Genomic DNA, 495,249 nt, shown 5'->3' with positions numbered 1-495,249 from the left:
ATTCCCTGCCATACTCACAGAGGAGGGAAATTAACCACACACCTGCGTGGACCCCCCCCAATCCCAGGAGGTGGATTAAACACCTTCCCACAGATTGTATCCCTCTATCACACACATGGGATTAACTCCCCAACCTCTGTCTTCTCTGGGAGGGCTCTTCCCCAAGGACAAATTAATTTCTCCTTTACTTCCTCCCTTCATCAGAGTTGTTAGACTTCTTTCTTTCCCATAACGAGATTAAACCCTGCCACCCAGCATCAGGGAACCTTATGCCATGGAAGGAATTCCCCTTCCCATCCCCCATAGGGGAAGGGCTTGCCCCCATTTCACCTCAGCAGGGGGTGCACCTCTAGGCTTCCTCCCTCAGCATCTGAGGGGAACCTCAAACCCCCTCCTGCTTTCTCCAGTGGTTTAGGCAAGAGCATATCTTTGAATCAACTCTTTCCCCCACCCAGCATACAAGCATTTGTGTCAAGTTTTATAACTTTTCACCCCACAGCCCTTTAACCTCTGCCTAGTGGCATCTCTACATTCTGCACCCCTACCCCCACCCCACTGTCACAAGCAGCCACAGGTGCTACCCTTTCCACCTACTTGGGATGGAAGGGGTAGCACCTACACAGAAATGTAGATGACTGAGAATATTTTGAATAAATATACCAGTCACCTGCACATCACTGGCTTTAATGCAGCCCTAATATGGACACCAGGTAATTCAACAGAGGGTGGCTAGCCTGGAAACAGCCAATTGCTTGTGATTCAACTGGTGTAAAACAAGTGACTGAAGTAAATTGACTGAGTGTGCCTGAAAACCCTTATTCTTCTGGAAAGTGCTAGGGATGTTTAGTAACCAGCACTATAAAACCCCATCTAAAACAAAATCATACTTAAAAGATTATTGCAAGAATGGTTTCTAGGATCAACAAAAATAATCTGTCAAACTTTCCTTTTTAAAGTGACTGATAGTTCAGGTGTGATCAATAAACACCATAAACCCAGGAATTTGTGTAATGTTTTGCTTGTTTTATAGAGGGAGACCTACAGTGCCTATTACATTATCATAATCTTCAATTCAGCCTGGAGTTTAAGTGCACCAGTTCTCACACCACCTAAAAGAGGTTAGAGGCAAACTTTCCCACCTACTGAGGCCAAAACTGGGATAAAGATCCAAAAGTCTGATAGACTTCAGACAATTAGACATTTAAAATTAATGGAGACGGGATAGGAAATTAAGAGTTTAGTATTAAGGAAAAATCTATTCTTCTTTTGCTTGACTTGGAAGCAAGCTGCATTTGGCCATTTCATGTGCGTAAAACTGCATTAAACCCCAGTCTTCCCATACTGATCATTTATGAATTTATCAATTATGTCAAAATCTCAGTAAACAGTTATTCCACAGAGACAACATAATCTGCACCATTTTATCCTTGATAAGATATTTCCACTCCACTTTTTTCCTCAAATGAAACAGATTACCTTTCTTTAACATTCAGTAATTTATGATCAATGACAGCATATACACAATCTGAATATGAGATTGACACTCTGAAAACCAAGCCATTCATTTCAGAGTTATTTGAGGCAGAAGAGCCTTCTAGTGGGCCAGCTGCTCTAATCTCTCTACAACTGTATTCTTGTACCTAAGTGTTATACTCCACAAGCGCCTTTCACATATGATATTTGTACAGGCATTTTACAAACACCATCAATTGTTTCCAGCTGTTTTGAGTTCCAGCTGAATTTTCCTCTTCTTCCAGTAACAGTCTAAACATTTCAGTTTGTTTATGCAAATTCTTCTCCTCTCACTGATGTTTCTCTATTCAATCACCATATGAAGAAGCACGAACAATTTAGTAATCTGACTCCTTAAGTTTTCTGCTCCAGGATCTCAAAGCACTTTCTAAATTTTCATGCATTAAGTCACACAGCAGCCCTCAAAGAGCGAGGGAGGCATTATTCGCATCTTATAGTTTAGAAAATGAGGCAGACATTTGAGTAATTTACTTAACATGACAAACTAGAAGGGAAAAGAACTCATGTATCACAATTCCCATACTGTGCTTTAACTGCCCTAGTAGTGCAAACTGGGAGAAATTCTAACCCTTTGATATATGTTACTAGGGCTTTTTTGTTTGTTTTTTAATTTTTAAACTTGTTTTAGAATGGGTTTCAGTTGTCAGTATTTTGTCTTTTTTTTGTTTGTTTTTTTAAAGCACACCTAACCTTGACTTAGTTGTAGGAGCCGATTTCTTATAGCCACAGCTATGGCACTGGATAGATAATTTTCAAAAACAAGATCTGGTTGTATGATCCACGAATGTAGACATATTTTTAATTTGCTTTTTTAAAAATATTTCTGACCTGAATGAACAGGGTTCCTGGCTCTGATGGAATTGAGAGGACAAATCCAAAAATGACAAAAGATATCTGTAATTACATTTTAAAAACTCAAATACAAAGTTTCTGATAACACAATAAGAGTCCATATTTTTGATTTAAAAAGCCAGGTTATAGAGACAGAAAAAGGTTCTCTTCTCACTGTCATCTGACAAGTAAACAGCTTGATTCCAAGCAGGGGTAATTTTAATGTAAATTCCTAAATATGTAATTAGGGACACACAGCTGACTCATCAAAACATGTAGGGACACAGGCTCAGACATATAAAGATAAATTAAAAGTTGATGGTTTCTACATATGAAAACTGAATAGGTAAACAGAGAAAGTTGCCATGTTCCTCTCTCCACTTTGATTCTCAGATCTTTATTCTGAATCTGGACCCTATTCACTTTACATGCAGTGGTTTCACTATACCAAGCAGTGATTACTGTTTAAGTATCAACAGTTAGGAATCAAAATCCATAATTTGGATTGAGAAAAAATGTCACCTTAAACCAGGACCAATGTACCAGAATAATTCTTATTGTGTAATGGCTTTTAGTATTCCTCGAACAACCTTATAACTCATTAACTGCTGGTTTTCTTTAGGAGGAAAACAGGGTCCACGTTCTGTCACATAAGCGTAAGGGAATCGCAGCACCCACAGTCCGTCAGGTGGGAGGGTTATTTCCTGTTTCTCAGGATAAAATGTAGGGCAAGGTGGAGGTCCTGGTTGAACCTGAAAAACAACAGAGTTGGAAATATGTTAAGTGCTTTAAAAGATAAAATCATCAAACTATTGGAATAAAACCCTCTCAAATAACTAAATCCACACTGGTCTAATAAGCCTCTACTAAAATGAGGTTTGAAGCCTCTTTAGTGCATTTCTAGAAGACGGCGTTTAAATGCTGTTCTTTCCAGAAAGGAAAAGTCTCAAACCCCAGTGTGATCAAGATGCTGAATTTAAGATAGCAGATTTGGCATCAGATCACTAAGGCCCTGTCTCACACTACAAAAAAAAATTTAAAGAAAATCTACATTTAGGTATCCAGTTGCATCTGTGTAGTGCAGACAAGATTAAACTGTTTCAACTGTGACTCAAATTGTTCTTCCACCTTGGATTTTTCAGGACTGTAGCATGATTCAAGAGCACTTACAATATTGTTTGGTATCAACTGCACTAGAAGACTGAGCGGTGTCTTAACCAGGACAAGAACTGATGTGGTGTAATTGTTTCCTTCAGCATATTAGATTTTCACATGGTGGACAAGGGCCTTAGAAATCATATCACTTATGGGTATCAGTATCACTAGCTGATTTAGCTTTTTCCTTGCCATTTCATCCACATTTGCCCCTAAAGGGGAATTTTGAAATACCACCATTAGGGCCTGATTGTGCAGTTCATACACAGGCAAAACACATGGAAGTTAAATGCGAGTCTGAAAGGGTAGGCTGCAAAACTGTATCTTAACCACTGAAGTGAAGTTACTGCATTTTGTGTATATAATTGGTGCCTTTTCACCGCTGTGTGTAGCTTTAATCATTGCTCCTGCTGCTTGAACTTGCAAATCAAAAAACAATTTAGTATGTGGGTCTTTAAGGTCTCCTCTAAAACAGGTTACGTTTGCTTTGTAGGAATACAGCACTGGAAGGGACCTCTGGAGACACTGAGTCCAGTCCCTTGCTATCACAGGCAAATCAGTCATACAATCCCATTCTTAAACTTATCAAGTTCCATCTTAAAATTAGATAGGTTGTTTGCCCCCATTACTCCTATTGGAAGGCTGTTCTAGGACCTCACTCCTCTGATCAGACACCCTGTAAATTTCCAAACTACAGCTCTCAAATAGCTCTTCTCCATCCCTGATGCCCACGCCCAATGCATTTTCGAGAGAAATCATATTTCCTCTCAGCCTTAATTTTGCTAGGCTGAACAAGACACCTTTTCGTCTCCTCATATAAGATAGACTTCCCATTCCCAAGAGCATTCTGGTAGCATTTTTCTGTTCCCGTTTGATTTCATCTCTTTTCAACATGGGTATATGAATGATCCCAGAGCACTTTAGGGAAGTAGATTGTTTCTCCCCACAACTGATATAAACATACTGTGTGCTGGCTGCATTTCAGTGATGCTGTATTATTTACTTGAGGTACCAACAAATGAAATTTTTTTGCCGTATTTTACAAAGTGCTATATAAATGGTAAGATTATTCCAGGACAGCGTACTACTGGAAAACACATCTTGTTCATATTTCATTACTTTAAAAAAAAGTGGCACACATATCAATTTCAAATATCAATCTCCTTTTCTCAGCATCTAGAAATACATGAAAATTACATCTTTTTCATTCTACAGATTCTCTGTCCCGAGTTCAGAGAAGAATTGAAGATAAAAATCCATCTTAGCCATGAATTACCATTTTTCTGTGAAGACATTTTAATTTTTAATTCTTATGTTCCCAATGCTCAGCAGTTCTTTTTAAAAAAAGATTATTCTGGTGCATTTTCTGTGGCATATTATTTAAAATGTCTTTTCAACCTATTGGAACCCTACTATGTCATCTGTGATAAAATGTGTATTAAGAAGAAAGTTAGGCTGACAAATGCTAAAGTCACAACAGCCTTGGAGACTCAAGAAATATTTGTTTACAGAACACGTACAGCATTTGCAACTACACAGCAAACTTCCCCACACCACCACTGTACTCAAACCTGATCTGTGAGGACTCTCCCTAAAGAATGAGAAGAGACATGGCATGCCCCATTCAGTCCTTGGCTGAACATATCAAGGAGCATTCCCAATGAGGTGGTGGTTTATATGTCGTCTGTCTGTTGAGAATTTCTGAACTAAAACTGGCCTATGTGAAATGGGTTTGGTGGCAACAATCCAATAATTTTTGGCCAGTACCAATTTGGATTGACCTAAAGAACATTAATTAAATCCTGGTTCAGGTTGAAAGGAAATTCTTGGATTATCTACTCTTACCCTCTGCAACAATGAAGGATCCTACATTCCTTTGTGTGTCTTTTTGTCCCACAATAAGTGTTCTTAATACACTTTTTAGAGTTACATTTTGCAGTTCCTACAGTCACTTACAAATAGCTAGATTCTATTTTTAATTTCTTACCTGAGGTGTCAGTATTATCTGCAGTGGAGCATCTGGCACCACAACAAAGAGTCTTATAAACTGAGCATAATATGGTTTAAGTCCTCGTCCTTGAGTTGATGAGAGGATGTATAAGGGCATATCAGAATTAAGGGCTTTTATAGCCGATTCTTTTGGCCCACTTCCCATCACCTTCATGACTTTCTCCGGCCCTGAACACATGAACCTCCGACCACGGGCGTCTTCATATTCAAATCCAACGAAGGCTCGAGCTATGTCGTCTCTCCGCCTTCCTCTTCCCATTACAACTGCACTTCGTTTGCCAGGAACAGCTTTATTAGGAGCAGGCCAGGAATTAGTGTCCAGATCTCCCTCATCTTCAGCTCTTGTCCTGATGACAATGTCCCAAGGCATTAAGTAGTTTGTTCCTGGTATGAAGCCCTGTTGGTCTAAGCCTGTGTGAAAGTTATAAGCCTTAGCAGGACCAAGTTTGACCAGTGACCAGCTAGAGAATTTGGGAAGAAGCCCCTTAGGGCAATTAGAATGGAGCATGCCAGGAAGATACTCAACCGTGGATGCCTGCCGATCTACCAAGCTTGGCCTCTTCTCGCTTTTAGACTCTGATGCTTGCCCATGAGTCTCTGCATTGTCTCCTCCACCTTGAGGATCAGCTGGGTAGGTGCCCAGGCTATCCGTCGACTGACCCAAACTAAGGGCTAAGCTCAGGCTGGTGCTTTCTCCCTGGGTTTGAGGCTCTTTTTCTTTAAGTTTCTCAGCTTCTCCTTCTGGAGGGGCAGGTGAGGTCTCATTCTTGGCTGGTGCTGGATCAGGTGTACTCGGCTGAAATATTGGGAAGTTGATGTGATCCAGTTTCCCACAACATTTCTCTTCCAGCAGCTGTGAAAGATGGAACACAGTTAACTTGTCATCTGTAGTCTCAATGTTCACATAGCTCTGAATCACAAAACTAACTGAATGCAGTTTAATATAATAAGCTATAGTATTAACAAATCAATGCAACTTGGCCTCAAGCAAATATTTCGAAGCTCTCTTTTGGTGAAGTGGGAACCAGTGCACTTCTGCATGAACTACAGACACTATGCACACGTCCACACACTGTTTTTGTACTACTATAACTATTTTGGTTAGGGGTAAGATTTTCTACATAACCAGTTAAAAATCAGTGCACTCCCTAGTGAGGATAAAGTTATATTGGTATAAAGGTGCCTTACACCTTCCCTTATAAGCTACACCAATATAAGCACCTTGATACTGTAAGAACATAACAATGGCCCTACTGGGTCAGACCAAAGGTCCATCTAGCCCAGTATCTGGTCTTCCGACAGTGGCCAGTGCCAGGTGCCCAAGAGGGAATGAACAGAACAGGTAATCATTAAGTGATCCAACCCCTGTCACTCATTCCCAGCTTCTGGCAAAAAAACCAAAACCAATACTATTATTGCTGAACCCCTAACTAGAAGGTAGGGAATTGTACTGCTTTAACTATCCTAGTATAGTCAAAGTGGTATAAATCTGTAATTGTAGAAAAGCCCATACTTTACTGCTTTCATGGAAAATGAATAGGTTGTTCACCAAGCTATTCAGATGGCTTGGGTCTGATCCTGCAAGGTACTGAGTACTCAACTACTGTTAAGGCAATAGGAGTAAGCTGTTTGGGTCTTACAGGAGCAGGATAAGAAAAAGGTAATATTTACATAGAAGGGAGTTTTAGGCTCTCTCCCATGCCCCCTTTTCACTTAGGTCTCTCTCTCCTTGGGGTCAGAGGACTCACTTTTCTTCCATCAAATCCCTCCTTAAAACAAACTAACGCAAAGACCATTTTAAAAAAGGCAGTGCAGTACTCCCATGCCAGCTCCAACTCTTATTGGAACACTAAGTACTAGTTGTGTCTGCACTGTTTTGTCTGTCTCAGACCTAGGCTCCGATTTTGAAAGGACCCGTTATGATCATCTAGCATCACCTCCCGCATAACACAGGCCACAGAATCTTACCCAGTAACTCCTGCATCAAGCCCATAACTTCTGTTAAAACGATAAAACATGTATTTAGAAAGATATCCGGTCTTGATTTACAAACGTCAAGTGACAGAGGATCCACCACATCTCCAAGCAAATTACTCCAATGGTTAATTACCTTTGCTATTAAAAATGTGCACCTTATTTCTAGTCTGAATTTGGCTAGCTTCCGCATTCAATCACTTTTTCTCTTCCCCCCCCCATAGACACTTATAGACCACAATCAAGTCACCTCTTAACTTTTTCTTTGGACTCTTTAGGATAAAAGCTGTGCCTTGTTTGTACAGCACAAGCATAGCTATGGCTTAATAAATAATATTTCCTTTTGAAGCAAAAATGGAAAGCTAATGATTACCTGATAGAAGTCATAATTGGCAGCTTTGATATCAAAGGGATCATCCCGGGGTGCTTGTTTCCTCCCACAGTTACAGGCACCAGTGGAGCGAGCCCGGCTGTTGTGATACAACACTGGAGGGTTTCTATCTGGCTCTGGTTTTTCCCCTGAAAAAGTAACAAGATTAATTGGAGTTTGCTTCACCCCATCTGGAGAGCTACCTGTATAATTTAGCCATCTTCAACCCTCTTCTGCAATGATCCCTCACGCTCCCTCCCCACCCCGATTACTTTCCAAAATTGCCAATTTACCATGCAACTTCCCCTTCCCTGTGTTTGTTATACAACTAGTTACAAAGGCCCTTTGTACACACTGAGCTGCCTTTCTTGCCAATTGATTATTGTGCAGGATGTGGAGCTGCTATGTAATAATTTATGTCCCACCCATTTGATTGATATTGGGTTTGCTATATGACTGCAAGGGGTTAATTCAAGCAGAGGATAGATAGTCCCCCATTTATCATTACTTAAAAGACAATGCAACTATCATTTAGTTTAAATTTTACCTCTGACCAAGCTGATTTCAACAATCTGGCTTGGGAGTCCCCATAGGGGGATCCAAGCAGAGGAAACTCGAACAATGAAGTTTGGATGGATAAGAAGATGGTCTCTGAAGGACAGGAAAAAATGAGGCAAAGACTGCTGGGGAGTAGACTGAACCCCAATCCCTAGAGGCAAAGGGCTCAGGAATAAACTAGGACTTCCTAAGTCTTTAGGTAAGGCAAATATGCATATAGACCTTTTATTTTGTTGAAATCCTTTTTTCTCAATATGCCTTGTTCTACTGTTAAGATAAAACAATACATTGTTTTGAATGGCTGTTTTGAGTCACTGTGTTTACCAGTCAGGCTTGCAGAGTAATCCTGGGTGGCACACAGGATGCTGTAGCCCAATGACCAGATCTCAGAGTGTGAAAATTATGTTGTCCTTTCACCAGGTGAAGACAAGAGAATTAACACGAGGCGATGCACTCAGACAGGTTCAAAGGTGCAGCTAGGCCTTAACTATGATACTTACCAGATCTTGCTTGAAAGGACAAATGGTTCTTCTGGCTATTTATATATATTCCTTGAAAGTTCTATTCCTTGCACAGTATGGCTCTACTTTAAAATAGTGTTTGCACCTCCCTAGGAAACCATCTTTCCTACATCCTTCCTAGCAGGAAACATATGTCCAACTGGCATGGAGAGAACCCAAGTAATTAATGAGTCCAATCCTGCAACCCTTATTCACACCAAGTAGCAATTAGTTTGGGGGGAGGTTCTAAATCAAAGTTATATTTGGGGGGAAAGTGATGACTGAGAATAGGGTATGGAGCCTTTAACCTGTAGATTACTGGTTCTAATACACTTGTTTCCACCATCTGATTACTGTTTTTTGTCCTCTATGAAATGAGTTTGGTGGTCCCAGCCCACGAATACATATTGCATAAACCACCACCACAACTGGCAGTCTCTGCACAGACAGCAAGGACTGAACAGACCATGGAAACTCAACTATTTTCAATTCCTGGGAGTGTTAACTCCCAATCAGGATTAGGCAACACGGCCTTTGCTATAACTATTCCTTCAATAAACAGAGAAATAGAATCTAAACCCCTCATTCCTTCACTTTTCATAACATTAACATTAGTCACAAGACTTATTTTTAGAGTCTATGATTTACTGTACTTAATAGTATTTATTTTAAAATAAAGCCAGTTTTAAAATTCAGTGGCCAGTCAGATAAAATGTTTTCCTATGGCTTAAAACTTGTACACTACAAAAGGATCCTAACACAACTGAGCTTAGTTACCTGATTTGGGGAGTAAGTGAAATTTATGCACACAGTGCTGATCAGTTAAACTTCGCTCCTCACACAGCTGATGCCCGTTGCTCCAGAACTTGTAACAGTCTTCATGAAGTTGCATGGCATACTTGTGAAAGGCTGGTCCCCGGGCATGCTGGCTGTACACACGCAAGGCTTGGGCTAGCTGATTCTTATGAACTGTCATAGTGTAGTTGTGGGGCAGGTTGGACTGGTAGGCACTGTGGGCCATGGGGAGAGCCTTTTGGCAACGGTTTTCAGAAAACTTGGTGTCTATATCTAGGTACGCCTCCAAGACTTTGATGCTTCCCATGATTTTGGAGGTCAGTTCCCCAGTGGGGGAAGCTGGGTCATCATCTTTCCCCTCAATGGCAACTTCATACAATTTCTGAGCTGCAGCAACCCACTTCTGATATGTGGGAAGCTCAAAGTGAGAGGGCTGAGGGTTTCTCCCCACACTATCATCGAAGCCTTTCTTACTTAGCACCAGCTCCACATGCTGCCACAGGAACTCCTTGAGGGTGCAGTCCACCAACTGCCCAGAGGAGCTGGAGCTGCTACTGCTACTCTCAACATGGAAGGACAGCTGCTGCCTGCCATGTCTCATCATCTGATATCTCCTGGGCCCCGCCAAGGTGGGTGCCAGCAAGGAATCAGTCTCCTTCATTGTGCAGTTGCCCCTAAGCTGCTCCAGCAGCATGGCCACTGGGTCCTCTCCATCCTGGGCCCCACCAGCTACAATGTAGACAAAGGCCTGGTTAGCAGGCACAGTGAAAAGGCAGTTGATGCTCTGGTTGGTCAGCACCCGACTCTTACGGAAGATGCGGTAGATCTGGTCCTCTAGGGCATGCTGCAACCGCCTCTTGGGTGAATGCTTCTTGGGTGGGGGCTTCTCCAGCTGGCCACAGAGATCTTGCCCCCTGCCCGGTGGGGGGTCCACCTTCAGGGCCCCATTAAGCTGGAAGAGGAAGAGGAGGCGGGGTGGGCACGGTCTGCAGTTGAGCTTCCACTCCTTGCCAACCGGGCAGTCCTTGATGGCAGCCTTGAGGGAGGGCAGCACCTTCTGCCTCAGCCCATCCAGGGCCCTGAAGACCCGGTCATAGGTGATGTCGAAGGAGCAGGTGGGGTGCACCATCAGCAGGATGTGGCAGACGGAGAAGAGGTAGAGGAGGCTCAGGCAGTGCAGTTTCTCCTGGTGCTTCCAGAACTCATGGGCCTCGGCGTGGGGCAGCGGGGCGCCAGGCGGGTGGCCGAGCCCCGGCACCCTGGCGTCCCCGGCGCTGAGGTCCCTGCAGGCCTGCAGCAGCTGGGGGGTGTCGCAGATGGAGGTGAGCACCAGGTACAGCACCTTGCTCTCCTGGCTGTAATAGGCCTGCAGCAGGTTGTAGTCCTGGGCGGCGGCGGCCTCCTCCTCGCCGGCCCCGGGCTCCCCGCCGGCCCCGGGCTCGGCCCCGCCCGGCCCCGCGCCCTCCCGCTGGAAGAGGGGGAAGACCTGCCGGTCGCACACGGTGCTCACCAGCGCCGCCTTCTCGGAGCTCAGCTGCAGGGCCGTCTTGCCGAAGATGCCCACCACGCACACCGCCGCCTCCTCCTCCTCCGCGGGGGCGGGGACCGGGGCGCTCGCGCCGCCGCCGCCCCCAGCCAGCAGCAGCTCCCGCAGGCTCACCGGCACGGTCATCGCCGCGGCAGCGCGCCGCCCCAATAGGCCACACTGCCTTCGGAGCTACTGGGCATGCGCCACAGCGGGGCATGCGCGGTAAGTCGAGACGCCGATGGTGCTCCTGCGCATGCTCACAACTCTGGGCGCTGCTGAGCAGGCGGAGCGCGGCTGCCCTCCCCTTGCCCTCAGACTCTGCTTCCCGAGCCACGTGGGTTGCTAGGTTGGGTGGGTGCCCAGGGAAGGGAAAAAGATGGGGGAAAGTAGGGAAGACGTCGTTCAGGGAGCCGATTGGTTATCCCCAATCAAACAGCAACACCACGAGGAGAGAGACTATGCCAGGAGATTTGCACCCAGCAACTCTCCTTCAAATCACCCACAACCCAGAGGAAATATGTACCCGCAGGAGCCCAACTTCTAAAACCATCCTGCAAACAATTGATTAGTACTGAAGCCCTTCCAAGGAAAAGTGGGGTGACCTTTCTAGGCTATGGAACTGAGCAAGGGGTCTGATGGATCTTTCTACTGCAACTTGCAGAAGCCACATCAAGTGGAATTCTAGGGGCATTTCCACTTGTTCCAGCTCCTTCCCCCTTGAAACTTTGCGTACAAGCGTGCTGGAACAATTTTTATAGTGAGAGTGCTGAGAGCCATTAAACCAAACTGTAAACCCTGCATATAATGGAAACCATTTCAAGCCAGGGGGTGCTGCAGCACTCCTAGTTCTAGCACCTATGTTTGCATATTCAATTAACAGGAAATAAACTCCAGCCTGTCAACATTCATGTTTATTTTTACATATAAAAAGAATGATCAGGGCTATTTTAGTGGTGTAGTTTCAAGTTAGTACAATAGGAAATGTGTAATCACTGGTGGAAAATATGCAGTGTAAACATGTAATAATTATAATAAACAAGACTGGATACTGGCAGTTTAAGGTGACTTATAGTAACTATGTATTTGTTTAGGAACCAAGCCTGCTCATTCCATTCCTATAACACCAGTTAGGACCTCTGAGCTTTCCATTTTGAAGCATTTCATTAATATTATTAGTTAATTATCACAACTTTCCTGTGAGGTCAGTATCATAAGCCAAATTTTGCAGATGGGGAAATTGAAACACATTTAGTGACCATGCCCAAGGTCACACAGCAAGTCAGTGGGAGAGTTAGGAACTTAGGAGTTCCTCACTTCCAGTCCCCTGGCACTAAACAGTGTTGTCTCAAATTGGGTATGTTAATGTAAAGACAAGCCAAAATGGTACATGCTGGAAAACAGTAATAATACTTTCTTATTGAGCCACATAACTATTGCAAACCTATTTGTTACTGGAAACATTGGAGTCTTAAATTACTTCCCTCTTTTGAATTTTTTCCCTCTAACATTACAAATATTGCCAAAATCATCTTTAAAAAAAATGTAAGACAAACAACATTAAATTTAAATTACTTCCAAGTACATATGCATCTCTATTACAAAAAGACAACACTTTTTGGAAATTTCAGAAGTCAATGTTCAAAAGGACCAAAAAGACCTCATTTTCTTCTCATCCTTTGAAGAGGTACCCCAGTGTGAAGACCGAGGCACATTAGGACATTCTGGGGAAGGCTATTCCTTCTGTGGATAGAAGACTTCCCTCTTGAGGACCATCAAAATGGCACTTTTTATGTGTGCTAAATTTACTTAAAGTAACAAACTCTTTACTCCCCAGTGATATAAAATTGGGATTAGACAAGTAGCAACATGACCCTCAACTGACATAAAAATATAGCAGCACAGGTCTAGTTCTGTTCTTCAAAGCTGCTTGCAGTATGTAACCGAGCTGGAGAGGGAGTCTTTGGGTGAGCCATCTGTTAAAATAAGAACCAAGTTAGAATTTAGATTTCAGTAACAAATTACATAGTGGGTAATTCTTATTCATTGCATCCTAAGTGTAAGTGAACATCTAGCCTAAGAGGATTCCTAACATGTATAACATTTTTAATCAGGTTTTTTTCCAGTGTCAGCAGCAGTCATATTTTTAGCTTATTGGTTTTTGGTGCCCAAAAAGCTGCTTACCACCATGATAGTCATAGTCTTGGAGAACCTCTGCATATTCCCACTTGTGGGGTGTACTCCTGCAACCACTGAGCCTCAGAGACATCTGGAAAGCAGCACTTTAAATGAGCTCCACTTCACGTGAGCCCCAAATGTTTGGAATCAAAGTTATAGAAGTGCCATCCAACCCTTATCACCTCAGTTCCTCCTCCTAAATTTTAAAATCCTAATAGAAAAGAACTCTAAGGGAGAAGGGAACACAGGGGGAGACTCTGCAAGAGTTTTCCCCACATGTAGGAGGATGCTGGGGCCATATTTATGAAGAATTCTGTAATGCTGCTGCTGTGCATCTAATTGAGCACTAGGTTTTGCTTTGAATTAAACTCCAAGATTCAAGTTTGTTTTCTATGCTACAAATAATATTTAGCACTTCTAGCATTCTTTACATTCTCAAAGTACTGAACATATATTAACTAAGTGGTAGGTAGCACAAGGCAGTAGACTGGGTATCAGTCTTCTGTGGTCTGGGTATCAGCTGGCTTCAACTCCCAGCTCTGCCCATGACCTGCTGGTTGATTTTGGTCAAGTCACATCACCTTTCTATGGCTGTTTTCTCATCTGTAAAATGGGAATAATGACCCTCCTTTATAAACCACTAAGATCTATGGGGGAAAGTTTTATTAGAGATAAGTGTCACTATTATAAGTAGTAGTAATTATGGGCTCAGCTGCATGAGGCACACCAAGAGCTTTCACCTCCCACTGCCAAGCTCTAGAGCTAGATAAAAAATATTTTGGAGCAATATCTTATACTGGGCTTTTAAAACTCCAACCAAACTTTATGCAACAAGAAACCGACTTAAACTCAAAGTCTTACCTGAAATTTGCGCCTCAGTGCCTGTGTCATTATTGGAGTCAATCCTGTGCCAGTTTCCATGTTCTCTTTGTTAGTTAATGGAGTTCCACCAGGACTCCTGAAGAGATCATAAAAATTGAAAGGGGCATTATTCTTAGATTTCTGATTAGTTAAAAAACAAAAGAAAACAGAAACCAAGTTACCTCTGAATATTGACTTTCTTAAGATGTTTTCGAAGGTCTATTTGATTTTTGCTGGGAGTGCTGATAAAAAACAACAAAACGTTAAAACCAACATATTTTTCAAGTACTATCAATGAAGATTATTCTGAACATATACCATCTTTTCCCTGTTTGACATCAAAGAATGTAGAAAGTTCCTTACATTAGGAGGTTTGTACTGGGAGCTTGTAGGAGCTTGGATTTAGGTCTCAGATTAATGCTTTGTAAATCTGAGACTGTAATTAATGCCCTGTGCTTCTTCATTGGTGATCCTGCCTAAAATTAAAAAATAAAAATATTATCAAAAATACATTTTAAAACACCCCACAGAACATACGATCTATTTAATATTTATACCCTGCATGTTTTTAGTGCACTGTGGCTCATCAACTGTTTTGAGTCATTAAGATTTAACGTACCATGGGCAAAAATAGCCATTTTATAGAAGACTCCTATGTACACACTGTACAAGCAAAAATATCCATACATGGTTAAAATTCATAAAGCTACAGGAATGCTGGATGCTATTACCCTAAACTAAAAAGGAACACACCATGCATTGACCATGGCTCTCTCTGTGGCCATGTGGCAAATCACTTAACCACTCTGCCTCAAATTCCCCTCTGCAAAGTTAGGATAACAATATTTACTCACATATCTTACTGCGGATTTGGAGATTGGGCTCATCAACTGATTAATCCTAATTCAACTTTGGTGTGAGCCCACTGAAGTTTCTGAATGAACTCTACATAAGGGATGGATTTCCTCCAATGTTTGCAGACAGCACTGAAGGTTTATATAGATTGGATAACTATGATTATTAGCTGAAATCTAAAATCTCTCGTAATATAGTCATTGAACTACTTTATGAATTGGATTTATCATCATTACCCCAAAATGTGTTGTCTAGAACTAAACGATATAAGCAAAGAAAGAATATGAATGCATAAATGATTTAAAACAAACATCACAGACATGAGCTGGAAAAGATCAAAGGGCATCGCATATATTCAGCACTTCAATGGAATATTCCTTGAGGCAGGAATAATAGGTGGTGCTTAAGTTTATTTTTAGGAGAATGTTTGAGAGTTTAACTGTCAAATGCAATTTTTCAGCTAACCAGAGTACAGGCACTAGCCTTGGTTAAAACTGTGGCCTGAAAAATTCGATGCATGGCTCTAAATGAGAATAAGAGAAGTTTTGCAGAAGTCAAGAAAGATCAGGAATATGATTCTGGTCTCTACAACCCAGATTCTCAAAGGTATTTAGGCACCTAACCGCCACTGATTTCATTAGATCTACAGCTGTACACCACCTGAGGCTGAACAACAATATAGATTTCTTGACTTAGCAAATGTTTCTTTAGTAAGCCATTAGTAGGGCCATGCCAAATTCACAATCCATTTTGGTCAATTTCATGGTCATAGGATTTTAAAAATCATAAATTTCATGATTTCAGCTATTTAAATCTGAAATTTCACACAGTGTTGTAATTGTAGGGGTCCTGATCCAAAAAGGAATGTGTGGGAGGCTGTAAGGTTATTGTAGGGGGGGTTGCCATACTGCTACCTTTACTTCTACGTTGCTGCTGGCAGCAGCGCTGCCTTCAGAGCTGGGCAGCTGGAGAGCGGTGGCTGCTGGCTGGGAACCCAGCTCTGAAGGCAGCACGGCCACCAGCAGCAGCGCAGAAGTAAGAGTGACATGGTATGGTATTGCCACCCTTACCTCTGCGCTGCTGGCGGGGCGCTGCCTTCAGAGCTGGGCACCCAGGCAACAGCCACCGCTCTCTGGCTGCCTAGCTCTGAAGGCAGTGCAGAAGTAAGGGTGGCAATACCACAACCCCCCAAAAATAATCTTGTGACCCCCCTGCAACACCCTTTTGGGTCAGGACTTCAAATTTGAGCAACACTGGTCTCCCCCATGAAATCTATATAGTACAGGTTAAAAGCACACAAAAGACCAGATTTCACGGTCCGTGATGTGTTTTTCATGGCCGAGAATTTGTAGGGCCCTAGCCATTAGTGGCAAGCATTTTTGATATGGTCCTGGGGAACCAGGAATTATTTTGTTAGAACAGGTTTCAGAGTAGCAGCCGTGTTAGTCTGTATTGGCAAAAAGAAAAGGAGGACTTGTGGCACCTTAGAGACTAACCAATTTATTAGAGCATAAGCTTAAGTGAGCTGTAGCTCACGAAAGCTTATGCTCTAATAAATTGGTTAGTCTCTAAGGTGCCACAAGTCCTCCTTTTCTTTTTGTTAGAACAGAACTTCAAGACACAAATCCTGGGTATAGTGCACAGTCCAACCAATTGGAGTATGCACCGAGAGCAATCTTTCTCCACACCAAAGCAAAGGAGTTGCTGAATCTGCTCAGCAGAACCATTAATCCTGCACTCAGATCCCCAGTGTGCACAGACCCCCTATGGTGCTGGGCTACCCAGCATAGAGGGTTTCTACAACTGCTGCATGAGGCTCCCGCCAATACACATTGGAAGACATTGGTTTGATAGCTGGCAGGATTTGCCCCAGAACACCACTATCCAGTTATACATGTCCTTTGGTTTACCTGGTTTGTTTTTGTGTAATTCTGTGTGTTCTTCAGTTTCACATTCAGGAGATCCTTGAGAGTTATTTGTATGGGCCCATCTTTTACTGATGTAGCCTGAAAACAAGGGGAAGTTGGAACGAAGGGTAAAATCAGCAAATTGCATGGTTCTCATAAGACACATTTCCCTCACTATATACCAAAATCCATCAAAGACCAACTGAAGAAATACAATAATCCTTTTACTCCCTACCTGAAGTGCTTTTGTGCTGTTGCCCCTTTTGAGTACTATAGGTGCAGGTGGTGGTGGAGGAAGTGGAGGAAGTGGAGGTGGAGGAGGGGGGGCAGATGCAGGTTGCAGCACTCCTGCAGAAGGCAGGGATACCGGGTCTGCCAAGCTGATCTGTGCACAGACAGGAACAGCTAGTAACGGTTTATTACACCTTTGACAAGGAGAGTTTTCTGAGGAACTAACAACAGTCCCACTCATCTGAGAAGAAGAAGAAGAAAAAAAAAGACAAAATATAGAATATTAAATTAACTGTTTAAAGAATAGGAATGTTTAGAGAATGGAATTCATAACTTTTGGTGATCCAGGATGCCAGGCCCACGATGTGCCTGCTATTGGAGTGATCATCCAGCCGGCTAAGTCCTGCCTTCCAGCCTCAGGGTGGCAGCATTTCAGTGATGCTGTATGCGTAGGGAACGTGAAGTGATTTGCAATGAAAGGAGCTAAAGCAGTGGTTCTCAAACCAGCGTGCTTTTCTTTTTTTGAAGAGCTCTGGTGTCAGCCCCAGGTGGCAGGTGCTCGTGCAGAGGGGCTGTGTACACCCAGGAGGCAGGGATAAAGGCGACAGCCAGAGCACTGCCACCCGGGGTCTCTTTCCCTCCCGGCTCAATATCTCACCGGGAGGCAGCCTGTGCTCAACACCCCACCCCCCCCAGTTCCTCACCTAGTGGTGGTGGGGAGCCCCAGGGTAGCAGCAGCAGCGCAGAACTAAGGGTGGCAATGGGGTACTAAGTCTGCTGCTATTGTGCTTCAGAGCTGGGCACCCAGCCACTGCTCTCTGCTCTGCCTGCAGAGCTGGGTGGTGGTATATATACGTTGGGGGGAAGGGGAGGGGAAATGACTACAGATACAAAAAAAGGGGGGCCTGATCAAATAAGTTTGAGATCCACTGAGCTAAAGAAATAAAAGATGGGCCCTATAATTTTCAAACCTGAATTTATACATTTCTCTAGCAATTCTATTCTATATTAGGGGTGAGATTTTCAAAAGCATCTCTGTGACTGGTGGGCACAAGCTTCATTGTCTAAATTAATTTGATCATCAAAACTTAGAGAGCATTCCCTACTTTTGTTTATATGTAGTGTCTGACCCCATTATATTCTACTAAACATCATCGGAGGACATATTTAGGCCATAATAATAATAGTTCCTCTGTCGTTAAGGAATGTTATGGGCTGGAGAATTTTTTAAAAGGCAGAAAAGTTTGACCAGTGATTCAGACCACACTCCTGCAACTTCTTCCATTTCAGCAATTCCCTGAAGCCCCCTAAATTTGGGGGAGAGGGTCTCTATATAGACACAGTGGTTTCTGAATGGAGCAAGTTGCAAGGCTGCAGCTTTCATTTCAACAGCATCTTTTACTATGGAAAATTACTAACAACCATTATAGCCAAAACAGTGAAGATCTTTAACAAAAAAATTTATTTCTAAAAATATTTTACCTACCATTGTCGCAAACACCATCTTCAGTCATTGGAAGATGGAGAGATGGAGCAAAACATTACTCTATTTTTTCCAGTTTGGGCACTTTGTGTAGTTAACAATGCTTTGCTCTGTGTATAATCATTTGGCACACAGAGTCCCATTGCCAGATCAGGGCCTTATTCAACCTGTTTGAGCGGGTCTTTTAGTCTCCATCACTGACCACAGATCTTTAAATGCTTAAGCCAGTGTTATTCAACCTTTTTGTGGAGCCCTAAGAAGTTTTGAATGGAGACTTGAACCCCTTTGGAAATCTTAGAAATAGTCTGTGGACCCCCAGATTGAAAACCAGCAGCTTAGCAAATATGAGAAAAATCACACTGCTAATGGGACTAACACGTGACTGACCTGGATCACTCCTTGAAGTCTGGAAAATTCAATTTCCAGCTTTTCCACCTGTTGCTTCAGCATGTTCAGTTGCCGCAGGTAGAGTCGTGAAGGAAATATGGTGTCTTTGATTACTTCAAAACTCTAAGCATCACAAAGAAACCAGGACTATTTTCTGAGTTAAACACAATGGGTGAAATATCAAAAGCACCTAAGGGACTTGGGAGCACAACTCACACCGAAAGTCAGTGGAAACTCTTCTGATTGTATTCAGTGGCATGAAACAACATGGATAGGCCATTTCAAATCTGGTCTAATTTTTTCCCTTTCCCATCCTTTGGTCAGAGTACACCAGAAAAGCAGACCTTCTACATTCAGATCTCATCTTATTATTTGCTAATTTTGAATGTTGCAGGGGGCTGCAAACGGGTAGACCAAGAGAAACTGAAGGATGGGCCACATTTCTTTGGAAAGGTGTGGTCCTGCAGATTCTCAATAAAGTTTCCCATTTTAACTTTGAATTCTACAGTATGTTTTTGGTCCGACCCATCAGGATCATGCACTCACATCTTCTAGGCTATTAAGAGTTGCAAGCTGGGTCCTAGGTCATTGCAAATCCTCCAGATATTGCAATAAAGTCTCCAACTTCACATACAATCTCAATGTCACCTTAATTTTGGGCATTTTTACCATACCTATTCCCCCAGCAGATACCTCCCATTTGAACCTTAATAATTCCTTCCAAATCTTTCACTAGACATAGATTCTCCAATAGCTACAATTGAATTTTCACCTTAATTTTGGAGTTAGGTGCAGTACACATGCACAGAGTGCTATGGTAATCTCAGACAGGCAGAAATAGAGATTTAGAAAACATACCTGTGCAACACTGTTCTGGCACCACCAGTACAAAGACGATGCTGTCATTGCCAAGGGCCTTACTGCATCCTTTACACTTGGGAGGGCTAATGGCCAGAAAGTGCTACTTTGGCTGTGGGGGGGATTTGGAGGAAGACCATCCAATAACCTGTGGAAGAAAATTTCAAATTTATCTTTACAAGTAAGTAAATCATTTTAGCCATACAAAAATGTAACTGTGGTCAGTCTGTTGGTCATTTAGAAGTGTCAATGTAACAGATGAGTTTGGAGTAAACATCAGTGCAAGGGAAGGGGATGGTAGGAAAATTTGTGTTACACTGTAGGGAACATTCCTGTCCTGACAAAAGAATAAGATCTTCTCAACAGGTTTTTTCAGGCTCCAACTACTGAGATTTTGTGATAACTCTTTTCCAAGCCCAATTTTCTGAGGCATTTAAAATTAGATTGGATAGGAAGGACACTGGAAGATGTACAAGAGGGAACAATTCTGCAGCAGCCAGGCCATGAAGTAGATGGGACTCAACGAGTCTCCTCCATCTCCAATTTCTGTGCTTCAGTATACTTTTTGGAACTAGCAATGGACCTATGAGAATTGGGTTAATGAGAACACTAAATGTAATGTGAGCTCACCTTTGAGGGAGAGGATTCAAGCACTGCAGTTTACTGACATCTCCCTTCTTGTTCATTAGAAGTTTTGCACGGGCCCGCAGCTTCCGCCGGCGTTGCTTATACTTTGCCATTATTTCTAGGGAGCCAAGTTCAAGAGCAGTTAAATCACTCTACAAGAGTGTATAATCCTGCTTTTATTAAAGAGCAGAGCTGCCACAAAAAGGTGAAAAAAAGAAGGGATGCATGTGAATAATCCCACTTCAAGATATTTGGAATTGTCTTGTTTGAATAGAAGTAATGCTTAGACGCATGAAAAAATTAATACCTCCTTTAAAGTATTCCTGTGATCACCTGGACAGAGTTTGTACATGTTAAGACAGCTGATAGAATGACGTTGAAACTGACATTTTAATCTCTCCCATTTTAAACCACCCCATGTGAGTGAATATGGTGGAATTTTTTATAAGGGATATTGGGAAGAGAGGACAAAATCATAGATTTGGTAGAGGAAATCATCATATAATTCTGCACAAGATATGGAAAAATAATATATCCAGGACCTATGTAAAATGTACCACTTGCTCCAAGGCTCCCCTTTGTCTGTTTTGATCTTTGCCAGGACCCTGGTGATGAGTGGAATCGGAGGGAACACGTACATCAGGCTCCCTGACTATGACAGTAGGAAGGCATTGGGCCTGGGTTGGCATGCCCCGAACCCCGGCTTGGTCCTGTCCAGGACTAACGAAGAGTTCGAGAACTGCTACTTAAAGGTAACTAAGAAAACTACTAACTATATACACCTATATTACAGGTTTTCAAAGTTTGCAAGAACAGAGAACGAAACAATGCTCGCCGAAGCAGCAGAAGTTCCAGCACCGTGACTGGCAGCAAGGAGGAACTGAGGGTGGGGGGAGCTGGCGGCACCCCTTATACCGCACCATGTGGACACCACTCCAGGGGGCGCCAGAGCTGGCCCCCTACGGATACTGCTGAGGGAAAAACTTCCAGAACCGATGCATGTGTTGAGCACACACACCTAATATGGAATGGACATGAGCAAGCACTCAAAGAAAAACCTTAGTAATTTGCATATCCAATAATCCCTATGCAAACAGCCATCTCTCCACACTGATCAGTTTAAGAGTAGAGAGCTGTAGTCAGGCCTCATAACAAATAATCTATTCCCTTTACAAAATGCACTGTAATTATTTTTAGGTTTCAAAGTAACAGCCGTGTTAGTCTGTATTCGCAAAAAGGAGTACTTGTGGCACCTTAGACACTAACAAATTTATTTGAGCATAAGCTTACGTGAGCTACAGCTCACTTCATCGGATGCATTTTTAGGTTGTATCAGAGTTAAAATTAAATCACAATCTCAAATGAACAGTAGGTATTCAGTGAAGCATTGTCTCTCATTTAAAAAAATGTTTGCTCACTCATTTGCTACTCACTAATGTGCATTCTCATCATTAGAGTGAAATGGACATGGGTCTAGTGTATGCATGGGGATCCGCAAAGCAATTTGGGACCCTTTGCAGTAAGAAGTCCCACAGTACCATGGCTATTATTACAGCTAGTTTGACTCTATTCACGTGGCTGCCATTCTCCTCTCAACTTCGTTAGAGAAGAATTTTATTGGGGTTAGGATGCCAGACTGGTGCTTGCACTGGGTTCAATTTTTCCAGCTGTAAAATCGGAACAAAATCCTTCTGTTCTCCCACCCTTTGTCCCTCTTGCCTAGTTAGGCGCAAGCTCCGTGTCTTACTATGTGCAGTAGAACCTCAGGGCGATGAACACCTCGGGAATGGAGCTTGTTCGTAACCCTGAACAAAACGTTATGGTGGTTCTTTCAAATGTTTAAAGCTGACTGTTGACTTAATGCAGCTTTCAAACTTTACAATGCAGAAGAAAAATGCTGCTTTCCCTTTACTTTTTAGTAGTTTACGATTAGCACAGTACAGTACTGTATTTGCTGCTGCTGGTTTTTGGTTTTGTTTTTTTTCTTTTTTTTTGGAGGGGGCGGGGTCTCCGCCTGGTTGTGTACGTCTGGTTCCCAATGAGGTGTGTGTGGTTGACTGGCCAGCTCGTAACTCTGCCGTTCTCCTGTGTCCGTACCCAGCACCCCGGGCAGGGCCCTGAGACCGGGACCCTAGACTGCACTGCCTCCCCGGGGCAGGATGCCCCCCCAGCCTAGCAGGGCATGCATCACTCTGGGAGCCCCCGCAAAGCCCTCACGCTTTCCCCACAGGCCCCCTCCCCAGAACCCCTGACCCCCTTCGCGACTCACCCTTGCACCCTCACCCAGAGGAGAGATGCCCCCCCTCTCTCTCTCTGCACCCCCCCCCTCGGGTGGGGTGGCCTGGCCTGGCCTCAGCCGCCCCGCCCCTCTGTGCTCCCCGGGTGGGGAGTCACCAGTCACCCCAGCCACTCGGCTCGCCCCCTCTTTCCCTTACTTACCGGCTCATCGGCCCGAGCAACCTCCCTGCGATTCAAAATCGCTACACCAGGCACCCAAAGCCAATCGCAGCCCCGCTCTCTTCTGCCGCCCACGGAGCCCGACACCCGCCGGAGCTATCCAAGCTCTGATTGGTTACAGCGAATTCAGGGCCAGCCAGTCGACGCCAAGAGTGTACGTGATCAGGAGGGGGAGGGGAGAAAAACCAATCCCAGCATAGCTCTCATCTGCCATCAGCACATCCTTCGCCACACGAAGGAAAGCTGTCTCACGATTGGTTGGAAGGGTGTCAGCTCAACCAATCAGTTTGCCAGCTTGTTTGTTTTACAAAAGACCAATCAGATTAAAAAGTGGGAGGGGAGAAGCCAATAAGAGAGAAGTGGACAAGATAAACGAAAAAGAGGCATAGTTTCCTCGCCCCCCCTTCAATAGACCAATCAGAAAACAGTGGTAACCCTTCTATCCAATTATCCATCACTATTAGTATAGCGCCAATCTCAGCCAATCACAATTGCAGTCCACTCTCAGCCAGTCATAATTCGCGGCTCTCCTTTCCTAACCAATCACATGGTGCAGTTTTTCTTCCAACCAACGGCCGCATCCGTGTCATAAGCAGGGTTTACGTCCTTCCCCGCCCAATGGGAGCGGGTCTGTGTCAGCAGCGGGCCAATCACAATTAAGCAGTGAGTGACAGCTGCCCAATGACGACTCCCGGCTTTCCCATCCTGAGAAAGAGGGGGGTGGCTATATCTCCGCCGCTGCCTGAGGAATGTCAACTATTCAACATGGAGACGGCGGTTACCAGGCTTGAGACCATGGTGAGTTCACGGGGCGGGGGCCAGGCCGAGAGCGGGGCCGGCGCGTGAGAGGTTGTGGGGGCGAGGCTGGAGGTAAGCGGGCGCTGGAGCAAGCTGTGGGCTAGGGGGGTCAAGGGGACCGTCCCTATCCAGACTCGTGGGGGCAGCTGGGGATTGGAGCGGGAGGCACAGGACTGTTCCTCCCTCCTGTCGGGCCGGTCCATTCTTCTTTCGAGGGGCAGCGGGGAGGACAGATTCGTCTGGGTCTGTTCATTTTGCCCTCGCCCTGGGGAGGGGAATAGGTAGATCTTGGCGGGCCGCTCCATTCACCTCTCCCCGTCCGGCGGTGGGGGGGGTGTAGAGGGCGGTCGCCTGGGTCGGTCCATTTTCCTCTCAGGCTGGGGAGCGGAGCAGAGCTGGTCTGGAGTGGTCCATTTTCCTCTTTGGCTGGGGAGCGTAGAGGTTGCCTGGACTGGCCCATTCTCTAGGGAGGGAGAGGGCATGGAAATTCTAGCCCAGTACATGTGGAGCCTAGCCTGGCTACTCTGGGCTGTTCCATCATGCGGGGGTGGGTGTGGAGCAGCAGAAAGTTCATTTGGGCCCGTCCATTTTTCTCCTTCCTTGGAGGCAATGGGGGGGGGGGGCATAGAAGTTTTCTGGGTGGTCCCATTTGCCTCTCATCCCAGTGGGGTGGTGATGGAGCAGAGCTCACCAGAACTGATCCATTCTTCTCTTTATCTGGCGGTGGGATGGGGAGGAAACTGGAGCAGAGCTCATCAAGGCCACTTCTTCCCTCATACAGGGCCCCTCTTGTATGGGGGAAGGAGGGCAGAGCTGTGCTGAAGCTGATCCATACTCTTGTCTGGTTGAGGGTGGGAAGAGCTCACTTGGGCTGGTCTGCTTCCACTTACTTTGAAGTATGAGTGGTCAAAACTTGTGTGGGACATTCTGTTTCCCCAAAAGCTTGTGGAGGCAGAGCTCCTGTTGGCTCGCCTATTCCCCACTGACCATGCTGATGGAGATCTTTCATGAGCCGTTTCAATGTGGCAAAAAGACTGCTTAGACTGGTATTGTGTGCCCCGCTTAGTGGGGGAAGGAAGATGCTCACTTCAGCCCTTCCAGGCCATACGTCTCTTAACTTAATTTTAGCACTGTTTGATCGAGTCCCCCTCAGGCAGGACCAAGTCATGCTGTGTAAGTAGTTTCCTTTTTTCCTACCTCCAGTCATGTTAAATAGCTGTGCTTTAACACACATCATTTTTATAGTGCAATTAGGCCCGAGAAAGGATTCCCCCTTCATATGCACCAGAGTCCTTCTGTGGTATCCTTCAGGAGGTAGTTCGTGTTAACCTACTTTTTTTGTTTCTGGAGTTCTTATGTTAATTTATTTCAGTACTTACTGGGATTATTATAGGCACATATTTGTCTGTTTATAATTTTGTTTAACATGCTTGGAGATGTTTGGGAATGGTCTGTGCATTCTAATTTATTATGAATATTAATTCTTACATTGTGCCATAAACATAGATTTTATAGGCTTTTATATGAGAATTACACACACTAAAATGTGATTCTGCAAAATATCTCTATATTGTTTCCTTGTGGTATTTGTCAGCAAACTTCCAATTACCCATTTATCTCAATAATGCTACTAGTTTCGGTAACCCATCTAATAGACCATCAATAGCCTCACAGAGAACACACTAGGTTATTGAATACAGGGAGTTAGCTATTGCAGTAGATTAGTACTCTGGTTTTTAATATATGGAAACATGGGACTAAAACTTTAATTAGGTGGAAGGTGAAAATGAGTTTGGTGTTCTCCTGATCCTTATTTATACATTTTAAAATCGCTATAACAAGCTTCTCAAGAGAAACTCAGAACTAGGAGGTAAAATGGCAGAGCTTTGTGGGAAAGTGTTGATGTTTTATGTCCACGCTATCGCTGAATCTAGTCTGTGCTTTTAAGACCTTCACTTTCATAACCACCAAATTAAAGCACTTCCTAGCCCCTTCTATTTCATTTAATAACTTTTTTCAGTTACCTAACTGTCCCTCCCATTCATGTTTTTGAACTTCCACTTCCAATGTAATTATTTCTTTAATACAGTAACAGCAATGAGCAAATGAAGCATTTGTTGTCTGAAAATAAACAACTTGTACTTTTGGCTGAATGCCTTCTAAGCTTGTTCTTCTAATGTGCCTCTGTCATCTCACTGAGTGACCTGCATTACCTTCCTTATTCCAGTCCAATGGCTCTTCTGAGTAGCACTGTAACATATGTAGTGGTTTTATGAGAACACTAGATTACAATTTGGAAAAAAATAACATTATTTGTATCACATTATTAGAAAATATCTGAATCTAATGCTCCAGAGTTAAAAGGTCATGGCATTAAAAATGTACACTATGTAAATCTGAATTTCACAGTATATTTGAAAGATGCATGCTTTGTGTTAAGCTGTTTTGTGTGGGTTTTTGTTTGTTTTGTTTTTTAAATCCCAAGCCATACTTTGGAATCTGGGAAATTATACCTTTATAGCGTCCCATATCCAGTATCTACTAAAGTGGTGTCATCCTATTCAAATAATGTTTGGAATGGTAATACTATACTGTGTTTGACTTGAATGATGTTTAAATTCTTCTCAAATCTCAGAAGATCAATTTTGATTTTAAATGTAGAACTTGTAGTAATGTCCATACAGGTCAATTTGTTTTGAAATCTACCTGTCTCTTCTGTTGCTTTTTTCTTTTTAACCTTGTCCTATTTTTAAATTTACTTCTTTAAGACTATTTTCCTTATGGAAAAACTGCCTAGAAATTATCAATATCCTGAATGTCAAATTTTGTGTCAATATTTCAAATACTCACATTTTAGCCACACTTTGTAGAATCAGATGGATCATGATTTTTGCTTCAGGACACAAAAATAATTGCAACAAAAATAATCAAGTAAATTACTGTTCAGGAATAGTGAGTGATATCAAAGCCCCTTTAAAGTCAGTTAGAATCTTGCCATTGACTTAATTGGAGCCAGGATATCAACCAATGTTTTTATGACCTACTTTCCAGGTAGACGTCTTGATTTTTGCATTAGGATTGGTTTGGACCAAATCATTTATTTATATTTATATATAAAAATTTGCACTCTGTCACTACTACCGTATGCTACCAGTGTTTGACTATAGTTTATTCATTTTCTCCTATATTGGCAAGGGCCATCTTGCATTCTTTTGTTTGATTTTAGGGGTACTGTTGACTTGTTCCAAGGGGAGGCATGTCCAGCTGCCTTCTGCAATTAGAAAGGACCATGAGTGACACAATGCAGAGCCATCTTGAATATTTAGTTGTATATTCTCTCTCTCTGTCTTTTTTTTACACGAGATGTTACACAAAGTTGTACCGTTTTACTTTGTTTTAATTTCTTGCACGCAAGCTTAGCCAGCTTTTCAAAACAGTGTGTGTGTGTGTCTTATCTCTCTCTGAAAGCATTAAATTATTAAAATTAATGGGAATTTGTGTCTTGCTAACTGTCCCTGGTATTGCAGTTTTGTGCATCTTGTTTATCCTTTTGGCTTGTTTGTTCTTCCTGTATTTTCTATGAAGTCGTCAGCTCTTTCCATAGACGTGTGATTAAAATAGTACTTCTAACTTCCCCAGTTTCAGTATGTACTTCATGAAAAGCTTTTAGTCTCTAGAGGAACCAAGGATAGACTATAGTTGTTTTGTAGGAAAACTTAAAAAGAACTAATTTTATTAATAGGAATGTGAATGATAATATTGAATAGCCATGTGGCTTAAAAGCGAGTCTGCATACATTTGAAAGACAAATGACCAAATTACAATAAGAAAAGAGTGAATCAGAGGATCCATAATGTGGTAAAATTCATTATATAAAAAGAGCATAAACCTAAGTTAGTTTTTTTTTGTTTTGTTTTTTTTAAGACTTGTTGCATTTCAGAAGGAGATATGCACCCAAGCTGAGGCTCTGATCCAATGCCCATTGATATCAATGGGAGTCTTTCTATGAACTTCAGTGGGCATTGGATCAGGCTCTAATGAGAGTACTGAACAATATATGGTGGTTGATTATGATTAAAGAAATGGTTGTTCTATAGTAAGTATTATTTACTTTTAAGTCAGACCTTCAAACATTGAGGTAGCATAAAGGTCTGAGGAAAATACATTCAAGTATGCAACATTTCAGTGTTCCTTACTGTAAAAACACAATTGCTAAATTAAATTTAAAATGCTTGTTTGAGAGCAGTCTTGTTCCATTTCTTTCATTGTATTTTTAGTATGTTGGACCTACTACCTTTTACTTCCTGGTGAGTGGTGTCTGTCCAGTGCCCTTTTTATGTTGTACTACTAGTGATCATGCACAAAAAGCAGTGCAATGTTAAAAGGGCATTGGCCAGTGATACTGTCCACGTTAGTAATTTTTTTTTTTTTTTTTTTATGGAATCACAATTTAAGGGTCAGAGTACTTGTGTTTAGTCAGACTGGAAGACTATGCTACAATAATCATAAAGTAGGATTGCCACTTACACATTTTTCACACATGCTGTCTTTATCAAAACTAGGATCATGGCCCAAGAAATATGTTCCACATGCAAGGAAGGGAACATGGTACTGGTTTCCCTAGGAAAACAATGTAGATGATGTCATAGGTGTGGAGTTGGCTCAGGTTGCAGCCATGGTGATTCAATACACCTTCATTCAGTTCCTCCATTTGTCTGAGTCTTGCTGTTAACAATCTTAGAATGTACAGGTGGAGATGGCCATTGGAATTATCTAGCCCTAGAGGTTCTGAAGGTTTTCTCATATTGCAGACCAGATTTTAATAAAGAAAATGTCTTTTAGACACCTCTCCCCTAATTCACAATCATGTTGCCCCGCTCCTATTTGTGACCATGTATCATTGCTGTGGTAACCACAGCATTTGCTAGAAAAATATTAGAAAACTAATTGTTAAAATAAACTTAAGGTAATTTAGCAGCTGGAAATAAGAACAACAAATTTCATGTGGCCAGAAAGTGTTCCCTGGATTATCAGTAGTCCATGGACCACAGCTGGAGAACCTATGGCATCTCATTATTCTGTTCAGCTGTATAACGCACATGAAAGAGAGATATATTTGGAAATGTGATTGTCAGGCAAGAGCAGCAGCAGCAAAATGTTCTTAACTGAATTCACAACAGATTTTTGGTGTTTTTTTATCATTTTCTCTTGGTCAAGAGAATCCAGACATTCCAAAATGTGTTAACAATTTCCACGTCCCTGCATGTGTCTAGTAGGCCTGATGGGCATTAACCTTAGCCTGATTTCCATAACCCACAAGACGCCAGCATCTGATATCGGCTTATTTTTACTTAAAGCATATATATAGATGGTGTTGACTAGATGTTCAGGATTCTGGTTTCCCTTGTTTCAAAAAGTGTCAACCTACGAAATAGAAACATTACTTCTGTTCAAAATATAGCTGACGTAGGTTATTCTTACCTTTCCTACGTCTTGCTGCTAACGAATGCTCTGACTTTATTGCACTACTGTACTTTACAGCTAGCAGTGCAATAGTATTGTCAAAGCATCTGAAAGCAGACTACCCAGCAATACCTTGATTCTTGCTCTACAGCTTCTAACAGTTTCTTCAAAGCCTGTGAGTAAATCTGCATTTAATAAATTTACATTTTTTCATTGTTGTAAAATATTCATTGTGCAAAGGTTCCAAATCTATAACAATATGGTGAGATTTTTAGCACTGAAATTAAATTGTATTTTACTATTCTTAGATTTAGAAAATGGTGTATCTGTAGATTTAAAAAAAAAAACTTGAATGGGGATTAAAGATCAAATCACTGTAAACGTTTAAAAGAGATGCATTTGTTGAAACAGACACTTATTACATTTTCACAAAATACGAAACAAGTGCCAGAAGGGGGGGGTGTATCTCAGATGCATCTAAGCTGTTCTGGGAAATTTTTTATAATGGGCATAATTTCTTAAATGTGTGTAGGTATATTTCTACAAAACATGCTGTGATATTTAATTATATTATTTTCATTAACAGCAAGTCTTAAAATATTAGTTACATGATAGACAAGCAGTAGTCACATTAAAATTGTCCTCAATTATAGAAGTAACCTGCAGTTCATGGTTCACTATCAGTCTATAAATCTCAGATTCTGCCTTGCTTAACATGCTTTATATTCTTATGAGCTGTGCTTCGTACTTTATAAAGGCACGGATAATTGTAATCTATTCCTTACTTCAAACATATTTAAACTGTATTATCTTGGAAACTAAGTCTTCCTAGATGCTTTTTAACATCAGTCACAGTAATCCGTATTCCTGATGTCTTCATTCTGAGATTATGTAGCTGCAGATAAAGAAGTTATAAACAAACAACAAAGTTATAAACAAAAAACACACTATTTTGATGGGCTGTCATTAGAAACAAAGAATATAAACTTTCTCCCACAGAGGATGACACAATTACCAGGACAGATTTTTTTTTTAAATCCTTACGAAGGTTTTTAAACAATAAAGAGTGTAATTAAGAAGTAGTTTACTGTATATCTTTATGATTAATGGAACTTTTAGGATTGGACCTCAGGAGCAGTTTTGTCAAAGTCAAATGGTAAATTATTGGATTAGTAGGTTAAAGAAGCGTTTTCTTCTTCTTCCTAAAATTGGAGGACTTCTCAGTTAAACTCTTCCACATCTGTCCTGTGTTTTAACTACTGTGCTAAAGTTTGCCAAAAGAAGTATCAGTTGTGGGGTTACCAGATAGCAACTGTGAAAAAACGGGACAGGGAGTGAAGGGTAATAGGTGCCTATATAAGAAAAAGCCCCCCAAAACAGGACTGTCCCTTTTTAAAATGGGACATTTGGTCACCGTAATCAGTTGAAGAGAGTAAAAGTTTTCGCAAAAAGAAAAGGAGTACTTGTGGCACTTTAGAGACTAACCAATTTATTTGAGCATAAGCTTTCATGAGCTACAGCTCACTTCATCGGATGCATTCAGTGGAAAATACAGTGAGGAGATTTATATACACACACAACATGAAAAAATTGGTGTTATCATACACACTAAGGAGAGTGATCACTTAAGATAAGCTATTACCAGAAGGAGAGCGGGGGGCTAGAGGGTCCCGCTCCAAAGCCCGTTAATGTTGATAGGAATCTTTTGAAAGAACAAACCAAAAATACTTCAGCATCTACTGATAGTAAAGCCATTCACTGTGTGTGTTTGTATTTTTCCTGTCATCTTCATTTGTTCAATTTAAGAAACCCGAAGTTCTGACTGTAAATGACAAATGAGTCTATATTCTTCATGATTTTAATGTTTCTATAATCTGTGTTTTCTGGGTTACATGCACATAAATTCCTGATTACACAATCTCTTTGTTGCTAATTTGTAATTAAAGGATATCACTGTAAAGATATCATTGCCCTTAATGGAATTTTTAAAGCTGTAAAGAAATAATGTGAGTTATGTTAACTTTGAGTTCTGTTAGAAACACAGGACAACATCAATAAGGAAATACCTTTTGAAATTTGAACTATAATTTAATATTGCAAAAATAGTGACAAGGAATGCAATTGCAAATAATCTAGGTTCTAATATTATTATAATGTAACTGTATTGGCTTGTTGAAGCAACTGGGAAAACTAATATCAAAGTTCAGTCGGTTCTGTGTGTTACAAAATAGGTATTATCTTTGAACATTTGTTTCATGTTTTTCTTTAAACTGTAATGCATTTTAATTTTAAGTTACTTAAATAATCAGCTGGTGTATTTTACTATCAATATGAATTTTAATATTTGTTATGGAAACGAGAGCTAAGTATTATGATTCTTGTGAGTTTTGTCCTAGACCTACCATTTGTGTATATTTGACTTTTTAAAAATTGACTCTGCTCAGGAGAATAAATTGTGGGTTTTTAAAATTTAATCTTGTTTTTTTTTCCCCATTAATATTTTGAAATATTTAGCAGGTGTTTTATTGTTAGACTGGAATATTTTTTTAAAGTTTCTTATTAGTACGGACCAGCACCTTCTCATTATATCAATTTAGGATGTGGTTGTCAGATAGGTTCAGCACTTGTATGCTACATAGCAATTTATTTGTGTACTTTGAAATTGAAAACTGTATTTTGAGGAGGTTGGTGTGAAGTTATGGGGTTCATAGAATTGTTTCAGTGTTTTATTTTTGTGTCTTCTCAGAATCTCACTTATGGAGCAAAAGGAACCTTTCAAGAAACTTCAAGAAAGTTAATTTGAATACATAACTTCTAGTGTTTCTTGAGCCTCTAATATTTTTGTTTATTGGCTGTTCTATTTTCTTTTAAAATAAGTTTAATAGTAAATCTAATAATGAGGATTTTTTTCTATTGGTGATTGAGTTTTAAATATCAGACTTTTTGATTCTCTTATTAAAGTAATCCCAAAACAGTTTAATAACTTAAGTGATCTCTGATCACGCACCATGGTCTTCCCCCACTTACTGTTGCTGGGAAACATTTGAGCCTGATGGGTACAAATCATGACATTCCATGTGATGTGTACAATACTATAGTCCTTTCTGGAATAATAATAGCTAATTAAAGATAAATGTTAAATAGCAGCAAATGTTTGGATAAATGAGTGTGGGGGAAAGGAGGTGCCTCAAAAGGAGAGAGTGGTTCTTATGTATTATTACACATGGTGGCTAATTCTGCATTCCAAGTCTGCATCATTCACCAAAAGGGTCTGATGGATGTAAATCAGAAGAGAGAAGTTAAAATGGCTTTTTTATAGTGACATAAATCTGAGATAGATGGAGAAGCTTTGTCATGCATTATGATTTGTTTAGTTTTAAACTATTTAAGAAGAGTATTATTAAAAGATTTCTAATTTTCAAGACATTGTGTGTGTGTAGATAGACATAAGTCTTAATGGGCAAAGATCTTGTGATTTCCATTATTTTGTGTGAAGCAATCTTCTAACAAGAAAAGACAATTGGATATACTTAACTTCCTAAATATGGGCCTGATCCAAAACCCATTGAAGTCAATGGAAGTTAAGTTGTAGTAGTGCATCACAATTCTTTTTGGTCATTTCAAACAGTTTAACTTAAACTGTAATTATTACTATAGAGAGTGAGAAGTCAGTTGAAACAGTGAAAACCACATTGAGTTAAATTAATTCTGTAAATATTTAGTTTATGTTCAAAACAGTCCCTCTCTCAACTATAATTCCAAATGATTACATGAAGAAATTCAGTGTTAGTTTTGTGAACGGGGCACACTGCCTTTCTATAAACCAGAAATCCCTAATAGACATTAAAATGGCAGATGAAAGTTAATTAAGCAATAATCTTATCCCCTATTTCACAGGACAATTATCCAATTCCCTAGTGACTCATTTATCCCAAGAAAAGAATTGAGTGAAACGTGTTGGTGATGTCATCAGTTTGATTGTCCACTTACCTGCCTGATTTATCAGGGAGCAATTAAATTTGTTGTGAGTATTTTGATCAAACAAGAGGACACATTCTTAAATAAAATATCTGTTGATATAACCAGATCCTGAACTGTCATTGATAGTCTCTACTCACAGCTGTGTTTACACATTATTGCTAATAGAGTTTTTTTTTTTTATATTGAGAAAGGACAGTGATCAGGCTGAGAGAGCTGTAGAAATCGATGGAGAAGATTTAACACCTTTAACTAGAAAAGTTGGGGGGGGTGAGAGTATTTTTGTTTCATTAGCAAAGTCTTACATTTGAATGTCAGATACCAAATATTTAGTCTATAAGCAAATGATAAAAACTAGCAATGTTGTATGAAATACTTCTTGTATTAGCTTACTCAAGTAACAATCCTTCCAAAAAAAAAGTGTAATAGAAGAGCTGGATTCAGCCCTTAATGTCCTAGTAACAAACTCATGTAAGAGCAGATTTAAAATTGCAGCAGCAGTGACTGTCTCTTAAATACAGTTGCATTATCAAGTCCTGGTCTACACTACAAATTTTTGTTGGTATAAACCACGTCGCCCGGGGGTGTGGAAAATCTTACTCCTGAGTGACATAGTTTTACCGACCTAACCCCTGGTGTAGACCATGCTACATCAACGGGAGGGCTACTCCTGTCAACATTGCTACCCCCTCTCGAGGAGGTGGAGAAACTCTTCCCCCTTTGGCGTAGATAGTGTCTTCACTAAGTGCAACTGTGACACAACTGTGCTGCTGCAGCACTGTAAGTGTAGACAAGCCCTAGGTATGGATGTGCTAGTTCTCTTGTGGCATTTCTGTCCCATATACATTTAATATTAAAATATCACTTCTTTAAAAATGTCAAATTTACAAGTACAAATAGCAGGCTGTATCATGCATAGAAGACAGTGTCTCTCACAAAGGGTTTTCCATTTACATAACACAATAAAACTCAGGTGCCTAATACATGAATGGATCAGGCAAGGTCCAGTTTTTGAAAGATGTTTTCTTTGCTTTTTTGAAATAATTTCACACTTTAGATTATAATTTAAAAGCTCCACAGAAGAACTTCACCTTGAGATGTGAATTAAGAAAAGGTAGGGGTGTTTGTGTGTGGTGTAGTAAGAAATTGATGCTTCCACACAGTGGGCAATACAGGCAGTGGTGAAAGACTGTACAAAGACAAGAGCGGGAGGAAGGAAAGAGTAGGTGTGTGGAGTGGGTTAGACAAAGGGAGTAAGGGAGAATAAGGAGAAGTGGGGATTCTACTTGAATAGAATGTTTCTAACTCCTTAGGGTATCTGATGGTAGCCTAGAAAATTTTTCTAGTGTGGTTACTCACTGTGGCAACACAATTATCCAAGCAGCAGGTGTTGGATGTGTTACCTGCCTATTTCTACTAATACAATATTTTGATTGTCATTTTCTTTTTCTACAATATTTGGACTCATTTTAAATTGTAGACAATATATGGTAACGTTTCAAGCTAGATGTGGGGACTTAGCTGCTGTCAAGTTTCACTAATATCTGTGGGAACTGTGCATATGTCTATGAAATAAGTCATCACTATGAAAACCTATCCTTTACACACTTAAAATATTTATTAAATTTGTCATACCATTCAGTCATTCAAAGAAAGCTCTGCATAATAAGATGCCAGTCAAAGGTGGATCACTTTGTACATTATATTTCCTTTAAAGAACGGAAAGGTTGCAGAAAAGCTCTTGTGATTGCTGTCTACATATAATGAATGCTAACACCACAAAGGCTGTTGAACTGACAATAACATACAAAATGTGTTTAAAGAATCAAAAGAAATTTACAATGCATTTTGTCAGTACAAAATGCAAACAGTTGAAGTATTAACTTCAGCTGAAATTTCTAACAGTTTCCTTGAATTAATGGGAGAATTGCAATGGGTTTTTAGTTATAAGAAATTCTTGGAGCTTTGAAAGGTTCAGTGGAAGCAATAGGGAATAACAGCCTTACTTTCATATTTCATTATTAAATATCAATTTTTAGAAGAGTATAGAAAGCCCTTGTTCTGTCATAACATCTAAACCTCTAACTTCACCAAAATAATCTAAGAAACTAGGAAAGTGTGCTTTTACAAACAATACTATTGTGGGAGAAGTTACCAACCCATGAACATCCATTGTATTTTAAATTTAAATTCCTGGAATAAACACCAACATCTCAATGACTTCAGTCAGAATTGAAAACTATTTTCTCTGACATTGTTTGGAAGATACTTTATCTGATATCATAACTACTGTCAGAGGAAAGAAGTTAAGTTCTCTCAGAGAAAAATCCTCCTTAGATCCTTCAAAACCTATTGTATCAGAAAAACAAAGTCAACAATAAACTACGGTAGGCCTAGTGTATGAGTGAATACCTGCGTGTGTGTGTATATATACCATTTGTTTCAGTATCCAGAACTCTGGTCACTGCTTCTGGGTATTCAGCCCACATCCACTGATCTCAGAAGTGTGTTATGAGAATTATTCAGTAAGAAGTCTTTCAGAAAATTCAGGCTCCGCTGTTATGAAAGTCCAAGTGTGTTATCCTGGCCCCACTGAAGTTAATGGCAAAACTCCCTTTGAGTTCAGTAGTGTCAGGATTTCACCCCAAATGGTCTGCATAAAGTACAGTGCACCCAGTTCCTTCTATTTTCTTTTGAATCCTTATATCTCTTGTATCCACTTTGCATTTTCTCAGGAGTCCCCTTTCAGAAATCTAAGGTCATATAGTGGAGCCTAAATGGGGTATTTCGGACAAAGGAACGTTTTAAACCTGTTGTGGAAAAACTGCCATATTTTCTTAATCTCAAATCTTTCCCACTGGCCATTGCGTCTGCCAAGAGGGTTATATTAATATGGTAGCCCTCTTTATCAAAGGGTTTTACGTGCAGTTTCTTCCAGACAAGGTGATTGTCAAACCACCTTCTGGTTTGTTTGTTTATTTATTGATTAATATATTCCAGAGTCCTCAAACAGGTTGGAATAACGTCCTATACCAGCTGTAATCAGGACTCTCAAAATCTACTTTGAACAAAACTAAATACAAATCTAACCATTCCTGATTTCATATTTTCCTAATCAGGAGCAACTGAAAGGAAATTCTGTTCTCTGGCTTTGTAAACAGAAAGATATAAGTAGGATGATCTCTGTATTCTTGTTGATCAAATACTATGAGATGTTCTTTCCCTGCTTTCAGTTCTTTTAATGCAAAGCCTTTCAGTTAGCTCTAAATTCCATGCATTACAATAAAACCGAAGACGTATTATTGATAGATATAGATGAATAACGAAATGTTCCTGCCTGTTTGGGTTCACCTGTTTTGAGCTTGTTTATAGTTCTAAATCAATGTGTTCTAAATCAGTGATTCTCAGACTTTTTTGTACTGGTGACCCCTTTCACATAGCAAGCCTCTGAGTGTGATTTCCCCACCCCCCACCCCCCCTATAAATTAAAAACACTTTTTTTAAAAAATATATTTAACACCATTATACATGCTGGCGGCAAAGCAGGGTTTGGGCTGGAGGCTGACCCCCCATGTAATTACCTCATGACCCCCAGTTTGAGAACCCCGGTTCTGAATGGTACAGCATGCTATATGGTGTATTATACATGTAGTAGAGTGCACCCAAAGAGATATTGCCACAGATGAATGCGTGTCCTTATGACAGGTCCGAGAATGTTATAAATGTTTTTTAATTTACCCTCCCAATTCTGGATCACTATTTTCCTTTGTCGAAACTGCATACTGGCAACAGGGACTTGCATATTATACAGTGACACTTGCGCTGTGAAGAGCAGTGAGCTCAACTGTCAGATAATGCAAGAAAATGCTGCTGTCTGCTCCTGTAAGTTTTTCTTCAAGGACCTTCTTGGCCACTACTTCTCATTGCCTGCCAAGTTCTTATCTAGCTAATTGCTTTAAGGCTACTTATCTTTAATTACGTTGACTATCAAGAGTTTGCAAGTTTACTCTTCAGTATATAAGGTTGGAATAACCTACAAACATTAGTAACTGGGGGAACAGCTCCTTGCTTATAGTACATCAGTCTTTCAAACTGAAACATCTTTATTTCTGGGGTTGGGGTTTTTTTTTGTTTTTGTTTTGTTAGTGCAGGAAAGAGTGATTAAATGATATGCTTTTTGTCTGAATTTTTGTTGTTTAATACGTTGTGATTGATCTTCAATGTTTTAGTTCCAGAAGGCAGAATCTGATCTGGATTACATTCAACACAAATTGGAGTTTGAAATAATGAAAAACCTTCCTGATAATCCATCAGCAGAGGTACTATTTTCAGATTAAATTTGTAAATTTTGTTGTAACTTGCACAAATTCACTGTAAATGGGTAATTCTCTAATCATAAAACACATTTGATTGGATATATATCAAAAACTCCTGGTCATTTTGTATGTTTTTGTTTTTATGCTCTATTTTTGCAACATACCAAGACAGTTGATGTAGATTTATTTCAAAATAGCCACATCTTAGTATAATGGAATGCTCCATACTTGTGTTTTGAGAAATCAGCTGGAGTGTTAGCAGGCACTGTCAACTTCAACACCCTCCTCAAGACACACCTCTGCTATGACACTTGCAATAGATCAGCCAACAAATGATGACTAGACTCGGGGCTTGTGGGAGAAAGAAAAAGAGTAAGGGGGGGTATAATACATTATTTATAGTATTTTTTGTAAATCTTCCCTCATCCACCCCACATGTTCAGATGCAGTGAAAAAGAATATTGATTTTTTTTATTTTATTTATTTTTTTTACAAGAGGTGGCTTACACGTTCTAACTCAGGAAAATTTAAGAAAGCACAAAAACACAGTATCTTCATTCTATTGTATCTTCTGTGGAACCAGAGAGTTAGTGGCTTATTACTATTTGTTTGCCTATGAAAAGTTATCATGTGGCATGGGTAGATGGAGCAAGAGGTTTCCAAAACATGAAAGATGTCATTTTATGGGTAATGTGCTACTGATTGTAGTTAAGCGCTTCCACTATAAAGTGTCTCTTTCAATTCTCTTTTTAACAGCTCTAGTTGCCATATACCTTGGGAACATCTAATCTGTTTAGTCTTGTATAGCCAAACTGATCATCTTTCTAATGTCTTGATAGTTTAAACGTACTTTTCACCTTGATGTAGGAAAATCCAGTGACTCTCTTAGAGGAACTCTCAGTGGTGAAGTCACGTTATAAAATGTTATGTACGCAGCTGGAAGAAATTTCTATAGAGCAAAGAGAGTCTATGAGCTGTATTCACGCTACTCTAGAAAACACTATGAAGATGGTGCAGGCAGTACAGCGACATGCTGATCTTGAGGTAATGGTTTCGGTTTACTGATACGGGCCCCAGTCCTGTGAACGCACACACGTAACCTTATGGATGGGAGTAGTTCCTTTGAAATCAAAGACTAAACATGTATGTACAAAAATGTTACTGGAACAGGGGTTAGATTTTCTTTTTTGGGTGGAAAATCTTCTTACATCTTCTGTTGAGAGATCACATTACTGAAGTAACAGCTCAATATATTGTACTCAATCTTAAAAACGCTTTTGCATTTGAGCAGCCCTATTGAAGTGGGGCTACTCACGTTAAAAGTGGGGCTACTCATGTTAATTAAGGTTTCTGGGACTGGGCCCATTGTTGAACTCAGGTCTGATTCACCATTGTGGTAATCCAAGACAATTCTGGTGGAATTCCATTGATTTCAAGATGAAGTAAAACAATGGTGAATCATACCCCATGTCTCTGAATAGTTTGATGGAAATTGATGTTTCAGACACTGAATTAAATCCCAATTTTTAAACTGATCTTTGAAGTGTTCTCTATTATCTTGAAAGCTGCCAGGTAGAAAGTGAAACTGACTGTAAAGAAAACAAAATGACCAATGTATTTTCACTGTGAGTGGAGGTAAATATAAAATTGTGAACATTCTAAAATTATTTTAATTTTGAATAATCTCAGATGATAGAAAATTTAAAGCTTTATGTAAGCATTATCATATTTTTAAAAAGTTTCCTTGTGTTTCTAAGTGTTGTGCAAACATTGACTACTTAATCCTTCAAAAACCTCTTATAGTTACTTTTGTAGACAGGGAAGGTTAGACCTAGAGAAGTTAAGTGATCAGCCCAACATCAAACAGAATGTTAAACTAAAATATTCCTGGGTCCCAGCCCTGTGTTCAGTACACTGACTGGATGGCACTGCCTCTGTCAAAATATTATACTTAATCTGACCGTGTCCCTAACCAAACATTGTGACTCCTACTTTTATATTCTATATAATATAATATAAATAAAGTTATGCTTTCTCATTATTTAAAAAAATGGCAGTTTCCTTCACCGCTCAGAAGAGAAAATACAATGACCTTTCCTCTCCATTTGTGCCAATGTTATGCTGCCAAGTAGCATGTTGAGAATAATTGTATAGGTTTCTTTCCTGGGGTGAAGTGGTAAAGTCCTGAGCCACTTACTTGTGCCAAGTAGGATTAGGCAACAAATTTTCAGCTAGTAGTTTGTATATTTGTTTGTAGCCGTCTCTATACTTACTATAGCGGAGACTGATGAAACAATTTTAAAAAGCAGGATTAGAATTTTTTTTAAATGGAACATTTATTTTTCAGATGTTAATCTATAGTTCTAACATTAGAATACTATGAGTAGATTTTTATTTGGAGTTTGAACATGAGCTTAATGGTGGGATTTTCAGAAACACTCAGCCTTAACTCTTCTCCCATTGAAGTTAATGGGAGTTTACCATAGTTTTAAATGGGAAAAGGTTTAAGCAAACTGAGTGCTTCTGAAAATCCCACCGTAAGTGGTGAAAATAGCAGTTTCTTTTTCCCCCTAGCTTTCACCTCTGTCTGAAGAAGAACAGACTGCAGCACAACGCTTAGCATGTAAAACGGTTAAAGGAACAGATCCACCAGTGGAAGAGGTAATTGTGGCTTTATATGGCTTGATTCTGCAATCCCCTTACTCCCAAGTAATCTCTGTGAAGTCAGTGGAACTATTTGTGTGAATTAGGACTGCTCCCTTGACTAGCAGTTTTCAGGAGCGTGCCCTGAAATAGTTTCACTTTTTACTTTTCCAGTTTATTGCACAAATGTTTTGTTTTGTTGTGCCCCCCTCCCTCTTCTCCCCCAGGGAATGGTTTTAAGAAAATTTTGTTTTGGAAAAGCAACTTTAATCTCTTACCATTTACTAAGAAAACAGTGACTCTTTGTATTTATATGGTAGCATATATTTTAAATCATGCCGCTTTAGATCACATATAGCATGCAAAACAAACATGAACAGTACCTTGAATTCAGAAGAGCATTCTGTTCTGGTTGATCAGTTTCTTGTCACAAGTGCTCTGTCAGATCATTCAGCTATTAGTAGAATAGCTACTAAATCTTTGGGGTGGGGGTGAAGAGCATAATTACTTCAGTCAAACGCCTAGACTGATTTTCAATATTTATAATTTCCTGTTAAATATTAAATTGAAAACTGGCTAAGAATAACTTAACCACATTACAATGCTGCTGCAATATAATATGAAACGAAAGAAGTCTAACACTTTTAGGCAGAAACTCAGGATTTCTGCCATAAAACCAATCATAACAAAGACTTTTCATGGTATTAAACAACAAATATCAGCAAAGATTTGTCAGGATCTTTGTTACATAAAACCTGGACTTAAATCATATTTGTTTTAATGTATCTTCTTGACCTTGTCTGTCTCTCTCCTTTTTCCACTGCTTATCTATCAATGCCACCTCACTTTCTGTCCTTTCATCACCACTGTTTGACAGTCTTCCAGTATCTTTCTGCTTCAACTCTATTTTTGCTAATTTCATCATTAACATAATTATAATCCTAATTAAATCACAATGATAATAATATCATTTGTATTACTTTAGTGCCTTGGAGCCCAAGTCATGGAATAGGACCCATTGTGCTAGGCAATGTACAAAAGCAACAAAGACCATCCCTAACGCAATGAGTTTACAGTTTAAGTAAAACTCATCATCTTTTCCCTTCCCCTGTTTATCTTGAGTGGTCAAGATACAATTTGTATTCAAATACCCCAGACAAAATTAGGCCTACCCCTGCTCCAATTGAGGTCAGGGGAATCAAGATTGGGCCCTAAATAGGTATTGCATGTTTTTGTTGTTTTTCAAAGAGGAAGAGAAATCACCCCATCTTAAAGGCTCTGTGTTTTGTTAACCCTCTCTTCTGGCTGAGGAAAGCTGGATGCAGCTTCCTCTAGAGCCCATCAGAACTGTTGGCCTGCAAGAACAGCTTTATAAAGCTCTTAAGCATCTCTTTCCCTTCCTTGTGCTGTGTGTGCAGTGCTTTCAGCCACTACCAGATAGGAGAACTGGCTGGCCTGCCTTGACAGCTGATTTCCCCCCCACTCCCTTCCCAAACCTATGTTATCTGTTCGGCACTAGGATTTCTGCATGCTGACTAGTAGCTAGTGTGGGAACTCACCAGGAAGCATTCACTTAATGCTTAGGAATTCTACCATATCAATTCCTTGGCAATTAATTGCCAACAATCAGCCATATTTCTATATTGGTAACTATGTTAAAAACTACAGCTACTACTTCAAAACTGTAGTACAGTATATATGAAACTTGACATTCTGTTTATTTTTAGCCACTTTGTTCAGTGTCTACAGTTCCTATTCCAGATGGGGGTAAGTGCTGACAACCCCCTTCTACTGCTTTGCAGAAATCAGCTTCCTTTTCTGAGCATTAACATTTTTTTTTTTTCTGGTTGCTAAAAGTGTGTATATAGGCCCCTCTGTAGAGGGGTGTGTGTGTAGATAACCACATAACTTTAATTGTAAGATATTCAAACACACCAAGTTCAATATTTAGGATATTAGTATGTATCTTAAAAGTATATTGACATTGTTAGTGTATTTCGCTGTGGACCTATATATTGTGAAATTCAAGGTTAGCATAAAAAAATCAACTTTTTTAATAGATATATAATATGCCCACAATGAAGTGTGTGTATGTATATTTTATTTTGTGTGTGTGTGTGGATATTTAAAAAGTTGGAGTTTTTAGGATGCTAGCCTTAAATTTCATAATATAGGCCCACAATGAATACACTAACAATGTCAATATACTCTTAAGATACATATTGATATCCTAAATATTTACCTTGATATTTCAAATATATCTTACAATTACAATTAAGGTTAAGATTTTGTCAGTTATTTTTAGTAAAAGTCATGGACAGGTTGCAACCAATAAACAAAAACTCATGGAAACCTGTGACCTGACTTTTTTTACTAAAAATAATGGGTGTGGAGGAGGGGGACTGATGGGGGATGACTGAAGCCCAAGCCCCACTGCGGGGATGAGAGCCCGAGCTCCGCTGCGAAGGGGGCTCCAGTACTCACCACTTTGGCAGCTGACAGCTCTGGGGTCCCCACCACCTGTGGCAGCTTGAAGCTCCAGGGCCTCTGACAGCTCTGGCCTCACCATCCCAGGGCTGAAACTGCAGCAGAAAATGTCAGAGGTCTCTGAAAGTCATGGAATCTCTGACTTCCATGACCTCCATGACAAACTCCTATCCTTAATTATAATAATCATTACCAAGGAATGGTTGGATAAATCTCCTTCAGTTTCTGAAAGTAAGGCCTTGCAAATAATTTTAGCTGAGAAATGAAGGCTCCTACTACCACTGATGGCAAAACTTCCATTCACTTGTGGGGGAAACAGGATCAGGCCATGAAGTTTTTGGTCTGAGATGTCTGTAGAACTTAGTGCTTTAAGTAAACAGTTAATTTACTGTAGTTATAAAATAAATGAACACAGATGTTAGAAATTAGTTTTTAACATTCATTGTAGAGTATATACTTAAATGTGAGAAACTGAGGGCCAACTTCAACCTCAGGTACAACTCCTGTTTATTTCATTGGGAGTTATGCCAGGACTGAAACTGGTCCTAAATCTGAAATTGTCTTTATAGTTTAAAAAGACAGTGTTAGTCTTAATATGGGAATAATCATTGCTTTGTCCGGACATGAATCTTTATAACAGGGTTTTTCCCAGTGATCTATTGGTAGAGTCTTGTTATACCAAATTGACAGACCCATATTAGGTTTCCATACATACCTACTTTCTCCCCAGGCCAGTAAAAGCCTTAGCAGTCTGGAGGTGTTACACAAGCCGAGGGGAGGGAAGACCATTGAAAAGTGTCCTTTAAGGGTTCTGAGAGAAACACTTTTTCTTGGCTGGGAGAAGGCTGTTTGGTGCCTGGCCACCAGAAGTATCTAAAGTGGGAAAAACTATAATCTTCAGGACTCCTTTGAAGTTCCTAGAGGAACTTGCCAGGCTAGAAAGATATGTTCACTGATTTATTTATTTATTTATTTTATCTGTATTTTGTATTTTTAAAATTGTATTCTCTCACTTCCATGATTTATTAAAGAAATTACCTGTTTTGCTCAGCACATCACTCTGAATGCTACAGCTGTAATAGTGAGAACTGCACATTACTGCGTAGAAATTGTGATGTACTGGAGGGGTGGGTGGTTAACAAGAATTGATACTTTTGAAGCTACTGCTGGCAAGCATTGTGTTGCTGAGATTAAAACCAAATGGAAAGTGATGCCGCCTGTTATATTCTATATGTTTGATATTGCATATGCATAATGATGAACATGCCAGTAAATAAATATCACTTTTCAGCTGGGATGACTGCTTCCAACAATATGTTCAGAACAGTATTCATGTAACTGTTATAGTTGGTACATGGGCAGATATGCCTTTCACCAGTCTTACAGTTTTCCAGTGTCAGTGCTGAGCAAAACTTATATAAATTAGGTATTGCAGCAGTTTGATATGCTATGTAAGCAGTATTACATGAGCACTTCTAAATATTAAAGTAACCCTAACTTCACCTGTGTATATTTTTGAGTAATTTTTTATTTTAAAATTGCTAGAACCACAGTTCAAACCAGTGACTAAGGAGATGTTGATGGCTGTACCAAAGATTATCAGAAGCACTGTTAAATTAGTGGATCTGAACAGCTTTTACAGGGAACTATTTAACTACTTTGTTCTAAATGGGAACAGGTAAGCATTGAAAGAGTATATGATTATTAGTTTTTTCAAGCCTTTCATTTTTAATAGTTCATTGGTGTGACTAATAAATCATAACTTAATGTAGGCTTTTTTGAAACCAAACAGCAACTAAATCTGGAGTCCTCATATTGCAGCAAGCAGTTAACTGGTTTCAAAAATTGATCTAGGCTCCTGTTGTCGATTTCTGTTAGGGTAAATGTCCCAAGATGACACGGCATCACACCCCTTTTCCCCCCCCCCGCCCCATACTCCTTTTTTGAGTAGGGTTGGTTTAAATGAAAGTATCAATTATCTTTACTCATATTTTAGCAACATTAAACAGCAAGTTCAACAGAAATAAATTGTTTAACTTAGGCCAGGTCTACAACATTAAACTTAAATGTCTATGCTAGAAGAGATTTGCAGGTATAGCTATACCAATAAAAACTCTTAATGTGGTTGCAGCTTATATTGGTTAAAAATGCTTTTGCCAGTATGCCTTATTCCAGTTTGACAAGCTAAATAAGCTATACCTATAAAAATACTTTTACACTGGGATAACTATCTACATTAAGGCTTTTGCCCGTACAAAATTATTACAAACCTTCTACCCCCACTCCATACATACATACATACTTCTAACTGACATTGCTATATCAAGGAAAGTTTCTAGTGTAGACCTGGCTTAAGATGTTGAGCAACATTTTTGAGAAATTATTTATGAGAAGAACTTGGGCTCTGTCTTTTCAGATTTCAGTAAATACTTTGTTGAATAGTTTGCTCTTGTCTTGCAGAGCAGCATTGAATGTTGCACAGATGAACAAGATGAATATGAAAGCCACCAATTCCCGGCTACAAATCCTGAAAGAACTTTCCATTGTAGAAATTGACAAACAAGGAAATGCTAAGTTAATTGTGTAAATTTAAGCCTAAATGAACTAATCATATTTTGATAGAAGGAATTTGGGTGCAGCTCCTGGTGTATTGGTAGGCAAATAGTTCTCTGTTTATAAAAATGATACACATTGTGAAAATGTGTTGTTAATGTGACTGTATTAAGATTCTCTTTGTAATACCCAATTGTGAATTAAAAAGCATATATCAAGTTTTGTAAACTACTTTGCTTTTAAGATTTGTAGGACATAGTGGACAGAATCACATTTTTAACTCCATCATATTTCAGTACTTGTTTTCCTGAATGGTGATTAATGGCTTCTAACCAAACATTTTTACTTGTACTTGGATTCCTGAGTAAGTGATATGAAAGCCAAGTAGGCTATAAAAGTTTTACTACTTTATAGGTCACAGTTCAGGGCAGCTGGCCGTGTAGTCCATCAGTGGCCCAGCAAGGACATGCACTTTCAGGCTTCTGGTTCCTCAGCTGTTACCTGTCCTGGGCGGAGACACACATCTCACTTCCTCCTGACCAGGATATTTCCAGGCTGCACAGTTCCCTGCCTACACTATGAATTACTCCAGAAGATTGACTGCCTAAGCAGGTTTGCTTTGCCGTCTTTTCAGAGACTGTAATCAGTGTGATTGTCCATAGTTAAGTTACCACACAGCTCTTTCTAAGCAAGCACATTTTTTCTTAAGGTAAGAGCATCAGAGAGAACTTATTAAAACAATAAAAGAACCTACACACATACTAATAAGCTTACCAGAGCATACTCCTACTCGAGCAATGGCTCTGTTGGATGATTAGTCCTTCAAACCCCACCCCATGGGGTTTTCCTCTAGTTACAAGTTCATAACTGTGGTAGTTCAGAACAAGCACACATATGAGTCTGAGAGTCTCTTCTTTATATTGCTTGGCTCTTCGATCTTAGACAGTGGATAGGTAATCGGTAAGACAATGGGTTTCTCCTCAAGGTGTAATTTCAAAAGGCTGGGTCTAAAGGTGGGGAATTTGCATTCTCTTTCCAACTCCCCCACAAGTTTCTCAAGGAAACCTACTTAACTTTTTATAAATTCACTTTGTTTCAAATCACCCTTTTGAAGCTGATAGCATTTCCCAGGGTTTACATTAATCAGGTCTCCTCCCTAGAAGCATTACATACAATTTCACAATAATATATAAACATTTGTAATACAATGAACTCCTAAATCACTAAAACTTAATTCAATAAAGTTTGTACAGGTATTGCAGGAAATTTCCCATCTATCACAGCTTACCTTCTGAATCTCCCAATAACTGATTTCCGTAACCATTTTATAAGTCAATGGCCTGACTTAGTCACCATTCCAGAATGTCTTTTTGAAATGTTTAGCATTCATACGAATAAGATGATAAAACTAGATAAAGCCTGCCATGGTACTGCTAGGCATGTTGCAGCCCACCTCGTGCAGCTCTCCATAATATCAAGTCAATCATGCAAACTACATCTCTTGTACATCAACCACTGATTCCAGCTCTTCTAGCTGCTCTTTTGCAGGTGATATCTAGGCTTATTGGCTCCATAACTATTGACAAGGAAATGCAGCATGACTTTCTCAAGATTCTGTAATTTTTTTGTTTTTCCTTAAGGTTTTATTTTTAAACAGAGGACTGAGGACAGTTTTAGTAAATCCAGAGCCCATTAAATTCTCTAGGGACCACTTCCTGCTGCAGTAAAAGCAACTGTCCAGAGTTCCACAACTTCAGAATCTGTTGCAAAAATACACTGCCCAAGGAATTGTTTTACCCTTTTCAGATACCTGATATGATATAAGAGCTGAAATGCCAAATCCACAACTCGTTTGGAATATTGCATATTTTTTTGCACTGAACAAATAGATGGTGGGTTGTGTGGGTTTGTTTGGTGTTTGTGCATGTGAAAATATCTAAAATTTGTTCCCATCAGCGCCACTCAAAATAAGGCTGCTACTTCAACACCAAGCAAAGAATAGTCTACTCAGCACACTTATCTGGCTAGTGTTTTATGTAGTAATAAGAAATGAGATTGAACGCTGACCAAATTATAATACCACATCCATATTCTATGATGTTATAGAAAACAAATTACAACAATACTATTGGAAGATGATAGATGTGCTGCTTTGTGTGGTATTTTTGCCTATATATATCTGGACTGTTCTGTCTGGCCAAGGCAACCTTGGAACTGCAGTCCTTGGTACATATCTTTATTGTAATTAATTTCCATCAAACCTTTTACCCTCATATTTGTACTTTTTCATGTTTGTATTGGTCGTTTTGTAAACTATTTTAATGCTTCTGTTTGCTTTTTTCTCCACATCCTTGCTCTGGACCCAGTCCCACAAATCCTTCCTGTACAGACCTCCCATTGATTTCAGTGAGTTCTGCATGTGGAGGGCTTGCAAGATTGGGCCCTTTTGTTTCCTCTTTGACATAGGACTATAAGTAACTCCCAGTTAAGTGAATGGGAATCTTTCAGTTGACATTAATGGAAGTTGCATTGGCCCCATAGTCACTATTAAAAGATGATTAATTCTTGGCATGTTTTGTTTGGTATATCAAAGTCACAGGACCAAGGCATAATTTCTAGAAGCATTTAGAGCATTTACATCTCTAAGTCCTTGTGGCAAGTTTTACTGTCTTAACTTCAGACTTATTTTAATGTTTTTAAATAGATGTAGTGGATTACTTGAACACCAAGTGTTCATAATTTATAGATTTTGTTTTTTAAAAAAAAGCTTCCTGAGGAATGCTAGTCTGTTTTGTCAGAACGTTGTTCACCAATGTATTTTTAGCCATCTTGCAAAAATGCAGTGCAGTTTAAAACTACAGTAGAACCTCAGAGTAACGAACCCCCATGAATAAAGGTTGTTCGTAACTCTGAAATATTCATAACTGAACAAAATGTTGTGGTTCTTTCAAAAGTTTACAACTGAACATTGACTTAATACAGCTTTGAAACTTTACTGTGCAAAAGAAAAATTCTACTTTTCCTTTATTGTTTAGCAGTTTACATTTAACACAGTACTGTATTGCATTTGCTTTTTGCTTTTTTTCTTTGGTCTCTGCTGCTCTCTGATTTTGTACTTCTGGCTCAAAACGAGGTGTGTGGTTGACTGGTCAGTTCATAACTCTCTGGTTTTCATAACTCTGAGGTTCTACTGTAATAACAATTTATGTACAGTAGGTGGCCAGTATCTTAGTTAGGTCTGCTGGGGGAAAGCTCTCCAAAGGCAACTGTGGAATTCACCTTTGTTTTGAGTATTCTATAGATCAAGACACTGAATAACTTATCAGTGAGTGTAATAAGAACTGTCAAGGTTCCTCCCCCCCTCTGAACTCTAGGGTACAGATGTGGGGACCTGCATGAAAAACCTCCTAAGCTTATCTTTACCAGCTTAGGTCAAAACTTCCCCAAGGTACAAAATATTCTACCCTTTGTCCTTGGATTGGCCGCTACCACCACCAAACTAATACTGGTTACAGGGGAAGAGCTGTTTGGAAACGTCTTTCCCCCCAAAATACTTCCAAAACCTTGCACCCCACTTCCTGGACAAGGTTTGGTAAAAAGCCTCACCAATTTGCCTAGGTGACTACAGACCCAGACCCTTGGATCTTAAGAACAATGAACAATCCTCCCAACACTTGCACCCCCCCTTTCCTGGGAAATGTTGGATAAAAAGCCTCACCAATTTGCATAGGTGACCACAGACCCAAACCCCTGGATCTGAGAACAATGAAAAAGCATTCAGTTTTCTTACAAGAAGACTTTTAATAAAAATAGAAGTAAATAGAAATAAAGAAATCCCCCCTGTAAAATCAGGATGGTAGATACCTTACAGGGTAATTAGATTCAAAACATAGAGAACCCCTCTAGGCAAAACCTTAAGTTACAAAAAAGATAGACAGAAATAGTTATTCTATTCAGCACAATTCTTTTCTCAGCCATTTAAAGAAATCATAATCTAACACATACCTAGCTAGATTACTTACTAAAAGATCTAAGACTCCATTCCTGGTCTATCCCCGGCAAAGACAGAATATAGAATATAAATATAAATAAATAAAATATAAATAAAGACAGAATATAGAACAAATTGGTTAGTCTCTAAGGTGCCACAAGTACTCCTTTTCTTTTTGCGAATACAGACTAACATGGCTGTTACTCTGAAACCAGAATATAGACAGATTTCAGAGTAACAGCCGTGTTAGTCTGTATTCGCAAAAAGAAAAGGAGGACTTGTGGTACCTTAGAGATTAACCAATTTATTTGAGCATCAGCTTTCATGAGCTACAGCTCACTTCATCGGATGCATAGTGTGGAAACTGCAGAAGACATTATATACACAGAGACCATGAAACAATACCTCCTCCCACCCTACTCTCCTGCTGGTAATGGCTTATCTAAAGTGATCATCAAGTTGGGCCATTTCCAGCACAAATCCAGGTTTTCTCACCCTCCCCCCCCCCCCCCCCCCAACTCACGCTCCTGCTGGTAATAGCCCATCCAAAGTGACCACTCTCTTTAAAATGTGTATGATAATCAAGGTGGGCCATTTCCAGCACAAATCCAGGTTTTCTCACCCCCCCACCCCACCCCAGCAGGAGAGTGAGTTTGTGTGTGGGGGTGGGGGGGGGTGAGAAAACCTGGATTTGTGCTGGAAATGGCCTAACTTGATGATCACTTTAGATAAGCTATTACCAGCAGGAGAGTAGGGTGGGAGGAGGTATTGTTTCATGGTCTCTGTGTATATAATGTCTTCTGCAGTTTCCACACTATGCATCCGATGAAGTGAGCTGTAGCTCACGAAAGCTCATGCTCAAATAAATTGGTTAGTCTCTAAGGTACCACAAGTCCTCCTTTTCTTTTTGAGAATATAGACAGACACAGACCCTTTGTTCTCTCCCTCCTCCCAGCTTTTGAAAGTATCTTCTCTCCTCATTGGTCATTTTGGTCAGGTGCCAGCGAGGTTACCTTTAGCTTCTTAACCCTTTACAGGTGAGAGGAGCTTTCCCCTGGCCAGGAGGGATTTCAAGGGGGTTTACCCTTCCCTTTATATTTATGACAAGAACTACTGAATTAAGTATTTGGAAAATGCTAGAGTATGTGCTTCCTTTGAGCTTGTGAACTGATATTGCAGAAAGTGGAATGATTTTGACTTTCATTTTCTTAACATTTCCTTGTGAATTTTTTGTAAGGAATGTGGATTGACATAATTTAAGTACAAATTAAATATAAATGAATAGTTTCCAGTAAAGTTACTGTACATTACCGTCTGTGAAATGTTTGTCTTCATACTGAACTGGCAGAGGGGAGCTGTTTTATCTTAGTTTGCACTGTGAATAAATAGCGAGCTGTAACAACATTTTTTTAGTGTTCGTGTAGTTCACAAACCTGACGTATTGAGAGACGCATAAAACTCTGAGTAAAGTTTTGTTGCTGGCAGCCACATGTATCTCTGGACAACCAGATTACAAACAGACTAAGACAAAAGCATCAGCTGAGATGGAGTGGCTACTGCCACATGACTCTTCTGTAATAAGGTAAAACACATCCTGGAATAGTATGTACAAAAACTTTCAATAGGATTTGATTTTTTAAGATAATAGTTTCTTTAGATATGTTCACACACTCTCTCCATTGCAATATGTTCTGTTTTCATATATGGTCCCTTTTTATTTTTTTTATTTTTTTTTTAAGGGAAATGCATGAACATACTAGGAGTTCCAATAGTGATAAATGAAAAAAGTATTTTAAAATTATGGGAAATTTTGCTGTTTCACAAGCTTGCAATCATTTTAGTAATTTCAATGGCCAGTTTCACTGGGTGGTAGTGATCAGTTATTTTATTTCAGTATATGCACTGAAAAAATACAAAATAAAAAAACCTCTCCTGTACTCTAGGTGTCTTGGAAAGCAATTAAAAAGACTGTCTGTGGACTTGCTCCTTAAACTCTATCCAGAAAACTAAGTGGTACATAGTACAGGTACTGCAGATTTTACATAGTATTATATAAAATATTAGTTATTGTATACTACAGTTAGTCCATAAATATTTATTGCACTCTGAAATAATTAACATAAGAAACAATGTGTAGATATCGGAGCAACTCTTGTGAATTTCAAAGTAAATGTCCTTATTCTAATTATTTCAAATTTATCGTTGTCCCCATAACATAATGTACAATTGAATGTGCTTTTTCATAAAACATAAAAAGAAAAAAATAATCTTGTACCAAATTCTAGTCTGCTTCAAGTTGACTTTTTAATTATGTCGCCTGGACAACCATAACAACAAACCTCCTGAGGGACAACTATAAACATCAGAAGGGGAAGCTACTGATGCATTAAATGACTTTTTTAGAGAATACCAGAACATGAACTGTTTGCTCAGCGGGGAAGCTTTTCTCTTCACAACTCCTAAATTTCCCTTTAACCTATGCAGTTTTTTTGTATTACAGTCAAACCACATGGTTAAACTGTTCAATAAAACAATCACTTGGTTTCTGATTCAAGCTATCGTGGCATAGTGGTCTGGTGGTTGCTATGCTATCTTTTTATAAACCTTCCTAGTTTAGATTACAGGCAGAAATCAAACAGAATACTCCACACTTTTTTTTTTTTTAATTTGAGTTGAACTCACTTCACAAACTGATAAAAGATTATGCTTGGTTAGATCAAAACTGTCAGTCACTTTTCTGTTCTAGAGTCAGGCTGCTTTGTTCTTCCCTTTTTTCTGGAATAGTAAAGATTAAATTGCTTCTGCCACTTGGATGAAGTGACATGAGTGATTTGGGGGTGGGCAACACTGTATCTGAAAAGGTGCTGAGTGTGATTTAAAGGCAAATGTAGCCAAAGATAAACCATCGGCAGGGCCACTTTAGAAATTGGTTAAATTCTGAAAGTCTGTCTCTGTCCTTGCAGCTAAACTGTGTTTAGTAGGGATTTGGTTTCAACTGTGGCTGAAATCCAAAGTTTAAGACAACAGAGTTTAGGATTCATAGCACTAGAAGGACTAAGGCCTAACAATAACAAAAAGTCAGTAGGATTGCTGGCACATAGTACAGGTAGTAAAGGTCTAAAACTAAGCTCAAATCCCTAGTTTGAAGAAACAGATGTTCAGAAATGTGTGTGGATTTGCAACAGCTACAGGGAACTGTATTTAAACTTGTTTAGGAGTTAGTGATGTCATCAACTGTAGCAGGGCAACAGAACACTGAGCTGTCTATCTGGCAGGTAGGTGAGAGGGGTGATAATGGCAACGAGAGGCATTTAAAAAAAATCATTTTCAGAGCCGCCAAAAACATGAAATTGGCATACCTATCATGATTTCAATAAATAATACTGAGTTCTTTTTATTTACCTTCTGTGGGTTATTAGCTTTTAAAGCTTTTCTTTGCAATCCTGAGCCTTAGAAACTAGGTAACAATCACGTGTTTTTGTTTTTTTAATCACATGATTGCAAGATTTGAGGATTTTACAAAAACCACCACTATTGTAAGAGTTGACAATATTGACACTTTAAGCTAGTTGGAGCAGAGATGATGTCATGGGCTGGATTTTTCAGAGGATCTGAGCACCCTTAACTCTATTAGAAATCAATGGGAGTAGCTTGTGCTCAATACCTCTGAAAATTGTGCCCTTTAATCTGTGTGCATACTGTTGGGCGCGAGGGAATTCCAGTTAGGGCATTTGAGGGCTACAGTAATATAAATGTTTAATACATTTACAGGGCCTGATGTGTTTTTAAAATGTTTTACTTTTATCATAGACCTAGAATAGTGAGAAATTTGTAGCATGTTATTTCTACCCTACTGATTATTATGGTAGCCCTTTAAACAAACAAAAAAAAAATCAGCTTACATTAAATAACAGTACAATGTTCAAAGGAACCACCTGGTTTTCACAAACTACACTTCAAACTTATTTTACTGACAAATTTTAAATGTGGCAAAGGAGCCTCTGCTCTCACCCCTGATGCTTTCAAAGAATGTAAGAAGATGCCCAGTCTGTAACACCATCAACTCTCACACTGTAGGTTTGAAACTCAGTATCCCTATCTAGTCACTTCTGGCTAACGTGGAAGACACTCTTACAGGAGTGTGAGATTGTGCTGGCTGTAAAATAGTGTACTTAAGGAAACCCTTGCCGTTGCCATTTTGAAAATCAGGAATGGATAGAGCATTTGCAAATACTGTAGGGAACAAACAATCTTGCAGTGGTCAATAGAGGGAAGGAGGTTTGAAAAAAGAAGCCAAGTCTTTCCTACTGGTAGCACAGTGCTTTGAAGATGAAACCTGCTGTATAAGTACAAGCATGCTGTTTTCCATTTCAGTTTCTATTTTTCTATAGCAGAATGCAGGGGCCAGTAGACATGATGGAGGCCATGTCATCCTGCCTAGTGATGCTGACCTATTAATCTCCAGTAAAGACTCGCAGGGAGATCTCTCTAATTTTACTTTGGTTTTTATATATTTTTTTCCTGATGGGTGCTGTAGTGAGGCCCTCTAGCCTTTCTGAGAAACATTTTTAAAATCCCTTTTTGCATGGACTAAATGTGAGGCGGCCACCCCAGTGCTCGTGCTACCGCTTGCGAACTAGGACCGTGTCCTCTTCCTGGCTCCAGTGAGATTGGAGGCTGGGGCTGAAGATGGTGCATGTTGCCGACGCCGCTGCCTGCGGAATAAGGGGGGAAGAGTTAAAGCTTATTTACCAGCCTGCAAAAGTGGGACACGGTTACAGCCTCCTACCTCATGCTGCAGCAGTGTGGGGAGAGGGGGGTTGCACTCCCTGCGGATGCTGCAACCTGCAGCCGTGGGAGAACGGCAGGGGCCTGCAGCCCGTCCTTAATTTGTAATGAACGAGGTGCCGGGGTCAAGCAACTTTTACAATAATAAGCCATGCGGCAAGCCCAGAGGTGCTGGGGCTATGAACTACCGCGCCCTGGCAAACATTAAGCACGGGCTAGACCCTTTGCTGAGGCTGCAACCTGCAGCAGCGGGAGAAGAACGGGCGGGGAGAGGGAGGGAAACCCCTATCCTCTACTGACGCTGCATCCTCAGCAGGTGGTGGGAGGCTGCACGCTCTGCAGATGCTGCTGCTGCAGCAGTTGGGGGGGGGGTCTGTGCGCTCTGCGGATGCTGCGGGGGGAGGGGGGGCGGGGACTGCACCCTTTGCGGATGCTCCGCCCGAAGGCAGCGGGCAGGCCCCTGCAGCAGCGGCAGGCGGGGACACGGCGGCGCCTGCGCACTGGGGCTGGGAGGGTCACGTGAGGGAGGGGTCGGCCCGGCTCCCTCAGCCGCAGGGCGGGCCGGCGGGAGGCCGCGCTGAGGGAGGAGCCGCCGGCGCCCCTGACCCCCCGGGGCGAACATGGCCGGTAGCTAGCGGGGCCGGGGCGCTGCGGAGGGAGCCGGGCCGGTGAGGAGCAGCCTCTCCCCCGGCGGCTCCTTACGCTCTTTCCTCCCCTTTCTCTCCCGCAGGGGCTGCGGCCGGGACCTGCTCCCCGGGGCGCTGGGGAGCCTCCCCGCTGCGGGCGGGCGCCGGGAGAGCCGAGGCCATGGACGAGCAGAGCGTGGAGGTGAGGGGGTGGGCAGCCTCCACCTGCTGGGGCGGGGCGGGCCCGGCTCCCCTCCCTGCCGGGCACTGGCGGGAGGCCGCCTGCGCTCGAGCTGGGGGTGCCAGGACGCCTGGGTTCCAGCCCTGGGTTCGCCCCGGCTCCTTGTGGCCGTCGGGGCCCCGGTTGCGGCAGGTCGAGGTGAGCGTCGCTCTGCTGCCAGGCTCGCTGGTTGAAACGGTGCTGGCCGCCTCGGGGCCGGCTGCCCAGGGAAGTTGGGCCTGGCCCACCCGCTCGGTTGGCCTGTGCCCCTGTCTTGGGAAAGGGAGGACAGGTGGGTGGTGTTTGGGCTTTCAGAAAGCCTCCGGCAGAGCCGCTCGCGAGGGAATAAGGAAACTAGGACTTGGTCTCTACCAAAAACCCCAGTTGACCTAGCTGTGGGGCTCGGGGTGGGGGGTTGTCCTCTCTTTTCGCACCCCTTCCAGGCGAAGTGAGGCTGATCTAAGCTGTGGTGTCAACACCGCTAGCTCGACGGAAGAATTCTTTCATTGACCTAGCTACAGTCTCTTGAGCAGATGTATTTGCTACAGCAACAGAAAAAACCCTCTTCTGTTGCTGTAGCACGTGTCCACACTACGGCGTAACTGCAGCTGTGTCACCATCGTGCTTGTAATGTAGATGTATCATGAGTAGTTGTGGGGCGAGAGGTCAAACAGTGCTGTAAATTAGATATTGCCCAAGAGGCAGAAAACAAAGTATAGGTATAAAGTGGGTGTTTTTCAACATGTCACAAGTTAATGGCTGGGTGCCCCAAGGTTCTGCACTTGGGGCACCCAGCCCCAAGACTGTTGTTTAACATATGCATTAATGATCCGGAAAAGGGAGTGAGCAGTGAAAGAGACAAAAAATGCAGGGGACACAAAATTATTTAGGTTAGTCTAGGTTAGAGATGTTTCTGAAGAACTTCAGAGACACATAACAAAGCCAGGAATGGAGAGCATGACATGAGCATGAGGAATGGAGAGCATGAGAGGCTGATTAATTTTAGTTTTGATATGTGAAAGGTAAAATGCGCATTGGAAGGAGTAATTGGAACCCATCATACACTCCGCTGCTATATTAGTTGTAACCACACAAGAAAAAGATCCAAACACCATTGTGGATGGTTTTTGTGAAAAAACATCAGCTCCATGTGCAGTGATAGGAAACAAACAATATTGTGGTACAGTATAGAAAATACAGAAAATGTTGTTATGCCACTTGTTTAAATAAATAAAAGTTTCCCTCATCTGAAATACTGTATTCAGTTATGGTCACCTTTTCTCAAAAATTATAGCAACAGTAGGATTTCAGAGATAGGAGACAAGTTTTTTGAGGTATGGAAAGGTTTATGAAAGGAGAGAATGAGAAGATTGAGACTGTTTAGTTTAGATAGAAGATATAAGGGAAATTGACCATCGTAGCTCTAGCAAATTAACTATTCAGCTATAGTTACTCTGGAATAAGCGATTTTTGAGCAGTCCTTTGGATTCTTTCCAATTCGTCCACCTCTTTTTCTAAATTGTGGTGCCCAGAATTGGACACAGTACTCCAGCTGGGGCCTCAGCAGTGCTGAGTAGAGCGGGACAGTTACCTCTCATGTCTTACATACAACACTCCTGTTAATACACCCCAGAATCATATTTGCCTTTTTTGCAGTCACATCACATTTTGGCAATTCATATTCAGTTGAATTTTGATATATTGGAGATGGTTCAGTGTGTATGATTAAAGGATTGGAAAACATGTCTTACAGTGATAAACTTAAGGAGCTTGAGCTTTCTAACTTAATAAAGAGAGGGTTAAAGGGTGAGATCAGTCTATAAGTGCCCACATGGGGAACAAATATTTGATGATGTGCTCTTTGGTCCAGCAGGCTATTATAACAAGATCCAATGACAGTAAGTAGTTAGGCAACTTCAGACTGGAAATAAGGTGTACATTTTTAACAGTGAGGGTAATTAATTAGGGTAATTGGATGTTTCTCTAAAAATATGCTCTAGTTGAAATAGGAATTATTGTGGAAAAGTTCTATGGCCTTTGTTAACAGGAGGTCAGACTAAATGATCACATCGGCCCTCCTGGCTTAAGAATCTGATTCTGTATGTGTAGAGTGCTTGTTCATTCAGTGTCATACACATACAAGTGGGAATAGTGTCTTTTGGCTACAGACATATACAGATGGAAACAAATAGTGATAAAACAAAGTGAACTAACAGCATGTTCATGGAAAAAGAGAAAATGGGGAAAGTGTGATCCATGGTTGTTTGTCTTGGGACCACCATCGTGATTCAAGTTCAACATGTCATCCGTAGCCTTGCAGAGTAGGACTCATTGTTATTAAATCTGATGGTTTGACTGCTGAACATCTGACCAGCTTCAAGTATATATCTTAACACTGGTGTGAATCTAAACTTTTTTCAGAGCATTGCTGAGGTGTTCCGATGTTTTATTTGTATGGAAAAGTTGCGTGATGCACGTCTGTGTCCACATTGCTCCAAGCTATGTTGTTTCAGTTGCATTCGGGTAAGTTCACATTTTATTTTCTAATTTCTGTGTATGTATAGATTATTAACTAAAGAGCTACAGGGCAAACTTACCTTGTGTCCTTGTTGGAGCACTGAGAGTTTCCTTTCCTTACTCTGTTCTCCTTGTTTCTCCCTATAAAAGTTAGACTTGTACCATGACCAACCCTTTTTGGATCACTCAACGCTGCTTAATTGGCTGGAAGAGTCACTTTTGAGCATTAAGCATACAACAGTCCCTTCCTCTAACATCTCATAAGGGGCCTTTTCAGTGGTGCCTGTTTGGGAAATGAGACCTAGATCTGCAGTACAGATTTCTGCTAGGCCATGATACTTTTGTCATTTGTGAGGCCCTGTCCATACTAAAGCAGGCTTCTCCTCATCTGAAAACTGCTTAACTTATTCAAACCACTACTATGTCTAAAGTCTCGGATTAAAAACTCCTCTCTGCCAGAGCAAGGTTTCTCAGCCCGTGGGCTACGACCCAAAACTGGGTCACCAGAAAGTGTCAAAGGGTCATGGGGCTGGCTGAACTCAGCTCTGTGCTCTGGATGTTGTGATGTGTTGAACAGTGTAGCAGATTTGGCCCACCTTGGCCCTTTGACATGACAACAGAGGGATGGATGGACCAAATTTGAATGAGGGGCACTGTGACCCCATGCGCCACGTAACAATTCCCAGAATGGGGACCTGAGCCCAGCTGGGCCCCCAGGACAGGAGCTGGGAGGGTGCAGTTGGTGTCACAGTCTCCCGTAGATACTTCCCCCCTCCAATATAATTCACCACCCCACTACCACATGACACCCCATTTGCCATACCCCATCCTGCTCTCCATCTCTTCCAGAATGAGTAGCAGAATATGTGGTTCTTTGAAAAGTAGTGTGTAGAGGCAGAGCGAAATACCTGCAATATCTTGGCTTTTTACTAGAATATACCCCTTAGTGTATGACTGTCTGATAGATTCTGTGGCTTCTGGTGATATGCCAGACATCTCAAAACTCCCTTTACTGTAACAGTAGAACTGTTGTTAAACCAACACTCCCCACCCAAAAAAAAAAACCCCTTCTGTTTCTTGTGGGGGTTAAAATAGTTACATGTTAAACTGAGATTGCTTGTACTGGCTAAATCCCATGAATTTAAATCATGAGTGTAAATAAGGGAAAAATACAGGAGGATTGGCACAGAAAAAATGACTTCCAGTATAATTGAGACAAAAGTGAAACCAGTGTGTGTGAATGTTCCATATCTTTAACTCTCTTGTGTGTCTCAAACTGTGCCCATTCTCTTTTTCTATAGCGTTGGCTGACTGAACAAAGAGCTCAGTGCCCTCACTGTCGGTAAGATATTTTTAATAAGTTAGAAATACATTGTAACTCTGTAGTCAGCTTTCTTATGGTTATTAGGTGTGTGGGGTTTTGTTGGGTTTTTTTGTCTCTGTAAGTATACCATGTGTATCACAAGTTTCTCTTTTGAAGGTTGTACTTAATGTGATATGAAGCCTTATTTAAACTGGCAAAGTAATTATTTTTAATCTTTTTTTAGTGTGGCCAGGACTGACCTATGTAAAATCTTGATGATCCCCACCATGTTATTGCACCCATTTAAGGGATATAACCACACCTAGCCAGAAGAAGTGGACAGGACTCCTCTCAGAACTATTCAGTGTCACTCCTTGAATGGCCAGCATAGGGACCAAACAACGCTTCTAGCTTTTAGACTGACTGAAATTTACCCTCTTTCTATAGATCTGAGAGACAGACATTTCCAGGAATAAACATGATGCAGCATGCCCAAAGAGGCAAGCAGCATGCACATTCTTAACATTTGTGTCCCATAAGTACAGAGCTTGAAAAAATCCACTTTCTAATGGCAAGTAAGACACTTTTTCTTGTGAGGTGGGTGAGCAACCAATTTCTTCAGAATGTAAGCTCTTTATATTAAAAGCAAACAAACCAAAAACCTTAAAGTTCTAAGCCTGATGGGTTTTGAAAATAACCTTTTAAATGTGAACTTATGCATTGTAGACAAACAGCTTTATTGTATCTGCTACTACTCATATGTTTCCTAGCGAAAGAGTGGAATTGACAAACCCAATCCGTTTCATTAGTGTTCTTTAGAACCTTGAAATCCTGAAACGGAGTTCTTGAATCTGGGGCTTTTTTGCCTTCCTCTGCAACAAGGGGCATGGGTCACTTGCAGGTTTAAACTATATAAATGGTGAATTCTCTGTAACTTGAAGTCTTTAAACCATGATTTGAGGACTTCAGTAACTCAGCCAGAGGTTAGGAGTCTGTTTCTGGAGTGAGTGAGGTTCTGTGGCCTGCAATGTGCAGGAGTCACACTAGATGATCACGATAGTCCCCTCCAACCTTACAGTCTATGAATCTAACTTCAGCTTTTGCTTTTTCTTTTTCTTTTCTTTCAGCGCCCCACTCCAGCTACGGGAACTTGTAAACTGTCGTTGGGCAGAAGAAGTTACGCAACAGCTTGACACACTTCAACTATGCAATCTCACTAAGCATGAAGAAAATGAAAAAGACAAGTATGTAGAATAGACTCTTCTAAAATTTGAGGATTTTGTAGTTTGTCTCAAAAACAGCAAATCTTTAATTGCACCCTCTTAAAATTAGGGAATGGATTGTAGTTCCTAAGTACTGAAAACTGAAATTTGCTACCATGTTGTAGAAGCAGTCAGTAAGTATGCTTCCTTTTACGCTGTCCAGCTGAAAGGTGGTAAGAGGTTGGCAGTTGGTTTTTTATTTATTTATTTATTTCTAGAAATGGTACCAGTTTCTGAAAGTAGCACTAAAAGCTAAGACTTTACAGGTCTTTCTGTTTTTATTACCTTGAAAGTTACAGTTGGATTAACCTGGCCTAATGTACTTTGAGTGAAGGGCATGGGAAGACTGAGGAGGGCTGCCTCTTTCATATTGCACGTAGCCATTCACAGTGACCATATGGACACTAGATGATGAAAGCAAAGAGGACATTGTACAGATTCCTCTGATAATGCATTCAGAAACCTAAAGGGACTCCTGGATGTGCTAGTACATAAGCCTAGACAAGTCTTTATGTGTTTGTTTCCCCTGTGACATTTGGTCTAAGGCATGCACTGTCTAAAATCCCTCCATGTAGGATTTGCAGTGATGTGGATAACTAAGACTTATTGGTCATGTATTGTGCAACTGTTGCTTGTAAATGCCATTTCTCCTTGGATTTCCTACAGTGGAGAAAGAACTATGTGAACCAACTTCTTAAATCTTCTGATACTGGCATCCTCTGATACTTGGATAGCATGAAAAATACAGTGCTAATATCACAGCAAAAAGGCATCCCCCTTTGGAGAACTGCAAATTGCAATATTTCTTAATATTGCTGATTTGTGTAGTTTGTTTTATTGCTAATCATTATAGCTCATGGAATAGAGAAAGGTGCTGGAGTAAATCTCATTGAGCGAGTATTGAGAGTTGCTGCAAAGAATGGTCGGAATACAGCAGGAAATAAGGGAGGATGTACAAAGATGAAAAAGGGGATAGGGAAAAAAGGAAGGGTAAGAATAGTAGTTTGGTTTTTTCCCCCCCAAAGTAAGAATATTTTCCCACTGAGCAGTGGTGAATAAGGCAATTAAATAATTCATAATTATAACAAAGTATAGTAGTTCTTCAAGTTTTTGTCCATGTGGATCCCATTCAAGATACATGTGTGCCTCGTGTGTACTTTGAGGGCAGTCCACACTGAGAAACTGTCTTTAAGAACCACAGTTACTGTAAGGTAAGTGACTGTTCTGAACTGCATAAAGACATTATTCCATCCTTGATCTTTGTGCAGACTTCTCATTGACATCATTCAGAGATCTGCTGTGATGGTGCTTTATAAGCCTGCTCACAGACTATGAAGAATCTGGGACACTGTAGTGAAAAAACAATATTTAGAACCACAGCCAATGGTTCAGAAATCTGCCATTTTCATGCAGAAAGGTACAGAAAAAGAAAAAAATTGAGCTGGTGAAAAAGATAGCATTAGTTGAAGCCCACAATTAAAGTTTAGTATAAAGCAACCCTTCAGATGTCACATTTCCCAGTTTAACTATCTGATGTCAAATGTATGCAAACTAAGACATTGAAATACTGAATTTGTGTGTATTTAATTTGTTGCATTCTGTGTAAGTAGTCCTTTTTCTTTAATTATTAGTTCTAGTTTCTCTATACTCTTCCAGTAAAGTTAGGTTGATAAAAAGTCATCAAAGAATTCATCTGAATGTGTATATCTTGCACAGAGTCCTGGAGACAGTATTATAACTGACTAGTTTCACCTTTACTGCAGAAGAAGGCTGGGACTTCTTATGATACATGAATCTGCTTTCTATATTCAGTGGCCACATATAGACAGGAAGTATCATACTGTTATATGGGAGTCCCTGAACAGTGTGTTTTGTCATCTGGGTCTGGCACTGATAAAAATTTTACAGTAAAGCCAGGCCTCCATGGCCCTCTTATAACTTGAAAGGAACATAAAGGGAAATCAAGTTGCTCAAGTATCTTGGATCCAGAGTGCTAAGTGGAGCTGAGAAATCTGTGTTTAAAGAAACTCGTCATTTGCCATTTACTTTGAGAGAGTAGTCTTGTTACATATGAACAAGTTAAAATATTCTTCTAGTTCTTCTAGTTAAAATATTGATTCATCACTTTGGCACCTAGGTGCCACATTGATCCACACCTCAGAATACTTTAGGTTTACTCAATCTTTCTGAGTTACTAGATTGTTGGCGTTTCAATCATTTGAAATTTTTAGCTTCTAGAATCAGTGAATTTAAAGCCTGTATACCAAAGCAAAGTATACCATGCAGATAAGATGGTGCTTAAAACAAGCTTCCAGAGTACGCTTTCTTACCTCCAGGAGAAACTTCATGGGAAGATGATATATGGGAGACGAAGTAAAACGATGGCATGCTTTGCAGTGCAAGAAGAATACAACTAATTAATTTTGCTGTTGGGACACCATTTGTAACTCCTAGATTTTGTGCTTTGCTCTCAAAACCATGTCAACAAAACAAATCAAGCTGCTGAACCTTTTGCAGTCTCCACGCACCACTATGTAATTTCCTATCACTGTTGTGTTTTTTTTTTTAAGGTGTGAAAACCATCATGAAAAACTCAGTGTATTCTGCTGGACATGTAAGAAATGTATCTGCCACCAGTGTGCTCTCTGGGGAGGAATGGTGAGTAGGCTTATAGCATGTCATGTCCACGTGGAGAGTAGGAAATTATCTCAGATCTCCAACTATCTAATACTGTACCAGTTAAATATTCCCAAGTGAGACACACCTCATATTTGGGAATGTAAGTGGTTGAGTGTCACTAATTCAGTTTTTTGCTGGAGTGTTAGCTCAAAATACATATAGCCCTTTGAATATAAAACCATTCCCTCCCCCCCGCCCAACTTAATTAGCCCAAGTATTGCACAGTAAATGCTGGGGCTCATTTTGGATGAGTGCTCCATCTCCAAATAGCTCTCTACAGGAAGCATTTCTGGTGCAGAAGCCAGATCCAAGACTTGTTACTAAGGGAAGTGAAAGACACAGACTTCCTACAGACAATCTGCTCTGGATCTTTCCCAAATTGAATGGTACCACAGAAGGGGAAAAACTCCTAATTTAACAGGGATGGAGTACAGCTAAAATATGATGTTTTGTCGATCCTTTCTTTTAATAGCATGGAGGACATACTTTTAAGCCATTAGCTGAAATTTATGAGCAACATGTCACAAAAGTGAATGAGGAGGTAGCAAAACTTCGGAGGAGACTCATGGAGCTAATCAGTCTAGTGCAAGAAGTGGTAAGAAAATGTTTCAACAAAATGTATACCTTATATATACCCTCTTACACCTGTATAATGTGTTGATTATATTCAGGTTATCTATAGCATAAGAGAAGTAGGTGGTGATATAGTTAAAGCAGTACAATTCCCATAGCATGAGTGCAATCATATGAGTATAAGGGTGCCTTGGAATACTGGTATATGGCGCCTTTTATACCAGTATAACCCTGCCCATGCTAAAGATTGTGTCAGTAAAAAAGCGCCCCCACACACCTATAACTGGTATAGTGTTACATGTACAAAAAGTACCAGGCCTTAGTGGGGTAAGCTGAAGGTCTGAAATTCTGTTGGGGTGTTTCAGCCCCTCAGTTCTGGGGGAGACTTTGCTGATCTCTGTGCAGTTTAGTGTGCAAACCTTTTGAATAAGATAGAAACCAAAGTAAAATAGAATCCCATTTGCTCTGCATGGACATATACTATCCCTTTTTGCACTACTGTAAGAGAAGGAGTTTGCCTATTGCTCTTGGTCATAATTTTCTCTCTTTGTTGTGCTGTGGTGTGCTGTGTACATACTGGTTAGTTAGCCACTCTTCATCCCAGAGATGTCTGACGTTTTTTGGTGCTGTGGTATGTGTATATGGTCGAGATGATTCCAGGATGAAAGGCACTAATGTAAAGTAAACTGTGTGTGCAATCATTTTTCCTTTTCTGCTTACGGATGCTACTTGTTCTATGTAGTAGCCCTGTGCAGAAGAAGAAACGAGTAGTTCCAAGAGAGTGTTTAATTTGTCATAGCAAGTATTTTATGTGTTTGTCTATGATGAGAAAAATATATTCCTTTTAGTTTAACCTTCTGTCAACCACCAGAGGGCAACTGCATTCTCTGCTGTTTTACTACCAGTTATGCTGTTCATCTGTAGCTTTTACAGTGTTTCAAAAATGGCTTACTATATACCTTAAGAACTCAGTTTTGGATGTGTTCAATAGTCTTCATTTTGATAGTCTGTTAACTTTTCTAGGTTATCCAAAGAAAGAAAACACTTTTGGCATGTCTCTACTTTAATTAGTACTTCTAAATGTATATCGCTAATTGCATAGTAGCAAACCTAAGGGGGAAGAGAATTATAGGCAACAGTGAAATCTTCTTCTGACCTTTAAGTTGCTCATAAGTTTACATAGAGGCCTATTTTCCCAAACAGTTAAAACATAAACTATTTTTGTTCTACATAAAATATATTTCCCCCCTTCCTCTGTATTTCCTAATCCTTGTCAAGGGAAAAGCATTCAGTTGAAATGGACAGGGTATGATGAGAGGCAGAGATATGGACAAAAACAGAAGATTATTCCTTTTTTGTACGTTACCTCTGAACTGTCCTTTAGGAGAGGAATGTAGAGGCAGTGCGCAGCGCAAAGGATGAGCGAGTTCGGGAAATTAGGAATGCAGTGGAGATGATGATTGCCCGATTAGATACTCAACTGAAGAACAAGCTTATAACACTAATGGGTAGGTATTCACCTTATCTGATGTAAGTGGAAGAAACAGACTGAAGTTGAAAATCTTCTGGCAAATTTTTTTTTTCTAGAAACAAAACTGCACCTCCAGCAGTTTCCTGGCTTCAAGTTGAAGACAGAAGACTTCTAAATATATCAGTGTCATTAGTTAATGTGTGGTTACTGTGATATAATGCATTTTGTTAGATGTAACTATGCTCTGATTCCATGAAAAGCTACTGTATATTAACTCAGATTACGTGTACCACTTTGCTAGGATAAATGATCATACAGCCCTTTGAAGATGTAAAGTGCCAAGTATTATTTCCCGATTGCTGTAATTTGTCACCTCTGATATCTACTATCCAAACCTAACTTTAAAAAATATTATTTCTGTATGGAATATTTCTGCTGAGTAGCATTTCAGATTGGTAATTAAATAAATATTGTCCAGTAGTGAGAGCAGGGTATCGGGGAGGAATCAGAATTTCTAGGTTTTGTTCCTGACTCTGTCGCTGACTTTGGTCCAGCTATTTAACCTCTCCCTCTATTTAGCCTTTTTACAAATGGGAAGTAGGTAGAGTATACCCAGGGGAACTTATGCTTGTATAACACTTATTAAAAAAAAAACACAAAACCATGAGATACTTACGTGTAAAGCAATTTGTAGTGCAGTCTTTGGGTTTCCCTCTGTAAATAATTTATTTTTTAAATAAAACTTGTATTTTAAATATATTTTGTCCCAGATTAGAAACATCTCTACAATTGACTCTTAGGTTCATTCTTGGAGACAACATGGTTCAACGGCTAGAACATTGGACTGGAAATCAGGAGACCTGGATTATATTCCCAACTCTGCCATTGACTTTGTGTGACTTTTTTGCAAATCACTTTGCCTTAGCTTCTCCAATCATACTTGCATTCCATTGTTAACGGCTGTGTAAGAGCTAATATTATAATTATCCTAAATTGGAATATCGGCCTCTTTGAAAATAGGGGAGATGAGAACACTTTTTTTAGGGATTTAGTCATGCAATATACAAAACTAAATCTGTAGACTGGAAACTCATGGAGATACGGACTGTCTCTGAGCCCAACTATAATACGAACCATAAATAATAATAAACTATGCTGAAAACTTACTCTTGACATTTGAAATTTTGTTCAGAAGAAAATATAAAATCAGAACTTTACATACCGGAAAAGGATACAGACCGTATTAAATACATCTTTTCAAAGCTACCATATTTTTATATTGTATAGAGACTAAATCATGATAACAAGTGTAATACCCTATCTAGATTTTTAACATAATTACTTAATTTTTAGCAAAAAAATCCTCTTAAATTCTTCTAATTAAACTATTTCTAAGTTAAATCTGCAATGAGTGCACTTTACCATATCATACTGAATACTTATGGTCAAATAAATTTGTTAGTCTCTAAGGTGCCACAAGTACTCCTTTTATTTTTGCGAATACAGACTAACATGGTTGCTACTCTTAATACTGAATACTGTAATCAATCGCAAAATTTGTTTAGTGGTTCAGTGATTGAAGGTCAGTCATTAAACTGTTTACGAATTCCTTCTTTATATGACAGGTTTCAGAGTAGCAGCTGTGTTAGTCTGTATTTGCAAAAAGAAAAGGAGTACTTGTGGCACCTTAGAGACTAACCAATTTATTTGAGCATAAGCTTTCGTGAGCTACAGCTCACTTCATTGGATGCATTCAGTGGAAAATACAGTGGGGAGATTTATATACATAGAGAACATGAAACAATGGGTGTTACCATACATGTTGTAACGAGAGTGATCACTTAAGGTGAGCTATTTCCAGCAGGAGAGTGGGGGGGGGAAGCCTTTTGTAGTGATAATTAAGGTAAAGATAATCCTCTTTATATGGTTAACACAGAATAATACTTTGCACTTATATAGCACCTTTTCTTCAAGGATCTCAGATTCCTTTACAACAATTAATGTGTGATTTGAGAAAAAGCAAATCTAGTTATAGACTCAAAATAAGAGTTGATTTTTCTTTCTTCTTTGTCTTGTCACAGCCTTAATGGTAGTTGATGTTTAAATATAGTGTTTCTATATTACAATGTTTAATTATATTTTCCTTAAAAGGTTTAAGGCCTAGAAAAGTGATTTTTGAATTAGATTTCAGATGTTATAAAAGGAGGTTTGGTCAGATCAGAGTGAGTTCAATGAAATCCAGATCTGCTCTTCTCTCAAAAGCCTCTGTCATTTCTGGGACACCAAGAATGCTTCATTAATGTCTTAAACCTCAAGTGAATCATTCACTGCAGCTCTAATTAAAAAGACAGGCTTCCTTTAAAATGTGTTCTCTATCAACCTTGATATATTTAGAAATCCTTTACCTTAAATTTAGAGCAATCTCCAAAAGGGAGGTTCATTTCTTTAAAAACAAAACAAAAATCAACAACAAAAAAACACCATCACCACAAGACGCATGATCTCATTTCTTTTAAACAGGTCAAAAGACATCACTCACCCAAGAAACTGAACTTCTGGAGTCCCTGCTGCAGGAAGTAGAACATCAGGTGATTTAAAACAAAAACAAAAAAACCCCACCACCACCCCACAGTTAAAATGTTGGAAGCTACATGAAGACACTTGATGAACTTGCCACTTTTGTTACTCTAAATTATGCATTAATCAGTAAGGTTGAACTGGGTTTAGATAAGTCACCCAAAATTCCTTTTAAAAAAAACTGTGGCTTCCATCTCTAAATCAGGAACAACCTTTGATTTAATCTCTTCTGTCTTTTGAATAGCTAGTACAGAAGTAATTAGCAGTTATGAAAAGACAACATTTATTATTTATTCATTTATTTAGCATAGCTTAGTGCTTGAAGCACAAGACTGATTTTTGCCCACAGGTTATGAATAGCAGTAATTAAAACAAAAAAGCAGAACTGGCCAGTTTTCACTCTGCAGTTCTGGAAAGTTATGAGATGCATGCAGCAAACAGCAGCTGTGGGAAGATGGCACAGCATTGTTTTTTTTCCACTGAGTTCACTTTTGGAAGGTTGTTGGGGGGGTTTTTCCCCTCACAGTCAGAGGGTTAGGAATTTTTTGTAAGTGAAAGCTTAAATTCTGCAGAAATTGATGTTAATCCTGGAAGAGTTTCTGCTTGCCCTGCGTTAGTATGTTCCCAAATGGATTTTTCAAGCCTTGTGTGTAATAATTCTCTCATGACACTGCTTGGTGCTTTAAATTTCCAAAAAAAAATCTTCAGAACTCCTGAAGAAGAAATCTTTTCTGTGCATGCACTTAACCTTCTGTTCTGTGTTCCAGTGAATGGTATTAGCTCAAATTCACTACCTGTTCTGGAAATGCCCTTCGCCCCTTGCACTTGAGGCAGCTTTTTTCAGAACCATATTTTCATGTCTGATGCACCAGCTAGTGTTCTTCAGCAAATCCTGCTATATGTTGTGTGTGAGCCTGTTTTTTTTTCTTTCTGTTTCCACTAGATTCCAAAACCCTTTTTTGCTATAGAGTGACCTCTGTAGATGAGGACTTTTTTTTTTTAACTTTTTTCACCCTTTTAATGTGGTAAGGATTTCAATCCATGTGCATCTTTGCAGAGCAGTTTTGTATTGTATAGAACTCATTAAAATACAGTGAACTGGAACTATAAGACCATACCCCAAAAAAAGGTAGGTAACTTAAGTCATATTTCAAATATTTACTGTAGCCATGATTCTTAAACAGTAGACAGATGTCTCTGTATCTCCCAAATTTCTGAGATTTACTAGAACTCTTTAAAAAGTTACATTATACGTCCACCAGTTATCAAGAGGCTTTAAATTTTATATTCTTTTTATTGATTTAATATCAAAAATGCATATAATTCTTGTCAAAAATGCATATAATGCGTGGTAGAAAGTTTTACATTTACAGCTCAGGCACACTGTTCCTACCTTTCAATTATACAGAAGAAGTAGAGTATATTTAGTTATTTTTGCAACTACTTAACTATTTAAAATGTCTGTTTCCAGCTGTTCAAAGGAAACAAGATTAGATTATTTCCCCTCTTTCTTTGTTCAGAAGTGGTTGTTATTACTTGAAGCATCTAGTGTTGAAAAGGTACACTTTATTACACGCTTAAAACGTTTTGGCTTTGTGTGCTGAATTGAAGGAAGGGAGGTTACATTTATATTCCAGATTGTTCTTTTGTGAGATAATGTACTTTTTGATTAGTTGATTTGAGTATTGGCTTAAAGCTCATTTGAATTAAAAATGAATATAAAACTGTTTAACAGTGAGAGTGCCACAGAACACTAAGGAGGGAAAGTGTAAAACACCCTCCTTAATGTACTGGGTTATATAATAGATTAAACTTAATCATGTCAAAGCCTAGTCAAGTTTCACCTATACATTGCATAATAACAGAGGTCACAGCTGGTATAGTACTTTGCCTGGGGCAGTGACAAGATAAAACAAACACACCTGTACCTAGTACAAACACTTATGACCTTCAGACTGAAAAGTCACCTTAGTACACAGTAGCTGCTAATGAAATTTTTAAAACACTTTAAAATTGTTTAAATACTACAGCACTATAATTCTCACATTAGGGTTCAAGAGCCCTCAAAATCATGTAAGTAGAGAGAACACTGGCTTAATTTTATTTAATTTCTTGTAAAAACAATTATGGGAACAATATGGAAATTTGTTGCCACCACCACTTTTTTTACAACCTTGAAAACAGACAAATTCAAAGGAAGCTCTAACAAACATAACTCTGTCAATATGGAAAGCACTATTGTTGTCTTTCTCTCTGAACCTGCAGTAGATGTTACCTCCTGTATTGACATGTCTTCATTTAAAAAATTAAGCCAAAATCTGTGGGTTTTCTTTAACGATATTGTAATTTATCTGCTTTCTTCTCTGCAGCTAAGATCATGCAGTAAGAGTGAGTTGATATCTAAAAGCTCGGAGATTCTGATGATGTTTCAGCAGGTTCACCGGAAGCCTATGGCATCCTTTGTCACTACTCCTGTCCCTCCAGACTTCACAAGGTACAGCCTGGCATTTCCTTTATTTTGCAAGTTTTTGTTTGACCTTGAAAGCTAAAGCATTAAAGCAGTTTGGTTTAGTCTTACAAAACAAACAAAAAAAACCCACAACAAAAAATTAACTTCACGAACATCTGAATGGTTTTGAGCATTGTGGAATGGTTAGTGTGGAGAGAAATTCTCCTAATGTATAAAATATTCAAAAACTGCAGTGTAAGAGCAAATTCTGCTGCGGCTTTGGAGGGATGGGAAATAGGGAGTAACTGGAGGATTTGCTGCTGGAGAGCTCCCCAAATCCATCCTAAAAGCTACTTTAACCATTAGGGCTACTGCAGTGGTAGCCAGTGGGGGAAGATTTCTCTCCAGTATTTGGCTTGGCTTCTCAGGCTGAATGCTGGGTCTGTATTTATTTCCATGTGCTAAAAATAATCGATCACTTACCCAATTCTGTTCACCTCCTTTAGAGTCTTGTTTTTATCCTCCATGAGGACTCCACTTGTAATTGATGTTACATCCTAGCATTAGAAGTGGGATCCAGTTGGTGTGAAGAAATAGGTTTTGAATCATTTGTATACTGATGACCCTTCTTACCCTTGCTATTGGGGGCAGTCAGCCTATAATTGTAGGGCTCTCTTACTGGCAAATGCTCAAGTGGCACAATAAACGTGGAAGTGGTCTCATGAGATGCCTGTACAAGTCACCTTTAGTATAAAATAAAGCCCAAATGATCTGCTGGCACAACTCATTTTCAGAAAGGAGCCATTGGTGCTGGTTTATGCAGAAATCTGTGCACTTGTTAGGATGGGTGGCTGCAGCATTTTACATTTAAAACGAACATGCAGGGTTTCTATAAAATTTGGAGATAATTTTGCATTTGAGTAATTTTAAAATTACTCAAATCTTTCTAACCATATCAATCAAACATCAGTTTGGCAGGCTTTTAAAATATAGCCTGAAGTGTGTTCTTTTAAAAGTAAATGTTTATTTTAAAGGAGATGGTAGCAACCGATGGTCTCTTTTACTACAGGTCTGCGCTGAAACATGATATATTTCGGTTGTTTTGTTTCTCCAGCCACAAAGCAGTTCCTTCTCCTTAAATATTAAAAATCTGTAGTTTTAGATTTGCCTTAGTCATCCCTTGCTGTCACAAGGCAAATCATGTTAGGTTTTCTAAAGTTAATAATTGATAATTTTTGGACATTCTTGTCCACCTCCCCCCCGACCACAGTTGAGTTGTTCCTGTTTCATTTTGCTCAGGGGACGGGAGGGATATGTATGCTTGCAGTGCCACTGGGTGAGTGGGGATCTGACACTGGAAGCCCACAGATGTCCTGTGTGCTCTAAAAATACCCTTCAAAAGCAATCTTTTTTTTTTTTGAATTCTTGTTTATATATAAACTTGTGCAAAGCCTTTGTGGTTCGCATAATGTAGCTGATTTCCTTCGTGTTTTCTAAAAGCTTATTACCACTGTGTAAACTGTATTTCTTTCTTGCCAGGTGAGAGGTCATATAATTCAGCAGGACCCTAGAGTAAACTGGAATGTACAAATGTTTCCATTTCCAAGCTGAAGGAAATGCAAACCACATACAATTTAACAAGAGAAAAATAAATTGAGTCTTAAAATTTGTCAGTGTTAATAATCCCAGATGTTACTAATGGCACATGCATATAATACATTAATGTATTCTGATACTCATTTTAAATAAAAACATTTTCACACCCTTCAAAATCAGTTGCTGCTGCTAAAGATATACTTAAAATTGTAATATCTACCCAGGACGTATGTAATATAGTAGAATGTTAACATGCATTGGTATAGCTACTACTGTCTTCAGAAGTTGCAATTAAAAAAAATAATTATTACAGTGGTACTTATGTTCTGTTTTCATGACTTATGTTCTGTTTTCATGTTTTCATGAGACATGACCACTGTTGTGGTGGTATGACTATTAGCCTAATAACCTTTATGTCCTTTTAAAGATCTTGAGTGGGATTTTCAAAAGTGCTTTAGTGATTAGGAGTCCAAGTCCTATTGACGCCCTGATGGGACTTGTGCTTGCTTCTAAGTTACTTAAACACTTGTGAAAATCCCACTCTCTGATTTAATGCTACTTTCTCCAACTCTACTACTGTGTTTTCTCCCCAGTGAATTAGTACCAGCCTATGACTCAACCACCTTTGTCTTGGAAAACTTCAGGTAGGAATGTGTCCTAAGAAATTACCATGAATGTCAAGGAGTGTGTTTCTCGTTTGTTCTATATTAGGTTTTAAACCTCTGAATAGACCTATTGAAAACCACAAGATACCTGTGTGCAAGTGTGAGGAACTGAATCAAATCTCTTGACTTTTGTCTCCAGTAATGATCAGAAAAAGTAGCCACCAGTTCAGTAAACTGACTGCTAAAAAAAAATTCCATGCTGAAGGAAATTACTTCTCTCTAATCACCCCACAAATTTAAAAAAATCTGCAAGAAACATTTACATGATCTCTACATAGGCACTTAAAATTCTGCTCAGCTTGCAAGTTTTGCATCTTTCTAGATCATCTGTTGATTTTTTTTTTTTTTGGTAATGCAGCCGTTAAAGAATTAATTTTAGTTTATGTTCTGTTTTTGATTAAATTAGAAGTAATATTTGAGGCTAGAACTTTATAGTGCAATTTCCTGTGAATTATGACTTATTTTAGTGAGTAGTGAAAATTGAAAGTAGATTGAAAAGTTGCAAACACCCTTATACTACTTAACTTCTCACTCTTCTCTGGCTTTTTCCCCCCTCACAATAAAAGCATGCTTTAATCTCTCCTGTTGTAAAATCCCATCCCTTACTCCACTTGCCTCTCCCTTTTGTCTCCATGATCACTGTATGCTCTGTTTACAATTGCTGTCTGCAGTTCCTCTTCTCCAGTTCCATCCTAGACTCTTTCTCATACCAGTTTATCCCTACCTACTGTCATCTCTCATTCACTATCAAGGTTGGCTCCTGCCTCTGTATTGGCCCACAAAGCCAGCTTCCATCGCTCAACTTGTTTATATTTTCAAACAAGCCTGTTTGTGCTGTCTCCCATCCTGCTCCTCATGCTTGGGAGAAGCTGTCCATAAGCATCTGTAAAACTAATGCATTATCCTCCTTCAAAACTCATTTTCCGTGATGCCTACAAGAAATTTGACAATGGCTAGATTATTGGTGTGCTGAGATCAATGCCGATCATGCTGACAAGTGTTGTCTCATTGTTTCCTTCTTCTCCCCTGTCTGTCTGTATCCACCTGTTCATCTCTTGTCTTATACTTAGATTATAAGCTCTTTGTGGCAGGGACCATTTTTTGTTTTGTGTTGCTACAGTGCCTAGCACAGTGGGGTCTTAATCTTTGACTAGGGTTCCTAGGTGCTATGGTAACACAAATAATTAACCATTGAGGACAAAGAAATAATACAAAGGTACCTAGACTGGTTGGAAACATGGCTAGTAGAAGATTTAAGGACAGTTGCTGCTAATACATTTGTGGGGAAGTAGGGTGGGAGGGCAAACTTAAAACAAACGTTCATTGGGGAAAATATAGGGGAAAAAGATGGGAAGCAATAATGGCTGAAAGATATAAGGGTGATAGTGGATCTGTACCATAGGAAGGAAAAATAATCATGCATTTTTGTCCTGCAGATGCAGAGGCATCACATCATGGAGCAGAGAGATAAATTCCTCTCTGTATGGCTCCTGTGTGACTGCGCTAGGGTTCTGGTTATGAGCACTGTATCACCAGAACAGCATTGCCAAATGAGTTCAGATAAAAGCACCAAAATAAAGGGGTGGAAGCGAATGGGTGGAGGAGATGATTTAAGAGGAAAGATGAAGAGTTAACTATATGTAGCCTGGTTAGTAGATATCTGAGTAGTGGGGAAAGAACAAAAGTCTACATCTCTGCTGCTTATGCTCTTTATATATTTGGAGTGGAATTATTAGTGTGGTATGATATGACAACACTAAGTAGTGGGATGGTATGTAGAGAAAATTGGGAAAAGTATCAGAAGAACTTTGCCAATAATGAGATATATTAGGCAGTGGAATAGCCCCAAGGGATGTTGTGGTAGTCTGGCTGCTTGGAAATTATAAAACTTTTTTTTTTTTTAAAGTATAATAGGGAACAAGGTCGCATGGAATAGATTAGATGAAGTAATGGGTCGTTTCCATCTCTAACTGCTGTGATAGCTTCCAAACATGCTACTGCATTTTATGTGGTGCAACAATGGATAGTTCTAACATGTAAATGGAATGATATTTATTCTGTCGCCTCCCCAGATAGGGTTTTGCTCCATCTCACTGTTGAATATTCATCCCTTCTTTCAACAGCACTTTGCGCCAGCGGGCAGATCCTGTGTACAGTCCACCTCTTCAAGTGTCAGGGCTTTGCTGGCGACTAAAGGTTTATCCAGTGAGTTTGTATACTCTTTTTTAAAAATATTTTTCCTAACAAAAATTTATCCACGGGTATAAATACACTAGATAGCGAGCTAGCTTAGACCCCAATCGTGCAAACTCTTAAGCACATACGTATCGCTGCTCATGTAGACAGGTAACCTTACTTCAGGCATTTCCTAGTTTTTTAGTATTTGCAAGTTTAATATTCTTTTAAGGTAGTTTTGTGTGTGCATGTGTTATTTCCTAGTTTAAAAAACAAAACAAATTTCATCAAGTGATATCATATAGACACCATATGACTTATCAGTAGACCGCGGTCACTAATGGAGTGAGTGATAATAATAGTAAGTTGCCATTCCCTATGGAAGGCAGTGTGGCCTAGAGCACTGGGACTTAGGAAATCTGGATTCTACTACCAGCTCTGCCACTGGCCTGCTGGGTGACTTTGAGAAGTGACTTCCCTTCTCTGTGTCTCAGTCTCCCCATCTGTAAAATGGGGATTATGATATTGACCTCCTTTTGTAAAACAAATTGAGATCTACTCATGAAAAATACTGTATAAGAACTAGATACTGTTATGTGGATTACACTAGAGGGGGATGACACACGCTTGCTGACCGAAGAGGAATGGGGAGACTCAGGAATCTTGGGTTCTATTCCAGGCTCCAAAGGGGAGTGTACTGTAGTGAGCAAAGACTTCTGCCAGTCTCCCCCAAGCTTGTCCCCTCTAACCTTTCCCTGTACCAGTCCTGGCTCTGTCTCATTCCTTTTGCGTACCCAATCCACTCTCTGTTACTCAGGCTTCTCATCTAAGTGCCAGTCTTCTTGCCTAACCAGTTCCAGTTGCCCCCTCTCACTTGTTCATCCAGTCTGTCTCTTCCCAGTGTCTTCATTCTCCATACTTGGACTCCTCTTCCAATCTGTCTCCCATCCACAGCTCCTTCCCGTTCTCTCTTTGCCCAGTGCATCCCAGGTCTCCTGTACCCCGACTTCATGTCAGAGTGTCTCTCCAGCTCTTTTCGCAGTTTCCTTGCCCTGCTTATTTCAGTCTCACCCCACCCCCCCAACTGTTAGTTTCTCTCTTCCCTCCTCATCCTTCCAGTCTCACCAGGCTCCTTGTCCCAGTCTACTGTTTTCCCTGCCCCTCAGTTCATCTCTTGTCTTCTCTGTATTCAAGTCAGGTGCCTTCTGCCTCTGCTCTACCTTGGTCCAGCAGAGGGGTCATTTTAGAGGAGAGGAGACTGGCTCCCTGCTCTCACTTAGAGCCTAGCTCCTCCCTGGCTCAAAGTACCCAGGATCAGCAATTGTAGGGAAAGTGCTTCTGAGTCTCTGTAGCCCTGAGGTGGAGCATGCTCAGTTGCTCTGTGAGGATGGCACATGTGCAGTCTGAGCACTAGGAGCTCTGAGAGGCTCAAGCATGCTTAGTAAAGAAGTCTCTACTGAATGTGTGCAAACCACTTTTTCAAAGGGGCAGATTTTCACAGGAATGGGAAAAGGTGTATCCCTGACACAAGCCATGCCTGCCAAATTTCAAGTCTCTGGTCACGGCATGGATCACTAGAGCTGTTCAAAGAAAATGTCTCCACAATTTAATGTGGGCAAAATGTGTTTTTTCCTTAGCCTCATTCTCAGAAATGACTGAAATTTTCTAGTAAAATTCAGCCTGAGGCAAGTGGAAAACTTCAGCCAAATTGTTAAAGTTATAATAAGCAACAGAAAACAGGGTTTTATAGTGACAAGTATTGTGCAGCCTTAATAGGTGTTGCTACCTGTTGCACCTATAATATATATGTGCTTACTTGTTTGCAGGATTGGGGCCTAAACTAGTTTACTACTTGTTGTACTTATACCCATACATAGTTGGGTCTGTGTGTGCCTGAAACCGTTTTGGGAAGTTGGGAGGAGGGGAGTGTGTTTTGTTTTCTGAGAGGAATTTCTCTTGTACATTGTCTGATATCCATCGCTGAAATAGAAGAAATATCCAGTGTGAATGATGTTTCTTACGAAATCTCATTGAAGTGCAGCATTCAGACCACTGTGGCATTGGCTCTGCATGAATGTTGGAACATGAAGCTCTGAGTCTTGCCTTTCCCCAATCCTCCCGTTTGGTCAATTCTTTAAGGCAGCTCTGGGTGCTGTTTAAATTGTGCATGGAGTAAAAATGTTCTTATAGTTTACTGATTTGAATACAGCAACAGCTATATCTTAGTCAGGATCAACCCTGTATGTGCCATTGTCAAAAGGTGTAAAAATGCTATTTTTAAACAATGGTATGTTATGACACATTGTCAAAACCCAGGAAATTCAAGATAAGACTAACAATCTTTGGCTTACACTGTTGTGAGGGAGAAGGCTTTGCTGATTTTTGTTGTAATCTGAGTGCTGCTTAACATAACTCTTTAATGAATCTTGGTTAGTTAGTTTTCAATATACAGATTAGAAAACACAACTTCATTTTGCTTCAGCCCCCAAAATAAAAGGGTTTTGGAATTCTGCTCTCTAGTATTTCAGATAACTAGATATTTAATATTAAAAGTCCTCATTAAATTTTGATGTGAGAGGAAAAAGGGTTGTAATACTCTCAAGCTTAAAAATCTACCAGTCACTTTTATTGCCCTCCGTATACAACATTTTATATGAAAAATCAATTCTACAGTATGTAGAAGCACTTGCCAAACTATTTCTGTTTACACTTGTTTGAACTACTGAAATGCAAGAAGAAGAATAGGAATTTTAACTTCCAAGTATTCTATCGTGAGATACAGCCTACCACCCAGTCATATGCACATTTTCTAGATGTGTGTTGATTTCTACCTCCATTCAGGCTATGGTAGCTGTTTTTAGTCAGGACACGGTTTAAGTCCATTTCATGTGTTACTGTTCTGACTGAGGCTGTAGGAAATTGTGTGTTGAGATTCTGAATTTATTTTCTACAATAACAGATGATTTTAATAATTGTACCTCCTAACTTCTTTTTAAGGATGGAAATGGAGTTGTGCGTGGTTACTACTTGTCTGTGTTTCTAGAGCTCTCAGCTGGATTGCCAGAAACATCCAAGTAAGAAAATGTCTATTTACACTTCTTTTATGTCTCTCACCCAAGGAGTTTAAAGAGCTTTATAAAAGTGTATTCAGCCTCATGTCTCTGCTAGGACCTGATCCAAAGCTTACTGAAGCAGATGAAGATTCCTGTTGACTTCACCAGGCTTTGGATCAGGCCCCTTGTCCCATTTTACAAGTAGATAAGATGAGGCGCAAAGGTTAAGTAGGCCTGCAGAAGGACAAACAAGTCAGCAACAGACCTGTCAACAGAACCCAGATCTCAACTTCCAGTCCTTTGCTTGGTCAGCTAGACCACTCTGACTCTAAGGAAAAGAGTTCAGCTGAGAGAGATGCTATAAAATGACCATTGTACAGTCCTTTAGCGCTCTGATAAATCAAAATCATGTTATAACTGCCAATATTCTAATCTTGCCCTTTAAAGTCCACAGTTGCTCCAAAAAATAACATTTTTTACGTGCCTGGCTCCAAAATATGTCTAAATGTCTCAAGACTCTTTAGTTTAATAGGACACTTTCTGCAGCTTTTAATTTCTTCTCAGAACATTTTCTGGTTCTGTTTAAAACTTAGAATGCAACTGCTGACTGGAGGTGTAGAGGCTGTTTTAGCTGCTGGAGGAGCAGGAACTTGTGGGACTGAATCTCTGCTTAAAATTCCTTTTCCTATGAATGACTGACTTGCCAGGCTTAGAAAGCACAATTTGATAGCTGAGTGACATGCTCTGATTGAGGAGAGGAAAGAACTGAAGCTAAGAAATGTGCTGAGCCTGCTATGGAGGGGATATGTTAATAGTGATGTTGAAGGGACCGACAACTGCGTGGGGAGCCTTTCAGGTGAGGAAGAGGCGTTCAGGCATAATTTTGGATTTGAGGTCCGCAAGAGTTCTAAGGAGAGGATTCTAGGCCTATTTGGAGAGAGGCTTTTCATAAAATGGCCGAGCATTCATGCTAGCACCAGGAGACTGAAACAAGAGATACTGGCCGATGTTAGCGGACTTTAATAAGCAAAACATAATTCAAGCTTTTAAAAACCTTGTCTTCCACACATCCAGAACAATAAGATGCATTGTGGGGTGGGGCTTGCCTCTTCACATTAAGACCACTTGATAACACTTAGTACTAGAGACACTCCACCATCTGCAGTGCTCTTGCCATTTCACAATTAGCGTTGCATGGGATGGCGGAGAACCTGCATGTCTTTTTGTATGTATGTATTTCATTGGCACCATATCATTTGAATGTGCCTTCCCCTTTCAACACTGTTGCAGAGGCAGTCTGAGGTTATGGCTACACTACAAGCATTACAATGACACCGCTGCTCTGTAGTCACTTACTACAGTGACAGAAAGGGTTTTTCCATCACTGCAGTTAATCTACCCCCTCAAGAGGCACTAGCTATGTTCACTGAAGTATTCTTCTGTCACCTAACGGTGTCTGTACTAGGACTTAGGTTGGTTTAACTGAATTTGTACAACCCTGAGTGACATAACTAGGTCGACCCAAGGTTGAGGGGCAGATCAGGCCTAAGTGGTGTGTTTTACTATTGTGTTGTCATGGCACCTGTGCAGCTAGGCTGAGAAGGCTGCGTCTTACTTTCTATGGGTGCCCTTAATACAATATCCACCTTACTAAAGAGCGTTTTCTAAGAATTGTGAAAGTAATGATGGTAATTTTCTAATGCTCAGGTGCAACTGCTTTCTGCCATTTTCACATACTTGCAAAGGATAGGAAGAACTGGATAGAAATGTATTTTGTGCACATATAGTCCCAAAATCGCTTTCAACCATTATAAAGTGTATTCAACAGACCCCAAAATAATCTTAAATGAAAGTTTAAAGGACACAGTGAATTTGAAAATCATATTTCAAACTTGAAGCTACATATAATTGAAAGAAGTTAAGGAGAGAAAATATATATTTTCCTCTTTTCAGTTTGATTATGCATTTGACAGTATTTTCTGTAGTCGGTTTGACTGTTTCCTCTGTGCACATGCGGATAGGAGAATTCTCTTTTGTTCCTGTCTGAAAGACAGGAAAATGATTGTAAAACCTTAAAAATCGACACAGGGATTTAAGAGCTGGCAGGGAATCCTGGAGCTACTTTTTTTTTTTAATTGATTAGATTTCAAATTGTCCCTTTTTAATTCACTTGTTCAATTCTATTTGAGAAGTCCGTCTTCATCTTACAGCCCAGCTACTGTCAATCATATTGCACTTATTTCTCATGTAGAATAGACTGGCAAATGCACAGAGCTTTGACTTCAGATTTTATCAGCCCTGACACAGTTAGCCCTTGGCACCAGCAGCCTAGAGTGATAGCTGTGAAGCTGTAATGCAGAATCATTAGGGCCTAGCATTGAGAGAAATCCTGATCTGTGTCATTAAACTGTTTTAGTTTATAAATACACAGTAGTCCTTCAGCCTGTCCTAAAATGTAGTATTTTTTGCCTGTAAGCTCAGCCTTATACCTTTACCTCTTAAAATTTATATATTACCCAAAAACCATCAACATGCTGTTCACTTTCCACTCTAGATTCTTTTCTTTTCTTGCTGAATCACCTTCTTAATTGAAAATCCTATTTCTTTTTAAAATGTGATGCTCGTAGTAACTTAACTTGACCTGAAACAAACATACCATATGCATTTTTCTTACACTGAAATCTGGTGATGTTTGTTACTGTTCCAACTAATTTCATTTTGTCCATGTTTAGATATGAGTACCGTGTGGAGATGGTTCACCAGTCCACCAATGATCCTGCTAAAAATATAATTAGAGAGTTTGCCTCTGACTTTGAAGTTGGAGAATGCTGGGGTTATAACAGATTCTTTCGATTGGACTTGCTTGCCAATGAAGGGTATTTGAACAGACAAAATGACACTGTAATTCTTAGGTAAGAGAGATGATTGGTTGCATATACAAACCTGTTTTCTGTGGCATTTTTAATAAAAGTACTACAGTTATTACCAAAGTAGGAAATAATTAAAATAATTAGATTAATTTAAAAAATATTATGGAATGCTTTGTCATAAAAGGAAAGGATTTTTAGTTCTCATGAGCTTTAAAGGAGAGTGTGTGTTTAGGAGAGGAAGTGGGAAAGATTTAAGTGCATAAATTCCTTTGAGATGAAGCAGTCATCTGCAAAAACTACACTTGATGCTAATATGCCTGTACTGGGCATGCATAGATAGAGAATTAAAAATTATTTCAGGAAAATTCTGCATGTGTTTTCAAAGGGGATTAATAATGCATTCCATCCCCCTTTGGGTATTGTCATTGAGATTAGTGGAACTTTGAGAGAGGAGGGTGTGGAAGGGTGTTTATAATGGAATTGAAGCTAACTTTGTTAGTGGAAATTGCAGCATTATGGCTAAATATAGATATCCTACACTTCTACTTCAAGTTGGGTTTTTAAAATATCACTTGTGGTTTGTCCATTCTGGTATTTCAGAATTCTGTATTAAAGTATATCTGGAAAAGTGTACAGGAATTAATTTCCCATCAGGCTTAAGCTTAATTTTATCACCTGGTTTTAAGCATTGCATTATTTTAGGTGGGATGTCTCAAGCATTTACAAAATTTCATTTTTGTGGCATTCTCAAGGTTCCAGGTGCGTTCACCTACCTTCTTCCAAAAGTGTCGGGACCAACACTGGTACATTACTCAGTTGGAAGCTGCTCAGACAAGCTACATCCAACAAATAAACAACCTTAAAGAGGTAAGTGTGAGGTTGGATGTGTATTTTAATGCCAAATTCAAACGTGGATTTAAATCTTTGATTATAGTGGCCACTGACCAGTAAGTTTGTTTCACTGTCAGGTTTATTTGGATATAGGTTGCTATTTTTAGAGCACTGATGGCGCTGGATTTTGTTTCCAGTTAGTTTCAATGTCTTTCATGTTAATCTGTTTAAATGTGTGAAATGCTGTTGCTTCTTGTAATTTGTTTTTAACAAATTTTCTTTGGCATATACTTATGTGTCTATTTTTTAAAATGTATTTAAGAGACTTGCAATTGAGCTTTCCCGTACCCAAAAATCACGAGGCATGTCACCTCCAGACACTCATCTTAGCCCCCAGAATGATGATGGTCCAGAAACAAGACCAAAGAAATCTGGACCGAGTCCTGAGGCACTACTTGAGAGTGTCACCACTCCAGCATTAGCAAGAGATGCCAAGGATGATGAAGAGGAGAAAATCCAGCATGAAGATTTCAATGTAGGAATTCTCTTCTGTTCCGTTTTCAGTTTTTATTTCTATCCATTGTACTGTTACAGGAAAATTATAGAAGCATGTGTGTTGTGTTAGATGAACTAGTCTCCACAAGTTCAGAACTAGTGGATAATGAGGTGTAAGGATAGAGACTTTTAGGGACCAGCAAAAAATTGTTTAAGGAGAGAGAGATTTCAAAGGCATGACCATCTGGTAAGCAAATCAGAGAATCTAGCTACCTAAAATGGTACTGTCAGGCAGGCATTTTATTTACTTGTATTGCACTTTCAGACCCTCCCCAGCTCCTGGGTGATATTACTGACCTCTGGTTTTGCTTTCTCAGTTTAGAATGTACTGTAGATAATAATATAAAAAACCCAAATGCTTTAGATAAAATTTTTGCAGCACAGAAGTTCTCATGTTTTGTTGCTCCAGTATGAGCTCTCGGATGGTGATCTGGATGTAGACTTTGCCGGAGAAGATGAGGTAAACCACCTAGATGGCAGCAGCTCCTCTGCTAGTTCAACAGCTACTAGTAACACTGAAGAGAATGATATTGATGAAGAGACTATGTGAGTGACTGCAAAAACTTACCCAAAATTGTTGTCCTCTTGGCCTAATGTCAGTTCCCATCAGAATAGAATTAACTTACTTTGAATATCACAGTGTCTTTGATTGATGTGTGACAGATTAGAGGCCAAAAGCTGGCCCGGAAATTACACATGTAGTAATGTGGTAGAAATGCAAGATGCCAGGTCTGCAAGCAATTTTTTACTGATTTATTTCCAGTATGTTGGCTTATTCAGTTTAACATGTTGTCCTTGACCAGCAATGCCATGTAAGGCTCTTTTCAAGAGATTAGTTAGCTCTGATCCTACAATAATTTACCACTGTGATACCCTACACAAATACAAGTGCTGTTTAGAAGTGGAACACTTGGACTTTAGACTATTTAAATACTGAAGAGTTGAAGGACACTGTTAGATCTGCATATTTAACATACTATTAAAGATACATATTCTTCTAATGAATATGGAAGACTTGCAGAATCAGGTTCTAAAATTCCACCTCTTAGAAGTCTTCAAATCTGACATGTTTCCGGTTTCAGAGTCAAGTGATGATGCATTTTGACTTGTTAATTCATGCAGTTTGGAAGCTACAAAATTGTAGTGGGATGTTTCGTTTTTCTATTGAGTTGGCAAACATTGCAATGCCTAACTGGAGCTGATGGTCTGATTTTTCTTCGCACCAAGGTCTGGAGAAAATGATGTGGAATATAATAGTAATATGGAGCTAGAAGAAGGAGATCTTCAGGATGATGCTGCTGGTGGAGCATCAGGTACAGAAAGAAACATTCACAATCTAACTAACAGTAATTTGTCAGGTTTCCTCCCCTGTTCTTTTCAGTGCCACATCAGAGGCAATATTGAGCCGCATATTCTAGAGGCTTTTCTATTTTTGAAAATGCTGCGTCATATGCTGTACACTAATTATTGCAGTAGAGTGCCAGCTTCCAACTGGTTAGAGAAAAAGTGGAGGGGCCTTCTACTGAACATCCTTAAGGAAAAATGTCAGTTTGAAGTTTCTCTGGGAGCCTGGATTTTAAGATGTTTCCATTCAAGTCAAAAGTAGACCAGCAAATGTCTTTGCTTCTACTCTACTGCTGTCACCATGGTTTCTGACCGCTTGACACATTCCTTTAGATTTTGCTACACTGTTGTTAGCTACGTTTTAATTAAGTGAGGGGCGTGAAATGTATGAATCTTTAAATGTGGAGCCGGAATTAAATTAAAATAATTAAATGGTACTCCGTAAGATCACTTGCAGCATAAAGGTGACTGCAATTCAAAATCTAACATGTTTTTTCCAGGATTTCTAAAATGACTGAATCTACATTTAAATGCACTCACGATGCCAGTGCCCACAGATCACACCGCAATACGGCAGCATAGGTCTGTTGGCAGTCTTTAAGGAATGCTGATCTTCATATCCTTGCTCTCTCTTTTTTCCCTTTCAGTATAAACCTGTTGTGCCTTAGATCCAGTCTCTGTCATAACACAGGCAAATTATGCCTCTCTTCAAAACATTTCTTGTCAGGCATTTGAGGAGCCTGACTAATTTATTTAAGTATGGCATTAATCGGTTAAGAACAGGAGTGGAAATGGGGGTGTAATGTCTTTAGAATACAGTGTTATCTAAGGTTCTCTTCACCTGTCATTTTAGTGGTATTTGTAAATCTTGATGCAAAGAATGTGTGTAACCCATTCACTTTAAAAGGAGCCTCTCACTTTCAATTGCTTATAGTGCTTTTTCACTCTGAGCACCGATAATGCTGTTTTTGGTCACCTGCTTTGGAAGGAAGCCTATTGGGCTGTCTAGTCTAATCTCCCAGATTGGACTCCAGACACAGTGACTGGGTCTCAGATCTCTTATGGGATTGCTAAACACTATGTAATAAGAACATTTCATAGTTCAAAGTAAGGCTCAATTGAAGATCTCCCTAGATCAGATAAAGAAACTCCTCATTTTTATGTTAGTGGGGTTTTGTTTTGTTTTTAAATCTGTAGGAACAGTTAATGTTCTTTGTATTTGATGAAGTCAAATTCTGTTGATTTTTCCATTTTTCAGGCTGTTAGTTTATCAGTGTACTTTGTTTTTCTTCAGTGCTTTTAGAATCCGTACTTTTTTGTAACAAGATTGCTTTTCCTGAGATTTTTTGGAGTGCTTTTTCCATCCTTGAACTGTATCAAGGATTTTCAGCTGCTCTGTTGTGAAATACAGAACCCTAGTACATGCAGACATAATGGTGTATATTTACTTTTCCCATGATGTTCTCTCTTTCAGGTAGTAGCCATGGCTATGCCAATACAAGTGGCAGATCTTCAAGGCGGGGAGGAAGTACTTTAGGCTCAGCAGCCAGCAGCAGTTTACTAGACATAGATCCCTTAATTTTAATCCATTTATTGGACCTAAAAGACAGGAATGGGATGGAAAATCTGTGGGGTCTACAGCCACGCCCTCCTGCCTCACTTCTGCAGAACAGAGGTAAATGGTGCATTTAAATACAATTCTTCCATATGTTCCCTTGACAAGAAGTTAGGTGCACATCAAATCTAAGTAATTTGTTAGAGATTTATGTAAGAACATAAGAACGACCATCCTGGCTCAGAAAAATGGTCCATCTAGCCCAGTATCGTGTCTTCTGACATTGGCCAGTGCCAGCTGCTTCAGAGGGAATGAACAGGTAATCATCCCCTGTTGCCCATTCCCAACTTCTAGCAAACTGAGGCTTGAGACACTTCAGACTATCATTTTGCATCCCTGCCCATCCTGGCTAATAGCCATTGATGGACCTATCCTCCATGAATTTATCTAGTTCTTTTTTGAACAATGTTATAATCTTGGCCTTCACAACATCCTGTGGCAAAGAGTTCCACACACTGACTATGTGTTGTGTGAAGAAATACTTCTTTTTGTTTGTTTTAAATCTGCTGCCTATTAATTTCATTTGGTGACCCTTAGCTCTTGTGTTATGAGAAGGAGTAAATAGCACTTCCTTATTTACGTTCTCCACATTGGTCATGATTTTATAGACCTCTATCATATTCCCCCTTAGTAGTTTCTTTTCCAAGCTAAAAAGTCCCAGTCTTATTAATCTGTACCTTTTCCAATTCCAATATATCTTCTTTGAGATGGGGCAACCAGATCTGCATGCAGTATTCAAGATGTGAGCGTACCATGGATTTATACAGAGGCAACATGATATTTTCTGTCTTCTTATCTATCCCTTTCCTAATGATTCTCAACATTGTTAGCTTTTTTGACAGCCACTGCTCATTGTGTGGATGTTTTCACAGAACTATCCACAATGACTCAGAGAGTTTCCATTAGCTTTGTCTGCATTGCCCATCATGAAGAGGGAATGGGGAAAGGCCACTGGATTCTGTCATTAGCTCTTGATGTATTTTCATAATTTCATAGTAGTCACTATGTGCACCAAACCACAAAGTACTCTTTGGTTTAATAGCTGCTTTCAGACTTAGAACTGCAGATGAGTATTGAGTCAAAAAAATTTATGTGTGGGGGCAGGGACAGTGTCTGTTTAAAGATAACTCTGGGGGGGGGCGGTGCCTGAAGAGTAGTTCCAACTCCATGCACATCTTGTGTAGCTATCTTGGTATCTATGAAGAGAGTAATACCTTACCCTTATTTAGTACTCTGCTGTAGTAAAGTGCCAGATAAATAATGGATTTCCATCTGGAAAGGATTATGGTGCTATAGACATAAACAGAACAAAATACGATATACACAGAGTACGGAATGGCTATTTCATCTTCTAAACTTTTAGCTGTTGGCTGAAAGTGGAGCGATTGGAAGGATTACATAAGTTAGTGGGGAAGCTATTTCAGACATTTGAGGAGGCATGGAAGAAAGCACTCGAGAAAGCAGGCACAGGACACAAGTGGCAAGATCAGGTGGATTGTAAAGCAAGGAAGGAAGTGTAAGAGAAGTTGACGGCAGTGATCATGATGGAAGGCTTGAAAAGTGAGAAGGCACTTGAAAAATAGTAGAGGCTGATGCAGAAACTCATGGAGGAAGAAACATGTACAGAATGTCAGAAAGGAAGAAAATAGTGGACAGTTTTTGTGCTGATACTTATTTAATAACTTGGTTAGTATTTTGCATAAAATGTATTTGAGTTATAGTGTTAGGCTGATGTGCCCTAACCTTAATTTTGTGTGAACCAAAGGAAAGATAGATAGCAAGCTGTAAATGTAATTCTGTCACAGCTAATTATTGTTGAAGGTCAGATGTTCCTCTCCTTTTTTAGTGAAGAATCAGTAAATGAATCAAACCTCATAAATAGATTTAGCAGAGTTAACATTTGTTTGGGGCTAATTGGCCCACAGCTAGAATATCTTATTTCAGGTCACTTTGAAATGACCATTTGTTGGCTTAATAGAGCAGAAGAGAAATATATAGTCCATCTGGTACAGATATATGCTCTTTCTCTTAACATGATGATGGCATTTGCACTGTTCAATCTAAAGATAGGAAGTGAATGGTCTGAGTTTTGATAACTTTCAAATTTAGTCTTGTAGTAAAATTCATGCAGTGGCAAGCAGGGTTGTTCAGTCAGTTGTTCTTGTGGCAGAAAGTCTCTCTTCTTAGATTAACAAGATTTTCATAATGATGCAGAGCTTGATCTAGCTTCCAGACTGCAAAGGATATAAAGACAGTGTAGGGGTAAATAAGTCCTATGCAGTGTAGTCAGCTTTTAAAAAAACAAAACAAAACCCACTACCCTGAAGATTGGACCAAAGAAGCAGTTTGAAGCGGAGCATGAGCTACAGGTAATGCAAGGTTGCGTACTGTCAAGACTCTGCAGGTGCTGTCTAGACTCTGCCTTGACTGAACTAGAGAGACCAGGTGAAGTTACTGAAGAGATGGGATGAACTTTCACTGTTGGCAGTATGACCCAGACTGAGGCCTCCACGATAGTGTTGTGGTGGGTAGGGTCTCTGCTTCCTTCAGCCACTTACTGCATTTGGTGTGGTCTTTCTGTTTTGCTGAGATCCTTAAATACCTGACTGTGTTCCTGTAGCTTGTTCAATCACCATGTTGGAACAAGGCTTCTTTTATTTCCAGGGCTTCCTTAGTTTTGCCTCTGAGGGACTCAGAAGCCATTGGAGTTATAACTCTGAGCCAGTTGAATTTGCAGTGAGATACTTAGAATTCTGAAAGTGTAACATATAGAAGATTTCCAAGTTGATCTAATTCTGGCTAATTAACATAGACTCACGTAGATAGTATCTCTTAGAGCTGACCTGGGGCAGCAAGGGACCTAAGGGACTTCCTTTACTTCAGATTTCTCCTCTGAATTGTCAGTTAATGTGAAATGATTATAAAATTTATTCTTATATCCAAGAAATGCACTTGCCAACAAACTGATGAGCAGGTGAACTCAAACTTGTCCAGAGATATGGAAAGGCTCTCCGTCGCCATGACTGGCGCACTAAGGGAAAGCAAAGCACCCAGCACGAAAGAACCTCTGCCCACTGTTCCCATTGAGAGAGCTGCTGAGAGCAGATGACCTATGTCACTAGAGCCCAGAGGAAGGGGATGGAGTTTGATTATGTTAGATGAAATAGGATCATTCTGTGTTGGGCACCCATTTCTTTTTCACACATTAGAGTAACTACAGAGGGCACTGTGTACACAACTGGTCTGAAACTTCTTTGAGCGTGTCTGCACTATACAAATTGGTGCTAGCAGTCTTTTATGGAGTGGGTGAGGGACCTGATTCATGTTGTTGCATGTTGTCTTTTTTTGCTGGTGTGAACAGGAAAAAAGGTGCTATTCCCATTTTTTTAGGCAGTCTTGATTAACACTAAAATTGTTCCCTAACACTGTCCTGTTTTCCATCTGCACTGGCAATAAAAAGTAACATGGATTTCTCCCTGCCCTCAAGGGAAACAGTACTATCACTGATTCTTTGCTCTTATCACATAGGCAGCCTTGTGTCTCTTGCTATGTTAAAGGGATTGTCAGGTCAAATTTGGGACAAATCTAATAAAAATGAAGCATTTAAAAATCTGAAACCAATAGAAATGTTCCAAGATTTTTAAAAGATATTTATGGAAACCGTTTAACAAACATCTTCTTGTAGTATTTGCAACCCAGTCCTTGCAGCAGTTTGCTAGTGCATGGGAGCTTGGATGTGAAACTGACATATCCTCTACAAATCCTTCCAGTCTTAATAATGAAAGAGTTTAAAGAAAAAGAAACTACTGATGGAGGTTACAAACATTTTTAACCTTCGTATTCGTTTAACCTTTCTCTTGTAAAGCATCATCCTACTCTATAAAAGACCGAGACCAGCGGAGGCACCAGGCAATGTGGCGTGTGCCACCTGACTTAAAGATGCTGAAGCGACTCAAAACTCAAATGGCTGAAGTTCGAAGCAAAATGTCTGATGTAAAAAACCAGCTGTCAGAAGTAAGAAGCAGCAATGCTGGCTCTTGTGAGGGGCAACCCAGCTTCCTCCCTGGTGATCAAGGGCCTTTGGCTGCCTGTGGCACAGAAAGCTGCAGCAAGTTACAAGAAATAGGAATGGAGTTGCTGACAAAATCATCAATTACAAGCTGTTACATAAAGAGTTGTAAGTGTGGGATGCGGGAGGGGAAGGGTTAAAGCTGTCACTGTATCTAGGTGTCTGGGAATAGATATATTCAGCCTTTTTATAGTTTAAACTTTATAGCTGAATTTGTTTATAGTAAATATCTTTTGAGAGGCAGAAACATGAAACTCATAGGGATCTGGGGCAAAAATTGGGGATTGGTCCTGCTTTGAGCAGGGGGTTGGACTAGATGATCTCCTGAGGTCCCTTCCAACCCTGATATTCTATGTTTGATAGAAATTAAATGGCTTCTCTAGAAACTGGTTCTAACGTTTTCAGCAAGGGCATTGTAGTTATTAATAATATTCCAGAATGTGATGAGAATCTTTGAAGCCCACTGCAGATGTTATTTACCTAATTTCATGTTGACCTTATGGACAGGAAGCATGAAGTTTAATCTTCTGTAAAGACAATTTTTGGTGGCAAAGGTTACCTGCAGACTATATGCGGATCACCCCTACACTTTGTCAATTTTGTTACTAAAATGTGACTGACCTTGCAAAAATCCAAGAAATCTCACAGAGCTCCAGAGAGTGAGTAATTTGTTCTCATTGCATGAGAATCTTTTTCTTCGCGTGTCGGTGTGAATCCCACAGTAGGTGCTTGTGTGTGAGATCAGAGTCTTTTGAATAGCAGCGTCACACACGTGTCCCCTGTGCCTCTTTATGCTCCCATACGAAAGTCCTAAAGGCCAGGGCAGCCACATCTCTCCCTCAGTCCCCTCTTATTGCTCATGGCAGCAAGATGGAACCTAACAAGTGTCTGACCTGGTAGTTCTTAGCTCCGGCTAAATTTCTCAAAATTCTTCACAAATCTTCAGAACTCTTCTGATCTACTATTATACAACCTCTGTGAACACCTTTGACCCATCTAGATTGAATACTGATTGCCAGACACTTCTGTATGCTCCCTTAGTGTACAGGGATTCTCAACATGGTGGATTTGAAACTTGTGGGCTTCAAGCTTGCACATTCTGTGATGGACTAATTACTTCGAAAGATGGACATAGCAGGTGCCTCTTCTGTTTAGGAGAGTCATATATACTAAGTAGATGTTTGGTGTGCATATCTTTGATCACAAGAATGTGTAAGTCACATGGCCTGGGGTTGAAGCTTCATCTCCTGGAGCAATCTATGAAGGCCTTTTCAGATCCTGAGGAGATGGCACCAGAGTCCTGACAGTGGACAAAACAGACTTCATCAAGCAGCTGTCTAGCAGACAAACAACTCCAAAGACCAGTGCGGAGAAGATGGCAGTGCAAGAAAAGACCTGGCATCAGCACCAGTGCCCCCAGCTCTGAAGCAGACTCCAGCTATGTTGCAGATGTTGGCACTAAAGCACACACTGTGATACTGAAGTCTGGTACTGAAGTCCAGCACCAAGAGGAGCCATTTTAAACCGGAGCAGAGACTCCACACACTGCTCAGAGCCTTCCTACAAGAATAGACCATGTAAAGTTTCTGGAGACAAATCCACAAAGCCTTGCATGGGTCTGAGGGCTGATGTTGAGGAGCAGCCTGTGGCACAAAGGAAAACTCCTCCAGCACCAACTCAAGATTAGGTGTTGCACTGCTCAGCAATTATGCCCATAGCAAATGAGCCTCTGGATGAGCTAGGTCTGTAACCTGTATTGAGGCACCTGCTGGTACTGATACAGACCCTGGTACTGAGAACGCCATCCATATTTCTCTGTACTACCCATAGAGGTGGTCTGTTCCTCCTCTCCATCACCGGTGCATACGTTCCCAACATCCTTAAGCAGAGAACCCTCTCCTCTACAATCTGTGATCAATATCCCAAAGAGGCCTACCTGCGCTCCCTGCAGGACCTAACCACTATCACAAAAGGAACGGCATTGGACTAGCCAATATCAAGCTAGCCAGTGATATCCCCATGACATGCCACCCTGTTGGGCTCACTGGGGTTTGCCATGTCAGTGTGCTAGGAGCACGCTGGAGAGCAGAAGTGTTCGCTTCCCCATCACCTCTCTGCCAGACCACAGGGAGGGCCATCAAGAACAAGCAGATCTGCAGGCTGAGGAACACCAATGTCCTGCTTTACCACCAAAAGACTTCTCAGCCTTGTTGCCTGCTGAAGTTGTGTCTTCAGCATAACTTCAAGTTTTCCAAAAGCTCCTTCTGAGAATTTCAGACACTCTAGGGAGGGCTGCATTGGAGAAATGTCGTAAATTTGATATTTTTGACAACTGAGTGTCCATTCAGAATTGCTCTTCCCATAAATGAGGGACAGCTTGACCTGGCTAAAGCCTTATGGCAGACACTTGCCCATGTACTAGGTAGAGAAGCAGTATTAGGTTCCTTAAGCAGGTTTTGAGTTCTTTATGCCCACCCCAATCCAGGTTCCTTGGTTGAAGATCTAATTTATATTGGGATTTTATCTTCGAGCCATGGTCAGATTGTTCAATACATCATTTTACACTTAAGCTGGTTTTCTTGGTAGCTATCATCTCAATATGGAGGGTCAGTGCACTCCAAGCCCTTACTCCTTATGCATCCTTTTATAGAGAGAATGTGATTCTAAATTTGTAATGTGGTTGGGGAGTTTCATCTAAATCAATCAATTAACCCGCCAGTTTTCTTCCTGAAATCATTCAGCACCAGGTGAGAGAAAGACAGGTACTTTGGGATTTTTCCAGAGCATTACTTTATTACATTGATAAGACTAAAGCTTTCCAGATGCTCTCTCCCCCTTTTCATGAGTAGCTGGCTTGTCAAAAGGCTCTCTGAGTGGATCCCACTCTGCAACTCCACCCATTATCAACTACTAGTCCACCTCTCCCTTCAGTTGTCAAGTTGCGCTCCACCAGGACACAGGCAGTGTCATCAGCCTGCTTCAGAAATGTGCCTGAATCTGAGTTTGTAAAGTAGTGATGTGGAGCCGACCCACTGACTTTCAATGAAGATTACACCCTTTACATGGCAGCTAGGTCTGGTACTAAGTTTGGGAGAGCAGTACATCAATCCTTTTAACTAATGCAGCTGATGTTTCTTGCCCCCACCATCGAAGGGGAGTACAGCTTCCCAGTCACCTACAGTGGGATCAGCACTGGCACATACTTGTAGAGAACAATTTCTCACTCTGTAGTAACTGTGGTTCTTTGAGATGCTGTAGTTAGGGTGAATCCCATGACCTACCCTCCATCTCTGCTTTTGGATTCCTCAGCTAGCATCTGCTTTAAATTGTGAGAGACTTGAGGGAGGGTTGGGGACTACTCTGCCTTTTACACTCACACCAGGAACACAAGGAGACTAGGGCTGCATGTGTGGCCTCAACAGACACTGCTGTTGAAAAGACTCCGATCTTGTGCGCACATACAGTGGGTTCATACTAACAATCCCATCTCAAAAAATTAAGGTAACCATTCCTGATCTGGTCTCAGGATTATTATTGATTAAGTGAGTGGCTTCTTCTCCACATACCTTCACAACAGGAATAATATGTAATGAAAATCTTGAATGAGTTTGAGAGAGGGGGACAATGTGGTGGCTCCAAGAATAAAGGGGAAGAGAATGTCTAGCGCCTTTGCATCAGTTAATTCCACTTCAGGCCAAAATAAAGATGGGATGATGCAGAGAATTGACTGGATGCCTAGGCAGTACATTCACACGCCTTTCGATTAAATATCTTTGCAGTCACAAGTAAGAAAAGTAATTCACCCAAAGCTACTCGTTCTGGAGCAGCAGGAAGCCTGTCTCTTCGAAGAGCAATGGACTGTGGGGACAATAATCTTCGCTCAAAGGGAGACTGCCAGACTTCCTCTGAAGGTAAATCTGAAATGTGGGAGTGCTTTAAATATGCTTTGGAATGCATCAGGGAAGAAGCTTTTTAACAGCATATCCTTGCTCATAAAGTTCCCGTCTTTGATTAAACTTTGTACATAAACCAGATACTATTTCCCCTAAACATGATTAACATTATTGCACCAATAACATTACACCATCTTACTAAGCCTTTGTGTCTAGCGTTCATGCTCGGTGTTCCTGGGACTTCCATTTTCTAACAGTAACCTGCCTATCTTAAATAGTTTTAATACCCTAAATTGGTGTTTGTAATATCTTGTACTTAATTACTACATTTACAAGCAAGTTACTGCTGAAACTTACCAGCCAGGGCTTAAATTCTTTGTTCTGTTTCCTCTAAAGGAAATACAAGAAAATTCTGCTTAAGTCCTTGTGAGACTTACTCCTGCACCATGTGGTAATAGAATTGGACATTATGGCCACCAGGAAAACTCTTACACTTTTTAGTGCAGCTCTACCAGTGGTAGCAACAGTGAAAACTGTAATGCAGCAGTTCATAGAATCATAGAATATCAGGGTTGGAAGGGACCTCAGGAGGTCATCTAGTCCAACCCCCTGCTCAAAAGCAGGACCCATCCCCAATTAAATCATCCCAGCCAGGGCTTTGTCAAGCCTGACCTTAAAAACTTCTAAGGAAGGAGATTCCACCACCTCCCTAGGCAACGCATTCCAGTGTTTCACCACCCTCCTATTGAAAAAGTTTTTCCTAATATCCAACCTAAACCTCCCCCACTGCAACTTGAGACCATTACTCCTTGTCCTGTCCTCTTCTACCACTGAGAATAGTCTAGAACCATCCTCTCTGGAACCACCTCTCAGGTAGTTGAAAGCAGCTATCAAATCCCCCCTCATTCTTCTCTTCTGCAGACTAAACAATCCCAGTTCCCTCAGCCTCTCCTCATAAATCATGTGTTCCAGACCCCTAATCATTTTTGTTGCCCTTCGCTGGACTCTTTCCAATTTATCCACATCCTTCTTGTAGTGTGGGGCCCAAAACTGGACACAGTACTCCAGATGAGGCCTCACCAATGTCGAATAGAGGGGGACGATCACGTCCCTCGATCTGCTCGCTATGCCCCTACTTATACATCCCAAAATGCCATTGGCCTTCTTGGCAACAAGGGCACACTGCTGACTCATATCCAGTTTCTCGTCCACTGTCACCCCTAGGTCCTCTTCCGCAGAACTGCTGCCTAGCCATTCGGTCCCTAGTTTGTAGCTGTGCATTGGGTTCTTCCGTCCTAAGTGCAGGACCCTGCACTTATCCTTATTGAACCTCATCAGATTTCTTTTGGCCCAATCCTCCAATTTGTCTAGGTCCCTCTGTATCCTATCCCTGCCCTCCAGCGTATCTACCACTCCTCCCAGTTTAGTATCATCCGCAAATTTGCTGAGAGTGCAATCCACACCATTCTCCAGATCATTTATGAAGATATTGAACAAAACCGGCCCCTGGGGCACTCCACTTGACACCGGCTGCCAACTAGACATGGAGCCATTGATCACTACCCGTTGAGCCCGACAATCTAGCCAACTTTCTACCCACCTTATAGTGCATTCATCCAGCCCATACTTCTTTAACTTGCTGACAAGAATACTGTGGGAGACCGTGTCAAAAGCTTTGCTAAAGTCAAGACACAATACATCCACTGCTTTCCCTTCATCCACAGAACCAGTAATCTCATCATAGAAGGCGATTCGATTAGTCAGGCATGACCTTCCCTTGGTGAATCCATGCTGACTGTTCCTGATCACTTTCCTCTCATGTAAGTGCTTCAGGATTGATTCTTTGAGGACCTGCTCCATGATTTTTCCGGGGACTGAACTGAGGCTGACTGGCCTGTAGTTCCCAGGATCCTCCTTCTTCCCTTTTTTAAAGATTGGCACTACATTAGCCTTTTTCCAGTCATCCGGGACTTCCCCCGTTCGCCACGAGTTTTCAAAGATAACGGCCAATGGCTCTGCAATCACAGCCGCCAGTTCCTTTAGCACTCTCGGGTGCAACTCGTCCGGCCCCATGGACTTGTGCACATCCAGCTTTTCTAAATAGTCCCTAACCACCTCTTTCTCCACAGAGGGCTGGCCATCTATTCCCCATGTTGTGATGCCCAGCGCAGCAGTCTGGGAGCTGACCTTGTTCATGAAGACAGAGGCAAAAAAAGCATTGAGTACATTAGCTTTTTCCACATCCTCTGTCACTAGGTTGCCTCCCTCATTCATTAAGGGGCCCACACTTTCCTTGGCTTTCTTCTTGTTGCCAACATACCTGAAGAAACCCTTCTTGTTACTCTTAACATCTCTCGCTAGCTGCAGCTCCAGGTGCGATTTGGCCCTTCTAATTTCTTTCCTACATGCCCGAGCAATATTTTTATGCTCTTCCCTGGTCATATGTCCAACCTTCCACTTCTTGTAAGCTTCTTTTTTATGCTTAAGATCCGCTAGGATTTCACCGTTAAGCCAAGCTGGTCGCCTGCCATATTTACTATTCTTTCAACACATCGGGATGGTTTGTCCCTGTAACCTCAACAGGGATTCCTTGAAATACAGCCAGCTCTCCTGGACTCCTTTCCCCTTCATGTTAGTCCCCCAGGGGATCCTACCCATCCGTTCCCTGAGGGAGTTTAAGTCTGCTTTCCTGAAGTCCAGGGTCCATATCCTGCTGCTTACCTTTCTTCCCTGTGTCAGGATCCTGAACTCAACCAACTCATGGTCACTGCCTCCCAGATTCCCATCCACTTTTGCTTCCCCTACTAATTCTTCCCGGTTTGTGAGCAGCAGGTCAAAAAAAGCTCCCCCCCTAGTTGGCTCCTCTAGCACTTGCACCAGGAAGTTGTCCCCTATGCTTTCCAAAAACTTCCTGGATTGTCTAAAATTGTTCTCAAATTGAGAATTGCAAATGGGTGTGTATGTGTGGGGTGTTACAGTTCATGCTAATGGGATCCCAGGGAGAGGTCCCAGAATGGAAAGAGATTGAGAACTGCTGCTCTTGTGTATGCACATGGGAGCTAAATCATCTGTACCCTGTGGCTTTCACCATTGCTATCCCCAGAGGTGCTGCACCAGTGCAGAGAAACACCTCTATATTTTCCCTGTTTAGACCAGCCACATAGATCAAAAAACAGATAATTTTCTGTATTGGTGAACCTGTGGAATTGCTGACATATGGGAAACTAATTTTCATAGTTCACACAAATCCAAAAGGTTCATCTATACTGGGAAATCTTGTAAGTGCTTTTTTGAACCTATGCTACCAGAAGTGGAAGCTGTAGGTGGCTTTTCTGAACCTGTGCTACCAGAAGTGGAAGCTGTAGGTGAGATGATATGTTTTTGGAAAGCACGCATTAAGTGATCCTAATGGCAAATGCTGCTCAGATGGTGACTTGAAAAATTTTGAAATGTTTCTTAAGTGCCAATTATCTTCACCTTTTCTCTTTAGGTTCAGTAGGAAGCTCAAAGTCTGGCAGTAGGCATAGCTCTCCCAGGTCCTTGACTAATGGTAATGCTCCTGATGCACTGCCTAAGCCAGAGGAAAAAGAGTGCGAAGGCTCAGATTCTGATGTGGGCGTTTCGGCTTTAAACGGCTTAACAACTGTGGAGAAGACAAGAAAAGCTGTCGCTTTGGTGTAAGTGCTTTTCTCACTGAATTATAAATGGAATATTCAAAATCAAGCCTTATATATCAAGGAATGTAAATTACTTTGAAGACATTCACATTTTTCTGCTGCTCCCTTTGGACATTCAGCTTTGGCCCATAAGGGAGTTGTATGTCCTCATTTTTCTATTTAAAGAACTTTTGAGGGTCGTAGCAGCTCATTTTAACTAAAGCTGAAGCATCAGTAGCTGTAGACTGCCCATTTAGATTTGCCCATTTAGACTTGCAAGTCAGACTTTTGTCCGTTTTTCTAATATTTCCTACATTAATGTTCTATCCAACAGGATTTTACATCTAGTTTCCTTATATAGGAGAGGCGATTTCACTGAGAATCCACCATTCCTTTCTTTTCCTCACTTCTGATTTTTCTGTGCTTCTCCAAATACAGTTGATAGTTACACAACATGTGTAGTAGTAGTTTTGGTTTTTCTAAATAGCAGGCCAGTGAATGGTGGGGTGGGCTGTGTCTTGGGTTTTTTTGTGCAAACAGACAGTTATGTTGCATTCTGTGCTTGCTTTCTGTCATTGATGTGAGGCAATAGTATGAAAGGGTAGGTTTAAGAAAACTTAAATGGGCATGCTGTACAGAGGTATAAACTCCAGATGCTGAATGTGACATAGCATTGTGGGTCAGGGGAGGATACATTCTTTGGAGAGCATCAATTATGTACTTTCCGATCTCAAAATGGAACCCTGTAAATATTCCAAATAACTTGAAAGTTGGAAGTTCCCAGAAGCATAGGAGAGGCTCCCCTGATGCTAAACTGTGTGTAACACTAGGAGGAGAAGCTGCCACCATGGTTGGACTTAATGCTTTAGGTGCTGATGCTGTTTTTCCCCCAACCCCATTTTAAGGTCAAATTCTAAAGGATGTCATACAGAAGGAACACAACCAACTGATCTAGAGAACAACTCGGAAACTGGGGAGCTACAGGCCATTCTCTCTGAAGGCACCTCAGTAGAGCCAGAGGAAGGTAAAGGCAAGATCAAAGAAAATAAATGCTCAAATACTGTAGTGACACTTTTTAAAACAGGGATAGTTGATTATTTTTTGTCAAGGTCCAAATTTCTTGGTCAAGGTATAGTCAAGGTCCAGACTCCAGAGAAAATAATGATAAATAAAACGGTTTCAGGGTCAATTCAAAAGCATCTACTGGTCTGGATTTGGCCCAGGGTCTGCCTATTGACTACCCCTTTAAAACAAGAGTGTTTCTGTAAACTATGTGAAAATCTGTTTACTTGGAGGGCTGCAACATTTGGTAGATTTTTAATGAATAAAAGGATGACTTCTCACGTGTATGACAGAGAGGTATGATGGCATTCAGAGAGCACAGAGAAACTTTCAAGGACTTTTTTCTTAGTTTACATTTCTGGTTTATTTTTCTACCTCTGGAGGCTGTTTTCATCTTAAAACTTAACTTTAGAGATGAGGTTTGGAAAATTAGTAACTTAAAAGATGGATTGCACTTGTGTTCCTATTAAAATACAGTAAGAGACCTTATTGGGTATAAGGCTTCTGTTTGCAGGGGTAAGTCTGGTGGTGACTGTGACCATGTCTGCACTGGACACCTCTTAAGTCTAGTTTAAATAGGGTTTTGCGGTATGCAAGGTCCACTACTTCCTCTGAAAATCAGAAGAAATCACACAGTTGTTGAAAACACATTCCTGTCTCTTTCACCTTGTCTTTCCATGTTGGAGAAAATATTGTTGACTTTCTTATTGATATTCCATGCAGAAGTGTTTTTCATATCTTGCTAAAACTCTGCTGCCTTCCACCCCTGCACTAATTTGAATTTCAATGACTGATGAATTGTAGCTCAAAGCCTATATTAAGGTGCCAGCATCCATCTCTATCTGCAGTGTGCAATATTGTGTAGGTGTTGGCATTTACAGAAGGTCTCTCAGTGACATAAAACTGAATTTCTTCTCTTAGTCACTGCAGCGTGATCATGATGTGTTCCTGCAGTCCTCCTGTTACAGGAGGAAGCATTAAGAGGAAAATGTTTTTTTTGTTTTTTTTTTAAATAAAATATTTCATTGTTAAAACCTCAGGAAACAAATATTACGATTTATTTCCTTTCAGAGAGAAAAAATTGCAGAAGCATAACCATTTGTTTTCAGGTAGCTATGATTAGCTGTGAATTTTGAGAACTAGATCTTTCTTTGGGAGCATGTTTCATACCTAAGAGCAAACCCAGTTTCTCCATCTGACTTCAATCTCAGGTCAACATGTTGTGCTTGTGCGTTTATACTGATGTAATTCCAGAACATCTTCAGAGGAAAGGGTGGTTGAAGGGTTCATGTTTACATTTTTCTTAGTTAGCTCTGCTCAAAGATGACAGTGCCTAGAATTTGACAATGTGGGAATGAAGCTTTATTATGCTATTTTAAGAGCCCAGTCAACTTGTGGGTAAGGCAGCTGGAAGAGCACCTGGAATTGCTGTTTTCTCAGAACCATTTGTATTAAGTCTTGTGATAAGATCTTTTGAAATGAAGGGGTTTGGGCAGGGGGTGAAGTTATATAAAGAGTTGTGGAAATCTTAATACTCACTTAGTTGACCTGGGGTGTATGGCAAGGAGTGGAACATCTTTGTCTGGGGGACTGCGCTGCAAAACCGTTGGCATCTTGTTAGTCAGCAGTGCCACTCAGTCCATTAGCTGTCCTGAGCAGCTTTCTACCACTAATCATTAAGACTACGTTTTAGTCACAGGTATTTTTAGTAAAAGTCAGGGGAAGTAAACAAAAATGATGTGGGTGGTGTTGGCATGTGGCCCGGGATCCCCACGAGGGGAGCGGGGCTGGGCAGCTTGGGACCAGGGCTGAGGAGGGAGGCTGGGCGGTTGCATGTGGCTCAGGACCCCCGCTGGTGCTGGGGCGGAAGGGTTGGTGGGGCTAGCAGGCTCCCTACTAGGCTCCGCACAGCTCCCTGAAAGCAGCTGGCATGTCCCTGCAGCTCCTAGGTGGAGAGAAGGCCAGTGCAGCCCTGTGCACTGCCCCCATGATGAGCTCCTGCTCCGCAGCTCCCATTGTCCGGGAACCACAGCCAATGGGAGCTGCGGGGGCGGTGCCTCCAGGCAAGGGCAGGGTGCAGAGCCCCCTGGTCCCTCCGCCAAGAAGCTGCAGGGACATGCTGCCACTTCTGGGGAGCCCCCTTCTTCCTCCCCCCGAGGTAAGCGCCGCCCTGCACCCACAGCCCTGAGCCCTGTCCCACACCCAAACTGCCCCAGCAGCAGCTGATGCAACTGGCCTAGTGGCTGCCTGATCTGCTCTGCAGCGGCTGGCTCCGGGGCTGCCCGAAGTCTGAGGTCACGGAGCCTTACTAATCATTAGTTTCAAGTAGTGGCAAGACAAGTGGCTGTCTTCATTTGAGAAAAATGGGATGGGATATATTTGTAGGAAAATCATGTTGTGTGTTTGTGGCCTCTGAATAGGAAAGTTAACCCGATTTCAATGTGCTGCTGCTTGGAGGAGTTGGCCTGTAAGTCTGCTTAAAAGGCCATGACATGTCTTAAAACTACTAAAAAACATTCGGCCTTCGGTTCATGTACACGGTGGTCTATTGAAGCATTGGTAAGAATGAGGAAAGCAGCTAAAACAGAAAGGAAATGCAGTTATACAAGTTCACACTTACACCGTTTAGTTGGATTTTTATAGGGTTGCTCCTTTGAATTAAGTCTCCATTTAATAAGATAACCAGACTGAGAACATCTTTAAAACTGTTCCCCGAACATGTTCTGCTATTGATCTCTTAGTGCTTTTGTAAAGAAGTTTACACACTGCTCACTTTATCTTGTTCTCCTGCCAAGCCCGAGAATTTCACGTTGGTGCGTCTTGGGAAGGAAAGGAAGCTGAGAACTTTATGGCTACAGGAATCTCATTGCAGCAGGTTCTCCTTTGCTCTTTGCAGCTGGGCTATGTCAGAAGCACGTCCTTCACCTCCTGCCAGGCATGAGCAGCGATAGTGACATTGAATGTGACACAGAAAATGAAGAGCAGGAGGATGCCTCATCCACCTCAGATGCGTTTAATCATGCCTTTGATGTCCAGCCCTCAAGTGAAGGTAGAACAATTATATTGTGCAATCAGGGGCAGCTTTCCAAATGCTACTCCTGACATGGTTCTTGTGGGTAAAGGATACTGTTCGGGGCTAAGTTATTCCCAAAACTGTACAAGTCTTAGTGCCAAATGAAGGCTTCCAAATATCAGGTGTTGCTTGAGATCTCATTTTAAAATGGAGGTAAAGAAAGTGGGAGTGAATTTTTCCTAGCATTGAGATCCAAGATAGGACCAGTCTCCCAGCAGAAGTCCCCTTGCTTGAGTTATTTCAAAGTGGACTTGATTAAGCACCAGAGAGTAGACTACATGACCTAACAGGTTTCTTCCATCTGTTACTTGCCCCTGCCCAAGGCTGAAAGCCACAGAACAGGTGTAATGTTATGGCATTGTGGGCAGGATGCAGAGAGCATCTGCTGAGTACAGCAGGTCCTATGGTCACTGCAAAGCTGTGGTATCAGAGTGGTGAGCTGGGGAAGAGGCATGGGAACCTGTGGCTTCAGATTCACCATCCCAGTTGTGAGTAAAGGATACAGCTGCTTTGGGGGCTACAGTAGCAGCCAGCATGTAGGTTGTAGGATTGACTCTGTCCTCTGCATAAAATCTGACTGGCTTTGGGGCAGAAGAGTGGATTTGGCCCCAGTTATGAAAATTCTCAATTTTCATTGCAGAAAATAACAGTAAATGAGTGGTGGTAGCCGAAATGTCCCCTAGTAATGAGTTTGCATCTGAACTGACAGTAAACTGCTTTTGAATACTTTAGCTCAGTTTTAAAAGGACTGAAAGTGTCTACCATTTTGTGCTGTGAAAATGTTCAAAAACCTCTTAAAGGGTACTTGTAAAACCTTTACATGATTGCTAATTCTAAATAAATTTTGGTTAATGGTTGGAATAAATGCCAACAACAATATTAATAATCAGTAGAAGATCAGTGTCTTATTCTGAATTAGTAGTTTACTACAGAACTCCACAGCATAACATTGAATGTTACATTGCTGACTCACAAGAAAATTGAAACCACCACCAATTTGTACTCCACCATCATAGTTTTAAAATTGTAGAGCAGACTAATTCAGAATAAAGGTTCCAACTTTGTATCTGTCTTTCATCTGTTAAGAATCAAATCTTAATCTCTCAAAGAATTGCTGATTATAGATCTCATTAAATTACAGATTTTTAAATTTAACTGGTTTGGCAGCTCAGTCTTTAAGGATGCCATATAATTGTTTTTCAGTATTAGAGCTGTGTTCAGTTTTTTCTGAAGGTGATCAAATAGGCCCTGAAGACCTCAGCTTTGGTACTGGAGAGGACAATGCAAGGTAATTGCTAAAATAAGAACATTGACTTAATGGCAGTTAACTTATTGCAGTTTGGTTTGATAGTATGTAAAAAGGTCAAATCCAGATAAAGTTTTGCTGTGTCAAGAAACTGACACCTCCATCTGAAATACTCTGTGTGATGCCAATGCTCATTTACATGAAGGATATAAAGATGGAAGGGCATTATGTAATAACTAATATCCTACAACTTGTAAATACATCCCACTTTCCCATTGCTGCTGAAAGTAGATGAGATCCTGCTCCAGTTCCTTGATTTACTTAAAACGTCAAGACCTGTTAACTAATCTGCTTTGTCCGTAATGCAATTGCTAGAGGTAACATAGCACCAAGGCAGTGCTGATCCGGGGGGGGTCATTAATTTAGTATTTATGTACTTATCTTGGGAATTTTTAGATTTAAGTACCCTAAATCCTTTCTAATCCATAAAAAATTTATAATAGCGCTGCTACTATGGGTTCTTTTTAATGACTGAGATTGCATATGAACTGTCTCTTTTGGGCTAGGTAGAGGATTGGCTTGTTGACTGCAGAAGACTTTGAAGAGTTGGATTAACACTAGCCTGCTTGTGTCCCTGAGAAGAGGCACACTTCATAATGCTTATTTATTCCATCTGTATTTTTCTCATAGGGTGTGCACGCACTCCATTGTGCTGAATATAAAAGATTATGTAGTTCTTCCATGGCTGTTTTAAACCTGTTAATAGGGCAAGTTGCCCTATGAAAAAACTTAGCAAGACTGTATTCTTCATGGCTTTGGCAGGTTCAAATGCAGATTCTGAACAAATGTTCAAAAGGTGCTAGAGCCTTGTTCACATGTCTCTTTATCATATGATTGAAGCAGAGAATGTTGGGGAATAGCCTTCCCTTTTTATTATTAATGGTATGAAAACATTGTAGTTGTATTCATAGGGATTTAAGCTATTTAAAGGTAGGGTGAAAGTGGCCTGCACCAGAGTTAGTTTGTGTTTTTCTTCAGTCTCTAATTTGGACCAACTGAGAACATTGTTGCCAAACTTTTTACCACTGTGCGTTGCATTTGAGCAGCTAAAATGTTTTGTGAAGCTATAATGAAAGCTGAATAACTGGCTAGTGAAAAAGCATGAATAAATGTTAGTTGTGTTCTTGTCTCATCTGACTGTACTTGCTGAAACATTTGTTTTGTATGTAATGTTCAAGTGTTTAAGTGTGTACAAATCATATAGTTTAGTTTAAAACTGTTTGCACTTTTTGTTAATAAAATGAACACTGAAATACTGTGTGAAATTATTTTGTAGGGACAAGTATGATTGCAGATGCTGATGGGAAAGAAATATGCTGCTACCTAGTTAGAGTTCAGTCTGGGTTTTTTTAAACCTATATTGTAGTGGTGCTGAACCAGTATGTTCAGGCCACAATCTGCTCCAAATGAAACACTGTGTGACTTCCACAACCAGTAGTCCTTAGGCACTCCCTCATGAACCAAATCTCTACTATAATGTGGATTTCTTTAGTCATTGTCTTGAGCTTGACTGCAGTGTTGTTCACTGTATCATCAGTTTGTGTATCAGTGTTCTAGGCTCTCTCAAATACAGTACTCATCAGATAGGCTGTGTGAAGATGATGTAAGTAGAAGCATTCATTTTGAGTAGTTTGAGCTCTCCCATTCTGTTGAATTTTAGCCTTGGCTTAAGTGCTTTTGAATTCATGTTAAGGTGTATTTGATTTAACCCTCTTTCAGTGGTTTTGCTAACTGGACATTGCCTCCCATCCTGATTCAGGAGCAGTCCAAGTTGATTCTAAGCATGAGAGACTTGGGGGAGATAAGTTGACTCCATGTCTCATGTAGGTCTTTGGTTATTCCAGTGTTACAGGGCCCCAGAACCCCATACACTTTGTTCCCTATGTGTCTTGCTAATAACAGCTTTCTCCAAATTCACTAGCAATTATGCTGCCACTTTTATGGATCCAAATCACTGGTCTGTATTCTCATGCATTGAAGTATCAAAGAGCTGAGTCCTTTGTGAACATTTGCCGAGTCCAGAACCATGTCTCCTGCTTGATAATTTAGAAATGAGGACCAACAGCCACCACTAGGGCTATGGGAGAAGCTGATTATTTAAAAGGTTGACCTAGGTGCTACACTTTCAACTAGAAGCTCTTTACTAGGAAAGGTCCTGGGGAGAGAGCCTGTTCTTGGATTAAAAATGAAAGCTAGGTATCTACACTTATTTCCTAGAAAAATCTTAATTTTAAACAGCAAAAAAAACTAACCCATTTGAGCAACTATATAACTCCCTCTCCACTTGTGATTTTTAGTTTCCTAGGAGTGGATAGTATTCTTTACTCCAGTTTCATAGTGAAACTGTCATCTAGAAGCTTTTGCTTACATACTGTTCAATACAATTGAGTGTGAGGGACTGGTGCATTTTAGTTGAAGTGTTAAGACAGCTTGTGAAAAATGCTCAGGCAGCTAGTTTACCAATCATACAGCGACTAATGCCAGGTCTGCAGGTCATTACAGAGCCCAGAATCACCTGGAGTTCTAAGATATAGTCCTTAAAGCACTGTGGAAAATTTAATGCTAACAGCAATGTTTAAAAAATACAGGGCACCTAAAAATGTAGGCTTGAAGTATGCAACTGTTGCACTTCCAGTAATGGGCTATTGCTGAAAATGGCACAAAGTCATCTGTTACAACTAAATGTCATTCAAATTCTGCACCTCCCTTTCTTTGTTATAAAATAGATAAGTCAATATGTGGCTCCCCTAGAGAGAGGTAATAAGATACCAATTCAGGTACAGTTTAGGGAGCTACAACCTTAAAGCATTTATACAGCCTACTCTGAATTCTAGATTTGCTTAAATTGAAGCACAGTGGTCAGATGCCCCTGCTTCCTACTCTGCGTGTCACACTCAGATGCATTTTTAGTAGTAGGTAAAAGCAGCTTAACCCTAGACTGAGAGCATCAATTTGAATTCTAAACAGTAAAATCCCATTAGACTACTGTACAGAAGCAGCTTAGCACAAGGAATGTGAGTTTGATATTTGCCTTTAAATAAGCAGACCACTGAAAAATGTTTTAAATTGTTTTATTAAGATATTGTTAAAATTTCAACATAGTGCTTATCCGTAAACATTAAATAAAATATGGGTGACTATTACATGGATTACAACTGACCTCATGAGCTGTAGAATAAGGTTTGCAAATGGAAAGCTCCCAACGCTGTAGCATAAAAATGATTGATTTACTCACTTCATAAAGAGCATTAGAACTTCCATGAACAAGAGAACACAAAGTATCTCTCAACAGAAGCACCTCGTGTAGGAGCTGGCACCACACCTGGAGCTCTCCAAACAAGTTACTACTTTGAGAAGAAGACAGGCTCAATCTCTGCCAACCCGGCCTAGTCCGTTTCCCCTAATTTGAAAGTAAAGAAATGCAGCAAAGAAAGATGTAAGTAAAAGAAAACAAATGCAGTCAATGTGTAAATACTTAAACTAAATCTTTGTAGGATTTTTTCTCTCTGATGCTTTAATGCTGGCAGCTAGTCTTTTAAGCCTGCTTAACAATGACTGGAAAAGGACATGAATATTTACGTTAGAGGTTGCATTTATGTTTCACTATTATTTATTGCATGCTATAAGGGTAGAAAGTTTTATTTGCTGTTGCAGAGTTATGATCTAAAGAAAGATTGCCCTAAATTGTAGGCATGAACAAAGCTGTAGTATCCCCTTTAATGGCTTTGTCTATGTGACTAGTGTTGAATGAGTGAATATACTGTGCTAAAACAGCCACTAATTTAGATCAATCTTTCTCCGTGCTACAACAGGATTTACTCTGTAGCAGATAGGATAGCATTGTGGACTTGAACTACAGCAGTCTCATCTGTAAACACTGAATTTCTTGTACCTCATGTTTATCTGTCCATAACACAATGCATTTTTCACTGACTGTGTTCCAAAAATGGAGCAGAGTTTGACAATGTACCACTATCAATGTGGTATAAATTAAAATCTGCTTTGACATTGTCCTTAAATGTTACACTGCAGACTAAACTAAATAAATAGTGAATTATTTTAACTTGCAAGGACAATTGATGGCACTTTTAGGTAAAGAAAAGTTATTTACATGTTTCCACTCACCTTTAGTGCAAATCGAAATGGGTTAACAGCTCCCTGGTCTGATGCTATACTGCTCTCTGCAACAGCAGACATTCCTCAAGAGTTGCACATTTAAAAAGTGTACACTGGAAACTATTGGAGGGGGGATTAAATTAATCCCTTTAAAACTCACAGTGAATAGCATACCAGTGAGTTCTGAACAGCTTCAGACAAAAAGCCTGAAGTCCATTTCTCAAAACCAACACAATTTTCACTACCTACCTTTTTATTCCTGCAAAACATGTTTAATAGGTAAACTGAAACTGATGCACATTGTGTTAACTTGAAAAAGGGATACTTCAGCTCTTTATTGAAAAGGTTATACAAATTTTATCACTACTGAGATGCACAATAAAATTACAAAACACAAGTCACAGACTGAATCTTAGAATTAACAGTTAATAAATACATTTATATAGATACTTTTATATTTGTCTATTTATCACCAGATAGACAATCAAAATACAAGATACAGAACATTTAAATACCATTAGTTAGAGGGGAACTTATTGCTTACGTTAGCAAGCAGCAAATAAGGGCACCAGATTTTGAACTGAAGAGAACTACTTCCTATCACCAGTGGCATTAAGAGAAAACATTGCGTTTCACAAAGCACTGCTTTTTTGTCTAGTGTGTAGAATCAAGAGCAGCATATATCAGACCAATAACCACTACTTTTATATGTATTATAGAATTTTAAAAGACTTACCTTACAAATGAATCTATCTACTCTAAATGAATACAGTGAAGAAATGAATACTTGCTATTTATACAATATTTTGCACTGGACTACACAGGAACTATGATGGCAATTTCCCTCCTAAATGGTCTGAGAAGCAGAATGATCATTTGTGAATCCACACCTAAAGAACTACACCCTTGACAAGAGAGCGTACACTCACTCCAGTACTTTTCAACCAGTCTTTCACGTTGGGAAGTTCTATCATCCATAACTTTATCTTGACATACTTACTTAAACAAGGAATTGCACTTACATCACCTTCCAATAAAAGTACAACTATCAAACAGAAGAGACTTTCAATGCATCTTCTACACTAGTGTGAGAAGTTTAAACAATGAAAAGGCAACAGCAAGATGCCCAAAATTGCATACTTTTAGTATTGTGTGGCTTCTCAAATTTCCTTAGTAAATCTGATTAGAAACATACAATACATCTGAAGAGAATGTTAACATCTAAGGCTTTTTAAGATGACAAATGTACAAGTCAATGACTCAATTATATTTATGGTTTTAAAAAACTGCAAAATAATTACAGGAATCTAAAACCACACTTCAACTCCTGTTTGCTTATAGCTTTTCACTATTTCATCAAATGTCTTTTAAAAGACAGACTTAAAGAGCAAGCTGAGATCAGTAAAGTTCGAGTCTCATGGTTTCAAATAATTTAGACTCTTAACTACTTAGCTAGAATTTGTTAAAATATTTAAATGTTAACAGTAAGGCTGATTTTTAAAGTGTTACTGCTAAGATTGAGTGGCATATTAAATCATTGCTAAAATTAAATGCTGTGGGAGAATTACATTTTATATTCATACCAGTGCCAAATGAGTATTCTCATAGTTAGTTATTGTGGCAAATAATAGTGGCAGGATGCCTAATATGTTGTCTGATGCATTCAACTGGAACAGTTTTAAATTACTTTTGTGTTCTAATTAACTATTCCTTTAAGTGTGTAAGACATCACCTCAAGGATAGGTTAGTGGGTGGTTGTTGTTTTTTAAATAATGCTGTTGTTCACTGGGATAAACAAATGGGCACCCCACATTTTTCATCTCTGCAAATCTAAATTTGTTGGAGCAGAGCTCTGGATTGTCAGTGCATTTTACGATCTCAGCTAAACAAAGCAACCACCCTCATTCATCTACATCCCCAGCATTTCCATTCACTTTGGGTTACTATAGCAGTCTCACATCCATTTTCTGACTCTATCGGGAACAACAAGAATTCAGTAGTAGTGATGTCACACTCACTCCAGCATTTTATCAGCCCTAAAAACTTCCAGTTTATTTTAAATTATGCCCTTGCAGCCTGGAAACTAACCTAAAACAAAATCCTGATCAAATTGTTTATTATTCTTAACAAGCAGTTCTACAGCATGATCAGTTTAGTGACAGCATATTGTACCCGGACATCATCTCAGACTGAGTTTCTTTCAACACCTGAGATGAAGGTGTGATGAGGATCTCATACCAATTAACCACAGTCCTGTTAGATTAAAGCCAGTTGACAACAGCCTCCTAAACTGACTGACTAATAAAAATGCCACTAAAAGCACCAAAAAGTTATGAAATCCCCCCATACTGTGTATCTATGTAGCCATAGGGAACAATTTTTTAAAAAAATACAAACACTTTTTTTCATATTCCACATTATATGTTACAGGAAATAATAGCTAAATCAATTGTATGTACCTTAGTCTAAGAACAGAGTAGAGTTTACAGCATGAATCTCTCCGTTCTTAAATTACCTGTTAATACCCTGTATGGCTTTTAGTCTTTTACCTGCAAAGTGGATGGTTTTCTATAGATTTCTCTCAATATTAGTCTAAATAAACAAAGGAAAAAAAATCACCTGGACTTCTGTGGAAACTCTAACCTGACCCTTTACAACATTTGGCATTCTAAAACAGGGTAGTGTTAAAAAAATAGTGCTCCATAGACATATCTCAGGCAGGTTCAACTTTATTTTCAGCTGCATTTTTTTTCAACAGTTTCTAACTGTGTCTATTCACCTGAGCCAACTAACCAGCTTGTCTAGTGAATGAGAATATAGATACTTACGTGCATGTGTTTGTGGGGGTGTACTTAGATAGAGTGGCATCACCAGCAGTTTTATTGTGACAAACTATTTTTTTAATTCCTTTGTCTATTTACATCTGAGCTGAGTTTTACAGGGAACCTTAACACAGATCTAAAATGCTCACCTTTTATTCTGGGATTGACTAAACTAGTTGTCTGAAGGGGGGATACAAGGAGGATGGTTATATTTTTCAGCTCTGATAAAGGTATGGATCTGGTGTATAATTACTCTGTCTTAGACTCAAGAGCATATTCTCACCATAAACTTTGTGACTATTCATCCTCCACCACAGAGAACTTCTTACCAACATCTTAATTTTACTGCCACTTTGGACAGGTAAGGACGGACCTAATCCTTCCATATGGGAAGGTTTGTGAGCAAAGAGATATGTGTGAAACTTTGGTTTGAGCCTGGCTCCACGTCCCTTCTTTGCATTGTAGAAGTGAGAAAAAGCAGAGACTCTTTTCCCCAAGGATCTGAATTGTTCCTTTTCCAATCCAGAAAAGCGTGGAGATAAACCCCCCATTCTGTAAATATGCTGCCCTATGGACCTCAAACTAAGAGAAGCAGAATATCCCCTTGGATCTGTCGGTTCAGCCACTGAAGATCCTGTGCTTTTTGGAGATTCATTCTTCGCTGTTGAGCCATTGACCAAATTGACTCCCTTTGGTAGGCTAGGACTAAACACTTGAACTGGTAACAAATGTTTGGCATTCTGAGGTTGGCTTGTTTCTGTTTTCATCAGGTCTAAATAGCGCTGGTCTTCAAACAGGTTAATTTTGGACCCTATGCTCAAGCTAGTTCTATCAGTGAAGGAATCCACTCGCCCATCATACCCTAGATCTGCAGGCGCTGAGCACTGGTGTTGAGGCCATGGCCGTTTGCAATCTCCATGGTTTTCTTTATCTTCCCCACTATCTTCTTGTCCTCCTTGAAAAGAGTTCTCTGTCCAGTCTGAGTCCTCACTAACATTTACTGCTGTGTTCATGTCCCTGAGAAATACTACAATGACAGTGATGTTGTCACTGGAGCCAGCATCTCGTGCTGATGCCACTAATTTGTGTGCCACCATGCTGCTATCTCCATTGTTCTCCTTCAGGTGGTCAGCCACCACCTTCACTGCCTCATCAGGATTTACTGTGTCATAGAAGCCATCGCAGGCTAAAATGAGGTAGTCTTCAGACCCATCCAGTACAGTGGAGGCGGAGTCTGCATCTCCACAGATATATGGCTTGTGCTCAGCATCCCCTGTGGAAAATGGAAAGCAAAGATATTTCAAATCTCAGGTTTTTGATTGGCATGTTGAGCGATAGGTGGCATCCTGGAACCCTTTTATTTATTCTCAGACAAGGAACCAATTATTCTTTTCCCTAAATTTAGAGGAGTCTCTTGGAATAACAGGCTAGACCAGCATCTGTTTTCCAGAAGAATGGAGAGAGTTGTTCCTGGTTCTATTTATCTGTTGTATTACACAGTGTGATCAATAGAAATCAAAAGATAATTAAAACAGGGAAGAGAAGTGGATGCAAGAATTAAAGTACATTTCCTACCAATAGCTCTGGAGACGGACAAACTCCCATTCACTCTCCAGGCCCCAAACCAGACTACACAGCCACCAAGGGCCTCAATGCGCTTCTTCTCGTCCTAAACCGCAAGGCAACATAAGAGTTGATCAGGTCTCTGTTGCCGTCATCAGACTCTGGGTGCCTTCAGCAATGTATTGGTGTTTTCACATGCACAGCAGTCCTGAGCCCATACTGCAAAGATTAGCACTTCAATTTCTGCAGGGGTTTTATCCTGCCCCCCTATCAGATCAGAACAAAAGGTTTTGACAACTCAGTAATCTTATCCAAAGCAATAGGAGTAACTGGACAGGTGCTTGCTCAGCTGTTCCAAAGGAGATAGACAAGGCGATCAATAATACAAAAGCTCTTTTATATGCGGACAGCAGTCATAAATCTTTGTTTGAAGTCAGAAAATAAATATGAAAAGTGAGAAGCTATCCATCTTCAGTTAAAACAGGCCATTCTTACCTCTCTATCCGGTTTATGAGGCTTCATTAGTTCCACAGCTTGGCCCTGTCTCACAAGCATCACCTGGGAGTCACCAAGCCAAGCTACATGCAGCATATTTCCTCGGATGAATGTTACCACACCAGTGGTGCCACACCGCAGGCTCTGGAAAAAATACGATCTACTAGTTTTAAATGGGCCAATGAAGATGAACTGGAATTGAAATGCCTTGAAACAACTTTCACTGCTTCCCTCAAAGCAGAACATGCTGACGTTCAAATAAGGCTGTTCTAATGGCAGAGAAATGGGGCTGCATTTGTTCTACATTTGCTACCATTCCATTCTCTCCCCCAAAGCCAACATGGCTGAATGCGAGTAACTGAAGTCACAATTTTGTCCTGTATGTCTGGTGAAAGTCTAATGTTCAAATCCTGCACTCTGCCACTGATTCACTTTGTAACCCTCTCGGGCACCCAGTTTCCCATCTGTGAAATGAATTGGTTTAACTTAACTACCTCAGAGAGTGAGTCACTTATAAAGTATCTTGAGATCCACCTTATGTGAAAAGTGCTAAGGAATGTGATCTCTTTGTGACGCTATGAAAGAATTTTAAAAAAAGTAATCAAAGAGCAAACACAATAAGTGTAACAACAAAAGAATAGAACTCCTCCTCCCCCTTCATAAATGTATTTTAGTGGTTGTGAAAGGTGCTGAATTGACAGTCCTGGAGAATTAAAAGCTCTGCTTATTCAAAGTGGACAACTATGCTGTGAACGGCAGCTGACCTGACTTGGAGTGATCGTTAAACCTCTCTGACCCATTCACTCATTGGCCTCTGTAGTGAGAATGCCAACAAGGGGGCAATTAGTGCTAACTGTAATGGTGGTTTCTGTGCTGTAGACAAACCCACTAGGCAATAGACTCTCACCTTTCCCCAACTTAACACAGTCATTGAGTATCTGGCCAGTGCCAGCCTGAGCTGGATTTGAACCAGTGCCCCATAAGTGGAAGAATGTTATCCCATTCCCATACTGATGTCCTATTTAAAAATATGTGTATACTCAAGGCTGTGTGTGAGCTGAGCTGAGCTAGTGCAAAGCCTTCCCCCTGGAGCCAGAACTGAAGTACTGGGGACAGGTAGTAAGGGAAAGTATTTTCAAGAGAAGGAGAAGGGTGTCTTTGACAGCATAGATTCAACCCAGTACCTACTGGCCATGTTTGTAAAGATTTCAGGTTCATTAATAATCAGTTGGCAAATACACTGTACCATGGACTCTCAGAGGCCTTGTGAAATTTAACATGGAATTGAGGATTTTGACCATACTTACCTCAAGCTTAAAAATTCCAAAGGGACCTGGGCCTGCCCCTGCAGTCTGTACATGCACGTGACTCCCAAAGTCAGTGAGTATTGTTTGCGTGCATCAAGACTGCAGCATCAGGCCCTACGTACATACCTAAGGGCTAAAAGAACAAATCCATTGCTGCTCCTTGTCCCTGGTTAAAACTTTTGCTACAACTACTTATACTTAATTTCTCACAATGACTCATTCTACCAAAACTTCTGTTGGATGTTAAACTCTAGTGCTTCCAATTTGTTCAGAATCAGCTGGCTTTAGTCAGTGACTCTGTGAATTTACACAGTGCCATTGGTGCGCTGGCTGCAGTTCTAGATGCAAGAGAACCAAAAGGTGACTAAAATAAGTAAGGTTCAATCCAATGTCCATTTTTATAAGCCTTAGTAGTTTCCTTTCACATGATGCGAAGTCAGTAACATCCATGAATAAAGCAACACGAAGAAAAAGATTCCTGGGAGACAGCGCTGGGTGTAGGAGAATGTGTATTTCTTGCACAACCTCGGGCCTTTTGCTCCCTACTTTAACTCCACCTCAGAGAGGCTAGACAACCGCCCATTCCAAATCCATCAATGTCATTTCCTAATCCTTCAGTGAGGGCTCACTGAAATGATTCATGGCAATCCCTGGCCATCTGGTGATTTATCACCCTAAAGACTTGGGTTCAAGGATAGTGGTGGGTTTCCTGCTTTCCAGGTTCATTACAGAGGTGTCATGCGTGAGCTCTAGTGAATAAGAGCCAATGAGGCTATCTGTCAAGCATTCGCTGCAAAAAAAGCTGCCTACCAGATCTGAGGAAGCAAGGGATGTGGTTGTACAGCAATGAAAGGGAAAAGCGATTGTCAAGTCCCATCCGGAACAGGCATGCAGTGGTTGTTGAGAGAGAAGCTGAACTCAGATGTGTAGGATGTTTGCTCTTCATCTCTCCCCATCTTGAAATTCGCATAATTTACTTTCATTTTTAAATAGAAGTTATTAAAAAAATAATCTTCAGAGTCAAAAAAAATTCCCTCCCCCCAATGATACTAACTCACCTCTCTGGCTGCCTTCTGAACAAAGCGTTCATCTGTCACCCGGAATGCTCTACACAGTGCCTCCGCTGGGTCATGTTGAAACATCTCCTGGTGTACCAAATTCACATGGAGATGGATGGAGGCATAGATGGCAGCATCCACCCCTCCATGACCATCAAATACTGCAAAATACGCTTGCTCCTCTTGGTCCTGCCAAGAGACAACCTTGAATCAAAAACTGATGAAGATAAGCAGTGCAGCTGGTTAACTGGACTATCATTAAAACCATTTAACTTGAGATTACTGGTGTCCCCACTGTGCTTTCACATTAGTGGTATAATGCAGTTAGAGAGGCAGAATCTCCACTTGAGAACTCAGCTAAACTCTTTGTTTATCATAATGTGGGAATATGCATACACAGTCAGATTATATAATTGACCAATTGCACTTGCTTAGCATGGGCAGGCATTATGCATGCATCATCTGCGTAGCTCTGCTAATGCACCTCACATCTGTTTTGTTATACCTTCAGTTATTCATGCCTAAACTTTTCTTGAATAAAAATGGTCATTCACACCAAAGTGTGGCAAGACTTTGTGAGCTGAACAGCCAGCCAGCTGGATGAGACCACCATGTGCTGAAAGCAAAATGCATAAATCCAGATTTGACCTCAGTTTCTTAGAGGTGAAATGCTAGGGCATTAAACTATGAAGCCACATAGCCCTAAGGTTTTTATTCAATCCACATCAGTTCAGGTATCTGTAATTAATACATTAATATGTACTGTCTCATCAGGTAGTTAAGTGTGATCACATTCTCAGCTCAAGAGAGGCAGAATACTTCATCTTCAACTCAGGCTTCTTGTCTTGCCCAAACTGCTCACAGAGGAAACAATGCTCCAGGAGCAAGAGACATCAGCGTCTGCATCCAATTTCTACACACAACTCACCAACCCACTGTCAGTGCCCACTCAACCTTGACAGCCATCTAAAGAACTAAAATATTTATACATTGTAATTTTTAAGTGATGGGCTCCAACACAAATTTGAGTGAAGAAAGGTGATAATTGACAGGCAAAGGAAACAAACCTACCTCAGTTTGCATTAACATAATACATCTTAAAGGCAAGAACTATGGGTGCAAGAAAATGCTTATTAAACTGACAAAGCATAATACAAATCAATTTTTCCATCATACTGATCCAGGTTATGTAATTCTTGCTACTTCACATACTTGCCATTTCACAATGTCTGAGATTTTACATCTGAAGAAAAGCTTGCATTAGGGTTTTGCTGATAAGTGATATGAAGAGATGGATGAAAGTAACCCTGGGCCAGGATCTACCAAAAAGTTGGTCCTGGTTGCTTTTTTGTGAACCTGTTCTCCCAGGAGGACTGGTTTTTACCTCCTTTCCTTCTCCTGCTTTTGACTTCTTGATGTTTCTCCCAAAAAACATGGTAGTTCAGCAGCACAGGCCTGGCTCAGCAGGCAACTAAACAGCTCTGAGTTGCACCATTACCTCTTTCTCAGTTTGTGATTCTCTGCTATCTGGGCAATCCTCAGTCAAATAGAGGATCCTGCCTCAGCTTACTCCTTAGTAACACAATGCACTGGCTGCCACAAGGGGAACTCTATGTTACTGTTGAGTCTCAGGCCACTAAATCCGAGGAGCATTGCAGAACCCATACTGCTCTCAATCTCCATGAAGGTGAATGCACCCTATATTGTTCTCTCTGCTCTTCTGTTGCCAGCAGAATGCAAGTTTCTAGATTATAAGAAGGCCACCAGCCTTGTAAATGACAACATCTAAACAACAGGACAAAACTAGTCCAAATGAAGGGTGAAAATCTTACAATAAAATGCAGATTCCAGTTGGACGGGGGTGAAGCCACCCAGTAACTGGACAAGTGGCTACAGTAGGATGGGATAGGCACTAGGTATCTATGAAAGCTTCTGCTTCATCCTATATAGGCCATGGGCGTTCTGTGAGACCCATAAATATTTACACTACACTCCCTGAATTAATTTAGACAAGGCATGTGTCTCTTGGATCCCAACTATCTAAGGCTGGTCATATATACATCTTTCATTTTCACAGTAAAATGCTTACTAATTTCCCAAAACCCATATTCAGTATGTTAACTCACCCACATCAGCCCCCTTACCTCAAGGTTGAAGAGCATGTTGAAGTCAGGAATGCAGACATGCTTGTCTTCCATCTTCCTGCGCATGTTTTTGATGGCATGGATGGATGTCTCATAATAGCGGTAGGGCCTCCTTTGAAGTGGAAAGTCTTTCACCCAGCTGCTGCAGATCTCATGGAGTTTGCTGAAAACTGAGCGGGCTAACTTCACTGTCTCAATCTCTGAGGAGGCAAAAAGAAATAAAAGGCTTTCTAAAAATGCTATGAGAATTTGTCATTCAAGTGCATTATAAAGATGAAATAAAATCATGCTGGCCAGGCAACTGAGATACACCTCCAATTTGGAAACCCTGGATTCCGGTTCTAAAAGGAAAAGAGAGAGCCACCTACAGTATAATTAGCATTCGCCACGTAACAGCTGATTGATTGTATCCTACCTACTCCTGTGCCTTTACTGGACTCGGCAGCAAGCAATGAATGAGATTATATGCTTCCCCTGATAAGACCCATTTGCAGTTCCAGACAAGATGATGCAACCATGGCTCCTACAATGTCTGGGTTTAAACACTTCAAGGTGCAAATGAGCGACAACATTAAAAAGCAACTCAAGGCGCACGATTCTCCACATTTTTGCTCCAGTTTTGATCAGTGGAGTTACACCCCTATAGAACTGGAGCAGTGCAGCGATTAATAAGGCGTAGTAGGGTTTATAACATTTCTTTTAAGCACATGTTCATGGGTTTTCATTCAAATGGTATATTAACTGAGACATGTTCACAATTTAATGTTATTTTGTTTTCAGGTCCCAAAGTAGGTTGAGCCCAAAAGAAATCTTTGTGAGCAGGTGAAAAGTCCAGAGCAGCCTTCAGTTAAGGGGTGGGTGAGCTGTCACTTCGTAAAATCATTCTTAATATGTGCAGAGTCAGGCACTCGCAAACCATTCTGCAGTTATGAAAGTCTAGTTAGCTTCTTTTACTGGAAGAAAAAGCAGTAAGTAAACATGGGAGAACTGAACACATCTAAGGCTCTTTTCATATTACAGTTTCACCAGTCTGAGTCTCCAGGGTCCAATTTCAGCAGAAGTCTGTGTCTAGTTCCAATCGCCCTGCAGAAGTACCATATCCAAAGGGGGAAAAGGAAGGATGGGAACCATTCCACATCTGATTTCACAGAAACAGTGTCAGTATCAATAAGCAGCACCTTCTAATGATGGCCTAATTAACAGTCACTGGTAGAGTTAGGAAAAATGTAGCAAGCAAGACTCCTGGGATCTATTTCTAGCTCTGCTTATTTTTCACTGTGCCACCATGGGTAAGTAATTTATTCTAATTTCATATATGGAAAACTGAGCCTCAGTTTCCCCAGGTTTAATTACTTAGAGATCTTTCAGATTTTTGTTATTCTGTGTAAGTATTGTTATATGTTCAAGCAGAAACAGAAGACAGAGCATCAGGGAAGACCCTGGATACCTCCAAGGCTTCAGCCACTAGACCATGAGAGTTGGTTCTCCCATGTCCAGCTAAATAATATATAGCAAGGCTGAGAAAGGAATATCCTCCTCAGTGCTGTCAGCAATGTCACTGCTGGGCAACATGTGAAACAAGAACACAAATACTGCCTGAACCATCCAAATCATATCTTCTTCAGTCAGGGAACTTCATCCACAGATTTCATCATCCACTCTTTCCCATGGGCATGTTTGAGAGAAAACCTGTTGATTTTAATGTCACCTGTTCATTACAATTCAAAAATGCTTCTGAAGGATGAATGGAGAGAAATGATTTGCTGTGCTGAGAGATTAAATACTCTCCCCCTATGAGGTGTGTGCACAGTGGCAGCAGCGTCAATAATTGCTGTTTGAGATTAAAAAAAGGAGAGAGGCCCACAGTGGCTGATCCACCCCCTCACAGCTGTAAATTACTCAATCGTTAATGTTGTGGTGCTGAGCTGGAGCTGCGTCAGCTGTCATCGTGGCTGAATCATGTGGAATTTCATCTCCCTCCTGCTGCTACCTCAATGCTTCTCCAAGAATCTTCAGTGTTGGAAGTACAGTTTAATTGCACCACTGCTCGGAGGAAACCCAGGTCAGACATTTTTGTCCCTAATCTTGGTTGATTGGTTATCTTTGCAAAGGAGACTGGGGGGTTGGAAAGGCAAATTTGTGTCAATTTCTAAACTCTCCAGTCTCTCACTCACTGTCGATATCAGGCCTGACTCACTGCAGCAGATGGAGGAGAGATTCCCATTTATTTCATACAAATCATTTCTAGTGACAGCCAAATAATCAATGGCAGTGCTTCATCAATGTGTATGGAAAGAAAAGTACAATTTCTGAAGTGATATTTACATTTCCACAGCACTTTTCATCCACAGGTCTCAAAGGTCCTTCTATTAATAAATGCTTTAAGCTAGGTCTCTATCTTTGTTCAGCAGTTTTAGTAATACCCATCACTTATATTAGACAGACAAGTTAATATCTTTTATTGCACCTACATCTGTTGGGTGAGAAATTAACTTTACACAGAGCTCTTCTAAACTGAAGGAGAGCTCTGTGTAAAATCAAAAGCTTGTCTCTTTCACCAACAGAAGTTGGTCCAATAAAAAATCACCTCACCTCACCCACCTCGTCTCTCTAATATCCAGTGACCAACATGGCTACAACAACACTGCAAACGGTACTTATATAATATTGAACATTTTTTAAGTGCTGAACCACTATTATCTAATCCCCAAAACACTGATGTGATCTGAAGAAGAGAGGTTTTTACCCACAAAAGCTTATGCTCAAATATATCCGTTAGTCTTTAAGGTGCCACCAGACTCCTTGTTGTTTTTGTGGATACAGACTAACATGGCTACCCCCTGATACTTGACTTTGAATATGCTAATTCCACACTCTTACTTTCATACATCAGTGGGTTCAATTATACCTTTTTTCTTTTAAGGTAAGGATCCTCCCTGCATCAAACCTCTGATCAAAAGGTTGCCTTCCACATGCACCCCTCTGACTCCTTTTACAAAACTTGAATAGCAGAGGACTCCACAGATTCCATCATCCACTGTCACCCAGCAGAACCAAATGTGCCTCCTGAGGAGAAACTGAGGTGAGGAGACAAATTTGGGCAAATATCAAGTCCTTCTACTTTTTGCATTATATAGAGCAGCAAGTTTGGTGGACCTCTAAAACAAAAGCCTTCCCAGTATAGACTGATGCAGAGGTAGACATCAGAAGCACAAGGTTACAATCCATCTTGTTCTTTAGTCCTGAACTAATCTGAGCAGCTTTAAAGTCAGCAGTATGATATAAACTCAGGTCAAAATTTCAGGTTACAACAGGAATCCATTCTCAAACAACTGTGTCATAGATCGTTCAGGGCTTCCTCTGTTTCTCTCAAAGTGTAATGGCCTCCCCACATGAACACTAGTTAGGATCAGGCACAGGAAAGCAGTCAGTCACTAAATTCTTCTAAGTAACTATCCCAGGTTTCCTAAGTATAAGAATATTAGTCACAAATTAGTATCTGATCTTTTGCAATGAAAGCTCTTTCAGTTCTATGAATTGCTCCAACTAATATTTTTATTCAACACACCAACCCCTCATTCCTTGACTTAGTCATGTGTTTGCAAAACCATGATTTTTAGTGTATTATGTGAGGTGGAATTGCTTAATCTTACATTCACCGTAAATCAACTCATCACTTTGCTTTGGGTCCAGGACACCAGCTTATATTTCTCTTTCTTCACATTTCTTATTCTTTAATTTGCATTATTTAAGATGTATTTAAACCTCACTTATCTACATACGACCACATCATTCAGATATGGTCCTGCGTGGAGTCCCTGGTTTCATCTGGCTAACTGCTACACCAAGGTACATATCACAATGTATGATTGCTTCTTTGTATTACAGGTTTAAATACATTTTAACACACACCTACAGATGTTTTCATTTAAAACATCAGCTTCCTTAGATATTGTGTGTGGAGGCTTAGTTTGAAAAATGTCAAAATTTCCTTGGAGACTGTCAAATATTTATGAGAGTCTAAGAGATTTCAATTTGGAAATAATGAGGGCTGCTCAGCCAGAACAATGACAAATCTATGCCAGTCACCTGCTCAGGGTGAGACGCAGCAACACCTACAAACAGCAAAGCCCAGAGCCCATTGCCCAGGTTCCTCAGGTTTGTGGAGGCCTCTAAGAATCAGACCAGAAACTTCCCCTTTAGAGGCTGGAATGCTAAAGCTTTTATTTTCCCACAGTGCTATTTATAGCTTTTTATCAAAAGTAGGAGGGAGAGAGGAATAATAAGGGTTGCTGAATATATGGTTTCCACACCAAATGAAGGACTCCGGTCAACTCATTCTGTGGAATGTTATCCATCTTAATTAGCATCCTAGAGAGCTCTCCAAGGAAATGTAGTCAGCAGAATCCTGAGTGAGTTAGAACTTGTGGCCTTGACCAGACTGATGGGAAAGTCTTGCTATACAATAAGTACAAACAGAGAAAAGGAAAATTCCTTTTGTTTTTAACATTAAGTATTTTTTACATGACAGTCACTGAAACCCAAGACATTGCAAAGCTTTTGTAAAAATAATTACCAGCTGAAATCATTCAGAGTGAAATTCATTCCTTCCCACACAAAGCTGGCTTAAGGCAGATGGATTTCACCCTGCTAATATGTGCTCAGACAAGAAATTCAGGGAACTGAATCCAACCCTAGGCTACTAGAGGCTGGAATGAAGACCCTTTCTGAAGCACACAGGAGGGTATAGACACCCCTCACTTGCATGGCCACTCAATCTAATTCCTTCTTCTGACAAGAGCCTCTCACTGCAGAACTTAAGTAGTGACACAGATGCTGTGTGAGAGATCTGCATCCAAACTAATTTCACCTCAAGCAAATACAGTGGTAGCCACTCCAATGTCTGAGCAGCCTGTGAAATTTTCTGGGGTAACACAATATAGATAATACAGTGTCTGTTATGTGTCTAAGTATGTGTAGGGTCTATTGCATATGTGAAGACTTAACAGTTCATATTATAAAACAACGTATTTGAAAAGCAGCCAAACACCTGATTTCAGCTTTTTCCCCCCCATCTAGAAGCATACAGAGAGGAGCTGTTTCTGATGGCAGTAGATTTTTCAGATAGGTTGTTTAAAAATTTATTTGTAATTGTAAAGTCTGTAATTAGATCCTGATACTCATTTGCAATCTTAAAGTGTTTAATTTAAAGCTTTGCAATTCACTTTTTAATACCCTTTGCTCACATTTTGCTTTTAGAATTGTGATTGTGGTAACATGAAAACAGAAAAAGGAACATTCTGATGCTAAATATGTACCTCTTCCCCTCTACTGCCCTCCATATGTCTGTCTGTATAGAATTGGTCTCCTTTGTCCCTTCCCATCATCTCACCTCTGGTGGTGCGAGAGCCTTCTCTTCTACAACTCCTTGTGTCAGGGACAACTTTCCTCTGTCTCAGGGACTCCATCTCTTAAAATCTCATGTAAAAACATTTCTTTCCTCCTTTTATGCCCCTAAATGTTTTCTCCCTCTGCTATGGGAATATTGAATACGAGTAGAGAGGTTATATTACCTCTGCGTTTGGCACTGGTATGACTGCTCCTGCAATACTGTAGCTAGTTGTGGTATCCACACTTCAAGAAGGATGTTGAAAAATCGGAGAGGATTCGGAGAAGAGCCACAAGACTCATTAAAGGACTGGAAAACATGCCTTATAGCAAGGGACTCAAGGAGCTCAATTTATTTCCTTATCAAAGAGAAGATTAAGGAGTAGCTTGATCACAGTCTATATATACTGTACCTACTTGGAGAACAGACGTTTTATAACAGAGAGTTCCTCAATCTAGCAGACAAAGGTCTAAGATGATCTAGTGGCTGGAAGCAAGACAAATTCAGACTGGAAATAAGGTTCAAATTTTTAACAGTGAGGGTAATTAACCATTGGAACAACTTAGAAAGGGACTGTGGTGGATTCTCCATTACTGGAAATTTTTACATCAAGACTGGTTGTTTCTCTGGTGAGATGAGAGATGCTCTAGTGAACACAGCTATTGAACTTGACGTAGGAATTAATTCAGGAAAGTCCTATGGCCTATAATATGCAGGGGATCACAATGGTCCCTTCTGACTGAGGACATATGCCCCCTCCCCCCAGAATTGCTGCTTGGCTTGTATTGAGCATGCTCAGTAACATCTGCTGAAGCCACTGCTCTCACTCTGCCCCGCAATTAGTGGCTGGTATGGGTAGTCTCTGCCTTCTGGCCTTAAAAAAATCTACAAATTCTCTCTGAAATTGTACTGTTTTGCTCTGCAAAGTTTGCTGGGACACAGTTTGCATAAAAGATTGTATCAAAATAAAGTATGCTATAACACATATATGCACTTACGTATGATGCCTTCTGTACTATCCACATGCTTTGGTAAGTAGTGCACTGAAAGATCACCCTGAAGGACTTCATCTGATGTTGCTCTGGCTAAAGCAGCAGCCAAAAATGAAGGGCAATTACTGAAAAAGAAAATCACGAGAGAGATATTTTCAAACTGATTTCACAAGGTAACTGGCAACAGCATAATGCAGAACAACGCTTCCATTTGTAAAGTAACACCTACATTTGAAGGTTGTCCGAGATTTGTGAGCGTACAGCAGATTCTTTTTTGATAGGTAGCATTGCACTTCTGCAGCAGGACCCTTCTGTGGATTTTAGTAGGCTTAAATTTCACTTCCAAGGGCCCTTCTTAAAAGCCTTTGTGCCTCATTTTGCACCTTTAATTTACTCTTCAAAACTGGGGCTCTGTGCACACATGCAGAGCTTATAAATCACACACACTAAATTTACTCTATTTGCATTTACAAACCTGAGCTGAAACCCATGCTGTCTAGTTTCTCAGTCTCTGCTCTTGATTCAAATTCTCAAAGGGCAGGGAGTTTGGAAACTGCAAACGGAGACCTCCAGTTGCTCCTGTTAAACAGTAGGGGTAACATTTGCACGGCTAGCTAAATCAGTTTTTAAACACATCTTTAATAGCCAGCAGGGACCAGGCCTCACTTGTTTAAAAATGAGTTGTTGTCTAGATTCCTCACTACATAGGCTAGGTTAAAATATATCTATTGAATTTGATTCTACCACAGTTTGTCTCATCCAAAATGACTGGCTGAACTATGTTAGAAGCAGTTTTAGCTGGCATCATATGTTTAAGTACAATTCCTTAATCCTTGTCCTGTGTGGACAAAGCCTTAACCTCTGTCTATGGAGATTTTTCTCTTTTCATCATAAAACATTTTCTGTATGTTCAGTCAAAGGGTTGAGGGAATTATCTGACTAGTAATCAGACAGATGGGCAATGTCAATCCAGAAATGTCACCCACCCAGACCTGAGAAATCCAAACATGAGGCGTTCCTCATGGTTCTAATTTTGAGCATAATCTCCTAGTTTCAACTAAAATAAAATTCAGATTTGCAAACATATTCTTTTCAAAATCATAATTGCCCATTGCCTGAAACTACCTAAATAGAACCACAGAGAATTAGAAAACTAATCTCTTAACTGAGAAGGGATAGAGAGAAACTTCTCCTATGGGCAAACTATCCCATCATTGTCTACTACAGAGTTTCTTACACCTTTCTCTGAAGCATCTGATACTGACCACTGTCGGAGACACGAAATTGGACGAGATGGACTCAGGGATGAGCTGGCCATACCTCGTTTCTATCCTATGCACCAAATATGGATTTTGATAGACGTGTCTCTTGAGATCTGAGATGCATAAAGCAGTACTCCCATGTACTCACATTTGGATTGCTGCCAACCAAAGAAAACCAATGCTGTTCTAAATTGACACAATGGTAGCATAATTAATGTAGACTGAATTCCACAAAAGACTTCAGTCAAACCCATTTTGCTCAGTCTCTCTGAAAATCCACTTTAGCACAGTGCTTTCCAATACCATATTTGACAATGAACACCATTACAAACGGTAGATTTAGAATAAGATATGAGATTTGCACAAAGCTAAATCTTCCATCTGTTTTAATAAATAGTATTTAATGTTTACATAAAGTTACTTAAACATAGGATTAGAAATAAATACCAGTTTTTCCCAAAGATACTTTGTCAAGAGGCACATTCTGTCTCCCAAGTTACTCAAAGCCCCAGCTATTCTGAAGTTACAAGATCAATAAGAGTCACTCCTTGAATTAGCAGTTGAGCATTCTACTCATACATTCTACTCCAAACCTCAGCAATATGTACGCTAATGAAGCATGACTACATGGGAACATTAACTATCTTAGGGCTGGATCTTCCCAGCACAAGAGAAGAACTCCGATCCCATTTATATACAGCAATACCTTTTGGAAAGGTACAGTAATCAGCAAGAAGGAAAAGCTCTGTAACTTCCTTTATTTCCAGTGCATGTAGAAGTTCATTCTCCAGATAGCCTTGTTTGTCTTTAGATCATGAGGGATGGTTTTTGTCATTTCTATTATTAATTCCTACACATCTGAAAAGCATTGTAGGTTACCAGTGATATTTTATGCAGTTTTCATGTTACAAGAGAAACAAGAATATGACGACTCCTGAACTAAAAGAATTACAAATAATTATGTAATCAGAGCCAGCAACAATGTTAGAATCTCTATCTGAAGACAGTATGCAGCAGAAATGTTCAAACATAATTTTGCCTAGGCAGAGCCTACACAAACCTCAGCAAAAGCAGGAAAGCTTATGTTGTACATGTGTTTCTAAACACAACAAATTTCTCAGACAGAGCTCACTTTACAGAGGAACATCATAACCTATGGTACTATGCATGGAATATGAGTTGGTTTCCCAACTTCCTCCCTGCAGTACCAATTTGGGAGAGCTATGGAGAAAGCACACTTCTTGCAAAAGGAGTGTGCTTCCCATCACTCACAAACAATTCCTCTGGACAGTTAAGGAGCAGCACTGATGGACATCAGATGGAGAGTCCTGTTAAGAAGATGGCAGGTACAATTAAGATCCTCAAGGACATAAAAAGCTAGGGCAAAAATACAGTAGGAATCTTGTTCCAATGGGGACTCCATGTAAGGGGAAAATAAACACCCTGTCATTAGCATTCACACATAAATAATTGGTTTTATTATTTTACTCTGCAATGGCATGTTATAAGAAGTGAGGTATATTAGAATGCATAGAGGTAGGTGGCTGGTCAGAGCCTTTACCAGCCAGCTTGCCAGTAGCTAGCTACATGTCCCCACACAATACAAATGTGATACCTGCAGTCGCGAACTGGAGCTCTTTATCTAAACAAGGCATACAATTCTATTACAATGCCAAACCTACACAAAAGCCACTAAATGTGTTATTAGACAAATTAGAGGTTTTTTAAGTACATCCTTCCTGATTCTTTGGCAGCGTGGGTGTCTGTACAACACCCAGAGTTGCATTTCAACAATCTTGGGATAACTCTGCTAAGGTAATAAGCAAGCTTGAATGTGGGCAGCCTCCATCAATTAAGTTTGAGAGAAACAGTCTGAAGTAGGCTTAACTCAGCCCACATACTATAATGATACTTGCTTACCACACACCTCTGCTCCTTGCCGATAGCACTGGAGTGATGAATTTCCAAACATTTCCCCTCATTTATCTGTGTTCTAAATCTAATACAAAATTCTTACCTAAAAATGGGTAAGGCAGACTAACACTGTACTGTATCAAAGGCATCACAGAGCTTAGACTGACTTGTTTATTAATTCTGATGGACAAGATGGAGAAAACCAGTCTGAGAACAGCTTGCCTTTGTACGGCTGGTTATTCTCTGTTCTAAAGGTAACAGCAGACTGCCACAGAATTAATTGACTGACATTTGTACATCACAAAGCTTCTTATGGAGCCTTTCTAGGCCCTGGTCTACACTAGGAGTTGAGGTCGAATTTAGCAGCGTTAAATCGATTTAACCCTGCACCCGTCCACACGACGAAGCCCTTTTTTTTTTTTTTTTTTTTTTACTTAAAGGGCTCTTAAAATCTATTTCCTTACTCCACCCCTGACAAGGGGATTAGCGCTGAAATCGGCCTTGCTGGGTCCAATTTGGGGTACTGTGGACACAATTACACGGTACTGGCCTCCGGGAGTTATCCCAGAGTGCTCCATTGTGACCGCTTGGACAGCACTCTCAACTCAGATACACTGGCCAGGTAGACAGGAAAAGAACCGCGAACTTTTGAATTTCAATTTCCTGTTGGGCCAGCGTGGCAAGCTGCAGGTGACCATGCAGAGCTCATCAGCAGAGGTGACCATGATGGAGTCCCAGAATCGCAAAAGAGCTTCAGCATGGACCGAACGGGAGGTACGGGATCTGATCGCTGTGTGGGGAGAGGAATCCATGCTATCAGAACTACATTCAAGTTTTCGAAATGCCAAAACCTTTGTCAAAATCTCCCAGGGCATGAAGGACAGAGGCCATAACAGGGACCCGAAGTAGTGCCACATGAAACTTAAGGAGCTGAGGCAAGCCTACCAGAAAACCAGAGAGGAGAATGGCTGCTCCGGGTCAGAACCCAAAACATGCTGCTTCGATGATGAGCTGCATGCCATTTTAGGGGGTTCAGCCACCACTACCCCAGCAGTGTTGTCTGACTCCTTCAATGGAGATGGAGGCAACACGGAAGTAGGTTTTGGGGATGAAGATGATGATGATGAGGTTGTAGATAGCTCACAGCAAGCAAGCAGAGAAACCGGTTTTCCTGACAGCCAGGAACTGTTTCTCACCCTGGACCTGGAGCCAGTACCCCCCGAACCCACCCAAAGCTGCCTCCCAGACCCGGCAGGCGGAGAAGGGACCTCTGGTAAGTGTACCTTTTAAAATACTATACATGGTTTAAAAGCAAGCATGTTTAATGATTAATTTGCCCTGGCATTCGTGGCTGTCCTGGATATACTCCCAAAGCCTTTGCAAAAGGTTTCTGGGGAGGGCAGCCTTATTCTATCCACCATGGTGGGACACTTTACCACTCCAGGCCAGTAGCACATACTTGGGAATCATTGTAGAACAAAGGATTGCAGTGTTTGTTTGCTGGCATTCAAACAACATCCGTTCTTTATCTCTCTGTGTTATCCTCAGGAGAGTGATATTCATGGTCACCTGGTTGAAATAGGGTGCTTTTCTTAAGGGGACATTCAGAGGTGCCCATTCCTGCTGGGCTGTTTGCCTTTGGCTGAACAGAAATGTTCCCCCCTGTTAGCCACGGGGAGGGGGAAGGAGCTAGCCACACGCTGGGGGGAGGCAAAATGCGACCTTGGAATGAAAGCACATGTGCTATGTATGTAATGTTAACAGCAAGGTTTACCGTGAAAGAGCGTACCCATTGTTCTATAAAATGTGTCTTTTTAAATACCACTGTCCCTTTTTTTTTCTCTCCACCAGCTGCATGTGTTTCAAGGATCACAGGATCTTCTCCTTCCCAGAGGCTAGCAAAGATCAGAAGGCGAAAAAAACGCACTCGTGATGAAATGTTCTCTGAGTTCATGCTGTCCTCCCACACTGACAGAGCACAGATGAATGCGTGGAGGCAGACAATGTCAGAGTTCAGGAAAGCACAAAATGACCAGGAGGAGAGGTGGCAGGCTGAAGCTGAAAGGTGGCGGCACTGTGATGAGAGGAGGCAGGATTCAATGCTGAGGCTGCTGGAGGATCAAATTAATATGCTCCAGGGTATGGTTGAGCTGCAGGAAAGGCAGCAGGAGCACAGACTGCCGCTACAGCCCCTGTGTAACCAACTGCCCTCCTCCCCAAGTTCCATAGCCTCCTCACCCAGACGCCCAAGAACGATTGCCCAAGCAACAGAAGGCTGGCATTCAATAAGTTTTAAACTTTTAAAGTGCTGTGTGGCCTTGTCCTTTCCTCCTCCACCACCCCTCCTGGTGCTTCTCTCCTCCACCACCCCTCCTGGGCTACCTTGGTAGTCATCCCCCTATTTGTGTGATGAATTAATAAAGAATGCATGAATGTGAAGCAACAATGACTTTACTGCCTCTGCAAGCGGTGATCAAAGGGAGGAAGGGAGGGCGGTTAGCTTACAGGGAAGTAGAATGAACTAAGGGGTAGGGGGTTTCATCAAGGAGAAACAAACAGAACTTTCACACCGTAGCCTGGCCAGTCATGAAACTGGTTTTCAAAGCTTCTCTGATGTGCACCACGCCCTCCTGTGCTCTTCTAACCGCCCTGATGTCTGGCTGTGCATAACCAGCAGCCAGGCGATTTGCCTCAACCTCCCACCCTGCCATAAACGTCTCCCCCTTACTCTCACAGATATTGTGGAGCGCACAGCAAGCAGTAATAACAGTGGGAATATTGGTTTCACTGAGGTCTAACCGAGTCAGTAAACTGCGCCAGCACGCTTTCAAATGTCCAAATGCACATTCTACCACCATTCTGCACTTGCTCAGCCTGTAGTTGAACAGCTCCTGACTACTGTCCAGGCTGCCTGTGCACGGCTTCATGAGCCATGGCATTAAGGGGTAGGCTGGGTCCCCAAGGATAACTATAGACATTTCAACATCCCCAACGGTTATCTTCTGGTCTGGGAATAAAGTCCCTTCCTGCAGCTTCTGAAACAGACCAGAGTTCCTGAAGATCCGAGCATCATGTACCTTTCCCAGCCATCCCACGTTGATGTTGGTGAAACGTCCCTTGTGATCCACCAGTGCTTGCAGCACTATTGAAAAGTACCCCTTGCGGTTTATGTACTCGCCGGCTTGGTGCTCTGGTGCCAAGATAGGGATATGGGTTCCGTCTATGGCCCCACCACAGTTAGGGAATCCGATTGCAGCAAAGCCATCCACTATGACCTGCACATTTCCCAGGGTCACTATCCTTGATATCAGCAGATCGTTGATTGCATTGGCTACTTGCATCACATCAGCCCCCACAGTAGATTTGCCCACTCCAAATTGATTCCCAACTGACCGGTAGCTGTCTGGCGTTGCAAGCTTCCACAGGGCTATTGCCACTCGCTTCTCAACTGTGAGGGCTGCTCTTATCTTGGTACTCTTGCGCCTCAGGGCACGGGAAAGCAAGTCACAAAGTTCCATGAAAGTGCAGCCACTGGGAATCGTCCCAGACCTGCAACACTATGCGGTCCCACCAGTCTGTGCTTGTTTCCCGGGCCTAGAATCGGCGTTCCACCACATGAGCCTGCCCCATTAGCACCATGATGCCCACATTGCCAGGGCCAGTGCTTTGAGAGAAGTCTGTGTCCATGTCCTCATCACTCTCATCACCGCGCTGACGTCGCCTACTCGCCTGGTTTCGCTTTGCCAGGTTCTGGTACTGCATATACTGCTGGATAATGCGTGTGGTGTTTAATGTGCTCCTAATTGCCAAAGTGATCTGAGCGGGCTCCATGTTTGCCGTGGTATGGTGTCTGCACAGAAAAAAAGGCGCGGAACGATTGTCTGCCGTTGCCCTGATAGAGGGAGGGGCGACTGATGACATGGCTTATAGGGTTGGCTTACAGGGAATTAAAATCAACAAAGGGGGTGGCTTTGCGAGAAACTGAATGCCCCCTCAAGGATAGAGCTCAAAACCTCAAGGACAGAACTCAAAACTGGGTTCAGCAGGCCGTTGATTTCACAGAGGGAGGAAGGGAGGAGAAAATGAATACAAAACAAATCTGGTCTATTTCTCGTTTTGAGCCACTTCATCTGTCTTTATACATCTTGCTGGCAGCAGACTGTGCAGTACGACCGCTAGCCATCATCATCTCCTGGGTGCTCGGCAGAAGACGATGCAGTATGACTACTGGCCATCGTCTTCTGCTAGCTGCAGATTAAAAGACAGTGCACTGCTGGTAGGACTCAATCGCCATGAGACAAAACAAGGGAAATGACCTGGCTGAGAACCTCCCATGTTTGCCCAGGTGCCCGCTTAAAAGAGCGCCCAGGACTAAGTCGACAACCGCTCCAGTCATACTGCACTGTTTGCTGCCAAAAGGCAATAAACTGCTTCTGTGTAGCAAAGCAGTACCACGTCTGCCAGCACCCAGGAGACATATGGTGACAGTGAGCTGAGCGGGCTCCATGCTTGCCGTGGTATGGCGTCTGCACAGGTAACTCAAGAAAAAAAGGCGCAAAACAATTGTCTGCTGTTGCTTTCATGGAGGGAGGGAGGGAACGGCGCCCTGACAATATGTACCCAGAACCACCCGCGACAATGTTTTAGCCCCATCAGGCACTGGGATTTCTACCCGGAATTCAAATGGGTGGCAGAAACTGCAGGAACTGTGGGATAGCTACCCACAGTGCAACGCTCCAGAAGTTGACAGTTGCCTCGGTACTGTGGACACACTCCGTAGACTACATGCACTTAGAGCATTTGTGTGGGGACACACACAATCGACTGTATAAAAACGCTTTCTACAAAACGGACTTCTATACATTCCACCTAATTTCGTAGTGTAGATATACCCTAGGACTATGCACTGCAAACAGTGAAGTGACAAGTTGGAGGTGTGTGTGTTCTTGATTAGTACAACAGAAATTTCATTTCTGCTGCTTCTGGTAATGCACCTTAGTTGGATTGCTTCTCCCCTACAATGTCGAGAATAACAGAATAAACCGGAGGTGGGGATGCCTGTTTGGAATAGATTTTGAACTCAGTTATACTGCAGTTAAGTCCAGAATAACACCATTTACTTCAGTGGTGTTACTCTGGATTTATCCCAGTGTAACTGAGTTCAAAATCAAGTTCAGTATCTTTGCTTTTAATCACAAACAATGAACATTCAATAGAGAGCTTGCAGGACCACTTAACTCAGGAAGATCATCATCCACAAAGACTAGTACTTGAATTACAACATTCCATCACACTAGATACTCCTAGTCTATCCTCACCTCTCCCTGTACATAGAACAGGAATAGAAATTATGCATTAGATTCTTGGTTGCAGTGCAGCTGCTTTGCACTGCACATCTGTGCCAAAGGATTCCCTCCATCTCCGGGGATTATCCACTGGCTGTTTGGAAAAAAATACAGCAGCAGCAGCAGCAAAAAACACATTTTGCCAAATTTTATCAATCACCAAATTATGGCAAATAAATTGAAACAGAATATGATCCAGCAGTGTAGCAAAGGCTGGAGTTAGGATTCCTGTGTTTATTCATTCCTAGCCATGACAATAACTCAGCATGTGACCTTGGACAAGTCATGTCAACTCTCACTCCTTCGATTTCCTCATCCATAGAGGATGATAATATATCTCTTTGGCATTGTGGGAGGATTAATTAAATGTTTGTAAAGCAATTTGAGATTTCTAGATAAAGATACTATTGAAAGGCAAAGTATTGTTATTCTAATGGAAGATATTTTCGATCTAGCCAAGATTTATGGACCTTTCATATTTTCTTTTTTATTCTATTTTCCCTGCTCTTGAACATCACGCCAGAAACACTTAAGTGGCAAGCCACACAAGGCACATTTTGTCTTTTTGATGTGCACAGCCAACATATGGGCATAACCAATTGCATCCTTTCATCACATTTGAAATAAATAGGTTTTCTGAAAACTTAAGCTTCTCAAAGAAAAACATCTGAGAGTAAGAAAAGATCAAGTTCTTACTTTAAGCTCAGCAATGCTGAGTCCAACTGGAAGTGGCTTCTACAGCATCAGATATGGCATTGCTGATTAAAAGACTAGGAAAGAATAACAACATTACAAGCAAAGGGGGTCCTCTCCTCCTCCTTCCTCACCACCAGTCAAAATATGGAGATTAAGTGACACCAGTCTCAGGAGGCTCCTTGTACTATCATCTTCCAACGTAACTGACTTAGGCATTATTGATGTAAATAAGGCAGAAAATGGGATAAGGTACTCTTGTGGCCTTCAGAGATCACAATGTTCAGTGAGTCACACCACACACTGTAGAGCTAATAGAAATATTAGAAAATATCATCTGTGCTTTAGTTCTCCCATAAGTTATCTGAAAACGTCTCTGTCTGCTACGGTACAGAATGAACCCATAAAACCACAGGCCAAGCAACCTAAAGTATTGCATGTAATTAAGTACAGGAATCTAAGACTAAGGACAGGAGCTGAAATGGACTAAATACAGAGCACTCCTGTGAGGACTATAATGATTTATTGTATCTGTGAAAAGTTTTATCGGAATAACAAGCTAACTGCGCCCTTACCAACAGATAATGCAACACCATGGATGCAATTTGGTGAAAATTCTAGCATTAGTGTAGCCTGTTGCAAGATATTTGCAGGAACTGTATTTTTGCATGACAGGTACAAAATTCATACAGGTCCCCAAAGCATATTTGAAAAACATTCCAATGTCCAGTCAGTATCTCCCAGACAGAGCCTCTTGCAGAGTCTGGGAGCTCTTTGGAAAAGTATGTAAACCAGTATCATTGTAGGCTCCTCTGTCACAAATGGCAGTACTGACAGAGCAGAGGGAATTCTTTTGTGTGGGAGCAGCCCCTGCTATTTACACATCTCTCTGCTGCAAAAGCCAACCTTTCAATATATGTTTTAAAGGCCATCTATAGGCACACTGCACCAGCCAAGGATTTTCTGTTTCTCTCCAAGGTTCAGTGGTTCAGACAGCATTCAGAGAAGGGAAGAGGGAGGAGCATCCTGATAAGCAGGCTGTAGAACCTGAAAGGATTATTGGTGTACTGCAAGCATAATAATAGAATGTAATTCCCAGCCTCCATGTCACTGTAGATTCTCCTCTCTTTACTCACAAAGCAGTAGCTTCCTCTTGTTAGCACACTGATCTGATCTGTGCCAGCTTGTGGCTTTTCACAGCAGGTGAAAGCTCTGATGCTTAGTTTAAGCTGAGGGATCCTGAAGAAATGGAGTATATTTTTCTGATGCAAGGAAATGCTGAGCTAGATTTGAGCTACCACAGTGAGGCAGAAGTAAAACAAATGCATCTTTTGAAAGATTGCATAACCAAAGCTCCGTGCAAAGTCATTTGAACTGACAGTGTTAAGATAGCAAAGATGTTTGATAAATCTGTTTGGGAGAGCTGAAAATGTGCTAGATGAGGAAGCTGCTATCTGTGGGCTTCACAGACAGTTGTCTACTCAAATTTCAAGATGAATCTGTCCTTGCAGTGGCAGTTGTAGGAAACAGTGATAAAATATACAACCATCACAAAACACTGCACCACTTCTGATTAGTTTTTTAATACCCATAACGTATGTGCAGACATGTCATAATAGTATCTGTTAACAGTATTTCCTAACCTTTCAGATCATACCATCACATTCTAGCAATATTAAGGGAAACTGACTGTAGTTTATGAAGAGTTCTTTCAGGTCTGAAAATGCATGAAATCCTGTTATAACTTGCTTTCCCCTTCTGTATGGTCTGGTCTCATTCCTTAAACTCTAGTTAGGACATTTAAGATGCTGAGTTGTCAAATGTAAATGCAGTAGAAAAAATGCTATCTGTACATTCGGAGGATTTTAATGCTGTAAGAAGCAATGGGAACCTCAAAAAGTGAAGAGGTGCACCACCAAATGTCTCATTAGATAATAATGTATTAAGTAACTGCAGTAAGATGCACCAGTGTGTGTATCAGGCTCACCGTAGGAAACCTGTTTGTTTTGTAACATCGATACCTTTTGCATCCCTTACTTCACAAAGCATCCACAAGGGCTGTGATCTAGGAAAACATTCTAATGAGTCAGTTAAATGTAGCAAATCAGAATAGAATTGCTTTCACAGGAATCAAGCTTTGCAAGCTGCCTTTGGATTCTAGGAATTTTGGAGGTGGATGGTGGGGAATAATACAAGGCTTCAACATTGCCGGCAAAAACAACTAAGAATCTGGGCACCTTAAACACTAACAGATATATTTGGGCATAAGCTTTCATGGGTAAAAAACCCACTTCTTCAGATGCATGGAATGAAAATTACAGATGCAGGCATAATATATATATTGGCACATGAAGAGAAGGGAGTTACTTTACAAGTGGAGAACGAATGTTGAAGGCCAGTTCAGTCGGGGTAGATGCGGTCCACTCCCAATAATTGATGAGGAGATGTCAATACCAAGAGAAGGAAAATTGCTTTTGTAGTGAGCCAGCCACTCCCAGTCCCTATTCAAGCCCAAATTGATGGTGTTAAGTTTGCAAATGAATTGTAGCTCTGCAGTTTCTCTTTGAAGTCTGTTTTTGAAGTTTTTTTTGTTGAAGAATGGCTACTTTTAAATCTGTTATAGAATGTCCAGGGAGATTGAAGTGTTCTCCTATTGGCTTTTGTATATTACCATTCCTGATGTCTGATTTGTGTCCATTTATCCTTTTATGTACAGACTGTCCGGTTTGGCCAATGTACATGGCAGAGGGGCACTGCTGGCACATGATGGCATATATCACATTAGTAGATGTGCAGGTGAATGCACATGAATGAGCTCCTAATGGTGTGGCTGGTCCTATGATGGTGTCACTAGAGTAGATATGGGGACAGAGAAAGCAACGTGGTTTGTTACAGGGATTGGTTCCTGGGTTAGTGTTTCTGTGGCATGGTTTGTAGTTGCTGGTAAGTATTTGCTTCAAATTAGGGGGCTGTCTGTAAGTAAGGATTGGCCTACTTACCAAGGCCTGTGAGAGTAGGGGATCGTTTTCCAGGCTAGGCTGTAGATCATTGATGATACACTGGAAAGGTTTTAGCTGGAGGCTATATGTGATGGCCAGTGGTGTTCTGTTATTTTCCTTGTTGGGCCTGCCTGTAGTAGATGACTTCTGGGTACTCGTCTCGCTCTGTCAATCTGTTTCCTCACTTCCCAAGGTGGGTATTGAAGTTTTAAGAATGCTTGATAGAGATCTTGTAGGTGTTTGTCTCCTTCTGAGGGATTAGAGCAAATGCGGTTGTATCATAGGGCTTGGCTATAGACAATGGATCGTGTGATGTATCCTGGATGGAAGCTAGAGGCATGTAAGTAAGTATAGTATAGTATAGTTTAAAAACAAGCCATTTTCCAGGTGTGATTTCTTTCTCTCTCACGCTTTTACAAACACATATAACACACCCCTAAGCCCACCTAAAATATCACACATACACCCCACCCCATCTAAAATACGATTTCCACTATTCTAGCAGACACACTCCCTCCATCCCAGGTTAAAAAATATTGTGTTTGGACTGAACCTCTGCACCCAGCTTTAGGCTGACAGGTTGGGGACCTCAACAGTCTCATCTATAGTAGCTCTGCCAGAAGCAGATTTAAGAATGGCCCTCTGTCCTGCAACATAGAATATAACAGGAGCAAATATCTGCTGAATGGAAAAACACTGCAGCTTACTGACTGGAAAAAGTAACATGGAAAAATCTCTAAAGCCTTCAGAGCAGCATGTAGATGGAGAGGAACAGAAGGCAGACTGAATTACTGGTGCTGAAGAAATATAATGTAAATCACAAGTGATGGTGTGAAGCTCCTACTGCATTAGGCTCACATGAGATCTCTCAGTAAGCATGCTCCAGTCTGTAAGAATCATCTTATCACCAGAAGGATAATCAAAATTAGAGATGGAAAGTCCTGCATACCTTCAAAGTCCTTCACTTGATGGCACTGCCCTGGGCACTATGCAATACAGAATTGTTTTCTACAGTATAATTCCTAATGCTTTATCCAATCTAGTTTTAAATAATCCTGTTTTGTTTTAAATAACCCAGGTAATGGAGTTTCCAACAGTTCTTTTGAGAGACTATTCCACTGCCTAACAGAATTGCTGTTAAGAAATTTCACTTGAAGTTCAGACTAAAACTTTCATTTGCTCAACTTCTCCCAATACTCCCTCTCACTCTTTAGTGATTATACCCTTCCAATGCTTAATTACTTTGTATCCAGTGCTTTATCCATTTAAATCATTGGGAGTTTTTCCATTGACTTAAACAGGTACAAGAACAGGCCTCTATTCCCTCAGTTACTAGTGTTGCTCTTTTTTGAATTCCCTTAATTTGCCTACATCGTTCTGATAATGGAATTGCAAAGAAATTGTTCCCCAATCAGCAAAGAGCTGGTGAAATGAGGCATGCCAGAGGAGGGAGCAGGGTTGGATAATCAGTGAGATCTGGCTATTGTCAAGATGCTCATAACCCCTAGTGGGCCATGCACAGTTCAAGATTATGGTAGAACAGCCCCGGGGCCTCTTTTCCTCCATTCCTGCACTAAGTGCATCTCAGCTGCAATGGAGCTTTGGGCCCTGTATCTGGAAATGCTTCCATATGCTGAAGCAGCAGAAGTCATCCTCACTGGGCAAGAGGACTAAAGGTTTTGAACTAATTCACTAGGAACACAGATTGGTCATACCCAATCAGACAATCAGTCCATGATAAATGGAGTCCTGACTAAGGCAGTATAGAGAGAAAATAAGGAGCAAAGAAAAATTGGCAGGCACAATGGCTCCAGTGGCATTTTCCTATTCCTTGGGTTTGCTTGTGTAAGAAGCTTTCCTGCTGCCAGAATCCAGAAAACAATAGACTTACTATTACACAGAAGCAAACACCAACAAACTTGTCATCTGGAGATTTGCTTTCAAACCCATAAATATATTACAGGCACCTTCTGCACTTGTCTTCAATTGAAGCAAGTTGGCTGTGCTTAAAGCTGCTGGGGAAACTGAGGTATATGAGGTTTAGCTGCTGTAATAGCTAGGACTTTAACTTCACAAAGTACAATTTCAACTTAACACACAATTCCCAAAGCTACTTTAACTATGAAGTAAGTATAGTATCTGTAAAATACAGTCATCTAGTTTATTAATTCAGATAAATTGGAATGATTTTATATACAAGTATTTGATGCCATAAACACATTGTACATCACAGTCTAGAATACTATTATAGCAGCTTTGATTTTAAGTAAGAATTTTGCAAACTATCTGGTAATAAAATTGTACCTAGGAAATAATTTTTAATACAGATGACCTGTTTCTACGATGTGCAGTTCAATGTAATCTTCATATATAGCAATAGTCACAACACCTGTACCTGTAAAATAAACTATACAAATCTTTATTTATAAAAGAAAAAAGTTATATTGGAAAATATATTTTGTTTAAGATTTAATAAAGTCAAACTAGGATAAAATGGAAGAGAATACAGGGCCCTCTGACCATTATGTTTATGTAGCTTGATAGCCTATTTTAGAGGAGAGAATAATTTCCATTGTAAAACATGCAAAGTGCAATAATTGGGGTTTTATGAAGTTACTATCTTGTAAATTGTAATAAAGACCTTTGCCTGGTCTGTTGCATTTGCTGCCTGGTGAACAGACCTTACCCTTAATGGAATTCCCCCAGTGGTGACTGTATTCACTGTTTGTACCTCCTATGTTTTAATTATATAACAAATAGTGTACAAAGGTAATGAAAAATTCAGAGAAGAATGGAAGGATTGCAGCGTTAAAGTACTACCCATAACTGATGCTTACATCCCTGGAAGGACCACATTTTGCTTACGTAGTTACGATGAAATTTCATGTCACCTCCTATGTTAGCTTTTATCTTGGAGGGAAGAATCCTTTAGTTTTGTTTTGTTCAACTTCAAGGGAATAAAACACTCTATAGTAAATGGTGCATTGCCTCTAGTGAGGTCTCTCACATCTAGCTATAGCTACGTCTAATATCATTGTATCAGCAAGCCAGCTGCTCCTGTATTTCCAGCTCAGACTGCCTTTGCCAAACTGTTTTTATCAAATTAAGACTTGCAGCAAATCCCAGGTCAATTCACATACACCCAAACAACATCTAATAAATACTAAAGCTGCCCACACCCAGACAAAAAACCAAACTCTCTTCATAGGTACAAACACAGCTACAGAGCTACAGTATACCTGAAGTCAGTGGGAGCTTCTGAGGCAAGAATCTGTCCGAAAGACTAGACAAACTTTGATAAAGGTTGGTGCTGCGTGCATGTGCATATGCCTCACTAGACTATCTACAAAGAACTTCAACTGAGACAAAAAATGTTCATGGCTATCTGCCTTCATTTTATGCAGATATACTGACTCGTTTACCTACATGAGACTCAGCTCCTAAACTTAACTGGGACTGGGCCATGGCTTCTCAAAGTTGTGAAAGAGTTTAATACAGCAGAATTCATATAAATATGTGACAAGTTCTATTCACATTTCTAGTGATACCCAAGGTAACAATATGAAATAATACTTTCCCTTCTAGGTTAGCACCTTCCAGCTAACCATCACAAAGTGCTTTACAGACTCTCATTAAGGCTCACAACACCTTGTGAAGTAGATAAGTGTTATAGAGAGAGGATGAAGCCTAAAATTACTATAGTATAACAGTTGTGGGTACTTAGCATCTGACGTGTCAAACTGAGCACCTAAAAATGGAGACACCCAAAATTAGTGGACATTTTGCAAATGTAGTCTTTGTGTGATCTTGGGCAAGTAACACAGACAGAAGAATGTGGCAAAGCCAGAAATAGAACACAATTTCTCATCACTCAGTCCTGTGCTTTAACCACTAGACTATGCTCTCTCATGACAAACTGGATTGCTGCAGGAAATATGGTTGTATGAATGACGAAAAGCTATATGCTGATAGTGACATTCACCCCACTGTCACCCTACCAGTATTTCCAGGCTGTACCATCACCAGTTCTGCCTCCCCTTTACATAGCTTCATGCTGTCTCCCATGTCACCCTTATACATGAGAAAAACTACCTGATAAAATCCAAATGGCCACTGCTTTATCCTCCCTAAGACTCATCTGTGCTACGATGGCTATAAAACCCAGCCCAGATCCTGGCTGAACAGAAAGCAAGCTGTGGCTCTTCCATTTCCTACTCCCTTCCTCCCCAACTTGAACCCCAATTATTAATAAAATTCTACAGTACATGTAACTAAGCCCATTCTTCACCATATTTTTTTGCTTCTATCTTATAAACATGTCCCCAGCTCTTTGTCCGTTTGTGTCTTTAGGCTAAGCCAAGGTATTGAGGGCAGAGATGGTCTCTCTTCTGTGTTGGTAGAACACCCAGCACAGTGGAGTCCCAATCCCAACCAGACCTCCGAGTGCTACTGTAAAATAATTACACTACTAACAACAGTGTGTTCCATATTTATGTGCAGTTTTTCCTATTCCTCTGGTCTTTATATTTGAGAGACCAAATGAATTAATTTTTCTGGTAAATAACTGAAATCCCCAAATTTTATATTTGCTCTTCCTATCAAATTTTGGAAGGCTGTCCAGAGAAGAAATATACATATTAGAATCTATTAAAAATTTTTAGTTAAATTAATAATTACCCCAAAATTCTGATACACAATTTTATCTCATTGAAGTGTGCAATATTTCCCTTTGACGCATTTAACACTAATCCACAGTCCTTTAGGTGACATGCAGAAATAGGATACAAATACACCTGTATTCTTTTCTTATTGTGGATAATTAGAGCTTTGTGGAGATCAGAAATTCCATTTCACAGAAGATTTCTGATTCAGAACAGACCCAAAAATTTCAGAATGCTCCGTGAAATAAAATTCCAGGAGATTTCATTTTGGATCGATATAAACATTTCATTTTGATTATTTTATTTTATATAATATAAAATTGAGAAGAAAAGTTGTTTTGAAGGGGAAAATCCAAACATTTTGTTCCAAAAATATCAAAATGGGACATTTCAGTATCATCTGAACTTTTCCCCCCTTTTTTTCATGCCAAATGAAATTTCAGTGAAATCAACACAGAAAATGTTTAGATTTTGAAGGAACTGCATTTCCAGACAACTCTATTAATAACTTAGCTGTTTATATAATTTTTTTTCACTCCACATTGACTGAAAATTTTGCATACATAACATATGTATAATATAGAAAGCCAAAGTAACAATACAAGAGAAATAGAAAACATAACTAAAAAACATACATAACCTGAATGAAAAAGAACTAAGTGGACAATGGTGGGCATAAATTTCAGATCAAACCAAAGTTTACAGCCCAGGAAAATACTACAGAAATGCTACTAGGTGGATTACAGACTTGAACTAGGAGAAAAGCATTACAGAGGGGATTAAATAATGTGATTTGGTAATAATTAAGCAAAATTATATAGATTTAAAACAAAAATACAAAGAGACCACAGCACAGAAACTACATAAAGAACATTGATTTTGAGATACTGTGAAAAACAATCCTGCTACCATGATTTATCATAGTTGGGTTGGTTAGGGAAGAATTGCTCCAAATGTATGAAGTTCCAAATAAGAAACACATTCCAAGAGCCAGATTATATTTTTTTTTCTGAACTGCTTTATAAAGGGGCAAAAGGCTAAGTCACACCATTAGCAGTGCTTCAGTGGCTCAAAAGAAATTTTTTTCCATGTTAACCCAAGCAAGTTCACTGGTTTTGAGATGTTTATTAACAGCAGAGACTGGTGGAGCAGTGTAAAGGAATAGAGCCTAATCATCTGTGTGCCTCAGTATAAAAATCTACTCCTCAAGTATGTTTGATGAAGTTCTTTGTACGGTAAATTCAGGAAAAAAAATAAACCATTAATGAATGACCTCTAACCATCCAAAAAAATCATTTACCAGAAATAGTGCAGGCAAATATAAGCTCTCTCCAAGACCCAGAGGACTGTTACTTCTGTTTCTCTGTCAGACTGAGTTAGGGTGCTTATCACAGGGTGTTCAGACAGTTGCCCAAGTGAAGGTCTTGGACGAGGTCTCAGTGATCTTGAAATAATGCAAGCTGCTGCCAGGGATAAGCCCCAGTAAATTCAAGGAAGAACATCTGATACTTCTCATTATGGAAGGTCAGACTAAATAAAAATTATGGCAGCTGAGTATCAACTCCAAAAGTCCCAATGAGTTCTCAGAGTTATCACAGTCACAAACCTTTCAGTTAAGCAAGGGAGACAACAGCAACATACTGGCTAGTATGTGTATACCATGGGCCTATTACTAAGTACAGCTAGGAGAGACTCACCTTTAGGTCAAGAGGCAAAGACCTGTGTGCACAGTTGACAGTTCTGGGTTCTATCCCTCATGCTCTGTGTATGGTTTCAAGATAAATTATCATGATGTCTGTACATAAACAGTCTCAATTTGTGTTCAACGCTATCTAAATTCCCTTATTCCCTGAAACTGTAGAAATTCTCCTGAGAGTCTCTGAAACCCATCCCTTTTCCTGTTATTGGATCAGGAGCTTTACTCCCATCTTATGCCATGGGTAACATCTTTTGACATACATGGGACACCAAAGTAGGTAGGCTGAGATTAGAGTAAAAAGTATCAGAGACCACTATCCAGATGGAGATAAATTGTACCTTTACACAGAAGTCCCTCCTTCCCATGGGGAAGGGCAAGAGCAGATGGCTGTACACATAGGCAGATCCAAACAGATTTAATCAGAAAAACAACTTCTCTGCTCCCTAGTAAAGTTGTGGAAACATGGAGTACATTGAGGAAGGTTGCTAAACACTCTTGTGTATTATGAAAATAAGCTGTTTTAGTGATCACAAACCATTTATCTCAATTTAACAATTTGTAGTCCTTTACAGACATTAATGAATGATTCATGCTAAAGGGATGTGAACCACAAAGAAAACAAGTACATAAAACAGCTTCTCCAGGGCTGTTTTATGCAACAGAATGTTTTCTGTATATTTTCTATGAAACCTCTCTCTCCTTTATCCTCCCTAAATCATTCTGGGAGTAGGATAATTTCAGAGACATGAAATTGCTTATCTCTACTGATTCCCAAACATGATACCATTTACATTAATACATGCTTATAAACTGCTACATAATAGGCCCACCATGCAGGACACAAGTCTCAAAACCCAAACACATTCCAACACATTCCAAGAGCCAGATTATATACCACTGGGATAAATTAAATTCCCAGAATGAACTCCAATTATATGAGAGTTTCCTTCATTATATAAATAAGCCCTATCTGCAAAGTTTAGATTTGAATCCAAACTTACCAAAGTTTGGAACTGTTTGGATCCAAATTTAAATTCCCATATTAAAACAAAGGTAATTCTGCAATACAGAGAAAGGTGAAGTCTAGTTGTCTGATCATAGGAATGGAACCTAGAAACTCTTGAGTTCCAATAGTCTGACACCGAGTTTTCTAAAAGGCTACAGCGGATGTTAAATTCACTACAGCTCAGTCTCCCCATTTGTAAAACTGGGCCCACACTTCCCTCTCTCATTGGACAGTGGAGGAGGGAGAGGAAAGATGGTTTGTGGGGCATTAAATAATTAGCTCTGTAAAATAAGTCTTCAGTATTATTACAAATTAGAAAACTATAACATTCTAATTATATAGGTTTTATTGGGCAAATACCATATTATGACAGTAATTACTCATTCAACTTATTAAGTACACCTAACAGTTCCCCAAAGTACAATGTGTATCAGAATGCGGAAATAGCCACTCCTTTGATTGGCAGTTATGGGATGCTTACCCTGTAAATTCACTACTCCTGAATTGGTAATTGCTATGTAATTAAATGCTCAGTTACGCTGTAATTAAGACGAGAGAGAGACAGACAAAACTGGAATCATATACATGAATCACCAATAACTCCAAATGTTGAAAGTTCAGTTAATAGGGGACCTGGATCCAAACCACCCCTATTTTTGATTCCACAGGGCAAAAGGTCTGACAAACCACTATTTTTATTTTTCATAAGGCACCTACCCTCTTGGTATCTAGCACATTCTCTGCACAATTTTTTTAATGTCTGAATGATTTTTGTGTCCTGTAACAAAAACCTTCTTACCAACATTGCAGATATAAAATTATCATTACCTAGTTAGGATTCAGAGTAGCAGCCGTGTTAGTCTGTATCCGCAAAAAGAAAAGGAGTACTTGTGGCACCTTAGAGACTAACAAATTTATCTGAGCATAAGCTTTTGTGAGCTACAGCTCACTTCATCGGATGTATGTTTCCCTAGTTAGTATCACACCATTCCAAAGGAATAATGAAAACCATGTATATTCATGCACTGTTGCCCAAGTGATATATTTCCCTATGGAAAACTAATGCCAACAACAACAATCTTCTCATGGCTAGTTCCCCTACTTGACTGGGCACTACTTAAAAGCTCTCCAGGAAGTTAAAGAGTGCCTTATTGATTTCCCTCTTACTTGGTTCTCAGTCAATATGAAACCCAGCATGATTCAATATCTTTATAATAGCTCCATTAGCAAATAAAGGAATCCATTCTTCAGTCTCTGTTGCCTTATTGAAAAAAACTAATTTAATTTTAAATCTGAATAGAAGCCAACACTAGCTACAAATTTTATTTACAGTGTATAAGGTTTTCTTTTGAAATTATTGATTTTGTCCATACAGAACCCTGAAATGTCTTCTAAATCTGATGAGAAAACCATCTTTCTGTTCTGGTGATATTTACAAATGTTCTAATCAACCAACCCAGATAATGTCTGGGGTAGAGTTTAAAAACAGCAGCTCAGGATTCCTGAATATGATGATTTCCCTTCTCACCATATTGTGCTAATGAAATACTTTCTAGAAGAGTTCATGTTGCAGCAGAATTCATTAGCACATGCAGGCTTTATCTGATCATTTGGGTGGTGGTGGGGAATAACTCTCATTGGACTCATTTTGTTCCATCTGCTCAAAACTGTTTTCCTTTATATTTTTTCTTAATATTTCTATCTGGAGAGATCTACTATACAAACTCAGGATATCCAAATAAAGTTAACTAAAAAGGAGCATTAATTTGAGTTTCTTTATTACAGTTCAGGGTTAATCAGCAAGCACAAGTTGTCTGATTACTAAAGGCACAGAGAAAACTGCATTGTACTACGTCATGTAACTACCTTGACTTCAAACAAATAAAATTAAATGCTTTCTTACAGGGTGTGGAGTTCATACCATGATATTCACAGCTCTAGGAGGTCACCGAGACAAATGCTTGTAGAAGGATTTAAAAGAGGGTTAAGAGCCCCAATCTGCAGCACCCACTCAAGCGAGTAATCCACTGACTTCAGAGGGGTTACACATTAGCAAGGGTTGCAGAACTGTTCCAAGTAATTCTTTGTGCATTATAATATTTACAATGTTGCAAAGGGGGGGGGGTGGCGGGAATCTAATTTAAAGCTGTAGACTGGCATTTTCCAAAGGGCTAAGGAAGTTAAAAAACCAACTCCAGTTGAAAGACATCTCAGCTATATGGTATTAACTTACAACATTTGACTGGGAAGCAATATTTTCTCCTTCCTTACCCCCATAAAATATATTTCACTGTTCAAATGTCTGTCAGCAGACATTTTTCCACGAGGCAGAAGCTGTAAGTGTTCAGTTTCCAATCTCAGTCTAAAGGATTTCCTAGAGGGACAAGGGCAAAAGATGTGAAAAATGAATACAAATCTCCCCTCATTAATAACCACATTCACAGTTTGAAAGGGAGGTTTGAAAGGGAATAACTGTAAAAAAAAAAATACAACAAAAGTTGATATAAGGAACCAACACATTTTCAGTATGCTGTACTCCAGTTCCTGCTCTGAGATAATACTTTGCATGCCTACAGCATCTTCTAGCTAAAGATCTCAAAGCACTTTATAGTATTAAGCATCAATGTTCTCCCCCCCTCTGACACCACGCTCATTTCCTGTGAGGAATTATTGGTATGCACTAACAACTCACCCCAGCGCACATTCAGTGGCAGAGATGGGAACAGAACCCAAGAATCTCAACTTCCAAACTCCCTCTCTAATCACTATGCACTTGTGTGTGCCTTTGCCTTTAAAAAGGATGCTTCATGTAATGCTGAAAGAGGAAGTGTGATGATCCAAGGCACAACTCTGTTGCAGTGCTGCAGTACTTGAGGTGATGCTTTTTGTGACCTCAAAACAGATGCATCATGGAGATGATGGACTTGATTGAGTGTTGGGCAAACATGCCCCTGTCAGTCTATCCATAGACAGAAACGTGGGGGGCACTTCACAACACCCTATTGTCTTGTGGGAGTACACAAATGTGAAATTTGCTACACAGGGTCAAACATGATGTGAAGGGAATAGTGCCCAGCAATGATTAGAAAGCATTCATGCTTGAATGCCAAACAGAGTAGAATGATAGGTTTATCACAAAATAAACCTAAACCAAACATTTTCCTTTTATATTTCACCTTCCATGTCCATGATTTATTTAAGGAGAAGCATTTTCCATTTTTGAGGAGAAGAAAGAGGTTAAAAAGCCAAGGGTAAGGAGTAGGTTTAAAAAAAATCACTTTATGATAGTTAAATCCAGGTGTGATGAGTCTGAATTCCCATCCATCGGGTGTTTGATTGCAAAAACAAGCAATAATAGAGAGACCTGGTTGCCAAGCAAGCTAAAATGGCACAGTTCTCTTTGTAGTTCTTCCCCCGCCCTCTCTCTGTTCAGTTAGTTATAATTTGAATTTTGATTTTATCCAGACAGTTGCCTCGAATATTAAATAAGATGTCAGCCACTGAATGACATAATTTGAAAGAAAAAGAATGAGATTTGTTTTGTTTATTAAGCATGGTTTGAGCCTTCAAGACCCACAGCACCATTTAGCTTGCCTGCCGTGAGCATCTATATATAGCTCTTTTATGCACAAAGGTTATATGGATTGATTCTGAATGAGCTGAGGATTTCAAACAAGTCTGCAGTATGCGTTACACAATGTGGCTTCTCTTCTATGTTTAAAGCTATAGTGGATTACCTAATATTTTGAAACACGATGCAAATGTTTTGGAACACATTTTTTAAAGAGCAATCTACACACACGTGCTCCATCGATTATTCTGAGGTCAACTGACGGGAAGAGCTGTACCCTTTTATAGCCAGTAATATTACTCTGCAATAAACCTTGTAAGATTATAAACAAACTATTTATACTACAGATATAAAACAGGTAAACTCCAAATATAAGCAAAAATGCATTAGAAAATGTCTCAAGGGATCAGACAGCAATCAGTGGGGCCCACTGAACCTGATGCTCCCAAGGATCAGAGAGAAAGCAACTGGTTATAAGTCAATAAAAATTAAAATGGAAACATTATTAAAGGCATCTATCCCTTCTCTCCCTTGGGTCCACCCAGTCCAGTTTAACATTCCCTGGGTAAGGGAATCCAATTGTGTATGTGTGAAAATTTTATTTTTGATTTGTATGTAGGATAAATGAAAACAAACAAACAATATTATCAGGAGGTTAATTTGGGTTCGAACAATCAACATATTCAAATCAAAAGGCTTCTTCTGCAAACACAACAGAATTTGTTTGAAGCCTCAGGCACGGGGGCTGAAAATAATATGCTACTGGGGGTTGAATCATCCACACTGATGAGTAGGTTCAAAGCTTCTTCAAATGGAGTAATGTCACAGTTATAATCAGCATTTAAGAGTTATTTAGGAGTCACACTATCAATTACAACGGGTAATGCCTATGCAGGAAGTAACTGATATGCAGACAAAGGGAACACAAAATCAAAATGCTAAAGGAGGCGGCTTTGGGGACTAATGATAATCTTTTATATCTATAGTGCTTTACATCCCAAAATTATTTAGAATTTAAACACAGGGGTCATTTCAACCAGCAGTGAAATGTAGCCACCTCTGGATGAAATGCAACAACTGATTAACAATGGACAACAATATTACATGATTTTGGGCTGGAAGTGAAGAATGCTATTATTCAGCTGACGCTAGAGGGTGATATTTCCTATCCAAATTCCAATTATCAACCTAGAATATTGCGAGAACACTGTGGCTAGCACCCTGACTCTAATCACAAATACCACTGGCTTTTTAAGGGTCACATGCAGCCAGAACTTCCAGCTTCACAGCACTCTCTAGAACCATGCTGAGGCATTGATTCAGTATACCTCTTAAATCAACATTTAATACTTCCTGCTTGAAGCAAAATGTTCCTTGGAGGGCCCCCCACACCACATACTGACCCAAACTTGCATGTTCTGACATTTGGAGTTCCAGATATACTTTGCATTGGATATTTGTTTACTATACTCAGTATAATATGCCTTTCCTTTTTACATGAATTTTCAACCTGCTCTAGAAAGATCCACTGATAGCCCTGATCATTTTGGAGCGCTGGAAACCACCAATGCAAGTGGCCAGACTTGCACCATTCCATAAGATCGTGTACCAGAGTCAAAACTGGGTACCAAGTTAAGAAATTCCATCATGCCGGGATTTCATTTATTAGACAATTGGTTGACGGGCTTCTTATCAGTCAGAAATAACAACTAAATTAGCCATGGTCACCAGAAGGCCTCTGCATTTAGTTCTCTGATAGGTGTAAAAGTTGAGTCCCCACACTAGGCAATTTATTATAAGCATCCAAAACCTGGATTCTAAATTGGTGCACTTAATTAGCACATATGTCTTTTACAGGTTATGTCTGCAAAGGTCAACTAAATCTTATTACTAATTTTATCCTACTAAAGAATTATCAGTAGCATGAGGAATCAAAAGGCATTTATGAATAATTACATCCAAAAAACTTAGGTTAAAATAATGTTATTTAGCTTGTAAAGTCAAGCGCCTAAAAGTGAGGAAATGCCAAATTTCCTGTTACCATGCAATAGCTAATTTTCTTCTCCCAGTTAGGAGACTCAACCCAGGCAAGAAAAGAAATGGGGCAAATTTCAGAAGGAAATGCCAGAGAAGCATGGAGAAAGAGATCCTGTGATATGTTTCAACTTCTGCACCACAAGAAGTACCATAGATAATTTTGATGAAGAGTCGCTGTGGTTGATAAGTACGTACTACAGTACCACATACACACAAATCCAGGTGCGCAAAAACCTTAGATGCAGGCAAGCAAATATACATTTTATTTAAAAAATAACGGACCCTGAAGAAGTCAAGTCAAACTACAGGTGTTATTGATGATCATTTTCGTATAAAGCATAACTTATGAAGAGGAGAGAACAAGCAAAGGATACTAACATTTTTAACCCTAACATTTCCAACTTGAAATTAAGAATGTAAGCCAGTGTAAAGGGAATGCACATGCATGATTAAGCAACCAGAATGTAATACAGCTACTAAGGCCTCAGTTTCTGTGTTGAATTTATTATTACTGTCTTCAGCTACCTAATATGGCCTACCTCACTTAAGCACACATTTGAGTGGTTCTGACAAAAATCTTTTACTTATTCCATAAAAAAAAATAAACAGACACTATTTTGGCAAAATACACAAGGAAAACCTACCCAAGATGAGAACTCTCTGTTCTGGCTATTTTCAGAGTAATAATAAAGTCAGACAATCTCGTAAACAATAAAGAAAGTAAACAAAGAGAGGTGTTAATATCAAGCTTTATTAGTAACACAGGAAGGAGAATAAAAAAAATCACTGAAAAAACAAAATTAGTTGGAAAATAAATTTTATTTTCTGTCTTTTTATGAGGGCATTACCAACAATTTCATTTTAATTTAAATTAAAGAACAAAAATAATCTACGCCCTAATATCCATTAACTGATTTAAAATTAATATCCATTAACTGATTAAAACTCAAGTTTTCTTTTTATTGTAATTATTTGAAAGCATTTGACTTTGACTACCATGACTCCCTGAGTCACAAGGTTATGTAGAAAAAACATGCACTGGAAACAATGTTGTTTTTGCTACATTCTGTTGCAGAAAATGCTATCATCCAACTATGTCGATCAGAAGAATAGTCAGACAGACCCGAGAGTGCCTTGGGGACAGGCGCTTTCAAAAGAAAATACTGGTGTGCAACAGTGCACATGTGAGCATTCAGATGATGCACGGAATCAGAGTCTAAAGGGACACAGTAGTGATCAGCTGTAAATGTTTAAACTGAAAATATTACTGGACCGAGAAAAGAAAGCTGGGAAACATAAAATGCTGAGCTCAGAGACAGCTGAGGAAAAGTTTCTGTCACAAACTAAGATTTGAATCATACTACTGCAGCAATAGTAAACCAAAAGATGTACCCTGATAGGAGACCTAGGTCTGTTCCCAGCTCTGCAACTGACCTACTATTCATCTTTTGTCAAGTCGTTTAACCGCTGTACCTCAATCAGCCTAGCTGTAAAATAGCGATAACAGTTAAAAGCTTTGAATGAGTGTGTGAAGCTTAATTCATTAAATGTCTGCAAAGCACTTTCAGATCCTCGGACATTCCTAGAACGGGTTTAGTAGTAGTATTATTTACAATACAGATGTCCCAGAAAACTGGACACCCACTTCTGTGAAAAACTCTGCATAGTTCCTTCTGTAAAGGGTCCACAGAATGGTCTTTCTGCAAGTTTTGTGACCGGAGGCAGAACAGGGTCAAAGAATTCAGTCCCAAGGTCCCCTAATGTAGACCGGTTTCAGAGTAGCAGCCGTGTTAGTCTGTATTCGCAAAAAAAAAAAAAGGAGGACTTGTGGCACCTTAGAGACTAACAAATTTATTTGAGCATAAGCTTTCGTGAGCTACAGCTCACTTCATCGGATGCATTCAGTGGAAAATACAGTGAATGCATCCGATGAAGTGAGCTGTAGCTCACGAAAGCTTATGCTCAAATAAATGTGTTAGTCTTTAAGATGCCACAAGTACTCCTTTTCTTTTTGCTAATGTAGACAGGTTTTCTGGGAGTGCTTATGCAGAATGCCAGCCCGAATGTAGTCCAATAATACAATATACAACACGGAAAACAGAATAGTTCTTTGTTTATAAAAATTAACCATCATATTGCCAGAGGTTACATGCCATAAATCTTGCATTACATACTGGCTAACCAAAGTGCTTAAAATTATATTTCATAATATAGATTAGGAATTGCTTATTTTGTTTTCCTCCCTTGTTTTCTAATAAAACTTCTGAACAAGATCAACGTTCAGGATTCTTTTTATTTTACTAAGCTATTTGGGCCTCCCCCTCCTACCCCAATTCCTGTATTCCACAGTACCTCAGGACTGTGTCATTTTTCTTTGTTTCATATCATCAGTAAATGACAGCTGTTGTCATGGACCAGGAATATCTGAGCCCCAGGTGGAACAGACAATAATGCAATTGCTCCAATAGTGTGGGTACTGCATAGAATACACTGGCAGACAGAGAGACAGAGATATAAGCTACAGCTGCAGTGCTTCAGTGTAGACACTTCCTACAGCAACAGAAGGGGCTCCTCCATCGCTGTAGTAATTCCACTTCTGAGAGACAGTACTTGCTAGGTCAGGGGTGGGCAAACATTTTGCCCGGAGGGCCACATCTGCGTGTGGAAATTGCATGCAGGGTCATGAATGTAGTGCTGGGGCAGGAGGCTGGGATGCAGGAGGCGGCTCAGGGCAGGAGGCTGGAGTGCAGGAAGGGGCTCAGGGCAGAGGGTTGGGGGGCAAGTGGGGTTTGGGCTCTGGGCCGGCGCCGCTTACCTGGAGTGGCTCCGGGGTGGCAGCAGCACTCAGTGGGGCTAAGGCAGGCTCCCTGCCTGCCCTGCCCCGTGCCACTCCTGGAAGTGGCCAGCACCACATCCCTGTGGCCCCTGGGGGAGGGAGGGGGCAGAGGGCTCTGCATGCTGTCCTCGCCTGCGGGTACCTCCCCCGAAGCTCCCAGTGGCTGGGAACGGGGAACTGCGGCCAATGGGAGCTTCGAGGGAGGTACCCGCAGGCGAGGGCAGCGTGCAGAGCCCTCTGCCCCCTCCCTCTCCCAGGGGCTGCAGAGATCCGGCCCGCAGGCTGTAATTTGCCCACCCCTGTGCTAGGTTGACAGAACTCTTTTATTGGTCTAGCACAGTCTACACTGGGGCTTAGATCAGCTTAACCACGTCTCTCCGGGGTTGGAATTTTTCACACACCTAAGCGATGTACTGGGTCAACCTAACTTTCTAGTATAGACCAGCCCATAGATTATTCTAGGAGGTTTTGAGGAAAGTAGATGGCAACTCAAAGGGGTATGGGAGAGTAAAACAGGATCTAGATCACTGAAAATTAAAGACCATGGGCTTGATCATGCAAAATATTTTGCAGAGTTAAAGGTGCTCAGAACTTTGCAAGAGAACTGAGCTCCTTGCAGCACTACACCCGATTTTCCCCTCTTTTACACTAGAGTAAATCCAGAGCAACTCCACCGTTGTAAATGGAGTTGTTCCAGATTTACACCAGTGTAACAAGGTATAATTGGTCCCACTATCATCTTTGATGTCGTACATATATTCAATAGCTGTTGACTTTCAATTTCAAAACCAAACAATGAAGAAGAAAAAAGCAACCTAAATTAGATTAATAAACAACAGCAAAGTCAAATAAGGAGGAATGCACAGGCAGCAATGTGAACTCCCTCAGTGATCAGAGAAGTTAAACAAGTATAACGTTTTAGGGCTTTGCTATAAAACAATAATAGACTAATGATAAAACCTTACCCTTTTAGCAAAGCTGTTTACGTTTTCTGATGATCAGTCTGCTCCTTCTGATCAGGGTTAGGTTATATAATCAGGACATACCAGACTGCTCCTCAAATGACTCATTTTTGTGTTACATTTTTTTAGTGCCAAAGACAGCTATAAGATCTGCTCGTCCTTAAACAAAAAATAAAGCTGGGGCTTCAGGGTATGAAACCCACTCAAGATACTTGCATATGGGTTGGGTGGTAATGGAAGGAAGATGGCTACGACAATGAAACAGATTCACATGCTCAATGCAATAGAGAGATGGAAAACAATGTACATTTGATAAGAACACAAATCCCCCCCACCAGCCAACCTCTTCTGCTGTTAAAATTCAAGACAGGATGCAGTTTCTTACCCAAAGGACAGACTCTGACATGGAATTCTGAAAAATCTCATCCAGAAAAACTGTCTAAACCCCTTGTTTATAGCTAGATATTAATTTCATGATATTTAGCATACGCTTGTCATGTACAGTGCAATACTTCACTTTATGCATATCTTCTGCCATGTAGCTATGAGTCACCATCGATTCATTATATTAGTAAAATGTAAGCTTAATTTAGAAGACAAGACTCAGAGGCGCATATTGTTATGGGCTGGGCAAAACCTTGTTATTGTTGAATTAAAGCCTCACTGAGACTGGAAAATGTGAACTCACCCTTCAATTAACATAAGTGAAAGCATAAATTCCATCTAAGACAAAAGGTATATGTGAACCTGCCCAGGAGCTTTTGGTTGAGTATTGTTCTGGGTAAGTGTGTGGGAAGAGAGATCACACAGAAACTGACATCAGACAAGAACAGACTGAAACTTTGTCTACACTAGAATTTACGTAGATATAATTTATGTTGCTCAGGGGTGTGAATAATCCACACCCGAGTAACGTAAATTATACCGACCTAAGCCCTGGTGTAGACAGCACTATGTCGGCAGGAGAGCTTCTCCCGCTACCATAGCTACCGCCTCTCATGGGAGGTGGAGTAATTAAGCCAATGGGAGAGTGCAGGCACACCACTATAGTGCTTCTAATGTAGACATATGAGGGAAAGGCTCAGCCTAAAGGAGCAGCTGAAAGCAAGTGTTTGACCTTGGAAGAAACCTGGGAAGAAGTTTTTGTGTCAGGGGAGCAAGTTCGAAAAAATGCTCTTGTTCTTGGTGCTGTGAGAAAAGAAACTATTTCCTGCTTTTTTATTCCATCTGCATTCAGAGACACAGGACTTTGTACATTCTTTGTAAATAAACAAAACTGCATGAAAGAAATACGTGAATATCACCAATTTCTATACCCAGCTGGAACACCAAAGAGCCACAAAACTTTGATAAGCTGCTTGGGTCAAAAATTGGGCAACAATATTATATATTTCTTTCAAGTCTTTGATCCAGTGGGGCTGAGCCTACACAGTTTTTGGCAATTGTCTCATGATTTTTTTCCACATTTTTAATAAAGAAAACTGCAGAAATTCTATAAATATTAAGCTAGATGCATCACAGCATACAGTCAGTCTGGAACTCAAAGAAAAGGGGGCTCCACTTTAGACTAAGAAGTTTAGATCTTTGGACATTGAACTGGATGACTTCAGGGAGCACAGGCACTAACGGTTTCATAGAATCATAGAACCATAGGGTTAGAAGGGACCACAAGGGTCTCCACCCAGGGGTTTTAAACCAGATTAAGTCTTTTTTGGTTTCTTGAGTGAGGAATGATCAAAATTTCACAAGTTCTTCACAGAGCAATTTAGGTGTGGACCTAAATCCACCTTAATTAAATATGGTGGATTTCTTTTACAGACGAGGTAACCACAACATTGCAAAGAGTAAGACAAACATACTCTCTCTCTCTCTCTCTCATACATCTCCCCTACCCACCCACCCACCTAGCCACAGAATAAATTAACTAATCTAGGGGCATTTTAGATCTGTGCTGCCAGAGCCCTGTGATGTTGATTACTAATAGACAGGCTCTTTCAGGATTATCTCAGGACACCCTGCTGGGATGTATCATAACTGACACAGCCTCGGTCTTCCTCTAACAGGAGTTGCTGTGACATGAGGATGCAGAGAATATACCGGGAGAGGTGAAATGGGGGGCGGGGTGTGTGAAGGGAAAGGAAATGGAGGCAATGAGAGCATTAAATCTTGGCACTCCCTCTGCATGTTCCACTAGTTCACTCTGTTCCGCCTTCACAGTTTAACAGACATTTTATTTGCAATGGCAGATGGGACTGTAATTTTTTTTTTTTTTTAAGAGTCAGAGCAGCAGCCTACTTTCACAAGAATATAAGAAGATGCAGATTTCCCGTTAGGTAGTGAACATTTATTACTATTTCATTTCTAGATTAATCCCTTAGTAAGCAAGAGGATCCACAGAGACACAGACCTTTCCCATCTCAAATGAATATGATTCTAATTGCCTAATAGATTGAGTTCATCACTCTGCAACGTCAGGATAAAGACCTCCAATAAAGGTTGTGTCAGTTATGATACTAAACCTGATCCCAGGGAAGGATCCATAATATATCTTCTAAAAAACATTCTTAAAACCTTTCCAGTGACCTATCCTTGATTGCAGCAGCAGCAAACATTTTGATGTTATTAGTTCATAAAATATACACTGCTTGTGAATGATTAAAATAAACTGGTTTAAATGAATAAAACTAATTCACAGAAAGTACACTCTATAAAAGTTGAAAGCACTCAGAGATCTGTCTATAAAATATTTCTGAATAGATAAACAAGGATATTTTTCCTCTTCTCAAGAAGAAACAGTTCAAGAGTACATGTCACAATGATGTTAAACACTAATGCAATTCAATATACATCTAAATAAAAAAATAAAGAAATTTATAAAGAAAGTATTTTATTTTAAAGCTCTGCTGGAGCTAACTTGGTATAATGCATTATCACACTGTAAACCAGGTAATGACGACTACTTAATTTTTTCATTATAAACCAATAAGATGAAACATTAACAATTCCTTTATAAAAGACTTAAGAATATAACAACCTGTGGAACTCGTTGCCATGGGATGTTGTGAAGCCCAAAAGTATAATTGGGTTAAAAAAAAATTAGGTAAGTTCATGGAGGGTGGGTGCATCAATGGCTATTAGCCAAGATGGTCAGGGATGCAACCCTTTGTTTCAGGTGTCCCTAAACCTTCAATGACAAGGGATGGATTGCATGAAATTGCTGTTCTGTTCATTCCTTCTGAACCATCTAGCACTGACAATTGTCAGAAACAAAACACTGGGCTAGATGGACCATTGCTCTGACCCAATATGGCCACTCTTATATGTTATGCTCAAAAGAGATTCAGGACAAAGGGTATCTCCAATATAAAGCTTGTTCAAAGTGGATCACTCAATGGACAGATGTAAGGAGCAGATAAAATCCCAAACATATTCTATAATGCTTATGTCAAGAGCACTGCTACATTCAGTGATACAGCAGAGTCTATAAAGAAAGGACTCTAACAGTGCCTATTTGTCCATCACCAAAAGATACTGTCCCATTCAAGACAGGGATACAGCATTTCCTTTAGTCCTTTCAGAGTAAAGTTAAATTATACAAAAATGTTAAAAAGTTTAAATACAAAAATGTAAGAGCAACATATTAAACAGTTGAAGTCTGTGAGATAAATAATAACAGATGGCCAAAGAGCAAATACACAGCTCATTTCCCTCTTGAGCCTCTGCTACCATTCATAAACCAATGGTCAGCAGAGCCCCTCAGGTAAACACAACACTGTTTACACCCCCGTGGCCATTTATTATTCTATATATTATGAATATGAGATATCTTGTAACAGCAGTTGTTATACACCAAAACTACACTCAAGCTGCAGCCATTCTGCATACAGCATGTCCTCTAATTCTAGCTAAGCTCCAAGAATAATGGCTTGTTTCAGCATTTTCTGTAGTCAGACAAATGCTACTCACACAATTTCTGCCAGACTGAAGCATATTTCCACCTTTTTCAAAAATCATGTGAACAAATGACATTACCAAAGTAGGTAACATCAGGCTTTCCGTTCAAATGGAGCTGTATTTGACCCACACTGGGCTGCTCTGATTCAAGTTATTGAGAGATGAAAAGTATATGCAGGTCTGTTACTGCCTCCTTTTTCTGGAGCAGTTATTTGCTCCCTTCTTCCCTCCTCAGTAGACTGACACTCTCTTGCCTCCACTGGCCTTCTAGAATATATGTCTACACAGCATTCTGAAGCGAGCTTCCCAGCCCAGGTTAACAGATTCAGGCTAGTGGGGCTCATGCTAGTGATATAAAAATAGCTGTACAGACAGTACTTTGGCTCAGGCTGGACCTTGGGCTCTGAAGCCCACCCTCCTCCCTAGTCTTCAAAATGCTCTGTAGACATACTCTTAGTTCCTACATCCCTCTACATTTCCAGAACCAAGAGCCTTCCCAAAAGAAATGTGACTCAGCGTTTGCACTGACTGCTGTGGTACCTCTCTGGAATTGCCATTGACCAGCACAAAGAGAAGTTCTAAGGTGCCTCTGTGATGGAAAGAGTCTTAATGCTTCAACGGGCAAATAAAAACAGAAAATACCTGAAGCTTAGATTTGCTATGCAATGACTGATCCCCAGTCTGTCACGCTACAGCATGTGGGAAGTCTGGAGGTACATCAAAGTGTCATGATTAGGAGTATTTTGAAGGTCATGGAATTCTCTACCTACTGGTGTACTGGCAGTACCATCATTAAAGAGGCTAAGGATTGGATTGAGTGAATCTCTAGACTGAACTTTTAGCCATGGCGCCAGTAAGTCCGGGTCATGGCACCTTGATAGGATGGTGTAAATAAAACTTGACTGACTATTGTTCAAGCTATATCTGTTCTGTGAATAAACAGAAGACTTCAGTGTCAAGAGCTGTCTATCTGGCATATTTCACCATACTAAAATTCAACTTAAAGAGCGGTGGAGGGTGAAGGGGTGAAGGTAAAAAAAAAAAGAATTCTACAGGAATGTTTTTACAATGCAACAATAATTTATTTCAAAGAAAGATTAGAATAAACAGTAGGAAACTGAATTTGTAAACAGTACTGCGTTAGAGTAGTCTAGTCGGAAATACCCTGACTGCTGAACTGATTAGCATATTGAATGCTTGCCTGAGGCATAACCCACACACCACCATTCTAGTGGAAAACAAAAGCTAACATTTATAAGGAAGATGTATTATGATTAAACATGGAACTGGAAGTCAGAACTCCAGAGGTCTATTTGTGTGTGTCCTCAAACAGTAATAGTAAATAATAATAATACCTAGCTTTTATATAGCACTTTTTACCAGTAAATCTCAAAGCCTTTTACAAAGGAGGCAAGTATAACAATCTCCATTTTACAGGTGGGGAAACGGAGGCACAGATAAGTGAAATTACTTGCCCAAGGTAACCCAGCAGGCCAGCGGTACAGCCAGGAAATAGAAACAAGGTCTCCTGAGTACCACTTCAGTGCTCTATCCATTAGGCCATCCTTCCTATCAAGTCACAAATTCTCTATGCCATCTGTAAAATACTATACTTAACAACCTTGACAGGGGAATTCTATACATCTATGCATTTCTAATATGCCCTTTACTGTGCTAGCTGCATGTATTTGTTTGAGATGAAAGGAGCAGATATTTTATATAATATTTATTTAATGTAATCAAAAAACAAACCAGGTCTTTCAATCTGAGGTAGGCATTATAAAAATTAGCATGTCCACTATATAAAGAAGCATGTGCAATTAAACCCAGCTCTTCTTCAAAGGAGAAAGGCTATTTCAAGTCACATATCCAGAGCATGTCCCCCTATTAATGACCGTATTAAGGTAACCTGAAGTAACATGATGTGGATCTTTGGACATTGCATCATATTCCTAGAGCATGAATCTCCACTGCCTTGCATTGAAAAATGCAATCGCACCTGTGCAAAGTGAAAGTAAGACACTACCACATCAGAATTCACCAGTCACTTACACTGGCAGTGTAGTAGCATTTTACACTCACTTCCCATGTGTGGTAAACATATATGAAAGATGCAAGGCAGTGAAGAACTGGACTCTACAATCCTTTATGCAAGTCTGCGTATATGAGGTGGTTCTGTAACCAATTCACATAAACCTGGCAGAGTGTGGCTCCAATAGGGTTTTAAAACAGGGGAGAATTTTTGAGGAAGTTTCCTCAACATAGACAGGACCTTAGAGTCATTACTCTGCTAGCCTCTTAACTGAGCAACATCCTGTTGCCTTTTCTGTGTTCTCTTCACAGCTAGTAACAATTACAAGTGGAAGAGTTAATTACTGTACCGTTCAAGTAAGGCTTTAATTTTATTTTTGTTCTTTTCGCTACAAATGCTGGTGAATCACAGGGTCACTTTAAACACAGAATTCACTTTAATGACACTCAGGGACTTTTATCACATGGGCATTTACATCAACAAACAGATAAGGTTATTTTAAAATATTTTCTTGATTATGAATATAACCAGTTGTTAACCATCCCAGAATGAAGTTCTCCCCTTAGAACTCAGGAAGGGTCTTTATGTGTGAAGATGACAGTGTAACTAGAGTCAGATCAGCTAGAATTACATCACAAATATTTAAACATACAGTATGTGGGCTTTAACAGTGGCCTAATAGTGTTTTCAAGGGTATATTTACCATTATTTGGAAACTAGACAATTATCTGCCAATGAAGCAGACGCAGAAGAAAACCACAGTGACTATATTATTCTCTCTCTCAACCTGCCAGAGCTACTTTTCAAAAGTGAAACGAAACTCCAGGATCTGGTAAAATGACTCCTTGACTCTTGCATGCTCAGGTCTATTTTTCAGATGAGAGATAGTTTAAGTGATTTGTCAAACATTATACAGAAAGACTTGGAAGGGTAACCCTGATGTGAGATGGAACATACACATTCGTCAAAACCTCTGGAGTTAGTTATGCCAACGATAACTAATAATGCTTTGAGAGCTAGACAGAAAAACAGTAGCTGCTTTTTCTTCTTAAAAAAAAAAAGTTTCAGGAAGCTCTGGAACTTCAAAGAGGAAATTCCACACTATTTATAAAGCTTAAATGACTCAATGCAGAATCTTAAAGCAAGAGAAAACACTGGGTAATGTACTATAGAAAAAAATTTACTTGCAGTGGCAACAGGGATGGACTAGTCTCCTACAAACTTTCACCATCTCTAACTTACATTATTCTGAATGATACACAGTATCATTTGATTTTAAGATAATTTCAATTGACTCTTTTCAATGTCCGACTTTTGCTTTTTTAATTTTCATAATATTGCTATGCTTAGTATGATTTCATATATATCTATCAAACTTGACCAGTGATGTGTAAATTATGCACTCCCCCCCCCATTCTCATGAAAAAAATGTTTAATAATAGAGAAACTTGTTCTTGTAAGTAAAAGTCATGCCAATAACTTTCATTCTGCCATTGGATCTTTATTTTTAACCATTTATTGTATGTGTAAAACAGCATCAAGGGAATCAGTTGGATCTTTCCTCTTCAATGGACTGATTATCTCTTGCACTTCATCATTGTGCAAGTCAATGTTTTTGGTGACTTGAACCACAGACAGTGCATCACCATCTTTACTTTCCCATGACACCTGGAAGGGAACCAAACTGCTGTGACAAAAATGGTTATCCTAATCACACTTACCTAAAAGGACTCTGCATTCAAAGCCAATTCTCTCCCCTTCACTTGAAGGACAGAGCTTTGTTTAAATCATCTGCCTTTCCCAGGCTGACATTTTTAGGTCTGGACAATCAATTATTCATTTGCCATTTTTCCACTGTCTTCTTCCTCTTCTAGTGCTTCCATAATTGAAAGGATTCATGGACCTGTGACAAGGGGGTGCCAGCCAGCATTGTTTTCTGAGAGAGTCGATGAAAGACTGTCTTACTACATCGTAACAACCTTAATGCTTTTTATGATTAGTATATTCTCTATCATAAATCCAATTACAAAATTACCACAATACTCTTCAGAAATAACCAAAATTTTACTGTGCTGGCAGAAAAAGTGAAGTATCCACAACTACCTCAGAATCTACTAAAAGTTTTGTACAAACTTTTTAATAACTGAACTCTCATTTGCAAAATATATATTTTAACCCTGAGTAATGATGCTATCAAATCCCACTTTTTTTAGTTTATTACATTTTTAAATATATACTGTATAACAATAATATGAAAAGAGGCTGAAATTGAAAATCCTATATCCAAACACCTCTGAATTTTGGGATGTTGCAAATCCACATTTTACAGCTTGAACCTGTTTCCGTTAAGATATTTTATGTGTGTGTGTATATATATATACACAGCATTTCATCTGAAGATAAATCATTCAGGCTTAAAAAAAAAACCTACTTGCTAGTGATGAATAGTAAACTTCCCCTAGTAAGGGAGAAGACAAAAGCATAAAGTTCTTCAATTTCTTGTGAACGTAAGATTTCATGTTTTATGTGTTTGCAGGCATGCAGATTTGCATGCAGATTTATATAGCATTTTTAATCTGTAGATTCCAAAGCACATTACAAAAGAAGTTATCGTTCTTCCTATTTTACAGATTGGAGACTGAGGCACTGAGTACTGAAGTGACTTACCAAGATCATCCAGAAAGCCATCAACAGAGCCAGGAATAGGACCCTCCCAGGTCTTTTAAGTCCCAGACCAGTGTCCTATCCACTGGACCACCTTGCTTATAGTTGAAAATAAACTTTCCAGACGTGAACTCCAATATAAAGCAATGCAGTGCTGTCCTCCTGCATCCACAGACAAACAGCTCCAATACTTCTAATTTCTCATAGCTTTCCTGAGTCTCAACAATGCCAAATTGGTAATTTTCAGTGCTAGTGTTCAAAACTCTCTAGGCAGCAGTGCAGTGAAACTGAGAAAAATCATGTTAATTTCACTATGCTGTAGCTGTGGAAAGCTATAAGCAGTCAGAGTACTGCAGCTGTTGAGTGGGGAAGAGGATCCCAAAAACAAAAGCTGGTGGACACACAGAATAGTCCCCACTCACTCAGGAAGTTCTAGAGTGTGAAATGTGAGAAAGTTCTCTCCCTTCAAGTAAGGAGAGAGGCAGAGACAAAGAAGCTTCACATTTATCACATGCCTCCTAGCTAGAAGCTGATGCAAAAAAATTCCATACAACTGGACTTCTGTTACAATCTTTTGCGCTGGTCTCTGGCTAGGGTATCTGGTAATTTTTGAAGTCCTAATAATGCCACTATCACACAGTTCATGACAACTATAAACAGTGGTACAAACATTTTTCAAAATCTCATTTCATTTTATGCTGCTGGAGCTTTTGGGAGGCTTAAATACATTTCATAGTTACTTGCCCAATAACACCTACTGAGTACGTAGAAGAGCCAAGAATCTATTTTATTTTATGCATTTGTATAGCACATATTGTAGCATGCCAAGCACCTGGAACCCCGGAATCCTAGTTCTCATTCCCCTGCCCTAACCACTACACAACACTGCCTCCTTCCAATATACATATACACACACACACACACTATATATATATATATATTACTGTATTGTACTTATGACCTGATTCTTAAGAACTTATTTAAAAGAAATTGCAAACAGACAAAGTAAGTAGGACACATGGAAGTCTAGATTGGAATAAGCAATTAACAGGCTGACATGTTTGCCTGGAAACCTCCATCCCACCAGTTAGCATTTTCCAGCATCATCATCACTTGCTAGGTGTGTTTTGCTGACACAATGCTCTAGATATTGATGGGATTGGCTGTCAGAGAATCTAGGATGTGGGCTGAGCAGTCAGCAGAGAGGAACTATGGGAGCAGCCAGGCCTGGGAAGAAGGTTTGGGCAGGATTTTGTGTTTCATTTTTGAGTTCTTTATCTGAATAAAAATAAATTCCTCAAGAAAAGGCAACGAGGAGTCCTTGTGGCACCTCAGAGACTAACAAATTTATTTGGGCACAAACTTTTGTGGATTAGAACCCACTTCGTCAGATGCATGGAGTGGAAAATACAGGAGCAGGTATAAATACATGAAAAGATGTGAATTGCCTTACCAAGTGTGACATTAGTCTAACGAGACTATTCAATTGACAGCAGGATACCAAGGGAGGAAAAAATAACTTTTGAAGTGGTAATAAAAGTGGCCCATTTCAGACAGTTAACAAGACGGTATGAGTAACAGTAGGGGGAAATTACAAAACCTAAACTTAATTTCCCCAATACTAATGACCCAACCACTCCCAGTCTTTATTCAGGCCTAATCTGATGGTGTCCAGTTTGCAAATTAATTCCAGTTCTGCAGTTTCATGTTGGAGTCTGTTTTTGAAGTTTTTTTGTTGAAGAATTGCCACTTTTAGGTCTGTTATTGAGTGACCAGAGAGACTGAAGTGTTCTCCTATTGGTTTTTGCATGTTATGATTCCTGATGTCAGATTTGTATCCATTTATTCTTTTGTGTAGAGACTGTCCAGTTTGGCCAATGTACATGGCAGAGGGGCACTGCTGGCACATGATGGCTTATATCACATTAGTATAATTTTATTATTTGGTTCCCACAGGTCTTGGTCATTCCCACAGACAGAACATATCACAGATATTGTGGTGCCTGCCTCCATTCCTCTATTATTTTTTTAATTTGCATACTAGTTTAGATTTTGAAGAATACACACTCTCACTTGTAAGACACTTCCTTCTTACAAATGATTTAATTCTCTGTAGTGCTATTATTTAAATATATCTGAAACTGCCTATATGCAAATATATCCCATCCTTTTTGTTCAATGCCAATGCATATCCTATTACTGCAGGTTTATACAAGGGCTCTGTATAGTTGGGGACATCATAAAAAACAGGGCAAAGTACAGTTTATAAAAAAAAAACCCTCCATACTTTTCCACTATGTTGTCTTTTCACTTTCCCTCTATGTTGTTCTCCCCCGTGTTCTGCATCCGGCCCCTTCCCATGCCTCTTCAGTCCCTATACTGTTCTCTACATCTCTATGTATTAGCTGCCTCGTGAAACTGACTACACTCCTGATCACGTAACCTCTATCACAGAACACTTCAGAGGCTGGGATTCTAGTCACTTCAACTCTACGGCAAGCGCATACCAAGAGGAAAAGCTGGGAAGCACAACACAGAGACTGGATGGGAAGAGAAGACAGCAAAGGCAAAACACAATGTGAAGGACAATGGGAACAACAGTGCAGCTGCCAAACTGGAAAACCTGGGGGTTGCCAAGCATGACCCGAAAACTCAATTGCATGATACTTTTGCTCTAGCCATCTTTGGATGCACTCAGCATAAATAGTCAGAAATGCACTAAAGGATCCTGCATTTAATCATTATTATTTGTATTCCAGTAGCACCTGCAGGCCCGAGAGCCCCGTTGTGGAAAGCACTGTACAGAGTAGATGGACCCTGCCACAGACAGCAATTTAAATGGACTAGAAAGACATAGGGTGGGGAAGGGGATGTAACACTAATATATTGGATGGAGTGATGACTTGCCAGTATCATGTTAGTTCCACAATATAAAAAAAATACACATGTACACATAAGTCATACATGCACACAATTTATAATCCGAAATCATTAACTGATAACACATACTATTTTGTTCATTCAAATATTTTGGTTACTACTTGATATCAATTTAAAATTAAACCTGTATACTATACACCCTTTCCCAAAATAAAAATGCAATCATTAGCACTGAACTAAAGAACTATTCTAAATCACCTGAAAGCGTGGACATCTTCTATGCAAGAAAAATTCTGCATTATGGTTTTTATTCCTCTCAAAATGACTAAAGCCCAGTATTTACATAAGAATTCCTTAAGCCTCCCAGAGGGTCTACTTCATTACTGACCTGGAGAAACTATTGTATAAGGTCATTTGTGAATATTTTTTATTCCTTACATAAAAGTTGCTATATAGTTGGTATTTGGTTTAGATATTCATCCACACATTAAGTTTCTATCCATCTGAGCTACCAAAATCTCTTTAAACTCCAGAACTAGAATGGAAATCTTACGCGAACCGGCTCCCAGAGGTTTTTAACACTTCCATGTCAGTGCCAGCAGGAAATACCATGGAACACCACACCCCTGTGCAAGAAGAGAAAGGGAAAAAGCAAATGCTGCTTCCCCAGTTCCAGGAGTGCATTGGGCCTAATGCAGCATAAGGGTCTCACTCTGCTGTGGAAGATATGATAGGGGAAGACAGAGCACTTTGGACAGTTTAACAATGGATTCCAGAGAGGCAAACTAAACAACTAGGACTTATTTGTTAGTGATAAACAAAAATCCACTTGTGCAGAGTTAAATCATCTGGTGCCAAATCTTGATGTTGTTACGCAGACAAAACCTCTATTTAAACTCAGTGGTGGTTTTGCCTGCAAGAGATGAGCAATGACCAACTGAGCTGTAAATCATGAAAATGAGAACACTAAAACCATTTTTTCTAGTAAAATATTAACACTGCTGCTATATTTGTCAAGCTGCAACATTCTGAGGGTCCATACACAGAACAGAGCACAAAGCATCCTCAATCTAGGAGCAGCTCCAAAACAAAGATGGCGCTGCCTTGGTAGCCAGCAAATACATATTGATTAATAAAGGAATTACATAGAGGAGAAGGAACACTACAGCTTTCAAATTACACTGTAAGCTATTAGAAACAAAGCAGCAGCAATTAGTTCCTGCATCACATCTCCACAAGTTCAGCATCAGCACAACCACTTCCCTGCAAAAATCTAAAAATACACTACACACAGGTTGTTGAAAAAAATGTGTAGAAAAGCAAGCATGCATGCAGAGCTGGACTGGGCTGTGAATTAAAAAAAACAAAACAAAACAAAAAAAGACGAGGAGATGGTAGCATTTCCCTTAATGTAAAAAAGAGCGGAAATAACTTATATATCGAGCACTAATTGTGCACTAAGTAATTGCTTTTATAGTAGCTGCAAGTATGTCTTCTCTAATCAAAACACATTCTTTATAATGTTATAATGTGTTCAAATGTATATTCAATAAAAAATTACAATATCGCTTATCTTGAAGTTTTGCTGAATTTCAGTTGCTATAACAACATGGGAAAACCCTTTATTGCTGAGGACATCTGTAGCTATTTTTAAATGCAACAGCTGGATGTGTGTCTGGATTTCACTCATAAAAGAAGATAAAGTATTTTTAATTTCCTCTGAATAAGCTTTTAATATAATGACAGAAATGTCAGAGGCAATTAGACTCAAAGAGCTCCATAATCTCTGGTTTGAAAACATGCAGGATGTCGCAGGTTGGCATGATGAGGAGCAATCTGAGAGTGATGAGAAAATCTTACATTATTTTCTTCCACCACCAAAGCTTTGCACCAAACTGCAGTGGCACTGCAAGCCTTTTAAATTGTGAAATCTTTCATCTGAGCAGATAGTACCTCCAGGTTTTAAATTTTCTCTCTAAAATTAATGTAAAACAACATCAAGAAGCAGACATCCAAGAGTTTCTATAAAGCAAAATCTGTCAAGCAGCTAAAGTTACTGGAATTCAACAGAGAAGACTAAATGCATTTACAATTTTATAGCTGATCTCATTTCCCTTCACTTGGAAAGCTACTTTACTGACCACACAGGGTCCACAGCAGTCAAAAATAATTAGCTTGCATGGCTGTCCAAACTTATATTTGACAGTACAGTGGGCTCTCAGAAATAACAGAAAAATTGAACAACAGTTTCTAGTGTTTGATTAGCAGGATTATAGGTGGGATTAATGTCTCCTACACAACTGTTGATACCAAGAGTCACAGTAAGCGATTGCTGGGTCAGTCAGGTCAAGAATACAGTGAATTTCCTAATTCAAGCAACATATTTGTTAAAATACTTTTTATTCAGTGCTGGATTCCATCATGATTTATTCTTGGTTTTTGTAGATTCATAAATTCTAAGGCCAGAAGGGATGACCATCATCATATTGTCTGATCTCCTGAACACAGGCTATAGAACTTCCCCAAAATAATTTCCCTTCATCTACTGTTGGTATTCTCTAAATATCACACATTTGCACACCACATCTCTCTCTAGAACATTATTTTAAACAAAGGAAATTTATTTGGCTGAAACAGTTTTAAATCTAAACAAGTTTCAGAGTAACAGCCGTGTTAGTCTGTATTCGCAAAAAGAAAAGGAGTACTTGTGGCACCTTAGAGACTAACCAATTTATTTGAGCATGAGCTTTCGTGAGCTACAGCTCACTTCATCGGATGCAAGACATGCCTATTGTAAGATAAAGTGTATTTCTTAAAGATTATTTTGTTAATTTTACTTTGCAACAGGTTAGGATACTTCAACATGGACATTTATTAAAAGGTCACAGTATTTTACAAAAAAAAGGAGTACTTGTGGCACCTTAGAGACTAACCAATTTATTTGAGCATGAGCTTTCGTGAGCTACAGCTCACTTCATCGGATGCATACTGTGGAAACTGCAGAAGACATTATATACACATGTATATAATGTCTTCTGCAGTTTCCACAGTATGCATCCGATGAAGTGAGCTGTAGCTCACGAAAGCTCATGCTCAAATAAATTGGTTAGTCTCTAAGGTGCCACAAATACTCCTTTTCTTTTTGCGAATACAGACTAACACGGCTGTTTCTCTGAAACCTGACAGTATTTTACATATCCATAGCCCCTTTCACCCTGAAAGCAAAGGCCAGTTCAAGCAAATCTGAAAACCCTGGGGCAAGCCAGTCAATTGAGCGCCTGTATGCAAGCCCCAACATGAGTGATCTCCTCCAACTCGCTTGCCTGAAACTGCTATGCCAGCCCAACCTGCAGGGAGGGGTTCAGACCCACAGGGTCTGAAAGAATAAGGAATATGTCCTGAACTACTGTGTGATGTTTATGGTGGAGCTAGGGGAATAGTGATAAGGTACCCTGTTCCATAGCAGGAGAAATATGCAATGTGCCTCAGACTAGAACAAGGTAATGGGGCGATATTCTCATTCCCAGAAGCTCAACATATCACTATGTAAGAGGCCTGTTGCCCCCTTACTAACATTCAGTGGGGTGTTTTGGTTGGCTAGCTCCCAGTACGAAAAGGGGAATGGTTGATGGGAAATTAGGACCCTGAGACTGACAGGGCAGGGTGATGTGTTTTCCTTTATCCTTTACCATTTTTCCTTATTCTTTTTTAAAATTAATTGTTAAACAAACAACTTGTATTTACTTTATATTGTATGAAATGATCAGTGGGTCCGGGAAGTGCCCGGTGCAGAAAAAGTACCCCGGAGTGGGGACACCCTAGCCCCTGTCCTAGGTGACCACAGCAGGGTTGGGGGTAGAACACCCCAGGAATCCTGGGCCCAGCCTTGTCTGGGTTACGAGGACTCTGCCAGACAGGAGGGTAGAAGGGGAGTCCTCAAGGGCAGAGAGGCCTCTGGGTAAAGGAAGTGGGAGGGAGGACTCAGATCCTTTCACTAGCCCACTTCACCAGGGTAGTGCAGAAGCCAGGAAAGTTCCTCACAAGAGCAGGACCATTCCCCCGCTTACAACTACAAAGCTTTCAGTCAGCATGAAGCAGCTGATACTCCACACTACACACTTAACAGCATGAGCAGCAAATATACAAGAGAAGGTGGAGACAGAAGATGACTACACTTGAACTACATCTGAAACTGATTAGGCAAAACTAACATAGATCTTACTTAATAGGCAAATTTACAGCATCAGGTAAAGAAGTTACCCAAATCAGGAAAGGCAATTTCCAGCAGAAATCTCCCCTGAGGCAGAGAGAGCTTAGCAGACTCACCAAAAGCCAAAGCAGTCATCAGTGGAGCTGGGATTAGAACTCAGGAGTTCCCTACTATCAGCACTTTGCTCACACCAGTAGATAATACTGTCAGTAGAGAGACAAGGATTAAGGATGTAATTTTTGAATATACCAAATACCAAACTCCATCTGCTTCCCATTGGATAGCTAATATGGATCTGCAAAGGCTCTGAGAACATGGCCAGTGTTCGTAGAATATCAGGGTTGGAAGGGACTTCAGGAGGTCATCTAGTCCAGGGGTCTCAAACACACAGCCCGCAGGGTTCTTTTGTGCGGCCCTCCAAGCTCCCTGCGCCCCCCCACCCCTTTGCTTACTCCGTGCCGCTCCTGAAGCAGTAGGAACCATACCCCTGCGACCCGGGGGGGAGGGGAGGCGGCAGAGGGCTCCGTTGCTCTTGTTTCCAGGCACCGCCCCCCGCAACTCCCATTGGCCGGGAAAGGGGTGAGAAAACCTGGATTTGTGCAGGAAATAGCCCAACTTGATTGTCATGCACATTGTGTAAAGAGTTGTCACTTTGGATGGGCTATCACCAGCAGGAGAGTGAATTTGTGTGGGGGGGTGGAGGGTGAGAAAACCTGGATTTGTGCTGGAAATGGCCCACCTGATGATCACTTTAGATAAGCTATTACCAGCAGGACAGTGGGGTGGGAGGAGGTATTGTTTCATATTCTCTGTGTATATATAAAGTCTGCTGCAGTTTCCACGATATGCATCTGAGGAAGTGAGCTGTAGCTCACGAAAGCTTATGCTCTAATAAATTGGTTAGTCTCTAAGGTGCCACAAGTACTCCTTTTCTTTTTGTCCTACCTCCAACAGTGACTAGCACTAGATGCAGTGGACATCTATGGAATAACCTATCCATAGTCAGGGCTGAGTTAAGGCATAGGATCAGGGCTTAAATTCTCAAAGATTATTTCCTGGAGTACCTTCCCTCCCTCCACCCCCATTCAGGGCTTGGGGCTATAACCCTGTGGAGCTGGGGTGAGGGGGAAGGCGAGCCTCCTTTGGGGCTGAAGATGAGTAGCTAAGCACCTTACAGGACTGGGGCATGTGTGACTTGCCCACGATCACATACATCTGTTGTAGAGCTGGGAATACAGCTCCAAGTACAGACCTCCACATTCTGTAGTGCTGTACTCTAACCACTAGACCACACAAAGGTATTTGCACCTCAAGCAGAAGGAGTAATTTTATTTCATACTCATTCTCATACCCTGCATCTAGGTGCTTAAAACATTGCACACTAATTTAAAATAAAATATAGTTATTATAAAGTTACTGAGGCAGCCTACTCAGCCACTGTGAGGAATGCTTTAGTGCCAATGCTCATGAGCAGCCAGCATCTCCCTGTCATGGGTGGGATAAAGCATAGGAAAAGCTATTCCTTCCTCCCTTTAAAAATACCAGTAACATGTCAACTAAAATCATAAACTACAATCAGGGACAGGGAACAAAACTCCACCATGACTTTAGAAGTAGTAACTATACACATTCTAGATGAACATACTAAATTAGTAAAAAGAAAAGGAGTACTTGTGGCACCTTAGAGACTAACAAATTTATTTGAGCATAAGCTTCCGTGAGCTACAGCTCACTTCATCAGTGGTTCTCAGTCCGTTGGCCGCAGACTATGTCTAAGGGGTCCGCGAAAGGTTGTCGTTACCATAGCACTGTGATTTTCAACCTCTGGTCCATGGACCCTTGGGGGTTGGCAGACTATGTCTAAGATTTCCAAATGGATCCGCACCCCCATTTGAAATTTTTTAGGGGTCTGCCAATGAAAAAAGGTTAAGAACCACTATACTACATAAAGGATATTATTTGATCTTTCAAGTTCAAAGAGGGAAAAAAAACATTGAGAATAGCATCTTCTTTTCCAGGTTCTGGTGTTAATTGTCTAGGCATAATTACAGTAAATGCATCCAACGCCCACACCACTTCTAAAAGAGCATAAAATCATTCACTTTGTGTCTGGTGATCAATAATTACTAATGTCATGCAGAGACAGGTAAATTGCCAGTGTTTTAACATAGGACATTTCATAGTCACACAGACGCCTACAGTTTAAGACAACAGCTAATAATACAAAAGGCAAAATCAGTCTCCACTATTTTTCCCAATAATTTGGCTCTGATGCCACAACACATTAAAATGTAATAATTATACACTGAGAAACCTTAATGGATGCAACTCAGATATCAAGAAAATTGCACCTGTTGATTATTAATGTAAGGGATAACTGTGGGAAGTTCCATAAAAATAGAGTCCATTTGCTATATATTTCTTTTCTTTCCATAATTAATCTATTTTTCTTTACAAAACTAGATATTAATTTTTACCCAAAGTTCCAAAAATGACAAATGAATATATGAGAATTTAATTCTGAAAATATACTCAAATAAGAATGGAAGAGTACATCCTGTTCTAGGTTTATTAATAACCATTATTCACAGGAGGAATTCAGCTGTGATGCTGCTATTGTATTTGGTATTTATATCCCTTTCCATGTGCAAAATACTTTATAAACATTATCTAATTAGTACCACAGTGATGCATCAGACTTTTACACCTGCTATCCTAGGCCTCTCCCCGCACCTCATCAATGAGCCTGTGCGCTACAGTCTGGTATGCTGTTGCTCACCAACCCTTTCATCTTGTTGTTTGTGCTCAACTTTTAATGGCGCTCAGGCTGTACTGTACACGGTAACTTGAATCAAGTGGTCTCCCTACATAACATCATCCCTAAAAGTAATGGGCACATTGCAGCCCAAGAATCTGAGATCCAGTAATTGCAATAATGGAAACAGGCGTGTTTCACTGTAGATGGATATGCCAGATGCTTTCAAAAGTTGATAGTAATGAATATAAATCAAAAGTTAGGAATTGTAGAAAATTGATAAGGGAAGCCAAGGGATGCAAGAAGAAATCTATGAGCAGATAAGTTTTTTTAAAACTCTATTAGGAACAAACAAATCTTGACAATGATTTTGGTACATTACTAGATGCAAATGGTAGAATTATCAATGATGCAGAAAAATGCAGAAATGTTCAAGAAATATTTCTGTTCTGTACGTGGTGAAAACAGATTATATAGTCTCAACATATGGTGATAACACTCTTTCCATTCCATTATTACTACTAAAGTCAAACATTTTTAAATCAGCAGGTCCAAGAGTTTTAAAAGAGCTGAACTGTTAATGTTGGTTTTCAATAAGTCTTGGAGCACCGGGGAGGTTCCAGAAGACTGGAAAAAAGCTAATGTGCCAATTTTAAAAAAGGGTAAACAAGATTATCCAGATAATTTAGACCTGTCAGTCTGATGATAATCCTGGGCAAGATAAGAGAGCAGCTGATACTAGACTTGAGTAATATAGAATTAAAGGAGGGTAATGTAATTAATGTAAATCAACATGGGTTTATGAAAAATAAATCCTGAAAAACTAAATTTATATCAAGTTTGGTTGATAAAGGTAATAATGTTGTCATAATATACTCAGACTTCTGTAAATTGTTTGACTTGATACTGCACATTTTGATTAAAAAATTAAAATATAAAATTAACATGGCACACACTAAATGGATTAAAAACTGGCTAACTAATAGGTCTCAAAAATGTAACTACAAATGGGGAATTGTCAATGAGCAGGTCTGTTTCTGGTGGGGTGCCCAGGGATCAGTTCTTGGGCCTACAATATTTAATGTTTTTGTCAATGACCTGGGAGAAAACAAAATCATCCCTGATAAAGTGCGTGGAGGATACAAAAATCAGTGGAGTGGTAAATAATGAAGAGGATAGGTCACTGATTAAGAGCGATCTGGATTGCTTGGTAAACTGTGTGCAAATAAATAATATGAGTTTTAATACAGCTAACTGTAAATATATACATTTAGGAACAAAGACCGTAGGCCATACTTATAGGATGAGAGACTCTATCCTGGGAAGCAGTGACTCTGAAAAAGATTTGAGGGTCATGGTGGATAATCAGCTGTCCCATTGTGATGCTGTGGCCAAGAAAGCTAATGCAATCCTGGGACACACAAACATGGGAATCTCAAGTAGAAGTGGAGAGGTTATTTTACCTCTGTATTTGGCACCAGTGTGACTGCTACTGGAATACCGGGTCCAGTTCTGATGCTCACAATTTAAGGAAGATCTTCATAAATTGGAGAGGGTTCAGAGCAAACATATGAAAATGCTTAAAGGATTAGAAAACATGATAAATAGTGATAGTTTCAGGGAGCTCAATCTATTTAGCTTAACAAAGAGAAGGTACAGAGGTGAGTTGATTACAGTCTGTAAGTATCTACATGGGGAACAAATATTTAATAATGGGCTCTTCAATCTAGCAGGGAAAAGTATTATGCAATCCTATGACTAGAAGCTGAAGCTAGACCAATTCAGACTGGAAATAAGGCATAATTTTTAACAGTAAGAGTAATTAACCATTGGAACAATTTACCAAGGGTCATGGTGGGTTCTCCATCACTGACCATTTAAAAAATCAAGAGCAGATGTTTTTCTGAAATATATGTGCTAGGAATTATTTTGGGGAAGTTCTGTGTTGTGTGTCATACAGGAAGTCAGACTAGATGATCATTAGGGTCTCTTCTGGCCTTAGAATCTACTAATCTAAACCTATGGTGGTTTGTTTAATAACTCTCTTTCTGCAACCATGCTACCGGTGGATTTCCAGACCCCATACCAGCAGTTCATAACCCACTTTGAGGCTATACGTTTGGTAGTATCTTCTGTATAAAAATATTGCTCGGGCATGTAGGAATGTTATCAGGAGGGCCAAATCGCACCTGGAGCTGCAGCTAGCCAGAGATGTCAAGAGTAACAAGAAGGGTTTCTTCAGGTATGTTGGCAACAAGAAGAAAGCCAAGGAATGTGTGGGCCCCTTACTGAATGAGGGAGGCAACCTAGTGACAGAGGATGTGGAAAAAGCTAATGTACTCAATGCTTTTTTTGCCTCTGTTTTCACTAACAAGGTCAGCTCCCAGACTGCTGCGCTGGGCATCACAAAATGCGGAAGAGATGGCCAGCCCTCTGTGAAGATAGAGGCGGTTAGGGACTATTTAGAAAAGCTGGACGTGCACAAGTCCATGGGGCCGGACGAGTTGCATCCGAGAGTGCTGAAGGAATTGGCGGCTGTGATTGCAGAGCCACTGGCCATTATCTTTGAAAACTCGTGGCGAACCGGGGAAGTCCCGGATGACTGGAAAAAGGCTAATGTAGTGCCAATCTTTAAAAAAGGGAAGAAGGAAGATCCTGGGAACTACAGGCCAGTCAGCCTCACCTCAGTCCCTGGAAAAATCATGGAGTAGGTCCTCAAAGAATCAATCCTGAAGCACTTGCATGAGAGGAAAGTGATCAGGAACAGCCAGCATGGATTCACCAAGGGAAGGTCATGCCTGACTAATCTAATCGCCTTTTATGATGAGATTACTGGTTCTGTGGATGAAGGGAAAGCAGTGGATGTATTGTTTCTTGACTTTAGCAAAGCTTTTGACACGGTCTCCCATAGTATTCTTGTCAGCAAGTTAAGGAAGTATGGGCTGGATGAATGCACTATAAGGTGGGTAGAAAGCTGGCTAAATTGTCGGGCTCAACGGGTAGTGATCAATGGCTCCATGTCTAGTTGGCAGCCGGTATCAAGTGGAGTGCCCCAAGGGTCGGTCCTGGGACCGGTTTTATTCAATATCTTCATAAATGATCTGGAGGATGGTGTGGATTGCACTCTCAGCAAATTTGCGGATGATACTAAACTGGGAGGAGTGGTAGATACGCTGGAGGGGAGGGATAGGATACAGAAGGACCTAGACCAATTGGAAGATTGGGCCAAAAGGAATCTGATGAGGTTCAATAAGGATAAGTGCAGGGTCCTGCACTTAGGACGGAAGAACCCAATGCACAGCTACAGACTAGGGACCGAATGGCTAGGCAGCAGTTCTGCGGAAAAGGACCTAAGGGTGACAGTGGACGAGAAGCTGGATATGAGTCAGCAGTGTGCCCTTGTTGCCAAGAAGGCCAATGGCATTTTGGGATGTATAAGTAGGGGCATAGCGAGCAGATCGAGGGACGTGATCGTTCCCCTCTATTCGACATTGGTGAGGCCTCATCTGGAGTACTGTGTCCAGTTTTGGGCCCCACACTTCAAGAAGGATGTGGATAAATTGGAGAGAGTCCAGCGAAGGGCAACAAAAATGATTAGGGGACTGGAACACATGAGTTATGAGGAGAGGCTGAGGGAGCTGGGATTGTTTAGCCTGCAGAAGAGAAGAATGAGGGGGGATTTGATAGCTGCTTTCAACTACCTGAAAGGGGGTTCCAAAGAGGATGGCTCTAGACTGTTCTCAATGGTAGCAGATGACAGAACGAGGAGTAATGGTCTCAAGTTGCAGTGGGGGAGGTTTAGATTGGATATTAGGAAAAACTTTTTCACTAAGAGGGTGGTGAAACACTGGAATGCGTTACCTAGGGAGGTGGTAGAATCTCCTTCCTTAGAGGTTTTTAAGGTCAGGCTTGACAAAGCCCTGGCTGGGATGATTTAACTGGGAATTGGTCCTGCTTTGAGCAGGGGGTTGGACTAGATGACCTTCTGGGGTCCCTTCCAACCCTGATATTCTATGATTCTAGACTGAATTTACTGGAGAGCTCTCTCTAGCAGAAAGAAAAAATGTTCTATTACCTAATTAATTTTTAAAGACAGTGTTCAGTGTTGCTACCCTTTCTTGGGAGAGAAATCCTATCATTTGAATGTGTCAGATAACCTTGAATGCAGCCTTACTTTGGTTCTAGACTTGCATGCCATCCTACCGGAGTCCACGGCTAAAGGTATGTCTACAATGCAGTCAGAGGCATGATGCCAGCTTGTATAGGAATGCCCAAGCTAGCTTTGATCTAGCTAGCAATAGCATAAGCTGCCATCCATATTGCTACAGCTACTCTGCTATTGTTACTCGAGCTAGCTAGTTTGGGTGTGCGTACACATGGTGCAATCACACCTCCCAATTGTAGGGTACCCTACAAGTCATCAGTTTCAAGATCAGCAAAGCACTGATCACAAGAGTGTCTCCCCACACCGCCTGATATACCGCACATGAGGCAGCAGTTACCAAATGGCCCAAAGCTATCAGAATCTCTCCTCGAGTCTTCAAAGCAGCCAAAAGAGGAGACAGCCTCTACTTCCCAGAAAAAAGAAGACATGGATGGATGACCCAGACGTGCCAGATTCTCATGGAGATGCAGAGAGGTACAAAATAATCAAAGAAAAATGTCTTGAAATTGCACTGTGATGTCTTAGCTCTGTAACGATCCAGTGTCCTGACACAAACCTCAGAAGAATGTTAGGATGTCTCCCTGAGATTTTATTTGTTAACTAAGCAGCTCTCCATTTTGCAAGACTGATTAACAATGTTCTATAGTTTATATTGCTGACATTAATTAGTAAATAATCAAATCATTTGGAGAGTAGAATTGTCTTGGACTGCAGCCAGGACAAAGCAGAACACTTCTGGTCCACCCATATGAAGACAAAACTGAAAGGCTACTAATAAAGCTAGGGATTATGGAGAGTGACATTATGGGAATCCAGAGTAGATGCCAAAGAATACAGGTCTTATGCTGTGGTATATTTGGGGAACCTACTTAACTACACAGTAGGGTGAGGGAAAAACTTAGGGTGGTATGGTAAATACAACCTCTTGAAGCAAATTAAACAGTTTGAGAATGACTTCCATACTAATCAGGTTAACATACTCAAGAGGCTGGAAGGGACATCACCTTGCTTACTAAGATCAGTCTTGACTTTAGAGATAATAGGGGGAGTAATTACAACAGGGGTTCTCAAACTGGGGGTCGGGACCCCTCAGGGGGTCGTGAGGTAATTACATGGGGAGTCGCGAGCTGTCAGCCTCCACCCCAAACCCCACTTTGCCTCAAGCATTTATAATGATGTTAAACATATTATAAAAAGTGTTTTTAATGTATGGGGGGGGGTCACACTCAGAGGCTTGCTATGTAAAAGGGGTCACCAGTACAAAAGTTTGAGAATCACAAGCTGGTGAAGGATGGTGTGACTACCACCTCATGTATTAATTCTCATTTTAGTAATACTTAATGAAGCTAGAGAAAAAGTGACAAATAAAATGGCGGTGAGGAGAGATGATCAGTGGTAAGGTCTATTGGGGAAGCCTCAGTAAGATTAATTTGGTAACTCAAGCAGCAGCTGTACTCCAACATTTTAGGAAGTGCAGGAAAGGAGGCATTTTTATACCAAATGAAATTTTAAAAAAAGTCATCTACATACAGTGATACTTTGCAGACATTGAGATTCCAGCCCTTTTGGACTAGAAGAGAAAAGCTTTCTGCGACTGGCAAAACCAACCACTATCCGGTCAGAAGCTGAGCTCTTTCCATGAGCTCAAAGCTGAAGTTCAAAGAAGGATCCAAGAAATCAAAAATAAATGGTGGGAGGACAAAGCAAAAGAAATCCTAACATTCGCTGACAGACATGGTATGCAGAGCTTTTTCGGTGAGACAAAGACCCTGTATGGACCAAGCTCATGTGGTCTCACACCTCTGAGATCCGAAGACGGTAGTACCCTTCTTAAAGGTAATGAATCCATCAAAGAGTGCTGGAAGGAACACTACAAAAACCTTCTAAATCAAGAATTGACTGACTGGCGACACCATTGACTCAATCCCTCAGCACCCAATTTGGGAAACTCTTGCCAACCCACCAACACCAGAGGTGGTCTGCAAAGCAATTAGACAAACGAAGAACAATAAAGCTCCAGGTCCTGATGGCATACCAGCTGAAGTACTGAAAGTGGGGGGAGAAACACTGACTAACAAGCTTCACTTGCTGCTCCTCAAATCTGGCACACCAAAGAAATCCCTGCCGACTTACATAATGCTAACATTGTCACCATTTTCAAAAAAGGGAGACAGGGCCGACTCTGGCAACTATCGAGGTATTGCCCTCCTCTCCATTGCTAGGAAGATTCTTGCTAGAATCTTATTGAATTGCCTGCTCCCTCTTGCACAGGAAGTACTTCCAGAGTCCCAGTGTGGCTTCAGATCATCACGAGGCACAACCGACATGATTTTGGAAGGCAGGCAGATCCAGGAAAAATGTCAAGAACATTACCAGGAGCTGTATATGGCCTTTATCAATCTGACCAAAGCCTTCAACTCTGTCAAGTATAAGGCTCCGTGGAAAATCATGTCAAAGTTTGGCTTTCCAAGCAAATTTATCACCATTGTAATACTCCTCCATGACCAGATGACTGGCTCCATCCTGTGCAGTGGCTCTATTTCTGAGCCCTTTGTCATCTGAACTGGTGTAAAACAAGGTTGTGTACTGGCACCCACCCTTGTCTCCATTTTCTTAGCAGCTATGAAATCACCAATCCAAGACCGTCTACCACAGGTCATTGGCATCCAGTATAGGATTCACGGCAACCTCTTCAACCTTTCTCATCTCCTTGCCAGAACTAAAGTAATATCGGCAACAATAACCCAAACTCAAGTATGCAGATGATTGTGATGTATTTGCACACTCAAAGGAGGATCTACAAACAGCCCCTAATAGCTTCTCTGAACATCATCAAAACAAAAGTTCTCCACCCTCCAGCTCCCAGTCACTCATCAGACCCAGCAAGGAAGACCTATATCGACAAAGAAAACCTGGAAAGCGTAGAATACTTTGCCTATCTTGGCAGCCATCTCTCACAGAGGGCAGACATAGACATCAAGATTTAGCACAAAATTCACTGTACCCGCCTTGCCTTTGGCAGACTGTCTCGCTGGGCATTCAACAATCACAACATCAGAACACATACTAAATTTTTAGTTTATAAAGCAGTGGTAATCCCAACTCTCCTCTATGGGTGTGAGACTTGGGTAAACCACAGAAAACACATGAAATACCTGGAATGCCAGCACTGGCATTTTCTTTGGAAGATCCTCAACATAAAGTGGGAGGATCATCACCCTAATGTCAGTGTCCTCACAGAGTCCAACATCTTCTGTGTTGAGGCACTTGTTATCCAGCACCAGCTAAGGTGAAGCGGGCACTGTGTGCACATACCTGATGTACGCTTACCAAAACAACTGTTGTATGGCCAACTCACCAAAGGATAAAGGAAACTAGGAGGAGGCCAAAAGAAAGACAGCCTCAAGATAAACATCAAGAGATGTGGCATCAACACTACACAATGGGAGACGGCAGCCCAGGACAGGGATAACTGGCGAAGACTTGTCAGAGAGGGAACTTCCACTTTTGAGGAAAATTGCCTTGCCCTGGTTACAGAAAAATGCCAGAAAAGAAAGGAAAGACAACAGTCATGCAGCAATCACGACCCAACCCTGTCTTCCAACACCACCTGTAATATCTGCCAACAAGACTGTGGCTCAAGAATCGGATTCTTCAGTCACCAAAGGACCCATGAAAGAGATCATCCTCGACCTCGAGGGATTGCCGCCGCTGCCGACTTTCCAGAGTATTTCATTCAACAAGAAGCCTTTGATATTCTTGCAATTCAATAATCAGATTTATGGCTACAATAAGCAAAATGGGAAGGAGTCAGAAAATGGATGAGGAGTGTACATGAAGGAGGTTTTGGAGCAAACCTTCATGGAGGTTGTAAAACACCTCCTTATCCACGCAGTTAACTTTCCAAAAGGACTAAACTCAAGTAAGGTGATAAACAGAAAAGACTATTGTGGCAACTGTCTACTATTTTTTCCAAGAGTAAATTTTCAACCACCAGCCTCCACTGCTATGAGCATAACATTATACATTCAAAGACATACATCTGCACTTTGCAGGTGAAAGTATCTGTGCATATACTAACACTTGAATTTTCATCCACAAAACTTTTCACCCACTGGCAGAAACAGGTTTTTCCAGTGCAAAATCTTTAATATTTCAACTTGTCATTAACTTTAGTCATGTCATAAAGAAATATATTTAAAAAATAAAGAAACAGGGGCCATGCACAATACCAGGGATAAATTTTGCCCTTTGATACCAGTCCATGTTGGCACAGACTTTCCAACTGTTTTTTTTGACTGAAAGTCTTATACTTACACATTTTTAAAAAAGATGTGGCACTCATTGAGACAATATGGGGTAGATATAGAATCATAGAAATGTAGGGCTGGAAAGGACCTCAAAAAGTCATCAAGTCCAGCCCCCTGTGCTGTAGCAGGACCAAGTAAACCTAGAACATGCCTGAAAGCTGTTTGTGCAACTTGTTTTTAAAAAACTTCCAATGATGGAGACTCCAAGACCTCCCTCGGAAATCTATTCCAGAGCTTCACTATCTTTACAGTTAGGATAATAGAAAGCTATTATCTTTACTTTCTAATAGCTAACCTAAATCTCCCTTGCTGCAGATTAAGCCCATTACTTCTTATCCTACCTTCAGTGAACATGGAGAACAATTGATTACCGTCCTCTATAACAGTCCTTAAAATATTGGAAGACTTATTAGGTCCCCCCTCAGTTTCCGTTCTCAAGACTAAACATGCCCAGTTTTCTTAATCTTGCCTAACAGGTCAGGTTTTCTAAACCTTTTATCATTTTTGTTGTTCTCCTCTGGACTCTTTCCTAAATTATGGTGACGAAAATGGGACACAGTATCCCGCTAGGGCCTCACTAGTGCCAAGTAGTGTGAGACAATTACCTGCTGTGTTTTACATACAACACTCCTGGTTAAACACCCCAGAATCATACCAGCCTTTTTTAGATGCATCATCTTGACAACCCATATTCAGTTGGTAGTCCACTATAACCCCTAGATCCTTTTCAGCAGTACTACCACCTAGTCAGTTATTCCCCATTTTGTAGTTGAGCATTTCATTTTCCTTCCTAAGTGAAGTACTTTGAATTTGTCTTTTTTGAATTTACTCTTATTGAATTCAGACCAATTCTCCAATTTGTCAAGGTCATTTTGAATCGTAAACCTGTCATCCAAAGTGCTTGCAACCCCTCCCAGCTTGGTGTTATCTGCAAATTTTATAAGCATACTCTCTACTCCATTATCCAAGTCATTAATGAAAATATTGAATAGTACCGAACCCAGGACTGATCCTGGCAGGACCACACTATATATGTCCTCCCAGTTTGACAGCAAACCATTGATAACTACTCTTTGAGTACAGTCTTTCAATCAGTTGTGCACCTACCTTATAGTAATTTCATTTAGCCCATATTTCTCTAGTTTGTTTATGAGAATGCCATGTGGAATTGTCAAAAGTCTTACTAAAAATCGAGGTATATAGCATCTACCATTTCCCCCCAGATCCACTAGGTCAGTAATCCCATTAAAGAAGGAAATTAAGTTGGTTTGACATTATTTGTTCTTGACAAACCAATATAAATGTTTAAGTATCACTTTCATATTTTGAGTGGGATATTTATCAACTCTCTTCTGCTTTTGTAGTTGCTGTATAAAAAGGTTTGGAACTGCAAACATGGTATTTATGTCAACACTGAATAGAGAGCATGCTTCCTTCTGACCCTGAATCTAAATGCAGCATGATAAACACATGCTGCAGAATAGGAGTCTTCTAGCATATCAGAATACCACCCTGCTCACTTAAAGGCTATCAGACTTCAAAATATGCATGTGACAATGTCCACCTGAGTCTAAACTTTAAAAAGACAAAACTGATCCATAAAAGACCAAATTAACAACATTACATTACAGATTCTCCTTCTAACCTTTATTTCTCCATTTTTATTATTAAAAAGACTCTCAACCCAGGGATCTTCAAGATGATATTATCAACTTCACTCAGTTACCCAATCATAGAATATCAGGGTTGGAAGGGACATCAGGAGGTCATCTAGTCCAACCCTCTGCTCAAAGCTTAAAAACTGAAATAAACAGCTGCCCATCAGATAAAAGTAATTATTTTTAGCACATCTAAGGATTAAATTAAAAGAGGAATTGCAGCAGAAGATAGCTTTGAACAACAGTTAGACCTCTTAAATTTCTCTGTAGACATTTCTTTCTCCATGTCTCTAACAATTAATTATCTCTAAAGATAAACAGGGAAAAGAAAAACGATAAAATGTACACCTCCAGACAGACAACTTTGGTTAAAAATAAAACAAAGCTCTTTTCACCAGAAAACACTGTTAGAAATGTGTATCATCTAAAGCATGTCACGTATTCCAGTGCTTGGCCAATCTCATTCTTAAGAATGTGGCTTAATGTGCAGGAAGTCCTCTCTGGGCACATCATGTCATTCCCAATTGATTACCTCTGGCCAGAGCTCAGAGCAGTGCTGGCAGGCTCTGTCCAGTGTTCTCTGACTGAAGGCTGTTATGTGCCAGCACAGAAAAAGAGAGGAATACAGTTGAGAAATGTGAAGAGTATGGATGAGCCTCCAGAAAATTTTGATTTGATTTCATTAAGTTAAAAATAATTCCTGATGTACCAATACTTTACCAGCATTTCGTATGGAGGAAAGAGAGAACACCATTCTTCACATTATTTGATCCAATTTGTACCCTTTTCAATATCAATACAAAACAAAGAGGAAACATAGGGGAGCCAAACGGAATATTTCCCTGAAAAACACCAAGGCAGTTTATAATGGTTCTTCCTGTTGTTATGGAAACATTGAAAGCAAAGACAAATTAAAAAGGAAAATGAACAAATTTGCTTCTATCCACAAAAAGAAAAGGAGTACTTGTGGCACCTTAGAGACTAACCAATTTATTTGAGCATGAGCTTTCATGAGCTACAGCGAAGTGATAGCTCACGAAAGCTCATGCTCAAATAAATTGGTTAGTCTCTAAGGTGCCACAAGTACTCCTTTTCTTTTTGCGAATACAGACTAACACGGCTGTTACTCTGAAACTTCTATCCACAGTAATGGACACATGCATAAGGATTTCATTGCTGCTGCAGTAATCAATTCTGGGGCTGAAATCAGTCACTGAAAATAACAAATGTTATCCCCTAAAAACATCCAGGAAAAAAGTTTGAAATTCACTGTGCCAAAAGAACCTAAGCATAAAAATCAAGAACAAATTGTGCAGTATTAGAAAACTGGCTAAGTCACCATGGCAAAGAAAGCAATACTTTCATGCCCTTAGCCATTCAGGGCATCAACAGATGAAAAAAGGCAAAATGTTGTGTGTGTTTGACTTATTATTCTCCCCATTGCCTATGAATTTGCACTGTGCACATACTGTGCCAATAGTTATCAAGATAAAAGCATCATTCCACTCACTGGACATCCGATGAAGTGAGCTGTAGCTCACGAAAGCTTCTGCTCAAATAAATTTGTTAGTCTCTAAGGTGCCACAAGTCCTCCTTTTCTTTTTGCGGATACAGACTAACACTGGGACAGTAATTATTTGAAACACTAAAACACAAATTTAATTACTCTCTCTAATACCGCTACAAACTTGCTGAATAGAATGTAACAAATATCACATCACCCACACAAACACAAAATTAAGGTAATTCAGATGTTGCAGGGTTTGCTTGCCCTGCAGTGTCCTAGTATTTTCCCTTGGATTGAGGGGTTGCCCAGCTCGCCTTCCTGGGGTCTGTTGTCTCTGGGAGCTCCTCCCCCTTAAAAGAGCTTCTCTCTCTGTAAGTACCTCCCTGCAAGTGAGTCCTGATAGCCTTTTATCAGGCCCAGGTGTTTGTTATTCAATTAACCAACCATTCAATTAACCCAGGTGAACTTTTTCCCCTTAAATTAGCTCATTACAGGTATCTGGGCCCAAGCTCCCCTTAACAGGGCCAGCAACCCCTTGACAAGGATATTTAGTACAAAGGACTTTGTTCTCAGTTATGCACATTAAGTCATACAGGTGTAACTAAGGGCAGAATTTGGCCCTAAGGTTCTCACTCCATCTTTATCTTACTCCTAGAATATACATTGCCACACCAGAATAGAACAATGGTACCATAATGGAATACACTAATCAGTCATCCTAGCCATAAATGTGGCATAAGTACCTCGACAGATAGGTACTAATTCAGTATCCATCTATTTCAGTATCCTATCTCAGACAGTGGTCACAGCCGGAGGGCTCAGCAGAAAGCATAAACCCTGGTTGGACACTTATTGCGCAATACTCTAGCATAGCAGAAACTTTCATTCCGACTCTGAAGCATGAGAAAATTGAGTCTAATTATTTCAATGTATTACTCTTCTGACATGCTCAAAGTACTATATGAGCTGCAACAGGGCACAATAAAGGAAATTAAAGATGTGGTTTCAGCCACAACTGCAAATTTGTGGCCTCTTGTGGTTTTAAGTGTAATGAACAGTTTTAATCTATAGTGTAAATCCATTAAAAGTCATTTTAAGAACAAAGATAGACTGTCCCTTAAAGATTTACCATGACAGCTACATTCATCAGGTCTTATGGATCTATGACAATGGTGAGACTATTAAGAGCTTGGGACAGAACTTTCTTTGCAAAGCTCTAACTCCCTTCCAGAGGAGTTGATTAGGCCCACAAATTTAAGCACCTTCACTTCTAAATATAAAGTTCAATTCTGACTTGGCCTTTCCACTATGGTAATGAAGCAATGATACTCTATTACATAAATTAATATTGGGAGTTTAGGGCAAGGAGGGTTTAATATTCCTACATAACCAAAGTGGTAGACGGTAAGTGAAACCTTCAAAGGTTTTACCACCTCTTTTGGTTCAAACACCTGTCCTCTCTGCATGTACAGAAAGTCCTTATGAAACTGCTGTTGGAAAGAAAAGATTCAGTGTATGTGCAATAGCCACTTCTCTAAACAAAGGAATCAGCTGGTATAGTTTCTCCGCCTCACAAAAAAGGGCAATAGACCAAAGGCCCTACATTATGGATTAGTGACCTGCAAAATTTCATTTTGGAAAGAAAGCCATTTTAAGTTTAGCATCCATCATTCACCCAGTTCAGTAGTCTCTAGCTCCTGCAGGGCAAATTCCTCTTCAACTGTACTTCTGTCATTTTAGGCTAGAGAAGAGCACAAATGAAACATCTGGGACCACTGATATTTTTGTACTCATACTTTAAAATTGGCTGAAACAGGTTTTTCAAAAAGTTTTATTTTTTAAAGATCACTCTCTGTTTCTTCACTTCCGCAGGTGGGTATTGTAGTTGTAAGAATGCTTGATAGAGATCTTGTCGGTGTTTGTCTCTGTTTGAGGGGTTGGAGCAAATGCGGTTGTATCGCAGAGCTTGGCTGTAGACAATGTATCGTGTGGTGTGGTCTGGGTGAAAGCTGGAGGCATGTAGGTAGGAATAGTGGTCAGTAGGTTTCCGGTATAGGGTGGTGTTTATGTGACCATCGCTTATTAGCACCGTAGTGTCCAGGAACTGGATCTCTTGTGTGGACTGGTCCAGGCTGAGGTTGATGGTGGGATGGAAATTGTTGAAATCATGATGGAATTCCTCAAGTCACCTACTACAGGACAGGCCCAACAAAGAAAATAATGCCACTAGCCATCACCTTCAGCCCCCAACTAAAACTTCTCCAATACATCAAGGATCTACAACCTATCCTGAAGGACGACCCATCACTCTCACAGATCTTGGGAGACAGGCCAGTCCTTGCTTACAGACAGCCCCCCAACCTGAAGCAAATACTCACCAGCAACCACACAACACTAAGCCAGGAACCTATCCTTGCAACAAAGTCCGTTGCCAACTGTGTCCACATATCTATTCAGGGGACACCATCATAGGGCCTAATCACATCAGCCACACTATCAGAGGCTCGTTCACCTGCACATCTACCAATGTGATATATGCCATCATGTCCCAGGCATGTACATTGGTCAGACTGGACAGTCTCTACGTAAAAGAATAAATGGACACAAATCAGACGTCAAGAATTATAACATTCAAAAACCAGTCGGAGAACACTTCAATCTCTCTGGTCACTCGATTACAGACCTAAAAGTGGCAATTCTTCAACAAAAAAACTTCAAAAACAGACTCCAACGAGAGACTGCTGAATTGGAATTAATTGCAAACTGGATATGATTAATTTAGGCTTGAATAGAGATTGGGAGTGGATAGGTCATTATGCAAAGTAAAACTATTTCCCCATGTTTATTTCCCCCCCACACCCCGCACTGTTCCTCAGACGTTCTTGTCAACTGCCGGAAATGGCCCACCTTGATTATCACTACAAAAGGTTTTCTCTTCCCCCCACCCCGCCTCGGCTCTCCTGCTGGTAATAGCTCATCTTAAGTGATCATTCTCCTTACACAGTGTATGGTAACACCCCTTGTTTCATGTTCTCTATCTATATAAATCTCCCCACTGTATTTTCCACTGAATGCATCCGATGAAGTGAGCTGTAGCTGACGAAAGCTCATGCTCAAATAAATTGGTTAGTCTCTGAGGTGCCACAAGTACTCCTTTTCCTTTTGCGAATACAGACTAACATGGCTGCTACTCTGAAACCATTCATGGACAAGTAAGTCTTCTGGAAAGTAACAAGGATGTTGTCAAGAACTGTAAGTCACAACATTTCAACTACCTGATTTCCCTTATATCTTTTTTGCAAAATCCATGTAATTTTTGTATGCTTATTTTTCAAACATTTTTTATTGTTTTTTCTTTAAAAGAAAGTCCCTGCCAGCAGTCCAGTACTCATAAGCATAATTACAACAACAAATGTGGTTCTTTCCAATATTTAGGAGCAACTCGCCTTTCTTTTCCCTCAAAGAAAATAAATATGATCACAAAACTGAAGCAACAATATACCGTGATATACCTGTGTTATTCATTATAATTCAACAAATAAAATTCAGTTCTCATGTTTGGTCCCTTGCTTCCCAGCCTCAAGTGGAGCTTCCTGAGTCACTCTAGCAAGTGTCTGCAGCTGACTGATGGGCAGTATTGCTGGTTCTTCTTAGCTGAAGGTAAGATCATTACAATGTGGAGCCTTAAAGACAGTAGAAGTAGAATGTGTATTTTCCTTTTTGCGGCAAGGGTGAGCATGCTTATTTAGACTCTCTCATATTTAAAAATCTCACCTTTGACCCCACACGACTCTCCAATTACTGCCCCATCTCCCTTTTGCCTTTTGTCTCCAAGCTCATTGAATATGATTGTTTATCATCACTGCAGTTCCACTCCTCCAATTCCATCCTAAAATCTCCAATCCATTGAACCCCAACTACTTATCTCTCATTTACTATTGAGATATTGACTCTTGCCTCCAAATAAGCCCTTGATGCCAGCCTCCATCGTCCTCTTATTAAATTTTCATACAAACACTTTTGTGCTTTCACCCAGCATAGCCTTCATGCTCAATCCCCATAAACATCTGCAAAATTAACGTATTATCCTTCTTCAGAACCTCCTTAAAAACTCTCTTTTTCAGAGATGCCTACAAAAAACCTTGACAATGGCTAGACTGCTAAGGCCACTGCCAGTCATACTGATCAATGCTGTCTTATTGTTTCCTCGTCCTTCCCCATCTGTCTGTCTCCATCTGCTGTCTCTGTTTTAAGCTCTTAGGGCAGGGACTGTCTTCTTGTTCCATGTATGTACAGCACTGAGACCCAAGAACCTCTTAATGTAAACTGGCAAAGGGTGCAGAGGGCTACAGTGATCTCCTAGGCCTGGTAAGCACATTCTAGTTTACCAAACAGTGTCATATTAGGTTTCAAATAAAAGCCGGAATCACAGTGGTCATCAATATCATTGTAAAATGCAGGTACGGATGTTGTGTAACGAGTTATGTATATACACTGAAATTATGTTCTTAAAGTTTGTGTCTAGGGACTGGTCACCTCGCTCTTAACATGTAAATTATGTATTGTGTAGTTTGCAATAGGTCTCCTCTCACCAGGCTAAAGCAAATGCTAATGAATAAGGCTACGTTTTAGTCACAGGTAGTTTTATTAAAAGTTATGGACAGGTCACGGGCAGTAAACAAAAATTCACTGCCTGTGACTTGTCCATGACTTGCACTATATACCCCTGACTAAATCTTGGGGAATAGGGTGGCCTGGGGGTGCCGTGGGGGGGTGGCCCAGAGGGCACCACAGGTGCTGGCAGGGACTTGGAACCCCCGCTGGGGTGGGAGGGGGGTACTGGCAGGTCTGGCAAGCTCCCTACCCGGCTCTGCGCCTCCCCGGAGGCGGTGACATCTCTTAGCTCCTAGGCGGAGGCATGGCCACACAGCTTTGTGCGCTGCCTCCTCCCCGAGTGCTGGCTCCACAGCTCCCATTGTCCAGGAACCGCAGCCAACAGAAGCTGTGGGGGCGGTATCTGCAGGCAGAGGGAGCACGCAGAGCCCCCTGGCCATGCCTCGCCCTATGAGCCGAGGGATGTCGCCACTTCCAGGGAGCCCCCCAAGGTAAGTGCTGCCCAGAGCTCTCACCCCCTTCTGCACCCCAACACCCAGCCCTGAACCCCCCCACCAAAACTCCTGCTGCTGCTGAGGGTGGGACGGCAGCTCGAGACTGCTCCAGCAGCAGCCGGTACAGCTGGTCGCTGCAGAAGTCATGAAAAGTCAAGGAACCCGGGACTTCTGTGACCTCCGTCACAAACTTGCAGCCTTACTAATGAAGGTTTGAGAACATTTCAGACAGACACAAGTAACAGGAAGAAGTGAACACTCAGGTGTTCAGGGGAAACCTATCTGGAAGTGCGCATCAGAGGTTTGCTTTGGTATATTTGGGGGACAAAGATGACACCCTGTCATCCTTCACGTAGGAAGTAACCGGACAGTGAGAGTGGTCTTGATCAGGCATGGTTAAAAATTCTGGAGATAATTTTGGATGAGATAAGCTTAGACAGTAGAGTAACTTGTTCGTTAAGTTTAGTCTCTAGAAACAGTATTATGATTTTGTTTTATATGTAACCATTTTGTTTCCAATAGTCTTATTCACTATCACTTGAATATCTACTCTTTGCTAATACATTTATAATGAAAACTAGAAAAAGTTTATCTAAGTATTGTTGTGTTAAGCAAAGTAGGGATCCTAAATTGAATCTGACAAGCTGATGTGTACTGTTCCTTTGGGAACAGCAGGCCTGGTAATTCTGTCAGTGGTCAGGGGACAAGGGGCTGGACATTACAGGGAACATTCAGAGGACTGAGGGCTGGCTTGCACCTTTTCTTAACCTGTACTGAGAAAGCAAAGCCTGTTGAGGCCTGGAAGTCAGTGTTTGTGTTGTCACAGGCTGGTAGTTTCAGGGTGCTGATCCACAGCAGGCACAGACAAGACTTCTTTATGCTAAGAGAAGGTGATGGTGAGCTGCCTCACTACCCTGGATGCACATAACACAATGGGGTCCTGATCCATGACTAGTGCTCCTAGGCACTATGATAATACAAATAATAAGGGTAGGAGTTAAGGGGCACCAAGGAAACTCCCATAATACTCACCTATATCAACTGCAATTCTTACTCTGGATGGGTTATATTAGTATTATTACTTTGCTAAATTCAGCACAAGATATACAAACCACTGATCCAACCCTAACTAAACAGGAATTGCAAGAGCAACACTGGATTGCTGTTTACCTTATGACTTCTGTTTGCATCTTTCAAAGATAATGATTTGAAAGAAGGCGAAGAAACACTAATTGCTCTGAGCTGTGCCAAGAGTTCAGCCTTTATGTTTCTATCCTTTTGAAAGGATGAACTATGTTTCAGAGGCAGCATGTGTTGCTATGGTAATTATTATTTTACTGAACAGCATACATTAAAAACTGATTTCAAATTGTCAGAGAGCAATTATACCAATTAGAATGTGTGTACTCACATTTCTAAAATATTTCAATTTTTCTTCCTTAATTTTAGTGCTTGTGATAGATCTTGGATTGACAGACCTGGAGAATGAAGTATTCGACTTGATCAAAAGGGTATCTACAGAATGAATAACAGCAGTTCAAGTTCTCTCTACATTGCCATCCAATGGGCCACCCAGGAAGTAGCATCAGGAGGAATGAGATGGGAGTTCAGATTCACTGGTCTATTTTGCCTCTCGACTGCTAATCAACAAGGGAGATGTCTAACTGATGATAATCATACCCCTAATACTGCAATTGGATCCCCATGAGCAGACTCTTCTGCCTCCATAGAGTCCCACTGAAGAGAAAAGTACTATAAATGTGTGCAAAGATCCACCCAAGTGGATCCAATTGCAGGATCATGGCCCATCACAGTAATTTCGTTATATAGACATCTGTACACTGGGAACAAAACTGAAAATGCCAACTCTTATCCCACTAAACAACCAGCCATTAGACAGTAATGACTTTTGGACCAGATCCAAAAACATGCAACCTAGATATATGGCAATTTTTGAACTATCCGGGCATCTCTTTTTGAATAGCTAGTTACAAAACTAACACAAAAATGGAAGGAGTTGAGACAAGGAACATACTCACATGACTCCACCTCCTTTTTAGCTTCTAAATCTTTCAGGACAACTGAAAAAATTATTTTTTGATTAGCAGAACTAAGTATATGAAATATCTTTACCTTACTAAACACAAACCCTAAAAAGAAGGATGGGAACCAGAAGATCTAAGTTTTGTTCCTGGATTTAGTACAGGCTTCCTGGTTGACTCTGTGCTAATCAATTAACATATAAGCCTCAGCTTCCCCACCCGAAAATAGGAATAATAAAACTTGTGTACCCCATAGAGTTGGTTAATAAGGCTGATATCAAAAAAGCTTGGAGATGCTTGGACAAATGGCACTAGAGGAATGCCAAGAATAATTATTGAAATAGTTCAGAAACAATGGCTGAAACACTTACACTAAGTACAGTGAGATCTAAAGGCATAGCAAAACTCAGCATTTGACATATTCATTATTAATTATAATTACCACTTCTTTAGCAACATCAGAGTGCATTGTGCTTTACAAACAAAAAAGACATAGCACACCAAGGGAACGAGCAAAACTTGTTGGTTACTTTTATTGTTATTGAAATTATTTTCATAGGCTAAAATTTATGTTTGTAGGAGCAAAGTCAGTCAAGACAGGGCAGGAATGAGGCCGCATCAGAAGGCTGCTGGAAACAAATGACTCAAGGAGGGAATTGAAGGAGGAGAGCAAGACTGCCTGTCACATAGGATCAGGAAGGATATTCCAAACAGAAGAGGCAGCAGCTGAACAGGCTCAGAGTTGAACAGAGGAATGTCAAGCTGTGACAAGTTGGCAGAGCACAGGGGATAGCAGGGGAGAAACCAAAAAACGAAGGTAGGTACAGCATTGAAAATGAGAATAAGGTGGTGAATTTGGCCACAAAGAAGATTATAAACCAGTGCAGGGATTCAACAGCAATCATGACATGACTAGAGCAACAGACTGGCAATCTGCCGTTTCCCTAAATAAGGAAAAATTCTAAATACAAACTAATAACCCTGAAGGCATTTCAGAAAGTGGTCACAAAACACATGGCATTCATTTTGGAAAGTCTTGACTTTGTTTGTCCCAGTTCCCAATCCTGTTAATTCTGATTCTCTAGTTTGACAGGAAGGAATCTCATTTGTTTACTGTAGTAATCATCAACTAAGATCACTGTAAATAGGAGGAACCTTGCTAAGGCCTCTTGGATCAAGATGCCATATTGATAAAACATCTGGGACAAGTAAGGTATATTCTGTCAAAGCAGCTTGAGTTCTTTTCTTTTGTATGATCTACTTTCAAGGGAAATTACTATGTAAGAACTATAATGATGATGGGAAAAGGTCATGAAATAAACCAATATTTCATGCAGAAGAAACTTGCAGCATAAATACCATTCTAATGTCTGTTAAAACTAATTGTTGGGTTTGATATTCAGGCAAATTGTAGCAAGTCCATTTAAAATAATCTGCAGAATGATGACTTTCTTCCAAATCTTATAGCAAGATGCAGAAAATTTGGTGGAAAATATTTAAGGTGATTGCCATTGTTCTTGAACAGATTAGTGTTGGACATAGTATATTCTATATTCAGGACAACTTGAATATTTTTTTAATTTGTCTTGCTAATATGTACAAATAGGGACAGATATTAGGGGATGTGTACACAGAAGCTAGAGAGCTAGCCGCCTGAGTAATGCACTTAGGGTTTCAGATGGGATCATATTCACAGCAGGTAGCTCATCCCACTGCTCACACCACTGGGTCCACCCTTCTATTTTTAGTATGCTAGCTTGATCAGAGATAGCATGGGTATGTTTACCTGAGCTGCAAATTACATCTCCAGTTCCAGTGCAGATATATCTTTACAGTGAGGCTAAACTATAAACAGTGCAAGCTAAGGAGTATGTATAAAGGTGGCTGAAAGTTCACCTTGCACTCTGCTGAAGGAATAATCAATTACACAAGTAAAAAATGGGAAATTACTGCCTAGGAAGGAGTACTGCACAAAAGGATCTGAGGGTTATACTGGATCACAAACTAAATATGAATCAACAATGTAATACTGTTGTAAAAAAAGCTGAACATCATTCTGGGATATATTAGTAGGCATATTGTATGCACGACACAAGAAGTAATTCTTTCACTCTACTCAGCATTGATAAGGCCTCAGCTGGAGTAGTGTGACCAGTTCTGGTCACCACACTTCAGGAAAGATGCAGACAAACTGGAGAAAGTCCAGAGAAGAGCAACAAAAATGAAGAAAGAATTTTAAAAAAGGTTTGATTAGTCTGGAGAAGAGAAGACTGAAGGGGTACATTGAGTTGAGAGCATAATTTGGCCCAAATTACATTATATATGATGTAAACATATGGCAAGATTCAAGTCCACTCAGAGGGTGAAAGAAAGGTTAAAACAATTTCAGGAAGCATGTGACATGAGTATGTGAGGGAAAGGCTTAAAATGCAGAAGTGCGAAGAGAACATGAAGCATGCAAGAGTATGGGTGCTAACATTAACCAATGAAACAGCTACAGAGAAGCCATAATATTAGCTATAAATGAATCTTAACAGCACCTTCTGAGCCCAAGGTATGGAAGAAGAGGATGGAAGAAAAGAATACTAATAGTTCAGTAGTGGCAGGATTCAGTGCCTGTACTGTTAGCCCAGTAAAAAAGCACTCTGTTCAGCATTCTGAAATGGCAATAGGATGGACGTGCAGTGGCAAACTAATGACTCATTCTTTGAGACAATGTTAGATATTGAAGCACTGATTAAATGATTACACTTCAATGGGCAAATATTTTCTATTTCTGCACAGCAGTAAGGATAAAAGGAAGACAATCCCACAGTTTCTGTCTCCACTTCTGTCAGAGTGTGGCCAATTCATTTGCACAATTGCTTTGGCAATCATCTCAAAATTTCCCATGGACCTAGGGGTGAGCAGCTCACAAGGTCTCTAACTTTCTACTGAAAATGGTTCTTAAGATATCGTGCAGTCTTTTCATAGTTAACAAGTGGTCAGCACATGTGAATCTAAACTAAATCTACCAAGAGGTATTTTAGGGGCTATTTCGAAAGGAAACTCAGCCTTTCTGAATTGAATGGTTTTCTATGGCTGATGACTGTGTTTCCATGGAGAAACCACAGAACACAGACAGCTTTAGTTCAAGTGAAAATTGCTGTAGGCTTATCTTTGTGAAAGCTCTACAGTGGGAAGGATAATTCAGGCCAGTTATTTAAAATTCATGTGCACTCTTTTATACTTAAAAACAACTATTTGTTTTCACTTCAATCTGTGAAAAAGCAACTTAAACACAGCTGTATATGCGCACACCTTCTTTTAAAGTTGAAGAATATGCAGTTCTCAGTAGCAAAGGGTGTGGCCCCACTGTCTTCATAAGAAGTTTAAATAAAAATTCTCAATGTTTTCTTAAAAAAAAAAAAAAAAGAGAAAATACATAGTACAATGATATGAAGGCCAATGCTGTTGGCAAAGTGGTGGGGTAACTGGGATAAAATACTAACAAAAAGAAAAATGCTATTTCCATCTTTGCAAGCAGTGGTGCTTCAACTGCGAGGTTAAACCTATCCCCGAAGCTCCAATTTCTTAAAGGGAAGGTATCAGCCAGTCCAAGGAAATGTAAAATGGAGGGGAAATGTTTTTTCCTATGTTTTGCTTAGGATTTGATAAATCCTTCCCTGGATATTTAGCAATGAACACTTCATACTCAAAAGAGGATTCCCAATTTGTACCACCAAAAAGTCAAACTGAGCCAATAAAACACAAAAATTGAATAGGCTGCTTTATGCTCATGCATCTTCAAAATATAAATCTAAAATTCAACCTCTTTTCAATATTTTACTAACAAAGGCTCTTCTCCCCACTTGTACAATTAAACTGTTCATGTTGACAAATGGGGTTTTATGTGGGAGTACCTGTTTCAGTTCTCTAAACTGCAGTTTGCAGCTCTCCCCACAGATAGCGCTGTGTTGCAGTTGCATTCTCAAAATAATACTACATAGCAACCTGTATTGCTTTTTCCACTTCCACAGCACTTTACACACAAACTAATAAATCCTTACAATACTCCTCTGAAGTTGGCAAGTATTATCCCTATTTTACACACGGGAAAACTAAAACACAAAGAGATTAAATTATCTGACAAGGCAACAGTAGGAATGTGTCGGGGCCAGGTTTAGAGTTTAGGAGTTGGAGTCCAATCCAGAACCTGTCACCATGTGACCTGGTTTCAGAAAATTGAGTGGATATAATAAATGATCAGAGGCATTTTAAGCGCTCTGTCATAAATATAAAGGGAAGGGTAAACACCTTTAAAATCCCTCCTGGCCAGAGGAGAAACCCTTTAACCTGTAAGGGGTTAAGAAGCTAGGATAACCTCGCTGGCACCTGACCAAAATGACCAATGAGGAGACAAGATACTTTCAAAAGCTGGAAGGAGGGAGAAACAAAGCCTCTCTCTCTCTGTGTGATGCTTTTGCCGGGACAGAACAGGAATAGAGTCTTAGACCTTAGTAAGTAATCTAGCTAGATATGCGTTAGATTCTGATTTATTTACATGGCTGAGAAAATAAGCTGTGCTGAATGGAATGTAGATTCCTGTTTTTGTGTCTTTTTGTAACTTAAGGTTTTGCCTAGAGGGATTCTCTGTGTTTTGAATCTAATTACCCTGTAACGTATTTACCATCCTGATTTTACAGAGGTGATTCTTTTTACTTTTTCTTCTGTTAAAATTCTTCTTTTAAGAATCTGATTGCTTTTTCATTGTACTTAAGATCCAAGGGTTTGGGTCTGTGTTCACCTATGCAAATTGGTGAGGATTTTTATCAAGCCTTCCCCAGGAAAGGGGATGTAAGGGTTGGGAGGATTTTGGGAGGAAAGACGTTTCCAAACGGACTCTTTCCCAGTAATATACCGGTTAGATGTTTGGTGGTAGCAGCGATAAAGTACAAGGGTAAAAGGTAAAATAGTTTGTACCTTGGGGAAGTTTTAACCTAAGCTGGTAAAAGTAAGCTAAGGAGGTTTTCATGCAGGTCCCCACATCTGTACCCTAGAGTTCAGGGTGGGGAAGGAACCTTGACAAGCTCATTAAATCAAAAGAAATTTCAGTAATATATTTTCTTTAGCATTTTCAAAGTGATAACAGATTCCTACAAAGTATCTCAACTACTGGGCATTGAAAGAAAGATGCTCAACTGTTGCAGCACCTTATTCAACAATTGTGCCTTCAAATATTGTTCATCTTAATTTGTATAAATATGTAACACAAAACCCCACTGACCTTTTCCTTCCATTCTCCTGTCATTGCACTTAGCCCACTAGAGGATTCAGTTACCTTTTTACAACTTCCACATTTCATCTAGTTTTCCTCTACTCCATCTCTATTCCCCTTTTCTCCAAATGCTGTAAAGTGTGCTGACTCTAATTGTTTGTGAAGCATTGTACCATATTTTGTATTCTAAAACATAAGTACTTCAGGATAGGGATTCTTAGTTGATTGTCTTGTAGATTATGTCTATCTTTGCAGAAAAGTTTTCAAACCATCTGAATTTGTTCACAACTGAAAAATATGCCTTGTTCATAGCAGATATTTTATGAAAAAATACTAAAATCACATTTTTAATCAAATATGACCCTAATGTAGAACGACCACTTTTCTATGACGGGGGCCAGTAATTCAAGGTCAATCAAAGCTGATAGCACCAGACTGCAGCCTTAATGATTCCCAGTGATGATCCTGCAATGAGGTGTCATATAAGGGTAGCTGTTGGGAGTGCAGCATAACAGGTTACCCTTGGCCAAGTCCAAATTAATGTGGCCACGTTGTGGGAAATATTGGCAGATATTCAAATAAGACAACACAATTTGATACAGTCATATCTTACAACATCACAGATGAAAACTATGTTTAATGTCTACAACCTCATTTTAACCCTTACCCATTCCCAAGAGATGATCTGCACCAAACTGAAAAACCCCTTAATCCAGACAAGCACCCATTGTCTGAGTCAGTCCCCATAAATTGGAGTTTGTAAATTGCACCAAGTTGATAGTATCATGTTTGGGTTAGGAGTCACCACCCACAGAAAGAATTAGGAGTGATTATTTAAATACTGGGCTGTGGATGATGAACAGCAAGAAAACCATCTCTGGCAAGTCAGGAGGCTGTCATTCGCACTCTCATTGTTCCTTGCTCTACTGTGCAATATAAATGTTATTGTCAAATTCTTACAACAGAGGCCCAAAATCAGACAGATAACCTGCAGACACTAATCTGATCTGAGAAGATTTACTGTGATTAAAGAGATTCAGTAGAATTTCATGTCAAAACATTTACCTCTGACTTCAGAATTTCTGTACACGATGAGAGGAACAAATTATGCTGACATTTTTCACTGCAATGACCTTTGCAACCCCTGTAAATACACCAAGTCTTTCTATTCTTATGAATAAAAAATTATTAATTTAAAAGTGACTTTTCTATTTAAAAAACTATGATGAATTATCACAAAATTAGTGAAGTTACTGAAATAAACATGATAATTTCCACAGAATATAAAGTTAAAACATTATCCACTGAAATGCTATAAATTATAGTGAGAGGCTAGAATACATCACAAAAAATTTACTGATTCAAAACATGTATCATGGTAAAGTCCAATATTTGCAAGTAAATGTTAATATAATTTGTCATTGATGTAGCTTTTCCATGTAAGTAATACTTGACAGTGAAAGCAATAGAACATTTGCTTATTCAGCTAAAAATCTTGGAACATGTATGATGGTAGGTAGAAGCAAAAAGTAACATTCTGGACACTAAATGACCTGTTTTAATCCAGATTCGGTCTTAGTTTTGTGCTTCTGGACAGAAAGAGGAAATGTTGGATCAAGACGTGATGAAACAGCTTACATGATTAGGACTCCCTGGCTTCAGAGGGTCTTCCAGGCCCCCTGAGCTCTGACAAACAGATTCCCAAAATTCTACCCAAAATCCTAGCACCAACTTCTGTGAGGAGGCCTTGCAAGGTCATATTTAGTCTGTCAGCAGAGGATTGACAGATGTATTACTCCCCCGCCGGGACAGAAGCTCTCTCAATAACATATACAGATGAATAAAGCAGGAGCGCTACAAGGCTACAAATGTAATCTCATTCATGGTTTCATGACCCAAGGATAGTCATCTGAAGAGAAATGGGAGTATTAATCAGGGTATACCGCTGTTTGTGTTCATTTATTCTTTTACGTAGAGACTGTCCAGTTTGACCAATGTACATGGCAGAGGGGCATTGCTGGCACATGATGGCATATATCACATTGGTAGATGTGCAGGTGAACGAGCCTCTGATAGTGTGGCTGATGTGATTAGGCCCTATGATGGTGTCCCCTGAATAGATATGTGGACACAGTTGGCAACGGGCTTTGTTGCAAGGATAGGCTCCCGGGTTAGTGGTTCTGTTGTGTGGTTGCTGGTGAGTATTTGCTTCAGGTTGGGGGGCTGTTTGTAAGCAAGGACTGGCCTGTCTTCCGAAGATCTGTGAGAGTGATGGGTCATACCTCAGGATAGGTTGTAAATCCTTGATGATGCGTTGGAGAGATTTTAGTTGGGGGCTGAAGGTGATGGCTAGTGGCATTCTGTTCTTTTCTTTGTTGAGCCGGTCCTGTAGTAGTATTTGATGTACTAGTACTACCAATGTGATATATGCCATCATGTGCAGGCAATGCCCCTCTGCCATGTACATTGGTCAAACTGGACAGTCTCTACGTAAAAGAATAAATGGACACAAATCAGACGTCAAGAATTATAACATTCAAAAACCAGTTGGAGAACACTTCAATCTCTCTGGTCACTCGATTACAGACCTAAAAGTGGCAATTCTTCAACAATAAAACTTCAAAAACAGACTCCAACAAGAGACTGCTGAATTGGAATTAATTTGCAAACTGGATACAATTAACTTAGGCTTGAATAAAGACTGGGAGTGGATGTGTCATTACGCAAAGTAAAACTATTTCCCCATGTTTATATCCCCCCCCACACACACTGTTCCTCAGACGTTCTTGTCAACTGCTGGAAATGGCCCACCTTGATTATCACTACAAAAGGTTTTTTCCCCCCTGCTGGTAATAGCTCACCTTACCTGATCACTCTTGTTACAGTGTGTATGGTAACACCCATTGTTTCATGTTCTCTGTGTACATAAATCTCCCCACTGTATTTTCCACTGAATGCATCCGATGAAGTGAGCTGTAGTTCACGAAAGCTTATGCTCAAATAAATTTGTCTCTAAGGTGCCACAATACTCCTTCACTTTGAATGATAAAGATCAAGGACAAATAATGCATTCAAATGATCAGCTCAACCTTTCAGAAACATGCATTCTTTTAATAAAACTTAACAGCAGAGCAATGCTTGACTGCTCATCAGAAAGATAGGAATCTTGTACATACACTTCAACTGTTATTATTTGTTCATTCAATGAATCAGCTCCACTGATCCCTCCAGTAGAACCATTTGTTCATATATTAGGATCTGCAAGTATTCAAAGAAGTTTTAAAATAAGAAAATAAGCTACCCCTATGCAGATTAATATTTAGCCACAGGCACAATAATAAATCTCAAATTCCAGTTAGTGACAAATCTAAACCTTATGACAACAGTAATGCTTGTTTTAAATAAAGTATAAACGTGCCTATTCTACAAATTCAAATACTGTCCCACTGAAATTTTGGAAGAAAAAATTGCTTGTTAGTAAACTGTTTAAGAGCTTGGGAGGAAATTGGGCAAATAGAATGACCATGGTAACATATTACTGCACTGAGCCTGATAGTAAAAGCTACCAACAAAGTTTTCAAGAAAAACAGTATATTACTCTGATCATTAATAAAGCACTAACATTTTGTCATCAAAATGATTCAAGATCAATCTTTGATAAAACAGTAATGTATTTCACATGCAGCTAGTTCAGATGCTCATAAAGCAGTTTATGTTATCTCACATTATCAAAGATATGAAGACAGCCAGGATTTATATAATTATCATTACCAGAAGCAGGTCACTAGGTGGTTGAATAAATACACTGACCCTGTTTGGTACCACTATCATAGGCTTTTTTCCTTCTGACAATATGTAAGCCAAGACAGTTGGCACTCTATCAAGAATTCCAGACTTGGAAGGATTATAGATAAAGGCATACATTGACAGTTAAATGGGGCTGGAATCCTATGCCAGAGAAAGATAAGTAGTATGTATTACTTGATAAGTATTATCAGAACCACAGTCTCTGACATGAATTCTTTTACAATGCAACTATTACTCATATACTGTGGACCTCCTATTACATATTGCCATATGCTCCCAATGAAAGCAAAAGACACAAAACTCTTTTCCTGCCTCCCCCAGATGAAATATACTCACTATGTATTATACTCTAGATCTAAAAGAAGTGATGGGGCAATGCGGGTGGGAAGTTGTTATAAAAGCATTCTGCGATCTAGAATGCTTAATCTGGTGAGCATTAAGACGAAAATCTGTCTGGTGGCTTTGTGCCAAGGGAATCAGGTTATACAGTTCACTGCAAACAGTTTTTTCTTCATGTTAACTTGGTTTATAATTAAGCAGTAATCCCTAAAATATCTCTCCAAACAAGAGCTGTGTCTCCTTAAGCTACAAACTGCAACAAAAAGGGAACCACTGCTACTAGAAGATTGAATTATACATTTTAAATTGAGAGTGGTTTCTTACAACACTCAGCTATAAATTGTGTTGATCAAGGCAAAAAGTAGGTAGGCGCTCTTATTACACTTATTAAGAGTTAGGAAGTCTTATGTGTGGGAATATAACATGTGACTCAACCCCCATCCTATTGCACCTATTTCAAGCAGCAGTATTTGAGACCTATGTATGCTTACTAAGCAGGTGGCTTAATGTTTATTTCAGAAAACAGACTCCCGGGAGTTACTAGTTCAAATGCTACCAGAGTCAATTCTGCCATTCATCCTTCCAAGGTAGAAAAACAGAGTTCTAAACAATTTACTATGTGTGCGGGCATTTCAGATGAGTCCTTTGAAAATGAGTTTCTATGTGGCCATTACAGATCACAAGGCATTTTTTCTAATGGGAACAGTTTCCCCCAGTATCCTCCGCCTCAGAGTCCCTTCCACACCCCTCATCATGTTTATATTTGTACAATGTGGTTATTGGGAAGATGGGATAGGGAGATCACATTCAGTATGAAAGGGGCTCAGACGACAATGTCATGCCTCAGGGCCAGAAACCTATGTGGTCAAATTCCACAGCTGGACTTGATCATTTACACAGCCTCAACTAGTTGAGTTCTGCATAGTTAGTGGTCCCATCTCTGGGGTCTCTTCTGCCCATTTCTGATATCATTTGGTAATAGAACACAAGCAAAAGGATTATTGTATTTGTAATGAAGATCTCAGTAAAACAGCTCTCAAATTTCACTAAGAACCTCTATGTTATTATAGCTTATTACATTACCACCTGCCAAAGCTCAGTGGGTGGTCTCTAAAGACTTATGTAGTCAGGAATCTCAGATTCCTACAATCCTGTCATGACTGTCTATATTCACTGTTTCAAATTTCCCTTCTTTTGCAGACAGCTGCTTTGAAAAATAATTCCCTTGTCAGCTTTCAAATTAAGATTTTGGGACCCAGCCCCTCTGCTCCAGTTTTGAATCCTGATCTAATCTGCCTATCAGGTCCACTAACAGAATACGAGCACAGTCCACAGCACCTGTCTCTTGAGGTTGACTTGACACCAGCTAATGAAAATGAATTTGTAATTTTCATACTTAATTGTGATAAATAACGCTTGAATCAAAGAGGTTATAAATTGGTTAGTCTCTAAGGTGCCACAAGTACTCCTTTTCTTTTTGCGAATACAGACTAACACGGCTGCTACTCTGAAACCTGTCATCTGGTGTAGTAACTAGAGTTCTGAGACATATGTCCCTATGAGCACTCCACATCAGATACACATGCGCCTTATGCACCTTTGATCTGAGATTTTCCGTAGCAGTGCCTGTTCACCCCACACACACATTCCAGACATCCTCTTGCTCTGTACCAAGGATATATAGAGCTGCATGGGCAAACTGCACAGAGGGTATGTCTACACGACGAAATTAGGTCGAATTTATAGAAGTCAGTTTTTTAGAAATTGGTTTTATATATTCAAGTGTGTCCCCCCCCACAGAAAATGTTCTAAGTGCATTAACTTGGCGCAGTGCTTCCACAGTACCGAGGCTAGAGTCGACTTCCGGAGCATTGCCCTGTGAGTAGCTATCCCACAGTTCCCGCAGTCTTCGCTGCCCATTGGAATTCTGGTTTGAGATCCCAATGTCTGATGGGGCTAAAACATTGTAGCGGGTGGTTCTGGGTACATATCGTCAGGCCCCTGTTCCCTCCCTCCCTCCGTGAAAGCAAGGATACTGGGTGAGGAGGCAACGTCAGCGCGGTCACGTGAGTGATCAGGACATGGACACAGATTTCTCTGAAAGCATGGGCCCTGCCAATGCATGCATCATGGTGCTAATGTGGCAGGTTCATGCTGTGGACCGCCGATTCTGGGCTCGGGAAACAAGCACAGACTGGTGGGACCACATAGTGTTGCAGGCCTGGGACGATTCCCAGTGGCTGCGAAACTTTCGCATGCGTAAGGGCACTTTCATGGAACTTTGTGACTTGCTTTCCCCTGCCCTGAAGCGCATGAATACCAAGATGAGAGCAGCCCTCACAGTTGAGAAGCGAGTGGCGATAGCCCTGTGGAAGCTTGCAACGCCAGACAGTTACCGGTCAGTCGGGAATCAATTTGGAGTGGGCAAATCTACTGTGGGGGCTGATGTGATGCAAGTAGCCCACGCAATCAAAGATCTGCTTATATCAAGGGTAGTGACCCTGGGAAATGTGCAGGTCATAGTGGATGGCTTTGCTGCAATGGGATTCCCTAACTGTGGTGGGGCCATAGACGGAACCCATATCCCTATCTTGGCACTGGAGCACCAAGCCGGCGAGTACATAAACCGCAAGGGGTACTTTTCAATGGTGCTGCAAGCTCTGGTGGATCACAAGGGACGTTTCACCAACATCAACGTGGGATGGCCAGGAAAGGTACATGACGCTCGCATCTTCAGGAACTCTGGTCTGTTTCAAAAGCTGCAGGAAGGGACTTTATTCCCAGACCAGAAAATAACTGTTGGGGATGTTGAAATGTCTATAGTTATCCTTGGGGACCCAGCCTACCCCTTAATGCCATGGCTCATGAAGCCGTACAGGCAGCCTGGACAGTAGTCAGGAGCTGTTCAACTACAGGCTGAGCAAGTGCAGAATGGTGGTAGAATGTGCATTTGGACGTTTAAAAGCATGCTGGTGCAGTTTACTGACTCGCTTAGACCTCAGCGAAACCAATATTCCCACTGTTATTACTGCTTGCTATGTGCTCCATAATATCTGTGAGAGTAAGGGGGAGGCATTTATGGCGGGGTGGGAGTTTGAGGCAAATCGCCTGGCTGCTGGTTACGCGCAGCCAGACACCAGGGCAGTTAGAAGAGCACAGGAGGGCGCGGTACGCATCAGAGAAGCTTTGAAAATCAGTTTCATGACTGGCCAGGCTACGGTGTGAAAGTTCTGTTTGTTTCTCCTTGATGAAACCCCCTACCCCTTGGTTCATTCTACTCCCCTGTAAGCTAATCGCCCTCCCCTCCTCCCTTTGATCACCGCTTGCAGAGGCAGTAAAGTCATTGTTGCTTCACATTCATGCATTCTTTATTAATTCATCACACAAATAGGGGGATGACTACCAAGGTAGCCCAGGAGGGGTGGTGGAGGAGAGAAGCACCAGGAGGGGTGGTGGAGGAGGAAAGGACAAGGCCACACAGAACTTTAAAAGTTTAAAACTTATTGAATGCCAGCCTTCTGTTGCTTGGGCAATCGTTCTTGGGCGTCTGGGTGAGGAGGATATGGAACTTGGGGAGGAGGGCAGTTGGTTACACAGGGGCTGTAGCGGTAGGCTTGCCTCAGCTCCTTAAGTTTCATGTGGCACTGCTTCGTGTCCCTGTTATGGCCTCTGTCCTTCATGCCCTGGGAGATTTTGACAAAGGTTTTGGCATTTCGAAAACTGGAACAGAGTTCTGATAGCACGGATTCCTCTCCCCATACAGCGATCAGATCCCGTACCTCCCGTTCAGTCCATGCTGGAGCTCTTTTGTGATTCTGGGACTCCATCATGGTCACCTCTGCTGATGAGCTCTGCATGGTCACCTGCAGCTTGCCACGCTGGCCAAACAGGAAATGAGATTCAAAAGTTCACGGTTCTTTTCCTGTCTACCTGGCCAGTGCATCTGAGTTGAGAGTGCTGTCCAGAGCGGTCACAATGGAGCACTCTGGGATAGCTCCCGGAGGCCAATACCGTCGAATTGTGTCCACAGTACCCCAAATTTGACCCGGCAAGGCCGATTTAAGTGCTAATCCACTTGTCAGGGGTGGAGTAAGGAAATCGATTTTAAGAGCCCTTTAAGTCGAAATAAAGGGCTTCATCGTGTCGATGGGTGCAGGTTTACATCGATTTAACGCTGCTAAATTTGACCTCAACTCCTAGTGTAGACCAGGGCTAAGTTCCTTCTCTACCCCAAAGTCCTGTGAGATTAAATTCTAAAGCAGAGGGGAAGTAGGTCAAGGGCTACAAGGGTCAAGGGTAACAAAGGTGACTCACAGTCTTGGGCATCAACCACTTTTAAGTGAAGCCTGTCAAACCTGGCTTTACTTAACAGAAATCTACACAGAAATTCTGGCCTCACTGAAGTCAGTGGGAGTTTTGCCATTGACTTCAGTGGGGCCAAGATTTGTTTGTCATCAGCTTTCATGATTTTGTCATGAGTCTAGCAATATTTGCTGTTTTACTTAGAGCCCCTTTCCTGGAGACAAGTGACTACCTGAAATTCTCTGTTTTCATTTAAAGAAAGTAAGGTTCTAGTTCACATCGTTGAGGAGTAAAGCTTGAAAATGTGATCACAGTACACCCTGCTGGCTCAAAAACTAGAAGACCAATAAGAAGAACCCAGAGTTTGTTGTATTTTTAAAAACTGCATAATTCTAAGTCAATCTCATGATTTCTGGGGGGCTGACACGGTTTTTTACATTCAAGGCTGGCAATACGACTTTACTTTTTATTCTACATATTTCTCTCCAAAGTTTTCCCTCCCTCTGAAAATTATGTAATAGCAAAGTCATAAGAGACCCACAAACCAAACAAGGCTACCAATTCTGGATTTTTAGTTTTGGACTACAGCACAAAGTTACTACATAAGTATTTATATTTCACAGCAAAAGTTATTTCTGTAATGCAAAATCTCAAAGCAAATTGCCACTATAAAGACATTAACACTTTGCTTATCTGTTATTGAAACGTCACATAACCTGAGTAGTAAAATTATTAAAAGACTATTAAAAAACCAACCAAACAAAATTTACCTGAGTTGCCATTTGAATTCTATTCCTGCACATCTATTATCCTTACCAGGACTTTAGTAAAATCTGCTAATTTCTTTCTGTCTTCCCACAAAACAGAAATGAATTTGACTGTTCCTAGTTTCTTAATCAGTTCTTCAATCATTAGCCAAAACATTCATTATCACAAAGTCAACATAAACACTCAGCTTTTCATCTGTTGGGAATTACTATTCATGTCTTGATATTCTAAACCTTCTCTATTTCTAATTTGCCTGGGGTCTCATCTTTTACCACCTTTCTCCATTTCCTCAGGATTCAGTAAGATCTTTAAACAAGGGAGTAAATGACCCTGTACTAGTTATCTGATAAGTAAGTTTCTCTAACTATACAGCTGTTTAAACTGATGTTGATGCATTTTCTTCCTCAATGTGTCTTTTGGATATTTTCTTAAGTCATTCTTTATTTGATGTTAAATTTACTCAGGCCTGCTGCCCTGTTTTATGCACTTGGCCTGCCTTATTCACAGAACAGAAAAGTAAAGCCAGCTATTCTGCTTCCTCCAGTGGCAATGAATGGCAATGAATTAATGTACTGCTGCAGCCCAAGAGTTTGAGTCACAGAACATGCTAGTTTATTCCCTGACTGGCAAATAGCACATTTACATATAATATTAAATTTCTAGATCCTGCATTCCTTAGTCACACAAAACTATGGCTTTGGTTGGGTGTGCAAAGAATGCAGAACACATCCATATGTGGCCTTCTCTACATTAGCATTTTTCTTAAACTTACCCAGAGCTGTAGTTATGCTGGTGGTGGCAATAATGGGAGAGCTAATTTAGACAGACCTCTGCAATTACTGTTTCATCACGTTGCCTATATCAGCTCTAAATCATATTACATGATATAGTGATTAAAACACTAACAGCCGCCATACATTAGTGTTTTCGTTGGTGGAGCTGTGGGAAATTTAAAGAAAAATAAGTGTTGATTCAACTTGTGAGTTATACTCCAGTTACATACTTTAGTAGTCAGTTTAGGTAGGTATATTTTCCTAAGAACGAAATGAAGATACTGTTTCTGGTAAAACAACATGTCCTACTGTTTTGCTATCCTTTCCTGACTTCTTGACTATCTTCATGAGAACAATTTTACAGTTCTAAAGAACTATATTTCCCTAACAGCTTCCTCGTGGCTAATCAGTTCCTCAATTCTAGACCTTTCCATGCTTAAATTCTCACATACTGCAAGACCCTGACTTGAACTACAAAACACATCATGAAACCATCAGGATAACTCACACACATATTGTTTTATCTGTGCTACTGGGTACATGTATTTACATGTACATATACTTCTAATTATTATTTCCCATAAGTGATCTTATTGTTAATTACCTAATTTTAACAACCTTGGTTTCCATCCTCTTCAGCCTATAAAAATGCAGATTCGTATTCCCATTTTAATAGGAACCTTTCAGAAAATAGGTTTCATTCTGCACAACCAGATAACTGATTTAGCCCCTTTTAGACGATGTCTTCTCCATGTGCTATCTGGTCATGGACATGACAAAATGACATTGCTCCTGTGTACACCACTGACAGGCTTTGTGTTTGCTCTTATTGCTGGCAAGGCATTTGGGACATACTGTTCACGCTATTTGTGCCAGAGGGTAATCTGTCAAAGCTGTTGCTCTCCTCCAAGTCTAAGGACTGTGTACTTTGACTGAGGCCTATAAGTGTTCTAAAACAGTGGTTCTCAATCAGGGGTACGTGTAGCCCTGGGGGTACTCAGAGGTCTTCCAGGGGGTACATCAACTAATCTAGATATTTCCCTAATTTTACAACAGGCTACATAAAAAGCACTAGCAAAGTCAGTACAAACTAAAATTTCATACAATGATTTGTTTATACTGCTCTATGTACTATACTCTGAAATGTAAGTACAATATTTATATTCCAATTGATTTTTTATAATTTTATAGTAAAGATAAGAAAATAAGTAATTTTTCAGTAATAGTCTGCTGTGATCCTTTTGTATTTTTATGTCTGATTTTGTAAGCAAATAGTTTTTAAGTGAGGTGAAAGTTGTGGGTACACAAGACAAATCAGATTTCTGAAAGGGGCAGAGTAGTCTGGAAAGGTTGAGAGTCACTGTTCTAAAAGAATCTGAATGAACAGTTCTAAATTATGTGTTACAATAATCTACTGAAGATCTTGATTTCTGGTTTAATCAATCTGTTGAAAAGTCCTTCCAGAAAGCATTCAACAACTCTTGATTTTGGTTACCTGGGCAGTGCAGCAGGCAAAAACTTTTCCCAGTGGGAAACAAAAGAACACATTTGTAGGGTAGGAAAAAAGAATGATGGTTGTAATCTGTTTCTCATCGTTCCCCAGTAGCTTGCAGTGCAGCATAAAGAGCCCCTCTGAAGACAGCCCTGACAGTGGTTAGAGTGCATCAATAGGGGGATAAGAGGGATAGGGAAATATCAGAGCCACATGTGACCCAAAAGTAATATGGTGATGGGGAAACCCAGCGATCTTGCCTCAGCCTAGTAACAGGTCAAAGAAATAGAAGCTAAAGTAGGACAGAACCAACATCTGATGCCTGGACTGAGTGGAGGGAGCCTACTATGAAAGAATTAGAAAAGGTTAGCTTCCAGAAGTCTCTACACATTTCCTATGTCCATTATACTGTCAGGCAGGCAACCACTCCATGAAGGCAGTAGGGAAGGAAAACAGGCAATCTCCTTTTTGGGGCTCTGTGGAACTTAAAGGTTTGGAACCTCTACCATTTATTGGTACTTTGGGGATTTTACTATATTTGTGAACACTATGGGTACCATATGTTTATCTAGAGTTGTGGCATTAGCCTATTCTTTCGTCCCCTTTCTACTTTTTTAATCCTAACTCTTCTTGGTAGCTTATTTTTATATTTAAAAACAGTGGCTTTGAATGCTGAGCACTGCTTCCTTAATGCATTCATCTTCCTTTCTGTGCATCCTCAACAGATGTTTTCTGTGATATCTACCTCTGAAAGGAATTTGCTTGATTTTTAAACAAACTATCCAATTTTAAACTTTGGTAGGCAAAGCCAAACTCTTAAGTTTAGGGAATCCTAGTGGCTGATTTATTTCCAAATGCATTTGTCAAACTTCAAGTTAGAGATTATACTGAATATATAACAGAAACAAGGAGCAGCACTATCCCGTGCATAATTTCAAGTGCACAATGGAGTAAATATTTAGTTACAAAAAGTACACATTCTAGGAAGGGGATATGAACTGAGGGAGAGGTGTTGTTTTTTTTTTTTAAACAGAATTGTTGCTACCAGTGCCCCATATTCCAGCCTGCCTCCTCTGGCAAGGAAAAATAGGTTTATTCCTGGAAAAAACAACATTTGTCACCTGCATGTTCTGAACTCTGTATTCCATTCTGAAGGAGTACCACATTTTTAAAACAGTGTACAAATTTTGTGATGAAGGGGTTGTTAGATCAAGCCTTCAGGTCCACAAATAAATAAATAAAGGCTACACAAGCTGTTGCTTGCGCCCAAATCTATGTATGCACTGGTATATCATCTCCAAAGTAACTGCAGTATTTTAAATAATGGAGTTTCTAGGTGTCAGGTGACACTGCTTTTCATTTCACTGGGTGCTTTTTTGACTAATGTATGCTTGACTTCCCATTATTTTCCAAGGTCATAAATAAAAGGATGACACAAAGAGAAAAGGATTTTTTTAAAAAACCTAAATAAAACACACAAAATATATGCTCAGCACTTAAAGTATTTGCAGGAAAGAGATCCAACAATTGTAAGCATCAGGCTTTATGAATAAAACCACAGAACTGAAAAAAATATATAAATATTTAACTTTTCCCCTGGCAAATGTTGCTACTTAAGGGCTTTTTGCAAATGTGTGCTCCAGATTTAATTTCTTGTGCCATTATGTAGTAAATAGGATGACGCCATCTTCAGAACTTTTGAATTACTAAACAGAATAGAATTTGAAATGGAAATGTTGTAAGTAAGGGAAAGATCAGAGCTTGGAATCCAAAACAAAAAAATAAAAAAAAGACTCTAAAGTCAAGGTAAGGGATGAATTTAATATCTTCTCTATAACATATCTTCAGCTATGAGCACATTCATAACTACTAACATGCCGTCCAGTGCCACAGCAGCAGTGTAGAGGTGGGAACTACAGTAGAACCTCAGAGTTACAAACACCAGAGTTAAAAACTCTGGTCAACCACACACCTCCTTTGGAACCAGAAATACACAATCAGGCTGCAGGAGAGACATACACACACACACAAAATATATATATAAACAAATACAGTACAGTACTGTTAAACGTAAACTACTAAAAAAGTAAAGAGAAAGCAGCATTTTTCTTCTGCATAGTAAAGTTTCAAAGCTGTATTAAGTCAATGTTCAGTTGTAAACTTTTGAAAGAACAACCATATTTTGTTCAGCGTTACGAACATTTCAGAGTTACAAACAACCTCCATTCCCGAGATTCTCATAACTCTGAGGTTCTACTGTATGTTGCTTCATCAGTTTTCTGAAGATATTAATTTAAAGTTATAGTTTCAAATACAAAACCAGGTCTAAAATAAAATCTGTACAAAAACTTACATACTGAGTTTCAGAGAAACAAGGTGGAGAGAGACCAGAAGACCACCTCTGCATAGCAAAAGCTTGTAGCATCCACCAGATGTTGCTCCGATAAAAGATATTACCTCACTTACCTTGTGTCTCTCAGATCCTGAAACCAACAAGGCAACAAAAATATTGAAAGGATATTGAGTCTGCTCATTTTGATTATTAATAAGAAAACATTTAACAGATAAATCAGACAATAATTAAAATAAATGAATTCTGTGCTAAATTTTAAATAATATTTAGGTCACATGCAAAAAAACAAATCAGAAACGTGTTTTGTGTTTATGCATACTACTATATAATGCTGGTATCCCATCATGTAGAAAGTGTCTTTTAATTCCTTATTTGGACTCCTCCCCTCCCCCACAACACAGAGGTGGGTTGGAAAGTATTTTAGGACATTCAATAATCCTTTAGAGATCAATACCTAATCCAGAGAAAACAGTTTTCTCTCTAATCCCAGGAGATAGATTTAGAACTCAATTTGTTCTTTGCTCTCTGTTTTCTATTTCTGTTTACTAAAAAAGGCAACATATGTCAGCACAGCTATCAGTGTGGAATGCCTGTTTTACAGAATTTAAGATTAAATGCATGTGATCTGAAATGACTTCATTTTACAGTTCATACCAATATCCAAAATTGTTATTCTAAAACTAACATACAATTAATTAACAAGATATTAAATATTTTAAGTGATCATTTGGGTCATTTGTAATCAGTGAAATTGAAGAAAGGTTAACACCAATCAGAAAAGCTTAAACCATTTCAAGTTTATTCTCCAATGAACAATGCACCAGGGAAGAGGATCAGATTAGTAAATGCAGGTTCACTTCTCCTTTTCAGCTAACAGCCCGGGGTATACTCTGGGCCAAATTCTCTGTCTCTGTCTGAGGGGTTGGAGCAAATGTGGTTGTATCGCAGAGCTTGGCTGTAGACGATGGATCGTGTGGTGTGGAATTGAGGAATTCCACCATGATTTCAACAATTTCCATCCCACCATCAACCTCAGCCTGGTCCAGTCCACACAAGAGATCCACTTCCTGGACACTACAGTGCTAATAAACAATGGTCACATAACCACCACCCTATACCGGAAACCTACTGACCGCTATTCCTACCTATATGCCTCCAGCTTTCACCCTGACCACACCACACGATCCATCGTCTACAGCCAAGCTCTGCGATACAACCGCATTTGCTCCAACCCCTCAGACAGAGACAAACACCTACAAGATCTCTATCAAGCATTCTTACAACTACAATGCCCACCTGCAGAAGTGAAGAAACAGATTGATAGAGCCAGAAGAGTTCCCAGAAGTCACCTACTACAGGACAGGCCTAACAAAGAAAATAACAGAACGCCACTAGCCGTCACCTTCAGCCCCCAACTAAAACCCCTCCAACGCATTATTAAGGATCTACAACCTATCCTGAAGGATGACCCAACACTCTCACAAATCTTGGGAGACAGGCCAGTCCTTGCCTACAGACAGCCCCTCAACCTGAAGCAAATACTCACCAACAACCACATACCACACAACAGAACCACTAATCCAGGAACCTATCCTTGCAACAAAGTCCGTTGCCAACTGTGTCCACATATCTATTCAGGGGACACCATCAAAGGGCCTAATAACATCAGCCACACTATCAGAGGCTCGTTCACCTGCACATCCACCAATGTGATATATGCCATCATGTGCCAGCAATGCCCATCTGCCATGTACATTGGTCAAACTGGACAGTCTCTACGTAAAAGAATAAATGGACACAAATCAGATGTCAAGAATTATAACATTCATAAACCAGTCGGAGAACACTTCAATCTCTCTGGTCACGCAATCACAGACATGAAGGTCGCTATCTTACAACAAAAAAACTTCAAATCCAGACTCCAGCGAGAAACTGCTGAATTGGAATTCATTTGCAAATTGGATACTATTAATTTAGGCTTAAATAGAGACTGGGAGTGGCTAAGTCATTATGCAAGGTAGCCTATTTCCCCTTGTTTTTTCTCTCCCCCCCCCCCCCGACGTTCTGGTTAAACTTGGATTTATGCTGGAAATGACCCACCTTGATTATCATGCACATTGTAGGGAGAGTGGTCGCTTTGGATAAGCTATTACCAGCAGGAGAGTGAGTTTTTGTGTGTGTGTTTTTTTGAAAAAAGGGGGTCGGGGGGGGGTGAGAAAACCTGGATTTGTGCTGGAAATGGCCCACCTTGATTATCATACACATTGTGAGGAGAGTGGTCACTTTGGGTAAGCTATTACCAGCAGGAGAGTGAGTTTGTGTGTGTGGTTTTTGGAGGGGGGGGGGGGTGAGAAAACCTGGATTTGTGCTGGAAATGGCCCACCTTGATTATCACACACATTTTAAAGAGAGTGGTCACTTTGGATGGGCTATTACCAGCAGGAGAGTAAGTTTGTGTGGGGGAGGAGGGTGGAGGGTGAGAAAACCTGGATTTGTGCTGGAAATGGCCCAACTTGATGATCACTTTAGATAAGCTATTACCAGCAGGAGAGTGGGGTGGGAGTAGGTATTGTTTCATGGTCTCTGTGTATATAATGTCTTCTGCAGTTTCCACAGTATGCATCCAACGAAGTGAGCTGTAGCTCACGAAAGCTCATGCTCAAATAAATTGGTTAGTCTCTAAGGTGCCACAAGTACTCCTTTTCTTTTTAGTTTAATAAAATATTTAGCTGAACTGTTCAGGAAAGTGGGATGGGACAACTCAAGTGAAAAATCCACTACTCCATAAATAGAAGCCATATCTACTCAGAATATACCAGTATTTCTCTATCAATATTTAGATACGTAGAACTCTCAACTCCTCTACTTTGCTCAATGTACAGGATTTATTATAATTCTTAGATATCTCATGCTCAAGAGAAGAAAGTAACAGTAGTACAAGGATTACTTATATTGTAAGCTCTTTGGGGGTGGAATCATGTTTTGGCATATATTCATTCAGTTGCAAGCCCAATGAAGCCCTGATCCCTGATTAGGGCCCTTAGGGACTACTGCAATAAGAAAACAAAAGGTTAACAGTAGCTATAGTTCAATAATAATATTTAATATTCTGATGATATACTGTGCTTCCTATGCACAGGATTTGGGTTTGAACTTTTACTTCTTAGACAGAGAGAAACAATGTGCTCATCATTCCTGCTTCCATTAAGGACAATGACAATATTTCTAAAGATTTCAGTGGGAGAGAATTGAATAAAAAGTTTGGAATTAGGAAAGTTACATAAAATTTGTTGCATTTCCAAATCATTTTGAATGGAACGAACATCAGTTCCTACTTTCTCCCTAATTTTCAGGTCACCTAAAAGATTTTTTAAATTTCTCTTTTTTAAAAAAAAGAAAATGAGAATTAAAGTATTTTAATGAGGTTGTATTAACATTATTATCCAATTATAAAACTGTAAGGACTAAAGATCTTCAATTCCAAACCAATGAGTAATGTAACAAGAACTTCTTCCATGCCAATATGATACACTTGGACAGGTTAATTATAGTCTCCTACTACTTCCTCTGTAGGGAATTGGGAATAAGAAAAGTGTAACTATTAATTAAATACCAGACTAGATCAGTTTCTGGCCATTTATCCCTTCAGGTTGGGGCCGTAGGGGAAGAAAATCCATCCTGGAGAGAAACACTTATAAAGCATACTGTACAATATTCATAAAACTATAGTTAAGGGTCACCTGCCACTCTCTTTTTTAAGGGGTTGATTTGTACCTCCGTAAGAAACTCTTAGCCTGAGGGGACAGCAGAGCCCTAGAGTTTGGCTAAGGAATTAAGATGCCAACTCTTATTCTGATATGTTGCTTTTCTTTTTAGTTAACACATCACTTTGGAAATACAGAGCCTATACAAGCTGGTGTTCTCAAAGGAGATGAAGAGTTCCAATTCTTTACTGTAAATTACACAGCAAGAGAAGTTGAACTTGCATTAAATTTGAAGTAATGAATTTATTGGATTGCTCCTTAAAGGAAAAAGGCCAACAAAAATACTGTAAAGATTTTGCTATATGGGGTCTGGATCTTAATATTCCTAATTTTATTTGTGGAGGGCTGACCACTAATGTATCCAATCTATAGCACACTTCTCTTCCTATAATAAAATCTGCTAAAAAAAGACAAGTATAAGTGCTTCCCAATTCAGACTTGCGTAGACTCAAGCAAGCTTTTCTTATGATCAGAGGGTAACCGCAAAGTTTACCAGCCAGCTTTTCAATCCTGCTGGATCACTGGATATCTAGAAGCTTTCCATGCAAATTTCAGGACTGATGAGCAGTGCCAGAGCTTGAAAACCTTGGGTTGTTCAGTCATTAGTTGCCTGCAGCTAGGTTTTCCATTCAGTAGAAACATGAACAGAGCTAATACCAAAATCTAGTTAACTTCTTCAATTTCAGTATTAATTATTGAAGTACCCAAGGGCAGCTATTTTCCTTGCCATTTCTAATTTATGATTCTGGTGTTTACTTCTCTACAAAATGCCTTATTAGAACCAGGTGTAATTTTTTCTTCCTAGCGAAGTAAAAAAGGCACAACTGAAATATTTTTGTACAATTAGCTTGCAATCTGCATTCATGTTATAGGATCACTGAATATCTTGTAATGTTAAAGCCACTAAAATATCTGGATAGTAATATTTCAGTTAAACAACAAGAGGCAGACTATTACATTATAGTTTATGACAACAATCAGGTATATTTTAGTAATGTGTCATGGATTACTAACTTGTAAGCAGACATGTACCTTATACTGTCCTGGGACACATTATTTTTATAACCTCTCACATTACATAATCATGATAGTATTGCATAAGACAGTCTGTAACATGGCTCAAAGAGCTTCAGATCTTTTAGAACCCTAATTCCATATCATCCAATTTTTAACATTTTTTTCTGGACAACTACAATATCACAAAGGAGAAAAACACAAAGTAAAACACAGAGGAAAAAGTGACCTACAAAAGCAAGGATAATTTCTCAGTGACATTGGCAATACAATTTTCCTACATACTACAGCCACTTTTGCTTTTAGTGCAATCATGTGAGCAGTTTGGCAGAAAAACAGTAAGAAGACACGCACACTCAGAACAGACAGTCATTACAATACTTATTAAAAGCGCTCTGGAGGTTTAGCTGGAGGGTCAAGAAAAAATCACCTAAAATCCCTCCTCAGAATTACAACTGAATGGTCTATTACTTCTATGCATATGTGGGGAAGTACCTGCAGAACTGAAGAGGGCAAATATAATCAGGACTTTTAAAGTAAAAATATTCTGGGCAAACAAGTGTTTTATGCACAAAGCTGGAAACACAAATCCTTTGGAGGAGTTATTTCTAATTAACAGTAATAGTAATTAGTAATAATACAATGCACTTTTATTGAGCTTCTCAGGTGAAAGGCTCTAAATTCTTAAATTAATCCTCATAACTTCCATAAGAAAAGGGCTATCTAAATAAACAATTCATTCACTAGTGGTTTGATATGAAGTATCTGTTTTTAACAGTACAGAAAAACACTACACAGCAGTTCAAGACAGGAAGTGTACTATATCTAAGTGAAACTACAGGGTAAATTTAGGTAGGAAGAATACAATTACTTGGGATTTGGCCTGGACATCTGAGTTAAAAATGCCAAACTTATAAAATCTTGCTAAGGAATCTTTAAAGACCACAAGGAATAAGGCTCAGTCTTCCTTCATTCAAAAGACAGAGTCCAAAGAAGTATTATTTTTGAGGCAACGAGAGCACTCAGTTGGCTGAAGATTTTTAGGTGGTTTATAATTATATATGACAAAGGGTGACTGATAAGCTACAGGATACATCCACACACATTACCTCTTAGTAACTCCTCTTAGTTAATGATATTCATGTGAGACTTCAAAGGAGAATATATTGCTTGCTATAGGCTTGATTCTTCTGTCAGTACACATTCAAAATCCCATTAACTTCAATGGGAGTAACAAGAGTTAGACACCTACCAGATACTTCATATCATGATTCTTCCATCACAAGATGCATAAGGTTCACTCCCTAGGTTTGCTGTATTATCAGAAGCCTTCAGTAGAGTAATTGGCTTATAATCAATTTGTGACCATGCTCTGTTTTTTATGGGTGATATTATCAAAAGCACCCGAGTCCCTTGAGAGTAAACAGGACTTCTGCTCCTAAATCACTTTTAGAACTTTTGAAAATCCCATCCCATATCACTAAGTCCTTACAAAATGGAAGTTTATCTTTCCAATACTTAACTCACTTTGAGCTGATGTTCCTTTTTGTTAAAATATATCTAATTTTGATTAAATTAGAACAAGTCTTCTTATAAAAAAACTCACATTTTTATAAAAAGGAAAGAGGGAAGGTTTGATCTGGAGATATTTTGGTAGCAACCCCTAGAAAATATCTCATTTTACAGGGCAAACCCCCTCCCCGCGTACAAATTTAAGGAATGTGGACATTTGGGGTTTTAATGAGGAAACTCAGCCCAAATTTCAAGATCAAAGAAATACAATACTGTACCCTCTGTGTCATATGGCCATCAGAAGGATATTCTGTGTTGTATCTCCCTGTATGAAAATGATTTGACACAGATATACCAAAACTACTGAGGCTGCAATCGCTAATATTGCCTAAATGTTAAGCAGAAATCTTCCTAACCTCCTTTTGAAAAAGTAAACATAACTTTCTACAATCCTTATATCCATGCTTCATTAGCTCTGTTTTGAAAATTATAATCATCACTGTAAATACAACCTATTTGCAAATAATAATAATTTTCAAAATAAATTAATAAATTGTGTCCATTTCTAAAAGGTTGTGGGAAACCACAACACTTACTGTCAAACCTAAGGACAAAGTTTCATTAGGAGATTAAATTAACCTCTCATAAAAGAGAAGCAGCAGTTCTCAATTAATGAGAACACTGAAGTTTCAGTTTCCTCCCAGTTCTTCTGTCTGAGACATTGTGATTTCGCTCCAAGAAAGAGCAGAAGTTCTGGTATTAAAATCATGTAGATCTCAGGGTATCCCGTAGAGGCCAAAGGTATGTGCATGAGGTCCTAGTCCCCCACACCAGTTCAGGGGCCTCACTGTTGCTTCCCCATGACTCCCTGTCACTGTTCCAAATCCAACCATTCTGACAGGGTTTTTCTTGGCAGCTGCTGTCCCCCACAACTCTCCTTAAAAGTCCATTCCTGAGCCTGAAAGGGGCTCTAATCAAGAGTCGATACAGCCACAAACCTCCGGTGTTTCATACTCATCCAACAGTGCAGTAAACTGAGGGAAGTTAAGTAACAACCAAGGTTATAAAGTAAATTGGTGGCAGAGCTGGAAACAGAATCCAAAATGGTGTTGACACTCAGTCTCTCATTCTGCAATCAACAGACAATTCACAACACAGACGTAATTGATATCCACCGAATCCATTTACTGTCAGCACATGCCAACATCATCATCATTTCTATTCTAAAACCAGGCAAAGGATTCAACAAACCACACCTTAAAAAAAAGGAACAGTGTTCCTTTTGTGTCATTCTTTTTGTTGAACAAGATGGGTAACTACTATAGTTGTATTTCCTACTACATTACCTGTATTCAAACACTTTATTGCAAATGCGTGGAGGCTTTTTATACCATCAATAGAACCTATAGTATAGAACAGGAAGCCATAAAACAGAAGAAAATGTCTTAGTGTACCACAAACATCTGAACAACGTGAAATGCTGAAATATCTATAAGCTTGCCATGTAACTATCTAGGATGACTACAATAGATATAAGGATAATAAAATATTGGTTAATATTACATCAGACAGAAAAGAAAACAACATCTGTCCTCTACAGCAAGAGAGATGTACCTTTATTTATGAGGTAAGAGATAGCTGGAGATCACCCCTTCCCATGGGGGTACATTTTCAAAATGGCTGCTTTGAAGTTTATTTTCAAAACAGACAGTTGGATGTAAACTAATATTAAACTATAGAATGTATTTTTCTGTGTACTTAGTAAGACCCAAGATCTTTAAAACTGAAATTTTTAAAATGTCTGTAAAAATGGTCACTGTTTATGCTGTTTGTTTACAGTTCACGTTCACTCAGTCCAACTTGAACAATTAAAAACAGCTAAGTCAAACTGACTTTCTAGTTCTTGGAGTACTAACCTCATGCTGCAATGTCTTGGTTGCAAATATTGCATAATAATATTTACTTTTGGACAAATAAATTGCACTCAATTAAATGTTTCTATTGATCTTAGGTTTTCTAAAACTTTGTTTTTGTCAATCCTAAACTTGGGGTCTAAACTGTCCCAACAACATCCCTTTAATGTTCACTAGCCACATTTATACTTTTATCTTCTGCAAAGGAAAGTAAAGCGATAATGCTTACATGTTTCCCTTTTCAAGTTAGAAATTGCAATGAACGTTCTGTGTACCTCAAAATGACTGTTTGGTCATTGTCAATTTCAAGTTAAATGGGGCCTAAAATTTAGATTTTATAAAAACATTCTTTTACAGAAGTTAAGACTAGATAAATGCTTCTATATTTTTAATTCCAATAAAACCACTGTTTTTTAAACAAATTTAGAAACAGGGCATTACACCATTAAGAACTTGAAAGTGAAACAAAATATAAACAGAAGTGAAAGTGACTACCAAGATTATTATTGTCCAAGCTGAGAGAAATGCAAAAGCACATAGTGACAGGTCAACTGGATTTTTTAAATTCTTTGACTTTGAAAGGCATAACAGCAACATTTGTTCTTTCCAATGACATCATATGACTTTTAAACAGACAACATCTCTTTGTCTGTTAGAAAACCGATCCTTCACTTACTGTTGTTTCTAGTTCCTTATTCAAGAATCAGACTAGTATTTTGTATTTAAAGTTTGACACAGGAAGTTTTAGAAGGGCATGAGATCATTTTCAGAGGCCTGATCCTGGACCACAGAAGTTAATGGGACCTTTGCCATTGACTTCAACAGGCACAGGATCAGGTCCTAGAGTCTGTTTCTCATTTTTCTCTCCTCACCCCACCCCTCTACCCACTTTACAAATATCCATTTATTTGCTTTTATAGTACAAACTTTCTGTTGTTTTAATGATTTGTGCAGGTTTTGACAGGAAATGGCTTTACAAATATGTGTTGTATATTTTAATAAGTAGTATTAAGATAGTGAATGCTAATTTTTTTCCTATACACAACTTATTGTTACATCTAATTTTAACCACTCTTCCTACTAAAAACTTCCAGAAAAGGTCAGACTTAAGGCCTGATCCTGTTCCCACTGAAATCAACTGCACTGTTGCCATTGATTTGAATGAGAGGAGGATTGGGACCTTAAAGTTTATGATTTGTTCCTATGCAGAAACTTTTCAAAATACACATTTTACACAATCAACAAGCAGTTACATAACAGAATATGAAAATGGATGAAGGCTTTCAAAGCCACCATTCCAATGCATGCTTCGAAAGAGTGACTCCTATTAGATTCTCTCCCTCTTGTACCTTATCTTCTACTGCTCAGTTTGATGTGCATCATTCAGAAAGTGAACAGTACACATATAAAGATTACATACATCAAATTTTCCAAATATATGGTGTGTCTAGAAAGAAACTGTGAACTGGAAATTTCAAGGAGAAATGTAAAGGTAAAAAACAGCAGAAAATCAAGAAACAGGAGCTCTTCTGAGGCTGAGCTACATAGTAAGGTAAAATTGCTAGACTTTGTCATCACTGGAGGTATGATCTCATTTCTGAGCCATGCCCTCTCTAATTAAAAAAAGAGCAAAGTAGGATGCTTGAAATAACTGAAAAACAGCTGCTGAATTTTGCACAGTAGTGGGTCTTGACTGCATATTATGCAACCAGTCATTTAACTACTATACAGTTATAGTCACAGAAAATATGCCTTGACAAAATATACTTCCTTGACAGTGAGACAGCAGTAAAACATCACTTAATTTTTATTTTCACATTCAATTTAAGACCATCATAACCATTTGTGCCTGTGAGTAACTTTACTCAAATGAATATAGCTACTCATCTCTGTAAGCAATTGCAGAATTCAGCCCTTAGCTTGCAAGTGGAAATCATTCGACTTTGGTTTGTTGTTTTATATACATGTGCTTGTTGAAAAGAATCTTTGGGTTTGTTTTTTTTTGCTAAGAAACTAAAAATGTGCCACCTACATCTGAAGACCATTTAGTATTACTTGCCCTTATTTCATATGCCATCATCACTTAAGAAAAAGCTATTTCAGTCATTTTAGTGCTCGATATTTAATGTAAATCATATTTAGCTTGAGTGAACACTTTGAGAAATTGCTTTTTTATTTATTTTAAATGCTGTCTTACATAGCCGAATATACAATAGCTATAAATCTACAGTTATGGTTGCATAATCTAATACAGAAATTTCATTTGCAAAAATTGGAGGTTTAACAATTAAAACTGAGTAAAACCTCTTCAGACAGAGGACTATTGCAATAACATAGTCCCTGTACTCCCTTGGTTTTGAGGCAGATGCTGCCTTCTGCTTCATGAAACAGGTAGCTAGAAAGAGATTTTGCGCTGCCATCACCAGAAACAAAACTACACCTATAAAGCAGTTCATTCTGAAGCCCATAAAGAGATACACAAAGGTGAAAAATGAGCGGAAGACCAGTCCAGGATCGAGAGATCCTTTCAGAATGTTTTTGCTTAAAACTCTTGTCTGCTGAGGCTGAAAAGAGAGACATACAAATTGTGCTATAGAGCCCAATTCTTCAAGCACTGACTTAATGGAGGAATTCAAGTGTAGAGGGGCTTACAGAATTGGGCCCATAATAATTTTGTTAAACTGTGTTTATTTCTACCAAAAGGCAAATAAATCACCTGTTCCTATTTCTCACATCCTATTGAGATTTAATTTTCCTTTTTCCCCCACACACAAGTCTGGCTCTTAAAAAGATATTTCCAAAATGAAGAGAGGACTTTTCACACCCTTTCTATCACATCCTATGAATTTGCTAGTGTACTGAAGGGAATGACTCTCAGGGAGGTAGTTAAGAGGTGTGTGAATGGAAAAGCTTTGTCCTTTATGGTCCTCATTCTGCTGTCCCTGTCATCCACAAATGCGGAAGGCAGATCAGAATTTAAGAGAAGCGGATCATGTAGTTGTAAAACTTGCTTTTCTCTCTCTCTCCTTTTGTGTGTGCGCGCAATGGAGTAACACCTTTCATTAAAATTATCAGCTCAATGTCAGACAGCTCCCCAGCGTGCTGTGCATATTTTCACAGGTTCATTTGTCTCCTCCTATAGCATCAGTTTTAAAAAGATTCTTTTTGAAAGAAATACCATTAACAACCATGCCTATTTCAACCCTACAAAGTCAAACACAATACACAGCACTGGTAACTGATCTTTAGGTTTCAGTCCACTGACTTTTTCACACTGAGAATAGGTCCCATGTGCTTTCCCTTTATGGTCTAGTCTTTTACAAAGCACAGATCTGGAAACTGCCTCTGCCCTGCACAGAACACAGTATACAGTAGGTGGCTTTTCTAGCTCTCTGGCTGACAGTACAAATAGCCCCAAGATCAGTAATAGCTTTCTCATGGGGATTTCTCCTGATGTTGCTTGCCTCTTGGTTTGTAAATACATTGCCTCTTTTTTCCCCTTGCATTAGAAACTAACTTCTTGGCAGCTGATTCCACATTTACAAACCTTCTGTTAGGAACATTCAGTTTCAAACCTCAAACAAGACGCCATGGCAGAATCCCTTCCTGCTCTGGCACAGGTTCATAAGATATTATCCCCTTACCCAAGCTGCTCTATAGACTGATGCCCACGGCTTCAACTCGCTCCCTGTCCCAGCATGATGGAAGGAAAGAGACACAAGGAATATGGGGGAGAGACAGGGCAGGAAGAAACCGGCATGGGTCTCTCACTGCTGACCTGTCCTAGGCATCTCAACACCAAAAGTGGCCTGTTCCCAACCCTTTCCCCTGTGGAGCTCTACCACTCACTGCCCTCCCTGGTCCCCCCTTTCCTACTCTCGTTACCCTCAAAAGTGTCCCTTCCACGCCATGCCCACTCTGCCCTGGTCCCGCTGCCCCTTCCAGACCCCACCCGGTCTGCCCAGGTCCCCCTCAGCCCCTGTCCCGTCTGCCCTGCCCCCCCCCGCAACTCCCCCAGGCCCCCTCAGCCCGGTCTGCCCCCCCGGCCCGGCACTCACTACTTGTAGAGCTGCTGCAGGCAGAGGTCCAGGCACTCGCCCTCCACCTCCTCCTCGATGATGTGCTCGGAGAGCGGCCGGGGCAGCGGCGGCAGCGGAGGGGTGGGGGGCTGGGGGTCCGCGGCGTCGCTCTCCTCCGTCTCCCCGGCGGCTGCCCCTTCCCCTTCTGCCCCGGCAGCGGGGGGCGAGGGGGCCGGCTCTGCCCCGAAGGGCCCTCGGAACTCGCCCAGGAAGAGCTCCAGGAAGCGGCGGTAGGTCTTCTCCTCAGAGCCGCCAGCGGCCATCGCTTCGCATTCCCGGCTGCCTGCCGGCGGATCAGCACTGAGCCCGCAGAGAGCTCCCCGCCCGCCGGCCGGCCAGCCTCCCTGCGCGCGCGCTCCTGAGCCGGCCCCGCGGGACCGCGCACGCTGCGGGGGCGGGGTGGGCAGCGGAGGGGGAGTCGAGGCTCGCGCGCCGCGCGGGAAAAGGAGCTGGCGTCGAGGGAGCTGACGGGGAAAGCGCCACACCGAGGGGGGGGGGGAGAGACAGACAGGACATGGGAGAGCACGGACGTAGAGAGAGCGAGGCTGTCGAAAGAGGAGCAGAGAGGGAAGAGCGGAAGCTGGTCTCTCCAGTGAAAAAAAGGGAAGGGGAGTAGGCAGAGAGATGGATGGACGGACAGACAGACAACAAGCTCCCCACAAGCGCTGAGAGAGTCCTAGAGAGAGGGGTGGATGCTCAGTCATGCCCATGCTGCCAGCCAGCCAGGCCGGGCGGGGAGCTCCCACTTTCTCTCTCTACCACCCTGGCACCAACGCTGCAAACAGATAGATGAGAGACAGACTCTGCTGGTATATTGAAGTGGTAAGTGCTCAGAGGTTTTTCCTAGCCCTGGCCGCAGGGCTGTGTGTGGGCAATGGGGGCCCAGCAGTAGGACACCTGAAAAGAACCAGCTTAAAGCGGGGTGGGTGGGTGTGTGTGTGTGAGAGACTCATACCTCACTGTCCTTGGGAGCAGCCTGTTTTCTCTCTCTGTGTTTTTGGGTTCCTGGTGTGTTATGATTCTGAGAAATAAAATAGTGTTCTGTTGCAACCTTCCATTAAGAGTATTTTTGTTTTTTAATCTAACTTCTCTGTGTGTGTGCTGTGAACATAACAGAGACAAGCAAATTTATCACAGTAGTCTTTATTATAACTTCAACAGAAACTAGAGAAATTCCTACTGTGTAATCGGTTTTGGAATTTCTTATATGTCCATCATCATATATTCTAGTATCTTAGAGGTTACTGCACTAGTCTTTCACTTCTAGGAGATCAAGACAGTAAACAAAATTCTGTAAACAGCAAAGCGCAACCCAGCTTTAATTTTTCTGTAATTAAAGGTGTAATTATCCACATGAGCATACAATATTTTTTGTTATGTTCAGTCTCAAAGTTTTTCAAGTCAAAATTAATTAGCATGGTGGAAACATCAAATTAATAGCCATTGGAAAGGCATTACAAAAGAAAATGACTCATCTGGAATCAGTCAACTGTTGCATATGGAGCCAGACTACTGCAGAGTCAGAAGTTGTCTGATTTATGGGCCTAGTTTCTGCACCTGATCTAAAGCCCATTGAAGTCAATGGAAAGAGACCAATTAATTTAAATGAGAATTAGATCCAGCCTTCTGTGGAATAAAGGAACGTGGAAGTTTATGGAAACAGTCACCAAATTTCAGGCCTCACATTGGACTGAGTGATTTCAGGCAATCACGTTCTCATCTTCTGAAGTATGATTTGACCATTGTTGTAGTTCTGATACTATTTTCAAGATTGAAGTGATATATGAATTATGCTTTCACATTAGATGGTTTGGATAATGGGAATTCACAGTGGTCAAAGATGTCACATAGAATATATCACAGAGGTAGGCGTGTTAGTCTGTTTCCACAAAAACAATGAGGAGTCCGGTGGCACCTTAAAGACTAACCGATTTATTTGGGCATAAGCTTTTGTGGGTAAAAAACCCTACTTCTTCAGATGCATGGAGTGAAAATTACAGATGCAGGCATGAATACACTAACACATGAAGAGAAGGGAGTTACCTTACAAGTGGAGAACCAGTGTTAACAAGGCCAATTCAGTCAGGGTGGATGACACTCCCTCATCAATTACTGGGAGTGGACCATGCCCACCCTGACTGAATTGGCCTTGTTAACACTGGTTCTCCACTTGTAAGGTAACTCCCTTCTCTTCATGTGTTAGTGTATTCATGCCTGCATCTGTAATTTTCACTCCATGCATCTGAAGAAGTAGGGTTTTTTTACCCACGAAAGCTTATGCCCAAATAAATCGGTTAGTCTTTAAGGTGCCACCAGACTCCACATAGAATATAACTTCTTAAAAGTTGGTGAAAGCTGATAAATTACTGGAGTCTAATAAATATCCTTCATTTATGAAAAGCATGTTGATTTGTTTTGTTCATTGCTGCTAAGCAAACCAGAGCTATCCGGTCTCTAAACATCCACAATGTGCAGGTATAATTGTCACAGAGATTAAAAATATCCTGTTATCCCTAACATCATATGTACCTTGTAGAATTACAAATTACAGGCCTAATATTAAAAAATATTCTAAATTTTAATTGGTTATAATAAGGACAATAGCTTGCAGAACTTACTGCACCAGTACCCTAGCAATTATCATTGAATCTCAAAAAGAAAAGGAGTACTTGTGGCACCTTAGAGACTAACAAATTTATTTGAGCATAAGGTTTCGTGAGCTACAGCTCACTTCAGGTGCTGCAGTAAATCTGACTCCTGTTCTGGGGAATATTATTCCACGGCCCAAACTAATGTTATGATATCTCTGACAACCTTATTGCTTAATCATGTGGCAAATTTGTATGTGAAAACCACAGATGTAAAAAAGCAAAATGTGTTTTTCATTTTTCACAGCCAAAAATCACTAAAGTGATATATGAATTATACATAGATGTAGCTGATACATTCCTTCCCCCTCCCCCCCCCAGTATTTTCAATATATCACTTACATCCTTTCTAATTTATAATGTATTTCTATAGGTCTGTCAGGCAAGGTTTGAAGAGCCAAATAATAATAATTCTGCTTTCGCTAATGACAGTCCACAGCTGCAGTTGATTTTTTTTTTTAAGTCCATGTGTGTACAGTACTGCAACATCAGTGAAAGATTTAAAGCCCTGAAGACAATATAAGTATATAAAAATGGGCTGCAAGTGAGCCACTGATCATTGGTTATAGTTCACTGGTAAATCATGGGGTATTATACAAAATACACAATTCTAAAAATTACCATTACACTAATACTATTAAGAAAGCACTTCATATTTCAACAAGCTGTCTGATCATCTTCATATGACATTACAAAACAGCAATTAAGACTTGCCAAGGAAGGTTTAAACAAAAATTTATTTTGACTCTTGCTTCATTTTGTCTTAACTCCTTAAAAAAAAAATGCATTTTTTAGTCTATGTTAACAGCATATGAAAATATTTGAGAATAGCAGTTCTGTTTCATATTATGTTAAAGTTGCCAGATGTCTGTGAATCACCTTGGCAGTCCCCATGTATTTTCCATCATATGTGTAATTGCAAAGGACACTAATTTAAATTAAATAGCATATAACTTTGTACTTGGGATACTTGGTTAGATTTTGGTACTACATATCACGTTAGCATTATTTTGTTTCTAGTATTAAATTAAGAGGTTATGGATCTAAGACAGGGTGACATTTGTTTCTGGGGGGGAAGATGAAGAACCATTCTCATTAACCTACAGTACAGACCATATGGTAATCGTGGGTAGTGTGGCTACATTAGGCAGCCAAGAGTCTGCCATTAATTCACAATAAGACACTGTGGGTGTGCAATTACCACCCAAAGTAGCTTGACTGTTATCTTGCTTCTGTCCCGAAAGGAGAATCCAAATAGTTTTCTGTCTTGTATAGGACTAATCTAAGTCACATGATTGGCTCCTACATTATGTTGTTTTTGTTTTGTTTCCAGCAACCCTGGGAGCTAAATTCTAGAGTGCTTTGATGAACTCCAGACTGCTGAATAACAGTATTATGAATGGTTCCTGTGCCCCAAGCATAGCTGAAGCAAATGGATTCACAAATCAAGGCAGTTTGGGGCAGACTACTTTGGATTGCAGCATATTGTCAAATAGAAGATGAGTTTTAAAGGTGACTGCCAAAAGAAAATCAAAGATGCTTGTGTGATTTTTGACTTCATCATGGTATATGAAAGGTTAGAAAGGTTTTGTTCCCAAAAATCGTTTTTATTTTAGCTTTAGAAATATAAAGAATGTCATGTTGTCCTTCCTAGTTTTGTTGGACAACTAGAGAACAGGAGTAGGAGTTTTCTCAGCTCATGAGTGAAGAAGGGAAGGGTATTGAGACTTCCACAAAGAAATATTTTCTACTACCTGTTTGTCAAGAATTTTCCTAATGTATTGAAGTGACATTACCAAAATTAAAAACAAGGACAAAAATTTCTGCTCCACTGTGTTTCTGCTCAGCATAGCAAAGAGAGAAAAGGTACCAGGGAGCCTGTTGTGGATCTGTCTCAGCCCCAGAGTAGGTAAGAGTTGTCAGAGTGCCCAAAGGACTATATTCCAAGAAGGGATAGCAGTAGCGCAGTGCGCTCCAGCCTCACCCTATCCTGACAGCTTCCTACCTCTTATGCTCAGGTAGAGAGGGTCGACAACTGCTCAGGAACTGGATGTGCCAGGCAAGCACCAGCTGAGAGCTACCCTATGCTGGGGGTATTCTCACCAGGCCAGATCCATTTGCTTTTTTTTTCTTCCAGAGCAGCACAAAGGGGCCAGAATTCATCAGAGAATCTACCCCAAGAAGTTTTAAATGGTCTGACTACAAATTTCTTGCCCCTCTAAATTGTTCGGGTTTCACTCTTTGTACATGTTATATTACAATCTTACTAGGAGTCCAATGGTTCATAGTGTCTTCCAGGAAAAACAGGGTAGGCAAGACCTGAAATGCAAATATAAAAAGCTATACAGAAAGGAAAAACATACAGCCTACCCCACTCCCCCAAAAAATCAACCCTCTACTTTTCAAGCTTTCTTTACTCAACATCTAGAAGCAATAAATAAATGGCACACACTTTTATCCTCTCTCGGTTACCTTTAAAGTGTACCTATTAAAGAAAAAATTCTTTTTAATATCTTCCTGCAGAGATGCTATCTAACCCCAAGGGCCTCCTTTACATAACACATTAGTTTTCTTTATGGCCTATGTGGAAAACAGTGTTAGTAAAACTGACATTTATAATCTGATACTTAAATATGCCACACACCTCATTAACTCTCTATCAATTTGCAGCCAAATGTTCAAAGCACGAAAACAAGAATGAAATTTCATGTCATAGGTAACATTTTTTAATATTACCCACATCCTAATCTCATGGTCAAATCCCCAATTGATTTCCTGAATAAAAAGCAGAAGTACAAGTGAACAGTGTAGCAGGATTTGAGCAGACCTTAGGGAGGTGACCTGAATTGTATGGAAGAGCATGATGAAATGCTTCTTTTTAACCATGAAAGAAACTTTAGTATATTGGCATGTAGAATCTACTTGGGAACATCAAGAAATATTTGGAGGTGTTTCAATATACTTATTGTGATGTGCTCCAATAGTGTGTCATCACAGAAAAGCGTAAAAACAAATTATTTTAACATGATCTTTTAAAAGTCTTTGCTACAAACAAGAAGGCATTTTGGAAGATAACTTTTGTGTCCATGATCAAATGGAGCCTGTCAAAGCAGGCATTACCAAAACTTTTGCACGTAGAATGTAATGTTCTCAGTTAAGTGACTACTGCTGTTGGGTTTGACCAGCTTAAGTTTACAACAGCACTGGGTACACATTTTGTATCATGAGAATATATTGCATTACACTCTGTAATATACTGTTGAAAGATACTACTGTCCTTGTACTGCATTATTTGTGCATCTTGCAAGCATGAGATGAAAGACAGTGATTCAAAACTGACTTCCACTTTTTCACAAAAATATACCACTATGGTATAATAAATGTCTCTGAAAGGAGTGACGCATAAGACATAAATGTTCTATATTCTTATGTCTCTCAAAATCCAATAAGCCAATTAAAATCATTATAGTTTGAGGAGTAATTGGATCCAAACAAGTGCAGCAACAAAGTGAACCAAGTTAATACAGTGAGAAGGACTCTGTTAACAAGCAACATCAAGCTCCAATTAATTTTTTAGGTTCAGTCTCCAATAACCTACAACTACAACATTTTTCAAGTGACAAGTCTCTGAACACTGAATCCAGAATTTTCTAGGTCTTAAAGACACAGTAATCTAAGTCACTACTGTCCTTATACCACAGTAAGTATTGTATTGGCACATTCCTAAGGATCTGTGTCTATAACTTTGTTCCTTTTCTCCCAGGCCAAGTCTGTTCTTAAGGATTCAAGTCCATAGATGATGCTCAAATACCTAGCTGCATTCCAAAACGAGGGGTTTCTAACCTCCCATTCCTTCTCACCCTGTAGAGGCATTACGCAAAACATTCAGCTTATTTTTGAATAGCAGAAGTGAGAAAAAGTCCATTTGTTACTGAGGCCAGGTTTACACTCAAAAGTTAAATTGACCAGCTATGTTGCCTACATGAGCAATGTAGTTAAGATGATCCAACCCTCAGTGTAGATGGCACTAGGTTAACAGAAGAACCCTTGTGTCAGTCAAGGTACTGCCTCTCGGGGAGGTGAATTAACTAGGGCAATGGGAGAACTCCTCCCATTGCTGTAACGAGTGGCTATGCTGAGGTGCTACAACTGTGCCGCTGTAGCATTTTAAGTGTAGATATAGCCCTACTTAGATTTGAAAAAATAGAGAGGGATGCACAGGAGGGAGAATGAATGAAAAGCAGCACCCCAAAAGGCCTCCCCCTGGAAACTAGTTGCTAACAGAACAAGAAAATCCAGAGTAGCAGAGTCAAATGTGTTGTGGTGTTTCCTTTTAAGCTAAGGTAAATATGTTTATGCCAGAAAATCATCTGTGATTGAAGTGTGGTTGCAGATAAGTGCCAAAGGGATGGTTTCAGTCTCTTGGAAACACTCATGACCACACAATGGGTTGTGTGTGCTGGATGCTGTCAAGGCCTGCGATCATACAACACACACAAGTATACTAGAATCTAGTAAGTTCCCTCTGAGGCTGATCCACTTCACTAATCAGTCACTCATAAGAGTATCTGTTTTCTCCCCTCTGCTAAATGGAGATGAGTGGAGCAGAGCTCTGGGCTATCAGCAAACAACAAGGCTTACTGACAGCATTGCTGTGCTAGGCCCTGCCTTCATACTTTTCCTTTCTATAGCACCTGTCATTTGAGGGATAAAGTAGTAGTATTTTAATCACTAAGAGTGAAATTCACCCCAGTGCAGAGGATCCAGTTTCATCCTAAGGTAAGAGAGAGGTTAAGGGTCAGATTGTTAAAGGTGTTTAGACACCTAAAGATGCAGATGGGTGCCTGGTGGGATTTTCAAGAGTGACTTCTGTGGGAGTGAGGTGCCAAGATGCTTTTGAAAATTTCACTGGGCACCTCTCTACATAGGAGCATATCTTTAAATACAGAAATGTATAAAATGAGTGACTGCGTTGGAGAGATTAATACAACCTGCTGTGTAATGTGTTCCAAATCTTTTACCATGCAAATGTAAGATGAGGCCTGTGGTGGTGTAAAGGTTGTAACTTACTGTTATAATCTCATATTGACATGCAATATTTTATAAGAGGCACCATTTGCATGTAAAAAACCAACTTGTTCTTTTATCCAGAAAGATTTGAAGCTATTTTTTTAAAAATTATTTTGAGAAACACTGAGCAAATGTATTTGGAACTTTTGCTGGTAAAACTCCAGTGACTGATTGATTTGGGGGGTTTAAAATTAATGTGAGATACCATACTAAACTAAAATTTCAACAGCATAACTGCAAAGAAGCTGCATGGGAAGTGCCAAGACCTAATAAGAGCCATTTCATCACCTCTGCATAGTTTCCTTTCTTTCTTATATGAACTATTATATTAAAACTTTATTTTTTAAACATGTCCTTGCTTTCTGACTGGTTGAAACCAAATTATGTGATTTCTGTAATTTTACACTTATCCAGTTCCCATTGAAGTCAATGGCAAAACTCTCACAGACTTCATTGAACATAGAAACTGGGCCTTAATAAAATGTACGGCAGGCAAGAATCAGCTATAAAATATTGCTTGGAAAACAGTGCCCTCAGGTAAGACGTAATATATTGTCCTGTTGAAAGTACAGTAATCTTTCCAGTATGATAAAACATTTCTACTCCTTGTACAGTAATTTTCATCTCTTGCTCTTAGCACTGATCACTATTAGTATAATTTCTACATGACTATGTAGACTAGTATTTCTATAATACAGTAGCACAGATGTTAATAAAAATATTTCTTGCTTGCAGAAGACAAGTTTGTTGTTTGGTGCTTAATAGTGAATATATTTATGGATAAAATTCACTTAAGCCCCATTGCCTTAGGAAAAACATCATACCAACCCTCATTACCTCATAAAAAGTTATAAATATAATCACTGTAAATTAGGGCAGAATAATACTGTTTAATGTGTCTTTTTACCTAATTATGATCCTGAACACAGTATAAACAAAAAGAAAAGGAGTACTTGTGGCACCTTAGAGACTAACCAATTTATTTGAGCATGAGCTTTCGTGAGCTACAGCTCACTTCATCGGATGCATGCCGTGGAAACTGCAGCAGACTTTATTTATACACAGAGAATATGAAAAAATACCTCCTCCCACCCCACTGTCCTGCTGGTAATAGCTTATCTAAAGTGATCAGTGCACCTGATGATCACTTTAGATAAGCTATTACCAGCAGGACAGTGGGGTGGGAGGAGGTATTTTTTCATATTCTCTGTGTATAAATAAAGTCTGCTGCAGTTTCCACGGCATGCATCCGATGAAGTGAGCTGTAGCTCACGAAAGCTCATGCTCAAATAAATTGGTTAGTCTCTAAGGTGCCACAAGTCCTCCTTTTCTTTTTGCGAATACAGATTAACACGGCTGTTACTCTGAAACCTGACAGTATAAACAGTCTACTAAAACCTTGGTCTCAGTGATTTCCCATTTCTATTTACACATTTCATACCAAATAAAAAAGATGAGCTTAGGAGGAAAGGGGGAAGGATTTTCCCGTGGACAATCTATCAGTGAAATGTTTTACAATTCCATTCTAAACTTAGTCCTAAAAAAGTACATTAATTTTGTAAGTGTTGATAGTGACAAAAGTTAAAAACTAGTCAACTAACCACGATTATAAATGACTAATCTCATCGGACATGATTTTTTTTTTTTTTCCGCAGCACCTCTTTCACTAAATGTCCACATGCTGTTTAGAGTCAAACTTTAACATCTCCCTAGGGATAACTTTGTTAACAGAGAGATCACCAAAAAGAGAGAGGTTTCAGAGTAACAGCCGTGTTAGTCTGTATTTGCAAAAGGAAAAGGAGTACTTGTGGCACCTTAGAGACTAATTGGTTAGTCTCTAAAGTGCCACAAGTACTGCTTTTCTTTTTGCAAAAAGAGAAAGTTCAGCTCAAACCTTCTCCCCTGGCCTGGCTGCCTGTTGGATTCCTCTGTCTTGATTGGTCAGCTGTCACCCTAGCTCATCAGTTTTTATAGCACCACTTCCACTTTCCTCATAGCTGTAGGGGGTAATAAGACACTTGACTTGGTGAGTCAGCACAGCAGAACCCACTTTCCAGCAGCATCACATTCTTATAGCATGAGAGCCAGAGAAAAGGACATTTTGGGATAAGAGGATTCAGCTGAGGAATGAGCGTCCAGAATCTGACCACCTGCAGGGCATGCTGCAAACTTTTTATAAAGCTTTCCAACCCTAACCAGCTTCCAGGATCCACTGCCAAAGGAAAAAATACTTTAAATTAACCAGTAAGTGAGCTGGTTTCACATTTTAGATTCCTCTTCTTCCCCCCTATCCCCCAACTGCCCTGGGGCACTGTATTTCAAATTTTGACCTCAGGAGGGACAGGATGAGCCCCAATAGGAGTTTTGCCATTGACTTAAATGGAGGCACATTTTGGTCTCATAACTTGAACCCTGACTCCACATCCACACTTATAGTCAAAACTATTCCACCCCCATGCATTTTAAGTTTATTCTTCTTGTAAGTTAATTGGTTTCTCAGTGCTTCTTAATGAAGAAAATGGTTTTCAAAGCAGAGAACATGGAGAGTCAGGAGGAAATAAATTGTTAATTTTCTCTTCTTAGAGTAAAGAATTTCAAAGCAGCATTCTGCTGCTAGATGAGGCACATCACAGACACCATTTTCTTATTGCCAAACCCTGTGGTAGAGACTGGAATTTTGTTGTGGTAACACACTAGCTCCTCACCCCATAGGCAAGTTTAATGTGGTAGGGCCAAACTGAATAATAGTAAACTCAGCCCCACCTTTACAGTTCCTGCATGAGAGATGACTAGCATTCAAGCAACAAACCAAACAAGCTGATGTTTGTTTTATTCAATGCTGCAAACTTGGCTACTTAGGATCTTAATTTGTGCGATCATAAAATTCTCCTATGCCACTTTTTTTAAAGCACACTGCTGCTTTGAAGTAATATACAAAGTGCAACAAAGGATTCCAGCCACACTCACGAGAAAACACCTTGCCATAAACAGAGAGTTCATGGGAGAGACACTGGGCAAATTTTTCTTACTTACACATGTATATCTGGAATAACTCAATGGACTCCAGCAGAGTTTCTGATGCAGATGCGTATTGAATCAGGCCCACTAAGTCTAGTTTTATCTCAGCCATTAAATCCTCTCTAGGGCTAGCTTATATTGGGCATTTTCACTAGTGTAGCTACAACAGCTTAAGTCATACACCGGTGTGGTTTTCTCCAAGAACCTGCCTCCTTCCTTCCCTAGGCCCCCCAAAAACCCAAAACAGCGGAAGCTACTCACAAGACCACACTGCCTTGAGGGGATGTTCTGATTTGTTAGCCACTAAATTATCACATCTGACACCTTCTAGAGCAATGCAAAAATCCATCAGTTATGAAAACAAAGATGTATTCCTTTAAGCTATCCTTATGTAATATGCACTTTCCGAAAAAATTAATCTGATTGACACCAGAAGCTATAATTTCTTGCATAAAGCTAATGTTCTGAACCCTTCTACACCAAATAGGTCTCCCTTGATATTTAGGCAACAAAACCATATCAAAATATTAGTGCAAATACATATACTTGTAAAATCAGAGGGAGTGTATTTAATGATTAGAGGAAGAGATTGGGAGTCAAGAGGCTTAAGTTCTATTCCCAGCTATGCTAGTTAAACTGTGAGACCTTAGACACTTTAATCTTTCTACATCTCAACTTTCCCATCTGAAAATGGGGATGATAATACTTCCATGACTCACCTAGGAGTTTAGCGAGACAAGGTGGGTGAGATAATCTTGTATTGGACCAACTTCAGTTGTGAGAGAGACTAGCTTTCAAGTTTACACAGAACTCTTCTCTAAGTCATGGAAATGTACTCAGTTTCACTCCTAAATACAAGGTGGAATACATTGTTTAGGAGTTGTAAGGCTTAATTAATATTTGTAAATGACTGAGATCTTTAGATGAAGAATGCTATGGATGATGTGATCCATTGGCTACCATACTGCATTAGGAGTTAGGATTCTATTCCCAACTCTGCAACTGATCTGTAGTATGACCTTGTGCAAGTTACTTTACCTCTCTGTGCTTCTGTTTCCCCTGGCATGCTTTGTCTGTCTTGTCTATTTAGATGGTAAGCTCTTCAGAGGAAGGACTATTCTATGTACAATGCCTAGCATAATTGAACCCTGGTCTCAGGTGAGGTCTCCAAGTGCTACTGTAATACTTGTAATAAAAATAAGTAATAAGCTGAATTTAGCATGAAATATGAGAGAGCTTTAAATACACCCCTTGAAGATGGAGAAATTGTTGCACACTTTAAGATAGAATAAGGTAAATTAACTGAAACAGAGGGTTTTCTTTTTCATAAGTATCCTTACAGAGTAGCAACCATCAGTATCTACATCAGTAGTAATCCACAGTATTTTTTAAAGTGTTGCTACAAGACCTTTAATCAATGCAGTTTTCCATGTGGCTAAGCAGGCATGCGCACTGTGTCAGACTCCCCCTTCTCTAGCACTGCAAGACGTAGGAAGCTATTATTCCCAAATGAAGCATTTGGTTGCTGACATCAGATGCGGTAGAATCCTTTTGTTTGCCTGTGTCTCCTGCATTGCAATGTTTGTCTGAATCACAAGCCCCGCCGTCTTTCTTCCTCTGCGACATAGCTCTCCCTGATTCATGGATTTTTAATTTTGACAATACTTGATTCTCATGATGGCACCTGAATATTTTTCCCTCAGTATTTTATTATGCAAATTACATCTAAATACTATAATGATCCAGAAATCACTGTCACTCTCTTTTTCAGCATTTTAAATAAAGGAGGTTTTGTGACTCACATTCAGCACTGAATTTTGTTTCAAAGCTAAGGCAATTTTAGGATGAATTACTAAATTAAACAGTATAGCTACTGTCTCCCACAACTTGAATCTCCTATTTAGGCTGCTGGCTAGGTTTCCCCAGTAATCATGTTAGCAAATTCTGTGCTTCAAGGGAGTCAGGTCATACATACAAAAGCAAATATTTACCACAAGGAGAGTATCTAAACCTTATATAATGCACCCAGATATTATGGTAATCAGCACCCCCATTTTCTTGCAATGATTAATATTTTGAATTGCCATGCAGTCATTCTAGGTTTATTTTCTGTGAGAGAGACCAAATCTTTGCTGCATTTTCAGTGGGTACATTTATATTCTTCCCTCTGGTTTAGATTTTGGAGTTGCTAGTACATTGCTGGCTTTTAAGAAAACCATCTCTCTTCTCTAAATTAAATTAGGAACACAAACAAAATATGCCCTAGTGATTAGGATCACCATACTAAATCCTTTATTAGAAGAAAGGTAGACCAGAGGCTGAAGACTATCCAGCCATGTAGATTAGACCTCAAATGTTTCCCATTCACCAAGATTGGGTCTTATCCAGTACAACAGTTCCTATGTCCTTCTGCTCCAGTATGTTCTGACCGTGGCCAGTAACAAATGCTTCAGCTGTTAGAAAGCTTTGATTGGTCTCCAACAGGGACATCACAGTAGTTAAGGGCTAAAGCCCTGATTTAGTACAGCACTTAAACACATTCTTATCTTTAAGCAGGTGATTCAGTTCCATTGACTGAGGCCCTTATCCTACAGCTTGTTCCATATGGACAGACCACTACACGGAGCCCTACTGAACTTCAGCTGCACACAGAAGCGAATGCATGATCAAGACTTATGTCATCTGATGTACTGAATTGGATCCCATTGTTCCATGGAGCAAGTGTCTCTCTCTCTCGTGCTCAGACATACAAGTAACAGCAGCTATAATGACAGGTTTCAGAGTAACAGCCGTGTTAGTCTGTATTCGCAAAAAGAAAAGGAGTACTTGTGGCACCTTAGAGACTAACCAATTTATTTGAGCATGAGCTTTCGTGAGCTACAGCTCACTTCATCGGATGCATACCGTGGAAACTGCAGCAGACTTTATATATACACAGAGAATATGAAAAAATACCTCCTCCCACCCCACTGTCCTGCTGGTAATAGCTTATCTAAAGTGATCATCAGGTGGGCCATTTCCAGCACAAATCCAGGTTCTCTCACCCTTCCCCCCCCCTTCTTCAACTAAAGAAGCTGAAGTCCCTGGTTGTAGAAAACATTTATTAGTAAAGCCAAATTAGGTCATAAAAATAAACATTTTAATGGCACTGCCATTGTGCAAACTTGGATATTCTGAGTTTAATATTAAAGTAATTTGGGACACAGCAGTTTTGGTTAAAAACAGTCTCTCAGGCTCCCTTGGATGTTGGACCCATGTTTATAGTGCAGACATTTTCATATGTAACACCTTTGTTGAAGTTTATCCTTTGTATCACTGTTTGTCCCCTTCTATCCGTGGCCGTTTTCGAGGGTTAATTTCAACTTCTGCTGGGGTCTGGCTTGGAGGTGGAGGATGCACATCCCGGAAGCCATAAGGCTGTAAGATACAAACAAAACCAACAAAAACAGTGGACCTGACTGTGATCGCAATTACAGTGATGAGAATCAGGAGTAACTCAAACTTAATGGAGTGACACCGGTGCAACCCAACATCAGAATCAGGTCAGAAAAATGTAATTTATTTTAGAGAAGTTGTTTTAAAGTGTTCCTAATCCAGGCTAAGATCAGAATTATAAGAAAGTTCTTTCATCTACAGGCCAACTAAAAGTAAAACGAGGAGAGAGAGCTTATAAAGGTATTTTCCTAGCCCCAATCAGGCCATCATTTTCCTTTTGTCACCTATCTCCACTATGGCTATGGAGCACTGCTACTTTGTAAATTAACTTACACTGCCTATTGAATGCCAAATCCTTTGGTTCTTACTCAAGCAAAACTCCCTCAGAAGTGAGACAAGCACTGAAGGATTCAGTGCTAGAATCACACTTGCACTCAAAAACGGGAACTTTTAAACCCCAGGACAAAAGGTTTGTTTTTTTTAAATCTGAAAATTGCAACAAGACACTACATTACTACAAGAAAAACATGTCTGAATCTGTTTTATCAAATTGCTCTGATCATCACTGCAGGAACAAGAGCGCTCGTGACCAACAACTGTGATTTATGGGGCATGATGGGATGTACCTTATCTGCCAAAGCCCAAATGTGGGCCAGAATGTGGAAGTGACCAAAGACACACACAGGAAAAAAAATAGAGATCTTAGATTGAGGATTAATTGTTTAGCATCAATGGCATTTGCTTTAGGATTAGCTCATGGTTCAGAATTTCTGGATTTAAAAAGTTTACAACAACTAGAGATCCAGAAAGTGAATGTTATGTTAAGTGTGTGTCTATCAAAGGACGTTTCAGACACATGCATGTGAGGAAAAAGGATATTATACACTATGAAGTGGGAGCCCTTGATTTGGCTCTCTATCCTCCTGTCTCCAGACAGGACAATGCTATGCAGGAAGCATCTCACACTGACCTCTCCAGATAGTTAAGAGTCAGTGCTGACTCTCACACAGTTGTTCTCTTATGGAAGGATCATGACTACAGTGCAGGGCCTTGGAGAAGGAAAGGGTTTAATCAGGAGGAAATATTGCTGCCCGGATCCTGAATGTTCAGGGAGATGCAGAGAGGCAGAGAGCATTTCTGAAGAGTTGACATTTCCGGTTGGTGCAGTGTGAAAAATCACGTAGAATTACTATCAAGTATGTGACTTTTATAAAATCCCAGTGGGTCCTATGCACAAGACCAATTCAATCCATGAAACAAAGCCAGTGAAAAGGATTTCACTGAACTCCAATCTCTATAGTTCTCGTGTATTTCTAAATGTCTCATCACATACAGTTTGCTGGGGCTTTTTAAATTAAAAAAAAAAAAATTAAAAAGGAACAAATAATAAGAGATCCCACAAGGGCAGAACTTATACCATCCATCTACTATTTTAAGCATTTCTTCTAAACTGTATAATGGAGAAACTTACAGTTTAGTGTTTCACTGCTGCTTGCATCTAATCTCTGCCATTTACCCTCAGCCCAAAGATTGACCTGTAGCCAAGAATTCATTTAATCTAACACACTAGACTCCTAGGTGAAGCATTCCACTAGTTATGTAAGCAGTGGCATGACAAAGTATGAAGTTCTTGGATACCTTGTGTGTGTGTTGAAGGTACTTGGCTTTCAGCCTCGTGCTTTTCAGTCAGAGAAGAGCTATCATTCTTGTATAGCTTCATGAAGTGTTCTAGTACTTTTAGACAGGGATAACGTGGCCCTGGTGAGTTATTCTTTAATTTATCTCTATTCTACAGGCAGGAGAATCACTAAGGATAGTTAACTTTATAAACCAGTTAAAAGGGAATGTCATCACCAGTCCTGGAGACCTGGAGCTCTTGTGTTCATAGAACTTAAACATTCATTGCCCACTCAGAATTATAGGTTGTGTGTCAGTCTCCCATTGCGAAGCTACAAAGTGACAAAATCTGGGAAAGTTAAGTGAAATTTCATGCTGAAATTCATAACACTTAGCATGCTTTACATGTTCAGCATTAAATAATGAATCCACAAAACCCCTGTGAGACAGATAAGTATTATCCCCATTTTACAAGTGGAAAAAGTGGGGGACAGAGAGGTGAACTGACTTGCCAATAACCTGGAGGGGTGTCATTGTCCAGATCAGAACCAGGAGTGCCTAGTTACTAGCCAGTGCCTCAGACCTCACCTTTTTGCCTGTCTGTTTACAGGCATGGAAGTGCCTATAACAGTGTTTCTCAACGACCAGTCTGTGGACCAGCACCGATCTCTGAGATCTCGCTCGCGCAATTTAAGGAAGCTGGTCCCTGGTATCGAAAAGGTTGAGAAACATTGCCCTATAAGACCAGCTTTTTGTATCTTGGTGCACATATGTTTGATCACATATTTTGCAGCATTGAATGTCTAACTACTAAGATGATATTTAAGAATAGGTACATAAGATGGCTACCATCAAACCTGAATTTAACGGAAGAAATAGATACAGAATTTATCACTCATGCAATTTATCTATCCTTTGAAGTCTATGCTGAAGAAGTTCAACAATTCTAAAGGACAACGTCTGGATAATCTAAAATTTCAAACAATCTTTGATAACAGTGTACGCCAGAGAGCCACATTTTCAGATTGTATGGATGCGTATGGAGGGATGGAGTGGAATTGGTCTATTTTACAAAATAAATCTGACACGAAAAGGCACCTAGAAATATGACTAGAAGATTAAGATATGGTTTAAATGACTTTTTCTCCCAAGGTTTGTAAATGAAATGAACAAAAACTTTGATTTCTGTTCACTATGAAAACCTCAGATATTATGGACACCATTAAAAATCTGCAAGAAATGCCATGGGAACATGTTACCATGAGCACCTGTGACAAACAATTATTACATGTAGCTACCTAAATGACAACTGAAGAGATGAGTTTGGAATTCATTTAATCTGAACAGAACTGAGATATTATTACTTTGTACCTATATAGTGCTTTGGATCTGTACATCTTATAGCACTTCATAAAGGTGACTATTACAACATGTAATTTGTCACTCAGCATTGTATGAATGTGGCTACTTCCAGTATTGTTTTGAACACAATGTTCTAAAGGACCAAATTGCGCCCTCAGAGCTGTATACACCCCTTCTGCAAGCTTCCTTTTGGATAAACCCCTCCTCCCATCTCTGAAGCCCCACCCCAAAATGAATACTAACTGTAATGTGGAAAGGTACAGTCGACTCCTTCTGACTCGGTGATTTGTACAATGTTGCCAACCTGGTCAAACAAAACAGGTTTTGTTAGCATTAGCAAATATACCCTGCTAAAAGATTTAGCAATGTTTCAAAGTGCAATGTAAAGCAAACTTTAGGCCTTTAGGACCAGATTTTCAAAAGAGCACCACATTCAACAGCTCCCATTTAGGTATCTAAATAAAACAGCTATATTTTCAAAAGTTTCACCACTGTTCTCAATGGGAATTCTGGGTGCAAAGCACATTTTCTATTTAGACTGTGAACTCTTTAGGGTGGAGACCTTGCTTCCTTACTTATATGTACGTGAGGTGCTGTTGGCCCTATAGAGATAATAATGGAAATGTTTCACTTCGGAAAGACATTGAGTACAATTCTGCTCCACTCCATTAAGCAATAGATTTGGCTTTGAGAAACAGCTGAAAGACAGGTTTAACTGTATCTAGTATGTTCCAACAAGTTGGAAAACAAACAAGGAGTTTTATCCCAGATGTTTCTCAGGTTTATACATATAATGTAGAGGCTAGGACACTGGATTAGAACACAGGAGACATTTGTTCTATTCCTAGCCATACCACTGACCTACGCAACTTGGAGCATATCACTTACTCCTTCTGTGCCTTTTCCCCCTCCCACTCTTTGTCATTCTTGTCGATTTAGACTGTAAGCTCTCTACTGCAACTATCTCTGTACTGTATTAGTACAGTGCCTGGCACAATGGAACCCCAGTCGTGGCTGGGGCCACTATATAGTACTGTAATACCAAAAAATAACTAGAAAATATCTAAACAGCAAGAGATTTTGTCCCACCAGCCCTGGGAATGCATACCTCCCCAAAGCTTACACCCTCCCTTGAGAAACATAAGGAAAAAGTTCTCCCTTGCAACAATTTGTCACCTTCCACACTGCGATACCCTGCCAAGAATCCTGTTAATTATTTTTAGGTTTTTTTTCTCCCTTAGGTGCCATTCTATTAAAGAGCACGTAATTACAGCCTAAGGAAGAATGCCACTTCATATTAACTATATAGGGAATTCCTCAGAATATTTAAGTGTAGGCTGTACTTTACAAAATAGCCTAAATCTCAAGCAGCATAAGCCATGTTTTTATGACACTCAGTTGGAGTTCTGCTAGCTGCCTCTGAGTCAACTGGTTCTGTTCTCACAGCAACAAGCCCCACTGTAATTAAGCACTGAAATTTCCAGTGCTGGCAGGGTGGAAAGAGAGGCAGGTATCATGTTTAACCAAAGCATAATGGACAAGGCAGGAGTAACATGAGCTCTACAACAGCAGCTACAGAAACAAGGATAGCAAAGCCTACATGGATTGTTAGCTATATCTGGATCATTTACAGATACAGCAGAATTTGTTTATTGCAGTTTGTTGCATGTCTAAAATAGTCAACAGCACTCAAAACTGTAATGGCTTTGCAGGTCACTCATAAGGAGATGCATGCCACATATAAAGGCAAAGAAGAATGTTGTTCTATGCATACTGATCCCTTCTGCTTTCTTTATCTGCTAAATATATCACAGTCGTTCCAGTGGATTCATGGAGGAGGCAGGCCTCACAGTCAAAATGTCACTGCAAACTTTATTTTCAGTGAGTATTTATGATTAAGAACTTTTGTTCCATCAGGAGTCCACATGCTGATGCAGCTTCCCTCTTCCTAAGGGCTTTTTGGCTGATCAGGGATGTCAAGTTAGCTCCAAAACAAACGGCCTGGTGTAATCACTCCATGTCTCTCACAAATGCAGGGAAAAAATTCACAGCTCTCTCTCCACAGTTTAAAAAAAACATCAACAACAAAATCCCAACAGCTGGTCTAGTTTGTTCATTGTTTGCAGAGGATTAGGAAGTAGAAGGGAGGTTTCATGCTGCCAAAGTTATATCTACACACTGATATTATGTGCAAGACAAAGTCAAGTGAGCAGATAACAGAAGTGGTGGCGGTGGAAGTCACATTGCAGCAGACAGAAAGATAAAGTTGAACTGCTCCCTGGGGTTGGTGGTGGAAGTCATCCTCTTTGTTTTGAGCCCTGAAGGTTTCCCTTCAATTTCCCACCATCTGTCAGGAGGAGAGCTAAAGGAAGACCTTCAGAAAGGAAAGGGGTGCTTCAGTTCTTAGTAGGGAGATCCTGCTTTGGGAGGCAGAATGGTCCAATGGATGGGGCCAGGGAGTGGAAGGCAGAAGATCTTATTCTTAATTAGTTTTATTACTGTAATGCCTAGTCATGGACCAGAACGCCATTGTGCTAAGTCAATGGTTCTCAAACTGTGGGTCGGGACCCCAAAGTGGGTCACAAACCCGTTTTAATAGGGTCGCCAGGGCTGCCGTTAGATTTGCTTGGGCCCAGGGCCAAAGCCTGAACCCCACCACCCAGGGCTGAAGCCAAAGCCCAAGCCCCACTGCCCAGGCTTTGGCCCCCTCACCTGGGGCAGTGGGGCTTAGGTGGGCTCAGGCCTCAGTCCCCCATCTTGGGGTCATGGAGTAATTTTTGTTGTCAGAAGGGGGTCACAGTGCAATAAAGTTTGAGAACCCCTGTGCTAAGTGCTGTACACTGGCTTGCCCAAAGTCACACAAAACTTCTTTATGCATCAGTTTTCCCACCTGCAAAGTTTGTCCTGGTTTTTTTTTTTTTTTTTTCCTTCTTCTAAATACAGGTACTCTACTCCCGCCAGCCTGGTGAGATCCCACCCTGCTGGCATCAAACACCACCACTATGCATTTCATAGAATATGGCATACCATGCGTGAGGTCAAAAGAGCTTAGAAGTGCAAGAACACTGTTCCCACCCCACTATCTTATTTAGTGAAGCTTTTTGAGGTCTATGGATGAAGAGAGCTGTAAATGCCAAGTACAGTCTTTTATTATCCATCAGTCTCCAAATTGCTCTTGAGGCTGTCGTCACCAGACTGACATTTTGATGCTACATGACATCCTGTCAAAAACACAGTGTAGCGTTGCAGCATACTGATCACATGGGGAGGTAGGAGTTTGTCAGAAAGGTGACCACCCTACTGACGGCTGACCTAGAACCATTGTAGTACTCTTGGGCCCTACCAAACTCAGATTCCACTTGGCCACTCAGTTCAACCTGAAATAGATTCTCAAATATAAGATGCAGTAGGTACACTTGGTAAATTTACTAGCCTGTACTTTCACTTACCTCTGTTTGTTCTCCCAGTGGAAGATTAAACGGATGGTAGCAGCATGTCCCCAGCTTTCCCCTGAGACAAAAAAAAAAAAAAAATCCCACATGCTGCTTTATTGTTTCCTACAATGCATTAGCTTCAATAAATTTAACAGCAAATAAAAAAAAGTCATTCCTCCACAAAGATGATTAAACACACAAACAAAAAGTGATCTGACTGAATACCCCCAGAAATAAGTGTATAAGGATCTCTTAATTATTTTACCAGTTTATGGGGTCAAGGAATAAAATCTACTCCCCTGGATTTTTGTGTGTGCTTTTAAGATTGAAGCAAAATCTTTATATTCAGAAAAAGGTTTTATATACATTTAGCAAGAAGACAGACACTTGTGATAGCATGAAAGTATGACTAAGAGGAGCTTTCCCATCTTTAGAGAAAAAGGTATAGTGGTTATATGGCAGCATCTAAGTTCAGGGCAGCTATAATCTGGCTCTCAATTCTATTTGTAAACACACAAACTTTGCTATTTTCCTCCCAAAATCTTGGATCATAAGAAGGGAATATTATGACCGTTAAAGTGTTTAAGGCTGTTATGCTAAATTCTCCATTTCTGAGACCCCTCTTCTGACTTATTCAAGGAGTAGAATGCTGAGAAACTTGAGAAATTGGGGCAATTGCCCCATTTCAAGGGAAGGTTTCAGAGTAACAGCCGTGTTAGTCTGTATTCGCAAAAAGAACAGGAGGACTTGTGGCATCTTAGAGACTAACCAATTTATTTGAGCATGAGCTTTCGTGAGCTACAAGTACTCCTTTTCTTATTTCAAGGGAAGTAATCCCATTATTTCTGTTTACATCTGACCACAAGCTGAAATGTGAATCAATTTACAGATAGCACCAGCAGATGTTTTTCTTTATATGTTCCAGGAGACATTCTTAGTCAGAAGATGGATTGGATTTTCAAACAGTCATCTGGTTAAGTACTGCAAGCATCCCCTATTCATCCCAACGCAACCCCATCACTTCCGAGTCGAGCTAGTATATTTGTCTGTCTCTGACCTATCACCAGTCCCACCCCATCACATCTTCATTACTGCACACAGAATGGGGAAAGCAATATAACTCTGAAAAAAAGATCCTCAAATTAAATAGCTTAATACATCTAGGCCCTCAAGGCACCTTGCCGGACCCCACTCCATCATCTCTATGCCAAAGCAAGATTTAAGGTTGTGTTTCTTGAACATGGTTCTGAACTGGAGGTCAGAACACGAGTTTTTCAAATGGGTGCAATTTCCATTTTAACAACATTTCCATGCATATTTAATTAAAAAATGACAAAATGAGATGCTTCTGAGTTAAACTGGCTGCAGATTAATATTGGACCTAAAGTATAAGTATACCACATAAAAATGTCTAGGGACACCCAGCTTAGCTCTCAGCAGTAGGAAAGAAAGCTGCCCCCTTCCCAGAATGCTCCTGACCTAGTATCTTGCAGCATCTGGGTTTTAGTCATAATTTAGGGCTTCCCTTCCACTAGGAAACTGAACAATACTTTAGGGATTAAAGCTCTTGTGAACTCTTGAGATTTTCTAGGGCCCACTAATCAATGAAACAACATTCAGTGTGGAAGACAGAAGACAGACAGACAACCAGAGACAGCAGGGCTGAAAATCACTGACTTAGATACAAATAGATTAGATTCTACCAAGCCACTACTCTTTGGCTGTAACCAACATTTGAGGAACAAGTTTACTTTAGCCTCATTGTGAGACCATTGCCATAGATGTACCATCTACACAATGGTTCTCAACCAGGGGTACAACTACCCCTGGGGGTACACAGATGTCTTCCCGGGGGTACATCAACTCATCTAGGTATTTGCCTAGTTTTACAACAGGCTACATAAAAAGCACTAGCAAAGTCAGTACAAACTAAAATTTCATACAGACATTGACTTGTTTATACTGCTCTAATACACTGAAGTATATATAAGTACAATGTTTATATTCCAATCAATTTATTTTATAATTATATGGTAAAAATTAGAAAGTAAGCACTTTTTCAGTAAGCAAGTAGTTTTTAAGTGAGGTGAAACTTGGGGTACACAAGTCAATTCAAACTCCTGAAAGGGGTACAGTACTCTGGAAAGGTTGAGAACGACTGATCTAGAGGGCCTTCAAATCACTCCCCTAATTCTCTACTGCAACACTTAAAATAGGTGGATCTACAGAGTAAATACAAATCAAATTGCACACAGCCTTGTGCCACTTCAGAATCCTCAGCCTCTGAGCTACAGTTGCTTAAAATTGAAATGTGGCTGAGCAGAAGCCCTCTTAGCCTGAATATTTCACCAGCTGAGGACAAACCTTCACTGTAGCAGAAGATGCAATTTAGTTTAACAAATCTATATGGCTGCACACATACTTAGGGCAGACATACAGTTTATGTCTTCTGCAATGGGGAGGCTATGTCACATCAGAAGATCCTTAATTTCAAACTGTGCACGAGAGTTTGACACACCTTGGGAATATCACCTAAATGGACTCCTTCCACATTCTTCATTTTCCATATGATTCAGTTAACAGACCAGTTTTCCAAACACTGGCTGTAAAACAAGGTTAAATCTATTAGCTTTAATTCATTTTGTAGGCAGAAAGGCTGCCAAAAATAATGACTACAGCTGAGAGCAGGAGGTAAAGATGACAAAGGGTCAGATACTGAAAGCAAGGTCTTTATCTGCATGCACAGTTCAAAATCCAGTGTTGTCCAAGGAGATGCCTTGTATTTGTTCATTTTATCTTACTTCTGTCCCAAACGGTTCAAGGGCTGAAAATACATTGGGAACATCTTTCCCTCCCGCCTCCCCCTGCCCCCTTGAATAATCAAGAGAATCATTACTTGATTCACAGAAGGTGAAGCTGTATGCAGAGAATGTTTACCCTTCTAACTGCAACATTAAATATAATATTAAGTTACAACATAAACCAAGACAGACAGGAAATTTAAAGCTTAATTAGGCCAAATCTCCATCCTTCCAGTAAACTGTTCCAGTCTGCCCTATAAGCACAGTAGACAGTCCCATACAGATCATCCTGCTTATGGGATAGACCAGAGTGATTTGTATGGGTATCTTTCCTCTGCTTATAGGATAAATCAAAGTAGTGTGTCCCATACAAAATCTCACCCCCTTTTCATGATTACACAGGGTGAAGGACAGGTTGTCTGATGGTTCCAATGTGTGCACCAAATCTGAAACACTTTTGGAAACTATTAATGAGTACAGTTTCAAAGGTTTATTTTGCCACTGTGTTTGAATATATTTAGGGGTGGGGATAGGAAGTTCTCAGGCAATTGTAGGGAAAGAAAATGAAAGCATGGTGGGGCCATTAGCCCTTATGTCTTTGTGGGACACGCTTCAAGACATTAGCTTCAGATTCTGGAAACTAGCTACTGTACCCATTTAGTATAGATTTGCTGCTCTATTATCTCCCCTCAAGAAGCAATTCAGTCAAATTCAGGAGTCCTAACAAAGCTAATTTCAGGTTTTAGTATAAAACATTACTTGGAGTTAAAGAAGGAGAGGGGAAAAAGGCTCGAACTAGTAACATTCACAGTCTGCAACTTAAAATATTATAAAAATCGCTTTCAAAACAAAATTGTAAACAAATAAAAAGTAAATCCTTTTTTAGGCTGGGATCTCAGATGCCATATTTGATCTTATAATTTGTTTTAAAAGTAGCAACTGAGGCCTGTAGTGAAAACAACATGGCTAGTTGTATTTCAGGTCTCTCCAGCAGCAGCAGTAAGCCATCACAGGTTCAGGTAATTTTACTGCCAATGCTCAGCATTTTCCTGCAGCCACAGAAATTACAGCCAACATTTTCAGGTTTTTGTTCATGAAAAACAAACATTCTAAGGATAATGTAATTTTCAACTTGCTGGCTAAACACCTACCTAAAGCAGGTACCAACATTGACTGACTTTGTCCAATCCTTGTTGTCATTTGATTTGTCAAAACTACCTAAAAAAAAAAAAAAAAGAGAGAGCGGGGAGCAGGGGAAAGAGAAGGAAAAAAAGAAAAATACAGGGAAACTGTCATGTAAGAAAATAAAAAACTGATTTTCCAAGTCTGCATCAAAAAAAGCTATATTAATAATCTAATGCTGCCATTATTACTCAAGCAAGACTCCCACTGACTGCAATGGGACTTTTGCACAAGTAAAGAGAGGCTGGGAACATTTACGGTATCACTATCCAAAGCAGATTAGTAGAACTCTGCAAAAATATTTTCAGTCTCCTAGGGAGGGGGGATTGCTCTCATTCAGGACTGCAACTCTAAAGCTAAACCTTCTTGTCATCCTAGATGCACAATCATCATACAAGCTGTTACGTTACACAGACATCCAAACAGTAGTTAGCACAAATTCTATTATTCACATGCATAGGCCCTTTGGCACAGGGGCAGACATCACCCAGTGTGCCATAAATGTACACAGCGATGTACAAAGTGTGCATGTGCTCAGCAATTAGCAGAATCCCTGCAGCTCCTAGTCTAAAAATGCGCAAGTAGGTACAATACAAAGCAATACGCAGGAGAACAGACAGAGTGGGGGAGTGTTGTTACAGCATGAATCTTTGTAGGCGGCTCACAGACAGTCTAGATTAGATTCCTGGTAGAATGGAGGTAATGGTGGGGAAAGAGATAAAAAAGGAGCAAAGGAGGTAACAGCTGACTTGATACACTAGATTTGGTAATTTTGCAGATATTCTTCATTGTAATGTTCATTTCAGTTTACTGAAAAAACCAGCACCTATCCCAAACCCAAGGCCTTTCAGTGTTTGGTTTTATTACTGCTGTGCAATTCTTGCCTGACTAGTTAATTCATTAGACGACTTCCTATACATTGTGATTTATCATTTCTTTAGGAAGGGATGTTTGTGCTGTACCGCTTCCCTGTTCAATAAAACAATATATATGTATCATTTGGGTGAAGAAAAGAGACCTATATGATTAAAGCTATTCTCTTTCAAGTTCACGAGACAACTAATGTATGGGCTGGATGCGAATATGAGAGAAAACTGTACAAAATACAGTCACATAATACATGTATCCCCTGGTGCGTACATATGAAGGAAAGCCCTTCATAATTCATGTGTGTGGCTTACTGTCATCAGCAGGCACAAATGTGTTACACTGGCAGAATGCAGTTATGCTCTTTTCCTTCCTGTGGTTATCTAAGGAAACACAGGAGGAGGATTTATTTTTAGCAGTACAGACAAAAGCCAATTGCATGACAGCATTCTGGATGACAAGGAATCAAGTCACCTGGAAATTGTGTGGACAAGCACCATTTTGAGACTGTGGAAGCTTTAATTCCTGAATAATGCTTCCCTGTGTTGCAAGGTCTCAAAAAACACCCCTATATTTAGCTGTAGCTCCTGAATGCCATCTGCTGGCTAGATGGCTGCACATTTGCAGACTTTCATACTGAGCTAAATGATGCAGAAACAATCTACAGGCAGGAAACTATGAGTTTCCATGGATGCCAGAGCAATGAGCCAAACCACAGCAAAGAAAGTGGTTTTCCTCCCTCAATGTGGTCCTTTCATGAAAACAGTGGTTATTTCCAAACCAGTAGGCCCAATCTAAGACAAATTAAGGATTCCTAGTTTATTTAAATGTGCGCACACATGTGGGGAGAAGCTGAAGGAAGGCACAAGCTCTAGCTCTCCTCTTTCCAGGTGTTTTTAATAAGAGAAGCTACCGGTGACAAAAGACCAGTTCAGCTGGGCAGAATTAAACATCTGTGAAAAGAACTTCACTTTAAGTGATGTTTCACTGTAACAGAAAACAGCTGCCATGGGAAAACATTCCCTCTTGATCTTACTGATGGTGGTAGACCCTCTTCTGCACCCCCTCCATCTCTACAAGGTATAAGCACCACTTTGGTCCTCTCAGATGGAGAGGGCATGGTCAGCTTTGTGTGTCTTTGCCCCTTCCCTCCACAGGTTAGCTATATTGCTATTAACAGGTGGTTGTTAATATCTAGCTACTGTATCTATTAACAGGCGCAAACAAGCTCTAGTTGCATGCCTGCAGTTTTATTTTGCTGTTTTCAGGCAGCAGATAACCGCATTAGTAGTGTCCTGTTGTATACTTTGCATATTGTAAAACTGCATCTCCTTTGACTCAACCTCACCCCCAAACTCACAGCTAACTTATGGGCATTTGCTATGCTGATCAACTGTTGTGCTAAGCCATTCAGAAGCCGCGTTCGCAGGGAGAGGTCCTCAAAGTCATGGCGAAAAGGAAAGGCAATTCCATCCACAATAACCAATCGGACCTAAACATAGAAAGCAAAAAAAAAAAAAAAGGTGTTAAGCTTGTATCCTATAAGCTAGTGATGACATCTGACAGAATATTTCAAGTGTGTCAGAATCTATTTCATATAAAATAAAGTCTTATATTTGCTATCTATATGTGCCCAATAACACACTAAGATAAAAAGTTGGACAAAAGTAGTGATTGAGAATGGAAACTGAGAAGAGAAAGTTAAGCATCAGTTGTTACTTTTCAGCCTACTCAACTTGAACTCCTATTATTTTAATTTCACCCTCACAAAACAACAGGATGAACTTCACTGTTAAAGTAACTCATCAAGGTACTGAGGCTGTAAGCAGAGATCAAGCTTGGAAACATGGATTTTAACAGAAATTTACAGATATACTAGGCACTACGCTATGGAGTTCAGTGTCTGTCTCCCCTGTAGATGTTTGCTTTGCTGAACAGTTTCTTTTGGAGCGTGCATTAGCTAAAACTAGAAAACAAACACTGCTACAGGCTCATCACCATCCATAGCAGATGAGGATTTTGATTTATTCCAGTTTCATTTGCAATAGCTGTTATGGACAAAATTGCTTCAAGTATAGGAGGGAGACCTGGTAGTCTTGTATTGTTCAAGTGCCTGGTTGCTAAAACAGCACAATCATGGGATTCTGCAAATTCTTGCATTACTGGGCAAGGCAAAAGCTTGAAAATGACAATGGGAAAACCTTGTTGTTGCACTATTGATTTAACACATCACTGGAAAATAGCTTTAGGGCTGGAACATACAAGCCTGAAGCAAATGTCACTTTGGGAAATGGCACTGGGAATCTGACAGGAAAGAAGAATTTGAAATGGGAGGTGGAGCTGAAATCATCAGAATTAAAACAAGACCCTCTTGCTTTCTCTCATTTTTCCCCAGAGATTCTCTTTCACAAGATTCTAAGTGTCTGTCTGGTGCCTCATATTGGCTATAAAATTCACTCCTGCCCTTATAGGAATGAGCAAATCAGTTTAATAGTACAATAATCCAGTAGACTAGAAAGGCGAATTGTATTATCCCATCTACATGCCTATCAGATTAATAGATACTGAGGTATGACAGTAATTTACCAGATTTATTTCTATTGCATTTGTTACAAAATTAGCAGCACTGTGGGTTTAAGGCACTCAAAATAGACAATAACCTAATCTTGATAACAGTTGCCCTGTCCACACCACGGCAAACCCATTCAAGCTGAAGTTGTTTTTATGACTATAAATCATAGTCTTCTCTTTAGTGTAGACAGTACCTATGGAGGTAAATTACACTGTTGCCCACCACAGCTATCTGAAAAAAGGATCCATGTCATTCATAATACAAAATAAAGTTAGGAGCTGTTCTGGAGTTCCCAGACTGTCTCTTAGCTATGAGGCTGCATGGAGAGATTGGGCCAGTTTTAACACAAAATGGCACTGCCACTGTCTGTTAGGTCACATATTAGGCTGCAGAAAGAATCACCAGAGTGTCTTGTAGTTCCCAACCATCAGAATATCAGATTCAAAGCCAAGCATCACTAATCTGCACAGATGGCACAACAGAATGGCAGCCCTTTGCTACTGTGCTAATGAGGCTGTGCGCTCTCCTGGGTGGCCAGCACACCAAGGCAGCTTTAGTACCTGGCAAAGAGAGGGCAATACCAGAGGCAAGTACACTCTGAGCACAACTAAAACTAAAAAGATCATCCAAAAATGGAAAATGAAATATTAGACACAACCCATATCCTGGATAACATTCCTAAACACTAGTCATTTGTACTCTGTTACACGGAGTCACAGAGCAGCTTGCTGGGGAGAGATTTTCCCTGAAGAATCTAAAAATCTTGAAAGGAGGTGGAGGAAATCTGCATTACAATACTGCTACACTCAGAACCTAGGCAACTATTCAGCAGTTGTCCACTATACAATTAAGCTGCATGCTCAAGTTGCTCATAGCAACAGAAAAGAGTCAGCCTCTGGCTGCCAAGATGCTGATGGGTTCTTTTGGTGATGGATTCTGTCCTTGGAGGAGAAAACTGGCACTATGTCATCCTGGCAACGTTACATCATGTTGATGAAGTGCAAACATGACCTAGAGATACATTTTCCAAGGGCATCTGTTGCACTAAGAATATGTAGTATTTGTGGTGTGGTGCCTCAAGAGTTGTAGCATTAGGATAGAGATTAAGCAGGTTAAAAGGAAGGAAGTTATTAGGAAGAGGAAATTGGTAGCAAGAGTTGAGAGAGAAAAAAGAAGCACAAATTTACACATCTGAGGTTTGGCAGCAGCCAAATCTCAGTTCCCAGGTTCATGGTCTGCTTGGAACCTCAGATGGATAGACCTTTTCTCATGCCAATGAACAAACCCTCAATGTCTTCAATACATCTCCAAATACGTAAGGCATCTTTCATCTAAGTCTGCAGTAAGCCTTACCTTTGAATGCTCTGAAAGGAAGTCTGGGAGGAGGTAGACCTGTGCTAGCAGCTCTGTGTAGTCATGACAACGGAAGTAATAGATATGAGAAAGAATACTTTCAAGGGAGAAAGTCTCCAGGGATTTTTGAAAGTCTGGGGGGGGAGAAAAAAAAAAATCTGTGCTCAACACATTATTACTCTCATCATTCCTCCAACTCCTGTCTCCAGCACCTAACAACAAAAACAACATTTGAAAATTTGTAAAACAGAAAAAGGAAGTTATCGGTCAACAATTAAGAGTGGAAGGAAATTTCCTTTCCATCTGGCTTGAAAGTGGGCAGCACAATCACCTTCTGGAAATTGTATTAGAAGCGGTCTCAGGATATGCACACTTATTCACTAAAACCTGCAGAGAAGACTGCTGCAAAAATGAAAACTAAGTTTAAAAAAAAAAAAAAAAAGTGTTCAGTAATGTAACTATCAAGCCAGCTGATCAAAATGACACTTAGTCAAAATTAACCAGACAATATTTAATGTGTGGGTACTAACTCATGTGATATAGGTGTCCCCTCAGATCTGTTAATCATCAACAAGTTCTTTGCTCAATGTGGTCCTAATATTCATATGCCAAGGCTGCTGGACCTGACACCTTGACAACTTGTCCTCCTAGCTTTCTATATGCAAAATAAAGCTTTTAAATGTAATACAGCTTGCCTACATTTAATTAGTTTCGCACATACACCAGTATAAGAATGTTAGCCTATCATACTGAAAGGAACACAGCTTGGTAATGTACCTTCTTCCTGATGTGTTTCAGCAATAAGCTGGCAGTGCTGAACACAGGCAGTTGCAATGTCTACCACTCTCTCTACCATAAAGCTTCCCTCTGTATCAATGAAAACTGCTTCTCCAGCAAGCCCCCCAAAACATTCTGGAATCTGCACATCTACTGCCAGCTGCATACTGTCAGAAGAAACAAAAAGAGTTAAAGATAGAAGGATAATTAAATAATAATATGTTATTGTCTACAATCCCCCACTCCCAATTTATCTCAAAAGTGACAGTTAGTTCTGGTGAGGGGTAAACTGAGCAGGAGATATTACCAATACCAAGATATTTCTGTAATACACCATGGAATCTGGGGTTGCAGCCATAACAACAAGAATAAAAGGACTTTGGTCCTAGTTACATTCAGTATTATTAGATTCCTAGTTGAACCGAGGTAATATAAAAATACCATAACTGGGTTTTCCCAACACCTGGTGCTCCACAGATCTCCGTGATTTTTGTTAGTTGCACACCACCTCCCAGAATATCATCTAGCGCTGAACAGAAGGTGATTATGAAGCCCTGTGATTGTTCTTGTTCCAAGAGTTCTAGTGCTGTGCACTTCCCAACAGCTTCAGGTTCACCAGCAGTCTTTGTTGCATTACTGTGACATTCTCTTCTTACAATTTGCAAGGTTTCTAGTGCCTCCTCTTTAGAGATTCCAATTTCTGAAAAAATAAAAGCATGGGACGGTATATTTTTTTACAAACAACAGGTCCCAGTATAAATAGAGAAGACAGTTTCTGCTGGATTTATAGGCTCTGCAATTAGACCAGTTAAAAAGACCTGCCAAAAAGCATCAATATTTTTGGATTAATGATGGAAACAGACTACTCATGCTTACCTATTTTCATTCTTTGGAATTAAAAACTAGTGGCCTGATTTTTAGAAGTACCAAGGACTCACAAATCCCACTGAAGTCAATGGAAGCTGCAGGCACTCAGCCCCTCTGAAAAAATCAGACCACAAATTTCTTCTTCCAATCACTTAACACCAGCTTTCTTTAATAGTCATTCTCTTTTGGTGATGACAGGATTTTTTTTTCAGAAGATAAATGTTCGTATCATGGCCAGAAAAGAGACTGACTACTGGTTTCTATTCCACTAGAAGCTCATCATACCAACATGACACCACTAATAAGATCTGCAGGAGCTGAACCAAACACAAAGGAAGTGACTCCAACAGCAATTAATGTGGTTTGTTCAAGTTCAGGTGGGAGTGTGCATGCCAAAGAAGGGACCTCCAAATGAGAGACCAGAAGTGACCTATGTCATAGATTTCGATGGGACCTGGGAGGACAAATTTCCTGTTGTCACATCATCAGGGACTAATGTAGTAAGTTACTGCTCACTGGAAAAAATACATCTTCTGGTTAATGGGTTCAGAATCACAGGTAATAAAGACAGGTTTCAGAGTTAGTCTGTATCCGCAAAAATTAGGAGGACTTGTGGCACCTTAGAGACTAACAAATTCATTTGAGCATAAGCTTTCGTGAGCTACAGCTCACTTCATCGGATGCTCTAAGATGCCACAAGTCCTCTTTTTGTTTTTACAGGTAATAAAGTAGTTTTAACTAAATGACAGTGACACCTAGTGGTCATAAGCAGCAAATAACACAGAAGCATATTCAAGGGCCTAAGACTATTTCAAATCCAAGTGAAGTTATACACAGTAATGGAACAATGCAAGATATATTAATATTTCTGATAAACTGCCCATCAACTAAAAGATATATTTATTTCACTTTGATCAGAGAAAAGATAAAAGCTGAGATAATATATTTCATACATTTATCTTAGTGAATTGGAAGATCTATTCTAGTTTCTTGTGATCTTTACCTTTGTAACCAATTTCACACCCCTTTACTTGCTTTAGAACAGTGGTTCTCAAACTTTTGTACTGGTGACCCCTTTCACATAGCAAGCCTCTGAATGTGATCCCCCTAATAAATTAAAAACAAGTTTTTATATATTTAACACCATTATAAATGCTGGAGGCAAAGCAGGGTTTGGGGTGGAGGCTGACAGCTTGCAACCCCCCATGTAATAACCTTGCAACTTCCTGAGGGTCCCAACCCCCAGTTTGAGAACCCCTGGTTTAGAACCTGAGATGTGTATGTGTGGGGGTAACCTGTTACAGCTCTCCTTTCTCAGTGTCTCGTTTCCATTTAGTTCTCAACAAAAGCAGGATCCTCTGTCAGAGTCAGATCCTTTTTACTGAGATATAGGTAAAAAAAATTAAACATGGGAAAATGTTTTCCTTTCACTTCTTCAGACCTGTATGAAGACTGGATGAGATAAGACCATCCTCTCAGGGAGTCCAACCACAATACTTGAACACTGCTGAAGTGAAGTGCTTTATACACATGAACCAATTAATTAAACTAGCCAATTGTTAAAACCCCATTCTTACCAGCAAGGTGTTAGCCTGGTTTCCCATGTAGGCAGTGGAGCTCTGTTAATATCAATTCTCAAAATCACAGAACAGACTGGGGGAATTGGGGAAGGACATTGAAAGGAGCCCCAAGAAAAGTCCTAGGATAGGGTGACTGAAGATAAAACCTGGGCTGTGATGTCTGGGGATGGAACAATGAGGGGAATCCCAGCCTGTGGGCCCTAAGAGAGGAAGCTCCCAAGACCGAGAGAAGTGGGGAGGTCCTTGGCTGGAGGGGTGCTTGGGGGTGGCTCAGGGTGACACCTGGTCTGTAGAGAAGGGTCTTGGGGAGGACGAAAATGTGCCTAGAGGGTAAGGAACATAAGTGCTGGCACTAGAGGTGCTGGGGGTGCTGCTGTACCCCCTGGATTGAAGTGATTTCCATTATATACAGGGTTTACAATTTGGCTCTCAGCATAAAAACTGTTCCAGCCAGCACCCCTGGTAAGGATTTAGAGGAACGCCGGCCTGGGGGTGAGAGAGAGGCTCGTTGGGGGCGCAGATGGGACTTTAGAAGAAGCTACAGAGTGAGTAGACGGTCCGGGTCTGCTGGGAAGGGGCAGTCAGGGCGTGTGCAGGCCTGGGCTGGGGAAGAGCAGGGGCAGTAGGGGTGCGAAGGGAGAAAGCACCGCCGCTGAGCTAGAGCTAGAGACGTGGGGTCGGCGCCCTTGGGGGGCGGGGGTGAAACCAGACCCCTCCCCCAATGGGTCTCAGTCCGGTACCTTTGCTGAGCTCGCAGGGCCCGATCTCCAGCAGCTCCTGGGCCGTCTGGAAGCCGGCTCCGATGAGCTTAGCCCTGAGGCCGGGGGCTAGGGGAAAGCTGCCCACATCCCGCTGCATGATCCCCAGGCTGCGCCCAAAGCCTCCAGAGTTCTAGGCCTGGGCTCGGCTCAGCTCCGCCCCGGCCCGCCCCGCCTCCGCCTCGCCTCCGCTCCCGCCTCGGCCAGTCCCCTCCCACCGACCCGGGATGCCGCTGACGCTGCCCTGTCTAGTCTTAGCTGCGGCCCTAAATCCTTTTCCCGCGCTCGGCCCGCGGCTAGCGACTCCGGCCTCGCAGCAGGGAGCCTCTACTGCCGGGGGAGGGCGCACGGTGTGGGCCATGACGCGCTCAGCCTACTCATACCGGCCCCAGCCTGGGTGCGTATAGCGGGGCCCAGGTCAGGTGCCAGTGGGTGGCTGTGGCCTTAGTCACAGAGTAGGTTGGGCACCCCTGAAAGAGGGGCAGCCTTAGGGGCTGCTTGCCTCCGGCCCCCAGCATTTGAGACATATCCGTTTCCCCATAACCTGTGTATTCTGCTCTGTCCTTTTTAGATAATAATCTCTAGGAGCCAGGGCTGTCTTTGCAGCACCTAGCAAATCATGGGCACCATTCTAATGCAAATAGTAACGAAAGCTTATGCTCAAATAAATGTGTTTGTCTCTAAGGTGCCACACGTCCTCCTTTTCTTTTTGCGGATACAGACTAACAGGGCAGCTTCTGTGAAACCTGCCATCTATCTTTTGTAGCTAGATGTGCAGCAGTGAAGAAAAGAGGTGAGGTGAAGAGCTACATTTTAAAGTTCCACAACTCTGGTATAAGCAATGATCAACAAAAAGAACCCCAAACATGTTATTTTGAAAAAAGCATGATTTTAAGCCATTCTTAGAGTGGATGGACTCATGGGATCACAATGCTTGGAAGTATTGTTATAGTCACCTACCCTACTCGAACCTACATGTTGGGCCCTGGCACAGCACCCTTGTCCACCTCAGATGTGTGTTTCAATCAGCAACAAAATTTGTAGCTGCTTCTATGAGTGAGAGACGGGCATTTGTAATATTAGTCCAAACTCCATTCTGAGTCAGGGCACATATAGCTGAAAGAGAGACAAATCTTTGCTGGTATAGCAGACTTTAGAGCTTGCTTTATAATCTCTGTGCCCTTAGGGCAAGGAAGTGTGATCAGAATACAAGACTTGACAGGTAAATTATTTCTCCATTTCTCCATTCTCCTTCATCTTCTGAGAGAGACAAGGACAGCCTAGGAATTGCAGGATTTGTCTGAGACATGAGACTACAGACAAGCAGATACTTTAATTTGGTTGCGTTTGAGTATAATGCTACAGTTGCCCCCACAGGCTGGGAAGTCCATTTGATCAGGCAGAAATGTTAGTTTAATCCTGCCATGACTATTGTGAGCAGCCAATTACACAGTGGGGACTTGAGGTCTCCCCATATCTCCAGGGAACAGGGGTCACAATGGAAAATAAAAGTAGTGGTGTGAGAAACCTCTGCTCAGAATAATATCCCAGTCTCGACCCACAGCCCTAATTGAGTTCATTGTTCTTGCTGAAATCTCAACAATGTAGACGTGTAAATTACCATAAGCTTCAAAGTTAAAAGCCCCACTGAGATTAATGAACGCGGCTCATATTTCTTGGTTATTTTTGTGTCTCTGCATTCTGATGCAAGCAGTGCTGCATGGTGGGGGGTACATTTATATAATGATATTTGCGAGAAGGACGGCTGGGAACTTAGGCTGTGGTTCTGCAAACTGATTCGCGTGGCTCCGCTTAATATTTTAAAAATGAAAGATCCAGTTTGAAAATCATGACGCTGCCAGAGAAATGTGGCAAAAATGTACTGCTGCGCCCCTTCCTCAGTTGGCCCCCCGTCCTGTGCACAGAGCAGTGTGTGTTGTGTGTTTACTATACACCCGGCATCGTGTAAAATGCAGGCGGGGGCATGGTGTGCACGTGGCAGGAGTTTGGGTGGATGGCGTAGCCTGTAGCGAGCCCTCCGGCCGCTCCCCTGCCCATGGGGCAGGTTAATCTCCGCAGAAGCCTGGTCTGGACAAACCTCAGGTGGAAAGCCCGTGTTGCCCCCGCTTCGCACTACATGCCAGGGAGTTGTGGCCCAGGGGAGCCTCCATACCTCCCCCCAACACCCCGCCCTCCGGCAGCTCCTTGGGCTCGTGGAGCTCCCACCCTTCAGGAGCTATGTCCTGTGGGGGCCTCCGTCCCTCGCCAGTAACGGTCGCCTCCCTCGACGGTTGGCCAGGGCTCCGCGGCCACGAGCTGCCAAGTGGGGACCGAGGTATTGTGGGGGGCGGATTGGAGAGGGGGTCGGGATGGAGGAGTGAGGCGAAGAGGGGCCTGTAGCGGTCAACGGTTGTGCGGGGGTAAGGGGGAGGCGTGCCGGGTGTTTGCTGGCCTGAAGCCAGGTAAGGTGAGGGAGGGAGTGCTTAGTGCGGGCCCACGGGGTGGTGGGGGTGTAGGGCGGGAGTGCGGGGTGCATGGGGTGGTGGGGTATAGGGTGGGGGTGCTGAGTGCGGGGCACGCGGGGTGTGGGGGTGTAGGGCGGGGGTGCTGAATGCGGGCACGCGAAGTAGGGGATGTAGGGCGGGAGTGCGGAGGATGTAGGGTGAGGGTGCTGAGTGCGGGGTGGTGGGGTGTAGGGCGGGGGTGCTGAGGGCGGGGGGGGGTGTAGGGTGCGGGTCACGCGGGGTGGGGGATGAAGGCGGGAGTGCTGAGTGTGGGGCGCGCGCGGTGGTGGGGTGTAGGGCGGGGGTGCTGAGGGCGGGGGGGGTGTAGGGTGCGGGTCACGCGGGGTGGGGGATGAAGGCGGGAGTGCTGAGTGCGGGGCGCGCGAGGTGGTGGGGTGTAGGGCGGGGGTGAAGGTAGGGCACGCGGGATGGTGGGGTGTAAGGGAGTCTGTTGCGTGCGGCCGCGGTGAGTAGGGGATAAAAGGGGGACGAAGTGCTGAATACGGGATGCACCAGGTGCAGGGAAGGTGCTGAGTGCCCTGTGATTAGAAGCGTTTGGGGGCTCTGGCTGTGAGCAGAAGGCAGCCAGTAACTGTAGCCTGTTTTACTCGCTCTGTACTGTCCTTATCCAGAGCCCTATGATCCTGTAGGTCTGTGCACCTCTCAGGGCTAGGATCATTCCCTTAGATGGACTCTGACCATTGCTTCAGCGGGGTCCTCTTAAATCCTGTCTCACTACCATTGTTTACCCCCGCATACAGTTCAGTCTATTTCCATTATGATGCCACGGGGTCCAATAAGCAAAGTCTCTAATGAGTACATTCGAACCTTCTGTGTAGACCATATTTTCATGTGGGTTTGTTATTATCAGCTGAACTGCAGATGAGCCCATTAGAGTGAGCTTTCCGAGCTCTATCCTTCCCCCTTTCTCTATTTCGCGATGAAGAAGCAGTCGCTTAGTAGTGATTATTATAGCTATTAAGCTATTTGAATCTAAAATAAGTGGATTGTACCATTGCATTTTCTAGCTGTGACCTGGGTTCAGTATAATTTATTAATCTGTTTCTCTGAAACAGGATGGCTCATTCTGTCCCTCTCCCCATACCTTGTCCAGTCCAGCTTGGTACTATCAAAAATGATTCATTGGAAGCTCAACTGCACGAATATGTTAAACAAGGAAACTATGTTAAAGTGAAAAAAATCCTGAAAAAAGGTAAGAGCCGAATTTAGACAAGTGTTGCAAATATCATGATCTTTTATATTTTTGACAATGGATGATGCTTTCTTTGTGTTAGGAAATTAGGATGCCATATGAAAAGCTTACTCCATTTTTGTGATTGATGTACATATTTGGCTGTATGGCACATGGCATTAGTTATTTATTGCAGCCACAAAACAGGTATGAACTGAAAAGTGATAAGTGGAATAGAAAGTTATGTAGTTGAATATAGAACCAGTTAATTAGAATGCTGAGGCTGTAATTTTGAAGAATTGTGGAAGTCACATTTTAGGAGGAAATATAGGTATATGCCTATAAATTTACAGCATATTGGTTCAAACTGAAAAGCATTTCATGTCTAGTTTATTTCTCTGTAATTTTCGGCAGCCTGGTGATACCCTATATGCGAATGTAAATATTTTGCAGATGGTCTAATACTTGACATCTCTTTATTTTGCTATTATTAAAAAAAAACATTGCTTCTGTATTTTCTATCCAAAATCTGACGTTCCTAATACTGGATGTTTACAGTCGTACCGTATCCAAATAGTGTACGGATATTGAAATAGAGAGATGCACAGGGGAAAAACAGGGAGTTTATTCACCCCATAACCAGTTTTAGTGGCTTCAGTGAACTTGAGAAACATAACTGTATTAATACTAAGGGGAGCGACGTGTGTAGGTACGCCTCAACGGCAAAGCTAGAGAGGCTCGAAAAGCAAACAACCAAGTTGATAATATATGGTCCATTATTGCCAGTGACTTTGGAGTGCAGGGTGGTAAGCAGTTGGGCCAATGTTAAGAAAACAGTACCTAATGGGAGGAGAGACTAACAGGGATCTCTGGGGAACAGACGTCATTGCTTTAAGAGTGGATTGCTTACTACCTACATCGCTTCTGAAGCACGTCACACTTTTGGCTCTTCCAATGCGTGCTTCTTGTGCGTAACTGTTCCAATGCGTCCTTCCTACGTAGCCAGTTCCAGTTTGTTAGTCCCGCCTCTATGAGTACGAGCTATGGAAGAAATATCTGATTGCCTGAAGGGGCGTTCCTCTGTTAATTAGAAGAAGTGATTGGTGAAATTCGGGAAAACGTTGATTTGTAATAGAAGCTAAAGAGAGGGCATTTTAAAAAGTTTCTTCAGCTGTTAAGTGCCACAATGAGACATGCACTGAGATATACTGTTTGTCAGTCTCGCTGTCTGTAATCATAGTGAGATTTGATGTATTAAATTACACACTGTAACCACAAAAAATAGGCGTTTAAGGCTGGGTGTGTAGCCGTGGGAGGTTGCTTTTAGACTATACTATCGGGGTCATTTCTATAGTAGATAAGTGTACTTGAAGGTGATGGATGTTGCTAACCTTAAGGATGTATTAAAGTGTACTTTGTGAACCTGAATATAGCTATTCTATGAATAACATACTCTCATATCTCAATATCTGTTCTATGACCTATCAGCCTTTTACCCCCAATCAGGAATATTACAGATTATGTATTCCTTACACCATCCGATCCTAAAACAAACTTCACACCCCTTGTATGTTATTTCCTGATAACAAGTAACTTCTATGCTTCTACTCTGTACCATTAACTTTTTTTAAACATCTTAATTTTTTTTTAATTTGCTTTGGTATAGTTGTTCTCTATTATTGATGATCTTTCCTTCTCTCTGGGGAAGTAGGATGGATAGAACACAGACTGGTTAGTCTGTATAAACTAAATTAAAAAAACAGTTTTTGTGAAGTTGGTGTTTAGCTTTGTTTTTGATGTGTATATTTAGATAAGGGATGTAGGGATTGTAACTAATATTATTTCTGTAGTGGGGGAGGATGGGGGTGTTTTTCAGTGAGTTTTCTAATAGCCTGAGAGAAGAAAATGCAGTGTAAAAATACAACAGTTTTTATTTAGTAATTGCTAATAGTTCTTGAACCTCTTATTCCACTTTTTTATGCAGTGTCCCTCTCTTTTGTCCTCCCTCCCATTCTATTTCAAAGGCGCATGGATTATATTAATTCTGCAAATTCTCTCCCCTTTCCCCTTTTTCTTCTTTTCTCCACCCTCTCCCCCTTTTCGAGTAGCCCCTATTTCCACTCCTAATGCTCTGCCAGTTGGTTGGTATGCAACTTTCTCGGAGCCCTTAGTGCAGACCCTCAGGTGGAAGTGAGGGAGGAGAAAAATGGGGCCTACAAAACCCCTGGCAGGTAAGGGGACTGGGAGAGCTTGACTTGGGAAGGAGGGAGGAATGGGGAAGAAGAGTGGAATGGGGTGCACACAGTCTCTACAGTAGTGGAGAGAATGGGGGCCCTGGAATGGAGCGAAGGGATAAGTGGAAGTACACAGAACCCGTAGTGGTATGGAGATTGGAGGAACCTGGCATGGGGGAAATGGAGGGTACACAGAGCCCCTGCCATGGGGAAGTGGGAATGGGGGTGAGAACAGAGCTCTGGGTGTGGGAGGAAATGTGGGGAACTTGGTATGGGGAGAATAAGGGTACAGAGATTCTCTCCTAAGGTATGAATTTGGGGGAATTTCAGGGAGTCCCTAAAAACAGTGGGATGGGACCGGGCACATAGGGAGCTTGTTGGAGGGAATTGAGGGGTGCTAGGAGCCCTTGGGGTGGGCAGTAAACTCGACTTGCACAAACTACAAAGTGTGTTCCCCCCACTTCTGTGAAGAATATGGACATCTGTTGACAAAGAGGCTCTGATTGCAAAAGGTACTATTCATTTTCTTTCATGACCACTTGTTTTAAAAATATGAGTAATTAAGAGGTTAATCAGGGCAGACGGGGATTGGCAAGTAGGGAGGATGTCTTTGCAGGAGACAGGGCCCGCGCTTAGCTAGAGATGTGCTATCGAAAGGGACTGCTAGGAGGACGACTTTTAAATTGTTTTCTTCCAAGCGCGATGTGAATAGGTGGGGTTGCTGTAATACAGCTGCTGTCTGTCGCTGATGCCCGTTGCTTGTTCCCGCTGGAGAAGCGGTAGGAAGAGAGCACAGATTGGGTGGTTTGTCTGTATTAACTGAATGAATGAAAAAGCTTTAAAATATTACTTTTAAAATTATGCTTTAGGAAGTTTATAATAGCTGGGTTTGTTTCTAAATCTATACAATACTTAGTTTTCTGTGCGTTGTTATGAGGCGTTTGTTTACCCCCCCCCCACTTTTTTTTTGTGGTGTGGCATTTTGAAAGCCAGTTTAGAAATTAGTGGGTATTGAGTGTCCAAATCACTTGGATGGCTTTGAAAATTCTCCCCAAAGCAGCTTTGAGAGAGACTGCAGTTAAATACCTGTGATCCCGCTACAGATTAATTCTAACACAATACTCTCCAGTGAGGCAAACATATAAAGTACTTGACTCCGATGTAGCTCTCTCTAGATTTGATTTAAGAACATTTGGATCGGTTTGCTAACAGTTATTGACATTTATATTGCTATGAATTATGTGTGCTGCTGTTTCAAGAGGAAAAATTGTGGCGATATACTTGCAAAACTAGAGACTTGCTGTCTTCTGGATACACCGTACACGACCTTGAGGAATTGTGCAGAGCGGAACAACTGAACCAAATCCCGCCGCTCTGTCTCCACTTTGCAGCACTTTGAGGTTGCACTAGTACGACGTAGCAGCGCCGAGTTTCTAATCTGCTGGTACGGTGCTCCCACCCTGTCCGCCGAGGCCCCGCCCCCAATGCCCCACTCCCGGCTCTAGCCTTCCCCAGGGCGCGCTGCGCCTTGCCTTAACCCCCCGCGAGCGCCTCCTGAAGCTGATCTGGGCGGCAGAAGGCACTGATTGGCGAGGCCAGCCAGCGGGCAGGAGACGCGGGGGGGAGGGAGAGGAGTTGATGGGGGGGTGCCGGTGGGTGCTAATTAGTCGCCTTTTTTCCCCCTGGATGCTCCAGCCTTGGAGCACCCTCAGAGTCGGCGCCTCCCACCGGTAACGTGAAACATGAAGTCTTTAGGGCAGACGAACTCGAGAGAAACAGCTGCAGAGCACGGTAGATAGAGCTCTGTCTGTGGCGGGCTCTGCCTGACAGACAAACGTTCACTGTAACGTCACGTGGTAGCGAAGAGCCTGTGAGAAGTATCGCAGTTTCAGGAAGTAAAAGCAAGAGGGTTTGATTGGTTGCTAGGAGCTCCACATGCTAATCAGGAGACGTGTTTCTGTAAATAGCGACATAAAAATCTTCTAATGTTCAGCGTTCTAAAGCTGTCTGAATTGTGCTTTAATGAAAGGGGCACTTGGTTTCAGAGTTTTGTCCTGTAGTTTGCTAAGGGTGAAAGCTGTTGTATGAAAACATTCACCATGAGAAGAAAGCTTGTGCTTATTCGCCTGGGTGTGTAGCGGAGGAGCATTTTGTTAAGACTATACTTTCAGGGATCATTTCTATAGTTTGTAACTAGAGAAGTGTAGCCGAAAGTGTCCGACCTCGCTAACCATGAGGAGGAGTTAAAGTGTTCTCTTCTGAGCGTGAAGCGAGCAGACAGTGTTGCTTTAATGCAGCTGCTGTCTGTTATTGATGATCGTTCCTTCTTCCTTTTGGGAAGCTGGGAGGGAGAGAACACAGACTGAGTGGTTAGCTCTTATAAAGCAAGTTTAAAATTAGATGTTTAAAACTTTTAGTTTTTGTAATATGGCACTGTTTATGATGCTGGTTTAGAGTATTTTTAATAGTAAATCTTAAGATTTATTTTGGAAGGTTTCTGGTAGGGTTTGAAACAGAAGTAAAAGGAGTCTGAGAAATAGTGTTTTAAAGATTTCTTATTCAGTAATTACTAAAAGAATTCTAAAATTTTTTTATGCTGCTATATCTCTTTTTTGTTATAATCTATTTCAGAATTTAGGTAGGGGCCTGATTCTGCAAGTTCTCTTCCTTTTCCTCTTTTTTCTTTCTTCTCTTCTCCCCTCTTTTTTCTGAAAGCACCTATTTTCACTTCTACTGCTCTGGCAGTTGGCTGGTGTGTGGTTTGCTCTCCATGGAGTCGGTAGAGTGTGGAATGGGGAGAAAGGAGGCTTACACAGAGTCCCTGCCATTGGGAAGAATGGAGGACCCTGCTGTGGGTGGATAGCAAGCACACAGAACCCTGGAATGGGTGGAGGAGACAATGAAGGGCATGGGGGGAAGGGATTTACATATGTCAACATCTCCCTCACCCCCTGGGTGTTTTCCTTCCTTATTTCTTCTCTTTTCTATCTGAAGTAAATGAAAAATCCACACCCCTGAGTGATGTAGCTGAGCTGACCTAAACCCTGGTGTAGACTGTGCTAGTTGGAGAAGTGGGAGGGGAGAGCACAGACGGAGTGGTTAGGCTTTGTATACTGAATAAAAGGAGGTTTTTTAGTGTTCCTGAAATCTAGTTATGGGGAAGCTTAGCTATAATAGCTTTATTTAGAAGCTTGTATAACCTTAGGTGCTGGTAGTTTGGTTTTCTTTTTGCTGAGTGGGTTTTGAGTAAATCATTAGTTTACTTGGTTTCTTTCATAATCTGAAGGGGCTTGAGGATCTAAATCCTTCTACTCCCCCTGTCCCCCATGTGAAGGGGAACAGCCTCAATCTTTTGTCTTACTCTGCTTTGTAGTAGAAAGATACTCTATTTAAATAGTCATGATCCATTTAGGTCAATCCTTATGCTGAATGGCGGGCGGGAGGGTGTATAAATCATTTGAGGCTCTTGCGCCACGCTCTGTGTGGCCTGTGTTTTTCTTTGTTTTAAAATGAGACTATCTAGTTTTTATGTAAATATATTTGGGTAGTTTCACTCATATTTATATTGCAGTGAATTTCATGTGCTCTTGTCTCACGGCAGACATGGGGAAAAAAACCCTGTGGCAATGGACTTTGCAAAATTATACACTAGTGGTTCTCAACTTGTGGCTCAATCAGCATACAGCTGTGGCTCATGTGGCATCCTCAGGGCCATACAGGTAGTATATATATTTTGTGGAGGTGGCTCACATAACACAGAGAAAGCTGCATATGAAGCCCATAATGGTAAATAGGGGGAGACCCAGAAGATATCTTCTTTCCAAGCGGGGATTGTGCAGGGAGGAACAACAGACTTAGTGCAGCTGTGTTGTCTCTGTCTGTTAGCATTGAAATGGTTCAGAATGCCTTGGTTCAAGTGGCACCAGTTCTAAGAGTAAGGGTGATTTAGTGCAGTTGTTCTGAACCAGGGGTATGCAATGGTCTTCCAGGGGGTATATCATCTCTTCTAGATACTTGCCTAGTTTTACAATAGGCTACATAGAAAGCATTAGTGAATTTGTAACAAATTAAAATTCATACAGTGACTTGTTTATACTGTTCTCTATGCTATACACTGAAATGTAAGTACAATATTTATATTTCAGTTGATTTATTTTTACATGGTAAAAATGAGAACGTAAACAATATTTCAGTAATAGCGTGCTGAGTTGTGACACTTTCCTATTATGTCTGATTTTGTAAGCAAGTAGTTTTTAAGTGAGGTGAAACTTGGGGGTATGCAAGAGAAATCAGACTCCTGAAAGGGGTACAGTTGTCTGTAAAGGTTGAGAGACACTGATTTAGTGCAGTACCACCAGTAACATGGAACCCTACAAAATTTCAGTGCAGATGAATTTGAGAGCAAAGGAGAGAGCAACAGCTGCAGAGTATCCTAGAAAGGGCTGACCTGTTGGCATTGTCTGTGCCTGACAAGCTGTCATGTGGTACAGAGGAGCCTGTGAGAAGTATCGCAGTTTCAGGAAGTAAAAGCAAGAGGGTTTGATTGGTTGCTAGGAGCTCCACATGCTAATCAGGAGACGTGTTTCTGTAAATAGCGACATAAAAATCTTCTAATGTTCAGCGTTCTAAAGCTGTCTGAATTGTGCTTTAATGAAAGGGGCACTTGGTTTCAGAGTTTTGTCCTGTAGTTTGCTAAGGGTGAAAGCTGTTGTATGAAAACATTTACCATGAGAAGAAAGCTTGTGCTTATTCGCCTGGGTGTGTAGCGGAGGAGCATTTTGTTAAGACTATACTTTCAGGGATCATTTCTATAGTTTGTAACTAGAGAAGTGTAGCCGAAAGTGTCCGACCTCGCTAACCATGAGGAGGAGTTAAAGTGTTCTCTTCTGAGCGTGAAGCGAGCAGACAGTGTTGCTTTAATGCAGCTGCTGTCTGTTATTGATGACCGTTCCTTCTTCCTTTTGGGAAGCTGGGAGGGAGAGAACACAGACTGAGTGGTTAGCTCATATAAAGCAAGTTTAAAATTAGATCTTTAGAACTTTTAGTTTTTGTGATATGGCACTGTTTATGATGCTGGCCTAGGGTATTTTTAAATCTTAATTTTATTATAGAAGGTTTTTTTTATTCAGTAGTTACTGAAAGAATTCTAAAGTGCTTTTATGCTGCTATATCTCTTTTTTGCTATAATCTATTACAGAATTTAGGTAAGGGCCTGATTCTGCAAGTTCTCTTCCTTTTTTACTTTTTTCTCTTCTCTTCTGTCCCCCCCCCCCTTTTTTTTTCCCCCTGCAAGTCTGTATTTTCATTTCTACTGCTCTGGCAGTTGGTTGGTACATCAAAAGCACTAGTGAAGTTGTAACAAATTAAATTTCATACAATGACTTGTTTATACTGAATATAAGAACAGCCATATTGGGTCATACCAAATATCCATCTAGCCCAGTATCTGGTCTTCCGACAGTGGCCAATGCCACGTGCCGCAGGGGGAATAAACAGAACAGGTAATCATCAAGTGATTCCATCCACTGTCGACCATTCCCAGCTTCTGGCAAAGAGAGGCTACGGACACCATCCCTGCCCACCCTGGCTAATAGCCATTGATAGACTTATCCTCCATGAATTTATCTAGTTGTTTTTTGAACCCTGGTATAGTCTTGGCCTTCACAACATCCTCTGGCAAGGAGTTCCACAGGTTGACTGTGCATTGTGTGAAAAAATACTTCCTTTTGTTTGTTTTAAACCTGCTGCCTATTAATTTCATTTGGTGACCCCCTAGTTCTTGTGTTATGAGAAGGAGTAAATAACATGTATTTACTTTCTCCACAGCAGTCATGATTTTCTAGACCTCTAAAATATCCCCCCTTAGTTGTCTTTTTTCCAAGCTCAAAAGTCCCAGTTTTATTAATCTCTCCTAATATGGCAGACGCTCCATACCCCTAATATTTTTTGTTACCCTTTTCTGAACCTTTTCCAATTCCAATATATCTTTTTTGAGATGGGGTGACCACATCTGCATGCAGTATTCAAGATGTGGGCGTACCATGGATTTATATAGAGGCAATATGATATTTTCTGTCTTATCTATCCCTTTCTTAATGATTCCCAAGATTCTATTCGGTTTTTTGACTGCCACTGCACATTGAGTGGATGTTTTCAGAGAACTATCCATAATGACTCCAAGATCTCTTTCTTGAGTGGTAACAGCTAATTTAGACCCCATCATTTTATACATATAGTTGGGATTATGTTTTCCAATATGCATTACTTTGCATTTATCAACATTTAATTTCATCTGCCATTTTGTTGCCCAGTCACCCAGTTTTGAGACATCCTTTTGTAGCTCTTCAGTCTGCCTGAGACTTAACTATCTTGAGTAGTTTTGTATCATCTGCAAATTTTGCCACCTCACTGTTTACCCCTTTTTCCAGATCATCTATGAATATGTTGAATAGGACTGGACCCAGTACAGACTCCTGGGGAACACTGTTATTTACCTTTCTCCATCCTGAAAACTGACCATTTATTCCTACCCTTTGTTTCCTATCTTTTAACCAGTTACCAATCCGTGCGAGGATGTTCCCTCTTATCCCATGATTGCTTGCTTTGCTTAATAGCCTTTGGTGAGGGACCTTGTCAAAGGCTTTCTGAAAATCTGAATACACTATATTCACTGGATCCTCCTTGTCCACAGGCTTGTTGACCCCCTCAAAGAATTCTAGTAGATTGGTGAGGCATGATTTCCCTTATCAAAAACCATGTTGACTATTCTCCAACAAATTACATTCATCTATGTGTCTGACGGTTTTGTTCTTTTCAACCAGTTTGCCCGGTACTGAAGTCAGGCTTACCGGCCTGTAATTGCCGGGGTCACCTCTGGAGCCCTTTTTAAAAATTGGTGTCACCTTAGCTATCCTCCAGTCATTTGGTACAGAAGCTGATTTAAATGCTAAGTTACAGACTACAGTTAGTAGTCCTGCAATTTCACATTTGAGTTCCTTCAGAACTCTTGGGTGAATACCATCTGGTCCTGGTGACTTATTACTGTTTAGTTTATCAATTTGTTCCAAAACGTCCTCTAATGACACCTCAATCTGGGACAGTTCCTCGGATTTGTCACCTAAAAAGAATGGCTCAGGTTTGGGAATCTCCCTCACATTCTCAACTGTGAAGACCGATGCAAAGAATTCATTTAAAAAAATGTAATGTGGATAAATGTAAAGTAATGCACATTGGAAAAAATAACCTCAACTATACATACAATACGATGGGGGCTAATTTAGCTACAACTAATCAGGAGAAAGATCTTGGAGTCATTGTGGATAGTTCTCTGAAGATATCTATGCAGTCTGCAGGGGCAGTCAAAAAAAGCAAACGGGATGTTAGGAATCATTTAAAAAGGGATAGAGAATAAGATGGAAAAGAATATCTTCTGCCCTTATATAAATTCATGGTATGCCCACATCTTGAATACTGCGTACAGATGTGGTCTCCTCATCTCAAAAAAGATGTACTGGCATTAGAAAAGGTTCAGAAAAGGGCAACTAAAATGATTAGGGGTTTGGAACGAGTCCCATATGAGGAGAGAGTAAAGAGGCTAGGACTTTTCAGCTTGGAAAAGAGGAGACAAAGGGGGGATAGGATAGAGGTATATAAAATCATGAGTGGTGTGGAGAAAGTGAATAAGGAAAAGTTATGTACTTGTTCCCATAATATGAGAACTAGGGGCCACCAAATGAAATTAATGGGTAGCAGGTTTAAAACAAATAAAAGGAAGTTCTTCTTCACTCCCTCCCTCTCCTCATATGAGACATGTTTACTTTACATTTATCCACATTAAATTTCATTTGCCATTTTGTTGCCCAATCACTTAGTTTGGTAAGATCTTTTTGAAGTTCTTCACAGTCTGCTTTGGTCTTAACTATCTTGAGCGGTTTAGTATTGTCTGCAAACTTTGCTACCTCACTGTTTACCCCTTTCTCCAGATCATTTATGAATAAGTTGAATAGGATTGGTCCTACGAGTGACCCTTGGGGAACACCACTAGTTACCCCTCTTCATTCTGAAAATTTACCATTTTTTCCTACCCTTTGTTCCCTGTCTTTTAACCAGTTCTCAATCCATGAAAGGATTTTGTGTAGTTACCCTTTCTGAAATTAAATGGTACAGTATTGGGCCGCTGTGGTGTTTTCCCCGTTACAGGGATGTTAAATTTAATTATATTATGGTCACTATTACCAAACGGTCCAGCTATATTCACCTCTTGGACCTGATCCTGTGTTCCATTTAGGATTAAATCAAGAATTGCCTCTCCCCTTGTGGGTTCCAGGACTAGCTGCTCCAAGAAGCAGTCATTTAAGGTATCAAGAAACTTTATCTTTGCATTCTGTCCTGAGGTGATTTCTATCCAGTCAATATGTGGATAGTTGAAAACCCCCATTATTATTGAGTTTTTAATTTTAGTAGCCTCTCTAATCTACCTGAGCATTTTGCAGTTATCATCACCATTCTGGTCAGGTGGTCAGTAATATATCCCTACGGCTATATTTTTATTATTTGTGCTGAGTTGTGACACTTTTGTACTATGTTTTATTTTGTAAGCAACTAGGTTTTTAAGTGAGGTGAAACTTGGGGGTTTGCAAGAGAAATCAGACTCCTGAAAGGGGTACAGTTGTCTGTAAAGGTTGAGAGCCACTGATTTAGTGCAGTACTACCGGTAACGTGCAGGGGTGGATTAACTTTTTGTGGGGCCCAGCGCCAAATATACTTGTGGGCTCCCATGGGGAAGGTGCAGGGGGGTGAGATAGTCAGTCTCCAGAGTGAAAGGCGGGCTGGGGGCAATGCTGCACAGCGTGATGGGAGCAGCCCCGCTCTGCGCAGCCCAGCAGGAGGGCACCGTTTACAAACCTGCAGCTGCCAGACACACACTGGCCTTCCCACCCCGGTGCTGCCAGCATGCCCCTTCCCTTTGAGGGCGGGCCCGCACCACACTGCCCCCCGTCCAGTACCCCACCCTTATGCCCAGCGCCCCCTCACCCAGAGACCTCCACCACAGATCTCTATGCCCAGCTGCCACTCATCCCAGAGACCTCCCCCACTGGCCTCCCACCACAACTGCACAGCACCCTGCACACCACACTGCTCACGCCGCGCCCCCCGCCCATAGACCTCGCCACTGCCCACCACCTTCCACACAGACCCACGATCACAGCTGCACAGCACCCCATATTCCTGAGGGGATTCTGCACCAAAAAATTAAAAATTCTGTGCACAATATTTTAAAATTCTGCAAATTTTATTTATCAATAAATAAAGGTGGAGGCTCCAACATGGCAGTGGGGAGTACAGGCCACTGGTTGCATGGAGGTGGGAGATTACCCTGCAGCCTCCCACCACGCCACCCCAAGATAGGAACTCGGCAGTGAGGCTGCACCTGACCCTGCCACAGTGCAAGGGCCAGGCCTGCCACAGAAACACCCTGGGGCCCTGCTCCCCTGTGCCAGGCGCACCAGGTGTGGGTGAGCAGGCTCAGCCCAGCAGCAGGATCCAAGTGCAGAAGGACTTAGTGTGGGGGGATCCAGGTGGGGATAAGAGAGTTCTCTGTGGGGCAGTCTGCGTGCACGTGGCTCAGTGGGAGATCTGGATGCACAGAAGCTCATTGGGGGGTTCCAGGTGCAGGGGCAGTGAGACTCTGCAGGGGATCCAGGTGAAGGTGTTTGGGGCTCAGCAGGGGGGTCTAGGAGCAGGGGAGGTGGGGTTCATTTGGGTGGGGGTCCAGGTGCAGGTGGTTGGGGCTCTGTGGGGAGGGTGTCTGGGGGGGCTCATCAGGGTGGTACAGATGCAGGGGAGGTGGGGCTTGTCAGGGTGACAGTTCGATGGGCCTGCTTAACAGGGGAGCCCCAGCTTCTGCCAAAGGGATGCCGCATGCTGGGCTCCAGCTTTACCCATCCCATGTCCCTTCCCCACCACTCCAGCTCCTCCTCATCCCACCCCTTTCCTCCCCACTGCCTCTTTCCCCCAGCCCCCGTGTCCCTCCCGGCCCCGGTTCCCGATCTCCCTTCGCTTCCCCATCCCATGCCCCTTCCACACCCCTCCATCTCCTCCCCAGGCTTCGGGGACAGGGGGGAAACTGCCCCCCCAACACGAGCCGGTGGAGTGGAGCGGGTTCAGGCCGGGTCGCTCCACTTCCTGCCGCCGGTGATTGCAGGGCAAGCCCGACCCCGACACCGCTCTCATGGGGTGGCAGGAAGTGGAGAGATCCCGCCCTAGCCCGCTCCGCTCTGCTTCCCTGGCTCCCGGACTTTGGGGGAGGGGAGAACTGCCCCCCCGCACTCACCAGCGGCGTGGCTGGGAGCCGGCGGAGCGGGTTGGGACCAAGTTGCTACATTTCCTGCTGCCTGGTGAGTGGGGGCGGGCCCAACCCCTGCTGCAGTCCTCCAGGACGCACAGCTCAGGGGAGGAGGTTTTGGGGGGAAGGGACAGCGTGGGGGCGGGGCTGGGATGGAGCAGGGGCGGGGGCAGCTTTCCTGGCCGGCTCAGCCGGCTGGGGGATTGGGCTGGCCGGGGCCCTTCTTACTCTGGGCCCGGCGCCATGGTAAACCCGGTACTGGTAACATGGAACCATATAAAGGCTGTTAGTGCAGATGAATTTGAGAGCAAGCCAGAGAGAAACAGATGTAGAGCATGCTAGAAAGGGCGGTACTGTTCGCATTGTCTGTGCCTGACAAGCTGTCATGTGGTACAGAGGAGCCTGTGAGAAGTATCGCAGTTTCAGGAAGTAAAAGCAAGAGGGTTTGATTGGTTGCTAGGAGCTCCACATGCTAATCAGGAGACGTGTTTCTGTAAATAGCGACATAAAAATCTTCTAATGTTCCGCGTTCTAAAGCTGTCTGAATTGTGCTTTAATGAAAGGGGCACTTGGTTTCAGAGTTTTGTCCTGTAGTTTGCTAAGGGTGAAAGCTGTTGTATGAAAACATTCACCATGAGAAGAAAGCTTGTGCTTATTCGCCTGGGTGTGTAGCCGAGGAGCGTTTTGTTAAGACTATACTTTCAGGGATCATTTCTATAGTTTGTAACTAGAGAAGTGTAGCCGAAAGTGTCCGACCTCGCTAACCATGAGGAGGAGTTAAAGTGTTCTCTTCTGAGCGTGAAGCGAGCAGACAGTGTTGCTTTAATGCAGCTGCTGTCTGTTATTGATGACCGTTCCTTCTTCCTTTTGGGAAGCTGGGAGGGAGAGAACACAGACTGAGTGGTTAGCTCTTTTATGTTGTTTAAAAAAAAGGAAAAGGTTTTTTTTTTTTAAAAATCTGCTGTGTGTGGTAGGTAATTTATCTCAGTTAGAATCTGGTAAAATATAAAATTTTGTTAATGTTTGAGTGCTCTTTAAGATGTATCTATATAATATGTAGAATTAAGTGCAATAGAAATGTATTTTTAATTAAAATTACTAAAACAATAGTGGTAGCTGTATGGGTCCCAGGATCTGAGAGACAAAGTGGGTGATGTAATGGCATCAACTATGGGAAAGGGACTGAGAGACTTTTTCCACTGGACCATATGAACTGGAACCATGAACATTAAATCTCGCCAAATGAGGGTAAATCCATCCTCATAGAATATCAGGGTTGGAAGGGACCTCAGGAGGTCATCTAGTCCAACCCCCTGTTCAAAGCAGGACTAATCCCCCATAGTTGCCCCAGATCCCTTAAATGGTCCCTTCAAGGATTGAACTCACAACCCTGGGTTTAGCAGGCTAATGCTCAAACCACTGAGCTATCCCTCCCCACATCCACTCATTATACTCCACACCTGAACATAGCCATTATGTGAAGGACATACCCCCATATCTCAATGTCTGTACTTTGACACATTAACCTTTTACCCCCAATCAGGGATATTGTATTCTGTACGCCACCCATTCCTAAACCGAATTTCTCACCCCTTGATAATCTTTACCTTATTCCCTGATAACCAGAAACTTCTATGCTTAAACTCTGTACCGTTTTCTTTTTACTTCAACATCTTCTTAGTAAAATTATTAAATCTCTTATTGGACAAACTTCAGTTGGTGAAAGAGACAAGCTTACACAAAGCTCTTCTTCAGACTGTCACAACTAAATACAAGGTGGGACACTTGTTTGGTAAGGAGTTATCATACATTGTAAGGGTATGTCTACACTACGGAATAAGGTCGAATTTATAGAAGTTGGTTTTTTAGAAATCGGTTTTATATATTCGAGTGTGTGTGTCCCCACAGAAAATGCTCTAAGTGCATTAACTCGGCGGAGTGCTTCCACAGTACCGAGGCTAGAGTCGACTTCCGGAGCATTGCCCTGTGGATAGCTATCCCACAGTTCCCGCAGTCTTCGCTGCCCATTGGATTTCTGGGTTGAGATCCCAATGCCTGATGGGGCTAGAACATTGTCGCGGGTGGTTCTGGGTACATATCGTCAGGCCCCCGTTCCCTCCCTCCCTCCGTGAAAGCAAGGGCAGACAATCGTTTCGCGCCTTTTTTCCTGAGTTACCTGTGCAGACGCCATACCACGGCAAGCATGGAGCCCACTCAGGTAACCGTCACCCTATGTCTCCTGGGTGCTGGCACACGTGGTACGGCTTTGCTACACAGTAGCAGCAACCCATTGCCTTCTGGCAGCAGACAGTGTAGTATGACTGGTAGCTGTCCTTGTCGTGTCCGAGGTGCTCCTGGCCACGTCGGCTGGGAGCGCCTGGACAGACATGGGCGCAGGGGCTAAATTTGGAGTGACTTGACCAGGTCATTCTCTTTAGTCCTGCAGTCAGTCCTATTGAACCGTCTTATGGTGAGCAGGCAGGCGATACGGATTGCTAGCAGTCGTACTGTACCATCTTCTGCCGGGCAGGCAAGAGATGAGGATGGCAAGCAGTCGTATTGTACCATCTTCTGCCGGGCAGGCAAGAGATGAGGATGGCAAGCAGTCGTATTGTACCATCTTCTGCCAGGCAGGCAAGAGATGAGAATGGCTACCAGTCGTACTGTACCATCTTCTGCTGAGCAGCCATGAGATGTGGATGGCATGCAGTCCTTCTGCACCATCTGCTGCCAGCCAAAGATGTAAAAGATAGATGGAGTGGATCAAAACAACAAAGAGACCAGATTTGTTTTGTACTCATTTGCCTCCTCCCCTGTCTAGGGGACTCATTCCTCTGGGTCACACTGCAGTCACTCACAGAGAAGGTGCAGCAAGGTAAATCTAGCCATGTATCAATCAGAAGCCAGGCTAACCTCCTCGTTCCAATAAGAACAATAACTTAGGTGCACCATTTCTTATTGGAACCCTCCGTGAAGTCCTGCCTGAAATACTCCTTGATGTAAAGACACCCCCTTTGTTGATTTTAGCTCCCTGAAGCCAACCCTGTAAGCCATGTCGTCAGTCGCCCCTCCCTCCGTCAGAGCAACGGCAGACAATCGTTCCGCGCCTTTTTTCTGTGCGGACGCCATACCAAGGCAAGCATGGAGGCCGCTCAGCTCACTTTGGCAATTAGGAGCACATTAAACACCACACGCATTATCCAGCAGTATATGCAGCACCAGAACCGGGCAAAGCGTTACCGGGTGAGGAGGCGACGTCAGCGCGGTCACATGAGTGATCAGGACATGGACACAGATTTCTCTGAAAGCATGGGCCCTGCTAATGCATGCATCATGGTGCTAATGGGGCAGGTTCATGCTGTGGACCGCCGATTCTGGGCTCGGGAAACAAGCACAGACTGGTGGGACCGCATAGTGTTGCAGGTCTGGGACGATTCCCAGTGGCTGCGAAACTTTCGCATGCGTAAGGGCACTTTCATGGAAGTTTGTGACTTGCTTTCCCCTGCCCTGAGGCGCATGAATACCAAGATGAGAGCAGCCCTCACAGTTGAGATGCGAGTGGCGATAGCACTGTGGAAGCTTGCAACGCCAGACAGCTACCGGTCACTAGGGAATTAATTTGGAGTGGGCAAATCTACTGTGGGGGCTGCTGTGATGCAAGTAGCCCACGCAATCAAAGATCTGCTGATATCAAGGGTAGTGACCCTGGGAAATGTGCAGGTCATAGTGGATGGCTTTGCTGCAATGGGATTCCCTAACTGTGGTGGGGCCATAGACGGAACCCATATCCCTATCTTGGCACCGGAGCACCAAGCCGCTGAATACATAAACCGCAAGGGGTACTTTTCAATAGTGCTGCAAGGTCTGGTGGATCACAAGGGACGTTTCACCAACATCAACATGGGATGGCCGGGAAAGATACATGACGCTCGCATCTTCAGGAACTCTGGTCTGTTTCAAAAGCTGCAGGAAGGGACTTTATTCCCAGACCAGAAAATAACTGTTGGGGATGCTGAAATGCCTATATGTATCCTTGAGGACCCAGCCTACCCCTTAATGCCATGGCTCATGAAGCCGGACACAGGCAGCCTGGACAGTAGTCAGGAGCTGTTCAACTACAGGCTGAGCAAGTGCAGAATGGTGGTAGAATGTGCATTTGGACGTTTAAAGGCGTGCTGGCGCAGTTTACTGACTCAGTTAGACCTCAGCGAAACCAATATTCCCACTGTTATTACTGCTTGCTGTGCGCTCCATAATATCTGTGAGAGTAAGGGGGAGACGTTTATGGCGGGGTAGGAGGTTGAGGCAAATTGCCTGGCTGCTGGTTTTGCACAGCCAGACACCAGGGCGGTTAGAAGAGCACAGGAGGGCGCGGTACGCATCACAGAAGCTTTGAAAACCAGTTTCATGACTGGCCAGGCTACGAAAGTGAAAGTTCTGTTTGTTTCTCCTTGATGAAACCTCCCGCCCCTTGGTTCACTCTACTTCCCTGTAAGCTAACCACCCGCCCCTCCTCCCTTCAATCACCGCTTGCAGAGGCAATAAAGTCATTGTTGCTTCACATTCATGCATTCTTTATTCATTCATCACACAAATAGGGGGATGACTACCAAGGTAGCCCAGGAGGGGTGGTGGAGGAGGGAAGGAAAATGCCACACAGCACTTTAAGCACAGCTCTTTAAAAGTTTACAACTTTAAAATTTATTGAATGACAGCCTTCTTTTTTTTGGGCAATCCTCTGTGGTGGAGTGGCTGATTGGTCGGAGGCCCCCCCCACCGCGTTCTTGGGCGTCTGGGTGTGGAGGCTATGGAACTTGGGGAGGAGGGCGGTTGGTTACGGAGGGGCTGCAGTGGCAGTCTGTGCTCCAGCTGCCTTTGCTGCAGCTCAACGATACACTGGAGCATACCGGTTTGGTCCTCCAACAGCCTCAGCATTGAATCCTGCCTCCTCTCATCACGCTGCCGCCACATTTGAGCTTCAGCCCTCTCTTCAGCCCGCCACTTACTCTCTTCAGCCCGCCACTTACTCTCTTCAGCCCGCCACCTCTCCTCCCGGTCATTTTGTGCTTTCCTGCACTCTGACATTATTTGCCTCCATGCATTCGTCTGTGCTCTCTCAGTGTGGGAGGACAGCATGAGCTCGGACAACATTTCATCACGAGTGCGTTTTTTTTCTTTCTAAGCTTCACTAGCCTCTGGGAAGGAGAAGATCCTGTGATCATTGAAACACATGCAGCTGGTGGAGAAAAAAAAAGGGACAGCGGTATTTAAAAAGACACATTTTATAAAACAGTGGCTACACTCTTTCAAGGTAAACCTTGCTGTTAACATTACATACATAGCACATGTGCTTTCGTTACAAGGTTGCATTTTGCCTCCCCCCACCGCGTGGCTACCCCCTCTACCCTCCCACCTCCCCGTGGCTAACAGCGGGGAACATTTCTGTTTAGCCACAGGCAAACAGCCCAGCAGGAATGGGCTCCTCTGAGTGTCCCCTGAAGAAAAGCATCCTATTTCAATCAGGTGACCATGAATTATATCTCACTCTCCTGAGGATAACACACAGAGATAAAAAACGGATGTTGTTTGAATGCCAGCAAACATACACTGCAATGTTTTGTTCTACAATGATTCCGGAGTACGTGTTACTGGCCTGGAGTGGTAAAGTGTCCTACCATGAAGGATGCAATAAGGTTGCCCTCCCCAGAAACCTTTTGCAAAGGCTTTGGGAGTACATCCAGGAGAACCGCGAATGCCAGGGCAAAGTAATCCTTTCACATGCTTGCTTTTAAACCATGTATAGTATTTTAAAAGGTACACTCACCAGAGGTCCCTTCTCCGCCTGCTGGGTCCAGGAGGCAGCCTTGGGTGGGTTCGCGGGGTACTGGCTCCAGGTCCAGGGTGAGAAACAGTTCCTGGCTGTCGGGAAAACCGGTTTCTCCGCTTGCTTGCTGTGAGCTGTCTACAACCTCATCATCATCATCATCTTCTTCGTCCCCAAAACCTGCTTCCATGTTGCCTCCATCTCCATTGAAGGAGTCAAACAACACGGCTGGGGTAGTGGTGGCTGAACCCCCTTAAATGGCATGCAGCTCATCATAGAAGCGGCATGTTTGGGGCTCTGACCCGGAGCGGCCGTTCACCTCTCTGGTTTTCTGGTAGGCTTGCCTCAGCTCCTTCAGTTTCACGCGGCACTGCTTCGGGTCCCTGTTATGGCCTCTGTCCTTCATGCCCTGGGAGATTTTGACAAAGGTTTTGGCATTTCGAAAACTGGAACGGAGTTCTGATAGCACGGATTCCTCTCCCCAAACAGCTATCAGATCCTGTACCTCCCGTTTGGTCCATGCTGGAGCTCTTTTGCGATTCTGGGACTCCATCATGGTCACCTCTGCTGATGAGCTCTGCATGGTCACCTGCAGCTTGCCACGCTGGCCAAACAGGAAATGAGATTCAAAAGTTTGCGGTTCTTTTCCTGTCTACCTGGCCAGTGCATCTGAGTTGAGAGTGCTGTCCAGAGCGGTCGCAATGGAGCACTCTGGGATAGCTCCCGGAGGCCAATACCGTCGAATTGTGTCCACAGTACCCCAAATTTGACCCGGCAAGGCCGATTTAAGCGCTAATCCCCTTGTCAGGGGTGGAGTAAGGAAATCGATTTTAAGAGCCCTTTAAGTCGAAATAAAGGGCTTCATCATGTGGATGGGTGCAGGTTTACATCGATTTAATGCTGCTAAATTCGACCTAAAGTCCTAGTGTAGACCAGGGCTAAGAGACATTTCAAGGTGAAGTGCTCAACTAACACCTCTGCAATCATAGGACAAAGGTTGGTTAGTGGGTTATAAATTGTTATTAGTGTTACTGGTGGTGTGTCAGTTTTCTTTCACCATGAGGACTGAGAGGTCAGATATTGAGTGGTCATTGTTTGCAAAGTGGTTTGCTACTGGTGGTATGGTGTTTTTGTCTTTTATAATTTTTCTGTGAGTTAATTCGAGAGCATAGTGATTGATTGTTTCATTTCACCCACATAGTTGTTACTGAGGAATTTAGTACTTTGGATGCGGTACTGGAGTGTGGGAATATGGGGGGCTCAAGGGGCATGGCCCCTCCCCTGCCCCTCTTCATCCTCCCGAACCCCCCCACCCAGCCAGGCTGGCTCCTGGAGCCCAGGCAGGGAGCCCGGGCAGCTGTGGGGTGCTGTGGACCCTCCACCTGCCTGGGGTGGGGGCTCCTCAGCCCATGTCACTGCCCTACACCCCACCGCCCCATCCAGGGCAGGAGAGTCCACGGCTCCCCACAGCTGCCTGCGTGCCATGCACGGCTTTTACCTGGACCCGGGTCTGGCTGGGGGGCTGCAGCACGGCTATGGTAAGAGCTGTGTGAGCAGTTGTGGGGAGTCGCGCCATGGACCCTCCACCTGCCCTGAGCGGAGTGGGGGGCTGTGGGGTGGGGACATGGGGCGGGGTTTGCTTTCAACCCCCTCACCCACTGACTCCCAGCAGGTGGAGGGTCCTCAGGCAGCTCCCGGCCCACTCCACCTTAGCTGGGAGCAGGGCCTCGGGCGGAAGAGGAGGGGTGACCCACATTTGGGCAGGCTCTGCCAGGCACCCTTAACAAGGTACGCCACATGTTGTGATAGGCATGTGTAGGACCCATGGATCTTGAAAGGTGTGTTGTGAGAGGTATCTATTGATCATTTTAGCAGTGAGATATGTCTGCATGTTATGGCATGGTCTGGTGCCACTTTGAATGGATGGATCCTGGCCTGTGGGGAGTTTACTTTCTGATTATGAATTTGGCAAAGTTGGGGGGTTTGAAGGCAAGAAGAGGGAGTTCAGGAAAGATTTAAACATATCTTTACCCAGTAAAGATATTACCTAACCCACCTTGTCTCTCTAAAATAATACATTTGAAACTGAAAGTACTGACATGTCCAGAGTGTGACTATCAGAAGTTTAAATTCAACAAGTAGGCTAAAATAGCTTACCATTTGTATCACATGCTCCTTTTTCATAGACAGTAGCTTATTTATTCTTTTAAATTAGGAAAAAGCTTTTTGTTGTGTTGTGTTCATATTAGACAGATCTAGGTTAACTATTTCTGTATTAGTTGCACTTATATATAGGGCCCTACCAAATTCACAGCCATGAAAGACTCGTCACGGACCATGGAATCTGGTCTTCCCCGTGAAATCTGGTCTTTTTTGTGCTTTTACCCCATACTATACAGATTTCACAGGGGAGACCAGTGTTTCTCAAACTGGGGGCCCTGACCCAAAAGAGAGTTGCAGGGGGGTCGCAAGGTTATTTTAGGGGGGTCACCGTATTGCCACCCTTACTTCTGTGCTGCCTTCAGAGCTGGGCGGCTGGAGAACGCTGGCTGTTGGCCAGGTGCCCAGCTCTGAAGGCAGCATCCCACCAGCAGCAGTGCAGAAATAAGGGTGGCAATACCATACCAGGCCACCCTTGCTTCTGTGCTGCTGCCTTCAGAGCTGGGTGGCCAGAAAGTGGTGGCTGTGGACTGAGGGTCCAGCTCTGCAGGCAGCAGCACAGAAGTAAGGGAGGTGGTAGCATACCATGCCGTCCTTACTTCTACGCTGCTGCTGGTGGTGGCGGCTCTGCCTTCAGAGTGGGGCTCCCGGCCAGCAGCCGCCACTCTCCAGCTGCCCAGTTCTGAAGGCAGCACCACTGCCAGCAGCAGGGCACAAGTAAGGGTAGCAGAACCGCAACTCCCCCTACAATCGCCTTGCGACCTGCCCCCGACAGTTCTTTTTTGGGTCAGGATCCCTACAATTACAACATCATGAAATTTCAGATTTAAATAGCTGAAATAATAAAATTTACAATTTTTAAAATCCTATGACAGTGAAATTGACTAAAATGGACCCTGAATTTGGTAGGGCCCTATTTATATAACATTTAATTGAAAAAGTTAAAGATTGATAATGGGGGGATGTTTGAAATTTTATAGTCATAAGAGACATGACTACTTATTTATTTATACTTTTCAGGTATTTGTGTTGACACAATTAACTCCTTGGGCCAGACCGCTCTGTTTACTGCTGCATTGCTAGGTCTTGGTAAACTAGTAGGTGTGCTCTTGGATTATGGATCAGACCCAAATCAGTTAAGTATAAGAGTCAGAATTACATCCTTAATAAATTGAAACAAACTTAAATTTGTTATAGCATCAACTTTATTGTAATGCACAAGTAATAGTTGTCAATGTGTAGATAAAAGAGAGACATAGCCTTCATCCAAACTGTAATTGTTACAGAGCTGATAGTTGGGGAAAGAAAAAGCCCAGGGCCCTGACTTTTAAAAAGTATTTAGGCTTTGCTCTGCTCAGTAGTGCATGGCCTTAAGCCTGTTCTATACTTAAAAGTTAGGTCAACATAGATATGATGCTCAGAGATGTGAAAAATAGTGCCATAACTATACTGACCTAACATGAGGTGTAGATGTGGCCTGGTTGACAGAAGAATTCTTCTGTCAACCAAGCTACTGTCTGTCAGAGAGGTGGATTAAATACAGCAACAGAAAAACACCTTCCATCCTTGTAGGAAGCATCTACAGTATGGCACTGCAGCAGTGCAGAAATAGTCAAAGTGATTTAGATCTTGCAATGCTGAGCAGAGCAAAGCCTAGATACATATACAAATTTGGGCCTTGGTGCCTTCCAGCCTAGGCAAATAAAGTGTTTTAGAAAACAGGCAAAGAGCCCCACCTACGAAACTCTTTGGGGAAGGTTGTGAATTCTGAGCTTGAATATGTTAACATTTAAGGGCATGTCTACACTACAGATGCTGCAGTGGCACAGCTGCAGGTATGCCACTATAGTCCCATACTGCAGGTGCTTCTCAGATGCAGGTGCTTCCTACATCAATGGAAGGGTTTTTTTCTGTCAATGTAGGTAATCCACCTCCCTGAGCAGGATTAGGTATGCTTATCTACAGAACTCCAGGGTGATATAGCTAGTTCAATCTGTATTTTAAGTGTAGTCCAGAGCTCTGTGTTTCCAACTAGGTGTTGATATGAATGCATGATTGAAGTGAATGGCAGAAGGGAATACTGTTCACAACTTTTTCTAATGCAATTGTTTGTCCCTCAGGAGGCAGTTTTTTCACTAGGCTGGATCAACAGGATAGAAGTGCACTGATTGTAGTGAGAAGATTATTTTTGCAAGGCAAGTCACTACATTAGTCCCAGCAATAACCACACTTTACAGATAATCAGTGCGCTGTCTCCAGCCAAACAATAGGGCAAGCAAAGGTGTGAACTCCACTTCTTTCTCTCATTCACTTCAGTCAGGAATTAATCTTTAAAATCTAATTGGAAGTTTTTAAACACTAAAAATATTACTCATAGCTTCAGAAGCACCTCCCCAGCGAGAGTAAAAAGGTAAAGCTTGGTTTTTGCAGAAGACAGGCAAAGTGCAGATAAGCGTGTTGAAAAAGAGAGTTTTTCATGCCTGCAGTTTTCTGGTGCCTCTGGTGACGACAAAAGGCCACACAGTCCTCTCTCCATACATGGAATCCCCTTTGGCAAAATCAGGGTAGATTCTTTTGCTCTAGCATATAATGCAATTGTAAGTATGCTCTTTTTCAAGAGGTATCTGTAGTTTACCATAGTAAAGGTAGTTTGAAATTTTTCTGTTCTAATATTCCTCAGCCGCTGTTATGATGGGAGCACCCCCGTACATGCTGCAGCATTCTCAGGAAATCAGTGGATTCTCAGTAAATTGTTGGATGCAGGAGGTGATCTGCGAGTACATGATAAAAATGGAAGAAATCCGCAGTGCTGGGCTATGTCAGCTGGAAAGGAAAGTAGTGCTCAGGTACACATATGTGAACTTCACAACTTTATCTTGGAAATATTGTCTGGGAACAAAAACTCCATACCCAGGAAACAGATGCTTTTTAAGATAATGTGAAGTGATTTGCCTTGTGTTACTTTCCAGTTCAGATTATATTCTGGGGTCCTGATCATGCAAACTCAAAATGATTTCATTGGGACTCTACCTGGGGGAAGAGGTCTGCCTGTACTTACAAGCTTGCAGGATCAGAGCCATAATGTGTAAATGTGCAGTTATGAGAACTACAGTGATAGGTCCTGATCCTGCAATCCCCTGCATACTCATGAGTAGTTCTGTTGGAGCTGCAGTTACTCACGTGTGTAATGGCATGTGTGTAAGTGTTTGCAAGACCAAGGTCTAGAACTATACAATTTCTGGTATAAATATTGCTTATTTAATACTGGAGCAAAATGTTACAAGAAAGCTGTTGTTTTAAAATTATCCCATGTCTTGGTACGAGATAATTTGATGTCTTTCAGTATGCATATTTTATGGAGAGACCTAGTCAGAATAATTCAAGATAGATTATTCCTTTATTATTAATTGTGTTGGAATCCAGTAGTTTTATCATTTTCACCTTGGGAATTGTCAGTTATTGGCATTGCCTCTGTCATATAGAGGGCTTGAGGTTTGGTTTTATTTATATATTCACACCATTGATTTTTCTCTAAATTTACATGTACACAATGGATACAGTTTCTTTTTGAATGTGCTGAATTTTGGTTGATATCTGCATTATAATTTTAGACCATTTATGGACAGTAAAGACTCTCTAATAAAATTTTTAAGATCTCAAATATTCTTGCAGGTGCTAAATATTGCCGACAAGAAGTAAGTGACAACTTTTCTTCATGATCCTGATCTATTAATTTAAAATAGGAACATTTATAACCTAGTAGTTCTTGAATGCTTAATGTTTTTCAGATGTTAGAATTTATACGGCGTTGTGCATCACACATGCAGGCTGCAATTCAGAATTTCCCCTCTGATTTACTTAGAAAGGTTGGTTCATCAAAAGTACTGGTCTGCAACCCATCTAGATTTGGTGGCATTACTCAAGGGTAAGAACTTAACTTCATAGTGATTCAGGGAAATTCCATCCCATACTTAAGTATCCTGAAACTTATCATGTGTTTTGCTTTTTGTTGTCTGTCTCTTTCTTTTTGACTATCTATTTTAAAACCAAAGCTGCTTGTTTAGACATTCTAGTGTATTTGGATGGGTCACCTTCATATGTGGTCATTAGTACTAAATTTTTCTTGCTACTGTAGAGCCAAATGGTTGGTGGTAACTTCAAAATTCTTCTTTATTTAAAAGGAAATGTTTCACTGAATAAACCAGATACAATTCTGTATTTTATTAGTGTTAAGATATCTGTTACTGTGTACCATAAAATAAATCTAGTTTCTTTATCTGTAAGTCACTGCCAGTCCTTAGAGGATGTGTCTAACCGTTTAACACTTTTTATTGATAAGTCTGATGTGTCTAGTGGGAAATATCTTTCTGTTAAGAAAAATACTTAAGTGAAAAGATTCAAGGTGAATTCAAGATGTCTGCATATTTGCATTGCTGTGCACTAGGTGACTTTAAACAAAAGCATATACAAGATAATAGTTGCACATTAAAATCAAGTTGTTAAAATATGCCTGCCTTTTTTTAAAAATAACCATGTTTCTTGTTTCAGCAGGCTATGGGGTTACCATTGCTGTGCTTGCGAGACTTTTTTTCAGCTCTAGTAGGGGTTGAGGGTGGTGGCCCCCAAGAAAGTGAGAATAATAGTAGTCTCACTATTTCTGACCCAGGCCAAATATCAAATGAAGTATTTGAAAGGCAGCTGCTGCAGGACTTCTGTATTTTCTTTCTTTCTTTCTCTCTCTCTCTGTCTTTGTAAATTATCTCCTTTTGGGAGATGGAATGTAACCTTTCGCAAAACCTTGGCCTTCATTATTAATCTACATGTAGCTATGCTTGTATGTTTTGACATTAGAAATGCCAGCAGTCCTCTGACTAGACTTCTAAAAGGTGGAGCGAATTCATCAAGAAACATCTACAGTTTTGGCTTTGGGAAGGTAAGACACTAGAGACAGTGGGCTCCAAACTGTGTAACTTCTTTTTGTTTGTTGAACACAATTGGAATCACAATGTTTTTATTTAAATCCAAAGATGGTCCCATCTGTGTTGTTTTCAGGCACTGTTAGATATTTCTTACTATTCACTAGATGGTGGGAAATAAATGGGGAGTGACCTAAATGACTGTGGAAATCCTGGCCTATAGTCATTAGTGAGTCCTTGACAGAAGGATTTATTTTGAAACGAAGAAAAGATCCTTGAAGAAGTAGGTTGAAGGATCCCACCTGTGTGACTCTGAGTTGGCTGCTTCTGCTGTGTTCAGTTAAGATTCAGTAGAAAGATCCTTTTCCATAAAGCCCTTAGCCACTGAAAGCCTTTTGGAATGATCCCAATTTTTATGGTTTTTGGCTAATGTTTACTTGTGGTCAGTTGTCATTTGTGTGTATACGTAGCACTGAGGCAACATTTTTCAGCTTCACAACGTTTTTGACAAACACTACCTGATTCTCACAACACCCTAAGATTACATAGCTGCTCTGTGATAGAGCTGGGCATAGAACCCAGGAATTGTTGAATATTTGTCCTTGTTATACAGTGTATGGTTTTGTCTCAGTTTTATCTAACAGGCAGTAGGCAGCTAGGGTACCTGGCATCTCTCCCTATCATTTGGGATAAAGAAGTGGTTCAGGCAGATGATGAGCCAACATTCTCTTTCCACACTGGACCGTACATGATCATGACAAAGTGAGTGGACACTTTAACAGTTTTCAGGTGTTGTTTAATATGCAGCATCATCAGCAAACTACTGGACCAGATGGCTTGTCTGGATTTTTTTCCATGTGTTTATACGGTATGTTTACACAGCACACGGGTTTGTCTACACAGCTGACAGTAAAGTGCTGCTGTGGCAGCTTTTAACGTGGCTGTGTAGTCGCAGCTCCAGCGCTGGGAGAGAGCTCTCCCAGTGCTGTAAAAAGCCCACCTCTGTGAGGGGAATAGCTCCCACTCCCAGCGCTGTAGCACTGTCTACACTGCCACTTTACAGCGTTGAAACTTGCATCGCTCAGGGGGGTGTTTTTTCACACCCCTGAGTGAGGAAAGTTTCAACGCTGTATGTGGCAATGTAGACAAGTCCTAAGCCTGGGCTCTGACTCAGGTTTGAGCCCAAGCTCCCCTTCTTTCCACACACAAATAGAGTCTGCTTGTGTCAAAGCACTCAGGACCTAGGACGCTGCTAGGGGTGTGGGTCAGAACCCGAGTCCTGCTATAACTTAGTCCAAGCCTTGTCATTTTGACACAGGTCAAACCACAGGCCTGAGTCAGAAGGTCTGCATAGTGCAGTATGGACACGTTAGCATGATTTGTGAGACCTGGGTCCAGCAATTGTAAACACAGGTTTAAAATGCAGCTTGGACACTCAAGCGCATGCTTGGAAACACCAGGTTCATAAGCCTGATTCCCACAGACTTGGGTGTACAATTCAGTGTAGATATACCCATAAAGACCCAGTAATCATAGAAGTTGGAGATGGAAAAGTTCTAAGTTCACCCAGTCCATCTCCCTACCATGGGAGGTTTGTCCTCTGTTATACATTGACTAATGTGTTGTCTTGCCTCCTTTTAATATTGATTGACCATTATCATGACCCCCTCCCCATTCATGGTTAAACCAGCCTACACATATTTAGGTCTATTAATGTTTTAATAGTAATAAATGTTCTGGCTAATATTGGCCTCTGGATGGGGCTCATAGACTGTATTTAGGTAGGATGAGTTCAAGCTCCAGGGTATACCTGGGTGTAGCCCAATTGCTCAAACCCAGAGTGAGCTGACTATAGAGCTGCAAGTACAAATCAGGCCCTTCTTCGCCGTTTCTGATGCTGCAGCAAGTAATTCTGCCAGAAAAGGAGCATTCAGTGGGTCAGCTGGGTTGGTGACCCATTCCTTCCCAGAGGATCTATCCTGTCTCACAGTAAGTTAATATTGCCTCCGTGAGGAGTGCTTCATAGTGTCATGGCTTTTTGCCTAGGACTGTGGCGATATGGTTTGTCAAGCTGCACTCCTCTTTCTCTCCCCAAAACACGTCTCTTTCTCACTGCAGCTAGTCTTTGGCAAGCTGAGAGTTTATTGCTTGTCTAGGAAGCTATGATCCTATTGCCAGGGTTATCGAAGCGCTGGCATGTTGCTAACACCAGGAGACAGATTTGTAATCCTGGGAAACTTTGCTGCTATTTGTAAGAGATGCTGTAACCAAAGAACCTATTGGACACATGGAGTGACTAGAGTTTCCTCTTCTCATCGTGTAGTTTAATGTGGGGCAGCAGCAGAGTCACAGTGAAGGAGCTCAGCCTTAAACCACATCAGAATTGTAGTAAGCTACGTTTAGCTGATCTTCTAATAGCAGAACAGGAATATAGCAGGTAAGAGAAAATGCAAAATGCCTACAATGTGTCTGGTCTTTGGGCATCCCTGGGGCCTGCGAGAAAGTACAGGTCACCTCAGCCTAGCTAATGACTGACTCCGAAAATAACGAATCAGGGTTACTCCTTCCTCTGGAAATAGGATTTACAGTTCTACTGTTCTTTCCCCTTTTGAGCTTTTCGGAAATGTGCAGTGGGAGGTGTAATATGGAGTAGGCAGGATCCCCTCCTGACCCATAAAAGTACTTTCCTGTATAGATCCTGGAAAGCATAATTGCAGGTTCTTATTGTGTCAACAATAAAAACATCAGTGGCTCTCTATGAACAGTTTTCTTCCAGCTTGTTTTGCTTATTCTAACAGTAAGTTAAAAACATTGTGGGTGAAAAGATCCAAGAGGCCAGACATGTATTTCTTTTTTAATATAATATCTTATTTGTGTGGTAATATTGGGATTTTTCTCCTTTGCAGTAAACTTCATCATCCTCATTTGCTGCAATTGATGGCAGTTTGTCTGTCCAATGATCTGGAAAAAACCCGTTTGGTGTATGAGAGAGTTAACTTTGGTTCATTATACAGCATCCTTCATGAAAGGGTAAATGGAAAGATTGTTTTTTATTGATTTTTAAAATAAAAATTACGCATAATTAAGAGATTTTACTGGATACCAGCATCCCCTGTGTTCTGAGCTAAATTCATCTCATTGAGAGAAGTATCCTGTACCTAGAAACAAAATGTGAGAAATCCTAACTCGATTTATGTACTTAGGGGCTTGTCTCATCACATAGCAATAGCCACTCCCTCTAACAGGCTGCCAGTGTTTGCCTGTTACACCCCATCCTGCAGCTATTGAGCCAGCTGGAGAAAATTAATAAAGGAGTGGCTCTCTTGGGTATTAGTTGTGGAGAAAAAGTTTAGGCTATGTTAGCTTCTTGGTAATTTCTTTTAATAAAGCCAAGCTCCAGGAAGAGTTGAGTTTTGACTCTACAGAGTGGGTGGACTGTTTGAGAGCAGGCTAGGATAGGCACCTGTTCCCACTCCCCATAACAGGGAGTATATTCTGTTCTTTGACACATACAATGATGGGTATGAATCCGTTTCTGTTTCCTGAATATTCACAGTGACTTGCCCTCCATTGCAGATACCAGGGAAATGTCAGGATTGGCTGTTAGTGTAGGAGTTCAAGGTTTAGTAGTTTGGTATTAAGCTTGTATGGCTGTGTAACAGCGGTAAAGCCATTATTCTTGTGTTTTGCTCACCATTTACCATATTCCCACATTGTGGTAATTGACTTGGAGACTGAATTATTGCCTCAAAAAACAGAGGAGCATGGTTTTGTTTGATTTTTAATAGACGCATGACAAGGTCTGTATTATTGTTCAAAATAAGGATGTTGGATATGTGCATGTGTGTTGGCAAAGTGCTTGTTTTCTGTATTTGGAAACATCAATAACAGTTTACCTGGAATCACAGAATCCTGCCATTTCTGGCTGGTTGCCTACCAGGGAGAATTCTGAAATCAATCCAGACTGGGAAGTAACCATGACAAGTCTGCTTAATAAAGTTTCAGGGGTTCTGGTATCATGAACTAACAATATTGGTCTTTGCCAAAGACTATTGACTGGATTAGCTTTTTGTCTTTTGGTTTGCACATACCCAGTATAATTCACTAAGTCTATGGGTATGTCTACACTACGAAATTAGGTCGATTTTTATAGAAGTCAATTTTTAGAAATCCATTTTATACAGTCGATTGTGTATGTCCCCACTAAGAGCATTAAGTCAGTTGAGTGCTCACTACCGTGAGCTAGCATCGACTCACAGAGTGGTGCACTGTGGGAAGCTATCCCACAGTTCCCACAGTCTCCGCTGCCCATTGGAATTCTGGGGTAAGCTCCCAATGCCTGATGGAGCAAAATCATTATCACAGGTGGTTGTGGGTACATGTTGTCAGTTTTCCCTCCCTCCCTCCCTCCATGAAAGCAACTGCAGACAATCATTTTGCGCCTTTTTTCCTGGGTTACCCATGCAGATGCCATAGCATGGCAAGCATGGGGCCCGCTCAGTTCACCACTGCTGTTGCGAGCACTGTAAACACCTCACACCTTATACTACAGTATGTGCAGAACCTGGCTAAGAGACAGCAGCACAGGGACGATTGTGAGGAGGACATGGACACAGACATTCCTGAAAGCATGGGATGTGGCAATTGGAACATCATGGCAGCAGTGGGGCTGGTTGATACAGTGGAATGCTGATTCTAAGCCCGGCAAACAAGCACAGACTGGTGGGACTGCACAGTCTTGCAGGTATGGGATGATTCACAGTGGCTACAAAACTTTTGCATGCGCAAGGCTACTTTCCTGGAACTCTGTGAGTTGCTTTCCCCCTCCCTGAAGCACAGGAATACCAAGATGAGAGCTGCCCTGACAGTTGAGAAGCGAGTGGCGATAGCTCTGTGGAAGCTTGCAACGCCTGACTGCTTCCGGTCAATCGAGAATCAGTTGGAGTGGGCAAAACTACTGTGGGGACTGCTGTGATTCAAGTAGCCAATGCAATCGCTGACGTTCTGCTATCAAGGGTAGTGACTCTGGGAAATGTGCAGGTCATAGTGGATAGCTTTGCTGCAATGGGTTTCCCTAACTGTGGTGGGGCGATAGGCGGAATGCATATCTCTATCTTGGCACTGGACCACCTTGCCAACCAGTACATAAAATGCAAGGGGTACTTCTCAATGGTGCTGCAAGCACTGGTGGATCACAAGGGACATTTCACCAACATCAGCGTGGGATGGCCGGCAAAGGTGCATGATGCTTGCAACTTTAGGAACTCCGGACTGTTTGAGCAGCTGCAAGAAGGGACTTACTTCCCAGACCAGAAAATTACTGTTGGGGATGTTGGAATGCCAATAATTATCCTTGGAGACCCAGCCTACCCCTTGCTTTCATGGCTCATGAAGCCATACACAGGCAGCCTGGACAGTAGTAAGGAGCAGTTCAACTATAGGCTGAGCAAGTGCAGAATGGTGGTAGAATGTGCCTTTGGACATTTAAAAGCTCACTGGCTGTGTTTGCTGACTAGGTTAGACCTCAGTGCAACCAATAGTCCTATTGTTATTACTGCTTGCTGTGCACTCCATAATATCTGTGAGAGTAAGGGGGAGATTGCCAGTTTTGAACAGCCAGACACCAGGGCGATTAGAAGAGCACAGGTAGGCTTGCTGCACCTCAAAGAGGCTTTGAAAACCAGTTTCATGACTGGCCAGGCTATGGTGTGACAGTTGTGTGTGTTTCTCCTTGATGCAAACCATTCCCCTTTGTGGATTTTAATTCCCTGTAAGCCAACCACCCTCCCTCCTTCAATCACAGCTGGCAAAGGAGATAAAGTCACTATTGTTTTGAAACCATGCATTCTTTCTTTATTAGTTTTTAAAAAAGGGAGATAACTGATAAGGTAGCCTGAGTGAGGTGGGTAGGGTGGGGTGGGGGAGAAGGGGAGGACAAGGCCACATTGCTTATTGTAGCCACACTACAAATCAAAACTGTTTGAATGACAGCCTTCCGTTGCTTAGGCCATCCTCTGGTGTGGAGTGGCTGCGTGCCTGGAACCTCCCCACCCCACGTTCTTGGGCGTCTGGGTGAGGAGGATATGGAACTTGTGGAGGAGGGCAGGCAGTTGTACAGTGGATGCAGCAGTGGTCTGTGCTCTTGTTGGTTTTCCTGCAGCTCCACCAGACGCCTGAGCATGTCCGTTTGCTCCCCCATTAGCCTCAGCATTGCATCCTGCCTCTTCTCATTGCGCTCACTAAATACTTTCTTAACTCTGCCACTGAATGCCTCCATGAATTCAGCTGTGTCCTATCAGTGCGGGAGGACTACATGAGCTTGGAAAACATGTCATTGCAAGTGTGGTTTTTTTCACCTTCTAATCTGCGATAACCTCCGATGATAGGGGGAGCATAGAAAAATTTGCACCTGCAGGGGGATAAAAAGGGAGAGTAAAATTTAAGATGATACATTTCTGAGAACAAAAGGGAGACTCTTTCACAGTGAATCAAGCAATTCACAGTAGACAGCACATGTGCTTTAGGTACAAGGTTGCATTTTGCCTTTTATATTGAGCACCTGCCGGTATGGTGACACATCACACATAGCTGGGCAACAGAATTCGGTTTCCAGGCAGCCACGCTAAGCCAAAGGGTAGGCGGGTTTGGCTTCTAATGCCTTCATAACATATGGGAATGTTTTCAAACTGCAGTGCCCTCCTTTCCCATAGCAAGCAATGCCAGTTGGGTTGCCATTTAAAAGGAGGGGCTGCGGTTTTTGGGTGGATGTGCAGTACACATCTCACCCCACCCCTCCACGTAGCTATTTGGGATGATCCCTTCACCCCTCCCCCTGCCACATGGCTATTTTCAGGGATGATTCCTTTTAGCAGCCCGTCATGAACGGGGTCCTTTTACTGTTCCCTTACAAAAATTCCCCTATTTTAACCAGGTGACCCTGAATGATATCACTCTCCTGAGGCTAACACAGAAAGATAGAGACCAAATGTTGCTTGAATGCGACCAAAACCCAGGACCATTCGCTGCCATGCTTTGTGCTTCAGTGATTCCAGACTACTTGCTACTGGCTTGCCGTGGTAAAGTGTCCTACCGTGGAGGATGAAATAAGGCAGCCCTCCCCAGAAACCTTCTGGAAAGGCTTTCAGAGTACCTCCAGGAGAGCTTCATGGAGATGTCCCTGGAGGATTCCCACTCCATCCCCAGACACGTTAACAGACTTTTCCAGTAGCTGTACTGGCCGCGAATACATCCCAAGTCTTCAGGGCAAATAAAACATTAAACACTATTGCTTTTAAACCCTGTACTGTAGTTACAAATGTGCACTCACCAGAGGTGCCTTCTCTGCCTTCAGGGTTGGGGATCCCGCCTTGGGAGGGTATTGGCTCCAGGGTGATGAAAAGGTCCTGGCTGCCGGGGAGAACGGATTCACCGAGTGCATGCTGTACATTCTCCTCCTCCTCCTCTTCCTCTTCCTCATCCACAAAATCCTCCTCCTCTCACATGTTGCGTGAGACTCCCCCTTTGCACGTGTCCATGGGCAGTGATGGGGTAGTGGTAGGGTCCCACCCTAGAATGCCATGCAGCTGATCATAGAAGCGGCATGTATGGGGCTCTGACCCAGAGCAACCATTTGCCTCCTTTGTCTTTTGATAGGCTTGACTGAGCTCCTTGACTTTCACGCGGCACTGCTGTGTGTCTCTGTTGTAGCCTTGAGTCCGGACCTGCACTGCTCACTGGGCCATCGCCGTGAGGACATACAGCTCCCCTCCATGCCAGAGGCATTCGAGGCGGCAGCGGGCCTGTTGACACTCAGCACCGCCCTCGTCTCCCAGGAAGGAGAGGTCGCTGGTACCAATCGCAGGCCCCATACATTCTGTGGGCAAGCTGGCAATGATGTCTGCCATGAGGCCATCCCTGTTGCATTGACTGCCAGCACCGGGGGTTTCTACAGGGGAGATGCTCCAGTTCCCAAGCTGGCACCGATCCCCGGCACCATGAGGCTCCACTCCTTCCTGATCATCACAGTCAGAGACCTTGGAGGCAGAGTCCTTGTGCTCTAGCAGGAGCAGAAGATCCTGCTCCTGCCATGATTGTCATCCTTACCTGGCGCCCTGGCAGGGCCAGTGGCAATCTCCTCAGTGGCCCTTCTGGACACCTGGGGACTATCATCAAAGCCAGGGTTCCAGATTGGCATCAGTGGCCTCAGTTTCGGGCACTCCGACAGGACTCCCACAGTCCTCGGCACCACTCCCGACACCGATTGTGGCGGTGTCCATGCCCCCAATCCCGGAGGGGTTAACGGCCCTGATCCCAGAACTGATCCCTGCCCCAACTGAGGCACCACGCTTGGCGCCGACTGCCATCCTGTATCGCCCTGCCACTGATCAAAACGATTAGTGATGCCACCAAGACACTGTGGCTGCCTCGCTGTCACCTACCACCAAGAGATATGAGCAGAGGTACTTTGTTCCCTCGTGTGGATATGAACATTTGTACACCCACTCCCAGCTGGTCTCCCTGGTAGTGGATGCTGCTAACCAGCATGAGCGACAGGGCTACCAGGGGCCCTCTCCCAAGAACCATGAGGCCAAGAAATTGGACCTTTTTTGGGAGAAAAATGTACTTGACTGGAGGGTTGCAGCTCCGTATCGTTAACTATGAGGCGGTGGTTAGCAGATACAATTATAATACCTGTGGGGCTATGCAAAATTTCACTGAACTTCTGCCTTCTGACTCTCATGCAGAGTTCTCCGCACTAGTAGAGGAGGGCAAATTGATCTCCCGTACGTCCCTGCAGGTGGCCTTGGACACAGCAGATGCGGCCTCCCGCACGATGGCAACTGGGGTGGCCATTAGAAAGAGTTCCTGGCTGCAGGTTTCGGGCCTGCCATTTGAGGTGCAGCAGACGATTCAGGATCTCCCCTTTGAGGGTCAATCACTGTTTTCAGAGAAGACTGACTCACATTTGCACAGCCTCTAGGACTCTTGGGCCACCCTGGAGTCCTTGGATCTCCACATGCCTGAGACCCAAAGGAGGTACTTCAGGCCTCCCCCACCCCCAAAGAATTATCAGCCTTAGGGCAGACAGGAAGGGTCACGTAGGAGGAACAGGAACTCAAGAAAGAGACCTCACCCCTCCTTTGAGCAGGGCTCTGGCCAGTCTAAACCTTCCTCAGGCCAGAGGCAGGCCTTTTGAAGGTGCGCTAGGGGGTGATGCACCAGTGCAGAGACTGGATCCTCCCCACCTTACCTTTTCGTCCTGTCTATCTCCTTTCTACTCTGTGTGGGCCCGCATTACATCAGGGTGTTGGGTGCGCCTCATGGTAGAAAGGGGATATTCACTTCAATTCTCATCCCTCCCACCCTTCTACCCCACTTCCCTGTCCCTCTTCAGGGACGCTTCTCACAAGCAACTCCTTATCCAGGAGGTGCAATTGTTTCTCTTGCTAGGAGCAGTGGAAGAGGTTCCTCGGGGCTACAGGGACAGAGGCTTTTATTGCCCTCTACTTGAAGAACACGTACTTTCATATAGCAATAACTCCGTCCCACAGAAAATACTTCAGGTTTGTGGTGAGCAACAACCACTACCAGTTCACCGTCCTCCCATTTGGTCTGTCAGCGGTGCCTCGAGTATTCACCAAATACGTGGCAGTCATGGGAGATTTAGGTTAGATATTAGGAAAAACTTTCTAACTATAAAGATAGTTAAACTTTAGAATAGGTTTCCAGATAAGGTTTTGGAATTCACATGATTGGAAAATTTTAACTATAGGTTGGACAAATGCCTGTCAGGGATGGTCTAGGTTTACTTGTCCTGCCTCATCTTAGGGGGCTGGACTAGCTGACCTCTCGAGGTCCCTCGCAACCCTATATTTCTATGGTTTTATATGTATCAAAGGGCAGATTAGAGCTGAGTTACAACACTGAGTAGTAGGTTTTATCAACTGTTTTACATTCTGTTATTGATGCTGATTGTTTTCCCTCTCTCTTTCCCATGACTGATTGCTTACCTATTTTTCCTTAACAAAAGGAGGAAACATGCAAAATATTGTCACTGAGGTAGAGAAATAAAACACAAAGTTGAGAAATTCCAAAAGCTGTTTTTCTATTACAATGTTAATTTTGGCATGTTGCACATATGTATTATTTTCTGTTCTTTTTAATGTATTACTGTTTGGTTTCACATAGATCATATAATATTCTTCATGAGCAACGAGATTGAGTTAACTTTACAGTCAAAACCTTCACTTTTTGATTTCTCCACCTTTAATGTTACATTAACCATAGCTTTTGCATTACGTTGATCTTCAGTTATCAGCAATGTGAATGCTTAACTCTTCTGTTGTGTGTTTGTTTGTTTTTTTTGCAGCGTTCAGAATTCCCAGTATTGCACATGGAAACAATTGTGCATCTACTGCTTCAGGTTAATGATGCTTTGAGGTTTTTGCACTCACGTGGATTTATCCACCGTTCACTCACCTCTTATGCTATACAAATCGTTTCTGCTGGTGAGGCAAAGTTAACCAACTTGGAGTACATGATAGAAAGGTAAAGAATTATCACATTGTTACTTGAAAAGGTGGATGGGTGACGCCAAATTGAGGACTGAATTCTGTGGTCAGGGTGATCCTGCAGCTCTCCTGATTATTTGTGGGTTGCGGTGCATGAGCAAGGGCACAGAGATCCATCCTAATCTTTCTTTGACAACGTTGCAGATTTGACTGTAGGGAGAGGGGTTTTCACATCTCCATTACTCAGATACATGGTCAGTGCTCATTCAGTGTCATAAGTTTCAGGTGATCTCAATTTTTATGGCTTCCCTATAAATACCTGAAAATAGTGGATAACAATAGAAGAAAGGTCTTGCTCCACTCTAGTGTAAAGGCACTGCAATAGAGACTTGGAACAGAAAATGGAACCTGCATCTAGTGACCATACAGAGACAGAAATCCTATTGGAGACTTTAATTCTCTTCCTCTAGTGTAAATAGTTTCAATGTATTCAGATTATAATAAACCTCTGCTTATGAAATCTGATCCTACAAGATCCTGGGAGCCCCACAACTCCCACTGATATTAGGGATACTCAGCCCCTTGCATATATATATACACACATGGTGCAGTTTCTCTCTGAATAATATTATTTCACTATGAGATCCAGTCGTCTCCCATTACTGTTAATAGAAGGACTGTCATTAGCTAAATGGGAATTGAATCAGACCCAGAAAGAGGGTTCTAATATATATATGCATGTGCTCGCAGACACACCTCAAGTTATCTTTGAAAAAGCATCATATTTCAGCTTCTGTAGAAATACAGTTATTATTGGCAAAAAGAAAACAGCTCACGAAAGCTTATGCTCAGATACATTTGTTAGTCTCTAAGGTGCCACAAGTCCTCCTTTTCTTTTTGCGGATACAGACTAACATGGCTGCTACTCTGAAACCAGTTATTATTGCCATATATTAGCAGAGCCCTCTGTTGGTGAAAATGAGATAGAGCAGCCTCTTACCTAGCTTTATCACTTTCCTGTTGTCTTTTCTACACGTTTATTTCCTATGTGAAGGGATATTGTTAATTTGAACTTTTAAAAAAATAATTATTTTTTTAAATGGTTTTAAGTACTAAATAGTATGTCTTTAGTTGTTTTTTTAAAGTTCCATTTAAAATTTTTAAAAGTGCAGACGGGTTTTTCCACTTCCCAGGTGGTGATTATAGGTGTTTGCTGAGAGAAGGAGAAACTGGCTGATAAGATTATAAAGGAAAAGAGTGAAACTGAGTATAAGCCAAAAAAATTGCCCAAAGTACAAAGCAAATTAACTGACAGAAATAGAGAAATTTCCTCTCCACTCCTGTTAACTTCTTTCAGTTATAAATAAGTCTTAGGTCTTACTTGTATTAATGATAGGTACAATATTTTCTGACAGAAATGTGGTTTAAGTTAATTGTTTCTCTTGAATATACATGAAGTGTAGCCTGCAGCACTGCTTTTCACTAACATGGGGTCTCTACCTAAAATATCTGACCATGTTCCCTTAAGCAATATTAAATTAAGGGAAAATGAGCATCTGTAGAATGAGAAAAAAACCTTTGTCCTGGACAATGATTTTTAAAGAACACTTATTCTCAGTTTAAAGTGAAGAAGAATGAGATGTAACTATTGTGTGAGTAGAGGGAAGTTAACTTTTAGTCATTTAGAAGTACTGGCATTACACTGCCAAATGAATATAAACAAGCTAGACGGCACAACTCGCTAGTCTTTCATCTGTGCTATGAATGCTGACCGGAGTGAAATATGTGGTTGTAAAAATACTCCATAGTTTGGACATCTTTAACCTCTGGTTTGTCATTTGAGGATAAAGGTTTGAAAGAGACTGCTATATCTCATTTTTACCAACAGAGGTCTCTTCTATAATGTGCCAATACAAGCTGTTTTTGAGCTGGTTTAGCTTTTTTGGTAAATTTTGTGCATAGCATGGATCATTTAAAATAAATGCATATATGAAAATAAAGAAATGAATTGCTGGATCCCATACTGTCAGAGCTTCCAAAGGAGGCATTGCAGTTGTAGGTCTATTTTTAACTTAACATCCTGGACAGAATGAATCAAACATTCAGCTCAGTTGACATTGGTGGTTTGTTTCCCAGTTTTAACACGATTTATCAAATCCTTTTGTCTCTGACTACTCATCACATGTTATGGTTTCCCAAATTTGACCCTGTTTTGTGTTCTCTTCTGGCAGCAAGGATGGAGGGAACCACAGTGATCTCACACGTGTTCCTGTCCCAGCTCAGCTGTATAAGTGGTGTGCTCCTGAAGTGATCCTCGAAAAGGCCACCACAATCAAATCAGACATTTATAGCTTCTGTACAGTAATGCAGGAAGCCCTAACAGGTATAGTTAAAGACGTTCAGACTTCTGTCACTGAGAGTATGTCTACACTGCAATTAGACACCTGCGGCTGGCCCATGCTGGCTGACTCAGGGTCGTGGGGCTTGGGCTGTGGAGCTGTTTAATTGCAGTGTAGACTTCCAGGCTTGGGCTGGAGCCAGGGCTCTAGGACCCTGTGAGGTGAGAGGAGCCCAGCTGCCCAGAGCTCAGCCTGCAGCCTGAGGCAAAATGTCTACACAGCAACTAAACAGCTCAGCAGCCTGAGCTGAGTCAGCTGGCATAGGCCAGCCGTGGGTGTCTAATTGCAATGTAGACATACCCTGAGTTATCATGGAGTACCCTGAATACACGAAGTGTGAGTGCAATCTCCTTAGGTGATTGCATACCTCCTGCAAAGCTCCTTTAGTGATTAAAGTTTTCTTTTTATGGGAAGGAAAGTTGCAAAGAAAAGAAAACATTACACGTCTTATTTGTATGATCATAGAATCATAGAATATCAGCGTTGGAAGGGACTTCAGGAGGTCATCTAGTCCAACCCCCTGCTCAAAGCAGGACCAATCCCCAATTAAATCATCCCAGCCAGGGCTTTGTCAAGCCTGACCTTAAAAACTTCTAAGGAAGGAGATTCCACCACCTCCCTAGGTAACACATTCCAGTGTTTCACCACCCTCCTAGTGAAAAAGTTTTTCCTAATATCCAACCTAAATCTCCCCCACTGCAACTTGAGACCATTACTCCTTGTTCTGTCATCTGCTACCACTGAGAACAGTCTAGAGCCATCCTCTTTGGAACCCCCTTTCAGGTAGTTGAAAGCAGCTATCAAATCCCCCCTCATTCTTCTCTTTCATAGACTAAACATCCCCAGTTCCCTCAGCCTCTCCTCATAAGTCATGTGTTTCAGTCCCCTAATCATTTTTGTTGCCCTCCGCTGGAATCTTTCCAATTTTTCCACATCCTTCTTGTAGTGTGGGGCCCAAAACTGGACACAGTACTCCAGATGAGTACTGTATAAGTAGGGGCATAGCGAGCAGATCGAGGGACGTGATCGTTCCCCTCTATTCGACATTGGTGAGGCCTCATCTGGAGTATTGTGTCCAGTTTTGGGCCCCACACTTCAAGAAGGATGTGGATAAATTGGAGAGAGTCCAGCGAAGGGCAACAAAAATGATTAGGGGACTGGAACACATGAGTTATGAGGAGAGGCTGAGGGAGCTGGGATTGTTTAGCCTGCAGAAGAGAAGAATGAGGGGGGATTTGATAGCTGCTTTCAACTACCTGAAAGGGGGTTCCAAAGAGGATGGCTCTAGACTGTTCTCAATGGTAGCAGATGACAGAACGAGGAGTAATGGTCTCAAGTTGCAGTGGGGGAGGTTTAGATTGGATATTAGGAAAAACTTTTTCACTAGGAGGGTGGTGAAACACTGGAATGCGTTACCTAGGGAGGTGGTAGAATCTCCTTCCTTAGAGGTTTTTAAGGTCAGGCTTGACAAAGCCCTGGCTGGGATGATTTAACTGGGAATTGGTCCTGCTTCGAGCAGGGGGTTGGACTAGATGACCTTCTGGGGTCCCTTCCAACCCTGATATTCTATGATTCTATGAGGCCTCACCAGTGTCGAATAGAGGGGAACGATCACGTCCCTCGATCTGCTGGCAATGCCCCTACTTATACATCCCAAAATGCCATTGGCCTTCTTGGCAACAAGGGCACACTGTTGACTCATATCCAGCTTCTCGTCCACTATAACCCCTAGGTCCTTTTCTGCAGAACTGCTGCCTAGCCATTCGGTCCCTAGTCTGTAGCGGTGCATGGGATTCTTCTGTCCTAAGTGCAGGACTCTGCACTTGTCCTTGTTGAACCTCATCAGATTTCTTTTGGCCCAATCCTCCATGCGTGATATGTGCTCCTGTAACCTTCTGCATAACCTGCTGATATTTTGGGGAGAAGCTAGGAGTACCCTTTTTAACTAGTGAAATAAACATTGGATTCAGCAAAGTTTCTGGAGGGATAGTGAAGAAATAATAGATAATTTGCCTAAAAGTGTTTGTTTCAATATATCAAAATTTCATTATGGAGTTGTACTTGTACCATTAATCAATGATGGAGGGAAAGCGAGATGACAAAATTGGAGATGGCACAAAGTTAGTTAGGCTGGTGTAGACTGGAGAAGAATGGGAGGAATTTTCAAGCTGTTACCTAGCTAAATGAATGGGCAGCACCATGGCAGATAAAATTCCAGGCTGACAATCACCATTGAATGAAGGAATAATTGGAATTAAAGGTACATGTTGCTGGTATCTAAATTTACTATAATAACTCAGGATAAAGACATAGGCATCATTGTGGAGAAGTTAATGAAAACTCGACATGCACTGCTGGTCCAGAAAGCAAACAAAATATTAGGCTCTGTAAAGAACAGAATTGAACATTATACTAAAAATATGCTATGATACAAATGTGTGGTGCGCGCACTTGGAATACTATGTTCAGTTCTGATAATCCTATCTGAAAAATTATATATCAGAAATAAAAAGGGCTCAGAGAAAGGTAACAAAAATGACAGTAGCTTGGAAAGATTTTCATATGAAAAGAAACTGAAACACTTGGGATTGCTTTGTTTAAAGAGGAGGTTAGAGGAGGAGGTGAGCAAACAATGGTTTACAGAAGGTAAATGAGGCACTTCTTCCTATTTACCTTTTCTCGTAATGCTAAAACAAGAGGACAGTCAATGAAAATGTCAGGTAACAAATGAAACCAGATAAAAGAGACTCCTTCTTTACATAGCACACAGTTAACTTATGGAACTCATTGCCACAAGGTATCATAGAGGCAAAGAATCATAGAATATCAGGGTTGGAAGGGACCTCAGGAGGTCATCTAGTCCAACCCCCTGCTCAAAGCAGGACCAATCCCCAATTAAATCATCCCAGCCAGGGCTTTGTCAAGCCTGACCTTAAAAACTTCTAAGGAAGGAGATTCTACCACCTCCCTAGGTAATGCAAAGGGTTTATTAAAATTCTAAAAAGGATTAGACTTTTATATTGATAATGAGAACATCCACAGTTGTAGCAGATGGGATGAAAAAAAATTATCTTAGGGATAAACCAACCACTACTGAGAGGGTTTATGAAGAAATTTCCTCTGGGCAGGTTATTCCATAATTGTCCACTAGGAAATTTGTGGCAGCTTCCTCTGAAGCATCCAGTGTTGGCTACTGTCAGAGACAGGATACTGGACTAGACGGACTGCTGGTCTGATTTACAGTGGCAGTTGTTTCTGTGATTCTTCCCCTTCTTTGGTTACGGCCATGCTGTAAACCATACAGTATTTGTTATATGTTTTACAGAAACGCTTCCCTGGAATGGGCTTGAAAGCTCAGGTATTAGAGAACTCATAGTTTCTGGGCAACATTTGGAAACTGATGTCAGGCTTCCTAACCCGTACTATGACATTGTAAAGACAGGTCTAGAGCCTAAACAAAAGGACCGCTCCCTGAGTCTTCAGGATATTCGCTATATATTGAAGAATGACTTAAAGGTAACTCTCAGGATTGTAGCCTTTATGCTTTTAAAATCATAATTGGTTAATCAGAGTTAATTGTTTCCTAGAGGACAAGTCGTTCTGTTTAAGTCTGGGTCTGAGTTTTCTTTTGTTTATTTGGGCAAATGAGTTTAAAATAAAAGTTGAAGACATTGGAGTACCAAATAAACTTCTCCTCACAACCTTCCTTATGTTACAGGATTTGATTGAGTCTCGAATTGGTCGCTCTGATGAAAGCTCAACTGCACAAAGGCATGACATATTTCCAGATATAAACATCTATTTGGGGTCCTCATCTAATTACAAGAGGGAAATGCTGGAGCTGCAAGGAGAGGAGATAATAAAGACTGGTACGTTTCTATTCCTGGAGGGCATGTCGAGAGCCTTCACTCTGGTGTTTTCTCTTATCCCCCCAGGATGGGGGGGAACAATCTTAACAACTTGGCCACCGGTACTCAAACAGTTTTGTGCTGCCAGCAGCCATAGGCCAGTAGAAGATTTAGTAAAGTGTGTCCTATCATTTGGAAGGTATAATTCCACTGAGTTAGAGCCAAATCGTGGAACTAGCAAAGCTGTTGTAAGGAATTCCGATAGGGCTTTGGGGCAAGACATGTTTCTCCTTCTTTCCTTACTCCAAAACAGGTTGCAAAGGGCTGCAGTAGATCCCTGCTGTATCCACACTCTCTCTGCAGAAGAGAATTATGGACCCACCTCAGCTCTCAGAGCTCCATGGGCTGCAGGGAATATGGACCCATATGCAAATTCCCCATATACTCCTTTTGCTTCTGTAGTGGAACCATAGGTTCCAGGCTAGATCTGGTTGGGAATTTTCTGTCGGAATGATTTTCTGACAGAAAATGACTTTTTTGTACAGAATTTTCCATGGGAACATTTCAGTTTTGCTGAAAATTTTTGGTGTATTCATTGGGAAAATCGAAATGATGGTTCTCTGCCTCCCTGACTTTCTGCCTGTCCAGCAACTTTGTTGAGGGGGAAGCCGGGAGGTGGCAAGTGAAGTTCACAAGAGCATTCCAGATGGGTAGAAAGCTGAAAAAATCCTTTTTGGTTCTCCCAAAATGGAATCTTTCTGGAAATCCCTTCCCTTGACTTTTTTGTTCTGGTCTGGGAGGAAATTATTTTCAAAAATGTGAATTTTTTTGTGGGAAGTGATTTCCATTTTCTGGTCAGCTCTGATTAAAGTCATTTACATATGTAGAGGAAGGAAAATGGACATTAATTGTTAAAATGTGACTTTTCCAGGTCAGCACTAAAGATCTTGCGGTGCATTTTGAAATGAATAAGGCATAAGCCTAGTGTCCTACCCCACAGACCCCATTAAACAGAGTCTACTTTTCAAGACAGTATGTGATGATAATAGAAATGTTTATACACAGAGGGGTTGAATGCTGCTACTTGAATAACAAAAAGGGATTTAAAATGTCTAAGCAATATGTGTAATGGAGGCCTAAAAGAGTAGCTTAATATTAACATCTGATTTTTCAGATGGCAGCTTTACTGCACCAAAATGTTCAGTTTCTCCTGCTGAAAAAGAAACCATCACAGATCATGAGGATATAACTTGTATTCAGCCAGTTACACAGGATCTGACCCAAGATATAGCTTCTGAACTCCAGAGGACCTACAGTGTTAGTGATATGGACGACAGCCTCTGTAGTTTTGAAATCAATGAAATCTATGCGTGTTATCCAGAATTACATGAAGATGTTCTGGAAGAACTAGCTGGATTAGATTGTGCTTTGGAAGATCAAATAAAACAGCAAAATGTAGACGAGGACAGGGCCGTCTCCCAAATCCTACCTCCGCCTCCTAAAATACAGTTAGTGGAGCAGCCAAATTCTAGTGAGGAAGTCAGCTCTTCAGAAATGGGTACAGAGTACAGTATAGAGGAGGTAGAGAGACTAACTGAGGCATCTGAGTCATGCATGCTGCCCTGGTTGGGAGCAGATGTCAAGGAAAGTGTGCGTAGCCCATCCAAAACTGAGCAGCACATCAGCAAATGTGTCCTTAATCTCAAGATTTCTCAGACTTTATTGCAGCAGGCAACAGATTCCCTTTACAGAACAGAGGTGAAATTAGATAAATTAGAGACTGTTCAAAACCAACACAAGCTGCTTAAGGAAATCCAAGCAGATCAAGTTTCTAAGCAGAAGTCCATAGAGAGCTACTTAGATAAAATTGATGATATTCTCAAAAATATCAAGATCCCCTTTTCAGGAGCTGATGCTTTTTTGTGGAAGGCAGTAGGCCCTCCATCAAGGAACTATATACCACCACCGCTGCGAGTGCCTGCGGTGCAAAGTGCTTTGGAGGTTGACCATTTCCAGGCTATCTCAAAAGCTGTGAAGGAACCAAGGGCAATTCAGAGTGAGAAGGTTGAGTGCTTTGATCAAAGGCATAAGAATAAAGATAATGACTGCCAGGATGATTTCAGCTCCAACATGGCGAAGAGTACTGAGGCTCAAATAGTGCCAAACTATCAGGTAAAGGGGAGAGGAGTATGACTGGCCATATGGCTATTAATCGTATAACTATATTGTATATCAGGAGTGTAGCACTGACAAGATGCACAGGTCTGGATGCTCTTTCAAAAGACGACACTGGTTATCGCTTATTTGAATGTTTGTGTACTATACATGTTGTGCATTGAATAGAAAATGATCAGTCTAGTCCTGAGTGCAGTAATGTCAGACTTTTTTTGCTTTATCAAAATAGTAATTTTTCATACATATATTTCATCTTTATTTATGGCCACATTCTGCTAACTTGTATCCCATGGAGTCTTGTAATTGATAGTAAATGTAGCAAGATCATCTGGGTCATATGTTTAAAAACTGGCCTCTAATTTTGTGCTCATAATTTTTGCATTGGTGTGCGCAAATCTGTTTCAACATACAAATTTTAAAGGCTGATTTTGAAGATGGTTGAAAATGCCCATGTGTAAAAGCATAGGGAGGTCTTAGTTATATTTGCACATACAGTTGTTTTGCTTTTTTATTTATTTGAGTAATCTTCTGGTATGCGTGATGCTTCACAGATACAGCAATCAGACAAGGTTCCTGTAGTTTAGTTTAATTGAGACCAATCCAGTGGCACAGTAGAGAAAACATTTTGTCATAAGGTGGTGGGAGGAATATTATGAGTCAGAGCAAGCAGAAAGGGAGAGGTGTTTTTTGGGTTACAGACATGTGAGATGTTGTGTCATGGGGACTTATAGGTGTTTTTGGATGTTGAAATAATGATTTAACATGTTTAGCATGAAAGTGCTGGACTGTTAGTTAAAAAAAATGGGTTTGAAGGATGGATATGAGTCAACAGTGTAACACTATTGCAAAAAAAGCAAACATTCTGGGATGTATTAGCAGGAGTGTTGTAAGCAAGACACGAGAAGTAATTCTTCTCCTCTACTCTGTGCTGATTAGGCCTCAACTGGAGTATTATGTCCAGTTCTGGGGCCACAATTCAGGAAAGATGTGGACAAATTGGAGAGTCCAGAGAAGAGCAACAAATATGATTAAAAGTCTAGAAAACATTACCTATGAGGGAAGATTGAAGAATTTGGGTTTGTTTAGTCTGGAGAAGAGAAGACCGAGAGGGGAAATGACAGTTTTCAGGTACATAAAAGGTTGTTACAAGGAGGAGGGAGAAAAATTGTTCTCCTTAACCTCTGGTTGGCCGTTACGAAAAACTTCCTAATTGTCAGGGTGGTTAAACACTGGAATAAATTGCCTGGGGAAGTTGTGGAATCTCCGTCATTGGAGATTTTTAAGAACAGGTTAGACAAACACCTGCCGGGGTGATCTAGATAATACTTAGTCCTGCCTTGAATGCAGGGGACTGGACTAGAAGATCTCTCGAGGTCCCTTCCAGCCCTCTAATTCTACGATTTATGTACATTTCCATAAATTGTCTAGCACCAGTAATTCCCAGGAGGCACTTGCAGAATTGGGCCCTTTAGGATATAAAGAACCTGTTATGAGCTTTAGAGTGTACTTTTTCCTACTCCAGGGTCTGAACCTGCCACTTTTACTCATGTCAGTAGTGCCACTGAAATGGAGCCCAGTTAATAAAGAGTGCAGGATCCAGTGCTTTGTATGCATTTGGAGAAAACTAAGCTAATAATAAGCACATAGTGCCAGGCAAACTCTGAGTCATGGTGTGATGGCCTGATTTTTCAGCGATTGCATCCACGGTTGGTTGTAAGACGGAAGAAAAATGTCAACTTGCAACACCATAGAGGAACTGATTCAAGTTCTGGAGGAAGTGGAATCGAGGAAGAGAAATGGTGAGTTCTGTCTGTTACTTCAGTTCTAGTCACAAAGAAATAAATTCCTGTAGATTCCTCCCACTAAAACCTCTGTCAAAAGGAGACACCGCTAGGATTAAAACTGGCATTGCGTTTTTCTCAGCAAGCAAAAAGCCATCCATCCAATTAAGAGCCTTCCATGAAACAGACTCATTGTCAGCTACAGAGCTGACAAGATATCAACCAAGAGAGCTTAATACGGAGTCAGAATCTGTCAGTGCAGAATACCTATCCCTCTGGGATCTGTGCTCACCAGCCAAGAGGTGAAACAGGTAGGAATTGATGTGATAAATGATATCTCAGCATCTTACAATGGTTTTAGAAGTTTTCAATTCTTTTCTGTAACTTATACACGAATATCTGTTTGCATATATAACGTGTATGTGGAAACATCAATATACTGAAGGGGAGAGTGCCAAGTGAGTTAGTCTTAAACTGTGAAACTGACTAAGGAAACCAGTCTAGTTTCACTGTCACTGCTCAGTGAAGGTTTTTTTTAAATTTCCAAATAGCATGTCTGTCAGCAACTAAGCAGGATGTTTAAAGTTCCCTTGTAATATTCTGAAGTGCCATTAGCACCACAGTTAAAGGAATTGATTTTCTAATTGTTATTTTTATTTCTTGTCCCCTTTAAAGTACAACAGAATAAGTGTATTTTTGGTGTACGTGCATATTTTTGTTTGTGTAGATAGTAAGGGCCAAATCCTGGTCCCTGTGCATATTTTGATCCAAAGCTTAAAGTAAAGACTTCTGTTGACTTCCATGGGTCTTGGATCAATCCTTGTGATGCGGGTGGTGGAAACTGAATCCTCCCTCTAAACCCAGTGGCAAAGAACAGAGAACCTGTGCAGCCCTTCAGTAGCAGCTAGTGCAAACCTCAGCATTATACTCCATTATATGCAGTTCCCCTGACCTGGTGAGATAAGCTGTATTTTGTTCTTCTTATCTCTCTGTACCTAATATTTCCATACAGACATCAAAGTAAACGACAAAATTAAGTCAGTGGCAGAGCTGGGAATGGGAATAGGACCAGACACGTGTTCTAACCCTAGAAAGACTTCATAAGGTTAAACCAGCTAGAAAAAATCATGTTGCACTAACCTGTTAGTTTTTTTTGGAAAAAAGAGTAAGTAAAGGTGACCCTATGGATTAAAATCCCCTTGTTAAGGAAATAAATTACCAGACGACAAATGGGAAAGATTTGTCATGGGTTAAAAACAGGTGACATAGTCATGTCAGTCACTGCACTTTAGAATGGAATCAGGTTAATAGTTGGGTAGCCAAGGAATTGATAATGGGACCATTGGTATCCAAAATGGAGGTGCCAGGTGTTTTCAGCTCTCCACTGATCAGCTGATTGACCTACAGAGTATATATCTATATGACACTTAGAATCATATAGAATCGTAGAAGATTAGGGTTGGAAGAGACCTCAGGTCAACTTAGCCCAACTTAGCCCAACTCCCTGCTCAAAGCAAGACTTGGTGATGAGGAAGGCATAATGCCAAGATTTTTTGGCTTGTCCTTTGGAGATGCCCAGAGCCTTGTGGGATCAGATTCTAAAGCACTGATGGTGTCATGCTAATCCATAATGGGCTTAACTCATCCACTGCAATCTAGGCCATTGGGAAATCAATGTGCTAGTTCTGAGGGGCTTTTAGAACCTGTATGGTGGGAGACCTAGACTACGTCTACACAGCGGAGCCTATGCCAGCATGACTGCTTTGTTTAGATGCAGCCTATCCCAACAGAAGTTTTTCTGACACCACCTCCCCAAATGATGTTACCTATGTTGACAGAAACATCTACTCTGGAGTTTTTGTTGGCATAGCTATATCATTTTTTCACACCCCAACCAACATAGCTATGCTGATATAATTTTAAAGTGTCGACTTTGCATCCCAAAGCTCTTGGTGTTTTGCTAAATGGGGAACGGTTAATGATACATTTCTGTATTTATTAACAGAGATTTGTTTGATGCATCTTGTAACAATTTACTGTAGGTTTTTTCCAAAATCAGCATCTGAAATTTATAACACAAGGAGAAGTGAGGAGCAAAGGATGGTGCAGTCAGAATGGACGAGTGAGTAAACAGCAATGTTGATTAAACACTGGAGTTAACTAACATGTCCAAAACACGTTATTAGACCTTCCAATGACATTTTGTCCCTCATGAAAGAGCTTTATGCTGCTGTTGGGGCTCCTAGAATCCCCCCATATCGTCCTGTGTTTAGACAGTCCTAATCCCCCCCACCCCCACAAGCTCCCTTTGTGCCACTCTCACCTTCTGTTACAGGTATTCCCTGCAACTTTGCCCAGCCAGAGGTTCTGTGTGCCCCTTTCCTCCTCCTCCCATATCAGAGTCTCCCATTCTCTCTCCCCACCCCTCCAATAATTCTTCTTTCTGAGTGGAGATAAATCATTCAGGGTGTCAACCTACTCAACCCAGTTGGGAGGATAGTCAGAGAGGAAATAGAAGTATTGTTATGCTGGAAAGTGTTAATGGGTGCCATGGACAAGTTGTTTGATCTGTCAACAATTGCTTGAGGTGCTTGAGCTAGCCACCAGTTCACACACCCTCCATTTTCTCCCTCTCAGTTTTCTAATTTCCCCTCACATTAAGTGGGGTTTGGCCATTGATACTTAAAACATTCCCTGAAATTTTGGAATTGATCACAGGTGGTGTTCAGAAATTATCACTTTACAGCAAGACAGACAGACTTATAAGTGCCATTGAGTTGAGTGTAAAGTCTTTGTAGGCACCTAAATAAAGGCAGCCTGATTTTCACAGGTGCTGAGCACCTGCAGCTCCAATCTACTTCACTGGGAGTTTTGAGTAAAAATGGAATAGGGTACTCGAGATAGAGCCCATAGTCCAGGCAGTTAATTGTGTCTTCCTTTCTGTTTTTTCTGTGGTTTAAAAAAAAAAAAAGATACAGTGTATGCAACAGGGGCATCTTCAGTGTAGGGCATCATTCATCTTCCTCTTGAGGAAACACTGTGCATTCTGAAGGGAAGTCCTGTGTTCCCAGTACATCCAGCATGTGTGGGTTCAGTATAACCACATTAAGATGCTGTAGGAAACGTTAGCCCACTGTTCTTGAAGGAGTAACAAGAACAGCCTGGAACGAATCCAGTGAAGTATATGAATGGGATTTCTCCCTTGTGAGTCATTGCAACAGCTGCTAGATGGCAGTATAACATGAGTAATAGAAAGTTCCTATTACCAGAGATTGACCCATTCAAACATTCCTTGGTGAATGTGTATGTATAGAGGTTTCCCCATCAGTGTCTGCAGGATTTAAGCTTTCATTAAAACAGAAATAAGTTTCTAGCCAGTATGATTGTAAAGTAAAACCTTTTGGCTGTGGCTCTGGGGCAGTCTGCAGTCAGCCTGAAGCAACAGAGGGGAAGGACTGAACATCCAAATTGCAGGCAAGTTCTGCAGGAGGTTACTGAGAGACCTTAGTTTGTGACCAATGTTCTGAGAAGGTGAGCTTTGAGTATATACTTTTTGCCTAGCTGAAGTGAAGCAAATGGCTAAAAGAGTGGCGTCTGGGCAGCTGGGACTTCTCCCTCCATATCCGCCAAGTGAATGTACCTCAGAAAGCGAGGCAGAAAGCGTGAAGGAAGCCTTTCCACATATCACCTTCAGGGGCCAAGAATGTGCTGGCCGGCAGAGAAAGGATGATAGGTGGCACACAGGCGATGGCACTGAAACCCAGGATCTGGGCAGGAAGGAGATGGATGAGTCAGAGGAGAGTGACTTGGAGTCTGTATTCAGAAGTTTTACAGGTAATGCTGATGGAATTGGTCTTCCTGCCTTTCCAGTCAGACTGTTATGGTCACAGATGGCATGGCACAGGGAGATTGGAGATTATTTGACTTTTGGAGTGATCATTGGCCACTGTTGCTTCTAACGTTGCCCTCTAAAGAAGGTCAGTGAAGAGTACAGACTATGCACTGAACTGAGAAGTATACACTAAGGGGCAGATAAGGGGTCCCCTCCAGGGAAGTACTGAGCTCCCTCAGCTCCCATGGGCTTTGATGGGAATTGAGGGACCAAAGCCCTTGTCATGTTAGAGCCCATAGAGAGGGTCACATGCCTATATTTTAATGTCTGTGTATGTCTATAGAAGTCTACTGGACAGTGATATGGTAGCTGTCATGGCAGATGGTTAATCTGATTCCTGTAAAAAAGTCACATGACACTCACTTTATCTCTTCCTGAGCTGTGGTCTCCTACAAGTTTGGGGTAATATGAGGTAATCCAGTAGATGCATTGCCATGTTACAGCCAAAATAGATTAATGTGGCTTCATCAGGTGCTCCAAATATGGATTTCCCCAGCCCCTGCATTGTATCTGAATTGGCCCCAACAGATCTCCAAAGGGCTTGTGAATTGGTCCAGAGACACTGCTAATATACTCTCCATTTTAAAATTTGTAGCAATCAGGGCTATATCTTCACTTCCTAAGTGGATTTAGCTACTGCTAAATATGGTGTGAAGACATTAAAATACCCCCCCACACCCCACACACAGAAAGGCCACTGCTAAGTTCACAAAGGAAGTTTTAGCAATCAATATCTAATTGACTGTGGACCCCCACTTGGAGGCTCTGTCCCTGAGATCTCATGAAGAAATCAGGTTGATGGCTTGCAAAAGAGGAATCCAGTTGCTATATGTCTCACTGTAAACTCATGTTCCTCACAACCACACTGGGTAATGACCAAGGACAGGCCTCTTGGCAAAGACATGTACACAGAACCATAGATGAAAATGACTGTGTTTTGTCAGTGAAATAGTCACACCCCACATGAGACCAATGATCCGATCCCTACACCATGACAAATACCACTAGCAATAGGACAGAGTTCTGACTGACTTGTCCTATGGTTTGCATTTTATGTGCATGGAGCCTGAGATTTGTTCCTTATACAATGCATTGTTGCTGCATGGTGCTAGCTTAGATCCTAATAAATTGCTAATTGAGATTTTCAAAAATGAATCATTAGTGACATGCACATGGATGCGATTTTGAAGAAGAACATTTTCAGGACAATCCTCAGTGAAGATTCACATTTGGCTTTATGAATTGGGCATTTAATTGTTATTATCTTTCCATTTCCCGATAGATCATGTAGCTTTATGGCTGTTCATAGATTTATTCACATTTATATTCCATCAGTTGCACAAACCATTCAAGCCACATTATCCTTTACATAATAATTGTGTTCCATTCTGACATGCTTCAATTTGTTAGGCAGAAGTTGGCAGTCTCTAGCAAAAGATGAGCAAGCAGAGTGCGGAGCAAACCTTCCTAAGAATTCAATCAGTACAACAGAAGCTGAGAATCCTTGCTGTGTACGTACAGTAATCCAAGAAATATAATTACTATTAGTAATCTATGAGATCAGTTTTGTGACAGGTAGTTGTATATTTGTTTTGTTGCGTTGCATACTGAAAAATGAAGGCAGCCAGATATTGCTGATCTTTTAGCTATGAGTTCCCTAGGAGTCCTCCATTTGTTGTTTGGGCCTGTAAAACCACTAAAGCAATGTGAGCAGTGGAAGGGTAGGCTGAAATATACAGCAATCAAATGAAATATCTAGCATCGAGAATCTAAAGAAACTGGGAATAGGAGAAGAAAAGGTATGTCCAAATCTGAAATTGAATTGTGCTTTTAAAAGTAATTTTCAGAGTGGTGGCAAAGCACATGTATGCCTCTGCAATGTAGAAAAACTAGGCAGGAATGCATCCCAAAACACCTACAGAAATCCTTTTTGCATGCAAAGCCCATAGAGAGATGAGATTTTGCCCCCTCAAGTTTGCGATATGTACGATTATTGTATGGCTCAGTCAATATGTGATGCACATTTTATATCGCAGAATTACAGGTTTTTTAATACTGTGAAACACCAAGAGCTGCTTTTTATAAAATAAAAATAGTTTCTGCTGTATAGACAGTTATTACAATATATATATATATATATATATATATATATATATATATATATATACCCCCAAAAGAAAAGGAATACCTGTGGCACCTTAGAGACTAACTTGTTACTTGTTAGTCTCTAAGGTGCCACAGGTACTCCTTTTCTTTTTGCGGATACAGACTAACACGGCTGCTACTCTGAAACCTGTCTATATATACCCCAATGTCTTTAGGCACCCAAAGATGCAGATAGATAATTAGTGGGATTATCAGTTTAGGGACTAACTCCCATTGAAATCAACGAGAGCTAGATTACTGACATGCTTAGTCACTTCAAGTGCCTAAATACCTTTGAAAATCTGGCCTCATTGATTAAATTGCCCAGGTAATAATAATACTTCTCCCCTAAACCCACCTCCTCCCCAAACTCTTGGGAAAAGAGATGGGCCTTACAGTACATCTGGCAGGCCAACAAGATCTGTTTTACAACATGTCTGGGAGGTTTAACAGCACATTAGAACAGTTTAATGAAGGAAGTGAATAAAAACTCCAGGGCAATTTAGGTACCGTCAACAGTATGTAATTATCCAAGTTGGACTGTTGCCAGGGTAGACACTTATTCCAACAAAAAATGCCATTGGCTATTTTAGTGACCTTAAGAGATCAGAAAAATAGTCCCTCTGGCAACACAGCACTCTCTGACACTGCTTCAGGCATCTGGACTGATTCAGAGGGAAGAATACAACATACTGAATTGACAGTTCCACTTCTCATGGTACTAGGGCCATGTGTACACTACAGAATTATGTTGACCTAACTTACGTCGGCATACAGCCACTGCAGTTATTAAATTGCTTGTGTGTGTGCACAGTTGGCTCCTTGTGTCAGCAGTGTGCATCCTCATCAGGAGCATGTGTATTGATTGTATTGTCAGCGTGGGGCACTGTGGGACGGCTCCTGAAAGCCAGTAACAGTCAACATAAGCAAAGCAGTTTCTACACTGATGCTTTGCCAACCTAATTACCTTGACCATGACTCTGCGCCACTCAAGGATGTAGTGTTACTAAATCAGTATAGAGGGGCACTTACGTTGGCAGGAGCCAAATTTAAGTGACTACACTTCTGCAGCTAGGTCGATTCAAGGCACCTTACATTGACCTAATCCTGTAGGGTAGACCAGGCCTTAATGTCCTGGTGGGAGGTCTTTCGGAGCACTCCTCTAACATAGCTCCAGCTCTGCTTACCTGGGATCTGATGGGCCCACTGCACCAGGTGGTACACTAGCTGCTGGCACAATAGTCCCATAACAGCTGAAAGGATAATGCCAGAGTAATAATGTAAACGTAATAGCTATCCTAAAGGTGGACTTATTGAAAATGTAAGCAGAATAAAAGTTATACTCCTGAGTGAAGGAAGCTCATTGGTTTCAGTCTGAAATTACAATAAAATAACAAATGTTATTATTTAACGTTGTTGACTAAGAATATATTATACAAATATGGACATTGTTGTGAAGGCATCATAACTATGATATTTTATAACATCTTTCACAGGAGCATTCAAGTGAATTAACTTGTTCCCCCAATTCCTCTCCTGATATATCAGATGAGTTTTTCACTCCTGATCCGGATTATTTTTTCTCTCCAGCTGCTCAGGAAAACTCAGAACGAGAGGTAAAAGCAAAGTCTTCCCAGGAGTAAAATGTATCTCAAGCTTAAGGAAAAATAAAAACACCTGTGGTTCTGTTTATGTTGGTGTGGAAAAGAGCTATCTTTATTGTGACATCTTTATTGGCAAGCACTCCTTTTCCATACCCTCTGATAAATCTCTCAACAATTATCCCTATTCCTTAAAAAAAAGCAAAAAAACCCCCATGTTCTCCTGGCTTATTTTTTACAGGGAAATTAAGGCTTTTGTGTAACCTTAAAAGTAAAAACTCTGCTGTTAGGCCAAGACATTTTTTTGGCCACTCTTACACTAAGTTTCCCCCTCCCAGCACTCTTCATTTACTGTTGCATGTTTGGGAGACAGTTTTTATTCATTTCCTAGAGAAGATGAAATTATTTGTGAAGGATGTCAGATATAATGCATGCTGTTCATTATTGCACTAAAAATGAAAAACTCCTGAAAGATTTGCTTCTTTCCACGCTGATTAGGGTGTACATTGCACAGTGACAAGAGTTCTCCTATTATAGCTTGCCTGTGAGAAATTAAATTTGATGCATTGTGTCTCTTCAGACCTCAAGTTCTGAAGATAAGTTAGAAGTAACCCAAGAAGCCTGTGTACAAAAACCAACCTCTACGGATACAGGGTCAGGTAATACTTAGCTTCGACATTCTGATTACCTTCTCCAGACCTGAGGAAGAGCTCTGTGAAGCTCAAAAGCTTGTCTCTTTCATCAACAGAAGTTGGTCCAACTCACCTGCCTTGTCTCTCTCATATCCTGGGACCAATACAGCTACAACAACACTGTTAAATACATGTTTCCTCCTTGCAGGGATACTTCCGTGTCCTTACTTTTGTGGTGCAGGACTGCCAAATGTTGGCAGGCCTAATATTTAGTCAGCAACTTTCCCAGTAGGAAGCTGAAACTGGATTCATTTTGGCCTGGTTGCCTCCATTCCCAGTGAGTTTAATGGGAATTGAGGGCGCATGGTATCTTGTAGGATCAGGCCCATACATGGTAATCAGTGACATGTTGGAGTTGTGATGTTTTGATCATACACTTGTAGTACTGCAGCCAGAAATCTGTTGTGACCAATTTCTTTTGTACCTATTGCTGAGTTGGCAGCTTTGCATAATGTACTAGCAAGAGACATGGACATTGAATTAGAGGTTTTATATCTACGCTAATATTCCGATTGCCAGACTTCTCTTGGGTATGAGACCTGTTAGATCTGAAATAGTATGTCTGGAATGCAAAGAACAGCATTGTATGTCTGTTCTTTTGTCAGTCCTTATTCAATGAGGATTTGTAAATGTTTCAATATCCTCAATCCCCCATTGGCAGGATGGCTGGCAGCTGGAATATGTTTATAAAAATGCATCTTTAAAAATGCATTTGACTCTTAGAACAACCAAGACAGAGGTCACAAGAACTGAAAATATAATAAAGTTGTAATTTCCTGTTCAATAAGTTATGTCTCACTTTTTTATTTGAAAACCCAATAACAGGGAACATTTGCTATTTGTATTCAGGAGAGAAAATATTTATCTGCAACGCAGCAGTAAAAGGTCTTGGCAGTAACGAAGTGGGAATGAATCAAGTCAACCATACTCCTGTAGCCAGGTAGAAAGACTTATGCCACTTCAAACAAAAATTAGGCTATACAGAACATGCTCTCTCTTTATTAATCCTGCTGAAATACCTAATGCTCAAATAAACTGTCCATGGTGTTTTTTTTAAATGGTGATCTATGTATTTTCTAGCCAGGAAATATTGGAAGGGCTTTCACAAGCTGGATGAGTGAGGTTTTACCTTTTACTGTGTTACTATCCCTATCTTTGCTTAATGAGGGAGTTATGATAAAAAGAGAAAAAATAATTTTATGTGTGTTAGATGTAGTACATATACTGAAATGCCACCATCTTAAACAGACAAATGCCAGGTAATTAAGATCAAGAGCTCTTGCCTTGTGTTGTGCCTTAGTATTGCAGCTCAGGTGGCACTATTCGTTGTTGTTTATATTGTGGTCGTACTAGATGCTGTAGAAACCTGAAGAGAGACATGGCTCCTGACCCACAGATCACCGTTTAAAAAGACAAAAAAGAAATAGAAGGAGGTGCATGTGGTAGGGGAAGGATGGAATAGATGAGCGCAATGGACAGGGGTTTGTTGGTTCATGTTCTTTTGCTTGGTTTAATACATTTGAAATGTGAAACTTCTGCAACCTGTAAACACCTGATAAATTACAAACAGAGGCACAGCCAGAGCTTGGCTTTTAATTGAAACCGTATTGCTGTGTTTTTACTTACATTTCAAATAATATTGCAATGGCTCCCTAGGCTTTGCTGCCTGAGGGCCTCCTGTTGGACTTCACCTCTTACTGGACTTGCCATGAACAAGTCAGACGCTATTCACAGATGGCAATTCCTTGCTTTAATCTGCATCCTGGATGGAGTTGATTATGGGAGACATAACCATATGAGAGTGGGCAGAGACTCAGTCCACCTGAATTAGTACTGCATTTTGCACCAGTTTGCTGTTTAAGTAACTGGCTGGGCAAGTTTGCTGCATAGTAGAGAGCATGCCTTGTACAGGACACACTGATCAAAAGGATTGTCCTATAGTACACCCCATAAAATCCACAAAGCTATGCAAAATAAGGGAGAGTTAATGTGTGGGTATGTGGGGCGCAGGGAGGTAAGTCCATATGCAATATCCCATTTGTATGCACCGTTTCTCACAGCTGGGCTGTTACTTGGAGTGATTCACGCTGAGTAGGGGCCTTATTCATGGGTGACTCAAGAAGCTTTCTACCCCCTTCTGCACCTTCCTGGAGGAATGGGGTGTAGCTAGTGAATGTTACAGCCAGTGGCAGCACAGCTTCTGTGGGAAGGGAGATCAAGAGTGTGGTGCAGGGTGCAGAGGTGCACAGATGCCACAGGGATGGTTTCCCTGTCTCCTCTGTGGAGTTCCACTTCTCCTCCTCTGGATGGGAGGAGGCAGAATTTGAAGTAGACTTGTCCATGACCCCTGTCTGCAGTTAATAGTTCAGTATTTGGAGACTTGCAGCCATGTTTAACTCTCAGATGGGGTGTTTATGTTTCCATTATTCTCATTTGTTTGTATTACAATAATACATAGAGGCATCAGCCAAGATCAAGGCCCCACTGCACTAGGTCTTGTACATACACCTAATAAGAAAGAGTCCTAAAGAGCTTAGAATATAGAAAAGACGGACAAAAGGTGGGGAAAAGGAAGTAACGAAAAGTCTTAAACAAGTTTTGATTTAATTTTCAAATAGTTTTGTTTGAAATGACTGGCATTTATAATGCATACATTGATTGTGTAAGATACAGCACGGATTCATATCTACTATATACATAATCTTTTTTCCTACTCCTCTATACCTATGCTTCAAGACTTTAAGCAAGTTCTGATTTTGATGAGCTTCACGCTAGCCCAACAGAGCTAGTCTTTAAAGTTTCTTCAGTTTCCTTTATGCTCTTTAAAAAAGTTTATTTTCGTGATTTTTCAAGAGAATAGATGACTGTGAGCTCTTAATTTTTTCTCTTTCCAGTGCTGAAGCATCACAAGAAGTGATACCTAAGGAGACACTGAAAGAGTTCAAAGAGAAAGATATGTAAGGACACACACTGTTTCATAGTGAAACTGTAGCAAGTCAATCATTACCATTATAAGGGTTTTCTGTTTATTTAAAGTAAGAAAATGTGATGTTCAAATTCAGAAATTCAAAAACAGGATGCCATGCAAATTGCAGAAATATTATTTCATCATGATCAGCAGGGTGGGTAGGTACAAAAAATCAAACATCTACAGTTGACCTTAGCTTACTTCACAGTATTTTTATATCCGTGAGTAATTAAATTAATGAAAGAGAATGTCAGTTGGGTGTTGTGCATCGAAGTTAAAGTATTAGGAAATCACTGTTCCCTCTGAACATGTTAAATTGAAGATACAAACAAAATAACTTTAAATCATTAGTTTCCAGTTAAATACCTTTCACAGCAAACAAATATAGATCCCAACTAACATGATGGAGGTTTTTAACCTATTATTTTGGTAGGATAGAAGCACTTGGCAGAATGGATTTTGTGGACTGTGATTTTAAATTGAAAAGCGAATTTTTAAAAAAAAAATATGGGTGAAAGTCACATATAAACTTCTGAGACAATGGTCCACAGCTGAAATTTCCCTTCTGATCAACAAAGCATATTAAAGCACAGTCTTAACTTCAGAGAATAGCTGGTGGGGACGTTGGGTTTCTCGGTTTGGCCCCAGTCCTGCAAGCAGTTAAGCCCTCAAGAAGACACCAAGGTCTCTTTAGAGTATATGTGTGTAAGTTCCACTTAGTCCAAGTAATTCACTTGGAGGACAACTAAAGCTGTAAGAACCAAGAACGCTAAACTAGTCTGTGTTCCACTGAAGTCTCTTTTGTTCGTTCAGTCTTGAGATCCTTTCCTGAGCTGTGGAGACCATTTTGTTAGCATTCTCTTGTAGAGGGGGTAACCTACTACTGAGCACCTTGTGGATTAAAATTATTGTAGGGAAGAGGTTTTGAAAAGAAACTCAAGGTCGGTAGCTCAGTTATCCTTCCTCTTTCTAAGCTCTTCTGGGTCTCTGGACTAGGTAGCCCAGGAGTCAGCAATCTGTGACATGCGTGCCAAAGGCACGCGAGCTGATTTTTAGTGGCACTCTGCTGCCAGCTAGGGTCCCGGCTGCTGGCCCTGCTCATCCTGCTGCTGGCCTAGATGGACGGAACCCTGGGCTGGCAGTGGGCAGAGCAGGGCTCGCGGCTGGGACCCGGGCTGGCAGGGACCGGCGGATGGAACCCCAGACTGGCAGCAGGCTGAGTGGCTCAGCCTGCTGCCAGCCTGGGGTTCTGTCCATCTAGGCCAGCAGTGGGATGAACTGGGCTGGTGGCTGGGACCCCAGACTGGCAGTGCAGGCAGCAGATGGAACCCCAGACCGCTGCCGGTCTGGGGTTCTGTCCGCTGGCCCCTGACAGCCGGGGTCCCGGCTGCTGGCCCTGCTCAGCCTGCTGCCGGCCTGGGGTTCCGTCCTTCCAGGCCAGCAGCGGGATGAGCGGGGCTGGCGTCCGGGGCCCCAGACTGGCAGCGCGGGCGGCAGACGGAATCCCAGACCTGTAGCGCACTGAGCCGCTCAGCCCACTGCCGGTTGGGGTTCCGTCTGCTGCCTGCATTGCCGATCTGGGGTTCTGGCCGCTGGCCCCTGCCAACTGGGGTCCTGGCTGCCGACACTGCTCAGCCCACTGCCAGTCTGGGGTTCCGTCGGGGGGCCCCTGTAAATGTAAAATTTATTACTGGCACGTGAAACCTTAAATTAATGAAGACTTGACACACCACTTCTCAAAGGTTGCCGACCCCTGCTGTAGCCTTTTGAGAACTCCGCATGCAGTCATAAGGAATGTTTCACTTTCCTCTAGAAAACCAAACAAGATTAAACAATTCTAAACAACCTTCTAGAACCTGAGAGTAGCATGATGTAGTAACACAAAATGTGTAAGGAGGTAACAGTTAAAAATAGGTCTTCTAACCATCTGACTCTCTTTTACTGTCAATCCTCTAGATCATTAACAGATATTCAGGATTTGTCCAGTATTTCATGTGAGCGAGAGAATTCTTGTAAGGATATAACTTGTAAAACACCCAGAGTGAGTCATGCACCAACTTGTGTCAGCACTCCACTCAGCCCAGGTAACTGCAGAGCAGAGAGGATCAGAGAATTACTCAACCTTTTGGGGCTAGGAATCAAGATTTCCACTACATTTTGATTATTGAGCTTAAATATTATTTTAAAAAATAACATGTTGCTTTACCGTGCTCCATATTCCTTAACTCAGTATCTCTATCAGTTGAGTAGTCAAAGATTCATGAATGTGTGTCGTCTTTGTCATTGATGAACTGGAGATCCCAGTCACAATCAGCAATAATACCACTGAATTTCTGTGTAGGGAGCAACTATTGTGGGCAAAGATTTTTCAAAGTTTGGTATGCAACCACATATGTAAATTAACCATGCAATTACATGCCTGATTTCTTTAAAAATGTGACTCTGTGTATATTAAAATGCAACAGCAGTGTAGTTACAACAAAATAAAAAGCAAAGTCCACTTGCTAGCTTTTCTCTCGCCTTTTCTTCTCAGGGAAAAAAGTGTCATCAACCATCAAGAAATGCAGAGATTGCCATGAAATTCCCCTGGATACCTCTTGTTGGGCTACTCGGGAGACTTCCCTAACAGTGTCTAGTAGCTTCTTTACAGCCCATGAAAAGGAAAAGAACTCAAAAACCCCCTTTCTTTCTTCAGAAACCTCCTCCTCTGGATTGACTGAGCCTGTAAGTGTAGGAAATTGTACTTCCTTTATGCCAGCTAAATTCCTAAACTCTGTCCCCTCTCATATATTTTCAAAATACCTTAATATAACTGCAAGAAGTGATACTTATATGGAGTCATTTAGTTTTGTAAAGATTCTGGGTTAAATACTATCTCTGTTGGAATCAATGACAAAACTTATTGACTTCACTGGGCTCAGGATGTCAACTTCTGTTTTTAATAAGAATGTTAATATGCTTTGTGGAGTCCGGTGGTACCTTGAAGACTAACAGATTATTTGTTAACAAATCAATTTATTATTTAACACATAAATCTGTTAGTCTTTAAGGTGCCACCGGACTCCTCGTTGTTTTGGTGGATACAAACTAACACAGCTACCCCCTGATACTTGAATATGCTTTGTGAGTATAATTGTGTATGATAATATCTTCAAACAATTTGTGAACCCAGGATAGGCTTGGTATGCTATGAAGGACATGATAAAATTGAGAAAGTAATTTGTTTCATCTGTCTTATTTTTTGGCATCTTATTGGTAGGCAGGAAATCTCGCACTCCTCAGTGCATCTCACCCATCAATGTCTCACACAGCTCAGTATATAGAAATACAAAGAGGAATGTAAAATCTTGCATTGAATCTGAGCTCTCCTAGAAGTTAGCTGTTATATTGCTTGATCTGGAGTGTACTGAGCAGTTTGTTTGATAAAGAATGAAACTGGGAACTCTTGGTACTAAGATCAGTCCCTTCCTGCTCTCAATCCAAAAGACTTGTGTGCATGTAGAAGGTGGTATCTCAGAAGATATCAGTACCGTAGTGTTTGCAGCTGATTTATAAACCCCTTGATCTTTTTGTCTTGGTGAGGGTGAGAATTACATCTGCTCAGAAAGAGGTGTCAGTTTTCAAATTTGTAAATTTCAAGTTACACTTAGGAAGGGTGTCTTAAAATGGGGTTGGGGAGGGATGCGCAGGCAAAGAAGAATGGTTTCTTAATAAACAAATTACAAATTGAAGCATCCTGGGCATAAGGGTAGTTTGGATGTTCACAGCATTCAGAAAACCATTATATTAAGGGGTTTAATTTGTCCTTTTACTACATGCACAGGATTGGCGTTACATTGTCAGTTCTGTTGTGTCAAAAAATACCTCACTGTATAGAGACACCAGATTTCCAAGGAAACCTTAGCGTTTTCCACTGATCTTTTTGGAGCTGAAAATATTCTGGTGCCAGAACATTAGTTTGACTGCTATTCAAGAGGATTATATATAAACAGTTGCCTTAATGCCTTTCTTATTGTTATTCATTGGGGAGGTTGTCATTAGATTAAAGATTAAATTACGGTTTGTTCATCCAGAACAATGGCAGCCAGATTAACTGTCTTTAGGTCAGCTCTGCATCTTTAGATTTGCAGGGCAGATAGCTGGAGTTCATTAAATACATTAACAGCACAATTCTGCCTTGACTTGCGCTGCAGAGAAATTTACATTGCTGTCACTTACTCTCCTGAAAAATCGCTCTGGAATGAAGTTTTGGTACTAAGCCTCTATTTCCATTTTGAAAACGTGGTCTTGTCTGTGGTTACACACCTTCCTCCTTGTGTATATTACTGGGACATTTTTGTATCTAGTCACGACTAGCTTTTATAATTATAGATTTGCATGCGCATTCACACACACACACACACACACAGAATCCTTTAGGTGAAACTAACGGGTTCATCTCCTCTCAGGGGATGACAAAACTGGCCTCCTCACGGAGTCCTGTCCAGTTGTCTGTGGCTGGAAGGATGTTGATAATGCTACAATGAAGAGTTAAAACAGATGAAAATGGGATAATCTGATAGTATCATTAAGGACTGGTAGAACACTTAGCCCTGGTCTACACTAGGAGTTTAGGTCGAATTTAGCACCGTTAAATCAATGTAAACCTGCACCCGTCCACACAATGAAGCCCTTTTTTTAGACTTAAAAGGCTCTTAAAATCGATTTCCTTAATCCACCTCTGACAAGTGGATTAGCACTTAAATTGGCCTTGCCTGGTCAAATTTGGGGTACTGTGGACATAATTAGATGGTATTGGCCTCCGGGAGCTATCCCAGAGTGCTCTATTGTGACCGCTCTGGACAGCACTCTCAACTCAGATGCACTGGCCAGGTAGACAGGAAAAGGCCCACAAACTTTTGAATTTCAATTTCCTGTTTGCATGGTCACCTGCAGCTTGCCACGCTGGCCAGAGCTCATCAGCAGAGGTGACCATGATGGAGTCCCAGAATCGCAAAAGAGCTCCAGCATGGACCGAACAGGAGGTACGGGATCTGATCGCTGTATGGGGAGAGGAATCTGTGCTATCATAACTCCGTTCCAGTTTTCGAAATGCCAAAACCTTTGTCAAAATCTCCCAGGGCATGAAGGACAGAGGCCATAACAGGGACGCGAAGCAATGCCGCGTGAAACTTAAGGAGCTGAGGCAAGCCTACCAGAAAACCAGAGAGGCAAATGGCCGCTCCGGGTCAGAGCCCCAAACATGCCGCTTCTATGATGAGCTGCATGCCATTTTAGGGGGTTCAGCTGCCACTACCCCAGCCGCGTTGTTTGACTCCTTCAATGGAGATGGAGGCAACACAGAAGCAGGTTTTGGGGACGAGGAAGATGATGATGATGAAGTTATAGATAGCTCACAGCAAGCAAGCGGAGAAGCCGGTTTTCCCGACAGCCAGGAACTGTTTCTCACCCTGGACCTGGAGGCAGTCCCCCCCGGACCCACCCAAGGCTGCCTCCCGGACCCGCCAGGCGGAGAAGGGACCTCTGGTGAGTGTACCTTTTAAAATACTATACATGGTTTAAAAGCAAGCATGTTTAACGATTAATTTGCCCTGGCATTTGCAGCTCTCCTGGAAGTACTCCCAAAGCCTTTGCAAAAGGTTTCTGGGGAGGGCAGCCTTATTCCACCCACCATGGTAGGACACTTTACCACACCAGGCCAGTAGCACATACTCGGGAATCATTGTAGAACAAAGCATTGCAGTGTATGTTTGCTGGCATTCAAACAACATCTGTTCTTTATCTCTCTGTGTTTATCCTCAGGAGAGTGATATCATTCATGGTCACCTGGTTGAAATAGGGTGCTTTTCTTAAGGGGACATGCAGAGGTGCCTGTTCCTGCTGGGCTGTTTGCCTATGGCTGAACAGAAATGTTCCCTGCTGTTAGCTGGGGGCGGGGGGGGGGGTTGAGGGACTAGCCACGTGGTGGGGGGAGGCAAAATGCGACCTTGGAACGAAAGCACATGTGCTGTGTATGTAATGTTAACAGCAAGGTTTACCGTGAAAGAGTGTAGCCATTGTTCTAGAAAATGTGTCTTTTCAAATACCACTGCCTCTTTTTTTTTTCTCCACCAGCTGCATGTGTTTCAATAATCACAGGATCTTCTCCTTCCCAGAGGCTAGTGAAGATTAGAAGGCGAAAAAAACGCCCTCTTGATGAAATGTTCTCTGAGCTCATGGTGTCCTCCCACACTGACAGAGCACAGACAACTGCGTGGAGGCAGACAATGTCAGAGTGCAGGAAAGCACAATATGAGCGGGAGGAGAGATGGCGGGCTGAAGAGAGTAAGTGGCGGGCTGAAGAGAGGGCTGAAGCTCAAATGTGGCGGCAGCGTGATGAGAGGAGGCAGGATTCAATGCTGAGGCTGCTGGAAGATCAAACCAATATGCTTCAGTGTATGGTTGAGCTTCAGGAAGGGCAGCAGGAGCACAGACCGTGGCTACAGCCCCTGTGTAACCAACCGCCCTCCTCCCCAAGTTCCATAGCCTCCTCACCCAGATGCCCAAGAACGCGGTGGGGGGGCCTCCAGCCACCCGGCCACTCCACCCCAGAGGATTGCCCAAGCAACAGAAGGCTGGCATTCAATAAGTTTTAAAGTGCTGTGTGTCCCTGTCCTTCCCTCCTCCACCACCCCTCCTGGTGCTTCTCTCCTCCACCACCCCTCCTGGGCTACCTTGGTAGTTATCCCCCTATTTGTGTGATGAATGAATAAAGAATGCATGAATGTGAAGCAACAATGACTTTATTGCCTCTGACAGTGGTGATCGAAGGGAGGAGCGGAGGGTGGTTAGCTTACAGGGAAGTAGAGTGAACCAAGGGGCGGTGGGTTTCATCATGGAGAAACAAACAGAACTTTCACACCGTAGCCTGTCCAGTCATGAAACTGGTTTTCAAAGCTTCTCTGATGTGCACCGCGCCCTCCTGTGCTCTTCTAACCGCCCTGGTGTCTGGCTGTGCAAAACCAGCAGCCAGGCAATTTGCCTCAACCTCCTACCCCGCCATAAACGTCTCCCCCTTACTCTCACAGATATTATGGAGCGCACAGCAAGCAGTAATAACAGTGGGAATATTGGTTTCACTGAGGTCTAACTGAGTCAGTAAACTGCGCCAGCACGCCTTTAAACGTCCAAATGCACATTCTACCACCATTCTGCACTTGCTCAGCCTGTAGTTGAACAGCTCCTGACTACTGTCCAGGCTGCCTGTGCATGGCTTCATGAGCCATGGCATTAAGGGGTAGGCTGGGTCCCCAAAGATACATATAGGCATTTCAACGTCCCCAGCGGTTATTTTCTGGTCTGGGAATAAAGTCCCTTCTTGCAGCTTTTGAAACAGACCAGAGTTCCTGAAGATGCGAGCGTCATGTACCTTTCCCGGCCATCCCACGTTGATGTTGGTGAAATGTCCCTTGTGATCCACCAGTGCTTGTAGCACTATTGAAAAGTACCCCTTGCGGTTTATGTACTCGCTGGCTTAGTGCTCCGGTGCCAAGATAGGGATATGGGTTCCGTCTATGGCCCCACCACAGTTAGGGAATCCCATTGCAGCAAAGCCATCCACTATGACCTGCACATTTCCCAGGGTCACTACCCTTGATATCAGCAGATCTTTGATTGCGGTTGGCTACTTGCATCACATCAGCCCCCACAGTAGATTTGCCCACTCCAAATTGATTCCCTACTGACCGGTAGCTGTCTGGCGTTGCAAGCTTCCACAGGGCTATCGCCACTCGCATCTCAACTGTGAGGGCTGCTCTCATCTTGGTATTCTTGCACCTCAGGGCAGGGGAAAGCAAGTCACAAAGTTCCATAAAAGTGCCCTTACACATGCGAAAGTTTCGCAGCCACTGGGAATCATCCCAGACCCGCAACACTATGCGGTCCCACCAGTCTGTGCTTGTTTCCCGACCCCAGAATCGGCGTTCCACCGCATGAACCTGGCCCAATAGCACCATGATGCCCACATTGGCAGGGCCCATGCTTTCAGAGAAGTCTGTGTCCATGTCCTCATTACTCACGTTACCGCGCTGACGTTGCCTACTCGCCCGGTATCGCTTTGCCAGGTTCCGGTGCTGCATATACTGCTGGATAATGCGCGTGGTGTTTATTGTGCTCCTAATTGCCAAAGTGATCTGAGTGGACTCCATGCTTGCTGTGGTATGGCGTCTGCACAGGGAACTCAAGAAAAAAGGCGCAAAACGATTGTCTGCCCCTGCTTTCACAGAGGGAGTGAGGGAACAGGGCTCTGACGATATGTACCCAGAACCACCCGCGACAATGTTTTAGCCCCATCAGGCACTGGGATTTCTACCCAGAATTCAGATAGGCAGCGGAGACTGCGGGAACTGTGGGATAGCCACCCACAATGCAACGCTCCAGAAGTCGACAGTTGCCTCGGTACTGTGGACGCACTCCGCCGACTACATGCACTTAGAGCACTTGTGTGGGGACACACACAATGAACTGTATAAAACCGCTTTCTACAAAACCGACTTCTATAAATTCGACCTAATTTCGTAGTGTAGACATACCCTAAGGAGACCCATCACAATGTTTGTCTGAAGGGTGGCTGCTGCATTTGCTCCTTATCTTCCTATTGTATTCTGTGCTGCACACTGAGTGCATGATCTGCCTCTGGGGTTATGGGCCAGCACTAAGAATAGAACAGTTGAACTTTATGCTAATTGATTATTGCCTCCTCTCATCTTGGGTTTAGCAGAGGAGAAGAACACAGAAAAACAGTTTGTACTCCTATGCTTCATTTATACATGGTCTTTTACAGAGTGGTTTGTCAGCACTCAGTGCTTCTTCACTTTTGAGAAAGCCCAGGAAAGAATCTCGTAACCCATTTCCTGACACTCAGCAGAGTGACCTACGGAAAGGTACAGCAGATTATTAAAGAAATCTCACAGCTGCATTATTGTAAGGAACACGTTTCCAACCTGGCCTTAACCAGATCTCTACTTTTGCAGGGGCAGAGAACAGTGGGCAGTTTTTCACTTGCAAATGATTGAATTAAGTAACTCAGATCCCAGATTTCCTGTTCGCACCTGCAGATTAAGAATTTGGACACCTACTGTGATAGACCTAAATTATAGGTGCAAATAATTGTTGGCTCCAAATTGCATCCACAAAATTGAGGCCTGTAACTGCAAGTCTAGCTTTATGTCTAGCTTTAAATTATGAAATTATTGAAGGGTATTTGGTAGAATGTGAGTGAGCCCAGCTCAGGGAAGGTTTGTTAGATGTTGTCGTAATCAGAACTTGTATTATAATTATTATAGTCATCACTATTAGTTGATTAGACATTTTTTTCCAGCTGATTCGAGCCCAGCTTTCTCCCCGACATCAGACCACTTAATTAATGAGCTGCCTCCACCAGCCCAGGAGCTACTAGATGAAATTGGTAAGCAGCGTTAAAACCAAAATGTTTTGGGGCTTGCCAGTTACATTTTATATCCAGGGTCCTCCTCCTATGAGTGATCAGGATTTCCCAGCATGATGCACTAATACAAAATGCATAGGTGACCATATGGGAGATCTCGACCCAGCTGTTGCCAGGAGATGAGTAACAAATTAGATGTCAACAACTTAAATAATTGGCACCAAACTTCATAATGAATTGGGCCTTGGGGCTCCTGACTTGGCAGATTCACAAACATCACAGAACAGTTGTGACCAGTAATCCTGCCAGGTGATGGCAGTCAAGTTGCTGAGCATTGTTGTAATTTAACATTGAAACAAGTTCCACAAGTGAAGTAAGGCTAAAATCTTCAAAGATGCCTAAGGGATTTGGATACCCATTCTCCATTAAGATTAATGGAAGCTGGGCATCCAAATCCCTCAGGCATTATTGAAGAGCTCATCCTAAATTATTTAAGTTTCTTCTCTTATTTGGACATACCGCCAGACAGAAAATACAGTGGAAAATTTTCCATTGTTTCCCCCAAATATTCCCTTGGTTGTACAAAATTACTTCCTTCATCTCCCCCACCTCACTCTTACATTCAGATAATTGAGGATTATAATTGAATGTTTTTGTATTCCCAAACAAAGGCCAAATACATCCTCAAAGGAGTCTCTATTTTTTAGGTCACAGTGTTCGGTAAAAAATGGTTCTGCCAGGTTAGCTTCATTTACAGTTTGTTACCACGGTTCAGCAGCACCATGGAGAAGTCACTGCTTTTACATGTGATACTGAAGGTGACAAACAGATTTGAAGTCACATATTGCTTCTGGTCATGTCTCCATCTAAATCTCTTTGTAAAAGTTGGAATTTTATTTTTATATATATACCTAAAGCAAGCAAATGGGAGGTTGGCACAGAGAAGGTAGCTTGTGATCCTGTGCCAAATTGTAAGATTAAATTATGGATCAGTTTCAGATTACATATTCTTTATCTTGCATGTAAATAGAAAAAGTAACACACTGCCCCAGATAACATGGAATGGATTTTGAAACAATATCTGAAGCAGTAAAGAAAGAAGTGCTACTTTTTTTCAACAGAAAATTTAAAGCGGCAAGATGCCCACTATCAGGACTTTGAGGAGAAAGGATCCCATACCCGCAACATGCCAATGAATGGTTAGTTGCTGATAATAGAGAGCAATGAGATTGAGATTGCAAATACAAATAAACTTTACGTTGATGCAGAGCAGTTCTCGTTCTAAAATTGAATAACTCAAATAATGACTACTGGTATGTTTAGCTGTTGTGCTAAACTTTTATTTGCTGGCTTTTTAGGATCTGTGGTTGCCATCCTGACACAGAGGTTTGGAAGAACTTGAAAATATTTCCAGACTGGACTTGGGTATCATCCTTCTAAATCAGAACCCTTCAAATCAGTAGCAGAGGTTCTTTCCCATTGTTGCAATCTTTCTGTCCACTGAGCTCTCACTGAAGTCTGAGAGAGTCTTGCATGGAGAGAGGCTGCAGGATTGTTCTCTTTTAGTGTAACTTTAATAGTATCATGACACTACAGTTTTCATCTAAGATAGGCACTATAACCCAGAAAGGAGGGATAATGAACAGCTGGCTCAGGTTTTGCAGCAAAAGAGAGCTCAAGTTGTCAATCCGAGAGCAAATCAGTAAAGAGTGCTCCTTGCATTCTCCAAGGGTGCATCCTAATGATGTGGCAGTTTATTTTGTATTTAGATTACCCTTTCACAGTTCTTATAACTCTATGATCTCATACTCCAAGAAAATTGCAGCTGTTTGGCCAAGATTACAGAGCACATAGTGCTCCAATATCATCTGGTTCGCAATCTGTTTTAAGAGACCAAAGAACAGAATACTGAATTTCTCATGCCATTGAAACCCAGAATGATAATAGATGGGAGTCATGTTTTAGATGTGCAGCTCAAGTCACCAGGTGAATAGAAAACCTAAAATTTAATGAATGAGCTCTGCATTTGTTATTAGGAAGGCAGAAGGAAAAGGGGGAAAGCAGGTGAAAGCAAGTCAGAAACCTGAGTAACTCTGTATAGAGGCTAAAAAGATACTTGAGTATGATACTGGTGTTTGTGTTGCCCTACAAGTTGTGAGAGATCTTTACCCATTTAAAATAGTTACCTAGGATAAAGAAGCCACTGTGAGTGTTGATTCACAGGGGTATCTTGTTCTTAGATGATGAGGAATGCAGCATTCTGTGTTGCTTGCCGGTCAGTCAGCATGGGTTTTTGTATTTGCATAAAGTATAGCTATTTCAGATTTCATTCTAGTGACAGCCTGCTGCTGCCTGCTTATCATAGCTTAGCAGAAGGTTGCTGTGAATTAATTCATATGCTACAGGGAATAAAATTTACTAAGATAAGTCTAGGGAAAAATAAATAGTGTTGGATTCTGCTAAATGGGGCAGCAAAGCCAACATCTACAGGTTTCCTTTTGATTTTCTGCCATATCTAGAAGGGCAGGGGGGAAAGATTAAAGATTTATTTCCTCATGCATTTTCCATTTTACCATGCAGCAATATGTTAGCTTCTGTGAATATAGAAAGGTGGTAGATTTCACTACTTATGTGGGTCTTGCTACTGGCCTTTTCTAAAAGTAGATCCACAATGGACTTGTTTAATTGAAAATCAGATGATTTGGGGCAGGCGAACGTTTCTGAAGCACAGTAGGATGTACAAATGCATTTTAATTTCTTTAACCACTTCACTTGTATCTTTAACATTAAAAGTCACTCTGTTTATGCAAATAGTTCTCACTCAAATTAATCCAGAAGACAAAGAGGAGGAAGAAGAAATTGAGAATAAGGGAGAGATAGATCACAACGTATGGACTAAAGAGATATTGAATCTAGCAGAAGAAACAGAAAGGTACTAAAAGAGAAGAGTAAGGAGGCTGTTTCCAAAGCATTTTAGATCTCAGGAGGCAAAGTATTAAAGTAGAGTTCAATATGTTACATAAGAATGGCCATACTGGGTCAGACTAATGGTCCATCTAGCCCAGTATCCCATCTCTGACAAGTGGGCAGTGCCAGATGCTTCAGAGGGAATGAACAGAAAAGGTTAATTTTGAGTGATCCTCTCATCCAATGCTGTAGTCTAATCCCATCTTCTGGCAGTCTGAGGTTCAGGGATACCTGGAACATGGGGTTGAGTCAATTTTCTGTTGCTTTCCTTCATGTGTTATATTTAAATGGGACTGTTTTACATTTGACTATTCCTCACTTTCACCTACCTGTATTTTACCAACTTCTTTCCTATCCCCTTTATGAGGGTACAGATTTCCCCCTTTAATAAATTAATCCCTAATGGATGTCTCTGCCCAAATTTTGTGCTCCTCTGCATCTGTTGGCTTTCCCCTAGCCCTTAGTTTAAAAAATCTCTATAGCTTTTTACATTTTACATGCCAGCAATCTGATCCATTTTGGTTTAGGTGGAACCCATCCTTTCTGTATAGGCACGTCCTTTCCCAAAAGTTTCCTCAGTTCCTAATAAACCTAAAACCCTCCTCCCTACACTGTTGTTTCATCCATGCATTGAGACCCTGCAGTTCTACCTGTCTTTCTGGCCCTGCGTCTGAAACTAGAAGCATTTCAGAGAATGCTACTATGTTATAGGAGATTCCGTGCAGATAGCAAGTTGTCCCCCTCCATTATCCTGAACATTACTTCTGACCACTGCTTACTCCTCTAGTACACACCTGATAATTCCTGCTCCATGTATGATTGCACCATTGTAATGTTTGATAACAAACATTGAGGACTTGATTCTCATTTAAATAAAGGGCCCTTTATACTGGGCCTTAAGGGGGATATAAATCCTTAACATCCGAAACTCTGCAACTCTGTGCTGGTGGATAAGAACCTGCAAGTGAAACTGACTATAAATGATAATAAAGCTGCCAGGCCTATTTCCCCAGATATGAGAAACAAGAAATAAATAACATGAATGGTGAAAAATAAATTAGATATTTAAAATAAATGTTCTTTCAGTTTTAGTAATCTTGGGTAATTCAGGTAAAGAAATTGTTTGTTCAAAACATAAAGTATTTAACTTTACAGACTCCTTTTTAATCTCTCATTCAATAGAGCTCATTCTACTCTTGATGATCTCTTAGAAAAAATTCTCCAACCAATTCCAGAGGATGACGAAGTCCAAGGAGAACCTTGGGGATACCTTGTTAGGTTAGGAGATAATGGATATTTCATTCATAAGTATATTGTACTTTTATTTTGTGCATGAGACTATGCTGGGCCCTCTAGAAAGCAGATTGTCATTCTGGTGGCAGCAATGCTCTAGAGAACTTAGCAGGAGACATCAGGATTTGGGACTCTCACTACTAGACCTAGAGAGAAGTGACTGTGTTATTAAGGTAGTCTCTGGTAGGTGGAAAGTAAAAGTAGCTGTGAAACGGCATGGATCATCTTTCTAAAAGCTGGAGGTGACCTGCCATATTACTAGAGTTTGAAAAAATAGAAAAGAAGAATATATATAAAAAGAGAAGAGCCATGAAAGTTCTTTAGATTAAGGGATCTTATAAACAGAATGTTCTGATGAGGGCAATCATTTGTCAGTACAACTTGGGAAATAATTATGAAAATGGCAAATGTCATAGAAACATAGTTTAAAAAAGACTTTGTGTGTGTGTCAAATAATCTTTTCCCCCTTGTTAGCACCAGCAACCAGAGCCTAGCACATGCTGTGATAGTTGTGAGCAGTTCTCAGAAGATTCTGCCCCTTCCTTACCAACTGTCAAGTGTAATAGTCACTCCTACAATACAACTCCATTTTGGAGTCAAAGGAATGCACACAGTCCCATGTGGATACACATTAATTTGTTTGGCATCAAAATTTCTCTGCTCACGCAGCCCAAATATCCTGATGGAAAGGAAAGACATTGATGGAGGTGCAGGTAGGGTTACTTCAGATACGCACAGTCATGTTAGATAGAGGGCCTGATCCAAAGCCCATGGGTTTTGGATTGCTCCCATATAATGTCTAAGGTTTCAGGCATCTGCTGAGAGAAACCAAAGTGAAATACTGTATGGTGTCTACCTGCCGCTGCCTGCTGCTGTAGTACGCATCTGTCTTAAGTGATAATTCCTGATCCTCAACGGAGGGGGATGGAGGATCACCGGAGTCTGATTGTAAATGTAATGCACAGCTGCAAACTGATCTCCTGGCTCAACAGCGGAGGACAAGAGCAAAAAGCAGATGCTTAGCTGTTTTAGGGACTTATATATTAATGGTCTCTATTAAACTTCCCCCAAATAAAATATAAAATTGTGACTTGACACACAAATCTCTGTCATTGAAGGGCAACAAACCTTAAAGATCAAGGAGATGATGAAATGAAGAGTGGACTAGAGGAAGGTGGCACCAGGGCAGAAAGCAGAGAGACCAAAAGCTGTTCAGGGAATACCGAAGGTCTTTCTTAATTTGTAAAGATATAATATACTGTGCTTGGCAATGACTTGTTTATTATCCTGGCAGCAATGAGTTTATTAGTAATAAATATCTTGCACTGAGCAAGGCTGTTAGCTATTGTTCTCTTACTGATTGCTTTGCCCTTTGGAACACACTGATACCAGTTCTGTCCCAAGCTTTTAGAACAGAGGAAGCTGCTTTGGGGTAAAATTCTGTTTTATTATTAAACTTTGATTTTTACCAGCGTTGATCAAAGGTGTTAGCCTGACAGCCCATTGCTCTCTTGAGTTAAAGAACTGCTTACATGTGGGTAGTGAGAGTGCAGCTTCCCACACTGAGCTATCAACGCGCTTTGGAGGAACTGTGATCACACAGTGTCCATATCCCATTTAATCTGCTAAGGCACATTAAGGCCTTCACATTATAAAGGCTTTCAGCTACTGTTTGTGTGGGTTGGGGTTGAACACGTGACTTCCGCACTAACACTACCACGTCCCGGAGGGTTTGACTACACTGCAATAAAACACCTCTGGCTGGCCTAGGTCAGCTGACTCGGGCTCAAGGGGCTATAAAATTCTGGCCTAGACACTCGGGCTGGAGCCTTGGCTCCGAGACCCCAACATCTACACTGCCATTTTTAGCCCCGCAGCCTGAGTCAGCTGACCCATGCTCTAAAACACAGTGCCATGGGGTTTTATCACAGTGTAGATATACCCTAAGTCATCCTTCCCCTTTCTCCTCTCCTACTAGCTAGAGGTGGCGGAGGAGAGGAGTTGGTGAGGAGGACATACGTTCTTCATCAGGCGAAGGAGTCAGATCAAAGGAGCTTCCTTTGCTTTATATGCCTCTTAAAGGCGTAGTGGCCTTCCATTGAGTAGTGCTTGTGGCACCTTGCTGCAGCTGACTGACTTGTATCATCCACACTGTCTTACGCAGGTTCTTTAGATTAGGAGGAAGGAGCTACCTTTTACCACGTGGTGATAGCATGGCAGCTGAGGCACTTAGCTGTTGGTGTTACCCTTCCCTAGTGATCAACAGCCTGCCAGTGGGGCAAACTGGGAAGAATGTATTAGGTTCTAAAATTCAAGAGCTGATTTGAAAATATAAAACCCAAACAATGGGGTTTTACTCCAGTGGAGCTTCCCCTAGTCAAACAGTGTGACTAATAATATACCCTTAGCCGGTCAAAGTTCCTGGACTTGAGTGCGGTTGTTGAGAAGCAGCCACATAATCATTAGGCCAGCTGACCCCCAGCCTGGATACAAGGAACTGCAGAAATGAGAGAAGCGGGTAGGGATGGTAGTGACAGGAGAGCATCCCTGTACTCTGGCTGTCTTAGGCAACTGCACTTGAGTATAATCCTGTCTAGATCTTCATTGGAAACAGTTAAAAAAGATGTCCTGGAATTTTACAGCTAGTGAGTAATGTCAAATTAGACAGTAACACTTTCCTATTGTTTTCATTCTTTACCTGTTAAGAGAACTTCATTTAACATGGGGGAAGTTCGTAGGTTTGGATTTGTTATTGTATAAACAAACATGGTAGAATCTAGGGTCTCACTGCAAAAACAGGCTAATGCAGTCTTAAGGTTGTAGTCCTTGACTTTCAAAAGTGACTTGTGATTCTGAGTGCCTAGCATGAGAAGACTTAAAAGAGCCTGATGTTTAGAGAGTGGATGCTGAGCTTTCAAGTTGGGGGCCCAAAAGTTGCAGTTCCCAAATTACTAGTCACTTTTGAAAGTGTTGGCAATATATTTAAACACACAAGTCTGGAAACGAAAGGGTTAAATTCTAACTTTACACCTGTGTTAACAGTCTAGGACAATTTCAGTGGGGCTACTCCTGCAGGAGTTAGGGTGGCAGAATCAACCCCTGACTTGTTCAGTGCTGCCAGGAATGTTTTCCCCAGCAAAAGGTTCTGCAGAGAAGGTATAGTACAATCTACCTTTATAAGCACAGTAACAGATAGCCACTGGTTTCTGAATATAACTGCAGCTTAGTGGGCCCATTGAAGGGATTTTTAGCAGCAATCTCTGCAGCTTTTTTACATGCTGACAAAAACCTCCAAAGCTTTCCTAATGAAGTATTGTGGTGTAGGATGCGTGTGTTCTTATTGCTTCTGTACTTCCTTTCAAGCTACAAATCCTGAGGATCCAAAACCCAGCTTATGGCAGCGGCTGCCTTGGCCTTCTCCATTCAGGTAAACTTTTATTAGATATTTGTATGTGTGAAAGTCAGTTGTTCTGGTGATACCACAAATATGTGCTCCACTGTACTTTAGCTAATACAGTTGAAAGACAAAGAAGTTTCTCAACCTGATATTTGGCCTAGTGAGCAAAATAAATGGGATCAAAACCTAGCACAGTTTGGGGGTTTATGTTAAATTCTGCCCTAAGGCCGAGAATCTCAACAGTATTTAGCTGCCTAACTCATTGATTTCAACTCCCATTGGGAGGAGTTAGGTGCCTAAATACCTCTGAGGATCTGGGCCTGAGGTAGTGCCTATGCAAACCAAATTGTCACTCAGGTCGAAGTGAGAGAACTTACGCATTCTCCTTTTACTGCGTGTGCTAGGTATACCTTTTGTTCCAGCGCTCGGGAGACCGACATAATGCTTTAGAATCCCATTCCCATCACTGCTTATGAATTGCTCATACAAGAAAAACGTATTGTTTTGTTTAATCTCATTTTTTTATTTCAGGGTAATTGTCCTGGATCAGAGCAACGCACCTAAGTGATCAAAGTCGATAGCATATAAACCTTCAATAAGTTGTTTGACATCTTCCTATTTCTGTGATGTGCAATGCTGTTCACCAAATAAGCAGTCTTATAGTTCTCAGACTTCCTTTAATTGTAACAATCGATACAAAGAGACTGAATGGTTTGCTCTCCAAGTACATCTGGTATATTAAGTTTTGGTTCATTTTTTTTAGCAATCGCTTATAAATGAGAGGCAGCACTCTGAATTATGCTGTAAAATGGATTTGTTTTCCAAATATAACTGTGCCTGTTAAGCCTTCTACAGCTTTGTTTTCTCCCTAGCATGCACACTCACTTTCATAAGTTAAAGCATTTCTTGCTCTGTTGCATTATGCAGTTTTCGTTATTGACAAAAATGAGTCTCTTTAAATTGCTGCTGCTGCTCTTGCTCTCCTTAGCTTTTCAGTGCCAGGGAGTGGAACATGGTGTTACAGCCCATGTGTGCATTGCTTCGTTTGCTCATTAGATGTGACAAGGTAATTTCTTGTTTTCTCATTTTGTGGAATTCTTGTGACATAAATTGAACTGACTGAAATGATTTAGAGGATTTATCTTTGTGCAAAAGTGAATGAGAAAAAGTGAGTACTATGAAGGCAGCATAACATACATTTCTAGCTTCAGGCGGCGATGTGTGAATAACTGGTTGATAGTGTCAAAACCTCTCTTATTTAATCAAACCATGCCTCTGATGGGCCTGATCCAAAGCCTATCCAAAAGAAGAGTCCCATTGATTTAATTGGACTTCCAACCAGGTCCTAAATGGGCACAAGTACTTTAGAACTGAATGTCTGTTCTACAGCACTGTGTTGGTTCAGTAACCCTGTGAAGTTTAGAGCTGCTGCTGGTCACTTCAGCATAAATATTGTGCCACTTTATGTTAGGTTTTTAGCTGCACATGCTGTTATTGTGCACTTCATGAGTCTGTCTCTCTCTCTCTTCCCTGATTTTTTATGGTGAGATATTATGCATGCCTGTAGCCGTTACATGGTTTACTTATCTGAATGTTAACAATACTAATAAAAGTCTTCTGAGTTTAGCATGCTGCAATGTGGTATTTCTTGCTACTATTTACTGCCTTATATAAATGTATTTCTGTTTTAGATCATACATTTGGCTAATTTTTCAGTTCTGAGCTATTTCTGAAAATAATAATTAATAATTACCTACCTCTTATGTAGTGCTTTTCATTAGTAGATTTCAAAGTCTTCAGAATCTTTTTTTAATGACTTTCTCCGCATAATCCTCCTGGGAGGCAGGGCCCGGATGTTATCCCATTGTGCAGGTGGAGAACCGAGTGGCAGAGAGGTGAAGTGACTCAACTAGCATCACACAGGAAGTCTAGTGTCATAAATATAAAGGGAAGTGTAAACCCCTTTGAAATCCCTCCTGGCCAGGGGAAAGCTCCTCTCACCTGTAAAGGGTTAAGAAGCTAAAGGTAACCTCGCTGGCACCTGACCAAAATGACCAATGAGGAGACAAGATACTTCCAAAAGCTGGGAGGAGGGAGAGAAACAAAGGGTCTGTGTCTGTCTGTATGCTGGGTCTTTGCCGGGGATAGACCAGGAATGGAGTCTTAGAACTTTTAGTAAGTAATCTAGCTAGGTATGTGTTAGATTATGATTTCTTTAAATGGCTGAGAAAAGAATTGTGCTGAATAGAATAACTATTTCTGTCTGTGTATCTTTTTTGTAACTTAAGGTTTTGCCTAGAGGGGTTCTCTATGTTTTTGAATCTAATTACCCTTTAAGATATCTACCATCCTGATTTTACAGGGGGGATTTCTTTATTTCTATTTACTTCTATTTTTTATTAAAAGTCTTCTTGTAAGAAACTGAATGCTTTTTCATTGTTCTCAGATCCAAGGGTTTGGGTCTGTGGTCACCTATGCAAATTGGTGAGGCTTTTTATCCAACATTTCCCAGGAAAGGGGGGGTGCAAGTGTTGGGAGGATTGTTCATTGTTCTTAAGATCCAAGGGTCTGGGTCTGTAGTCACCTAGGCAAATTGGTGAGGCTTTTTACCAAACCTTGTCCAGGAAGTGGGGTGCAAGGTTTTGGGAAGTATTTTGGGGGGAAGGACGCGTCCAAACAGCTCTTCCCCTGTAACCAGTATTAGTTTGGTGGTGGTAGCGGCCAGTCCAAGGACAACGGGTGGAATATTTTGTACCTTGGGGAAGTTTTGACCTAAGCTGGTAAAGATAAGCTTAGGAGGTTTTTCATGCAGGTCCCCACATCTGTACCTTAGAGTCCAGAGTGGGGGAGGAACCTTGACATCTAGTGAAGCAGGAAATTGCACCTACGTCTCCCAAATCCTAGGCTAGTGCCCCACCGACCAGATAATTCTTACCCAGACTTTGTCAGATTTTGTTGGTGTTCTTTCAGTGAGCTCTTTTGGGGAAATGAAGTCCTTTTTCCAAGCTGATACCATGAGGTTTTCTTCTCATTCATCGTAATGATACTGACAGAACAACCAGCAACTGTGAGGTCATGGTTTCCAAATCTGCATCCTGAAGTTTGTTGTAGGCACAATTCCATGTTTCACTCGGTGGTGCTCAGTGCACTGCATGCGGGGTGGAGATTTCACTTGAACTTTTGTGCATTACATAATTATTTTTTCATCAAAGTTTTCTGTGGTAGGATTTTATTTTCTGCAGATGGGCTCATTTTATTAGCTTTTTTACAAACGCTTAAGTTTTCTATGTCTACATTCTGTGCCTTTGCCCCAGGCAGGTGGACTCTGGACTTGGGATAGTGTTGCTGGTGCAAGACTTGGTATGTGTCTACATGGGACTGTGGAAGGCATCATAATACGTTGCAGTCTGCCACAGGATCACGAATGGACAGTAGTGACAAATGCACACAAAGGCTCCTACCCTAAATGCAGTGTGAAATCCTGTCGTTGGTGGGTTGTACCTACTCCTGACAGATACCAGTGGGTATTTGTCTCTCTTACTCTTTGACAGCACGTGCATAAATTGCCATGCCAATAAAGCCTCACTGAATTGAACTGAAGTTGTGAAAGGCAAAAAAAAAAAAATAATAATAATAAAAAATGGGGGCGTGAACCAGAATTGGCTACTAGATCTGTATGCAGCAGGAATCCAATGGCCCCAAATACCCTGGAACCAGCAGTTTATGTCCATTACCCCCCTCCAATGCCGAGCAGTAGCCTTGCTGGACTCGCTGTATATACCCAGGGGTCTCAGAGTGCTGTATTGGGGCTGAGAATTCCATCCCACCAGCTGATGTTTGACTGCATTTTTCCATCTTCCCAGCCTTTTTATTCAGGCTTCATTCCCTTTCTTAAGAGTAGGTCATACACTATAGAGATAAACATTATCTTATCTGACATAGTATTGCAAATCCAGGATAATCTTACCTTTGAAGGGCAAGTATTATAGCTTCTGGCATCTATTTCAGTATATTAAAAATGCGTGAAGTACTGAATTTCCTTATTTTCCCTATATTTTCACCTGATGAAGCAAATGATATCTGGTGACTTAGCTATTTGGGAATGGGTCTGCATATGACCATCATCTCTTTGCTTCTTCTCTGTCTGAGAGACTAAAGAGACATGCAGCCCCATTGTTTCTATAGATCCCCTGGCTACTGACCAACAGCAGGAGCTTTATCGGCAAATTCAGAAGGAATTAAGTCAAAATCTGCTCTCAGTTACGTGACTGCCACTCCCTGTTTTGGCCCACTGCCTACTCAGCTATTGGTCACAATATTAAAAAAGCAAGAGGGGAAAGGTGGAATCAACTAGGGAGAGGGAAGGATTGGTTAAGACACAACTCTTTAACAATGTAAGATGCATTGGCAGTCTTTAAGATGTGTTTTGATATCTTTTTAAAAGAGATGCTCTAGCTCAAACTGAAATTATGGACTTGTTGCAGAAATTATTGACTGGGCTCTTTGGCCTGTGTTATGTAGCAGGTCAGACTAGGTGATCATAATGGTGCTGCTGGCCTTAAAAATCTATGGAAACAGGAACCTGGCGACTTGGCAAAGGCATGCTGGTGAATAGACACATAGTGGCTGAGTACTTACTGACTTACCTGTAGGTTGGTACTGACATATGGGTTGAATGAGTCAGGGAGAGTCGTGGGAGCTCAGCATTCCTGAATATCAGACCTGTAGACATGAAACCATTTCCTGAATGAGTTAGAATCATGCAGAAATCCTGGGAGGTAACCCCCTCTTTGATTCTCAGCTCACAACCTTTTCATGGAGTTACCCAGGAATGGATGCCGAGCTCATGCTCAGAGACGGACTCTAGAACTGGGCAGTAGCTGCAGCTGGACTCTGAGACAAGAAGGAGCAATCCAGTCAAGCAACAGCATCTCAGCAGAAAGGTAAATAAACAAGAGAGAAACATTACCATTGTCTGTACATCAGTGTGAGTAGTTTAAGAGAAATCGTTGATGAGCTGGAATGTCTGTGATGGGGACAGGAGCTGACAGTATCTGAACTTTCTCAAACACAGTGGAATGAATTTTGTTGATGGAATATTGTAGCTCCTTGTTCTGTGCTATACAGAAAAGATGAATTAGATCAAGTATGTGGGGGAGTAGGCTGTTCCATTGATTCACCCAAACTCCTGCTGCTGCCGGAAAGTCATGGAATCCGTGACTTCCGTGATCTCTGTGACAGACTGCAGCCTTATTTATTATTTGATTTACCATAATGCCTAGGAGCCCCTAGTCATGAACCATGACCCCCATTGTGCTAGGGGCTGTACAAAACAGAGCTAAAAGATAGTCCTTGCTCCAAAGATGTTATAGTCTAAGTTCATATTAACTGCTCAGTAGCCCACTCAAACGAGCCATGTTTATAGAGAGCAGCTTATACTATCCCCTCTGATGATAATATCAGAACAGTGGGTTGATCTTAAATCACCATGTAGGTTGCAATATCTAGACAACAGCATGCTGAGTAACTGAGTCTGTGTCTATACTTAAAATGCTACAGCAGCACAGCTTGCAGTGCTTCAGTGTAGATACTCACTACAGCAATGGGAGGTATTCTTCCATCACAGTAGTTAATCCACCCCCCCAAGAGGCAGTAGCTAGGTCAATGGAAGAATTCTTCTGGCAGCCTAGCACCTTCTACACCATGGGCTTAACTACGTCGTCCATGGGTGTGGATTTTTCAGTGTAGACCAGCCCTAAGTTACTTTTAGTTCCAGCCTTTCATTTTACCTGCAGTGCTGTTCAGAAGTTTACTTAATTATTAAACCAGCGGGTCTCATTTAACTGTGCAACTTTTGCCAATTTCATTCTCAATTTATTGCTAATTGAGAGATTTCACATGTAATTAATTTGATTGATTAAAGTTCAACAGCTGTAAATAAAAATGGGTAATGTATCAGATGGGAGAAAAATAAGGGACTGGTGGCATTTCTGAATGTTAGAGCTGCATAGAATTACAGCTGAATTGCAAAATAATTAATTGATTCAAGATAACTCCTGTTACATGATTATGTCCCGCATGATCTTGTCAATGTAACTTGTTCTCTCTTGTCACTTAATATCAAGCAGTAGGGGTTCAGGTGCACACATAAACTGACTTTAATGGGAAAAGCTGGCTCCTTTTGTGTCTCAACTGCCACCTAAAACAAAATGATGATATTCTTATTTATGATTTGTATTACAGTAGCATCTCCGGGCTCCTACTGAGATTGAGCACATACTAAGAGACAGCGTTTGCCCCAAAGCATTTGCAGTCTAAATAATTGTTTGGCTTAAGACAGTTTAATAGGAATACATTTGTCTATAAAGCATTTAAAAATACTGCATGCTTTCCTCTCCCAACAGCACTGCAATATTCTATAGCAATGGTCCAGAACTTGATAGCAGAGGGTTAAAGGGGTGCAGGGCATTAGTGTACAATTCTGTGGTTATTCTGAATCAGAGAGGCATTTTGTAGCATAATGGCCTCTTTTAACAAGCAAAAAAGTGTTTTCTTCTGAAAATGGCAGGTTTCTAAACCATTCTTCTTTGTTTCTTTGACCTGAGGATTTTTTAAGTTTACAATATCTCTGACTCTGCTTCCAGAGAGGGCACTTATAAAGTAGCCCCAGTGATGAGTAACTTCCTTGTTTGCTTCTGAAAGTCCATAGTACCTGACAGGCCCCATTTAGTGATCTGACCCATTTATTTTTCAGTGCTGCATATATAGGAATGATATTATACAGATGGAGGCCTGGTGTGCTGGAGGTGTATATCTAAATCATCACAATTATGATGGCCAAACCTCTCCGTGTGGTAAGAGCTTGCTCATGAGAACATGCCCTTCTAATGCAGTGTGGCTCATGGAGTTCCACAGCATGTTCCACTGTTGCCTTTTTCTTCAGTGCCTAAGTGCAGTCTGCAGATAACCTACTGGTCTGAGCATGCTGTGCTCTATCATGATTCAAGAAGCCTGGCAGATGGAGTACTGTTTGTGTGGACCTGTCCTGTCATCTGTCATGGCTGCAGCTTCATCTCATAGATGAGAGTAGCTCCATCTCATAGACAAGCTGCACCCCCTCAGGCTTCTTGCAAATGGCCAATGTGGCCCATGACTGGATGAAGTTTGGGTGCCTGTAATTCATATAAACATCAATGGGAAGACCTGGGTCTGTGAATGAGAGAATAGGCCCCATTGTAAGATGGTACAAATGGTTGTGGTGTGTATTGTTTGTTTGGTCGGAAGCTGCTGTTTAGGGTTATTGCTGATAAATAGGCTACTGTGGGGTTTTTGTCTGATGCTTTAGTTTCGGACTCATCTTTATCCTTTACCCAGTGCTATCGATTTTCTCTCTCACAGGCTGCATGTGCCAGCTTCCCAGAGATGAGAGATGGTCAATGTCCTGTCAGAGAATGGTGCAAACCGAAAGTAAGTTACTGCAAGCCTGGCTTAGCTGTTGGGATTTCACAATCTGCGGTTTTCTATTTAGAAGCCTCTTGGTGGGGGAGAGGTCTGATTTAACCAATGCTGTGATTGCCTGCTAGTTCTTAGTTAAAAATCTGGCAATATGGTACAATCAGCAGTTTTAACCAGTCTTTTTAAGAGCTGCATATTTGTCTGGCTCTGCACTCTTTAGCATTCTTGGGATTGTTCACAGCTTCTGGAAAATAATTCCAGGATTCCTTTTTGAGAAGATCCTTTGTTTTCATGGTGCAGTATGAACAGCATTAGTGTTATGTATGCCAGGACTGACAAAAGAGCTCTTTGGTCATCTAGTCCAACCCCAGCCCTGTGTAGAGAAGGATTTGCCTTTACACTATCCCTCCAAGCATTCTAATTTCCTTCTGAGTGCCTCTCTTCAATGGGAGTTAGGGACCTAAATACCTCTGAGGATCTGGAACCCATGTGTTAATACACTGTGATGGATCTTCAGAAGAAGGATGAAGGATGTAATCTTTGTGAAAAATCCCCCTGACTGAAGTCCATTTCCTAGAGGAGATATGGTTTAAATTAGCACATTCTGATCAGCATTTTTCTCAATGTTTTTCAGATTCTGGAACCAGTTTGAGAACATATAAAATATTTGCCAGCACTAAACTTGGTTCACAAGCCCTCACCCAATTAGATTAACATAAGAAAGATGAACTATAATGAGACAGATCTCAGATGGTGTAAATTGGCATAGCTCCATCTGGGTCAAGTGTTTCATTAAGACCTTTGGTGTAACTCAAAGTGTCCTTTGATTTCACGGGAGCTATGATAAATTACACCAGCAGAGGACCTGGCCCAGTGTTTCATTCAGGAGTTATTTGGATTGAATTTGACATACCTGCATAGGTAAATGTGGGCATATGGATGTGTGTGGATACAGATATATATTTGTGTGTGTGTGTGTGCAAGCACGTAATATCACAAATACATATCCAGTATATGCATGGAGTAGCATCATTTTTGCTTTGTTGCAAGGGTTAGCATGGCCATAATATTGTAGAAGGTCTCCAATTAAGCAAAAGGCGTGTGATAACCAGAGTCCCCCAGAATGAAGTAAAGCAAGAAAAAGCAAATGATCTAATGGTGGCATCAAAGAGGGTATGAACCCAACTACCGCTTGCACTTGTTACCTCATTGCTCTTTTCTCCCTACCTGTTTTCACTAAGGAGAAGGGAAACACAGCTTTGGGTGCAGTTGGCATTCATTATAATACATCACGGCAATAGAAATAATTTTTCCTTCCTAAAGCTTTTAAAGAGGTTAAAAAAAATCACATTTCATAATAATCTGTGCACCTCGAGAAAGGCTTAGCAGTTGCCATTGTAGCTGCTTATTATCAGCAGATTTGGAATTACTAATAATGGGGTAAGAGCCATTTAATTGTGTGAACCTATAAATGCAGTTACCCTCTGACTCCTTCATTTATGTGTTCTAACATCAAAGGCCGTAGATAGAAGGTCATGGAAGAGAAGGTCAGTGATCTTCTTGTCAGGAAAAACCATAATGACATGACACAAAAAGGAAACTCCTTTGAGAGCAGAGGTAACATTTTTCAAATGTGACTGAGGAGCCTAAGGCCTATTTTCAGAAGTGATCTTAGGCACTTTACGCCAGATTTTCAGAGGTTTTTAGGTGGCTAAAGATGCAGATAGGTGTCTAGTGGTATTTGGGAGCTAGGCACCTGGGTGCTTTTGAAAATTCCTACTTGCATTTTAGATGCCTAAATACCTTTAAAAATCAGACCCTTATTCAGTGGGACTTAGGATCCTAAGTCACTTAAGCACTTTGGAAAATGTTACACGAGTGCTTGCAATGTTCTCGAGCTACTAGATATAATGAAGGAGGTCAAGTAATGGTTATTGGAGGAAAAATCGCATCTGTTTAATGTTGTTGAATTTCTTCCTATTCATGTTGTGCATCTTTTGCTTTCTGCTATCGTCTCAGCCTTTATGGCCCCGGTGGCTTTATTGTGTTTTTTTTGTTACGTGACACAGAATCTTTTACAGGCTTTGTTTCACCTTTATTGCAAAATCAATGACTCTAAGGCCTTTCCTGATTGCCTCAGCTATAAATGAAATACAAATCTGCTGGGCTTCAGGCCCCTTGTTTTTGCGATATTGATCTTCTCCTTTGTCTCAGTGAGTGTGGCATTTTTCATGTGAAATAAAACTCCAGTTGTGGTTACTGGAGGTTACACCCTGCTGTCTGTTGGGGCCCTTTGCTAATTGCTTATTTGCTAATTGACTGCCCATGACAAGGAGACAGTGGTGTTTAAATGTCTGGATGTTTATTAACCCAATCCACTTGAACACACCTGCTAAATTTTCATTGGTTCACAGCCTGTCTTGAAGTTACACAAAAGGATCAACCAACACAAATCCTACTGTGTCTATAAAATAATGTGTATTGAAAATGTGCAGGGCTTTCTCCTGTTTTGCTCTGTGCAGTGAAATATATATTTAAATGAAATGAAGCCTATGCTTTTCCTAATGGGATTACTACTGCAGAAGTGCTCTTTTGGGCTTTAATGCTGGTAGTTTAATTATTCCTTGGCCTAGTAAAAGGTCCCCCATTATCATGCTTTAGCACTTCCCCCAGGGGGTAAGGAACTAGGAATGGGGGCTATTCCCACTGGGAGTGTGAACTGTTCTCTCTGATATTTACTCTCTAATATGATTGCTTTCCTGCCATTGAAGGGAATGTGTTTTACCTTCTATCTAAGTTTGCAGTGACAGGGCAGGGTACAGTGAATATTACTGGGAGCTCTAAGAAGAAATTTTTTATTACTTTCTGGTGTATATTTGGGCTATTAGAAAATAGCCAGCCTCTTTGCTCCTCTTTGTATTTATGCCAAATGAAACTGAGACGAATGTATGGAGCCAGCAGCTGCCATTCCTCCATGCAGGAATTGAAGCATCTGCACTGTTTACGATGGAGTCACCTTATTTCCGCATCCCTCCGAGGCTGATGAGATGCCTTTGGGGGCACCAGGCATAGCAGGAAAGGTTTCCGGCATCCCTGACGGGTTGCGATTGCAGCACATCATTTTCAGCAGGCAGTCCCGGAACTAATTGGGGAAAGCACATGTGTTACAGGAAAATTCACTAGATAAGAGAAGAAGGCAGGCTGCTAAACACACCTCTCCTGGGTCCCTTTATGTCAAACTACTATACCAGGTTTTGCTTTACCCAGATGCTGTAACCTGTGAGTTGGTGGTGCTCCTGTGAGATGCAACCTGGATGCTTTTGGCACACATGTAAGAACTGCTGTATTGGCTCAGACCAATGGCCCATTTAGCCCAGTATTCTGTGTCCGACGGTGGCCAGTACCAGAGCTTCAGGGGGAATGTACAGAACAGGGCAATGCTGAAGAGAACCACCCTCGTCTCCCCCTTACCCGGCTTCGGGCAGTCAGGGTTGCCCTGAGCATGGGGTTGTGTGTCCCTGCCCATCCTGGCTAATAGTCATTGATGGATCTAGCCTCCATGAATTTATCTAGTTCTTTTTTGAACCCAGCTGTATTTTTGGCCATCACAACATCCCATGGCAATGCGTTCCACAGGTTAATTGTGCATTGTGTGAAAAAATACTTCCTCTTGTTTGTATTGAATTTAATTTCATCAGATGACACCTGTTTTTTTAATTGTGGGAAAGGGGAAATAACACTTCTCTATTCACTTTTTCCACACCATTCATGATTTTATAATTTGCATTAACATTGTAGGTAGTAAACCTCCAAGGCAGGGGCTATGTGGACAATACCTAGCCCAGCGTGGAATGCAAATAATAATGTTCGCAAAAAGAAAAGGAGTACTTGTGGCACCTTAGAGACTAACCAATTTATTTGAGCATGAGCTTTCGTGAGCTACAGCTCACTTCATCAGATGCTGTAGCTCACGAAAGCTCATGCTCAAATAAATTGGTTAGTCTCTAAGGGGCCACAAGTACTCCTTTTCTTTTTGCGAATACAGACTAATACGGCTGTTACTCTGAAACAAATAACAATGTTGGGATCAGACTGGTTAGTGCCTGATCCTGCTCTTTGCAGGCTCTGGCAATTGATTGATAAACATCTGTCTGTTTGTTGTGCAAGCTCAATCAGGCAATTCATGATCCAAAATGTAGTCAGTTGCCCCTAGAAAATAATGGGTATGCAAAAGGATCGCTGGTTAAGGCCAGGTTGAAAATCAAGCTCCATCTCAATTTTATACCTTAGCCTTGCCTATTGTAAAGAAGCAATCAGTGGGATCTAGCATTTGACAGGAATCCCAATAGGATAGATATGCTATGCTATATTAGAATGCCCCATTACTGCTATTCCACTTCATTCCTATAAGTCCCTAGCTCTGTGAAGGCTCGTTTTCAATTGCTTTCTGATAATCTTCATGCTCTCACCTGTTTGTTCATGAAGATGTAGATAATTGGATTGTAAACTGTGGCTGTTTTGGAGAAGTATGAAGGCAGTGATGCTAGAGTTGGTTGGATGGGAATGTCTTTGTTTGTGGCAACCACCATGGCAAAGGTGGAATAGGGCAGCCAGCAGATAAGAAAGGCCATCACCATAGCAATCACCATTCGTGTCACCTTCCTCTCGGCTCGCTGACTTGTCTCAGATTCTTTTTGTTGTGCTGCAACCTACAGGCAATGTAAGGGAAACAGCCTGCTCTTTAATATGTCACTGCCTAATTCTATAGGAAATACTGATGTCCTATAAAATGGCATAGGCTGAGGGAAAATTTGCTGGACAAATGGGTATGTGGTACACTTGTTAGCCACATGATCCTCCCTTCCTGTTTAGTTGCCTGTTTGTAGTGTAGAAATCAACCTATGTTAACATCACACAAACAGCCATGAAAAATTACACTGAAAACCTGTGCTTGCAATGGTGTCAGCAGTACATGTGACTGTTCAGACTGAAATGTCTTTGTACTTACAGCTCGTAGTGTCATCAGCAGATTTGTATAGGAGAAGAGGATCAGACTGAGAGGAATAATGAAACAGGTAATAAATAAAGTCATGATGTAGCTGCTGTTGTTGCTGCCTCCGGTGTACCAGTTGGGACCACAGGAGGTTCTCAGACCTAGAACAATGAGATTTTAAACAATGCTAGGACAATCCTGAAGCATGATCAGGGACTTCAGTGGGAAAGGCACAAAGAGCAAATACCATCTACTGTTCTTGCTGAATTGTGCCTGTTTTCCGAAAGCAGCTCTCCAAATTCCAGCCAAATCACACAAACAACACTGGCGTCAGCCATGATGATTTCTGGCTGGCAACACCATTATTATTAATTTACAAACAAACCACAATGAGTCATAATAATAAAATTAAAGTACATTTCTAAATGAACAGGTTTTTAATAGGCTTGTTCTGTGCTTTAGCCATTTTGCTGAGCTACTCTGGGTGCAGTGACTGTAGTCAGCGACAGTACTCTGCTGCTCCTCTGTTCATCAGATGTTGTGTTAAGCATATGCATAATAAGAAAATAGATGTTCTGCAGTTTATTGTAATAAGCAGCTAACTTTTAAAGAGTGACATGTGAAAGGAAACCCTGTAATTAATGAGAAAACAAGGAGTCTTAGCACTTGGAGAACAAAGATAGCCACACAGTCAAAGACAGCTGTAAAATCATTGTGGTCTCTCCCCAAATATGTCATACTTAAAAAAAAAATTCCACCAATGACTGAAGAAAAAACTGTGCCCATCAGCCATTGCTGAAGCTACAGACTTGAATGCTTCCTTTGAAGAATGTGACACTCATACCTTCTGGCACATAGCTGCTCCAGCCTAACATTGGTGGGGCTGTCCAGAGAAGTGACCAAATCCAGGTGAACGCACAGCCCATCACTGCATGTTTGTGGTGAAATCGGAAATCTCCCATGGGTTTGCAGATGACGATATACCTTTCAAAGGCCAGGATCGCCAAGGACCAAAGCCCCACAATGCCTGAGAGAGATCACTAATGGTTAGTATGTGTGGAATAAATTTCAAATTGCTGTGCTATTAAATAATCTAGCAGCTTTCTGTGCTTAACTGCTAAATCTGAAGTGCCAGGTTTTCCTGAGCTATATTACTTCGTCCATGTAAGGACAGCTCCATAGAATGAGCTATATTCCAAGCAGCTGTCTTGCAGGTGCTTGAAATAGAGATTTCAAGCAAGCGGGCAAAACCAGCAGGGAAAAAATCTTTCACAATAACATCGTATTTTGATTACCATAAGAACAGCCACACTGGGTCAGACCAAAGGTCCATCTAGCCCAGTATCTGGTCTTCCGACAGTGGCCAATGCCAGGTGCCCCAGAGGGAATGAACAAAACAGGTAATCATCTAGTGATCCATCTCCTGTTGCCCATTCCCAGCTTCTGGCAAACAGAGGCTAGTGGCACCATCCATGCCCATCTTGGCTATTAGCCATTGATGGACCTATCCTCCATGAATTTATCTAGTTTTATCTAGAGTCTTATTCTTATTTATTTTATGATTGCACCCAGTACCCCCAGCGTTTCTTGTTTATTTAACTCTCTATTAATTAATCTGGGGCTGTCTGAAAGGATACACTGTATTTCCTAGGACATACAGTTTCCATTTTTAAAGGCAGTTTTCACATTTCTCAATGGAGTTTAGCTAGGATGCCTTAACAGATATGAGTACCACGTATGGTACTCTGATTCGCCAGCTGCAGGAGTGTCTGAAATGCAATTTCTCCACTGGAGTGTTTCCATCATGACACTGGAATTGGTGAATCATGTTCCTGATGCTCATAGAAATATTTTTAAAAATTGATATAAAAGAGCTGCAGAGTGGAATGGCATCAGGGCAAATGCCATGCACCCTGTTTCAGTGCCCCTTGCCCACACAGACACACCTCTGCTGGCCACTGATTGTTCACAGCAAAATGTATGAGAGCTTGTGTCTTCATTTTTATACCAGTACTATCACCAAAAACCTGACCATTCTGCCTTGTTAGCCCATGAACATCCAACCTAGCAGCTTGGGCAGCGGTAAGTGATGCAATCACGACATAAAGCATTATGATAAGTTACATGTGATATAAAAACATTCTATTTCTTCCTTTCCTGTTTTAAGCAAGATCAAACCTGAGGCTCTGCTCAACCAGTGTGTTCTGAACTCCCCAGGTGAGTAAGCACTTGCTCTCCCATTCCATGCCTGTGAGCATGTGGAATGATAACATGAATGATGCCCTGTCTTTGTTCTATGGTTTGAGAAGAGGCAAGGAGACATTTGATGGCCAAGGACAGCTAATGAGCCATAGTTGCTATGTCATAGTCTCTAGTCTTAGACCAGCTTTAGATCAAGTGCAGTGGCACGAGCAGAAGACAGAGAAAGAGACTAGCCAGCTGATTTCTGTAAACGTCCTTACCTGTTAAAGAGACCATGAAGCCTTCAAACTTGCACACCCTTTTGCCGAGCACAAAGAAGCCATTGATGTTATTCGAGAAACTGATAGTGCTTCCAAAGAAAGTCACCAGCAGATCAGCCACAGCCAGATTCACCAGGATGTAGTTCAGTGGGGATCTGAGTTTCTTGTACTTGATGGAAACCACAATGACCAAACCGTTCACAAAGGAGGCAAAAAACACTACGATGCCCATGAGCACAGCCACCGACGTGTAGATGCTTCTGGGCGCTAGGTGAGGCCACTGTGGACCATCAAATGCGCTGGGAGTTCCATATTGCAGAGGAGCCTGAGAAGTGTTTGAAACATACATGTCTCTTCAAGGAGATGAAAAACTTACACCCACAAAGACAAAGCAGGTGACCTACCTGAAAGGACAGTGGACCCTCTTTATAAAACCAGGGGCTTAGGGACCCCAAAGAGGATCTGTAGATTAAAAAGGCTTAAGGTGTTTTAATACAGAGTTTTTATAATCAGCTCTTTAATCATAAGGGGATAGAGAGTCACTCACAATCTGATGGATGAAAGCTACATCATTTAAATGAGTAGATTTTGATTGTGCTTTTTCTAGTAATGTAGTTAAATGGCTGCAGACACATTTTTATAAACACAGCCTTTTTAGAGCCTAATCCCCACCAATGTTGTATTTGAGTTTCCTGGAATCTAAATGATCACAATCTCTTGTGTGCTTATGGTCAGTGTTGTATTTCACTTGCATTTCAATCAGAGTTTGGGCTCTGAATGCAGGGATTGAAATACATGAATTCTGGTAATATTATTATTGTTAATTTGTATTGACAGTAGCACCTAATAGGCCAGGGCCACATTGAGCGGGGTGCAATACAGACATATCACAAAGAGAGGACCAGCCCCAGAGAGTCTGCAATCTACGTATAAAACTGTAGACAACAGGTGGCTAAAACAACAGTTGTGGGGAATGAAGCAGTAGGAAACAGTGAGATTATACCAATCAGCATTAAGGGTCCCTCTAAGGGTGCGGGGAGCAGAATCCTCCTGGCTGTTGTAAGGCTGTGAATAAATACATTTGGTCTCTAATGAGAAAGACAGTGGAGTTTTTTTGCTTAAAGTGCTCGGAAGGAAATATGGTCTTGCTGACTGTGCACCAGTGGCCCTTTGTTAGGTGTTAAGTTAGGCTGGTGCACCCTGATGACTGCACAGAACACACGGTCATCAAGAAGGTCAGAGTTTCCTAAATAAAAGCACATCATCTTTCAATATATTGACCTGCAGTGGGCCCAAATGAGCTTCTGTGGTTTTGGCTCAGAGAGGCTCTCTGGCCTGCCTGTACTGCAACAGGGTAATTGTGATTCTAAAGGGGGCATCAAGTTCTAACACAGGCCCTGGATTCTCCATTTCCTACCACTTGCCACCCCATCCCAAAATCAGAGGCCGTGACTGCATTTGGCTCATTTGGGAATTGATGCCAGGAAGCCCCAAAATGTACTAACACTGGGGTGAATTCTTTTAAGGGGCCACCGTGGAAAGAAGCCCTTCAGCTCTTCTCTGGCTGAAAGGTCAGGCACAGAGAGCAGTTTATGGCTCATAAGAATGGCCAAAATTGTAAACCAGGGAAGGACTGGCTTCATAGCTTGGTAATAAACTAGCTGGGCACACAAGGCTGTCCTATATAGTGTGTGCTTTGGTTTGTGCCATTGCTTATGCAGACTCCTTTTTGTGTTTTTTTTTTAATAGGGTTTTTGAGAACAGAGCCTGCTTCAGCTGCTGAGGGGTTTGCAGCTAAATCAAACAACCTTGGTGTGTTTTGGATTGGAGTGTTCCTACTCCAGTGAGAGGAGTGTTAATAAGAGGTATGTGTGTGAGAGTCCAGCCTGAGAGAGAGAGAGAGAGAGAGCCCAAAGCAGGCCTGCTCACTCTAAGGTCAGTGGGGACCATCATAATAAGCTAGACTGCCTGCACATTGCAGGCCTCAGAACCTCACCCACTCATCCGTGTAATAGACTTCTAACCTCTGGCTGAGTTATTGTAGTCCGCAAGTGCTTGCCAGGAAATATGCTCTTGCTGACTGTGTATTTGTCTTTTAATACCAGTGTAGGTATAAGATTAAGGAGAGAGATAAATGAGGTTGGGTAAATCAGTTTTGCTATTCAGGAAGCTATAGATAATGAAACACACACTAACCCTTTGGTCTCGGTGGACCCAGTGCTCAAACTTGGGGCCTAGTTAGGTTTCTAAATGGCCAGTAGCGCTCTGTTTGCAACTGTAGATGTCTAACTTTACTGTTAGATGTTTCTCTGTTGCTTCACTGTAGTGTCTGAGCATCTCACACCTGTTACTGATCTTAGCCCCCAGCATTCCTGTGAAGAAAGGAACAATTGTCTCCATTTTACAGAGCAGGGAGGGTAAGTGAGACACTGAGCTTAAGTGATGTGGCCAAGATCACGCAGGAATGATTGTGACAGAACCAGGCAGCCAATCCACCTCTGCTGAGTCCCAGTTCAGTGCCTTAATTAGACCATCTCCTTTGTATCTCACAACTGTGCAATGTATAGTTTCCTTCTTCAGTTTCTTCCTGACTGTATATTAAGGGTTAGTCTACACTGGCAATGCTAAAGTGCTGCCACGAAGAGCACGGATCCCAGCGCTGGGGCACTGTTTACACTGGCGCTTTACAGCGCTGCAACTTGCTGCACTCATGGCGGAGGGGTGTTTTTTCACATCCCTGAGCGAGAAAGTTGCAGCGCTGCTACTTGCCAGTGTAGACAAGCCCTAACAAACAGCAAGGAAAGAACAGAGCAGAGGGCCCAATTCTGCACCCAATGCTACCAAATGATGTAAATGGGAATTTTAAGTGGGTAAGGTTGCAGCACCATTGGGCCTTCAATGTTTTTAATAGAGGTCACAGGTTAGAACTGAATTGAAAAGAATATATATGAAATGCATTACCTAGACTGGCATGGGTACTACAAATCTAGGGAGCTGTTCTAATGATCTGATTAAAGTGAGCTTTATTGTCTAAACCTGCTGGGGAGGAAAAGAGAGACAGAGCAGAATACAAGCTAAATGCAACTTGGCAGCGTTAGTTGGGGAGGTCTTCACTGACTTTGAATGGGATTTGTGCACCTAAGTCCCTTGGGTACTATTGAAAACATCCTCCTTCGAGTTTGTTACTGTACTGTGAAAATGTCAGTGGGCATGTGAAAAGATATCTGCAACATTAATGCTCCCCGCCCACTATTACGGAGTGTTCACTGCTATTATTACTTGTCTAGTACAATTTTAAATATTTCAAGTGATGGAGCTTCTCCCACTTCCCCTTGGAGAGTTTTGCACAGTCAATGAGATCTTGATGTTAGGGTGTTTTTTCTGCTATTGAGCCTAAATGTTCTCTTCTAGTGATTCCCCCCCTGAATTGCAAACCAGTCGTTGCACGGAGTCACAAACCCTGTATTTGAAATCGCAACCCACCCCCCGCCACACACACACACACTTGGTGCTTCTACTGACTTTCTTCTGCAAACAGGCTTGTAAAATGCCTGCAAATTATTCAGTGCCAAAGGCTGGTTTGAAAACATGGCTTTGTATAAATAATACCTCCATAGATTTCAACAGGTCAGTATCATTGTCCCTACTTTACAGTTGGGGATCCTGAGGCACAGATAGGGGAAGTGACTTTCCCAATATCAGCCTGTAGGTCAGTAGCAGAGACAGAAATAGAACCTAGGTCCCTTGAGTCTCATTCCAGTGCTTTATCCACTAGGCAACAGTGTCTCTAACTGCATTAGCTATATGGAAGGTAGGTAGAGTCTATTTCTTGAGTCTCTGTATGTTCACAAATCAACATTTTACATAGCTGAAAGGTCAGCTCCTGACTGCCTTCCACCCTCAAAGTCTCTGCTGGGGTTGAGTAGGCAGGGAATGCAGTACAGTGTACTTAGATTGTTGTCTCTTTGGGGTGGGGGACCATCTTTTTGTTCTGTGTTTGTATAGTGCTTAGCACAGTGGGATCCAGGACTGGGGCTCCTACGTGCTACCACAATATCATTAATATTATTAATTAAGCCTTTTAAGTTCTGTCTACCCAGGAGCCAGATCCCCAGCAGGTGTAAATAGGTACAGTGCAATTACCTTGAGTGAAGCTACTTTGATTTACACAAACCGAGGATCTGGCTGATGGAGTTGTGATTGTGCAATGGAATTAAATATAATCTGATATTTTAAGGTGACTTTATCAAATTATTTGTGACATTTAATATGTAGCATCTTATTCACCAGTGTGATAGGTATGACACTGTAAAACAGGCACTCAGTAATTTTTCACATATGAAATATATTTTCAGTGGCTCTGATATACAGCAGGTAGTGCTGGTCCTGGGCACGCACGTTCTGTACTGGAAATATTAATTCTCATGTGTGAATGAGCAAATACGAAACTGGAATAGGTTTGGGAACTTTGGTATATGGGAGCATTACCCAAAATGGACTGTAGGAGGGGAGATCTTGATTTGAATAGTATATGCCAAAGCCAATGTATAAGCATTCTTTATTTTAACTTTGTTAAAAAGACAAGTCAAACCTAGTACATTAAATACAATGCATGCTCTTCCCTGCTTCATTAATTCAGTCCAAAAACCTTTGAAGTTACAACCAAATATTGATACAAACACAGAGGATTGCAATAAAAATGCCAGCCAACCAGTTTTACTATGCAAGTCAAGACCTAAGCATCTCCCCTATTCTCAGGAGAAACATGGAGGTCACAGAGAATAAGGGGGCAGGAGTATTAGAGACAAGTAAGAAAATTACAAAAACGACCTTCTCCTGGTATATATGGTAAATTTGTCCCAAGGTACTAGCTGGGGAATTCTAGTACATGAAGCTGTCCTTAGACCAAAACAGGTTTTGGATTAAAAGCTGAAAGGCAGACACTTTGGGTGGGGCGGATGGGAGGGGAAACAAGGTTTGGAGCAATGTTAATGCCCATTCAGTCTGTCAGTTTTTAAAAACATACTTACTGCAAAATCCAGTAAATATCTGCATTATGGAGCTGACTATTGAATAGCTGAGAATCTGCTGTGGTTGGCTGGAAAATCACTAACTGTTAGAAACTGCAATGCGTTTGGGGCAGCTGTGTAAACATAGACTCTGAATTTTTTTGTTGTCATTTAGCTCATTTTAAACAATATCAAGAAAAACTTAATGCTCAGTTATTTCTTTGTCTATAGAGAGCATGAATACAGGAAGCAGTTAACAGTGCTGAGCATTGCCACATAAACTTCTGATTTGCAACTGGAGCTGTTTTTTGTAAGAACACAATCACGCACTTTGCAACAAACAGAGGACAGCTAGCCAAGATGAGATAAGTGTCCAAATCTAGTATACATTTAGTTGCATATCGTGTATTAGGCTAGGCAGTTGATAAGTTGGTCCTATGTACACTGATGGGAAAACACATGCAGTTTGATATTTGGTAACAAAGAAGGACTCATGAGAAGGGACTCTTGGGAATATTCAGTAGGAAGTTTGAAATTCAAAGCTACTGCCTTCATTTTGAGATGCTGAATAAAAAAAGCTAGTATTGTTAAAGAGCCGGTGCTCCCTAAGCTAGATGCCACCCTTTAAATAGGATCTTCACCTCTGATACCAATTTAGCTACTCACTGTCTTGAACTCTGAATATAAACCCTTGGCAAATAAAGTTAAATCTTCCAAATCTACAGAACTCAGCTGAAAGTGGAATTCCACAGGTAGCTGTAATCTCATCTTTTGGATAAAATGACTTTAGAAATATTTCCTTGCTCCTTTATGTAGCTTTTATTTGAACAGCAAATTCACAAATTTGTCACTGCTTTCCTTGACGCATATTGGAAATACTATTTATCAATCATCTTAAGAGCCACAGAGCATGTTGTACCATTTGGCTAAAATAACCCCATGCACTGAAGCACTCTCAGAGCAGCCATATTCCTTTTAAAATGCCTCCCTGGTAATGTTACTAAATAACTCCTTTTAGTGACACTACTGGAAACCTCTGAACCCCACTCAGGGTTTTTCCACGCAATTTTAGTGCTTTAAATTTTCAAAGCGATGTACAAACCTCACAATGCCCCAGTGAGGTAGATAAATATCCCTGTTTTACAGATGGGGAGGCAGAGGCAGAGTGGCTAAGTGACTTTGCCCAAGGCCACACAGCAAGCCACAGGAAGAGCTGAGATTAAAATGCAGACGTTCCAACTCCAAAAATAAATCCACTAGCTAGCTCTACTCTGGGTTTTAATTTTGCACCTTTGATTTCCTCCACTAGGAAATACCTCTTTGTTGCTTAGTTCATCTGCTTCTGCTGCTTATTCCCCATGTGGATTCATAACCCTTTTTGAACCCAGCAGGTACTTGTAATGTCACAGAGAATATCTACTCTGAGTTTCTGTCAGGGGTCAGTATGCCTTGTAAAACAATCCTAAGGCAGCAAAACGATAGCATTTTTCGTGATGCACTTGTAACATTCCAACATTGTCCCAATACAAATTGGAAGCCAGATCCTGCTCTTCACTCAGCTGACTTCAGTAGGATTACTCACATGAGTAAAACAAGCAGGATTTTGCCCTTGGTTTTACAACTGGCAAAAGAAACATTTTTTTCCAGGTAGAATCAGCTGCTGCTGAGCAATTTTTGCCCCTGAAGAGCTCTGAAAAGTTAAGATCATAAAAAAAAGTGCATAAAATCCTAAACGATTCGTCTAGCGCCTGTGAAAATTGACACAACCTCAAAAGAGGTGAAAGTCTGTGTCATGTTCGTTGTCATTCCAGCATCTGAGAGTTTAAAATGCGGCATAGTGGACTGAGCGATTACTGTACAAATAGGGGGAGACTCAGAGCTGAACCTTTAGAATTCACCTTTTTTTTCCTTTTTATTTTGGGTTCTATTTATAAATATTAACAAATCCAACAAAAAGTACACATAGATAATACTGAAATACAAAATTGTTGTAGGATGCAGTTAAGGACAATTACTGCAGCCTTCACATTGTAGCAAAACATTGGTATCAAACATTTAACAAGTTCTTGCATGACAACAACCATCTTGCATGCAATTTATATATACAGCCCAGTTAAAAAAGACTTCAATACAAAATGAAAAAATGCACACATTATGTCCCACTCCACATTAGGCATAAACCAGTGTTATGGCAAAATATATGCTTAAACAAATGGTACTTTTAAAATAACTGACAAAAAGGGAGAGTCCCTATTATTCCTGGCCATTCTAAGAGCTTCATTATCAGAGCCCTTGAACACTTGCAGCTCCCATGGACGCCAGTGAGAGCTGTGGGGGCTCAGCACTTCTGAAATCAAGCCCTAAATATCCTGCTATATTTTAAAGTGCTGGAAAAGTACCATACATGGGCAAGAAAGAATTGGTGAGATCATCTAACTTGACATACTGTTGGCATTCAAATAAAATTCATGCATATCTGCATAATTCACTACAAATATTACATTGTTAAAAAGACCCTAAGAAGGTTTTCCCATATCTAACACGGTGTACTATTATTATAACTTTGAAAAATAAATGTAGATCTAAACAGATTTGATTGTTGCCAAAAAGTGACTTTCAGCCCCAAAATACATGTTTATGAACTACTACGTAGTAGAGAGTAAAGACTTGAATGTAACTATGGACCTTTTCAATAATGCATGGATTAAAGGCTTCTGAAAATTCTGACAACATGCAGCATTTTGCAGTTAGTTTAGCTCATTTGTGACTTCTTGTGTTTGCAGAAAAACCTGTGAACTGTCTTGGACAAGGTTAGGAAAATAGAACAGTGTGGTTAATGAAAGGAAGAGAGGAAACTTTGATCCAGTGTATGGTGTGACTGTGACAGAGTAGAGAATTTTGGTTTGGGAGCTATGTGTTTGGTAGCGGGAGAGATTCTAGAACCAGCTTTTTATTAGATTGGATCACTCTCAATAACTCAGACTTGCAGTTGTCCCTTGCACATTCCACCAGGGATTGATTATGTTCCCACAAAAGTACCAATGATGTCAGTAGGGCAAAATCAGGGCGTAAGTCTTTGGACACTGACTGGAGCCAGTCCAGATGCAAAGAACAGATTTGTAGAGGGGAATGGATAATTGGCCTACCTGGGGAGTTATGGAGTTACATACACTGTTAAGAAGGTTGAATAAAGGAAGAGACAAAGCCAAATTCTCGGTCCCTAACACGTGTGCAATGCCCACTGGAGTCCATGAAGGTTGTGTGCATGTAATCAAAGGCAGAATTTGATCCATGGCACTTACTGTAGCATCAAGTCTGCCTCCTCTTGCCCTTCTAGCTGGTGGCAAGTCTTTGGGGGTTCTGCTCATTCTCACCAACCTGAATGAAATGTCTGCACTAAAAGTAAAATCTGAAGGTAAGTTTAATTGAAAAATAGTCCTGTTCAAACCAGCTGTGTAGTTGACAGGAAGAAAGGCAGATTCATGGTTTCCTAAAAATAGCAGCTGCATGGAAGTGCTAGTGTGAAGTCCCACTGTCTGTAACAGAGCAAGAGTAAGTGCTGGAATGGAATGGTCTGTTGATTTTCTGATCTTTCTTAAATATCAAAACTTCTCTTAGCAAATGTGAAGCCTTATATTATTTCTGGTGAGGCTGCAAGTGCCTACTGTATATAAGGAAGTATGTGTGTATATATATATATAGCCTTATATAGCTGCACAGCCCTTTTAGCATACTGGTATACTTCTTATAGATTATCAGACAGGACAAGCATTACATTTCTGAAAGAAAAGCAAACAGTCCTCATCGATTATTGGAGAAGATGATCATTTCAAACCTGATGTTTAAGTGCATTTCGACTGTTCGGGCCCAAACCACAGAAACTGACAACCAGAAATGTGGCACAGTCGCCTTAGTAAAACAGTTCCATTTAATAATGCTTTTTGCTCATAGTAGCTACACAAACAAAAAGTGATCCATTCATTTTGCAAGGCAGCAAGAAGATAATTCAGTATATCAAATAGTTAGTAAATAAGTCACAATTCTAGTGCATGCAGGCCATTTTTTCTCTCAATTGACCATGTGTATGTGTGTGTTGGAGAGAGGGGGTGCTCAGAGACACCTGGGAGAAAACCCGAGGGGATCGCACCCACTGAACAGAGAAAATAAATTGTGTCTTGTTCAGTGGTATTTCCCTGCAGCCTGACCATCAGTTGGAATTTACCAAGCCACTCTTTCTTGCTGACTTAGTATCCTTTTAAATGTAGTAAGTAAACTAGAAGTCCAAAGGCATGAATTGTTCCTGGTTCTGGTTGTGAGAGAGAGAGCTGGGCTATCTTCAGGGTCCCGGGCCTGTCTTTAGGGTCAATCGCTGAGGATGGCTCCTGGCAGCTCGTTCGTTAGTGTGTGCCAGCGCTCTATTTTCTTGTCCTTGTTTTTCAGGCAATCAAACCAGTGCTTCAGCCGCTCACCTTTGGCATTAATTCCTAACACTACTCCACCTTAGCACAGAGAGAGAGACAGTCAGCTCATTCCACAGAGGTAAGCCAAGCTATGCCAGTAAAGACAGACAGAGAAGTCTGTTACTGACATTTGTTCAGCTATCCAGTGAGATATATGCAGTGTGACATTGCAAAGCTTTCCATGCTCCTTGGTAGCTATTGGAAACAGCTGTTTAGAGGGAGAAAGTGGAAAGGGAGTCCTCACTATCACACACAGGTACATTTTCTTCCTTTTAGTGTGGGTGGATGGGTGGAGGCTGCTAGCGAGCACAATCACTGGGTAGATGAAAGCTTCCTGACTAGATTATCCTGGCCCCACTCACTTGGAGCTGGGCGAAGAGGAAGGAGTACATCTTTCAAGCACTGCTAACGGGCTTGGCTCTGTCCCATGCTGCCTTTATGGTGCTGCCCCCATCCTCTGAGTTTAATACTCTCGACAATGTCAAATTACAAGTGATTTGTTTGTGTAATTTGTTGCCCTAGAAGTATCCATCTTGATTTAACAGGTCTCTTAGCGTGGGGGGAGGGGTTGGGCTAGAATCTGACCAAGAAATGGAAAGCCAGTTAAATCACATGCCAAAGTATTCTATACTCAGGGAAGCAAACATGGAAGCTGGAACAGGCTGTCCTTTTTTAAGGATGGCCCAGAGCGGGACTGCAAATGCCCCTCTCATTCCAAAGGCATAAGGCGGTAATGAATTCTCCTTGGCCATAAATCATTATGGCCACAAACAAAATGACCTCTAAATACTGCAAAGGTGGTTTGAAGCCTTTGCATTCAACAAAGACATATTAAGCCTCCACTGTCACTCGTCTCTGGCTTTCAGAAGAAAAGGCTTTGAAAATCAAGGTGGATGGAGACAGGCTCGTCCTACTGCAGAGTGGGAAGCCAGAGCTGAGCGTAAGGGCTTGTCTACATGAATGCTTAGTGCATGGGAATTACACCCGCCTGCCACACAAGTTCACTGGGGTACTTTAATCTACTCCCATTTCAAAGCAAGGTAGCAAAGTGCACAACAGAATTTGTGTGTGTGGCAGCAGGGTCCAATTGGGCAGGCTAGTGTGCGACAGATTTCTACCCCCGCTTGCCATAAGCTAAGTGGTCATACAGACAAGCCCTTAGTTGATTTATGTTAAAGGGCACATGCCCAAAGCAGCTTTAAACTTACTTCAAGATCATCTTACTTACCAATAAAATCATTTGATTTTCCAATGTCATAATCCCACACAGTGACTTCTAAGGTCTTCTTTGCCAGGTCACCATGCTTTATTTCATAACAAAATTCCTGTTGGGGAGAAGAGATCGAATTCAGGAGGCAACATGTCATCTCCAAAACCCTAGCTATGCTAGCGCAGTGCAGTGTGGTTTTACAGAGTATCCTCAATGCAGGATCAAAATGTTTCACAGGAAATGCTTGTAAGCTACAGCAATAAGGAAGGTTTGAAGGTGCTATTTAATAGGACTGACTGAGTGGCTTGCAGAGCATGTCAGCTGGATGGAACAGAGGAGCGGTAGGCCAGGAATAGAAGCAGTTGGCTCTGAGGAGCTAGTGCATAAAGAATTGCATCTACTTACTGGGATCACTGCATATATCCCTTGGTGTCATTTGTTTTCTGGGCCAGGAAAATTCTCATTTAACAATGACTAAACATATGCAAAGGGAGGTGAATCATGAGCCAATGCTTATGCTCTGTGTCACGAGCCATTGAGGAAGAGAGGGCTTTAATTTTATATGACTAACACTCATTGGCCATTCCAGGTGGTCCTACCATGGAGAGATCTAGCAAGTGGTGCACAGCAAGGTTTCTTTTTCACTTGCATTAACAGAAATAGGTGAATGAGAGAAAGGATTATCCAGTGGTTAGTGCACAAGCCTGGGACTTGGGAGACCTGGGTTCAATTTCCTGCTCTACTATAGCCTTCCTGCATGATCATGGGCAAGTCACTTAGGCCCTGACCCTGCTGTTAGACACCTAAATACCAGTGAGGATCTGGGGCTCAGTTTCCAGCATGTAAAATGAAGATAGTAGCACTTCTCTACCTCACAGAAGTGAGGAGAATCAATCCATTAAAGATAGTTAGGTGCTCGGAGGTGATGGTGATGGAGGTGGGGCCATAGAAGTACCAAAGCAGATAAAGCAAAGCATGAGCCAGGCTAGATAACCACCCTCATCCTCACTGAGCGCTTGTGAAAAATACAACTGCATAAACCAGACTTGTGTCCACTTCCATAACTGAGATGGGGATAAGGTGCCTCTACACCAGACCCACTGGGGTGGCAGATGCAAGGATCCCAGCCAGGAGTGCCAGAGGAAGGGTGTTTATTCACTGCTCAGATTGCAATAGAAGTATTTAAGTAAGGCAAGCAGAGGCAGCATATGATTGGATGTCCTGCAGCCGGGGAAACTGATGTGATTTATAGACCTATCCTCTTGATATGTGAGGCGCTCATTAGAGAGAGCAGCTATCAAATACAGTGTGGTGCAAAAGTACCTCATTGAATTCAGGATTTAGTGTTTTCTTTTTCACTGCAGTCTTGTGCTTTGATTTCTTGTCCTCATCTGGTTTCAAGTAGCTGTAATTATAATAAAGACGTTGATCAGAACACACAGCCATCTAGCTGACAGTCAGAATCTCTTTTTTACAAGTTTGACCTAAGTTGTTCCCACAATCAGTTGAATTGTATTCCCAGCTTTGCTGGTGACTCACTGTGTGACTACAGGTAAACTACTGGCCTGCCTTGAGCTATGGCTTCCTGTTTTGTAAAACAGTGGTATTATTTTTTACCTATCGTGGTTGACGTTCTTTGAGATCCTTGAGTGAAAGTCATTGCAGCAGTGGAAAGTAGCACATTGGCCTCTGACGTTAAAAAGAGGCACTGCTTCAACTCAGCTGAGCAGCTGTTCAGATTCTACTATACACCTTCTCATAGTGCAATGGTTATACCACACTCCAGTCCCTAGAGGCCACTAGAGCTGCATGCACAGCACAAGTGTGCTCTGAATAATTCCTGCCTCCAGAAATGCTGGCTTAAATCCTAGGTAGCCATGCATTAAAGACTCTAAAGTAGAGTACCAGTCCACGTCCAGTGGCACAAATCTAGATCCTTGCTGAGATACAAAGAACATTTATGAATGAGAGAGATTAGACATCAGTACTGCCATCCCCAAGCATTCAAAAATCTTGAGTTGGGTTCCCAGAGTCCCAGTTCAGTGCTCTGTCCTGCTGCCTTCTAAAGGTCATGGTGCCTTCTAAAGAAATAGTCACTTTAAAAAATCCCACATTTATGCCTGAACCATTTTTTACCTACTAATGTTACAAGCATCCCCTCAACTCAAAGAGGGTAGCAGGAACAAATATATTGGACAGCACTTTGCATGTAGCCAATTTGCTCTGCTCTTTACGTGCGTGTTTCACACAGCAAAGAAAAATAAAATCATACGGGAAGAAGGTGTTGAGCCTGAAATCTTTTAAGATTCACAAAGAGTTAAACGTAGTTAAAGTTGACGCTGCGCCTTTAAAAATCAGTTCTGTTTTCCTCTCATGTTTTCTGTATCTCACTCAGATTTAGGATTTATGCATGAAAACAACATACTTTCTAACGGCTCCTGCTTCTTAGTCATGCCCTGAAGCCATAATCTACTGTTTGTGTTAGCACAATAGGCAACTGCCAAAATGACTGTGTGGTAATAAACAGGGACTTATGTTACTTTGGAGAATATGCAGCCAAAGCTGATGCGCACTTAAAAAAAAATGCAAGGATTTATTTTTATGAAAAACACTCCATTCATAAAAAGCAATTAAGTAAAAAGCAGAAAACATTGCACAGAAATGTGATTGATTGCTTTGTTAACACCATTACCAAAGCAACACTCGAAGATGCTCTATTCTCATGGTAGATGAATTCTATTTCAAAACTGGGGTTGGCCAAAAGAAGAGCTTCATTCCAGTGCCTAGAGTGGCGTTGGAGCTGGGACTGGCCATGTGTCTGATGGTGCCAACTCTTACGCTGTCAGGGGATGTGACTATTTCAGCTTCAGTGGCATAGTAAAAAAAGAGATGGTTGAAGACAGCAGCTGAGCACCCAGAGAAGTGTCTGGAGACAGAGTTTAAAGCTTTTCTCCTACAGCGCTCTCCCTTCCCACCCCCCAACCAGGAAAAGTGTGGAGGGGAGGGGAGCTTCAGAATGCCTCTCACATGCACACATTTGGATACCCCAACCCCCAGGCTCAGGGCTTTGTGTTTATGGCATGCAGTGAGGCTGCTTGTTCTCAGTTCCCTGGCCTGGTCTCAGTGCTTGTGGCAGTCACAAAGCATGCCCATTTTCAGATTTTTTGGTCTTAGTAAGTTGTTTGTGGTATGAAATGAGCATGCGCACTCTCAGCAACTCCTCTCTTCTGGTCTCAGGGCTATATGCCTATGACATGCCCATTCTCAGCTCTCTTACAGTCAGTGTGCTATGGACCAAGTAGACATGGTCTCAGCACTGTGGCCCAGATCCAAAAAAGGGACTTAGGGATGGCTACGCTGAATATTGCCACACCTAACTTTTAGATGCTCAGAAAATCACTAGAGCAACAACAGGCTCCCCAAAGACTGAGGTAGGCACTTAGGCTCCCTCTTCACTGAAGGGGGAGAGATAGTGACCTAAAAACAGGACCCACAAAAGCCAGCACTCAAGGCAGGGAACTGCCTGAGCTAGCCACTGGGAGATGCTGAGAGGGGTGGGTATTAAGTCCTGCCTTTCACACAGGTTAGTGCCTGTGAGCCACACAGGATCCCCTCTCCTGGAGGCAGGGGACTTTGGGGCCTAAACTGTTTCTTGTGAGAGAGTTAGGCAGTTGCCTAACACCCTCAACCAACTGAGGAGAGAGGGGGAAAGAGCCAGAGGCCTTCTACGTAAACTACCCCAATGGTTTGGATACTTGCCTAGGATGTCGTTCAGTTCCCCAGCTCGCTTCCTGAGGTGGGATTTGAATAGACTTCTATCTCTCCAGTGGGTTTCCTAATCAGCTAAGGGATGTTGTGGTGTGGGTTGCTCCTCTTCTCTTGCTGAAGCTTTAATTAATTAATTGGAGGATGGGCGAGACTGATGGTGGGGGCCCCCCTTCTTGCCTGTTGGAGCTGTTCCGCTTTACTTAAGTAGTGTTTGGGCCAGCCAAAGAGTTAGAAACGCTCCCTAGTCCAGTAGCTGGGGACTTGTTTAGGAGGTAGGGGATTCTGGTTCAAATCCTGGTTCTGCCTGTTAAAGGGATTTGCAGTGGGATTCTTTGCCTTCCAGGGAACTTCTCAGTGAGGTGGGAACGCCATGTGAATCTCCTGGCTTTCTTTGGAGGATGTTTGTCCCAGAGAAGGTGAGACTGTTTGAACAGCGACATCCCGCTCTGAAGTTGCGTGGGAGGTGGGTGAGTACTCGGACCAGTGCTATTAAACATGTTAATAAATTATCTATAAAAAGGCTAAATGATGAGGCTGCAAAATTTGCAGATGATACAAAATTACGCAAGATAGTTAAGTCTAAAGCAGTCCTGTTTTGATTACATAGTTGCATCCTCAGTTGTATTTAGCTCTCTGCCAATTTTAGTCAAAATTAGACTAAGTTTCGACAAGCTATTGCCCTTTATATGATTTTTTTGTGGTTGACTGGATGCCCAATAACATTTAAACATCCAGTGGTATAGAAAAACTTCACCACTTGCAGCATCTCCATCCACGTTGGGGATGACCATCAGATATGTGTCTAACGTGTTAGCTATGAAATGTTTCTAGATGATGGGTTACCCCTAAGTGCCAAAAATGCGTACAGGCTGGTAGAATAGACTCAGCTCACACAGTTAGATCAGTAGTATCACCCTAAATGAAGCCAAAGGCCATTTGAAATTAAGTATATCCAAACCTGCTCTAAAAAGGATTAATGCCATGATCATCCTCTGCTGAAAAGGAGGAGGGTCATTACATAGCCCAGAGACCCTGGTCATACCTGCAGCGTGTTCTCACATCACCATGGGCATTGGCAGCCAGCAGCCTTTTGAATATTTTGTATGAAAACAGTCCAAAAGGTGAGTGGCTCTTTCTGGATTCCAATCAGCTAAGAGCTAACAGTGTGATTTTCAAGGCCTGATTTTCAAAGGGACCATCGCCCAGAACTCCAAGGAGACAAGCAGGTGCTTCCCCACAACCAGATTTGCATCGGATAGTAAAATACACAGGAATATAGCAGCCCCCTTTAATGCCATGGCACCTTTTACAGGGGCGTGGAGCAGGAGTCACACCCACGACTGGCACAGGTGACCCACAGCAGACAGCCAGAGAAGAGTTGTGTGCATCCCAGCTAAGGAGCAGGGTATGGTCCCTCCTGTGCAAATGCCTTCATCTGGTTTCCAGTCCACACTCTGCTTGCTGCTGCAGGTATGCAGCTGACAGGGATAGGAAAAGGCATAAATATACCTTTAGCACTGGGGGTATGGGCATTTTTGTCAGACTCCTTATATTCAGGCCATACAATTCTATCAATAGGAGCCCTGTTTTGGGTGTCGCATCACTTTAAAACAGCTCTTTGGGTCTTCCAATAACAGAAGTGTGTTTCGGGGAGGGAGAGCCCGCCCTCTGATGGGGATCGGCACATGGGTGCTAGCCAGCACAGCACGCATGGCTATGCCAGCACTTGTCAGTAGAAATTCAGTGACAGAACTCCACAGGGGAATCTAAAGTTAAGCCAAGTTATCAGTGGTCCCCAGTCCCTACACCCTTACAGCCTGTGCCCAGCTGATAAGAGACAACATACAATCTGAAAAGCCCCAGCAGGGCAATAGATCAGTCAGGCACTAATCAAGTTGTACTTGAAAGGGGAGGTCAAATCACATTCAGAAAGATACAGATTTAAAACTCAAATAGAACCCAGATTGGACTGCAGAGGCTGCCACTTCCCCCATGATTTACTAGGAACGCTACCAAAGCTGAGGGCTGTATTTATATCCTGACTCCTATTCCAAAGGGGTAAGCAGCAGCACACAAATATTGCATGGAACCCAGACAATATTTTAATATTGGATTGCTCTGTACCATGCACATATTTTCACTGCTCCATTTACTATGTAGGGAAAGAGCTCTGGTTCTCTGGATGCTAGAAACTCTGGATCTGAGTCTTAGTACAATAGTTTTATATTTTAGGAAGCTCCTTGGAATCTCATTTTCTCAGGCCTGGTCTACACAAGAAAGGGCTTACAGTACAAATATACTGATACAGCTATACAGGCCAATTCTCCTAGTGGAGAGACAGCTTATAGCATCTAAAGAGTTATTTTGCTGGTTTCACTTATACCAGTTCCCCAAATGAAATAAAATATGCTGGCAAAAGGCCATTTTTGCTGGTATAACAGTCTACACTGCGGGTTTTGCTGTGCAGCTGTGTTGGCTAGGGAAGTGATTTTTTCACACTCCCAGCTGACATGGCTATGCTGGCAAAACATTTAAGTGTAGATCAGGCCTAAGACCGGCAACTTCAAGAGACAGTGCTAAGGCGGGGGGAGGGAGTTTTGAAAAGAGTACATGTTATTTAGAAGTAAGGGCTTGTCTAAAACGAAATGTAGGACTGGAAGAGATAGATCATCTCAATAGATCATCTCGTCCAGTCCCCTGCACTCAAGGCAGAACTATGTAATAGCTAGACCATTCCTGACAGGTGAGTGTCTAACCTGTTCTTTAAAATCTCCAATGATGGAGATTCCACAACCTCCCTAGGCAATTTATTCCGGTGTTTAACCACCCTGACAGTTAGGAAGTTTTTCCTGTTGTCAACTTAAAAGTCACTTGCTGCAATTTAAGCCCATTGTTTCTTGTGCTATTCTCAGAGGCTAATAAGAACAATTTTTCACCCTCTTCCTTGTAACAACCTTGTATGTACTTGAAAACTGTTATGTCATGTCCCCCCTTAGTCGTCTTTTCTCCAAACTAAAACCAAATTTTTTCAACCTCTCCTCATAGGTCATGTTTTCTAAACCTTTAATCATTTTTCTTGCTCTTCTCTGGACTTTCACCAATTTGTCTATGTCTCTCCTGAAATGTGGTGCCCAGAACTGGACACAGTAACGTGAGGCCTTACCAGCACAGAGTAGAGCGGAAGAATCACTTCTCATTCTTGCTTACAACACTCCTGCTGATACATCTAGGTGAAAAGTCAGCCAAAGGGCATTTCAGGTATCCTGGATCAAAGTACATTTTCAGAGGAACAAAATTCTGCAGCCTACCGTGTTTATCAGTTAGAGACTGGAAGATAAAACTTCACGGAAATAAATCTACTCTGTCCTGCTGGAATCTGCCCTGAGGAATGAGGAAGCCAGCTAAATCACATGCCACTGACTTATGAAATTGGCATCTCTGCTCTACACGCTCTCCTTTAATTGTTTGTAGTTGTCACAGCTGGAAGGGCTTGGCAAGGACAGCCACCGTGAGAATGGCATGGCTATTACAAAGGAAAACAAGACAGTCTGCCAGTGAGACACCAATTAAGTAGGGAGCAGGGAGTACACTGATCTCCCTTTGGTGAAGAAATGACACATTGTTACCTGGATGGGATCACACTCAGAAAGGAGTGAGATGTAGACTTGATGATGCACTAAACATGTGAAAGCTCTTTGCAGGGGGTTAGGAGAGAGGTGTGGGTACACACACACAATACACCCACCCTACCTCCTCTCCAGAAAGTGCTGAAATAAATGCTGAGTCAACATGTCTTAATTCTCTTAGTTATAACATAGAGAAGACTTGGTTTGCGTCGCAAAAGATTCCAGATCTAATTTTGTTTGTATTCTTTATCTTTTCTTAATAATTTTTCTTTAACTAATTAGATTTTGATAAATTTTGTTTGTAAATTGTGTAATACAAACAATTGATTTATATTTTAACTATTAATGTTATATAGATAATTAAATGTTTCAAGAATAGCTAAGATTAGATAGCAAATGGCTAATATATTATTGGTGGCAGCAATCCCTCTTTCACAGGTGTTTGTTTTTTATGGATCCTTTGGTGACTGATGAGTCTGATCCTTGGGCCATAGGCTCATTGGCAAGTGTTGCAGGTGGTGTCATCTGAATAGGAATCTCTAACTATGAGGGAACAGATTTACATGGGAGAATATTCCCCCATGTGCTCACTGTCTGCAGCATTCTTATACCTTCTTCTGAAGCATCTGGTGTTGGCCACTGGCTGCGACAGGACACTGGATGAGGTGGGCCTTGGATCTGACTCTGTCTGGCAATTCCCATGTTCCTAGACATTTCCACAGCAGCCTGTCAGAGCCAGGTATAGATTCAGCCCCACAAGGAGCATGGATCTGCTCAGTTAGGAGGTGCCATTTTATATGTGCACTTCTCTGGCTACACCCAGCACTTTACTCTTCCAGAAGTCTGGTCCTGAAGAATCATAACTCTTGAAACTAAAAACTGTCTGCTTGAAATGCTGCCCTGGTTCTCTTCCCCGATGGAGCCAAGAGCATCGCTAACCCCAACCCACCATCCCCTGCAGCAGATGAAGGAGTCACTGATTTTATTCTCTCTCAGAGAAAAAATTGCACTGCATCTGAAAAGGCTGCTGCTCCTAACAAGCCTACTGTCTCTCAGAGTCCATGTATTATCACCCTGGAAGTGCATTCGTTTGGTCAGATCCCTGATGTCCTGGTTGGCTATGTCGCTGACAGCCTCTTGCAGGCCCCCTGAGAGCTGCCACAGCCCGTACTCATCAGGGGACCCACAACTTGGTCCCACATACTTCCAACATGGGAAAATAACTTAGAAACAAAACCTCATTAGGCCTCTCACTACTCTTTACAGGTTTCCCAGGTCCGCTCCAATGGCCTCTGCCTACTAACCACTCCTAGATCTCCCAACAGTCCTTGAATACGACTCCACTGGTGGGCACAGCTATTTGCAGGGGTGCTTGGACGCATGCACATGCCCTACACTGTATCTGCTGGTCTGATAGTGGAAGTTTTTCCACCTTGGTTCAGCTGTTGCTGCTGCCCAGTCTTTGGGGGCCCGATTACATCACTGTGCAGGGGGCACAAGGAAGCATGTTGAGAGCATTCGGTGGAAGTCTCAGAGGGAGAGGGACTGGTGCATTTAGGACAAGGAGAGTCACAGGAATGCTGCTGCTGCTGTGCCTGAAAGCCACTCACCTTATAAACCAAACTGAATATCCTACCGAAGGCAGCTAATGCAGTGGTCCTTCCAATGGTAGGCCTGGAGGAATGGCTCTGAGTTTGGAGGAGACTGCATTCGCTTTCTGCTCTTCACAGCTGGTGAGCTTTTTGTCCCCATCCTCCCAACCCTCCAATAAACTGCAGTCATGCTAAGGGGATCAAATTAAAAAAAAAATTTCATTCATGCTAGTTCATGGAACGGTCGCTTTTATTCAATGTCAAAGCACCCAGATAGCAACATCTCTGGAATGGGAGAAAATTCCTATTCAGATGGCATCTGGCAGCAAGCAAAGCACTTGCATGCTCCTGCAAAGGGTATGCGGTGTGTTACAGTGCGGCAAAATCTCCAGCAAAGAGCTGGCACTTGAAGCCCTGCTCACTCTGCTGCAATATGTTACTGAGCTTAGCTGCAACAGAGCACTGGGAAAAAATATCTGATCAGATCCAGGGTGAAAACAGAACAGGGGAGCCTGTTCAGCTCATTGCTGCTGAAACCAGTTTGGGACTATAGGCTTGATGGTTAATGGTGCATTAAAGGGCTGGGGTGAGAGATGGTTTGAACAGCTTGTGCAATAGAATTGGGCTCCTTTGTCCACAAGATCTGCATCAGGGATGGGCAACCCACTGTGGTAAGATCCAGCCTGGCTCAAATGTTTGACCCGGAGGCCACTGCACAATCTGCCAACAGGCAGCTGGGCTGACTGGTCCAGCAGCTGCCTCCTGAACCAGAGTAAACTTTGAATGTCAGGATCACATGGTCTGGTGAGGGGGGAAACCAGGCGAGCGGGGGGAGGGGTTAGAGCTACAATTACAGTGGGGGGTGGGGGCACTAGAACAGAACAGGGAAAGGAGAGAAGAGGAACAGGGAGAAGGGGTGAGGCAGGAACCTAGGAGTCATTCTGGAGCCTGTTGATGGCCCTTTGTGGATCCTTGTGCCCCATTGAAGTGGCACAAGGAGTGACAGGCATCTGAATACCTCCCCATTCCCTGTGAGCCCTACCACCTGAAGGATGGGTTGGCCTCCTCCGCCAATGAGGTGGGTTTGAAATCTTCACTGAGATCTCCCTGTGGCAACTGAAGGGTGATGCCCACAGGTCTCTGTCCGTGGGGAACTGCAGACCATGAGAAAGAACAACAGAATGTGCCATCAAGGTGTGGTGTGGTCCATGTCTCTGAGATGAGAGGTTTGATAGCGGATAGCCAGTGGATTTACAGTACATCCTTGTTTATCCAAATGGCGTGGGAGATCTGTTTATCCCACGCCCAGGTATCTGAAAGAATTGGACAGGCTGAACTACATTTCACTGACAGAGAAATAAAGGGAGTAATGCTGACATTTATTTAATACTTTGTACTCTATTAAAGTGTAAAACACTAACTTTATTGACGCTGTCCTATCAATTGTCCTGTTGTTGCTGAAACGGGATAGGTCTGAGGGCTTGTCTGCACTTCTAGTGCTGCAGCTGCACCGCTGTAGCACTTAGTGAAGACATTACCTACACCGATGGGAGGGCATCTTCTGTCGGCATAGGTACTCCACCTCCCTGAGAGACAGTAGCTCTGTTGACAGGAGAAGCCCTGCAGTGGACATAGGGCTGTCTACACTGGGAGTTAGGCTGATAGAACTAGTTGCTCTGGTAGTGTAGACCAAGCCTCAGTAAGTGCAGCTGACTGCTCACATCTACTGTACAAATACAAAGCCATTGATTAGCACTAGCAGGTGCTAAGAGGCTAATTGAGGAGTTATTAGCAGGTGATTAAGTAACATAGGGCTTCATGGGGGACACACTGGATTCGGATTACTAGGATTTTCAGATAAAGGGAATTGGGGTAACTGGAATTATATTGGGGCAGGGACTGCCTTGTCCTTCTGTGTGTATTGCCCCTAGCACAATGGGGCCCTGATCCTGCTTGGGAACAGGGACTGGAGTCTGAGGGGCAGTACAAGTCAGAAATAACAACATAGCTCCCACCTCCACATGCAGCACTGAGATCTGGGGTGGGGTGAGAAGGAAAAGTCTACATCTCGACTGGAGAAGCACTGTGCAGACCTGTGCCTAGAAAACTTCCACAGGCTTGGCTGAACCTGCAGCACTTTTCTGGACCGAGCCTGCCAGGTCCTGAGGGATGGCTGCTGTACTGACCGAATGTCCAGCACTAGTTATTGCCAGCCAACCCTGCTATCTGTCTGGCTAAATTCTCACATGCACGCTCCATGGGGGAAACTAACCCAGAAGAAAATGTTGGCGGGTTGTTTATTTTGTTGCTTGTCCACATCTGTCAGCCTTGTCTTGCTAGAACTGTCATCCATTCTAGTCTATGTTTGTAAAGCGCCTGGCACCTTGGGGGTCCCCCACCTTCCCGAGGGCCTACACACACCACCAGAATACATAACAACAACAACAGAGACAGTCCTGGCCACACCAGGGACCAGGGCAGGCAGTATTGCATTAAGCAGGCAGTGCACATGCTCAACCCCGTTTATTTGCAATACTCAACGCTCTGCTTATCTAAACACAGCCACCCCACCTCACTAAAATTCAGCATTAATCACACTCAAGAAGACAGTCATTTGGAAAAGAGGGAACAGCAGGTATTGGCTTCATCGGGACTGTCAGACCTGCACACAGCTGGCCTGGAGAATAAAGCCCTTTAATGAGCTAATGGAATCGTGCTGCAGGAAGAGTTCCGGATAGTTAGTGGGCTTCCCATCCTCCTCTGCCTACCTTGGAGAGGAACAGCTCTATTTGGGAGACATAATGAACTGCTGGGTCTGTAGCTAAGCGACAGCTGGACTCACAGGCACCTGGATTAGACAGGCCTTGCCCACGCTGGGAATTTGCCCCAGTTACAGGAAAACCCTTTCTAAACCACAACTAGTATCATGGCAGTTGACCCTTGATTCCACTCACCAGTGCAAATAGCAGCTTTGCCTGTCTACACACGGGGTTTTGATGGTACAGCTCTACTTAGACTGAAAGCTTTCTGGGGCAGAGACTGCCTCTTTGTCCACAAAAAGAAAAAGAGGACTTGTGGCACCTTAGAGACTAACAAATTTATTTGAGCATAAGCTTTTGTGAGCTACAGCTCACTTCATCGGATGCTCAAATAAATTTGTTAGTCTCTAAGGTGCCACAAGTCCTCCTTTTCTTTTTGCAGACACAGACTAACACGGCTGCTACTCTGAAACCCCTCTTTGTCCGGTTCATCCAGCCCCTAGCATAACGGGGTCCATAACTAGGTTTCCTAGGTGCTACAGCAATAAAACAATAAATAATAATTAGCTGATGTAACCCTGACGAACTCCAGTGTAGGCAAGGCCATAGACTGGGACTGCAAACTTACCCACCTTGGGCACATCTGATCAGCTCCTTCTACATTAGCCACTAGGGGAGAAGGAGAGAAGCATGTGTTCAGATTCTGGCATAATTTTGATAACACTTCTAATCCTGCTACGGGGGATTAGGAGCATAAATCCCAGTGGACTTTCATTGGCACTTGACTCCTAAATCATGTAGCTACTTAGAAATTCCCATCTGTAAAAAAAATCCCAAGACCAGGGAATCTGGTGAACTTTGTTTTTCCCCTCTCCCCTTTTTAAATAAATTAGCATCCATGAAATGTGAAGGGTAAAAAGAGCAAGAAACAGAGGTTTAAATTACACAAGGCAGGTTTCCATGTAAATTATTTTGATGCGCTGTAAAATAATCACTGGGGAATAACATGCTTGTAAAGAAATGCAATCTGCCACCATGATGTCCTTATTTGCATATCTTAATGAGATCCGTTAATTTCAATTATGTGGGGGTGGAGTTTCCAAACATAGGCTGGCCAGACTGAACTTAGTTGGCATTTTGTACAGACCTAGCAGCCATGCATCTGAATTGGGGCCCACATACTGCAGGTTGAAAAGGATCTATAGGGTAAAGGCACAGTCTGCAAGGTTAGCATAGGCACACGCACCATTCTATGGCGAGCCTTGCCTGCAAGACCTATAGTGGCACAAGATTCACAGGTAGCAGCTGACCTGCCTTTTGCTATGCTAGAAGGAAAGGAGCCAGGCAACAGCTGGGATCACAAATGCAAAACCTAGAAGAAATACAGGAGGTTGAGAATATATGTGCCCAGTTAAGCGAGCAGAGAAAGTGCATTTGTTTCTTCAAGTGGATGATGTTCCACAGAGCAGGGAAACAACCACAGGTAGCTTTGGACAGGTTCTCTCTAGTGACAATGGAATTCCCAGAGTGAATGGAATGTTCTTTGTATTCCTTTAGCCTCTTCCACCCTGAGGCTGGGATCTCCAGGTGCTGAGCAGAAACTCAGACTGAAATTTTCAAAACAGCTACAGCGTTTGGTCCCCCAGTTCCTGTTAATTTCCTATGAAAACTGGTTGCACAAATCTGACAGATGGATTTGAAAAATTTCAGCCTTAGATGTTAAGGCCAAAAGGGGCATCACACAGGCCAGAGACCCCAACCCAGTGATTCCAAACTCTCTCACAGTAATTAACCCACACAGCTCCATGTGAGACAGACAAGCATCATCCCCTATTTTAGAAGTCTCCCTTTCAAAGTGGAAACATCAGTCATTGCTAGAAAGCGATCCTGCTTACCTGCCCCAGAATGCATTCCTTAAGGGATAAACCGGGGCAACTGGATCGATAGGGGACTATCAGGATGTAGCCGCACTGAGAGTGTTTGCAGTACAAATGGCAAGGTGACCAAGAGGTATTCTCATGTAATTAGAAGTGGTTAGGCTGCTCACAGTAAGCATCACTGCCTGTACAGAACCATTATGCAGATTGGTTTTGCTACTGACATAATTGTCTCTCAGTACGGAACCACAAAATGTCATAACACCTGAGTACCGTGCATTGGACGGGGCTGATCACGTATGGTGAGAGCTACAGAGTGTTAGGTTGCACAGCACGACCCAGCTCCCGTTCGTAATGTGATGGTAGCACTAACGGTCTTGACTGGAGATCAGGGCCCTGCTGTTCTGAGCACTGCACATGTACACGCTAGAGACAGCCCCTGCCCTGCCCTGCCCAGCTTACGGTACATACCAATACAGACGTAACGCCCGGTTAGCGTTAAGGGTGGTATAGGGTCTGCCCAGCTCTAGTACTAGCCTGGTTCTTTAGCTGAAGCTGTAGTCTCATGGGTTTAGCACTGGCCCCTCGCTCAGTCCCTGGTGTGGGACAGGATGGTGGCTGTCACAGAACCACCCACCCCGGGGCAGCACTCCATGGCCAGCACGCTTCCCCCCCGACCCTGGCCTGGGCCTTTTTATTTTTTGTTGTGATTAGGGTTTGCAGAATCCCTTTGGCAGGAAGGAAATAAAAGTCAATCCTGTGCTCACGCTGCACGCTGCACCTGCTCTCTGACACAGCGAGAGAGAAAGAAGCATCTCAATTCACATCTCTGTAATTTAGCCACATCGAGTTTATGGGGCACAGATGGTTTGGACCTTCTTCAGACGTTACCGGCGTGGTTTCCCTGGGCAAGAGCCTTTAGCTTCCCTATTTTTTGAAAGCTATTCCCCTAGGAGAATAATGACCACTGGGGGATTCATATAAAAAGCTATTGCAGGTGCTCTGTCACCCTACAAGCATGGAGTGGAATAGCAATGAGGTCAGGGAGCTCATGGGGGTGTACTCCGACTCTGCTCAAACAGGCCATTTCTCCAGGGGCGGGGGCCACATTCCAGCTTTTAGACATCAGTCTTTTACAGGGCAAGAAGCTGGGTCCGGCTTTGCTGAATAACAATTCTTTCCCAGTGAACAATCACAGGCTCTCAAGGTGCAAGACAAAAAGAAAATGTGCCAACAGGTCAGCCTAAGAGCGAGGTGCAAGTACATCTGGGGCCTCCCATAGATCACAACCACCTGCTTCTCTGTTCAGGAAACTGGTGAGCTTGTAAGTTCTGCAACAGCGTCACACACATGAAATAGTTCCCAATAGTCCCTCCAGCTGCCTATCAACAATACAATTGGCACAGGCTGGGTTAGGCAGTAGTAATAAGGATGTCCTATATAGCATTTTGCAAACCTCAACATTGGCATCACAGGAACCACTTCATACACTGGCTGAAACGTCGCCACCTCTGGAGTGAAACACACCAGCTCCTAAGTAGAGCACAGCAACACCTCCAGTTAGGACAGGAAGCCTCTGTCTAACTGAGCTGAAAGGGGTGGGCGGGTAGGCAGAATGTAATTACCCACTTTGGGACTGAGCCATAGATACCGGCGTGAGCACACCTGCTCTGCAAAAATAAAAATACCACAGGCTCTTTAGACCACGCCTCTAACACAGTGCACCCGGGGCCCTCTTGGGTATACATGCACCCCCAAAGGGCAAGGACTCAGGAGTGGGGGGAATGCAGGCAGGTGTAGAATTAAGGATCCAACAGGCACAGTGCAAGCGAGGAGGAAGTTCACGTCTCAGCAATGCTGTATTTCTGAGATGAGCAAATGCAAGCTACCCTCTCCAACAGGCTCCGTTAGCCCATCTCCTCGGCCAGCCGTGTGCCCCTGCCAAGACACAATTCTGATGTCTGCAGATCCTGGGCTGGAACAGCGGCAGCAGCTGCCTGCTGTTTACAGGTCAGCTGATCCAATTATTTGTTAAGTGGTGGGACAGAGCTGGATGGGGGGCAGGGAGGATCATTCAGAACTGGTCCACTACACGCTACCTGCCCATGCACTATGGCAGGGAGCGGTGGGGGGAGATCATAGGGATACAGGGCTTTTGGCTTTTTCAGCCTGGCTGATTATCTCAGGCCACCTCTCACCCCCCACCCGTCTCTGCACATGAACCAGCCTGAACTGGAATTCAGCATACACTATCGCACCAATGGCTGCGGGCTTCTTGCATCATGGTCAGCACAGCCTGAAACACGCAGGACTCCCTGGTTTGCTATGGGTGAGACTTTCAAAGGGGCTGGGGATGCCCAATGCCCATCCAGATCTAACAGGAACTGGATGTCACACTACCAATGGCTCGGAAAATCTCAGCCTGTTTCTACAGAGGCCTCCCCCTTGCCAGGTGCTGCACAAACACATCCATGCCCTGGGAGGTGTCCGAGGCAGTGAGAAGACAGAAGAAGCGGGTGAGAGGATCGGGCTGCGGGCAGACAGGACAAAGGAGCAGCACGAACCGGAGGCTGTAGAAGAGACCAGCCGTGTGTACAGTTCACAGATGCCGAGTCGCAAGCAAAGAAATGACCACGTCCTCCTCTGGCTTCCCTTTAGCCAGCACTGTCCTGATACTTACAATCACCAGCTGCTCTCTTAGCCCTGCAGGTCACTGGCCTGGGGCCCTGGAGGAGGGAGGCAGGAAATTGAGCAGGAGCCAAAATCGTAAACCAGGAAGGAGGCACCTGTCTGTGATGGGACCCCGGACGGCTGAGTTCTTACCTGGAACCAGCAGGTGAACGGCTCCATGTCCGGCTCCCAGTCCCCCTAACTCCTGCCCAGGCTCCGAGATAAGATTCACTCGAACATCAGGGCTTCAATATCATGCCCAGTTTGCTCCCAGTCCACAACAAGGTGTCCTGGCCTCAGCCGATACCTATGCACATCACACAGCCGCCCCCCCCCCCCCCGGTGACACAAGGGAAGTTTCTCCTCAGGGGAAGCTCAGGGCTGAGACAGCAATGGGGTAGAGGTTAGGAGGGAGGTGCTTTGGCAGAGATCCCAGGAGTGGCTGTGGGTCACAACTGAGGAGCATCAGAAAAACTACATGTGCGGGGGGAGCCAAGGGCTGGAACAGTAGGGGGGCTGCTGGTCAGGAGTGAAGAACCTTCAGAGAACATGTGGGGGGATAAGTTTACTGCATCATGTCTTGCTCCATTGGCTGCTGTCTCCCTTTCACAGGCACTGGCTTTCACCCCCAACTCAAAATCAGCCTGCTGCATAGCCCTGTGCTATCCTTTAAAATCTATGTAAGGGAGGGAACTGGCCTGAGTTATTCTTTGGACTGAATCTTTCCAGGCTTCCCCAGCACAGGGAAATGAGCTCGTATTATGCAAACTATCAGGTTTGCTGAATTAATTAGGGCCCTAATCAAGATTAGACATCTCAATTATTCCCCCAAACTCTCCCCTCCCTTCTCAACAGCCAGAGGCCTCTGATATGAAAGAGAGGGAGGAAATTGCCGTGCTGGGGCTCCACAAACACATACACGCCCCCCACTGCCACTGGATCGCTGCAGCTGCTTGTAGCTGTCAGCCACCATGGGGTGATGATGGGAAGCCTCCAAGCCAAATGGCAGTGCCGGACAGACTCCTGGGGTGGGGGATCTGTTGCCCCAGAGATAATTACCCCCAGCTTTGCTGACAGTCTCACACAGCCTCCCAGGCCCCCCCGCTGCTCCAGGAATTGGACAGGAACAAATGAAAGGGAAGCTGCGACTCATTACTCATCTGCAGGGCATTAATGAGGGAGCCAGATTGGAGTGATGCAAAGCCAGAACCACTGCGACCTTTCCCAGGCATGGTGCATTACACCACGAGCTGTTTGGGAGTGCGGATGGGGGACTCCATGCACGCTGTTCTGCTAACCATCCTCTCCATGGTTCAAGGCTCCATGCACCCAGCAGCTCCTCTGGTCCATGCACCCAGCAGCTTTTACAGTGCATGGACCCCCACAATCCCACTCACTGAGAAGATTCTGCTGCCTCCCTAACCCCTTCAGCACCACAGTGAGTCAGCATTCCCATTCCGAGATCCCTGCACCAATTCCCCTCACCCACTCAGTGTTTGGTAAGCAAAATACTATCTCCCAGGTTCCACCAGGAAGGACTCTGCTCTGCAGACTGGTGGCTTATGGCCCATACTGTAGGTTGGGAAGCGCCAGCCCTAGCAGGTTTTTGCTAACACGCCCTCGTAGTGCAGGTGCTTGGCCAGGTAAGTAGCGCACAGACGAATACTCCTGCTTATTCTTCTCCCGGATGAGGAACCTGGCAGCACTAAGAACGCTTTTCTCTGCCATAGCACCTTTGACCCATGGATCTCAAAGAGCTTTACACTGCTACGCCCCATACTGTCTCTCTGACGGAGGCAAACAAAGCCACCCCTGTTTTTCAAGGCCACACAGGTGAGTCAAAGGCAGAGCGGGGAACAGAACCCAGGAAAGTTTGACTCCCAGTCCCCTGATCTAACCCTCTAGGCCTCCAGAGCATGTGCCAAGTTGCTTGATCTGACCACACGTGCGCCACTGGATCGCTCAAGTGCTCATCAGTGTGGGTGGATCAGAAGGCAGAGCATGGGTGGGGACAGTCTCTTGTAGGCTACTCAGGCTCCTCTCAAGGGGTTAAATATTCCTGTCTCATGATATGGGCACCAGCCCTGCATAATGTTTCCTGATTGCCTTGAATAATGACTTAACTGTGAACAATTAAATCATTACATTAGCTTGCAAGGAAAGTCACTGGATCATGTCAGAAGCAATTGCCTGATCGCTGTCCTCACACTGGCAACTAAAATCACATGTGGGACACCTGCCTCGCCCCATCTGTTATTGCGTCTTTACGACTCAAAGAGTGAGGCGGTTCCGGCTCACCAGAACCAGAGGATGTTGCCAGCTGCGGGCGGCACCGAACTGCCTCTGCCCTTTCAAGTGGCTATTTCCCTGCTGCCCCATCGTCTTGTAGCTGTAGCCAGGCAGCTGGGATTCCACAAGAGTTTCGGAACCCTCCCCCACAGTGCCCGTGGGCATATTTAGGCTCCTAAATACCTTTAAAAATCTGACCCTAGGAGACTTAGCACCCACCAGGCACTGGGCTCACTGTAACACATGGGAAGCCTTTTCTGGCTGAGGATGGGGAGGGGAGCGGGTTATTCCAAAGTCCTGGTCAGGGATGTGGAAGGGACAATCAGGATCATGTCCAGTTGCCAAGATTTCGCCTGCCTGCGATACAGCAGCCAGGACACACGTCCAGCGGTCGCCTCCTCACTGGGCGGGCTCCCAGGCCTGTGCTACACAGGGGGTCTGACCAGCTGATTGTAATGCCTCCTTCTGGCCGTAGAATTGAGGAATCATTAGGCGCTGGGCACCTCTGGCTCCTGTGACACTCCCAGTCTTCGTGGGCTATCTATCCAGGCTAGGGGCAGCTAACACCCCCCTCCACTCCCCCAGCCTCGTTGGCATGCACCGAGTCAGGAGACGGGGCATCGTCTTCTGGTCCCAGCACATAAGCCCATGGCCAGGCTAGTTTAAGGCTCCCTTCTCTCCACGCCAACTCTGCACAGGACCGGGGCTGGAATCCCCTGCAACAAACGAAGCCAGAAACAAGCCCTGGCCCTTCCGCCTGGTCGCTGGGGTGGATCGGCCGCCTCCATCTTCAAATCGCGCATCACGTACTTACGTTTTCACGTAGGGGTCAGAGTAGCCGTTGGCATCCATGGCAGCCAGGTGTGCGCAGCGGATGATGCCGACCAAGAGACCTTGCTTCTGGGAGCTGTACTTGAGGGAGATGAGGATCCGGCCGCGCTCCTCTAGGGACTTGTCTTCTGTTTTATCTATCTGGGGGAGTTGGGGGAAGAGAAACAAGCACAACTCAGTGAGCTGTTTGTTCCATCCACAGTGAAAATCCCATTGCCACCTGGAGCATTTTTAAAATGTTTTTTTAATATTTAAAAACTAAAAGGAAAGGAAACTTCAAAACAAAAAGTCATTTTGAATGAGACAATTGAAACACTTGGATTTTTTCAGATTTCTTTCCGACTGAAGCAATCTGGCAAAATGGACACGGATTCACACAGTGTTTCGGGGTCACCAAAACTGCATTTTTCACCAGAAACCCAGCTCTAGCCTTCAGCCACCTTGTCTGGGCTGCCCATTGCATCTGATGGACCCGGGCAGTGCAGCTACACCAATTACACCCGCTGCAGATGGGCCCCTCTTGGGCCAGTTCCCTGCTCTGGCGAGGAGCCATCCCAGTGGCTCTTTGCCTACAGCCTGGGGTCCGAAAGCTTACCAATACCGTAGCTCCACGGGCTGGGAGTCAGGGGCTGCTCAGGAGTGCTGCATGGGAGGGGAAACTCTCCTGGGCCCAGAGCCAAAGCGCATGAAACTCGGCCGACAGCACTCGCCTGGGGTGATAAATCACTGCCTAGCTACGATGAGGGCAGTTCAGGCCTGTTTGTTATTGCCAGGCCCTGCTTGCAAGCCGGGATTAAAAGCAGCCCAAATGATAACTAGTGGCACATCTAAGGAGGTTTTAGATTCAGTCACGGTGCCTCCCCCATGCACTCTTGGGCAAGGATTTCCTGGGTAGGGAATCTGGAGATGACTCATCCCAAGGCAAGCAATGTGTGGACTGGGCATGATGAGGCTGCTGGAGCACAAAGGGGATGTGCCTGGTACCCTGTGATGACCAAGGATGGGGCGGGTGCAACTGGGCCACCACCCCTCTGTTTGAATGCAACCCTGCACCAGGGCCTGGCTTTGCTCTTGCTCAGCCTGGGATAAGGCTAGTGGCTTCAATGGAGCATCTCCCATTTTAAATGGGTGTGACGGGGGCACGCGGGGAACTGGACCCAGGGAGTTTAATGATCCAATCAGCAGACGGATTGAGAGGCGGAAGGCTGAGGTTTCCAGCTGCCTAAGGACTTGGGAGAATTAATGAGAAGCAGGTGGTTTGGAAAGGCTCAGCCTGCAGGCAGCCTGCTTGCTCTGGCCCCATCAGAGTCAATGGCCAAACTGGCTTTAATGGCCTGGATTTCACTCCAGGGGTCTGACACGGCTCTCGCTCTCTCTTGCAGCGAGTAGCAGGAGACGCTCAGTTGAAGCCAATGCTGCCATTGGGAGGGTAGGACACCGAGGTGGCTGCACACCTCAGTGTAACAACATCCTTCACGGACCACTCGCTGCTGAGCCTACACGCCAAGGAAACACACAGCTCTCTCCGTGCACCTGCCTGGACACCCCAGCGGGACTAGAGACTGCAGTCATCTGCAACTGCCCCCCAGGCCCGAGAAAGGACATCTGCCATGAGACCCAGGAGCCAATAAGCCTTGCTGGGCTGATCGGCAGGACAAAGAGATTGGCTGGCTGTCAGGGCTGCTTAAGGGGAAGAAAAGGATGGATGGTTTTAAAGGACAACAGCATCTGTGATTTGTGTGTCCTGCACAAGTACATGGCTTAATATCCCCAAGAAGTGATCCGCACTGATAAAGGAGTCACTGCCCAGGGAAACATCCTGCAGCTCTGCTCCTCTTATCCAAAGGTGCTAGTGTGAGCAATTAGCCAGGACACCGGGCAGGATGACCTCTCCTCCCCACACTCTTCCAATGTGAAGAGTGGGATGAGCTGCAAAGCCAGCATTTCTAGGTGATCAGAGTTTAGCAGTTTGTTTATCCTACTGTAACAAGCCTCACTTCCATTGCACACCATGCAACACAGGACTGCAGGTGAACAGACCCCCCCTCAGATGCACACACTCCAAAAGCACAAACCCCAGCCATGTGAGCTAAAGGAGAATCTCCATTAGCAATGCGGGGTTTATGGCACATCGTCAAGTCGTTCTGATTCTATTCAATAGGGGGCAGCGGTGGCACACCCTAGCCTGCTCATGACCACACTTACACAAGTTCTCCTCCAAGGCTAAATAAGCTATGCTCTGGAGCCCATCACACCAAACCAAGCTGCGCTGCACGAACACGTGAGCTGGAATCTCTTTCCTCCTGGTGCTGTGGAGGGCTGCTGGCTTTGCATCTTTCCCCTCTGGCTGGCCCAAGTCCTTCTAGGCTGCCTTAGCCTGTCAGCTGCCATGGGGGAGAGGAGGGTGTCCTCCACCAGGCTGTTGCTGCTGGCCCCTTTGCAGCCCGGAGGCTCAGCAGCAGCTCTGCTGTTGGCATGCAGCCAAGCACGAGCCTTTAGAGGCAGAACTCACAATGGCCAGGCTGGCGAGGGGGCACTCCCTCCACACCCGTTTGGGGAGTGGGGCCCCCAAAGCGCCCCCTAAGCAGCTGAGGGAGGGCTGAAGAAGCAAAAAGGAGACGAGGCCAAAAGCAGAGCTGATCAGTCAAAGCTACATTCTACTCCACTGCCCGGTTACCCACCCCAGAGCCTTGCCCTCACTCACCGGCAGCTGCTTTTCCAGGCAGATGCTGAAGGTTTTGGTTTGGTTGGGCTTTAGCTTCTTCAGCGGGATTCTCGTCTCCCCGATGAACTCATTGTGGCGGAACTTGTCTTCGTCGCAGACAGAAATTCTGAAACACACACCAGGGGCAGGGGAATCAGTCCCGAGACAGGCTGGCAAAAGAGGAGGGGACAATCTGTATTTCCTGCTAATTGGGGGGTGAACTGAATGCCACATTCAGGGCTAAGCCTTCAAAGCACGGCCCAGACAGAGACTGAAATGAGCGACTCGCCACCCCAACATGAGCCAGATCCTTCACTAAGGGCTACGCGGGCACTGTCAGAAACGGGATGTCTCAGAGGTTTAGCATTTCTCAGTGCAGTGAGGGAAGCTATCTTCAGTGCTCCAAAGAAGGGGGCCCATACTCGACTCCTCCCCATCAGAAAGAGAGGGGAAGCAGAGCAGCCATAGGTGCACATTCCAGGATCACTGAAGTGCATTCCTTGAAGGATCCCAGACCACTTTACAAAGAGTGAATACATGTACCACCATTAAAATGGAGCCACCTCTGGTTTGGGGGGCATCAGCTGATGTACAGCCATGGAAGGGGTGAGACAATGTCAACAGAAGTCCACGGGCAAACTGAGTCCTGCAACAGCTCGTCTGATCTGTAACTCCCTCGCAGAGCGGGAAGGCCAGGGTTTAAACATGAGCCTCCACGCACACAGCGAACTGAGCGTATGCACTTTGGCTGGAAGGCTGCAGTCAATGCTTCTGCGCTGGACCCTGGCTGCAGCTATGTTGACCCTGATGGTTACACTGCGAAGCCACCCCTGACAGCTTTGTGCCAGTTCTTGACTTTTGGAATTTCACTCTGCTTGGATGGTGAAACAAGGCTGGTCAGTTTCATTATCCGGCTCCTGTGGCCTAGAACAAACTTAATAGATGTTGGGGACAGAGCGCTGGGAGAACAGGAGCACAGGCTGAGGTGGGGTGGGGGAGCTGGCCCAGGAGTGCCAGGGAATGAGAGCATAGTTTGCATTAAACACTGTTCAGAACACAAAACCTCCGGTGATGAACTCTTCCCTTCCCCTCTTCTCTGCTTAACACAAGTCCTGCTGCCGAGGCCCGAACTAGCTGACTGCCGCCCAGTCAAACTTTTCACTGCAAATTTTACACTCAGCCAAGTAAAAGGAGCAAATACAGGCACCTCCAGGCTGGAATCTCACTCCGCCACCACATGCTCTCAATGCTGGAAAGTTAAAGCAGCTGGAAATGTCACCTTGCATGTTGTTCCTCTGCGGCACTGCTTTTAAACAGCTAACGAGACCCAAAATGTAGCTAGAATAACTCAGCAGGCTGACCAGGGGCGATGCTGCAGATACAGCTCCAGGTGGGGGCTTCAAAGCTCCAAGCCCTGTAGCTGACAGACCGAGTTAGACTATGCTCATAGCTCATTTCCTGAGAGTGACAGCGTCAAGGGAACCACCGGTGGCTCTCAAACAATACGTGCTGGCGGAGGCAGGCTGGTGATCAAAGCAGGCGTGGGACTCACGCTCGCTCTTGCGTGTGCCAGTTGGCACCAGAGTGTGAACTGGAATAAGGCTCTCCCATGCTCAGCCCCCCTTGTGAGCAATGAAACACTAATGCATGCAACTCTCCTGCTTGCAGAGAACAATATAATGCGCCTGGCCAGCTCTCCCATACACACACACACACTCTCGCATGGCCCTACCTCAGGGTAGAGGCCACTGGCTCGCTGCCTCTCCCCTTGATGGCTCATTCAATATGCCTGGCCAATTCAATCCACTTTTCATTTGCTGGCAGCTGCAGAGCATTCATCATTCTGGTCAGGGTTGCTCTAAGTTTAAAATTACACACATTAACTTGTTCTGATATAGCCTACAAGGCCAAAGCCAGACACAGTCACGGATGGCTCGGAGAGACAGGAAATCCACACCTACAGTTCTGAGGCATCTTATCAACACCCAGAGAGATGCACAGCAGAGGGGTTCTTCCATTGCCTGAGATGGACAGGGGAAAACTGCCTACTCGTGTACTGGCACTTGGGCTACTGCAGGGGCATGCTCGTTCGCAGATTACTGGCCTGATCCTGAGCATTTCCACTGAAGTCAGCGGGAGTTGCAGGGTCAGGCCATAGAGCAGCAGGAAGCACTGCCGGGAAAATGGAGTTTGGGCTCCTGGATTCTAATCCCATCTCTGCTACCGATTAGCTGTATGACCTTGGGCAAGTCTTTTAACTTCATGCTCACCTAATGCTTGGGGCCAGCCTTATAGCGTGCTCTGAGATCTACAGATGAGACGCACCATCAAGTGCCAATTTATTCCTATTAATATTTACCAATTTGCATTACAGTAGCACCTAGAGGGACCCAACTGAGATCGGGGCCTCACTAGGCTGGGAGCTCCACAAACCTATAGGGAGAGACAGTCCCTGCCCCAAAGAGCTGCCAGTCTACTCTAAATAAACAAGGCAGCCAAGGACAGAGGGGAGGGGGAGGAGATGTGTTACTATCCCCATGTGACAGGTGGGGAGCTGAGGCACAGAGACTGAGTGGGATTTCCAAAAGCACTCCAAGTAGGTCTAACTATGAATGAGTTGGAAAACTCTGGCCCTAAGTGACTCGCCCAGAATCACGAGTCGGCGGCAGGGCTGGAATGGAGCCATGCCAGTCTGAATCCCAGCCAGCAACTCAGCAAGAAGTAGCTGTGTTTGTATTTTTGGCAGTAGCATTTCACAGACTCATAGATTTCTGGGCCAGAAGGGATCACTGTGATCACCTAGTCTGACCCCCTGTATAGCACAGGCCAGAGAACCAGCATTCCAAGAAAATCCCTAGAGCAGATCTTTTAGAAAAATGTCCAATCTTGATTTAACAATGGTCAGCGATAGAGAATCCACCATGACCCTTGGTAAGTTGTTCCAATGGTTAATTACCCTCACTATAAAAAATGTATGCTTTATTTCCGGTCGTATTTTGGTCCCCTTCAGATAAGATTTCTCTTGGGGAGAGGCTGATCCATAAAGATCGCAAAGCACTATTGGCAAAAATAAGGCCCTAACAGATTGTTTGCTCCTCAGTACAGAGACCACCTCTGTTTGCACAGCACCTCGTGCAATGGTGTCCTGGCGACTCCTAGGCATGGCCACCGACCAAATAATAAAACAACAACATTGGTGAGGTCTACTCACATTTCAACTCTGGAACATTACATTCTGCCTAGCTAAATCCTCTGCCCGTTTCATTTGGGTAAAGGATTCTGCTTCACTTTCTGTCGCAAACTGGTTCTGTCCTGCACCTCAGTGGTACCTGTATCTGAGTTGGTGTTTGAAGAGATCCTGCAGTTTAAAAGGTGCCATATAAATTCCTATTTCTTAAGGTTTCCTTGGCTCCGAGTGGAAAGAAATAATAAATATTGAGGGGAAAAATCCATCTGTACCCAGAACACTTTAATTTTTGTGTATGAGAGAAGTTATCATGTGGGTTTTATTAGAATTTTAGAGCCCAGGAGCAGAAGTGGCCACATTAATTTTAATTAAAGAATTCATGCATTCAGAGAGGTTTCACATTTGACATTAAAAACTTTCCCAGCCACCAACGCGCAGCTCCCAATCGTTTATCTCCAGGTATTTTTTCTTATGGAAACTATTATTTGCAGGATTGTCTCTTACTTTATGTATGCACAGCAGGATATGTATTATTTGCACAGCAGGACATGTATTATTTGCAGGATTGTCTCTTACTATATGTATGCACAGCACCTAGCACAATGGGGCCCCAGCCTCTGTGCGGGTCTCTAGCCACTATGGTAATAGAAACAAACAATTTATGGGCCCAATCCTGCAGCCTGGCCCCCTGAAGTGAATGGGACTCCTCACCTGAGTGGGGATTGGGTCCTACATTTCCAAAGTGCTTTAAAAACACAAACACACTGTTCATAATTATATGCATCACACTAGTGCTCAGCAGCCCCGATTTAGATCAGGGCCCCATTGTGCTGAATGCACAGAAATAAAAAATAGTTCCTGACAATCCCCAAGGCCCATCATGGATGCTGGGAACCTCACTTCCCTTTCGACTCGGTGTTTGTAAGCTTCTTCGGGGGGGGGTGTGTGTGTGTGTGTGTGTGAGCTCCTTGGGGCTGGCACAGGTGTGTCCATCTGTCTTCCAGGAGCTAACAATAAATAGGGTAGCCCGGATCAAGCTGTCCTGCAGACTCAAGAGCATGAGTACCAACCTCAGGGCAGACTGCTAAGACCCAGGGCACAACCCCCAAGTGGGCTGAGTTCTATATTTAGATTTCATCAACCAAGTATCCAGTATATATTCCTCAGGCAGTATAACAGCCAAACCATGGAGTCACAGACAGCCCCCTTGGGCATCCCCATCTGTCTCTTCATCTAGACAAGACTGTCTTTATGAGTGATGGGCCCTTGCCCCACGAATCACAGCAATATTCTGGTTATATCCAGTCCCAAAGGACCAGTCACTCACCCCAGGTCAATTGCACCTTAGATCTCACACCAAGAACAACGCTAGTAGCCAATCCTATCATAAACTATGTACTGATTTATTAGTAGGAAAAGGAAATAAGAGAATTATTTACAAGGTTAAAGCGGGTAAATGTACACACCCAAATGAGCTAAAGTCTTAAGTTTCAGAAGGTAATAGAAGGAAGCTCTAGATGTCCTTTAGGGCTAACGCAGGCTAAGCAACTGAGGATCCCTTGCATAAGTCTAGAAACCCCTTGCCCCCAGAGTCAAGCAACAATGAGGTCCAATTCCTCCTTGTTCCCCCTTCTGCTCTGAGCGGCAAACTCAGCTGATGGGAGGAATTAACTTGCAAGACTCATCTTCATGTGTGTATGGAGGAGGGAGCGGGGTGGAGGGGGGGAGTAACAACAAAGTGTTTTGTCCTTTTCAATGTTCCAGTCTAGCCTGTCTGGCATTGATAGGCCTTCCTTGTCAGGCAGGACACAACACCTTTGGTTGGGGACCAGCATTTCACAGGAGTTAATGTGTCTCTCCTGTCTGGTGGCTTACAATGCAGATGCTCAAATATCCCTTATGCCTTACAATATGGGATATAGGTGGCAGCAACTCACAAGCATTCAATGAAGTCTAAACGCTAAACACATTCTTATAGTTCTAATACCTATTTTAACACCACCAGCACACAGCTGAGCCAGACTGATTCCAGCTCTGTAATTGTCAGCGTTCAATTGAGGCCTGGGGACCTTGGCAATGAGCCACCACCTAGCCTGCCAGCCTCAGAGCCTGATCCCCCATTGTACAGCAGCAGACTTCGAAAGGCCAAGGTTAATGACCCACTGTCAGAGATGCTGAGCATCCACAAGTCCCAGCAAATCAGTGGCAGCTGCAGGTTTGAAAGTCAGGAGACAAGGACCCAATGCAGCCGCCTTTGAAGTGAACAGAAAAATTGGCTTCAGCGGGCTTTGGATCGGACCCTCCGTGACCTGCCCAAGGTCTGCGTGAGTCACTGGCACAGGGGGATGAGGCTCAGGGTTCCTGTGGCTGGCGCTAGGCTGGAACGTTGGACCACTGGGGTGCAGAAGTTGCGGTGTTGTGTGTGCAAGGCTTCAGGCACCCAGGCAGTGGAGCTGCAACACCTGCCAGGCACCTTTCGCTGCCTCTCGGAAGCGCTGCCTCTGGCTGAAACTCAGGGTCTGGGGAGGCAACTGCTGTTTGGATGAGGAATCAGTGAAGCAGGGGCAGGGCATCTCCTCTGTGAGATTTGTGAACATTCTCTGCTGACACAAGCTCCTGTTTCCTGGAATGGTACTGGGAACAGACCTGCCTGCAGACAGCTCCCTTGTGCCGGAGTCTCAGGCCAGGTGCCTTTCTGCCTTGTTCCTCTCTCTCACTCTCCAAGGATCCACACAGGCATGGCCCCTCAACAGAGAGACAGCCTATGACAACAGGATTTTGTCTCTCAGTGTAGGAGCATCACCATGTGGACAGAAGCCCTCTCCACCCAACACAGCTGTGTCTACACTGCGGGATTTGCCAGCATAGCCGTGTCAGTCAGGTTTTTCCACATCCCTGACTGATGTGGCTATGCAATGCAACTTTTAAGTGTAGATCATCAAGCAGCAGACACTCAGCAACACGCACACTCTGTTGCTCACTGCCCACACACCAATTTGGTCCCAGCCCCCTAGTTTGAAATCCAGTAAACCCATTAGCTGTACACTCCCCTCTGGGTCACGTGGCCAGGTCACGTGGCTCTGGGTGTCGGCCCTTTCCTTTGGAGGTGAGTGCTTCAGGCACCTGTTTGCTTTAACAATGTTTCCAACCCACTTTGGTTCCAAGACATCTGCCATTAACACCGGGCTTTCATCCCCATAGCTTGGCTGCCTTGCAGTCCATGCAGACTGTCTACAAAGCGCATGCACAAAATCCTGACAACGCGGCTGGGTTTCTCGCTCTACCCAAGGCATCCCACCTGGGCTGCCAATGCACGTGGACCTTGCTGCTCCTCTCCCTCCGGTTTCAGAGCACGCTCTCACTCTGTGTGTAGGCGAAGAGGGATGAGAGCCCTCCCTGTGCATCAAGATGAGAACAAACTCCCGCGTTTCCAAGTCGCGGAGATAGTTGATGTGATAAGGTTGTCACATTTATTTTAATTACAGTGGCTCAGTGTTCTTTTCCATGAGGAACTGGGGCCAAAACCAACATAATTGGAATAATTTAAATGTTACGACGAGTGCTTCCATGCATGCAGGATAAATTTTTTTTTGTACAGGGAAGAACAATTAAAAAAAATGTGACCAGTCTAAACGATCAAGGCAGCAAGAGTGCTAATAAATGTGTATGCTAACAATTCCAGAGCCTGTATTAGCAGCTAATGAAATCACCAGAGATTGGTTTATCATACTGGAGTCTATTCTCTATTCCGTGCTGGGGAGCACATTACTAGCAGAATCCAGCACAAATCCAGCAGGGGACAGATTCCCCCCACCTCACCCCCTCTATTGTTTCCTATTAGAATAAACTTGAATTTGGATAGAATTTTTTGAGGTTAAAGCCAAGGAAAGGACCCCAAGGGAACCCTGAAGAAAGTCCCCACATTAACAAGGGCCGCTTCGCTCCCAGGGAAGGAGAACCCTTTTAGAAGAGATGGACTTAAAGCAAAGCAGCCACAAGTGCGGATGCAGCTACAAAACATTGCAACTCGCCGGGCTAGGGGTTGGGGAGAGAGGAGATGGGGAACTTCTGGCGTGAGAATGGGTCCAGGGGACGGCTCATCTCCAAGGGCTGCATGTGCAGAAACAGCACCTACAAGGATGCTGTCCTAGAACATGCCTCTGGGTGCTAGCAGGTGAGGAGGAAGCCACGCCCCAAGCCCTCCTGCTCTGACTCATGCCAGGCTAGCTCACCAGCCTCTATCTTCCCACTCCTGCTCTGCATTGGGATTGCTCAATCTCTGACATTCTGGTCAGCTTTGCCTGCATGTGGCTCCTTGCACCTTCTCTTCCCCTGCTGCTTTCATCTAAGGTACTTATCTGTCCCCGACATCCAGACACCTCTCAATGTTTAATGGATTTATCCGCTCAATGCCCAGTGAGGCAGGGCTCTTACTCCCATTGTACAGATGGGAACCAAGGCACAAACAGGGTAAGTGACTTGCCCAAGGCCACACAGGAAGCGTGTGGCAGAGCAGGGAATTGAACCCAGCTCTCCCAAGTCCTAGGCCTGTTCCCTAACCACTGGACCGTCCTTCCCTTGAGCCTAGACATGTACATAGAGACAATGTAAGCCACCAAGGTGCATGTCTCAGTCCCTCTTTGCTCCTTTCTGGGACAGCAGGCAGCTAGAACAGAATCAGCCCTCCTTGATGCAGTACAGAATCGCAGCCTGCCATGATGTTATTCCCCCTACAACAGCCGGAGGAGTCATTTCCATTGCAAGATGAAAAGTCACATCTAACTAGGGGCTATGCAGGCAGTCTGTGGCTACTTTAATGGGCCACGGGATTCTATGGTCCTTCTTTTAACCCTCCCCTTCTTCCTGTGGTAATTGGCTGCTTCTGCCATTAAGCAGGAGCCCAGTAAGCTTCCCAGACCTCTCTCATGCTTTGCCCGGCAGCAAATTAACAGAGTAACTTAATTACCATGTACTTTCTTTAAGCAATTATTATAGCTGACCTCTTGCAAAAGTCACTTTCCTCAGCTGCTGAGTAAAAACAGAAAGCGCAGCCAGAAGTGCCTATAAAGAATAAGAGTCTGAACTGCCTAGCGCAGGGTATCTCAAACTTTATTGCACCACAACCCCCTTCTGACAACAAAAATTACTACACGACTCTGGGAAGGGGGACTGAAGACCAAGCCCCTCCGCCCTGGGCAAGGGGCCAAAGCCCAAGCCTGGCGGGGGGGTGGGGACCAGGAAGCCAAAGCTTGAAGCCCTCAGCCCTGGGCAGTGGGGCTCAGACTTTTGGCTTCAGCCCCAGGCCCCAGCAAGTGTAACGGCAGCTCTGGGTTGACCCACTTTGGGGTCCCAACCCACAGATTGAGAACCACTGGCCTAGCATGTATGGGCATCACCCCCCTCTACTGGATGGAAACAGAATTGCTCAGTTGTCTGTCACAGGCCCTGTACTGCTAGCGGGGAATCTCCTTGCGCTCAAGTGATGGGGACTGTAATTCTGGATCTGCGTTCTAGCCCCGCTAGAATCTGCCCTCTGATTCTGAGTGGTCAGGGTGTGCAGAGGAGCGATACCTGAGACGAAAGCCAGGATTTGTTACATATCTAATCTTGCTGTGGGCTTATTTGTTTGCTTATTTCATCCTCTGAAGAATTAATGTGGCAGACTTCAGTAATGAGTTTCTGTTTGCAGAGTGCTTTGGAGCTGCAAAGCCCTGTACAAATGCTAACCTTTTACCAGTTACTACTATCCATGTGAGGCTGGTCCTCACTCCAGAGGCTAGCGCTAAGCTCCCAAACGCAGCAGCCTCCCAGCTAGGGGTTTATCTTCCCACCATGGACCCAGAGATATGAAAGACAGAAGAGAGCCATTTGGGTTTCCTAAGCCTCTTGCCGTCAGCACAGGAGTGTTCCCTGGTACAGCCCAGCTGGGCCATCTGTCACCAGCTGGAATTGTCGGAGCATTCTCTGCAGTGGCCTGCGAATCACCTCCCCCAATCCTCCAGATACACCCACACAGGGCTCAGCTGCACCACAGCTGAACCCAGCATGGGCCAGTGTGGAGTGGGAAGAGGGCAGCTAGGGCATGCAAATCTCATGCCTTTGGGTACCTTGCTCCTTTAGGCCTCTCTGAAAATCCCAGCCTGGATACTTTGCACCCTACTGACACCTGGGGGTTGGTAAGATCTGGGGCATCCTCCCCAATACATCCCAACTGATGCATTCAGGACTCGCAGGAGGCAACATTATAAGTCAGTCCCTAATGGCTTGTGTGTGAACACACGTGCAGAACAGGGGATAAACTCCACCAGGGGGAGAGAAATCCAACCCCACACCCTGCTGTCCCCCATAATGCTCACGTGCTGAGCCCAGCCCCTGGTTATGAAAAGCACAGGGGTTTATGTAGGCGACTCTCCTTAACTTTAATCACAGCTGTGGATTGGGTAAGGCGAAGGGGAGGGAAAGGTGCATCCAACTGGGATGCTCCCACCCAGCCATCCCCAAGCAGGGATGGGTGGGATATTTTATAGGCAATTCTAGCGGTGTAATCGCCGGACTCCTTTCTATTTTATGGCGCCTGTGGCTGTCAGAGGATGCTGGAGATCAATGCAGAGCTCCTTCCACCTCAATCGAGCTGCATTAGCACCATTTCCAAAAGCCTTTCATCTCCACAGAATCCAGTGAAACCCCCTTCCCTAGCCAGCCCTGTCTGGTAATGACATTGAGGCCAATTCACTTGAATCGCAAGGCATCAAAGATTGCTTGGATGAGGAAAGACACATAACACCCACACTCAATACACAACTGAGCCAAGCTAGTTTCGGTGCTAGAAATCCACAAGCAGCCACTACCAAAAGGAGGAGATGTAGCTATTTCCAACCTCAGATCTTCTCAGGAGAGATTCAGAGTAGGACTGTTTATGTGAAAACCAGAGAGACAAGGTGGGTGAGGTGATATCTTTTATTGGACCAACTTCTGTTGACGAGAGAGGCAAACTTTCAAGCTTACCCAGACCTGAAGAAGAGCTGTGTGTGGTTCAAAACCTTGTCTCTCACCAGCAGAAGCTGGTCCAATAAAAGATATTACCTCACCCACCTTGTCTCTCTCATATCCTGGGACCAACACGGTTACAACACCACCGCATGAATCTATGTGAACATTAGTATTTACCTCCGACGAGCTAAATAGTCTACGTAAATCTCAACTTCCTAATTGGTTCATAAGAGGTAATGCTCCCTCTGGTCCTTGGCCCTGACCTGCCTTTGACAATGTTGATTCAGAAGTTCCACTAACGCTTCTTTATGTTTTTTTTTCTAAATTAAAACCCCCTGTTACGCCTCTGAAATTCATGGCTGTACTGGAGAGATTTTCAGACACTCCTGCTGCAGGCATGCAGAATGCAGGTCACAATCCATCCTCTGACTTCAGGATTCAGTGAACATTAGTGTTTCTCACCCTTTGAAGAAAATATTGACCAAGCCTCAGTCAATAACGACCTCTCAGGTCAACATATGTTGATAACCATAACTCAGTGCCTGCTTATTACAGATGGGCAATGTAGCCACAGAGAACATGGGAATGGCCAGACTGGATTAGAACCCAGGTCCATCTAGTCCAGTGCCCTGTCTCTGACAGAGGCCAGCACCAGATGCTTCAGAGAGAGGTGGAAGATAGGGATGTAAAATATTAAACAGTTAAATGGTTAACCGGTAAGCATGAGTCTTACTGGTTAACCCACCCTAACCGTTAACCCCAGCCCTGGGCCGACCCACCAGCCGGAGCTCTGGGCCAGGCAGCCGGCGCAACCCCAGCCCCAGGCCGGCCGGCGCAACCCCAGCCCCTCGCCCTTTAATCAGTTAACCAATTAAACAATATAATTTTAATGGTTTAAACAGTTAACTTTTTAAACGATATTTACATCCCTAGTGGAAGACTCCCACAATAATAGATGTAGGATAATCTACCCCCTCACCATTAGGTCTCTTCCTGGTCTCTGATAGTTCTAGATTGGCTTAAGCCCCTGAAGCATGAGGTTTAATATCCCTTCCAGAATTGTTACCACCACTAATCATGACAACTCTGGACCTCCTCCTCCTGGGATCTTTGAGTGACTTGCCCAAGGTCACACAGCGAGTCAGTATCTGAGCTGAGCTGGGATGATCTCTTTGCGTGTGTTCATACAGTGCCTAGTTCAACAGGGCCCCAGGCCAGGATGGGGGCCCTGAGTGTGACCACAATGCAAACACTAAATAATAAAAGAATCTAGAAACCATCCTTCCCAGTCTCCACTTCTACCCACAGGATGCTTCTCCACTACCCCAACATCTTCTACAAGGTAACCCTAAAAAAACCACAACTTGGGAGCCCCGAGTGCCTGCAAGGTCTTTCTTTCCCAGCTATTACCAGGTGACACCAAACACTAGTACCTAGCTGGTTAGAGGTTTAAGCTGCTCCTGACACTAGAATCCTCAGCTGTGGAGAGAGATTTCTCAGACAACAGTGCAGTTTACTGAGTAGCAACAATACCTTTGCAGAAGCGGCTTCATTAAAAGAGCTCTAATTAAGAAAAACGGACAAGGCAGCAGGAAAGCACTAAAATGCACTTGGCAATGGACACCTACCAGGGTGGTCAGTGGGACAAATCACCTGACACACACAGCGCACTTGATAAGACTCACTATGAGCTGAGGCAGCCCCCCCAAGATATCTTAAGAGCAAACTGACTCCAGCAGCCTGCAGCCTGGCACAGCGAGCAGCAGTCATGCAACTCCGGGCTGGTCGCCTTGTTACCTTTCCTCTATTGGAATACCCAAGTCATTTGTGACTAAAATAAAATTATTCTGAGCCAAGAGCCAGGCTGGCTGCTTCCTCTCCTGCCTGATCATGCTGCCAGAGAGGGCTCTTATTAAATTGCCTTCAAACGCCAGGGGCAGGAGAACCATGATTTCATTCAGCAATAGATCGAATTTTATTAAACTTTAATGAAGTCTGCACAAGTGCAGCTCCTAATGCCTTGCTTTGGAGAGACCCTCACCACCCAGGCTACCTCGCTTATACCAGTGTGAATCCAGAGTAAACCCACTGCCGTTAATGAAGTTACCCCGGCTGAACAGAGACTGCAGACTGCCTTAAATTAATTCCTTTTCATCCAGCTAATACAAGGAGTCTGCAGACTGCACGTCTTTCCAGCTATAAACTCCTAAGAGGGCTCCAGCCAGTTAACTAACAAATGGCTCATTTCAAACTGCAGGCGCTGAAGCAACAGGCCTCCCTGCTTAACACCCAGTGATCAGTGCTTTCCAAACCTGGGGCAGGGGGACAGGATTTGCCCCCAATATTATCACAGTGCAGTTAAACTGCTTTGCAAGTGGGAGTTGTAACAAGTCACGAAACAGAGGTAAAGCAGGCGGAGAGGTGCCAAGGGTGCTGTCCAGGAGGACACCGGGACAGGAGCAATGATACACACTGCCTCAGGCTCTCACACCTTAGGGGGCATGGGCTGCCCGAGAAACAAGGTAGGGGGAATGTCTTTGGGACACCAGGCTTTCACAGCCAGGCCCATAGGACCAGCTTACACACAAGCTGAGGAGTCTATCAGTTTTCTTTCTGCTTATGGTTTTGCTCTTTTGTACCAGACCTTCAGGAAAAGCCCTTACTGACCGTGATTAAGTTTTTCCTTCTGCTGAGCCATGAATCCACCTTCTTGTATTCCAAGAATTCTGTGGGGAGCAAGCTGAGGGTTTCCTCTCGGGGTCTGGAGTTCAGAGTGAGTTTAATGTTGGACATGGCCAACCACATCCCAAATATGTTCCAACCCTGCTGATGATCCTCCACCAATTAGGTATCTCCAGCTACACAGCTCTCTTAACAGCAAACAAACAGAGGTGCTGGCTGATTGCACATAATGGCAATAATTTGCTTACAGAGTTTCAGTGGTGCTCAGAGAATTTTCATCTCCATGCTAAATCTATAAATGCCTTTTCCGCACGGGCAGTTAATGAGTCATGTCTTCATTACTTTGCAGAGACCACTCTGAGCTTCAGGAGAGAAACCAGTGGAACGATAAATGCTCACTGCATGTGGAGCATCATGTTCCCTTGCTGCATCTTAAACTGTGATGCTTTCAAAACTGATGGATGTTTACTTGAATCAACTTAAGGCCAAGGGTCCATGCTTCACGCTGTGAGGGCTGAATGCTCCCAACAAAGGCTGTGCATGCTTGCTTATATCAGGATGTCTTGGGCTGATGGCACGTGGTCTGAAGTAGGCTTTACAATGGTCTTAGCCCCCTGTTGAGCCCGCAGCCTGCAGAAGTGCATGACAGAGGCAGCCTTGCAAGAGAGCGAGTGCAGAGATAAAATGGCAAGGAGCGGGGAGAGGGCAAAGCACACATAAGAAGGAACATGGGTAGGAAAGAAACAGCTCAAGGCTGTGCGCTCTCAGCAAAAGCGGCTTTGAACAAAGGGTTTCGGATCCATTGGAGGGAAGGAAGGGTCTCAGGCTGAACACGGGATGCTTCGTTCTGTTATTGTGTGTCCACAGACACTGGGCAAGAGGATGGGAGCAAGGGCTACTGGCAGGGTGCCACAACTGGTCCTAGGTTGTATACAATTGTGTCCCCTATACAGCATCAGGGCCTGCCAACGCTGTGAAAGGATGCTGTGTTGGAACACCTTTTAAGCTGCACAATGTTAACACACACCAATTTTGGGCTCTGCCAGACTCCCTGCATGACTGCAGTTGAGTTACTTTACCTCTCTGTGCCTTAGTATAACAGGCATAATGACACCTCCTTTGTCCTGTCTACTTAGCAAGCACAGGCCAGGGCAGAGACTGTCCCTTACTATGTGTATGACAGGATGGGAAAGGGAACTAGAAGTGCAGGGAAGGAAGCATTTAACAGATGAGAGTGCTTTCAGCTTTCTTAGTACAAGTATATGTTAGATAATAGAAGCTACCATTGTGACAGAGGCAGGAGGCTCCCAACACTAAGCACAGTGCAAGCATATAACAAATCATAATCCTGTTTAAATTCACTGCCCATCCAGCCATCACGTTCAGTGCCAAAACCCAATTATCCCTGACCAATCAAGAACCCCATCCAGTCCTCAGCCTGTCCCTTTCTCAAATGCCCAAGGACAGTTAACACCTTATCCACCAGTAAAATGCAGCCAACTCTTTACTTTGAGGAAGGTTGGCAAATCCAGGCTCTGACAGTCACAGTGTGAGGCAAAAAACCCTTTAGAAAACAGAAATTCTGTGTGTTAAGTTTTTGAGTTTAGGAACCTTCAACCAATCCCCAAGAGGCTGAAAATACGTAACCTATTTATTTAAATTAAGAGGACAGTGTCTTAAGAGATTTACCATTAACCAAGTCAAAACCAGTCGCTCCATTAACCAGTAAAGGGGAAAAGTTGGACCAACCACCTGTTCATTAGTTACTCCATTATCGGAGCACTGGACATGAGTTAGCATCGAGCACCAGGGGGCAGCACTTGAATCTGCATTGGACAGACAGAAAGCCCTCTTTCCTTGTATTGCGAATGTTGAATGATGCCAAACCATTAAAACTATTCAAACTCAAGTCCCACTAAAGCTGAATTCTCACTCTGAGCAACTCATCAGGATGGACAAAGACAGCAAACAGGGGTGGAGAGAGTCAACCCGCCCACAAGCAAGCCATATCACATTGCTACCGACCAGGTACGCTCTTCACCCACGCAGAAGGGATCCTGTTGGCTGACAGCTAGAAAAACCTACGCTTTTGTAAAAAAACAGCGGCAGGGTGGGGAATTCCCTCTGGGTTCCAAGAGAATTAAAGCTATTCATCGTAAGTGCTGCAAAGTCAATTCCCTCCAAGGATGCAGTTATTAGCCCATCAGTAAGAACTGGGTTAATAAGATAGCAGAGGCTGCAATGGAAATGGACACAGATGTAACAGGATGAGGTCCCGTTGACATTCTCGTTTGGATACAGCCATCTATCAAGGAGTATCAGGAGTGTTTGTGCCTTTGAACAGAGGCTAACGGTTTCACAGGAGACATGTTAACGTTTACAAGAAAGCTCCAATGCCAGTAGAAACAGGATCTTTCTTTAATTCACATCAGCAACCACAATCCCTTTGACCTGCTCGGTGCACCCGAGTTATTTGCAGGTTGGGATGTGGATGTTAAGTGTGCTGTCATCTTCTCTGCCTATCAGGGCTTTTTAAACATGCTATGCTAGAAGTGTATGAGTCTTGTATTTCATTGCAGCGGGAGTGTCACATCTGTTTGCAGCTCCCCACCTAGCCCTTCCCTTTGGTAACAGATGTAATTCAATTACACTTGTCTGAATTTTATTACAAGAAATCAATGCAATGGATTTTTGTATACTGTGGGTTATAAAATCTGATCCATGACAAACCGCAGTAGCAGAGCATCTGTCAGAAAGTTTGACTTGGCCATTATGAGTCCTTTAAAAAAAATTCCAGCCCCCTAACCCTAATCATATTCCATCGAGTCTCCCGTTTGGTTTGATGGCTTTTAATAGGGACTTGTTCCTGTCTTTGGCTCCTCGGTTTAGTAACGGTAAGAAGTATCTCCGGAGAAAACGAAGAAGCAAGTGAACAATCATTGCTCATTAAACTTTATTCTCCCTCCCACTGAATCAGGACTTTTGGGTTCTATTTCTGACTACCGCTGACTTACTATGTGATCCCGGGCTCATCACCACCTCTAAATCAGAACGCACAACTGTATAATAGATGTAACAACCTACGTAAGCTTGGGAAGGAGGGGAGAGGCTTGGGCACTTAGTGCGTTCCCATGGGGGTTCTCAAACTTATTCATAGTGTGATGCACATCTTATAGATAGTGCCTCTCATGGACACATCCCTTCCTAGCTGCAGTCCCTCTGTGTGTCTGTGGCAATTTCAGCAGGTGCTTAAATGGAGAAGTAGGTGTTCAGGTTATGCCTAGCTGTCCTTTAAGGACATCTGCCAGCCAGAAACAAGGAGGAGGAGCCAGTGTCAGGTGACCAGCCAGTACACTGGGGACAATGATATGGACTTGCCTTGTGAAGCACTTTGGGATCTGTTGTGATATAACAGCAAGGTGTTGTTGTGACTCCATGGGCCACTACCAAGAGCTCCACTAACCAAGGCTTAGGGATATCCTCATTAAAGTCAGTAAAGTATTTTGGGAACCTCAAGTGAAAGATACTCCAGAAACATACCCTCTTTCTCCCCCCCTCTCCATCTGTATCTGTTGTTTCTCGTCTTATATTTAGATTGTAAGTTCTTTGGGCCAGGGTCTGATTTTTGTCTGATATTTGTACAGCACCTGGCACAGTGGAGTCCTGGACCATGACTGGGGCTCCTGGGCACTACTGTAATACTCCTAATAAATACCAATTGTAATGTACAGCACCTAACAATAGCAGTGGGGTCAGGGGCCATAGCAAAGGTTCCTGGGTGCTCCAGTAACAAATAAAACATTAAAAATGTATGTTATTTATTAGATGTACTCAAGATAGTTAAGTGACTGTAAGCAGACTACGCAGAGTTACAAAAGGATGTCACGAAACTGGGCGACTGGCCAATAAAATGGCAGGTGAAATTCATTGTTGATAAATGCAAAGTAATGCATTTTGGAAAACATAATCCCATCTATACATATAAAATGATGGGGTCCAAATTAGCTGTTACCACTCAAGAAAGAGATCTTGGAGTCATTGTGGATAGTGCTCTGAAAACAGTCACTCAACGTGAAGCAGCAGTCAAAAAAGCTAACAGAATGTTGGGAATCATTAGGAAAGGGATAGATAATACAACAGAAAATATTGCCTCTACATAAATCCACATCTCGAATACTGCCTGCAGATCTGGTCGCCCTATCTCAAAAAAGATATATTGGAATTGGAAAAGGTTCAGAAAGGGGCAACAAAAATGATTAGGGGGTATGGAACAGCTTCCATATGAGGCGAGATTAATAGAACTGGAACTTTTCAGCTTGGAAAAGAGATGACTAAGGTGGGATATGATAGAGGTCTATAAAATCATGACTGGTGTGGAGAAAGTAAATACGGAAGTGTTATTTACTCCTTCTCATAATATAAGAACTGGGGCGGGGGGGTCACCAAATGAAATGAATAGGCAGCAGGTTTAAAACAAACAAAAGGAAGTATTTCTTCACACAACACACAGTCAACCTGTGGAACTCTTTGCCAGAGGATGTTGTGAAGGCCAAAACTATAAAAAGATTAAAAAAAAATTAGATAAGTTCATCGAGGATAGGTCCATCAATGGCTATTAGCCAGGATGGGCAGGGATGGTGCCACTAGCCTCTGTTTGCCAGAATCTGGGACTGGGTGACGGGATGGATCACTTGATGGTTACCTGTTCTGTTCATTACCTCTGGGGCACCTGGCATTGTCCACTGTCAGAGGACAGAATATTGGGCTAGATAGGCCTTTGGTCTGACCCAGTATAACCGTTCTTATGTATGTTCTTATGAACTGCTCCCATTTGTAAAATTATGCTTTTGATGAGTAATGCTGCTTGTCAAATTTATTATTAAACAAAGATTATAGGCATAGTAGACCAGCACTATAGGTGGCTGAATATTACATTCAATTAATAATGAATTATTTCTTCAATATATTTTTAGAAGATTAATTTTACTACCCAATATCTGACCAGTTCTAATATGTATTGGGTATAGGATTTATTTTATTGCATATCAGATTTAATTTAGGCAATTTGGTCTGCCTATCTACATTTATGCTGTTGCTTCAACAGAGTATAGTATTCTTCACTGGTAGTCCTTCCTGACATGTAGTGTTGCTTTACTCTGTTCAAAACAGTAAAAAGCTGCTGCATTACACCCCAGAGGGGGCTGACTTTTAATGGTGGGTAAGGGCAAGGGATAATTGTGCCTGTTGAAGTGAGTACCTCTGAAGCCTCAGGTAATACGCATATAATTAAAAAAAAATTAGAAATAATAGTTTGGGGCTTGACCCTGACCCTATTCAAGGGGAGGGGAAACCTTCCACTACTGCGAATGGTACAGGAACCAGTGTCCACGCCTTCAATGAAGGGGCTTTGAATCGGGCCTTTCAAAAGCCACAGCCTCAGGTGTTAGGAGAAGTCTGAAGTGGCTGTCTTATTTTGGAGGGTTGATTCATTAATACTAGTGTCTGCGTCCTTATCTCTAGGAGAGTAAGTACACACTCCATGCACCACTGGGCTGCCGAAGAACATCCCTGTCCTACTATACTTGCGATGGGTCTGTCAGCTGGACTGGACCCATCTGCAAGTGGTGAGTTTCTCCTGTTAGCCCCATGCGTTGTTCTTTAAAAAGAGTTATAATCCCGCCTGGTGCTTACACCCCCCTCCAAGTCTGACCCCCCTCCCTTGGACCATGGGAAGTGATCAGACTGACGAGCAAGCGACGAGAGTTTGCTCATTACGGGATTATCCCCCTGTGAGTGAGACACTCTCATTCCTCACTCTCCAATGTCACTGTCCTTTGGGAAGAGACAGAAGGAGAGAGGGAGGACAGGGCTGATTAAGGAAGGTTTCTCTGCAGTGACATCGCTACAGATGCAGCAATTCCATTTAGTGCCAGGTTCTCAGGAGCAAGGCCCCGGCCCGAACACACTATTCAAAAGCACTTTAAAAACAGCAAGCAGCCAGCCAGCCCAGAGCGGCCATCAACCCAAGGCATCACCAGGACAGCGGGGGTGGTCACCTGGTTTACAAGAGTCATGCAAGTCATGAAACAACCCACTGTCTTGCAAAAAGCTGCCCGGGCTGGATACTGCATGACTGGTAGCTTTCAGCACACTGTCTGCACCAGTCTGTGGCACTGTCCAAATGGTTAGAGCACATAACTGGACTCCTTAGGTTCTATTCTTGCTCTGCAACTGACTTTCTGCATAGCCTTGAAAGTGTCACCTAATCTCTCCGTGCCTTTGGTTACAGGCCTGAATTTTACTTCCCTATCATCCCAGGCTGGTGGATGGGTTAACCGTTAGCAAAGCACTTTGGCCTTGATCCAAAGCCCACTGAATTCAATGAACAGGCTTTGGATCAGGCCCTTCAAAATCCTGAGTGCTAAGGCAGTCCATGAAGTAGAAGTGTTATTTTAGGGGGTTGATTCATTAATAAAACCTTCCCTCCCAAGGGAATTTTCTAGGCTGTTTCCTCATTTTATTTCTCTTGTGAAGGCTTGCACTGGCCTGTGGAGCTGGATGAAGCCAAAGCACATCCTCAAAGCGTTGCTGTTCTCTTTTAATGTTGCCTCTTCCCGTGACTCAGTTCGTTAGAGCAGAGCCACCCCTGAAGCGCTGCTGAATTTTGACCCACTGAACTGACAATGACCTGTACTTTCCTGGTGCCCAGCTTCAGCAAGCGGCAATGTTCCTCTGCCACCCTGGAGACACAATGTCTCTGCTGCATTGGGGGCGAAGTGGGGGGGAGAGTAATCTGGTACAGCCCTTTGCAGAGGTGCCCCTACTCTGATCACTCATGAGGTGGGAGCATGTGGGAAGGAAAGCATGAGGCAAACAGCCCCTGCTCTCCCCCTGAGGGGCTGGAGCGACAATCCAGGCAGCATTAATGCCTCCATGAAGGAAGCATGTTCACCCCCTGCACTGATGCATTAGACCAAGGCATGATCCAGTCCATCAACCTTTAAAGCCAAGTGTGGAGTCCGCTAGCCCCTGGAGGACTTGGCTTGGGAGGGGAGGAAGATTTTTGGCTTCTGTTCCATTCCTGCTCTGCTGAGTCACCCAGCTTCCCAAATGGCAGGGAGGCGGGGACTGGCGGCAGCTTTGATTGGGTCCATTCTTTTTACATTAAAGAGACTCCAACATCGATTTCCCTGCCAGGCGGTGAATTTCAGCTCCAAAGAGGCATCTGGCAAGCGATCCCCTCTCAAACCAAGGGGGCGTCGCCCAGGTGTTTTCAACTTGTTACAGCTGCCTTTCAACGAAGCTGGGCTGATTAGCATGAGCACATCCGCCGTCCCTGCTGCTTTGAAGCGCACGGTTACCCACAGCACGCCAGGCATTTTTCATTAGATTATGGTCATACAAAGAACAGGAGAGAGGCAATATTCAGCAAGTGCTACTTTCACATTAGATTTGCACACACATGCACACCCTGTATGTGGTGTGGTTGTGTGTAAGCTGCAGCATCTTATTTTGCATGCTGAGTTGCTGTTATTTATTTGTATGATAGCAGTGCCTAGAGGCCCTATTGGGATCCCATTGCACTAGGTGCTGTACGAACACATAGTAAGAGGCAGTCTCTGGCCTGTGCTTTCTAAGTAGACGTGACAAAGGAGGTGTCTTTATGTCTGTTATACTGAGGCACAGAGAGGTAAAAGTAACAACTAAAGTCATGCAGGGAGTCTATGGCAAGGCCCGAAATTGAATCCCGCTCTCCTGAGGCCCCATCCAGCGCCTTAACCACACGGCTGTCCTTCCTCTTCAAGGAAAAGGCAAATGATCTTTCAAGCATATGGCCTGAGGATGCAGTTTACACCTTTGCTGCATGCAGAGGTGCAATATTTCACAACCTTATACCCACTCACCTTATTTTACATCCTCCATGGAAACTCAAGCTGTGAAGGGGAAAAAGGAAAATTTCCATGTTGTAGCAAATCTGTGAGAAGTCTGATCTCATCTGCAGGTTGACAATAAGATAATTCACTAAATAAAAACTGTATTGACTGAATTCCCCACTCACAAGGCAATAGGAAAGGAATGAGCAAGTTGGGAAATATTCTTAAGGAAAATGAGGGCTACTTGAATTTTTTTTTTTTTTTGGCTCCCCCATGGAAGTGATAAACAGGATCACTGTGATGGAAAACTTCACTCTGCCATGTTAATGTGTTGGCCACCAAAAACGGTGAACGTTTCCATGTGAAATTTTGCTAAATTAATTCAGCAAGGCATGTCAGCACATGCTTAACTTTAGGCAGGTACATAAATCCCATTGACTTCAATGGGATTTAAACCTACGCTTAAAGTTAAGCACGTGCTTGTCTTGAATGATGAGTGCTTTCGTGAACAGACCCTAGATGAATGAATAAATTAATGTTGGCACGACTTGTAGACTAGTGTCATGGTAGGAGGGATGGAAAGAGTGGGGCACCAGAACAAACCTCAGGCCAGACAAAAAGACTGCTCACTACAGGTGTGAAGAGCTGTGGCTGTACAGAGCAGTGCTGCCCTGCTGATTTCAGGGACTGCAATTCTTTAATTCCTTCCTTGAGCCTCTTCCGGAAAACAAACAAAGCGCCCCAAGTCAAACTTTCCCAGTTTTTGTTCACAAAATCTTCAGGCAGACACTGTGGAGAATCTAAGCCTGTTTAAACCATGGTACATTCATTCTGAGGTTTAGGTTATCTTTGTGGCTCCAGTCACCATAGTAACATATCAAGAATGCAATTCCCCCTTCCATCCCATGCAATAAAATGCTAATCCATCAGCCCAACTGCTGGTGCAGCAATGCAGAAAAGAGCTCTTAAAGTGCATGCAGGGGGGGAGGAAGGGGGATGCTGGCGAGGGTTCCTAAACTTTGAGCCTTGAATAATGATGGTAGGATGGGCACCTTAGTGACTCAGGGCGGGCAACATTTAGCCAGCTGCTCCTTTCCAAATGGCTGCTTGGCTGGGAGCATTTTCATGCCAGGCATGCAGGTGATGGCAAGTGGGCTTGTAGTCTCTCAACGCAGGCTGTCACATCAGCTTTGGGTGGGGATAGATTTGCACTGAATTCAGCTGTGTGGATTCACATACACACACACACGCTCCCAGCTGCAGGTATATAAGTCACCCTCTACACACGCTCCCAGCTGCAGGTATATAAGTCACCCTCTAACTAATGTGGAAGGGAAGGAACTTCCCGCGGGCCGTCTTATGTCTTCCCCTTGTGGCATATGGTGCTTGTCACTGAAGGTGATGGGACACTGGAAAGGACCCCTGGTAATTCCTATGCATACAACTCCACCCTCAGTAAATGGAGGTGGAAGGATAGACAATACCTCCAAAGGGGCAAAGGATGGGGGCGGGGTTACATAATAGATAACAGGCTGCTCTTCACTTGGAGCTGGGGGTGAAATTTCCAGCTTGCAGAGAGATGTACCTGCGCTTAGCTCTCATTGAGCTAGCATGCAGCCAGGGGAGGGACAGGCTGGCTGCCCCATGCACTTGCCTAGCATCTCCGACGGGTACGGACTTGGGGCAGCTAGCCAGGCCTGCGACTTGCGTCACCGCAGCTACGGTATTGTTAGCCTGCTAGCTGCATGGGACCTAGTGCAGCTACATCTACATCTACCCATGCTGGGAATTACACCCTCAAATCCAAGTGCAGATGTAACCACAGTTAAAATAAGCAGAACTGCTCCCTGGCGGAAGGGACTCAATACTCCCAATGCCAGCTGTAACCCAACGCCCGCCCGGCTTCCCCAATTGCTGTACTGTGGTGCTCCAGTATCAATGAGAATTACAGAATGGGGCTTGCTGCAGCTGGCAGCTGCTGTCCCCCAGCTGGAAGCTGCTGTCACTAGCTTCCCCTGCCAAGCTCTTTGGCTTGTATGGGTAACGTTTCCTCCTCTCCAGTCTGTCAGGATGCAACTCTGCTTCCTAGAAGATCTGAGGGCAAGAAGGGCAGTGGCATTAGACCTTCAGGAACACGGGGCATCGGTTTGCACAAGTCCACTAACACCCTTTGGAGAGTGGCTGTCCCTGCTCTCTGTGTCCACAAGCAGGCTAGGGTGCTAAGTGCAGGGGTAGCTGGGTGAAACCCTGTGTTATACGGAGAGGTCAGATGATCTAATGGTCCTGTCTGACCTTAAACTCTATTAATCGATTTGGACACACCCCACAGGCAGGCAGATTTTCTAACCTTTGGGTAGCTTTGGTTGGGCACCAATGCAATGGCCCCGTTTGCTGACAGCCTGGCTACGTGGAATAAAGGTCACTTGCTCTGGATTTTCCATCACCCTCTGGCAGGGAGCCAGGCTCTCCAGGACCAACGACATCCAAAGCCAAAATCTTTGTCACACTCTGTAGCACCAGAGAAGCAATTCAGCAGTGGGGCACTCTCCCTGCTGGCTCTGTGTTGAGCCAAACAGCCCAGCATGAGCTATGCTCCTGGGAGCAGTGCTGGGGACTCAGGAAGCCCTGCCCCGTATGTGGGGGTCTCTCCACTACCACTGCACTAGCATAGGGAAGTCCTACTCCCATTTTACAGATACAGAAGTGCAAGGAACTTGCCCAAGGTCTCACCATGTTGCACTAGTGGCAGAGCATCCGATGAAGTGAGCTGTAGCTCACGAAAGCTCATGCTCAAATAAATTGGTTAGTCTCTAAGGTGCCACAAGTCCTCCTTTTCTTTTTGCGAATACAGACTAACACGGCTGTTACTCTGAGAGCTGGGACTAGTATCCATGATTCCCAATTCCCATGCTCCAAGCACACTCCACTCCCTCCAAAACGAGAGGGATGGCATGCCATGCAGCTAATCTGAAAGTTGGGGGAAGTTTGGCCCCATTATGGTGTGCCCAGGTTACCATTCAATGCACACCCTTACAGTAGTGACGGTAGGCAATTCGTTACCCCGAGCGTATTGTATGGTTCCTCATGATGCAGGAGCCCAGAAAGGTTTTCAGTCAGTTATCTGCAAACACCAAGAAGTGAGAACTGTATTCCAGGTGCTCCTAGGAAGTGTGGAGCTAAGAAGAGACACAATTTCAATCCTTAATTATCACCTAATTAATTGAGAAAGTTGCAGCTGCAAAGATGTGATCTTAATACCTAACGGGGAAGAGAAGAACAAACTTTCAGAAGTTTGGCTGTTAACTTTTCCTAAAAGGAGGCGGCTCAGAATGTCACATAAGCAAGTGGCTTAAGATTCCGAATTGTATAGAGTGCTTTCAGCCAAGCAGATGTTATTCCTAGCTGAAGGGTTGCTTTTAACTAGAGGATCCACTGCAGCTTTTCAGAAAGCTTTACCATCATCTTAGCATAGTTAGCAACTATATCCATCTCTGGATATCTTATCAAGAGGCAGGGGCGCACGCACACACAGTTGAATTTCACACCCTGTCCAAAACTTGGGTCTTTTCTTTGACCCAGCAGCCTAGGTTATGGCTACATAGCCTCAATGTGAATGTACCCTGTGTAATTGCCCATTAATGGCACGCATGAGATTTCCATAATCGACTACCGGAATTCAAACTCACCACTCAAGCTCCCAGGGGAGTTGCCTCTCCCTGGTATAGGAAAGGGACCGCTCCCGTAGTGCAGCAAAGTGTGGGATGTGATATCTAATTAGGTCAGTTAAGTATCAGTAGTGGAGCAATCTTCTCCCACATCCTATGGAGTAGGAAAGGGGCCTGGCACAATGAGACAACACTCAAGCTACAAGAGATTCTCTGCCTGCAGCAGTGAGGGGGAAGGGAAACTTAATTAACACAAATGGAGAATAACTGTGTTTCACATTCAAATTCCATCTGCCTGAATTCTAGGGGGTCCCCATTTACCATAGTGACAAAAAGCCAGGATTAATCTGCTTTGCTTTCCTCCATCTGGGCATCCAAACTGTTCATGAGCTATCCCTAGAAAGCAAACTGATGCACAGATAAAGCCGTAACCTCGCCCTGGTGGAGGGCAATGCCATAAGTGCACCACAAAGCACCTAAAACCCTGAAAATTCACCTCTCCTGTAACACCTACAAAACACTCAGTGACAATGGCTAGGACGCGGATGTGCTTGCTGCCACTACTGTTCACAATCCTTCTCTGGCACATGCATGGACAAGACAACTGATTCTCCTCTCACTGACACCTGTGTCACTCCCTGACTTCTGCGGAGTTACTCCCAATTTGTACCAGTATACATGGATCAGAATCAGGCTCAGGAGGCTCAAATTTCTGTGGCCAAATCCTGAGCTATGTTGCATGGATGCGCTGGGGAACATGAGACTCCTCTTCTCCATATGCAACTGCAGGGTGTGATTCCTATCTAGGTTCCTAGCACAGATGGTACTCAGAGGGGTCTCAGCTGCTTGACCACATCCCCACAGGGTCTGGTTTGCTGTCTAAGAGGTGTTACTGGTCTCCCAGTCAGCTAGCAAAGACTGTAGTTGTTATTACATAACGTTAGCAGGGTGCAATCAAGCAGCATTAGAAGTTTTACGCCATAGGCTAGAGTCGGAGATGTTACGTAGAGGGAGTAATGTCAAACTTTGCCCAGGAAAAGAGAGGAAAAACAAAAAATCTTTCCGCTGCCTGTGTTGCCCAAGACTGATTCCTGTTAAACAGGCACCAAAGTGGTGGTAAAATAAACCAAAGATCGCCTTTGGAATCTCATCAGCCAGACACTGGGACTCCAACCCAGACGTGGTCCAGAATCTCCTAAGCAACGAGACGGTGACAGAACAAGACCCCAGCTCTGCTCCTCTCAGGCTGTTACATGGGGTCCAGATATCTCATCTCACCAGTCACTGACACTCCTCTGCTTCCTCATATCATTTCCTTTTGTCTCTCTCTGTCATTTCATTGGTGTGGTTATAAGTAAGGCTAAGATTTAGTCATGACTTTTACTAAAAATACCCATGGACAGGTCAGGGGCCATGAATTTTTATTTTTTGTCTGTGACCTGTCCATGACTTTTATTATAAACACCCATGATGACTAAATCTCTGACCCTGGGGCTCTGCTGCTCTGGGGACCCCTGCTCCAGTGGTGGGGGCTAACTACCCTCGGCAGCCTGTTGCTCCAAGGCCCCCAGGGACTGCTTTCCCGATGACCTCCAGGGCCAGCCGCAGCTCAGGCAGCTCTGGGGTCAGCTGCACCGGCCACTTCTGCAACCTCCGTGACAGAATTGCAGCCTTAGTTGTAAGTATCAAGATAGGCCTCATCAGCCCTTTACGCCAGTGCTACCCAAACTTTTCCTTGGATGCCCCCCCCTTACCAAGAATGCAATGTGTCTGCGCCCCCCTGGGCCGGGGGCTGGAGCTGCTGCCAGGGCCGGAGCAGAGCAGGGGGCAGAACAGGGCTGGCCAGGGTGCACCCTCCCCACCCCCCATGGGGGCTGACCCAGGCCCCACCGTGCCCCCCAGACATTCCTCCACACCCGCCGAGGCCCCACAGTTTGGAGACCATTGCTTAATGCATGCTCAGAAGCCTGTGGAATTCACTGCTGCTGGAAGATATAGTTAGATCCTATATCTGGACTCACCAACCCTGGATAATTTAATAACCAACAACATGTGAGGTTGCACCTGTTCAAGCAGGGCAACAGAGCCTCATGATTAAGGTTTTCAGCTAACCACCTTAGGGATTGGGAAGGAATTCACAGAGGGGTTTGCACACCCAGCTGTACTCTCCGGTGATTCTAACTGTGCTCCAAAGCATCAGAGGGCGGCTACTGCTGAATGCAGGATCTGGGGGTGATAGAGCATCTGGTATCACCTGGGGCAGCAAATTACGTGCTGAGATGTGATATAGGAAAATCGTCAACATATACACATAGCTCTTACACAGCACTTTGTAATCTACAGATCTCAAAAGTACTTTAGTAAATATCATTATCTTCATTACAGATGGGGGAACAGAGAGAGGGAAAGTGACTTGCCCAAGGTCCAACTGTGAGCCAGCGGCAGAACCCAGGTCTCCAGTGCTCCACTCCAATGCTCTAGCCACCGGGCCTGCCATCAGATCGAGACGGTGCCACTCCCCACGTTTTATTAACGTCTTCCCCCCTAAGCATCCCACCTCTGTGGTTCAAATTCTTTATAGCATCCCTGCTTCCAGACTCCTGGAACGGTGAACACAGCTTAAGGCAGCAGGAAGCTGTAACAAAGCCCGTTCTCACACGTGGAAGTTGGGGCTCTCGACCCCTGCTGAGGAAAGCCAGAGAGTGGAGGAAAGAGGAAGATAATCCTCTCTGCCAGTTATTATTACTAATAATTATTTGTGTTGCCATAGTGCGTAGGAACTCCTGTCACGGACCAGGACTCCCTTGTGCTAGAGGTTGTACGAACACATCACCAGCTGACGAGGAAGATGATAGCTGTGTCAGATCCCAAGATCAGGGATGTGCTAGGAATTGTAATTCCACCAGGAGGAGAACAAAGAGATTAAAAACTTTCAAATACGGAGGCTCCATTCCTACACTGCACTTGTCTGATCCCAAGAGATGATCACGCCACCCCAGTGGGGCTGGCCAGATGGCATTTCCTCAGCAAGAAACAATTAAGAGAGCTGATGGAAAGGTGAAGTCTGGATCCAAAACACTTTTTCTTCCCAGTGCATTTCAACAAACAACTCAGCCAGGCATCTTTCTATAAACCAATTTTCACACTTGAACTAGCTGAAAACTTCAAAGGCATGGAGGAAAAAGAATAACGAAACACAGGCTTTCCAGCCTGAGAAACCCACAGCACTTTCAGCATGACTAATATTTTCCATGTGAACTAATAATCTAGAGAGATAAATTTCTCATCAGTAAGTGAGTTATGGATGACAGGCAAGCTCAGAATCCAAATTCACCTACTAGTAAATAACTTTGTTACAGTGATATGTTTTCATTGCTTCCACGCAAAAATAAATTTACAGCATATACTTTAAGTAAAGATGTTCAGAATTCAGCCACGGAGCTAGAAAGCTGTCAATCCTAGATGCGATATGCAAAATCCTTCTTTAATTTTAATATATCTTACATTGATTTCCTTCTACATGGAGGAGCTTGCTAGAACGAAGAGATTTACAGATCACATACATAAGGAGTCAATACACCCACCACTGGGATTGAGCACGGCAATAGTTTAAAAGGCCAGAGCTAAAGGTTAATAGAAGTCTCTCCATTAACTTCAACTGCCTTTGGATCAGGCCCTAATAACAAGAGCAAGGGTTAAATGAGTGGGGCCCAGTTAAGCAGAGCCAGTTGAAGTGAGGGGATGTAGTTAGGTAGCAGGGAGTTATCCCAAACTGGAAGTTAGCCAAGACTTTACGGCAAACATCTCTGAGTGGCTAAAGGAACTTCAGTGTTGCATCCCATCGCAAAGGCAGCATTTCCTCGCTGCCAGTGCCATGCCAGGTTCAGAAAAAGGAATACCACCTACTGAACACACTGCCACCACTCCCTGCGCTCCTTGACCAGTCAGGACGCTGCTTTGCTCGCAAGGTATCAGATTCCTCATTTTTGCCAAGTTAAACCAAGTTCCATTTAGTTTTACAGCAATTTACAAATGCATTTCTGCCCTCCTCCTCCAAAACTCATCTTCAAATAGAGATCAGCAACTCAGCAAGAAGCAATAAATAAATAAGGTATGTTTAGCAACTTTGGGAATTATAAGGTTAAAAAAATTGCAGCTCAGACCCCAAGTTGATCAATTACGAAGCTTATAATGATGAAATGCTACAGGGCTCTTCACCAGCTATTCAAATCCAGGCAGTTTATAAATCAAATGTCTGTCACCAAAGGGCTGCAATTGATCCCTGCAGGAGGAGTGTGCAAATGAGGGGCCTTGGGAAATAATAATTATCTCTCGATCCGCTGGAGAGAAGGAGCTATAAATGTCCGATCAGGATTTCGTCTGAACAGCACGTGCACAGGTGACTGCTTGACACAGGCCAAAGGGAGAGTTCTGTGTTGTACCCTAATTATTGATATTCCATTATAAACACATCCCAGGCCTGGCATAGCCTAAAAGAACTGCTAGCTACATGGGCTGGCATTTTCAAAGAGGTCTGAAGAAGATAAGATGTCTAGCTTCCAATTATTTTCAGTGAGAACTGGGAACTTACCTCCCTTCAGCTCCTTTGAGCATCCCAGCCACGGCTGCTAGCAGTGAAAGTTTTAGACCTCTGAAGCTGGACGCCCGGTAATCTCAAAGAATGTCACATCTATTCTCAGTTGGTGGGCACCTGGGTGCAATGCGCTGTGTGGCTGACTGAAGGTGCTCAGATTTAGCTGAAATACAATGGGCCTGATTTTCTGGTGCTCTGCACCTTGGCTGGCCATTCACACCAGTGCAGATTGGTGACAGCAGGAGTATGGAGTGGAGTGGGGATTTTACTGGCTTCCCCTCTCAACGCATCACTGCAATATGCATTCTTTCCCTTCCCACACATAGCTCAAGTGAATACAAAGAAAGCTTTCTTTCCAAATAATGAGACATACGACCCACTCCGCCTGCATCTCCACGAGATGTCCCCAGGGGTACGCCTACCTTAGCGTCTTGCGAACCATATCCTCGTCTGTGATGCCATAGTAAGTGAGGGTCTCATTCCAGGTGGGATTCAGAGTGTTCCGCAAAGTTTTTGTTCTTAGCTTATTTGCCTGGAAAAAGCAAATAATACACCTGGTTAGTTAGCCTGCCCCAGGTAACTGCTTTGGTTTCAGGATGCAGGCAATGAATAAACCCTTGGGAAACGAAACAGTCCATGAAATGACGACACAGCATACCCAAGCAGCTCTCCTTTGGCCCACAGTTCTAATACATATCTAGCCACTTTGCACCATCCTGCTGATCCCCCCTGCACAGGATGGCAAAAATCCCCCTCAACCAGGCTGGTGCAGCAGGTATCTGGAGGTGCATAAAGGCAGTGGCCTTGTGGGTCATTTATAGAGCAATCCAATTATCCATCCAACACCCTGTACAATAAGCAGCAAGATCACGGGCAGCCTGGAAGAGAGCAGTAAGGGACCAGGGACTTCATTTTTGGGGGGGTGACGGGGGAAGAATTAACTCAGGCTTATTTAAAAAAAACCAACAGTTTGCTAGTCTGGATGTTTATGTGCATCCCTGTGTTTAGTGCAGCTACAGTTCCTGTCAGACCCAGAACCGTCTCCTGGATGCACATTTTATTAGATGTGGTAGCTTGTTTTAACTCCAAATTGCAAGGTGGCCTGTTAATACAGTGCTAGGTTGTACTGGAGGGACATGACACAGCGCCATAGCAGAGGGCAATTACCTTCCTAACAAGGCAAGAGGAAACTAGAGAGACATGTCAAGGCTTGGTGTTGGAGCTTGTGAGGGACAGTGATGGTGTTCTACCAAGTTCCACACTCAGTTCCAGGGTCCCCAAGTGTAACACAGCCCCTTTGGGACCAGCTGGCAAAGGGTTCACAGCAACTCCTCACAGGCCTGACCGACTCACTACACTTAGCACACTGCTTTCAAGAAACTGCGCTGGAAAGCACAGCCTAGGGACCCAAGGGACATTGTGACAGCTAAAATGTCACACAGAACTAACATGGGCATGGGGAAAAACACAATGGACCCAAAGCAGCACGACTATGCAGACAGGGATGCTAACCCACCAGTTTCAATGCTGGTGGTCCAATTTTCTAGCACAGAGAAGGCCATAACAGCTAGAAACCCTCAGTCCAGCTCCTGCAGAACAGTGTCAAACCAGGGACAACACCTTGTGCAGCAGGATACTAGAATGTAATTCTAAAACAGCACAGGGCCTTTTCCGTAAAGCATTGGCACCATAATTGAGTGTCACTAAAAAGCAAAATGCTGTACCAGTACATCAGATCCATTTCTGAAAATAAGTAACCATCCCAATGAGTATATTTTATTAATGCATTATTGAGATGCTTCCAAGAGCCATTGTCTGGATGGATTTATTTTCCTTTTTTTGTTCTTCTCTCAGTGCACATTATTAAATCATTGCTCATTCCTTGTAAGGCCTTGTGGGAAGTCTGCTCCACCTTGTTACGTGCACTGGCCACATCCTAGGGCACAGAGTTACCCAATACCTAAATATTAGCCTGGAACAGGCACTAGGAAGCTTACTGGGAATGTGTTCCACTCCCAGTGGAGATCACCAGAGCATCCCAGCTGCTTTCTGCCTATGAAATGAGTCAAGGCCCTGGCTTGTTTAAGGGTCTCTCATCAGCATATAAGTCCTATGGAGCCTTGCCAGAATACAGGCTTGTGAGGATCTCATTTTCGTACCCCTTGGCTGAACCACTTGATGAAAAGGCTGCCAGATCATTCAATTTGCTCCAGAGTTTGAATAAACCCAGTGGTTGCCAATGTAGAGGCCAAAATTAAGTGTCCGAGTCCAAATCCAGATGGTGGAAAATCTGTACTTAGTAGCCCCACACCACTACACTGAAACAACCAGAGTCTGTCTCTTTCCCTCCACTGGCTTCTGGCCAATCCTGCTGAGCAGCAGGACGTTTACAGGTAATAAGTTGCAGAACAGAAAAAAGCCACATCATGAACCACTTCCCCAGCTGGCTTGAATACCAGCACTTTCCGTAGTGGTGCCCAGGACAGAAAGGCAATGGAGACGACACCAATCTCCTAACTACGGGTCTGATCCAAAGCCCATTGCAGTGGGTGGACGGGAGAGTAAAAAGGGCTTCTCCCCAGCTTGCAAAGGATCCACTACCACACCCACAGGCTCTCTTAGGCAGTTTTACTGTCCCCACTTAAACAAAACAAAGCCATATCCTCAGTTTCCTGTGGGCTACAAACCCAAGGATGGTTCCCTTAAGCTTTACCTTTCAGGCTCCCACCGCCTCCCCTCCCAGGACTCTCACTGTCCTGCTGCTCCTGTGCCTATAGCTTCCTAACTCTGACTCACTGGATCTCTCTCATTAATAGGTCTCCCCCCACACACCCCAGGCGCCCCCTTTTAAAGCCTAATTTGGGTCAGCTGATGCGGCACAGGTACACTGGCCCTGCTCCCTCTTAAAGGGCCAGCATCATCCTGGATAGGGACTCTTTCCATTGGCTTTGCTAAGTTATGGCAGTCCTTTACAGAACGAGCCAGGGGCAACTGAAGGGCAGTCTGGCCTGCCACTGCCCATGCTGTACCTGCTCTGTGGAGAAAAGGAGAATGCTGTATCAGGGCTTAAGTCCATACCTAACTGCAAGCAAATGATTGACCCCCAATGGCTTCAGTGGGATTTGTGCATATGCTGTAACAGGATGAACCTCAGCATTTTTTAAAAGCAAACACACTTGCTTAGGATCACAACCAGAGAGGGGACTTCACACTCTAGGACGGTCAACCCTGCATCTTTCCCCAGGTCTGAAGTCCTTTTAAATCATCTTAAAGTGAGACTTGTCAATTCTCTCTTATAATTGCTCTTTCAGGGCACTATTGTAAACTCAGATAATTGTTTCACAACTCTTGCGATAGTTGGTGCTTTTCTCAAAGTCCCAGCTCCTGGAGTCAGGTGATCATGTTAGAACCTCAGATTTTTTTTTTCCATGCAACTTTCTAGCCCTTCTGGTTGCATAGAAAAGCTTGAAAATGTAGGAGGGAAAATCCCACCCAAAACCCAACATTTTTTAAAAAAATATCATGATATTGGGGGGAAAGGAGGAGCTGACTTGTCATTTTTGAGCACTTGGAATTGATAATACCAGGGTAACCAAAAGAAAATACATATGCTGCCATTGTATAACCACTGGGAACAGTAGATGGAATGGTTAGGAAGAATATCCAGCGGAATAAAACAAAAATGCGATGAAGATGGGCAATAAAACTATAAAGCATTAAGGGAATGGATACATAATCCATGTCACTTAAAACAATTTCTAGCTACGGTAGGAAAATACAGAGCAGGAATAAATTGGGTGGAGGCCCTCAGCTGCCCAGAATATGCAGCAATGGCAGCACAGGCCAAACAAAGCCTGATTTAAACAATGCCATCTAGACGAATGGACTAGTTACTTCCATTGTTCTTTATTTTGGATATCCTATCACACTCCTGGCAAGGCTGCACATGGCCAAAGCAAAGGCTGATGTGAACTGCTGATGCAGCAAATAAAAGCAGATGACAGGAAAAGTAGAGGCATTATCAAGCTGTAGGATGGCATAAATTAAGCCTTGCTTTTTATTTCTATTTTTCAATTTACAAAGTAACAGGAACAAATAATGAAAGACGCAACACCAGAGAAAACATGTTCAGAGCTGGGTGAAACCTTGTTATGGGCTGAGGTAAAACCTTCTTCAAACTGATGTGTGAACTCACCCTTCGCTTAAGATAGTTTGTAAGAAACACTTAGGGTGCAACACCTAAAACAAGGCCTAATAGATTCTGCCCAGAAACCAGCACTGCATGGGAACGGTGACCAAGCGGGTGTGAAGAAAGGCAGAACACACAGAAACTGAGAACAGACAAACCCCGAGAGAGAGGCAAAAGCAAGAAAGACAAGCCTGTGAGTACAGTGAGACCCTAGAAAAAGCTAGAAATAGCTTTTGGGTCTGTCGGCTAAAGAGGCTTTTTTGGGGGAGGTACAGGGGAAGAGGGATGTCAGCGAACGAACAGAATGTAAATTCAAACAAATACAAGGCAATACTTCCTTGCCCAGCGTGTAGTCAGCCAGCGGGGATCACAGACACAAATACTGCTGCTGGGTGTAAGATGGACTAACCAAACCTCATGAATTGGGGCATAAACTCATGACCTCCCAAGGGTTAGGAAGAAAGCCACACACCTCATCACCCACATCTCCTGCACAGAACAGCCTGCTTGACTGGGCATCAGATGTACCCCTCTGCTGGCAGCACAAAGTGAGGTGTCGCAGCCCCGCAATTCCAGCTGGCAGGGGGATCCAGAGGGATGATGTTTAATACATTCCCAGGCCGGGCTCATGCAACCACAGCAGCAGAGAACTGGTGTGACAATTGTGCCCCATTGTCTCCACAAATGAAAGAAACACCAGCGCTTTCCAAGTGAGGAAGGAAGACTGCTTCATCCCTTATTCTAGGGGAAATTTATTACCTCTGCGCACAGCCCATTTAGGAGCAAAAGAGGCTCTTTCAGAGGAATACTGGATGGCAAATGTCCCACCTATCCCCACCCTTCATGGTCCTTTCTACAGCCTGCTTTAAACTTGAGCTGAAAGATGTTCCCGCCAGGGGCCTGCATGAAACGAGTCTGTTGGGTCTCAGGCTATGTCCATGGGGATAGGTGGCCACGTCATAGATGCTGCACATCCCAAACTGCACAAGCTGACAGTCTCCTTGGAGAGGGGCTAAGTACTCAATGAAGGCCTGAGACAGAACTTGCTGAGGTCAATGGAAAGATTCCCTTTGATTTAACTGGCCATTGGATCAGGCCCTGGAGAACAAGCCACCTTCCTCCCTACTGGTGGGGCAGCAAGTGTGGGGCACCTTGCAGCACCACTCCCTACCATTTTAATCATCTTCAGGAGCTAGAGAGAAGGGGCCTCATCTCCAGGCTGCCGATCCAACATCTCTCTGCAGTGCTGAGTTCACGTAGCCCAAATGAGTGCTCCCTGAACAGTTTCATTCCATCACCAGCTTTCATCTTGGAGCCCAGAATGCCTTCTGGGTGAAAGAAGAAAGCAGAATCCCCGTGCTGAAAGTACGATCGATTTTAAGACAGGCTCTGTTCCCTCTCTCCGTCTGCCTCCTCCTCCTCCCCCACAGTGATAATGATGGATTGAGCTTAATACAACTTAGACCATTTTTTCCTCCTCCTGTTGGGGAGGAGAATGACACATCACTCTGTAGAAGAGGCCTGCTGATTTCAGGTAGGGCTTTTCCATTAATTCCCTGGCAGAGGGACAGGCTGAGCAAGCAACAATTTCCACTGTAATTGGGTGTAAAGTGGGAGAGTTCAATCCTCACTCTGGCCATTTCTCAGCGTAATCAGCTCTGATTAAATCAATACGTAAAAGTTGTCTGCAGAGTATTTTGGATGCATTGTTACATTCATCATCTTTGTTTTGCAAGCTCCACACTAGAGGTAAGCAGGGCACTTAGCACACAAGGAAGTAAAGGGTCTCTCTCATGCTTTAAGAACCAGTCTTGCTACTCAGATGGACTTGCTCCTTTACAAAAGGCATTCCAGATTCCGGAGCAGTTTTTCATTCCCGTCAAAGAAACTATAGAAAAAAATCACCCTTCAATTATCTTATCCAAGGGTTAAAAGAAGGCCTCCTGACCAGAAACACCCAACATTCATCAAGTAATCTGGCTTTAAGCTTGGCATAGATGAATAGGTTAAAAACAACCAAAATTCTTTCTTTATCGTCTCCTAACCAAACTGGAATGTCCCTCCCAGCAGAGAATAGACAGGACTCTACTGTAATTAATATACAAAGGGACATTTTATCAAGACCTCTGAACAGACAGACAGACCGACCCTGTGGTTCCCTCCGGTTCCTAGCAACCTGACAAACCAAATACAATCTTTTGTTGTCTGGTGTCACTAAGAAGGTGTCCCTAAATCTCAGCACACCCTAACGGCTTGTCTACACTTGAAACACTCCAGGGGCACGGCTGCAGCTGCGCCGCTGTAGGGCTGCAGTGTAAACACTACCTATACTGACAGGAGGGGTTCTCTCCCGGCACAGATAACCCACCTCCCCGAGAGATGGTAGCTAGGTCACTGGAAGACTTCTTCCTTCACCTAGCGCTGTCTATGCTGGGGGTTAGGAGGACTTAAATATCTCACTTGTTAAGATGACCTAATTTTCTACGTAGACCAGGCCTAAGCAATCGTGGGATGAGATTGCTGACTATACTGCACAGAACCTCACCCATGATTCAGACAGAACCCAGAGGCAGCAAAATCCAACAGGCAGGGGGCTGGGAGAGGAGTCCAGAGACCTGGGCTCTGGTTCTTGCCTTTTCCATGGACTTGCTGTGTGACTTTGGTTAAGTCACTTCCAATCCCCTCCCACCTGTCTGTCTTGTCTATCTAGAATGTAAGCCCTTTGGGGTTGTAACAGTCTCTTAGGGCTTGTCTACACAGGGAAGCTATATGGGGGTAAAGCAGGGTGTGAATGTAAACCTTTCTAGTTGTGCCAGTGCAGCTCCTCCATGTGGACACTCTTATTGCAGCATAGGAGAATCTTCTTCCAGTTTACCTTGTGTCTCTTTGGAAGCAGTTTAAGCTAAAATGAAAAAAGGCACTCTTATTCCAGAATTGGAGTGTCCACTCAAGGAGCTAGAGTGATATAAATACAGTGGTTATGGAGTTGAGGTTAACTGGTATAACTGGGAAAAGCTCCCATGTACAGAAGCCCTTCCTACATATTTGTACACCTCCCAGCACAACAGGGCTCTAATCTTGTGTGCATTATAGTAGTGCCTACAGGCCCCAACCAACACCACATACCAATCTTTGGCTGGGATCTGTGCAAAACATACCCATGTCTCTCCCCAGAGCTTTGTGCAGACCTGATTCATTTGGATTCATGTGGATTTAGGCCCTCTAGGATGGGAATGTCTAACTAGCATTTGACCCCTTCTATTTTGTATTGCTCCTTTTGATAGTTTTCAAAAGCAGTCTGGATTTGCCAACACTGCTAAGGTTTGTACAACACTGCTGAGGTTTATTCTACTATCATCACACAGGAAAGTTGGTTGGAAGAACACAAGAGGCTCCTGTAAGTGAAAGGGTCTTCTTTTGATCCTTCGGCTCCACCTGGAACACAAGGAGGGAATTGATTTATATGAACATCTAACACCCTGCAAAACCAATTGTATTTCATGTCAGTCAAGCAGAGCTCCCTTTCAGCATAAAATAAAATCAGTGAATCAACTAGTATGGCTGTCAGGTCACGAGGCAGCTTAGCTCTTCGAAAGGAAGCCCAAGTGAAAACAATCACTGCCTTGCAGGAGATGTTTCCATGGGGGGCAGGAGAGGAATAAAACCCCACAAGACCACAAAAAGAAATTATCTTTTCCAGCTTCAGCTGAGGTAGATTGTAATGCCTTGTTCACCTTAAATGTTTCCCAACTGTGTAAAATAGTTTCAAAATTAGACAGGTTCTCACAAGAGAGATTTAAGGAGGCACTGACAGCCATTTGTCTTCCTGGCAGAGTTCAGATCGCCTCTCTTTCATTTTATTAGTATCATTATCAACGGCACCAGGCATGTCTGGGAGCCACAGGCCAGGGGGAGGACTGGCTGTAAGTCTCCAGGCTCGCTTGGCACAAGATAAGCTGTTTATTAAGGCCGATTACCAGCGTGTTTTGAAAGATGGAGTAACTCAGTCGCAGGCAGGAATTGCATTAGGACAGAACGGCCAAACAAGCATGGAGGAAAACGCATGCTAAACAGTTCGTGTGTGTGGAATATTTTTGATCTCTGGCTGCTAGTTTGCATCATGCACTTAACAGGCCAGTGATACTGAAGTTCTGCTTCCCCCAACCCCTGGGAGGTTATTTATCATTTTCAATATATAGGAGAATACATCTACCATGTCCTCAAGGTGTGGATACAAGAAAAGTAACTCTCTGATCATTCATCAGCTAATGATACAGAAAATCTCCCGGACAAGGCAAGGAACTACACACTTCCTCAGGAAAGCCCTGGGTTAACAGGCCCGACAGCACCCGCTGAAAGTCAGGATTCAGTCAGAGCAAGGGAGGGGAGCAAGGACATGCTCAGCTTCCAATGTCCAGAGAGGAGTGAGTCGAGGGACTGTCAGCTGGAGGGGTGGCCTCCAAGGATCTAAAACGCACAGTGTTTTATATGGTAGATCAAACATAACTTCCTAAATTGTACCCAGCAATTGACTGGGGACCCAAGCATGAAACACAGCCAAGTAAGTTGGCAACACTAACTGAAGCTTCCCATCAGACTCCCAGGAGAAGCGCATTGCAATAACCCACTACAGGAGGTCACGAAGGTCCCCCATACAGAGCATTAACCATTAGCAAGAGAACAGAACAGACAACTCAAGAAAACTGCACCACTCACAACAGGGAGACAAAGCAGCTGTGGAGATTTTATTTGCTTTACAACAACAGTGGCCTGTGGTTTGGGGCTTTCCTGGCTGTTAATGATCACCTGGGATTAAACTTAAACTCCTCTGCCTGCTTGTTAATTTTCTTGTTTTAATATGGAACGCTTCACGAATTTGTGTGTCGTCCTTGTGCAGGGGCCATGCTAATCTTCTCTGTATCGTTCCGATTTTTGATATCCTCCTGCCTGAGCCTGCTCTCCCCTATTTGCACGAGCAGCACCATTCAGTGGGAACACTGGGCGGAAGACGGGAGTGGGAGGGATGGCCCACTCTCAGCCACACTCACTGAAGATGTCAGTATTTATTTAATTTCTCAGAGGCAAACTGAACGGGTTATTAAAACATGCAAGGGCTTCTATCCATCAGTGGAGGAAAGGGCTGGCATTGCACTAGCAACCTGTAGAGGGCCCCATGGGGGGAGGGGGTTGCTGGTGCTGTGCCAGTTTTTCCTAGCGTCACCTGAAATGTAGTTAGGCTGGGACTGAGGCATCGTTCCTGAATGGCCCTTGAACCTCCAGGCAGAGGGTTCAAGAGAAGCAGCTCCTAGTGCTTCACCAGGCCCACCAACACATGGAGGCCTGCTGACTGGGGGAGGGAGGTAGAAGGTTATTTCTTTGTCTTGTGGATCATTCTGGGGGTTCCTCCTCTCTCTCCTATCAATAACGTGACATGTTCTAGCCACACAGATTGACCAGCAGCTCCGCTAGGGCCAATATTCCAGCACCGATCAGCTGACTGGGAGGGAAATGCAACTGATGCCTTTGTATGTAACTTACTGTACAGTATCTCCACACTAGTGCCTCGTGATGAGAGCCGCAATCCAAGAGACTCCTTCCATTGACTTTAGTGGGAGTTGGAATAGGTCCTAGGGTGCGAACCCTTCTCCCACACACCATCCCGTAGTACTGTGGCTCTTCCAACATACTTCACAAACCCAGGCTCTCCCTGGGCAGTCAGGGCAGTGACCTGGACCTGAGTAAAGCTTACAGGAGGAAATTCAAAAGCAGGCAATGCTCATCCAGGCTTGGGTTTCATTATAAACCTGAAACTTGGGCCTATCTTCCAACGGACAGTGATCAAAGGCTGGCTGTTTCACGTAGTGGAATGGGCACTGCCAGAAACCTGGGGAGAGTCAGCTGATCTGAGTCAGTATATAATGAATAAATGAGGAGTACTTGTGGCACCTTAGAGACTAACACATTTATTTGGGCATAATAAATATGGGGTTAAAACCCAGTTCATCGGATGCATGCAGTGGAAAATACAGCAGGAAGATATATATACACGCAGAGAACATGAAAAAATGGGTGTTGCCATACCAACTGTAATGAAACCAATCAATTAAGGTGGGCTATTATCAGCAGGAGAAAAAAACTTTTGTAGTGATAATCAAGATGGCCCATTTCCAACAGTTCACAAGAAGGTGTGAGTAACAGTACGGGAAAAAATATGCCATCATGTGCCAGCAATGCCCCTCTGCCATGTACATGGCCAAACCGGACAGTCTCTACGCAAAAGAATAAATGGACACAAATCAGACATCAAGAATTATAACATGCAAAAACCAGTCAGAGAACACTTCAATCTCCCTGGTCACTCGATTTCAGACCTAAAAGCTGCAATTCTCCACAAAAAAAACGTCAAAAACAGACTCCAAAGAGAAACTGCAAAATTGGAATTAATTTGCGAACTGGACGCCATTAAATTAGGCTTGAATAAAGACTGGGAGTGGATGGGTCATTACGCAAAGTAAAAACTATTTCCCCATGCTAATTATGGTATGGCAATACCCATTTTTTCATGTTCTCTGTATTTTCCACTGCATGCGTCCGATGAAGTGAGTTTTAGCCTACAAAAGCTTATGCCCAAGTAAATGTGTTAGTCTCTAAGGTGTCATCCTAGTTTTTTTTGCTGATACAGACTAACACGGCTGCCACCCTGAAACCTGTCACCATGCAAGGCAGTGAATACATGCTATGCCTTCTCTCCCAAGCACTTACTAAAGACTATACCATCCACAGTTATAGTCAGACTCCTGCTAGGGCACCTCCGACGCTTAGTTAGTGATCACTCGGCTAGCTAGCTGGCTTGCCTAGGGAGGTCTGATCTGCTAGAGCAAGTTGTCTCAGACTCTCCGCAGACCATAACAGAGAAGTTTTCTTGCGTGCCAGCCACAATGGTCTGGCCCCACCTCTTCTCCCATTCTCCATTGCGCAGACCACTCCTCTCTCTGCCACAACCCCACATCACCACGCAGCTGCTTGCATGGCAGAGTAACATCAGGAGACCTTTCCCATGCCTTTGTGTAGCTTCTTTCAATGCAAGGAGCAGCCAGAGGCAAAGAGGAGTTAGCACCTCACGCCCAGCCAGCTCTGTGCGTCACCAGTGTGGCCCTGTGGCTCTCATTTTGAGAGCTGTTGCACTGGAGGCATTTACATGCACCCTCCCAACTGCAGGAAGAGAAGAGAAAGGGAAAAAGAAAAAGTACACAGGATGGGACAGCACCAGCTAGAGGGGGCATCTGTTTGTAATGAGCTGGGTTTCCAGTGATCCCTTCCCAAGCTCAGGTGCTAAGGAGATGCTTTTTGGATATCAGGCGGTGACGGACACAACACTAGCCCCTGAAGCACAGTGATACTTAGACAACGGATGGCAGCGTTTCCTCCTGCAGACCTGGAAGAAGCTGCAGAGAACACAGTAACCAGGAGAGCTGCGGTAGAGTGACAACAGCATGGGCGGTGTGCTAAGCATCAGACCAGTCCTGGAGAGCCAGTGCTGTCATGGTGCCACCACCATCCCCTGACCTGCTGTGAGCCAACACATTACTAATTCATCAAGGAAACCAAGATCAGCAAGAGACAGGGGAAATCTGCCAGTCATCACTCATCACCCAGCAGCTAAAAGGTGCCCCGCTGTTAAGCCCTAGCCCATGACTAATCCTGGTTTGTTTGGTTCATGCCGGGGGTTTCCAGTTCACTTCCCACAGCGGTTGTACAAAAGATTTGGAAGAGGTTTGCTTTATGAAGAGGGGGGGTTCAGGGGGCAAGCCAGCCCACCTAGCAGCGTGACAGTTACCCTGCCTGTCTGCACAGGTAGAATCTAACTTAGACATGCCGGGGTGGTTGGGTGAGGGTAATGGAAGAAGCTCAACTTCCCTTTTCCCCCCACTTTCAAGTTCCTATTTGGGTCACTTTTTCTACTTGCTTCTCCCACCTCCAAAATATAAACACAGCAAGTTTAATTCTGCCCAGTGTCTTTCGTAGCAACTCAGTCTCCCCCAAGTGCAGAAACACAGTTACAGAGCAGGGTGCATACCTGGGCACCCAAATCTCACATCTGGGCACTGAAGCAGGCCCCTGGGAACTGAGGACTGGTACTGACACACCTAAATGCTCTTTGCAACCTACTGGTATTGGAACACCTACATGTAGATGCCCAATTTAGCACCTAAATGTGATGCCCAGCCAACTGCTAGTGGAGAACCTACATCCAGATGCCAGACCTAGGTGACCACATGTAGTGAGACAGAGTGGCCTCCCTGTGGACCGGAGAGCGAGGGAGCACTACACTCCCTTTGGTGGGCGGAGCCAAACCCACCCCGCCCCCTGGCCGGAAGTATAAAAGGAAGGCTCTGCAGCTCAGGTGGGCTGGAGCCAACAGATGCCTCTGCCTTGCTGCGGCACCCAGGAGCGGAACCTGCACTCTGCCGCGCTCTGCCCCCAGAGGAGGCTAACGCAGAGGAGGAGTTGCCAGGACTAACACAGGCTGTATACCCTGAGGCGCCCGAGGACCTGTGGAGGCCAGAGGTACCAAATCCTGGGGAGGCAGGAAGTCACCCAGGGGCAGCTGATGACTGGCCAGCTACAGGGGCTGACCTCGTCTCAGTCGGCTCGGCGTGTTGTGGCTGGATCCCCGCCAACCCAGTGGCGGACCACTCTGCCACTGTTAGGGCCCTGGGCTGGGACACGGTGGAGTAGGATGGACCCGTGTCCCCCTGCCATCCCCATCCCTGGGTGACCGACTCCCCATCTTAGACCAGGAGGCCTATGCTCCGTGAACCCCCCTGCTAGCACCCTGGATGGTCTGCCGGGGTCACAAAGCCCTTTCAGGGCCCCTAGACTGTGTGGGCGCTCCCCCTTACCTAAATCCAAAGACTGTGTGTGTTTGCCAGCTGCCTGAGCTCCCAGATGAGGCTAAAGCCTGCCCCTTGCTCTGCCCTGCCCCAAAGGGCTAGAGCTTATTGACTTGGCATGTCTGCTGGCTGCCTGTGCTGGAAAGCTTAGGCTACATCCTGCTACTAGCCCAGTCCTGCCTATTGCAGGGCTGCGTGCGAACTAGAGACTACACAGGGCACTGCCTAGCCCAGGGACAGGGACAAGGGGCCCAGACTGTTGTTGTTGTGTTTGTCTCTGTCAGATTGTCCCAGAGCTCTAGACTTCTGACCCCTCAGCCCTGCTGGTGCGACCTCAGGCTGAGGACTAAACCCTAAGACAGAGAGGCAGAGTGGCCTCCCTCCCCACTGGAGAGTGAGGGAGCACTACACCCCATATGAAAATTAGGCCCAGCAAATTAAAGAAAACAAGAGCTAAAGTGTTAGCTGAAGGTGTGGAGGGACCGTGAATGTGTGTGTGGGTGGGTGGGGGGGGGAGGGTGTTGGGTGTTCTGGGCAGTTTGTGGAGCAGAAGCAGGTGGTGGGGAGGTATTAAGAGGTGGGCCTAAGACGGAAAAGGAGGAGAAGTAAATGGAGCTGCAGAGCCAGTGATGCTACCCAAGCAATGCGCTGTAATCCTTTGATCAAAGCAGCTTTCCCCTCCATGCACCATTTTAATGTGCCTTGGAGACAAAGGGTTAATACAGACCCTTATTTTCAGGTTGTTTTCCCAAGAGGATCCCAGTTTCCAGACACAGAAAAGGCCTGATGGACCCCTTCCCCTCCGCACCGCAGCAGAATCTTGTCCCCCCAGGAGGAGGTGCACTAGGAAGATTATTCTGCTACCTTCTAAGCAGAAGGTTAAGAACCACTCTGTTGCTGAAGGGCAAGGCAAAGAAGGCATCCTCCTTTTCAAACCCATGCTGGCTCTTCCTTAAACTGTCTGCACCCTGACAGCTTGTAAGGGAGAAGGGGTTGTTCATATCTGTGCTATAATGAGCTCCCTCTCTTTGAGAAGAGCCTCCGACCCGTTCCTAATATGACCCAGTGCTTTGAGGACTGAACTGGAAGCCAAGACTCCTGGTTCTATCTCGGCTCTGCCGCTGACTTCTTGGGTGACCTGAAGCCAGTCACTAGGGGGTGGGTTTTAAAAGACACTGGAGGAAGTTAAGTGCCTACGTCCTATTGATGGGTAATGGAGTTTAGAAGCCTAACATTCAGAGCTTTAGGGCTGAACTTTCTAAAACATCTGTGTGCTTCAGCTACACAATGTGTAAATAGCCATAATGAGGCTTAATCATCTTTGCAAAGCACTTTGAGCTGTGTAGATGAAAGGCCCTACATACAGTAAGTGCACAGTACTACTGCACCTTATAAAAACTAGAAATTTTTGGCACATGAATTTTTTGCAGCAAACGGGACACTCAGAATGCAAGTTATTCTAGGTGCAGCTGCATCGTTTATAAATTCAGCCAATCTCAAGACCGCTCCATTGCTCCTACTTTGCCCCTGCTACTGAAGAGTAGGAAATGGGATAGGAAAGTGTGGAGACTTCCACTTGCTCTTCACTACCTACAGCAGAAATTCCATCAGTGGGTTTGCAAAAATAAAAGGGACAGATAATATATACTGATGAAAGTGCTCATGGCTTTCCTTATCTTTAATGAAAATGGAAATGCACCATGGTAAAAACTCCCTCTAACGCCCTGGGAATTATGAATTAATTCAACTGAACTGCAACAAAAATATACCTCCCCAAAAAGGCCTGGCTATTTTGGTGGAAAAGGAGAGCGAGATTAATATTCATTATATATATGCATACAGTATTTAAATTCACCTACTTCATCAGTTACACTGACTTCTCACTACACTGCAGCATCATTAATTACATCACTCGCCAGCAAATTCAAACCATACATATATGGAAATATTTTCCTTCCAGTCTGTAATCTGTTTTATTATGGACTGCGGAGCTTAAAATGCAAAAGAAGAAGAGAAAGGAGCTGTTTGTCCAGAAACGCCCTTCTGCCTGGCTTGCATAGGCTTTACAACACTTCCACGCCCAGCTGCTTTCCAGCGAGTTCCTGAACTCAATCCACTCAGCCCCAGTAGTGAGCTAGAGGAGCTCTGCTGGTCATGCCAGCACTGCATGAGTGAACATGCAACTCTAGGCTCACTGTGGGAAGGATTTTCCGTGTTGAGGAAAGGGAGTCTCTGCAGAGTTGTGAACTATGACAGACATAAGCATCTGTATTAGTGACTTCCCTGGCAGCCTGCTCTACTGTCACTCAGCAGCTGGCTTTCAGCAGGCTTCTTACTGGGCCCAGGAAGCCTGTGAGCACTTCCATCACTCAAGATAAGTCAGTCATGGACAATGATTCCATGGAGTGGGTCACTATGCAGGCATAACATCTATGCATCTCACTGGTGACCATCCCAGACCTGGGTGAAATTCAATGTACTAGGGATCATCTTTAAAGCCCAGCATGTCTGGGACCCAGTTATTAAAGAGTGTGTCTGCATCTGTTGCAACAGCCAAGAGTTTTTCGATGGTGCGAGTGGCACAGTCTCATTGAAAGGCCTCCCTCTCCTGTTAGCACTTGCTACTAGAGTTGGTCAAAAACTGGATTTTCTTTCTCTGTGACAAATTTAGAGATTTTGAAAACAAAATTCATCCTGGATCAAGATGAAAAGACAAAATTTCTAGTTACTTTAGACTACTAATAGCCACTCATTAGAAAAAGAAAACCAGATCTGATGACTATATTCCTGTGTAGTATCTCTCTAAACAAAAGCTCACTGGGGTAAGGATTATCGTTTTCTTTCAGATATTTACATGGCAAGGATTTGTAAACCTGTTAATAAACAGTCACATCCATTTTTTTCACAAAACAAATTTGCAATTTTGTTTGTTTGTTTGGGGTCAACTCACACACATTGTTTTGATTCTGACCCTTTAAAACAGACATATAGATATACATAAATAAAGTAAATTTCAAAATAAAAATAAAAAAGCTTCCTTCTGAAAACATCAACATGGGACACTGACATTTCTGAAATTTTTCCAATTTTTTCCTCTAAACAAGATTTTGTTGAAATCTATAGAATTTTGCAAAAAAAATTGGTTTTGTCAAAATGACATTTTAAGACAGAAAACTGTTTCGACCAGCTCCACTCGCTACTCAGATTGCCCATGAACTCCAGATCACGCTACATTTTTTGTGCAGTCAGACTTTTGCCCCGACTGTACCTTGTTGCTTGTGCCTGGTTCTTTCTTTGATTGGAGAGTTTAGGCCCAGTAGACATTTAGGAGGGATACCCTAAACTCAAATCCGAGCTCTGTAGTTTTTGCTGGATGCTGTACTAAGTCTCAAAGGTGAAAATCCTGGTTCCATTAAAGTCAATGGCAAAAACTCCCATGCTCAGTCTGCTACGCCTCTCTGGTTTTTGGAAAGGAGGACGCGTTTGATTGGGTAGCTTTGACTTCAATGGTTCCAGGATATCACCCTATGTGCTTCTGACAGAGATGCTTACTAAGATAGTAAATGAAAAAGGTCAATGTACATTTTGAGTGTATGCAATTTAATCCGTGCACCCTTTCACCTATGTCTCTCTACTGATACCATTGCTTACATGGTCATTCATCAGTGTGCTAACTCAGCCCCTCTCTCTTTAAGGAGAGAGACTCTTTGGGGACTCTCTCTTTTGTTGTACGGTACAGCTCCAAGCACGTTGGCAATGCTAGAACATGGATGTACTTGCAAATTGTGCATGCATATTCAAAGGAGGCTTGCTGAAAATCTCCCCCCTAAAATACAGCACATTATTTTACATAGCCAACTTGCACTGGAAAATAAATCCCAACCCACAACAGCAGCATTATATATTGCTATACCTAGTCAGTATATGGTACAATTTCACAAGGCAGGCAGAATTGCATAGCTGAATTGTGCACACGACACAGATTTCAGATGGAATTTAAAAGACAACTCACCTTACTAGCGCCCGGGAGTAAGTGCAATTTGACATATGGATCAGCCAAACCATTATGATCCATTGGCTTCAGGCCCTGAAGAGGAGATAAAAAAAGGCAAGAAAGGTTACAAAGATTACAACAGAGGCCAGCTCTTTACTAATCCATTTTCTATATCAAGAAATATACCCACCTAACAATTATCTCATTTCCCCGGAACTGGTTGATAGAAATGTATCAATGCCATGGAACCCAAGCTGTGCAGCAAAAAACCAGACATTCGGAAGTCAAATGCAGGGTGCAATTCTGACCAAGAAAGAGCCTCTGGAAGACTTCACTCCCAGTACTTAGCATTGGTTGTATCACATCCCTGCTGTTATTTTAGTAGCCAATCCTGGCACCCAAATCACAATTAATTCAAGAGTTAGGTAACTCAGCTCAGCAATTTTGGAGATAAAATAACAGGGTTCTGCCGTTCCATAATTGCTTATGTGCAAACACACCTCTGCTGTTGTGGCGGTACTTCAATGCACACGATGAGGGGCTGATGGCACCTATCTAATCCCCGTTATGAAAGCACCGTGTGAGGAAAGAACAGCCTTCGAACAAGCAGGAAGCTGCTGTCAACTGCCTGATGCTTTATTTGCAATGAGACCCCGGAGGCAAGAGAGTATGTAAGTAATGAACCTCTCACAGCCCTTACACTGATTATAAGGCTAGAGGGGACCATTGTGATCAGAAAAGCCAGGTCTACTCTACAAATCTGGGTTGACACAAGTGATGTTGGCATGAAGCTGCCAGTTAGCACATCGCGTCTGCGCATGCATGCTCGGCTACACACAGCACCGATGCAAGGACTCACCAGGAGTGCTCGTGTCAACGTACAGTCCTGTGCACTATGGGTAAGTGTCCCACTGTGTAACCCACCGCCATCCAGTGCACTGACTTTTGGGAAGTCTGGCAATATATGGTGGGGCAGAAACAAATTGCTCAGGCCACCTTGACAGCGTGGAGGAAAGATTCAACTATGTACTCAGCAGGTGAGGAATGACAGTTGGATGCACTTTTGGAAGACTGAAGGGACGCTGGCATTATTACTCACAAGGCTGGATCTCACTGAAAAAACATCCCAATGGTTATAGCTGCCTGCTGTGTCCTGCATAACACCTGTGAAGCAAAGTGGGGAGAAGCTGCCACTGGGGTGGAGGGCAAGCTACTGTCTGCTGAACTTGAACGGCTAGACACAAAGGCGATTAGAAGAACTCAGCACGGAGCTATAGAGCTCTGGGAGGCTTTGAAAGAACACTTGGGCAGCGAGCCACAGTAGTGCGCTGTGGTGCACTGTGCTCTGCCTGGCCCTGCTGTCCTGGAGCCTGTTAGAAATTTTGTGGTGCTTGGTGTACATCTGTGAATAGAATACCGCCAGTGCGCTCGTTAATCTTGCGGTGCTTACTGTGCATCGATGACGATTACGCTGCGTTCGTTACTGATCCTGTGAGTTGCGTCACACTGCACAGTAACAAGTAAGTGGGTGCTTTCAGAACTGCCAGGCACTCCGCAGCATACGTTCGGAGCTAATAAAGAAGACTTATTTTCCAAATAATAGAATTTTATTCAGTAACAAAACCAGCACAAATTAAAATCTGTGCAATTTAAAGGCAAATACATTAAAAACTTAGTAAATTAACGGAAGAGAATTTAACAAGGGGAAAGAACATTCCTGTCCATTTTACCTACACATCTAGCAACCGTGGGTCTCACAGGTCAGTGTATGTGAAGCAGTGGTTCCCCTTAATGTCCCCTCGGGTGGAGTGGGATGGGCAGGAATTGTGGCCCCTGATGCCATGTGGAACGTTGAAGGGGGAGTTGAGAGGTGCTACAATGGAGTTCTCCATGGACTGCAAAGGGAGGCAAACCTGCAATAGCTGAACCTGCAGGACCACAAGAGTCTGCAGCATGTGTTTGCTGCTGGAGAAGCCCTATTATGCCCTGGTGCATCTCCCTCTCCTTTTCCTGCCAGGACTTCCTCCTGTCCGCTCTCTCCTTCTCCTGGCTGTTTGCAATGTCCACCCTTCAGGCCCTTTGCTCATGGTCACACCAGGCACCGCAGCCGCCGAAGAGCACAGGCACCAATCGGCCTCCCTTCAGCCCCTGTGCCAACAGAGGGATGAACAAAGCCCATTATCTCTGACCAGGAGAGAGCATGGGTGCATTCTCCCACCCCGGAAGCCTCACTAGTCCTGACATCAGCAACGCAGCTACCCACGCAGGTTACCTAGGTCCTTCCCTAATACCATGTCCCCTTCCAGGCCTTATAAACCATCCCTGTACATTCCAGGGAGCTTCCCCTCCTGAGATGGAATGGCCCCATGGAAGCACCACTCTCTCAGATTACTCTCTTATGTGGTTTCCCCACTCTGCTCACTTGCCCCAGTCAGACTCCTTGCTAGGCTGTGCAGTCCAGATGGTCCTGTATTCGGAAAAGCCACCTGGGCATCCAAACAACTACAGAACAGCAAAGGTCAGCAGTGACCTTTGGAAGTGCAGAGCAAGCAGATCATGTACACGGGGCAAAACCCCTGACCACCTCCCATACTGCAAACCCCATGGACCCTGTAACAGGCATTTGCTGGAAAGCTGAATATGTGGGTGGGGGCTGGAGCCAGGCGGATGCTGCCAATAGCCCTAGGGACCATCTGAGCATGGTGAGTCCTTCTTTGTTACTTTCCACGAACACTGAAGTGCATGGCTTCTGCCCACACACTAACAGCTTCGGAGGAACTATTTTATACCTGCACACAGCTCAGGGTATTGAACAGTTCACTCTCCTCCCATCATCCAGTCAGGCAGCAGCAACCATACCATGTGACCCAGTAACCCACCAAACCCCCTGCATGACAAAGTATGTATTGTCCAAGTTTAATCAGAGCAAACCACTGGCAGAAACATATTCACATCAACTACTGGTCCAGTGATTGCACACAATGAATAGGTTTGTGGAGATCAAAGCCTGCTTGTGGATAACTCAAAGCGGAAACATTGGGTTAAATCACTGGAATACAATAGAATAATCCACCTAGCTCCATACATTGTGCATGACCTCGGGGTGGAGGGGTCCTTTATTCTCACATATCCTGGATTTGCAGAGCAAGAGTTCTGGCTGTCTCTGGTTTGAGGGTTCTTGCAAGGAGTATGATGCTTCTCGTGGGCTTGGTGCATGCAGACCTCTCTCTACCCTACAGGGAATGAGTCGAAACAGCATTCTGGTCTGCAGAAAAAAGTGAATTTTGCTTCTAAATCAGAGCCATATAACCGCCAGTTGAAGGGATGAAAATATCATTGGTGAACACAGGCTAAATGGATTTGCTTTAACAATGTTGCATTTCAATTAATCTCCTCAACCCAGCAAGTGAGGAACAAAAGGAAAGAGAACCACTGGAGAAAGGCGATTACATTAGTTATGGAGCCACTGCCTGATAGGCTTCCCAGCTCCGGAGCTAGGCTCATGATACACAACAGAACAGCAGATCTCCTCTATTGTAAAATCTGGGGCCAGATCTTCAGCTAGTACAAACTGGCTTAGCGTCAGTGGCTCTATGCCAATTTATACCAGTCAACGATCTGACCCTATGGATTCAAGAAGAAAATAACAGACGGCAGCATAGTCTAGTTGGTAGGGCACTGGCTTGGGAATTAGAAGAGCTGGGTTTTCTTCCCCTGTTTCCTCTCCCACCCTATGTCTATCATGTCTCTTTAGAGAGTGTAAGTGCTTTGGGGAAAGGAATGTCTCTTTGTATAGCTTTGTCTACACACAAACTTGCATCAGTTTAATTTTGGCTTAAGAGTGGCCTACTTTGATTTAGTTTAAACTTGTTCTCTGTCGACTTAAGGAAAAGTCAATTGGGAACAGGTTTAAGTTAAACTGAGAAAAGCCACTCAAACCAAAATAAGAGCATCCACACAGAGGTTGAACCAATTTAACTAAAATAAGTTTAAATTCACATCTTCGCTTATACCATTGCAACAACTTTCCTGTGTAGACAAGCCGTGTGTGTTTGTGCAGTGCCTAGCACCATGGTGCCCCAATCTCCATTGATAATAATAAAGAACAGGATGGGAGAGACCAAGCTGGAGTGGGATAAGATGGGGGAGTCTCCAATCTCTGACAGCACGCGTTACTGATTCACCTGAAGAAGAGCTCTGTGTAGCTCGAAAGCTTGTCTCTTTCACCTACAGAAGTTGGTCCGATAAAAGGTATTTCCTCTCCCAGTTTGTCACCATTCCACCTGTCAAATGTGAACTCAGCAGAGCAAGACGATGCCATAATCCACCTCGTAAACCAAACTCACTGTTTTCTTCAGCCTCTGACATTTCATTACCAAGCAAATCCATGGGGTTATAATTAGGGAGGTATATAAGACTGTTTATTCCAAGCAGATGGCTGCAAGAGAGCCTTGAGCCAGCACTGAGCTTTACTGACAACACACTGTAGCAGACAAGTTTCAGAGCTGGGGATGGGGGTGCAGAAGCATTCTCTCTGCAGTATTTATTCACTGACAGAGAGTAAAGCTTGGGGGGAACTAGAGAGCAACCAGTAGTGCTTGTGATGCATGTGAGCTCAAACCCACAAAGCTGTTACCGTTACACCCAAAGGCCGCAGGTCTAGATACTTTTTGCAAATGATGCAATGATCCAATTTTAGGAATATTTTATGAATATGCATCACCTCATTTGCATTAATCCAACCCACCGTTAACTCCATCAATTCCCATTCTCTTCCCCATCAAATTAAAAAATCCTCCTTCTCAAACCCATAATTCCTGCCCAGCTCAGTTGCCCTCTGTCAGGAGACAGAAGCAGCAGTAGTAAATATTTATTTTGCCGGAGCTTCCGAACACTCCAGTTGGGATCAGGGCCTCAGGGCACAGGACATGCACAAACACAGGTGTGAGACAATCTTGGTCCTGAAGGATTTGCAATATAAAGCCTAGAAGCAGCTGCTCAGGAACACAGAAAAGGGAATCCAAATTCAGGAGTTTCTAGGCCAATTTGGAAGACCAACCTACAACAACATACCATAGCTACCCCATGCTGGTTTCAACTTGGATCCTGGTAATTTGCTGAGAATCCAGCTGCAGGAGGAGAGAGAAATGATGGCTTTATCCCTAATCCTCTTGAATGAAGGTGATTGAAATAGAAAATGGCATGAGTGTAGCTCAGTGGGGCCCGGGCCTCCTGGTGCTACTGCAAAACAGGTAATGAAAGCCATAATCTCTTCTCCTTAACCCCATGTCTTAACCAGAGAAGTTCGCTACTTATGCATGAAGTACTGTGCTAATGAAGAGAATGGCCTGATTCTGCCCCCACTTGCCCCGTCAATCGGGAGTTGCTCTGCTGAAGACAATGGAGTTAACTTGGGGATGGAGGCAACATTGGTGTTCACCACCTGAGAGCAGTTGCTCCCCCATTTACATTAGCTAATAAAATACGCAGGTGAAAGCACCCTCCTTGCACAAATTGTTCCCATCAACCAAGGATCCTAAAGCCTTTCCCAAACACTAAAAGCCCCTGTGAGACTGGGCACAGTATTATCCCTATTTCACAGACTGGCTAATGCAGGGGTAGGCTTAGCTTGACACATGGCTGAAGCTCATTTCTTGGGAGATGGGATTAAGGAGGTAAATGGAGCAGCAAGCTGGAAACAGAATGTCTGTACTAGTGAAGACAAGGGAGGAACCCCCAGGGAACTGTTCACAATGGACAAGAGAAGTCAGGAATGCAAAGATGAGGTAAAGAGTAAGTCGTGCATGGACAGAGCATACTGTACAAGGACTGGTTCCTGCAAAGTGATCAAGCCAATCCCAAAACGTGTGATGCAATGTATGGGAAATGCAATGTAATGTGTCAATGTATATAAAGGAAGAGGTCTTCTGTGTAACTTTGAATGTGTGGTATGCCCTATATCCACTGATCAACTCCACCTACCTTGTTATATGCCAAATAAAGGAACCTGAGCGACGAGACTCAAGTTGGACCAAACTCTTGGGGAACCGAGTGAATGAAATCTTAGGGGAACCCCAACAGCAGGCACAGAGGGAAGAAGGCATTGCAGAGAACAGAGAACCTGAGCTGTAGCCTGCTGAATTCAGTCCGAGTTTTTCTAGAGACATTACTGGGTTTTGGACAAGCCCAAAGTTCAGGAGCTTTGATTCCTGCCGCTTGCCTTTTATCACTAGGCAACATGCCCTTACTGCTCTCAAGGGGGACCCCCAGTACTGATAGTCCCAGCCCTGGGGGCCAGCCTTGCTCACAGCCTCCCTCTGTAAGGTGCTTTGCACTTGTCCGTCATGCCAGGCTGCAAATAAAGAAGTAAATGAGCGAATCCCTCATGAAGATAGATGGAAGAAGACAAGCCACTTTGTAATTCACCCACTGATTCATTTCAATTAAATTACCTTCAGAGTAGGCTATTAAGGGCTTTTTAAACAGATGCAGCCAGGAAAGCTGAGTGACAGAGGTTTGGAAAATGGTCAGAAGCTCCTGATGTCATTCCTCTCTCCCTCCCAAACTGCTTGATGTGATTTAGGCACATGGTATGGCTAATTTTAGCATGAAATAGACAAGCCCTTGCTACAGCCCAGTAGCTGCAGTTCATGTCTGCTGTGAATCCCCTCCCAGCTGGCCTCAAACACCCCCAGCTCCGAAGCTTGGGCCAATGTGCATCCAGCACTAGGATCAGGCAGCACCCACCAGAGGCCTTAGCTCCATCCCCATTCAAGGCTAGATGATTCTGGGCAGCCTCTATGCATGGGGCAGGGGAGAAAGCACAAGGAGTTCCCCCACCTTCCTGTGCCTGGCACAAGGGCTCGCCAGAACCTCACTGGGGAGCACAGGCCCTGCTCCCAGCAATTGCTCCGGCGGCCTGTGTGGAGGTGTGTCCATCGCGCACACACCACCCAGCAGGGCCAGCTGCTGTGCTAGGTGAGAACCCAGCCTATTCACAGCCTCACGGCAGAATCTTGCCCTCAGAGACACCCAAAGCAGTGCCACAACGAAAGCTCTCGGGTAGCATCCCAGCTCCCGCTGCCCCACCTTTGGAGCAACAAAGCCTTAGAAAAGCTCAAGGTAGAAGTTGAGTCTGGAGCTTAGGGCTCTGGACAGGGATCAGCAGATCTGGGGTCAGTTCCTGCTGAAATGGAGCTTGCAATCTGGGCTGCTCAATTCCCCAAAGTAATTAACGTGAAGCATACCCTGAGGTGCCTTCGCTCCAACACGAATGTGCCTTGCCCAGCCCTGCATCCCCACAATGAAGTGCAGACTCAGCTGCAGCCGATCAGTGTTTAAGCAATACAATCCAATCAGCATAACACCTTCCAATGCAAACGGTGGGTGACGTCACTTGGGTTTGCAGTATCAAAACAGGCTGAGAAAAAGTTAGATGGTAAGGATACTGACTGCCCTCACTGGGAGAGTGGGTCACCAAGGCAGCTTTCCCGTCTCGGAATCTGAGTCTCCATGCTGGTTTAGAAGGTCAACACGTGAAAATATGTTTGACCTCCTCCCAGGCCCCTTTGTCATGCATCACAAGGTCAATGCACTATTTGATGTGACTATCATGACTACTCAGGAAAAAGACGTATGACAGGAATGGCAGAGGTTGGGGGCTCCAAGTCTGGGTGGATGTCCATCAACAGATCTGCGTGTGGGGAGCTGTGAGTTGAAATTGAGCAGCATCAGCACGGCTGTGTAGAGGGAGCCTAGGACCAAAGTATACTAGGACAGAAGAGTTTAGCTGCATAGACAAAGCTGGCTGATCACACTATGCATGGATCTAGGTGATCCTATTACACCCTGATCCATCTCCTTTTTACACATCAATGGACAAACTCCTATGGGTTTTAATGTAGCTTCCCATTGGCTTCAACAGAAGTTGGATCTACCCCCACTTTCATGAGAACTCAAATCCATTCAAGCCCAGATGAATACAACAGTTCCCAGGATCCTCCTTCTTCCCTTTTTTAAAGATTGGCACTACATTAGCCTTTTTCGAGTCATCCGGGACTTCCCCCGTTCGCCACGAGTTTTCAAAGATAATGGCCAATGGCTCTGCAATCACAGCCGCCAATTCCTTTAGCACTCTCGGATGCAACTCGTCCGGCCCCATGGACTTGTGCACGTCCAGCTTTTCTAAATAGTCCCTAACCACCTCTTTCTCCACAGAGGGCTGGCCATCTACTCCCCATGTTGTGATGCCCAGCGCAGCAGTCTGGGAGCTGTCCTTGTTAGTGAAGACAGAGGCAAAACAAGCATTGAGCACATTAGCTTTTTCCACATCCTCTGTCACTAGGTTGCCTCCCTCATTCAGTAAGGGGCCCACACTTTCCTTGGCTTTCTTCTTGTTGCCAACATACCTGAAGAAACCCTTCTTGTTACTCTTGACATCTCTTGCTAGCTGCAGCTCCAGGTGCGATTTGGCCCTCCTGATTTCATTCCTACATGCCCGAGCAATATTTTTATACTCTTCCCTGGTCATATGTCCAACCTTCCACTTCTTGTAAGCTTCTTTTTTATGTTTTATGTTTAAGAGCTTTTATGTTTAAGAGCCACTAGGATTTCACCGTTAAGCCAAGCTGGTCGCCTGCCATATTTACTATTCTTTCGACTCATCGGGATGGTTTGTCCCTGTAACCTCGACAGGGATTCCTTGAAATACAGCCAGCTCTCCTGGACTCCTTTCCCCTTCATGTTAGTCCCCCAGGGGATCCTACCCATCCGTTCCCTGAGGGAGTCAAAGTTCCCTGCTTTCCTGAAGTCCAGGGTCCGCATCCTGCTGCTTACCTTTCTTCCCTGTGTCAGGATCCTGAACTCAACCAACTCATGGTCACTGCCTCCCAGGTTCCCGTCCACTTTTGCTTCCCCTACTAATTCTTCACAGTTTGTGAGCAGCAGGTCAAGAAGAGCTCTGCCCCTAGTTGGCTCGTCTAGCACTTGCACCAGGAAATTGTCCCCTATGCTTTCCAAAAACTTCCTGGATTGTCTATGCACCGCTGTATTGCTCTCTCAGCAGATATCAGGAAAATTAAAGTCACCCATGAGAACCAGGGCGTGCGATCTAGTAGCTTCTGTGAGTTGCCGGAAGAAAGCCTCATCCACCTCATCCCCCTGGTCCGGTGGTCTATAGCAAACTCCCACCACTACATCACTCTTGTTGCTCACACTTCTAAACTTAATCCAGACACACTCAGGTTTTTCTGCAGTTTTGTACCGGAGCTCTGAGCAGGTTTGTTCAATATCTTCATAAATGATCTGGAGGATGGTGTGGATTGCACTCTCAGCAAATTTGCGGATGATACTAAACTGGGAGGAGTGGTAGATACGCTGGAGGGCAGGGATAGGATACAGAGGGACCTAGACAAATTGGAGGATTGGGCCAAAAGAAATCTGATGAGGTTCAATAAGGATAAGTGCAGGGTCCTGCACTTAGGACGGAAGAACCCAATGCACAGCTACAGACTAGGGACCGAATGGCTAGGCAGCAGTTCTGCGGAAAAGGACCTAGGGATGACAGTGGAGGAGAAGCTGGATATGAGTCAGCAGTGTGCCTTTGTTGCCAAGAAGGCCAATGGCATTTTGGGATGTATAAGTAGGGGCATTGCCAGCAGATCGAGGGACGTGATCGTTCCGCTCTATTCGACATTGGTGAGGCCTCATCTGGAGTACTGTGTCCAGTTTTGGGCCCCACACTACAAGAAGCATGTGGATAAATTGGAGAGAGTCCAGCGAAGGGCAACAAAAATGATTAGGGGTCTGGAACACATGACTTATGAGGAGAGGCTGAGGGAACTGGGATTGTTTAGTCTGCAGAAGAGAAGAATGAGGGGGGATTTGATAGCTGCTTTCAACTGCCTGAGAGGTGGTTCCAGAGAGGATGGTTCTAGATTATTCTCAGTGGTAGAAGAGGACAGGACAAGGAGTAATGGTCTCAAGTTGCAGTGGGGGAGGTTTAGGTTGGATATTAGGAAAAACTTTTTCACTAGGAGGGTGGTGAAACACTGGAATGCGTTACCTAGGGAGGTGGTGGAATCTCCTTCCTTAGAAGTTTTTAAGGTCAGGCTTGACAAAGCCCTGGCCGGGACGATTTAATTGGGGATTGGTCCTGCTTTGAGCAGGGGGTTGGACTAGATGACCTCCTGAGGTCCCTTCCAACCCTGATATTCTATGATAACAATGCGATCTACCATGCTACTTGCCAGGCCGCGAGGAATTCTCCTGAAAAAGATTCATTTTCCAACTGCAAAAAAACGCACCACAACTCTCCAGAGATCAACGGCCTTGCTGCATTCTAGCCATTGCCAATTTCTCCCTGCACCCGCAACATGTAGCTCACGGCAGATCAATAGCATTTAATTACAAGCAGCGCTAATCAGCCTGTCTATTAACTACACGTTAGAACTGTATAGAAATCACAGGAGATAGATCGATTCCACCACCCTTGATACACACACAAGGTGGTTTCCGGAGAGCACTCTGGGCAGTTAAGAGGCAGCCTAGCAACCACTCTCTCAGAGCCTGAGGGCTCCTGCCATTAGTCAAGTTACCACAACAGTTCCCTAGACTGCCTTAGAGATCTAACCATACTCCTGGCCCTTCCCGTCAGAGGATTTTACAGCAGTGTAAGGAGGGGGTATGAATTATCACCCCTATAGGTAGGGAAGACACACTAACCATGGAGGCTGAGAGGGATTAAGAGCCTGGTTTCCAGAAGTCCTGGCCTCCCACATAATTCAATGGATGCTAGAGGTGACCAGCCACTCCGCAGAGGAGGCCTTCGGGGGCTTGCCCAAGGTCACTCAGTGGTGTCAGCGGCAGAGCTGAGAATGGGACACAGCGCTCCCAATTCCTAGTCCCCTGCTTTGGCTGCTAGATAATGGGGTTTCCCTGCATGGACCCCCACTGCCTGACAACGTGAAAATGAGAGGCTGCCAGGCTCTAATCATTAGACCATACTCCCTTTGTACAGCCAGCATGGGCTCTACAGTGCTACCAACCCCAGTTCCAAATGTAGTTTTCCACAAGGATGCCCTGTGCATTTTAATAAAGGAAACATCCAGCCCCAGAGTCTTACCTTGGGGTGAAATCATCCCTAATGGTTTTCCTGGCTATTTCTCTTCATTTGTAGTGAGTGTTGCCCCTTGCATGCCATTCTGGAGTGAGCATGCTGAGCCTGCAGCTTCCAAAGATGGGAAGTCACCATAATGTGACAAGTTAGGCAAGCCCTGGCTGGGGGCAGTTTCAATATCCCAGGAGTTTGACGTCCAACCAAATGATATTACCAGACTTTTACAGGGCCTGCTCAAAATTACTCAGAATTTCACAATTCAGGTCTCTGCACTTCTGAGTTGAAAAGGCTCCCTGCAGCCTCTTGCTCAATGAAATGAGCCAACTTTATACAGCCAAAGTCTGAGCTGGCTGAAAAAAGGATTTTTCCAGCTAACATTGCCTCTTCCCTACAAGCTAGTGCTAAGGCAATTGCCTGATTCACTACAACTGGGCTCATATGGTCTTTCCTCTGTTCAAGGAGAGAGTGTGTTAACCCTCTCCTCATCAAACACTGACTGGAGTCTGTACACAGGGGAGCACATTCTGCTCTCATTTACCCAGTGTGAATTCAGAGTGACTCTCACTGAATTTACGCTGGAGTAATTGAAGGTGGAACCGATGAGGAGGCAGCCACGAGAAGATGGATCCTAATGAGATAAAAGTGAATGAATGAAAAACCCTTTGCTGGCACAAACCTTGGCATCTATTTAAGGCAAGTGCAGCTGTTTGGATCTGCCTTTTTCTGCTGATGTACGTGTTTCATAAATAAACTTATCTGAAAATATAGGAACAGCATTTGGTGCCTCATCAAATGGAATAGTCCCATCGGCTTAAGCAAACAACAGTAACCCTACTGAGCATTGAGAAAAAGCTGGATAATTTTTATACCCATCAAGAACATCTGTGGCTATGCATGCTAAGATAAGGCTCAACATCAGAGCTCGTGCTTCAGGGTGTGAGCTACTGGGCTGCAAAGATCAGAAAGGAATTCAATCTCTTCTCCAGCATGGCAGAAATAACAAGGTTCACAATAGGGATGAATGGGTCTCCCTCTGAAGCATCAAGACAGTGACCACTGTCCTGGAAGAGAAACAAGACTAGAAAGGCCAACACTTAGGAAAAAATTCTATGGCATTTAATAGCAATGAAACCAATAGGGTTGTATAGAATTTAACATAGAACTATATGCTTTCTACTGAGCCACCCAAAAGAATTTCTATAGCGGGGTATAATTCTCTGTTATATTCTACAGCAGGGGTTGGCAACCTTTCAGAAGTGGGGTGCTGGGTCTTCATTTATTCACTCTAATTTAAGGTTTCGCGTGCCAGTAATACATTTTAACATTTTTAAAAGGTCTCTTTCTATAAGTCTACACTATATAACTAAACTATTGTTGTATGTAAAGTAAATAAGGTTTTTAAAATGTTTAAGCAGCTTCATTTAAAATTAAATTAGAATGCAGAGCCCCCTGGAGCGCTGGTGAGTGACTCATCCTCTAACATCAAACAGATAGATCTGGACTGAGAGCATTCCTTGCTCTCTTGTCCCAGATCTTTTACTACCTCCATCCTCCAACGCCCTCTGCTAATACATTCGGAATCATGCTCAGCTCTCAGAAAGTGCTTTGTATTTTCAAAGCTCTTTTACAAACTGGAATTCCTTTGCACAAAATCCGTGAGAGGTGGGTGTGTGCTGTTCTCCCCATTCAACAGCTGGGGAAACTGAGGCATGGAGATGGGAAGGCTCAACTGTTTGGCACCCAAGTCTACACTTAGGCATGTAAAGAACAGGCCTAATTTCCAGAGGAACTGAGGACCCCCCGCTTCCCATAGTACACAGCAGCTCTGAAAAATCAAGCCACCCATTATGGATTTAGGAACCCAACTTTAGGCACCTAAAGTGACACTGCAAATAAGCGTCAAGAGCAGGAGTGGAAGAGAGGAGTTCCTGAATCCAAGACATGCTGCTTCTCCTGACTAGACACCCATTCTTCGCTGCCTGGAAGTGCTGGAGTTTGGATCCTTGCAGAGAGCCAAAAGGCAGACCCGACGCAGGAGAGAAGGGGACATCCATCTACCAAGGCTGTTCAGGTGGCATCAAAGGGCCTAATTCACCACTGCCATAGGTTCCCTTCTCCCACCCTTCTTGTCTGTTTAGCCTGTTAGCAGTTTGGGGCAGGAACTGTCTCATACTATGTGTGTATGCTGCATCTAGCACAATGGGGCCAAGATCTGAGCTGGGCCCCAACAGCTACCATAATGCATGTAACCCTAATGGCAACACTGTGCTATTTGAGCTTCTTCAATATTCAAATCTGCAAAACGCATTTCAGTTCTAATAATCTAAAACATCTGCAGTAAAAAATGGTGACCTACCTTTCGTAACTGCTGTTCTTCGAGATGCATTGCTCATGTCCATTCCCTTCTAGGTGCATGCGTGCCCACATGCACAGTCGTCGAAGATTTTTGCCTTAGGGATGGTGTCCTGGCCGTGGGAGTAAAGATGCGCCAGATCCTTGAGAAACCTGATTGCCATGTCCTGAGTGAAAGCCAACCCCCCTTCCCCTGAAGCAGAAGATGGAAGGCCAAAATGGTGGCCAAGTGGACCTTAATAGATGAAAGAGACAGATCCTGGAGCTTGAAATGCAGAAGGTAGTCCAGGATTGACTGCAGTGAGGCCCGCACAGGCTGAATATCTTGGTCCAAGGTCCGTCACATAAACTGCTTCCATTTGGCCATGTAGGTCGCCCTGGAGGAGGGCTTTTTGCTCCCCAACAGGACTTGTTGGGCATGGGCCGAGCATTCCTGTTCCTCCGCATTCAACCATGCAGCAGCCAAGCCATCAGGTGCAACACTGCCAGATTTGAGTGCAGAAGGCTGCCCTGGTTCTGAGACAACCAGTTTGGTCTGGCCAGAACTGTAGAGTGCAACTCGAAAATATTATGTCAAGCACCCAACGGTCCAAAGTTACTTGTGAATATGCCGACCAAAAGGGGAGCAGTTGATTGAGGAAAAAACAGGAGGATGGATCCTGGAATGTGATGGGAGTGTAACCTCAAAATGCTGGAGATGGTTTGTCTGAGGTGGCCAGGGAGGAGTAGTGGGAATATGGAACAGGCATCATGGGCACACCTCAAGGGTTCCAAAAGGCCATTGAGCAGGCCACTGGCCCTGCTTCCACACCGATGCTGTGGTGGATGCTGGACCGGTTTCTGGGGCCAATGGGGATCCTCCTCTCGGCGAGGGGCTGAACTCTGGCTCTAACTCGGACCATTCCCCTTCTGGTGACCAAGGCAGGACTGTGGAAGACTAAGTCTGCAGGAGGACCTTTGTCAGAGACCAATGCCTAGGGGGCAGAGAGCGGCATCTGTCCAACAAGTGGTACCGGAGCAGTGGAGATTAGTGCCGCAACAGCAAGACCGACACCTGGGAGATTGTCTAGGCGATAGGGACTTACACCGGGGGGGGATCTCTGTCAAGATGCTGGCTGGTACCGAGAATATGGAGACTGGTGCCCCAATTCCGGTGTTCCATGCCTCATGGAAGGAGTGTGGTGCCGGAGACCTGGGTCTTCTGGCCAGAGACCAAGGTTGTGGGGATGGGGATATATGTCTGTGATCCGGGAATTGATGGTGCTTCACCGCTCTCTGGGGGAGGGGTCCCATGGCTGGCGGTACCAGCAAGCCCATGAGGTTGTTGGCCGCCTGGGCAGCTTTGGGTGTTGAAGGTCCCAATAGCAGCCAGGGTCCCCTGCCACTCCCAGGATTCGGATCCTCATTGGGCTAGGGGGTCCGACTGTAGCAGTACCGCCTTGTAGCTCCGGGGCAGGTGGGTGCCCTGAGCTAGGTCCTTTGCCCTCGAGCCCCCTTCCCCTCCTAAAACACCACTGGGGAGCCTCTTCTTTTCCAGCTTTTTGGGCACTGGTGAGGGGGAACGGTGCCAGACAGAGCCTGGTGCCGGCAGGGAGCTCTGTACCAATGCCAAGGTGCTAGGCGTGAAGACCAATCAAGAGGGCTCTGACGCTGGATGGAGTGCAGCCTCCATGAGGAGGGCCTTCAAGAGGATATCCCGCTCCTTCTGAGTTCTGGGACAGTTCTTGCAAATTCTGTACTTGTCCTTTATTTGGGATTCCCCCAAGCACTTCAAAGAGCTGCTGCGGGTGGGGGAGGGCGGCGGGGGTGTCTCTAACAGCCATCAGCCTGTTGCATGAAGAACATGGTTTGAAGCCCGGGAACAGGGCATGCCCCGCTCCAGGGCAAAGTCCGAGCCCCGACTGTAACAATTAAACTAACAACAAACATTGAACTAAATGGCTAACTAAGTACCTGAGAACTATATACAAAGAGAACAACAATGGGCTGTTAAGAACTGCTAATGTTCTTAAAAAGAAAAGGAGTACTTGTGGCACCTTAGAGACTAACCAATTTATTAGTTAGCTAATGTTCTTGCAATGCAAGACAAGGCTCTCTGACCAACTGTCATGGGAGGGGATAAGAAGGAACGGAGAGCGCATAGGGCCGGAAGCTCCTAACATACCAACGCATGATCGTGGCAGTCCAGAGGGTGCTACTGCTGACCCGACGGATACTGCTAAGGCAAACACCGACGACTGTGCACGTGGGCGCGCACACACTTAGAATGGAACAGCCATGAGCAACACATCTCGACCAAGGACAAAGGTAATGGAATTATGATTTTTATCATGACTGTGTCCCAAGACCATATTCCAGACTGACAGACAACTCCTACCCACTGTTGTCTGAGAATAGGACCTTCATGTTTCTGCTCGTTTTATTTTTCTATCTACTTTTAAAAACAATAATTTTCTAGGGCCCCAGTCGTGCAACGGAATCCACACAGGGACCCCATTGTGCTAGGTGGTGACACACACAGAACAAAAAGACACACTGGCTCAAAGAGCTAACAATCTAAGTAGAATTGCAGGATCATGGCCTAATTCCTTTAATGCTCACAATTTATATTGAGGTTACATCTATAAAGAGCTGATAAAGTGTCAATAAACAATTGCAAAAAGAAAAGGAGTACTTGTGGCACCTTAGAGACTAACCAATTTATTTGAGCATGAGCTTTCATGAGCTACAGCTCACTTCATCGGATGCTAGACATTACAAGCATGTTACAGACCTGAACAGTCTGTATTACAGCTGGCTGGAAGACATCTGTAGAAGGTATTCTAGATGTTTAGACTCTTGGATTCTATGTCAGCTGATTAACTAACTATTAATCATTTATTAATCCTTTATAAACTATTCATAACTGTGCTCTCAATACAAAGCACAACCTGCTGAAGTCAACTCTCTAATTCATTCTGGCAACTTTTTAATCTAATAGAGGAAAAAAAGAAAAAAAAAACCACCTGCTGATGAAACCATAGTGACTCAATTCTTGCCAAGCAGAGCCCAGAAGTTGCTGTGTGTCCTCACTTGCCCAGAAGAGTCTGCAGGACACTGCTCTCCATCCCTCTCCACCTGCCACGTGGGCACAAATTGAGTTCCAACAGTAAAAACCACCGTCTGCAGAGTGCGGGGAAAGGAGGGGGCTTCGTTACCTGGCACATTCTAAACATTTGTCTTATTTATAGACACTAAGGAGAGACTGGTCTGTGCAGAGGCCAGCTCACTGAACTGGAACTTCTGGAGGAAAAGAGCTTGGCGAAAGCTTGTATGGTCCCGTGAGGCCCGCTTCAGTCAGTGGGGGTTGCATGCGGCAGAGTGGCGCTTTCTGCAGGATTGGGGCATCAGGGAGAGCAATGCCAGATGGAACGGCAGTGTTTATCGGGTTTTCATTTCACTTTCTGCCCAACCTCCCCGCCCCACGCTCTAGTAAATTCCATCTAGCCCACAGGCCATTTTGGGAAACAATACCACTTTAAAAAAAATAAAAAATAAGCGCTTTTTATTTATTTTGTTTTTTAAAATGCTCAAGCAGTGCCCGGGTATCTATTTATTCACATTTCCAGTAGCTCCTACAGATGAGTCACTTCCCCCTCTGTCCTTTACTTCTCCTGCCTGTATAAGGGGGACAGTGACACTTGGCTGTTCTATGCAAAACAAACGGAGCTCTCGAGTTGGAAGGCTCTGTATACAAGTTGAGCGTTTTTACCATCTAATTGCCAATAACAATGACGCTTGGCCACCAAGCGGCACTTTTCAGCCTTCTGTCTCAAGTCGCTTTTGCAAAGACCAGTTGGTATCATTATGAATCTCACTTTGCAGATGGAGAAACTGAGCCGCCCGCAGAAGAAGTGACTTGCCCAAGATACAGGCCAGAAGGCAGGGGTGGAGCATGGAGGAAGAGAGACTCTTAGTTCAGCCAGAGCTGCCTCCCGAGAGGCACATTCTGTATGACTGAGAACAGAACAGGCCTGATTCACAGTTACTCGCGTCCTGAGCTGGTGGAAGGGATGGAATGGGAGGACTTTAAGCCACCTGCGCACTCCCAAAATTCAGGACCCATGAAGGACCCTGCCGAGCTTCCACTGTAAATTAAGCAGCTCCAGGACTCTTAGCATCTAAGCATGCCCTAGTCCTGCCTAACTCCCAGAAAACCCTTCCTCCACCTCTCCACTTGCCCAAACCTCCCATTTATCTAACTCACGGCACGTTTACATTGGGAACCCCTGGAAATCAGTAGTGCCTTTTCTTGAATGCCTGGAAAGCACCGAGCATCCTGATGGTCCCGCTGTCAATAAATAATAACAAAGCAAACCCCCTAACCTGTACCAGGAAATGTACCACAGAACACGTGCACTGTGCTGGCTGAATGGCCTAACCTTCCAATGAGTTCAATGGACAAAGGCTGCAGAGGAAAGAACTGCCAGCAATAGGATTCAATACACCTCACGTTATTTGATTCAACCTGCAGTAAATGCAGGCCAGGACCTCCTAGCCCCAGCGAGGAGCAGTTATCAGGACTCAGTAGATACTCATAAACAGATATAAAACAGCAGAAGATCAAAATAAATAGACAATAACAGGAGCAGATCAAAGGGGAAGGAGTTTTTATCTAAGAGGGGGTGGGACATGTTCCAAGAGCGGATGAAATACTGAAGGCTTCTAAATGCTGACTGTAAAAGCAGAGATGTAGCCTCAAGGAGGTGTCGTGCTGGAGAGACAACAAACTAGACTCGTCCCTGGTGGAGCCTCCATTGATGCCAATGGACATACATGGAGTTGTCCCAACAATCTCCCTGGCCAAAGGTGGTATTACTATTCATTTGTATTGCGGTAGTGCCCAGATGCCAGGCGCTGTACAAACACAAATCATACAAATGGTTCCCTCCTTATCGACTTACCCGTTCCTCCCCTGCCCCCAATTCTCTCACAATCTGTCTAGATTTGATCACACTCGAAGGCAAAACCTTTACCAGTGACCTCAGCACCTCCCAAATGCATGGAGTATGTGACAGTCAGCTGTGCTGATGATGTATTGAGATAGCGGATGTAAAAGCAGTGAGGTCACTGGGATGTGAGTTGAATGATGCTGGGGGTACACACTGCTTTTGGATATGCACTGGAGATGGAAATGGAAGCCTGAGGGCATGCTGGAATTCATACTTGACAGCACTGCAGGCTCTTGGAAGGTGCCAAGAATGCAAGAGTCTTGCCACGTAACCACTTACTTCCAGGACTTAAAGGCTTGGGAAGAATGGGGTGAGTCCTGCTGCAGCCTTAACTGTTACCAAGTGCAGCATGTGTTTGTTAACCCTGTACATCTCAGCACAGCTAATACTCAGCCTCCCTCCCTCCCTCTCTGTGCAGGAAGACTAGCGTATACGTATTAGTGCCACAGACAGGAGCCTGTAATAGGCTTCAGCAGCTTTGGCAGTCAAGAGAATGCTCCTTTCCATTAGCTTTATCCAAGCCAAGCTTTAACGTGAAGGTTCTCCCAATATCTACACACAGTCACACTGGGTCAATCCAGCAAACTGCATTTGTAATGCTATCAGAGCAATTCATTATCGAATACCACTCACCTTTCAACTGGATTAGCAAGGCTCTGGGTGCAGCTCATGGTCTCTGTGTATATAATGTCTTCATCGGATGCATGCTGTGGAAACTGCAGAAGTGAGCTGTAGCTCACGAAAGCTCATGCTCAAATCAATTGGTTAGTCTCTAAGGCGCCACAAGTACCCCTTTTCTTTTTGTGAATACAGACTAACACGGCTGTTACTCTGAAACCAGCTCTAGGTCTACATCTAGTTTTACATCTCTGCATCTACATAAAAGCTACATCTGGGAGATGGGGGTCCTGACCCTTACCTTTCTGTGAGTGAGTTTTGGCAGCTTTCCCCAGCCAAGAGATGAAATGAGAGTGGATGGATGGCACAACAAATAAAACAGAAAAGTGGAGAGAGTGAGAGAAGGATAGAAATAAACAGAACAGTAACGTTTGAATATCATGGCACAAACAGGCTGAGTTTTAAAGTGATTTTCCAGGATCAAGAGGCCTGTTCCCACCATTCACAGTGCTGTACAGCACCAAACGCAACAGGGCCCCAATCTTGACTGAGGCTGCCGGCAGCGACTGCAGTACAAATAAGGATGCACGGGCATCCCTCATGTTAATCAGAACAGGAGCTCCCCACAGCATAGCAAGGGAGGGAGGAGAATAATAGGAGAGGAGAATCTGCAACACTTACTCTGGTGGAGCAGTGCTTATGCCTGGGAGTCGTCCCAGGATGCCCAGCAGGGTATCTGCAATTCACTGGGACATCTCCCCAGCTATAGCCATTGGGGAAGACCATCATTCCTCCCTGGGTCCGTGAATGGAGGCACTGGGAGTGGGAGCCCTTCTACGGCTGGGGATCTGGCCTCTTTCACTGCCTGTATAGTTACTGGGCCTTCCCTGCCAAAGCACCCCCCCTCCCACTCCAAGCCTGAATTTCACAGGATGGCACTAGGCCTCCTGTATTAAAGGGGACAGAACAAAGAGACAATCCCTGCCCCACAGAGCTTACACGTCACCCACAACACCTGAATCCTTTCAGGCAACCCGCAGCAGGACGCCTTCCCTGCACAGAGGCCAAAGGATGGCACCTCCCACAACCCTCCTGTTAATCCTGGTGTTCTGACTACTGCTTCAATCTCACTTCCTAAGGACCCAGTGTTGTGCATGCAGAGAGCAAAGGAGGGTGTGGAAGGGGGAAGCACGAATCCACTCTAAGGGAGCAGGAGGATACGGCTAGTTATCTGGAAATGAGTCAAAGCTATTACTGACCCAGCCACAGGAGTAACGGGCTGGAAACAGAAGCATCAGGCTACATAGGAAAGGCTCCTCCCAGGAGATCACTGACCAATCCACCCAGACACTTGCGGCTTTTCAAAGTCCCTGGACAGCTGGTTCTCAAGAAAATGTCAGCCCAGACCATGGTACTCTGTGCAGTTTGGATCAGCTGTCAATCAGCATTCAGATATTGGGGTGCTTATTCAGAGTGAACCTCTTGCCCCTCACTAGCCCAAACACACAGGATCAACCAGAGGGGCAAAATGGCAGCTTCAAGGCTTCATCTCTCGAAGGGAGCTCCCTCAGGTGAGATCCCAGGCCCACCCCCCTCAGGTGGGATGCCAAGAGCAGCTGCAGCAGCTCCAGACCAGTAGAGTTATTGAAACTTGGCTTCTCGGGAGCCCCAGACTGCAGGTAATTTGATGCATTTGATAGGAAAGTTCCAGCCACAGGAGATTGGTTGGGTGCATTATGTCTTGCCCCACTGCACACTGCCCCTTTCCTGAAGCATATTTTAATAGGTTCACTCATGTTTCACTCTCCTTTATTATTGTACAGTGAGCTCAGAAACCGAAGAGTGCTCAATGCAGGGAAAATGGAAGGACAGCTTTGTGCGCATCTCCCTTTGTGTGTAAACAAGGGTCCTTGCTGGTACCCAAGAGCTGCCAAGAGCCAAAGAAATAGGAAAAATTCAAGGGGGCCCACACTTTTATACAGCCTTCAGCATAAATTAAAATGGCTCTGAATCCCTTTTTGCCCAGCTAATGGTTCCACAAGATCAGTTGGGGGAAGCAAACCCCTCTGTTTCAGATCCAAGACAGGCTAGGAAAAACAAACCCTCTGTCATTTGGGATGGGCTTAATTTGGTACAGGGAGTTGAGTCCTGTGGAGAGACTGGTGGTAAGATCAAAAGCACTTTCCAGACTTAACAGGCCCTGTTCAGTCATCAAAGAGCCCATCTAAGGTCCTGGCAGCTGGACAGCAGGCGGGGAATGGCCAATGCGGTGCCACTCTTGGCTGGTCACAGACACAACTGCTCTTCTCCGCGGCCAATGACAATGAACCCTTTTGTTTTCGCTGTGGATTTGTCCACATGGAGAACTGATTCCAGAATAAGGCAGGGCGTGAATCTAAATAGCTACAGCTATTCAGGAAGGAGAGTGTTCACACAGGATATGACTCTGTAGTGGCTATTCCAGTCAATTTCCACCTGTAGACAAGGCCTGCCTTTTGCAGTTGGGTCCCTTCCAGCTGCCTCGCCAGGAAGGATGGCTGTGGCACTTCCAAACAATGGGGGCACCTCAAATGGCCTGGAGTTTGGGCTTGTTTCACAGACGCACCTGAGGGTTTAGTCTTCTTTGTCTGTATTATGGTTGCGCTGAAACGCCACATGGGAGAGACATCAGTTCACACCAGCTGCGAATCTGGCTCACTGGCTCCAATGGAGCCGTGCTGACTTACACAAGTTGGGGATCTGAGCTCACCGATTCCAATGAAGCTGTGCCAATTGACACGAGCAGGGGATATGGGATGAGCTCTACAGACAAATCAGTCCTCATAGCTGGTAACTTCGGGCTTCACGTGTGTCTGTCTTTACCCCTTCAACGCCCAGCTGTGTGCTGGGTCTGCCTCATTTTGCACTGATCAGGTGAATAAGGCCTGGGCAGCAGCATCAAGAAGAGGAAAAACTAAAGAAAACCCAACCATGGCCACTAAAGGAAATAGTAAAAGAGCGCAATGGCTGCTGTCAGAACGAGCTGAAAGAGACTGAGCAGGCGGGTAATAAGTTCTGGCCTTACCAGATGGCTTCGTTCTGGAACAGGAATGGGTTCCCCTCTCCCATACCTGCAAATTGTGTCAACTTCTCCTTCAGTCTCACCATCAGTATATATCACTCTCTGCCTTGAGGTCTCCTTCCTCCTTGTCTTCCTCCCACTACAAACCCAATTATAAATATCCTCCTCAGCACAGCTCTCTAAATAAACCAACGGAGCAGCCTGACAATGAGGACTGCTTGAGCGTCAGCATTTTAAATTCACTCACTATGGCTAGGAGGACAGGAAAAGAAATCCCACCATTCATTTCTCTTATTGATCTATAATACCACCCCGAACTCTGCCTCTACAGCTACAACTCTCTATAGCTATAGGAATGCAGCTCCATGCTTTCCATTCAGCCACCTGACTCACACAGCACAGAGATTCATTCAACCGCATTCTCTTTTTTCCCTGCCTCAAGCATGTACACTGTGGGGGGAGGGGGGACAAATAACATCTTGTATGTTACACATTCATATTAAAAAAAAGGTGTTGGAGGATCAAAAACGGGATATTGATTAGACAACAGGACATCTTCCGACCCAGAGTTTAAGAGGAGGTTTCTTTAAGGAGGGAGGCAGTAATTCTGATGCCTATCACGTTGAGGGGAAAACTGATTTTAGAGCTGGAGATGGCATAGCGGGTACAATATCTGGGCATGTTCTGTGCACAGGGCGGATCGTCGCCTTTGTCCAGAAAGACACAGCACTGCTCCACTATGCACGGTGCTGAAGCAACACATTCATAGAATATCCACCTGCAGGATGAAATTAAGACCTTTTCCTTCCCAGTGTTTCTTAGGGTTAAAATCTACCTCCTCAGGGCTTCAGGAATCTGTATTTTCTTGTCATTTTGACTTAAAGCTGACAGAACAAATGTAGCACTGCACCACATACAATGGATCAAGCAAAATTTGGGAGGCAACTTGTTAGGAATACCGGAAGTTACGTGATTTCACTGCAGCTGTTTGAGAGGTAAGGCTGGGTGACTAGCAAAGGATGGGACGCATACCATAGGTAGATAGCAGGGTGGCTGTTCTCTGGATAGCCCAGATTACAAGGGACAACCCTGCCAGATTCACACCTTAAATGAGGTCCTGCTATCCTAGATCCTTGTCAGCCAGAAGACATCCTGCTTAAGACTGTAAGCTCTTTGGGGCAGAGACCATCTTTTTGTTCCATCTGTACAGCTCCAAGAACAATGAGGTTCTGGCCCATGACCATAAAGTACATATAAATAAATAAAAACCTTATCAGGCTTGGGTGGGGAGAATATTATAAAACAATTCCCATTATTTTCAGTCCCACTTCGCCACTTACTCCTGGGAGACTAACTCATTCCTTTTGGCAACCACGAGGCAGATTCAACTTGCAATGGATGCCCAAGAGCTGCTTGTACTAGGAAGTTAGCACTCTGGCACTGTCCCCTTTCAGACCTTGTGCTCCTCACAGCAGGGATTAACTCCCTCCATCTGTGAAAATCTCATCACCTTCAATCAAAGGAGGCAGCCAGGAAATCATAAACAACATTCTCCTCCACTCTACAGAGCAGCAATCAGCTGCAATACGGAAAAAATCTATCCTCTCTCAAGATGCTCTTTCCAGGCTGCCAGCTGTTTGAAATGGCCCCCTGCTCTGGCGCAGGCAGTTTAACTAATATGCTGACAATGTACTGACCAATGGCACCCAGTAGGAGGCCAAATTCATCCCTACTGTGATCACAACTGAGCCCTAGTTTGCCTGCAGACACTGACCCCCAGGAGTTAAATGGAATGGTAGAGAGAAGGCAACAATTTCACTTATCCCAGCCACCATCTTTGGTGGCATACCCCTAGCCAGCTTGTCACCGTCGTCTTTACTGGATTATTTATTGCACTGCTCTAGGCTTGGCTATCACAGTCCTCTCACAAAACCTACTGATCGCCTTTCTCATCAACTTTGGCAGGAACAGAATCAGGCCCTAAGTAGGCAGTTTCTGCTCCAAAATGAGCATAAAAACCTAATCGCTTCAATTACCCTGACAGCAAAGGCGCAGAGGCAGAGTGCTTTGTGGCAATGATTAGCAGCATTTAACAGAGCCGTTTAAAAACTGACAGCCGGTCACAGCGTCAAGTAAATAATCATAATGTTGGATTGGTCTCTCTCTAGCTCTCTCTCTCTCTCTTTTTTTTTTTTGGTATAAATAGCTCTAACCATCTCCTCGATGCGCTAGTTTAAAAACCATTAAAAGCAAATGGCCATCAATCTCTCTCTGAAAATGCCACAACAAGAACAACAAAGCCAGAGGGCGGGGAGCTGGGGAAGGGCTGCATGGGCTGGCACAAGTGGTGACTGGAATACCAGAGCCACTGTTAGGATCCTTGGGTGGGAATTCTGAACCTGCAAAGACACCTACCCTCCTCCTCCAGTTACTTGCACATGAGAACGGTAGGGGTTTCACTGCAATGGAACTGAACCCATCTAGTGGCCTAATCACCAAACCATCCCTGCTCTTGCTCATATCTGTACACTGCCATTTCACAGCTTCTTCACACACCACAGGAAAATCCAGGTGCCTAGGGGTCAGATGGCCTAAATGGGTCTCTCTCCACGGATATCAATTTATACCAGCTGAGAATCTGGGCCTGGTTGCATGATGCTAAGCAGGGCAACGTTGCTGTCAATACCGATGGCCTAGCTACTCCAATTGGCCATGAACTGTCTCAAGATTTGAGCTAAGAGGTTTTAACTCAAGCCACTCCATCATATGAGGAATCTTTTGAAAGAGGCCAGGGGTTAGATAGGATTGTGAAGGCAAATTCAGACTAAGAACAGGACCAGTGACTATGCCAACAGCACTTCCTACCTCTGAAAACAGACAAATCAAAAGTTTAAGCAACCGGATTTGTTGTTCGTATAGGATACACTAGATCCCATCTACCATGAGATCTCCACCTACTCCCCCCTACTTCTGAATTGCACATTCCCTGGGCTTGCCAGTAGCATAGCTTGTGTCTGCCATAGTGGGATCGTGGCAGCTCAATGCCTCTCAGCTCAACTGAGGTGCTGTACAGTACAGAAAGGGTCAATGAGCACCTACCCATGAACTGGGTTCTATGGGATACCTGGCCAAAGGCATCACATGTCCCAGCAGGAACAACCTGAACATCAGCTTTCAGGAGTCCACTGATCTTTTTCTCTGCCAAGTCAGCACCATTGGACATATCACTGCTTGTCAAGGAGTCCTAACTCCTGAAGGGCTGAATCAGCAGAGGGCCACTGGGGTGATTAACATCAGCAAATGCTATGGGATGAGAGTCAAACCCATAGAAATCTTTCATAGACCAGGGGGCAAAGGAAAGAAAAGATATACAGGAGCATCAAAAACACAAACAGAAAGAGGAGGAGAGAAGCAGGAAAAGGAACGAGTTGAGATGAGGCCAGAAGAAAAAAAGAGAGGGAGATGAGGGTAAAGGAAAGCAAGACAGAGAGACAGTGATAGATCAAGGCGAGGGATAGCTACTCATCCTCCCCGCTCCTTTCTCCCTTCAACTCGGATATGAAACACCTCAGTGCTGCCCTGGAGATTGGAGGGAGACCAGCCATCTAACCACCCACTCTCCCATGAATGCCACAGCATGTTCAGCCCCTGCACCACTCCCACATTGCATTTTAATTTTAGTAAATACTTCAAAAGAGAGAACCTAGAACTCCAGGGATTTAGCTGCAGCCCGTGCAATGGAAATTCACAGAGCATCGCAGCCTATTGCTTATTACAGATCCACGAGTCACTGTCTCCGTAACAGATAGGAGCCAGAGTAGAGGTCATTAGATCTATGCATATTTAATTCTTGCTGCTTGTAGACTAGCATTGAGACATACCTTGGCTTTATTGATTGTGCAGTGGAGAGCATTGTTTTCTTGGTCGTACAGCAAACTGAAATCTAGTGTTCCCAGCGTAGCTGAAAAAGACAAAAGAGCCTTGTTAATGTGAGCTGCCCAGCAAATGCTGTTTTTACTCTCACTATAGGGGAATAAAGTGGAGGGCTGCTGGGGAAAGGGACCCAGGGAGATGCAAAAGATTCCGCTACAAGCCTGGTGTAAAATAGCCTGCAAACTCAGGGCCTGATTGTCAGAGGTGCTGACCAATCCCAGGTGCCGCTGAACTCATGGTGGGTGCTCAGCACTTTTGACAATCGGACCAGACATGTACAACTCCAAGGAGCAATTCACGAAACTCCCATTGGAACCAGATCGGACACTAGCACATACAATCACACTTAAGACACTGATGCTTTCAGCCACCCACGCCCTAGGCCATGGACATCCTCAGCTGGGTCTAGGAAACTGAGCTCCCAGTCTCATAAAGCCATCTCCCTTGCAGGACGGCTGGTCACCCCTGCTGAACTGGGAATAAGTCCCGATCCTTCTCTCCTGTAACACTGTGTATTATGGCACAAGTTCAACCACACCAAGCGGGCATAGCACCCCTCCATCGTAATGGGAGCTCCGCCCACCTGTGCCATGGCTGAATTTGGCTAACATAATGTAACTGCTAATTCTCCACCCATTTGATTCCGCCCACCCCGGCAGCCTTCAGCTCCTGCCACCCCGATCCTCCTCCTCACTCCCCCACCCCAACAGCCCCCACCTCCTTCACACCCAACCTTGGCAGGGTCCAGCCACCCTACAATCCCACTCCTTGGCAGGCTTCAGCTGTACCCCCCACCCTGCCTTCCTCCCAGGTTCCAACACGGAGCCAGCTCCACTGCCCCCCCAAATCCCATGTTCCAGATTTACCCCAGCCCCACTCCCACCAAGGGGAGGCTTCTGTGCAGGAGGCAAACAGGGGAGGCACCCTGCTGGGATCCCCCCAACTTACTGCAGTGTAATGGAGAGAAAGGGCAGCTGCTGCTGAGCTCAGTGTCAGGGGGCAGCTCCGCCATGCTCTCACTACTGGAGGGTGCCCTGCTCAGAGCAAACAGAGACTGCGGGCAGCAGCTACCACAGCCCCGGGCTTGACAAGCAGACTTTAGTGGCCAAAGCGGGAACTGCAGACAAAATCCCCCTGGCCGCTGATTGCCAGGCACCTCCCAGACCATGACACTCTTGCTGTTCCCGCGAGCGTTGAGCAAGCGCCGTGGGAACTGGCTCCAGCCCTTGACGGGACACTGGATGCACTTTCAATTTAGGTCAAGGTGCCTGAATATTACAGTGCAGGGCAGGTAGTGAACACACAATACAACAACAAACAATCGTTCCCGACCTTTGGGAGTCAGTGGGCTAGCAAGCACACCCTTCCACCCTCAGGGAAAGAAAGATGTGCTTTACCATTGCATCGCGAGGGCTGGCAGTTTGCAACTGACCCACAGCTATGGGAATTTGCTTGCCTTGTTTGGCCCCAAGCATTCCTTGCAGCTGAGAAAATGGGAGACAAGCTGATAGAACCGCAGAGCTGCCGTCTGCGATCACCCAGAATAACGAGTGAAAGCCAGAATAACCTTGGCTGCACAGCAGCTTCAACAGTTGGTGTAGCAGATGGGTGCAAACTAACACCCATGACAGCGGCTTCCTTTGAGGGGGGCCCGATCCTACTCTCACTTCCCCCTCCCCTTGCAACCTCGCTGGCCTCATCTACTCCAACAAACTCATTCTTGCCAGCCACCTCTTAATGCTGCTCTTTTTCCAGCTGGGTTTGCCATCACTGGGGCCCATGAAAAGAAAATCACGAAGGGTTTGTCTACACTGCATCTGGGAGCAAGCCGCCCAGCCCGGGGCCATAGCTTTGTGCTAGCAGGGCTCGCGCTAGCATACTAAAAATAGCTATGCAGACATTGAGAAAACCTGGATTTGTGCTGGAAATGGCCCACCTGATGATCACTTTAGATAAGCTATTACCAGCAGGACAGTGGGGTGGGAGGAGGTATTGGTTCATATTCTCTCTGTATATATAAAGTCTGCTGCAGTTTCCACGATATGCATCCGATGAAGTGAGCTGTAGCTCACGAAAGCTTATGCTCTAATAAATTGGTTAGTCTCTAAGGTGCCACAAGTACTCCTTTTCTTTTTGCGAATACAGACTAACACGGCTGTTACTCTGAAACCTATGCAGACATTGTGGCTCATCTCCCCGGGCTTGGCTCCAGCCCAAGCCACAACATTTACACAGCCATTTTTAGCACACTAACACAAGCTCTGCCAGCACAAGTCTGTAGATCTGAGCCAGGAAGCTCACCTCCAGATGCAGCATAGACATACCCTCAGGGATCAGGCCTGCACAAGAGGCCTTAGCTGCATTAAGGGTGCTGTTTGACCACTGATCCCCATTTTATCAACCACAAGTGGCATTAGGAACCAGCAAGGGCAGCAAATGCCCAGCGGTGCTGATAAACGGAAAATCTCCTGGCTTCTCAGTCATACAATCCAAAGCCCTCTCCTTCTCTGAAGTACTAGTGGGGCACAGCAGGTCCGAGATCTCCCAGTCTTTAGGGAGAGGTTCTGTTCCAGGCCTGTCTCTAGACAGCACATATCATGCAGCTTTCATGTGTTGAGGTTTGCAGGGTGTGGCTCTTGGATCATCGATTTCTGGCTTCCAAGGACAACGCAGGTGATAGGTAAAATCCAGAACAGGCATGAGCAGCTGCAGCTCCAGGGACTTCAGTAAGGCCCCTTAATGCAGCCAAGCAGCTCTCAGCACAAGTTCATGTATGCCTGTGCACCTGTGTACATATGTGCATGTAAGCTAAACCCCACTTTGCACATCCCCCTACCCCCAGTCCTGAGGCCACCTGAGAGCTGGGCCAGTTTCCAGCATAAATTAGAGCAGCCAATGGGTAACCACGTTGCTTACAGCCCTAAGGAGCTGTTCTGACAGCCAGAGGATAAGGATGCCCTGGTCTCACTCCCATTTCCCAGCCACCCTGTGCCAGTGGAAGGGAGGGAGGGCCCTAAGAGTAACTATGGTGGCTTCACACCACTCGAGGATTCCCAGAGGCGGAGGCGACCTGTAGCCAATCCTCTGGGGTTAAGGCTGCTCAGGCACACCAGCCCCAGTGTAGTCCTAGTGTGCAGACGAGGGCCCAGGTCTGAATGAAGCCTGGCACCTGGGAAAGCTTCCCTGAACACAGCAAGATCAGGGGTAACATTGCTCAGCATTTCTGTGCCGCCGAGCTCCCAGGTTCCAACCCAAACACCACAGTTTCCAGTTTAATTCTGCAGAGCCAAGAGGCCTGGGTAAGCATCCAAGAGTCTGAGAGCTCAGAACAGCCAGAGCTCTCCAAGGTTTCCCAAATGCTCTGTGCTCTATTTCATCCAGTCTAACCTAATCTCCTCCATCAATCTAGCTATCTATGAACCCCCCGTGCGCCCATCACCTGAGTCTAGTTTCTCTCACTTTCTGAGGTTTGTCATGGGGAAAAGTGTCCCACAGCTTTCTGGGCAGCAAATGGATAATTATGGTACAGTGAGTGGGGGGTAATTTTCTCCCCAAATCTGTTCAGAGCAAGTTTTGTTCCACAAAATCCAGACTGGAGTTCCTGGGATCTGGATGTCATTTATCCACATCTCCAAGCTGTGAGGGTTTGGATGAACCGTTCTGATTTTGGCCCATCACTAGAATAAATAACTACCCCAGGGTGAGTTTTCAGAGTGCTCCTGCCATACAAACCTCCTAGGCATAAGATGCACTTGAATCTCTGTACCCTTCTAGTTCCTGTAAAGCTCCTCCTGGCCTGCCTCCCTCAACCCAAGTCTCTTTCAGGCCCTCCATGGTCTATAAATTCAAAACACTCAACACAGCTATCCCTATACCCCCACAAGCTACAGGGGCTCAGAGACCTTGCCCTGTGCACCCCTATCTGCTCCAGGGCCAGCCACAGAAGCAAACCTCCAGCATGTCCCCCTTCAACTGAGTTCTCTCAGCCCTTTATAGGGATCACCTAAGCCAGGGGTGGGCAAGAATTTTTGCAGGGGGAGCCACTCCACAAATTCTGGTAAGTCGTCACGGGCCACACATTTCTACTATATTAATGGAGGGGTGCGAGGTCTGGGAGGGAGTTTGGGTGCAGGAGGGGGCTCTGGGCTGGGGCAGGAGCTTGGGGTGCGGGACGGGTGCGAGGTGCAGCCTCTGGCTGGGAGGAGCTTACCACAGGCGGCTCCCGGCCAGCGGCATAGCAGGGCTCAGGCAGGCTGCCTGCATGCTGTGGCCCCATGCCGCTCCCAGAAACATCTGTGGCCAGTTGCTGCTGGCACATCTCTGCACACCCCTTGTGGGGAGGAGGACAGCAAGTCTCCATACACCGCCCCCGCAGCTCCTGTTGGCCTGACCTAACCCCTTCTCAGTTCTGGGTCTGATAATTGAACCGAGCTGGCTCGCCCCAGGTACCCTGGCCCTTAGAGGGGCAGGTGCCCCACGACAGTCCCCTTCCAAGCAAGGTAAGCACTGAGGAGGAGCCACACAATGTGGGGCTAAGAACAGGTATGCTTTAAACACTGTGCTGTGTACTTACCTTTGACCTATCAAGCCATCGCAGATGGTTTAAACAGAGGCACATTAGAATTCACACCTTACGATCCACATTTTACAGAACAGGCACCGAGAAGTTAAATGACTTGTCCCAGGTCACACATTGAGCCTGTGTCAGAGCTGGGATTACAACTCAAGTCTCCCAGTTCTGACTCCCAGACTCAGGCTGTAAACACTAGACCACATTGCCACCTTCTACTACTCAGCCTAACAGCACCACCCATCGACTCGTCTCACCAAGAGGAAACAGACGTTCAGAGCACAGTATCACCACATAAACAGCACCATGAGGTCCCATATTCAGTGCCTCTCAGATCAGACTCAATCAGTTTACAAGATGTTTTTCCTAACTATCCGTCCCATCAGCTTAGCCTGGGATCACCCAGGAGTTTAGAAGACTCGTGTTAAAGAGCTTGTGACTGCCTTACTAGCTAAGGAGTGGGTTTTCCAGACACAGCACCAAGGATGTTTTGCGACAGGGGTTGCGCTCTCTCTGTGATATCAGTGAAAAGACCTTTATTGACTTCAAGCAGCTTTGGATTGGGCCATAGCTGAATGCAGGGAAAAGATTAAAAACAAGGGGGAACTGACTTGCTAAATTTAACTGGTTTTAGCATAAACAGTCAGAGGAAAGCATTTGAACACCAGCAATAATAATGATGAGATGGGGAAAATGGTGAATAGGCTTTAATGGGAACAGAATAACATCCTGCGCTGTTGTTGCTTTTTAAACTCTGAGTGGTGCCTTGGTTTGGAGTCTAGGCGGGTCTGAGGGCACAAAGGAAATCTGCGTTCCATTCAGCACTCCAGCCGGATGAGCAGGAGGATGCCATCCGGATTTCAGCACCTATGGAAATTGTAGAGGGTGCTTGCCTTGGTATTATTTACACCGCTGCTTCTTTAAAACAAGTCAGAGCCAGATGGCCTGGCTTAGCTGCACTGCTCTGTAGTGCCACATGGGAGATGCAGGTTTGATCCCCCAAGCTGGTTGCTCACAGCCTGCTTTTCAGGGGAGCTGAGCCTGTAATCTTTGAGAGAACACCCGTGCTTTGTTTACACAGGGTCACCCAGACGCTTGTTTATGGAGGGCCAGCAATTTTGTCTGGCTCTTGTTCATTCTCTTTGGAAACAGTTGCATTCTCATGCCCTTTTTCAGGCAGGTTGTAGGCTTCGTACCCTCCAGCTACCAGCATGAACGCTGACCTGTCCCCCTCTCTGTTTCTTTACTTGATTGTCAAGCCAACTTCATCAGCAAATATAACAGTTCATGGGTCAAGCTCTCTGCTGGCTGATGTAGCTCCACTGATTTCAGTTTACACCAGCAAAGAATTTGGTCCCAAATTCTTTAAAAAAAGTCTATCCACTGTCACCCCCAAGATCCTCCTTGTTCCCCAGACTCCTGACTCTCATGCTAAGACGGAAAGTCTACTTCTCTCTGTACCTTGTGTGCTAAGTACGAGTCTCCTACATGGAGGCTTTTCCCCCACAACTGCTGCTAAGTTTCATGTACATCCTTCCTGGACACCAGTATCTTTTACTCCTTCCTGATGCAACTGGGGCAAGGTGAAGTGAGGGCTTGTGTGTAGTTCGGCTTGCCGAAACAGCAAGAACTGAGAGCAATTAGCGCAACAAAGTAATTGTGCATGCCCACTGCACAACCACCATCCCCTTGGTACAGTTCACTGCCTGGCCACTGAGCCTAAGAACTGTTCAGGTGTAATAGTAATTACAGCTTACTGTGCCCACAAAGGCACCCCAGAGTCACTAACATTGAAATGCAGCCACCTCTGGGGTGATGGGGGGGATCTCGAATGAAAGGACCTCACTCTGCAAGGTCCCCTCCAAAGGCCACACACACTGTTTGCAGCGTGCTCACTTCATCTCTTGTGGAAGGATGAAGGGCTGAGCCAGCGCTGCTGGAATCGGAGCTTGTCTCTCCACAGAATTCCAGCTAACCTGATAGCCTCATCGATTTCAAAGCCACAAGTATCTTTACGACTGTCTAGACTGCAGAACGTAAGCTAAAGAATTTCACACAGCGCATCCATCTGTTGCATGCAACAGATGCAGCTACTGAATAAGCCACGCACTCTCCTGAGGAGCCAGGATTACAACCCAGCTTCTTCTGCTCCAAACACACAAGTCTCTACCCCTTAAGCTAGAGAAGACTGCCACAGACTTGGCTCACTGGCCTGCCCCATCCCTGCCACGCACCAGGTAACAATACGTCCCTGGTTGTTATTTTAAAACAGAACCTGCACTGTACGATAACTAATACCTTTTCCCTTTCCAAGGATGTTCTGCCTCCCATGTTGGAGCCCCGAATACCCTGCCCCAACCCCGTTACCCCCTGATTTACATCCTCTGGAGGAGGAGGTGACCCACACTGCAGCTATAGGCACCGTTGCCTTGGGTAAATGGAGTGGAAATTACCATCAACACTGCTCCTGAATCGTCAGAGGGATACAACACGGACAAGAGATTAGAAACAGAGAGAGATGGCTGCTGAGCCTGGAGAGAGGAATTCATTCCTGCTCTTAGTATTATACCTTTTGCCCTGAAGGAAGCAAACAGCGCGTGGCCCTGCCATCATGTCGTTTGCTATTGCAGATTTTAATGGCCCCAGGTGCAGAATAATTAGCACTGCTGTGAATGCCATTCCATGCGGTGCTTGTTCTTAATCGGACAGAGGCAGGTGCACTTTGGGCAGCAGCGTCCATTGCCTCAAGCTGAAAATGTGCCGCTCCCGGTCTTAAATGTGCACCTGCTGCCAGGAGTCTTTGCAAACACCAGGAGGCTCGAAGCAAACAGAGCTCCAATACGTAATTTTCAGTCAGGAGGAGTCTGGCATTTCCCTACATGAGAGGATAGCACTATATTAAGATGGACTCAAAATTCCGCCGAGCCGCTGTTAAGAGAACCAAACTGATTATTTTCCATCTTGGTAAGAGTTAAAGAATGCTCTGCACCAGAGACCATGCCTTGAAATATGATCCTGTCCATGCACTGACCACATGCCTGTCCATGGAGGTAAGATCAGATCTGTTCCCACATACACATGCTGGAAACGACTCCACAGTAGGCTGAAATAACTGCTCCACACACCTGCTGTAATTTCCACCATTCTTGGCATAAACAGAATGCACATTTGTATATTAACCCCTCTAGCCAAATGATCCACCAATGGGCACTATTCTCACGTCCTGCTGGACCCCAAATGTAAAACTAACTTGAAAAAGATATAAATATTTTGGGGTTAAATAAATAAAAACACAATATATTTTAAACAAATCAACATTCACCTGTTGTACATGCAACCAAGACACTGCAGCACTAGTAAAGTGCATAAGAATAAGAAAGTAAAGCTGACAGGAAACCAAAGTGACAATGAGTGGCCCAGTTTCATGGTCCCAGATGAGTGGAATGCAAAATACAGCAAACAAACAGTATGACTGGTGAAAAGCAAACTGGATTTTTAAATTCCTTTCTCTTCGGATGATCAGATGGATTGTCACTAACCCAGAGCTGTCTGTCCTTTACAATACTTATATAATATGAAGTAACTGGCTTAATCTGCAGCAGAGGAAATTTAAATTAGAAAGCTTTTTTCCTAATATCTAACTCTAAGGATAGACGCACTGGAACAGGCTTCCAAGGGAGGTTGTGGAATCCCTGTTATTGGAGGCTTTTATGAACAGGTTATACATCTGTCAGGAATGGTCTAGGTTTACTTGGTCTTGCCTCAGGGTGGAGGCTGGACTAGGTGACGGTCCCTTCCAATCCTACATTTCTAGGATTCTATGGTTATCCTAAGGTGTCCCTTTAAAATAGTCCTTCTTCAGAGACTCAGAACCATCTCCCCTACTCCAGCCAAATGAAGCCCTGGATTCTAGCACTTTCACTCATCCCCTAACAATATTTTCCAAAGTACAGCAGAGCCTGCCAGCAGTCCCTCAAGTTCAACAAAGTTTTTTCAGGTCACAAGCTCAAAGGGACATGAACTCACCAGCAGGCACGTTTTCTGTTTGTGCATTGTACACACGCATCTACCCTTTTGAACTCCACCCTCTGATCTAACACCACACCCAATCAAAAAATGGAATCCCACAACTGTTCCCTAGGTAACAGCACTCTCCTCGACATCACATACAGGATTCAGATAATGGAAAGAATCAAAACCAACATGCAAAGCATTTTCAATAAAATTACAAGATTCGGTGACTAGAAGAAGAAGTTAGACAAGTTCATGCTAGAAATAAGGCACACATTATTAAGTGAGGGTAATTAACCATTGGAGAGCAATTAAATTAGGGAGGTGGTGGATTCTCCATCACTTGAAGTCTTTAAACCAAGATCAGATGTCTTTCTAAAAGATGTGTTCTAGCTCAACCACAAGATATGGGCTCGAAGCAGGATTTACTTGGTGAAATTATGTGGCCTGTGTTAGTCAGGAGGTCAGACTAGATGATCCCTTCTGCTTTAAAAATCTATGAATTCTGAATGGCTAAAACAATGATAATCTAAGCAATGCGCACATTACAGGTGCTGAGAGGACCTGACCGCTGAGGAAAGAACTGCATAACTCACAGTATCCCTCTCTCGAATTAAGATGCTTGTGTCACTCACAGACCACTGAGGGCACCAGCAGTCATCCAGGCCCAACCATCACGTATATTCCACATGCGTATACTTTCACATACGCACAAATTTAGAGGTGGTGAGTAAAGCAGTGTAATTTAGGGAGTTTAATCGGGCCTACTTGTACCCATTCGAGTGATATCCAAAGGAATCTGAGGGCTTGTCTACACAAGGAAATCAAGCAGAATAGCTATTGCAAAATGAGATATTCCACAACAGTGATTCCAGAATAGCTCTTTATGTGGACACTCCATTCTGCAATAAAAATGACTTTATTCAGAGAATCAGTTACATGATTCTAACCATATAAATACTGAGCTAGAAGGGACCTCAAGGGGTCATCTCGTCCTAAACCATCCTGACAGGTGTTTATTTAACCTGTTTTTCAACGACAGGGATTCCACACGTCCCCGAAAGCCTATTCCAGAGCTTAATGATCCTTATAGTTAGAAAGCTTTCCCTAATATCTAACCTAAAACTCCCTTGCTGGGGATTAATACCATTACTTCTTATCCGTTACTTACTTTAATGGACATGGAGACCAATTGACCACAGTCCTCTTTATAACAGCCCTTAACATACTTGAAGACTTAACAGGTCCCCCCTCCTCAGTCTTCTTTTCTGTAGACTAAACATGCCCAGGTTTTTAAATCTTTCCTCATAGGTCAAGTTTTCTAAACCTTTTACCATTTTTGCTGCTCTGCTCTGGACTCTCTCTAATTTGTCCGCATCTTTTTTAAAGAGTAGTGCCCAGACACAGTTCTCCAACTGAGGCCTTACCTGTGCTGAGTAGAATGGGACAATTACTTCCTGTGTCTTACATATGACATTCATAATAATACACCCTGGAATGATATTAGCCTTTTCGGAACTGCATCACATTGCTGACTCTCATTTAATTTGTGACCCACTATAACCCCCAGATCTTTTTCATCTAGCCAGTTATTTCCCATTTTGTAGCTGTGTGTTTGATTTTTTCCTTCCTAAGTGTAGTACTTTGTACTTGTCTTTACTGAATGTAATCTTGTTGCTTTCAGGCCAATTCTCCAATTTATTACGGTCATTTTGAGTTCTAATCCTGTCCTCCGAAATGCTAGCAACCACTCCCAGGTTGGTGTCATCTGCAAGTTTTATAAGCATACTCTCCATGCTTTTATCCAAGTCCCTAATGAAAATATAGAACAGTAGCACGCCCACGACAGACCCCTACATTAAAATGAAAACTTGTCAAGTTCTGCTGACTCAGCATTAGCAACTGGGCTAGTTTGCAGTGGAAAATGGGAGCTATGTCTCTCAGTTTGCTGCAGGGGTGCCCGTTTACCATGAAGGATTCAGCTAATTATAGCCACAACTTATTGCAGAATAATTAGTGTGCTTCCAAATCCACTTTTATTCCAGAATACTGTATCCATGCAGGGAGTTAGTCTGGAACTGTTACTGCAGAAGAGCCTTAAATCAGTATAACATACAACAGAGAGCTCGAAGATGTAAATTAAAGCAGGAGGAGGGTTAGATTACATCACCTTGCACATTATTTCTGAATTTGGCCCACAGAGTCTAGTTATTATCTAGAGCGTTTAACTTCCTATATCATACATTGCCACGCTGCCAACTACTGGTGGCTGCACTTCAGGAGCAGGTAAGCGATCCCTGCTTATAGTTTGTAAAGCATGTTGGGATCCTGGAGATGAGGAGTTATAGAGACATAAGATCATTATTATTCAGACGCCAGAAAACGGTGGGCTCCATCCAAGTCTTCCACAGCCCTCCAAGCTGTGGCTATAATTAGTTGAATCCTCCATGACAAACAGGCGTCCCAGCAGCAGATTGAGACACATAGCTCCCATTTTCCAATGCCAACTATCCCATCTGCTAAAGCTGAGTCAGCCGAACTTCACAAGTCTTCAGGTCACCTTAGGTGTTGAAGAAATCTCCCAGAATTGGAGTTTGTGTATTTCCATGTGTTTGCTGAGAAGGCCCCTTAATCATTAATTTGCTGAGATCCCTGAATTCTAATTGTCCTGAGTTCAGCTAGAATAGTTTAATCTCATGAAGGGAGCTTTTAGCCTGATGGATTCTGTAATCTAAAAAACAAATTACAGGCTTGGCTTGAAACCGGAATTTGGCCAGGAAATGAACAAACCAATCATCCTCCCAGAAATGACTCTTCACCCTCAGGTGCTGCTGGTGCACAGAAATCCTAGTTCCAGCAAGGCAGACAAAATTTAAAGGAACCAAAACACTGAAGCAGATGCTCATATGTTTCTGCGTTTCTTTTAATGAAAAAGTGAAACATGCTGAGAACTGCAACCTATCTCCTTGGTGGAAGAATCTGGCCTCCTCTTTATCATGACTACTGAGATCAGCACTTTCTGCCGAGAGGGCCTGAAACTTTTGTTTGTATCCATTCAGCACTACTGTTCCATAAAGGTTGTCCGCAGACAAGTTGTAGTCTACATCCTACAGCACCTTTGCACCATACAGTTAGTTCTAAGAGGCAGCAGCATGACCTAGTGGACAGAGCACTGGACTGGGAATCAGAGACTTGGGTTCTATTCTGCTCTGCCGCTGCGAGACCTTGGGCAAGTCACTTCACCTCTCAGTTTCCCCATCTGTAAAATTGGGCTAATAATACTAGCCTCTTTTCTAAAGGGCTCTGAGAGCTACAGATGAAAAGCTGGGTGAAGATGAATATCATCATAGAATATCATAGAATATCAGGGTTGGAAGGGACCCCTGAAGGTCATCTAGTCCAACTCCCTGCTCGAAGCAGGACCAATTCCCAGTTAAATCATCCCAGCCAGGGCTTTGTCAAGCCTGACCTTAAAAACCTCTAAGGAAGGAGATTCTACCACCTCCCTAGGTAACGCATTCCAGTGTTTCACCACCCTCTTAGTGAAAAAGTTTTTCCTAATATCCAATCTAAACCTCCCCCACTGCAACTTGAGACCATTACTCCTCGTTCTGTCATCTGCTACCATTGAGAACAGTCTAGAGCCATCCTCTTTGGAACCCCCTTTCAGGTAGTTGAAAGCAGCTATCAAATCCCCCCTCATTCTTCTCTTCTGCAGGCTAAACAATCCCAGCTCCCTCAGCCTCTCCTCATAACTCATGTGTTCCAGTCCCCTAATCATTTTTGTTGCCCTTCGCTGGACTCTCTCCAATTTATCCACATCCTTCTTGAAGTGTGGGGCCCAAAACTGGACACAGTACTCCAGATGAGGCCTCACCAATGTCGAATAGAGGGGAACGATCACGTCCCTCGATCTGCTCGCTATGCCCCTACCTATACATCCCAAAATGCCATTGGCCTTCTTGGCAACAAGGGCACACTGCTGACTCATATCCAGCTTCTCCTCCACTGTCACCCCTAGGTCCTTTTCCGCAGAACTGCTGCCTAGCCATTCGGTTCCTAGTCTGTAGCGGTGCATTGGATTCTTCCATCCTAAGTGCAGGACCCTGCACTTATCCTTATTGAACCTCATCAGATTTCTTTTGGCCCAATCCTCCAATTTGTCTAGGTCCTTCTGTATCCTATCCCTCCCCTCCAGCGTATCTACCACTCCTCCCAGTTTAGTATCATCCGCAAATTTGCTGAGAGTGCAATCCACACCATCCTCCAGATCATTTATGAAGATATTGAACAAAACCGGCCCCAGGACCGACCCTTGGGGCACTCCACTTGATACCGGCTGCCAACTAGACATGGAGCCATTGATCACTACCCGTTGAGCCCGACAATCTAGCCAGCTTTCTATCCACCTTATAGTCCATTCATCCAGCCCATACTTCCTTAACTTGCTGACAAGAATACTGTGGGAGACCGTGTCAAAAGCTTTGCTAAAGTCAAGAAACAATACATCCACTGCTTTCCCTTCATCCACAGAACCAGTAATCTCATCATAAAAGGCGATTAGATTAGTCAGGCATGACCTTCCCTTGGTGAATCCATGCTGGCTGTTCCTGATCACTTTCCTCTCATGCAAGTGCTTCAGGATTGATTCTTTGAGGACCTGCTCCATGATTTTTCCAGGGACTGAGGTGAGGCTGACTGGCCTGTAGTTCCCAGGATCCTCCTTCTTCCCTTTTTTAAAGATTGGCACTACATTAGAATTTTTCCAGTCATCCGGGACTTCCCCGGTTCGCCATGAGTTTTCAAAGATAATGGCCAATGGCTCTGCAATCACAGCCGCCAATTCCTTCAGCACTCTCGGATGCAACTCGTCCGGCCCCATGGACTTGTGCACATCCAGCTTTTCTAAATAGTCCCTAACCACCTCTATCTCCACAGAGGGCTGGCCATCTCTTCCCCATTTTGTGATGCCCAGCGCAGCAGTCTGGGAGCTGACCTTGTTAGTGAAGACAGAGGCAAAAAAAGCATTGAGTACATTAGCTTTTTCCACATCCTCTGTCACTAGGTTGCCTCCCTCATTCAGTAAGGGGCCCACACTTTCCTTGGCTTTCTTCTTGTTGCCAACATACCTGAAGAAACCCTTCTTGTTACTCTTGACATCTCTCGCTAGCTGCAGCTCCAGGTGCGATTTGGCCCTCCTGATATCATTCCTACATGCCCGAGCAATATTTTTATACTCTTCCCTGGTCATATGTCCAACCTTACACTTCTTGTAAGCTTCTTTTTTATGTTTAAGATCCGCTAGGATTTCACCATTAAGCCAAGCTGGTCGCCTGCCATATTTACTATTCTTTCGACTCATTGGGATGGGTCGAAATGAGATGAGAGATAGGTATTATCACCTTACTAATGTGCTTGAGCGGAACCTCAAGCTAAGCAACTGGCCTTAAAAGTCAAACTCTTATGTGGTGATTGACAATGGGATAGGGAACCTTTTATCTCAAGGCTGGTCACAGTTCTTGGCAGGCAGCTGTCCATATTGGCACCTCTGTTACAGGTCAAACTGGCCTGCAGATCATCCTCAGACTCAACCTTTTAGGGCCTGATCTAGCTCTCGCTGGAGTCACTGGGAGTCCTTCCGTTGACTTTAGTGGCTTTAAGACTCCCCCATTGTTAACAATCACCATGTCAGAGCACAGATGCCAATCTAGAAACAGCTTTTGCTCTACAAATGTTATCATTCAGATTGAACAGCTATTAGAGGCCTCAGCTCAGAGCTGCATCCCATTGGGCTGCCCAGACACCCAGGAAGAGCTTACAGCGTACACAGACAAGCCAGGCTAAGAGTGGAAGGGGAAACAGCAGCAAAGGGAGTTGAAATGACATGCCCCAGGATGCAGCAGGTAAGTGGTGGAGCTGGGAATAGAACCCACGTCTCCCCTCTGCCAACCCAGTATGCCACCCACTGGACTACACTAGTTCTCTGCCTTCTGTGAGAGTCATTCATCCCAACAGATCCAGCTCACCTGCTCCACCTAATGTATTTAAGCATTCACAAGATACCGCTCACCTTATTAGCATCAGCTGTCTGTGTGTTCCTTCCCCATCCATACCCAATTTCTCTAGCTCAGCTTCCCTGATATCAGGTGCTGAATCAGTTGTTTCCTCTGGGGTTCCCACAGCCCTTTCCACTCACTGCAAAGCCTCCTTTACCCAGCAACTCAAAGTTAAAGGTCTGGAGCAGTCCACACAGCCAGCCTCACTTTCCAGAACTCTCATGTATACAGCATCCTCTTTGCTGGAAGGGGGGATAAAAAAGGACCCACCACAAAGAAGTCCCCAGAAGATTAAAGATACTTATCCTGTTTCACTAGCTGTGGCAATAGGTCCATCGGGTGACATCCAGCTGTATTTGTTTTGGGCTCTTAACAGAGAAGCGCAAATGCATTATCATCTTGTCTCACATGTCAAGACACAAAGAGCTAGTATACCCACAGGAAATTACTGAATTTTATATGCCTGACCCCAAAGCATTTTGGAGTAATTAATTTAAAGGACCCTCCATGAGGCATGTGTTTAGTCTTTGGATGGCTATTTTCCCCTTTTTACTGGGGTTTCTATGGGGGTAACATAGCACAAAGTCTGGAATAACACATCAGTCTTCATCTAGAGAGAGGCTCAGACTGGAGCACAGCCCCCACATTTTGGGAGTGCAGAGGGATAAAAGTCAAACTCCCCTCTCTAGGTCAGAACGTGACACTGAGGATCCAGACCCTACCCCTTGTATGCAGACCATTCCCATGAAAGGGTTTGACTGTGCAGATGCACATGGTGTACATGAGAAAGACTCTGTGAAAGAATCCCTAATGCCTCCACCCTCAGCAACTCGCCTGGCAGAAAATTATAATGGCATATCTCTGAGAAAAGGGCTTATAGTGGATAGGATGACAGTTCCTGTAATTATATGTTTACTTGCAGTATATTATTCAGCCACTAGAGGTCTCTGTGTGCTGTACAGAGTTCCAAGCAGGGTGTGGTAAACAAAGGAGAAAAAGCTGGAACTCAAGCTATGGGGGTATTTGTTTGATTGTGTCTGTAGCTATTTTTTTAAATAAATACCTACTGTTTCAGAAAACATGTGGATTCCATATATCATGACCTGGTGCCAGAAGTAAACCTGTGAAAGACTGAGTGTTCATGACTGTAAACAAGATGCCTAAATTTGTTGAGCTGGAGCATCTAAACTTTACCAGACTCGCAGAATGGAGCAGCGTGACACATGCTTTCAGGTGACCATCAAGCTCAGAAGAGAGAAAGGTGGCTTCCAGGTGAGCTCTTTCATTTATACATTGTGTAGAGAAGCTGAGTATGTTTTCAGCACTTATGTGCTGGAGGAACAAACACATCTGAGGGACTGAGACACAGTCCTTAGGAAGTCCGATGGTTGCTTTGTCAGCCAGGAAAGAACTTGCACCAGTGCAGTACAGAGCCCGGAGAACCAGTCAAAGCATGTGTTAGAAGTCTACTAGGAGTAAGAGGAACACTGGGAATTTGGGGCCAGTAAAAGTGAGCACATTTGGGACAAAATCATAGCTGGCATTTCTGATAAGGACTTAGAAGATGCCATCAAATTTAGATCTCACACGAGAGAATGCAATTGAGATGCCTCTACATTCAAACTATTCAAAGCCAAGAGACGGCAAATGCACTTGAAGGAATATAATATCCCCAACCCAGCAATGGAAGCAGATGGTGCAAACATTCACAGCCAAAATACCTACACCACAGACAAGCAGCAGGTAATCCACAACGTGCACTCAACCTCAGTACTTCCACCCTTTTTTTCAAGTCACCTTTAAGTGATGGGCCTTCATATATCAGGACCTACAGCAGGATTCCTCTATTAGAGGACAGAATTAGAGTCCAAAGCTTATCAACTCTAATGGAAAGACTCCCAATGCCTATGTAGGCTTTGAATGGGGCCGTTAATGAAGCTAAGCAGAATTCTTGCTTGTTTTGTTACTTTCCGCCCCCCCCCGGGTTCTTACCAAACGTCACATTTGAGTTGAAAACTAGGATGGTGCTTTTGAGAAGCAAGTTTCTCAAAGATGAAAGGACAGCAATTAGACCGGAAACACTGCTTACTAGACATATTTTAGAAAGTTCTGGGCTATTCCTGGCACTGACCTTTAATCATACAGATTGCAAATAAAAAAAATTAAAATAAAATAAAACAGGCCTCCATAAGGAATTATAAAACTGCCACATAGAAATCTCAAGACAATAGCCAGGATACATTATTACATTATAATTCTGCTCCTATGATAAAATAACCATTAGGAGACCTGAACTCATTAGCAGGTTTTGATCCTTTTTCCATCTATAAACTATGAAAGATTGATGGGAAGGTGCTAGCCAAGTTTGGCATTTAACACAGGATTTAAAAGGGAGATAAATCTGATGTGTACAGGAACGTGGTCTCTTTTATTGGCAGTCCTTGGACATTAGGATTAATTCAACAGGCCACAAAATAATTTACAGGGTGGAATAAAATGCTGATGCATCTCAGAACCTGGCCTTGAGATACCTCTCATCTGTTTTGGAACCTATCAGCCAATGAGGTGTCAGGGAGTGGCAGTTTGTATGGCTATTACTGGCACAGTCCAGATAAACTGTTTACTGCTGGCATTTCCTATCAGCACGCTGGGTGACTGAGAGGCTGAGGCAGGCAGCTTCTATTTATACCCTCTGAATAACAGGCAAGTACAACGATAAATCTCTATTTGTCTCCTAAACTATTAGGGCCTCAGTTTATAAGGGATGATAGAATGCATGGGCTCTTTCAGACAACAGGTCAGAAAGGTGCAAGGGCGCTGGAATACTGCCAGAATCAATTAAAGCTAGAGATTGCCACAGAACTGAGATTTGGATCTTGAGCATCCCAAGCGAAAGGGACAACCGTTCTGACCCACCTCAGTCTAGACATTAAACAGGCCCTCTATCATCTTGGGACCAAAATGCTTCCCTTGCAATGTAAGTCAGGTGCCCTCTTGCTGTATAATGCCAAAGAGAAGAACTCAGTGCAGCACGAAAGCTTGTCTCTTTCACCAACAGAAGTTGGTCCGATAAAAGGTATTTCCTCACCCACCACCTTGTGTCTCCGATACCTTGGGACCAACAAGACAACAACAATGCAAACAAAATGTTTTCCATGCTCAACTGGCGTCATCGTGGTTCAACCTTCTCGAGGATAAACAGCAGCTAACCAGGACTGCATAGGGCAGAACTGAGCGGCTAACCTTGGCCATCCAGCTGGACATGGATAGGCGTCATACTGGGTTTGGTTCTGGGCATCTCATTATCAGAGAGACAAGGGAATTCAGAGAAGAGCAAATGAAACAATTAAAGGGCTACAGGGCTTGACTGTCTAGAAAAGACGGAAAGAACTTGCATAGGTGTTACTTGGCTTAAGCAGCAATCAGCAGGAGGATATTAGAACCATCTCAGACTATCTGCAGGGCGTCCATGACACAAAGAAAGAAGAATTATTTAGCCCAGTGCAAGGTGCTGACATTATGTCACAGAATATCAGGGTTGGAAGGGACCTCAGGAGGTCATCTAGTCCAACCCCCTGCTCGCTCAAAGCAGGACGAATCCCCAGTTTTTTTGCCCCAAATGGCCCCCTCAAGGATTGAACTCACAACCCTGGGTTTAGCAGGCCAATGCTCAAACCACTGAGCTATCCCTCCCCTCATCAGCAAAGGTGAAATGTTCCTGATGGTGAGATCTATTCAGCTGTGGAACAGTTCCCTGGTGGGATGCGGACGAAGCCCTATCGTTTGGATAACTGGACCAAACTTAGCAAAGCAATTGTAGGAACAGTCTTACTCCAACTAAAGGGGAAGGAATTTATGACTTGAGAGGGGTTCCCCCCTGCCATTCCTATTTTTACATTTCAGGGACTAACGATTATTGGGGGAAAAACCCACAAGATTGTGTGGTGGAGAGAAGGGAGGTGTGTACCAAAAAATGCTACAGAACTATTTACAAGGGAGTCTGTAAGCTTTAAGTCCCTATACTTATCAGCAATACTGCTCCCAAGATAATCTGCTCATGGATTTTGTGCCAGGCAGATCAGAGGAGCCATGAAAAGACTGCCAGGGGATTGGCTGGATTAGCTCGCCCTCAGAGAAAGCACAGGTTCAGTAACCTTCTTCAGAAACTGGGTTTTTAAAATGCACTATAAAAGACAGGTCCCTGTTCTGCCACTGCTTTAATTCCTCCCCGCATTGGAACTAATTTTTAAGGCCCCGAAAAGCAACAAGTAAAGCTGTGAATTTAGAGCCCCATGCAAATGTCAGTACATGACTCCTCAGAAGGAATGGAGATAATTTACTGCAATTTCAGCCAAGTATTACCCAAGATCTCTTCAGCAGGTAGAGGCTCAGGCGCTCTTGCCTCCGTTTGTAATCTAATTACAGCTCGTCAAGGGCTTTTGGGGGGTGAGATAATGCTACATTCGGAATCAACTGCATGCTGCGAGCTGACATGTAGGTGCATTCGTGTATCTGTTGCACATCCACAGGGTTTTTTTTTTTTTTTTTTTTTACAGCTGCAAAGCCTGATTCGCCCCGACTTGCACTGGTGTAAATCAGGAATAAATCCATGGAAGTTAATGGAGTTACACTGTGTAATCCAGCCCAGCAGTTTACTAGGGATGACGGAAGAGCTGACTGCTTTCTCCACAGCAACTGTGATTACAGTCAGAACAGTAACACCCTCTACATCTAGAGCGCTTCTCATCCAGACAGGAACCCCAGGCCCTTTCCAGACTAAAGTATAAAAAGAGATCTCTCCAGCCCAACAGTGACCGCTGCATGGTCTCACAGCACTCGCTGCGGTCCGTGGTGGGTAAGGGAGCTGAAGCTACTAGGGATCGAGAACAGTTTGCATATGACACTGCAACTAACATGTCTACCTTGGTGAAAAGTTCCAAAGGACTTCTGGGGACAGATCCTGCAAGGTGTGAAGTGTGCCCACAATACCTCTAGACCTCGATGACCATAAGCAGTCAGGGCTTTAAGGTGGGACTTATCATTGGTCTAACTGCTCCTGTTGAAGTCAATGTGAGTTTTAGCATTGACTCCAAATGGGGGTGGGGGGTGGGGGGGGAAGAGTTAGGCTGAAACTGAGTGCTTTTGAAAATCCTGCCCTTCAGACTATCCAAGAGGCATGCTAGCACTATTCTTGGGAATGGGTTCAGCACGGATTCAGAGGACAGGACCCTCCACTGGATTACCAACCTCCCCTTGCTGCAACACCTGATTTTTCCATGCAAGTCTCCCATCCCTGGATTGCCCCTGGTTTACTCCACTGAGCTAGTGAGCTCTGGTAAGGTCAGAGCCCAAGGTGGGCTGGCTACAGGCTCTCTGGGTCACAGGAGAAAACATTTCAATTCAGACAGTGCATGCCTTCAAGCAAACAGGAGAGAGCAGGGGTCCTTTCCTGCCTGTGGGAACGGATTCTACTCCTTTCAGCCACAAAGGACGTTTTTCTGTTGACTTCAGTGGAATCAGGAATGAGAAAGTAACAAAACTCTTCAAGCTTCCACCTTCTCAGAAGATTTTTGTTTGTTTGTTTTCCCCAAAAAAGCTTAAGCCTACAGGCTTAATGACTACTTCTCCATTTTCCAGAGGTTACGGACCAAGATAGTGTCGAACCTCTGATGGGCTCCCGCCTGCTGAGCCCATTCTTTGTGTAGCCAGATGATGGAGTGCTCATAGGTCTTCTATCTTCTCAAACTAGGAGCGTTCACTTATCTCCTCAGAACAGTTCAGAGATGCAATTATGTTTTACAGGACTAAATGGTCCCTGATGTCATGAGCAATTACACTTTCAGCAATTTCAATTTAGAAATGGCCTTCAAATCTCTCTCTCTTGCTCTCTTTTTTTAATGAAATTCAGCATTGCAATTAACAACCAAAAATATTGCCTTTAGTGTTAAATATAAAGATGAAGAACTTAGCAAGCACTTGGGCTTTGGAATATCTGAGCGATGAGTGAACAGATCAGTCATGGAGCCGCTGGTAAGAGGAGGTCCCTGCACACATGCAATGTGACTCACCAACACAGTACAACAGCAGTGCTGCTGCTAAGGGGCCAGAGGAGAGGCTCACCACCATGCACAGGGGTCACTGACCTCTTCTCAGCATTAAGAGCCACACTGAGAGGAGATGCTTTTAAAGCCCTACCTTTCATGGCGTTTGACTGCTGAGCAACAAGAGAATAACTGCAAAGGACAGAAAATTATCCTGCAGAAATGTAGGGAGGAGGAAATCTTTGATAGCTACAAGCTCATACAAACCAAAACCAAGTGACTGGTCTTCCAGGAGCTGCCTGTGGAAATTCAGTCTCAACAAGCCAAATGAGAGTTGAGGGTACTCAGCACCTGGCAGCCCATAGGGCCTGTTCCTGCAGTGCCCTCAACTCCCATTAACTCCAGCCCTCTTCAGGGTCATCAGGCAGCTGCAATCACAACTGTGACTCTCCTTCCTGTGCGCACATCCTGCTACCCTGGGCATTTTGCTTTTCAGCACTGGACCTATGACACATTTTGGAAGACCATATCCTTGGGAAGTCTCTTGCTGGCAGCGCAGTAGTGGTCTCACTGTACACAGATGCAATTTAATAGCTATTTTCGGTGGACTAATAAAATACAGCACTATCCTTAATGATCACCCATGCCATCGCTGCAGGCATGCTTAACGAAGATGCTGTGCCCAGGAGCACGTGCAAAAAGCTGAGAAGGGGGAAAGGAGGAAGCTGCATTACCTGGGCCTGCTTGAAAGCTTCTTGAAGTTGGCAAGAATCTTCCATTGACTCCAGTAGGCTTTGGCTCAGGGTGGATTTGATTTAAATCATGATTTAAATCACTAGTCAGGAAGACTATTTAATTATGGATTTCTACATAAAAGTGCATTCTCGTTGATTGTTATAACCTTAATACATATTCTTCACAACTCAGAGATAGATGAGACCCAAACTGGTGTCTAGTGAGAGAATGGTATTGTAGATCTCAAATCAATGAAGGCTACACTCAGAAAGACCTCAAGACTTCTGGAATATGCTGCTCAAACAGTTTCACTTTTGTTTCTACTGCCTGTCCCTCCCGTCTCACATTTATCTCCAGACTTCTTCTCCTTGTCCAGATCTATTCCTCCCCCAACAATCTTCTATTCATTGAACTTTTTGAAACTTTGCCCTTTTAGAGCGAGGTAAGGGATGGACTCTGTGTACACAAATTTGCAGAGGGACAATTTGAGGTTGTGGTCTATTCTTTCTCACCTCTATATATTTATTTATTTATTTTAAAACATTTTTGCTGTTAACAAGCATGTTATCTCTGGAGACACAACCCCACAGTTTGAGAACTGCAAAATTAAGCATCTCTGATGGTATCTTCTAGACTTAGCACTGAGTTCCATTGGGTAGATAGAAAGATTAACCTTAATAAACTATACAGAAGCCCCTGGAACCCCATAAGATTGGGTCCCTAATCCATGAACTATTGGAACTCATTTACAAAGCTTTTCTTAAACATCACACGAATATATTGTCTCATACTATAGAATTAGAATTTATAATCCCTATTCCACGATGAGATATCTTTGAGCTACAATTTACCTTAATTAAAACTATCTTTAGATCGGTTTTTTCCTCAAAAAGCATTTTAACCAAAAAAATCCGATTTAAATAAAAAATTCGATTTTTTTTTAAATCATTGATTTTTATCCACTCTGCTTTGGCTCATGGCCAATGGGAGTAAAATCCATGGCTTGGGAGATGATTATCTCCAGTCAGCAAGTTTGGTTACAGAATCCCTTCTGATCCATGGCTGCCTATTTTGCTACTAGCAATTGCCTTGGAAAGGAGCTTGTCTGGAGTGTTGTTCTCCTACACAGCCTCCGCTGAAGGAGATGGGATGAAAAGGTTAACAAATGGCACACTGCAGGGGGTGGGAAGAGCCAGCCCACTCAAAATTAGGCCTATTATTAAGATGATTCCACATGGTCCACTCATTAGCCTGAACTGCTTGAGGCTACTGGCAAAATGGTTCCTTTCTGTGGCAGGCCTGTGCTCAGATCTTCACTGCAGCCAGGAGGACGAAGATGGACACCTGGACAGACATGAGCACTGTGTGCAGACTGCCCCCGGAGATCCTACCTGAGTCTCCCCTCCTGGGGTCTCAGGAGGAGGATTGGGAATTGGGGAGACAGAACACAAGCTAGATTGATCCCCGACCCCTGCCGCTTTGTGGAGGCAGATAACATCAAGCTTTCCTAGATGCCACCCTTAGCTCACACAGAAGATGTCCTGGGGCAAATTCAACCCTGGTGTAAGTGGAGACAGTCTTACATGGTAATAGCACCTGGTTTCTCTGGGGGCTGAGTTTGGCTCACAGCTGGGGACATGTCAGGACAGAAGATGTAGCTGGTATGTAGAGAGGAAGAACAGTCTAGTGATTAAAGCACTAGCCTATGACTTAGGAGGTTCAAGTCCTTGCCCACCACAAACTTCCTGAGCGACCTCTGGCAAGGGTATGTCTGTGTCAACAGAAGGGGTTTTTCTCCTCTGAGAGGGGGTAACTAGGCTGACGGAATAATTCTTTCAACAACCTACCTGCATCTACAGTGCAGTTTAGGTTGACTTAACTACATCACAAAGGGTGTAATTTTTTCCACAGCCCTGACTGATATTGCTAGGTCAACCTAAGTTTTAGGTGTGGACCAGGCTCAAGTCTCTCTCTGCCTCAGTTCCCTTCCATACACTGGAGATAATAATACTGCCCTACCTTATGGGGTGTTGTAAGGAGAAATGAATTAAAGATTGTGAGGTGCTCAGACACAAAGATAATGGGGGCCAAATAAGCACCTCAGATAGATGGGAATTCCAGCCTGGTCCCACCCTAACAGTTCTCTACCAGGAAAGAGTCTGATTAGCTTAGACAAAATCCATTCACCGCTGAGCTGTTTTGTTGAACGCTTCTCACAGTAGCTACAGTGCCAACAAGTGCCCCCCGAAAACTGCAGCAAAAACACCTCAGAAAGGAACAGTGCCCTACTCCCAAAGAAAAGCTCTGAGCCCATAGGGTACCGGAGCTCTTGGTGAACTACGTGTACACAAAAAGAACAGGAGGACGTGTGGCACCTCAGAGACTAACCCATTTATTTGAGCATGAGCTTTCGTGAGCTATTTGTTAGTCTCTAAGGTGCCACAAGGCATCCGCTGAAGTGAGCTGTAGCTCACGAAAGCTCATGCTCAAATAAATGGGTTAGTCTCTGAGGTGCCACAAGTCCTCCTCTTCTTTTTGCGCATACAGACTAACACAGCTGCTACTCTGAACCCTGTCATTATACATGTACACAGATCACATTCCCCACCACTGAAATGCAGCCACCACTTAGTGTGGAACATGGCAGCTTTTCACCAATATGCAGCAACACTGCACTATGTCTCAGGGTAAGTAGTAAAGAAGATATATATTTATCCCATATAAATGCCTTTCAATCAGTAAAATATCTCAAGTGAAACTGCAAGGGGACTTCCAGGTCTGATTGGTTCATTACTCAAGCTGGAAGCTGGCCAACCCCCTAGGTTTAACACCTCTCTACTTGCAAAAAGGGTCACAAGCTCTTTAATGCACTTAAACCTTGGATTTAACATCTCACTTATGTGTATAAAACACTTCCATTGCCTTTATGAGCTGCTGGCAAGTTGGACTTGATACAGTGTCAATAAAATTACTATAATATTATCCAGACACCTGTTGAAATCAATGGCAATTTGTGTAGTAAAAATATTTTTTTTGCATAATCTGGATCGCAAAGACAAATGAAAGGTTATTAATAGCAGCAGCAACATATGCTAAGGAGCTGCTTTGAGGATGTAAATATCCTGATCATTTCCAAACTGTTTTCTCTCCCCCTTGCTTATTCTCAGCATCTTTGTTAGCAACTCTGTGTTGTCTGCTAACATTGCCATGTCATCTGTAGATTCTGCATCCCTTGCTACTTTTGTTCTTATCACCACCTTTAAACAGCTGGTAGTTAATATCTTCATTATGACTTTGGCTGCTTAATGATTTTCTTCACCCAAAATAAGTGTCTTCCTAAGAAACCTCTCTCAGTGAATCACTTGTAGCAGATGTCACAAGATGCAATACATCAGGATAGGCCTGCGATCTGGGCTAGAAATAATATTTTCTACAGCTGATATTTATAACACTATCATGGCTGAGCTGCGTGGAAGCAAAATTCTTCTGCAGGGCCTTGCAGGTCAGCTTCCTGTCGGAGGAGTTTGGGTATATTCTAAATGTAATTTCCTTCGATTACACATACACACCCACCATGAGACAGAGGCAGGCACAAGTAGCATCAGCAGTCTCCTCTTTCAGAAATCTCAACCCACCTGCCAATGCCCATGTTCCCAAGAAACTACCTCGTCGCAAGAACTGCCTTCAAAAATAAAGTACTGAGCAAACTCTGCGGTATCTGCCACAGCTTCTCTCTGGCAAAGACCAGCGTATCACGAACAACGACGCAGCACTTCTTCAAGAACTAAAAGCTCACTCACACACTGTGAAAAAGAATTATTGAAGTATGTGTAACAGTGCCCTCCGGTGACTCCTGCCTTAACAATTCTGAGAGTTACAGTGTTCCTATAATGCCTACCTATATTGCATTCATATGGCACTTTTCATCAGAGGATCCCAAAGCACTTTACTAAAGTAGATAGGTATTATCGTGCTTGTTTTACAGGTGGGGAACTGCAGCAGAGGATAAGGGACTTGCCAAAATTCACAGACAGTCAGTGATGGTGTCACAAACAGAACCCAGTTTCCCTGGCTCCCAGCCCTATGCCCCAAACACGACGCCATGCTGCTAAGATTGGCTTACTTTATATGTAAACAAAGATATCATTAGTGTTTGACAGACCGTCTGGGAATAACCAATTACTCTGGACTAGCGAGCTGATTGTGCAGCAAAAGGAAACATGAGCAACAGCTGTAACAATGTGAATGCAGCCCTGAGGATGATCTGGCATAATTTCCCTAAGAACAGCAAATACTATAGCAATAATTAATAACTGATAATAAAATCCATGCACATGCACTCTTTGCAGTGTATTATAAAGGAAACACCATAGAAGACAGTTTTTCAATCTATTTTGCTTTCTGTGCTTATGTTGGTGCCCAGACACCACGGTAATGGGTGCAATACACAGACTTGTTTCACTGGAAGGTTGCAGGCTACTGGGAAGTAGATGAGAGAACTATGATCTTCCAATAAATCTATAGTGAGTTCCTTCCCCACTGTCAAAAAGACATTATGTTACAATTACTTCTGATCCGATAAAATGCCCCAAACTGTGATTTTTTGGGTGTTTGCTTTTTTTTCTCCCCTCCAGTCACTACCCCCTAACGCTCTCTTCTCCTCAATTGGTATAAGTGCTTTGACACCTCATTAGCAGCTCAATTATGAACAATTAAAACCATCTGATGAAAACAAACTCAATGGAACAAAGGGTAGTACTTCTCAAAGTCTCAGCCAGATTTTGAATCATGTATAGCAAGCAACCTGAGTACAGGAATAAAAATCCAGCATGTTCCATTGGCACTGAGACCCCACAGAGAGAGATGGACACAGCACCTCCTAAACATGCACAAGCTCACCTGGGAAGTGTCATTATCTCTACAAAACACTTTAGGCACAGGGAGGGGGAGTGACTTATCCAAGGTCTCAGGGAAACTCAGAGCAGTGATAAAACCAAAGAATCTTGTCTGAGTCCTAGTTCAGGGCTCCCTTCCACCCCTAGGCTGACAGACATTGCAAGGGCCACTGATGACAATCAGCATTTGCACTTGAGGCTTAAAGCACACTTCTTGACAATGTTAGGCTGTTGGTGTGCTGAGACCACTGCTGAGCATGCTGACCAACGTTGTCTCAATGTTTTCCTTTGCTTTTCTGTCTGTTTCCATCTCTTGTCTTATACTTAGATTGTAAGCTGCCTGGGGCAGAGACTGTCTGTGTGTTCTGTGTTTGTACAGCCCCTAGCATTGCAAAATGGGGTCATGGTCCGTCCATGACTGGGGCTCCTACAAGCTATAATAATGCAATTAATAATAAATAATAATAATTCTGTGGCCCTCAGAGTATAATTGTCTAGTGCTATTCCTCCCTCCAGCTTGCCTGGTGTGCCACGAACTACCCCATTGGGAGAGATTTCTCCTTAACTTTCTAGCTTCACCCCTTTGATCCATCAGGGATTTTATTCCTCAGTCACAGCTACTTCACTGGCTTCTCCTGCCTTTGCGTCAGCCTTTCCCTGTGGCCAGAATACAGGGCAAGGGGGCAGGAGACATGGTCTGGGCTTTGCTGTTCCCTTCTCTATTTCTCAGCATCCCCATCTGTAAGCCAGGGATCATGCCCACTTGCCTGTCAGTGGTTTGTGAGGCTTCTTTCACCCCAGTTCGCAAAGTACTTGGTGATCCAGGGATAACTGGTATTGCAGAAGGACCAAGTGTCGTTATAGTATGATAAAGGACCTTGCAAGTGCCCCCTGCCCTGACAAGCATGTCCATTGTGTATGTGATGGTAAGGGCTGGCTCCACACTACTCCCATCTCTCCCGGAGCCTTCCTGACATTTCCCCCTCATTATCTGCTCCACTGGGCCCCTCCAAGCCTGCTCGCTCACTGCAGCTCTCACAGCCGGCATTCAACAGGCTGATTATTGCCTCTCCTTCGCTGGTCTGTGGGGACTAGAGTTGTTTTCCTCAGCTCCTCCGAAATCTTCCACAGCTCCCTGAAGAGCTGCTGTAACCAGGCCACTGTTCTATTCCCCTTCACTGCAATCTGCGTCTGCTCCCTCCTCTGGGGGCTCTCTCCCTGGTCTATTCCTCCTTGCTTTCTGCCAGTCAGGGCAAAGCCCAGGCTGAGCGTTGGGCCCCTCTCTCCTGGTGGAGAAGACCCAGTGCAGCAGGTCACGTCCGGTATGCACCATCTCCGGCAGCTGGAAATTCCAGTCCCAGTGGTTTCTCTCTGCACCCCTAAGCCTTGTGTCTGGATCACTCCCTTGAAGGAATCCTCGTTCCTCTTTGCTCCTTATGATTTTGATTTAGCAAAGCACCAGAATTAAACACACAGTTCTGCTCTTAAAAGCAATGATGCAGACAGCGGGTTTTCTCCCTGCATTCTCTAAGCCTTTGGAAATTTAGAAGAATCTCTAAGAAGGAGACAAGATGTAACTGAAGGCTTCTGCCTCCTGGGCTGAAACCCCGGTGGAGTCCTTACTCAGTCTTTCTTCCCTTCTTGCTCAGCCAAAAAACTCCCCCAACCTCAGTAAGAGTTTGCCTGAGGGATGCACTCCTCTGGAAGGAGGGAGTTGCTTGCTAGAGAAGCAGATGGTTTGAAGGGGGTGTCTAGGAGATAGGTTAGAGTAGATTACTGATGGCGTTTTAAAATGGGATTGGACTGAGGGCTGGAACCTCCACTGTAAGGAGCAAACCCATACTGTCCAGAGAATGGACCAGAGGGGACCTGGCAGGTCCTTCTAGAATGTCTCTTTCTATGATCACACTGGAGACATTTCTATATGGGTGGCAGGGTAGGGGGGCAGGCCAGAAGGCTGAACAGGTCTGTTCCATTTCTCTCTTCCATCTGAACTGATTCTTCAACAGTGATCTCAGTGGGGGGCCGCAGCTTGCTGGTCCACTTGGCCACCTCCTGCCATCTCCAATCCCCCTCCTGCTACCTCTGGAACTATTGGGGGCAGGGTTGGGAAATACCCGTGTCAAAGGAGAACGGTCAAACTGAAAAGAGCAAAAAAAGAAAGGTGGTGATGAAATAACATCAGGCTAGAGAAGTAAACCGAGCTGGAAAGGAGACTCTGGGCTACTCCAGAACAAGGCTGCCTGATAATCCCAAAGGGCCTTCCAAACAGAAGGGAATTACTACCCCCTGAAGGGTGGGTAAATTTCATTATTCCCATTTTACAGGTAGGGAAACTGAGGCACGGATTGGTGAAGTGACTTGCCTAAAATCACACAGTGAATCACTGGCCAAGCCAAGAATTGGAGCCACATCACCTGACCAGACTTTATCCACAGCATCATCCTTCCCCTCCAGGCTGTGCCAATACCCACAGTTCATCCCCAGGGAAGGCTGAATGCTGTTACCCATCACTGGGAGTGTCTCCTTGGAGCTAGGTGAGAAGTGCAGCCATAGGGAGAGCTCTGTGAATCCTCTCTGTGGGAGATAATATCTAGTAATAGACGTTTCCCTGAGTTCCTGCAGCATTCCTGCAGGGCAAGACTTGCATTTCAACAAGAGAGGCTGAGTGCAAGATGTGATCAGCAGCCTGTATCTACCTGATGCCTCACTAGCATTGCTTTGTCATGGTCAGCAAGGAATCTCACAAGCCAGGAGGGACGCTTTTGACACTGAGGCCCATGTGGGGCAGTGACCTTGCTCCTCTGGGCTGAGCAGATGATGCCTGACGTCTCTTCACTCAGATCATCCAGGCCTTGGCGAGATGCTGTCTCAGTGGTAATGTTATTTCTCTGGAAAAGCCTGTAGAGAGTCCAATCAGCTAGGAAGTGTTCTGACCTTTGGAACCCCAGAAGGTCCCTGTATTGTATCTTGCACAGACACTTTGCTCACAGCACTTACTGCTCCAAGAGTAAAGGCACCAATGCTTCTAAATCATCACTGTTATTTCTATGCCAAGACATTAATCTAGGTGTTCAAGGGCATTCCAGATTCATGCATCAGTCAGTGAAGATGTGAGGTTAACGTACTGGACTTAGACCTAGGAGATCTGTGTCCAAATCCCAGCTCTGACACTGACTTCCTGTGGGACCTTGGGCCAGTCCCTCAACCTCGGGCCAGTCCCTCAACCTCACTGTGCCTCAGTTTCCAATCCCTAAAATAGGGATAATAATCCTTCCTTCACCTGTCTTTTCTATTTAGATTGTAAACTCGGAGGAGGAGGAGCTGTTCCTTACTATGTGTATGTAGAGTGACTAGCACAATGCGGCCCCGAACTCGGTTGGGACGGTTAGGTGCTGCTGTCATACAAATAACCACCAAGCATTAACTGCTCTGTCACCAGCAGGAAGAGCTTATTAGTTCTTGCATCTTTACTAGTGGAAAAATAACCACATCTGGCAAACCAGCATCAGCAGTTTTGCTGCCACCTGTTATACTGTAAGAAACATATTTTTAACTTTAGCTGCAACAAGACAAACACCAGCTGGCCCACTGGAAACCAGTTTAATTGATTCCATGGTGTCAATGAGAAGGACCAGGATGCCCTTAGTCCTTCCAAATGACTACTTAGTGGGGCGTGGGAAGTGGGTTTTAGAGCCCAAAGCCGAACATCCTGAAATCCTAGCAGCTGATCTTCCAGTAGCCAAGAAAAGAGATGCAGAGCCCCTTAGCACTTTGCTTCTGCATGCATCTCTGCCCCCACCACTAAATGCTCCAATTTCTATTGTCAGGATGAACAAAGATGATCCAATAATTACAGTAGCAAATAACCCAAATCTGGCTAAAGTTGTTATTAACAGTTTGGCTGGGAGTTCAGCTTAATATTGCACTTTCATCACTTGCAGACCAGAATGGTTCAGCAAGACAGCTCCCAAGCAGAGGGCATGTGCCACCAAACCCGGGTTATAAGGCCATGAACACAGAAAAGAGTAGTTTGGGGTTCACACTTGCTCAGAGTCACCAAAGGCCAAATTCTGCCACTTTGCCAGCAGTTTGGACCACTGGATTCATACTAGGCAGATTCTGATCTCAGAGGTCGCTGTACAATTTCCAGGGTAACTACAGTGACTTTAAGGGAGTTACTCCAGGGTGATCAGGATCTGGCTCACGTCTGCAGCCTGAGTTTAGCTAGCTATTGGCAAGGAAGCATAGAAGCAACAATAGACGGCTATGACATTTCTCAAAGAGAAGACTACACCCTTCTCAATGCAGGACCCTAAAGAGCATCTGTAGCTTCCTGGGGGGGTCGTCCTTTCCTCCAAGTGAGGCTCAGCACCTCCGGGCAATGTCGGCTCTTAACTGGTCTCCTTCCCTAGTCATCTCCTTGTTTCAAACTTTGAGCCTGAAAGGAGCCAAGCACCCTCAACTCCCATAGGCGTCAACGCCTGACAGGATCGGGCCCCTCTTCATTAACTACAGGCAGCTGCTGATCCAGCCACCCTGTTCAACGCAGCCAGACATCCACGGCTCTAACACCGGGCGGGAAGGACATTGCGGGTGGGGAGGGGTTAAATCTAGCCGCAAACACCCGCATGTAACAAAGCGGTGCCTTCCGCAAGGGAAACACTTAACATGCTCCGCCCGTGCGGCTCCCGCTCCGGAGTTGCCCGAGAGGGGTTGGCCGGAGACTTGCTGGGCAGCGGCCCCTTAAAGAGCCCCGGTCCGCGAGCCTGGAGAGCCCGACACCCCCCAGCGAGCTGAGCCGCGGAGCCCCCGCCCCGACCAGGCAGAGCCGCGGCAACTGGTGGCTCTTTGCAGCCGGGGACCAGGGCACCGGAGCCGCGGTCCCTCCTCCAGCCCTACATGCGCTGCCGGGGGGGGGGCTCTCCAGGCGAGCTTCGAGCCCAGGGCCCGGCCGGCCGGGGAGCGCCGCGGGCGGGCACTGAGACCCGGGCCGTGGGGCGGGGAGCTCCGGCCAGGGACCGGGGGGGACTTGGCAACTTACTGCAGTCGTCGGACTCGTAGCCCTCGGCGTCGGCCGCCTCCTCCTCGGCCGGGCGCGGGGCCGGCTGCTCGGCGGGGCCGCTGGCGCCGTACGCCCCGAAGAGCCGGTCCACGTCCTCGTCCTCGTCGCGGGGCGGCTCGGCGGGGCTGAGGGGCGGGCGGCTGGCGGGGCGGCTGGCGGCGGCGGGCAGGCCGCGCGGGAAGCGGGGGAAGTAGTCGGAGATCTGCTTGATGGGCTTGATGGGGCCGGGGCAGACGTCGATGGCCATGTGCTCCTGGATGCTGATGGTCGCTCTCTCCCCCTTGCGGAGTGTCATGCAGGCGGCTGCGGGCGGGACGCGCCCCCCCGGCGGCGGCGGCTGAGGAGAGGAGAGGAGAGGAGAGGCGGGCGGGCTCCCGGGGGCAGCGCGGGCGGGCGCTCTCGCCCCTGCCAGCCTCGCCGCGCACCGCCGCTGCCGCCGGCCGCCCTGGCAGACAGTGCCCGCGCCGCCCGCGCGCGCGGGGGGAGAGGGGGCCGCGGCTCCGAGGCGGCTGGGGGGGGGCGGCGAAGGGGGGGGGGCGGCACGCGGGTGATGTCACCGGCTCGCCGCCAAGCGCTGCACCGGAATGCGGCCGGGGCAGGTGTGCGGCTCGGGGCCCCCCATCGCCGTGCCCGGGCGGGGCCGCTCCCGCCCCGCGCCCCGCCCCCCAGGGGCAGGGCACCGGCTCCCGCCCCCCTGCCCCACGCGGGCAGCCACGCGCCAGCCTCCGCGCGGGGGCGAGGTTCGCCTCTTCCCCCGCGGAGCGGAGCTCGCGGCTTCCTCCGGTGGGGGGCCGCCCGCCCGCCGGTGCCCGGGCTGGAGCAGTCCTGCCTCGCCTTCCCCTGCAGCCCGGGGGAGCGGGGCTGAGCCGGCTCCGCGGCGCGCCGGGGCTGTGAAGACGCAGGGGGACTTCGGCCCAGGTGGGCTGCAGCGCCCAACGGGGGGAGCGTTCGCCCCGCACTAGGGGGAGCGTTCACACGGAGCCCCGCTCCGGAGTGGGTCTTGGGCAGCGCACCGCAGCAGGGAGCAAGAACCCTTCGCGCTCCTCTTGCCCCCTGCCTGCCCTGAGCGTCCCCCCAGCACCTGGGCAAGGTAGGGAGGCCCGAAGGGAAACTAGGTTTCCTTGCAGAGAAACCGCCGATCAGCCCAAGTGTCCAGGCAGGGAAGCTGAGACAGAGAAGCCCTTTTTTGCCCCCAAAGCCCCAGAGGGAGTGTGGTCCAGGCAGGCCAAGCACTCAGCTCCCGGTCCTGGGCTGGGATCACTAATGGCCTTTTGGGCTCCTATACGCGCCTTCAGAGAAGCTTTGCAGGGTAAGTGCCCAGGAAACCTAGTGAAACGACTCGACCTTTTTGCCTAATGAACAATTCAGCTTTCAGGCAGCTGTTGAGAAGCGTTCATGAGTGTCCTGGAGTCACAGGGCAAACACCACGCCCACGAAGCCTAATTGACCTGCTACACGTTTGAGCATATTCCTCGCCTGCAACAACCAAACTTGCCCTTGTTCCCACCTAGCTGATGCTTTGGGGATGAATATCAGAACATGAAAACAGGCGATCCTCTCCTTACTCCCATGTCCTGCTCTCTGGGGTGGGTTTCCTCTTCAAGGCTGTTCTGGCTTGCTGCACAGAGATGGTTTGTGGTTTCAGGGTAAAGAAATTAGTGCTGCCCTTTGGTCCCTACCCAACAGCCTGGGCTGGAACTGCTGTTTCTGCACTGCTATGAGACTCAGAATATTTTCATTTTGGTCACTGTCCACATGGAAGCCTCAGATATATACTTTGTGTTTAGGGGATTTAGACTGAGCGACCCTATGGTTAGGGGCCAAACAGACAAGGTCAAACTACATGAACATTACAAACAGCAGGAAGGGTAGTTGCTTCTAGGCTTGGTTCTGGCAGTATGTATTCATTTATCCAGTGCCCATTTCTGGGTGCAGCATAGGGGCTGCTTTTGGACTTCAGACAGAATTAGGCCTGATGTCCAGAAAATGCAGCTATTCTCTCATTCATTATATATATAGCCCAAATAATCATTATTTGTATTACTAATGCCCCCTTATTCTCAGTGATTCGTCACAGAGCTTACCTTCCAAATAGACAAGAAAGGGAGGATTTTACAAATGGGGAACAGACACACAGAGGTGAATGACTGGCCCAACCTGATTTAACCTTAACCAGGAGGCCATCCTGTATCTCCATGTAACCTAGAGTAGTAAATTTATGATTCTTGGAAATCTAACCAACTTGGCAAAGCCAGGATCAGGGGCTAAATGGGGGACTCCCAAGTTCCCAGGAGCAGCAGCAGGTGCTCAGAAACTCAGAGGAGGTTGTTAGCATCAGGCCCTAAGGCATGATAGGACTGTCACTACCCACCATGATTGGAAGGGTATGAACAGCACCAAGGTCAGGATACGGTTCTACAAAGAGGGTGGAAGTAGGAGTGGGATCAAATTTAGAAAAGGGAAGTTTAGGTTAACTAGTCCCAGCTCTACTAAATTATGGGATTATCTTCCAGAAGGAAGAGATGGGAGCCCTGTCCTGGGGGCCTTTAGAAGTGGGCTGGACAGAGTATTAGAAAAATCTCTTGCTGGAAACTGCCTAGATAACCTAATAGCTTTATAGTCTGTGGGACTGATCCAAAGCCTGTTGAAGTCAATAGGAGTCTTTTCATTGATCTTAATGTGCTTAGGATCAGACCTTATGACCTGGAAACTAAAGTATAAGATTATTTACATTAAACTCTTCCTATCAACCAACTCATGCCCTAGCATTTCACTCCCTTGCCCACACTTACACAGGCTGGAATCTCCAGGCCACAGCATACAGGATTATACTGGAGTACTGTACTCAACCAGACTTGCCATGTGCTTCTTTGAGTGTGGATTAGGCTGGCTACATAATCAGGTAGCAGACCTGACCTACACACATGCTGACAAGCCAACAATACAATAGGTAGAGACGACACAAAAATAGTGAGAGGTATTAATTGGGCCGGGAGACAAAAGCAGGCTTGGGGATAGAGAACCAGTTTCCAGGTAAAGCTTTTAATTCCCACCGTCTGTCTAATGCCTGGAAAGTAACATTATTTGACCCCTAGCTCCAGCAGCATGATTCACTGCTACCGTACTGCACGGACGTTCCCTCTTTACTGAGAGGGGTGAATGTTCCCTTCCTAATGAAAGGGAGGAAGATACATGATCATTTAAATATTACAGAGCGGTCTTCAGCAGCCTGACAACTCTACAGTGAAAGGAAGAGAGACTCTCAGCACAGACCCTCCCTGCTGCTATTGCACTGAGAGATCCTATCCTGGGAAGAGTGGGGGAGGGGGACCTTTATCCCTTTGAGAAGATGAAATTGACCAAAGCAAAATTAACATCAAAGCTGTAACCCTATGATGGCCAAGTAAGTACATCAACCCTAATGTACAACTGTATATTGTTGGCAATTACAGCACCAGCTCACTACACACAGTCTTGCAGGTCAGCAACTTGTGTTGCTCCTCAGAGTGACACTAAGCAAAAGCAAGGTTCAGCAACTAATTTCAGATCAAGGCATTGATCGATGTGCTGACATCCAAAGCAAAGAGGTCCTCTAGTAAGCAGAGGACTGGGAGTCAGTCATCTCTCCAACTCTGGCACTGATTCAGGACAGCAATTCAGCACATGCTTAACGTTGAAGTGAAGTGTTATCCTGAACGGAGATGGAAAGTATATGTGGTTAAATCCCAAATCAAAGCCTCTGCCACTGGCTCAGTCTGTGATCTTGGACAAGTCTCTTAACATCTCTGTACCTTAGGGAGATGACTATGGCTAGCGGTCGTACTGCACAGTCCGCTGCCAGCAAGATGTATAAAGATAGATGAAGTGGCTCAAAACAAGAAATAGACCAGATTTGTTTTGTATTCATTTTCTCCTCCCTCCCTCTGTGAAATCAACAGCCTGCTAAACCCAGTTTTGAGTTCTATCCTTGAGGGGGCCACTCAGTTTCTCACAAAGCCACCCCCTTTGTTGATTTTAATTCCCTGTAAGCCAACCCTGTAAGCCATGTTGTCAGTTGCCCCTCCCTCTGTCAGGGCAAAGGCAGACAATTGTTCCACGCTTTTTTTCTGTGCAGACGCCATGCCACAGCAAGCATAGAGCCCACTCAGATCACTTTGGCAATTAGGAGCACATTAAACACCACACGCATTATCCAGCAGTATATGCAGCACCAGAACCTGGCAAAGCGAAACCAGGCGAGTAGGCGATGTCAGCGCGGTGACGAGAGCGATGAGGACATGGACACAGACTTCTCAAAGCACGGGCCCTGGCAATGCGGGCATCATGGTGCTAATGGGGCAGGCTCATGCAGTGGAACACCGATTCTGGGCCCGGGAAACAAGCACAGATTTGTGGAACCGCATAGTGTTGCGGGTCTGGGACAATTCCCAGTGGCTGCGAAACTTTCACATGCGTAAGGGCACTTTCATGGAACTTTGTGACTTGCTTTCCCCTGCCCTGACGCACAAGAACACCAAGATGAGAGCAACCCTCACAGTTGAGAAGCGAGTGACAATAGCCCTGTGGAAGCTTGCAACACCAGACAGCTACCGGTCAGTCGGGAATCAACTTGGAGTGGGCAAATCTACTGTGGGGGCTGCTGTGATGCAAGTAGCCAACGCAATCAAAGATCTGCTTATATCAAGGGTAGTGACCCTGGGAAAACTGCAGGTCATAGTGGATGGCTTTGCTGCAATGGGATTCCCTAACTGTGGTGGGGCCATAGACGGAACCCATATCCCTATCTTGGCACCGGAGCACTAAGCCAGCGAGTACATAAACCGCAAGGGGTACTTTTCAATAGTGCTGCAAGCACTTGTGGATCACAAGGGATGTTTCACTAACATCAACCTGGGATGGCCGGGAAAGGTACATGACGCTCGCATCTTCAGGAACTCTGGTCTGTTTCAAAAGCTGCAGGAAGGGACTTTATTCCCAGACCAGAAAATAACTGTTGGGGATGTTGAAATGTCTATAGTTATCCTTGGGGACCCAACCTACCCCTTAATGCCACGGCTCATGAAGCCGTACACAGGCAGCCTGGACAGTAGTCAGGAGCTGTTCAACTACAGGCTGAGCAAGTGCAGAATGGTGGTAGAATGTGCATTTGGATGTTTAAAAGCGTGCTGGCGCAGTTTACTGACTCGGTTAGACCTCAGTGAAACCAATATTCCCACTGTTATTACTGCTTGCTGTGAGCTCCACAATATCTGTGAGAGTAAGGGGGAAAACGTTTATGGTGAGGTGGGAGGTTGAAGCAAATCATCTGGCTGCTGGTTACGCACAGCCAAACACCAGGGCGGTTAGAAGAGCACAGGAGGGCATGTTGTGCATCAGAGAAGCTCTGAAAACCAGTTTCGTGACTGGCCAGGCTACGGTGTGAAAGTTCTGTTTGTTTATCCTTGATGAAACCCCCCTGCCCCTTGGTTCATTCTACTTCCCTGTAAGCTAACCGCCCTCCCCTCCTCCCTTCGATCACCGCTTGCAGAGGCAATAAAGTCATTGTTGCTTCACATTCATGCATTCTTTATTAATTCATCACACAAATAGGGGGACGACTACCAAGGTAGCCCAGGAGGGGTGGTGGAGGAGGGAAGGACAAGGCCACACAGCACTTCAAAAGTTTAAAACTTATTGAATGCCAGCCTTCTGTTGCTTGGGCAATCGTTCTTGGGCATCTGGGTGAGGAGGCTATGGAACTTGGGGAGGAGGGCGGTTGACTACACAGGGGCTGTAGCGACGGTCTGTGCTCCTGCTGCCTTTCCTGCAGCTCAACCATACTCTGGAGCATATTAGTTTGATCCTCCAGCAGCCTCAGCATTGAATCCTGCCTCCTCATCACACTGCCGCCACATTTGAGCTTCAGCCCTCTCTTCAGCCCACCACCTCTCCTCCTGGTCATTTTGTGCTTTCCTGCACTCTGACAATGTCTGCCTCCACGCATTCGTCTGTGCTCTGTCAATGTGGGAGGACAGCATGAGCTCAGAGAACATTTCATCGCGAGTGCGTTTTTTTCGCCTTCTAATCTTTGCTAGCCTCTGGGAAGGAGAAGATCCTGTGATCCTTGAAACACATGCAGCTGGTGGAGAAAAAAAAAGGGACAGTGGTATTTAAAAAGACATTTTATAGAGCAATGGGTACACTCTTTCACAATAAACCTTGCTGTTAACATTACATACATAGCACATGTGCTTCCATTCCAAGGTTGCATTTTGCCTCCCCACAGCGCGTGGCTAGCCCCTCCCCCGTCCCCGTGGCTAACAGCGGGGAACATTTCTGTTCAGCCACAGGCAAACAGCCCAGCAGGAATGGGCACCTCTGAATGTCCCCTTAGGAAAAGCACCCTATTTCAACCAGGCGACCATGAATGTTATCCTCAGGAGAGTGATATCACAGAGAGATAAAGAACGGATGTTGTTTGAATGCCAGCAAACATACACTGCAATGCTTTGTTCTACAACGATTCCTGAGTACGTGCTGCTGGCCTGGAGTGGTAAAGTGTCCTACCATGGTGGATGGAATAAGGCTGCCCTCCCCAGAAACCTTTTGCAAAGGCTTTGGGAGTACATCCAGGAGAGCCACGAATGCCAGGGCAAATTAATCATTAAACATGCTTGCTTTTAAACCAGGTATAGTATTTTAAAAGGTACACTCACCAGAGGTCCCTTCTCCACCTGGCGGGTCCAGGAGAAAGCCTTGGGTGGGTTCGGGGGGGTACTGGCTTCAGGTCCAGGGTGAGAAACAGTTCCTGGCTGTCGGGAAAACCGGTTTCTCCGCTTGCTTGCTGTGAGCTATCATCATCTTCCTCGTCCCCAAAACCTGCTTCCGTGTTGCCTCCATCTCCATTGAAGGAGTCAAACAACACGGCTGGGGTAGTGGTGGCTGAACCCCCTAAAATGGCATGTAGCTCATCATAGAAGCAGCACGTTTTGCGCTCTGACCCGGAGCGGCCGTTCGCCTCTCTGGTTTTCTGGTAGGCTTGCCTCAGCTCCTTAAGTTTCACGCGGCACTGCTTCGGGTCCCTGTTATGGCCTCTGTTCTTCATGCCCTGGGAGATTTTGACAAAGGTTTTGGCATTTTGAAAACTGGAATGGAGTTCTGATAGCATGGATTCCTCTCCCCATACAGCGATCAGATCCCGTACCTCCCGTTCGGTCCATGCTGGAGCTCTTTTGCGATTCTGGGACTCCATCATGGTCACCTCTGCTGATGAGCTCTGCATGGTCACCTGCAGCTTGCCACGCTGGCCAAACAGGAAATTGAAATTCAAAAGTTCGTGGGCCTTTTCCTGTCTACCTGGCCAGTGCATCTGAGTTGAGAGTGCTGTCCAGAGCAGTCACAATGGAGCACTCTGGGATAGCTCCCAGAGGTCAATACCATCTAATTGCATCCACAGTACCCCAAATTCGACCCAGCAAGGCCGATTTCAGCGCTAATCCCCTTGTTGGGGGTGGAGTAAGGAAATCAATTTTAAGAGCCCTTTAAGTAGAAAAAAAAAAAGGCTTAGTCGTGTGGACGGGTGCAGGGTTAAATCTATTTAACGCTGCTAAATTCTACCTCAACTACTAGTTTAGACCAGGGCTGAGCTTCCTCATCTGAAAAGTATTGGAAATACCTTACAAGGCTGCTGTTATTCTTATTTGTATTGCTGTAGCACACGGGGGCCCCTACTGTGCTAGGCTCTATACAAACACAGAGCCAAGAGACCATCCCTGCCCCAAAGAGGGAACAAACTTCATCTGAAGCCTGCTTCCTAAATGAAGAATATCTCTGTGGCAAATTTCAACCTAATCTTCTCATTCAAAAAGTAGGGCCAATTTCTGCTCTTTTACTCCAGATTTACACCAGTGAAACTGATTGTGGAATCTAGTCCACTAATTTCTTTGTTATGGCATTTACAAATGATCCTACCACTTACAGTGGAGATGAGAGGTAGCATTTCTAAGGGATCTTTATTTATGGTTTCATTAGACATAAGCTCTGGGTATCCACTTCTCTGGTGAAAAACAAAACCATACACACCAAGAAACCACCTTCCTGCTGTGCTTGGCAGGGCTAGTCAAGGTCACACATGGTTAGAATGATTTGCTCAAAACTGATCCCATGTTAAAGTTTACCATAAGGCATCACTACAAATAATAATTTACATTCCATCCAAGGACCTCAAAAGCACATTGAAACATAATTGTCAAGGAGAGCTCACTGCACGCTTGTGAGATAAGGAAGTAGCATTTGCCTCATTTTACATCTGGGAAAACTGATGCACAGACTGGTGACATGACTTGCCGAAGATCATGCAGTGAGTCACTGTCAGAACTTGAGAACAGAACCTAGCAAGTCCTATATCCCACTCCCCTGCTCTAACCACTTCCAGGGCTGGATTAAGGCATAGGCACTTTAGGCCAGTGGCTCCTGGAGCCAGGTGGTAACATTAGAATTTCATCTTTTCTTAAAAGAGTGTCTAGCTCTTGTGGTTGCAAAGAAAAATCTTGAAAATGTGATCCAAGCACACCTGCTGCAATATTGTCTGCCTGAGTCCGCAGAGAGCCTGAAATAATATCTCTGAAATGTGTGAACTTCACAGCGTATTGCAGAGGGCACTAACACCAAGATCCACTGCTCTGGAGGTGCCAACCCAAGAGAGGATTCAATTGGACAGAAGAGAAGAGAAGAGTGCAGTGAGCCTGACCCACCCTCCCAATCAGATCCACCCTAGCTGTTGCCCCACTACTCTCAAGGGGAGGGGGACCCCTCCTGCCATTGCAGGGTTTGGGGAAGGCACCCCACTAGCCCTGTGGGGGGGGGGACCCCTGCCACTCCTGGGAGAAGGTGGGGTGAGACCCTGGGTGCTGTGGTGTGACTAGGTGCCTTAATCCTGCCTTAATCCAGCCCTGCTGTTAGACATGGGCATATTTGTTTTTTCCTTCTAGTGAGCTTCACTACAGTGTGTGTGGAGGGGGGGTGGGTGAGCTGAAAGTCAGTGTGCACCTTCCTCCATGACTGACTATGGGGCATTACTTCCTAGTGGATGCTCAGCTGTTGGGAATGAACCTACTTCCTCTGAAGTCAATGAGAGTTCGGCCATCCACTACAATGGTATCTTGACGGAGCCCCTTACATGCACGGCACATATCCTACCTGGTTAAACACTCATTGCATTTGCTAAATAAAGCAGTAAGAGCAAGTAGGAAACTCGGTTAAATCATCCCAAGAGGCTTACTACAGGCTGGGCAGATTCAGGCTCCTCAGCAGCATTGTATACATGGCACATCCTGGCCTCCGCTGTTAATCTGTGCAAGTAATACACAAGGTTATCCATTCTCAAGCAAGTCCAGCTAAACACCATCATTTGACCAGATTTAACCAGTAATTACTGGCTGTGAACACTGTGGTAAAATACAGCCCACACGCCTTTGCAAAACAGACACAAACAAAACCCTTTTGAAAAGCCAGTCAAAATGCAAACTGCTGCAAGAAAGAGCCCTCTTTGCTCTCTTTATCACTGCTTAAGATTCATAAACATGGGAATGGATGGAGGATTTTTTTCTGCTTTCCTACCACCAGATCCATCAGCAAGGACATTGGAAAAAGCAAGAGGACATGCTGGTTTCTACATTTTCAGTGCAATTTGGGATGATCCCAGATTAGCCTGTGACTCACTATGACCATATGGTTAATGGCAGTGTGGCCAACTCTCGCAGTTTTGTTGCGAATCTCGCAATATTTGATACTTTTCTTAAGGTGGGAGCATCTGGAATCCAGTGATTATGTGAGAATCTCAGCTCTCCATTTAAAAATTAAGTTTTTAGCCCTCCTGATTACAGAGAGAAGCTTGAAACAGTGACCCAATTTTACCCTCATGGCTCAAAAACCAAAAGACAATGATAAAGAACCCAAAGATTCTGTAAAACCTACTAATTTCTAAGCCACTCCTGATTTTTGAATGCTCAGAGCTGGCAATACTCAGCACATATTCTGCCAGTTTAATACCTCCCCCTTCACGTAGAAATCCTTCTGCAATGAAACCCAACTCCTGAATCAAGTCCCCCCTCCGAGCATATGATCACAGCATTGCTCAAAAACTAAGTGGGGTGGGTTTAGTTAGTATGTGAATAGGCAACCACGTATGCCCTAGCTCCCCTAGTGACAGTGGGTGCTCCATTACCTCCCGGCTAGATACCATCTCAGTTCTCAATGAGTTCCTTTACCACAAGCCAACAAACATCCTTATCTTGCTTTTCCGGACTGGAGGCATGCAGCAAGGGAGCTTGAAAGAGATGGATGTATTGAATTTTAGTGCTTATTTGTCAATAGTCAGAAGGTGCCTCAGGTTATCATGTATACAGGGCTGGGAGGCAGAAGGAAGGTTTTCAGAGGAAAGGCTCCAGCCATGTGGTATGTGACACTGCAGCCTGTGTGCGTGTGTTACTGACATCAGTGGCACTATTACATGTGTGTGGACGACAAGATCTGGAAGCTTTGCTGCAGCTGAAGGTCTGAGAGAGTGTTTCAGGAAGAAGTTTCCTTGTTAAGATTTTAGTTGCCCAGCCATTTCAGTCTGAGACAGGCTGGATTATGACATGCAAATTATCAGTGCTGAAGAGCTCAGGAGAAATGGCAATGAAGTCTTAATTAAACACTGCCTCACTGGTTTGCAGTACAGAGGAGGGGAGTGTGTGTGCTGGCCCTTGATTCTTATGGGCTTGCATGCATTGCTCGTCACAGAGAAGGTTAAAGCCAAGAGAAATCGATCATGAGGGCAGGCTGGAGGAAGCTCATGGCAAAGAGGACATCGAGATGGTACCTGGTGAAAGTAGCTTCATACCAAGATGCCCAGGGAGCTGTCTGGGAAGGCTCCAAGTTTGCTGAGAGCAGCTGTTGGATCTTTTGCTCTTTACACAACAAAAACAACATGAAGGAACCCCAAGGGCACAACCAGGTCCCAAGTACCCATGTTACCTATCTATACACAAACATGTCAGGCTGGTTACGTACACACTGCTTCTCTGGCAGGATTCTGGAGGTTTCTAACACGTAGAAGACAGTGAGAGATACTCCAAGCCTCACTAACTATTTAAAAAAAAAGGAGTACTTGTGGCACCTTAGAGACTAACCAATTTATTTGAGCATGAGCTTTCGTGAGCTACAGCTCACTTCATCGGATGCATACCGATGCATAAACTGGCAGTTTATGCATCGGTATGCATCCGATGAAGTGAGCTGTAGCTCACGAAAGCTCATGCTCAAATAATGCATCGGTATGCATCCGATGAAGTGAGCTGTAGCTCACGAAAGCTCATGCTCAAATAAATTGGTTAGTCTCTAAGGTGCCACAAGTCCTCCTTTTCTTTTTGTGAATACAGACTAACACGGCTGTTACTCTGAAACCTGTAACTATTTAAAGGGACATTACCCTATTCCTATCCACTACAGCACTGATGGTAGCTAAATCAGTTTAGAGACCAGAAGAGAGTGATCAGATGAGGGATTTTGTTCAGGCATATCTCTAAAAAGAATGAGAGAGAGCATTCCTCCCCACCTTATTATTTGTATCCAGAGGGTTCATTGCGCTAGGTAGAAGAGTCTCTGCCCCACAGCTTAACTCACAAGACAGATGAAATGGGAAACAGAAGCACAGAGAGGGAAGTCTTAGGTCACTTAGCAGGTCAGTGGCAAAGCCAAGCATAGAACTCGGATTCCTGGCAGCTCCCACTCCAGTGGCTACCCATTGGACCACACTGCCTCTCATCAGCTAATCCAGCTCTCAGTCAATGCACAATGGTTCCCTTTGTCCAGCCCAATTTTAAATGGCCCAAGAAATGTCTTCCAGTGAAGACTGTTCCATGGTCTAATAATTGATCTTCAGTGGTAGAAATATTTTCCTAATAGCTATCCTCTTGTTCCCATTTCAATTCATTGTGTCCCCCTCAGTTATACCCTACCCTGACCCTAGATCCTTAGCAATGGCTTTGCTGGCCAAAACTGCTGGCAGAGTCTGTCTGCTTCACTCTTTTCAGTTGCAGTGTCTCCTTTCCTTATGGAACTGTAAACTAAACTGCAGAGTAAACCTGATGTGTCCAAGGGTGGGGTGAGAGTACTGCATAGCATCAATTCCTGCTAGGCTAATTTCATCTGCTCTGAGTGCATCAGCCAGCCCGAGTCAGCATTCAGTGAGATTATCCAGCTGACTTCCCTGAGCAGGTTTTTTCCTGTATTTCCCTCTTATCCTCCAGCCTTCCCCTTTCGCTCTCACTCCAGGATGACGACAGCACCATTTTTAATTTTTTTGCTGGCAGGAGGGATAGAAACCTCACATTTACTCTGGAATCAATACCACCCACAGGGTGTGGGTCAGATAAATAGCAGCGCTCTGGAAGGAGCAGGGTCTTTATACAGGTGTATAGGGCCCAAAGGTCAGATTGGGAAGTGATACAGTAGTACCATAAAACATAGCATAGCATTGTGGGTATGGCCAAATGTCCAGAATTGCTGGATGTCCAGCAACCAAAGAGTTAACAATGACATTTAGGGCTTGGCCCTGCAGCCATGGAAGACCAGGGCCTTATGTGATCATCATCAGATTTCAAGAGTCAACACCCATTGAGCTGAATGGGGGCATGAAGTCAATTTATCCCTCTGAGATCAATTCTTTCTATTTGTTTCCAGACTCAAATTGACCAGCACTGGGTCACATTGAGAAGGGTGTCCACCACTTCTGGCAGGGCTGGAAAGGAAAGCTGATACTTTCCATAATGGCCTCAGATTTTAGAAACCTGATGTTTTGGGAGATCTGAACATTAGACTCTTGGGCCACATTTTCAAGTGCTTGGCTTCACAAATTGGGACCAGATTCCCCAAAAAGCCCAGTTCCCATGAAGGCATCATGCCTCTCCATTCACCACAGCGCTTAACCATATGCTTAACTTCAAGCATCATTGGCTTTAATGGAACGTAAATGCACGTTTAAATGCTTTACTGGATTGAGCCTCCTCCCCCAGAATAATCAACACCACCACCATGCTCTTATATTGCACTTTTCATCAGTACTTTTCAAAGTGTTTTACAAAGGAGGTCATTGTCCCCATTTTACAGATAGGGAAACTGAGGCACAGAGAGGGGCAGCGCCTTGCCCAAGATCACTCAGATCCATGGCAGAGCCAGGAACAGAACCAATGTATCCTGGGTGCCAATCAGCACTCTAGCCACTAGACCAGATTTTCAGAAGAGCTCCTTGCAAAATCTGGCCCCAGCTGAGAGGTTTCAGCAATTGAAAAGTCTGTCTCTTGGCTCTGATTTGCTGAG

At 43.1% G+C, this 495,249-nt stretch overlaps 10 protein-coding genes and 1 long non-coding RNA gene across 19 annotated transcripts; 5 read left to right on the top strand and 6 right to left on the bottom strand.

The window, feature by feature from the left end:
* Window positions 1-2,414: 2,414 nt before the first annotated feature.
* Window positions 2,415-11,460, bottom strand: SMG8 (SMG8 nonsense mediated mRNA decay factor). Its single transcript, XM_084650845.1, has 4 exons — window positions 9,709-11,460; window positions 7,877-8,022; window positions 5,507-6,382; window positions 2,415-3,116 (listed from the first exon to the last, which is right to left on the bottom strand). Exons 1-4 carry the CDS (start codon window positions 11,396-11,398, stop codon window positions 2,919-2,921), a joined length of 2,910 nt encoding a protein of 969 aa, XP_084506971.1. The 5' UTR covers window positions 11,399-11,460; the 3' UTR covers window positions 2,415-2,918.
* A 701-nt stretch (window positions 11,461-12,161) lies between these two features.
* PRR11 (proline rich 11) lies at window positions 12,162-23,214 on the bottom strand. Its single transcript, XM_084650697.1, has 10 exons — window positions 23,078-23,214; window positions 20,642-20,756; window positions 20,012-20,159; window positions 19,154-19,276; window positions 17,288-17,524; window positions 17,056-17,151; window positions 14,654-14,766; window positions 14,473-14,532; window positions 14,291-14,387; window positions 12,162-13,227 (listed from the first exon to the last, which is right to left on the bottom strand). The coding sequence occupies exons 2-10, from the start codon at window positions 20,749-20,751 to the stop codon at window positions 13,159-13,161; spliced, it is 1,053 nt and encodes a 350-aa protein (XP_084506823.1). The 5' UTR covers window positions 20,752-20,756; window positions 23,078-23,214; the 3' UTR covers window positions 12,162-13,158.
* Window positions 23,215-23,761: 547 nt separating this feature from the next.
* Window positions 23,762-45,561, top strand: SKA2 (spindle and kinetochore associated complex subunit 2). 2 transcript variants are annotated; one of them, XM_084650581.1, is made up of 7 exons: window positions 23,762-23,893; window positions 37,564-37,653; window positions 38,587-38,694; window positions 40,225-40,311; window positions 42,021-42,060; window positions 44,326-44,458; window positions 45,241-45,561. In XM_084650581.1, the coding sequence occupies exons 1-7, from the start codon at window positions 23,777-23,779 to the stop codon at window positions 45,365-45,367; spliced, it is 702 nt and encodes a 233-aa protein (XP_084506707.1). In that variant the 5' UTR covers window positions 23,762-23,776; the 3' UTR covers window positions 45,368-45,561. The 2 variants fall into 2 exon arrangements, with proteins under 2 accessions (XP_084506707.1, XP_084506706.1); XM_084650580.1 differs by having other exon boundaries at window positions 38,518-38,694.
* Window positions 45,562-54,621: 9,060 nt separating this feature from the next.
* TRIM37 (tripartite motif containing 37) lies at window positions 54,622-102,771 on the top strand. 2 transcript variants are annotated; one of them, XM_084651044.1, is made up of 26 exons: window positions 54,622-54,739; window positions 54,843-54,940; window positions 57,380-57,481; window positions 58,777-58,817; window positions 59,906-60,022; window positions 62,611-62,698; window positions 63,192-63,314; window positions 64,677-64,800; window positions 67,284-67,351; window positions 69,710-69,834; window positions 71,979-72,029; window positions 74,174-74,255; window positions 77,223-77,299; window positions 80,011-80,190; window positions 80,901-81,015; window positions 81,302-81,514; window positions 81,944-82,080; window positions 82,762-82,847; window positions 84,353-84,553; window positions 88,359-88,670; window positions 92,342-92,473; window positions 95,946-96,132; window positions 97,017-97,135; window positions 100,049-100,222; window positions 101,450-101,534; window positions 102,059-102,771. In XM_084651044.1, the coding sequence occupies exons 1-26, from the start codon at window positions 54,733-54,735 to the stop codon at window positions 102,060-102,062; spliced, it is 3,048 nt and encodes a 1,015-aa protein (XP_084507170.1). In that variant the 5' UTR covers window positions 54,622-54,732; the 3' UTR covers window positions 102,063-102,771. The 2 variants fall into 2 exon arrangements, with proteins under 2 accessions (XP_084507170.1, XP_084507171.1); XM_084651045.1 differs by having other exon boundaries at window positions 100,070-100,222; window positions 102,059-102,769.
* A 1,073-nt stretch (window positions 102,772-103,844) lies between these two features.
* Window positions 103,845-219,414, bottom strand: PPM1E (protein phosphatase, Mg2+/Mn2+ dependent 1E). The gene is made up of 7 exons (XM_084650658.1): window positions 219,061-219,414; window positions 121,445-121,563; window positions 115,058-115,257; window positions 112,914-113,102; window positions 110,549-110,692; window positions 110,066-110,159; window positions 103,845-109,763 (listed from the first exon to the last, which is right to left on the bottom strand). The coding sequence occupies exons 1-7, from the start codon at window positions 219,342-219,344 to the stop codon at window positions 108,706-108,708; spliced, it is 2,088 nt and encodes a 695-aa protein (XP_084506784.1). The 5' UTR covers window positions 219,345-219,414; the 3' UTR covers window positions 103,845-108,705.
* Window positions 219,415-232,736: 13,322 nt separating this feature from the next.
* RAD51C (RAD51 paralog C) lies at window positions 232,737-252,580 on the bottom strand. Of its 5 annotated transcripts, none has more exons than XM_084650775.1 (9): window positions 252,405-252,580; window positions 249,665-249,917; window positions 249,218-249,384; window positions 248,441-248,574; window positions 245,876-246,007; window positions 243,618-243,684; window positions 239,681-239,741; window positions 236,475-236,535; window positions 232,737-233,234 (listed from the first exon to the last, which is right to left on the bottom strand). In XM_084650775.1, the coding sequence occupies exons 1-9, from the start codon at window positions 252,520-252,522 to the stop codon at window positions 233,130-233,132; spliced, it is 1,098 nt and encodes a 365-aa protein (XP_084506901.1). In that variant the 5' UTR covers window positions 252,523-252,580; the 3' UTR covers window positions 232,737-233,129. The 5 variants fall into 5 exon arrangements, 2 of the variants coding, with proteins under 2 accessions (XP_084506901.1, XP_084506900.1); XM_084650774.1 differs by having other exon boundaries at window positions 232,742-233,234; window positions 249,659-249,917; XR_014714374.1 differs by lacking the exon at window positions 232,737-233,234 and adding an exon at window positions 242,184-242,268 and having other exon boundaries at window positions 249,659-249,917.
* Window positions 252,581-254,658: 2,078 nt separating this feature from the next.
* On the top strand, window positions 254,659-332,258 carry TEX14 (testis expressed 14, intercellular bridge forming factor). The gene is made up of 32 exons (XM_084650578.1): window positions 254,659-254,757; window positions 256,003-256,139; window positions 277,702-277,816; window positions 279,362-279,527; window positions 280,470-280,606; window positions 281,533-281,614; window positions 282,229-282,359; window positions 283,921-284,034; window positions 284,504-284,627; window positions 291,967-292,145; window positions 294,340-294,491; window positions 297,833-298,023; window positions 298,226-298,376; window positions 299,530-300,527; window positions 302,223-302,329; window positions 304,354-304,433; window positions 305,873-306,145; window positions 307,614-307,714; window positions 309,845-309,964; window positions 310,530-310,608; window positions 311,491-311,581; window positions 313,536-313,598; window positions 315,566-315,693; window positions 316,143-316,333; window positions 322,431-322,530; window positions 322,968-323,054; window positions 324,155-324,232; window positions 325,848-325,965; window positions 327,183-327,278; window positions 328,412-328,521; window positions 330,657-330,720; window positions 331,222-332,258. Exons 2-32 carry the CDS (start codon window positions 256,004-256,006, stop codon window positions 331,256-331,258), a joined length of 4,599 nt encoding a protein of 1,532 aa, XP_084506704.1. The 5' UTR covers window positions 254,659-254,757; window position 256,003; the 3' UTR covers window positions 331,259-332,258.
* Window positions 318,652-320,342, top strand: LOC311532268 (uncharacterized protein). The gene is made up of 2 exons (XM_084650579.1): window positions 318,652-319,135; window positions 319,724-320,342. Exons 1-2 carry the CDS (start codon window positions 318,733-318,735, stop codon window positions 320,242-320,244), a joined length of 924 nt encoding a protein of 307 aa, XP_084506705.1. The 5' UTR covers window positions 318,652-318,732; the 3' UTR covers window positions 320,245-320,342.
* A 1,660-nt stretch (window positions 332,259-333,918) lies between the features above and the next one.
* On the top strand, window positions 333,919-363,892 carry LOC311532539. Of its 2 annotated transcripts, XR_014714401.1 has the most exons (12): window positions 333,919-334,210; window positions 335,492-335,633; window positions 337,445-337,544; window positions 338,089-338,157; window positions 343,156-343,220; window positions 343,997-344,184; window positions 345,306-345,355; window positions 347,350-347,465; window positions 355,050-355,148; window positions 360,391-360,514; window positions 361,360-361,517; window positions 363,093-363,892. It is a non-coding gene; the product is annotated as an uncharacterized lncRNA (long non-coding RNA). The 2 variants fall into 2 exon arrangements; XR_014714402.1 differs by lacking the exon at window positions 333,919-334,210 and having other exon boundaries at window positions 334,727-335,633; window positions 361,360-361,452.
* Window positions 341,147-345,949, bottom strand: LOC311532537 (pinopsin-like; the record flags this gene model as incomplete). The annotated part of the gene is made up of 5 exons (XM_084651069.1): window positions 341,147-341,287; window positions 342,615-342,854; window positions 343,154-343,299; window positions 343,983-344,165; window positions 345,601-345,949. 5 exons carry the CDS (start codon window positions 345,947-345,949, stop codon window positions 341,147-341,149), a joined length of 1,059 nt encoding a protein of 352 aa, XP_084507195.1.
* On the bottom strand, window positions 350,142-482,291 carry DOC2B (double C2 domain beta). Of its 2 annotated transcripts, XM_084651067.1 has the most exons (9): window positions 481,888-482,291; window positions 450,484-450,563; window positions 424,483-424,557; window positions 407,810-407,919; window positions 378,396-378,522; window positions 375,675-375,832; window positions 357,603-357,684; window positions 356,298-356,394; window positions 350,142-355,108 (listed from the first exon to the last, which is right to left on the bottom strand). In XM_084651067.1, exons 1-9 carry the CDS (start codon window positions 482,201-482,203, stop codon window positions 354,972-354,974), a joined length of 1,182 nt encoding a protein of 393 aa, XP_084507193.1. In that variant the 5' UTR covers window positions 482,204-482,291; the 3' UTR covers window positions 350,142-354,971. The 2 variants fall into 2 exon arrangements, with proteins under 2 accessions (XP_084507193.1, XP_084507194.1); XM_084651068.1 differs by lacking the exon at window positions 424,483-424,557.
* Window positions 482,292-495,249: the final 12,958 nt, after the last annotated feature.

Source organism: Lepidochelys olivacea (assembly GCF_965140295.1).
Source record: "Lepidochelys olivacea isolate rLepOli2 genome assembly, chromosome: 17".
In the NCBI taxonomy this organism is placed as follows: Eukaryota; Metazoa; Chordata; order Testudines; family Cheloniidae; genus Lepidochelys; species Lepidochelys olivacea.
Note: the sequence above shows the minus strand (reverse complement) of the source record. Positions and strands in the feature narration are given on the sequence as shown.

Excerpts from the sequence above, each read along its gene's own strand:
- DOC2B (XM_084651067.1), bottom strand. The coding sequence starts at position 482,203 with ATGACACTCCGCAAGGGGGAGAGAGCGACCATCAGCATCCAGGAGCAC. Across the intron at positions 407,920-424,482 it reads TACTCCCGGGCGCTAGTAAG|GCAAATAAGCTAAGAACAAA; the intron begins GTGAGTTGTCTT and ends TGCTTTTTCCAG. Across the intron at positions 375,833-378,395 it reads GCCTGGAAAAGCAGCTGCCG|ATAGATAAAACAGAAGACAA; the intron begins GTGAGTGAGGGC and ends CAACTCCCCCAG.
- TEX14 (XM_084650578.1), top strand. The coding sequence starts at position 256,004 with ATGGCTCATTCTGTCCCTCTCCCCATACCTTGTCCAGTCCAGCTTGGT. Across the intron at positions 284,628-291,966 it reads ACAGCATCCTTCATGAAAGG|CGTTCAGAATTCCCAGTATT; the intron begins GTAAATGGAAAG and ends TTTTTTTTGCAG. Across the intron at positions 322,531-322,967 it reads GCAGAGTGACCTACGGAAAG|CTGATTCGAGCCCAGCTTTC; the intron begins GTACAGCAGATT and ends ATTTTTTTCCAG.
- PRR11 (XM_084650697.1), bottom strand. The coding sequence starts at position 20,751 with ATGGCAAAGTATAAGCAACGCCGGCGGAAGCTGCGGGCCCGTGCAAAA. Across the intron at positions 14,767-17,055 it reads ATTACACAAAAACAAACCAG|GCAGGATCACCAATGAAGAA; the intron begins GTAAACCAAAGG and ends TTTTAATTTTAG. Across the intron at positions 13,228-14,290 it reads CACTGAGGCGCAAATTTCAG|ATGGCTCACCCAAAGACTCC; the intron begins GTAAGACTTTGA and ends TTATTTTAACAG.
- LOC311532268 (XM_084650579.1), top strand. The coding sequence starts at position 318,733 with ATGAAGGACAGAGGCCATAACAGGGACGCGAAGCAATGCCGCGTGAAA. Across the intron at positions 319,136-319,723 it reads AGGCGGAGAAGGGACCTCTG|CTGCATGTGTTTCAATAATC; the intron begins GTGAGTGTACCT and ends TTTCTCCACCAG.
- SKA2 (XM_084650580.1), top strand. The coding sequence starts at position 23,777 with ATGACGACTCCCGGCTTTCCCATCCTGAGAAAGAGGGGGGTGGCTATA. Across the intron at positions 40,312-42,020 it reads CAGATCCACCAGTGGAAGAG|CCACTTTGTTCAGTGTCTAC; the intron begins GTAATTGTGGCT and ends GTTTATTTTTAG. Across the intron at positions 44,459-45,240 it reads TTTGTTCTAAATGGGAACAG|AGCAGCATTGAATGTTGCAC; the intron begins GTAAGCATTGAA and ends CTTGTCTTGCAG.
- PPM1E (XM_084650658.1), bottom strand. The coding sequence starts at position 219,344 with ATGGCCGCTGGCGGCTCTGAGGAGAAGACCTACCGCCGCTTCCTGGAG. Across the intron at positions 121,564-219,060 it reads CTGCAGCAGCTCTACAAGTA|TAATTGCCCTTCATTTTTGG; the intron begins GTGAGTGCCGGG and ends TTTCTTTTTCAG. Across the intron at positions 109,764-110,065 it reads GTCCGTCTCCAGAGCTATTG|GGGATGCTGAGCACAAGCCA; the intron begins GTAGGAAATGTA and ends CATTTTCCACAG.
- TRIM37 (XM_084651044.1), top strand. Across the intron at positions 58,818-59,905 it reads GCTCAGTGCCCTCACTGTCG|CGCCCCACTCCAGCTACGGG; the intron begins GTAAGATATTTT and ends CTTTTCTTTCAG. Across the intron at positions 81,016-81,301 it reads AAATAAACAACCTTAAAGAG|AGACTTGCAATTGAGCTTTC; the intron begins GTAAGTGTGAGG and ends AATGTATTTAAG.
- SMG8 (XM_084650845.1), bottom strand. The coding sequence starts at position 11,398 with ATGACCGTGCCGGTGAGCCTGCGGGAGCTGCTGCTGGCTGGGGGCGGC. Across the intron at positions 8,023-9,708 it reads TCACTTACTCCCCAAATCAG|GGGAAAAACCAGAGCCAGAT; the intron begins GTAACTAAGCTC and ends TTACTTTTTCAG. Across the intron at positions 3,117-5,506 it reads AGATAATACTGACACCTCAG|GTTCAACCAGGACCTCCACC; the intron begins GTAAGAAATTAA and ends GTTGTTTTTCAG.
- RAD51C (XM_084650774.1), bottom strand. The coding sequence starts at position 252,522 with ATGCAGCGGGATGTGGGCAGCTTTCCCCTAGCCCCCGGCCTCAGGGCT. Across the intron at positions 236,536-239,680 it reads CACTGGGAGAACAAACAGAG|GTTGGCAACATTGTACAAAT; the intron begins GTAAGTGAAAGT and ends TTGTTTGACCAG. Across the intron at positions 233,235-236,474 it reads CTGTACCTTTCCACATTACA|CCTTATGGCTTCCGGGATGT; the intron begins GTTAGTATTCAT and ends TGTATCTTACAG.